Source organism: Chiloscyllium punctatum, chromosome 8 (assembly GCF_047496795.1).
Source record: "Chiloscyllium punctatum isolate Juve2018m chromosome 8, sChiPun1.3, whole genome shotgun sequence".
Lineage (NCBI taxonomy): Eukaryota > Metazoa > Chordata > Chondrichthyes > Orectolobiformes > Hemiscylliidae > Chiloscyllium > Chiloscyllium punctatum.
The window spans coordinates 81,799,136-82,375,851 of NC_092746.1; the positions used below are offsets into that span (position 1 = coordinate 81,799,136).

Below are 576,716 nucleotides of genomic sequence, written 5' to 3' on the forward strand. Positions count from 1 at the left end.
CCTGACACCCATTGATTCCAGCTTTGCCAGGACTCCTTGATGCCAGACTCAGTCAAATGTGGACATGATGTCAAGGGCTGTCACTCTCACTTCACCTCTGGAATTCAGCTCTTTTGTCCATGTTTGAACCAAGGCTGTAATGAGATCAGGAGTTGTGGGACCCTGGCAAAACCCAAACTCGGTATCACGAGGCAGGTTGTTGCTGAGTGGTTGTGGTTCGCAGGATTCCTTCAGCTGCCCAAAGGCATACTCTGGCTATCCAAGAGAAATGCACTGAGAACAGACGTGCTTTTACCTGGCCTAATTTTTACACTCTGACTTCCAGAGACCAGGGATTCCAGAATCCACTTTCAGTGTAGACAGCTGAAGTATTGGCTGCTGGGAATCAGGCTTATGCAAGCTATGCTCAGTCCCCAGTCCTGCCCCTACAAAATGGAGATTTCAGATGTGACCTGGAATTCACAACTTCAGCCATTTTTTGCTATGGACGAATGCATACAGTGTAGGTAGAGGTCATTTGGCCTATCAAGTCTGCAACAACCCTCCATAGAGACCCACCCCACGCAGACCCACCCCATCCTTGTAACCCCACATTTACTATGGCTAATCCACCTACGCTGCACATTCATGGGCAATGGAAGGAAACCAGAGAACCCAGCAGAAACCCACACAGACAATGGGAGAACATACAAATGCCACACAGCCAGTTGCCCAAGAGTGGGGTTGAACCCAGGTCTCTGTCACTATGAGGCAACAGGTCTAACCACTCAGCCACCCGTTGCCATCATGTTGAAAATCTAGGTCTAATTCTTCCCTCTGAACAGGATATACATATTTGGCATTTTGTGATGAAATCTGCAGTTTGTGGGGCAGTAGAGAGATTGCAAGCTGTGGTTTAAATGGAGGACTGGTCAAATGTACTGTCTCATATACTGTCCAGCTTTAATGTTGCAGTTCCTTGAGGAGAATATTGCAAAAAGTTTACTATAGACCAACTGTTTAAATCTACTGAAGGCAACACCACAGACTGCCCTCATGCATCGTATTTTTAAATTTTTTTTCAAAAGTAAATGAAGGTATGACATAGTCCATGCCCAAACATTGTTCTCCACTGCAATCCCCTGCAGTGTAAGACCACTTCTGCCTAAAGCTTCTATCATTTAAAGAAACTTCCATACACAGTGCCTTGCCACAAACTTTTTGAAAATAAAGTGGATAATTTTTATTGAATTGCCATCATCCAGAGAACTAGTGACCCTTTACAATATTCAATCAAATCGCTCTGACATTTCTTTTTAGGAAATCATTTAGATTGTCCCTAAAGTGGCCTTCTCATTCTCAGTAATTATTTATTGTACACCAGGTGATTCTTGAAGTATTTTTTTTCAATTTCTGAATTAATGGTTTCCCGTTGTGATTACTTTCATTCTGTTGCCCTGCTGTTACTCCCACACTGATGCATAGCCAAGACGTGCTGCTTAATTGGTGCTCAGTTTGCTTCCCAATTCCTTTTCTTCAGAAAATAATTTTCCAAGTATTACCCATCACAACCTCTCCTGCTGCCAACTGCATCAAATTCAAAGCATTTATTGGATGAAGTAAAGGTAATAGAGTTTCTTAACTTTCTATTATTGCAATAATTCCCTCAGCAGGAAACCCATACATTTTCTCCTGAAAGAAAATGCATTGTTCACAAATCAGAGAAGTGAATAGATCATTTTTAAGGAGGCAGAAAGGTGTAATGTTGAGAATTCTCAGTAGTTGCAGTTTGATGAGATTTCTTATTTTGTAACAATGACATAAATTGGCAATCAACAAAAAGGAAATGCTTATTTGAACTTGGCCTCACTAATCTGCCTGCCATAGATTCATCTGTCCATGACAGTATCAGTCAGAATGACCATTATACAGGCATCTTGGAGATAGAACATAGAACATAGAAGAATACAGCGCAGTACAGGCCCTTTGGCCCTCGATGTTGCACCGATCCAAGCCCACCTAACCTACACTAGCCCACTATCCTCCATATCCCTATCCAATGCCCGTTTAAACGCCCATAAAGAGGGAGAGTCCACCACTGCTACTGGCAGGGCATTCCATGAACTCACGACTCGCTGAGTAAAGAATCTACCCCTAACATCTGTCCTATACCTACCACCCCTTAATTTAAAGCTATGCCCCCTCGTAATAGCTGACTCCATATGTGGAAAAAGGTTCTCATGGTCAACCCTATCTAAACCCCTAATCATCTTGTACACCTCTATCAAGTCACCCCTAAACCTTCTTTAATGAAAACAGCCCCAAATGTCTCAGCCTTTCCTCATACAATCTTCCTACCTTACCAGGCAACATCCTGGTAAACTTCCTCTGCACCCGTTCCAGTACCTCCACATCCTTCCTATAGTACGGCAACCAAAACTGCACACGATACTCCAGATGCAGCCGCACCAGAGTCTTATACAACTGCAACATGACCTCAGGACTCCGGAATTCAATTCCTCTACCAATAAAAGACAGTATGCCATATGCCTTCTTCACCGCACTATTTACCTGGGTGGCAACTTTCAAAGATCTGTGTATATGGACAACAAGATCCCTCTGCTCATCCACACTACCAACTATCCAACCATTAGCCCAGTATCCCATCTTTTTGTTACTCTTACCAAAGTGAATCACCTCACACTTAGCTACATTGAGCTCCATTTGCTACCTTTCTGCCCAGCTCTGCAGCTTATCTATATCCCTCTGTAACCTGACACATCCTTCCTCACTGTCAACAACTCCACCAACTTTTGTATCATCCGCAAACTTGCTCACCCAACCTTCTAGCCCCTCCTCCAGATCATTTATAAAAATGACAAACAGCAATGGTCCCAAAACAGATCCTTGTGCAACACCGCTAGTAACTGCACTCCAAGATGAACCTTTACCATCAACTACTACCCTCTGTCTTCTTCCAGCCAGCCAATTCCTAATCCAAGCCTCCAACTCACCCTCAATGCCATATCTCCGTATTTATTGCAGAAACCTACCATGGGGAACTTTTCAAACGCCTTACTAAAATCCATATACACCACATCTACCGCTTTCCCCTCGTCCACCTCCTTAGTCACCTTCTCGAAGAATTCAATAAGGTTTGTGAGGCACGATCTGCCCTTCACAAAACTATGCTGACTATCCCTGATCACAGTATTCCTATCCAGATGTTCATAAATCCTATCCCTTACAATTCTCTCTAAGACTTTGCCCACAACAGAAGTGAGACTCACTGGCCTATAGTTACTAGGGTTATCCCTACTCCCCTTCTTGAACAAGGGAACCACATTTGCTATCCTCCAGTCTTCTGGCACTATTCCTGTAGACAACGAGGACATAAGAATCAAGGCCAATGGCTCTGCAATCTCCTCTCTTGCTTCCCAGAGAATCCTGGGATAAATGCCATCAGGCCCAGGGGACTTATCTATTTTCACCCTTTCCAGAATTTCCAACACCTCTTCCCTACATACCTCAAAGCCGTCCATTCTAATTAATTGTGACTCAGTATTTACATTGGCAACAATGTCCTGTTCCTGAGTAAATACTGATGAAAAGTATTCATTCAGTATCTCCCCAATCTCTTCAGCCTCCACACACAACTTCCCACTACTATCCTTGACTGGACCTATTCCTACCCTAGTCATTCTTTTATTCCTGACATATCTATAGAAAGCCTTTGGGTTTTCCCTAATCCTACAAACTAAGGACTTTTCATGTCCCCTCCTCGCTGCTCTTAGCTCTCTCTTCAGAACCTTCCTGGCTACCTTATAACACTCAATCGCCCCAATTGAACCTTCACGCCTCATCTTTACATAGACCACCCTCTTCCATTTAACAAGGGATTCCAATTCCTTATTAAACCACAGCTCCCTCACACGACCCTTTCCTCCCTGCCTGACAGGTACATACATATCTAGGACACTCAATAGTTACTCCTTGAACAAGCTCCACATATCAATTACTCCCTTGCCTTGAAGCCTACTTTTCCAAGCCACACATCCTAAGTCATGCCTCACCGCATCATAATTTCCCTGCCCCCAGCTATAACTCTTTCCCTGCAGTGCACACTTATCCCTCTCCATCACTCGAGTAAAAGTCACCAAATTGTGGTCACTGTCCCCAAAGTGCTCACCTACCTCTAATTCTAACACCTGGCCTGGTTCGTTACCCAGAACCAAATCCAGTATGGCCTCACCTCTTGTTGGCCTATCTACATATTGTGTCAGGAAACCCTCCTGCACACATTGGACAAACACCGACCCATCTAACGAACTCGAGCTATAGCTTTCCCAATCAATATCAGGAACGTTAGTCCAGTCTTGACTTTGAGGATACCCTCCATCATGTTGTGTCATGCTAAATGGGATAGACCTCAAACAAATCTATCAACTCAAACCTAGGCATCTGGACAGTGCTGTGGGCCATCAGCAGCAGCAGAATTCTACTCAACCACAATTTGCAACCTCATTGCCCATCCTACCATTATCTTCAAACCAAGCCCATCAACCCTGTTTCAATGGAGAGTTCAAGAGGGCTTTCCAGGAACAGCATCAGGCATATGTAAAAATGAGGTGTCAACTTGATGAAGCTACCAAACAGGACTACTTGCATTCCAAACAGCAAAAAATGCATGTAATAGAGCTGAGCAATGCCAGAACCAATGGATAAGATCTAAGCCCTACAGACCTGTTATATCCAGTTATGAATGCTGGTACACAATTTAACAATTCACTGGAAGTAGGGCCCTACAAATCTCCCTGTACTCAAAAATGGGAGAATATAGCACTAGAGACAAGACTGACGCATTTGCATCGATCTTCAGTCAGAAATCTGAACTGAGTGATCTACCTCAGCCTCCTCCAGAGATCCCCAGCATCACAGATACCAGGTTTTAGCCAATTTGATTTACTTCAAGTGATTTCTAGAAACAGCTGAAGGCTCTTTCCCAAGCAATATGTACCACCTACAAGGTGCACTGCAATAATCCACCAAGCCTTCCTCAACAGCATCATCCAATTTCATAACCGCTACCATCTAGAAGGTCAAGGGAAGCAGATGCACCACTTCCAAGCACCACCATACATCATCATGACTTGGAGCTATATCATCATTCATTTATTAGTTTATTAAAATAAACTTTCCAGTTAATCCTGAGGTCTGGCACTTGTACTAAGCTGAGAATGGCTGTTTGTCCTCCCTCTCAGGAGCATGTTCCACAGTGCACTTGCTTGTTTCATCTCCTCCTGCTCACTCATAATGTGCTCTTCACCCAGTGCCATCTAACTAAGCACATGCAAGAACACACAGCTGTGAGTGTACCTGTACTAATACACACAGCTCTGTCGAGGGAGGCACATCTATCTCAAAGTCAAGGACTGAAGTATTCATGATCTCCAATTTGACCCCAAATAAAGGTAGACGTTTTTCAGCTCTTTGGATAGTATCACAATTTAACTGAGAAAAGTGCATTGTTAATCATGCAACACTACTCCACAAGCTATCACAATAAAGTATAAATGTGTAAATGAAACCACTAAAACAATCAGTTTCCCTGACTGACTGCTATTATGGACAAAAGTAATTTATAACAGTTTTCATCAGTCACTGTGAAATAACTCTATTTATTGTAGTATCCTTATCTCTAACAAAATCAGAGAAAAGAAAAGATTTTTAATCCACTGGTATAGAATTTAAACTCACATTCAATCATGATTAAGACAGACAAAAGACAAACAGTTTAACACAGATACTATGGGTGGAAAAAGACTGGTTAAAAAAAAAAGCCAAAGATCAAAACTCCAGATTAAAAACTAGAATGTTAGTTTTGCATTGTTCTTTTTCTTTTCGCAATCATGACAGGGTAATGGTGATTCTTCAACTTGATGGTTGGTCAAGTAGATCCACGTTGTTTATTACAAATCTTTCTTTTAAGATACCTTGGTTTTCATTCTTCTTCTCAAAGCGAAAGAGAGAGAGAGAAAGGGATGGTTGTTTCTGTTTGCAGGCTCCAAAGGTTTCTCCCCTGCTGCAGATACTTACAACTTTTTAACACCCTGCAGCTCACTCAATCAGAACACTCCTGGCAGACTGAATTCCTGTAACTCAAAGGATTCTCTGTGTCAACAAGTCTTGAATTCTCTCTTTTGCTGCTTCAAAATACAGCATTGTATTGCACAGCTCAAAAAACATGCAACATTGTTTTTTTTCAAATTATAAAACTCTGCTGGTATTTCAGTTTATTGTTCTAAGTAGAAAATAATGGTCTCTTACAATAGCAGTTAAAGTAGACAATCAGACAATTGACATAATTGTTGCTATGCAGGCTGACAGGTATAGCTCATGAAGTTTACTTCCCCTTGCCTAAGGAATCATCTATGACGCAGCCAGACAGGCTATTTAAGTGCATACAGTTAGAGCCAGAGGTATACCAACAAAAATTCCATATTCTTGATAAATGGCCTGACCAGAAATGCCAGGAAGTTGAATGCCTTTAGCATCTTGTTTTTGGCCAGTGAGTGTGAGCACTTAAAATTGAGGCCACCTACAAACACATTTGTGAGGTTAAAATAAACTGAGTCCCTTACCACTCTAAACTCTTGTAGAAGAGCTGAGAATGCATAAAAAGTAAAATTACCAAAGCCCCTCTCTTTCAATAGTCAGAAAGTAAAACCAACAGTAACTTAAGCTGAGAGTTACCACACTTCAGGCAAGGGATAGGGTTGATAACATGGAACCTTCATCATAACCTTAGCAGGTGCAGGAATTAAACTCACACAGTTGGTATAACTCTATTACAAGGTAAAAACAAGGATAGCAGATGCTGGAAACCAGAGGCTAGATTAGAGTAGTGCTGGAAAAGCACAGCAGGTCAGGCAGCATCCGAGGCGCAGGAAAATCAATGTTTCAGTCAAAAGCCCTTCATCGGGAATAGGGGCAGGGTGCCTGCAGAGTGGAGAGACAAACCAACCATCCAGCCAACTGAGCTAACCAACATCTGCAGCATTGAAGGTGGTCAGTGTCTCCTTAGGCATGACTGTTTAGCAGATTAGCTATGCCCAAAGGGAATGGTGATCACTGATTGTTATAAACAGACAGAGAGATAAATTAGCATTCTCAGAGACATTGAGATCTTGATAGTGGGAAAATGGAAGATCTTTCATTTAGAAACAAGTTAAATTCCAGTGTGCTAATTAAACGTCTCATGGGAAGGAATATAAAGAGTGAGTGTACTTATTATGGACTTGGTAACAGTGGGAGTCATTCTAAGTATCAGTGTAACTGGCATGATAATGAAGCTTTTAATTGTTATGTATCACATTTTTATAGAGCTTTTGTTTCAGCCATGTGCTTTATTAAAGCAATATTACTCTAGAGTATCAATGCATTTTTGTTTTAAAATATCTTTCATCTATTCTGCCTCCATATTCACGCTTTCATGATTTGGATATTCAAATCAAATTGAAAAAGGCAGTTCAGCAATACTGAAAATGCCATTTACTGGTCAAACAGACAAATGCTGTTCCTAAGAATTATTTGACAGGATCCCCACATGCCTTTCCAGGCCTGACCAAGGTCAGGCTCTCATTGTCTTTTGAGGCTCAGCACTGACTGGTTTTAACTTGAGGCTACAATTAATGTCTAACATTCAAGCAAGAGTGCCTCAGGAATTGATAGATTTTTGTAGGGCTGTTTCCTAAATTGTCCACATGTTGCATGTCCCTGAATGATAAGCTCCCTCAAACTTGCTGTTACCTGTTTGTCAACATAACTTGAAGTGACTGGCCAAATCACTGGCTACATTTCTTTGGTAGTGCTTATAGGTCAGTCAAACCTACAATTGTTCAGTGCATGTCAATTGTGTACACTCTGTACATCAGAAAATATAATGAAATATACTAACTATATCATAAACATTTATTGATTTTTGAGAAGATTTGGAGCTCAAGTTGATGATAAGAATGTAAGTTAGCTCACTGAGTTTGAAGGTTTGCTTTCCGACATTTTGTCACTGTACTAAGTAACATCATCAGTGAGCATCTCTGGTGAAGTGCTGGTGGAATGTCCCACCTCTCTATCGATTGGTCTTGGTTTCTTAAGGTGGGTCATGCCATTTCTGGTTCTTTTTTTTCAAGGGGAGGTAGATAGGGTCAAAATTGATGCATTTATTGCTGGAGTTCTAATTAGAATGCCATGCCTCTAAGAATTCTCATGCATGTCTTTGTTTAAGCTGTCCTGGGATGTGTGTTTTGTCCTGGTCAAAGTGGTGTCCTTCTTTCTCTGTATGTATAGAAACTAGTGATAGTGGGTCATGTCTTTTGGTGGCCAGTTGGTGTTCATTTATTCTGGTGGCATGTTTCTTGCTAGTTTGCCTGATGTAGCGTTTTTTACAGTTCTTGTGTGGTATCTTGTAAATGATATAAGTTTTGCTGGTAGTATCTAATGGATCCTTTCGGTTCATTAGTCGCTGTTTAGGTTTGTTGGTAGGTTTGTGGGCTACTGTGATTCCAAGGGGTCTGACTGGTACGATACATACAATCCTGAACAGGTGAAACAAAGACATGCATGAGAATTCTTAGAGGCATGGCATTCTAACCAGAACTCCATCAATAAACACATCAATTTAGACCCTATCTACCTTCCCCTGAAAAAAAAACCTGAAATGGTATCACCACTTTAAAAATCCAAGACCTATCAATAGAGAGGCAGGACATACCACCAGCACTTCACCACATACTCTCACTGATGATGTTACCTTGTATGGTGACAAAATGTCTGAAAACAAACCTTCAAGCTCAGCGAGCTAACTTACATACTTATATATATTTAATGTTACAAGAATGGCACGGTGGCTCAGTGGTTAGCACTGCAGCCTCACAGTGCCAGGGACCAGGGTTCAATTCCAGCCTCAGGAGACTGTCTGTGTGGAGTTTGCATGTTCTCCCTGTGTCTGTGTGGGTTTCCTCCCACAGTCTAAAGGTATGCAGGTCAGGTGGATTGGCCATGCTAAATGGCCCATAGTGTTAGGTGCATTAGTCAGAAGGAGATGGGTCTGGGTGGATTGCTCTTCGGCAGGTCAGTGTGGACTTGTTGGACCGAATGCCCCTTTTCTACTCTCTAGGGAATTATCAAACTTGATGTATTTTAAGTTAACAGCAGACCAGATGACTGATCACTTAAGTGTATTGTTAACACCTGTTTACTTATTCTAGCATAGACAATAGACAATAGACAATAGATGCAGGAGGAGGCCATTCAGCCCTTCGAGCCTGCACCGCCATTCAATATGATCATGGCTGATCATTCCTAATCAGTATCCTGTTCCAGCCTTATCTCCATACCCCTTGACTCCACTATCTTTAAGAGCTCTATCCAATTCTTTCTTAAATGAATCCAGAGACTGGGCCTCCACTGCCCTCTGGGGCAGAGCATTCCACACAGCCACCACTCTCTGGGTGAAGTAGTTTCTCCTCATCTCTGTCCTAAATGGTCTACCCCATATTTTTAAGTTGTGTCCTCTGGTTCGGCACTCCCCCATCAGCGGAAATATGTTTCCTCCTGCCAGAGTGTCCAATCCTTTCCTAATCCTATACGTTTCAATCAGATCCCCTCTCAGTCTTCTAAACTCAAGGGTATACAAGCCCAGTCGCTTCAGTCTTTCCGTGTAAGGCAATCCTGCCATTCCAGGAATTGACCTCGTGAACCTACGCTGCACTCCCTCAATAGCCAGAATGTCTTTCCTCAAATTTGGAGACCAGAACTGTACACAGTACTCCAGGTGTGGTCTCACCAGGGCCCTGTACAGCTGCAGAAGCACCTCTTTGCTTCTATACTCAATCCCTCTTGTTATGAAGGCCAGCATACTATTAGCCTTCTTCACGACCTGCTGTACCTGCATGCTTGCCTTCATTGACTGGTGGACAAGAACACCCAGATCTCTCTGAACAGCCCTTTACCTAATTTGATACCATTGAGGTAGTAATCTGCCTTCCTGTTCTTGCCACCAAAGTGGATAACCAGGCATTTATCCACATTAAACTGCATCTGCCATGCATCTGCCCACTCACCTAACTTGTCCAGGTCACCCTGTAATCTCCTAACATCCTCATCACATTTCACCCTACCACCCAGCTTTGTGTCATCAGCAAATTTGCTAATAGCTTTTCCACACTGGTGGATGTTGCTTAACGAGATAACAAAAAACCCAACTGTGATAATTATTGGAAGGTGGACCCTATTAACTAATGGCCCTTCACATCTGTGTTATTTTGTGATCATGTGAACATTCATTATGTTACATATTCTAATTTCAAAAAGTGTAATGCCTAATATTTCTAAGTCACAGCTGGACCAACCCAAGTACCTTACTTTAAATGGTATCAAGGGAATATGAACAAGCACAGCATAATTCTTTGTCATTTGCAACATTCAAAAACATACTTGTTATTTCAGCAATGGATCAATAATAGTCAGTGAGGTTTTTAATTACTGTGTATGTCTGGATGTAAGTTTGGTCACTGAGCTGGGAAGTTCATTTCCAGACGTTTCGTCACCCTACTTGGAACATCTTCAGTGGGCCTCAGGCAAAGCACTGTACACGATTCCCGCTTTCTACTTATATGTTTGGAAATGACATCACCAACCCAAAGAAATCCAAACATATAAATAGAAAGCAGGAATCGTGTACAGTGCTTCACCTGAGGCCCACTGAAGATGTTCCTGGTAGGGTGACGAAATGTCTGGAAATGAACCTTCCAGCTCAGTGAGCAAACTTACATCCAGAACCTCAACCTGAGCTACGAATCTTCTCAAAACTCAGTATGTATATCTCTCCTTTAACCACTTTAATCTTGTGTAGAGATTCAAAGTTGAATTCTCTCTCAGGATATGGATATCACTATCAAGGCTGTCTGATACCCACACGTATTATCATTGACCCTAACCGCAGGTAGCTTTTCTAAGTCATTCATGGGAAGTGAGTGATGCTGACTGGGCCAGCACTCATTGTCCATTTCTAATTGCTCTGGAAAATGTCTCTTTTATTTAATGGGAGATATCTATTTTCATAAGAGTTATGGGGACATTAAAGTAACAAAATAAAGTTATATTCATGCTGCTGAGGAAGCAACAGTTCCTAATTGGTTCATAAAATCCATTCTTGTCCTATTATGAAGCACTTTCAAGACACCTCTGTAATATTTCTTTCTTTCTGTCATGTAAGGCAGCCAGAAACTGTTAAATTAAGTGGCAACCTCAGAACACTGAAACAACATCCAAAAGGTTATATGAAGCATCATTAAAATCATAAGAGATGGCAAGTGATGCAGAGTCTACAGGAAATAATATGAGTGTTGCAGTGTTCCAGATTAATGGATTCCTGGGCTTTCAGTAACCTTTAAAAATTTACTCAAAGGTACTACAGTCTCATAGCATACTTGCATTTATTCTGTGTATTTTATCATATATTTTTGAGATATTTAACAGTAAATGCTCTTAATATCATCAGAGTTAATCAGTTACAGTTTAATAGAATGGTTACAATGTTGAAGGAGGTCATTTGGTCATTGATGTGGGTGTTAGCTCTCTGGAAGTTAGTCCCACCCCCCGGCTTTTAGTCCATAATCCTGCAAGTCACTTTTCTTCATACAATTCCATGAAATCCCTGAATGAAAGCCTTGAAAGTCCCACCACACTCAGACAGTGCATTCAAAATCTTAGGCATTCACGACATTAAAAAGTTTTTCTCATGCCACTATTATATTTTTTCAATCACCGTGAATCTGTGCCCCAGTCCTTGATCCTTCCACCAAAGGGAAACATTTATCCTTGTCTAGTTGGTTCAGGTCCCTGCCTTTATCACAAGTCGATCTTAATTCCTCTTATTGTTCTCTTCTCCAAGCAGAACAGCCTAGCTTCTCTAAGCTATTGACAATATGAAGGTTCCTCATCCCAAATCCTTGCCACACTGTCTTGTGCTTTCACGTCCATTGTAAAGTATGGTGCCCAGAACTGGACACAATCATCAAGTTGAGGCCAACTCAATGTTTCATGCAAGTTTGCCATAAGTTATTTTTTATCATCAATGCCTCTGTTGTTAGAGTGCTGGATGCTACATGCTTTCTCAACCTGATCTGCAAGCTTATGTATGTCTACATCCAGGCCTGCACCCCTTTTGGACTCATACTCTATGTTATATTGTCTCTCCAGAAAATGAATCACATCACATGTCTTTGGTAATGGCGAGCTGCCTTCTTAAACTGCTGCAGTCCATTTGGAAGGAGAGCCAGGATTTTCATTATGAAGGAACAGGAATATATTTCCAAGTTTGGATTGAGTGTCCTGAAGCAGAACTTGCAATTGGGGGTGTTGCCAGGAATCTGCTGCCCTTGTTCTTCTAGTTGGTAGTGACTGCAGGTTTGAAAGGTGCTGTCTAAAGAGCCATGATTACATTTTGGAGCACACCTTGTAGATAGTACACACTGCTGCTACTAAGCCCCAATGGCGGAGGGAGTGGATGTCTGTGGTTGAAGTGCAAATCAAATGGGATGTTTTGGCCTGGGTGGTATCAAGCTTCTGGAGTATTGCTGGAACTGCACCCATCCAGGTAAGTCGGCAGTATTCCATCATACTCCTGCCTTATGCCTTGTCGATGGTGGACAGGCTTTGAGGAGTCAGGACGTAAGTTATTCACTGCAGGATTCCAAGCTTCTGACTTGCTCTCGTGTTTTTATAAGACTATAAGAAATAGAAGCAGAACCAGGCCATTCAGCCTCTCAAGCCTGCTTCACCATTCAACAAGATTATGCCCCAGGCTTAAATTCCACTTTAGTACCATCCTGGATAGCTCTGAACTCGTTGATGTTTCAAAAATCTATCTACCTCCCCTTTAAGTACTATCAGCATCCACAATTCTCTCAAGTAGAGAATTTCAGGCATTCATATGTCAGTCTATTTCAGTTCCTGGTCAATGGTAACTCCAAAGATGTTGATAATGAGTAATTCAGCAATGAAAATTTCTTTGAATGGCAAGGGGTAATGGTTAGATTCCATCATCTTGCAAGCATCATTGAACATTTGGAATCTCATGATGGAGGGAAGGTCACTGACAAAGTACCTGAAGATGATTGGATCTCAAGCACTACTCTGAAGAACTGATGCAAAGATGTCCTAGAGTTGAGATAACTAACCGCCAACAACCACAATGATCTTCCTTGGGGCCAGATTTGATTCCAACCAGTGGAGAGTTTCACCCCTAATTCCCATTGATTCAAGTTTTGCTAGTGCTCCTGATGCCACATTTGGTCAAATGTTGGTTTGACGTCATGGGCTGTCACTCTGGCCTCACCTCCAGAAATCAGTTTTTGTCCATGATTAAACCAAGGTTATTTTGATGTCAAAATTTGAGTGATCTGCCAGAACCCAAACTGAGCAGGTTATTGCTAAACAAGTGCTGCTTGATAGCACTGATGATGATCCTTCACTGATGATCGAGAATAGACTGATGGGGTGGTAATTATCCATCTTTGGTTTGTCCTTTTTTTTGTATGGCATTGGTATTGCCTGGTGTTGCTCCTGGCATGCCCTCCTATGCTCTTCATTGAACGAGAGTTAATTCCCTGATTTGTTGGTAATAGTAGAGTGGGGGATATCCTGGGTTATAAGTTTTTAGATTGTATTTGTGTACAATTCTGAATTGAATTGAATTGAATTTATTGTCACATGTACTGAGGCACAGTGAAAAATTTTGTCTTGTGAGAAATACAGGCTGATTTCTGATGATGGTAGCTCCCATAGGTTCCTAGTCTTGGGTTGCAAGATCTGTTTGAAATCTATACCATTTAGCACAGATTTAGGCCACAACCACATGATAGGATGTGCCCTCAATGTAAAGATAGTATTCACCTCCACAAGGACTGTCGTGGTCACCCTTACGATACCTTCACAGAGAGATCAATCTGTAACACGCAGATTACTGAGGACATTGTCAAACAGGCATTTCCCCTTTTATTGGTTCTCTTATGAGCTGCCACAAAAATGATGCTGCACCATTATTCAGCATTCACAGCCTACTATCTCTGCAATCAGTGCATATTGACAGTATACTAGGGTGAGTCAATGGTGATGGTTTAGTCCCGCAGACACGCCCTTTAGGACTTGCCCATCTCAATTAATCATGGTGTTACTGAGCCACTCTTGAAATGGACATTTATGTTCTCTGGCCAGGGTACATTCTTCCACCAAAGATGTTCAGCATCATGGAGTAAGCTTCATCAGCTGAGGGGGAAGGTATATAATAATCAACAAGAGATTTTCTTGCCCAGATTTGACTTAATGTCATGAGACTTTTTGTGGTCTGGCATGAATTTTGAATAGACAATAGACAATAGACAATAGACAATAGATGCAGGAGTAGGCCATTCAGCCCTTCGAGCCTGCACCGCCATTCAATATGATCATGGCTGATCTTTCCCAATCAGTATCCTGTTCCAGCCTTATCTCCATAACCCTTGACTCCACTATCTTTAAGAGCTCTATCCAATACCCCTAATTAAACTTCCTCCTGACTGTGTGCAACCATGCTGACAGTTCTGTCTATCCTGGATATACCCAACAATGGTGACAGTTGGGGGCTGGGATATTACCTGACAGGTGTAATTCTATGTCAGGCTGTTGGTTGACTATTCTGTGAGTCAACTCTCCTAATGTTGCCATTAAGCCCAGATGTCAGTAAGGAAGACTACTGCAAAGTCAACAGCTCTGTAATTGCTGCTGTTATTTCCAATGCCTTGGTTATTGCCAAATGGTCAATCGATTTTAATCCTTTGACAATTTATCATGGTTTCATACAACTGAACAGCTTTCTCAGCCTTTTAAAAGGGCAGTTAAGGGCCAACTACTTTTTAAACTTAAGGGATGTGGTCTCTGCTGGCTGGGCCAGCGGTTTCCCTAATTGTCCTTTTGAAGGAGACGGTGAGCTGGGAAGGATGATAGTGAGTCAGATGGTTTGTACAACAATGATTTTGTGGACACCATTAAACCTTTCAATCCAGAAATTTTTTCAATCCATCTCCTCTGGTTTAATTTGATTCTGTGTCTCTGGATTACTAGACCAGAGATAATAAGAGTGAACCATCACCTTGAGTCACCCTAATGCACTGTCAATATGCACTGGTTGCAATGAAGTAGGCTGTGAATGCTGAATAATGGTACAGCAACATTTTTAACCCAAGTTTTAGAGCTTTACAACTGTAGGATTGGACATTCCAGTGCAAAGCAGCAATAGCGAATTCTTTCCAATTGTTGGTTTGATGTGAGGTGAAATAAAATTCTGATAACATGTAAATTGATGTTAATATAAAATTCAAGCATGCAGAACACAGACCCCACAGCAACACATCTTGAAGGTAATCACTTTCGTCTGTCACTTTCAGGTTGTAGATTGTCACTGAGTAAGATTTAGTGCTGTGCAGTAAGTAGAGATTTATAACCTGAAGGGTATTGCAGTTCAACTTTAAAATCACAATAATTCTAGATTGTACAGACAGTAACATGCAAATTGTTTAAATTAGTAGTTGTACATATTTCTAATACTGTTGAAAGCATATATGTGTCCCTAAGTCATCAAATTGTTGACCACCTCCGGTTAATATAGACCTGTCATAAATATTTTCAGGTTTGCTAATGTAGAAATAATTTGAGAAAGACTAGTGAGATAACCACAGATATTAGCTCACCAATATATACAATTTAATTTTCTTTCCTAATTACAGTATTTGCTTCCTTTCTGAATTGTTTGAAAATCATGGATACACTTTTAATAAAAGTCTACTGCCTTTTCTTGTAGCAGTGAATAATTCATGATATAATTGTTAACGGTATCAGTTATCTTTCGCAATAAAGAAATCATTGGTGCCCTGCTCTTTAATGAAGTTAAGCTGAATTTTCTCCATTTCAGTTGAAGTATTTTGTTGAGTGAGATTCTTTGGGTCCAGTCCATCATGGCTCAAAGCAACATTTCCCACACAATTTTCCACTGATCACCTTATTGAATATGCAGTCTGATTCATTGACATGGTTCTCATGAAATTGCATGGCAGGAAAGGTCCCTATTTATGAACTCTGTTTATCTCCTTGTTTACCTGTGCCTTTCAAATCTCTCTCTCGGCTCCATTTCCTCCTATCCATTCACCTTTTCCCTCTTTCCCCTCACCCCACTTTGGCTTCAGTATAGTATCAGCTTTCTCTAGCTATTATCGGCTCTGATGAGGAGTCACCAGACTTGAAATGTCAACTCTGCTTTCTTGCCACAGATGCTGCCAGACCTGCTGAGTTTTGTCAGTAATTTCTGTCTTTGTTTCAGATTCTCCAGCATCTGCAAGTTTTTGATTTCTTTGAGTGATACTGTCCAGGGCCTGCTGTGACCTTGTTAAAGTCATCTACTTGCTGCAGCATTATTCAGAATGGCTCCTCCAATAAGATTGCCTCTTCCTTGAACTTTGTTTCAATTCACTGCAGGGATGTGGGTGTCACTGGCTGGCCTGTATTGATTGCCCATCGTTACTTGCCCTGAGAAGGTGGTGGTGAATTACCTTCTTGGACCCACAATGCTTTAGGAAGGGCGTTCCACAGTTTTGACCCAGAGACAGTGAAGGAATATTTCCATGGATATTTTTCCATGTCAGGATAATGAGTGTTTGGAGAACTTTGTGGTGGTGATGTTCTAATGTATCTAGTCCATCGAGATGGAAATGGTCACAGGTTTTGAGTGTGCTGTACAAGGATCCTTTTTGCAGTGCATTTTGTGATAGTACACACTGCTGTCACTGAGCGTCAATTATGGATGGAGTGGAAGTTTGTGGATGTGGTGCCCATAAAGCAGGCTGCTTTAGTGTCAAGTTTCTTGAAAGCTTTTGGAACAGCATTCGTCCAGGAAAGTGAGGAGTATTCAATCATACTGCTGACTTGTGTTTGACATATTTTGTCCCCTCTCTATCGTCAAAAGCCTTTTCATAATTTTAATGTTCTCTATTCTGCTATCCTTCAATCTTCTCTTCTCAAATGAGTTCCATCCTAACTAGTCTTGTTATTGGAGTCAGCAAAATGACTGACCTGCTGAGGGGCAAATGTAGCAGTCGATATTTTAGATTGAATTGCCTTAATGCTGGAGATTGTATTTTAGGATGAGATGATGGCAATGTGATAATGCCACAGGATTGGTCATCCCAGAGTCCAGACTAATGACTGAGGCCATGAGTTCAAATCCACCGTAGCAACTGCTAGAACTTAAATTTGACTAATATGACAAAAAGCTAGGTGGAGGGACAGATAATGTTGAGGAAGCTGGAATGCTGCAGAAAGACTTGGTCAGGGTAGGAGAGTGGGCAAAGAAGTAGCAAATGGAATACAATACAGGTAAGTGTGAGGTTATGCACTTTGATTGGAAGAATAGAGACATAGACTATTTTCTAAATGGAAAAGACTTTGGAAATCTGAAGCATGAAAAGGACTAGTTTAGATTGTCTTAAGATTAACATGTTGGTTCATTTGGCATTTAGGAAGGCAAATGCAATATTAGCATCCACTTTGAAAGGGCTGGAATGCAAGAGTGGAGATGAGCTATTGAGGCTGTATAAGGCACTTATCAGACCACATTTACAGAATAGAATTTGAATGGAATTAGCTTTCTTGTCACATGTACTTAGATGAGTACAGTTACAAGTTTAGAAGTCATCACTTATGGTGCCATCTTAGATACAAAAGTACCTAGGTACAGATTCTTGAGTACAAATTCTTGGAGCAAAAAAAAAGAGAAATAAAGAAATAAAATGTTTGGAATAATCCAGTCCAGGCCAATACCTAGACTCCAGACTGTGCCAGGCTTCACCTCATGGCTTTTGAGGCCAGGAGACCACTCTGGAATCATCTCAAGGACAGATGTCCACGCTGAGGCCACATCGGGCTGAATGGCCACTGCGTCGGGCTGGGAGATCATCATGCCAGGTCTACACTGAGTTTGAAAGTAAGAGACCATGCTGAGGCCAAGAGTCCAAGTCTGCGCTGAGACCAGGAGTTTAGGACATCGCTTACAAAAGGAGAAAAATAAACACAAAAGAAAGAAAAAAAGAGTAAGAAAAGATATGGGCAAAGCAGATGATCTTAATTAAAGACTCCCTCTTTGTTGTCATTTTGTGAGTAAGATTTGGAATATTGTGAACAGTTCTGGGGCTGCATACCTAAGGAAGGATGTGGAGGCCTTGCAGAGGTTCCAGAGGAGGTTTATGTGAATGATCTCAGGAATGAAGAGTTTGTCACTTGAAGAACAGTTGACTCTGGGTCTGTGCTTGGTTTTAGAAGTATGAGGCAGGATCTCATTGAAACATACAGAATACTGAGATGCTTGGACAGTGTGAATGTGGAGAAGATATTTCCACTAGTAGGAGAGACTAGGACTTGAGAGCACAGCCACAGAGTGAAGGGACACCCTTTAGAACTGAGATGAGGAGGAATTTCTTCAGCCAGAGGGTAGTGAATCTGTGGAACTCATTGCCACAGGAAGTTGTGGAGGCTAAGTCATTGAGTGTCTTTAAAACAGAGTTCTTTATTAGTAAGGGGTTGATGGGTTACAGGGAGAAGGCAGGAAAATGGAGTTAAGAAACAAATCAAACATGAACGAACAAGAGAATATACTTGATGGGCTGAATGGCCTAATTCTGCTCCTGTATCTTGTCTTAAATTTGGAATTGAAAGATAGTCTCAGGACTGGTGACTGAAATTATCGATGACCGTTGTAAAAATGTATCTGGTTCGTTTACCTGGCCTGGCCTACATGTGACTCCAGGCCCATGGCAATGGGGTTGACTCTTAACTGCATTCTGAAATGAACTAACAAGACATTCAGTTCAAGGGTAATTAGAGATAGACAACAAAACCTGGTCTTACAGTGCACATTTCATAAAATCTTTTCAAAAATTCCAAATGCAATAAAATGAGATACGTTTCTGTAAATGTAAGTATTTCCATTTGCCTCCTTTGCTTTTCTTAATTAAGTGAATGTGTAGCATTAATCACAGTGTACATTATAGAACCTGAGGCCATGTTAATGTTTGCGTTTCTGCAGGATCCAATTATAAACATCATGGTTAATGTCAGTGTTGAACCTGTGATGAATGGACATATGACTAGGGGAAAAGCTTTTACTTTTCATGACAGTTTATCCAAAATGTGAACAGAAACATCTTCAGGTATCAAGATCATTTCCAAGTAATTCATTGTGTGTGAAGTACTTTGTGACATTTTAGGTTGACGTGAAAAGGTGTTGCATAAATTGAAAGCATTTCTCTTATTTAACACAGGGAGTTGAACTTGTGACTGCTGTGATAACAGCATTCTGATAGCAAATGTAATATATTACGCACTAGGAATGTATATTTGCTTTGGATTCTTTTGGCTGTGTTTCAACCGGTTTTAATCTGTTCATTTATTTAGCGTTGGGGTGACAGCAAAAGCATCATATCCTCACAAGAAAGCAAAATTGTCGAGAAAATCTGACAGAAATGTAAGAATCTCCAGCCCACGTCACTGTCCCCGTTTTTGGGATGTTTCCATTATGGTCATGTACATCCATCTGTCTATTTAAACAATAATCTAAACCATGAGGCAGTTAATTCTCCTTGATTGAAGGTTACGTCTTCATGGAGTATTTTCTCTCCAATATCTTCACTGTTCTCACCAGACGCCATAATCATTACTTCTTCGATTACCTTTTTTTGAGTAAGCAAATACTATCAATTCTGTGATCTATATTGCCTTCTATTTCACATTGAATGCCTATCACATGAGCTTTTTTGTGATTCTGCACAAATAACAATCTAAGGGCAATGTCCACAATGACTCTTATCAATTTTTATAGATGTACCATAAAAAGCATCCTATCTGGATACATCACAGCTTGGTGTGGCAACTGCTCTGCCCAAGAAATTACAGAGAGTTGTGAATGCAGCCCAGTCCATCATGAAACCCACCCTCCCTTCCATTGACTCCATCTACATTTCCCACTGCCCTGGGAAAGCAGCCAACATAATCAAAGACCTTCTCACCCCGGTTATACTTTTTTCCACACTCTTCCATCAGGCAGAACATGCAAACATTTGAAAACATGTACCAACAGATTTAACAACAGCTTCTTCTCTGCTGTTATCAGCCTTATGAATGGACCTCTCCTATGTTGGAGTTGATCTTTTTCTGAATCTTCCCTGTAGATGTAACACTATGTTCTGCATTCTGTTCTATTATCTTGATGTACTTATGTAAGTTATGATTTGCCTAGTTAACACACAGTATAATACTTGCACTGTATCTCGGTACATGTGACAACAATAAATCAAATCAAATGGTAGCACTTGTTCTTGGATCAACTACCTTTTAGCATGATTCCATCTCAGCTAGGAACATGCCTTATTTGTTTGATGGCTACCTGTAAAAAATTGCCAATCTGAAACTGCAACTATTATCTGGCTGAATAACAATCCATAAAAGTTCATTAATGACAGCGATTTGGACGTAAATATACACATATCACCAACTTTAAGGGTGTTTAAATGGTCATTAGTTAAACATATGGATGAAAATGGAATAGTGTAGGATAGATGGGCTTCAGATTGGTTCAACAGGTCAGCACAACAGCGAGGGCTGAAGGGCCTGCACTGCACTGTAATGATTTATGTTCTCTGTTCTATACAATGCATTTGCTTTACACACACAATGGATTCAACTCCCCTGTGACCTACATTGGAACAAAATTATTATTCAAACTTGACTTTGGTTTACCATGCAGCCTCTGACCTCTTGACTATTTGCTTTGAGATCACCAATCCTAAATGATTTCATTCACTATCCTGAGGTCACCTTCATTCTGCATTTCTGGTGGCAGACTGCATGTCATCTTCAATTCAAAAACCACTCCTTTGAGCTTTCTGATCTATTGCCTTTCTATGACCTTCCCGATTCTCGGTTGTCAGGATATCTTTTGATTTCCAAGTTCTAACTTTTCATTTCTTCCAACCGACTGTTTCTTCGAGCAGGAAAATCCCCTATCCTCGGAACTCTTCTCCCCTCCCCCTTCCATTCACCACTTTTCTTTTGTAGCATATTTTCATTATTGTTCATGTTATCCATTTTATTTGTATTTGTTCTATAAATTTAACATATTTATTCTGACAAGAATTTCAATACCAATTTTTGCAGCTGTAACCAAACTAAACATTATACCTAAGACTGAGGAAGCATGTAACATAATTCAGAGACATTTGAAACCTTGCAGAGTGGGCAGGTAAGTAGTAAGCCAAGGTTAGCAGAGATAAATGTGAATGATGTACATTGAAGGAAAACTAGAAAGATCACTTGCACTTCAAGAAGCTGAATGAGGGAAAGGAGAAAAAGAATCAAGGGATACAGATGAACAAATATTTAGACACAGCATTGCAGAAGAGAAAAGCAATTAACAATGCAAACAAGCTGCTCAGACTTATCTTCAGGGCTTTAAAATTGAAATTAGTAAAGTTATGTCTGACATATACAGGACCTTAGTCAGACCATACTAAAGTATTCTGCATAGCTCTACCCTCCATACTTTAAAAATAGACATAGGTGCATGAAAAAAATGCAAATTGGGTTGACAAGAATGATATCAGAGCTAAGCAATTAGTGTTGCTAGATTGAACAGGTTGCGGCATTATTCAAAGGAGGTCATAACGAAAGCTCATTTTATTCTTAAGTACTGCACAGGTGGTAACATCTAAGGAGCTGTCTCAATATTTTAAAAAAAAATTCATGGCTTGTGGGCATTGCTGGCTAGGCCAGCATTTATTGCTCACCCTAATTGCCTGTAGGTAACACTGCTGTGGGTCTGGTGTCACATGTAGGCCAGACCAGGTAAGGATGGCAGCTTTCCTTCCTTAAAGGGCATTAATGAGGCAGATAGGCATTTAGAACAATCAACAGCGGTTTCAAGGTGATCCTTAGGTCATGTTTTTCCTGACAGATTTTCATTGAATTCAAATTTCACTGTGAGCCACACTGAGATTTGAATCTGTGTTCCAGAACATTAAGCCAGTGCTCTGTGTGTTAAGGGAGTGGAATCCTTTTCTGCTCCTGAAAACTGACGGTTAATGATTGTGTACTCTAGTTGCTATGTGGGTGCTGAGGTAGTACTTGAATCCAAACCTTCTGGCCCAGAGGTCAGGACAATGCCACTGTGCCACAAGACCTTCTGGATAGCATGAGAAATGTTGACACTGCTTAGCTGTGCTCAATATATTACTTAAATGGAGAAGGACTGCAGAATTCTGAGGTGCAGAAGGATCTTGTGCAACAGTCTCAAAAGTTTGTGTGCAAGCATGTTATCAAGGAGAATAATAGCATGTTATCCTTTATATTGAGTGGAATTGATCATCAAAGGATGGTATGCTTCAGTTATACAGGGCATTGGTATGCTGTGCAGTTTTGGTCTCTTTATTTAAGGAAGGAGCAAATGTATTGGAGACGATTCCATGAAGGTTTATAAAGTTGATAGCTGGAATGAATGGATTATCTTATGAGGGAAGCTTGGACAGACTAGGCTTGTTTCCACTGGAGTTTAGAAGACTGAGGGTTGACTTGACTAAAGTTTATAAGCTCCTGATCAATCTTATCAAAGTAGAGGTAGAAAGTCTGTTTGCTCCTGTTTGAGAATCCAAAACTAGAGGCACCATTTTAAAATCATGGGTTGCCCTATCAGACCTTAGGGAACAAGGATGGGAAATAATAATTGAGAACCAGAAAATGACAGAGGAGTTAAATAAATACATTGCATCAATTTTCACAGAAGAAGATACTAATATCATTCCACTAGCCATGGACTAGAGGTTATTCCAAGAAAGAGTGGAAATCTTTAGGAATGAGGGGTGGTGAGATTAATGGAAAGATGGGTATTGTTTTGTGAAGCCAAATTGTGCTCATTCTGATTCCATACAGTATGAAACATCAGTAATGTTTATGGAACTAATATGAATGGCTCAGTGGTCACTTTAAGGAAAGCAAATATAAAGTAGGCCTGAAACTTATAATAGTTTGTAATCGATATGGAAGGTGCTTAAGCAATCAAAACAAGAATGTACAACAGAGACCAATTCTTATTTATTGATACAACCTTTAGAATAATTCTCTCTTTTTTGTATCAAAATCAATAGCTTTCCTTTTAACTGTGTTTTTTTCAATTTGCCCAACAACCACTGATGAAAAGATAACTTTATCTAAAACATCAATTGCTTCAAATAACCAAAGGGTATACAGGGAAGTTGTAAGTAGAAAATAATGGATTATTTTGATATTTGTTTTGTATCTGTCATCTTAAATATATTTTGAAGTGAAAATCAAAACCTGGAAGCCAGGCATTTTGAGAACAGCAGAGCAGAATTCTACATTTCTTCCTCCACATAAATATTTGAAACTGCAATTTGCTTCTCAAATTACATTTTAGTCATTTTCCTTTGATGGTAGATGTTGAGTTCTGGGATGACTATAAAAACATAGAACTTAAAATAAGACCAGGGATTAAAAAGAAACTTCTTACAAGTTTCAGGTTCATTGCATATTAGAGAACCAAGTTAAAAATAAAAGTTATAGAAGAAATCTAAAGAGGGGAGCAGGAGGGAAAATAGAGATGATGAATCAAGAGTAAATGGTAATGTAGAGAAGGAATCTAAATTGTTTTATCAACATAAGGACAGTCAAGGTCTAATCACACGAAGGGATGAGCCAATTAGAAACTAAAATGGATATGCTGTCACAAGGGAAGTTGGTTGCTGGTGGCTGTTTTGCAATGAAGACAGATAACATCAGATGGGTTCAACTGCCACATCAGCTGAGGTTACCATAAAAGGGTCTCCTTCTTAACCTCTCCCCTTACCTGGGGCATGGTGACCCTCAGGCTAACCACCACAAATTGTCTCTAACAAGAGAGTAGCCCTATGGTCTGGTAAGACTATGGTGAATGAATGAATGAATGAATGAATGAATTATCGTCATGTATCTAGGGAGATACAGTGAAAAGTGTTCTGTTGCCACCATCTGGCGCCATTTTCAGTTACAAAAGAATACAAAGAAAGTACTTAAATAGAGTTTATCTTCATCAGCCGGGCTCTTAAACATAGCTCCAGGACTTCTGCAAGGTCCCACTCCGGGCCTACACTGCCAACAATCCCTGCTCCAGGTACTGACACTTTGACCGCCCACAATCTGGGCCTACTGTAGCCAAGAGTCCCCACTCAGCCATCACTGTATTTGACGCCATGCTGCCATTCCAGGAGTCCATGCATTAAGCCTATGAGCCAGGAGACCCCGCTCCAGGTGCCACTCCGGCCTCCCTAGGAGGATGAAGAAATTAAAAAGTAGAAGAAAAAGGACAAAGGGAGTGAAAAAGACTGCAGCTACCTGGAACAGATGGGCTCAGCCCAAACACCAGTGCTGTCATCTTAAAAAAAGTCTGGTAAAACTATGGTGAATTTGCCTTTACCCTTTAGGTGTGACAGAGGACATGCTTGAGGTATGAGAGTCATAGAGTAATAAAGATGTACCGCATGGAAACAAACCCTTCAGTCCAACTCATCCATGCCGACCAGATATCCCAACCCAATCTAGTCCCACCTACCAGCACCTGGCCCATATTCCCCCAAACCCTTCCTAATCATATACCCATCCTGATGCCTTTTAAATGTTGCAATTGTACTAGCCTCCAACAGTTCCCCTGGGAGCTCATTCCATTCACGTACCACATTCTGCATGAAAAAGTTGCCCCTTAGATCTCTTTTATATCTTTACCCTCTCATCCTAAACCTAAACCTAGTTCTGAACTCCCCCATCCCAGGGAAAAGACTTTGTCTATTTATCTGATCCATGACCCTCATGATTTTATCAACCTCTGTAAGGTCACCCCTCAGCCTCCAACACTCCAGGGAATACAGCCCCAGCCTGTTCAGCCTTTCCCTATAGCTTAAATCCTCCAACCCTGGCAACATCCTTGTAAATCTTTTTTAAACCCTTCCAAGTTTCACAACATCTTTCCGATAAGAAGGAGACGAGAATTGCACACAATATTCCAACAGTGGCCTAGCCAATGTCCTGTACAGCTGCAACATGACCTCCCAACTCCTGTACTCAATACTCTGGCCAATAAAGGAAAACATACCAAATGCTTACTTCACTATCCTATCTAACTGCAACTCCACTTACAAGGAGCTATGAACCTGCACTCCAAGGTCTCTTTGTTCAGCAATACTCCCTAGAACATTACCATTAAACAATAAGTCCTGCTAAGATTTGCTTTCCCAAAATGCAGCACCTCACATTTATCTAAATTAAACTCCATCTGCCTCTTCTCAGCCCATTGGCCCATCTGGTCAAGATCCCATTGTAATCTGAGGTAACCCTCTTCGCTGTCCACGACACCTCCAGTTTTGGAATCATTTGCAAACTTACTAACTGTACCTCTTATGCTCACATCCAAATCATTTATATAAATGATGAAAAGTAGTGGACCCAGCACCGATCCTTGTGGCACTCCACTGGTCACAGGCCTCCAGTCTGAAAAACAACCCTCCACCACCCACCCTCTGTCTTCTACCTTTGAGTCAGTTCTGTATCTAAATGGCTAGTTCTCCTTGCTTTCTATGAGATCTAACCTTGCTAACCAGTCTCCTATGGGGAACTTTGTCGAAAACCTGACTGAAGTCCATATAGATCATGTCTACTGCTCTGTCCTTATCAATCCTCTTTGTTACTTCTTTAAAAAACTCAATCAAGTTTGTGAGACATGATTTCCCACGCACAAAGCCATGTTGGCTTTCCCTAATCAGTCTTTGTCTTTCCAAATATATGTACATCCTGTCCCTCAGGATTCCCTCCAACAACTTGCCCACCACCAACGTCAGGCTCACTGGTCTATAGCTCCCTGGCTTGGCCTTACCACCTTCCTTAAGCAGTGGCACCACGTTAGCCAACCTCCAGTCTTCGGGCACCTCACCTGTGATGAGCAATGATACAAATATCTCAGTGAGAGGCCCAGCAATCACTTCTCTAGCTTCCCACAGAGTTCTAGGGTACACCTGATGAGATCCTGGGGATTTATCCACTTTTATGCATTTCAAGACATCCAGCCCTTCCTCCTCTGTAATATGGACATTGTTCAAGATGTCACCATCTATTTCCCTACATTCTAAATGTTCCATATCCTTTTCCACAGTAAATACTGATGCAAAAAACTCGTTTAGTTTCCCCCCATCTCCTGCGGCTCCACACAAAGGCCACCTTGTTGATCTTTGAGGGGGCCCTATTCTCTCCCTAGTTACCCGTTTGTCCTTAATGTATTTGTAAAAACCCTTTGGATTCTCCTTAACTCTATTTGCCAAAACTACCTCATGCCCTCTTTTGCCCTCCTGACTTCTCTCTTAAGTATACTCCTACTTTCTTTATACTCTTCGAAGGATTCACTCGATCTATCCTGTCTATACCTGACATATGCTTCCTTCTTTTTCCTAACCAAACCTTCAATTTCTTTAGTCATCCAGCATTCCCTATAACTACCAGCCTTTCCTTTCACCCTGACAGGAATATACTTTCTCTGGATTCTTGTTATCTCATTTCTGAAGGCTTCACATTTTCCAGCCATCCCTTTAACTGCGAGCATTTGCCCCCAATCAGCTTTTGAGAGTTCTTGCCTGATACTGTCAAAATTGGCTTTTCTCCAATTTAGAACTTTTAAATTTTAGACCTGGTCTATCCTTTTCCATCACTATTTTAAAACTAATTGAATTATGGTCCCTGGCCCCAAAGTGCTCCCCTACTGACACCTTAGTCACCTGCCCTGCCTTATTTCCTAAGAGTAGGTCAAGTTTTGCACCTTCTCTGGTAGGTACATCCACATACTGAATCAGAAAATTTTCTTGCACACAACTTAACAAATTCCTCTCCATCTAAACCCTGAACACTATGGCAGTCCCAGTCTATGTTTGGAAAGTTAAAATCCCCTACCATAACCACCCCATTATTCTTACAGATAACTGAGATCTCCTTACAAATTTGTTTCTCAATTTCCCTCTGACTATTAGAGGATAAGTTTATCATCCCTTTCTTATTTCTCAGTTCCACCCAATTAACTTCCCTGGATGTATTTCCAGGAATATCCTCCTTCAGCACAGCTGTAATGATATCCCTTATCAAAAACACCACTCTCCCTCCTCCCTTGCCTCCCTTTCTGTCTTTCCTGTAGCATTTGTATCCTGGAACATACAGCTGCCTAACATCAGTACTTTGCACCTGTATTCAAAAGAAAAGAGGAGATTAACAATATAGCAGCAAAGAGGACAGAAACAATATTGCATCAGATAAATATTGAAAAATAGAATTTATTTAAGAGTTGGCAATCCTCAAAGAGAAAAGTCACCTGACCTGAATATGATGTAGGTTGGGTTACTGAAGGAAATAAATATTCTGGTCAAAGTCTTCCAATCCTCCTTGGAAATGGAGGTTGTGCCAGGGATTATAAGGTTATAATTGTTACATCCCTTTATAGAAAAGGGAAAGAGGTAACCACAGCCAGCTTAACAGAGACAATCAGAAATAAACTACTTGGCATTTGGAAAATTACCAGCTAACAAATAAGATGCAGCATGGATTTGAAGGCAAATTGTGAGTAATTAACATAAGTTCGTTGATGAAATAATGGTGGGGTTTGATGAGAGTAACTTAATTGGTGCTACGTGAATGGACTTCAAAAGGTTTTTGACATTGGACCACATAAGATGACTGATAGGAAAATTAAAAATTTGCTGGATGAATGGGACAGTGGCAGCATAGATGCAAAATTAAACAAGGGAAAGAAAGAAGAGAATCATACTGAACTGTTGTTTTCCAGAACACAGAGGTACAGATTCTTGTTCCCCAGAATCCAATATTAGGACCACTGTTCAGTTACATATATATATTAATGACATGGACATCATCATGTAGAGCATGATTTCAAAGTTTGCATGTGGCATGAAATTTGGTGATGTAATAGAGAATGATGAGGATATAGATGAAAAGACAGTCACAAAGCAAATGCAATGCGAAGAAATGTGAACGAGTGCATTTTGGGAGGGATAAGGTCCTGGGAGTGTTGCTGAACAAAGAGACCTTGGACTGCAGGTTCATAGTTCCTTGAAAGTGGACTCACAGGATAATGAAGAAGGCATTTGGTATTCTTTCCTTTATTGGTCAGAGCATTAAGTATTGGGGTTGGGAGGTCATATTGAAACTGTACAGGGCATTTGTTAGGCCACTTTTGGAATACTGCATGCAACTCTGGCCTCCTTCCTATCGGAAGGATATTGTGAAACTTGAAATGGTTCAAAAAAGATGTACAAGGATGTTATCAGGGTTGGAGGATTTGAGGTATAGGGAGAGGCTGAATAGGCTAGGGCTGTTTTCCCTGGAGTGTCGGAGGCTGAGGGGTGACCTTATAGAGATTTATAAAATTATGAGGGACATGGATAGGATAAACAGACAAGGTCTTTTTCTGGGGTGGGGGAGTCCAGAACTGGAGGGCATAGGTTTAGGGTGAGAGGGGAAAGATATAAAAGGGACCTAAGGGACAACCTTTTCATACAGAGTGTGGTACATGTCTGGAATGAGCTGCCAGAGGAAGTGGTGGAAGCTGGTACAATTATAGCATTTAAAAGGCATTTGGATGGGTATATGAATAGGAAGGATTTGGAGGGATAGCTGGTCAGCATGGACCAGTTGGCCGAAGGGTCTGTTTTCATACTGAACATCTCTAAGACTCTAAGGCAGAATGACGACTGGCTTTAGAAACTATGTGGATGCAATTTTCAAAGGGGGTGCAGAAACACAGTGACCTGAGTTGAATATACACAAATCTTTGAAATGACAAGTTGAGGAGGCTGTTAAAAAGTATTTGGGTTTGTTAATAGCAGCAATGCAGTGAAAAATAATAAAAGTTGTTCTAAATATTTAGAGATCATTGGTTGGGCCTCAGATGGAGTACCGAATCCAATTATGGACACTGGACTTTGGAGAGGAAGCCAGGGTATTAAAGAGGCTGTAAATGAGATTATCAGGGATGGGAGATTTCAATTACATTGGGAGACGAAAGGTTGAATGATCTCCACTGAGCAAGGAACATCAAGGGGAAATATAATAAAAGCATTTAAAATCATGACCAGTGACTTGATGGAGAAGAAACTGTTTCCAGTGACACAACAGTCTCTAAGCATAGGACAGAAATCTAAAGTAAGTGGTAAAAAGTTAGGAGATGACAAATTTTTTGTCGTAGCAAGTTGTTATGAACTGGAAAGTACAAGTAGATTAGATTACTTACAGTGTGGAAACAAGTCCACACCGACCCGCCAAAGCGCAACCCACCCATACCCCTACATTTACCCCTTCACCTAACACGACGGGCAATTTAGCATGGCCAATTCACCTAACCTGCACATTTTTGGACTGTGGGAGGAAACCGGAGCATACCCACGCAGGCACAGGGAGAATGTGCAAACAGTTAGTCATCTGAGGCGGGAATTGAACCTGGGCCTCTAGCGCTGTGAGGCAGAAATGCTAACCACTGTGCCACCATGCCGCCCACATCCTTTATGTGTAGAGAATCCTTTATCGGAAATCCCAAAATCTGAAAAGCTCCAAAGTCCGAAGGTTTTTTTGTGAAGTTTTTTTCTCATTAACAAGGTATATTGGCGTGCAAACAGTTAACCCAGTCTACACCCAAGTCATGGGGGGTGAGGCCTGGCACAGGCAGGCCTCGATTCTGTTTCAAGGCCAGATTTTACTTAGTGAGTGTGTTCTTCTGGTAAGAATTTTTAAAAATTCACCATCAGATTGCTACTTATTCTGAAATTTTTAAAATTCTGAATTCTGAAAACCAGCTGGTCCCGAGCATTTTGGATAAAGGATTGGGCACCTGTACTGCCTGACGGGTGAGGAAAAAAGATTCAATGATAAATTTTAAAGGACAATTGAGTAAAAATTTGAAGTAAATGAATTGCAGAGCACGGGGTAAGGACAGGGGATTGGCTCTACCAAGATAGCTTTCAAATTGCTATTTCTTGAATGAAGGATAGAATGGCCTTTTTCTGTGTGCTATCTTATGGTCTTAATTATTGCTCGCAGTTTGGAAGTGTTGAGTCGAGGCAGTTTCCCACTTACACAAATGCGACCTGGGACAAAGTTATCCACAAGTTCAGATTTTCATTCTTGGGTGGGTGGGCTGGGGGTGTGGGTGGTGAAATCCATGAAGTGAAAAGGGAAGTCATGGTTATTGCTTCTAGAAAGTTGATAGGGACTGGGGGAAACTTTGTGCAATTATGTTTTTTTGACTCTGCCAAAGAAAGAATAAAGCAAAGATCAGCGCTCCAGGCTTCACCTCTCATACCACCCTCTCCACGCACTCTCAACGCCCAATTTGTGTCAAGCCAGGACATTCAGACCTCCATGATCTATCACACCCTCCATGTTAACCTATGCTGTTCCAGCCAGTTCTCATGACCCTTTGTAGCGACTCAGCCAACTAGAGCATGTATGACCTACTTTTCCCTCCCTTGTTACAAATGAACATATACAAAATAGATACAGCTGTTGCCATGACGACAGAGAGAGCAAGCCTGCATGTGTCCTATTTTTAAATGCATCTCCTTGGCTTTCCTTTCTCGTAATTGCCAATGATGTATAGTCTCCAATTTGTAATTTACAATTGTTCACACCACACCTTCCTGTGAAATACCTGAATATTTCTCTTAGTGAACAACTTTGATTGCTACAATTCTACACATGTACATCGTACCATTCTCTTCAGTATGATGATTGGTTCTTCTCATAAACATTCTGGAATACCCAGAATCAAAACAATCACATAAAGTGCAATTAATACACAACTGATTTTCTTATTAATAGATCACAATATTTACCCTCCAATAACCTTTTTTTGCATTTTTTGTAGGTTGGAACACAAACATATTTTAACAGATATATCAAGCAAGATTTGAAAATACTTGTGAAATAGTGACTAGAGCATTATTAAATGCACACAGAGAATAGATCATAAAAAGGGGCCTGAGACAAAGGTGCCTGACTGGAAACTAATTAATTTTACTTGGTGTGAAATAAAGTTAGCTCAGCTTAATTGGATCAGAAAATGGCAGATTAAACAGCAGAGCAATGGTCAGAGATATTTAAAAGCTGGATAAATATGATATATGTTAAATATATTCTGACCAGTCTTACAGGGACAGCTATATCGACATCAAATTCATGAATAAATATAAAAGTTGCAAAATATTAACTATAAGAAAGATATTTGGCAAATACACATAGTTTAATGAAGAAAAAAATATTAATTATAAAAAATTTGGCAAGGAAACGAAGAGAGTGAAGACTAGCAAAACTAATGTTACATTACAAAAAACAAAACAGTCATCTACAAAAAGGGAAATAGCAGAAGCCAGACAGTGAAATTGGTAATGGGGGAAAGAAAAGGACTCCTTAAACGTGAAAGACCATTCTTGACTTTGAAATGGTATTAAAGGGGTTTCTGTGACATTAGTGACTTGGAGGCCTTGAACCTCACTGTTTCCTCTACACTGACAGTGCTCCCAGAATGCTGGTCAGTAGAGACCAGAATACTGACTCAGCACTTTTGAAGAACATACAAGTCAGAATGCTAAATAGTCTGAAGGGGAACTTGGAAGTGAAGGTATTCCATGACAGTACTGCTGCTGTACTCCCTCAGTGATGGACATGACAGAGAAGGTAGGTGCTGATGAAGGGATCTTGGAAAGTTGCTATAATACATTCTGTTAATTGTAAATCGCACACTACTGATGGGAGATGTGGATGATGAACCAGTTCAGGTGCCCTAGCCAAGAAAAATCACCATAACAATTTTGCATTTGATCAAATCTTTTATATGCATTCAATAAATTTAGCACCCTCACAGCACCGGGGACCTGGGTTCAATTCCTGCTTCAGATTAGATTAGATAGATTACTTACTTCGGCCCAACAAGTCCACACCGACCCGCAACCCACCCATTGCCCTTTTACCTAATACTACGGGCATTTACCTGACCTGCACATCTTTGGACTGTGGGAGGAACCGGAGCACCCGGAGGAAACCCACGCAGACACGGGAAGAATGTGCAAACTCCACACGGTCAGTTGCCTGAGTTGGGAATTGAACCCGGGTCTCTGGCGCTGTGAGGCAGCAGTGCTAACCACCGTGCCGCCCACACGGGACTGTCTGTGTGGAGTTTGCATATTTCCCCCCGTGTCTGCATGGGTTTCCTCCAGGTGCTCCGGTTTCCTCCCACAATCCAAACATGTACAGGTTAGATGAATTGGCCATGCTGAATTGCCCATAGTGTTCAGGGATGTGTAGGTTAGGTGCATTAGTCAGGGTAAATGTAGAATAATAGGGCAGGGGAATGGGTTTGGTGCATTACTCTTCACTGTAGGGATTCTATTCTATTGTAAGTACAGGTGAAGATTATGACTGACAGTGGAATGTGCAACGTCTGTCAAGAAAGAACAAGTAAGCTAAAGAAAATGTAGATGCAGTTGTGAATTGAAATGTAATTTTACAACTTTGCGTTGCAGGAGGGACAACTCGATCAACAATTGCACAAATCAGAGATTTGTAACAGTTATCCAACTACTAATTTTAAGCTTGAGAGTTTACCTCTTGAATGCCTAGTATGGGAAGAAGTTAGTGAACACAGAGATAGACTTGATCTGTCAAGAACAGGCAAATTGTATGAATGTTAGCTATGCTTTACTATGTTAGTTGAATTTTGTGGCATTGCTTACATATGGACTTTTTTTCAAAGCATTTGTTAAAGTACCACAAAAGATGTCACAAAATTAAAACAGATGGCATTAAAAAAAATGTAGATGCAATAATAGGAATTGCAGAGCGCAACAAGTAGGGTAAATGGAGGTGATTTTAATCTGGCAGAATGTCACTCAGAGATCTTTACTTGAATTTTCTGCTCTCTCTCTCTCTTTTGATCTCCATTTTCTAAGCAATTTGGACAAAGATGGAAGAAGAATTATATGAAAATTACTAAGAATATCAAACTTGTGTGGGAAAATCAAGTTAAAAATTGACAAAATATGCACAAAAGTGTTTTGTGGACTGGGGAAGTTAGAAAAGTGGACAAGTGGATGATAAACATAATCTGCTACAGAGCAATGTGAAGTAGTTTAAAAATATATTTAAAAAGGAAATTGCAAAAAGGTATGAGCTGGAAAATTACAGGAGTCTATAACAAAAAAGGAACTATATTTGGCTTTGAAATATGGTTTTAGTCCTGACCCCTTTGATTCAGTGATTAAACTTCCTTAAAAATCAGCTTTACTCAAATTATCCATTTCCCAATTCAATAATACAACATAGTCTTTGTAAAATATAATTATAGCTTTAGTGCAAGAATGAAAAATGATTTATTTGTTTTGACTACATAAAGGACTTGTAGGATTCACTGTGAAAAATGTTCAATTTAAAAGATAAGGAGGATCCCATAGAAGGAGCAGAAATAATGGTTGAAGTAAACTGAGTTCTCTGTTCATAATCCTGTTATCAAGAAAAATGAAAACACTGACAATAATATTGGAAGTGGAAAGAATAAGCTGAGTCACAAAAGACAAAATTAAATAGTAAAAGAATTTGCAAATGTAACAGAGATTGAACTGAAGGGTGAATGCTGTCAAAGTCAAGATGAAGGAAATGACCTCTTTACATTATTCACAAAAATGCAAAGATTGAAAGCACATAACTAATTAAGTTAATCTTCATTTATTTCATAAATTGTTACCCAATCAGCTTTAATCATTTACAGAAGTGACCTTTAATATTGATTTCAATTAAAAATTTAATGTTTCAAACATAGGCACAGCTTTACAGATGAGAGATTTCAGTGCCTGTGATTTCATTTGATGAGTGCATACAACATCAAATTATGGGTAATTATATCACTACTATTTTTATGTAGGATCTGCAGTAGAATTTTCTACAATTTCCCATCACACTAAATCAAAACAGCCATCAAAGTAGACCCTGTAATTGGCAAACATTATCAAGGGACTCAAAATTTGCAATTTGGTATGGTACAAATGGCAACTAGTGAAAGATTGTTTCCATTAAATAAATATAGATGTGGTTCATCCACAATCGATGTAAATGGCAAAACAGGACAGAGGGCTGAATGGCTAATCTATTGTTAGATTTTGGACATTTGAGGTCACAGTTACTAATATAGACAGTTAGCTATTTGTAAGCAGTTTGCAAATAGTTCATTATACTTATTAAGAAACAGCAGTTTATATACAATGCACTATCAAATTAGACAAAGTAAAGAAATATAAGAATTTTTTTTCCAATTCTAAAGCCATTCTGCAGAATGGAGGGGCAGGCATTTGTTTTGGAATGATGGAATGTTTGTCCTTAATGTTGTGCAGTCTTTGGGATGGTAAGTCTTTGTTCTTCCCTCCAGCTGATGTAGGAGAAATCCTGGTCTTTTCCAAAAGAAGATGATGGCTCTTTTCCCCTGGACCCTCTCTCCCTCCCACCCCACCTCCCCATATGAAATCCCTTATTGTGGGGACTGGCAATCTATGCTGTGTCCATCACAAACTGAAATCTTTCAGCCAATGACCTTGGGGCAGCTGCTCATGATGTCAGGATGACTGGTTCCCCTTGTCACGTCCATTTGAAGGTCAGTTTTCATTCCTTCTAAGAACACAAACTCATTTTCTCAAAGACAATTTTCACTGTAGGTTACTCTATCACCACATAAATCTTTTGTTTACATTTGCAGAAGAATAATTACAACTGTAACAAATGTTACATTTGGTAAGTGAGGTCTCATGCTATATCAGAAATATTAAACATGGAATACTAAAATATATTTTCACAATATCTGTTTTAAAGGGAACTCCAATTTCCAATCTATTCCTATGTGACCAACAACCTGAAAATTAGGGTTGTAAATTTAAAATATTCCCTTGAGGTTTGAAAACAGGGAATGAATATTTTTCTAGTCATTTCTTTATTGAGGCAAAAGCTATAACATAATTGGATAACCACTCAAAAGAAAGAATATGAAAAGAGTTGAGAAAATGAAGAGAAATGGGTTGAATCAGCTCCACCTACTGGAACAGGACACAAGGTTGAATGGACTCTACATGTAAATACTACAGTCAAGATTAGAGTGGTGCTGGAAAAGCAAAGCAGGTCAGGCAGCATCTGAGGGATTTTCCTGCTCCTCAGATGCTGCCTGACCTGCTGTGCTTTTCTAGCACCACTCTAATCTTGACTCTGATCTTCAGCATCTGCTGTCCTCACTTTTGCCATGTAAATACTACAAATCAGTGGGGAAAACAAACACTAGGGGAACCAGTCCTGGCCCCAAAGTTTCTAGGTTGAAAGATAATTAAACGGAGAGTGGATGTTTCGGGATGCCAATGAGTGACAGTTGTAGGTGTGATTGGATCAGATTCTGAAAGATTGTGGTCCTGAATTTAAACAGACCATGGGAGCCATTATTCTGGAAGGTAGGGTGGTTATGAAAGTGTTGAGCTTGCCTACATTGCTCAGACCTTTGGATATAGGAGTTGGGATGTTATGTTGAGGTTGTACAGGATGTTGGTGAAGCTGCTTCTGGAGAACTATGTCCAGTTCTGGTCTCCCTGTTATAGGAAGGATATCTGCGAGTTTTGAGAAGATTTGTAGCTCAGGTTGAGGTTCAGGTTGTCAGTTTGCTAGCTGAGCTCAGCAGGCAAACTTACAACCTGAGGGAAGGATATTGTTAAGCTGGGGAGCGTTCAGAAGAGATTTAGCAGGTCATTGCTGGGTATGGAAGTTTTTGGGTTATAAAGGCTGGATAGGCTGGGACTTGTTTTACTGGTGCATAGGAGGTTGTGAGGGAACCTCATAGAAGTTTACAAAATAGTAAAGGGTATAGATAGAGTTAATGGTAGATGTATTTTCCCGAGGATGGAGGATTTCAAGACCGGGGGGCGTACTTTTAGGGTGAGAGAAGAAAGATTTTAAAAAGACACAAGGGACAAATTCTTTACACAGAGGGTAGTTTGTGTGTGTGGAATGAACTTCCAGAGGAAATAGTGGATGTGGGTAGAATTACAACATTTAAAAGACTCTTTGGGCATAAGCCATTCTTCAGGAATGAAGCCCTGAAGAAGGGGGCTAATGCTCAAAATCTCGATTCTCCTGCTCCTTGGATGCTGCCTGACCTGCTGCACTTTTCCAGCAACACATTTTTCAGCTCTGATCTCCAGCATCTGCAGTCCTCACTTTCTCCTACAACATTTAAAAGACATTTGGATAAGTGCATGGATAGGAGACGTATGGAGGGATATGGGTCAGGAGCAGGCAGGTTACGACTAGTTTAGTTTGTCTGGTCTGGTCTGGTTGGACCCAAGGGTCTAATTCCGTTCTGTATAACTCTGAGTCTATGACACTATGGAGCACAAACACTGGCAGCATAGTGACTTAGTGGTTAGCACTACTGCCTCACAGCACCAAGGACCCAGGTTCACTTCCAGCTTTGGGTGACTGTCTGTGTGGCATTTCCATGTTCTCTCTGTGTCTGTGTGGGTTTCCATCGGATGCTCTGGTTTCCTCCCAAGTCCAGTGATGTGCGGGTTTAGATGGATTAGTCATTGGAAATGCAGGGTTCGGGGATAGAGTAGGTGTCTGGGACTGGATGGGATGCTCTTTGGACTGTCGATGCAGACTCGAGAAACCAAATGGCCTGATTCCAAATTGTAGGGTTTCTGTGGCTGATTGGACTGAATGATCTGCTTCGGTAAGCTATGCTTTGGCCCTCAAACTTCTACTGGCCTGATTATTTGCCTCTCAACAGATGAGAAGAGTGCTGTCCGGGAAAACAGGGTTGCCCACCTCTCAATGGAAGGGGTGAGGCAGGAGCCTCCATTTCCCCCAGTCTGGGGAGATGAAGGTTGGGTCTGAAAACCACTCTGCCCAGGAACAATGCCCCCCCTCCCCAAAATGTTGTCAGTCCCAACCTCCAAGGCTGAGGTGCCTAGGCCTCCACCAACTGTAGCTTTCAGGCTCTGACTGACTGTTGGCAGTTTCAGGTAGACCGGGGATATTGAGCTGGGGGTGGGAGGGAGAGAGGGGGTCTCTGATAAGAAGACCACTGTGCAGCTTTTAAGTCCTTGATTGGCACTTGATCCGGTGGATTTTCTCACTGCTGCAGGTAGGGTGCCTCGCCCCTGTAAAGATGCCTTAGCCCTACACTTCGAAAAAAAGAAAATGTAAATTCCTAGTCACTCTCCTTTCAGACTGAGCAGACCAGGTTCCAATGGTTGAGCCATTGTCTAAGCTATTTGCTCTTCGTTGGGAGTAACTGTGACCCTGCTCCCCTCTGTGTAGTCACTGCCATTAACATGATCTCCCAGGGACCAAGCATGCAGTCTGTGTTTCTCTCCATGTTCCCGAGTAAACTCCAAATGAACTCTCCGACAATCTTCATTGGAATCAGGAACAGACTGAAGGTTCTGAAGAATATCAGTGGAAATAAGAAAGACATTGGGAAACCGATGTGTTAGTCAGTGCCACTATTTTCATCCTCATTCCTGATGAAGGGTTCCGGCCTGAAACATCGATTTTCCTGCTCCTCGGATGTTGCCTGATCTGCTGTGCTTTTCCAGCAACATACTCTCAACACTACTTTCATCACCAGCCCATTGATCTTCTTGTTCCTGTTGGGACCTAAAATAACTGCCATCTGATTGTTCTAATTATTTTAATATGAACATTCACCCTGTAATATTTAGATGAATATTCATAATTGCTTAATTTTGCCATACATCCTAATTTCAAATTATTACCCACTCCACCGCATGTCCAAACAAGAACACACAATTCATGCAGTCCCTGCTTTGATGCTAGCAATGAGATTAGTCTGAGTGAGCATCTATGGTATTCCTTCTAGCTGCTTCCTACAAGGTAAATCATTCAATATTTTGGTAGGAGATTGTGCAAACAAGAGGATAACCAAGCCTCTGTCTGTCTGTCTGTCTCTCTTTCTCTCTCTCTCTCACACACACACCCACACACACAAAGTATCATTTATTATTCATTCCACAGGCATTAGATCATTATAAACACGAAGGGAAGTCAAGGTTACATAAGGAAGTCACAGTATTTGTGTGGAATTCAGTCTGTCGTTTACATCTCATTGAGAAAATACTTTATCGGTCTGATTCTTCTCCCCATGAGACTTCCTTCTCCCAAAGACATGCTTTCCTTCAAAGAGGGCTCATTTAACAGCACCGACTGCTCTTTCTCCCTATCACTATCTGTGGCTGGAGCTTCCATTACTCTCTTTTAACAGAGTCAGTAAAAATATTCCAATCCTTTGTCTGTTGAAATGTTCTTCACTTTCTTTGGGCTCTATCCCCACCTGCCATTTACTCCTTACCCCCTCCCCTCACCCTCTCTTCTGCAAAAGAAATGACATTTTCCTAACTACCATCAGTTCTGAGGAAGGGTCACTCGACCTGAAATATTAACTCTGATTTCTTTCCATAAGTGCTGCCTGACCTGCTGAGCTTTTCCAGCAATTTCTATTTTTGTGTCAGTTAAAAAAAGGGGGTGTTCTTCAAATTCCATCGATTATGAGAAAATCTCAACTTGCTGCAAGCAATCTTTTAATTAAAACTTGCAAACAGTGGGATTAGCAATTAGGATAAAGACAATGTATTGAATATTATTAGATCTGATTTCCTTGCCAAAGTACTCTAGCAAAATTCATGAACATGGGAGCTCATGAAGCTTTTCCATTTAACAACATTGTAGAAATAGAATAAACATGTTGAGTAAAATGTTTCCAACATCCCAATAGATGGACTGCATAATGCTGATTGTCTTTACCAGCACTTTGATGGACTTTTCATTTGTTTTCACCCTCCCTTTTCTCAACATTTCCTTTTTCATTCTGAGGATGCATGCATTGATGACAAGGTCATATTTAGTGTCCATTGTTTATTTGACCTGAAGAAGGTGGTGGTTAGTGGTGTTTCTGAATTGTTGTAGTCTCTATGCTGTAGGTATACTCACAGTGCTGTGAAGGAGGGAGTTCCAAGATTTTGACCCAGTGAGACTGATGAAATAGTGATATATTTCCAAGTCAAGATGAGGTGTGACCTGGAAAGGAACTTGCAGACGGTGCTGTTCCCAGTACTGCTGCCTTTGTCTTTCTAGACGTTAGAGTTCACAGGTTTGGAAGATGCTGTTGAAGGAGGTTTGACAATTTTCTGTGGTGCATCCTATATATGGTATGCATTGCTGCCCTTGTGGATCACTACAAAAGGAGTCAATGTGTAACCAGGCATCAATGTGGACTTCACCAGTTTCCTTATTTCCCCTCTCCCCCTTACCCCAGTTCCAACCTTCCAGCTCAGCTCCATCCCCATGACCTGCGTACCTGCCAATCTCCCTTTCCACCTATCCGCTCCGCCCTCCTCTCTGACCTATCACCTTCATCCCCACCTCCATCCACCTATTGTACTCTTGGCTACCTTCTCCCCAGCCCCACCCCCCTCCCATTTATCTGTCCACCCCAGAGGCTCCCTGCCTTCATTCCTGATGAAGGGCTTTTGACCGAAACATTGATTTTCCTGCTCCTCGGATGCTGCCTGACCTGCTGTGCTTTTCCAGCACCACTCTAATCTCGACTCTGTTTTCCAGCATCTGCAGCACCTACATCTGCCAATGTATAAAGTGGTATTTAATATGGCATTAATTGTTATTAAATCACCAAATGGTATGAAACTGATCTGAGGTTGTCCTTTTCAGTTAATTCATTGAGCATTGGGGAAGTATACTATGAGTTCATTTTAGCAGGAAGCCTCCATGATAAATGACCCCTCTACTAAACCATTTTATTCAGCACACAAATGTAAATAATAATCTGGACTTAAATATCAGTTGCTGTCAGTATGAAAAGTGGAATAATTAGAACATTTGTTCTAACCATAGTATAGCTTTATTCTGCAGCAACAAATAGCTTTCCTCTGATTAGAAAGAGAAATGCTCATACCCTTGGTTGAGTTACTGGGAAGAAACCATTTAAATTGCATTATTGTTAATATATAATATAAATCTATATCAGTTTTTCAGTATTGTTTATCACCAGTGCTCCTGACACAGTGATGAATTAACCAATTACACCTTTGCATTTAATGTTCTATCCTTGTGATTCAGTATCCCTTTGTGCAATATGGTTTTTCAAATGAATAAATATATTCAGAAAGAGGCATAAGATAAACCAGTAAGCAGATTAATTATAATATTTTGACTTAGAGCATTTGGTGAAATCTAGTTGGCCATAAGTAATAAATGACTATGCTATGTCAAAAGACTCTGTTTTAAGTATTAAAACAAAACTCACTGCAATTGAATAATCATACCACAAGGCCATAGCACCTGACAAATAGAAACAGCCTACAGCAGAAAGTCTGACCCTGAACCTCATTTTACAGCCAACAGAATCATCAATGTGATTTGACATAATCACAATTTCAAATTACTACTTTGTTCATTAGTTATTTCATGTGACCACAATAACAATTTAATCATCAATGTTAAAGCCTCAATTTGCTTCACAATTATCAGATTTGATGCTGAGGTACTGATGGAGTTATTAGAACAATACGTTGGGTCAAGAATTTGGCATTAAGAAGCATTTTAAAGGAGGTCAGAGAGGAAATGGAGTGGAATGTTTTAGAGAGGGAATTCCTTCCAGCTACAAATGGTGCCGGGGAGGCAGAGCAGTTGGTGCTGATGAATGAATCCTCTCTACAGGAAAGGGTGTCTCTCTGGGGAAAGGAGGCTTCATGACGATAAGGCTCAGAATGACAAAGGATTTCTTGACTTTGGAGTTGAGATGACTGAAGCACAGCTCCAAGCTAAATTGGTGAGTCACCCCCCAGAAGGTCAGAATTTGAGGTTTCAAGGGCGGCAGGGCTGGAGGAGACAAATAAGGAGAGAAGAGATGATGGAAACAAGGAGGAGACTTCCAAATAAAATTGGGTGGAACCTTGCAGCCAGCCTGGAAGTGTCAATGAGATGAATTTTACAAACCCTCTCTGGATACACTGGAAATGGGAATACTGGAAAATTGGCAGGAGATCATATCTAGGCAAAAGTGAGGACTGTAGATGCTGGAAATCAGAGTCTAGATTAGAATGGCGCTAGAAAAGCACAGAAAGTCAGGCAACATCCGAGGAGCAGGAAAATCGACGTTTTGAGCAAAAGTCCTTCAGGATGCTGCCTGACCTGCGGTGCTTTCCCAAGAGATCACATCTGCTTATCACTGCCAGGGCATTTTGCCAGTAGCAGGAAGGTTGCAGATGGCACATCTGCTTGGGGCCCAAATGAGCTACTTAAAAGGTCAATTAAGGGCCTCTTCCTGTGCCTGCAGGCAGTTTTTGTTTAAAGAGAAGTCAGTATCAGTGGCAAATCCAGCATTGTTTATAATCTTAATACTCTGGCAAAGGTAGTGGGGAGACATGCCTTGTAGTCCATGTGCTGTAGGTTCACTCAAAATGGTGTTTAAAAGTGAATTCTAGGATTTTATTCCTACTAATAAAAGAACAGTGATGTATTTCAATGTCAGGACGGTGTACGGTTTGGAAGGAGACTTACAGGTGGTGTTGTCCTCCTGCACCTGCTGCCTTTGTACTTCTACGTGAATGACATTTCAGGTTTGGTAGATGTTTTGGTAAATTGCTGCCATGCATCTTATACCTTGCTGCCGTTGTGTATCAGCAGGAAGGAATGCTCATCAGGTGGGTTACCTTGACCTGGATGGTGTTGAGCTTCCTTAGTGTTGTTAGAACTACACTCATTCAAGTAATTGGTTCCATCACACACATGACTAGGTCAGTCTTTGGTGAGTCTGCAGAAGTCGTCGCTGACCAGGCAATTGACTGTAGGGAATTCAGTGATGGTAATGCTATTGAATGTTGAGGGAAGATGGTTAGCTTCTCTCTTGTAAGAAATTACCATAGTCTGGTATTGCTACTTACCACTGACCACAGCTCTTGATGTTATTCATCCTGCTGCATATGGATATGAGCCACTTTCCAGTGACTGCTGCAAAACATTATGAAATCATTGGCAAGCATCCCCAATTCTGATGGAGGAAAGATCATTGAGGAAGAAGCTGAAGTAAGTTGGGTCTAGGCTACTACACTGAGGAATTCACAGAGTCATAGAATGCCTACGGTACAAAAGAGGTCATTTGGTCTATCAGGTCTGCACTGACCCTCTGAACAGATCCCACCCTAACTATCTAATCACACATTTACTATAGCTAACCCACCTAGTCTATACATCCCTCAACACCACAAGGCAATTTAGCATGGCCGGTCCACTTTAGCCTCACATCATTGAGCTGTGGGAGGAAACCCATGCAGACACAGGAAGAATGTGCAAACTCCACACAAACAGTGACCCACATCTGGAATCAAACCTGGGTCTATGGCGCTGTGAGGCAGCAGTGCTAACCACAGTGCCATTATGTCATCTGTGGCAAGGACATCTCCTGCACATATGTCCTGGAGTTGAGATGACTGACCTCCAACAACTACAATCGTCGTCCAATTTGCGAGGTGTGACTTCCAATTCCCATTAACTCCAGTTTCATATCTCCCACCAGTCGATATCTTGATTTCCAATTACTTCAGTTTTACCAGCAGATACAAGGCTCTGCAGGTGATGGAGTTTATAACTTGGTGCTCTTTTGGGTCATTGAGGCATACGCTGACAGCTATGATCACATGTCTGTAGCAAGAACTGCCCACTTGACAGGGCGTGCCCAGCTGGCAGTGCGGTATGAGCTATGCAAGTGTACAAACATTATTATACACTTAACTTGCATGAGCAGCCTAAATAATGGTAACTGCTAACAACAGGGTTTCTGAGGCTGCTGAGCTGCTCTCCTTCTGATTAGTCGCATTGGAGTAATGTGGCCCATTGATGACCTGGTGTGGGTTTACTACCCCACATCACCATCAGGAAACCAAGCTTGATATTTCAGGTCTATGGCCAAAGGGGGAGACTGCTTTCTGATATTCATAAACAGTGTAGATGAGAATGTGAGAGATGATAAATAAGTTTGCAAAGGACACAAAGATTAACCAGGTGGTTGTCAGTGACAAGGTCTCAAGTTACACGAGAATATAAACTAGTTGGTCGGATAGGCAGAGCAGTAGTAAGTGTGAGGTGATACACTTGGGAAGATTGAACAAGACAAGCGAGTACAGGTACTCAATGAATGGCAAAACACTAGGAAGCTCAGAGGAGCAGAGAGATCTTGGATTTTTCACCCTGAAAGTAGCAGGACAGATTAGCAGGATCATTAAGAAGGCATTCAAATGTTTGGCTTTACCAGTCATAGCATAGATTAGAAGAGCAGGGAAGTTAAATATGTTGGAGCTGTACAGAAGTTTGGTTAGGCCATAGCTGGAGTATTGTGTGCAGTTCTGGCCACCACACTACAGGAAGGATGTGATTGCCTCTGGCTGTTCACCCTCCCTTTTAAGAATATCCTGCTCCTGCTCAGAGACATCCCTGACCCTAGCACCAAGGAGGCAACACACCATCATGGTGTCCTTGACTATAGAGTTCTAATATATTACTACTGCTCCACTGAACTTTGACCCTCCCTGTTGTATACAGAGCCACCAGTGGTGCCACTGCTCTGGCTGCTACTGTCACCACCTCCTCTTGGGCAACCCATCCCCATGGTCTCCAAAATAGTATACTAGTTAGAGAGGGGGATAACTACAGGGCACTTCTGCACTCTCTGCCTGCCCTTCTAGTGATCGCCCATCTATCTGCCTGAACCTTGTGTGTGACCACAAATCTAACACTCCTGTCTATGATGCTTTCTGCTTTTTGCATGCTCCTAAGGGTGTCCAAATGTCCCTCCGACTGATCCACGCATTCTGTCAGAAATTGCAATTGGACACATTTCCTGCAGGTGGAGTTGTGAGGGAGATTTGAACTGTGTCTGATTTCCCATATTCTGTGGGAGAAACATACCACACTGCTGACTGCCATTTTGATCCTCTAGCAACTCTCTAATTAAAAATAAATTTCTATTAATTTATAACTATCTAGATGGTCCCTCATGTAGGATTGTCACCAAAATACTAAATAAATTACTCTGTAAACAAAATTCTCAGTATTACACTAAATCCCAGTACTGTAGCCCACTAGCCCATAACCAATCCTATGATTCTATGATTCCGTGATATTTCAATCCCTGTGGCAGAGAGAGTGCTGAACATTATGGGAAAGGTCATTGTGGAAGCAGTTGTAGATGAAGGTTTCTGCATTCTGTTATGTTCCAACCCCTGATATTATTACAAGGCAGATGACATTACTGTACAAGGAATGTCCCAGAATGAAATCCATCTTGATAGATTATAATTTGGTTTGCTTTGGTTTTAACAAGATGGTCTCACACTGAAACATAAGCATGCAATTTTGTAGGTTTTGTTTTAACATTAAACAGAAGTTTATTAAGTAAGAACAGATTTTTAAAAGGTATAAACTAATCTATTTACATATAAGACAAACTTAAATATTTATAAAAATATGGTAAAAGTAAAGTACAATCAATCCCAAAATAATCCTTCACAGATCCCAAAAGAATCTCTTGTACAAAACCCTAAGGTACCTCTTATACTGACTTGTACCAGAGACCCTTTTTCTAACACCTTGAGAGGTTTAATTTAAATATAAACTTTAACTTCCAGATTCTAAACACTTTGAGCTTGATCTTGGAACTATCAAACACCTGAGCTGAAATATACTGCACACTGAATAAACTCTTCAGGGTTTTATTCAAACATTTCTGGTCTAGCACTATCACTAACTGCTTACTCAAAGATAATTTTGCTTTACTAACTTCTCCCCTTCTCAGATCACAACTGGCTTTATTGAAGGACTCTGCAAAACTGCCCAGAACTGGAAGTAAAAATTGAAGAAGTCTCTCTCTGTTTTTCTGTAAGCAATGGGTATTTCTCCTAAGCTAAACAAAAGGTCCTGAAGCTTCTAACAGAAACTCTGAAGCATAAGTGTTTACCATACTAACTGTTTAACATCTCATAAGTACACAAAACCCAGTTAGTTTTGAAAACTAACTATCACAAACTATTTTTAAAAAGCACCATTGCCATTAATATACTTACAATTATTAATTCTTTCAGATGAATAGAGAAATGTATCTATGATTACTTAAACATCCAAATTTAACATTAATGATATTAAAAGTACAGGTGTTCCCCAATTTACAAACACTCATACCTCCGAATGTGACCCCGAAAAGGGGTGTAATTTTAAAAACTGAAAATGTGTTGCTGGAAAAGCGCAGCAGGTCAGGCAGCATCCAAGGAGCAGGAGAATCAAGGTTTCGGGCATGAGCCCTTCCTGAAGAAGGTCTCATGCCCAAAACGTCGATTCTCCTGCTCCTTGGACGCTGCCTGACCTGCTGCACTTTTCCAGCAACACATTTTCAGCTCTGATCTCCAGCATCTGCAGTCCTCACTTTCTCCTGTATTTTTAAAAACCCAACACATGGTAATTTCTTGTACTTACAAACAGCTGCTTTACATTGTCCTGCATTGTGATCCAATTTGTGTACAAATTTATTTGCAAACAGACTCCAGAATGAACCCCATTCACAATCCAGGGACTACATGTATATATAAATTTCAGGATTTTGATTACAATATCCAATCTCTGTTTTCACGTCCAACTTCTCTCTCATTCTGTAACTTGTCTTAATTTAGAAGGTACGTATGGAATAAGAATATACTATTTACCTTCTTCTTTCCCCTCACTGCAATCTAACACTTGTCCCTTTGTGAGTCAAAGAGTCATAGAGATATACAGCACAAAAACACACCTTTTGGTCCAACTTATCCTGAGATCCTGAATTAATCTAGTCCCATTTGGCCCATAGCCCTCAAAACCATTCCTATTCATTTACCCATCCAGATACATTTTAAGTGTTGTAATTGTACCAGCTTCCTCCCAATCCTCTGGCAGCTCATTCTTAACAGGTGTGAAAAACTTGCCCCTCAGGTCCCTTTTATATCTTTCCCCTCTCATTTTCAACCAATGCCTTCTATTTTTGGACCTAACCAATATCGTGTACAGACACAACATGACCTCCCAACTCCTATACTCAATGCACTGATCAATAGAGGCAAGCATACCAAACACCTTCTTCACTATCAGATCTACCTGTGACTCTTCTTTATTTCCATATACTCAAGGCTGACAGTTTGCCCTGTTAATGGAGGAACAGCACTGAGGCAATGAAGATTCACCATTGTTTAGTTCTGAGGATCTAAAATTAGAATTTATGCAACAAAAATATGTAGATTTTTATTATAACAAAATGGTTTCTCAATTTAAAAGAATACTATAAAACAGCCTGTGAACATACTGCTGATTTGCAGAATTAAGTTGCCATTGAAAGATAAGAGGACAATAGAGTTTTCAAAATCTGAATACTGACACATTAATTGACCATTTGATCTAACCTTGAACCAATACATGGCATGACAATTTACGTAAATATCTTTTAGCATAGAATACCATTGGATTAGCCTGTCTTCAGTCATGTCACCTTATTACGGTTGATTGGACCTTTCTTGTAATTAAGAACCCTTTCCCAGGGATTAACTTGCTGTAAATCATGTCACCTTATTATATGTGATTGATCTTTGTTGTAATTAAGGCTGCACTATTTCTTAAAAAACGTATAAATAATGTGTAATTTTCAAATGTAATTGTGCAACTTCACCACGGCACACAGAAGCTTCAATCTCTGTGTTGCTGGATAGAATTACGTCAAGGTACCTTAATTCAATAAACTAATGACCCATGCTTTTTGAATAGACCGCATTTGTTAATTCTTTTGACCCATCTCGAACCAAGAGACCCCTCTTGAGGGGTCGTGGATCTTCAGTTTCACACCCACAGCAACAAACAAAGACACTGATGATGTCTGTGATTTAAAGGAAAGCATAGTAGTAGCAGCACATGGTGAAACAAGGAGCAGGATAGGGGAAAGTGTAACGCAAGAGCATATTAGTCAGAGGAGAAGATCACATCCTGGACTGTTGCAGACTGCTCAGATTAAGGCTTTGGTGAACTAACTCAGTTACAATTGATGATTAAGGAAAGCAAATGCTTGGCAGAATGCAAATTCTTTTCAGAGGCCTGTAAACAATATGCAGAGGCATAAAGGGCTCTGCATCGACTTGGCAGAGAACTTTGTACAGAGCTTGGCATCCATCCCTGCCAAAATGGAAAGGTGGCAATCCACATCAATGCACTTTCGACCTAACCATGATGCAGTGTCTGACTGATGTTTCAACTTCGATTGAAGCACAAACATCAACATTAGCATCCATTCTCTGCCATGGAAGCTCAGGCAACTACTAAACTATCTCTGGAAACACGTGTAAAAGGTTTTCCAAGTTGTTTCAGAACTTCTTCAAAATGGTTCCCAAAACCTGTTCCGTAATTACCCTCTGCGGATATGGTCTACTGTTGAAAGCATTCGTCTCCCTCTTTCTCCTCCTCCTTCTAACAAATTGTTCGAGTTTGTATGGCCTCTGTTCACTTTGCACAAAGCCAGCAGGAGTCTCGACTGGTCATCCATATGTGAAAGCATTGGGATGCACACAAGTCTTAAAGTCATTGGAAAAGTACTCTGGATCCAAGTAGTCAACTGTTATGGATCACCCTTTTTTTTTAACAAGTACAGAAAATGGATCAGTAGTTTCAGCATTCCAGCTGTTGGTTTAGAAGCAAAAATATTACCCATTTCTGGCAGAACCCCCTGCCAAACACCAGCTTTGTGAGTGTGTAATCAGCATGCACCAAGGTGGATTCAGCAACATAATGGGACTTCCACTTCAGCTATTTAAAGAAATCATGCACATCTGAAAGTTTCATGAGTCTTTACTTATTACTGGCCTTGTTTGAGTTTGTGGAAATGCAGGGTGTTTGTGAGGTACATGAGGGTAAGGAGAAGGAACTGAATACCGCACAGGAGTCCTGATTACTTACGATTTCTGCTGGGTGAGTGAGTGCAGCATGAAAGATTGGCGGAGCAGTGGGGAGGAAACATCAAGTGCAGATGCTTTCACTGACTTTCATCACTGTATGAGGTCCCTGCCATTTCCTAGGGACCAAATTCCGGGAGTTGGCTTCCCTAAGATGTTTGCAAAGCTATGGGGAAATGTGGGACTGGCTGAATGCTTCTTGCAGAGATCTGGCACGGACCTCCTTCTGTGTTGTAACCATTGTATGATTCTATGGCCACCTATCCCTTTTCAGAATGTTTTCAGGATCTGCCTTCAGACCCTCCTGGTCCCATGAAGTAGCATTCTTTCAGCTCACTTCCATCTCCACGAGTGGAGGGGAACTGGTCCAAAAATTTGTGATTTCAAAGAAACTGGTTGGACTCTAACCTGGTGTTGTGTGACTTAGAGTCATAGAGTCATAGAGATGTACAGTATGGAAACAGACCCTTCGATCCAACCCTTCCATGCCGACCAGATATCCCAACCCAATCTAGTCCCACCTGCCAGCACCCGGCCCATATCCCTCCAAACCCTTCCTATTCATATACCCATCCAAATGCTTCTTAAGTGTTGCAATTGTACCAGCCTCCAGCACTTCCTCTGGCAGCTCATTCCATACACGTACCACCCTCTGCGTGAAAAAGTTGCCCCTTAGGTCTCTTTTATATCTTTCCCCTCTCACCCTAAACCTATGCCCTCTAGTTTTGGACTCCCCCACCCCAGGAAAAAGACCTTGTCTGTTTATCCTATCCACGTCCCTCATAATTTTGTAAACTCTATAAGGTCACCCCTCAGCCTCCGACACTCCAGGGAAAACGGCCCCAGCCTGTTCAGCCTCTCCCTTTAGCTCAAATCCTCCAACCCTGGCAACATCCTTATAAATCTTTTCTGAACCCTTTCAAGTTTCACAACATCTTTCTGATAGGAAGGAGACCAGAATTGCATGCAATATTCCAACAGTGGCCTAACCAATGTCCTGTACAGCCGCAACATGACCTCCCAACTCCTGTACTCAATACTCTGACCAACAGCCCAGTCCAACACCAGTACCTCCACATCACCATATATCGTGATCCCATGCTCAAAAAATAGGCCTTCTTGAATTTTTAGCCCAACATATCAAACTGGAAATAGTGGTAGAAGCTAAATCCAGATATGAAAGCCAATATGTTTAAACAAAGATTTAACACAGTGAGAAAATAGGACTAAATGTACAACTCAGAACTGCTGCAGACCTGATGGGCCAAATAGTTACCTTCGGTTTGCAGTTCTGTAGCTCAATATTAGTTATTTCATAATTCACTTGAAGTGGATTCTTTGCACTATTCCTATACATTGAATGTAACATTTGATGTTTTTCATTCATGCTGTCATTTAAATGAAAATCTCATCAAGCAGCATGTGCTTCCATTTCAAAGATGGATAGATTTGTTATTAAAAACTATTTTTTTAAGAGTGATTGGAACCAGAATGGTGGACTAGCCCAGGTGTGTGATGCAGCATTTTTAGCTAGATATCTGAGACCTGACTCATCCAAAAGTTACTGTTAAAAGCAGTTAACAGTGTCTTAACCAAATGTTATTGATATATTCTAATGATTATCCTGTATTAATCTCTTCCTCTTTATTTCTTTGCCACCTTTATCATTTCCTTTTCTCTGCACTCCTTTTTCTGTCCCACATGGTTTTAGGATCCAGATGAAAATGAGCCCTCTCTGTGTGTAGTGTGGCCGACTGTCTGTGTGGAATGGGAACAGAATCCTTGCATTACATCACTAAGGCTGTTAGTTATATTGGAGGCTCTCTCCTGCAATAACTCCCCCTGCAGAATATTTCCTTCTTTCCCTCTAGCTTCTCAATGAGTCAAAGTAAACCAAACTCCTTGCCAATGCTGAAGCCAAGTGAACTATGGAGATAAAGACAAAAAAAAACTGAAGAAATGTGAAAATAGGGGTGAGAAAGAAGCCAAAGAGAATGAGATAAAAGAGGAAAAGGTAGTTTGATGGAGCGTGACTATCCCTTAGGTTCTAAATTTCAGTTTAAGTGAACATTCAGATGAATGACTATGGTCACTCACTTCTGGATTTTGTCCATTATTGACAACTGCTCATCAGAGCTGTGTAAAGGAGAGACCTCAGTGTGTCCTCTCACTGGTCCCACTGTTGTGCCACAATGATCATAGCTGATCGAACATTTCAATGTCTTTTATCCACCCCATCCCCATAATTCTTATACCATTGGTAATCCAAAATCCATCAATCTATACCTTAAGCATACTCAATAGCTAAGCTCCAGAGCCCTCTAAGAATTCCAAAGGCTCACAACCCTCTGAGTGAAAAAAAAAATCTCTTAAACTCAAACAAGTGGCTTCCCTCCTATTCTTAAATTTGTCCATTTGTTCTAGACTCCTGAGCTAAAAGAAACAACTTACCTGCATCTACCCTGTCTCACCCTTTTATAAATTTCAATGAAGTCACCTCTCATTCTACAAAAGTCTAGAGCCTACAACCAGGTGTGTCTAACCTTGAAGGAATACCTTACTAGTCCTGTTCTCAAATCCTCTTGCAAGAAAGACTAATATTACATTAGCCTTCCTCATAGCTTACTGCACCTGCATGTTAGTCTTCAATGGCTTATTGACAAAGACATCCAAGTCCCTTTGCACAATTACACTTTCCAACCTCTCATCATTTAATAAATACTCTGCACATCTTTTCTTCCTTTCTACTTGAATAACCTCACAGTTTTGCACTTTATCTGTCATGTTCTTGCCCATTTACTAAGCCTGTTCAAACCTCCTTAATCAACTTTATATCGTTATCGCAACACAGATTCCTACTTAGCTTTGTATCATACTCACATTTGTAGACAGTACTTTTGGCCCCCATTTATAGCATTTGGTCACCACGTCAAATTACTGATAGACATGGTGCACAGCTGGAGCACTGATCCTTGCATTACCCCCAGTCATATCCTGCCATCTGCCATGTTGGGTTGGTCTCAACACTCTCTGACCTGCATGATCAGTGCCCACTTCTGCCAGTAGGGTTACCACCTAAGCAGTGCCATTAGCTCTCCAATTGGCTGAGGATCCTATCCACTGCCCTTCAAGCAATTGCAAACACTGGGCTAGTTTATTAATTGCCCCCACTGTAAGATGCCACCAGTCAATGCACCTGTGACTCATTCAGTGTTGAGACCCAGAAATAATCTGAATGTCTGAAAATTTTCAAACCATGAAAGATTCTGTCCCATATTCATAAATATTAATACAGGAACTACAACAGAGAAGTAAAAGTGTTAAATATTTAGACTATATCCAATGTAGGGCCTTGGTCAGCGTTGTAGAACAGAGGGACCTAGAGGTTCAGGTACATAATTCTTTGAAGTTTGCAACATATGTAGACAGCGTGGTTAAAAAAGGCGTTCGGCATGCTTGCCTACGTTGCTCAGTCCTTTGAGTATTGGAGTTGGGATGTCACGTTGAGGTTGTAGATGACATTGGTGAAGCCTCTTCTGGAATATTGTGTCCAGTTCTGCTCGCCCAGTTATAGGAAGGATATTATTAAGCTGGAGAGGGCTCAGGATGTTGCTTGATATCGAAGGTTTGAGTTATAAAGAAAGGCTGGATAAGCTGGGACTTTTTTTCACTGGAGCATAGGAGGTTGAAGAGAGAGCTGATAGAAGTTTATAGAATAATGAAGGGTATAGATAGAGTTAATGGTGGTTGTCTTTTCCCAAGGTTAGGGGATTTCAAGGCTAGATAGCACAGTTATAAGGAGAGAGATTTTAAAAAGTCATGAGGGGCAAATTTTTACACAGAAGGTCATTCGAGTGTGGAATGAGCTCCCTGAGGAAGTGGTGGATGTGGGTAGAATTAAAACATTTAAGAGACATTTGGATAACAGCGTGGATAGGAGAGGTTTGGAGATATGGGCCAGGAGCAGACAAGTGGGATTAGTTTAGTTTGGGATTATTTTTCAGCATGGTCTGGTTGGACCGAAGATTCTGTTTATTTGTTGTGTGACTCTATGACTATTCGCATAATTAAAAGTCAAACAAGCTTCTGATCTTAAGATATCAAATTCACCTAAACTTCAAATAACCTTATGATAATACTAAGCATGTGCCATTCTGCTCTAACAGTTTGTGCTTTATGTCTTATCTGCATTAAATCCTTTATTATTTACAGAAGCTTGTGACTGTTTTCTTTCTGCATGTTAACAATTATTGTTTATACAGTCTAAATAGTCTCCTAAGTACTCTCAAATGCTCCAAAATAAGCTGACGCTGTCAACTCTCAATTTGCAGGCTATGATCCCGTAAACTTGAGAGACCTATAGTAGACTGATAGACAGTGAGTACACAAGGTCAGTCACACAAACTGCTGAAAAATCCTCAAAAGTCCATTTCATAAATTGGGAGTTTTCGAGATAGAGACCGGAATGTTAACAATTCCTGATTTATTGCACTGCTGGGATCGAAAGTTAGACCCTAACCTGAGAGTTGTAAGATGGAACTCTGCAGTGGTAGCCAGTCGAGAATTGGCTCAAAACACCCTCGATGAACTGCTGGCCCAATCAGAGAGCCAGTGATTTGGAGATTAACAGGAAACACTGAGTATGTTTCTGTACTTAACAAGGAATACTCTTTATTACAAAGAAATGGTTGTTTACGTGTAGCTAGAATCCATGAACTACCAACATTTATGGCTATGAGTTAAAAGTTTAACCCTCTTATAAAACTCCCCCCCACACACACAATCACAGTCAGACAAAAGACCTATGTGAGTAAACATGGGAAGTAAATGTGGGAAGGCAGAATAATGCCCCCTGTCCACAGGGTTCACTGAAATGATCCTTTTGCTTGCCAGGACTTGCTATCCTCCAATCTCTTCACCTGATACTTCTCACTTCTTTACAGCAGTCACAGAGTGATGAGATGACAAGTGATGAAGTATCTGACCTGTTAATTAAAAGCAACAGCTCACAGCAACTGATGGTAGGAAATAACTGGCTTTCTTTAGGCTTTAGGCCTTCACTATAACATACCACTTCCCTTTCCATTGATCCAAAGGCTTCTGGCTAAATTGTTCACACCCACAAGCTGTGAATTTAACAGAAGCTAACCACATAGTTGTTGGCAAGCAGATTGTCTTTGTCTTCCACAGCTGGTCACAATTTCACAAAACATTTAGCTACTTGCTGCCAGTCAAATCTCATTTTGTATCAAGCCTCTGGTGCCAGTTCATTCGCGACCAACCTTGCTCACCATTGTACATGCCATTTACAATGACTTTCAGCAACTTGTTTTTAAAACCTGCAGCAATCCCTACCACAATGTTAGTTGAGTCCTTTTCCCATTTCAGTCCACAATCAAAAAATACAGAAAATTAAAAACACATGGTCTGTACAAATCCAAGTGTCTTTTGCGAAGATCAGTTAACAGAAAGTGTAAATTAGCAGGATATGACTACTGGCCGTTGTTCTCAGAGTGTGAACGTAATGACTGGTAGAAGAATGAAGAAGCATCAGGGAGAAGTTTCATGTTCCTACCAGTGAAGAAATAAGGTATGGCCTGCAAGATCTCCGCATAAGTCACCATTCTGTCTTGGAAATAAAGTGCTCTTCCTTCATTGTTGCTAGATTAAAATCATGAAACTTTCTCCCTGACTGCATTGTGGGTCTATCTACAACATATGGAATGCAGTGGTTCAGAAAGCTAGCTGACCACCACTTTCTCAAGGGCAATTAAAGACGGCAATCACTGCTGTCCCAGCCAGCAATGCCTACATCCCATAAACGCATTATTCTATGGACTATAAGAAAACTTATTAATCAGGAATCAATGTCTTCATCTTGTTCTGACCTACAGCACATTCAAATTTAAAACTCTGCAGATATTATGGAACTTGAAGAAGGTAGGATAGAACTTTGAAACCCTTTGGGCAGGTCAGTGGAAGGGATGGATTAATAGCAGGTACAATTACATGTAGAGAAGTGTGAAATGATTCATTTTAGTCAGATGAATGAGGAGAGAGGCATATAAAAAAAGGGTGTGCAGGAATAAAGAGACCTGGGTGTGTATGTGCACATATCATTGAAGGTAGCAGGATTGTCGAGAACGTGGTTCATAAATCATTCAACATCCTGAGGTTTACCTGTAGGGGTATACATCTTAAAGTAAGTCTGTTTGTTAAACCTATATAAAATCCCAGTTTGGCATCACCTAGTTGGGGACACCACACTTTAAGAAGGATGTGAAGAATTAGAGAGGGCACAAAAAGGATTCCTGACAAACGCTCAACGATGCAGATACAAGGTAAAAACAATGACTGCAGACACTGGAAACCAGATTCTGGATTAGTGGTGCTGGAAAAGCACAGCAGTTCAGGCAGCATCCGAGGAGCAGTAAAATCGACGTTTCGGGCAAAAGCCCTTCATCAAGAATAAAGGCAGAGAGCCTGAAGCGTGGAGAGATAAGTGAAAGGAGGGTGGGGGTGGGGAGAAAGTAGCATAAAGTACAATAGGTGAAGAGCTTCAGGGCAGAGGAAATGACCTGTGAGTTGCAGTGGGAGAGGGACTCCCTGAGATTCTTGTAGAGAGAGGAGGAAAACTTCTTCAAGGCAGGCATTCTTGCAAGAGGATTCGCAGTAGGGTTAAAATCAACGAGGTAAAAACAATGACTGCAGATGCTGGAAACCAGATTCTGGATTAGTGGTGCTGGAAGAGCACAGCAGTTCAAGCAGCATCTGAGGAGCAGTAAAAGCTCCTATCATTTAACAATTTGTTTGAAAAAAGTGTACTGCCAGAGGACTGGTGGATAATTAATTGAATTCATATATTTAAGAAGCGGGAAAGGACATGCCCATTGAAAAATAGGAGAGTCACATTAATACCAGTGGTAGGAGAAATAATGCCATCCTTTCTAAAGGAAAGAAGAGAAGAACATCTCACGATACAACAATGTATAATTGTTTCAAAATGGAAAATATTGCTTGACCTAATTCATTTAAGGAGAAAACAGACATAGTCGACCATGGTAATGTAGTAGACATTATTTATGTGTACTTTGATAAACATTATAAGATATCCCTAGACAGACAAATGAATAGGATCTGGGACAAATGGAAGAATATGTTGCTCGGCAACGTTAAGATAAAAAGCAGAAAGTGGGAGTAAAGGGTTGTTATACAGGTGAGAGAAGTTGAGGAATGATGTTCCACATGGATCTATCCTGAGACAACTGGTCTTCAGAACTGGCATTAAAAATTTGAACTCTGGGATCAAAAACATAATTTCTAAATTTACAGCTAAAACCAAATTGGAGGAAGAGGACTCAAGAGATGGATAAAAATAAACTTGCAGCACAGACAAATAATTGGAAAATGGCATTCATCACAACTAAATGTACACGTTGTTCCCCCACACCGCCTAGACTCAAACCTTCCTAGTGATCTTCCCATTATTCCTACCAGAGGAATGGAGAAACCATTAGGAAGGTTGAGTTTAGGTGCTGTACAGGAACAAAGGGATCTCAAAGTACAAAAGCATCAATCAATTAACTCTGCACCACAAGTTAGCAAGACAAAACAAGCAGTGAGCTTTAGCTCTACAGAGGTAAAATTGAAAAGGGGATGGGAGTTAACATTAAACCTATATTTAACATTGGTTCTGCAATACTTTGGGTAAAAACAATGACTGTAGATGCTGGAAAGCAAATACTGGATTAGTGGTGCTGGAAGAGCACAGCAGTTCAGGCAGCATCCAACGAGCAGCGAAATCTTTGGGTAATGCAATCATTTCTGGTCATTATTATAGAAAGGATATAAACTTACTGGAGCAGTTACAAAGAAAATTTACAAAGCTGTTGTCAGAAAGGCATGAAGTGTGATTACAGAGTAAATAAAAATAACCTGTTTCCAATCATTAAAGGGTCACTAACAAGAGGGCAGAGATTTAAGATAATTGGAAAAAGAACCTCTGAAATTGGAAAGAATTTTTTTTATCGAAAGAGCAGTTAAGATTTGGATTGAATGCTGATGTTGGCTCCAGTTGAATAATTATTATCCCCATTATGCCATGTAAGAAAGTAAAAATGTACAGATCATGATAAAAGCTTTTTTTCCCAAAACCATGAGCACTTGCCTTAATGATGGCACTTGTGCAATTTCATCTCCCCCCCCCCCCCCCCACCCCACCCCCCCAAGCCATGGGAGCACGAAAACATGTTTCTGTAACTACCAAGGAAGTGTTAAGAAAAGCTGTTATATAGTTACTAATCTCAAAACTGTAGTTTTTGCTTTCCTGCATAGTACTCCCATTTTCCCAAGACCACCAAGAAGTATAAAACATTTTCTCCTCTGTACTGTACTCATGTTTTGAATCTTCAATTACGTCCCTAGCCAGGAATTAACTAACATATTATTAACAGTCATTTAAATACACACATTACTTTTAGTTGCGAACAGCATCTCTCAGTTACTAATCTTCCTTAATTTGTGACTAGTAGAATTAGGTAAATTGAGATGGAAAGTCAAATCCTAGAAAACATTCAGTCTTCCCATGCACTTTAATTGGGTTATTATACCTTAGCATTTGTCCTGACATTCCTTTGGTATAGTTTAGGCTCTCTGGGTGGTATTAGTACAATTCAAAACAGATATTGCTTACAGACAGAATAGTCCAGCACATAAGGATGCCATTTGGCCCACTAACTCTCTAGCAGCTCTTCAATGAACAATCTCATTACTTCACTCTCTTGCTCTTTCCAATTATCTCTGTAGTGATTTCTTCTTTAAGTGGTTAGTTCATTTCCAACATGTTTTTATATTCTTTAGGGTGCAGGGCTGGGTCGTGGTGGGATGCTCTTCAGACAGTCAGTACAGTCTCAATGGACTGAATAGCCTCTTTCTGCACTGTAGAGATTCTATAATTCTAACATTAGCGTGAAATAGTGATATTGAAATGAAGCAGCAATGCTTTGCAATACCCAATCCATCCTTTCTGTGATGTGTGTCCAGAATACATTATACATTATTTATAGTTAAAACTAGCAGCATTTTAAATCAGTCTTGGAAAATATTATTTTAATCAGCTTAATTCTAGAAATAAATACTTATAGGGTTGTTGTTCTAAAACTTAAAAATCAATAATCCTTTACAAGACAATACTAATTCAAACAAGATGCTAAACCAACCACAGCAAAATCAAAATATTTAAATCTCATATCACATGAAATGTGTAATGAATGTTCCTCTGCTGCCACCTTGTGCAGTTAATAAAGAACCAGAAAGCTACAGTGGGCTACTTGTCGCCATTGCCAGGACATTAAGATCAGAAATGAGAGGAATTCATTTTCCAATTTGCGTAAATAAAATAATTGCTTTCCAGGATCCAGGTGAAAATGAAATCAAATATAAGACGGATAACTGAAACAATAATTCTCCAAATGTCCCCACAGTTGAAAAAATGGAGAAAGACTTGTATGGCTGTTGCCTCATATTTGTGCTGTACAAATGCTACTTGCCACTTACCAGTCCATGTCTAACTGTTGTCTACATCTTGCTGCAGGAAAATGTAGACTGTTTTTGCATCACAGGAGTTATTACTGGTGCTGAATGCTGCACAATCATCAGTGAACATCCTTGTCCTGACTTTATGAAGGAGGGAAGGACATTGATGAAGTAACTAAGATGGTTGGCCCAATGGCATTGGAGATGATTGGCCTCCAACATCCATAAGCGTCATGCTCTATACTCGGTATTACTCCAACCAGTGGAAAGTACTCCTCCTATATCCATTTACTTCATTCCTGCAAGGTTCCCTCAATGTCATTTTTGGTCAAATGATGTCTTGACGTCACGTTTCGGGTTCAGCTCTTTATGTTTGGAAGAAAACTGCATTAAGCTTAGCAGCTGAGGGGCCTTCTGTGGTGTAAAGTGAATATTAGTGAAGAATTGCTGCTTGCTAGCTTTGTCAATGACACCTTCTATCACTTTTATTGAAGATCACAACAGATGAAGCGATAATTGGCCAGATTAGATCTGTCCTGTTTTTGTGGACAGGAGATCCCAAGGCAATCTTCTATATTGTCATGTAGATGCTGAAATACAGTGAAGAGCTGCTGGTGCTAGAAATCTGAAACAAAGACAGAAATTGCTGAAGAAACTCAGCAGGTCTCGCAGCATCTGCGGAGGGAAACAGAGTTAACCAGTTCTGATAAAGGATCAGTGGACCTGAAATGTTAACTCTGCTTTCTTTCTATAGATGCTGACAGTCCTACTGAGCTTTTCCAGCAACTTCTTCTTTTGTGTTAGATAGATACTCTTGTCTTAGCCATACTTGAAACAGTCCTGAAAGCTGTAAGATACCAAAATGAGGTGTTGTTCCTCCAGCTTGTGCTGAGCCCCATTGGAGCACTGCAACAGGCCTGAAACTGAAATATTTGTCAGAAAATATGGTGTTATGTTGAAGGGACAGGCAATACAGGGTCATTTTTTATGGATAGGGTGGAGGTGTTCAACAAAGTAGTCACTTAGCCTACATTTCACCTCTTCAGTGCAGAGGAGATCACATTGTGAGTCGACTAGATTGAATAATTGACTACTTCACCTGGAAGGTACAACTGGGGTCTTGGATAGTAAAGAGGGAGGAAGTGAAAGGGCCAGTTTTACACCTTCTACGATTGCATGGGAAGGTTCCATGGGGTGCAGGAAGGTCTGGGGATTGAAAGAGAACTGGAACAGAGTGCCCTGAAGGGAATGGTCCCTGTGGAAGGCTGACAAGAGAGGGAAGGGGAATATGAGTCTGGTGGTGGCATCTCACTGGAGGTGAACCCTCCAACCTCAAGGGATGAACTCAGATTTCTCCAGTTTCCTCATTTCCCCTCCCCCCATCTTGTGTCAGTCAAATCCCTCGAACTCAGCACCGCCTTCCTAACCTGCAATCTTCTTCCAGACCTCTCCGTCCCCCACCCCACTCCGGCCTATCACCCTCATCTTAACCTCCTTTCACCTATCGCATTTCCAACGCCACTCCCCCAAGTCCCTCCTCCCTACCTTTTATCTTAGCCTGCTAGACACACTTTCCTCATTCCTGAAGAAGGGCTTATGCCCGAAATGTCGACTCTCCTGTTCCTTGGATGCTGCCTGACCTGCTGCACTTTTCCAGCAACACATTTTCAGCTCTGATCTCCAGCATCTGCAGTCCTCACTTTCTCCTCTCACTGGAGGTGGCAGAAATAGCATCTAATGATCCTTTGGAGTCGGAGGTTGGTAAAATTGGAGAGTGAGGACGACTGGGACTCCATTGTTCAGTAGGAGAAGAGGGAAGGCACAAGGGCAGAAGAGCAGGAGATGGGTTGAACATGGCTGAGGGCCTTGTTGACAATGGTAGTGGGGAAACCTTGGTTAAGGAAAAAGATGGGCATTTCTGAAGCTTCTTTGCAGAAGGTGGCATCAACAGAATAGATGCAATGAAGACAGAGAAACTGGGATAATAGAATGGAATCCTTACAGGAAACAGGTTGTGAGGATGTTTATTCAAGTTAACTGTGGGAGTCAGTGGGGCTTTAGTGGATATTGATGGCCAGTTAATCCCCAGAAACAGAAACAGAAATTGATGAAGGGATAGGAGGAGTCAGAGATGGACCAGGTGAAGATGAGAGCGGAGTAGAGATTAGAAGCAAAATTGATCATTTTTTCCAATACTGGATGACAATCTCTTTTTATGCCCATACTTTTCTCTGCTCACATTTGGGCACCACGTTTTTTGTTTTTACTTATAATTTCAAAAGCGTTTCTTTTCTTCTCAACTTAGAGAACTTTCAGTAATGCATGCATATATTTTATTTTGTCCTTGTTGTGTTGATGTTAGCCTTTCTCAAATTGTAAAAGATAAGAGAAGCTCTTCATTCGTATTAATAACCAGCACATTGTATTGCTAAGTAAATGCCGAAAGAACTGCAGATGCTGTAAATCAGGAACAAAAACAGAAGTTGCTGGAAAATCTCAGCAGGTTTTGGCAGCATCTGTGAAGAGAAATCAAAGTTAACATTTTGGGTCCAGTGACCCTTCCTCAGAACTGGAGACCTTTCCTCAGGGCATCGTATTGTCCTGGTGTCACGTGATCTGTTTACTAGATAATTTTGTGGTCATTTGATCTAGAAATTCCACTCTGGAGTGGAAGAGCAGGAAACCTTGAATGAGGGGAAATCAATGTCAGAAATGACAATTGAGGAATTGTGGTGGGATATTGTTCACACTATTGTTTCATCTGTGTGAAACAACAGTATCAACAAGGCTTAGCTTAAATGGAGCCTTAAATACTTCAAGGGTAGGCATGATATGGAGGTGCTGGTGTTGGACTGAGGTGGACAAGTCAGAAGTCACATGATATCAGACTATGGTCCAACAAGTTTATTTGAAATCACGAGCTTTCGGAGTGCTAATCCTTTGTCAAGGAAGCTTGTGATTTCAAATAAACCTTTTGGATTATAGTCTGACATCATATGACTTTTGACTAAATACTTTAAGTCAGATCAATTCTAGATCACATAGAATTTGATATAATATTCAAAACTATGGGCCAAGTGCAGGAAAGTAGCACTACTGTAGATAATAGTATATTTTTGGCAGCACAGATGGGCCAAAGGGTTTCTATAGTACTTTATGATTCTACTGTTCACATTCATTAATACTGAGTTTGTACCCTCACTTATATTCCAGTTAAACTGTACTTTATTCGCATTATTTGTTCATTCAGATTTTAAGCAAAGCAACTATTCGAGTAAATACTTTATCCTTTACAAATGACATTCCTTATGTGATACATTAACAGTTATTAATCTCATTGTGCAATCTTCCACAGCTCGAATCTTATGCTGCTTGTTTGTAAAATTACTCAGTATTCTGTTGGTAATTCTGAAGCAGCTGAAATTCAGTGGAGAGCTGCTCAGATGGAGTTCACTGCCACCTACTGACGAAAAGTTTTAAAATATCAAATAACGTTGTACACTGGAGATTAACAGGTTTATTGTGTCTTATAACATACAATATGGCACTCAATATGGCTTTCAATGGATCATTCCATAAGCTGACATACAGATTCATGAACCAACAGCAAAATGAACCATTCTTTTATTTTATTTCCCATGGCTGAACAACTTTTATTGGGGCTAAGTAGCCCCATGCTGTTTTCTGGTTCTGAATTCAACGTTGTGTGGATAAATTACTCATCCAAGTTGTCCAAGGACACAAAATTCAGCCTCCCTCCTTTGGATGAAGAAGCCTTGATTATCAATTTAGATCGATGTGGTAATTCATTAAAGGAATCATTGAATAATTTCAGAGCTGCTTTGACAACTCCATCACCTCTCCCTTTCCCAATGCTGCTGATGAGCTCTGCACACAGCAAAAGGCAGTGGCCACACTTACTGACCATGTGGTGCAAGCACCTCCCTCTTTCATAAAGGCAGGCTGCCTATCACAGGAGGTTACCCAGAAATATTTCAGCAATGGAAGTCCTTGCAAACAGAATAGCAGGGTAGATAGAGGTGTGATGACACTGTGGCTTTAAGAAGTCATTTGTTCTGGTTTCTTTGAAGACAGAAATTGAATGCGAGGCATGAGCTGGATAGTTATGACCAGCTGAGTAAACAGCTTGGGAGGCCTTGGGGTTTTCTGTTAAACAGCCTGAATGGGTGTGGCCAGCTCTGACAGGTCCTGATTTCTGGAATTTTGGTTCATCAGTAACATCAGGGAATGTCTCCTGGCTGTTACTCTCTCTGAATTTTCTCTTGATATTTTTCTGTCCTGGATTGGAGAACTCCATGTGACAATCTGTGTCTGAATTTGCCTTTTGCCAAGGGCTGTGTATATAGGACGCTATTATATTGGAACAGTTAATTTGTAATAGTTACTATATCTATTATTCTGTTAAGTTTTCCCAATAGAATTAAATTATTCTAAATTCCTCTTTCTTTGGATGCTATTTTAACTACAGTATTTAAGTAAATTGTGTTTTGCGTGACATTGAGTAGTTTGACCAACTGCATTGCATCTGGAACAGACAATTTGCCTGTGCGAGTTGCAATGTAATTGGTCAAACTACTCAATGTCATGCAAAGCACAATATATTTATATTTGCCTTTAAAATAAGGAAAAGTTAGGGTCTAGGCTACCATCGAAAAATATTTTGAGGGGATCTGGTCTGGTCCAGTCCATAACAGGGGAATGTAAATGATGGATGTGGCATTGGTAGTGCAGGCGGGCAGGAAGAGAGAAGTCAAAGTTCCGCAGGAGATCAGGAGAACTTCAAGACCTACCCTCAATGCAATTAACTATTCAGCTGTGGCAGGCATATCACCAAAACACAGTGCTACCTAATCCCTGGGATTCTAACCTCTCTTGAAGACAAACAGCAGGGCTGTTGAATATCACCAACAATGTTAGCCCTTCAGCCCATCCTGTAGAGAGGTCTTTGATGATGTTGGCAACTTTTCCACAGCAATAAGAAGTAAAATGGAGTCCTTGGCTGAGAGGTTGGCCTCCGTGATGATCTGGCCTGTGCACATAATCTTCTGTAGTTATTTTATGATCCAGGACAAGCAGTTGCTGTCCCAGGCCGTTGTGCACCCAGATAGAATGCTTTCTATGGTACATCTAAAAGATTTTGTGAGACCCCTTATGGACATGCCAAATTCCTGAAGCCTCTTGAAGAAGAAGAGACGTTGTTGTGCCTTCGTGACCGTCACATTTATGTGGGAGATCCAAGACAGATGGTTAGTGATCGTCACTCCTAGCAACATGATGCTCTCGACCCTCTCCATCTCAGCTCCATTGATGTAGATGGGGGTGTGTCCTCCTTCTTTCTTTTTGAAGTCATACAGTCATAGAGAGATAGAGATTTTCAGCACGGAAATAGACCCTTCAGTCCAACCAGATATCCCAACCTAATCTAGTCCATTTGCCAGCACCTGGTCCATATCCCTCCAAACCCTTCCGATTCATATACACATCCAGATGTTTTTTAAATGCTGTAATTGTACCAGCCTCCACCACTTCCTCTGGAAGCTCATTCCATACATGCACTACCCTCTGTGTGAACAAGTTGCCCCTTAAGTCCCTTTTATATCTTTCCCCTCTCACCCTAAACCTATGCCCTCTAGTTCTGGACTCCCCCAGCCCACTTTTAGGTTATCAAGATATTTTTCTTCATGTGAATGATCAAAACAAGAAATGGGTCCGTAAAGGTAGCATAGGTTAAAAATCCCAAATCCTTTCAGAAACAGCTAGATATGTAATAGGTGTTTCCTGAGTTGATGCGTTAAAGGATGGATTCCTTATCCATTGCGCCATCCATGCCTTCAACAAACTGTTTTAACCACAAATTAACTAAAAGTAATGTCATACCATTGACTTAATGATATATGTAGCAATTGACACTGAAGATAATTTTACTTTACCAGGTTCTCTTGTGACTTTGCATATATTATCAAAATGAGAAAGCAGTTACTGTTCAGGCACCCTCATAATTGAACATGAACCTCCCATTAATGTCAATGATAAATGTTGGAAATGCTGATTTTGAATACTCTGCTTTGTGTTGGATCAGGTAAGGGATACGAAAGGGTTGACTGATCTAAGCTGAAACTCACCTTTTGTTGTATAAGGTCGATATTGAGTGGAGCAGTGGGCAGTCTCAGACAAACAGCAGGAGGTGCCTAAGCCCGGTCTGCTTCTTGTTAGTAATAGTTAATAAACCTCAGTTAACACAACTGGTATTTTGATGCAACTATGATAACAAAACTCATCTTGTTTTCTACATCTTCCACTGAGGTTTATTGATGGTTTATCCTCCAGAAACATTGCTGGCAGTATTCAATCTATCATACCCAGGCCTGTCATTATTACAATGCCTGGCATGCATTATTTTGTTCTATTATATCTTAACAAACAACTTCCACTGGGTTTTGACCTCTCTCTTTTGAGCACTGATGGAAACATGGAACTGCATTATTATACATTTCCAATTTTGTTGTGAAGACTTCCCTTGTGAAAAACATAGAAATGAGGTTATGGTAAGATAAATCAAAATACAAGAGCGATGTAAGATATCTTAGAAATTGGAATCTATTTGAAGAACATTGAAATATATCAAGTCCTTACATTCTACAATAAAAGGAAAAATTTAAATGGTGAGCATAGAAAGTTTACCATCAAATTCTACATTTCAATCCAGTACTGCTAGAAAAACAAAACACAAAGCTTTTGGGCATACAATGCCATTAATGAAAGACTGATGTTATTTATTTCTGGTTAGTTTGCACTGTAAAAAAATATACATTTATACATTCCACATGGAATTCTCAAAGCAGCTGACTCCAAGAGAATTGCCCAGGATATTAAAACTTATGGTGGACAGCTCTACAAAAAACTCCTTTATGAGGGTTCCAAACTTCCCTAAGTTGAATAGGTACCCTGGAAAGGTTAAAGAATTAAAACCTACACTGAGTCCTGGGTAACTATTAAACTGAAACTATGACTCAACATTCAACCTGTCTCCCCCTACTCCTCCTCTGCTCTTGCTCCCCCAGTTGCGACCTCAAGCCCTGAGCTGACACTCTCCCCAACACCACCGGCAGCGGCAGCAGCAACTCGAAGGGCGGGATCTTGCACCAGGAGCCTGCTGGGAGCAGTGAGTCACTGATTTGTGCTTTTAAATTTGAAGTCAGAGAGCAGAGGTTTCTGAGAAAGGAGGGACTTCTTATTTTTATTTCCATCCAGCTACATAAGTCAGTGTTTTCTCAACCCGAGACCCTACCTTTGTAGGGCCTTCCACCCAACCAACTCCCCTAACCTTAAAGACCAGGGCCATATCAGGTAAGTGTCTCTTCTTTTTTACTTTGTGATAAGGGGACTAGCAGGGATGGCAGTGCAGTGAAGTGAGAGCAATGTTCCTCCTGCATGATGTTTGAGGTCAGGGACGCCATTAGTGTCCCATCCAAATACATCTGCAGGAAGTGCACCCAACTCTCGCTCTTCCAAGACAGTGTTAGGGAACTAGAGCGGGAACTGGATGAACTTCGGATCAGTCAGGAGGCAGAGGCTGTGATAGATAAGAGTTACAGGGAAGTAGTTACTCCTAGGCACAAAGAAAGCTCAGTGACTGTTCGAAGGGGGAGAAAACAATCAGTGGAGGGATCCCCTGAGGTTGTTCCCCTGAAAAACATGTGTACCGTTTTAGATACTGTTGAGGGGGACAACTTACCGGGGTATGCAGTGGGGCCCAGGTCTCTGGCACAGAGCCTGTCCCAGTTGCGCAGAAGGGAAGGAGGGAAAGGAGGAGAGTGTTAGTCATTGGTGATTCAATAGTTAGAGGCTCAGATAGAAGGTTTGTTGGGAATGTACAGGACTCGCGGTTGGTGTGTTGCCTCCCAGGTGCCAGGGTCAGTGATGTCTTGGATTGTATCTTTGGGGTCCTGAAGGGAGAGGGTGACCAGCTTCAAGTCGTTGTCCATGTAGGTACCAACGGCATAGGTAGAAGGAGGGATAGGGATGCAAGGCAGGATTTCAGGGAGCTAGGGTGGAAGCTGAGCACTAGAACAAACAGAATTGTTATCTCTGGTTTGTTACCTGTGCCACGTGGTAGCGAGGCCAGGAATAGGGAGAGGTATCGGCTGAACACGTGGCTGCAAGGATGGTGCAGGAGGGAGGGTTTCAGGTTCTTGGATCATTGGGGCTCATTCTGGGAAAGGTGGGACTTGTACAAACAGGACGGTCTTCACTTGGACAAGAGAGATACTAATATCCTGGGTGGGAAATTTGCTGGTGCTATTCGGGTGGGTTTAAACTAGCTCAGCAGGGGGATGGGAACTGGAGGTATAAGTTGCAGTGCGCAGGAGGATGAGAGTAGGAAGGACAGGGACAGGATTTCAGGGTCACAGGAATGTGCTGGCAGACAAACTGGTTTGAAGTGTGTCTACTTCAACGCCAGAAGTATCCGAAATAAGGTAGGTGAGCTTGCAGCATGGATAGGTACCTGGGACTTCGATGTTGTGGCCATTTCAGAGACATGGATAGAGCAGGGTCAGGAATGGATGTTGCAGGTTCCAGGGTTTAGATCGTTCATTAAGAACAGGCAAGGTGGTAAAAGAGGGGGAGGGGTGGCCTTGTTAGTCAAGGGTATATAACCGTTGGCCGAGAGAATTTTTGATGAGGACTCATCTACTGAGGTAGTATGGGCTAAGGTTAGAAACAGGAGTGGAGAGGTCACACTGCTTGGAGTTTTTTTATAGGCCTCCGCAGAGTTCCAGGAAGGTGGAAGGGAGGATCAGCAAAATTATTCTGGGGAGGAGTGAAAGGAACAGGGTGGTCATTATGGGGGACTTTAACTTCCCCAACATTAAATGGGAATGCTGTAACTCTAGTACGTCGGATGGATAAGTTTTTGTCCAATGTATAAAGTATGTCAAAGGGCCAACAAGAGGAGAGGCCACACTGGATCTGGTGCTTGGTAATGAACCAGGCCAGGTGTTTGATTTAGTTGTAGGTGAGCACTTTGGAGAGAGTGACCAAAATTCAGTTACATTTAGTTTAGCGATGGAAAAGGATAGGTACATGCCACAGGTCAAGAGTTATCAATGGGGCAAGGGCAATTAGAATGCGATTAGGCAAGAATTAGGATGCATAGAATGGGGTAGCAAAATACAGGGGTGTTAGCTTTCATTGGTAGAGGGATTGAGTTCCGCAGCCGCAATATCTTGCTGCAACTATACAAAACGTTACTGCGGCCACACTTGGAATGTTGGGTACAGTTCTGGTCCCCATATTTTGGGAAGGATGTGGAAGCATTGGAAAAGGTGCAGAGGAGTTTTACCAGGATGTTGCCTGGTCTGGAGGGAAGGTCTTATGAGGAAAGGCTGAGAGACTTGGGTCTGTTCTCATTGGAAAGAAGGCGGCTAAGGGGGGGGATTTGATGGAGACATACAAGATGATCAGAGGATTAGAAAGTCTTTTTCCTAGGGTGATGATGTCAGCTTGTACAAGGGGGCATAACTACAAATTGAGGGGTGATAGATTTAAGAGATATGTCAGAGGCTGGGTCTTTACGCAGAGAGTGGTAAGGGCATGGAATGCCCTACCTGCTAATGTAGTCAACTCAGCCACATTAGGGAGAGTTTTTAAACAATCCTTAGATAAGCACATGGATGATTTTGGGATAGCGTAGGGGGACAAGCTGAGAATAGTTCACAGATCGGCGCAACATCGAGGGCTGAAGGGCCTGTTCTGCGCTGTATTGTTCTATGTTCTATATCTGGCACACCCCACCCTTTAACCTGACCATGGCAGATCTTACACCCCACCCCAGGCTTGGCAAGGTACCACACTCTTACACAATACCAGCAGAACACACTCTCCCATAAACCCCTGGTAGACACCACCAGTTCCTCCTCCCCCCCCCAGCCCCAAACAATCCAACCTCCTGAACTACCCCTTGCACCCTCCACTTCCGCGGCACTCTACAAACTTGCCTTCTCAGTTACATGACAAAATTCTTCTTTCACAGCAGCTATCAAGGATTTGCTGGATATTTCAACAACATAATGAAGCTACTTATTTCCATAATAGGGAGCACGGTTTCTCTGACAATCTGCTATAATGTTCAAGAATTCCTAATCAAGTTCATAACAGGAGGCCTTTGTTCGGGAACCTTCAATGTGGCAGCCTAACAGGGTTTCTGATCCTGATCAGAATATCTGGACCAGAATTTCAAAATAAGGGAGAAGAAATGCAGTAATCTTAGACTTTTAACTGCAGCAAAAGCTTTTTTGTAACTTAGTTACTGGTTTACTCTTACACCAATACAATTATACAGTAATAGTTCAGGTTATATAGCAATTGAGTACTTTATGCATCTCAAATGCTGAACATTGTTTTCTGAGTTATAACATAATCCTACACCATTTGCAATGCTTCATTTATATGTTTCAAAAGTCATTTTGATTTCCTGCTTCAGTGTTATAAGTCTAAAAGTTGGATTTTATAACAGATTGATAGTACGTAATGGATACTTGCTTCATCAAACCTTCACCAAAGCTTCCTGCACCAGTCCTGCAAATGAACCAGGAACAATTTGCTCTGGAAGTTTGAAACCATAATAATCAGCAAGGTCCATGGGATACAGATTCTCAATATAGACCTTTTGTAAAATAAATGATATCGTAGATTGTATCCAAAGAGATCACAGTTGCGATTTTATTCATATATACTTGATGACAGAGAGGGACATTTGCAGCTTTGCTTTTAAAGCTTTTCTTTAAAAACTCATTTACCAATCTTTAGTAATTTTGAAGTTATTCAGAATGTGATGCATTTTCACCAGCATCACAAACCTCAGAATTCAAAGTGCCATTTCCTCCTTCGCCGTGCCACCCAGTACACCTTCCCCCGACCACCCCCCCCTCCCCTGACAAACATTCCCACTTCCTCACCAACCTCAACGTCAAATTGGTCTAATTTGGACTTAACTAACCACATTAAACAAAACAACCCTGTATATTGTATAATCTTAAAGAAGGAGCTGGATGTCTAGAATGACAATAATTGTTAAACTAATTAAATAGCTAAATTGCTTCTTGCCGTCCTATGCAATTATTATGGAAGATTGGGAAGCTTCTGTCTTCCTCATGCAGCACAAACATGCAGAATGTTATAAAGTCACAACAACTTAGATTAAAGGGTGGTATGTACACCATCAAAAATTTGGCCTTTGAACTCAAGACAGCCAAAATTGATGAAAATTAAACGTAACTGAATTTAAACTCCAAAGAACAAACTGGAAGAGAAACAGTTGGGAATGCCTCTCTTTTATACTTAGTATTGCCGTTGTGATTTATTTCTAAAGTTAGAATATGATAATTACATAGTTAGCATGTCCATGTTATTACATATAGTTATTATATACCGCAAATTGAATGTTCGTCGTCTTAGTGACAGGATTTGAATACAGGAACCAGTATATCTTGCTGCAATTGTACAGGACCTTGGTGAGACCATACCTGGAGTATTGTGTGCAGTTTTGGTCTGCTTATTCAAAGGAGGAGTTTCTGGCTATGCAGGGAGTTCAACAAAGGTTTACCAGATTGATTCGTGGAATAGCAGAACTGATACATGAAGACAGATCAGTTCAGACTCTATTTACCATAATTTAGAAGAATGAGAGGAGATCCCATAGAAACCTGTAAAATTCCAACAGAACTAGACAGGGTAAATGCAAGAAGGATGTCCCTGATGACCAAGAAGGTTATCTTAGAGTACAATGGGACCTTGATCATATGGGCCACGGAGAGGCAGAGCTTTAAAAATAACTTATTTGTGGGATGTATGCATCGCTGGCTGGCCAGCATTTATTGCCCATTGCACTTTCAAAGATATATGGATCTGCACTCAAAGGTCTCTTTGTTTGACAACATTCTCTGTATACCATTAACTGTATAAGTCTTGCCTTGGTTTACCTTCCCAAAATGCAATGCCTCATACTTATCCCCCCTCTAAATTTAACTTCATGGAACATTACCTCCGGGTTCCTTGCCAAACCACTCACCATCCTGACTTGGAAATAGATCGCTGTCCCTTCACTGTCGCTGAGTCAAAATCCTGGAATTTCCTCCCTAATTGCATTGTGGGTCAATCCACAGCAGGTGGGTTCAAGAATGCAGTTCACACCACCACCTCAAGGGTAACCTCAAGTAACTGAGTTAACATTTACCACCTTTTATTGAAGAAAATGTCATACTTCTGGTGAATCTGCACTAGCACTCCTTCGAAGGCTTAGATTGTAGGCCCCAGAACTGTATACAATATTCCAAAAGACTCCAGATGGGATCTAACCAGCACTTGGTTACTGTTGTATTAAATCTTTCTCCCCTTTATGTATTAGTTCTCTCAATATAAAGGCTGACATTCCAAAAGCATTTTTGATACTTTTTTTTAATCTACTGTACTTTAATGATTTGTGCATGCAGATCTATAAATGTCTTTTGACAGTACTGTTGACTATTTTAAAAATTCTTGGATCTAACCTCTTGAACCAAATTGAATGACATCACCTTTTTTTTCTTTCATGGAATGTGGGTGTCATTGGCAAAGCAAGCATTTGTTGTCCATCCCTAATTGCCCTTGAACTGAATGGTTTGCTTGGCCATGTCGGAGGGCAGTTAAGAGTGCTCTACATTCTGTTGGTCTGGATTCACATGTCGCCAGACCAGGTAAGAATGGCAAATTTCCTTTATTAAAAGTCATTAAAGGCCATCCCTATTAGTTGGGATTTTACAACAAACAGTGATCGTTTGGTGGTCACCATTGTGGAGATGAACTTTAATTCCAGATTTTTATTCTATTATCTGCCATTTTACACCATTGTCTCCCTAAACGTGCTGGAATTCGTCAACCACAATTTGTCCGTTTCTTTAATCCATCAAGGTTTCATTGCGATTGTATTTGCCTAAGTAAAAACAATGACTGCAGATGCTGGAAACCAGAGTTTAGATTAGAGTGGTGCTGGAAAAGCACAGCAGTTCAGGTGGCATCTGAGGAGCAGTAAAATCGACGTTTCGGGCAAAAGCCCTTCATTAGGAATACAGGATTGTATTCACCTATCCACACTACTTACTATGTCAATTACCTTCACAGCATTGGCAAACTCATTCAAATGACTCTCTATTACATTACCCAAGTAATTAATGAATATTGTGAACGGTTGTGATCATGAACCACTAGTTATTATTCATGCATACAGCTATTATCCAGACAGTCTTCTACCAGCTAAACAATCACCTAAATAAATCAGTAATTCACCTTTGATTCTAATGGTTTTTCTTGTTTATATTTTTAGTTAAGTCAATTATACCTAACTTTAACAAATACTGTCCCCTGTATACAATTTTAGGCATTTACTTAAAAAAATCAGTTAGTATGTTAGACATGAGCTATATTTTAAAAATGCATGTTAGCTCTCTCAAATCAGCTTACATTTCTGAGAGCTCAGTCCTTAATTGTAGATTTCAATAATTTCCTTACTTCAGCAGATCTATGATTTTCTGATTTCTCACTCAACTTTAATTAAGTAGCAATAGCTAACATCTCAGAATTTTACACTATAGACATCTGCACAAAAATGCCAGCTCAATACATGTGCTCAGTACCCACAATGCTGCCCATCCTGCTGAGTTTCTCCAGGACGTTTTGTTTTATTTTATGTAAAGTGCAACAGCTTTCTTGCTTTGAAATAAATATTGACCACCAGTCAAAAGAACATACTTCAGTTTCTTTATTTAACCCTTTATGGCACTAATCACTGCATTGTTGTGCCAGTCGTACAGAACTGTTCGTTCACCCAGATAAAAGTTAATGAGAGTTACCTTATAACCAATTCAGTAAACTGTCTTTATTGGCTAATGAACATTTTAGACAAAGCATGCATAACCAATAATCAAATCAAGCAAAGCAAAGCAAAACAAAACAAACTGAACCAAACCAGATGACACTTGTATATTAGGACCTAAGTTTCTAATAATGCAATTAACTCCAAAGTTAAAAAGGCAATAATTTTTTCTGGAATAAAACATCACAGAGCGACCTGTACAGGGACAATTCATCTCAGTGTTAAGAAAGTGCTTGAAATATCCACAGTGCATAGGAAGAAAGACAAAGTTCCACTAAGGAAATACTTCAAGTTATACAGCTGACATTAGTAATCTTGTGCATCTCACAGGCAAAATACAAATGTGCACTAGTTAGTATTAAATCTCTCCAATAGTAACCCACATCCAGTTGTAACACACATTACCTCCAGGTTAAGTATTTTGAACTTAAAACACTGCAAAACAGAAATCTGCAAATACTTTAGAAGCAAACTAAGCAAAATTGCACACAGCAATTGATTCTATCACACTTGTGATACAGTAAATGATCAGAGCTGATCATAACTTGTAACACAAATCCAACAGCTGACAATGTTTCAGTTTCACTGTTAAAGACTAGCACAATCAATGTTGATATGTCAACATTATTAAGAGCCTTACTGACTGCAGGAAACCTTGGTCTATTATATTGCCTTCCTACTGAATAAGATTGGTCAGTTTGGAAGAACAGTCCCTTAGAAAGTCCTAAGAATACATCAGTAATACAATAATGAAAAGCTACTTAGATAGTAAATAGGATTTTAATATACTTAACAGATTCATTTCTCTCTCTTGACATTTTAATTACCATTTAGTGTAATAAAAATAAAGGATTAAGCACGAATGGTGAGAAACTGGATTCAGTGAAGGGATTCGACATAGTTTGCTGGAAGCATTCCAGTTTTTCCAGTTCTCTGGACAGTGCCGTACATCCAGCCTTCATCAATTGCTTGTACATTGATGATGTAGTCACCATCCTTGAAGGAAACCTCATCCTCGTCAGCCGCAGTGTAATCATACATTGCTCGGAACGTCCTCTGTGAATGAAAAGGCACATCATTATTGCAAGGATTGATCCCATGCAGACTCCCTTTCTAGATATAGCTAGCAATTACACTTCAGGAAAATAAACATGTTAAAGACACTTTAAATTAAATGGTTCAAGGTGACAAGAAGGAGTTTCAAAGTCTCAATGACGGAGACAATAATGAATATAAACTTACCCAAATCAAATTTTGTAAACGTGGTGTGGAGCAGCAGCTGGACTTAGAATCAGTGAATAGAACAATGATTGATAAAGGCATTTATTTATTCATACTTCGTAAAAGGTCTCAAACGGATTGCTCTACTTCTTACAATTGCGTGATTAAATGTAAAGTGTAAATTTATATAGAAAATCCATGATTAGTATTTATAAAGAGCTCCATATAGAAACATGAATATTTCTACATTTTTCACATAGCTAAGAACAGGACATAATTCCAACTATGATATATTATTGGTTTTATATTTCATTATGCAGACAATAGCATTATAAGTTCAGTTGAATCAAAAACAGGAAAAATGCATTAGAAAAATAAAATGGATTCATATCATATTTTTCAAAAATTCCATGAGTCACTATTAGCTCTAACAATGAAAAATAAAGTTAAGCAAAATTATCAAATTATGTGAAGAAAACAATTATAGTTTCATCCCACTCAGATAATACTGAACAAGTCAAAATGCTAGATCAAAACCTAGCTTGAGAGATCATATGCTTTGTTTTGTCTGGTTAGCTAGCACATTGGAGATGTACTCACAAGAGGCTGCAGCCAGTCTTTTATAACTGAAGTTTATTACACAAAAGGAAAAAAAACCTGAAACCACACTACCTAAATATATATGGAAAAACACAGCAGAACAACGGGTTGAACTTTCCTAGAACTTGGCTAAGTGGCAATTTCAGGTAATTTTATGGAGGGTTTCACTTTGAGCTCTAGGGTATTTTCTCACATAATTTTACAGAGCATACTTAATTAAGTATACACCCCAGCTCCACAGACAGCACTGCTGCTGCAATATCCTGCACTCAGCAGCAGCTAAAGTGCTCACTGCTTCCATATGCATTCCTACCACGAGACCCATATCTACTTCCCAACGATATGCCAGTTCAAAAGCTGCAGGCAACAAGAACTGCCTCCCACAGGTGCAGCGCATTAAGAATTGCCCCAGAGATCATTGATAGAGATGAGGTGACATCCCAATTTACAGAAAGGGACCTGGAAGTGCTGGAATATGCAATGGCAAACAGAAGGGCCTTCCTCGTTTCTCAGGACCACCTGAGGTGAACATGAGCCCAGACCCTGCAGTCTGGTCTGACCTGTGTCAATGTGGTATCTATAGTGTGGAGGAACATCCAACAAGGCTACAAGAAGGTTGATGAACTGCTGCATTGCACAAGAATAAGCGCTTCCATCTTCTCCCTGCCACCTCAGCCTCACTCTCACTCTGCCACCGCACACATCTCCCACCAAAAAGCTCATGGTCTACCACTCCCTCATGGTGAATCACTTTCACCAACCTCATTCCTCCCAAACTACTAACCTACATGTCCACTGTGCTTCCTACTCACTCACTCAGGACTCTATCACCATTCCTCTGTTTACACCAGCAGTACCAGCCACTTACATCTCACTCAATTCCTTGGTCTCGTCTAATTCCAGGAGTAAATGGTCCACTATGGGTCAGGTAGGGCATGCTTGAAATAGCGGGGTGCCCGGGACGCATCTGGTCAAGCCCTATAAGAAGCGAGTCCTTGCCTTAGTGGGAGAGGAACAGCATCGCTAACATTGTGCTATTGAGGCCACCATGTCTCAGCAAATAATTGATCTCTATTGTCAAGTGCCAATTTCACAATTCTTCCCTCTCTAGTCTTCTGCATGGCACAAGTGCCATCGACATTGCACCACCCTGAAGAAAGCAGCCCCTCTGGGCATCATCGTCTCTGCCACCCCAGAGGAAGAAGCTACAGGCACCCAGAGGCTGCTCAAAGAAGGCTGTTTCCTGCACCCTTCACAAGCTCTAATCCAGGCATTTGGTAGGCACTTTAACTAGATTAGAGTCAGGAACACAATCTGGTGAGCACATCAATGGCGCATCTCCACAGCTGGCAGAGGATGAAACATTCCTAGGCCTGATGGAGACCATGCCCTGCTCAGCCTAAAGCAAGAGAGGATCCCTTGCCATTCGGCCAGTGCTAACTTTGTCAAATTGCACAAGTTTAAACAGGGACAGTGAGTTTGACAGAGACACTCAGGAACCTGAATGCTGGTTGAGTTGTTCACAGTGAGCTACCTCCAGCATGTGTCCGTGTAGCTGGATCTACAGACAGGCTGGTCTGCCAGAAGTGTAGATGGCACAAAGCTGGATGGGAGAGTAAACTGAGGAGGATGCAGATATGTTTCACTGTGATTTGGATACGCTAACAGAGCTGGCAAGTGCATGGCAGAGTGTTGCATTATTAGTTAAATAAAAACATTATGCACTTTGGTAGCTATCAGAATGTACAATGAGACCTGGGAGTCCACATACACCAGTCGCTGAATGTAGGTTCAGGTTCAGCATGCACTCAAGGTGGTAAATGGTAACAAAAACAGAAATTGCACAAGAAACTTAGGAGGTCTGGCAGATCTGTGGAGAGAAAGCAGAGTTAACGTTTTGAGTCCAGTGAACCTTCATCAGAATTGATAGTAGTTAGGAAAAGATGTTGCACATGGTGAAGATAGCGGAGGTAGGGTGTGGAGCAGTGGTGAAGGTAAGAGTGGATAGATGGAGACACAGGCCAGACAGAGAGAGAGGACAATAAATGGGCAGACAAAGATATGAATGTTAGTATGGCAGGGAGAGAGACCTGGGATGGCAAGGCTATGTACGAGGAGAAGCTGAATCAGTTAGGATTCTATTCACAGGAGTTCAGAAGAATGAGGGAAGATCTCATAGAAACCTATAAAATTATAACAGGACGAGATGCAGGAAGGATGTTCCCAATGGCAGGGGAGTTCACAACAGACTGGTCACTATGTAAGTATACAGGGTAAGCTATTTAGAATGTTGATGAGGAGAAATCTATATACCTGGAGAGCGGTGGGCCTGTGGGATACCCTGCCAACAGAAGGCAGTTGAGGCCAAAATATTGTATGACTTCAAGAAAAGAGTTAGATGCAGCGATTGGGGTGAAAGGGATCAAAGGATATGGAGGAAAAGCATGAGTTGAATGATCAGCCATGGTCACAATGAATGATCGAGCGGGCTCAATGGGCCAAATGGCCTACTCCTGCACCTATGTTTCCATGCACAAAGACCTCCACTCCACCATGGTATTCACTGGTGCTCAGACCAACAGCAAGGCAACAGGGAATGAGTGACCATGGCCTCACACCAGATGCCCCTTTTCCTGACAAGGCGACAGGGCAGTGACAGTAGGCAACCAGACATAGGCAATCCACACATAGCCCAGCCCTGCATCAGCTGCCCAACACCCCTAAAGATAACACCTCTTGTGACACACTATAGGTGCTCAGCCACTTCCAATCTGCCTGTGACCCCCCCAAGCCAGCAAATGTTCGAGCCTTCGAGGGTGAGACGACATCTGATCAGATCCCCAACTGACTTACTGCAAATCAACACGGCTTGTTGCACTGATAGTGCCTCACTCCCCAGACTGTAGCAAGGCAGATCACATGACACTGACTGTATCGGAGATCAAACAATGCCCTTGACTGTAGTTGGATCTCCTAACTGATGACAGTCCCCTGAACTTGACTGAGGACGAATCCCTTTAGATGCTGAGACATGGCCACTTGGTTGAAGCACATCCTGTGTGTTCACTTTGTAAGCTGGTGCCACGTGGTGCAGGTGTGACACTGGCATGGCCCAGTGCACTAAGAGGCAAGACAACACAAAAATACTGCCAGCCTTTAAGTTCTGAATTAAATAGCTATGCACAAAAAGACAAAGCAATGCTCAGATGCGACGAGCATCCAGGAGGCGTAAAGTGAGTGAGCACAAAGAAAGCTAGCTCAGAGGTGCACATGGTTCTTTTCATGAGATGTGTAGATGCCATTATGTGCAAGGTTACAATAAAAGGTGTTGGTGACCTTCAGAGTGCAGTATTGAAGAGGTGAACTGTATTCCAAGCAAGTATGGGGTGCCACTTTGATGAACTGGTGAGGTTAGTGCATGTCCAATGTCAATTTCTTTGGATGGAGGAGGCAGACAGTCTCTGCCCATGGAATGTGGCCTGAGATGCTGCAGACTGCAACGTGGAGGCCCAGAAAGATGCTGTAAGCTTCAGCCACTGGCGAACTATTCGGAATTTCATGTCCGGAATTGACACTGCCTATTTTATCTCGATTGCCAGGGAAAATAGCAACCTTCACATAAGGCTTGATTAGGCAATAATGGGATGTTAATAAATGCAATAGGCCCCTCACCATTCAAAAATGAGATTCTCATCTCGTCATTGTAGCACTGTGTGGAAAATTGGACCTATTTTCTAAAGGTTAGAATCTCATTTTTCCATTCCGGCCCTAATTTTCCAACTATCTTTCCCATTCAGCCATCATCAGTGGCTGGGAAAGTTCCGTCTGTTTTCAGAAATCATCCATCACTGAAATTTTTATTTTTACACGTTATTTTTATTCATTCATGGAATATGTGTCTCGCTAGCTGGGCTAGCATTTATTGTCCATCCCAAGTTGCCGTTTGAAGGTGGTGGTGAGCTGCAGTCATATGCTGAAGGGTGGCCCATAAACCTGCTAGGCAGAGAATTCCAGGATTCTGACCCAGCAATGCGGAAGGAATGGTGATATATTTCCAAGTCAGGATGGTGAATGGCTTTGGAGGCAGATTTGAAGGTGGCAGTGTTCCAATGTATCTGCTGCTTTTATCCTTCCAGAGGTCAGTGGCTGAGGTTTTGGGAAAATGCTGTTCAAGGAGTCTTGGAGAATTTTGTAGATGGTACATGCCGCTGCAACTGAACATCAATGGTGGAGGGAGTGGATGTGGATATGGTCCAATCAAGTGGACTGCTTTGTCCCTGATGGTGTCATGCTTCTTACGCATTGTTGAAGCTGCACACATTCAGGTAAGTGAGGAGTATTCTATAAAATTCCAAACGTCAGCATGACAGATGGTGAAAAGGCTTTGGGGAATCAGGTGGTGAGTTACTCGCTGCAGAGTTCCTAGCCTCTGACCACCTCTTGCACTAATGCAGTCATAGAGATGTACAGCATGGAAACAAAAACTTTGGTCCAACCTGTCCATGCCGACCAGATATCCCAACCCAATCTAGTCCCACCTGCCAGCACCCAGCCCATATTCCTCCAAACCCTTCCTATTCATATACCCATCCAATTGCCTTTTAAAAGTTGCAATTTTACCAGCCTCCACCACTTCCTCTGGCAGCTCATTTCACACACGTACCACCCTCTGTGTGAAAAAGTTGCCCCTTAGGTCTCTTATATCTTTCCCATCTCACCCTAAACCCATGCCGTCTAGTTCTGAACTCCCCAACCCCAAGGAAAAGAACATAGAACATAGAACATAGAAGAATACAGCACAGTACAGGCCCTTCAGCGCTCAATGTTGCGCCGATCCAAGCCCACCTAACCTACACTAGCCCACTATCCTCCATATGCCTATCCAAGGCCCATTTAAATGCCCATAAAGAGGGAGAGTCCACCACTGCTACTGGCAGGGCATTCCATGAACTCACGACTCGCTGAGTAAAGAATCTACCCCTAACATCTGTCCTATACCTACCACCCCTTAATTTAAAGCTATGACCCTCGTAATAGCTGACTCCATATGTGGAGAAAGGTTCTCATGGTCAACCCTATCTAAACCCCTAATCATCTTGTACACCTCTATCAAGTCACCCCTAAACCTTCTTTTCTCCAATGAAAACAGCCCCAAGTGCCTCAGCCTTTCCTCATACGATCTTCCTACCATTCCAGGCAACATCCTGGTAAACCTCCTCTGCACCCGTTCCAGTGCCTCCACATCCTTCCTATAGTATGGCGACCAAACCTGCACACAATACTCCAGACGCGGCCGCACCAGAGTCTTATACAACTGCAACATGACCTCAGGACTCCGGAACTCAATTCCTCTACCAATAAAAGCCAGTATGCCATATGCCTTCTTCACCGCACTATTTACCCGGGTGGCAACTTTCAAAGATCTGTGTATATGGACAACAAGATCCCTCTGCTCATCCACACTACCAAGTATCCGACCATTAGCCCAGTACCCCATCTTTTTGTTACTCTTACCAAAGTGAATCACCTCACACTTAGCTACATTGAACTCCATTTGCCACCTTTCTGCCCAGCTCTGCAGCTTATCTATATCCCGCTGTAACCTGACACATCCTTCCTCACTGTCAACAACTCCACCAACTTTCATATCATCTGCAAACTTGCTCACCCAACCTTCTAGCCCCTCCTCCAGGTCATTTATAAAAATAACAAACAGCAATGGTCCCAAAACAGATCCTTGCGCAACACCGCTAGTAACTGCACTCCAAGATGAACCTTTATCATCAACTACTACCCTCTGTCTTCTTCCAGCCAGCTAATTCCTAATCCAAGCCTCCAACTCACCCTCAATGCCATACCTCCGTATTTTTTGCAGTAGCCTACCATGGGGAACCTTATCAAATGCCTTACTAAAATCCATATACACCACATCTACCGCTTTCCCCTCGTTCACCTCCTTAGTCACCTTCTCGAAGAATTCAATAAGGTTTGTGAGGCACGATCTGCCCTTCACAAAACCATGCTGACTATCCTTGATCACATAAATCCTATCTCTTACAATTCTCTCTAAGACTTTGCCCACAACAGAAGTGAGACTCACCGGCCTATAGTTACTAGTGTTATCCCTACTCCCCTTCTTGAACAAGGGAACCACATTTGCTATCCTCCAGTCTTCTGGCACTATTCCTGTAGACAACGAGGACACAGAAATCAAGGCCAATGGCTCTGCAATCTCCTCCCCTGCTTCCCAGAGAATCCTAGGATAAATGCCATCAGGCCCAGGGGACTTATCTATTTTCACCCTTTCCAGAATTTCCAACACCTCTTCCCTACATACCTCAAAGCCGTCCATTCTAACTAATTGAGACTCAGTATTCACATTGGCAACAATGTCCTGTTCCTGAGTGAATACTGAAGAAAAGTATTCATTCAGTATCTCCCCAATCTCTTCAGCCTCCACACACAACTTCCCACTACTATCCTTGACTGGACCTATTCCTACTCTAGTCATTCTTTTATTCCTGGCATACCTATAGAAAGCCTTAGGGTTTTCCCTAATCCTACCAACTAAGGACTTTTCATGTCCCCTCCTTGCTGCTCTTTGCTCTCTCTTCAGAACCTTCCCGGCTACCTTATAACGCTCAATCGCCCCAATTGAACCTTCACGCCTCATCTTTACATAGGCCGCCCTCTTCCATTTAACAAGGGATTCCAATTCCTTATTAAACCACAGCTCCCTCACACGACCCTTTCCTCCCTGCCTGACAGGTACATACATATCTAGGACACTCAATAGTTGCTCCTTGAACAAGCTCCACATATCAATTACGTCCTTGCCTTGAAGCCTACTTTTCCAAGCCACGGATCCTAAGTCATACCTCACCGCATCATAATTTCCCTGCCCCCAGCTATAACTCTTGCCCTGCAGTGCACACTTATCCCTCTCCATCACTAGAGTAAAAGTCACCGAATTGTGGTCACTGTCCCCAAAGTGCTCACCTACCTCTAATTCTAATACCTGGCCTGGCTCGTTACCCAGAACCAAATCCAGTATGGCCTCACCTCTTGTTGGCCTGTCTACATAAAAGACTTTGTCTATTTATCCTATCCATGCCCCTCATGATTTCTAAACCTCTACAAGGTCACCCCTCAGCCTCCGACGCTCCAGGGAAAACAGCCTAAGCCTGTTCAGCCTCTGTCCATAGCTCAAATCCTCCAACCCTGGCAACATCCTTGTAAATCTTTTCTGAACCCTTTCAACATCTTTCTGATAGGAAGGAGACCAGAATTGCACGCAATATTCCAACAGTGGCCTAACCAATGTCCTGTTCAGCTGCAACATGACCTCCCAAATCCTGTACTCAATAATCTGACCAATAAAGGAAAGCATACCAAACACCTTCTTCACTATCCTTTCTACCTTTGAATCCACTTTCAAGGAGCTATGAACTTGCACTCCAAGGTCTCTTTGTTCAGCAACACTCCCTAGGACATTACCATTAAGTGTATAAGTCCTGTTAAGATTTGCTTTCCCAAAATGCAGCACCTCGCATTTATCTGAATTAAACTCCATCTGCCACTTCTCAGCCCATTGGCCCATCTGGCCAAGATCCTGTTGTAATCTGAGGTAACCTTCTTCACTATCCACTGCACCTCCAATTTTGGTGTCATCTGCAAACCTACTAACTGTATCTCTTACGCTCGCATCCAAATCATTTATGTAAATGACAAAAAGTAGAGGACCCAGCACCAATCCTTGTGGCACTCCACTGGTCACAGGCCTCCAGTCTGAAAAACAACCCTCCACCACCACCCTCTGTTTTCTACCTTTGAGCCAGTTCTGTATCCAAATGGCTAGTTTTCCCTGTATTTAATGAGATCTAACCTTGCTAATGAGTCTCTCATGGGGAACCTTGTCGAATGCCTTACTGAAGTCCATATAGATCACATCTACTGCTCTGCCCTCATCAATTCTCTTTGTTACTTCTTCAAAAAACTCAATCAAGTTTGTGAGACATGATTTCCCATGCACAAAGCCATGGTGACTATCCCTAATCAGTCCTTTCCTTTCCAAATACATGTACATCCTGTCCCTCAGGATTCTCTCCAACTTGCCCACCACCGATGTCAGGCTCACTGGCCTATAATTCCCTGGCTTGTCCTTACTACCATTCTTAAACAGTGACACCACGTTAGTCAAACCTCCAGTCTTCCAGCACCTTACCTGTGAATATCGATGAAACAAATATCTCAGCAAGAGGCCCAGCAATCACTTCAATAGCTTCCCACAGAGTTCTAGGATACACCTGATCAGGTCCTGGTGATTTACCCACCTTTATGCATTTAAGACATTCAACACTTCCTCCTCTTCCTATGGACATTTTGCAAGATGTCACCATCTATTTTCCTACATTCTGTAAATTCCATAACCATTTCTACAGTAAATACTGATGCAAAATACTTGTTTAGTATCTCCCCCATTTTCTGAGGCTCCACAAAAAGGCCGCCTTGCTGATCTTTGAGGTGCCCTATTCCCTCCCTAGTTACCCTTTTGTCCTTAATGTATTTGTAAAAACCCTTCGAATTCTCCTTAATTCTATTTGCCAAAGCTATCTCATGTCCCCTTTTTGCCCTCCTGATTTCCCTCTTAAGTAGACCCCTACTGCCTTTATATTCTTCTTAAGTATTCTCTCAATATCTCCGATCTATACCTGACATATACTTCTTTTTCTTAACCAAAACCGCAATTTCTTTAGTCATCCAGCATTCCCTATACCTACCAGTCTTTCCTTTCACCCAAACAGGAATACACTTTCTCTGGATTCTTGTTATCTCATTCCTAACAGCTTCCCATTTTTCAAGCCGTCCCTTTACCTGCGAACATCTGCCTCCAATCAGCTTTCGAAAGTTCTTGCCTAATATTGTCAAAATTGGCCTTTCTTCAATTTAGAACTTCAACTTTTAGATCTGGTCTATCCTTTTCCATCACTATTTTAAATCAAATAGAATTATGGTCACTGGCCCCAAAGTGCTCCCCCACTGACACCTCAGTCACCCGCCCTGCCTTATTTCCCAAGAGTAGGTCAAGTTTTGCACCTTCTCTGGTAGGTACACCCACAGACTGAATCAGAAAGTTTTCTTGTACACACTTAACAAATTCCTCTCCATCTAAATCCTTAACACTATGGCAGTCCCAGTCTATATTTGGAAAGTTAAAATCCCCTACCATAACCACCCTATTATTCTTACAGATAGCTGAGATCTCCTTACAAGTTTGTTTCTCAATTTCCCTCTGACTATTAGGGGGTCTATAATACAATCCCAATAAGGTGATCATCCCTTTCTTATTTCTCAGTTTCACCCAAATAACTTCCCTGGATGTATTTCCAGGAATATTCTCCCTCAGCACAGCTGGGTAATGAGATCCATTATCAAAAATGCCACTCCCCCTCCTCTCTTGCCTTCCTTTCTTTCCTTCCTGTAGCATGTGTATTCTGGAACATTAAGCTGCCAGTCCTGCCCATCCTTGAGCCATGTTTCTGTAATTGCTATGATATCCCAGTCCCATGTTCCTAACCACGCCCTGAGTTCATCTGCCTTTCCAGTTAGGCCCCTTGCATTGAAATATATGCAGTTTAATTTATTAGTCCTACCTTGTCCCTGCCTGCCCTGACTGTTTGACTCTCTTCTGTTCTCAACTATACCAGTTTCAGATTGATCTCTTTCCTCAGTACCTCCCTGGGTCCCATCCACCTTACTAGTTTCATTATGTTGATTTGGCAAGTTCAATTCAGTTCTTAATCAACAGGTAGCCCTAGGATGTTGATAGTGGAGGATTCAGTAATGGTAATGGCATTGAATGTCGAGAGGTGATGATTATATTCTCTCTTGTTGGAGATGGTCATTGTCTGGCACTTCTGTGGTGCTATCTTCCTTGTCACTTTTCAGCCTAATCCTGGATATTGTCTAGGTCTTGCTGCATTTGAACATGGGCTGCTTCAGTTTTTGAAGAGTCATGATAGGTGCTAAACATTGTGCAATTATCAATGAACATCCCCACTTCTGACCTTATGATGGAGGGAAAGGCATTGATGAAGATATTATATTTGGTCATCATCTGACCTCAACCGACTCCAAACAGCTGAGAAGAATTCTCATAAATCGCTAACAGACGATAGTTTTCTTCATAAAATAGGCAAGTAAAAGTGCTCCTCTCTTCAGAGACAAAGTGGCATTATATTTAAATCTATTGATTTTTGGAAAATGACTAAATGACAAGAATTGCATTGTAATCCTGTAATGAAAATGACATCTGATCTTTGAAATTATTTTATTGCAGGGAAATCCCAATAGTAATCTATTACAACCTAACCTATTATGGCATAAATTGGATATTGTTATGATAATAAGTTATGTTTTTCTACTTTATATTTAGTAAATGACAAATTTTATAATATTTTAAATAAATGTAATACCACCAATATTATGCTGCTTTTGGTTTGTGCAATTGTGCTCTGTTATTCAGAACTAATTATTGCAGTGTTTCCTGAAGTAAGTGTTGAGTTGTCTGTGCACCCTGCACTCACCTCACTCTTCAGAAAATTCCCAGGTAATTAATTTATGCCAATTTTATGCCAAGCATTATTGCACATAAATTTCCTTGATCATGTAAATCCACTCTAAGAGCTGTCAGTCGAGACTTTCCTCTACTTCCATACTCCCACACCCAACCCCATCATCTGTCTGTTTTCTACATTTCTGTTAGTAATGCGCTGGCATTAAAAACAAAATAACCTGAAGCAACTTGATATCAGCTACACTGGCACCACCCCCCACCTTTTCCTCTGCTACATCGATGACTGTATCGGCGCTGCCTCGTGCTCCCACAAGGAGGTTGAACAGTTCATCCACTTTACCAACACCTTCCACCCCGACCTCAAATTCACCTGGACCGTCTCAGACTCGTCCCTCCCCTTCCTAGACCTCTCCATTTCTATCTCGGGCAACCGAATCAACACCTACATTTACTATAAACCGACCGACTCCCACAGCTACATAGACTACACCTCCTCCCACCCTGCCTCCTGTAAAAACGCCATCCTATATTCCCAATTCCTTCGTCTCCACCGCATCTGCTCCCAGGAGGACCAGTTCCAAAACCGTAAAACCCAGATGGCTTCCTTCTTCAAGGACCGCAATTCCCCCCAAACGTGGTCAACGATGCCCTCCACCACATCTCTTCCACATCCCGCTCCTCTGCCCTTGAGCCCCGCCCCTCCAACCGCCACCAGGACAGAACCCCACTGATCCTCACCTGCCACCCCACCAACCTCCATATACAGCGTACCATCCGCTGTCATTTCCGCCACCTCCAAACGGACCCCACCACCAGGGATATATTTCCCTTCCCTCCCCTATCAGCGTTCCGAAAAGACCACTCCCTCCGTGACTCCCTCATCAGGTCCACACCCCCCACCAACCCAACCTCCACTCCCGGCACCTTCCCCTGCAACCGCAAGAAATGCAAAACTTGCGCCCACACCGCCCCCCAAGGCCCCATATCCGCCACAAATTCACCTGCACCTCCACATACATCATCTATTGCATCCGCTGCACCCGAATGTGGCCTCCTCTATATTGGGAAGACAGGCTGCCTACTTGCAGAACATTTCAGAGAATACCTCTGGGACACCTGGACCAACCAACCCAGCCACCCCATAGCTCAACACTTCAACTCCCCCTCCCACTCCACCAAGGACATGCAGGTCCTTGGACTCCTCCATTGCCAGACCATAGCAACACGACGGTTGGAGGAAGAGCGCCTCATCTTCCGCCTAGGAACCCTCCAACCACAAGGGATGAACTCAGATTTCTCCAGTTTATTCATTTCCCCTCTCCCCACCTTGTCTCAGTCAAATCCCTCAAACTCAGCACCGCCTTCCTAACCTGCAAACTTCTTCCTGACCCTTCCGCCCCTACCCCACTCCGGCCTATCACCCTCACCTTGACCTCCTTCCACCTATCGCATTTCTAACACCCCTCCCCCAAGTCCCTCCTCCCTACCTTTTATCTTAGCCTGCTGGACACACTTTTCTCATTCCCAAAACGTCGATTCTCCTGTTCCTTGGATGCTGCCTGACCTGCTGCGCTTTTCCAGCAACACATTTTTAACAACTTGATATCAGCATAACTGACAGAGTAGTTTACTTTTAGATTAGAGTACTTACAGTGTGAAAACAGGCCCTTCGGCCCAACAAGTCCACACTGACCCGCCGAAGCGCAGCCCACCCAGACCCATTCCCCTACATTTGCCCCTTCACCTAACACTACGGGCAATTCACCTCACCTGCACATTTTTGGATTGTGGGAGGAAACCGGAGCACCCGGAGGACACCCACGCAGACACGGGGAGAATGTGCAAACTCCACACAGCGAGTCACCTGTGGCGGGAATTGAACCCGGGTCTCTGTGAGAGACAGCTGTGAGGCAGCAGTGCTAAGCACTGTGCCACCGTGCCGCCCACTTCTCGGGTCTAAAGCTTAGGTTACTGTTGGGATTTCAAAGCAATAAAATAATTTCAAAAATCAGATGTCATTTTCATTGCAGGATTGTAATGTATTTGTTTTTTAATCATTTTTCAAAATCAATAATTTTAAATGTAGTGTATATCACTTTGGCTCTAAAGAGAGAGAGCACTTCAGCAACATAGATATTCTATTTGCAGTCCACCCTCTTTTGCTTTTTCTGTTTATTGAAACTCTCTGAACAATTGGCCATTTCCTTCTTAGCATAAAAACAGAATTACAACAAGCCAAGATTAATGGTCAACCACATTTGTATTTTGTTTGGACACTGCCATGAGGATATTGGAGAAAGTGAGGACTGCAGATGCTGGAGTTCAGAGCTGAAAAATGTGTTCCTGAAGAAGGGCTTATGCCTGAAACATCGATTCTCCTGCTCCTTGGAAGCTGCCTGACCTGCTGCGCTTTTCCAGCAACACATTTTTCAGCCATGAAGATATAGACAGGTTTACAATCTTGCTCCCCTTTAATGGAGAGGTGGTTCAGGAAAGGGTCGCCGAACTCGAAAGATTAACTCTGTTTTTATGCTATGGATGCTGCTGGATCTGCTGAGTTTCTCCTGCCATTTCAGATTTTGATTGTCAGATCTCCAGCATCCATAGTTCTTTGCTTTATTTCAGTTAGTTGTTGAAACATAAACTTTTTAATCAAAATAAAAGGAACAAATGATCAAGCAAATGATAAATAAAGTGTTAAGACAAAATCCATGGTATGAGCCTGCTTTGTGTCCTTATGACTCACCAGTCAGTGGAGATACTGTGATCTACTCACCATATTAACGGCATGAGGAAGAGATTGCTGCGGCCTCACAGAACCAATGCTAGACTGATGCATGTAGCCATATCCAGTAGAATGAGGGGAATGCATTTGCTGGTAAGCTCCAGGAAGCACAGCAGCTAATTGATAATAAAACAAAGAGTCAAGATCTAAACTAAAACATTGCAATTGATATGTCTTATTTAATTTTGGTTTTGCATGTATCCACACATATTGTAAAATCTGTTTTCTGATTAAGATTCAAATGCCCTGCTCAAAATACCAGTTAGCTCTTAGGATAAAACTAAATTAAAACCTTGAGAGCAATTTTGTTCTACATCAAGGACCTGAAATTCTGACTAAGCCCGAGGTGGAAATAAACCAAATGCCCAGATTCTCAGTCTGTACATCCAGGCCCCCATTAAGGATATTTTTTTTTTTAAAAAACGCTTGTCTTTGAGGGCTTTGCTCGCTTCTCCACATTCCCTTCGAATTCCCAGCATATCCATTTATATTGATTAGTGAAACTTGCTGGCAGGAAGCTCACTCGTTCTGGAATCAGCCACATTAAACAATAAATGGCTTTTGATGCTCAAATTTGAGTACTCTACATGGACTCGAAGGCTAAGGTACATCATGATTGTTCAGGAGTAAAATAAATTCCCAGCTTGCTAGCCAAGTTTCAGAACTCCAGATTAAAGTGAATACAATTTTTACACATCATTCAGAAACAGATGTAGGATTCTTTAATGTACATTTACATTGATCCAATGTTTCTTTCACGGAGTTCCTAGCTGTGCCTAAAATTAGTAAAATCTTATACAGCACCATGGTACTGAAGGGGGTTAGATGCAAACGCTTGACTAACACATAAAGCCTGGGTAAAATGCAAACTAATTTCTACCTCAGTGTGTCCAAGTAACTGGTACTTCCTGAATGATCCATGGAAGTCCGATGAAGTCGAAAATGTAAAAGGAGCTTGACACATCACATTTATTGCTTCCTGAATGAGCCCAAGTCTTTCATTCTGTCTGGAAATCAATTCCATGTGTTGTTCATGCTTTTCTCAAGAAATACAACATTGAGGTACTTCTCCAGCCATTCTTTCATAAGAACAAATCCATTTACCCATTCATGTGTCTAATTTTCACAGTTTATACATGCTGATGTCTTATGTAGGATATTCTCAAAAGTCTTCTGAAAGTTCAAATAAATTGCATCCAACAATTCTCCTTCTTCAGTGTGATTAGTTATATCCTATATCCTTGAAAAATTCCAGTAGGTTTATCAAGCATGATTTCTTATCCACCTCCAACCTGTCATGATCATCAGAACTTTATACTTAATCAAGTTTTTTTTAAACTCTTCTAAATTCCAACAGATACAAGTCTACACTTCATAAACTTTTCCAGATAAGACAACCTGCCTATTCCCAAGTATTAGTCTAGTAAACCTTCTGATACATTTGCATTCTTTAAATAAGGTGACCAATATGCTTAAGGTAGATGTAAATAGATTCATGATAAGCAAGGGAATGAAACGTTTTCATGAGTAAGCATGAATTCAGAGCTATCAGATCAGAAACCATCTTATTGTACATTTATAAGTTCACCTACAATATTATTGTTACCTACCAAGCCTCCAAAATTCTCCCAAGGAGAACTGTATTGATTAATATTGCTCTCAGGTCAAGCCAATAAAAAGAGTCATCACAGTCACCAAAAGGAGAAATATTATGTAGAAATTATATCAAAGAGTCCATTCAGTCTCCAGTCTCCTTGCATAACCTTAGAGTGTTTTGCCCCTCATATTTATCTTACATTCCCTGAACTGCTTCTGTGCCACTGGCCTCAACTACTCTCTCTGGTAGATTAAAACCTCTTAATTAAAAGATAAGCCAAAAGAGATCAGACTTCTCTGTTATCTGTGGTTTGCCTACTCCTCTGATCTCTAGAGAAACCACATCAGACCACTATTTTGTAGCCCTCACAAGCCTCGACTCCATAATCACATTCAACTCATTCTACACCAGCCCCTGAAAATGATAACACTTTCACATTAGCCATTGTCAGACTGTTTGTTATCTAGTCTTTGATGAGCTGAAACTTTCCCCAGGTCAGATTAAAGTGCTGATTTTAAACCTCTCTAAAGAGTCTATACCCTTTCCACTGATTACATGCCTCTCCCCTACTTCTGCCTCAGGGTAAACAGTTTGTTCCCAAAAAGAAACTAAAGATGCTGGAAGTCAGAAACAGAAGTGGAAATTGCTGGAAAAACTCAGGTCTGACAGCGTCTGTGGAAGCTCAGTTGCTGCTCACAATGTGCTCTACTCTGCACTGAGGAAATGAAGCACAGACTGGGTGACCGATCAGCAGATCACCTGCTCTGTCCACAACAATGATCCTGAGCTCCCAGTTGCCTGCCACTTTAACATATCATTATGTTCTCTGTCTCAGGCTTGCTACAGTGCTCCAGCAAAGCTCAGTGCAAGTTGGAAAAACAACACCTCATTTTCTGCTTAGAGCCCTGCAACCTCTGGACTCGATATCGAATTTAATAATTTTAGGGCTGAATACCTTCTCCCATGTCCTTATCCTAACCCTCACACATCAGGCCTTGTCAGCACATGCTACTACCACAAACAACCCGTTGTCAGCTACTAACAGTCCCCTTTAGCAGCTATACATTTAGCCAAGTTGACCACAAACCCCTCCTTTGTTTGCCTGACTGTGTTTCTCCCTCTCAGAGTTCCATCACCACCTATCGTTTACTCCTTTCCTCACTTTGTCTTTAACCTATATACCAATCCTTTCCTAGCTACTGTCAGGTCTAAAGAAGGGCCACTGGGCCTGAAATATTAGCTCTGCTTTAACTGCACAACTGCTGCCAGACATGCTGAGTTCCTCTAACAACTTCTGAGTTTGTTCCCAATGTAACTTGTCTCACTGTAGTTTACTTTTGCATTCCTATAATGATTTTGTAAAGCTCTATAAAATTACCCAAAATATTGTCTTTCTTGGTAGAAACGTTCATACGCATCCAGTATTTTATTAAGATCCAGCCACTGACAACAGGGATCAGAGTCGAGAGTTTAGTGCTGGAAAGGCACAGCAGGTCAGGCAGCATCTGAGGATCAGGCGAGTCAACGTTTTGGGCAAAAGCCCTTCATCAGGAATGAGGCTGTCAGCCAAGGGGGTGGTGAGATAAATTGGGAAGCTTGTACAGAGAGGAGAACTTCTTCAAGGTAGGCATTCTTGGAAGAGGCTTCGCAGTAACATTAAAATCAACTAGGCAAAAGTGAGGAATGCAGATGCTGGAGATTAGAGTCGAGTGTGTGGTGCTGGAAAAGCACAGCAGGTCAGGTTCCTCGGATGCTGCCTGACCTGCTGTGCATTTCCAGCACCACACTCTTGACTCTAATCTCCAGCATCTGCAGTCCTCACTTCCGTCTAATTGACAATAGGGATCAATCAATCTTGCATGTTTTCGCTGCACTTCCTTCAGTGCCTTCCTTTTATCTCCACGTTCAGGCTAGGTCAATGTATTCAAAGTGCAATGGCTTAAATACAAGGAATGCAGTGCTGAGGCTGTGTTAGGTTCTGGTTAGACTGCATTTCGAATATTGTGAGCAGTTTTAGGATCTGTATCTACGGTGATGTCAGTGCAGGAGAAAGAGAGAGAGAGAGAGAGAGAGAGAAAGAAAGAAACTGACACTGCCTTTGCTGTTTGAATTCATGTGTCGCTGGACATTGGAGTGCATCTGGGAAAATTAACAAACAGTGAAATTCACAACTAATCCATTGGAGGGAGTGTCGGGCGAAGTGCACAGCACAGAATCAGCTAAGTTAATTGTTTTAAGTGGACTACAGAAAGTCTGCAGTAGTGAGTAGAGTGGGTTCTTTCTTGATTTGTGTGTATTTGGAGATAGGTCTCTTGATTAAACTTAAAATATAAACCATAACTATTAATTTAACTGGGGCAGTGTTTGTAGAAGAATAAGACAGTGTTGTTTTCTGGGTCTGTAGATTGTAAAGGAGCAAAAGTGTCCTTTAGTAGAGCGATATATGCTTCTTGTCAGATGTGGGAGTTTAGAGAGAGTTTAAGGGTTACTGCGGATTGTTTCTGCCATAAATGCTGTTGGTTACAAATCTTATCAGATCGAGTGGATCAGTTGGAGAGACAGTTAGAAGCAATGAGGAGTTTGCAACAGCTACAGTATGTGATGGACGGCAGTTATAGGAAGGGGGGAAAGTCTCAGATACAGTCACATAGATGGGTTAACTCCAGGAAAGGTAAGAGAGGTAGGCAGCTAATGCAGGAGTCTTTTGTGGCTATACCTATTTCAAACAGGTGTGCTGTTTTGGAAAATATAGGGGGTGATGGATTCTCAGGGGAGCGTAGCACGAACAGCCAAGGTTCTGGTATTGAGACTGGCTCTAATGCAATGAGGGGTACGTTGGGTTCCAAGAGATCAATTGTGTTAAGGGATTCTCTAGTCCGAGGTACAGACAGACGTTTCTGTGGCCAGCAGTGAAAAAACAGAATGGTGTGTTGCTTCCCTGGTTCCAGGATCAAGGATGTCTCAGAGAGGGTGCAGAATGTTCTCATGGGGGAGAGGGACCAGCAAGAGGTCACTGTCCACATTGGAACCAATGACATAGGAAGGGAAAAAGTTGAGATTCTGAAGGGAAAGTACAGAGAGTTAGGCAGGAATTTAAAAGGGAGGTCCTCGAGAGTAGTAATATCTGGATTACAAGGTAGTGAGGGCAGGAAGAGAAGGAAAGAGTAGATGAATGCATGGCTGAGGAGCTGGTGTACGGGAGAAGGATTCACATTTTTGGATCATTGGAATCTCTTTTGGGGTAGAAGTGACCTGTACAAGAAGGACGGATTGCAGATGAACTTAGGACATGGTTAGGGATAGTTAATATGGCTTTGTGCATGGGAAATCATGTCTCACAAACTTGATTGAGCTTTTTGAAGAAGTAACAAAGAGGATTGATGAGGACAGAGCAGTAGATATGATCTATATGGACTTCAGTAAAGCGTTCAACAAGGTTCCCCATGGGAAACTGATTAGCAAGGTTAGATCTCACGGAATACAGGAAGAACTAGCCATTTGGATACAGAACTGGCTCAAAGGTAGAAGACAGACGGTGGTGGTGGAGGTTGCTTTTCAGACTGGAGGCTTGTGACCAGGATCAGTGCTGGGTCCTGCACTTTTTGTCATTTACATAAATGATTTGGATGCGAGCATAAGAGGTACAGTTAGTAAGTTTGCTGATGACACCAAAATTGGAGGTGTAGTGGACAGCGAAGAGGGTTATCTCAGATTACAACAGGATCTTGACCAGATGGGCCAATGGGCTGAGAAGTGGCAGAGGGAGTTTAATTCAGATAAATGTGAGGTGCTGCATTTTGGGAAAGCAAATCTTAGCAGGACTTATACACTTAATGGTAAGGTCCTAGGGAGTGTTGCTGAATAAAGAGACCTTGGAGTACAAGTTCATAGCTCCTTGAAAGTGGAGTCACAGGTAGATAGGATAGTGAAGAAGGCATTAGGTATGCTTTCCGTTTTTGGCCAGATTATTGAGTACAGGATTTGGGAGGTCATGTTGCGGCTGTACAGGACATTGGTTCGGCCACTGTTGGAATATTGCGTGCAATTCTGGCCTCCTTCCTATCGGAAAGATGTTGTGAAACTTGAAAAGGTTCAGAAAAGATTTACAAGGATGTTGCTAGGGTTGGAGATTTGAGCTATAGGCAAAGGTTGAACAGGCTAGGGCTGTTTTCCCTGGAGCATCAGAGGCTGAGGGGTGACCTTTATAGAGGTTCACAAAATTATGAGGGGCATAGATAGGGTAAATAGACAAAGTCTTTTCCCCAGGGTCTGAGAGTCCAGAATTAGAGGGCATAGGTTTAGGGTGAGAGGGGAAAGATATAAAAGAGACCTAAGGGGCAACTCTTTCACACAGAGGGTGGTACATGTATGGAATGAGCTGCCAGAGGATGTGATGGAGGCTGCAACATTTAAGAGGCATTTGGATGGGTATATGAATAGGAAGGGTTTGGAGGGATATGGGCTGGGTGCTGGCAGGTGGGACTAGATTGGGTTGGGGTATCTGGTCGGCATGGACGGGTTGGATCGAAGGCCCGGTTTCCGTGCTGTACATCTCTATGACTCTAAGTATGCGCTGACATTAGAATGTCAGAGAAGCTTTACAAGAATGATCCTTGGGAGTGGTTGAAGATTCTGTGTCTGTACTTATGAAATACTGAGACAGCTGGACAGAGTGCATGCAGAGAAGATGTTTCCACGAATAGGACAGACCTAGGTCTCAAAGGCACACCCTCAGAATGAAGGAACGATCCTTTAGAACTGAGACGAGGAAGAACTTCTTCAGTCAGAGGGTGGATAATGTGTGGAACTCATTGCTGCAGAAGGCTGTGGAGGCCAAGTTATTGAGCATATTTAAGAGTGAGATAGATAAGTTCTTGATTGGCAAGGGGATCAAGGGTTACAGGGAGAAGACAGTAGAATGGAGTTGAGAAATGGATCCGCCATGATCAAATGGCAGAGCAGGATTTATGGACCAAATTGCTTGATCCTGTTCCTATATCTCATGGTCTTACACAGTTCGATCAGGGCTTCTGCATTTGAGTTTTGTCACTGAATATTCATAAGAACATAAGTATAGAGACAGGAGTAGATCACTTAATGCAACAAGTTTACTGTACCATTCAGCACGATACATTGGTATCATTTTATCTTTTTGCCTTGACAGCAACTTCCTATTAGTGGTATCTCAGAAATTTCCGGAACAAATGTAGTTGCAACCTGAGTGGTAGGGTATTGCCTCCTCAGGGTAACCACCTTAAGCAGTCAGGTTTAGTTTTAACTTTGCTATTAATTGTCAGTTAACATCTAACTAGTACACTCACCATAGCGTTGCCTCTATCAGAGTTTACTTACCAACCAATCAGCCCTCTGTTTTGACCCTTTACATTGATATTCTTTCAATTTTCTTGCTGAGTGCAAGACAAAAACCTTTGACGAAATGTGTCTTTTTTACAGCAGTACTCAAGTTCCATACTACTAAATGACTAATCAAACTGTACGGAAAAGCAGATAATTCAAAACTGTAGATTGGAGCTACCAAATTTGATCTCCCTGACAGTCAATATTTACAATTTGTCATGACTTCGCAGTGTCACAAAGCTACTCCTTTTTTTCTCTAAAAGCTGTACCTTATCTCAAGGAGACTCTTGTCATTGATTTTTTTTCAGAGGGGCAATGAACCGGGCCAGGCTCCAATCAGTCTGGTCTGGTACCAAGATGAAAAGGGTTTTGAGAGGCCTTTTGTTTATATGTAAACAGGCCAAAGTGGTCATGCTTTAGAAGTGACCTATACAAAGAAAGGGGAGTGATCAGCTCTCTAGCTAGCTGAGCTGAGCAGTTTTAGTTCAGTCTTGAGCTGGTTGGAAGTTCAACAGGGAGCTATGTGGAAACAAACTCTCTCTGTTTTCTGCCTTTCAACTTCAACCTGTACATCAGGACTGTTGTGCATATTCGGAACAGCATAATTAAGTCTAATTCGATAGGGTGAGTTCTGTAGGGATTCTTTATTCTGTTCTTTGTGTTTCACTATGTAATTTTGTGAATAAATTTCTGTCTGTTTTAAAATCCAGTAGTCAACCTAGCTAACTTCGGGTAATTTTCACTGTACACTTACCGAAACAAATTGCAAAGTTATGGTCTGGGGTTGCCTGCTTAAAAATGTTTTGAGTGGTCTGGCCTAGTCCATAACAGCAATTTGCAATGATGGCAAAATCATTAGCACTGACAACCGTTGTTTTGAATTGACAGCAACCTCTGGTGTCTTACACACAGTTAAAACCAGAAATCCAGAGGCATTATGAGTAATCGCAGATGAAAATCCATGAAATCACTTGGCTTTGTGAGAGATTCCATTCATTACACTCTTGAACTTGCTGTAAAAACCCTTGAAAGGGTTACATGTACTTTGAATGAAACATAACCAGATTTTTAATGCCATATTTAAAAAATAGATTTTGAAATTACTTAAAAGATGAGTTTGCTCCAGGCATTTCAATTTTTTATCTTAATTTCACTCTATGACAAAGTTTATTTTACTCTCAGTAATATGAATAAAACGAAAATAATGGTCAGCCATCTGTGAAAATTGTTCACCATAATAGGCTGCTGACATTTCTATTATTGGCTACCAGAAATCCCCTATGGCTTGTGCTAGACTGAAATTAACTTTTGGTGCAGTGAAATACATGTCACAGAAATATAAAAGAATTGACTGAACTCTGTAAGGTCAGTGGTCATCACTTTGCTGTTGACTGTGAAAGCTGCACATGACAAAAACAATAATGCATGTTTAGGGGAGAATATTAATGTACAAAGCGTATGGGCTAATTTTTCCCATTTTTTGAACAAAGCATTTCTTTTTCACAGAGATTCATCGTGCCGGATTCACAATGGCCCAAGTTAATTTTCTCCAAGCAATCTTCCGTTCCTTATCTCATCACACACCAGACACAGCCAGCCTGGCCCCAGATAATGGCCCAGGCTAGAGGGTGACAGCAGTGTCGAGAAAAGTTCAATGATCTTCTCTTTCCCACAAGATTAAATACCATTAATTTCTCTCTCTTCCATCACACTCACTCTAACTCTGCTACTGCACAGGCCTCTCACCATGACACATGCAAGACAACTTTCGCTAATACATGCATCATATCCAATTTATGGCTCATATCCACCTCATCCTCTCAAACTATTAACTTTTTCCCACCCAGAGTCCCTCTCCCAGGCCAAGTGCAGTCATTCTGAGGATTACAGGTACATCAGTCGGCATGCGTGGAGATATCAATCAGGCTGCTGCCTGCTGTCCCGCAAAGGCAGTCAGGGATGTGGGGGTGGGATGGGAGTGGGAGAGTGTTTAGGGAAGAGAGACGCTGGTCAGTTCTGGGGCTTTGGTGACTAACAGACAGTGGCCCAGTCTGTCGTGTCCTGGAGAAAGTGGGAAGCAAAAGTGTAGGGTTGGAATTCATTAGACTGTGCCACTGAGGGATTGATTACAGTGGAAGGGAACAATTCATGATTGAGGGGTGAGATCTAACAGAACACAGGAGGGGACAGTGAGCTGGGAAAGGAAGAGTTTTCATAAGTGAGAAACAGTCTGGCATCAACAGGGTGAGAATGTACAGTCAACAAAGTCGTGGCAATTTATAAAGCCCTAGGCTTTGCAGTAAATTGGGATTATAGAGTCAAAGATGTACAGCATGGAAACAGACCCTTCGGTCCAACTCATCCATGCTGACCAGATATCCCGACCCAATCTAGTCCCACCTGCCAGCACCTGTCACATATCCCTCTAAACCCTTCCTATTGATATACCCATCCAGATGTCTTTTAAATGTTGCAATTGTACCAGTCTCCAGCACTTCCTCTGGCAGCTCATTCCATACAGGTACCATGCCCCGCGTGAAAATATTGCCCCTTAGGTCTCCTTTATATCTTTCCCCTCTCACCCTAAATCTATGCTCTCTAGTTCTGGACTTCCCCACCCCAGGGAATGAACTTGGTCAATTATCCTATCCATGACCCTCATGATTTTATAAACTTATATAAGGTCACCCCTCAGCCTTTGACGCTCCAAGGAAAACAGCCCCAGCCGAAACAACCTCTCCCTATAAGTCAAATCCTCCAACCCTGGCAACATCCTTGTAAATCTTTTCTGAACCCTTTCAAGTTTCACAACATCATTCCGATGGGAAGGAGACCAGAATTGCATGCAATATTCCAGAAGTGGCCTAACCAATGTCCTGTACAGCTGCAACATGACCTCCCAACTCCTGGACTCAATATTCTGACCAATAAAGAAAAGCATATCAAACGCCTTGTTCACTATCCTATCTATCTGCGACTCCACTTTCAAGGAGCTATGAACCTGCACTCCAAGGTCTCTTTGTTCAGAAACACTCCCTAGGATCTTACCATTAAATGTGTAAATCCTGCTAAGATTTGCTTTCCCAAAATGCAGCATCTCACATTTATCTAAATTAACATCCATCTGTCACTTCTGAGCCCATTGGCTGTCTTATCAAGATCCTGTTGTAATCTGAGGTAACCTTCTTCACTATCTACTGCACCTCCAATTTTGGCATCATCTGCAAACTTACTAACTGTACCTCTTATGCTCACATCCAAATCATTTATGTAAATGGAAAAAAAGTAGAGGACCCAGCACCGACCCTTGTGGCACTCCACTGGTCACAGGCTTCCGTCTGAAAAATAACCCTCCACAACCACCCTCTGTCTTCTAAGTTTGAGCCAGTTCTATATCCAAAGGGCTAATTCTCCCTGTATTCCATGAGATCTAACCTTGCTCACCAGTCTCCCGGGGGAACCTTGTCGAATGCCTTACTGAAGTCCATATAGATCATGTCCACCACTCTGCCCTCATCATTCCTCTTTGTTACTTCTTCAAAAAGCTCAATCAAGTTTCCCATGCACAAAGCCATGTTGACTATCCCTAATCAGTCCTTGCCTTTCCAAATACATATACACTCTGTCCCTCAGGATTCCCTCCAACAACTTGTCCACCACCGACGTCAAGCTCACTGGTCTATAATTCCCTGGCTTGCCCTTACCACCTTTCTTAAGCAGTCACACCACGTTAGCCAACTTCCAGTCTTCGGGCACCTCACCTGTGACTATCAATGTTACAAATATCTCAGCAAGAGGCCCAGCAATCACTTGCCGAGCCTCCCACAGAGTATACCTGGGGTACAACTGATCAGGTCCTGGGGATTTATCCACTTTTATGTGTTTCAAGACATCCAACACTTCCTCCTCTGTAATATGGACATTTTTCAAGGTGTCACCATTTCTTTCCCTACATTCCATATCTTCCATATCCTTTTCCACAGTAAACACTGATGCAAAATACTCATTTAGTATCTCTCCCATCTCCTGCGGCTCTACACAAAGACCATGTTGCTGATCTTTGAGTGGCCCCTAGTTACCCTTTTGTCCTTAATATATTTGTAAAGGAGTTTTATAAGCAAAATGAACGATAGTGAGGGGACAATGGAAAGCCATTGAGGGCACAGGGACAACATAAAAAGGAACTTGAAGGATGGGAGATCAATCTGTATCTCAGGCATAGCCCATAATTTTCCCATAAGGACATGAAGCCAAAACTTTGCCATCTTCCATGAAAAACAAAGCAGATGGAGAAAATTAATAGTAAAAAATTTGGGAGATCATCATTTGATAAAGCAGGGTCATCATGGCTTTCTGAAAGAAACATTATGTCTGACTAGTTTATTTGAGTTTTTTGAGCAAGCTTCAGCCAGAGTGGAGAGAGGGGAACCAGTAGATGTGCTGTATTTGGACTTCCAGAAGGCATTTTCAACAAGGTATCTCACAAAAGGTTAAGTCAAGTGATAAGAGCCCATGGTGTTGGAGGTAGGATAATGGCATGGATGGAGAATTGGCTCATATGGGAGGCAACTGCAAGTGAGGATGAAGGGTTCTTGTTTACCTGTGACCACTGGGTTCGACAGAAATCAGTGCTGGGACCACAACTGTTTACAAAAGAGCAGAGTATTATTTAAACGGAGAAAAATTGAAGAAAGCTACAACACAAAGGAACTTGGGGGTACTTGGGGGTGCATGAAACACAAAGCTAGCACACAGGTGGGATAGTGAAGTCTTACTGCAACTGCTGGTGACACCACATCTAGAGTACTGTGAGTAGTTTTGCTCCATTTATTTAAGACAAAATTGCGTTTCGTTGGAGGCAGTTTGGAGAAGGTTCACTGGGAGATCCCTGGTATGGAGGCATTGTTTCGTGAGCAAAGGCTAATCAGGTTGGAAATCAAGAGTGGTGCTGGAAAAGCAGGTCAAGCAGCATCCAAGGAGCAGGAGCATCAACATTTCGGACAAAAGTCCTTCATTAGGAATGGGGCTGTGAGCCAAGGGGTGGAGAGGTAAATGGGAGGGGGTGAGGTGTGAGGGAGTTAGCCAAGAGTGTAATAGGTAGATGGAGGTGGGGTGATAGGTTGGAGAGGAGGGTGGAGCAGAGAGGTGAGAAGGAGGATGGATAGGTAGGACAGGTCATGAGGGAGATGCCAAGTTGGAAGGTTGGAACTGGGATAAGGTGGTGGGAAGAGAAATAATGTAACTGGTGAAATCTACATTGATGCTGTGGGGTTAGAGGGTCCCGATGTGGAAAGTTGGGGCCCTACTTACTGGAGTTTAGAAAAATGAGAGGTGATCTCATTGAAACATATAGGATATTTAAGGGGCTTGACAGGGCAAATGTTGAGAGAATGCTTCACCCCACAGAAGAGTCTCAAACAAAAGGCTATATTCTCAGAATAAAGGGGTGCAATTTAAGACAGACATGAGGAGAAATTTCTTTACTGAGGATTGAGTGTCTTTGTAACACCTTGCACATAGAGCAGGGGCAGTGTTTATGCATATTTAAGGCCAAGCTAGATAGATTCTTGATCAACAGGGGAATCTAGTATTATGGGGAAAGGGCAAGAAAGTGTAGGGGAGCAAGTTCAGTTCAGCCATGATCCTATTGAACAGAGGACCCGGATGGAGGAGGTCAAATGGCCTGTTCCCCTTCCTATTTCTTCTGTCTTACTGCTTCTATCTTCAGGGATGGAGTATAACTACTTGAATTTGAGGCCCTGCTAAGGTCATTTGCATTAATCGTACTCCACTGATTATAGTGATATCACCCATCTGCTATCAAGTTGCACTTTGTGGGCAGGTCATTCTTTTTGCAAGAACGAACATTAGAAACTACATAGCTGTATTAATTGCTTCCTTGCCACATCAGATAAGCAGATCCATTTCAATGTTAATGGAGGTATGATTGTGGTGATTTACTGCCAGAATTTCACTCCATCAATGAAGTATAAACACTTTGGTTGTGCAAGATACATTTGGAAAAAGTTATATATGGCAGAGCACCTTTATTGACATTGATCTTGCAATGTCTCCATGCCACACTGTGCTGTGGCTTAACATGACATTTCATTGTGACTGATGGGAGAGCTCAGAAGCACAATTAGTGAGATGATGTTCTCTTTCTGATATTTCTCACAGGTTGTCTGGTCATATATCTGACACGGACATCACTATGACTAGAGTCCTTGTGGCAATGCTTCAAACATGAAGGAGAGAACAATTAAAATGTCATCAGTAGGAACAACAGCAACGTCCAACAGCTGCCACACAGCATCCACAAAATCAGAAAATAGCAGATGAAGATCTCCAGGGAGAAAGAGCCGACCACACTGTCATTTTCTACAGCACACAAAAATACAGTACAGGCACAGATTAAAGAGGCCCCAAACCAACGTCAACAAATGGTGTCACATGCTCGAGCAGGATTCACTCGCAGAGGGTCTGGGTGATCCTTCTGCCCCAGAAGCTGTCACGTTTTACAGCTGCTCTGAGCTTTTACGTTAGTGGCTTGTTCTGCACTGATGTCACTTTCTCCAGAACACCATTTTAACTCCTTCCTCTGTGCCTAGGAATCCACAATCAATGGCTGAAATATGGAGACAGTGGTATGAATCTGGATGTGGGCTGAAATATGGAGACAGTGGTATGAATGTCAAAGTTTCAGCAGCAGCGAGCACTTTGACTTCTCCTGTTGCTTGATTCCATAAGATGAGCACAGAAGAGTTCAACTACATATTTGAAGAGACGAAGAGCAGTCGACTGTGTGAGAAAAGTCAACATGATGGATTATGCGCCATGAATCTCATTCAAATCAAAAACTGCCAAAAAAAGGGAAAATTCAGCTCAATGTTTCAGGCTGATGGTCTTTTATCAGGAACATTCTGATGAAAAGTCATTAACCTGAAACATTCACTGTTTCTCTCTCCATAGATGCTGCACAACCTACTCAATGATTCCAGCATTTTATTCTCATTTCGGATTTCTAATATTTACAGATTTTGTTTTGGTATCCTCAACTTCATCAATTCAGACTCCATTGAAAGAACAGATATGCACCTCAGAGGCATCTTATGAATAACTACACACCATTGTATCTCATTGGTCACTGATGTCTTCTTTGCCACAACTGGAAACACATCATTTTACTGATAGACGGGTTCCTCTGTTTATTCACACCTGGTCAGGGACATCAATAGGATTTGCTGGACTGTGCTGGACACAGGACATTGTCAATTGCAACTATATAACCATCAGAGCACTGGGTGACCAGGCAGCAAGATAAATACCTAGGAAAGGCTTCAACCCCTCAATATCCAACAAGATCACACACTGCCAATGTCAACTTGCTCAATAGGAAAACACTTGCTCTGAAGGTTCAAATCCAGACCCTGGAGCAGTCATATGTGCCCTCCTATGCTCTCGTGTAAGGGTTTGGTCAGTGTGGAAGTCTACAGCACTCTCTGTTCATTGTTGGCCAGAGAGATGTGGAGTTGAGCACAAGGTCCTGGAGGGTTCTTGCTTATTGAGGGAGGAGCTGAAGGTGAGTGGAGGAAAGAAATGAAATGGAGTGTGTTAACACTAAACAGAAAGATGCTGCATGATGAGGTGACTCTCCCTGCCACTCTTACACTTTGCCTACAGTCTCAGATCTAGGTCAGCATTGATGAAGCAAGTCAGAAGTCAAACAACATCAAGTTATAGACCACCAGGTTTATTTGAAATCACAAGCTTTTGCTCCTCCTTCATCAAGAAAAGTGTTCATCACCTGACAAAGAAGCAGCGCTCCTGAAGTTTGTGATTTCAAATAAACCTGTTGGACTATAACTTGATGTCATGTGACTTCTGACTTTGTCCATCCCAGCCCGACACCGAAACCTCCACATCATTGACGAAGCAAGGAACAACCTTGTCCAAGATACCAGGTCTCCAGCAACCTGGAACATTTCATTTCCCTCTCATCTAGTGAAAGTCTCTGGAATAATAAACATTTCACACAATGACGTCAGCATCAGTGATGGCTGCAGGAAGAATCGAAATTAATCCCTCACTTCATCTGACCCCTCTCTGTTCCTTTCCCACTGGCTCGAGGTAGACAGGAAATCCATTCCATATGCAAACATCACAAGGTTTCCCACCAGTGGGGGGTTTTTGACCTGTAAACAAACCCAGCCCCTGTATCCCTGCTCCTTTATGAAATTCAGTCTAAATGTACATAAGCTGACTCCTATGTATGAGTGAGTGAGAGAGTGCGAGACAGAGAGACAGATAGAGATAGAGACAGAGACACAGATAAGGGGAGAGAGAGAGAGGGAGAAATCAAAAGGGAGACTTATATACTTAACCAAAGAAATGAAAATGACAGAAATACTGTGGAACATGCTGCTACAGAACGTAAAAATACATTTCTTTGCCTTGATACTTGCTGTCAAAGCAGTCCATAAGACCATAAGACATAGGAGTGGAAGTAAGGCCATTCGGCCCATCGAGTCCACTCCGCCATTCAATCTTGGCTGCTGGGCACTTCAACTCCACTTACCCGCATTCTCCCCGTAGCCCTTAATTCCCCGAGACAACAAGTCGCACTATATAAACTTGCCACAATTAATGCATAATGGGCTGGCCACAACAACTTAAATAGTAGTTTTGTCACTTTCCTTTTGCTTTGCCAATTCATATTGACAATAAAAGGAGCAAAAGTAAAGATTAGGAACATTCTAACTGGTATAATGTCTTCTTTTTATTCACAATTCTCACTTTGCGTTTATAAATGTGCACACGAGATGGTAATTATTTTCCCTTTTCTCACGAATTTTTCCATTTCATAATCTTTTCTCTTTGCCTTAGCAGCATTAGTTTCCTACAAAAGGTTTTGAAATATTCTTTCTTATTGACAATTTGACCAAAGAACTGCAGAATTGTTACGGCCCACTGTGTCTGCACTGGCTTTCAGAATGAGCATTATGATTAAGCACCATTCTCCCATCTTTTCCCGATAACTCTGCACAGTATATGTCCCGAAATCATCATTGAACGCCTTTGTGAATGCCTTAACTGAACATACTTCCAACACAATTCCAGACCCCACCTACTCACTGTACGAAAACATTTTGCTCAAATCACACTTGCTTCTTTTGCAAGTTATCATATATCTGTGTACTCTCATTCTCAATTCTTTTAGGAAGAGGAAACATATTCTTTCTAACTGCTTTATTCAGTCCTTTTTTGATTTTGGAAACTTTTGTCAAATCTCCTCTAAGCCTTCTCCTCATCCCTACTTCTCCAACATGTCATTGTTACCCTAAAGTCTTTGATCCTTGGAACCAATCCCATAAACTCCATCTAAATTTACTCCAATGCATTCACCTCCTTCTTGGAGTGTGAAACAGTATACAATACTAGTTTGAAGCATTGCCACAAGGCCTAATTAGTGTTTTATACAGGTTCAGCGCAACCATTTACCTCCTGTACTCTACACAACTATTAAACAAAGCCAACAATTCAGGGTGCTTTATTAACCACTCATTCCACCAGTCCTGTAGTTTTTGGCAATAAATGCACCTACATCTCTCTGAACTTGAACATTTTTACAATACCTTCATATGGAGAACCCCCTCCAACATGTTGTGTGGCAGTTTCATCCTGCTAAATGGGATAAATTTCAATTAGACCTACAAAGACTGGGCATGCATGAGGAGCTCTGGGCTATTAGCAGCTGCAGAATCATACTCCAACACAATCAACAACCCCACCCCAACCATTACCATCAAGTCAGGGGATCAACCCTGGTTCAATGACAAGTGCAGAAGGGCATGCCAGGAGTAGCACCAGGCATACCTAAACATGAAGCTACCAACCAGGACTACTTGTGTGCTAAAACGCATATGCAGTGTGACAATACTATGGCTTTAAGAAGAGAATTTTGTTCTTTTTTTTAAATGAAGAGATATTGAGACAGAGTTACCAAGCAGTCTGTACCAAGTGAATTAGTAAACATTTTGAGGGGCCTTGGGTTGTTTTTCAGTTGAAACCATTCAAGCAGCCCAAATGGGGTGCAGTCAGGCTCCCACAAAACCAGGGTTTTAGTTTTAGCTGTCAGCAATTACTGGGCTCTTGAAGCTGGATGTGAAAGTTGTTATTGCTCACTTTGTTATAGCTGAAAGCTTGGGTTCTCTTCCTGCTACTAGAATTGCACATGAGACAATCTATTTTCCTGAATTTGCCTTTGCCACAAGCGTGTTATGGGATATTACTATATTGGAACAGTTACTGTTATTCTATTACTCTGTTGAGTTTTCCAAAAGAGCTATTACTTCAATTCTTCTTTCTTTTGTTTGCATTTTAATTATAGTGTAAGAATAAAGTGTGTTTTGCTTCAAGCCTGGTAGTTTGACCAACTGAATTGCAGTCGGAACACAAGGCCTTCCACTTGCCTTTAAAAATAAGAAAAAGTTGGTGTCTAGGCTATTTTATTAACCTATTTTGAGGGGGTTTGGTCTGGCCCATGACAAGCAAGTAATAGAAGGATTTCACAATCAACAGATCAAATCAAAGCTCTCCATTCACACCATATCCAGTTGTGAATGGTGGTGAACAATTAAGGAACTCACAGGAAGAGACAGCTCCACAAATAAATCTCAATGATGGAGGAGCCCAGGATATCAGTGCAAAAGATAAGGCTGAAGTATATGCAACAATCTTTGGCGTTCACTATGTGTCCCCACATCACAAATGCCAATTTTCAGTTAATTCAATTCAGTGAGAAGTGAAAAAACAGCCAGTCAGTCAGAGCTACTGAATACTACACTGGCTACAGCCCCCAACAAGATTCCAGCAAGAGTATGAAAATATCTACTCCACAACTTAGTATGCCTCAAAGATCTTCCTAGTGCAACCACAACACCATCATCTATGTGACAAGGTTGAAAAATTGCCCAGGTATGCTCTGTACACCAAAAGCAGGCTAAATTCAAACTGGTCAATTACTAATCTGGCTATTATCAATCATCAGTAAAGTGATGGAGGATTTCATCACTTGTGTTAACAAACAGCACTTACTTAGCAATAACCTGCTTATTGACACTAAGTTTTGATGCTACCAGGGCCACTCAGTTCCTCACCACATTAAAGTTTTCATTCAAACTGGGTTAAAACAGCTGATTTCCAAAGGATGAGGTCAGCATGACAGTCACTGACACTGAGGCCACATTTGACCATGTGTGGCACCAAGAACTCCGGCAGAAAAGAAAGTCACTGTGCATTGGGCGAAAACTCTCTGTTTTTGGAGTCATACCTAGCAGTAAGCAAGGTGGTCGTGCTAGTTGGAGGTTAGTCATCTCAGTTCCTGAACATGTCTGCAGGAGCTCCTTGGGGTATTGTCCGATACCCAACTATCTTCAGCTGCTTCCTCCGCCATAAGACCAGATTCAGGGATGTTTGCAGATAAATGCATAATGTTCAACAACATTCATGACTCTTCAGATACTGAAGCTGTCCATGTTCAAATTCTGCAATTGTTGACCAATATCTAGGTTTGGGCAGCACAGAAACACTAGGCAATGACCATCTCCAACAACAAGGAATCTAACTATCATTCATTGATATTTAATGGTGATTCCATTAAATTGAACCCACACTGGGGGTTACTATTGACCGGAAACTGAACTGGACTGACCATACAATATTGTGGCTGCAAGAGCAGCTCATAGGCTAGGACAGCAAGTAACTCACTTCTTGATTCCCCAAATCTTGTCCATCATCTAAAAGGCACAAATCAGGAATGTGATGGAATACTCTCCACTTACTGTAGCTCCAAAAACACTCCAGAAGTTTGACACAATCCAGAACAAAGCAGCCTGCTTGATTGACACCACACCCAGAAACATTCACTCCATCCACTACCAACGTTCAGTACCAGCACTGTGTACCATCTACAACATGCATTGCACAAATTCAGTAAGGCTCTTGAGACAACACCTGCCAAACTCATGACCATTAGCATTAGAAGTACAAAGGCAGCTGATACACTCAAATTCCACTACCTGCAAGAGCCTTTCAAGCCACTCACTATGAATATATATTACTGATCCTTCAATATCTCCGGATCAAAATCCGGTATCACTCTTTCTGACCGAGTTGTGGTAGCTGACCACCATAGAGTCACTGAGACGTACAGCACAGAAACAGACCCTTTGGTCGAACTCACCCAGGCCGACAAGATATCCCAATCTAATCTTGTCCCATTTGCCAGCACTTGACTCATATCTTTCTAAAACTTTCCTATTCATATATCGATACCTTTTAAATGCTGGAATTGTACCAGCCTCCATCACTTCCACTGGCAGCTCATTCCATACACGCACTACCCTCTGCATGAAAAGATTGCCCCTTAGGTCTCTTTTATATCTTTCTCCTTTCACCCTGAACTAATGCCCTCTAGTTCTGGACAACCCTATCCCAGAGAAAAGACGTTGTCTATTTATCGTATCTATGCCCCTCATGATTTTGTAAACCTCTATAAGGTCACCCCTCAGCCTCTGATACTCCAGGGAAAACAGGCCCAGCCTGTTCAGCCTCTCCCAATAGCTCAAATCCTCCAACCCTCACAACATCCTTGTAAACATTTTCTGAACCCTTTCAAGTGTCACAACATCTTCCCTATAGGAAGGAGACCAGAATTGCACGCAATATTGCAACAGTGGCCTAATCAATGTCCTGTACAGTCGCAACATGACCTCCCAACTCCTGTGCTCAATACTCTGACCAATAAAGGAAAGCATACCAAACGCTTTCTTCATTATCCTATCTACCTGCAATTCTACTTTCAAGGAGCTACCAAACTGCACTCCAACATCTCTTTGCTCAGCAACATTCCCCAGGACCTTACATTTAACTGTGTAAGTTCTGCTCTGACTTGCCTTTCCAAAATGCAGTATCTCACATTTATCTAAATTAAACCCCATCTACCACTCCTCAGCCCATTGGTCCATCTGACCAAGATCCTGTTGTACTCTGAGGTAGCCTTCTTCACTGTCCACTACACCTCCAATGTTGGCGTCATCTGCAAATTTACTAATTATACCTCCTATGTTCACATCCAAGTTGTTTATATAAATGATGAAAAGTAGTCGACCCAGCACCAAGCCCTGTGGCACTCTACTGGTCACAGGCCTCCAGTCTGAAAAGCAAACTTCCACCACCACCCCGTCTTCGACCTTCGAACCAGTCTGTATCCAAATGGCTAGTTCTCCCTGTATTCCATGAGATCTAACCTTGGTAATTAGTCTCCCATGGAGAACCTTGTCGAACACCTTTCTGAAATCCATATATATCACGCCCACCACTCTGCCTTCATCAAACCTCTTTGCTGCTTCTTCAAAAAACTCAATCAATGTCACGAGACATGATTTTCCACGCACAAAGCCATGTTGACTATCGTTAATCAGTCCTTGCCTTACGTAAATATACGTAAATTTTGTCCCTCAGGATTCCCTCCAACAACTTGCCCACCACATGTGTCAGGCTCACCAGTCTGTAGTTCCCTGGCTTGTCCTTACCACCTTTCTTAAATAGTGATACCACATTAACCAACTTCCAGTCTTGTGGCAACTCAGCTGTGTCTATCGATGATACAAGAGTCTCAGCAAGGGCCCCAGCAATCATTGCCCTAGATTCTCACAGAGTTATAGGATAGTCCTGATCAAGTCCTAGGGATTTATCCATTTTATGCATTTGAAGACATCCAGCACCTCCTCCTCTGTAATATGGACGTTTTTCAAGATGTCATCATCTATTTCCCCACATTCTATGTATTCTATGTCCTTCTCCACAGTAAACACTGATGGAAAATACTTGTTTAGTATCTCCCCCAAATCCTGCGGCTCCATACATAGGCCGCCTTGCTGATCTTTGAGGGGCCCTATTCTCTCCCTTGTTACCCTTTTGTCTTTAATGTATTTGTAAAAACCGTTTGGATTCTCCTTAATTCTATTTGCCAAAGCTATCTCATGTCCCCTCTTTGCCCTCCTGATTTCCCTCTTAAATATACTCCTAATTCCTTTATACTCTTCTAAGGATTCACTCGATCTATCCTGTCTATAACTTACATATGCTTCCTTCTTTTTCTTAACCAAACCCTCAATTTCTTTAGTCACCTAGCATTCCCTATACCTACCAGCCTTCCCTTTCACACTAACAGGAATATACTTTCTCTGGAGTCTCGTTATCACATTTCTGAAGGCTTCCCATTTTACAGCCGTCCCTTTACCTGCGAACATCTGCCCCCAATCAGCTTTTAAAAGTTTTTGCTTAATACTGTCCGAATTAGCGTTCCTCCAATTTAGAACTTCAACTTATAGATCTGGTCTATCCTTTTCCATCACTATTTTAAAGCTAACAGAATCCTGGTCGCTGGCCCCAAAGTGCTCCCCCAGTGACACCTCAGTCACCTGCCTTGCCTTATTTCCCAAGAGTAGATGAAGTTTTGCACCTTTTCTAGAAGATACATCCACATACTGAATCAGAAAATTTTCTTTTACACACTTAACACTGTGGCAGTCCCAGTCCATGTCTGGAAAGTTAAGATCCCCTACCATAATCACCCTATTATTCCTACAGATAACTGAAATCTCCTTACAAATTTGTTGCTCGATTTCCTGCTGACTATTAGGGAGTCTACAATACAATTCCAATAAGGTGATCATCCCTTTCTTATTTCTCAGTTCCACCCATACAACTTTCCTGGATGTATTTTCAGGAACATCCTCCCTAAGTACAGCTGTGCATCTTAAAAATAGTAAGAAGGGGCAATAAATGCTTACCTCGACAGCAAAGTCCACATTCCAAGAATGAATAAAAATGTATCCTTTATTTTTTGCTGTAACTCTATGTCATACCAAGATGTGCCACTTCATATTTCTCCACAAGGAAATTCATCTGTCACATATCAGTCTACTAACCGCCTTGTCAACATCCTTTTGGAACCTGACATTATTCTTCTCTATGGTTTATAATGCTTCCAAATTTTTTATCATTCACAGTCTTTGAAATTGTTCATTGCACGTCAAGACGTAGATTATTAATTCAGATCGGGAAAGTCAACAGTACCAAAACAGACCACTGGGCACTCCGCCAGAAACCTTTTTCCAGCCCAAAAAATACTAATTATCCATTAGTCTGTTTCATATTACTCAGCCAATTTTGTACTTATGTTGCTCCTGACCTTTTTATTCAATAAGCTACAACTATGTTGTGTGGTGTTGCATTGTAACGAACATCTTTTGGAAGTACATCAATGCTCTGTTCTATCTCTTCAAAAATCTCCAGCATGTTAGTGAAACACCATATTCCCTCAAGAAATATGTGCTGGCTCTTCCTAATTAACCTATATTTTTCCATGTGGTTATTAATACTGTTCCAAATAATCGTTTCAAGATGTTTCCCCACCACTGAAGGTAAACTGATCGGTTTGCAATTACTGGGCTTAACTTTACAAACTTGCTTGAACATGCGCAGTTCTCCTGTCCTCTGGCAACACACCTGGATAATTGCCAATGCATCTATGATTTCTACTTTCACTTCTTTCAATATCCTTGGGAGCATCTCTTCTGGTCCTGGTGCTTTATCACCATAAAGCACTAAACAGCATTTCCCATAACCCTTCCTTATCAATTGTAAACCCTTCTAATGATTGGATTTTACCCTGTAGTCACAATGACCTGGGCCTCATCTCCATCTCGGTGAAGACAGACACAAAGTACACATTTAATACCTCAGTTATTTCCCCTAACTTTATGTTAAAAATTGCCTTTTAATCTTTAATCCACCCTATTCCTCCTTTACTGTGCCAGTAGAAGACTTCAGGATTCCACTTTTATGACATCTGTTTTAAAAATCATACATGGGATTCACTGGCTGGGCCAGTAGTTGCTGCCATCCCTATTTGGCCAGAAGGCAGTTAAGAGAGTCAGCCAAATTGCTGTTGGTCTGGAGTTGCATGCAGACCAGAGCAGATAAGGACAGCATATTTCCTTCCCGAAAGGACATTAGGGAACCTGATGGATATCTATGACAATTGACAGTAGTTACTTGATCATCAGTAGTCAAGCATTTTAACTCCTGACCTTTTTTTTAAATCTTGAATTCAAATTACATCAGCTGCCATGGTGGGATTGAAACACATATCCTCAGAGAAGTAGCTCCACATTGTGGATAGCTTGTCCAGCAGCCACTGCCTCTACAAATCTCAGCTGCCAGTCTTTTGGTAGACTCATACTTTCATAATCTCTCTTTGCTGCCCTTACTTGCTTCTCATCTACTTTCTGAGTTCAGCTTAGATCTCAACTGTATTTCTTCCCCATACTTATCAAAAGCACATCTTTTCCCCTCTATTTTGATCTCTATCTCCTTCTTCATCCAGGGAGCTTTGGGTTTGTTTGTCCTGCCTCTATCTTTTGAGGGAATATAACCTCAACTGCTCCCGAACCATCCTTTCTTTGAAGATTGGTCATTGTTCAGTTACCATTCTTCTTGCCAACGTTAGGTCTATCTGGCCTAACGCTAACTCTGTCCTTGGCCCACTGAAGTCAATTTTCTGCTGGCTGATTATTCTTACACTTGGTCATTCTCATCCCATACCTTGTGATACAAGAATGACTCAGCCCACCTCATTTTTAAAACTCAGATCTAGCAGTAACTCCTTTCTTGTTCAACTGGACACATACTGTTATAGGAAATTTTCCTGAACATAACCTAGGCATGCTTGACTCATTCAGGCCCTTACACTACCACTGTTTCAGTCCATATACTGTAATTGAAGTCCCCATTATTACACTATGATATTTGTACCTCTGCATAATTTACTTTCAAATTTTTTCCTCTACATCCTTCCCATCAGTCTACAGATTACAGCAAGTAATGTCATTGCACCCTTCTTCACCTTCAGGTGTAGCCAAATCGATTATGTCCTTGAACCTTTGAAACATCCTCTTTCTACAGCACTCCTCCCCCTAAACAATACTGCCACCCCTCCTCTGTTTTCCTTTCTTTCTGAACACCTTGTAACCAGGAATAATAATCACTGAGCTTTAGACCAAACCAACATTAGTTATTGTTCACAAGCTCCCATCCCATGACACTTACATGTCTTTGATGAATCATTTGTCATGAATAATCTGGGATATCATGTTAAAAAGGTGAATAGCACAAACACCTTTATGTTATAAGTTCTAAATCAAGTATTTAATTCTTATTAAAATTGTATGACTTAGACTATTCCTGATCCCAAATGGTCAACAATGTTAAGAAATAATCATTCTGAATAGAGAAATAACACTGCCAAACACATACAAATAACATGACCATAGTCAGAATTAGAAAAACACAGCTTTCAATTCTGGCTAAACCTAACAGCAGATGTTTCAGTTTACTTACACAATAAGCCATCTCTTCAGGCACTTAGCTAATTGCGCAGCATGGTAGTTCCTGGTCCTAAAGATATCCCAGATGCCAGATACTATGTGATCATATTACTAGCAGAAACACAGTAAAACCATATTTCTAGCTTTAACTTTCTCTCAGGGTAAGGCTAAATCTCATTAGATTTATATGTCATATAGGAGAGTGAGAAAGACTCCTATGTAAACAGCACTTTTCATGACCATCATATTTCTTAAAGTACTTTCAGGTCAATGAACTGCTTTTTGAAGTGAAGTCACTGTTATAATGCAGGAAATGCGAAAGCCAATTTGTGCAAACAGCAAAGTGATAATGACTAGATAATCTTCTATTTTTGTGTTTTGAGTGAAAGATAACTATTGGCCAGGGCACTAGGAGTAACTCGCCTTCTCTCCAGTATAGTGCCACAGCATCTGCACCACAGAGAAGCTTCAGTTTAACATCCCAGTCAAAGATGACACTCTATCAATACAGTACTCAGTTTTGCAATGGAGTGCCACTTTGATTTCTGTGCTCAAGCCTTGGTCTGGGACTTAAACACAGAATCTTTCAATTCTGTAGCAAGAGTGCTACCAACTGATGAGCTCTGCAGCTCCTGGAATTCTCCTCTGCTGTTGTTGAACCCTTTCGCTCTCTCCTGATGAGTTCTGTTCTGCCCACTGCAGGTATGCTAACCAATTCCATTTTATAACAGGCATGCAATTTTGGGCCAGGAAGTTGTTACTTATGTGCCTGCTTCTTCAGGTAATCCCAATGTACATTCACTGTAGCTGGAAATGCTGGGGTTAAACTCAGTCATCGCTGACCTCTTATCTCCAACACTTACACTACTCATACCTGTGGACTGATACTGTTTACTATTGTGTTTTGTCTTTTCTATAGCAAAAGAAAAGCATACAAAGACAAATTGCTAGAGTGCAAAATGACAGAGCAAATAAAAGAGACTAACAAAATGCTACTGAAGAGCAGCTACCATATTAAATACAAAAGGGAATTACTCACACAAAGATTATTTTGGTGAACTGTCATGCTTTTTTGAATTCATTCATGGAATGTGGATGACACTGTTGAGCTCATCATTTATTGCTAATCCTCACTGTCCCGGATAAGGGGGTGTTGAGCTGTCTTCTTGAACCTCTGCAGTCCTGGGAGTATAGGTACATCCACAGTGTTATTAGGGAGAGAGTTCTAGGATTTTAACCCAGTTACAGCAAAGGACTTGTGATGCAGTTTCAATTCAAAATGGTGAGTGGCTTGGAGGGAAAATTGCAGTGGTGGCATCCCCATGCACCTACTGCCCTTGTTCATGTAGGTGGTAGGGAACACAAGTATAGATGGTGCTGTTAAAGGAACCTTGATGATTTACTGCAATGCATCCTGTAGGCACTACACACTGCTGCCACTATTAGTAGCACTGCTGCCACTGAATGTGGAAGCTGGTGGATGGGATGCCAGTCCAAGAGGCTGCTTTGACCTGAATAGTTACAAGCTCACTGAATGTTTTTGGAGCTGCACCAATCCAGGCAAGTGGGGAGTATTCCACTTGCTACAGGTACTAAGGACACAGGTTTATTTAAAAAGGGAATTAGAGAAAAATCAGGCTGCTACAGGCTAGTTAGCTTAATGTCTGTTATTGGGAGTCTATTACAAAGGATGTAATAACACAGCATTTAAAAATACATAATATGATTAAGCACAGTTAGGATGTCTTTCTGAAGGGGAAATCATGCCTGACAAATTTATTAAGATTCTTTGAAGAGGACAGACAAAGAGGATGCAACAGATGTTTTGGATTTTCAGAAGATGCTTGATGAGATACCATACATGAAGCTGCTTATTAAGATTCCATCAAGTTAGAGGTATCACATTAGCATGGGTAAAGGATTAGCAAACTAATAGAAGACAGAGAGTTGGAATAAGAGAGACATTTTCAGGTTGGCAACCTGTAACTAGTGGCGTGCCACAGAGATCAATGGTGGGACCACTATTTACAATATATATTAATGACTTGGATAAGAAAACTGTACTATAGCCAAATTTATGAAAGACACAAAAACAGGTGTGAAGACAAGTAGCGAGAAAGTCTGCAGAGGGAAATATATCTTTTCCTTTATCTCTTAGAGAGGGTGGCACAGTGGTTAGTATGGCTGCCACTCAGGGACCCGGGTTCAATTCCAGCCTCAGGCAACTGTCTGTGTCAAGTTTGCACATTCTCCCATGTCTGCATGGGCTTCCTCCGGGTGTTCCAGAAGATGATGTGCATGTTAGGTGAATTGGCCATGCTAAATTGCCCGCAGTGTTCAGGGATGTGTAGCTTAGGCTCATTAGTTAGGGATAAATAGAGTAATGGGTTTGGGTGAGACACTCTTTGGAGGGTAGACGTGGACTTGTTGAACCGAAGGGCCTGTTTCCACACTGTCGGGATTCTAAGATCTAAGATATACAGGTTAAGTTAGTGGGCAAAAAAATGGCAGGTGGAATATAACCAGGGGAAAAGTGAGGTTATGCACTTTGGCAGAAAGAATAGAGGAGGCAAATATTACTTAATTGGAGAAAGCTATGGAATAGAGGAATTTGGGAATCCTTGTCCATGAATCACAAGAAGTTGGTCTAAATCCAGCGGGTAACAAAAAAACAAATGGAATGTTGGCCTTTATATCGAAGGAGTAGGGAGGCTTTACTAAAACTATACGGTGCACGAGTCAGACCACAGCTGGAAAACTTTGTACAGTTCTTAACTAAGGAAAGATAATACGAGCATTGGAGCCAGTTCAGAGAAGATTTACTAAACTGATACCAGATACGAAGAGATTGTGTATGCATGTGTGTGCACGCCTATGCACTTGTGTGCATGTGCCTGTGTGTGTGCAGTTTTCTAGGTAAGAATGGTGTCACCAGTTAAGGGGAGAAATCATATTGAAAGATAGAACAAACACAATGGCTAAATAGTGTATATTCGCTCTTATATTCTATATTTCGATGTTTCGGAAATCAGTCCCTAGAAAGACTCTGTACATGGATGGTGAAGATTAGCTAATAACTAAATTACTTGCAGAATATAATCCCTTTCCCTGATGCAAGTAAACAAAATTATCATGGATGATTAGAGACCACAATAGTGCATCACAATAAACGGACAGCGTGATCAGAAACATGGATTAAGGGCAAAGAGATGGCAAATTGTGGCATGTGCAGGCAGTGTTGGGGCAGGGAGTGGGGATGGGGAAGGATGTATCTGTACTTCAGAAACAAAACCAGAAGTTGCTGGAAGAGCTCAGCAGATCTGGCAGCATGTGTGAAGAGAAATCAGAGTTAACATTTCAGGTCAGGTGACCTTTCCTCAGAATTCAGAATTCTCAGGAAGACTCAGCAGGCCTGAAATGTTAATTTTGATTTCTCTTCACTGATGCTGCCAAACCTGCTGAGTTTTTCCAGCAACATCTGTTTTTGTTTCGGATTTCCAGCATCTGCAGTTGTTTCAGTTTTTTACATATCTGTACCTGGCTGGTACTTGCAGCTTTCCTTGCCTCGCCTCCCTTTAGCTGCCAGCTTCCCCACGGCCCGGAAATCCAGGCCAGCCAGGTTTACATTTACAATGGGGTTTAATGGAGTAATTCATCCAAACACAAAAGTGGCTGTCAGAGTGGCTGTCTGTGCACGTGGAAATGGTACAATGATTGGTATGGCAACAGACATCCCTGAGGTTAATGACACCATGTGCCTTGTGTAATAACACTGGCATCTGAACACTCTCAGATACCTCTACTGAAGCCAAATTTCCACATATCCAGGGACGCCTAGAACAAAGAATCTGGGAATGGGGCAAAAGATCAATACAGTAGAGCTGTTGAGCAGTGCATCCGGGCAGCTCCTCATGGTGGGTGAGAGAGGGACAGAAGCTCTGTGCTCAATTTGAACTTCGGGGTGAGCGCTGAAAGCACCAACTCAGCAATGGCTGTTCCTCTGAATGCCAGAAGGCTGTCCTTCTGTTTGACAGGCAGCTATGTCCATTGCCTGACAGTGATGTAGCACAGTGGAGTTTCTGCAAATGTGTGCGCCTTGCACCACCTAGAGGTAGTGTTCCTAAACACACAGGTTAAATCTGAGGAATACAGCCTCATTATATTCTTGCCTGGATCAAGGTGATCGACTGCACCTTGTTCTGCCTTCATTAAGATCAGAAGAGAGTGGATTTAAGCAGAGTTGAATTTAAGATTTGGGGTGTTAAAATTGTATAGCGTTAACCAATCAATTCTTGTACTCTTTTCTTTCAGAAAATAAGCTTAACCACCGTTCTTCAAATGACATTTAGCCAATTTTTTAAAAGAATATATGACCAAAGGGAGCAATTTTAGCCAACATGGCTCACAAAGGAAGTATTTACATCCTGCCTTACTTTACTTCCAACTCAAGTAAGTAGAAAGTAAGGTCAGGCAGAGTCTAAAACAAACAGCTAATATTATAGTCAATCTTATGATGGCTGGGTTAGACCAAAAGAATATTAATACTATTCCCTATATAACAAGACAGATTATTGTGTTTCACATGCAAAGCTGTGCAGTGTTAGTATTAAGATCATTCTTGATGTACCTCCTTCTTCAGATAGCTCCACTGTATTTTCACTGTAGCTGGAAATACTGGGGTTAAGCTCAGGCATCACTAACCTCTCATCTCCAACACTTAAAACTACCCACACCTGCAGACTGAGACTTTTTACTGCAGCGTTTTGCCTTTTCTAGAGCAAGTATAAAGGAAAATTGATGGAGAGTGAAATGATAGTGCAAATAAATTATATTAACAAAAGGTTATTCAAGATTTCACCAATTTTACATACAGAGACTGACTTTCTCCAAATACTATTGAAGTATGCTGGACCTAAAGAGGAGAGGATTGTGGCTAAGTGGGATCCAAACTGGTTCAGTTGGTTTGGAGTTGACAGGATTTAATGGGCAAGTGGAAAAGCTGGATACAGCAATTTTTAATCTCCCTCTAAGTTTGATTAGCTTGTGGCTGAGGAAACCTGAGTGGACAGAGTTGACCTTCAAATGGAAAATAAATCTAAGACACTAATTCTCATTATTATATTTGAATGAGCTAACCACATTCTGAGAACAAATTGTTCCCAACTCCTCATCCTGTTTCTACTACAACCAGAAGGATGCATGGCCTGGTACAATGCAGATTTGAGACTTTTAACCTCCATCGTACATTATGGAGGTTATGTAGGGGGAGCGGGTCAAGAAGTTCAGTTAGCTAAGATGTAAATCAGATTCACACTAACAGCATGAGGCTTGACTTCCATTCTAACTGAGATAGACATGATGTCTGACACCTTGCCCTACCAATAACAACATATTACAACACTTCACTGTGGTTTGGCAAATATTCACCACAAACCTGCCTCTAGGCAGGGATCTCATGAAGATGATATTCGACAACTAATGTAAGTTTTGACCTTCATTTTGTCATATGCTATCATTATTGTTTGACCACAATATTCTATTAAATCTCATTCTAAGAATGAATAAGGACTTTTTACCCATCATCTCTCAGTCAATAATTTCCTGTCAGAATTTTCAATTAGTGACTAATTGGGCTATGATATTAATATTTCAATCCCTTGTCCTTTATGACATTTAATATTTTCAACATATAATGTATATAAAACGCATTGATGCTATACCAACTCAAATACGTTTTGCATCAGAAAAAGATGGTATGCATCAGATCCACCTGGTTCTGCATTACTATACTTCTAGTACATTAAAACATTAGAAAGATCAGAAAAAATATGTAAAATCAGATAGGAACTATACCAGAGAGTACATTGAAACTCCTGGATTGGATGTTGTCTTCAAGAGGATCAAAGTCAAAGATGGAGCCAGGATCTGTGTGCCATACTTTATAATCTTTTAGTAGGAAAAGAAAGCATATGAGAGTTGCTGACAGGTTCGACAGTGAAGTCTGAGCCTCAAGAAATTTATAAATAGCTGTTTAAATAGACAATGCACCATTATCATATTCTGGTGTTAACAACGTTGACACTTTTTTTAAAAATCAAGACAATATTTTCCTATAGATGCCACACAGACTCTGATATTTTACCATATTAGGTCAACACCCATGCGCCATCTTTCTTCTGTTAATGTTGGCACCCTCTAATCATAAGGAAAATCATAATGACAGCTGATTCCATCTTTACTCAATGTTAACACACACATACTGCAGAGTCACTGGACATAATCGGGGCAAGGCCATTGCCCTTTCCCTATACTAAGACACTGAATGTCAGTTGTAGTATCGCTAGTAATTTGCTATCAGTAGAGTTCAGAGATTCAGATTAAGACCTCGTTCTGTATGGTTCATTTACTCACTTGACAAAATAACCCCATCTTATTTCTTTCTTGATCCTTTCATGATGCATTCAGATGGCTACAACGTAGCCATTCATACCTCATTTGGGCACATCTACTGATGCTGTATCATTGTCATTACTGCTATTTTTGGCTGCTGCACCTTGAAATCATTTGTTATTTAATCTTTACCATTCTTTATGACTATAACAGAGTTTCTCTTTTGTTATTCTTGTATGCCATCCCTTCCCTCAACACTTATTTCTTTTTTCAGTTCTGATTCTCTCCACACGAGGTGTATAATTCCAGCATGCTTTGGTATTAAATGCCTGAGCCACAGATAGAACAAAACATTGTGCAATTTACATACAAAAAGTATGAAGCTTTTAATAGAGTACATATATATTATTTAAACTGCATTTTGAAATCACATTTAATGCCCTTTGTTAGCCTATCAATTCTGCGATTGTAAGTTATTCATTTATTCATCAAACAGAGCTTTTCATTATTTTCTCTTTGTCAGTCACTTTGTTGAAGTCAATGTACACGAACTTTATTTGAGTCAGTACGGCCTTTGTAAAATTAATAAGGTGTAAACAACGGTACATAGAAAAGCTAAACAAAGCTGACAATTCAAAGCTACTATTTTCATTTGTAGTCAGCACGCTGTGGCCTGCAGCTGTATAATTTACATTTTAATATTCATCACCTTCCCCTACATTTGCATGATGCCTCCTCCATATTTTGTGTGGTCTGTTAGAGTAAAGTAATGCAATGCAGCATCTAATTCACAGTCAGTCTCACTTGTACTGCGTTTTCTTAAAAACATTTCAACAAAAACAGAGGCACAAGTGTCTCTCTGAGTTAAGTTCTTATCTGTAGATATTTTGACTGTGTGGTTTAAATGATAAACATGAAATCGCAACAAACCTCCCTCTCCAAAACGAGGAGGAAATATCTTCTTGCAAAATTCACTGAGGAATACAGTTGATAACAAATAGCAGAAAGTTTATTTTTATTTATTTAAAGTTGTCTTAGCTTTGATGAGTATAGCTGGAGTAATGAGAGGCAATATTACTGCAGTGGCTCGGAGAAAACTGAAAGTCACAGTCATAGAGATGTACAGAATGGAAATAGAGCCTTCAGTCCAACTTGTCCATGCCGACCAGATATCCCAATCCAATCTAGTCCCATTTGCCAGCACCTGGCCAATATTTCTCTAAATGCTTCCTATTTATGTACCATCCAGATGCCTTTTAAATGTTGCAATTGTACCAGGCTCCACCACTTCCTCTGGCAGCTCATTCCAAACATGCACCACCCGCTGTCTGAAAATGTTGCTCCTTAGGTCCCTTTTATATCTTTCCCCTCTCACCCTAAACCTATGCCCTCTAGTTTTGGACACCCCATCCCAGGGAATAAAACTTTATCTATTTATCTTATCCCTGCTCCTCATGATTTTATAAACTTCTATAAGGTCACCCCTCAGCCTCCAACACTCCAGGGAAAACAGCCCCAGCCTATTCAGCCTCTCACTGTAGCTCAAATCCCCCAACACTGGCAACATCCTTGTAAATCTTTTCTGAACCCTTTCAAGTTTCACAAGATCTTTCCAATAGGAAGGAGACCAGAATTGCATGCAATATTCCAAAAGTGGCCTAACCAATGTCCTGTACAGCCACAACATGACCTCCCAACTTCTATACTCAATACTCTGACCAATAAAGGAAAGCATATCAAATACCTTCTTCACTATCCTATCTCCCTGAAACTCTACTTTGAAAGAACAATGAATGTGCACTCCAAGGTATCTTTGTTCAGCAACACTCCCTAAGACCTTACCATTAAGTGTATAAGTACTGCTATGATTTGCTTTTCCAAAATGCAGCACCTCACATTTATCTAAATTAAACTCCATCTACTACTCCTCAGCACATTGGCCCATCTGATCAAGATCCTGTTGTACTCTGAGGTAACCTTCTTCACTGTCCACTACACCTCCAATTTTGGTGTCATCTGCAAACTTACTAGCTATACCTCCTATGTTCACATCCAAATTGTTTTATATAAGTGATGAAAAGTAGTGGACCCAGCACCGATCATTGTGGCACTCCACTAGTCTCGGGCCTCCAATCTGAAAAGCAACTCTCCAGCACCACCCTCTGTCTTCTACTTTCAAGCTAGTTCTCTATCCAAATGGCTAGTTTGCCCCATATTCCATGAGATCTAACCTTGCTAACCAGTCTCCCATGGAGATCCTTCTCAGGAGAGATATAAATGAGATCAACTTCTCCATAACTTCAATTCTGATTATCATAATAGACAAAGTGCATAATCTAGTGGTGCACCAGTGGTATTATCAGGATATTATAAATTGAGTCAAAACCTCTATGGCTTTTAGATTGGTTGAACTGCCATCAATTAGCTATTAAACAAACACAGAATTAATTTTACTTTTCACGGCAAGAAAATTTCAATTGTACACAAGTGATTTTCCCTCTAACCTACATAATCCAATATGGCTCCACTTATCCAAGAGTTCACTCATCAAAATTATGATATTTAGTTGAAACTATTGTACAACACGAGCAGATTACACCATGTTAAGCAAGGTCAAAGGAAATGTAGAAAAAAATCTTCTCTCCCCAAAGCTGGTTCAATATAGTCATTATTTTGAATAGTACAAATCTGCATCAGAGTCTGGCACACTTGCAATCACATAAACATATAGATGGAGTGGTTGTCACTAGAACTAACTTCTGGGTTTCACAAAATAGAAGCTCAGTACACTGTAGGAGCTTCTGTCACATTGAGGGTTACTGTCATCACTCTTGAAGTCTCCAGACTTGACCTGCTGTTGAACAGAAAGACCATTCCCTGGTCTAACTTGATTTAATAAGACATAACTCATTGCATGTTAGCAATAAGTTAAACATTACATTGATATGATAGACAGACAGACTAGGAGAAGAACCTATTGTTAGAACCTTTGAAACTAAAAGACCATATGAAATCATAATGGACGATGCTTAAGGAACTTCTCAATATTAATCCTTCATATAAAACATTAATCAAATTGCTGTAAAATTATGGTCAGCCAATTGATGTCATGCCCTCCATTTCCCAATGAACTCAATTCCCTTTCCAGTAATTTTGTCCCACTTCTTGGCACCTATCCAGAGTTGAAGCAGACCCTGGGGTCAATTCTGATTCTAAATAAGTTTCCAATCATATGCTCTATGATTCTTGCTGGCTTCCAGCCGAGCAATGCTTGGATTTTAAATTCCTCATCATTAAATGATGCTGTGTCTAACCCCTTACCATCTCCACAATCTCCTTCAAACACACAGCTTTTGAAGATATTTTCAATCTTGTAATTCTGACCTCTCGAGCATCCTGATTTTAATCACTGCTCCACAAGTGTCTTTTGTTCATTTGTGCTAGCAACTCCTGAATGTCACATGTTGTTTTTAATGCTACTCTAAAGTACTTGGCACATTTTATTCCATTATGTATGCTATATGAATATAAACTATCATTCTTGTTACAGTAGAAATTATAACAGCATTGAAGACCACTGGCAAGCTTGCAAATTTTCATAGAACATAGAACATAGAACAATACAGCACAGAACAGGCCCTTCGGCCCACGATGTTGTGCCGAACTTCTATCCTAGATTAAGCACCCATCCATGTACCTATCCAAATGCCGCTTAAAGGTCGCCAATGATTCTGACTCTACCACTCCCACGGGCAGCGCATTCCATGCCCCCACCACTCTCTGGGTAAAGAACCCACCCCTGACAACTCCCCTATACCTTCCACCCTTCACCTTAAATTTATGTCCCCTTGTAACACTCTGTTGTACCCGGGGAAAAAGTTTCTGACTGTCTACTCTATCTATTCCTCTGATCATCTTATAAACCACTATCAAGTCACCCCTCATCCTTCGCCGTTCCAACGAGAAAAGGCCGAGAACTCTCAACCTATCCTCATACGACCTACTCTCCATTCCAGGCAACATCCTGGTAAATCTTCTCTGCACCCTCTCCAAAGCTTCCACATCTTTCCTAAAGTGAGGCGACCAGAACTGCACACAGTACTCCAACTGTGGCCTAACCAAAGTCCTGTACAGCTGCAACATCACTTCACGACTCTTGAATTCAATCCCTCAATTCAATCTCTTGAATTCAATAGGCTGTTATAAAAATTTTCATTTTTATAACAGCCTATTTTACCAAGGATTCGTCTGTGTGTGGATGTTAAGGAAGAGTTTGACAAGTACTACATCCAAGGCTGGCTGGCTGGCTAAATTACGGTTCTTGGCGTAAGAGGATCAGTGTCAGTCTAGACTACAAAACAAAAAGTATCTGAAGCACAAATAGTAGCAAAAGTAATTAGGGGAGGCAGTGGCATTGTGGTCAGGCACTGAACTAATAACTCAGAGGCCTAGGCTAATGCTCTGGGAACATGGATCCAAATCCTGGCAACACAATAGATAGGAATTAAATTTAATCTTGATTTCAAAGTTAAGCTCAGCAAAGATGACCATCAAACTCACGCTGATGTGTTTAAAAAATGCTCAAGGTTCACAGAAGCCATTTGGGACATTTACTGGTCAGGCCTACATGTGACTCCAGGACCAGAACAATACCTTTGTTTTTAAAAGCCTTCTGAAATGGCTAGCTAGACTTTGTTGTATCAAACTACTATGAAGCTAAAAGAAAAGAATGAAATGTGAACCATCTAAGGGATGTTTCTGCTTGATTTGGTCACCAGCAAGTGATGAAGGAACAAGCTGCCAAAATATACTTGGCCTCATTCTCCACAATTAACATGTTCCCGATACATCTTTCCAGTATGAGCAGGAGTGAATACTGCACAGCCTTTCATATTAAGGATACCCTCCCACGTGTTGTGTGGCACCATTGTGTTGAATGGGATAGTTATCAAACAAATCTACAAACTCAAAACTGGGTAACCCATGAAGCACAGTTGGTCATTAGCAGCAACACTATATTCAACCGCAATCTGTAGCCTCATGATGCAGCATACCACTCACCCTTCCATTAACATTAAGCCATGGGGACCAATCCTGGTTTGGTGAAGCATGCAGAAACAAAACCAGCACACCTAAAACTGAGGTGTCAACCTGATGAAAAAACAATACAGGATGACCTGTGTGACAAACAGCACTAGCAAGTGATATACAGAGCTAAGCAATCCCATAACCAACGGATCAGATCTAAGCTCTGTAGTCCTGCCACTTCCAATCATGAATAGTAGTACTCAATTAAACAACCAAACAGATAAGTCTCCATGAACATCATCATCCTCAATGATGGAAGAGTCCAGCATCTCAGTGCAAACCAAATGACTGAAGCAATTTTAACTTTCCTCAGCCTGAAATGCCGAGTGGATGATCCTCCCTCACCTCCACTAAGATCTTCAGAATCATAGATTCTCGTCTTCAGTCAATTTGATTCACTCCAAAGCACTCCAAGGCACTGGACAATGCAAAGGTGGTGGCCCCTGAGTATATTCTGGCAATAGTACTGAAGACATTTTCTCCAGAATTAGCTATGCCCTGAACCATACTATTCCAATATATCTGTGTTACCCAGGCATTTCCTACCAACAATAAGCAGAAGTCAATTACCACCCTATCAGATTATTCTTGGTCATCTTCAACAGGGCAATCAAGTGGCATTTACTTAGCAATAACCTAGCCACTGGTATTCAATTTGGTTCTGCCAATTGAATACCACTGGTTCCGCACTGCAGCTCAGTCCAAACATGGACATAAAGGCTGAACTGCAGAAGCCAGTTGAATGACTGCCCTGGGTTGCAAGGTTGTTACCTCTGACAACTGGCAAGCTATAAAAAAGTGAAGGAATAACATTGTAAAAGAGAAAAAGTTTTCAGATGCTCCATTAGAATAGATATTTATCAGATAAAATGCTATTCCATATTCTGTAATTTTGAAATGCTGGCACTGTGTTTTCATTCTCCATGTGGCCTTCATTCACTCTTTGAAGATCAGTTCAATTACCTATTTCTCTAACAATAGGTAAGCTCTAACAAATTTATAATCTTTTGGCTGACTTCAGTGGATTCTGTACTGCAGTGTTGATTTATACAGCTGACCTGGGAAATGAGTGTTGGATGGCTTGGTCCCCTTCCAAAGCACTAATGGACTCCGTAAAACAAAGCTGGAAACTGAAAAGTTTGATAGTTTTGGCAGATTTATGAGCTTCTGAAGAAAACAATGTCATAAGTGACTATTCAAGTCATGCTTGTTTACTACGATAAATTTATGAGTTCAACAAAGACTTCTCAATTTTATCATAAGGTTTACAAGCTCTATTCATGAAATGGATAATGGGGGGGGACTGGATTTGGGAGAGAGGGATGTAAAGGTGTAATAGAGGGGACAAACGGCTCAAAGGGGTAGCTGGGTTAAAGGGCTGAAGGTGAATGAGGCTTTATACTGATCTGGATTACCAAGCTGCTGTTGGACCTTTTATCCTGGCTGCCTTGATATCATCTTGCTTCTATCTCTGCTCAGATGAAAGGCCTGCCTCCAGGCTGTCTCACCTTCCCTGTTAGCATTGCCTGGACAGAGGCAGGATGATAACATTGGGAAAACTCTCCAACTCCTGATTCCCACCTCCATGATGGAAATTAGCCCAATGAGTACTCTAAATCTTCATAAAACTCTGATTAGCTTTCACATAGAGAGTATTGCATCTAGTTCTAGTCGCCACCATTTCAAAAGGATGCAAGGATCTTTACGAGGATGGAAAGGAGATTTACCAGAATGGTTCACAGGATGAGAGATAATAGCCTGAAGGTCAGGATGATAAAGTTGAAACCGTTCTCCTTGGAGCAGAGGAAATTGAGGGTGGATTTAAGAGAGTGAATAAGATTTTAATCAGTTTAAATGAAGACAAAGAAAATTGTTTGAGTTAACTGACAGTACAAATATTTGGGGAGACAGACCTAACGTTTTGGTCAAAACATATAAAAGGATGTGAAGAATAAGCTTTTTAGACAGTGGGTGAAAAAGACATGGAATTGAATACCTACAAGGATAATGCAAGTGGAAACAATAAGTTCAAAGGGAAAATGGATGGGCACATGAGGAAAATAAACTTGTACACCAGAAATGGAGAAGGGGAATGTGATTGGATTGCTCTACGTGGAATAGCTTGGACATGTTGGCCCAACTGGCCCTTGTTTATGCCATTCTGTCTCTATGATCTGATGATTTTACTTATAAATACGCAGTACTGACTGCACCTTAAAACATAATGACACACAATTTTCATTTAGAGAAACAGTAATATTTAATGCTCCATCATTCAAGTTTTTAAACTTTTAAATTTGCAATCCATTTGTTTACCTGTCAAAAGTGCAATATATTTTATGAATACAAAGCTTACCACAAAAATTAAGTTTTAAAGAACTATAAAATTACCTCCCATAATGCTAGATCTGCCTTTCTCCATCTCCACCACATGGGGATGCACTCCCTTGTACATTGCATCACTCACAAACTGAGTGTTCTTTCTTGCTTGTTCTGTTACCAGGTCATCAGATACTGAAGTGAAGCCTTTGCCTCTTGTCCGTTCAAAGTCCTCATGGTATTTAATCTATCAACAAAACATATTAGAGTTTCTAGGGGTTTTTTTTTTGTTTTATAAACCAAAAAAATTAGCAGTTCTCATCAAGGTCACTTCATAAAAGCATTCAATGTATTTTAATTTTTACTACCAACTCAAAATCAATCATGCAATCACACATTCTATTACACAGCCACACACAGTTCCCTACCCACACATACTGCCATCAAATTGCTTCATGCATGAAATCACTCAAACTGTGTTCAGTGGATCAGTTATGTGAGTATTATCTGAGGTGTTTGTGTTACATGAAGACACAAGAAGCTAGGTTTTCATTTATTTTTTTATTCAGACACTTTTTTCAATATAATATCCATTAAGAAAGGTTAAAAAGAAAAAGCAACTCATTTCAAAAGTGTTCATGTGTCAACGTAGTTTTAGTACATGGTGTTGATTAGTTTGCCAAAGCTCATTCCCAGCTGTAAAACACAAGCTGTTAGAGAGCTTGCTCCACTATACCAGGGAAATATCATTCTGTGATTCACGGACACATCTCATTTCTGGAGCCTGTGAAAGCTGAACTGGTCTGCCTTTCATTTCCTTCAGGTCATGAACCTACAGGTAACAAATTAACAATATTAAGTTCACAAAATGTGAGCACAGTCCTGTGATGTGCAATACACTACCAAACAAAGAAGCAAAATCAAGCAAAAAAAGTCAATTACATGCAATTACACTTGAATAAGGAACTGTAAGCAAACTCAGCAATGCTGATCCTATTCATAATAACTGAAATTTATGCATTAGCAGCAAAATGGAAAATTCCAAACAGGCAATTTTCCAAATCTTGGAGCATTGGTGGAAAGGAGGGATAACTATTCTATCAGTCAGAAATGGAGGTAGCTTCGCTGGAGCTGACTGGAATTGTCTCTCGGTCTACTGTGGAGAAGGGTGACTGCTGTTTCATAAGTCTTGGAGCTGTGATTGCACAGAACAGTTAAAATAAATGGTATATAACATTTGCTAAAATGTGAGGAGGGATCCATCAGTGTGATCTGTTCTGGATTTGACAGGTTCTTTAAGGACCCAGCTTGGGTCACCATACCCTCTCCGCTTTTGAACAGAATCCCCTGAATTCCCTACCACTAATTTTGTGCACTAATAACAAAGTGTATAATTCAAATAGCATGATTTTCTGCCTATTGTTCTTCATGCCATTACTTATATAAATAATTTGAGTTGATACTTAATTTGACACACTATCCATGGCAACAACAAAACATAAAGAGAAGCACAGGTGGGAGGGAAAAGGAGGTGAAGGAAAAACAGTTATTAAACTAATTCACCGTATTAATATTATGCTGATTTTAACATGTTTAACTTCTGGAGTTTCTTTCACTGCTGTACCAGGCTCTAACTCCTCCTTATATAGCACCTTTAACATAAATATATGTATTTCAACAAAATCACCAGTATTGTAGAATATAGGCAGTTAGTGCACACTTGCTGGGGCTTTACACATATTTATTAACGGTTTGCTTATTGAGCAAAAACCTTCTTGCACATACACTACACAAGCTTTTTATTAAATGTTATTATCTAAGCAAGATCTGAAAATGAAAACATTTCATTCTATTCAATATCTTTGATTTTAGAGATATGCTGGGAAGATAGATATGACAACACCTCAGAACATGCAGCGTGTTCTGTGCTACTGGCACGTCAAGGATTGAAATGATACTGTAACCCATGACAACCTTAGAGTTTATTGGAAACAAAGAGGAATGACTAACTTGGACACACTGCAGGCTCTATTCATGAATAGATGCACAGCAACATAGTGATGGAGATCAATTTACGTGATGTAACACTGCCAACAAGTTCCTCCAATTCAATCACGTGATTTGAGAAGAAATAATAGTCATAGTCATAGAGACCTGCAGCATGGAAACAGGTTCTTTGGCCCACCCTGTCCAAGTTGGACACTTTTTACAATTAAAATAGTCCTACTTGCTTGTGTATGGTTCTTATTCTGGGAGAAAGTAAAGACTGGGGATGCTGGAGATCAGAGTCAAAAAGTGTGGCACTTGAAAAGCACAGCTAGTCAGGCAGCATCCAAGGAGCAGGAGAGTCAACGTTTTGATATTAGGTTCTTCATCAGGAATGCTGGTGGGGACCCAATGGGCTGAGAGATAAATGAGAAGGGGAATGCAGCGGGGGGGGGAAGGTAACTGGGAAGGCGATGGGTGGATGAAGGTGGGGGGTGATGGTGGTAGATCGGAGAGGAGGGTGGAGAAGATAGGTGGGAAGGAAGATGGACAGGTAGGACATGTCAAGGGGGCAGTGCCGAGTTGGAGGGCCTTATCCCAGATCCAACCCTCCAACTCGGCACTGCCCTCTTCAACTCTCCGGCCTGTCCATCTTCTTTTCTACTTCTCCTTTTCACCCTATCACCATCACCCTCCCACTTTCATCTACCTATTGCATTCCCAGCTACTTTCCCCCCTACACCACTCACACCTCATTTATCTCTCCGCCCCTTGGGCGCCACCTCCCCACCCCCCACCACCCAGCAGCCCCCCCAAACTTTCCTCATGAAGAGCTTATGCCTGAAATGTCAACTCTCCTGCTCATTGGATGCTGCCTGACTGGCTATGCTTTTCCACCACCAAACATTTTGACTTTGGCCCTTATCCCTCCATACCTATACCATCTATGTCCATGTCTAATAATGTTAATCTCCAAAAAATGTTGGGATTGACCAACAATATCTAAGATTGTTCTGAATAAGGGAGGTGGTACAAGACTGCTGGTATCAGGATCAGCATTTATTTTTATTTGTACTTAATATTCCTTTCAACCCAGCTGTTACTCACATTTAAAGGGAAATTGGTCATCGTCCTTTCCCAGACCCCTAACCAAAGGTGAATCAAAAAGAACAAGGCCAACCTGGGATCTGCACATATTTGGGAACCAGGCCACAGATCAACAACCTGTCACAAATAGTTCATCCAAGAAACAAAAAAAATACTTGTCTTGTCAGTTTGAGCCTAGCTGTGGGAGAAGTGATCACCCTCCAAGCCATCTCACAAGTAATCTGGAGTAAAAATACTTTTCATTGCTAAAGCCCTTTTAGTTTTCTGTGGTGAGACAGATTTCTGGTGCTTCGTTTAAGGTTAACACCTTGTTATTAACCAACTATAAGTCTACTGTGTACTCCAACTAAAACAAAGGTGAAATTAAATAATCTGTGAGCTGTCCAGTATATACACATGATGGCAGCTCCAGGATATCTGGCACAGACCTCCAACGTCTAGAATTGATGGCCACGTACAGTGTGGACACTGATGAAATGTAAGTTTTTTCTGTTCACGATCTTTGCAGGTTAGTGATAGGGCACTCTCAAAGCAACATGGGTGCAGTTAGGGGAGCTGAAGCTTGGGAAAGGCAGCAATGATTAAGAATCCCAATGCCTGGGCTGTATTGAGGATTGGGAGATGCCAAATAGGTCCCAATCACTTCTTAAAACAAGCTTTGACATAAAACATCAGGGCAGCTGTGACTTGATGGATCAGGACATTCTGAATCCACCTTGTTGCTGAGAGCTAGAAACAATGGCAGCGAGGTCTACAAATGTCAAGTTGCATAATTGTCCTTATCTCCTTCGGGATCTTCACATGCTGTTACTCCCTCTGGAGGTTATTTCTTTTGTTCTTGATGATGTTTTAATTGCTCTCTCCTTCACGTTGTCTTCACATTTGAAGCAATGCCTCAAGGATTCTATGATGTGGAGGTGCTGGTGTTGGACTGAGGTGGACAAAGTTAAGAATCACACAATACCAGATTATAGTCCAACAGGTTTATTTGGATGTACTAGCTTTCAGAGTGCTACTCCTTCATCAAGTAACTAGTGGGGCAGGATCATAAGACACAGAATGTAAAGCAAAAGATCACAGCGCCATGTAACTGGTACAATATATTGAACACATCTAGATTGCTGTTAAGACTTTCATTTTTTAGAATGGATTGTAGGTATTGATTCATTAATATGTAAATCCCAGAACTTCCTCAAGTCTTTCAAGGCTTCTAGCAATGGCAGTGTGCATACTAGATGTGTAAAGTGTTAATTTATGGGGAAATTCAGAAAGAGAACACTAATGCAATATGTCCAAGTACTGCTGATGACTGACCAACTGGCCTCTATGACCTAGACTAGTATTCTCTGACTCTATACATAGGATTCATCCCACTTTGCTTTTGAAAACCTTTAAATTCAGTGCTCTCACTTGCAAAGTGATCTTAATTGGATACATGGTGGAAACCTTACTTGGTTTATGCTACTAAACTCCGGTGTTTGGGGATTTAACCTTCAACAATTTAGGATTCTGTTAAGATATAGACTGTAGGGAAATAGATAGTGACATCTTGCAAAATGTCCAGATTACAGAGGAGGAAGTGCTGGATGTCTTGAAAAGGTTAAAAGTGGATAAATCCCCAGGAACTGATCAGGTGTACCTGAGAACTCTGTGGGAAGCTAGAGAAGTGATTGCTGAGCCTCTTGCTGAGATACTTGTATCATCGATAGTCACAGGTGAGATGCCGGAAGACTGGAGGTTGGCAAACCGTGGTGCCACAGTTTAAGAAGGGCGGTAAACGCAAGCCAGGGAACTATAGACCAGTGAGCCTGACCTTAGTGGTGGGCAAGTTGTTGGAGGGAATCCTGAGGGACAGGATGTACATGTATTTGGAAAGGTAAGGACTGATTCGGGATAGTCAACATGGCTTTGTGCATGGGAAATCATGTCTCACAAACTTGATTGAGTTTTTTGAAGAAGTAACAAAGAAGATTGATGAGGGCAGAGCAGTAGGTTTGATCTATATGGACTTCAGTAAGGCGTTCGACAAGGTTCCCCATGGGAGACTGATTAGCAAGGTTAGATCTCACGGAATACAGGGAGAACTAGCCATTTGGATATAGAACTGGCTCAAAAGTAGAAGACAGAGGGTGGTGGTGGAGGGTTGTTTTTCAGACTGGAGGCCTGTGACCAGTGGAGTGCCACAAGGATCAGTGCTGGGTCCACTACTTTTTGCCATTTACATAAATGATTTGGATGCGAGCATAAGAGGTACAGTTAGTAAGTTTGCAGATGACACCAGAATTGGAGGTGCAGTGGATAGTGAAGAAGATTACCTCAGATTACAACAGGATCTTGACCAGATGGGCCAATGGGCAGAGAAGTGGCAGATGGAGTTTAATTCAGATAAATGCAAGGTGCTGCATTTTGGGAAAGCAAATCTTAGCAGGACTTATACACTTAATGGTAATGTCCTAGGGAGTGTTGCTGAACAAAGAGACCTTGGAGTGCAGGTTCACAGCTCCTTGAAAGTGGAGTCGCAGGTAGATAGGATAGTGAAGAAGGCATTTGGTATGCTTTCCTTTATTGGTCAAAGTATTGAGTACAGGATTTGGGAGGTCACGTTGCGGCTGTACAGGACATTGGTTAGGCCACTGTTGGAATATTGCATGCAATTCTGGTCTCCTTCCTATCAGAAAGATGTTGTGAAACTTGAAAGATTTACAAGGATGTCGCCAGGGTTGGAGGATTTGAGCTATAGACAGAGGCTGAACAGGCTAGGGCTGTTTTCCCTGGAGTGTCGGAGGATGAGGGGTGACCTTATAGAGGTTTACAAAATCATGAGGGGCATGGATAGGGTAAATAGACAAAGTCTTTTCCCTGGGGTCGGGGAGTCCAGAACTAGAGGGCATAGGTTTAGGGTGAGAGGGGAAAGATATAAAGAAGACCTAAGGGGCAAAGTTTTCACACAGAGGGTGGTATGTGTATGGAATGAGTTGCCAGAGGATGTGGTGGAGGCTGGTACAATTGCAACATTTAAGAGGCATTTGGATGGGTATTTGAATGGGAAGCGTTTGGAGGGATATGGGCCGGGTGCTGGCAGGTGGGACTAGATTGGCATGGACGGGTTGGACCGAAGGGTCTGTTTCCATGCTGTACATCTCTATGACTCTAAAAGGGAGCTGAACCAGAATCTTAGGAAGCTGAAGTTCAGAGAAATGTGACACACTTTCAGAAATACACAAGACTCTGATTTACATATTCATGCAGCTTCCTTTATATCAATGCATTCTTCCACAGTAGGGGTTGTATTCATTGCGCATCCCTCAGTGCCCTTGAACTGAGAGGCTTGCTCGGTCATTTCAGAGGTCAGTGAAGAAACAACGACAGTACATGGATGTGGATCTGGTGTCACACGTGGGCCAGACCAGGTAAGTATGGGCGATCTCATGCCTGAAAAACATGAGAGAATCAAATGGGTTCTTATCATATTTGACAATACTTCCATGGCCGCTCTTATGGACAGCAGCTTTCTATTCTGAGTTTCTCTAGCAATTTCTGTTTTTGTTTCAAATCTCCAGCTTCCGCAGTTCTTTGGTTTACTGCATTTTGCATGCCTTTTCACCCTTTCATTAAAGCGATCCTGAAAGTTGTGACATATTTTCAAAAAACAAAATACTATTCATACTTACTACACTAAGATTTTGTTAGTTTTTCTTAACTCTAATTCTGGAGAATTAGCTGCAGCCGTGCACATACTTAGCATCTTTTCTGCTTCATCTTTGTATTTCTTCTGTGGGATAATCAAATTATGATTATACGTTAATTTCAGAACTATTAAAGGTGCATATCTAAATCTTAACTATTGCTGTACATTCATTAACTGATGGTTTTCTGCTTTTTTTTATTACTGTAAAGACTGGCTTCAAAGCTTTTGACACCAATGATGCTCTATGATGAATGACAACTGTGCATGCTTACTTTTATTTTAAACAAACTGCATGAGCAAAAAAAAGCAGCTTTTTTTTTAAAATAAAAGATCTTGGAGATCTACTTTGCTAACTTTTTTTTCTATTTACTGATATATTCTTTCATTTAATTTTCTTTTCCATTCTTACATTTTAAGGTTTTTAACCATTCTTTATTTAAATCTTTTTGAAATATTTCAAAGCTACTGTGCATGCTTCTGGATATTGCCAAACATGATCTACAAACTAGTTCTCGACTTTCAATCAGAATTCATACTGGCTGCTACTCACCTGGCTGTAAATATCTTTTACATGAGCAGCATGCATCAACTCTGATATACCTGCAATGGTAGCATACTTGTTTTGTCCCAAGTTCAACACTTGCTTATACATTGCCTGCAATAAAAATCAATTATAGCTTACTAAATTAGAACAGAGAATCCAATATTTTAATCTTAATTTCATACTGTGCCTGACACATTTGCAGTCAATTAGTTATGTCATGCATAAAAAGAACCAGAAGGTGCTGGAGAAACTTAGAAGGTCTGACAGCATCTGTGGAGAAAGAATCAGAGTTAGCATTTCAAGTCCAATACAACTCTTCTTCAGAACGTTGGAACATTATAAAATCATTGTACATTAGACAGATAAAGATATCCACAATTTGTGCACTACAAGGTTCCACAGGTGCCAGTAGTTATGTGATCAAAGATGTATTTGTTTTAATGATTTTAGAGGAAAGATTGGGCAACACGGGTACTTTGTTGTTCGAATAGTGCTGTAGGATCTGATATGTCTCCTGAACAGGCAAGAAGGACATCAAATCAACACTTCATCTGAACAATGGCACCTCAGACAACATTGAAGGTCCTTATTGCTTTACCAAGTACCAGATAAAGGTACACACTCAAGTCTCCAGAGTAGACAAAGAACCCACAATTCGATGTTTCAGAATAGAGTCTATGTTCACACTGACCAGAGCAGTTTATGTTCTGGTAAAAATTCAGAAATTATACAAAGGTAAATTATTAATTTTACATCTGCGATTAATAGAATTTTATCAATCAATGGAATTATGGGACATGGGACGAAGGTGGGTATGTGAGACAGAATTTAACAGACTTCAGCCAGCAGGTTTGCAGGCTAAGATGTCCCATAAAATTGCCCTGGTGACCTTCCTCCCATCCTTTCACAGGGCCCTCAGTCTGTCTGTCTATGACTGGGGGATGGACAGGTTCACCCTGAGTTGAAGTCCATAACTGGCAAACTGCGAGGTTAGTGGAAGTCAGGCAGGTATCTGACTGACACTGGCATGTTACCCTACTCAAGTCTCTGGTGGCAAAGTGTTGGGGATGTGGGGCCTCCACATGACCCTCTTTACAATCAGGATTCCCCCAAGTCCTCCTCATGTTCAGCCACCCCCAGTGCTCCTTCTCCCCAAATCCTCTTCATCACAGCCCTCACTTCCATGGAACCCTTGAGGGACTAAATGGTTTAGTCCTGCTCCTATGTTCAGTAGACTGAAATGTGTACTTTTCATTTTATGCACACACTTCCAAAACCCATCAAGTTGTTATTGGTAATTTTAGTATTGCATACCTATAAGATTTTAGTGCTTTAATCAGTATCAACCTACATTTAAGTTTGAACACATGTTTAGAAGACCATTAGTCAGTAATTTTGATTTGTGTAACACAATATAACAACAGCCAATTTATAGACTAAATGAAATTAAGTGAAAATTCTGCCAATTATATTAATAATTACAGGTTTAAAAACACAAAATCTGGATCAGAAAATGTGGTACAGGAAAGCATTGGCATTGACCAAAAAAGTTAACTGGATACATCAATAGCTCAAAATCTATATTTATCTGACTGACAATTTCAGAAGCTTTCTTTGCACGTTTCATGTCAGGAATATCAGAACTCAGTTCCATCCCTTTGCCTTTGATTTTGACCACCAAATCCTTTCTGTATTCTTTCTGCATTATTTAAAATTAATATCTGGGATTTATTAAACCTTAAATAATCCTTAACCATAATGAGAAGAGACTTTTCAGAGAACATGTTGATTTCCTGAACGACCAAATCACATTATGATTAAGCGAATGTATCTCATTTAATATCTGAACTGCATTTTTTTCACTCGAATCAGGTCTGGTGTATCTTCAAACTGAGCGGGTCCTTTTCCCTTTACACATGCTTTCTATATTCTCTCTGAAGGAAACACTGGTGTTTGTTTAAGCCATCTCTTTGAAAGCAAAATGTGTGCAAAATGAAGGCTAATATTTCAACTATTTATTCAGATCTCACTTCAAAAGGAGCAAGTTATAATCAGAGACACATTCCGAATTCAATAATTCCAAAATTAGATGCAATTACCTCATCTAATATCTGGGATGCATGTTTAATCCGTGTCATGTCAGGTGTGCCTTCCACTAAAGTTAGTCCTTTTCCTTTCATGTTTTCTTCCCAGTCTTTTCTATATTCTTTCTGAAAAGATAACTGAGTAAATTTGGCTCATATAAAGATCACTTCTATAAATATTTTCAGGATTTTGCATTTTAACTCAATTATTTAAATTTTCCAAAGAATAAAGGTCAATTTTCTCAAAAAGCTTTTTAACCACATTGACTGCATGACCTAAAACATTGTCAATCGAAGCATATTAATCTTTACATTCAGTTGGAACCCATTGATTGCTGTATCCCTGCTACAAGTCCCAAGTCATCCGCAAGAAGGTGAAATAAATGAGGCAATACTAATATCATCACTAGCAGTATGTGAAAAAGGCACTGGCCTAGAAAGGTATTACTTCCAACAGCAAGATAATCACTTTTAGATCCAGAGGTTATTGACTATGGCAGGCAGGGTGCCAAACGTGTGCGGTTGAGACTGTTGAGTTAGCAGCTCTAAGTGACTGCATCTGAGCATGGGTTCCCACCCTTTAAAGGGACTGGGGCCCCTACAATGGCTAGTGATTGTGAGATGCTTGAGCAAATGACAATTGTTTCTAAACCCACTATTAAAACACTTATCACCATCGGATGTTTCTTATCATTTACGCTTGATGTACCATTTCTCTTTAGATTTACATTTCACTTTGGAAAAGTATTGTTATCGAAGGTAATGGTTCTGATATGGTTAATGCTGAAGATGGCAATAAACTCCACCAAAAGGCAGGACAGCTCCGAATCGCAAAGGCGATGGACCTACCATCTAGGTCTTATCAGTCTTTAAAACAATGTCTTTCTTGTCCATGTAACTTGTACTTGATTGTTATCACTAAATAAACTCCATCCTGTTTAAGACAAGAGCACCTTCACATTGTATTACTAAGTAATTTTTTTCTCTACCGCACTAGACAAAGCAGGCTCGTTTAGATCCCCACCTAAAAAACGGTAAAAACTTCAACTTGATTATATCTGATTATCTGTAATTTACTTTGTTCTAGGTTAACTACAAAGATAAAGTTATTAAAGAGATTAATAAAAGGAGGCTTTACTTCAATCCCCAGGAGTATTTCCTTCAAACAATTACAAGCTACATCTGCTCTTGCAAGTGATATAAGCAGAATTTGTAAAAGATTCATGACCAACCTCTCCCTTACATGACAAAACTTGACATCTTCCATATTTGTCCTTTTCTTGGCTGTCAAATAGTTTATTCGGCTCATTTGCTGAATTGAATATATAAAATTCCAGGCTCCTGAATTGTTAATATCTGAAGCTTCTGGAAATAGAGCTGCAGCCTGGTTTCACATGTTTAATAGTTATATATGAATGCTGCTGACCAATGTCCAATTGGCATATCCATGTCCCCCTAGCAGTTTTAACCACCACTAGCAAGACTTTTAACCAACTCAAGTTGAGGAGATACCAGTGTATTTTAATTGTCTGCTCAGGGAACCCTTCTAAAGTCAACAAATAGAACTTTCCAATCCTAGAGGAGGTGAGAAAAATGGCAAGAGGGGAAAGCTAACTAAGCCAGAGTCAAAAAAATACAAATTTCAATGGCAGGACAAAATTCAATAGTTTTCTCCATCTTAAAGGCTGTATTGACTTTCTCAATTGTATGAACGTTCGCACTGAGTTGAAGTTCATCAAAGATCCTCAGACAGCACCTTCTAAACCATGACCACTTCCACCTAAAAGGGCAATGGCAGCTGACACATGGGAACACCGTCAGCTGCAAGCTCCCCTCCAAGTCATTCACCATCCTGACTTGGAAGTATATCGTCATTCCTTCGGTGTCATTGAGTTAAAATCCTGGAATTCTTTCCTTAAGGGCATTGTGGGTCAATCTACAGCACGTGGACTGCAGCAGTTCAAGAAGGCAGCTCACCATCACCTTGTCAAGGGCAAGTAGGACAAGTAATAAATGCTGACCAACCAGTGAAGCCAACGTACCAGGAAAGTGAATTTAAGGAAAGGATAGTAGATGTAAGTCTGGCTCTTTCAACAAGATGCCAGTGGTGGTTGTCAGAAAATTTAATTTAGCTAGACAACAGGTGTGTTACCCAGTCCTTCAGTTACTTCATACTTCAGAAAGTATGACTGGATGGTCTCGTAACCCTGGACTCCCGTTTGGAAAAAATATTCTGAATCCTGTGTCAAACGTTATTCCAGTTTGGATATACTGTCAGTTTTTTCTAGGCCACATAATGGAACCATTGCCTTGCAAGTTGAGGGTGGAGGAAAATAAAGCGGAAAAAACAAAATCACTGAAAGCAAACCACCACTTTCTCAAATTCAACTAGGGAGAGGCAAAAATTCTAGGCCAGCCTGCAACAAGCACATCCCAGAAGTGAATAAGACCCCTTTAAAAAGTGCCAGTGCTGTGTACAAAAACAATGTGTACAAAACAACTGATCAAATTAAATTGTTTATTAAATATAATGAACTGGAAAGAGCAACCAAAATCCTTAAATAAATGTGTATTTTTCTGAGATTTACAATGAAAAATACTTTATAATACAACTTTAAACTTTTTAACATTTATTAGATTCCAGTTACATCGATCCTGTACTTGTCATCTGTAGGGTGAGAAATACCTGTATTTGTTGTAGGTGCACTATCTACAGATATTAAAGAGTGAATCTTACCTCACTAAGGAGGCTGGTGACATGTTTAGCATGCAAGTAACCTGGAGTCATATCGAGGTCCACTGGCACACTGCCTTTGGTCCACTCATCAAAATCTTTTTTGTACTCTTTCTAATCGGCAGAAGAGCAAGTATGTCAGAATTTTCACATTCATGAGGCATGATTCAGGTTAAAGAAAAATGTTTACTCTTTATTTTGTAAACAGATAAATAGATGACAATGATAATCACATTTTCGATTTACAGCCACGTCAGAAATTACAGCACAGTGGAAAGCTTTCTACTTGTGCTGATTCTTTGAAGTGTAGTCATGCTTAGTCTCACACACATACCTTCACTTGGGATCTTGTAAGTACCTCACCTTCAAGTATCTGTCCATTTCTTAAAATTAGGAATCATCACACATCATCGCCTCAGATAAAGTTGTCCAGGTGCCAAGAATGGTTAGTGAAAAAAAATCTTCATCTTCCCTTTTGTCCCATATCTTTTGTTAATGATTTCAAATTTATCTCTCTGGTTATTGGCTCATTAGCCAGAATGGACAATTTTTCTTTGTCTATCAAAAAATCTCATTCTCATGATAATCTCCATTAGGTCATCTCTTAACATTCTCTGTTCTGAGGAGGACAACCCTAACTTTATCAATCTCTGCCCTTAACTGAATTGCTCACTCATGGTATTGTTCCGTAATAGGAAAAGTTATACCACCGAGCATTTACTAACACATTAGGCTCAACAAAATGATCTTATTGAGGTAAAAACAATGACTGCAGATGCTGGAAAGCAAATACTGGATTAGTGGTGCTGGAAGAGCACAGCAGTTCAGGCAGCATCCAACGAGCAGCGAAATCGATGTTTCGGGCAAAAGCCCTTTTATTCCTGATGAAAGGCTTTTGCCCGAAATGTCAATTTCGCTGCTCGATGGATGCTGCCTGAACTGCTGTGCTCTTCCAGCACCACTAATCCAGTAAAATGATCTTATTGATGAGAATAGGTCGATTCTCATCACCCATTCATGGCAAGGCCTGATTTCCTTTTGACGTAATGATAACATACAGCATTATAAAAAGCTGTGAACAAGTAACCAAAAAACTATTTCTTTACCCCACTTCAGATGGATTGTGCCTGTTTTGCAACTTCATAACTTGGAGTCTCAGTAAAATCCATCATTGACTTCCCTTTAGTTTTTTCATATGCTTCTCTGTATTTGATCTGCAATATGCAAGAGTATTCAGGAGAAAGGCCTGAGGGGAAATGAACATTTTTCTGGTGTTTGATTTATTAGAATGTACAGCTTAAAATACCTGACTCTGGAGTATCGCATTCTCCTTACGATGAAGCTGTTCTGAAGTATCTATTGCCAAATGGTAATATCCTTTGCTTTTTTCAAACTCTTTCTTGTACTCACGCTGTGAAGAAAATGGGGCACATGATAATGTCAAATCCAACCTATTTGCCAACAAGTTATGAGTTCATTTTCCACATGTTGAAGTCAAAACAATTCAGTGTTGGCAGCAGCCACTAAATTATTTCTGCTAAGATATTCTCTTCTCTCAAATTTGACTTAATAATGTTACAAAGAAGAACGTCAGGAATTGATGCCTGAAGTTTGCAACAGTGGCTTGAGGCCTGTTGGTATTCACAGGCTGTAACACAATGGGCCAGCAAAAACAGCAGACTAATATTTCCAGAGGCAATAAAGAAAAAATAGAGGACAGGGAGATTGAAGTTAACAGCTACCGTGCAGAGTTTCTGACTTACGTTGCTAGGTCATTTAAGTGCTGGTTAATTGCCCTTTCCATGTGGGAGGGTGCACGGTGTAGGGGAAGGTGAGTTTAAAACATTATATTGACAGATTTAGAAGCCACAGGAGGGTTGCTTCAGCAAAATCTGTCAACTGTTACATTTGGCATTAAAAATGAGTTATAAATGCAACAGTTATCAAATATGGTCAAATCAACATAGTGAGAGTAATGTTGTAAAAATGATTTTGCATATATCAAGTCTAAGAAGTGATCTTAGATAATGCCAGTCCAATTTCAAATGTTATGTTATTTCAATCCATTGTTTAATATGTTTGTTAACACAACTTAATATGATGTAGAAAACTCAAACAAAATTTATTAATTTGGGGTATTTCGTATAAAATAATTTAGGAATACAATGATTTCAGTTAAGATATTAGAGTAATTTATGAACATTCCAGAAAACAAACATTCAAAAAGTTGTCATTTCATTCAACTATAGATTTGTTTGCTAGTTGCTTACCAAAAACAAACTTCATAGGAACTAGGCAGGCAATTCACTAATTTCATCCTCCCACACTTCAGTTCCAAAAATCAAGTTCTACTTGATGCAACGTGTAAATTAATGAGTTATACCTTTCTATCCAAACAAAACTCATAAATGAATAGCATTTGTTGATTTTCTGTCACTTTTTTTTCCAAAACAAACTTGATATTTTAATGCTCATGTGAGAGATGCAAACTTTGGAGAACAGAACATTTCTGTGCCTAATGCTTGTATCTAGTATGCCCATATTAACAACTCTGCCAACTTTGCTAACCCCCTCTCACAATGTTTACTTCTGCCTTTCTCGAACTTGGTTATCTCCACCTTTTACAATAACTGGACATAACTTCATAAAAGTATAGGAGGTCTAAAAACAAAACTCACATCACTTTGCAACTTGCTAGCTGCCAATACATGCTCTAGATGCAATAGTTTGGGATAATTTGATGCTGTCTGGTCCATTTTTGTACAATCAGTTTTGTATTTCACCTGAAAGTATAAAGCAAAACTTAAATGTAAAAGGAAATTTCAGATCTGGTTTTTGATGTTCCTGTGACCAACAGTGTCTTGAAATGTTCTGAAGCAGATTCTTACTGGATTCAAACTTTAACTCTGTTTCTCTCCTCACAGATGGTGCCAAACTTGCTGAGTTTCTCCAGTATTCTCTGGAGCAGTTGCATTAATAGAGTCATAGAGCTGTACAGTCCAGAAACCGACCCTTCAGTCCAACTTGACTACGCCGAACAGATATTCTAAATTAATCTAGTCCCATTTGCCAGCACTTGTCCCATATTCCTCTAAACCCTTCCTATTCATATACCCACCTAGATGCCATTTAAATGCTGTAATTACACCAGCTTCCACTATTTCCTCTGGCAGCTCATTCCATACACACACCACCCTCTGCATGAAAACGTTGTACCTCACATTCCTTTTATATCGTTCCCCTCTCACCTTAAACCTATGCCCTCTAGTTTTGGACTCCTTTGCCCTGGGAAAAAGACCTTGGCTATTCACCTTATCCATGTGCCTCATGATTTTATAAATCTCTATAAGGTCACCCCTCAGTCTCCCTACTCCAGGGAAAATAGCCCCAGCCTATTCAGCCTCACCTAATTGTTCAGACCCTTCAATTCCAGCAATATCCTTGTAAATCTTTTCTGCAACCTTTCAGGTTTACCAGCATCTGTCCTATTGGAGTATTTGATTTGTGCTGTCATATTTTCACTGTATATTAAGGGAGTGGATCTCTCTCATATTCACAAATACAGAGCACTCTGATGGCAATGTGATGAAATCAATAGCATCTGTGACCTGCAAGACAACCAGCATGCAATTCTCTCCAACTGTCTGTGGCGTCAAGTTCCAGTCCAATTGCTGGTATATTTGGGAAATAACCTTTGGACGGCATGATGGCTCAGTAGTTAGCACTGCGGCCTCACAGCGCCTTGGATCAGGGTTTAATTCAACCCTCAGGTGACTGATTTGTGGAGTTTGCACATTTCACCATGTCTGCATGGGTTTCCTCTGGGTGCTCCAGTTTCTTCCCACAGTCCAAAGATGTGCAGGTTATGTGGATTAGCCATGGGTAGTGCGGGGTTACAAGGATAGGGTAGTGAGGTGGGTCTGGATGGGATGCTGTTCAGAGGTTGGGTGTGGACTCAACGGGCCAAATGACCTCTCCCACACTGTAGGGATTCTATGATTCTAATAACCTCCCACGATGGTTCTCAGTTGGTTAGAGATTGCTGCAATGAGATTGGCAGATTCTGTTGCTGACCAATGTTCCTCATTGTTTACCTGGAACTTACAATTCTGCTAGCTTGTCCACAGTCTGTAGCTGCTCCTCTAATTTTCTGCGATTGTTCCTCTGCAACTGCATGACTCAATGCCATTCTAACGTCACTCTCAAGACATCATTGAATGTTGTGCACTGATGCATCCAGTCAGCATTCTCTCCAGAGTTTTAACCTCAAAACCAACCCCATGATTCCCTAAGTCCTCCATCAAGCCATGTTCCTCCCCTGCCTCCCTCTCTACCCAATTAAACATCATTGACTGGAGAGCCAATGCCAAACTCCTCTTGAGTAAAAGAACGTTGAGAAGGGCTCATGCCCGAAACGCCGATTCTCCTGCTCCTTGGATGCTGCCTGACCTTGTGCGCTTTTCCAGCAACACATTTTCAGCTCTCAATATTTACGTTGACTTCTTTACTCTACCTCATGAACTCCTAAATATTCAGAATCCAATGCCTTTCCTGACTCCGGTCCCTCACACTCGAAGACACGTGCATTCTCACCTTTTGTCATCCCTCCCCACAAGACCATACATTCCCCACCCACGATTCTGCAACTCCCACCCTACCCCATCTATCTCCTCGCCGTGACTGTGAATATATTCTCTGTTGTGCACCAACTGGCAGACACCAATATAGAAACATTCTTTAACTACCATGTCCTGGAGAACCAGTTTTGTACGATGGATCCTTCCTTGGCAACAATCCAAACAAACCAGAACAGGGGAGATAGCAACCCTTCCACCACTGCCCAGACATTGCACCTGCTTTCCTACAGCCCCAAGCACTCTGCTCCCTTGTGCTGCACTTAGAAATCTTCCTTAGCAACTCAATCAAACTTTGATTTGAAGATTATCGTTACAAGGACAAAGCAGCTAAGTACTTCTTCCAAAGTGATTAAAGAAGTCAAGTTTGCCCAAAAAGTTCTTCTGTATACAGCATGAAATCTGCAGGAACAGATTTCTTTCAATTGTAACAAACTTAGTTGGGAGCATGCATATAATTCAGTAAATGTGTTTGCTATAAAATATAAAAAAGGCATCCAGATATACTTCACAACAGCTGCAAATGTTTTTATTCATTCGTGGGTCATGGGATGAGGGTGTCACTGGGTGGGCCAACATTTATTGCCCATCTCTAGTTGCTCTTCAGAAGGTAGTTGTGAGCTGCCTTCTTGAACTGCTGCAATCCATGTGCTGTAAGTTGACCTACAATGCCCTTGGGGGTATTTCCAGGATTTCAAAGCAGCGACAGTGAAGGAATGGTGACATATTTCCAGGTCAGGATGGAGCGTGGCTTCGAGAGGGAATATACAGGTGGTGTTCCCAAGTCCCTGCTGCCTTTATCCTTCTAGATTGAAGTGGTTGTGGCCTGGAAGGTGCTGCCTGAGGATCTTGGAGAATTGCTGCTCAGTGCAACTGCAAATGTTCATGCAAATGAGGAAGTCAATCTATCCTTTCAGACGGCAACTTAATTACTAAATTTTATCCAGATGTTAAAATGTTGATGTTGCGACTCTTGCTTAAATTAAATTCTCCACTTGCCATTCTTCTCAACTCCTCTAAGATTGGAATGTTCTATCGATGGACTTCAGAAGGAGTCCCTGAGCATTTACTTAAACTACTCTGGTATTTCCCCAACCTTAAGACTGTTGAAATTCTTGCTAGTGGTGGTTTAAGACTGATAGGTGGACATGGATATCCCAACTGGACAATGGCATTCATATGTAACTCTTAAATGTAGGAAACTAGTCAGTAGCTCTACTTCCAGAAGCTTCATATTTTAAACTTCCAGGCTCCTGGATTGTCATATATTCAATTCATCAAATGAGCCAAAGAAACTATTTAACAACTAATAAAACGACAAATGTAGAACATGTCCAAGTTTGTCATGCAAGAGGGGGGAATGACCAAGAATCTTCTACAAACCTGCTTACATCACCTGCAAGAGCAGATGCAGCTTGTAATTGTTTGAAGTAAACACTCTCCTGGGGATTGAAGTGATGCCTCTTTTCTTTAATCTCTTCATTAAATTTATCTTTGTAGTTAACCTAGAACAAAGTAAGTTACAGATAGTTTGATATAATCAAGTTGCAAATTTTACACAATTTTGATCAAATATAGCTATGCAAAATCAAATCTTATGGTCAGTATGTATTTAAGTGTCATATTGATGTTATCATCACTATATCTTTACATGTGACCTGAGCGTATGAAGATTTCATACATGGTTTTACCTCAGTCATTTAAAGCATGACATTTAACTGGAAACATATTCCTCTGTTGTAAAGTAAAAGCTTAATATCAGACTAACGTGTTTGAGAAATGCAATCTTGACACAGAATAGTCACTTACAATCAATATCTGTTGGATTCTTCAGTAACGTACCCAGTTTCTTGTGTTACAGGAGATAACACACGAGTATTGTACCAGCAGGTAAAAACACCTTGTTGGAAACTCACACGAGTAAACAGAAATCCGATATCAGGCAATTCCATGGGAGGTGCAAGACAGAACCATTTGTATTTAGTTCCTGCGGGAATGGTAGGCCCATCTTCAAATTGAGAGTCCAATTTACTAATAGGAGAAAGTGAGGACTGCAGATGCTGGAGATCAGAGCTGAAAATGCGTTGCTGGAAAAGCGCAGCAGGTCAGGCAGCATCCAAGGAGCAGGAGAATTGACGTTTCGGGCATGAACCCTTCTTCAGGCTCATGCCTGAAACGTCGATTCTCCTGCTCCTTGGATGCTGCCTGACCTGATGTGCTTTTCCAGCAACACATTTTCAGCTCCAATTTACTAATAGACAGGTTTAGCCATGGCTCTGTGACTCACCCACAGCATTAACATTCTGCCAAGGAGTCGCTTGACCAATTCAGTCTATCCTGTCAAATTAAAAAGGGATAATGGCAAAGATAAGGACAGTTCACCAGTGCTTGGATTTTTGTGGCTGCAGTAACCACAGGAATTCAGAGGAGACCTGGGAAGGCTGCTCCTAGATCTCATTCTTGGCCGAAGGTCCTGCTACAGAATCTCAGGTCTGTAGTGAAGTGAGCTCTCAAAACAATGTGAGGAAGAGGACAACCGCTGCAAACAAGCACACGTGCAGAGAAGTGACTGAGGAAATCAGAAGCAAAAGGGTGGTCCCTGCAATACAGGGAATTCAGGACCACAGGAAGCAGGAAAGAAGAGTGGCTCAACACTTTATGAGTCAGGTCCTTTTCTCTGCTTTTCCGTGCTTTCTTCAGTCCAACTCTCCTCAGGACATGGCATATTGTAACAACACTTGTTCTGTAAGACACTTGGATATCACTTGTATTTTTACCTATACCATAAGGCATCGAGGACGTTCTCCCAGCGATCAGGGGAAGGACACAGTGAGGACAGTCTCCTGGTGATAGGGGGTAGGGTGGGGCAGAGGCAGTGAGCACATTCTCCTGGTGATGCGGGGAGGGGGGTGCAGAGGCAGTGAGGACGTTCTCCCAGTGATCTGGGTGGGGGGAGTGAAGACGTTCTCTCGGTGATCAAAGGCCCAGCAACATAATGGCTGCTGCCGAAGCGGGACTTGTGGCGACAGCCCGGTCTGGTGGCGGAGTTAGGGACATTTGGTTGCAGGGTGAGTGTGGACCCTGCAGCAAAGAGATGGTGCCTAAAGTAGTGCGAATCCTACGCTGGTATGTCCTGCACAGGCGGTAGCGGGGCAGTGGAGGTCTCCCTTGAGTCTAGGTGACAGCACGGACCTGGGTTGGAAAGACTGATGTTCTGAACTTTGTACGTCTTACTTTTCTAATTTATTCCTATGACTTATAATACTGACTACTTATTTCTTAACCTTTCTCATTTTGTTTTATTTCCTAACAATTTGATCTTGAGTATCTGTACCTAAGTACCTCTGCACCTAAGATAATACTGTAATGTGGCAACTGTAAACTTTTCACTGTACTTATTTGAGTACATGTGACAATAAAGCTAATTTAATTCAGTTCAATTAACACTCACTTCTCTGCTGTCCATTCATTCAAAAGAGGACACAAAACCTAAAGACAGAGGCGAACACACTGTACAGGTTCTCTTACATTGAATGGTGTGTGTGCCCACCTGCTCCTCATGAGAAGCTTTCATTATCGAGACTACAAATGTCAGCAGTGACAGGCTGTGAGGCCCCAAGAACCAATAGGCAAGTAATACTCATGCCTTAACTGCCCGACAATGACCATCTCCGACAAGAGTGAATCTAACCATCACCTTTTGACATTAATGGCTTCCTAATTGCTTAAACCTCTTGTTATCAACATCCTAGGGGTTACCATTGGCCAGAAACCAGAACAGTCATACAAATAGACTGGCTACAACAGCAGGTCAGAGGCGAGGAATCTTGCTGCGAGTATCTCAACCCCTAACTACCCAAAGCCTGTCCAAAGTCTGCAAGATGTAAAAGTCAGGAGTGTGATGAAATACTCCCCATTTGCCTGGATGAGTGCTGCTTCAATGATAGCAGCCTGTTTGATTGGCATCACATCTAAAATCGTTCACTTCCTCTACCAACCATGCTCACCATGTGTACTTCCTACAAGATGCAAGACTCCTCAGGTAGCACCTTTTAAAACCAGGACTACTACCATCTAGAGAGACAAGGACAGCAGGTTCATGGAACCACCTGCAAGTTCCGCTCCAAGTCAATCACTGTCCTGACTTGGAAATATATCACCGTTCCTTCACTGTCCTGGAATCCTCTCCCTAATGGTACGGTGAGTCAATCCCCAGCACATGGACTGTAGCGGTTTAAAATGGCAGCTCACAACCATTTTCTCAATGGGCCAGCCAGCAATGTCTAATGTCATGAACGAATTTTAAAAAGACACCAGTGCTCAAACATACTGAAGGGTTTGGTCTTCTGCTTGTAGGCCCTGTATTGCAACATCTCACCCCCTTTTAGCTGAACCTTGGAGTCTATTCCCTCTGTCCTTTAAAGGGGCATGTGGCTGATGAGGGAAGGCAGCTGGTGCCAATGCTAGCAGTGTCACAGCTTCAGCTCTTGCCCATCATTACTGGAAGGCAGTGCTGCCAAAACTGCTCTGGGACTATGGTAAAGGCTCCCAGATGGGACATGCAGTTCAGGGTGAGCAATGTCCAAGACAGGTGGAGAACCTTCTAAGAGCTTGGCTGTCAAGCTGTCAGCACACTCAATGAAGAACTGCAGTCTCTCAATGGGCACGGCTGAAACCCTTCAGTGCAAATGATTAAAGCCTTCCCAGCTTTAACACTTTTATAGAAGCACTTCCTGTTGGGCACACACCTTTAAAATGCCTTTGACAAAGCTATTTTCTGTATCCTGGAAGGAGCAAACAACTACGCTGTGAGTAACCTTTTTATTTTCACTGCCTCACAATTAATACATAACTTCTCCTAACAGCATGCATTAGGACAAGTACTTAGAACTACCTACTTTGAAACAATGTACACTCCTAGGCACCACAACATGTTGAATTACTTCAGGTGATGGTGGGAAATGCAAAAATCGAAATTGGTATAATGTGTAGTTTTCCTTTAAACATGCAACTGACCAACTACTTCCAGCTTTGTGTTTTTATTTCCCCATTTCCAAATGCTGCTTCCAAAAATTATTCTCTCAAAATCGTACTGGTATACTAATCTTAGTGACTCGATGTGGTTAAATTTTGATTTATTTTAATTAAGAATGTAACGCAGTATACCCCCGATTATGTTCCAGATACTGATGTGAAGAAAGCTGTTTTAATGCTTACAAAATATTAACTGTAATAGTTATTGCAGATTATGATTTGCACATCCAATAATTAAACCGGGCTTTCACTTTCACTTTAATAAACTTTGATAAATTATGTGGGGGTCATAAAACAGAATCAGTGATTGCTTCTAACAGAAGAATCATTTCAATTTGAAGGACTTACCTGGCTAGTAATTTTGGAAACCTCCTTTACAAGCTCAATATCTGGTCTACCTAAGACAGATGTTTTTCTAGATGCTGCTGCTTTAGCATGGTTTTTATAAGTAATCTGCAAAGATATATAAAGTTCTATAAATAAATCATTTAAGATGTAAATGTAAATTTGCATTTAATTGAAATCTCTTCAGTTGTTTACTTATCTAAAATCAATACTTTATTACATTTAGTCACAACAATATCCTGTTTGCCCACTGATGGAATTGTAGATTATTTAGGATGACATTTCCTTGTCTCTGCCAATGAATGGACATGAATGATTTCTTGCAATGAACTAATTCTGTAACCCTGATAAAGAATTTCCACACAGCATTGAAACTTCAATGTGAACATCCACCATAATATGCTGACCAATCTAATTTTCACATTCAAGTAAAATTGACTTCATGGTGCACTACAGCTTGTGACTATATTATGCTTCACAGATACAACAATTTTCCTAGGATTAGTACAAAAAGCATGTGAGTAGTAACAATCTTTTTTACAGGTTTTCACTTCACTGACATATTGTCACATTAAGACGACAGTCTAGGTGATAAACTATGAGAGAATAAGGCAGCTATGACTTTGGTCCTACGTCTATGAGTTCATGGCTTTATCAATTAAGTAATGAAACTGCAATACTTTAATAATTATACAACTGACTAACAGCTGAAGTCTATTTTCACATTCCACTGGGACTTTATTCCATCATGTTCGCTTCAAGCTGATTATTGATTTTATTACTGCACAAAAAGCATTAAACATTGCAGCTAATTAATATAATGGATTTTTTAAAATCATTATAATAGTAATTCTGAGTAAATTTCATAAACTGTATGTGAAAATTATATTGGATCTAGTTTACTATAATTTCTTTCGTCATTCAGACACACTTAAGTATTTGACTTTGGAAACTAAAACCTCTGAGCGAGATAAAAAGATCAGAATGTGAAAAAAAACTCATTTCTAATAATGTTCGTTTTTTCAAAAGTAGCTTGCCAGCTTGATAGCACTCTTAATTCTGGTTTGTAAGGTTACTGGTTCAAAGTGTCATGTATATAGCTAAGGCAGATGATACTGTGTCATAGTATGAGAATGCCTTGTTGTCCAAAATGCAATTTTGAGGTGAGATTGTAAGCTGAGGACCCCATCTATCTTCACAGATGGATCCAAATTGTGTTTTGGAATCTATCAAGGAGACATAGAGTTTGCATGGTCTCTAGGTCAACAGTTTTTCCCAAACTCACCAAAATAAGTTATTTGGCCATTTGTAACACCTTGCAGTCAACATTTTCTTGTCTGTATAATGGAAACTACACTTCAAAAGCAATATCATGGTTGTTAAGTGCATGTAACATGGCATGCGATATAGATCCAATCTTTTTCTCTTGTTTAATATCTAATGAGTTAATAAATGCTAAACAAAGTACAAAATAAACATTATGGATGACTAAATGATTTGCCTTATAAGTTTGATTGGAATAGGTATCACATTTAATGGCATTATCCTTTCCCAGCAACATTAAGCCCCATTTTATGAACATCACATGATCCATAATCTAGGCTTCCTCTCACTAGAGATATTGATGAAGTTACTGATAACAGATGCACAAATTATCCAGTGGAGAATGCAAAATTCATCTCTCACATATATTACTGCCTTTTTTTTGGAATTTGTGCTCATTTTTAACAAGCAGAAATAAGCCAAATAGAAGATATATACTCATGCCATATTTATAAAGCAGAACGTATTATGTCAAGTTTATTAAAAAAGATGAAATAAGATGTTAAAAAACTAATATAAAACTAATAAAAAATGTTCAAAAAAACTTGATTAAACTTCTTCAATGAAAGTGAGAAATTAGTAATTCTGTAGTTGTCACCATAAACGAGAAAGAGCTTCATCCCTGTCTCTTTCTGATTCCTCATTCTCCTGAATATTGACAATGTCAGATGGCTGAAGGGAGGTTGGGAGTTGTATTCTATGGTCTAAATGTCTGCCTCTGATTGGCCAGCAACTCTCAGCAGGATGGATTTCATCACTGGAGCTCTAAATGTCAAGAAGTTTGAACACTGGCCAAATAATTCACCAAGAGACATTTAATTCAGTTGAGTGTCCCTATAGAAGCAACAAGTGGCCTGGACTGAGAACATTATTATCCCTCCCTCAGCTCTGCTGGTGAGTGATTGCTGCTGTAGTACACTGTTTCTATCAGAGGAGTTTTCCAATGGAGTCTCAGTGCCAATATTACACAAGACGTCACAGTGCAGGTTAAGATGACACTATGCATGTTTCTGATGTTACAGGCCACTGAGAGGCAGGAGGGGTGCTGTGTATGTTAGGCAGCAAAATACCAGGGAGTCACACAGGATTGGCTTCCTGACAATCTGGCTCTATTGCTGCATTTTACCAGTAGTGGAATTGGCAGGAGCTTATCACAACCTAAGGTGAGCTGCCAATGAAAAGCTCCTTTGAACGCCTTTCAACCCCCATCCCCACCTCACAATCTCACTGAACACCTGTATGGGCTCAGGCACGTATATTCTTTTAACCTTATCATAAAATCATAGAATTACATAATCCCTACAACATGGAAAGAAGCTATTTGGCCCATTGATTCTGCACCAACTCTCTGAAAAGCATTCCATGCAGACCTTAATGAAAGCCTTCTGCAAATCCAAATACACCATAAACAGCCATTCAACCTTATTGATGCTGTTAACTGCAGCTCAAAAACAGTAATAAATGAATTTTACAGAGACACAAATGTTATGGACCAAATAAATAATTACGCCAGCAGCTTGGGTCACAATGAAACATTTGGTTATATTTTTATTAATGGAGAAAGATAATGTGCAATCTAAAATTATAGTTAAGTTTTTCTAGGTGCAGCACTTTATAATGCAGGTATCAAAAAAAATAGAATGAGCACAGACAGCACTGAGGTTGGCCATGTGGTAAGCCATCATTGTGGCTAACTGGACCACAGCCTCAGTGCTGTGTCAATGCTGCTTAAAGAAAATCCAGGACAGCACACTAATACACTAAAGTCTTCCTCAATGACAAACTTTTGCAATCAGTTTTCTTTCAGCCACACCCAAACCAAAAAAAAAACATAAGAAAGAAACGTTAAGTACAAGTTCAAAAACAAGTCCTTACATTGCTAACCAGCTTGGCAGTTTGTGTCGCTTTTTTGATGTCTGGCCTGTCGACAATTTGTGTATAACTGTGCATTTGTTGAGCATCTCTCTTGTACAATACCTACTCATAAAAAGAAACTAATTACTCAGTTTACTCCCAACAAAATTTATATTTTTACCTTACAAAAGCTAATGTAAATTGAAACTTAAAAGAACAATGTAGGATGTTACATATATGTGGACCTAATACTCTTGGTACCATTCACACATCACTATGTAGTTCAGTATTATCAGCAGAGGTTCCTGTAAATACGTAAATTTAATCAGCAGAAATAATTAGAGTCATAGAGATGTACAGCATGGAAACAGACCCTTCGTTCCAACCGTCCATGCCGACCAGATATCCCAACCCAATCTCATTCCACCTGCCAGCACCCAGCCCATATCCCTCCAACCCTCCTTGATTGCCAAGTCTTGAAAGCTAAATAGTCTTTACTTATTATATTAAGATGCTGTTACTTCATGGACAAGGCAGAAAAGAACAGAGTAGAAAAGGTCAGAAATGTTCAACATTTTGATGACATCAGCGCAAATCAGAAATCAAGTAACTCATTGGCCAGGATTTTTATAGGACCCCCGGGAACTGGCTGGGAGATGGAGCTGGAAGATGGTGGGGAGAATAAAAAGCAAGTGGGATGATGGGAAGTTGGCACACTTGTTGTTTTCCTCCCACCACTGGGACCAATGGCAAGAAAAGGTATTGGATGGCCACAGATACCGGTACTTTACAGTGGTAGGTGGACACTTCTCCAGTGGGGAAATGAACAGACAGTCCTCTGGCAGATTCAGGGTGAGTGCCTTCTTAATCAGGGGCTCAATGGCTCACAGACCAAGTCCCTCCTCACTTGCCTTACATCCTTTGAGGCTTCCGCCATTGTTGCTGTAGACACTGCAGCAACCTTGCCTTCCCCTGTGCTGTTGGGATGTAAGGGAAGCCAGCTATCTGACTCAATGGCCATTCTAGGGACAGATTCCTGCCCTTTAAGAGCCCTGAGACAAACAGCTAATCACAGGATTGTTACAGCACAGAGGAAGGCTATTTGGTTCTACTGTCTGCTCTGACTCTTCAAATGAGCATCATTAACTAGTGCCAATCTCCTACATTCTCCTCATCCCTTTGCACACTATCATGATTCAAATAATCATCTAATGCCCTTGTGAATGCCTCAATTGAATCTGCCTCCACCACATTCCAGGCAGTGCATTCCAGATTTTAACTGCCCACTGAGTGAAAAAGGTTTCCCTCACCTCATCCTGGCATCTTTTTTGGATTATTTCAAATCTATGCTCTCTTGTTCTTGCTCCTTGCAGACATGGGAACAGTCACAATCTATCTACTCTACCCAGCCCATGCATTATTAACAACCCTCTATCAGATCACCTCTTACCTTCTTCTCTTCAAGGAGAACAATTAAAATTTCTTCAATCTATCCTCATAACTGAGATTTGTCATCCAGAGAACTATTCTTGTAAACCCTTTCTACATCCCCTGAATGCATTCATATCTTTCCACCAAAGTGGAACCAAGACTCATACACAATACTCCAAATGATGTTGAACAAACATCTCATACAAGTTTAAGATCAACTTCTTGCTCTTGTACTCTATGCCCCAATTAATAAAGCTAAGGACACTAAGCTTTTATTAACTGCTCTCTCCACCTCGCCGACCTCCTTCAATGATCTGTTATTACTACTCTTTTTTTTAAATTGAACCCACTATTTTATGTTGTCTTTCAATGTTCTTCCTACCAAAATGCATCACCCGACACTTTTCCCTGCACTGAACATCATCTGCCACCAATCCAGCCACTCCACCAACTTGTCTACATCCATCTGGAGTTCTACACCTCAAAATTCCCCTGCACACCACGATCCAGATCATTAATCTCTACAAGGAAAGTCAAGTGTCTCAGTACTTTTCTCACAGCTCTGGTGAGCGGCATTCTTCCTAATCAACCCACTTTTTTCCACATAACTACAAATTCTATCACAAATAATTGTGTCAAGATTGTCTCTTAATTGCCTGTGCATATGAAATGATGCCCAGGACTCCAAAGACAAACTGTGTCGGTTTTCCTCTGGCTTTCTGGCCAATGAAAGGGGCTACTGTGATTCCATAAAAGTCTTGCTACTATTTCTGGATTTCAGTCTATCAATGTATGATATTCACAAATCAGATTAAGAGTCTCGCACAGTAGTCTTTGCTTATGCGATTATGATCTAATATGATGACTGTGCTAAAGAGTGTCATGTCTGCTAGTACTGCTAACTCATCCGCAAGCTGCAAAAATTCTCATCCACATCAAACTGTGATTTCTTCAGTAGCTTCTATTGTGGCCACATCAGCTACACTGAATATAAACCTCCAACATATCTTCATATTCTAGCTGTCTCTTGTAAGCTCCTATCAGCTATCAGGCCTATCCTCACTGAAATCTGTTATCTTAGGACCACACGTGACAAGAAGACTGTAAAGAGATTGGTTTAATCACAGATTTTTGCCAAGGAAATGAATAGACTTAATAACTATGAAGTCAGTTTCGTAATATTTAATTGGAAGAAAGTTCTTCTCATCCAATGAGGGTTGAAAGATAAATAATCTGATAATTTAAATAAACATTAGAGAGGTTTAGCAAAGTAGTAGTTAGGTAGAACTGATATACCAGCTAGTGCTCGTAAAGCTAAAAAGTCATTCTGCCTATCACACAAATAAGCAATGTGGTATATGAATCTGAGTGCCAGGGTGATGCCAGCTATATAGACAGTATATTCCAACAATTTTGCAGATTGTAGCAATCAGCAAGTTCTTTTGACTTGAAGAGTGTGGTGCTGGAAAAGCACAGCAGGTCAGGCAGCATCCAAGGAGCAGGAAAGTCGACGTTTTGGGCATATGCACTTCATCAGGAATGAAACTGGTGGCCCAACTGGGCTGAGAGATAAATGGGAGGGGGTGGGGTTTGGGGGAAGGCAGCTGGGAATGTGATAGGTAGATGAAGGTGGAGGGGAAAGGTGATCGGTCAGAGAGGATGGTGGAGCAAATAGGTGGGAAGGAAGATGAACAGGTAGGACCATTCAAGAGGGTGATGCTGAGTTGCAAAGTTGGGACTGGGATAAGGTGGGTCGCAGGGAAATGGGGAAACTGGTGAAATCCATGTTGAACCAGTGCAGTTTGAGGGCCCCAAGGCAGAAGATGAGGCATTCTTCCTCCAGGCATTGGATGGTTAGGGTTTGGCAATGGAGGAGCCCCAGGACCTGCATGTCCTTGGCAGAGTGGGACGAGCACTTAAAGTGTTCAGCTACAGGGCGGTGGGGTTGGTTAGTACAGTTGTCCCAGAGATGTTCTCTGAAACGATCCACAAGTTGGTGTCCTGTCTCTGCAATGTAGAAGAGGCCACATCTGGTGCAATGGATACAGTGAATAATGTGTGTGGAAGTACAGGTAAATTTCTGTCAGATGGGGAAGGATCCTTTGGGGCCTTGGACAGAGCCAAGGGCATAGGCTTTTTGTTTTAATACTAACTGTGCTCAAACAGCCTATGCTTGTAAAACTCAGAAGATAATGCTTAATGTTTTGTGTGTTTCCATGACTGGATAGCAATTGCTGAATAATCAAGTGTGACGAGAATTATACTAGTAACAATTCAAGATTATCAGTCAGGCTTGCAATGTAGCTCACTTACACATACTGCTAATTGCATGTAATGACCGGTCCTTTTTAGGAAACAGGAACATGACAAGATTTGCAACTTTTCTGAATTAAGCTGAAGCACAGGGGGACACAGGAAGTCCAAAGCATTTGCTATGGGAACATAGCACCCAGAATTGAGATGTCAGCCAATCAATCAATATTCATTTCCCTACAGTCCAAATTATTGTTTATTTTGAAATTTGACATTTTTGTATCTGACTGAGTGCAAAGTGAAAAAGCTTCAACAATGCATTCTCTTTTCAATAACACCACGCTTTATTCTACAAAATGGGTTCTAGAAATCTGGAAATCTCTCCCAAAATGCAGTGGATGCTAAGCCAAGCAAAATCTTCAACAGTGAAATCAATAGCTTCCTTCACTATGGAAGTTTTATATTAGAACATTCCAGGAAGTCCAACAGGATTAGCTGCATGATGTGAAGAAAGTTCGTAATGCACTGTCTTTCAGATACGTGGGTTCCAAGCTGAGGAAAATTGAATTTGAGTTTGCAGTTCTGTGAAGGTTAGATTTGTATGTTTCAAACATCAGAAAGTCATTTTGAATAGTAAGTTCAAAACAATATTTACAATAAGTCATGTGATTTTAACTAAGCAACCAGCAAGCCACCTGGGAAAATAATTGCAAGGGTGTTTATTGACTTGAGTTTTCTGACCAACACAAAGAGAGAGAAAAGATGCTGTAAACAAATTAATGCAGAGTGAGTAGTTCCATAATAGCAGAGGTATTGCTAGTAGCAGTCTCCAAACAGTCAGGGCTGTGGAGAAGTTCTGAGAATCTTAGAAATCACAGAAGGGGCCAGAAGCAGAAGGTTGTGAAGGTGTCAGAGCGAAAAACATCCTGAAAGGTTATGGAAGTCATGGGTTTTGGGGAATCCATGTTTAGTAATAAAAGTGCCAAGTTTGCATTATATTTAAGAGTCTCAGGGTCTGATCTGCACTACACCAATCTTCTGACATTTTCTCAGATCACCACTGCTGGCACCTTGTGGTGCTTGCCACCTCTATCAGTATGTGGTTTGAGGTGGTTTGCTGCCACAAGTCTTTTGCTTTTACTGTGTTTTGGGCCTAACTGGTGATTAGTGGTAGAGAAGTGTCTACAGAAGAGGCACTATTCATACATAACACAAAGATTTACTACAGGACAACAATAAACGCAACTACATTTAGTCAGGCATAATTAACAGGACCTTAAGGAACTGCTGCAGATATATCCGCTCCCTCTGCAAGCTTCAGCAGAACTCCTTACCTCCACTCACCCAGGCTGGGTGCAACATCAATCCAATCAACAGAGCCAATGTAACATGAGCAATGACCTCTTCAGAGTCATGTCTTATGCAATCAGACAAGGCAAGATAAACTACGGACTATAAATTCTACATAATCAAAATCATTACCTTACCATAAATTCTTCCATAAATCAACTCATGGAATCATGCAAAATATATTTGTTTGTTGACTTTATCTGAATCTTACATGGCGTTCCATTCATTAATAACCAACAAGCTCCACTGCATCTAATAACGCTTTGCCAAAGGGTATGTCCATTTGCTCTTTTCTATCCTCCCCAGCTCCAGGAAGCAGCCACCATGTCCATTTGGATATACCTCAAGTGTACAGTCACGGAGTCATAGAGATGTACAGCATGGAAACAGACCCTTCAGTCCAACTCATCCATGCTGACCAGATATCTAACCTAATCTAGTCCCATTTGCCAGCACTTGGCCCATATCCCTGTAAACCCTTTCTATTCATATATCCATCCAGATGACTTTTAAATGTTGTAATTGTACCAGCCTCCACCATTTCCTCTGGCAGCTCATTCCATACCCGTACCACCCTTTGTGTGAAAAGGTTGCCCCTTAGGTCTCTTTTATATCTTTCCCCTCTCACCCTAAACCTATGCCCTCTAGTTCTGGACTCTCCCACCCCAGGAAAAAGACCTTGTCTGTTTATCCTATCCATGCCTTTCATGATTTTATAAACCTCTATAAGGTCACCCCTCAGCCTCTGACACTCCGCAGAAAAGCCACAGCCTGTTCAGCCCCTCCCTATAGCTCAAATCCGCCAGCCCTGGCAACATCCTTGTAAATCCTTTCTGAATCCTTTCACAATATCCTTTCAATAGGAAGGAGACCAGATTTACACCCAATATTCCAAAAATGGCCTAACCAATGTCAAGTACAGCCACAACATGACCACCCAACTCCTGTACTCATTACTCTGACCAATAAAAGAAAGCATACCAAACTCCTTCTTCACTACCCTGCAACTCTACTTTCAAGGAGCTATGAACCATCACTCCAAGGTCTCTTTGTTCAGCAACACTCCCCGGACCTTACCATTAAGTATATAGACTTGCTTTTCTAAAATGCAACATTTATCTAAATTAAACTCCATCTGCCATTTCTCAGAGCATCGATCCATCTGATCAAGATCCCATATTATACGCTGATGTAACCTTCTTCGCTGTCCAAAACAACTTCCAATTTTGGTGTAATCTGCAAACTTACTAACTATTCCTCCTATGTTTATATCTAAATTTATATTTATGATGAAAAGTAGTGGACCCAGCACCGATCCTTGTGGTACACCACTGCTCACTGAGATCTAACTTTACTAACCAGTCTCCCATGGGGAACCTCGTCAAATGTCTTACTGAAGTCCATATAGATTACATTCACCGCTCTGCCCTCATCAATCCTCTTTGTTACTTCTTCAAAAAACTCAATCAAGTTAGTGAACCATGACTTCCCATTCACAAAGCCATGTTGACTATCCCTAATCAGTCCTTGCCTTTCCAAATACATGTAAATCCTGTCCCTCAGGATTCCCTCCAACAACATGCCCACCACTGATGTCAAGCTCACCGGTCTATAGCTCCCTGGCTTTTCCTTACCACCTTGCTTAAATAGTGGCACCACGTTTGGCTACCTCCAGTTTTCCGGCACCTCACTTTTAACTATCGATGATACAAATATCTTTGCAAGGGGCCCAGCAATCACTTCCCTAACTTTCTATAGAGTTCTAGGGTACATCTGTTCAGGTGCTGGGGATTTATCCACTCTTACGCATTTCAAGACATCCAGCACCTCCTGCTCTGTAATATGGACACTTTTCAAGATGTCACCTTCTATTTTCCAATGGTGCTCATGTTTGCTGAAGACATTGATGCTGACCTTGTGAAAACTAGCTGAAAGTTCATTTCATTAACACAAAAAGCTGAAGTGGCAAACAGTTCAAGATAAACAAAAGACTTTGTGCTATTCTATTAACAGTGACACCTATATTAAAGAACACATTTGTCATCTTAAACAATGCTTGCTAGGATTGTTTCCTGTCAATGTGAAGACAGGAAAAACAACGTGCCACTGCTGCATTATTTGAAAAGTCAGTCATTAGCTGCAAGGTGTTTTGAAAAATTCCAGATGATAATGAACATGAATAACGTTGCTCCTCCCTCTCTTGAATTTAGTCCTGATCCATCTCCAAATAATTATTTACAAATAAAAACGCACACATTTCGTGGAATCTTTACATCTTGCACTCATCAAGACAATCTGCAAGAATTCCTTTACAATGATATTCTTGTCAATTGTCTGAATGAGTGCAAAACAAAACATTTTAACATAAATGTGGCTTTTTCATCAATTCTCAAGTTCTGTACTACCGAATAATGAGAATTACTTAGAAATGCATATGAAACTTCCAAAATCTTTCCAAGTATGAAATAGTCATAGACTGAGTTCTCCTGTGGATTATGGGAACCACACATCAGGGCCATGTGCATATCCTAAGTTTGTGGGGTTCGGTAACATGCTCATTGATTTTTAATTTTACTGTCAATTAGTCAGCTGCCTCTGTCTTCCCTGCATAATTAGAGATGATATGTAGTACATGGATGCAGAACCAGAGGGACAGTAAACAGCACCACTCGGAAAAGCAAAGGCATTGTACAACAGTCAGAAAGCAGGCACCAGAGATTAAAGGCCCTCATCTAAAGGTCAAAATTACATCAATAGCCTGAATCTTCTCAGAGATTGGTATGGAAGGGAAACAGTTACGACAACAGATATAGGTTGCAATCTTTCTGATCATGAAAACTCAAATCTTCAAAATCATATTTTTGTGCTCTAATCACCAAGTGTGAGGCCATTTTTGTTACATTGCCAGGTTCCCAAGACAGTGGGAGGCCTGTGTGCTGTAAAAGTTTCACTGCCCTATCAGAATATGTGTTAATTGTCCCTTCAGTTGCCTAACTTGACCACCAGCAAAAACCACTGATTCTGGAAGCTCCCCTCAAAGCAAATCGACACAGGCAGGGACATATTGGGATTTCATCACATTGCAGTAAATTCTAAAGTTCCAAGTCAATACCAACCTATGGCCACAGCTCCTGAAGATGTCTCTACAAGGCTGGCAAATATCAAGCCTATATTCCTTTGAATATGCCCGTGTGCATGTTAAAGAAAGGATTTTTTTTATCTAGCCATTGTGAAAATAGAAAAGACTTGTATGACTCAGGGATCACACTCATAAGAATGCAAGAAATCAGTAAAGGAGTAGGCCATCTGGCTCTTCAAGCTTGTTCTCTTACTCAACAGGATCATAACTGATCTATCACCATGTCACCTTTCCACACTATTCCTATACCACCTTGCATCCAAATATACAGTGATTTGTTCTCAATGACTAAGTATCCACTGCTCTCTGTGGTAAAGAATTCGAGGTGCATAATCCTCAGATATATGAAATTTCCTCTCATCTCAGTCCTGAATGGCTGACCCTTACTGCAAGACTGGAACTCCAAGTTTTAGATTCAACATCATTTAGTTTGTAAAGAACCTGAAGAGGTCCACGGGCTGAGCTTTGCTGGCCCATTGGAGATGGACTACAGGAGAACAGAGTAGCTCCCCATGGCAACAGCACTGCTGGTGCACAATGGCCATCTCCTCATTCCCTGCCAAGCTTCGGGACCTACCTTTTAGCTTGGGCAGTTGTTGGAGGATGGACACTGTCCTGCAGAGGTATCATGACCGCAATTTGGTGTCCCAGGAAAACATGTTCAATTCACTTTCTGCCCTACAGGTTGGATCTGAATTCTTCCAGAAATTTTAGTTCTATGTCTTTCAGTTAGATTACTTCAGATTCTTCTAAACTCCCAGAGTACAGGCCTTTCTTACAAAATTACTCTTCATAGAGTAATCCCCTTGTTTGGGTTGGGTTCCAATCATGTGTAAATGTCTTTCCTCATCTATCATAATCATGTTGCCTCTACCATGAGGCACACAAACTACTAGTAGATATTTTAGATTCAATTTAATAGAAACCTTGTGGGGATCTATCCTCATCCCAGGAACGAACCTAGTGAATCTCTGCTGCACTTCCTCTGATCTAAGCATATCTGTCCTTGGGTAAAGGGGCCAAACAACACTCAGTTCTCCAGTTGATTAGTGCCCAGTCTAATCATAGTGCAACTTCTCACAATCCATCTCCTTGTCTAAATGCAATATAGCATGTGCCTTTTCTTAATTGGCTCGTGAGATGTGGGCCAGCATTTCTTGCCCATCCCTGGTTGCCCTGGAGAAGGTGATAGTGATCTGCCTTCTTGAAGCGCTGCAGTCCATTTGCTGTAGATAGACCTACAAAGCCATTCTACAGGGAGTTCTAGGAATGTGACCAAACCTAATTTCTTGCTGTACCTCTATGTTAACCTTTTACAATTTATTTACAAGATCATCATTTTCCCTCTAAAATCACTTATTTACCAGTATCTCGGCAATCTGAAAACATTCCGATTTATTTTGTCTACAAAATGAATAATTTGGCACACTGTATTCCATCTGGCCTTTCATATTTAAGTCAGTCTGTTTAGGTGTTAGTATGCAATCAAATCTGATACTTCTATGCTCTGCTGAAAACATAACTCGTTGCCTATGATTTTATCCTTTGGATTAGATTTTAAGTTGAAACCAGTTTAATTGTTCTGTTTCTTCTGGTCATCACTGATAATCCTATCAAATAACCTAATGGAAGAGGGAATGTTTCATCGACAATCAACAGACTTATTTATTTACTGAAGACTATTTCTGGCAACTTACTACATCCAAATTCTCCATTACATGTCTATGTTTTGGAATGTTTCAAACATGCAGTCAGTTCAAACCACTCTTTTTACTTCTATAAGTAAAATGTTGAGGGCAGCACAGTGGCTCAATGGTTAGCACTGTTGTGTCACACACCAGGAGTCTGCACGTTCGCCCCATGCCTCTGTGGGTTTCCTCTGGCTGCTCCAGTTTCCTCCCACAGACCAAAGATGTGAAGGTTTCATGGATTGGCCATGCTAAATTGCCCAACGTCCAGGTATATGCAGGGTAGGTGGATTAGCCATGGGAAATGTAGGATTACAGGAGTAGGGTAGGAAGTTGGGTCTGGGTGGGATGCTCTTCAGAGGGCCAGTGCAGACTATCAGGATTAGAGTCATAGAGATGTATAACATGGAAACAGACCCTTCGGTTCAACTTGTCCATGCCGAAAAGATATCTCAACCCAATCTAGTTCCACCTGCCAGCACCCGGCCCATATCCCTCCAAACCCTTCCTATTCATATACCTATCCAGATTCCTTTTAAATGCTGCAATTGTACCAGCCTCCACCACATCCTCTGGCAGCTCATCCCATACACGCACCACCCTCTGCATGAAAACGCTGCCTCTTAGGTCTCTTTTATATCTTTCCCCTCTCACCCCAAACCTAGGCCCTCTAGTTCTGGACTTACCCACCACAGGGAAAAGACTTTGTCTGTTTATCCTATCCATGCCCTCATGATTTTATAAACTTCTATAAGGTCACCTGTCAGCTTCCGACACTCCAGGGAAAACAGCCCCAGCCTGTTCAACCTCTCCCCATAGCTCAAATCCTCCAACCCTGGCAACATCCTTGTAGATCTTTTCTGAACCCTTTCAAGTTTCACAACATCCTTCTGATAGGAAGGAGATCAGAAGTGCATGCAATATTCCAACAGTGGCCTAACCAATGTCCTGTACAACCACAACGTGACCTCCCAACTCCTGTACTCAATACTCTGACTAATAAAGGAAAGCATACCAAACGCTTTCTTCACTATCCTATCTACCTGCGACTCTACTTTCAAGGAGCTATGAACCTGTACTCCAAGGTCTCTTTGTTCAGCAACACTCCCTAGGACCTTACCATTAGGTCTATAAGTCCTGCTAAGATTTGCTTTCCCAAAATGCAGCACCACACAATTATCTAAATTAAACTCCATCTGCAACTTCTCAGCCCATTGGCCCATCTGATCAAGATCCCGTTGTCATCTGAGGTAACCCTCTTCACTGTCCACTACACCTCCAATTTTGGTGTCATCTGCAAACTTACTAACTGTACCTCTTATGCTCACATCCAAATCATTTATATAAATGATGAAAAGTAGCGGACCCAACACCAATCTTTGTGGCACTCCACTGGTCACAGGCCTCCAGTCTGAAAAGCAACCCTCCACCAGCACCCTCTGTCTTCTACCTTTCAGCCAGTTCTGTATCCAAATGGCTGGTTCTCCCTGTATTCCATCAGATCTAACCTTGCTAACCAGTCTCTCATAGGGAACCTTGTCGAACGCCTTACTGAAGTCCATTTGGATCACATCTACCACTCTGCCCTCATCAATCCTCTTTTTTTATTTCTTCAAAAAGCTCAATCAAGTTTGTGAGACATGATTTCCCCTGCACAAAACCATGCTGACTATCCCTAATCAGTCTTTGCCTTTCCAAGTACATGTACATCCTGTCCCTTAGGATTCTCCCCAACAAATTGTCCACCACTGACATCAGGCTCACTGCTCTATAGTTCCCTGGCTTGTCCTTACCACCCTTCTTAAACAGTAGCACCACATTAGCCAACCTCCAATCATCTGGCACCTCACCTGTGACTATCAATGATACAAGTATCTCAGCAAGCGGCCCAGCAATCACTTCGCTAACTTCCCACAGAGTTCTAGGGTACACCTAATTAGGTCCTGGAGATTTCTCCACTTTTATGCTTTTCAAGACATCCAGCACTTCCTCCTCTGTAATATGGTCATTTTTCAAGATGTCGCCATCTATTTCCTTACATTCTTGATCTTCCATGTCCTTTTCCACAGTAAACACTCTTGCAAAATACTCGTTTAGTGTCTGGCCCATCTTCTGCGGCTCCACACAAAGGCTGCCTTGTTGATTTTAGAGGGTCCTTATTCTCCCCCTAGCTACACTTTTGTCCTTAATATATTTGTAAAAACCCTTTTGATTCTCCTTAACTCTATTTGCCAAAGCCTTTTTTTGCACTCGTGATTTCCCTGATGTATAATCCTACTGCTTTTATACTCTTCTAAGGATTCACTCAATCTGTCCTGTCTATACCTGACATATGCTTCCTTCGTTTTCTTAAACAATCCCTCAATTTCTTTGGTCATCCAGCATTCCCTATTACCTACCAGCCTTGCCTTTCACCCTGACAGGAATATACTTTCTCTGGACTCTCGTGATCTCATTTCTGAAGGCTTCCCATTTTCCAGCCGTCCCTTTACCTGCGAACTTTTGCCCCCAATCAGCTTTTGAAAATTCTTGCCTAATACCGTCAAAATTGCCCTTTCTCCAATTTAGAACTTTAACTTTTAGATCTGGTCTATCCTTTCCCATCACTATTTTAAAACTAATAGAATTTTGGTTGCTGGCCCCAAAGTGCTCCCCTACTGACACCTCAGTCACCTGACCTGCCTTATTTCCCAAGAGTAGGTTAAGTAGACTGTAACTTAACTTGTTTATCAAAACGCAATTCTTCTGTCAAAGTATTACTTGAACGTATATATGAACAAAATGCAGACCCACTCACACCACTTTGATGTTTACTGACTTCCATTGCATATTTAACATTCGGTGGTTCTTTCATGATAGAATAGTGTGATTTTCCTTTCTCTGCATCATATTTCTGCTTATATTGTTTCTAATAAGAAAAAAAATACACATTAGTAGAATCTAAACAGGGATAAAAATAACACACTAAATGTTAATATCTTTTAAAAACTCCCCTTTTTCCCCATTTTGGATTGCAGACATTTTAAATCATATTCAGTTTCTCACAATGTTATAATTTATTTTGATGGAGTAAAATAATGAAAAAAATTGGGACACAAAATGATAAAATTACACCACAACTTGAATGGATGTAATATTGAATAATCCTCAAAAACAGGGAGGGGTTGTGGTAAGTGATTGAAAGCTCTTAGTTCTTTCTGATACAAGTGGCACAATGTGAACTTACTGCACTTAATGTGAATCTAAGAATTAAATTACTGACAGCAAGCCCTTCAGCTAAAGATATTCACAATGCTGAGTATAGTATTAATATTGCACACTTGGTGCCATCTCAACTCGCTCCTTATATTGCACGCAGAACTTATTTGGCATAATATGTTAGTAACAACAGACTACACCATTATACCTCATTCTGAATCTGTGAAACTTCTTTCGCAAACACAGTATCTATGGTGGCTGGCATCTGCACGTACAAGCACTTAGAACTTTTTTTTTCACAACTTCTTTGTACTTAGTCTGAAATTAGAGAACAGTTTATTACAGTCAAATACTTTTGCCAGGATTAATAGATGTTCATGAAATTAATTCTTGTAACATTGTATAAATTGCCGAATTTTATCTTTTTCAAAATTTCCTACATCAAGTAATTTTCACAAAATATTAACAAGAAGAAACTCTTTGGGTTTATTAATTAGAGTTAAATCACTTATTTTTCATAAAACTAAATGGTTCATCTGGTTACTAAACTCTTATTTTTGAAACAAATCAGTTATGCTTCTTCTGCTCTACGGTTATTTCTGAATGGTTTTTCTCATGACTGAACATTTCATTTATTATAAAATGATAGAATACTTATTTTACCATTGACCAATTATGGATGATATGCTACAGGTTTACAGAATTCTTTGTTTCAAACAGTTTATTCTCCAATGTTTGCCCCAGACCAGTTAGAAGTTTGACCTTCCTGCTTAAGGGCTGAGGGAAACATTGCTGGGTTTGGAACAGAGAAGGAAGAGCTTGTTAACTGCCTTGAGGCAGACTACAGCCAACGGTTTGATGGGAAAGTGTCAAAAATAAAACGTTATTGATGCTGACCAGCCACATGCAATTGATTCCCTTTTTTAACCCACAAATTCCATAGACCAACATGTTAGGATTATGTTTTGCAGATTTTCAACCCATAATATTTACCCATTTGTCCTAATATGGTATAAGTTAATTAAAGTAGCTTAACAACACAGACAATAATCTTGCACCTATTAAAAGTAAACTTCTTTACAATTTACCTGAGAAACAAGGAAAGATGCATTTTTCAAACACTGCTGTTCAGGTGTATCGGACACAAAAGTATTCTTTCCTTTTGACTTTACATATTCTTCTTTGTATTTAATCTTAAAAAGAAAGTCAATGTCACTAACAAAAACTGAAAACCACTCACTCAGTAACTTGTAAGCAAACTTATACTTCCACTTTAACAAATGCACTGTTCCATTTAACCATGCAAGTCATTCAATTTATTACATTCCACTAGTATTGAAACTGCTGAGACTTTAAGAAAATGGTGAACATGATAAAGAAAGTTTAAAACAGTCCAAATAATTTAACACCAATCAACTGAGCACATCATTGACACAACATGCAAAGTGAGAACCTACAACTTCCTTGTGGGTTTTAAGGAGTATTGATCATGTGAAATTCATCAAGATAATGTTTCAACATAAGTACTTACATCGCTTATCCGATCACGACATTTCTGGGCAAACTCAATACTCCTGTCTTTCACAATGGGTTTATACAGACTCTGAGAAGAAAAACCAACATTACTAGAATATCTTTTCATTAAAAGTTACTGATATATAACAGAGCAAGTGTGAAATTTTAACCTCTTCCAGTACTTCTTCTCCATCTCCTTTGCTGTTATTATGGACCCTCATTATTTTTAACAAATTAAAAAGTCTCTCAGCAAATTTTTCAGGAGCTGCAACCACTTTGCAGTAGCTTATTGTAACATCCACTGTGAAGAATACAGTTTAAGACCACATCCTAATTTAGCAAGCACTTGATTGTCTCTATCTCAAGAATTCAACGGGATGAATACAAAAACTTCACAGATGGCCCAGTGGCCAATTGTCCTTTGAAGCTAATAATTTTTAAAAGATAAAAAATTATTTTTAGACCCAACATTAACTAAATTCTTAACTCATACAAGCATAGTTTATGTTGAGGAAATCTGAATAGTTTAAATTCACTCCTAGCTGAGTATTTTGCAGTCAGAATGACTATGAAGGAATTTTGTTACCCAGGAATATGTGTCGTACATCTGTGCTCTGTTTAATCATTTGGTGATGTTGAATGTCCTATCCATATTAAATGGGAGCAGAATACCCAGCTTGCATACCAATAATAAATATTTTATAGTCGCTAGAGATCTTGCATGGTAGGCAACAAATGTGCCTTTATTTAACCATATGCAACAGTACAATTTGATGAGAAGAACAGACGCAATGGGATGATGTGCCTCTTTCTATGTTCTTAAACTCTGATACTGTGGTAGCTGAGTTGGTAACACTCAACCTCTGAGTTACACCATCCTGGGTTCAAGACTTATCTAAAAGAATCTTCAGTGTGATATTTAGAGGGGGCTGTACTGAGATCCCTTTGGCGTGAAACAACAAACAGATGCCCCATCAGCCTTATAAAATCATATATTACAGAAGATGTCTTTGGTCCATCAAATCTATATCACAAAGAAAACTTACTACCTACACTAGTCCCACTGTCCCATACTACGCCCATAGCTTTGAATGTTATGGTATTTCAATTGCTCGAGTACGTTTTTTTAACGGTTGTGAAATTTCCGGCTTCAACAGCTCCCTGAGGCAGTGGATTCCAGGCCTGACCATCCTCTGGGTGAAAAGGAATTTCAAATCCCCTTTAAGCCTCCTACCTTTCACTTTAAAACTATGCCCCCGTGTTACTGACCCTTCAGCAAAGGGGAACAGCTGCTTTCTATCCACCTGTCCATGCCCTTCATAATCTTAAACAACTCTATCAGGTCCCTCCTCAACCTTCTCTGCTCTAAAGGAAACAACTCAAGCTTATCCAGCTTATCTTATCATAATGAAAAGCTCCATCCCAGGCAACATCCTGGGGAGTCTCCTCTGCGCCCCCTACAGCACAATTACATCCTTCCTACAGTACAGAGACCAGACTGCACACAGTACTCCAGCTGTGGCCTAACCATAGTTCTGTACAGGTCCAACATGAGCTCCCTATTCTTAAAATATATGCCATAACTGATAAAGGCAGATATCTTGTATGCTTTTTTAACCACCCTATTAACCTGTCCTGCCAGTGGGATTGGAGGACAAGCACCCAAGATCCTGCTGCTCCTCTGAGTTACATACTGTTTACCATTCATTAAGTACTCATTTTTCTTGTTCCTTCATGCAAAGTTTATCACCTCATATTCCAGTACAAGATCCCATGGCAGGAATTTGAAATAGAGTAGGAGGGTTAACCTCAGTGTTCTGGTAAGTATTTATGCCTCAATTAATATCACAAGAAACATGATTATCTCATCAAGGTCACACTGTTTGTGGGAGTTCACTGTGTGCATATTGGAAGCAGCGTTTCCTGCAATACAATAGTGACCACATTTCAAAAAAGAATTCATTGATGTAAAGCACTTGGCGATAGCAATGGTCATAAAAACCACTACATAAATGCAAGTTGTTGTTCTTCCGTTTCAAAATTTAAGCTGTCCTACTTGATTCTAACAGACCAAAATATATATAGTCCTCCCCAAAGTGCCACTAAATGTTAATAAATATCACAGGATCATAGGAACAGGAGTAGACTATTCAGTAAGACGAGCCAGCTCTGCCATTCAACACGATAACAGCAAATCAAACACTTCTACCTTTTTAAATCGGAGTAAAACATTTTACCCACCTCCTCCCCATTACCTTGTGTGCCACTGCTAATCAGAATTCAGTCAATGGCTGCCTTAAATATTCTCAAAGACTGAGCTTCTACAGCCTTCTATGGTACAGAATTTCAAAGGTTCAAATATTTGTCTTTCTCTCAGGCTAAATAGTATCCCTTTTATTGTTAAACTGTGCCTCCTGGTTCTCGACTCTCCAACCATGGAAACATCTTACCTGCATCAGCCCTGTGTGTCCTTGCAGGTATATTGTCAATTCCAATGAGATCAGTTCTCATTCTTCAAAATTCTAGAGAATACAGGCCCATTTTGCCCAATCTCTCCTGTTAATCAAATCAATTCATCCATGGAACATGTCTGGTGAACCTGCATTGCACTCCCTCTATGACAATAACTTTCCTGAGGGAATGAAACCAAGTCGACACACACTACTCCAGGTGCAGTATAACCAAGTTCTTATACAATTGAAGCAAGGTATAATTACGCCTGTACTCAATACTTTTTACAATAAAGGCTAACATTCCTTTAGCCTTTCAAAAAGCTTGATTCACCTAATGCTACCCTTCAGTGACTGATGGACAAGGATATCAAGGTCCCTTTCCTGTACATTACCTCATGTCCCATGTGCTTTAATTTTTTTAATCAACCTCTTGCAAAGGATTTTTTCAAGATCCTTCTGAAAATCAATGTATACTACTTCCATCAGCATTTCTTTGTAAATTTTATTTGTAACATATTCAAAAAGACAAGTTTGCCTCACAATTTCAAGCCGATTCTGCCCAATCAGATCATTATCATCAAGTAGAAAGTGAGGACTGCAGATGCTGGAGATCAGAGCTGAAAATGTGTTGCTGGAAAAGCACAGCAGGTCAGGCAGCATCCAAGGAGCAGGAGAATCAACACTTCGGGCATGAGGCCTTCTTCAGGAATTCCTGAAGAAGGGCTCATGCCCGAAACGTCGATTCTCCTGCTCCTTGGATGCTGCCTGACCTGCTGCGCTTTTCCAGCAACACATTTTCAGCATTATCATCAAGTGTCCGTTTATCCCAAACTTTATAATGTATTCTTGCATTTTCCGTAACACTGATGTAAGGCTGAAAGGACTGTCATTCACTGTTTTCACTTTCATTCCCTTCTTAAATAATAGGGTGACATTTGCTAATTTCTAATTCACAGGAATCATTCCCAATATCTGTGCATTTTTGAAGATAATCATCAATGCATCTAACCATCACTAAAGCCACCGTCTTAAATACTCTAGAATGAAGACGGTCAGACCTGGAGATTCAGTAACTTTCAGCCCCATTTATTTCTCAATTGCTGCCTTCTTATTAATGTTAACTTCCTTCAGCTCTTCAGTCTCCCTAGTTACTTGGACCTCCGGTACTGGGAGATTTCTTGTATTTTGCTCATTAAAACAACACAAAGTAATAATTTAGCTTCTTTGAATTTATTTCCCATTATAAATTCTCTCAACTCTTCATGCAACAGACCAATATTAGTTTTAGCTGACCATTTTCTTTGAACTGCCTATTGAAGCTTTTATGGTCCATTTTTATGTTCTTGCTAGATTTCATTCTTAGTCTTTTCTCCCTTAGCTGATGAGTTTCTTGGTCCTCCTTTGCTGTATTCTTTTAACCTCCCAGTCCTCAGAATTACTGCATTTCCTGGTAACCATATAGGACTTTTCTTTTAATCATATGCAATCTTTAACTTTCATTGACAGCCATAGTTTACTGACTTGTTAAATCAATTTTTGTAAGATGAAAAAATTTATAGTTGTTGTCAGTCATGTACTAGTTATTAAAAGACTGTCCTTTACCGATATATGTTATTTTCTCAGATCACCTCAGTCTATTTGTGCCTCATGCAGCATTCCCACTAATTTTTTTTAAACTAACTGTGCAGGCCTCCATGCAAGCAATTCTGGAAACAGAAGTCAATGCTGTGAGCAGCACCCTGATACTGATCAATGTGTGTAAAAACCTTGCAGTAGCCACAAGCACAGCTGAGAGGGAACATTACCCTCGTGCCTTCATAATTTCCCTTAGTCATATTTAACACCCTTGTTTCAGATTGATCTACCTCACTTTCAAACATAAGGGTGAAATCCTATCTTATTATAGCCAATCAACCTAGCCAGTTATGTTATATAAATTACATAATGCATGTCTTCTCATTGGCTCCTGAACATACTGCTCTAGAAATTCATCCCTAATACACTCTAGAAATTCAGCTTCAGTGCTCAGTTGGTTTCTGTAATCTATATGCAGGTTTAAGTCACCTATGGTTACTATGTTGCCTGTGCTAAAAGCTTCTCTCATCTCCTGTTTTGTACCATGCCCCACTGACACATCAATAACTCCAGCCAATGTCTGTTGTCCCTTGCTGTTTCTTAGCTCCACCCAAATAGATTCCACAATGCTTTTCTGATCGAGATCCTTTCTTGCTAGTATACTGATCCCATTCTTATTATCAACACAATTCCACTCTTTTAACTTGTCTAAACATTGAATATCTTTGAATATCATTGAATTCTCAATGAATATAAGAAGGGTGGCACGGTGGCACAGTGGTTAGCACTGTTGCCTCACAGCACCAGAGACCCGGGTTCAATTCCCCCCTCAGGCGACTGACTGTGTAGAGTTTGCACATTCTCCCCGTGTCTGCGTGGGTTTCCTCCGGGTGCTCCGGTTTCCTCCCACAGTCCAAAAATGTGCAGGTTAGGTGAATTGGCTATGCTAAATTGCCCGGAGCGGTAGGTGAAGGGGTGAAATGTAGGGGAATGGGTCTGGGTGAGTTGCGCGTCAGTGTGGGCTTGTTGGGCCGAAGGGCCTGTTTCCACACTGTAAATAATCTGATCTAATATTCACTTTCCAGTCATTATTACCATGCATGTTTTTATGCATTTTAGAAGAGAGAAACTCTTTTCCAATGGATCTAAATATTTAATATCTCACAGCAGACAAGAAGAATGAGAGAAAACTTACTGAAACAATGAGTTTCTGAAGACATATATTAGCACATCAAGGTTGTTTCCCCTTGTGGAAGGACATAGGATGAAAGGGCATAATCTCAGAGCAGGGAATAATACAATTAGAACAGAGATGAGGAGGAATTTCTTCTCTTAGAAGTCTTTACCTCAGAAGACTATAGAAGCTGGGTCATTAAGTATATTCAAGACTGAGATAGACATTCTTAATCAGTAAGGGAATCAAGGGTTATAGGGAAAAGGCAGGAAAGTGGAGTTGAAGATTTATCAGCTCAGCCATTATCTCACTGAATGGCAAAGCAGATGTGATGGGCTGAATGGCCTACTTATGCTCTTATATCCAAAGATTTAATGATCCTGGTTTGGGCAATAAGAAGTCAGTTAGGAAAATATACTAGAAATGGAGACAATTTTCTCAATGTTGAGAATCTCATAAGTTTAATATTTCAGTTAAAACTTTAAAGGCCAGATGAGGATCTCACCAATGAGAAGTCTATTTGCATTCATTTACCTCATTATTATTGAATATTGTCTTGTTTATATGCATGTTCTCTGCTCCAGGACATCTCTGCATGGCTTCCTCAGGGTAGTGTCCTCAGTCCAACTTTCTACAGCTCTATCATAAGTTCAGAAGTGGGAATGTTCATTGATTTTGGACATCAGTTTCACAAAATCTTAAAAGGCTACACCTTATGTTGATAAGGCTATTAAAAAAAATCTCATCCAGAATGGAGTCTTATGGAAAGCAAAAGTTAAAACAATACTAAACAACCAGTAGATTTTAGGCAGTATGTGCAGTTCTGAGTTCCAGGTGTCTAAATAAATTAAAAGATTTGGGACATAGTAGGAGAAAGGTACTTACACAGCAGGCTGAGAGGATATTTAATTTCTCAATGAATTTACTGATGAAAGCAAATAGAGTCATAGAGATGTACAGCATAGAAACAGACCCTTCGGTTCAACTCATCCATACCGACTGGATAAAAAACTCAGCAGGTCCGGCAGCATCCTTGGTGACAGAAACAGGGTTAACATTTCAAGACCAATTTGAGTCTTCATCAGAACAGAACTGAAAAATAGTGGCTTTCATGTTGTATACAGAGGGGTAGGAGGGGTGAACGGAACAGATTGCGAGGGTACTGCCAGAATAAAAGGCAAGGGGAGTGGTAATGACAGTAAAAGAAGTGATAGAGATGGAGAGTGATAGATGGGAAAAGGAAAAAATGGATCTGCTCTGCTGAGAGCAAAGTCAACAAGACACACATAAAACATGGTTGGGCAGTGGGGGAATGTAGGAAAAATAGAAGTGATGTTTGGGACCACAGACAGTGAGGAAGAGAAAGGGTCTAGTGTTATGCTTTCTATAGTCGCATGAGAGGGTGCCATAGAACTTGGGAGGGGGCTTTGATGAAATGTTGGGAGTGATGAAAGAGTGGACCAGGGTGTCATGGAGGGAATGGTGGTATGCCGGTAGTGGAAGGGAGGAGACGATATGTTTTGGTGGTAGTATCCTGCTGGAGGTGGTGAATTGACAGGCACTTTGCTTTTCACAGTCTGAAGTTAATCATTGCTTGCAGGTTTTTAATTACATCTTTAATCCAGCTGTTTTGATTTACTCTCACATCTATTTCCATGCTCCTCTATAGCTTTTTTCAATTCAAAAAGCAATATTGCTGCCTTGAAGGATGTTTTTATCCTAATTAAAAATGCAGATAAACTGAAATGTCACCACATAGCACAGCTGAAATAGATGTCTAACTAATCGTATCTCCAGCTATCACAAGGGTGGGGGGGGTCACCTAGACTTACAGTAATGACCAGATGTCTTTATTTGGATTAAAACCCTGAAGTTTCTTTATGCCACTTTTTTGTTTAGAAAGTCAAACAGTAAAGTCAATAAAACATCTAAGGAAATACTATGGTTCAGACACTTTCCAGACATTCCCCATTTACATCATGCACAAAAAACCCCAGAAAATAGACAACCACTTTTCCTATGAGCCAAAACATGACCTTATAAACACAAAGTGATCTGAAGGCTACATACTTCGGGTGAACAATATATCTCTACTCTAATAAATTCATATATTTTAAGCTTAGATGTTTTGAGGTTTGAAGAAATTGTTAACAATATATTGTAACTCGGACTATAAACCATGAATTACATTCATACATTTATCATGTAAAATTAACAGAAGCAATAGAAAACAAGCAGGTTAATAAATTTTACTACAAAGTGCAGTTATTGATCCAAAATACATTTCAAAAGACTCACTGGCTCAGGTTCATCATGGTAATTTTTAACTTACATCAATTATGGATTGAGGAATTTATATGCACATTTAACAGTGCTCCCTCTAGACCCAGTTCAGAAATGGCATGGTGAAGTAGTAGATCTGCAAAAACCTAGAAAGGGTATTTTGATTCTCTCTGCTTGAATATTCAACATTTAATTTGCCCACACAGAGATGATTCATCTCCCCCTTTGACATAACATTATGTACAGAAAAACATTTTCTAGAAATTCCCTCAGCCAATCTGTTTCCAGGCAACAGTGAACAAATTTAAATAGTCCCCAGTTAGAATAACTACAAAAATTCCAAGGAAAAAAAATAAAAACTAGCTTCTCTGTTGAAAGCATGAGACTTTTGGTCCATCGCAGTAAGAGAAATTAACATTACAATGTATGATGATGCAAACCTCTTTTCACCATGTAATATAAAAGGAACCTTGCTGGCAGATTTTTGATCTAATTAAGCATGGCTTTCAAAGCAACTATATTCTAAAATTCACAGAGAGATATGAAAAGGATTTAAAAAGGTCATAGGGAGAATAGCAGGTTACTGAACCCAAAATGTTAACTCTATTTTATCTCCACAGATGCTGAGTTTCTCCAGTAATTTGTTTTTTTTTGTTTGTTTCAGATCTCTAGTATCCATTGTTCCTTCATTATTTTACAACAGGATGACCATTGGATTTTAATGAAAGCTTAGAGAAACACTGGTCAGAGAAAGCAACGCCACAGGAAAACTAGAACATAGCAGCTGATGCAAAAATCACCTCATGTTAAAAGACCAGGGGACACACGAGGAGCATTTGAAGGTCATAACATTACATTTGTTCTCATCCATATTGAAGACTATATTCCATTTTGGTTCCAAAATAGCGTTGAAAACGCATATGCACATGCTTTGAGCCATGCTATTTTTTAGCATACACCCAAGGAACATCTATCAGTAATATGCAGAGTGGGCAAATCACAAAGTCAATCAACATGGAATATTGGTCTGACACAATCACTGCTCTTTTGGAGCTCAAAAGCTCAGCTGATGCATCCTTTGATGACAACATACTAAGAGGATGACAAGAGAAGTCGGGTACACCAATACAGCAAAAGAAAAAGCACTCTATGTAATAAAAATTAATAGGAATCCAGAGGGTTGAGCACCCTTTAAAAACCAGCAGAGGATTACAAAAAAATATCAACAAGGGTGGAGAAGATCAAATAAGAATATGTTAGCTAGTAACATAAAAGAAAATTGCCGGAGGCTTTTAGATATATAAAAGGAAACAGAGGCAAGAGTGGACATTGGACGACTGGAAAATGAGGCTGGAGATGGAGGAACAGTGGAGAAACTGAATAGGTACATTCCATCAGTTTTCACAATGGAAGACACCAGTAGTACACCTGAACTTCAAGAGAGGCAGGGGCAGAAGTCAGTATTATGGCCATCACTAAGTAGAAGCTGAAAGGTCTGAAGGTGGATAAATATCTAGATTATATGGACTACACAGTGTTCAAAAGGAGACAGCTAAGGAGATTGTGGGGGCAATGGCAGTGATATTTCAAGAAACACTGGAGTCAGAGAGGGTCCCAAAGGATTGGAAAATGGCTAATGTAATATTCCTTTTTAAGAATGGAGGGAGGCAGAAGACAGGAAACTATTAGCCAGTTAGCCTGATCTTGGTCATTGGCAACATTTTAGAGACCATTATCGAGGATGAGATTGCAGAATCCTTGGAAGTGTATGAAAAATAGGCCTGGGGTATCACAGCTTCATCAAGGGTAGGTCATGCCTGACAAATCTGTTAGAATTGTTTGAGGAGGTAATGAGCAAGTTAGACAAAGGATAGCTATTGGATGTGATATACTTTGATTTCCAGAAGACCCCTGAAAAGGTGCCATTCAGGTGGTTAGTGAATAAGATATGAATCCATGATGTTAGGGACAAGGATAGAGGATTAGCTAACTGGCAGAAAGCAGACAGTAGTGACAAAAGGGGTCTTTTTCCTGATGACTGCCAATGACCAGGGGAATTGGCCTCGTTCAGTGTTAGGGTCACAGCTATTCATGTGAGATATTAATGATCTGGTTAAAGGAACTGAGGGCATTGTTGCTAACTTGGCAGATGACACAAAGATAGGTGAAGGATCAAGTAGCATTGAGGGAGTGGGGAGACTGCGGAAGAACTCAGACCGGCAAGGAGAATGAGCAAAGAAGTGGCAGATGGAATACAATGTGGGAAAGTGTGAAGTTATGCGCTTTGGTGGGAAGAGTAGAGACAGACTATTTTCTAAATAAGAAAGGCTTCAGAAATCTGAAACACAAAAGGGACTTAGGTGGTTAGTTCAGGAGTCTCTTATGGTTAACATGCAAGTTCAGTTTGTAGTTAGGAAGACAAATGCAATGTTAGCGCATTGATTTCAACAGGGTTAGAATACAAGAGCAGGGATGTACTGCTGAGGCCATATAAGGCTATAGTCAGCCCGAAATCAGAATACTCTGAGCAGTTTTGGAAGATATGCTGGCCTTGGAGTGGGTCCAAAGAAGTTTATAAATGTTAAGACATGGAGTTCAACAGCAAGGAATTTATGTTGAACTTGTATAGGACACTAGTTCAGCTTCAGTTGAAGCGCTGCATCAGTGAGGACTCCCACAGTACCTTCCTCCTGATGTATACCATTGTTCCACCACCTCTGCTGGGTCATTCACAGATCACAACTGTAAGTATTGGTCACTTTTATCATGAAAAAAAATATCAAAGGACCACGAGACGCAGGAGTAGAATTAGGCCGTTCAGCCCACCAAGTCTGCTTTTCCTATCAATGTGATCATTGCCAATCTGATAATCCTCAACTCCATTGTTTTTGTTTCAGTTCTGAAGAAGGGTCAGTGGATCCAAAACATAACTCTGCTTTCTCTCCATAGATGCTGCCAGAGCTACTGAGTTGTTCCAGCAATTTCATTTTTGGTCCACTTTCCTGCCATTTCCCCATAACCTTGAATTCCCGTGCTGGTTAAAAAAGATCTGTTTATCTCAGCTTTGAATATATTTAACAAACCAGCTTCTACAGTTCTTTGCAGTAAAGAATTCCACAGGTTCACTACCCACAGAAAAGAAATTCCTCCTTGTCTTGTTCTTAAATGTGCAATCCATGATTCTGAGATTATGTCCTCTGGTCCTAGACTTTCCCACAAGGGGAAACAACCTTTCCAATTCTACCCTGTCACGTCCCCTAAGAATCTTATATGCTTCAATAAGGTCACTGTTAAATTTCAATGAGTATACACCCAACCTACTGAAATCTCCTCAAAAGACAGTGCCTTCATACCTAGTATCAGCTTAATTGACCTTCTCTGGACTGCCTCCAATGCCAATATATCTTTCCTTACATAAGAGACACAAAACTGTAGCCCAATTGTAGTCTAACTAGTGCCTTGTATGCTTTAGCAAGATTTGTCTACTTTTATACTCTATTCCCTTTTCATTTGCCTTCCCTATTTGCAACTAAATTTGTATCCGAGCTACTTGCGATTTATGCATAAAGGCCCCAAATCCGTCTGTGCTGTACCTTCATTTCCTTTTTTTTTTGCGTCGCGAATGTGTTGTAATTGGAAAACAACAATCTAATCAAGCTGCTTAGGTGGCATTATAAACTGAATTAAATGGTTTTACAACCATCTTTTAAAGCCTGATTACATTATTGCCTTGTAATCTCTGTGATCTATTTATACATTGTTAATTTTATGAAGTACAGTTATTAAAATGAACTTCCTTTGTGTTAGCAGCTGATTCAATACAGCTGCCAGCACATTCCACATTATTGTTAGACAACTACATTCAGTCGTTAAAGTTTCTCCACAGATGGATCTGTGCAATCGCTCTCAAGTGGATGTTCACCAGTCCTCAGAACAAAAATGTTCTTCATATTATTTGATGCCTTAATTCTCCACTGATATTGTAGGAATCAAGTTTCCTCACCCAACTACTTTGGAAATGTCAGGGAGAATGTTTCCAACATGCCCTTTATCCTTGGGCAGACAATTTGTCCAGAAATGGGGAAGGAAATGTCTGCAAATCACTGGAAATTCTATCCCATTTCTATGGGCAGACAGGAATGCCAGTGTGAAATCTGAATGAAGAGCAGGAGAGTACTGTGATGAAGTAGGAAGAAGGAAGAGGGGAAAAAGGCTGGCAGTATGAACTAGAAAAGGGAAGGAACAAAAGATGCCAAGTCTTTTTCCCAAAGATGGTGAATTGAAAACTGGAGGGCATAGTTTTAAAGTAAGAGGGGAAAGATTTAAGAAGGAACTGAGGGGCAACTTCTTCAAACAGAGAGTGGTGTGCATATCAAATGGGCTGCCAGAAAAAGTGTTGAGGAAAGTACAATAACAATATTTAAGAAAACGTTTGGATAACTGCATGGATGGGAAAGGTTTAGAGGGATATGCAGGCAATTGGAACTAGCTGAGTGTGCACCATGAGCCAGTTTGGGCCAAAGGGCCTGTTTCCATGCCGTATTACCTCATGACTCTAAGAACTGGGGATGAGGGGATACAGTGCAATATAAAGGCTAGGAAGAGCTCATTTGTCTTTAAATTGTCATAGCCATAAAGACATTGAACAGATCCATCAAGAATACAGATTCATATTAACCTGTAACTGAAGGCAAAGGTTGACAGTTTTTGCCATGATCTTCAGCCACATACTGGTTTCATCTGCAAATATACACTCTGTCGTACTCAACATTGCAACCTAATACCATAAGCTTATGTTCAGGACCATCTGAGTTTGTAGATTTGGATACATAGATGCACCTGGTTTGTATTCACTTTCCACGTTAGCAGTGCATGCACTGTGTCCAGGTTTATGTGTATGATTGATTAGAAATAAGAATATTTCACAAAGTTTTAAAAACTAATATCACTGCCTGAGTCTTACCCATGGGCAGGAGGAAAATCTCCACAGATTCTTCAGCATGAGGGCTCTAAGCCACTTAACGTCTGTGGCTTATTTTATTTAACCAGGTCTGATTCCTGTGCAGAACTGATTGGAATGGCTTTATGGCCATTGAATGCCAATCCATAGGACAGATATTTGAAAACAATCCCAAGCAAAGAAAGTAGTGCATTAAAAGCAGGTTGGGCAGATCATGGTGGAGCAGACTGAAGGAGGTAGCCAGGAGTGAGGAATGCAAGGTTCTCTATGCAGACCAGGCAACACCTGCTCAGATTCGGACAGAATCTTTTAGAAATGAAGATAAAATCCATACCAGAGTCTCTGCTAGCCTGATACTATTTGACAAAGCATGTCTTGCAATATGAAAATTATGTTCACATGCAAAATTAGGTTGTCCGTACCAATATTTTAATATTAACTTGACCCTCTACATGGCTATGATAGCAGCCTTCATACTCTTGAAAACAAAATTAAAAATGCAGGGGCTGGACAGCTGGGGAAACACAGCATGTGACCACCATTTTAAAGTCCTGCCTGCTCCTTTCTTAATGAGTAGACAAAGCTTAAATCACAATTCGTATTTACTGAGCATTATGAACAACAGGATAAACCAAATACCATTCAAAAGAGCAAAATCTGAAATTTAATAAAAGCTAGTCTAATAGCAAACATGCACCGATTGTTCTAAAATCCCAACAAGTTCACTAATATATTTCTGAGAGGAAGCATCCATCCTTATCTGGTCTGGCTTACATGTGACTCCAGTCTCACAACAATGTGTTTGACTCTTAACTGCACTCTTGCAATTATGGATGGGCAATAAATACCCACCTAGCCAGTGATGTCCATATTACATGGACAACTAAAATAAAATTGTATAACTGCCATTTATCTTATTCCTAATTAAGATAGTCACCATTGTCTTACCAGACCATAGGACTACTCATTGATTAGAGGAGGTGGCTTATCTTGAGGGTCACCATGCCTCAGGTGAAAGGAGAGGTTCTGGACAGTCCAAACACATTTGACAGTGAAAGTACACTTTTGGTGGAAATAAACATATCCTTGTATTTGTGGATTGTGAGGGTGGAAAATTGAATTCCTGGAATGCAAAGGAATTACTATGCGATTTTTTTGTAGGGTAGTTAAAAGGTCAAAAGAACTACAAATTATCTGCTGTTTACAAAAGTCAAATGGCTTCGTAGTGAACATAAGCTTTTTTTTTCAGAAGAGGTAAGGGTGGAGTCATATTACTTTAATGGTTGGGCAAATATATTTGGAAAAACCATCCTGGATGTGTGCTTTGTTTCCTAGCAACAGTCCCTGGCCTGAGGTAGTTTGTGTCTTGTCACTGCCTTGCAGCTGTGAGCAGTTGGATTAAATTGGCAAGAGGGAAAACTTTCCCCTTTCTCAGCAAGTAACAATATGATTCTCAGAGAAAAGCAGTTGGAGAAATAGTTCAGTGATATATATCCTGAGAATAAGAGAAAGCTGCAGGAATCAATATCTCTGACATCCTCATAAATGCTGAAAGGTAAACTGCTAACTCAGTCATGAGAGCCATGTCCAACTGACCCTTGAAATTAGGGTCTACCATCACTTTGAGTTGATCACAACATGGTCCTGTTGACAAAAAAAACTGTGAGAGAATCATTTCATTCTACCCTTTCAGCTTGTACTCTTGATTAACAGGGTTTTGCCCTGTTTTTCCAATCATAATGCTCTTCAGAGCTGTTGTCTCATCCTGTCTGTATATTAATATGAGTGTGTTTAGGTTAAGCAGACATAGTTTCACCCTGCATAGCAGTTTAGTTAATGATCCATCTTGCTGGAACCAAGGACCATAGAAATAATACAGGACAGAAGAGGGTCATTTGCCCATCTTGTCCATGCTGACCCAAAGACACCCAGATGCCCTTTTCTAATCCCATCTTCCTGCACACAGCCCATATCCCTGCAGCTGCAGCTTTCAACACTTAAGATGCAGGTCAACTTTTTTTTACAGAAAGAGTTTAGGGTATCTGCCTCCTCCACCACCAACTCAGGCAGCAAATTCAAGACACTCACCACCTCTGCATAAAAAAATGTTTTTTCTCAAGTTAATTGTTTAAATTGTTTAAAGAGTGGGATTAGTCTGAACAAACATGTTATTTTTGAGTATATTGAAGAAACCTGCTGGAAAACAAATTGACCAGTTTGGTGATTAAATAAAACATTTACATTTAGTACAACTAGTGGAGTTTGATTTCAAATGCACTCCTCCCATCAGAATCATATCTATTTAAAAGGTTACATATACTGAATGCCAAATGAATAACCTAAGAATTGTATCTATAAGCACTACCACCTATAAATTATGAATGTGATTTTTTTCAGTTCTATTTAATATGATGCACAAATTGCATTTTCATACAGTTCAGTGCCTAACTTCCTGCATTCCATATTTGATGTTAGCCTTGCTTATCAAAATAAAATAAAAACAGGCATATTTTGTCATAATATACCTCAAAGTCTAATGGTTCTCTTCTGACAGCAACAGTTTTATTCCTATAATGAAAATATCACAATGCTGGATATTCCAATCAGTGGTAAAGCAATGGCGCTCTCTGCTGAAGTTGAAGAAATATATGCACAAATATTTAGGTCAATTCTAATGTGTGGATTTCCCCTTCCCCGGTGGCAGATCAACTCTAGCCCCAGGTTAGGGGATCTCCAGGCATCTATTAGTAGTGATGTAATAAAGCTTAGAAGCATCCAATCACATTGGAGGGTTCTGCTGATTAGCAAACCAGGAAGGTAAAAGCACCAAATGGCCTTTTTTTATAATTCAACATTTCAGACAGTGAAACAAATTACAAAAGTTTATTAAGATAGAACCAAAACAGCATAAAATGAAATACAATTAAAATATGATTATTTTAAAATATAGCAGGAAACTTTGAAAAACTGATTCTCTATTGTTGTACAATATTCCATCAGAATTCAGCAGCAATTATGAAAAATTCATAAGATAGCTCATTCCAGTTTCAACTATTTCAAGAGGCATTAACAGTGGAATTTTCAACACTTCAGTGAGCTCCAGAGGAACTCAACACTGCACCCTCTGAAGGAGTGTAAAATTTGTGTTATTCTGCACATGCGCAGAAAACCAAAGTTTCTGACAATTCCACTGGAGCAATAACAACGAATATGGATTTTGTTGCTGCCATTATGAACTCAATAGCCCAGGTTTTATATTGACAACTAAAAGTCATGACAATATTTTACTATTCCAAAGTTGTGGTATGCAAAAAAAGTACATGTTTACATTCATATAGAATCATACCGTAAACCACTATTAAAGAAAAAATGAAATACCTTTCTTCTAATGATATTTGAAGATGACAAAATGGATGGTGGACTGACCAGAAAAAAACAAGACCTGGAACAACTACATCAGGAAGTCAATGAAGATTGTGGAAACATTGAAGAATGTTGGTGAGAGGAGACTGAAATCACATGGACATCTGCTGTGCAGTAAGAATGGACGTGTGGTCATGAGAATAAGAGAGATGTGACTGTCTGGAGCAAGAAGGCAGCCTAGATCCAGATGAAAAGCTGCTCTGGTGAGGGGCAAACTCAGAAATTGGAAGAGAATGGGTAACTGAGGAGATGGAAAAGGATAATTAACTAGCATTGTGGCAACGTCAGATAAAGTGCAAGAAACCAAAATGAGAAGGTATTTCGAGATGCAATCATAGAAGGTCTAAACGTGGACAAAGTCTAACTGACTAATTATCTTGGCACTAATGGAAAAAATACTTCATTATATCTGCAAAACTCATCTTCCAATACATACTTAATTGGGAATTATGACTTCAAATGTCAGAATAGTCCCATATGGAGCAAGTAACTCCTACAAATAAAACTGAAATAGATTGCTTAATAGCACTGGAAAAGAAGGCTCCTCAAATATCCCCACTCTCAATAATAGAAGAGCCCAGCACATCAGAGCAAAAGATACGGCTGAAACATTTGCAGCAATTTCAGCCAGAAGTGCTGAGGGGATGATCTGTCTCAGCCTCCTTCAGTGGTCATCAGCATTAAAGTTATCAATCTTCAATCAATTCGATTCACTCCACATGATATCAAGAAATGGTTAGAGGCACCGGAGACTGCAAAGGCTACAGGCACTGACAACATTCCAGCAATAATACTAAAGACTTGTGCTCCAGGACTTGCCATTCCCCTAGCCAAGCTGCTCCAGTAAAGTTACAACATTGGCATCTTCCCGACAATGTGGAAAATTGCCCAAGTATGTCCTAAATGTCCAACCCAGCCAATTACAGCCCCACCAGTCTATCCCAATCATCAGTAAATTGACAGAAGGGGTCATCTACAGTGCTATCAAGCAGCACACTGCTCAGCGACGCCCAGTTTGGGTTCAGCCAAGGTCACTGAGCTCCTGATCTCATGACAGCCTTGGTCCAAACATGGACATAAGAGTTAAATTCCAGAGGTGAGATGAGAGTGGCAGCCTTTCACATCAATGCCGCATTCGACTGAGTGTGGCATCATGGAGCCCAAGCAAAACTGGAATCAATGCATATCAAGTGGAAAACTCTCTAATGAGAGTCACATCTGACACATAGGAAGATGTTTGTGGGGTTGTTGGACGTCAGTCACTTCAGCTCCAAGACATCTCTGCAGGAGTTCCTCATCGTAGTGTCCTAGGCCCAACCATCTGCAGCTGCTTCATTAATGACCTTCCCTCCATCATTAGGAAGTGGGGATGTTCGCCAATGACTGCACAATGTTCAGGATATTTCGCAACTCCTCAGATACTGAAGGAGTCTGTGCTTAAATGCAACAAAATCTGGACAATATCCAGGCTCGAACTAACAAGTGGCAAGTGACATTTGTGCCACACAAATGCCAGGCTATGACCATCACCAACAAGAGACAATCTAACAACCACTTCTTGACATTTAATGGTGTTACCATTATTGAATCCCCCACTATCAACATCCTGGGAGTTATCATTGGTTAGAAACTCAACAGGACTCACCACATAAATGCAGTTGCTACAAGAGCAGGTCAGAAGCTAGGAATACTGCAGCGAGTAACTCACTTCCTGATTCCCCAAAGCCTGTCCATCATCTACAAGGCACAAGTCAAGAGTGTGATCGAATAATCCCCACTTGCCTGGATGAATGAAGCCCCAACAACACTCAAGAAGTTTGACACCATCCAAGAAAAGCAGCCCGCTTGATTGGCACCATATCCACAAGCATCCACTCCCTCCACCGCCAATACTCTGTAAGAGCAGTGTGTACTATCTGCAAGATGTACTGCACAAATTCACCAAAGATCCTCAGATAGCACCTTCCAAACTCATCACCACTTCCATCTTGAAGCACAAGAGCAGCAGATGCATGGGAACACCACCACATTCAAATTCCCCTCCAAGCCACTCATCATTCTGACTTGGAAAAAGATCACCATTCCTTCACTGTCACTGGGTCAAAATCCTGAAATTCCCTCCCTAATGACATTGTGGGTCAACCCACAGCAGGTGGGTTCAAGAAGGCAGCTCACCACCACCTTCTCAAAGGTAACTAGGAACAGGCAATAAATGCTGGCCCAGCCAGTGATACCCACATCCCACAAATTGAATAACTTAAAAAGAACCCTAATATAGCCTTGTTATGCTCAGTTTTAATCTAGATTGCCTGTCCTGGTAATTATGCAGTTGATAAACTAAATAACAAACATATTTATTTGTACAAAAGGAAGTAGATGGAATATTGCAAGAATTTAAAGGGACAGTAATGGTTCTGCCATTGCACTTAAAATTATCTCAATGGTCTCAAATTGTACAGTTTTACAGAATGACTGCATCTGTATGCTACTACTTGTCTATGCTGCTCAGTGGTAGAATTGCACATAAAACGCATTCCGCAGTGCCTTTGGTAGAACCTACAACAGGACTTCCTAAACAGTACAAAGTTAAAAATCACACAACACCAGGTTATAGTCCAACAGGTTTAATTGGAAGCTCACTAGCTTCCAGAGCGCCGCTCCTTCACCAGGTAATAGCGGAGGACACAATTGTAAGGCATAGAATTTATAGCAAGAATTTACAGTGTGATGTAACTGAAATTATACATTGAAAAATACCTTGATTGTCAGTTGAGACTTTCATCTGTTTGAATACCATGATAGTTTCACTTCTTTCATGTGTAAATCACAAAACCTTTTTTTAAAGTTGCATTCTCAGGTAAGCTGTAACAATTGGTGTTAGCTAGACAATATGTTGAAGGCGTTAGCCCCCTGTGTTCTCTGTCTATGCCATGATGTTTAGATTGATTCTAATCTAAAAGGTGAGATTAGATAAATTCATGCAGTTTTTGAGCAAAGTACAATGTAACTCTGGAAGTACAAATTCACTCCACAAAATATATGTGTGTATTTGGGTCTTTGTGTCTGTCTGTCTGGATTGGGGGTTGTGAGTGTGAGAGAGAGTGCATGTGTGTATGTAGCGTGAGTAGAGGTGGGGGGTTGTGAGTGCCTGTGAGAGAGTGTGTATATGTGTGTACATGAGTGTAGAGTGGTCTAAGTCTCTGAGAGGATGCCCGAGTGTGGGAGGGTGTGTGTCTGTAAGGGTGTGTGAGTCCGTGTCCATGTGTGTGTGTGTGTAGGAGTGTCTGTATGTGTGTATAGTGCAATGGTGATCACCTGTAATGTGACATGAACCCAAGGTCCCAGTTGAGGCCCTCCCTATGGGTACCAAACTTAGCTATCACCCTCTGCTCGGCCACTTTCCTCTGCTGCCTGTCCCGAAGTCCACCTTGGAGGATGGTCACCCGAAGGTCCGAGGCTGAATGTCCTGGAACACTCCTGTCTATTGATTGTTGTGCGGTGCCCATTCATCCGTTGTCATAGCCTTTGCTCGGTTTCCCCAATGTATCATGCCTCTGGGCATCCTTGCCTGCAACGTATAAGATAGTCAGCGTTGGCTGAGTCACATAAGTACTTGCGCTGTACATGGTGGGAGATGTCCCCAGGTGTAATGGTGGTATCCATGTCCACACTCTGACACGTCTCACAGCGTCTACCGTGACAGGGTTGTATGGAGTTGGCCTGAGAGCCGGGCAGTTTGCCACGAACAATGATCTGTTTGAGGTTTGGCGGTTGCTTAACGGCTAGCAGTGGAGGTGTGAGGAAGATCTTGGCAAGGTGCTTATCCTCATTGATAATGTGTTGCAGGTCACGAAGAACATGGTGTAGTTTTTCAACTCCTGGGAAGTACTGGACAACGAAGGGTACCCTGTCAGTTGCAGCACATGTCTGTCTCCTGAGAAGGTCATTACGGTTCCTTACTGTGGCACGTCGGAACTGGCAGTCGATGAGTTGAGCATCGTACCCCGTTCTTGTGAGGGCATCCCTGAGTACTTCCAGGTGCCCGTCATGTTCCTCCTTATCAGAGCAGATCCGGTGTACACGTAGGGCTTGTCCATAGGGGATGGCTGTTTTAATATTAAGGTATTAATACTAAGGTATTTTTCAATGTATAATTTCAGTTACATCACACTGTAAATTCTTGCTATAAATTCTATACCTTACAATTGTGTCCTCCACTATCACCTGGTGAAGGAGTAGCGCTCCGAAAGCGAGTGTGCTTCCAATTAAACCTGTTGGACTATAACCTGGTGTTGTGTGATTTTTAACTTTGTACATCCCAGTTCAACATCAGCATCTCCAAATCCTAAACAGTAGGTCACAATCAGGGACAAGTAATTGGAGTCACAAGCTCCACAGCACATACCACTTCCACTCAACAACTCTCGCCTCCCTTCCCTGTCCCCAGTGAACTTTCACTTGGGTTTGCACCAATTGCGAAGCATGAGAATGGAGTTGTACTTTGAATCATAACAGTAAAGAATTTGAAATGCCCTAGGCTAGATTATGACACTTTTAATCAGACATCCTTTTAAACTTCAGGTACAGTTTTTGGAGACAGTAGCATAATGGCAATGTCACTGGACAAGGGTTAAATTCCTACCATGGTAAGTGGTGGAAAACGGAAAATTAAATTTTGGAAAATATGGAATGAAAAGCTACCCAAATGATGACAATGTAATCGTTCATTATTAAAAACTCAGCAAGTTCACTCGAGTCCTTTAGGGAAGGAAATTTCCATTATTATGTTCAAGAGCAGTATGACAAACCACGTAGTTATAGAGTCATAGAGATGTACAGCACAGAAACAGATGCTTCAGTCCAACTTATCCATGCCAACCAGATATCCCAACCCAATCTAGTCCCACCTGCCAGAGCCTGGCCTATATCCTTCCAAACCCTTCCTATTCATATACCCATCCAGATGCCTCTTAAATGCTGCAATTGTACTAGCCTCCACCATTTCCTCAGGCAGCTCATTCCATACATGTACCACCCTCTGAGTGAAAAAGTTGCCTCTTGGGTCTCTTTTATATCTTTCCCCACTCACCCTGAACCTATGACCTCTAGTTCTGGACTCCCCAACACCAGGGAAAAGACTTTGTCTATTTATCCGATCCATGCTCATGATGTTATAAATCTCTAAGGTCATCCCTCAGCCTCCGACGCTCCAGGGAAAACATCCTTAGCCCATTCAACCTCTCCCTATAGCTCAAATCCTCCAACCCTGGCGACATTCTTGTAAATCTTTTCTGGACCCTTTCAGGTTTCACAACATCTTTCCAATTGGAAGGAGACCAGAATTGCACTGTTGGAATATTCCAACAGTGGCCTAACCAATGTCCTGTACAGCAGCAACCTGACCTCCCAACTCCTGTACTCAATACTCGGACCAAAGGAAATCATAGCAATCACCTTCTTCACTATCCTATCTACCCGCGACTCCACTTTCAAGGAGCTATGAACCTGCACTCCAGGGTCTCTTTTTTCAGAAACACTCCCTAGGACCTTACCATTAAATATATAAGTCCTGCTAAGATTTGCTTTCCCAAAATGCAGCACCTCACACTTATCTGGATTAAACTCCATCTGTCACTTCTCAGCCCATTGGACCATCTGATCACGATCCCATTATAATCTCAGGTGACCTTCTCCGCTGTCCACTGCACCTCCAATTTTGGTGTCATCAGCAAACTTACTAACTATACCTCTTATGCTCACATCCAAATCATTTATATAAATGATGAAAATTAGTGGACTCAGCACCGATCCTTGTGGCACTCCACTGGTCACAGGCCTCCAGTCTGAAAAACAACCCTCCAGTATCAACCTTGTCTTCTACTTTTGAGCCAGTTCTGTATCCAAATGGTGAGTTCTCCCTGTATTCCATGAGATCTAACCTTGCTCACCAGTCTCCCATGGGGATCTTGTGGAACATCTTTACTGAAGCCCATATAGATCACATCCACCGCTCTATCCTCATCAATCCTCTTTGTTACTTAGTCAAAAAACTCAATGAATGGATGAAGCCACAATAAATTTTAAAGAAAGGAATTAAACTGAACACACCATTGACATTGAAATAGGTACTGGAAACAACAATGACAAACATGACCCTTTTGATTCTGCAAACTGTTCCTTATTGTAACATCAAAGGCTCATGGTGTTGATGGTGGAAATGAACCTGGCCATAGAACTGGTTAATGGTTAGGAGAAAGTGAGGACTGCAGATGCTGGAGATCAGAGTCAAGAGTGTCATGCTGGAAAAGCACAGCAGGTCAAGCAATATCCGAAGAACAGGGGAATCAACGTTTCAGGCATAAACCCTTCATCAGGAACTGGTTAATGGTTGTATGATGAAAATTTTATATCCTAGGTTTCATCATGGCTTCCCATGCTTGTGTGGATGTTTTGTTGTAAATTTGCAAACATCATACATTGGCACTTGCCAGTGTCAAGCTTAGCCAATATCAAATAGTCACATCTTTTCTGAAGATAGATAATTTGAAATTTGCAAATTATTTGAATGATGTTATGACATTAATGGTTTCCACTAGATTGCCAATATGAAACATACGTTGGAACAAATTACTGCAGATACTGGAATCTGTACTGAAATTCACCACTCATTGTATAGTCATGTACATCAACAGATTCTGGTTAGTTAGTCACTTGCTGTATATGCCTTTGGTAGGTTATTAGATGATCTCTGTGCAGCCCTTCTGGGTAATGTGATTGGGTCAGTGCACAGTTCATCGCAGCTGTATTAGACTTCATTCTTTTACAATGCCTCTGCCAATAAATCTTTTCTGCTGCAGGCTTTACAAAATTTATTCAAAGCTGGAGATTTCCATGGTGCATGCAAAAGAACAAATCTTCATCATGTCTTGCTATTATTGGATGTTTGAGTAAATACATCAATTGTCGAGTTTGTAATCAAGGCCTGTAAGTTTTGTTGACCAAACCAAAATTGCTGCACAATAAAAACAGAAAAAGCTGGAAAAACTCACAAAATCTTGCAGCTTTTGGAGCAAAAGCAGAGTTAATGTTTCAGGTCCAATGACCCTTTTTCACAACTGGTGGCAGCAAACAAAAGGGGGAGGGGAAGGGGTGGGGGGAGTAAACAATCGGTGGCGATGTAGCCCAGATAGAGAGAAAACAGTTGGACAAAAGACTGGGTAAAGGTCAGCTTGGCACAATGTATCGCTGCTAATGGGGATTAGAGTCAAGGGTGTGGTGCTGGAAAAGCACAGCTGGTCAGGCAGCATCCGAGGAGCAGGAAAGTCGATGTTTCAGGCAAAGGCCCTTCATCAGGAATTCCTGAAGGGCTTTTGCCTGAAACATCGACTCTTCTGCACCTCGGATGCTGCCTGACCTGCTGTGTTTTTCCAGCACCACACACTCAGCTCTAATCTCCAGCATCCACAGTAACTAATGGGGACTGGTAGTGGTTGACAATGGGTTGTATGTGGTAGCAGCCCATGTGTTGACAAGACCTTGTGTGTGGGGGGGTTGGGCTAAGGACCTGGAAGAAGTTTATCAAGCCCGAAAATTGTTTAACTCTACAGCGTGTCCAGCAGAATGCAGGGTTGCCAAGCTGAAAATGGTGTTGTTTTTTCAGCTTGCGCGGAGGTTTGCTGGAGTACAACAGCAAGCCTGAGTCGGAGAGGTTTTACAGGGAACAGGATGGTGTGTTGAAGTTGCAGGCACCTGAAAGCTTAGGGTCTTTTTTGCAGGCAGAACTTAAGTGTTTTGTGAAATGGTCGCCCAGTCTGCACTTTGTTTCCCCAGTGTAAAGGAGACCACATTGTGAGCAGCAAATACAGTTGACTAGATTGGGTGATGTGCAGTCAAGTACTGCTTGATCTGACTACTGTTTCCACAACAGTCACTGACCTCATTTCATCTAGTGATCTTTCCCCCACTGCTTCCCAGCCTCTCACAGCCCACTTCTCCCTCTTCCCCAAAATCCACAAGCAGGACTGGCTGGGCAAACCCATCGTTTCTGCTTGCTCCTGCCCCACAGAACCCATCTCGTCCAATGTCAATTCGAGTTTTTCTCCCTCTTGACCAGTCCCTTCCACTTGCATCCACAATTCCTTTGATGGTTTACATCAGTTTCAGAATTTCCAGTTCACAGGCTCCTGCTGTCTCCTCTCAACCACAGGCATGCAATCCGTTCACACATCCATCCCCCATTAAAGATCACACAACACCAGGTTATAGTCCAACAGTTTATTTGGAAGCACGAGCTTTCGATCCCCCATCAGGATGGTCTCAGGACTTCTCCACTTCTTCCTAGAAAAGAGGCCTGAGTCACTCACCCCCTGACTCTGCCTGGCCAACTCATCCTCACCCTGAACAACTCCCTTAACTGCTTCCATTTCCTTCAGGTCAAAGGGGTAGTCATGGTTACCCACATGGGCCCCAGTTATGCCTGCCTCTTTGTTCAGTTCGTGGAACATTCCTTGTTCCAGTCCTTCTCCAGCCCCCACCCACAACTTTTTCACTGGTATAGCAATTACATCATCAGTTTTGCTTCCCACTCTTGTTTGGAATTGGAAAAGTATTTATTTTACTTCCAATTTCCATCCCACTCTCACCTGCAACCTGGTCCATCTCTCACGCTTCCCTTCCCCAACATCTGTTTCCAATTCTGGAGATAAGCTGAGCATCAATATCCAGTACAAACACACAACCCCCACAGTTACCTTGATTATACATTCTCATGCCCTGCTCTTGTAAAGACTTCATTCCATTCTCCCAGTTCCTCCATCTCCATCACATGTTCTGATAATGCCAACTTTGACAAGACAGCCTCCAAAAGGTCCACTTTCTTCATCAAACGAGGGTTCCCTAGTGCCACAGTTCACACAGCCCTCAGCTAGGTCCAACCCATGTTTCACACTTTGGCCTCACCCCATCTCTTCCCTTCTGCAACAGCGATAAGGTTCCCTTGTCCTCATCTACCATGGCGATCATTAGTCATCATTACCGCAACCTCCAGCAGGATGCCACCATCCGTCACATATTCCCATCCCCTCCCTTATCAGCTGTACAGGGCCCTGGTGAGACCACACCTGGAGTATTGTGTGCAGTTCTGGTCTCCAAATAATGAGGAAAGACATTCTGGCTATTGAGGGAGTGCAGCGTAGGTTCACGAAGTCAATTCCTGGAATGGTGGGACTACCTTACGTTGAAAGATTGGAGCGACTGGGCTTGTATACCCTTGAGTTTAGAAGACTGAGAGGGGATCTGATTGAGACATATAAGATTATTAAAAGATTGGACACTCTGGAGGCAGGAAACATGTTTCCGCTGATGGGTGAGTGCCGAACCAGAGGACACAGCTTAAAAATATGGGGTAGACCATTTAGGACAGAGATGAGGAGAAACTTCTTCACCCAGAGAGTGGTGGCTGTGTGGAATGCTCTACCCCAGAGGGCAGTAGAGACCCAGTCTCTGGATTCATTTAAGAAAGAGTTGGATGGAGCTCTCAAGGATAGTGGAATCAAGGGTTATGGAGATAAGGCAGGAACAGGATACTGATTAAGGATGATCAGCCATGATCATATTGAATGGTGGTGCAGGCTCGAAGGGCAGAATGGTCTACTCCTGCACCTATTGTCTATTGCCTTCCACAGAGGCAGTTCCCTCCAATGACACCGGTTCACTCCTCCTTCACTCCCAACAACCCCACACACCCCACAGCACCTTCCCCTGCCAAAGATGTAACACCTGTCCTTTTCTCTTCTCCTTCCGCAGTATCCAAGGCCTCCGATATACCTTACAGGTAAAGCAGGGATTAACCTGCATTTCACCCAATCTAGTCTACTGCATTCACTGCTCACAATGTGATCTCCTCTACATTGGGGGAGAAAAAGCACAGACTGGGCGACAACTTCGCAGAATACCTAAGTTCTGTCCGCAAAAATGACCGAGCTTCCAGGTGCCTGGCACTTCAAAACACACCGTGTTCCCTGTGCAACATCTGTCTCTCAAGATTGCTGCAGTACTCCACTGAAGCTCAGCACAAGCTGGAAGGACAGCACCTCATTTTCCACTTGGGCACCCTGCACCTTCTGGACTCAATACCAAGTTCAACAATTTTAGGGCTTGAGCACCTTCTGTCATGTTCTTACTCTAATCCCAACACCCCAGATCTTTTCATCACATGGCTGCTACCCCATACAACCCACTGTCAGCTGCTAATAGTCCCCATTATCAGCTATCTATTTTCTCCAGCTGACCTTTACACAATCCTTTGTCCATCCAATTCCTATTCCTAGCTATCGTCAGTTCTGAAGAATGGTCACTACCGCTGAAACATTACAGCTTTGTCTCCACAGCTACTGCTGGACCTACTGAGTATTTCCAGAAATTTCTGTTTTTGCTCCTGATTCAGTATCTAATATTATGCCTTTAAGAAAGGCTGTAAGGAGCAGCTTGGGAACTGTAGACCGGTGAGACTGACATCAGTGGAAGGTAAGTGGTTGGAGGTGATTCTGAAAGGGATGATTTACATGCACTTGGAGAAGCAAGAAATTATTAGAGATTGTCAGCATGGTTTTATGCAAGGGAAATTGTGTTTCACAAACTTGATTGTTTTGAGGTAACCAAAATGATTGATGAGGGCAGAGTGGTAGACAAGTAGACTACTGCATGGCAACATGGTAGACTAATTAGTAACATGAGATCACAGGGGTTCAAGGTGAACTTGCTAGTTTGATAGAAAATTGGCTTGATAGTAATTGGCATAAGGTGGCGGTGGAATGTTCTTTGACGGACTAGAGGCCTGTGGCCAGTGGTGTTTCACAGGGATCGGTACTGGGTCCACTTTTGTTTGTCATTGATATAAATGATTTGGATGAGAAAATAGGAGGCACGGTAAGTTTGTAGATGGCGCCAAAAGATAATAGTCAATAGTAAAGAAGGTTATCTAACATTACAAGGAGAGAGAAAACCCACACTGCTCCCTGACACAGCAGTGAGTCTGCACAGTTAACAGTCTTTGCTGTTTGAATTCATGTATCGCTAGACATCAGAGTGCATCTGGGAAAATTAACAAACAGTGAAATTCACAACTAACCTTGGAGGAACCTGTTTGGGAGAGGTCACAGCACAGAAACAGATCAGTGAATAGTTTTTAGTGTGGCCTTACTGTAAGTCTGCAGTAGTGATTAGAGTGGGTTCTTTCTTGATTATATGTTTTACTGAGATATGTCTCTTGATTAAACTTAAAAATATCGGCCACAAGTATTAAGTTAGCCTGGAGCAGTGTTTTGGAGGGGAATAAGACAGTGCAATGTACTAGGTCGGCAGATTGGAAGAAGCAAAAATGGCCCTTCATAGAGTGATATGCTCTTCTTGTCAGATGTGGGTGTTTAGGGAGAGTTTACGTGCTACAGAGGATTATATCACAATAAATACAACTGGTTGTGAATCCTATCAGATTGAATGGATCAGTTTAAGTGACAGTTAGCAGCAATGAGGAATTTACAAGAGCAAGGGGATGTGACGGATGGGTTAGCTCCAGGAAAGGTAAGAGGGGTAGGCAGTTAGTGCAGGAGTGTTCTGTGGCTATCCCCATTTCAAACAAATTATGCTGTTTTAGAAAATGTAGGGGGCATAGGATTCTGAGGGGAAACTTAGCACAAACAGCCAAGTTTCTGGTATTGAGACTGGCTCTAATGCAAGATTCCAAGCGATCGATTGTATTTGGGGATTCTGTAGTCCGAGGTACAGACAGATGTTTATGTGACCAGCAGCTGAAAATCAGAATGTGTTGCTTCCCTGCTGCCAGGATCAAGGATGTCTCAGAGAGGGTGCAGAATGTTCTCAAGGGGGAGAGGGACCTGCAGGAGGTCAACGTACACATTGGAACCAACGACACAGGAAGGGAAAAGGTTGAGATTCTGAAGGGAGAATATAGAGAGTTAGGCAAGAATTTAAAAAGAAGGTCCTCGAGAGTAGTAATATCTGGATTACTCCCAGTGCTACAAGCTAGTGAGGGCAGGAATAGGAGGATAGAGCAGATGAATGCATGGCTGAGGAGCTGGTGAATGGAAGAAGGATTCACATTTTTGGATCATTGGAATCTCTTCTGAGGTAGAAGTGACATGTACAAGAAGGACAGGATTGCATCTAAATTGGAAGGGGACTAATATACCGGCAGGGATTTGCTAGAGCTGCTAGGGAGGATTTAAACTAGGAAGGTGGGGGGTGGGACCCAGTGGATAGTGAGGAAAGAGATCAATCTAAGACGGGTACAGTGAGAAAAGAAGTGAGTCAAACAGTGAAGACAGGCAGGGACAAAGCAGAGAACAAGGTGGACTGCTAAATTAAACTGCATTTATTTCAATGCAAGAGGCCTAACTGGGAAGACAGATGAACTCAGGACATGGTTAGGAAGATGGGACTGGGATATCATAGCAATTACAGAAACATGGCTCAGGGTTGGACAGGACTTGCAGCTTAATGCTCCAAGATACAATTTTTTTAGATTAGATTAGATTCCTTACAGTATGGAAACAAGCCATTCAACCCGACATGTCCACACCGACCCTTCAAAGTGTAGCCAACCCAGACCCATTCCCCTACCCTATATTTACCCAATGTGGCAATTTGGCATGGCAAATTCACCTATCCTGCACATCCTTTGGATTGCTACAGGAAGGACAGAACGGGAGGCAAGAGAGGAGGGGGAATGGCGTTTTTGATAAGGAATAGCATTACAGCTGTACTGAGGGAGAATATTCCAGGAAATACATCCAGGGAAGTTAGTTGGGTGGAACTGAGAAATAAGAAAGGGACGATCACCTTATTGGGATTGTATTATAGACCCCCCAATAGTCAGAGGGAAATTGAGAAAGAAATTTGTGTGGAGACCTCAGTTATCTGTAAGAATAATAGTGTTATGGTGGGCGATTTTAAATTTCCAAACATAGACTGGGACTGCCATAGTGTTAAGGGTTTAGATAGAGAAGAACTTGCAAAGACTGTACAAGAAAAAATTGCTGATTCAGTATGTGAATGTACCCACTCAAAAGGGTGCAAAACTTGACCTACTCTTGGGAAATAAGGCAGGGCAGGTGACGGAGGTGTCAGTGGGGGAGCACTTTGGGGCCAGCGACCATAATTCTATTAGTTTTAAAATAGTGATGGAAAAGGATAGACCAGATCTAAAAGTTGAAGTTCTGAATTGGAGGAAGTGCAATTTTGACGGTATTAGGCAAGAACTTTCAAAAGCTGACTGGAGGCAGATGGTTCGCAGGTAATGGGACGGCTTGAAAATGGCAAATCTTCAGAAATGAGATGAGAGTCCAGAGAAAGTACATTCCTGTCAGGGTGAAAGGAAAGGTTGGTAGGGAATGCTGGATGACTAAAGAAATTGAGGGTTTAGTTAAGAAGAAGGAGGAAGCATGTCAGGTATGGACGGGATAGATCGAGTGAATCCTTAGAAGAGTATAAAGGCAGTAGGAGTATACTTAAGAGGGAAATCAGGAGGGCAAAAAGGGGGCATGAGATAGCTTTGGCAAATGGAATTAACGAGAATTCAAAGGGTATCTATAATACATTAAGGACAAAAGGGTAACTAGGGAGAGAATAGGGCCCCTCAAAGATCACAAGGTGGCCTTTGTGTGGAGTCCCAGAAAATGGGGGAGATACTAAATGAATATTTTGCATCAGCATTTACTGTGGAAAAGGATATGGAAGATATTGACTGTAGGGAAATAGATGGTGACATCTTGAAAAATGACCATATTACAGAGGAGGAAGTGCTGGATGTCTTGAAACACGTAAATAGACAATAGACAATAGACAATAGATGCAGGAGTAGGCCATTCTGCCCTTCGAGCCTGCACCGCCATTCAATATGATCATGGCTGATCATTCCTAATCATTCCAGCCTTATCTCCATACCCCTTGACTCCACTACCTTTAAGAGCTCTATCCAATTCTTTCTTAAATGAATCCAGAGACTGGGCCTCCACTGCCCTCTGGGGCAGAGCATTCCACACAGCCACCACTCTCTGGGTGAAGTAGTTTCTCCTCATCTCTGTCCTAAATGGTCTACCCCATATTTTTAAGTTGTGTCCTCTGGTTCGGCATTCCCCCATCAATGGAAATATGTTCCCTCCTGCCAGAGTGTCCAGTCCTTTCATAATCCTATACGTTTCAATCAGATCCCCTCTCAGTCTTCTAAACTCAAGGGTATACAAGCCCAGTCGCTTCAGTCTTTCCGTGTAAGGCAATCCTGCCATTCCAGGAATTGACCTCGTGAACCTACGCTGCACTCCCTCAATAGCCAGAATGTCTTTCCTCAAATTTGGAGACCAGAACTGTACACAGTACTCCAGGTGTGGTCTCACCAGGGCCCTGTACAGCTGCAGAAGCACCTCTTTGCTTCTATACTCAATCCCTCTTGTTATGAAGGCCAGCATGCTATTAGCCTTCTTCACGACCTGCTGTACCTGCATGCTTGCCTTCATTGACTGGTGGACAAGAACACCCAGATCTCTCTGAACAGCCCCTTTACCTAATTTGATACCATTGAGGTAGTAATCTGCCTTCCTGTTCTTGCCACCAAAGTGGATAACCAGACATTTATCCACATTAAACTGCATCTGCCATGCATCTGCCCACTCACCTAACTTGTCCAGGTCACCCTGTAATCTCCTAACATCCTCATCACATTTCACCCTACCACCTAGCTTTGTGTCATCAGCAAATTTGCTAAGGTTATTGCTGATACCATCTTCTATATCATTTACATATATTGTAAAAAGCTGCGGTCCCAGCACGGATCCCTGCGGTACCCCACTGGTCACTGCCTGCCATTCCGAAATGGAGCCGTTAATCACTACCCTTTGTTTCCTATTAGCCAACCAATTCTCTATCCAATCTAGTACTTTGCCCCCAATCCCGTGCGCCCTAATTTTACTCACTAACCTCTTGTGTGGGACTTTATCAAAAGCTTTCTGAAAGTCCAGGTACACTACATCCACTGGATCTCCCTCGTCCATCTTCCGAGTTACATCCTCAAAAAATTCCTGATGATTAGTCAAGCATGATTTCCCCTTCATAAATCCATGCTGACTCTGTCCTATCCTGTTACTATTATCCAGATGTGCCGTAATTTCATCCTTTATAATAGACTCCAGCATCTTTCCCACCACTGAGGTCAGGCTAACTGGTCTATAACTGGTAAAGGTGGATAAATCCCCAGGACCTGATCAGGTGTATTCTAGAACTCTATGGGAAGCTAGGGAAGTGATTGTTGGACCTCCTGCTGAGATATTTGTATCATCGATAGTCACATGTGAGGTGCTGGAAGACTGGAGGTTGACTAACGTGGTGCCACTGTTTAAGAAAGGTGATAAGGACAAGCCAGGTACTTCAGTGGGCCTGAAGTCAGTGGTGGGCAAGTTGTTGGAGGGAATCCTAAGGGACAGGATGTACATGTATTTAGAAATGTAAAGACTGATTAGGGATAGTCAACATGGCTTTGTGCGTAGGAAATCATGTCTCACAAACTTGATTGAAGCAACAAAGAGGATTGATGAGGGTAGAGCGGTAGACGTGATCTATATAGACTTCAGTAAGGCGTTCAACAAGGTCCCCCATGAGAGACTGGTTAGCAAGGTTAGATCTCACGGAATACAAGGAGAACTAACCATTTGGATACAGAACTGGCTCAAAGGTAGAAGACAGAGGGTGGTGGTGGAGGGTTATTTTTCAGACTGGAGGCCTGTGACCAGTGGAGTGCCACAAGGATCGGTGCTGAGTCCACTACTTTTCGTCATGTATATAAATGATTTGGACGTGAACATAAGAGGTATAGTTAGTAAGTTTGTAGACGACACCAAAATTGGAGGTGTAGTGGACAGCAAAGAAGGTTGCCTCAGAAGACAACGGGATCTTGATCAGATGGGCCAATGGGCTAAGGAGTGGCAGAGAGAGTTTAATTCAGGTAAATGCGAGGTGCTGCATTTTAAGAAAGCAAATCTTAGCAGGACATATACACTTAGTGGTAAGGTCCTGGAGAGCGTTGCTGAACAAAGAGACCCTGGAGTACTGGTTCATAGCTCCTTGTAAGTAGTGTTGCAGGTAGATAGGATAGTGAAGGTGGTGTTTGGTATGCTTTCCTTTATTTGTCAGAGTATTGAGTACAGAGGTCATGTTGTGGCTGTACAGGGTATTGGGAGGTCATGTTGTAGCTGTACAGGACATTGGAATATTGCATGCAATTCTGGTCTCCTTACTATCAGAAAGTTGTTGTGAAACCTGAAAGAGTTCAGAAAGGATTTACAAGGATATTGCCAGGGTAGAAGGATTTGAGTTATAGGGAGAGGTTGAATAGTCTAAGGCTGTTTTCCCTGGAGCGTCGGAGGCCGAAGGGTGACCTTATAGAGGTTTATCAAATGAGGGGCTTGGATCGGGTAAATAGACAAGGTTTTTTTACTGGGGTCAGTAAGTCCAGAATTCGAGGGTATAGGTTTAGGGTGAGAAGGGAAAGATATAAAAGGGACCTATGCGGCAGCTTTTCCACACAGTGGATGGTGTGTGTGTGGAATGGGCTGCCAGAGGAAGTGGTGGAGGCTGGTACAATTGCAACATATAAAAGGCATCTGGATGGGTATATGAATATGAAGGTTTTGGAGGGATATGGGTCAGGCGTTGGCCCATAGATTGGAAGAGTTGGACTGAAGGGTTTGTTTCTGTTCTGTACATCTCTATGACTCTACGATTCTATCTTGATCAACTGGGTCAATGGGCTGAGGGATAACAGATGGAGTTTAATTTGCATAAATGTGAGGTGTTGCATTTTGCTAAAACAAACAAGGGTAACACTTGTACAATTGACGGTAGGGCCAAGCGCAGTGTTGAAGAACAGTGACCTCTCGGGATTCAGGAACACAAATCTTTGAAATTCACATCACAGGTAGCCAGGATGATTCAGAAGGCATTTAGCATGCTTGCCTTCATTGTTCAGACTTTTGAGGATCGGAGTCAGGACGTTATATTGACCGTTCTACAGGACATTGATGAGGCCTCTTCTGGAATACTATGTACAGTTCTGATCACTGTGCTAAGGGAAGGATATTATTAAACTGGAAAGGATTCAGACAAGATTTATCAGGATGTGGCTGGGATTGGAGGGTTTGTGTTATAAAAATAGGCTGGGACTTTTTCACTGAAGCATAGGAGGTTGAGAGGTGTTCCTATAGAGGTTTATAAAATCATGAGGGGCATAGAAAAGATGAATGGCGATGGTCTTTTCTCTTGGGTGGAGGAGTTCAAAGTTAGGGGCATATTTTTAAGCTGAGAGAGGAGAAAGTTTTAAAAGGGTCATGAGGAGCAACTATTTTACTCAGACTGATTAGTGTATAAAATGAACTCCCAGAGGAAGTGTGGATACAGGCGCAGTTACAACATATAAAAGATAAGTACATGAATAGAAAAGGTTTGGGGGGATAATAGACTAGTTTAGGTTGGAATAGTGGTCGGCATGGATTAGTTGGACCCAAGGATCTGTTTCCATGCTCTATTACTCCATGATTCTATCTGCAGTTCTTTCATCTTCTGTTATTCAGGAATTACTTTGTACTTGTGTTGTCCTTCAGTAGTTCTACCAAGCTATGAGCTTTTTATTTGGCTAACCAATCTTTATGGAAAACTTCCACAGAACTGGATGGAATACCCATTTTAACAATTCTATTTGCTAGCTCCCCATCCAAAAATTCATATTATGAGTCCTTTACTCTGCATTGACTTCAAAGTGATCTATGAGTTCTATCAGCCTCTAAATAAATGACATGAATTCTAGACAATATGTACTGATACTTAACCAAATTTGGTCTTCAACTGTGGTTTATTTCATTTGGGGATCGTGCTGATATCATGTTAATCCTGATGTGTTAAGTCTGTGTAGTCACAGAGCTGTACAGCAAGGAAACAGACCCTTTGGTTCAACTTGTCCCATTTGCCAGCATTTGGCCAATATTCCTCAAAACCATTCCTATTCATCTACCCATCCAGGTGCCTTTTAAATGTTGTAATGTTACTAGCCTCCACCACTTCCTCTGGCAGCATATTCCAGATACACACACCTTTTGCATAACAAATTTGCCCATCAGATCCCTTTTAAGTCTTTCACCTCTCACATTAAACCTCTCACATTATGCCCTCTTGTTTTGAACTCCCACACCACTGTGAAAAGACCTTGGCAATTCACCCTATCCATGCCCCTCATGATTTTATAAACCTCTATAAGGTCACCCCTCAGCCTTCGACGCTCCAGGGAAAATAACACCAGCCTATTCAGCCTCTCCTTACAGCTCAAACCCTCCAATCTTGTAAATCTTTTCTGAACTGTTTCAAGTTTTACAACATCCTTCCAATAGGAGGGAGAGCAAAATTGAATGTCCTTAGATTCCAGCTGCCAAGCAAGTCTTATTGGTTGTTTTTCCATGTTGGACGTACCCAAATCTACAAATGATAGCTCTCAATGCTGTTGAGACATTTTAAATTCAATTCAGAGGTCGGTTGTGTCCCAATTTAAATTAGGTATTTTCTTAGCATTCTTATGATATTCTTTTCACTTTTCTTTCTGAATCCAGCCCACACCCTGATCACTTGTCCTTTTCAAGTCAAACTGACCTCTTGTTATGGAATTATCTGCTTACCAGAAAGCTGCATTTTCAACACTTTTTAACACAAAGACATCAAGGATTTTCTCATGCATTTTAGCACTCTTTAAGACTGTCAGTCACGTGTCATATACAGATTAGTTTGTTCGTTGACTGTTCAGGCATGATAGGCCTCATCAGCAAAGTTTTCCACAGCCACCACAATTCACCTTAATGGTATTAGTCTAATAATCCATTTGCTCATTAGGGATGTGCTCACCTCCCAGTTATTCGATTGTTTTTCCCCAATACCGCATCTCACTGAAGCTTCACTTGGCTGCACTCCAGCATCTAATCAGTGGCACATTTTGAGCTCTCCAGGTGTACTAGGCAGAACCCGATTGCACACAGTCTGCATGGCTCCAAGTATGTGAAGACAGATAATAGCATCCCTTTCGCAGCATCTTCTCTAACTCCCACTTTTGAAAGCTTACTGATCTGTGACTGCTGTTCACATATCCTTTAACTAGTTTGGTCTGTTAAAGAGGAATAAGCCCCAGCCTTGATGTTTGAAATGATCAGACATAAACAGTGTTGAAACACCTTCTGTTTATTAATCACAATCAACCAGCTGCCAGCTCACACAGCACAATTAGTCACAAAACTAGATATTAACACAATGTGGATTTGAATTAAATGGGCATTATAGAAATGGAATTTAGAATACATTACATATTATCTTTATTAGAAAGAATTGTTCCCTCTAATTTCCATAAGAATTCACTTCTAGGAGAAATGACTTTCTGATTCCAGTTCAATTTTGATTAAAAGAATTGTTCCACATGTTCGCCTTCCTATTGATGTAAGCTTCCAAGTATCAGTGCTAGTGCTGGCTACTCAGAAAAGTATTCTGTACTCTGAGGAGATGTTGCCCAGACCAGGTTTTATATAGTTTGCACTAGTTGGTAGGTACTTCCTCCTCCAGTAAGAATACACATCTGCCTTTGCATATCACCTTGTCCTTTGTGTATTACTATCGGTAATGTCATCCGTTCCTGAAGTACCTCCTGCTCAATGAGGAAACAAGTAAACTGGCCTCAGCTTTTTTTTTACTGCCTGACTGGGCTGATAGGCAACCCACAACCTCATATGATCTAGTATAAACATTTAGACGAATCTAATATCTTCAAAAATTAATCTGCATATTTGAAAAAGAAAGGATCCTTGTGTCTTGCATCAAGAGTTCCTCTAGTCTGTTGAAAAAGACAACTTACAATTACAACCCACAGGATAAATAGTGGGGAAAATAATTTTCACTATTCACTTACTCAGCAAGCACATTGATTGAGTTTTTTGAAGAAGTAACAAAGAAGATTGATGAGGGCAGAGCAGTAGATGTGATCTATATGGACTTCAGTAAGGCGTTCGACAAGGTTCCCCATGGGAGACTGATTAGCAAGGTTAGATCTCATGGAATACAGGGAGAACTAGCCATTTGGATACAGAACTGGCTCAAAGGGAGAAGGCAGAGGGTGGTGGTGGAGGGTTGTTTTTCAGACTGGAGACCTGTGACCAGTGGAGTGCCACAAGGATCGGTGCTGGGTCCTCTACTTTTTGTCATTTACATAAATGATTTGGATGCGAGCATAAGAGGTGCAGTTAGTAAGTTTGCAGATGATACCAAAATTGGAGGTGTACTGGACAACGAAGAGGGTTACCTCAGATTACATCAGGATCAGGACCAGATGGGTCAATGGGCAGAGAAGTGGCAGATGGAGTTTAATTCAGATAAATGCGAGGTGCTACATTTTGGGAAAGCAAATCTTAGCAGGACTTATGCACTTAATGGTAAGGTCAAAGGGAGTGTTGCTGAATAAAGAGACCTTGGAGTGCAAGTTCACAGCTCCTTGAAAGTGGAGACGCAGATAGATAGGATAGTGAAGAAGGCGTTTGGTATGCTTTCCTTTATTGGTCAGAGTATTGAGTACAGGAGTTGGGAGGTCATCTTGTGGCTGTACAGGACATTGGTTAGGCCACTGTTGGAATTTAAAGTTTGGGAGAAGATTTGTAGCTTGGGTGCTCGTTGTGGTTCTGTTCACCGAGCTGGGAATTTGTCTTGCAAACGTTTCGTCCCCTGTCTAGGTGACACCCTCAGTGCTTGGGAGCCTCCTGTGAAGTGCTTCTGTGCTGTTTCCTCCAGCATTTATTGGCCTGTCTCTGCCACTTCCGGTTGTCAGTTCCAGCTGTCCGCTGTAGTGGCCGGTCTATTGGGTCCAGGTCGATGTGTTTATTTATTGAATCTGTGGATGAGTGCCATGCCTCTAGGAATTCCCTGGCTGTTCTCTGTTTGGCTTGCCCTATAATGGTAGTGTTGTCCCAGTCGAATTCATGTTGCTTGTCATCTGTGTGTGTGGCTACTAAGGATAGCTGGTCATGTCGTTTCATGGCTAGTTGGTGTTCATGGATACGGATCAAGGACAAACAGGAAGACAGCTAAACAGCCAGGGAATTCCTAGAGGCATGGCACTCATCCACAGACTCTATCAACAAACACATTGACCTGGACCCAATAGACCGGCCACTAGAGCGGACAGCTGGAACTGACAACCAGAAGTGGCAGAGACAGGCCACTATAAATGCCGGAGGAAACAGCACAGAAGCGCTTCACAGGAGACTCCCAAGCACTGAGGATGTCACCTAGACAGGGGACGAAACGTTTGCAAGACAAATTCCTAGCTCGGCGAACAGAACCACAACCACTGTTGGAATATTGCGTGCAATTCTGGTCTCCTTCCTATCGGAAAGATGTTGTGAAACTTGAACGGGTTTCGGAAAAGATTTACAAAGATCTTGCCAGGGTTGGAGGATTTGTGCTATAGAGAGAGGCTGAATGGGCTGGGGCTGTTTTCCCTGGAGCGTCGGAGGCTGAGGGGGACCTTATAGAGGTTTACAAAATTATGAGGGGCATGGATAGGATAAATAGGCAAAGTCTTTTCCCTGGAGTCTGGGAGTCCAGAACTAGAGGGCATAGTTTTAGGGTGAGAGGGGAAAGACATAAAAGAGACCTAAGGGGCACTCTTTCACGCAGAGGGTGGTACGTGTATGGAATGAGCTGCCAGAGGATTTGGTGTTGGCTGGTACAATTGCAACATTTAAGAGGCATCTGGAAGGGTATATGAATAGGAAGGGTTTAGAGGGATATGGGCCGGGTGCTGGCAGGTGGGACTAGATTGGGTTGGGATATCTGGTCAGCATGGACGGGTTGGACCGAAGGATCTGTTTCCATGCTGTACATCTTTATGGCTCCATGACTCTATTCAGGTAGTGTTTTATTGCCAAAAGAACAGTAATCTGCAACAGTAAAAGCCAGCTTCCAATTCCTAATGCAACCTATGAACATTTCCAAGGGCAAACAAGAAATGTCCTTTACCAATAACTCCAGCACCATTTGACTCTGTGCACATTAAATACAAGAGCTCCATAACCTATCTCCAACCCAAACTCCCAATCATTTATGAAAGCACCACAAGTCTAATGGTCACATCCCACATTGCAGAATACTCCTCCCTACCCCAATCTCCTGGATTTGCCCTCAGGCCAAAGATAATTTGCCGGTTGGTTACTGAAACAAAACTTCTATGTTACTCCTCATACAGCTCCTCCTCTAACATGAGTTTCAGCATCAAGGCCCAATATGCTCACACTTTTACAGTTACACATAAGCTAAGTAATATGTGTTGATTGGAGATCTGACCAAAAAATGGACAATTGATTTTGCAACATAAATAATTTGATATCGCTTTACCTCAGTAACATTTCACTGGGATTTTTCCATAAAACGTTATTAGAATAAACTGACACTTTTGTATCAAAAATCATTTATAAAAAATTATTTATATGCAAAGTTTATTTTGGTGCAGCCATGAAATACAGTTATGATTATGCTCAAAGTCTGACCAACTGGAATTCGAGATTACCAATAAACTCACTGGTATCTTTCCTTTAGATGGTGGTATTCAGTACGGCTCAGTTCTTCAATTCTCTCTGTTAAATTAGTAAGAAAAGCATTTCTTCTGCAAAACAAAATGCAAAAACTTAATGAGAAAAAGAATTAGCGATCACTACTGTTGAGCTGGCATCCCCATGGTTTTATTTACATTAAGTAAATACATTTCCAAACTTAATACAGTTCTTTTGTTCCAATGTAACAGCCAAATTTTTTCACTTGAATTATGAGATGGGGTGTATGTAGTACTTCCGGGGAAAAACAGCTGGAGCAAAATATTGTGGCAGGTTTACAAGTTATTCTAATGAAGAACAGATGGTTCAGGTTGTTTCTGATGATTGCTTCCTAGATTAATGTTATTACGAGTTACCAATAAGTTGTGAACATTGGCTAGTATTAAAAGGGAAAGACCTTTAACAAAAGCCTCAAGTGGGAGAAAAGTAACTCCTGTTTGGTTTTTATCTTCATGTAATGATGGGCCATTGGGCCATTTTTACCCTGCCTACTCAGGCTGCAGGTAGTTAAATTCAATCTCTCCCATATTCCATCCTATCACAAGCCTTCCTCTGACCTTTTTCCACCCACCCCTTGCTGAAAATCTATTATATCTCTAACTTTTCACAGTTCTGATAAAAAAGGGCATCAACCTGAAATATTTCTCTTTCCATAAACGTTGCTCGATCTGTTGTGCAATTCCACCACTTTCTGTTTGTGAAGTGATTCCAACAGTAATACTGCAAATTTTGAGAATTCTACTAAAATAAGGACTTCTCTGGTCAGAATGGCTTTCAATGCTAAATTCCTTAGTCTACAAGAGGTTAACAATCCAGGATTAACACCACAGATGATTTCACCTTCATGCTGTCCCCATTCCAAAATCTGAAACAGATTCTGTCTTGGGATGGATGGAAGGGCAAACGCATTTCAGTGATGCACATATTTTGATACAGCAGCTTGCCAGTAATTTAAAGGTTATGCATGTAGCACCATCATTTTTCTTTTCACTAGGTGTCTACTGATTACAGCTTTCTCCTATTCAAAACAAAGTCGCTTTCTGTATCATCACCAATGAAGAAAAATAATTACAGGATTGCATTGGCACATAAATACAAAGGAGAATTAAAGTTATTTATTGTGGTTGAGATAATAGCTGATACAAAATAATTGACTGAATACTAGCTCACTTGATACAGTACCAATAGTTTATGTACAGTACTTTCCCTTTCAGTTCTGCAATCTGAGTTTAGATTCCAGGTTAATGCAATGACTCCACCTCTTTCAATCCTAATTGACTGTAGGTATCTCAATGAGATACTCTGAGAGGACTCAATGCAACACTCAGCTCTGACAAAAAAAAACATTAATCTGAAACATTTACTCTGTTTCCATCTCCACAGGTACCAATTTACAACATAAAACTGATCATAACTCAATGTACACTGCCCGTCATATTTAAAGACATCTGTAATGGTGATATATGCTGTTCTTTGACCTTTACATAATACTAAAGGACTAGAAATTACAACCATACTACATTGCGCCTTGAAATACCTGCTACTGACATGCATGGAAAAAGTTCATTTCGAAACACTGAAATCCATCATGGATGAAAAATAGCTCACAAAAATACGTATATTAAAGCCAAAATAGGGTAATCGTAATTTTTAACTTACCCATTATTTGGAAGAAGCACAGAGGAAGCTGAGAGAAAGTCACCTATTAAATACGTCGAGCATAATTTCAGATAAACTAAAGACATTGTTGAAATAATGCAAAATAGGTCTAATTATGGGAAGAAACTTTAAGTTTAAGCAAGTAAAATTAGGAAAATATTTAGATATTACCATACTCAGCAGACAGGTAATGGACTTTCTAAATAACCAGTTTCACATTTCAAGGAACATTAATCATGTGCATTCAAATGAAGCAAATTATTTTATTGCCCTCATCTTGTGAATAAACAAAAAAAACTATCAAAAAAAATGCTATACCATCTAACAGCAATAGTGTGCCAAATTTAATCAGCAGTTTTGATATCTTTAAAAGAATTAGGAAATTGCTCATATTAACTCACTAAATACAACATTCTACCAAGTCCAGCTAATGTCATTTTATAGCCTTCAAATATAGGTTATTCACTCAGTTAACTCACCAAAGATCAACTAACAAGTGCTAACATAATCCACACTGCAAAGATTTTCTGAGGTTTAATGGTAAGCAGATGTAAGTTTATTCACATGATTGATCACCTTGCTCTGTGTACACACCATGTTCAGTACACATTAAATCACTTTAAGAGTATACTTCACAAATTGTGCCTTCGGGGTTTGATTCAGTGACTGTTGCTTTTTGGTTAACAAACCAGGCAAATAAAACCATTTACTCGAGATGCAGAAAATATTTTTTGATGTATTTGGTTGCTAATTAGTTTAAAGTACAAAATAATGTAACTTTTTAAAAGGTCAAATTTAAACAGGCCTACCTTTTTCACAATATTCTTCACTGCCCATTAGTCTTTGTAGAAGCACTGAAAATTAACTGGTGAAACTCAAAATGTTCAACTCAAAATGATTAATTGTGCCGTCAATGTGCCTTTATGATCCTGAGATTGGTGTGAAAACAATTCTTGGTAATAGCAAACACCAGAAAAATCCATTGTGCTCAGCCAAACATTTCCATGTTAATGTTATTAGTTCATGCAGCTTAAGTTAAGTGATCCACTGCATTTACACAATTCTTAAAGACCACAAGAATTCTGAACTGATCTTAAGACATTTTTTAAAACTTGGAAGCAAAATAATTCAACTGGAATTTCACATTTTTCAAAAAGACAAATACATTATTTAAAAATAAAATTCGGTGAAATAAATTTCCAATGATTCATGTGGTCTTCAACAGACAATGCACAGACAGAGGAACAGATTGTGTATCAGTACCTTTACTTAACATAAGATGTATTGAACTTGAATTAATTCAGGTAGTAGAAGATCAAGAAAGCCTAACATCCCCTCAGTCTGCACAGACCTTCAGAGATTAAGAGATGGGAAAACGAGTAAATACAACTTTTGAAAAAAGGCAAGATTATTGCAGTTTTAAACATTTTCTGATTTGAATAAAGTTGTGATGGTCACATTCATATGATGCATGGTGTACTTTTGTGCATGTCCATGTGTATGTCACAAAACATTCACACAGCCTCACGTGCACTTCTAGAATCCATGTGATATAAAACAATTCCCACTTTCTAAGAACACATTAACACATTTGTTTCTAGTGGGGCAAATTGTACATTGCAACAAAAACAAAATGAGGGGTTTTGGGAAAAAATCACTCCATTTCACTCCATATTCTATATCCAGGCATTCTAATTTTCACCCCACACAGGCACACATATACACAATCATTCTCTCCTATCACAGCTATACCATTTTCATTGTCTACAATTAATGCACAAAACAAGAAATAAAGATTGTCCTCATGCATGTTCTCACACAGAACATTACATACATTACTAATTTGCTCTTGAGTTCTTTTTAATCTTTGCAGTTCGGGAGTGTCAGTAACAATACTAAATCCTCTTCCCCGGTTCTTTTCAAAGTCTTCTTTATACTTGGCCTGGAAGGTAAAGAAAATGTAACTTAAAAGGAGCATATCAAAGTTAATGACTTCATTTTTTTTATTCCTATACCTCTTTTCGAACAGAAAATTTAGAATTATATTGCAATGAAAGAGGCCTTTCAGTCTTCCATGATTTAAACTATCAGTTCAATCCTATTTTCCTGTTCTTTCCCCTTAACCCTGTAAATATTTTGCCTTAAGTGTTTAATCAATTACATTTTAAGACTTAGCACCTTTGCTTCCACCATCCTTTTGACCACTGCATTCTTGGTCGTCATAATTCACCATGTTAAAAAAACTTTCCTTATGTTGTCTCTGATTCCTTTAAATCAAATATCTTAAGTGTATGTTCTCTGATTACTCACCCTTTTGCAAACTAGAACAATTTGTCCTCCTTCATTTTGAATACCTCTATCAAATTTCCTCTGAAACATATATTGTCCTTAGGAGAACAGCTAGCTATTCCAATATGGCAGAAGTGAGTATTGCAGATGCTGGAGATTAGAATCAAGAGTGTGGTGCTGGAAAAGAACAGGTCAAGCAGCACCCGAAGAGCAGGAAAAAAACATTTCAGGCATCTGGAGACTGTCACCGGAGATGGAAATGGAGAGGTCAAGAAAGGGGAGGGAGGTGTCAGAGATGAACCATGTGAATTTGATGGTGGGGGTGAAAGTTGTGGGCGAAGTTGATGAACCGCTCCAGTTCTGAACTGCTATTCAGCTATTCCAATACCTCCACATAACTGAAGTTCCTATTTCCTGAAGTACAACTGTAGTAGTTTTGTTCTGCATCTACTCTCAAGGTTGAATATAAATTCTAAAGTATAGTATCCAAAATTAATTTAGTACTAAAACCTTATTAATAAAATGGTCTTCAGATGAGGTCCAGCCAATTTTTAAAGGTTCAGCATTGCTTTCTTGCTTTCAAAGACAACCCTTTCGCCGTTTCATCGGTGCAGCGTCCTGCACCCAAGCTGAACTGGAGCAGTTCATTGACTTCGCCCACAATTTCCACCCCACCATCAAATTCACATGGTTCATCTCTGACACCTCCCTCCCCTTTCTTGACCTCTCCATTTCCATCTCTGGTGACAGTCTCCAGTGGACATTTACAAGTAACCCACAGACTCAACTATCTGGACTACACCTCCTCCCACCCAATACCCTGCAAGAACTCCATCCCATTCTGCAAATTCCTCCACCTACACCACATCTGCTCAGATGAGGAGACATTCCACTTTCAAACATCCCAGATGTCCACCTACTTTGATCTTTTGCCCCCTCTGTCATCCATACAGCCCTCCACCGCACAACATCCATTCCACGTGCCACTGCAGCTCCCCTTACACGCACACCCAGTCCTGAAGGGTTACACCCGAAATGTCGACTTCTTCAATGCCTGTTGCTGCCTGGCTTGCTGAGTTCTTCAAGTTTCCTGCCTGTCTACCTTCATATTCCATTTGCCTCAAATTACAAAGCCTAAGATTCCACAAGATTTTAACAGTTTTCTCATGGTGTCGTGCCACGCTCAAGGATTACTGAACATTCACTCCAGGCCTCCTCGTTCCTGCACCTTCTTTAAAATTGAACTAATTATTTCTATATTCATTCCTCTTCCCAAAATGTAGCTCTTCACTTGCACTTTGTATTAAGTTTCAGCTGCCAGGAATATGACCTTAGCCCTAATCCTATTTTTTACAATTGTCTCTGTCCTCTTGAAGTCTCCTAACATCCATCGCATTATGATATTTCCATGTACACTATCCCATTTGCAAACATTGAAATTATGGCCTTGCATATCCAGTTCATTAATATAATTTAAAAAACAGAAGTGATCCCAAGTGCAGCCCCTTAGAAAATTTCACTGGCATGCTGTTTTTGATCCAGCAGGCTTTCATTTTGCTAACAGGTCTATTGCATGTACCTTTGTCAACTGTCTTCTACAAATCCATACAGAGGAACCTCAATTATCCAGCATTCAATTAATTGAATTTTGGATTATCTGAACACAATCGCAAGGTTCTGATGGTTGGCTAACTATGTTATCCGGCATTTGATTATCCAGCACTAGATTAACCGAAGGAAATACTCCCAGTTTGTGTCCTTTGGATAATCAAGGTTCCTCTGCATACGTCAAATATTTCAATGGCTTCATACAAACAAAACCCGCTCATTGATCCCTGGGATAAATCTGAAGATTCCTTTATGCCCTATTGTCAGATAGCTATTATCAATTTCATAATTTTCACAAATTATCCATCTTAGAGCATTATTTTTTAAGCCCTTCCCAGATGTAAACACAAAGGTGAGTTATCTAAACTGGAGGAACTGGGAAACCTTGAGCTCATGTAGGTCAAGGTGGCAAGACTTGGAGAACAATCTGCAGGCACTCTAGCTTGGGATAGCAGCTAAGCACACGTTAGAAAAATGGTGAATGTCAGTATGTACAATAGTATGTCCAAGAATCAATAAGAGGGCACATTCCATTCGATCTACTAATGAGTAAGAAATGAGATTTAGTTAGCACCTTAATGATGTGTAAGCAAAAAATTAAAGGTGATCACAAGAGGATCGAGTTCAACACAGAGCTCAAAAGCAAGAAATGCAATTTGCCGAAGGGCCTGATTATAACATGCTTAAAGCCTATTCACATAAACAGAGTTAATGCTGGACCATAGCAGGATTGTAGAGTTAGAAATGGCTGACATCAATGGAATAAGACAGTAACTGGGCAAAATGACAGAAAATCTGCAAGAGCCTTTCAAAAATTAATTTGTGATACAGAACCTGTTAATACCACAGCAGACAAGAACTCTACTTGCCCAAAAATGTAAGCCACGTACAAGAGATAAATATCAAAAGTAAGTTAAAATCAAAAGCATAACAAAAATGTAAAAAGTAACACAGATTGAGGAGAATTGCAAAGCCGCAAAGAATGAAGGATGACAAAAAGATATTCCATTACAAAATGGGTAGCACAGTGGCTCAGTGGTTAGCATTGCTGCCTCGCAGCACCAGGGGCTTGGGTTCAAGGCACACACTTGGGTGAGTGTCTATGTGGAGACTGCATGTTCTCCCCATGTCTGTGTGAGCTTCTGCTCGATGCTCTGGTCTCCTCCCACAATTCAAAATGTAGAGATTATGTGGACTGATTTTGGTAAATTATCCCATTGTGTCCAGGAATGTGCAAGCTGGATGGATTAGCCATGGTAAATGTGTGTTTACTGGGATAGGGTGGGGAGCTGGTGTTGAGTGGGATAATCTTTGGGGGGCCCGTGTGGACTCAATGGGCCAAATGGCTTCTTTCTGCACTGTCGCAATTCTACTCTATAAAAAGGGAGTGTGAAAAGAAACAGATGTCAGAACAAAAGAAATAGTGGTTGCATTAGGGAAAGGGGGGGATGATCTGAAGCAATATTAACAGCGATACTGTCAATGAAAATAAGGAAATGGTGAATGTGCTAAAGAAAACTACTTTTAGCCAGTACAGGAAAACTGTCCAACATCCCAAGGAAGCTTGTAATGAACAAGAACAGGAATTCAACAAAGTTAGTATTAAGCAAAATAACAGTAATGAAGAAATCAATGGTTTCAAGGTCGAGAGGAGTTTATATCATGCAGCTTTAAAGGAAGTAGGCAAGAATATTGCAATGCCCTAATTATTATCTTCCAAATTCTCTCAATTTGGAAACTGTTTGTTTAAATTGGAAAATTGAGCCTGTCAGTCTACTACTTACAAAAGGGTAATAAAGGGAAACTAGGGAATTATAGACCAATTATTTTGACATCTGCTGTCAGTAAATTATTCAAGTCTATAATTGAGGATAGGGTGACTAAACACTTTGAATTTTTTCAGCTGATCAGAGAAAGCCAACATGATTTTGCAAAAGTCAGGGCATGCCTGAGGAATTGGAATTTATTTTTTTTTGCAGAGGTAAATACACAATGATGAGTTGCAGCTCAGATCAGAATATAAACCACTAAAATATAAACCAGGAGAAAGAAATTAGAATATTTGACAATCCTATCTAGTTATGTCACAACAGAAAGCGAGTGTTTCCACGGGTATTTAAAAAGGAAAAAAGTAAACAATGGTCCTCTAGAGAATGTCAATGGGGAGTTAATAGTCGAAAATAAGGAAATGGCAGATGAAATTAACAAATGTTTCTGAAGGAGGGTCATTGGACCTGCAACGTTAACTCTGATTTTTCTCCACAGATGCTGCCAGATGTAATGAGGTTTTCCACCAATTTCTGTTTTTGTTTCAAATATTTTACTTCTGTCTTCACTACAAACTACAAAAGAAATAGTAAAGGCTTTAAGTTGGGTGGTGGAAGACAGAGAAGGAATTTAGCAGAAGTACAATTACAAAGCAACTGATGGAGCTGTGAGCTGACAAGTCTCTCGGTCTAGATGGACCTCATACATTGGTTGTAAAAGAAGTTACTAATGAACTTGAAAATGTGTTGCACGGATTTTCCAAAATTCTTTCAGCTACCATCAAACAGGAAAGTAGCAAACATAACTCCACTGTTCAAAAAGGTATGGAGGCAGCAAACAAAAAGCTGTAAGTCAATTACCTTGATACTTGGGGTGGGAAAGGCATAAATTGATCAATGGAGAGATTATAGCTCCCCACTTAGAAAAACACAAAGTAATCAGTAAGGATCAAAGGTGCTTTGGTTTTATCATGTTGAACTGATTTAGTAGGGTTCTCTGAAGGAGTAGCACGTGCTGTGGACAAAAGGGAGGTCGTAGATCTACTGTGCATAGATTTCCAGAAATATTTGATATAATGTTACTGCAGAAAATAAATGCTCAGTGAAGGGAATCAGCATGAACAGGCTGTCAAGCAGGAAGCAAGGAGTACATAACTGAGTCTTTATGATCGGCATAATGCCACAAGTGGAGTCCCTTAGGGGCCTGTTGTAGTCTCACCTTTTTACAATTTACATCAACTCTGAGCTAGATGGGTTCTTGTTGCAATGGAATCAAAGGTCATCGGTTTGAGGTGCAGGGGGACTACATGGGAATGGAAAGCTCCAAACACAAAGATCAGCCATGAATGGGGGGAGTCAGTGGTGTGTGGGCATGGAGAGAGAATGGGTTGGCAGACAGGAAACAAAGCGTGGGAAAAACGGGTTTATTTTCCTCAATGGAAGCCAGTGTTTAATGGATTATTGTCAGATCAGTGCTTGGAGTCCAATTATTCATAAGCAGTTAATGGTTTAGATGAGGGAACAAAATGTAATATTTCAAAGGTGAAGATGACATAAAGCTGGGTGAGAAGGTAAATTGTGAGGATGATACAAAGATACTTCAGTGTGATTTGGACAAATTGAGTGAGTGGATTTATGCACGACAGATGAAGTATAATGTGCATTGAATATGAGGTTATCCATTTTGGTAGCAAAAACGGGAAGGAAGATGATCTGCAGACTGGAAAAGAGGGATATGCAATGAGGGATATGATATGGGACGTAGGTTCCTAAAGACCAGGGAGCCCCAAACCAGGATTTACAGACTAAGAGTACAGGGTAGGTAATTTCAAACTAAGATGATAAGTAATTCCTTCTCCCTGAGAGTGGTGAGCCTGTGGAATCACAACTCCCACAGTTTCATGAAATCCAAAATCCAAAGAAATTTTCGTTCCCTATCGGATCTGTAGGTTTGACTTCTCATTTCCTGTCACATGAGCAGTGAAGTCTTTTCCTTGAATATTCACACAATTTACATTTTAAACTTTGTCAATCTTTTAATAGTCAGAGGTGTACTAACCAAGCAATGTTGGCCTGGAAGTTTTCACAAACTGAAACTCTTATAGAGGTTACATATTCCCTGAACTGTTCTGAACAATCTCTTTTTGCTTATAACTTCTGTACTGTCTCTTTCAAACTGAACCTAAAAAGATCGGAATTCAATTTTTAAAACATACTCATTTAGATTTTGCTATAGCTTAATGTTTTGTCTCCCTTGTCATCAAGCCTCACGTTAGAAATGAACAAAGAGACCTTGGACTGCTGGTCATTGCTCCTTGAAAGTGGAGTCACAGGTAGTTAGGATAGTGAAGGCGGCATTTGGTATGCTTTCCTTTATTGGTCAGAGTATTGAGTACAGGAGTTGGGAGGTTATGTTGCAGCTGTGCAGGACATTGGTTAGGCTACTGCTGGAATACTGCATGCAATGCTGGTCTCCTTCCTATCGGAAAGAGGTTGTGAAACTTGAAAGGGTTCAGAAAAGATTTACAAGGATGCTGCCAGGGTTGGAGGATTTGAGCTATAGGGAGAGGCTGAACAGGCTGGGGCTGTTTTCCCTGGAGCGTCAGAGGCTGAGGGGTGACCTTATGGAGGTTTACAAAATTACGAGGGACATAGATAGGATAAATAGACAAAGTCTTTTCCCTGGAGGTGAGGGAGTCCAGAACTAGAGGACATAGGTTTAGGGTGAGAGGGGAAAGATATAAAAGAGACCTAAGGGGCAACCTTTTCTCACAGGAATGAGCTGTTAGAGGAAGTGGTGGAGGCTGGTACAATTGCAACATTTAAAAGGCATTTGGATGGGTATATGAATAGGAAGAGTTTGGAGGGATATGCTGGCAGGTGGGACTAGACTGGGTTGGGTCAGCATGAACAGGTTGGACCGAAGGGTCTGCTTCCATGCTGTACACCTCTATGACTATAATCAAACTTTGATACCAAGGGCCTTTGAATCATTTGATCTTTCTGATACATGCTGGTTTTTAAGTCATGATTCCACAAGGACTGGCCTAATTAATTTTTAAACCCCTTCCACAAATAAGTCAACTTGCATATGTCACTAGTTGAAAATCCAAACTCTAAGAAAAATTGAAATTGACAGAGATCTAAATCTCAAACATTTTATCACTATGGTTTTATGTCAGAAACAATGAAAGTCCAGATACGTAAAATCATAAATCAAGGCCCACATGGCCCACGTTATGCCTGTCTCTTTCGGGTATACATGAAACATTCCTTATTCCAGTCCTATTCCGACCCCCACCAACAACTCTTTCTCCAATATATCAATGTCATCAGTGCTGCTTCCTTCTCTCATCTGGAATTGGAAAAATTCATTGATTTCACTTCCAACTTGCTCTCATTTTCACCTGATCCATCATTGACTCCTCCCCTCCTCGACATCTGTTTCCCTTTGTGAAAAGACAGGACGTAACATCCATTATAAACTGGCCGATTTCCACAGCTACCTGCACGATTCATCCTCACACCTTGTTTCTTGTAAAGACTCCATCCCATTCTCCCAGTTCCTCCGTCTCCGTCACATATGTTCTGATGATGTAAAATTCAACAGGGAAGCCTCCAAAACATCCATCTTCTTCCTCAACCAAAAATCCCCCCAACACTGTTGTTGACTGGGCCCTCAACCAGGTCCGACCCATCTCCCACACCTCGGACTTCATCTGCTCTCTTCCATACTGTAATACAAAAGCATCAGGGTCCTCATTTGTCCTTACCTACGATCCCACGAGCATTCACATCCAGAAAATCATCAGCCACTATTACCGCCACTGACAGCGAGATGCCACCACCAGACACATATTCCCCTCCACTCCCTTGTCTGCTTTCCATGGGGATTGTTCTCTCCGTGACACCGTGTCCACTCTGTTCACTCCCAACACACCCCCACATCACCTTCCCCTGCAATTGCCAAAGGTGTAACACTTGACCATTTACCACCTCCCTCCTCAGTGTCCAAGGGCCCAAACATACCTTCCAGGTGAAGCAATGTTTTACCTGCACTTCACACAATTTTATCTACTGTATTCACTGTTCACAACATAATCTCCTCTACACTGGGGAAACAAAACACAGACTTGGTCACTACTGCGCAGAACACCCACCTTTTGCCCGCAAAAAAGACCCTGAGCTTCCAGTTACCTGTCACTTCAAAACACCACCCTGTTTCCCTGGCCAACATCTCTGTATAAGGATTGCTGCAGTGATTAGATTAGATTAGATTACTTATAGTGTGGAAACAGGACCTTTGGCCCAACAAGTCCACACCGACCCGCCGAAGCGCAATCCACCCAGATCCATTCTCCTACATTACCCCTTCACCTAACACTACGGGCAATTTAGCATGGCCAAGTCATCTAACTTGCCCATGTTTGGACTGTGGGAGGAAACCGGAGCACCTGGAGGAAACCCATGCAGACACGGGGAGAATGTGCAAACTCCACACAGTCAGTCGCCTGAGGCGGGAATCGAACCACAGTCGATCGTACTGTGAGGCAGCAGTGCTAACCACTGTGCCACCATGTTCCAATGAAGCTCAACATAAACTGGAAGAACAGCACTTAATTATCTACTTGTGGACCCTGCAGTCTTCTGGACTTAATATTGAGTTGAATAGCCTTACGGCTTGAACTCTATGTTGCAGCCCCACCCACAGCACACCAGGTTTTGTGATTACATTATCTGGTATGCATAGTCACCACTAACAATCTTCATTAACAGCTATTTAACCTCCTGGTCAAATTGTAAATTACACTCTTCTGTTCAACTGTTCTTCGCTATCTTTGGGCTCTATCCCTACCTATCATTTACTTCTTACACCTTCCTCCATGCAATCCTCTGCATAAAAACCAACATTATCCTAGTTACCCTCAGTTTTGAGAAAGGGTCACCATACCCAAAACCTTAACTGCAATTTCTCTTCATAGAAGCTGCCACACCTGCTCAGCTTTTCCAACAATCTGTTTTTGTAACATAAATCATGAAAAAGTGTATGGAAAGACATCAAATCTCTCTCCTTCTGTGCCAAGTAACCTTAAGTTGGGTTTGTTGTAGGTGTCAACACGTCTAAAATGGAAGTTTCTCCCCATCTACTCTAGGTGGATGCAAATACAGCTACAACATTTGAAAGATATTTGGATAAGCACATGATCTGCCAGTCTTTGGGACATTGAGCCCACATACTCAGCATTGCACCAGCACTGAAAATCATAGCGCACATTCTTCATTTGAGTGATAATTAGAATGTCTTTTGTGGCTGGAAGACAGAATGCTGTTGGTAGTGAATACTACTCTTAAGACTACAGCATCGTAGTAATGTGAGACAGCTGATGTCACCTGACGTTCAAAACTTTCAGTTGTTTTATCTGAGGTACCGCAATCCTAGACATGTGGCAGAGGCAGGTTCAATTAAACCATTCATGAGGGCATTGGATGATTACTTGGATAGAATAGTGTGCAGGGATAGGGGAAAAGTCAGGCAACTGGTACTAGGGAATTGAACCAGTGCAGGCACAGTAGGTATCCTTATGCACTCTAACAGATCTGTGATTCTGTGAGGTAAGCTGGGTACTTTTCAAGATCGAAACTGATGCCTTAGGCCCATTCATGAACTTCCACACAACACAGTGAGAAATGATCCAATCAGGGTAGCCATTATCTTACAGAGTGTCTTTGATGCTGCATCAAAGTTCAGTGTTCTACAAATCACCCGAATTATATAGTTTCCAGTGAGGTAAATCTTATAACACGTGGAACTATAGGAATCTCAGTATGGAAATGGATGAGTGATGGCAGATTAATAGTAGAAAATGGTGGAGAAACAGCTGGCAAATTTATAACTTGTACATCCAGAAAGCCAGCTGAAGGTTTTTCAGCTTGTATTTCATGGATTAAAATATATGCCTCCAATATATTTTTCTTTTTCAATAATTTAAAATAATGACATATTTTCCATTACATACAATTCAGAAAACAATATAAACTCTTCAACAAAAGCAATATAATAAAATGGACAACAGTCCATTATTCCTAGGAATTGGAAATAGCAGAACAAAGGTTATTTAATTTATTAACAATGTAAAATTTAATAAACTAAAAATAGTGAGCATCAGGAAACATTCAGCCTTGGAACAAAAGGTGAAAGCAGAAATATAGTTATTTACTTCTTATTGGCAGAAAGAAACTTTTAAAAATTTTCAGTAGATGTGATCAAGGTCAGATGGGATTCAAAAAAGCACAAACTTTCAAATATAAACTCTAACAATTCATAAATCATGAACAGCATTGTACCTTTTGACATAAAATTTGAATGAGCTGAGGTAAATTTGACACTGGACACAAGTAACAGTACCCATTACGGAATTACCTCACACAGAAATAAATACCATACAAGATTAAAAGCATGTCTGAAGCCTTGACAAATGTATTTAATAGTTGCTGAATAAAATAAAATCAAGCATTTTAAAGAGATCACATCAAATGCCTCATCCTTAGAGCATTTGATGTCAGACATCTTGAAAAATGCCCATATTACAGAGGAGGGAGTGCTGGATATCTGGAAACGCATGAAGGTGGATAACTCCCCAGGGCCTGATCAGGGGTATCCTAGAACTCTGTAGGAAGCAAGGGAAGTGATTGCTGGACCCCTTGTTGAGGTATTTGTATCATCGATAGTCACAGGTGAGGTGCCAGAAGACTGGAGGCTGGCTAACGTGGTGCCACTGTTTAAGGACAAACCAGAGAACTATAGACCGATGAGACCAACATCAGCGATGGGCATGTTTTTGGAAGGAATCCTGAGGGACAGGATTGAAACATATTTGGAAATGCAAGGACTGATTAGGGATAGTCAACCTGCCTTTGTGTGTGGGAAATCATGTCTCATGAACTTGATTGAGTTTTCTGAAAAAGTAACAAAGAGGATTGATGAGGGCAGAGCAGTGGATGTGATCTATATGAACTTTAATAAAGCATTTGACAAGGCATCCCATGGGAGACTGGTTAGCAAGGTTAGATCTCATGGAATACAGGGAGAACTAGCCAGTTGGATAAAGAACTGGCTCGAAGGTAGAAGACAGAGGATGGTGGTGGTGGAGGGTTGTTTTTCAGACTGGAGGCCTGTGACCAGTGGAGTGCCACAAGGATCAGTGTTGGGTCCACTGCTTTTCATAATTTACATAAATGATGTGGATATGAACATAGGAGGTCTAGTTAGTAAGTTTGCAAATGACACCAAAACTGGAGATGTAGTGGACAGCAATGAAGGTTATCTCAGATTACAACAGGATCTTGATCAGATGGACCAATGGGTTGAGAAATGGCAGATGATGTTTAATCAGATAAATGCAAGATGCTGCATTTTGGGAAAGCAAAGCTTAGCAGGACTTATACACTTAATGGTAAGGTCCTAGGGAGTGTTGCTGAACAAAGAGACCTTCAAGTGCAGGCTCATAGCTCCTTGAAAGTGGAGTCGCAGATAGATAGGATAGTGAAGAAGACTATCTTGTCTTTATTGGTCAGAGCACTGAGTATACAAGTTGGGAGGTCATGTTGCGGCTGTACAGGACATTGGTTAGGCCACTGTTGGAATATTGCATGCAATTCTGGTCTCCTTCCTATCGGAAGGATGTTGTGAAACTTGGAAGGGTTCAGAGAAGATTTACAAGGATGTTGACAGGGTTGCAGGATTTGAGCTATAGGGAGAGGCTGAATAGGATGGTGCTGTTTTCACTGGAGTGTTGAAGGCTGAGGGGTGACCTTATAGGGGTTTATAAAATCATGAGGGGCACGGATAGGGTAAATAGACAAGGTCTTTTCCTTGGGGTGGGAGAGTCTAGAACTGGAGGGCATAGGCTTTGGTATAAAAAAGGGATCTGAGGGGCAATATTTTCACATAGAGGGTGGTGTGTGTATGGAATGAGCTGCCAGAGGAAGTGGTGGAGGCTGATACAATTGTAACATTTAAAAGACATAGAACATAGAATACAGCACAGAACAGGCCCTTCGGCCCACAGTGTTGTGCCGAACATTTGTCCTAGCTTAAGCACCTATCCATGTACCTATCCAATTGCCGCTTAAAGGTCACCAATGATTCTGACTCTGCCACTCCCACAGGCAGCGCATTCCATGCCCCCACCAATCTCTGGGTAAAGAACCTACCCCTGACATTCCCCCTATACCTTCCACCCTTCACCTTAAATTTACGTCCCCTTGTAACACTCTGTTGTACCGGGGAAAAAGTCTCTGACTGTCTACTCTATCTATTCCCCTGATCATCTTATAAACCTCTATCAAGTCACCCCTCAGCCTTCGCCGTTCCAATGAGAAAAGGCCTAGTACTCTCAACCTATCCACGTACGACCTATTCTCCATTCCAGGCAACATCCTGGTAAATCTCCTCTGCACCCTCTCCAAAGCTTCCACATCTTTCCTAAAATGAGGCGACCAGAACTGCAAACAGTACTCCAAATGTGGCCTAACCAAGGTCCTGTACAGCTGCAACATTACCTCACGACTCTTGAATTCAATCCCTCTGCTAATGAACGCTAATACACCATAGGCCTTCTTACAAGCTCTATCCACCTGAGTGGCAACTTTCAAAGATCTATGAACATAGACCCCAAGATCCCTCAGCTCCTCCACCTTACTAAGAACCCTACCACTAACCCTGTATTCCACGTTCTCATTTGTCCTTCCAAAATGGACAACCTCACACTTGACAGAATTGAACTCCAACTGCCACTCCTCAGCCCAGCTCTGCATCATATCTCAGTCCCTTTGCAGCCGACAAGAGCCCTCCTCGCTATCCACAACTCCACCAATCTTCGTATCGTCTGCAAATTTACTGACCCACCCTTCGACTCCCTCTTCCAAGTCATTAATAAAAATTACAAACAGCAGAGGACCCAGAACTGATCCCTGTGGAACTCCACTTGTAACTGGGCTCCAGGCTGAATATTTACCATCTACCACCACTCTCTGACTTCAACCGGTTAGCCAGTTTTCTATCCAACTGGCCAAATTTCCCACTATCCCATGCCTCCTGACTTTCCGCATAAGCCTACCATGGGGAACCTTATCAAATGTCTTACTAAAATCCATGTACACTACATCCACTACCCTACCCTGATCCACATGCTTGGTCACCTCCTCAAAGAATTCAATAAGACTTGTAAGGCAAGACCTACCCCTCACAAATCCGTGCTGGCTGTCCCTAATTAAGCAGTGTCTTTCCAGATACTCACAAATCCTATCCCTCAGTCCCCTTTCTATTACTTTGCCGACCACCGAAGACTAACTGGCCTGTAATTCCTGGGGTTATCCCTATTCCCTTTTTTGAACAGGGGCACAACATTCGCCACTCTCCAGTCCCCTGACACCACCCCCGTTGACAGTGAAGACGAAAAGATCATTGCCAACGGTTCTGCGATTTCCTCTCTTGCCTCCCACATAATCATAGGATATATCCCATCAGGCCCGGGGAACTTGTCTATCCTCAAGTTTTTCAAAATGCCCAACACCTCTTCCTTCCTAACAAGTATCTCCTCTAGCTTAACAGTCCATTTCATTCTCTCCTCTTCAACAATACGGTCCCTCTCATTTGTAAATACTGAAGAAAAGTACTCATTCAAGACCTCTCTTATCTCCTCCGACTCAATACACAGTCTCCCACTACTGTCCTTGTTCGGACCTACCCTCCTTCTCGTCATTCTCATGTTTCTCACATACGCCTCTGGGTTATCCTTGATCCTACCCGCCAAAGATTTTTTCATGCCCTCTCTTAGTTCTCCTAATCCCTTTCTTCAGCTCCCTCCTGGCTATCCTGTATCCCTCCAACGCTCTGTCTGAACCTTGTTTCCTCAGCCTTATGCAAGCCTCCTTCTTCCTCTTTACTAGATATTCAACCTCCCTTGTCAACCAAGGTTCCCTCACACGACCATCTCTTTCCTGCCTGACAGGTATACATACATATCAAGGACACATCGTATCTGTTCCTTGAAAAAGTTCCACATTTCAATGACATCCTTCCCTGACAGCCTATGCTCCCAACTTATGCTCCTCAGATCTTGTCTTGCAGCATCGTATTTACCCATCCCCCAATTGTAAAACCTACCCTGTTGCATGCACCTATCTCTCTCCATAACCAAGGTGAAAGTCACAGAATTGTGGTCACCATCACCAAAATGCTCACCCACTAACAATAGGGTTCGTTACCGAGTACCAAATCCAATATGGCCTCCCCTCTGGTCGGACAATCTACATACTGAGTTAGAAAAGCTTCCTGGACACACTGTACAAACACCACCCCGTCCAATCTACTTGATCTAAAGAGCTTCCAATCAATATTTGGGAAGTTGAAATCATCCATGACTACAACCCTGTGGCTTCTGCAACTTTCCAAAATCTGTTTCCCAATCTGTTTCTCCACATCTCTGCTGCTATTGGGGGGCCTACAGTAAACACCCAACAAGGTGACTGCTCCTTTCCTATTTCTGACTTCAGCCCATACTACCTCCAAAGACAGATCCTCCTCGAACTGCCTTTCTGCAGCCATTATACCATTTCTATACCATTATACCACACCTCCTCCTTTTTTACCACCCTCCCTAATTTTACTGAAACATCTGTAACCAGGAACCTCCAACAACCATTCCCGTCCCTCTTCTATCTACGTTTCCGTGATGGTCACAACATCGTAGTCCCAGGTACCGATCCACGTCTTAAGTTCACCCACCTTATTTCTGAAACTCCTTGCGTTGAAGTATACATACTTGAACCCATCTGTGTCCGCAAGTATTCCCTGTCAGTGCTACCTTCTCCACAGCCTCCCTACATTCTTGGACATGCTGAAAAGCAGCTAACCTACTTGCTAGACTACAAGTCCGGATCCCATCTCCCTGCCAAATTAGTTTAAACCCCCCTGAAGAGTGCTAACAAACCTACCTCCCAGGATATTGGTGCCCTTCTGGTTCAGGTGCAACCCGTCCTGCTTGTACAGGTCCCACCTTCCCCAGAATGCAGTCCAATTGTCCAAATACCTGAAGCCCTCCCTCCTACACCATCATTGCAGCCACGTGTTCAACTGCACTCTCTCCCTATTCCTTGCCTCACTGTCATGTGGCACCGGCAACAACCCAGAGATGACGACCCTGTCTGTCCTAGCTTTTAGCTTCCAGCCTAACTCCCTGAGCTCCTGAATGACCTCCCCACCCCTCTTCCTACCTATGTCATTGGTGCCAATGTGCACCACGACTTCTGGCTGCACACCCTCCCCCTTAAGGATTCTGAAGACACGGTCCACGATGTCTCGGACCCTGGCACCCGGGAGGCAACAAACCAACCAAGAGTCTCGCCCATGTCCACAGAACCGCCTGTCTGTCACTCTAACTATAGAGTCTCCTATGACTAGCGCTCTCCCCTTTTCCCTTCTGAGCCTCAGAGCCGGACCTCATGCCAGAGACCAGGTCACTGCAGCTTACCCCTGCTAGGCTATTCCCTCCCTAACAGTATCCAAAGCGGTATACTTACTGTTGAGGGGAATGACCACAGGGGATCCCTGCACTGCCTGCTTCCTCCCCTTCCCATCTCTAACTGTTACCCAGCTACCTCTGTTCTCTGGCATAACTATGTCCCTGTAGCTTCTATCTATCACGCCCTCAGCCTCTGGATGGGTATATGAATAGGAAGGGTTTGGAGAGATATGGGCCAAGTGCTGACAGGTGGGACTAGATTGGGTTGGGATATCCGGTCGGCCTGGGCGAGTTGCACAAAAGGGTCTGTTTCTGTGCTGTACAGGGTTAGGAGAAAGTGATGACTGCAGATGCTGTAGATTAGAGTAGAGAGTGTGATGCTGGAAAAAACACAGCAAGTCAAGCAGCATCCGAGGAGCAGGACAACCAACATTTCAGGCAAAAGCCATTCATCAGGAATATATACTCCACAACCATTTGATGAAAGAGCAGCACTCTGAAAGCTAGTGCTTCCAAATAAACCTGTTGGACTATAATCTGGTGTTGTGTGATTTTTAACATTGTTTTCCTGTACATTCTTTTTCTCTAAAAGTATGCTGCAAGGCACAAGAAAAATGATGGTGATCAGAACTTCAGGAAGCTTAAAGAAGGAATGCATGCAATTGAAAAAGGCAGCAGAGTTAAGCAGGTTTGAGGTTTGGGAGGATTTACCACGAATTTGTAAGGGAGGATGCAAAGGACAATGCCACTACAAAGTTAGTGGGAACCAAGAGGACAAAAGATAAAGATGGAACTGTGTGCCGAAAGTTTAGTTTTGGTATCAAAAGATGTGAGCAGGAGAATTAAGCATTCCTGAGAATTCGATGGCGCTGAGTAGAGAAGGGTTTTGTGCATTAAAATTTGAAAAGGCAAGTGGGATTTTATTAAGGCATCATTAGAAAAAGGTGAGGCAGCAAACAAAACTAGGTCCCACAGGGTCTCTGTCAAAGACATCTGCTGCAATCTGAGTTACTGGGGGCAGAATCTGACTGTCATGTCCTCACTCCTGCATTGGTAGACAATAGACAATAGGTGCAGGAGTAGGCCATTCTGCCCTTTGAGCCTGCACCACCATTCAATAGGATCATGGTTGATCATCCTTAATCAGTATCCTGTTCCTGCCTTATCTCCATAACCCTTGATTCCACTATCCTTGAGAGCTCTATCCAACTCTTTCTTAAATGAATCCAGAGACTGGACCTCAACTGCCCTCTGGGGCAGAGCATTCCACACAGCCACCACTCTCTGGGTGAAGAAGTTTCTCCTCATCTCTGTCCTAAATGGTCTACCCCGTATTTTTAAGCTGTGTCCTCTGGTTCGGCACTCACCCATCAGCGGAAACATGTTTCCTGCCTCCACAGTGTCCAATCTTTTAATAATCTTATATGTCTCAATCAGATCCCCTCTCAGTCTTCTAAACTCAATGGTATACAAGCCCAGTCGCTCCAGTCTTTCAACGTAAGGTAGTCCCGCCATTCTAGGAATTGACCTCGTGAACCTACGCTGCACTCCCTCAATAGCCAAAATGTCTTTCCTCATATTTGGAGACCAGAACTGCACACAGGTCTCACCAGGGCCCTGTACAGCTGCAAAAGAACCTGTTTGCTTCTATATTCTTGTTATGAAGGCCAGCAAGCTATTAGCCTTCTTCACTACCTGCTGTATCTACATGCTTACCTTCATTGACTCCTGTACAAGAACACTCAGATCTCTTTGTACTGCACCTTTACCTAAATTGATTCCATTGAGGTAGTAACCTGCCTTCCTGTTCTTGCCACCAAAGTGGATAAACATACATTTATCCATATTAAACTGCATCTGCCATGCATCTGACCACTCACCTAACTTGTCCAGGTCACCCTGTAATCTCCTAACATCCTCCTCACATTTCACCCTACCACCCAGCTTAGTCTCATCAGCAAATTTGCTAATGTTATTACTAATACCATCTTCTATATCATTAACATATATTGTAAAAAGCTGTGGTCCCAGCACTGATCTCTGCAGTACCCCATTGGTCACTGCCTGCCATTCCAAAATGGAGCTGTTTATCACTACTCTTTGTTTTCTATCAGCCAACCAACTTTCAATCCAAGTTAGTACTTTGCCCCCAATACCATGCGCCCTAATTTTGCTCACTAACCTCCTATGTGGGACTTTACCAAACTCTTTCTGAAAGTCCAGGTACACTACATCTACTGGATCTCTCTCGTCCATCTTCAGAGTTACATCCTCAAAAAATTCCTGATGATTAGTCAAGCATGATTTCCCCTTCATAAATCCATGCTGACTCTGACCTATCCTGTTATTACTATCCAGATGTGTCGTAATTTCATCCTTTACAATAGACTCCAGCATCTTTCCCACCACTGAGGTCAGACTAACTGGTCTATAATTTCCTGCTTTCTCTCTCGCTCCTTTCTTAAAAAGTGGTAAAACATTAGCCACCCTCCAATCCGCAGGAACTGATCCCGAATCTATCAAACTCTGGAAAATAATCACCAACGCATCCGCGATTTCTCGAGCCACCTCCTTCAGTACCCTGGGATGTAGACCATCAGGCCCCGGGGACTTATCAACCTTCAGACCTAACAGTCTCTCCAATACCAAATCCTGGCAAATATAAATTCCCTTCAGTTCATGTCCTTCAGCCACTGTTACCTCAGGGAGATTGCTTATGTTTTCCCCAGTGAACACAGATCTGAAATACCAATTCAATTCTTCTGCCATTTCTTTGTTCCCCGTAATATATCCCCCTGTTTCTGTTTTCAAGGGCCCAATTTTAGTCTTAACCATTTTTTTGCCTTTCACATACCTAAAAAAGCTTTTACTATGTTCCTTCAAAATCCTATTTCAAGATCCTGTTGGAAGAGGGAGCGTTAAATAACAAAAGGCATTGCTTCATCATTTAACAAAGCTGGGACAAAGGACAGCCATTCCTGGAACCTGGCATTGGTAGAACTTCAGGTTGGAATTTAAAATTTAAGTGGACAGTTTTAGAATGCTTTCCCGTCACAGCATAAATGCATATTCAATGGCAAATGATGCAATTCAATCTCTTCCTTTGAACCTGTTCCAGTTTCCAAAGATTACAGTCTCCATTATATTGCTGTAACACTTCACATGCAAATTTTCTTACACCCATCTCAAGGTGGAACCCTCCTTGTGTTATAGTGTTCTACATCCTTAAATGGAGGATCACCTAAAAGATCTGACCAGAATTTCAGGGAGATGCTATATTACCGGAAGGTCTACCTTAGTTATTAAAGGTGCTCATGGTTATAGTTTTCAACTGAGCATAAAAACTACTTCAAATTAATTTTACAAAGGGCTTATCACTGACCAAATATCATGTAAAAATCCAATCTCAGTGTTTGCTACATTCTTAGTTTTGATGCAATGTTGGGCTTCATCCCTTCAAAGTACACTCTGTACCCTGACAAAAGATCAATAAAGGGGATCCCCGATTTATGAAAAGATCATAAAGAATAAGAGTAGAATTGGGCCACTCAGCCCATCGAGTCTGCTCCATCATTCAATCACAGCTGCTGTTTCTCAACCTCGTTCTCCTGCCTTCTTCATATAGCCCTTGATCACCTTATCAATCAATAATCTATCACTGTCTTAAAAACGCTCAATGATTTGGCCTCCACAGCTTTCTGCAGCAATGCGTTCCACAAATTAACCACAGTCTGCCTGAAGAATCTCAGTTCTAAAGGATCATCTTTTCACTCTGTGGCTGTACCTTGGAGTCCTAATCTCTCCTACTAGTGGAAGCATCTTCTCTGCATCTGCTCTATCCAGACCTCCTAGTATTCTCTAAGTTTCAATCAGATTCCACCTCCTTGCCGCCTATCATGAACCCCACACCGCAACCCCCCACCTCCCCCATTACATCCTTCTAAACTCCATCAAGTACGGACACAGTGTTCTCAACTACTCATATGACAAGCCCTTTGTATTCTTGTAAACCTCCTCTGAACCTCCTGCAAAGCCAAAACATTTTTCCCTCAATACAGCTCCCAAAACTATCACAATATTGCAAATGTGGTCTGACCAGAGCTTTAATAGTACATTGTGCTCTTGTATTTTAGCCCTCTTGAAATGAATGATAACATTACATTTGCTTTCCTAACTGCCAACTGAACCTGCATGCTACTCATAAGAGAATCCTGAACTAGAATTCCAAACTACCTTTTCTGCTTGAGATTTCTGGAAGCCTTTCCCCATTTAGAAAATTGGCCACATCTCTAATCTTTCCCACATTGTATTCCATCTGCAACATCTTTACACAGTCACCCAGCCTATCCAGGTCTTCTGCACCCCTCACCCACTTCAACACTACCTGACCTTGCACCAATCTTTGTTTAATCTGCAAATATAGCAACAATGCCCTCAGTTCCTTCACCCAGATCATTAATGTATGACGTGAATAGTTGTGATCCCAACACTAACCCATACGGAACTTTGCTGGTCACCAGCTGCCAACCTGAAAAAGACCCCTTTATCTCAACTCCGCTTTCTGCAGTCAGCCAATGCTCTGTCCATAACAGTACCTTGCCCCTAACACCATGAGCTCTTACCCTACGTAGCATCCTCCAGTACAGCACCTTAGCAATGGCCTTCTGGAAATCTAAACATATCACATCCACTGGCTCTCCCTGGTCTAATTTGCTCATTACCTCCTCAAAGAATTCGAACAAATTTGTCATGTGAATGCTCATGCTTAGAAGCACAATTCCATAAAAGGGCACATTCATATTCATTTTAAAGATCTGATATGCAAACATTTCCTCCTATTTATGAACAGCTATTTCATATTGCTCTGTACAGTGTTCCAACTTGCGTATACATCAAGTTGCAACTGGACTCAAGAATGGAAGCCATTTGCAATCCACGGACTTCACAGAAAGCGATGAGAACTAAGTGCTTTAAAATCATATGAAGCTAGTCCAGCGGTCGAGCTAAAAACATTTTTTTTGAAGAGTTCATGAGAATGTGAAAAGGTAACAGTTGCATGGTGAAGGCAGGAAGGAAGGCAGGCTACTCATGAGAGACACGTTAGCAAGTGTTTTGGCAACAAACTCATTTGCACAGGCATTCAGCATGCAACACAGTTAACAAGTGCCAATTCATGGATTACTGGTGCTGGAAGAGCACAGCAGTTCAGGCAACATCCAAGAAGCAGCGAAATCAACGTTTCGGGCAAAAGCCCTTCATCGGGAATAAAGGCAGTGAGCCTGAAGCGTGGAGAGATAAGCTAGAGGAGGGTGGGGGTGGGGAGAAAGTAGCATAGAGTACAATGGGTGAGTGGGGGAGGGGATGAAGGTGATAGAGACAGACCTGAAAAGAAATTCAAGCAGAACTAAGTTCTATGAAAGATTTGTGTTTGAATTATTAAATGCTATAGAAAATTTAAAGAATATTATACTGTACACAGTACAGTATAATATTGTACAATCTTTCATTGCTCAAGATTAACTGAAGGATACTGCAACAGAAGATATGCTCAAACCATTAAAATGGAGAGTGGTCTTGTTGGATCTTGAAGGTGAGGAAGTCTTGGGGTTTGGCAGCATTTGGTGGGGGACTGTGGAGCTGGAAGACATTACAAGTATATTAGGGTTCATTAACAGTGGAGGAGGGGAGACAAAGTCACAAACTATATAACGGATAGGGGAGAAATGGTGAAATCAGCCCCCATTTCCCACGTCTTGACTGAGCAGAAATAGATATATTTTCAAGAAAAGTATTTTAACCCCAAGTGCTATAACTGTCAAGATAGAGGCGATAGATTTTCTCAAAAGTCTTTTTTTAAAAAAGGCCAAACATTTAATAACTTTCTCTGGTTTCACTCCAGTTGAGTAGTCAATTCTCTGCAGCAATAACCAGGTTTGGTTCCTCAAATAGGTCAGGAACAGTCAGCCCGAGTTCTTGGCCTCCCAGTAATTTTAAACAGAAGGTACTGTCCCAATACTGGTCTGGGACATTTCTTGCTGCTTTCAACATCTTCTCTTTAGCATCCTTCATCAGAAACCTGGTTTCAATCAGTTGATCACTAATTATTTTTCACAGTCCTCAATGGTCTCTGATACCTTGCCTATTGACTGAGAATGGTGTTTCAGCATTAGCCATTTACATATCTTTCTGATAGAACAGGAGATTCTTTTCTCACTCATTCAGTGGAATTCCACCTCAAAGCCAATAGATCTGCAAGTTTATTGTGAATGAAGGTCTGTAAATAATTGGATAATAGCAAACACTAATCCACAGGAAAGGATTGTTGCCTTTTAATGCATCCTCAATGAAATGCCCTGAAAGGTGATTTGCATTTTTAGTCTCATCCACATATTCATATATCCATCTCCTAGCTTCCAGGGCCTAATATTTTTCCATGTATATTGACAGAAAAAAAGTCGCTTGACATCATTTTCTTTAAAAACAGGGTATATATTTTCTATTTTGTTTTAAGGTAATATATTCATTTGAAGTGGTCTATGAGTCCATATCACATGAAAGAATGTTTTTTTAAGTAATTAGGTACTGAAGAAGTTGCAGAGAACGTGAGAGAAAAAAAACCAAATGTCAATCACCATAGCAGCAATAAATCAAAGAGCAGAAATATGAATGCAAACATTACCAAGCCTGTGATAGGATGGGATAAACAGCATACGTAAAGCAAGCAGCGCAAGGAGTAGGGAAAGAAAATGTCGGGAAAAGTGCAGCAGACATGACTTGATCAAGACGACAAAACAGCTGCAGGAGAGCCAAGAAAGCAACAATTGAAGACATGCATACAATAAACTCAAAGCAATATAGTTAAATACTTAGTGATCGCACACAGAGAGGTGCAGAGAAATTGAACTGGGCGTAGTGTTTCCTTTGGAGGCTAAATATCAAAGGTGGAAAGTACAGTACTTCTATTTGGGGTAGCTCTGGTTTTCTCACAGAATTGCAACCTCTACAATACATTGCATATGGGTAAAACAGCTAATTTTATCAGCTGGCGGGGCAATGAGGAAGTTCTATCGCAACTGCTGGGACCTTCTAGGTTTTACCTTTTGTGTGTCTTCTTTAAAATCAGCGGGGCAGGAGGCTGGAAGAACACAGCAAGCCAGGCAGCATCAGGAGGTGAAGAAGTCAATGTTTCGGGTATAACCCTTCTTCAGTATTTTTGTCTCTAACCATGTTTAAAAAGCACCCAGACAGCACTTCCTTCTCTGAACCTCAGAACCATCCTGCATCCAGGCCCTCAAACAAACGGAGATGGCACAGAAGGAGGAGAAATCAGCCCATTCTGTCATGTTTCTGCTGCAGGATGTGACAACATGCCAGGATATCCTACTTTATAGAGAAGGCAACGTGCGTAAAGGTGTAGACAATTACCAATGAAGCTTGACTGGAAATATTACTGCAAGAGGAAGAACAACTTGCAGTGAGACTGAGTAAGTACCATAGTATACTAAACTCGTGTCCTTGTGTCCATGTTCAGTGTTGCAAGGCCTTTAGGACCCGGTAAAAACAATGACTGCAGATGCTGGAAACCAGATTCTGGATTAGTGGTGCTGGAACAGCACAGCAGTTCAGGCAGCATCCAAGTAGCTTCGAAATCGACGTTTTGCGAAGGGCTTATGCCCGAAAAGTCGATTTTGAAGCTACTTGGATGCTGCCTGAACTGCTGTGCTCTTCCAGCACCACTAATCCAGACTTTAGGACCCGGACCAACTTTACAAAGCGGTCATGTAGTTGCCTTCTACACGGCGTAAATAGCACAATGTGGGAGGAGCTAGGTGAGTGCGAAGTAAGAAGCACATGTAAGTAACAGTCTCTTAACAATGTAACAATAAATTCAAAACCTGATAAAACTCACAGTCCCTCTCTAGTTACATGTAATGTTAACATGCAATATACAGAATACTTTACAAACCTAAGCTCAAAGATAGTTCTTGACCTCACAATCTCCTCAAACAGTCTGGTTTGAACCCAACCTTTCAGGTATGACCTGAAAAGCACACGGCAAAAGACCTCTTACCATAGTAAGATAGATGACAGACATCTTGATCACACAGCAAGATTCAAATACTGGAACAAGGATGGCTTGATGCAATTTTACAGGGCATTGATGAAGCCACATGTGGAATATCGTGCACAGTTTTGGTCTCCTTATCAGAGGAAGGATGTTCTTGCTCTAGAGGGAGTGTGGTGAAAGTTTACCAAATTGATTCCTGAGATGGCAGATCTGACATAGGAGGAGAGAATAAGGATTATATTCACTGGAGTTTAGACAAATGAGGGGGGACTTATGGAAACCAGTAAGACTAGATAGGTTAGATGCAGGAACGATATTCCGAATGGTTAGGAAGTCCCTAACCAGAGGTCATAGTTTAAGGATAAGTGGTAAACCTTTTAGGACTTAGGTGAGGAGACATTTCTTCACCCAGAGAGTAGTTATCCGATGGAATTCACTGACACAAAGTGCTTGAGGCCAAAGTATTGTATGCTTTCAAAGAGGGAGATATGGTAGTGAATGGCAAAACAAGATCGAGGGGTCAAATGGCCTATTCCACCTTCTGTGTTTCTATGTTATATGCCTCATGGCTAATCAGTGCCTCGGACTTCATTGCGCCTCCAGAGGTTGGACTGCTTCTCTCAGATCTGCCATGGTTCACACAGAGAAGGATATTCCAACTCCAGCTGATACCTCACACCCCAGCCATTTCTCCTCCAAGACCCACTCAATCACAACTTCCTCCAAAACACTTTCTACTTGGAGCACAAAGAGACAATCTCAGTTCTACAGTTTCACATCTGTCCCCTCATGTATCTACAGTTTAGTTTCCCAATGTCTATACCCTTCAATCAGAATGAGAATTTGCACAAGAACTTGAGACAGTGTTCCAAGACGGGGCAGCAAGGCCAAATGCCAGGTTTGACCATACTCAGGGAGCAGGCTGCTGAGCTGGCAGGACCTTATCTTTCACCTTGGTAGTCTCCAGCCTGGAGGAGCTGAAAATGTGTTGCTGGAAAAGCGCAGCAGGTGAGGCAGCATCCAAGGAACAGGAGAATCGGCGTTTCGGGCATCAGCCCTTCTTCAGGAATGATCAACTGCAAGAAACGCAAAACTTGCGCCCACACCTCCCCCCTTACCTCCCTCCAAGGCCCCAAGGGACACTTCCATATCCTCCACAAATTCACCTGCACCTCCACACACATCATCTATCGCATCCGCTGCACCCGATGTGGCCTCCTCTATATTGGGGAGAGAGACCGCCTACTTGCGGAACATTTCAGAGAACACCTCTGGGACACCCGGACCAACCAACCCAACCACCCGTAGCCCAACACTTCAACTCCCCCTCCCACTCCACCAAGGACATGCAGGTCCTTGGACTCCTCCATTGCCAGACCATAGCAACACGACGGTTGGAGGAAGAGCGCCTCATCTTCCGCCTAGGAACCCTCCAACCACAAGGAATGAACTCAGATTTCTCCAGTTTCCTCATTTCCCCTCCCCCCACCTTGTCTCAGTCAAATCCCTCGAACTCAGCACCGCCTTCCTAACCTGCAATCTTCTTCCTGACCTCTCCGCCCCACCCCCACTCCGGCCTATCACCCTCACCTTGACCTCCCTCCACCTATCGCATTCCCAACACCCCTCCCCCAAGTCCCTCCTCCCTACCTTTTATCTTAGCCTGCTGGACACACTTTCCTCTAGCTCATTCCTGAAGAAGGGCTGATGCCCGAAACGTTGATTCTCCTGTTCCTTGGATGCTGCCTGACCTGCTGCACTTTTCCAGCAACACATTTTCAGCTCTGATACTCCAGCATCTGCAGTCCTCACTTTCTCCTCCAGCCTGGAGGACTCAACATATAGTTCTCCAATTTCAAATAACCTCCCTCCCCATCTCCTGACTCCCTGCTCAGCCCCTTCCCCTCACTGCCACTGATCCCTGCCACCAACTGGATTCATTCCTCCCAATGACCAACCAGGTCATACGCTCTACCTGTCTTCATCTATCCCCACTGCACCACACTGCCCCCGCCTGCACCCACCCCCAGTTCTGAAGAAGTGTTATACCCGAAACGTCGACTTCTCTACCTCCTGATGCTGCCTGGCTTGCTGTGTTCTTCCAGCCTCCTGCCTGTCTACTTTGGATTCCAGCACCTACAGTATTTTTTGGCTCTATCTAGGCCTGTATGGGGAGCAGGCTCATTCAGACAGGACCTGGTCATCTTTTCAGCAGCCTCTCAGCTCTGCAAATCAAGCATTGAGGACTTACTGCAATCTTCGGGAAAACTTGCAATATCGCGCATCTGTTTTTCTCTGCAGCCTCTGGATCACAATCACAGACCCACAAGACCACAAGCCCCTCTCTCATGGCTCTGGATGGCACACAACTGCCGGTGGTACAGCCTAGTCCCTGCCAGCAGAGCTTGAATAGAGACAAAACTCTGCAGATGCTGGAAGTCAAGGTAGACAGGCAGGAGGCTGGAAGAACACAACAAGCCAGGCAGCATTAGGAGGTGGAGAAGTCAACATTTCGAGTGTAATCCTTCTTCAGGACTGGGGGTGGGTGTGGAGCGAGCTGCAGATAAAGGGGGTAGCGGGAGCAGGGTGGTGAAGTGGAGATAGGTGAAGACAGGTAGAGGGTACAACGTGGTTGGCTAATGGAAGGAATGAATCCGGTTGGTGGCTGAGAGGAGTAGAAGGGAGGGGGAGGGGCTGGGAAGGGAGGTTATTTGAAATTGGGAGCACTCAATGTTTTTTTGCAAAAGCAGAAAATGAGGTGTTCCTCGAAATTGCAGCTTGATTCGTTGTGGCAATGGAGGTGGCCAACGATGGTCATGTTGGAAGTGGAATTAAAATGGGTGGTGACTGGGACGTCCGGTCGGCCCCTGTAGGCCCAGCTGATATACACAGCAAATCGTTCCCTAAGTTCACGTTTGGTCTCCCAAGTGTAGAGAAAACTACATCCGGAGCACCAGATACAGTAAACTAGGTTGGAGGAGAGGCTACAGTAAACTCGGTTAGAGGAGACGGTACAGTAAACTCAGTTGGATGACAGATTGGAAGGGTCAAGCAGAGCTTGACTAGCACAGAGACATCCACCTCAGTCAGCAATGTGTCTAGAGTAGGCTTGGGCTCACAAACTGGTCAGCACAGCAACAGATTGGGCCTGCAGCTGCAGGATGAGGAAACAGCCAAGGACTGGAAAACATAGACCCTGCGAACTGCACTACAGACAAGGAGTCTCTGGACTCTGAAATTTCATCAGCTCATGAACAGCCAAAGCAAGCATGCAAATACCTGGCAGAGCAGCTAGAGATTACGTGGATATTGGTCAAGGAATCGCCACACATTCTGGTTCATGATGTGACTTTGGCTTAGAAGCACTTAACTGCATCCATGGACTGGTAGTTCAGCAGAACATCTGTTGGACATGTGCTCAGATTTTCACTCCATTGCTCATCATTTATTGGACAGGCAAGAGGGGGCCAAGCGTCCTTGATCCCCCTGTGGGTGCCTTCCATTCCTTCAAGAAGGAACCTTTAGGGAGTAGTCATTGTGCACCACCACAGGGAGGAGGAGTGACAGACAGCTAGACATTACAGACCATTCAGGAAACTCCGCAGGAGCCCAGTAAGTTCAGCTCCCCTTTGTCATTGACCCAGACATGATTAGCTCAGGGGAAAGAGATCCCTCCACAGAGGGTGTCCATCAAACGTATCTGTGGGAAAGCAGCAAAGCAGTCAGCAACACTGTAACAATTCAGCTGTGGCTGGAGGTGGTACGCAGATGTAGAGGTAGGAAGAGAAAGACTGACAAAGATTGAAGTCTTTTTGGGTGCAAGCATGTGAACCTTCAATGAACCACTGTCTTGTAAATATACACACAGCTATACTTGTACTAAATCCTGTCACAACATCGAACAATTTGAATGTTCTTTCAAGAACAACATGAGGTTCAATGAGAGATCTCAGCACATCAGGCGCATTAAAGCTCTTATTCAAATGTAACATCTGGGAGGCTGAAATCTGTGGGCAAGTGTGAATGTAAACCAGCTGGTTGACTTGAAAGAGTCTTTGTCATGTTGTAGGCAGTCTAATTCTTGTTGATAAGCAAGGGGTGCACATGGAACATTCCTTGTTCCAGTCCTATTCTGGTCCCCACCCACAATTCGCTCTCTGATGTATCGATGATATCATCAGTGTTGCTGCTCTCTCTTGTCCGGAATTGGAAAGATTCATTGATTTCTCGTCCAATTTCCACCGTGCCCTCACTTTCACCTGATCTACCTTTAACTCCTCCCTTCCCTTCCTCGACATCTGTTTCCATTTTTGAGAATAAACTGGCCATTAATATCCACTATAACCAACCAACCCCCACAGCTATAAGGACATCCTTGCATCCTGCTTCCTTCCATTCCATTCTTTTGGTTCTTCCGTCTCAGTCACATCTGTTCTGATGATGCCAACTTTAACAAGGGAGCCTGTGAAATGTCCACCTTCCTCCTCAACTGAGGATTCCCCAGCATCGTCAACAGGGCTCTCAATCAGGCCCAACCCATCTTTTAGATTAGATTAGATTAGATTACTTACAGTGTGGAAACAGGCCCTTCGGCCCAACAAGTCCACACCGCCCCGCCGAAGCGTAACCCACCCATACCCCTACATCTACATTTACCCCTTACCTAACACTATGGGCAATTTAGCATGGCCAATTCACCTGGCCTGCACATCTTTGGACTGTGGGAGGAAACCGGAGCACCCGGAGGAAACCCACGCAGACACGGGGAGAACGTGCAAACTCCACACAGTCAGTCGCCTGAGGCGGGAATTGAACCCGGGTCTCAGGCTGTGAGGCAGCAGTGCTAACCACTGTGCCACCGTGCCACCATCTCTCGCACTTCCACCCTCACCCCTTCTCTTCCTTCCTCTAACAGGGATAGGGTCCTCTTTATCTACCATCTCACCAGCATCCACATCTAGAAGATCATCAGCTGCCATTTTCGCCACCTCCAGCAAGATGCCAATACCAGAAACATATTTGCCTCCCCTCCTGTGTCCGCTTTCCAAAGGGACTGTCCCCTCAAGAGACCCTGGCCCAGTCTTCCTGCACTCCCAATACCCTCTCCCTGAAACTGCCAAAGGTGTAACACCTGTTCATTTACCTCCTCCCTCCTCAGTATCCAAGGGCCCAAACATCCCTTCCAGGTGAAGAAGCATAATCCAGTCCACTGCATTCCCTGCTGACAATGTGGTTTCCTCTACACTGGGGAAACAAAGTACAGACTGGATGACCGCTTTGTCGAACACCTCTGTTCTGCCCACAAAAAGACTCTGAGCTTCCAGTTGCCTGCTACTTTAACACACCATCCTGTTCCCTGAAAAACATCTCTGTCTCAGGCTTGCTGCAGTGCTTCAGGTGAAGCTCAGTGCAAGCCGGAAGAACAACACCTCATTTTCCGCTTGTGGACCTTGTAGCCCTAATTTTAGGGCCTGAACTCCCCCATGTCCTAGTCCCCTACCACACACACTAGGCCTTGTTATCACATAGTCTGCCTTTCACACAATCCATTGTTAGCCACTACAGTCTCTATTAATAGCTATCCACCCTCCCAGCCAGATCGTTATCTAGTCCTTTGGCTGTCCAAGTGTTCTTCTCTCTCTTTGGGCTCTAACTCTGACTATTGTTTACATCTTACCACCTTCCCCCACCCTATCCTTTGCATATAAACCGACATTTTCCTAGCTACCATTAGTTCTGAGGAAGGGTCACCCAGACCAGAAACATTAATTCTGATTTCTCTCCATGGTTGCTGCCAGACCTGCTGAGCTTTTCCAGCAACTTCTGTTTTTGTAACTGTTTGATGTGCCGTGCAGCATTTTCACCCCAAGTTTTTTGGTGAGAAAGAGAAAATATGAGATGAACAATGTATAACGAGAGCAAGGCACAATGTTATATGTCAAAAACAAGCATTTCCTTTAGGGCAGGCACATGAGTGACAATTGGTCACTGCTTCAGAGTGCCAATTAATAGTCAAGGAAATTAATGCGATCTCAGATCCAGCTGCTACTAGGTTTTTGCCTACCTCATCACAGGACTGCCCTGGAGTTCATCAGCATCCCCAACAGCAATGCCACCTTCCTCAGCAACTTCATCAGATTCTCCTTCCTCTTCATCCATAGAGACAGGTCATTCGTCCATCACACCCTCTTCCACATTCTTATCTATCACTGAGCTACATTGCGAAGGATGCAGCAACCAATCACTATTCTAGCGATCCATTCCAGCATTGCTCCTACTCTGTGCTCCTGACAACAGAAACAGATCTTGCTACAGATGAGCCTAGGACAAGAGGAACCTGGGAGCTGCGCAGAATGTAGGGGCGAGGATGGTTCCACAGATATCAGGTGCACATGTCCAGGAATTGGGGCCCATGGTCACAAAAATGCTGGACCTTAAGGAAGTGAGATCCCTTCCCATTCAGGAATCTGGCTGGATGATATTCAGGAGCTTTGAGCACCACATGTGTGCAGTCAATGGATTCTGGTACTGGAAGGAAGCCAGTGACAGCTGCAAATTCAACAGCATTGGCAGCTTGGCTCTCTGGGTTAATGGTGAACTGAAAAACAACAGTATTGCTTCCCTATAAAGGCCATCTGTGATTTCACATAAAAGTAATTGTGAGTTGCTGATTGGTAGATTCCACTCAGGCCCTACGTAAAACTTTGAAAGGCGCCTGTGTCTCGGACGTTCAGTGCTGCCACAGGTACTGCCCCACCTCCCAAACCAAGAGACCACAGGTCTGCCTGCAGGAAGGGCTTAATGTACGTCTCAGCTTCCTTACTCTTGCAAAGACATCTATTGTTCACTCATTTGGAAGCAGTTGCAAAGCCCATTGCAGAAGAGTGGTTGATGGTGGTTTCCTACTTCTCTTACTGCTTGCTGTAGCACAGCTGCAGCACTCCCAGCCTATGCTCTGAGATCTGCTGCTGCTCTTGTTCCCTTCTCCTTTTTCATCATCTCAGTCTTATCAATGCCAAGACTGGTTCAGGGTTCAGTGCTCACAACATCTGGCACGGAAACCCAGATCTACGGAGAGAGATGTGGAACAAGTGTATGCTTTTCATTTGAGATCTTGACATGGTGAATGTACCCTGCAGGCCTTTTCACGATAATTCTACTTTGGGTTGAAGACTGCCCTATACCCCCCAACCCAATACACTGAGAGCTCCTTCCTCTGCAACCCAGGACACATCTTCCTCTTTCCAGCTGCTTTATGGGTGTGACATCTCTGCTGTTTAAGTCAACATCATTTCTATGAAGAATGTGGATAATATTTCATGTAACCAATGCTGCACCAAATAAAGTGAAGTGCTTCAGCTCGTGCACATTGTTCGAAAGGTGGAACTTCCCAAATTGCTCCCATCTTGTTAACTTAAAGCTGCAGCGACTTGTCATTTCCAGCTGGTATTGCATTCACATCCACCCACCATCAACAGTGTTGGTAAGTGTGAGCTGCCCTTATCATGAAAGCTGATTAACACAACGTGGCTGATGGGGAGTCTTTTTAAGCTTTCAGACATCAGTGGTATTGAATTTCTCATTATTATTTCTCTTCGCTATACAAGCTTTAAAGGTATACTTAAGAGGGAAATCAGGAGGGCAAAACGGGGACATGAGAAAGCTTTGGCAAGTAGAATTAAAGAGAATCCAAAGGGTTTTTACAAATATATTAAGGACAAAAGGGTAACAAGGGAGAGAATAGGGCCCCTCAAAGATCAGCAAGGCTGCCTTTGTGTGGAGCCACAGAAAATGGGGGAGATACTAAATGAGTATTTTGCATCAGTATTTACTGTGGAAAAGGATATGGAAGATATAGACTGGAGGGAAATAGATGGTGACATCTTACAAAATGTCCAGATTACAGAGGAGGAAGTGCTGGATGTCTTGAAACGGTTAAAGGTGGATAAATCCCCAGGACCTGATCAGGTGTACCCGAGAACTTGGTGGGAAACTAGAGAAGTGATTGCCAGGCCTCTTGCTGAGATATTTGTATTATCAATAGTCACAGGTGAGGTGCCGGAAGACTGGACGTTGGCAAACGTGGTGCCACTGTTTAAGAAGGGCAGTAAAGACAAGCCAGGGAACTCTAGACCAGTGAACTTGACCTCGGTGGTGGGAAAGTTGTTGGAGGGAATCCTGAGGGACAAGATGTACATGTATTCGGAAAGGCAAGGACTGATTCGGGATAATCAACATGGCTTTGTGCGTGGGAAATCATATCCCACAAACTTGATTGAGTTTTTTGAAGAAGTAACAAATAAGATTGATGAGGGCAGAGTAGTAGATGTGATCTATATAGACTTCAGTAAGGCGTTCGACAAGGTTCCCCATGGGAGACTGATTAGCAAGGTTAGATCTCATGGAATACAGGGAGAACTAGCCAGTTGGATACAGAACTGGCTCAAAGGTAGAAGACAGAGAGTGGTGCTGGAGGGTTGTTTTTCAGACTGGAGGCCTGTGACCAGTGGAGTGCCACAAAGATCGGTGCTGGGTCCTAAACTTTTTGTCATTTACATAAATGATTTGGATACGAGCATTAGAGGTACAGTTAGTAAGTTTTGCAGATGATACCAAAATTGGAGGTGTAGTGGATAGCGAAGGGGGTTACCTCAGATTACAACAGGATCTGGACCAGATAGGCCAATGGGCTGAGAAGTGGCAGATGGAGTTTAATTCAGGTAAATGCGAGGTGCTGCATTTTGGGAAAGCAAATCTTAGCAGGACTTATACACTTAATGGTAAAGGTCCTAGGGAGTGTTGCTGAACAAAGAGACCTTGGAGTGCAGGTTCATAGCTCCTTAAAAGTGGAGTCACAGGTAGGTAGGATAGTGAAGAAGGCTTTAGTATGCTTTCCTTTATTGGTCAGAGTATTGAGTACAGGAGTTGGAGGTCATGTTGCAGCAGTACAGGACATTGGTTAGGCCACTGTTGGACTATTGCGTGCAATTCTGGTCTCCTTCCTATCAGAAAAATGTTGTAAAACATGAAAGGGTTCAGAAAAGATTTACAAGGATGTTGCCAGGGTTGGAGGATTTGAGCTACAGGGAGAGGCTGAACAGGCTGGGGCTGTTTTCCCTGGAGGGTCGGAGGCTGAGGGGGTGACCTTATAGAGGTCTACAAAATTATGAGGGGCATGGATAGGATAAATAGGCAAAGTATTTTCCCTGGGGTCGGGGAGTCCAGAACTAGAGGGCATAGGTTTAGGGTGAGAGGGGAAAGATATAAAAGACACCTAAGGGGTAACATTTTCACGCAGAGGGTGGTACATATATAGAATGAGCTGCCAGAGGATGTGGAGGAGGCTGGTACAATTGTAACATTTAAGAGGCATCTGGATGGGTATATGAATAGGAAGGGTTTGGAGGGATATGGGCCAGGTGCTGGCAGGTGGGACTAGATTGTGTTGGGATATCTGGTTGGCATGGATGGGTTGGACCGAAGGGTCTGTTTCCATGCTGTACATCTCTATGACTTTATGTATGACTACTCATGCAGTCAGATTTTGAGTATCGTTTTCGATTGCCAGCTGCAGGTATAAGCTCATACATAAGCTCATACAAACGGATCAGAGGAGCCTCAATTCTGCACTGCACATTCTCACATTCCTGTTTTGAAAGAGAACAGAGTTGTGATAACTTGGTTGTCATTAGCTTTGGTTTTGATTGTTCTCCCTTCTACCTTCTCCCTCACCCCTGCCTGCCTCACCTCCATTTTACGTAAGCTGACTTGGTTCTTTCCTTCCCTCTTCCTCACTGTCCTCCCCCTTCCTCACTGTCCTCCTTCAATCAGCCCTATTAATCCTCGTCACCACATTCCAAGGTGTTTGTTACCTTTCCCATGAACTTGTGTCTGCAATACCCAGCCTGACCTTTACATCCTCTCCAATTCAGCTCCACTACTTTATCTCCCTTTCCCTCTTCCTGCAAGTTAGGATTTGTGACCATCTGGAAGAGCATGGCTTGATTAAATGCAGCCAACGTGGCTTAGTGAGGGGCAGGTCATGCCTCACAAACCTTATCGAGTTCTTTGAAGATGTGACTAGAAAAGTTGATGAGGGTCGAGCTGTGGATGTGGTGTATATGGACTTCAGCAAGGCATTTGATAAGGATCCCCATGGTAGGCTCATTCAGAAGGTCAGGAGAAATGGGATACAGGGGAACTTAGCTGTCTGGATACAGAATTGGCTGGTCGACAGAAGACAGCGAGTGGTAGTAAATGGAAAATATTCTGTCTGGAAGTCTGTGGTGAGTGGTGTTCCACAGGGCTCTGTCCTTGGGCCTCTACTGTTTGTAATTTTTATTAATTACTTGGATGAGGGGATTGAAGGATGGGTCAGCAAGTTTGCAGACGACACAAAGGTTGGAGGCATCGTTGACAGTTTAGAGGGCTGTTGTAGGCTGCAGTGGGACATTGACAGGATGCAGAGATGGGCTGAGAGGTGACAGATGGAGTTCAACCTGGATAAATGCGAGGTGATGCATTTTGGAAGGTCCAATTTGAAAGCTGAGTACAAGATTAAGGATAGGATTCTTGGCAGTGTGGAGGAAGAGAGGGATCTTGGGGTGCAGGTACATAGATCCCTTAAAATGGCCACCCAAGTGGACAGGGTTGTTAAGAAAGCATATGGTGTTTTGGTTTTCATTAACAGGGGGATTGAGTTTAAGAGTCGTGAGATCTTGTTGCAGCTCTATAAAACTTTGGTTAGACCGCACTTGGAATACTGCGTCCAGTTCTGGTCGCCCTATTATAGAAAAGATGTGGATGCTTTGGAGAGGGTTCAGAGGTGGTTTACCAGGATGATGTCTGGACTGGAGGGCTTATCTTATGAAGAGAGGTTGACTGAGCTTGGACTTTTTCATTGGAGAAAAGGAGGCGGAGAGGGGACCTAATTGAGGTATACAAGACAATGAGAGGCAAAGAGAGAGTCGATAGCCAGAGACTATTTCCCAGGGCAGAAATGACTAACACGAGGGGTCATAGTTTTAAGCTGGTTGGAGGAAAGTATAGAGGGGATGTCAGAGGCGGGTTCTTTACACAGGAGTTGAGAGAGCATGGAATGCGTTGTCAGCAGCAGCTGTGGAAGCAAGGTCATTGGGGACATTAAAGAGACTATTGGACATGCATATGGTCATAGAAATTTGAGGGTGCATACATGAGAATCAGTGGTCGGCACATCGTGGGCTGAAGGGCCTGTTCTGTGCTGTACTGTTCAATGTTCTAAGTTACCCCATTCCAAATCCCATAATTCATATCCAGATTCTACCCTTCAATATCCTCACTGCCCCATAAATTTTGGGTCGCACAGTGGAAAATCAATCATCCTCCTCCATCCCCTGAATTCCTCCACTGCGCCTTACAATCCCATCCCGTAACATTTGTCTTAAATCCTCAAATTCCACTTTGCTGGAGCAAGCCAGTGACATCAATGTGGCAAGTTAGCCTTCACCACAGGTACTGCAATGAGTTAAAATGATCAACAGTGAATCTCATTCTTGAGAAACTGAACATGAAAGAGCTCACCCTGAACAGTTTTACCATTTATGTGATGAATCAACAAGTTTCAGAAGCTCAAATGCTCATCTAATCTGGGGGGATACAGTCTACCCTTTCAAATATACATCCAGCGCATATAATTGAGTTTTATAACTCACTTTCCCCTTTTTCAAATAAGAGAATTGTCACCATGAATGTAAATCCAACTGACTGGACTTTTAATGAGTACTCATGACATGCTAATAAATGCAAAAGAGGTTCCTTACAATAACCGTGAGCAAAGCCAACACGTGTCGACGCACATACTGAAAGATTTTTCCTGCTGTTGGTAAATAAATATTTAGCTTCCCTGCCAATTAGGTTTCCTCACCCGTCCTCCTATAAATCCCAGGCAGCTCCAGAAGATTTGAGCCACTGTTGAAACAGGGAAGTTCAAACTGAAAAATGGCAGATGGAATTTAGTGTTAGTACAAGCAGAGCATGGGCTTAAGGAGGAAACAGTTTCAAGGTTTTGAAAGGGAATTTCTCCACTGCTGTGACAGACTGTGTCATGAGAGTTTAGAACTTTCAAGCTCCCTGTAGTTATGGGCATGACCACTGGGTGGTGACTGGATGCACATTACTTAAATGCATGTATCAATTCAGGAACCATCTTATTCCCCTGATGTAAAGTTAGGTTTTGGATTTTTGAATTCATCCCAACTTCCCACTGTAACTTCAGTGGAAGATCAGCGGTGATGCTAAAGAAAATGATTAAAAACTGCAGTTTATGCTGTTCCTTGCAACTTTCCATCAAAATTAACATACCAAAGAAATGTGTAATGCTTTTGTGAAGTAAAAGAAGAAAACATTACTCAGTATATTGCAAGACTTAAATTATAAATAGGTTATGGGGGAGACATATGTGCAGTATAATTGATGGACACCGCAAGAAATGTGCAGCCATTACAAAACACATTCGCATAAATGGTGATCTATGCACAAAGTAACAACTCTGAAATCCAATATCAAAAGAAATTTGTAAAACCTTGACCAAGACTCAATGCGTCCCATTAATCAAAGCACTGCCCCAGTGATCGAAAAATGTAATTTTAATGTCTTCTAATTGTCTCACTGCATTGCTGTTCACAGATCAGTGACTTAAGACAGGTGAGAGCAACATCAATAGCTGGAGAGAGGAGTTTTGAGAAAAGACAGCAGGAAGTCTGGAACCTTGCAGAGTGAGAAAAGGGAGTACAAGTCAAACAGAAGCAAAGAACACTGAACAGTGAACAGTACAGAATCATTCAGCTCTTCTACAGTTATTATTGAGTAACTGAACTATGAAATTCACTAAGATAGCTCATATATCAACTGACATCATATCATCAAACCAGTTTCAAAGACGTACATTAAATATTTAAATGTCATCTTCAAATATAAATGTACAGAAGGAATAGTCCTTTCTACAAAAACAAAATTAAAATTCCACTACTTGTATCCCTAAGTAGCTTCAAAATCAGAAAATCTTAGTCATTAGTTTGCTAATGAAGGCCACTGTGAACATTACCATTAATACTTTTTTAGCATCAGAAAAATAGAATATTTTGCCTAATTTGACAGACATTTCTGGTAAAGAATAAAAATATTATTCTCTGGAAGGATGATAAGACTGTGTAATCTGTTTCCCTCAAGCATTTGCAATAACTGAATCAAGTGAATAACTAAATTAATTGGTCACTTAATTTAAAGTCAAAAACATAAATGGAAGACTGAAGTGCACTCATACCATAGAACACATTTTGCTTGAATTGACACTACCATTTTGCCAAATAAAAATAAATCTTTCAGATGAGAATATTTTGCTTTCTGTTAAGACCACGAACAAGGGAATCCCAGAGCCAAAATCTGGTTATAATACATCACTACCATTATTAGATAACCTAAACAACCAAATTCACAATGAGAACTTAAATGTTCCCCATCTCCAATAGAATTGCACTAAATTTCGAAGCTTTATGTGAAATGAGTTCACTGTTACTGATGCTTTTCAATATGGAGGGAATGAAGGGTGAAAACTTGCATTCCACAAAATATTCAGAATCCTGCCAGAAAGTCAAAACGGCCAATTCTCAAACAACTGAACTTAGCCCAGGAGTTGGTATCAACGGGCAGACACTACAGAACAGCCTCTAGAAAGACCGCCCGAATAAAACATATCTCCAAGCATAGATAGAGAAATCCACCAAAATAGATGCAGTGCCATTGTGATATGGTTACTGAATTAATAATTGTGTCATTGACCTATGCACTGGAAATGATAACACTAAATGCAACCCTTTGATATTTAATTTTGCAAAGTCCTCCTTACTAACACCCTGGGGCTAGTTCAAAATTGGGAGTACTGTCTCACAGACTAGTCAAGCATTAGCTTTACATATTCATACTCTCAGAATCATACCTTACAGACAATGTCCCAGACAACACCTTCCCCATCCCTGTTGTATTGTTCCACTGACGGAACTGGTGACATGGTGGTATATGGAAGGGCAAGAGGGAGTTGCCATGGGACACATCAATATTGACTCCAAACTTCATGAATTCCTATGGCATCAGGTCAAGCAAGGAAACCTCCTGCTGATATACATCTGTCTATGACAGTATCAGCTGGAATAACAATCACACAGACCCATCTTCACACTGAGGATGCCCTCCATCGTGTTGTGTGGCATTATCATTGTACTATAAGGGATAGGCTTCAGATAGATCTAGCAACACAAGATTGGTGTCCATGAGATGCTGAGGGCCACTGACAGCAGCAGAATTGTACTCCACCAGAATCTGCAAGCCATGGCTCAGCTCATCCAACACTCAACCATTACCATTAAGCCAGGGTGCAACTCTGCTTCAAGGAAGAGTGCCTAGCACCAGACCTATCTGAAAATGAGGTGGCAACTTTGTGAACCTACGACACAAGACTAAAAGGCAAAGTCACCATAGTCCCAAAGGACCACAGGGCTGTTCCCTCATGAGACAGAGAGCCAGAGAGGAGGAGAGAGCACAGGGAAAGAGAGCAGAGGAAACTGCACAGGGGAGGTGGAAGGGGTGGGGTGGGGGTGGGGGGGTGAAGAGAGCAAGAGAGCGCGCGAGAGAGAGAGCGCGCGCGAGAGAGAGAGCGCGCGAGAGAAAGGGAGGGAGAGAGGGACGGAGAGAGGGAGGGAGATATCCAGTGCTGTGTTTAACTTGACAGTCTCCACGCCTCAACAGAGGGATGGAGGTTGAGCAAACAGCACCTTCATGGTAATCTCAGCTGGGGCTGGGGTTGAACCTACACTGTTGATGCCATTCTGCCTCTTAAACCAGCTGTTCAACAAAGCTAATGGAATCCCTAACAAGACTTGCGTTCCAAACAGCATCAGCAAGTGATGAGAGCTAAGCTTCCGCAACCAATGGATCAGACCTAAATTCTGCAGTCCAACCATATCCAGTCGTGAATCATGGTGGACACTAGGCAACTCACTGGAGGAGGCAGCTCCACAAAACTCTCAATGATAGGGGAGCCCAAAAGACAAGAATAAATCACTGGCAACAATCTTCAGCCAGAATTGCGCACTTAATATCCATCTTGTCTTTACCCATAAGTCCCCAAGCATCACATGCCACTTTCAGCTAATTCAGTTCATTATAGATGGTATCAAGAAATAGTTGGAGGCACAGGGTGTGAAAAGCTGTGGACCCTGACAACATTCCAGCAATAATATTCAAGGCTTGTGCTCCAATATCGCTAAACCCTAGCCAAGCTGTTCCAGTACAGCTACAACACTGGCATCTACCCAATGAGGTGGAAAGTTACCCAAGCATAGCCTGTACAAAAAATGCAAGACAAATCCAACCTGGCCAATTACCGCCCCATCAGTCTACTCTTTATTATCAAGAAAGTGATGGGTGGTATCATCAACAGTGCAATCAAACAGCACTTACTGAGCAACAACCTGCTCACTGATGCCCAGTTGGGTTCTGCCACTACCCACTTTGATTCAAACATGGGCAAAAGAGCTCAATTCCAGAGGTGAGATGTGAGTGACAGCCTTTGATCTCAAGGCAGCATTTGACCAAGTGTGCCATCAAGGAGCCCAACAGAACTGGAATCAATGGGTGTCGGGGACAAACTCTCCGCTGTTTGGAAACATACCTGGCACATAAGTAGATCGTTGTAATATTGGGAGGTCAGTCATCTCATCTCCAGGACATCTCTGCAGGAGTTCCTCAGGGTAATGTCCTAGGTCCAACCATCCTCAGCTGCTTCATCAATGACCTTCCCTCTGTCATCAGGTCACAAGTGGGGATGCTCGCTGATGATTGCACAATATGAATATTGAACATTGCACCATTTGTAACTGCTCAGATACTGATCAGTCCACATTCAAGGCAAAATGATTCAGGGAGTATCTAGACTTGGATTCACTAGTAGCAAGTAACAAACATGTCATATTGGTGTCAGGCAATGACTCTACAAGACAGAATCTAATCTTCTCACTTGCACACTTAATGGCAATTCCATCACTGAATACATCCCATCAACATCCTGGGGGTTACCGTTGATCAAAAACTGAACTGAACCAGCCATATAAACACAATGGCTCCAAAAGCAGATCAGTGGCCAGGAACCCTGCAATGTGTACTTTACCTCCTGACTCTATACTAAGCCTGTTTATCATCTCCAAGACTCCAAACCAAGAATTTTACTGGAAAATTCCAACTGGCCTGGAAGAGTGCAACTCCAACAACACTCCATCCAGGTCAAAGTATCTGATTTAATCACATCCACAAACATTCACTCCCTCCACCACCCAAAGTTGCTCAGTAACCTCAATATTCACTTGAATATTCCACAGGTTGGGACCAAGGCAGAGTTACATCAATAACACATGCATTTCAGTATCTCCAGATGGAGGCTATGTAAATCCACCATAAACTTTAGTTGAGATTACACACACTTTGTCTGCAATATACTCTATATAGAGTCCTAGAGATCTACAGCACTGAAAATGATCATGTCTGTGCTGGTCAAAAATAACCACCTAACTATTCTAATCCGAAGCCTTGTAAGCCCTAGCATACTAAATATTTCTTAAATGTTATGTTATGTGAGTTTCTACCTCTCCCACCCTTAAGGGAAATGAGTTACAGATTCTATCACCTTCAGGTGGAAAACAAATCCTTAAATCCCCTCCAAACCTCCTGTCCCTTTCCTTAAATCTTTGCTTCCTAGTCACTGATCCCTCCACAAAGGGGAAAAGTTTCTTCCTGTCTGCGCCTCTCATAATCTTATACATCTCAGTCAGGTCCCACCTCAGTCTCCTCTGCTCCAATGAAAACAATCCCAGTCTGTCCAATCTCTCTTCATAACTAAAACTCTCCAGCCCAGGCAACATCTGAATAAATCTCCTCTGCATCCTCTCCAGCGTAATGACATCTCTCCCACAACATGGATTCCAGACCTGCACACAACACTCCAGTTTTAGCCCAACCAACATCTTACACAGTTCCAACACCATGCCCTACTCTGCTCTTTAACTCTACACCTTGGCTAATGAAGTATCCTATATGCTTCCTTAGCCATTTTTTCCACCCATCCTACTACCTTAAGGGACTAGTGTACATGCACACTCCGTTCCCTCTGATCCTCGGTGCTTCCAAGGATTCTACCATTCATCATATAATTCCTTGCCATATTTGTCCTGTCCAAGCCCATCACCTTACACTTATCAAGATTAAGAGGTTCTGTACAGAGGTTCATCCCCAAGAAAAGATAGATTATCCAGGGAGGGATTAGACAGCCATGGCTGACAAAGGAAGTCAGGAAATGTATTAAAGAAAAAGAGAGATCCTATAAAGTGGCCAAGAGCAGTGGGAAATCAGAAGATTGGGAAGGCTACAAAAACAAACAGAGGATAACAAAGAGAGTAATAAGAAAGGAGAGGATCAAATATGAAGGTAGGCTAGCCAGTAATATTAGAAACGATAGTAAAAGTTTCTTTCAATACATAAGAAACAAACGACAGACAAAAGTAGACATTGGGCCACTTCAAACTGATGCTGGAAGCCTAGTGATGGGAGATAAGGAAATAGCAGGAGAACTTAACAAGTACTTTGCGTCAGTTTTCACAGTGGAAGACAGGAGTAATATCCCAACAATTAAAGGGAGTCAGGAGGCTGAGTTGAGTATGGTTGTCATTACAAAAGAGATAGTGCTAGAAAAGCTAAAAAGTCTTAAAATTGATAAATCTCCTGGCCCCGATGGGATACATCCTAGAATTCTGAGAGAGGTGGCTGAGGAAATAGCGGAGGCATTGGTTGAGATCTTTTAAGAGTCACTGGAGTCACGGAAAGTCCCGGATGATTGGAAGATCGCGGTTGTAACCCCATTGTTCAAGAAAGGATCAAGACAAAAGATGGAAAATTATAGGCCAATTAGCCTAACCTCGGTTGTTGGTAAAATTCTAGAATCCATCATTAAGGATGAGGTTTCTAAATTCTTAGAAGAGCATAGTCTGATTAGAACAAGTCAACATGGATTTAGTAAGGGGAGGTCTTGCTTGACAAACCTGTTGGTATTCTTTGAAGAGGTGACAAGTAGGTTAGACCAGGGAAACCCTGTGGATGTGGTCTATCTAGACTTCCAAAAGGCCTTTGATAAGGTGCCACACGGGAGGCTGCTGAGCAAGGTGAGGGCCCATGGTGTTCGAGGTGAGCTACTGGGATGGATTGAGGATTGGCTGTCTGACAGAAGGCAGAGAGTTGGGATAAAAGGTTCTTTTTCAGAATGGCAGCCGGTGACGAGTGGTGTCACGCAGGGTTCAGTGTTGGGGCCACAGCTGTTCGCATTCTATATTAATGATCTGGATGAAGGGACTGGGGGCATTCTAGCGAAGTTTGCCGATGATACAAAGATAGGTGGACAGGCAGGTAGTACTGAGGAAGTGGGGAGGCTGCAGAAGGATCTAGACAGTTTGGGAGAGTAGTCCAGGAAATGGCTGATGGAATTCAACGTGAACAAATGCGAGGTCTTGCACTTTGGAAAAAAGAATAAAAGCACAGACTACTTTCTAAATGGTGAGAAAATTCGTAAAGCCAAAGTACAAAGGGATCTGGGAGTGCTAGTTGAGGATTCTCTAAAGGTCAACATGCAGGTTGAGTCTGTGATTAAGAAAGCGAATGCAATGTTGTCACTTATCTCAAGAGGGTTGGAATATAAAAACACCATTGTGCTACTGAGACTTTATAAAGCTCTGGTTAGGCCCCATTTGGAGTACTGTGTCCAGTTTTGGTCCCCACACCTCAGGAAGGACATACTGGCACTGGAACGTGTCCAGCGGAGATTCACACGGATGATCCCTGGAATGGTAGGCCTAACATATGAGGAACGGCTGAGGATCTTGGGATTGCATTCATTGGAGTTTAGAAGATTAAGGGGAGACTTAATAGAGACATACAAGATAATACATGGCTTGGAAAGGGTGGATGCTAGGAAATTGTTTCCGTTAGGTGAGGAGACTAGGACCCGTGGACACAGCCTTAGAATTAGAGGGGGTAAATTCAGAACAGAAATGCAGAGACATTTCTTCAGCCAGAGAGTGGTGGGCCTGTGGAATTCATTGCCGCAGAGTGCAGTGGAGGCCGGGACGCTAAATGTCTTCAAGGCAGAGATTGATAGATTCTTGTTGTCTTGGGGAATTAAGAGCTACGGGGAGAATGCGGGTAAGTGGAGTTAAAGTGCCCAGCAGCCATGATCGAATGGCGGAGTGGACTCGATGGGCCGAATGGCCTTACTTCCACTCCTATGTCTTATGGTCTTAAGTTCTATTTGCCACTGATCATTCCATCTGACTCGCCCATCTACACCCACCTGTAATCTCACGCTATCTTCCTCACTGTTTACCACTCAATTTTCATATCACACGTAAACTTAGTGATCAACCCTCCTACATTCAAGTCTAAATCATTTATATACACCACAAATAACAAAGGCCCCAACATTGATTCCTATGGAACCCCACTGGACACAGACTTCCAGGAACAAAACACTCCGCAAACATCATCGTCTGCTTCCTGCCATTCAGGTAATTCTGGATCCAATTTGCCAAATTTCCTTAGCTCTCATGGGCTATTACTTTCACTAAAAATACCCACGCTCCTGAGTGTTTCAGAAACCTGCACAACGTAACTAGGTACCTCAAAGTATTGGGGATTCGCACCAGTGGTGTCTTCACAAGATCATCCAAATCTCATGGCAAACAAGGTGGTCAAACAGCATTCTCTCCAAAGTCCAGTATCAAGGGACTAATCATTCAAACTTGACTGTCCTTCATAAACATGACATCAGACTCCACTCTGCCTTTGCTGTTCGGGCTTTTTCTTTTTTTTTTCCATCCCTCTCTCTTCACTTCTCTCATGCTCAGACATGCCGCACTGGCCACCAACTCATGGCCTCTGGAGCAGGGATGCCAGCGGCCCAGCACGGAGTGGAGCATGTCTACAGCAACCCAGCACGGAGAGGAGCGCGGATACAGCGGCCCAGCACGGAGAGGAGCGTGGATACAGCGGCCCAGCACGGAGAGGAGCGTGGATACAGCAACCCAGCACGGAGAGGAGCGTGGATACAGCAACCCAGCACGGAGAGGAGCGTGGATACAGCAACCCAGCACGGAGAGGAGCGTGGATACAGCAACCCAGCACGGAGAGGAGCATGTCTACAGCAACCCAGCACGGAGAGGAGCGCGGATACAGCGGCCCAGCACGGAGAGGAGCGTGGATACAGCGACCCAGCACGGAGAGTAGCGCGGATACAGCGGCCCAGCACGGAGAGGAGCGTGGATACAGCGACCCAGCACGGAGAGGAGCGTGGATACAGCGACCCAGCACGGAGAGGAGCATGTCTACAGCAACCCAGCACGGAGAGGAGCGCAGATACAGCGGCCCAGCACGGAGAGGAGCGTGGATACAGCGGCCCAGCACGGAGAGGAGCGCGGATACAGCGGCCCAGCACGGAGAGGAGCGTGGATACAGCGGCCCAGCACGGAGAGGAGCGCGGATACAGCGGCCCAACACGGAGAGGAGCCTGGATACAGCGGCCCAACACGGAGAGGAGCGCGGATACAGCGGCCCAGCACGGAGAGGAACGTGGATACAGCGGCCCAGCACGGAGAGGAACGCGGATACAGCAACCCAACACGGAGAGGAGCCTGGATACAGCGGCCCAACACGGAGAGGAGCGCGGATACAGCAACCCAACACGGAGAGGAGCCTGGATACAGCGGCCCAACACGGAGAGGAGCGCGGATACAGCGGCCCAGCACGGAGAGGAGCGTGGATACAGCGACCCAACACGGAGAGGAGCGTGGATACAGCGACCCAACACGGAGAGGAGCGCGGATACAGCGGCACAACACGGAGAGGAGCGTGGATACAGCGACCCAACACGGAGAGGAGCGTGGATACAGCGACCCAACACGGAGAGGAGCGCGGATACAGCGGCCCAACACGGAGCATAGATACAGCGGCCCAGCACGGAGAGGAGCGCGGATACAGCGGCCCAACACGGAGCGGAGCCTGGATACAGCGGCCCAGCACGGAGAGGAGCGCAGATACAGCGGCCCAGCACGGAGAGGAGCGTGGATACAGCGACCCAACACGGAGCATAGATACAGCGGCCCAGCACGGAGAGGAGCGCGGATACAGCGGCCCAACACGGAGCGGAGCCTGGATACAGCGGCCCAGCACGGAGAGGAGCGCAGATACAGCGGCCCAGCACGGAGAGGAGCGCAGATACAGCGGCCCAGCACGGAGAGGAGCCTGGATACAGCGGCCCAGCACGGAGAGGAGCGCAGATACAGCGGCCCAGCACGGAGAGGAGCCTGGATACAGCGGCCCAGCACGGAGCAGAGCGAGGCTGTAGCAGCACTGCACGGAGCGGAGCATGGCTGCAGCGGCGCAGCACAGAGCAGAACGTGAGTACAGTGACCCTGCGCGGAGCAAGGATACAGAGGCCCAGCATAGAGCAGAGTGTAGGTACAGAGACCCAGAGAAGAGCAGTGCGTGGATACAGAGGCCCAGCATAGAGCAGAGTGTAGGTACAGAGACCCAGAGAAGAGCAGTGCGTGGATACAGAGGCCCAGCAGTGAGCGGAGCGTGGTTGCAGAGGCCTAGCACAGAGCAGAGTGTGGATACAGAGGCCCAGCACAGAGCAGAGCGTGGATACAGAGGCCCAGCACAGAGCAGAGTGTGGATACAGAGGCCCAGCACAGAGCAGAGTGTGGATACAGAGGCCCAACCACAGAGCAGAGTGTGGATACAGAGGCCCAGCACAGAGCAGAGTGTGGATACAGAGGCCCAGCACAGAGCAGAGCGTGGATACAGTGGCCCAGCACAGAGCAGAGTGTGGATACAGAGGCCCAACCACAGAGCAGAGTGTGGATACAGAGGCCCAGCACAGAGCAGAGTGTGGATACAGAGGCCCAGCACAGAGCAGAGCCTGGATACAGCAGCCCAGCGCAGAGCAGAGCCTGGATACAGCGGCCCAGCACAGAGCAGAGCCTGGATACAGCGGCCCAGCACACAGCTGAGCATTGTGGCAGCCAGTCGTCAGACCATGTGCAGGCTCCCTGCAGGGTCTGCTGTATAGAGCCCTTGGAGAGACACTATGATGCTTGTCTTTTTAACGCTTGTTTTTCTGACCTAAGGTTATACTGTGTATAGTTGTTATATAACTTCTTTTTCTTCATTTTTCTATTCTATCACGAAGCATTGTACCTAAAATGGCACACTAAGTGGAGAGTTATAAACTTTTCACTGTACTAATTTGAGTACGATTTAGAGATGCCGGTGTTGGACTGGGGTGGACAAAGTTAAAAATCACACAACACCAGGTTATAGTCCAACAGGTTTAATTGGAAGCACTAGATTTCGGAGCGTCGCTCCTTCATCAGGTGGTTGTGATGATGCAGGAGCAGTGCTCCAAAAACACATTTGAATACATGTCACAATAAAGCTAATTCCATTCAATTCAAAGTAGCTGCTCAGAACTCTGTCACAGCCGGAGACTGCTAGGGTGACATTAGAAACACCTCCAGGAGTCCTCAAAGTATCCTTGAAGAAGCCTAACATACTTGCCAACCCATTGACGTCATGCCTTAAGAGTAAGCTTATTCAGAGAGGTACCAAACAATGGTAGACTGTTAGGGATATAAAGGGAAAAGCCAAGGGATTGGAGCTTCCCAAATTATCCAACCCTTCAAGCACCACATGCACACAAGACTTAGACAGCTCAGAACCCACTGCAGTGGAGTGGAAGCAAGTCTTCCTCAATTCCATGGAACTGGTTAAGAGACTGATAAGAATTTCTGCACCAACCACTTTCCAGTGTAGTTAAAAATAATATGTATGAGGCATAAATTCAGGTAACTTCATAACTATCTTCTTCAGTAGCAAGTGCAGCAAAGACTTCCTTACTAGAGAGGGACTCCTGAATCAGACTGGATAATGCTTAACACAAAGCTGATCAATACTTTGCAAACAGTGTTGCAAACCAAAGTCTCCCATCATATGCATAACTAACATTAGAATGCTAATCCTTCCATTACATGACAAATAATGCCAATTCAAACAATTATTATTTCATGCATTTTAATTTGCAGCAGAATTATTATTAGCTTTAGATATCAGAACACTGGAGACAGGAAACATGATTTTCAATTGGAGAGATGTTGACACTTATAGCATGGATTGTTCACCCCAATGAGGTATCAAAGTTTGCACAGTACTTTGTAATTACTTTCTCTTGCCCAAATGTTTTAAATCAAGCAGATACTTTCTCCTTCTTTTGTGGGCTTCAAATAATAAGATGACAAACACTAGCTTCTCATAACCAGGCATTACCTGCTGAATTACCACATACAACTCCATGTCACTCAGCTGAGATAGAGATTGCACGTCAGAGGATCACAATAACCTATGACTATAACTATATTCAAGAAGGGAGGCAAGTTCGATTGGTACAAGCATGTTCAGAGATTTCTGATATCTGCCACATGGAGATCATGACAAGATCCTCTTCAAGTGCATACAAAATACTGAGGGGGACAGTCAGGGTAGATGCAGGTCAGATGCTTCCCCTGGTTACAGAATCCCGAACTGGGAGTATAGTTTATAAAAGCAGAAGCATGTGATTTCGGACAGAGATGAGGTGAATTTCTTTTATTCAGATGGTTGTGAATCTTCGATATTCTCTACTGCAGAGGGCTGCGGAAGCTCAATCTTTGAGTATATTTAAAGTAGACTTGATGATGTGATGGTTATCAAAAGCATAAAAGGGTAAGGGGATTTATTCTGCCATTCAAAGATCATAGCTTATCTGATAATCCTCAACTCCAGTTCCGGCCTTATCCCCATAACATTTGATTCCATTACTGATTAAAAATCTGTATCTCTGAACATAGAACACAGAACAATGTAGTGCAGAACAGGCCCTTCGGCCCTCGATATTGCGCCAACCTGTGGACTTTCCTCAGCTCATCTCCCTACACTATCCCAAAATCATCCATGAGCTTATCTAAGGATTGTTTAAATCTCCCTAATGTGGCTAAATTGACTACCTTAGCAGGTAGGGCATTCCACACCCTTACCACACTCTGTGTAAAGAACTTGCCTCTGACATTAAGACTGATGTAAAGTATTCATACAACCTTTGGAATATTGCACACCATTCTGGTCTCCCTACTATTAGATGGATACTGTAGAACTTGAAAGGGTTCAGAAAACTTTACAAGGATATTGCCAGGATTGGAGGGTTTGAGCTAGAGAAGAGACAGAATAGATTAGATTACATTACTTACAGCGTGGAAACAGGCCCTTCGGCCCAACAGGTCCACACCGACACTTACCCCTTCACCTAACACTACGGGCAATTTAGCATGGCCAATTCACCTAACCTGCACATTTTTGGACTGTGGGAGGAAACCCACGCAGACACAGGGAGAATGTGCAAACTGCACACAGTCAGTCGCCTGAGGCGGGAATTGAACCCGGGTTTCTGGCACTGTGAGGCAGCAGTGCTAACCACTGTGCCACCGTGCCACCCAGAGGCTGAGGCTGTTTTCCCTGGAGCGTCAGAGGCAGAGGAGTGACCTCATCGAGGTTTAGAAAATCACGAGGGGTATGACAGGGTGCATAGACAAGGTATTTTCCCCAGGGTGGGGGACTCCAGAACTACAAGGCATAGGTTTAAGGTGAGAGGGGAAAGATTTAAAGGAGACCTAGGGGTCAACTTTTTCACACAAAGGGTGGTACATGTATAAAATGAGCTGCCAAAGGAAGTGATTGAGACTGGTGCATTTACAACATTTAAAGTCATCTGGATAGATATATGAAGGGGAAGGATTTAGAGGGATATGGGCCAAATGCTGGCAAATAAGACTAGATTAACTTGGGATATCTGGTAAACATAAATGAGTTGCCAGGGTTGGAGGAATTGAGCTATAGGGAGAGGCTGCATAGGCTGAGACTGTTTTCTCTGGAGCGTCAGAGGCTGAGGGATGAACTAATAGAGATTTATAAAATCATGAGAGGCATGGATAGGATAAATAAACAATGTCTTTTCCCTGGAGTGGGGGAGTCCAAAGCTAGAGGGCATAGGTTTAGAGTGAGGGGAAGGGGGGGGGGGGGGGGGGGAAGATTTAAAAGGAACCCAAAGGGCAACTTTTCATGCAGAGGGTGGTGCAGGCATGTAATGAGCTTCCAGAGGAAGTGGCAGAGGCTGGTATAATTACAACATTTAAAAGGCATCTTGATGGGCATATGAATAGGAAGGGTTGAGAGAGATATGGGCCAAGTGCTGGCAAATGGGACTAGATTAGGTTAGGATATCTGGATGGCATGGACGAGTTGGACCAAAGGGTTTGTTTCTGTGCTGTACATCTCTTTGACTCTAAGAAAACATTTTTTGTTGCAAAGTGACTGACATTGCATCCAAATTTGTATCCAATTGCTCAGATGGTATCTGGTCTTTCATGGCATTACTTATTGATTTGTCAATGTTATTATGCTACTAATGCCCTAAATTTGGTAACCAACCATTAAAGGAATGGTACTGCCACACTAAGCAGCCAAAGGATGTCAGTTCAAGAAATGCAACAAAAATATTCATGTGTAAAATGACCAAGTTGACTAGAAGAGAAGCCTGTACTTAACAGGATTTAGAAATAGCCTGAGTCACAGAAAACATTCCAGAAAACGCTCACAGGTTTTTATTTACCTCTTACTAAAATTTTAACAAACTAAATTTCTGACAACTGTTTGCAATAAGAACCTAAGTATTATAAGCAGAAGTAGGCAATTCAGCCTCTCGAGCCTGCTGTGCCATTTAATACGATCATGGATCATCTCATCTCGGCCTCAAGTCCACTTCCCTGCACGCTCCCCATAGCCCTACAACCCATTACTAATTAAAAATCTGTCCAGCTCCTCCTTAAACTTACTCAACGTCCCAGTTCCAACTGTATTCTGTGGTAATGAATTCCACAGATGCACGGCCCTTTGAGATAAATAATTTCTCATCTGTTTTAAATCCGCTACCCTTTATCCTAAAACAATGACCTCTTATTCTAGATTGTTCCACAAGAGACATACTTTGTCAATCAGCTTTAGCACCGTATATCCACCTCAGTTAGAATGCTCTTATTCTTCTAAATGCCAGCAAGTATTGGCCCAAGCTACTCAATCACTTTTCGTAAGACAATTGTCCTCATATCTGGAATCAATTTAGTGAACCAGACTATACGGGATTCTCCAGGTGTGGTCTCACTAATCCTTGTACAATTGCCGTAACACTTTCCCACTTTATACTCTATTCCTTCAGCGATAAATACCAAAATTCCATTTACCCTCCTTATTAATTGTTATACCTGCATATTAATTTTTTGTAACTCATGCACAAGGACATCCTGATCCCTCTGAAGTTTCTCTTTGCTTCAATAATAAGTTGCCTTTCCACATCTCCAACCAAAATGGATAATCTTACACTTATCCACATTAGACTCTGTGAAGTTTTCACCCATTCACCTAACCTATCCATAGCCATTTGTAAATTTCTTTATTGCAACTTACCTTCCCACCTCTTTTAGTGTCAACTGTAAATCTGGTTATAGTATCTTCTGCATCCCTGCATCCAGATAATTAATGTAGATTGTAAATAGTTGGAGCTTAAGGACTGAAGATAATCCCAAATGCAGTTCTTAATTTTTAATCGGGGCTCAGCATTGGAAACGGGTTTAGTCCTGGGTCCCAGTCTCGCATCACAGGCCGATGTAATTTTCAATGTCCCAGCCAATAAAAGGCGAGCAAGTGGAACCAGCAGACAATCAGGGAAACTGGTGAGCTACTGAAACTGGGAGTCAAATGGAAGACAATACAGCACTCTGCCACCCCACTGATGCAAATATGAAGACAGTCAGGGACAAGTGGAGAGAAGTCATTTTCCTTTTTGGTGCTTGGCCCAATCCTGGAGGGTCAATTTTACTCTGGTGCAATCAGTGAGCCATCAGAGATCCAGCAGTTGTTACAAGTCTAGGAGTTCAATTGGGAGACTTTCATATGGATTCCTGTCAGCATGGAAAAAGATTTAGCCATCACTGACATTAACTAGTGCCCTTGACAGTCAGCAGAGAACTGATCTGACCCCAACTCTGCTTTCCAGGTCAGGATCTTGGTGGGGAACCAGCATAAAAGGCTGACAGTGCCAAATACATGGCAGCCTAAATCCAATCCAACCTCAATCTTTTTGAAAAACAAGGCCATGGTTTCTACCCAACAAACAAATCCAAGCTGGGAAGCCAGTAAGTCCTACAGTTGTTCTCTGTTTAAATTAACCTTTCACTGCTAGTCAATGGTCTCATTACAGAAAACACGTGTGCATAATATATAAACTGTGATGGCCTTGGAGTCAAATGGTTTGTTGAAACTCCCCCCTCTTGCCTCACCAAAGAGCCAAAAAACTGAAAAATGGGTTGCATACACACAACTGCATTCAGTACAAACAGCTTTCACAGACGGCATTTACTAAGGATCAGTTATGATATTCACCAGAAAGGCTCAAAGTAGTGTCTGACATTTACAATAAGCCAAAGTTAATTTTTACTAAAATAGTGCTGGTCAGAGCAAAGCTTTATATAACAGATTGGGCAAATCATCAGCAGCACGGAATGATTTTCCAGGAGTTTGTGTTTCAAGATTTTTGTCTACAAAATGATAGCACGTCCTGAAGTGAATGTAAGGGCAACTCCTTTTCTATGTTGTTCCAGAAAAGATACAATCATTTCTTCTAGATACACAACAGAGCTGCTATTATTCTGATCATCATGCTGGCACTTGATTGCTAAAACACCCCGGCATTCCATAACTACCACGGAATACATAGAGACTACTGAGCAAACAAAGATGGAGAGAAAATAAAAATCAGCTGCAAGATGAATAAAGAAGCCAGGATGTAAACTAAAGGTAAATAGGGATCGGCGAAGAGTGACATGAATTAACAAAGAGCACAGAAGCACATTCAAGAATGCAACCAACAAGCTGAGAGACAGCTGTCACAAGAGATTAGGAGCAAACTGTTTCACAAATAGGAAGCTGCCAATGGTGAAATAACCAAGAATGAAGAAAAACAAAATAAACCAGTTATTTGGTCAAAAATGATGACTTCTGTAACCTCAGTTCTGTTAGCTCCCAAAGATCACCTTACAGTATTATTCAACGTATGCCATTATAAACAGAAACTGAGATTTACTATAATATTTTCAGGTTCATTACAGAAAGACAAGATAATCAGCTGAATGTAACACTGTTAAATCACAGAGAAGTGGAGAAGGAGGTACCATCTGGCAGTCTTCAGCACTTACACTCTGTATCAAGTCTGGATTTCAGCCATATGTTACTGATATGACTTATGAGTACATCATCATAATTAAGTTTTTCTGAATGAAAAATGAACAATATCCATTTTTTAACTCCTGTAATGTGGGTGTTATTGGCAAGGCCAGCATTTACTGCTCATCTATAAGTGGTCTTATGAAGGTACTGATGTGCTACCTTTCACTGCTGATACAATCTACGTGAAGGTGCTCTCACTAAATAGACAGGCAGGAATCTGCCAGTGAAGATGAAGAAACACTGATGCATGTCTAGGTCAAGTTGCCACGTGACTTGGAGTCGTGTTGCTATGTGCTTGCAGTCTTTGTTCTCGGCAATAAAAGTCACATGCTCTGTTGGAGAAGACCATATAAATTATTGCCGTGCATCCTGCAGGTGGTAAAGAGTGCAGCAATGGTACATCAACAACTATGCATGGGGTGTCAATCAAGCAGGTTGCTTTGACCCGAATGATGTCAAACTTCCCAAATGTTGCTCACGTAGAGAAAACTCTATCACTTTTGATGTATGCCTTGCTGATCGTGGACAGGGGTTGAGTCATACCCAAACTTAGACTTCTAATTCACTACAATATTAACACCATTGATCCAGTTTAATTTTCTGTCCCCATATTGCTGACATGGATCTCAGCAACAGTAAAGCAGCTAAGTCTCAAGAAGAGGTGGTTAGACTCACATTAATTGGAGATGCTCATTGCTTGTCAATTTTGTCAATTCAAGTCTGAATGTTGTTTAGTGTGAGCATGTGAACATGGACTGCTTAAATTTTCCATGGAACTGTGGAGGAAACTTACGGTTTTGCAATCTGATCTTACAAATAAAATGGTCATCAATGAAGCATCGGAAGATGAGAAAGCAAAGAACTGTGAATGCTGGAAATCTGAAACAAAAACAAAAATTGCTGGAAAAACACAGCAGGTCTGGCAGCATCTGTGGGAGAATGCAAAGTTAACATTTCAAGTCTGTGACTCTTGCTCAGGTAGAAACTTTAACTGTTTCTCTTTCACAGATGCTGCCAGACCTGCCAAGTTGCTCCAGCATTATCTGCTTTTGTTTCAAATTTCCAGCTTCCACAATGTATTGCTGTTATTTAAAAAGGCATCAGGTTTTGTGACAGGTGTGATAATACTTCTGATAATTTCTTAAACAATACGTGTACACAAAACGATGTATAAGCCATCAGATAGAGGCAAGAACAAGACTGAACAAGAGGTAAAAAGGAAGACCTAAAGCCTGCAAAGAGGAGCAGGTTTAGGTAAAGCACTTTAAACAGTTTTCGAGGAATGGAAGGTTGGTAACAAGAATGAGAAATTTGGAGAGAGAACTCATGGGCATGGAATAGCAAAATCGTATAAAAAGGAGAGCAGTGACTGAAAAGTATATGGTAGAGAGGTAAGATCCAAATTACACAAAGCTTTCAAATGATTGAGGGATAAACAAGAATTTTGAAGTTAATTTTATATGAAAAGTTAGGCAGGTGATGGAAATATAGGATTTATAATTTTTGGTTTCTGAACGGAGTTATAACTTCAGCCTAGGAACCCTCCAACCACAAGGGATGAATACAGATTTCTCCAGCTTCCTCATTTCCCTTCCCCCCCCCCCACACCTTATCTCAGTCCCAACCCTCGGACTCAGCACCGCCTTCTTGACCTGCAATCTTCTTCCTGACCTCTCCGCCCCCACCCCCTCTCCAGCCAATCTGTCTCACCTTATCCTCCTTCCATCTATCGCATTCCCAACGCCCCTCCCCCAAGTCCCTCCTCCCTATCTTTTATCTTAGCCTGCTTGGTACACCCTCCTCCTTCCTGAAGAAGGGCTTATGCCCGAAATGTCGATTCTCCTGCTCCTTGGATGCTGTCTGACCTGCTGCGCTTTTCCAGCGACACATCTTTCAGCTCTGATCTCCAGCATCCGCAGTCCTCACTTTCTCTATAGCTCCCAGAAGTCAAGAACCAGTTAATTAGACATCAAATGAAAGCAAGTTGAACCACGAGAGTATAAAGGTGTAAATTTTGGCAGTAAAGATGGGAGAAGTTTGTTATTAATTTTCTAGCAACTTGAATGAAGCTTTCTACTTTAGCACTGAGTGGGTGGTCAGATAAGTCGGGTATGGATGCTAAGGCAGTTGCTTGCTCCTCCTGCAGAATGGGTCAAGTGGGAGATATGGCACATGTCTCCGCTGGCTACATCTGTGGGAAGTGCACCCAACTCCAACTCCTTGAAAACCGTGTTAGGGACTTGGAGCTGGAGCTGGATGAACTACGGATCATTCGGGAGGCTGAAGGGGTAATTGAGAGGAGTTACTGGGAGTTGGTCACTCCTAAGGCTCAGGACAAGGATGGATGGGTTACAGTTAGGGGGAGGAATAGGCCCAGACAGACAGTGCAGAGATCCCTTGTGGACATTCCCCTCAGCAATAAGTATACCATTTTGGATACTGCTGGGGGGTGTGGGGGGAATGACCTAGCAGAGGAAAGCCATTGCAGTCAGTTCTCTGGCGCTGAGCCTGACACTATGGCAAAGAGGGGAAGGAGGCAGAATAGAAAAGTACTCGTAGTAGGGGACTCGATAGTTAGGGGAATCGACAGGAGATTTTGTGGTCAGGATCGGGATTCCCGGAAGGTATGTTTTCTCCCTGGTGCCAGGGTCTGGGACGTCTCCAATCGGGTGTATAAGGTTCTAAAAGGGGAGGGCGAACAGCCAGAAATCATGTTACATATTGGCACTAATGATATAGCCAGGAAAAGGATTGAAGATATAAAAAGTGATTTCAGGAAGTCAGGATGGAAGCTGCAAAGCAGGACGAACAGAGTAGTGTTCTCTAGATTACTACCGGCACTACGAGATAGCGAGGCGAGGAACAGGGAGCGGGCGCAGCTTAACACGTGGCTGCGCAGCTGGTGTATGAGGTAGGGCTTCAGATATGTAGATAATTGGGATGCCTTCTGGGGAAGGTGGGACCTGTACAAGAAGGACGGGTTGCATCTGAACTGGAAGGGGACCAATGTCCTGGGTGGAAGGTTTGCTCGAGTAGTTCGAGAAAGTTTAAACTAGTATGGCAGGGGGGTGGGAACCTGAGCTGTATACTGGACGTGAGAGTTGATGCAGAAGAGGCAATAGCAAGAAATAGACCAGCTAGTGGGAAGGATTTTCCTGGCAAGGAACCAAGGTACCAGTGTGTTTGCTTTAACGCAAGGTGTTTCAGAAATAAAAGTGACAAACTTAGAGCATGGATCAGTACCTGGTGCTATAATGTTGTGGCCATAACAGAGACATGGGTTTCTCAGGGGCAGGAATAGTTGCTGGATGTCCAAGGGGTTAGAGCATTTAAAAAGAATAGGGAGGGGCGAAAAGAGGGGGTGTAGCACTACTAATCAGAGAGGGTATCACAGCTACAGAAGCTTCCATTGTCGAGGAAGATCTGCCTACCGAGTCAGTATGGGTGGAAATTAGGAACAGCAAGGGAGCAGTCACCTCGTTAGGGGTTTACTACAGGCCCCTCAATAGCAGCAGGGAGATGGAAGAAAGCATAGGTCGGCAGATTTTGGAAAAATGTGGACGTAGTAGGGTTGTTGTAATGGGTGACTTTAACTTTCCCAATATTGATTGGAACCTCCTTCGAGCAGAAGATTTGAATGGAGCTGTTTTTGTAAGGTGTGTTCAGGAGGGTTTCCTAACTCAGTACGTTGACAGGTCGACGAGGGGAGAGGCCATTCTAGACTTAGTGCTCGGAAATTAGCCGGGGCAGGTATCAGACCTTGTGGTAGGAGAGCATTTTGGTGATAGTGACCACAACTGCCTCACATTCTACATAGCTATGGAGAAGGAGCGGATTAGGCAAAATGGGAGGATATTTAATTGGGGAAGAGGAAACTATGATGCGATTAGACAGGAGTTAGGAAGCATGGATTGGGAGCAATTGTTCCATGGTAAAGGCACTATAGACATGTGGAGACTGTTGAAGGAACAGTTGTTGAGAGTGATGAATAAATATGTCCCTCTGAGACAGGCAAGAAGTGGTAAGATAAAGGAACCTTGGATGACGAGAGCGGTGGAGCTTCTCATCAAAAGGAAAAAGGTAGCTTACATAAGGTGGAGGAAGCTAGGGTCAAGCTCAGCTCTACAGGAATACAGGCAGTGAGCTGTGGAAGGCCCAGGCTGCTGGCTGAACAGTAAAATAAAATAACAGGAGAGCGCGAACACAAGGGAGCTTTCTTTTCTTTCAGTGCGGTGGTGTGTGATAAGGATGGGAACATTGAAGACAAAAGCAGGGAGTGACTTTCAAGAACCAGCACTGTCCCTCATGTTCTTGATTATCCTCAGATTGAGACAAATGAAGCTGCTCCTCCTCCACCACTTTACCCCAAAACCAACTGACAAGTCGCCCTGATTTCCCAGTCAGGAAAGTAAGTTAAAACCAAGCCGCCCAGAACTTGATCGTTGACTGGCAGGAAGGACAAGTAACCAAGTGGGTTGGCAGTGTGTTGATACCGGTGTTCCTACTTGTTATCACTCCAGCACCATCCTGCCTGATTTACTTCTGCATCAGTTCTACTGTGGAATATACTTCGAACATTCCATTTATACTAAGAAATATGGGGGAGCAATTAAGTGCCAATAGCATCACTAAAGAAGGAATATTAAATAAACTAATGGGATCAAAGATAGATAAGTCACCTTGTTCTGGTGGCTTGTATCCTAAGATCCTAAAAGTAGTGGCAACAGAGATAGTGGATGCACTAGTTGTAATTTTCCAAAAATCATCAGGTTCTGAGGAAATACTGGAAGATTGGAAAACTGCCAATGTGACACACCTTTCCTAAAGCAGAGGGAGGCAAAAAGCAGGCAACTATTGGCCAATTCACCTAACATCCATTCTTAGAAAAGTGTTGGAATCAATTTTCAGGGAGGTAATAGCTGAACATTTCAATTACCATAATCTGATCAAGGAGAATCACCGTGGTTTCATTAAAATCATATCTGACTAATATCTTAGAGCTTTTAGAGGAAGTCTCAACCAGAATGGATCGAAGGGAAATGGGAGATATGTTGCATTTTGACTTCCAGAAGACATTCAACATGGTACCTCACAAAAGGTTAACTCACGCCCACAGTGTTGAATGTAATATATTAGCATGGATAGATAATTGGTTCATGGGCAGGGAACAGCAACTGGGGCTAAGGGGTTCTTTTTTCAGGTTGGCATTCTGTAACCAGTACAGTTCCACAGGGATCAGTACTGGCACTACAACTGTTCAGATTATACATTAATGACTTGGAGGAAGAAGCATAAATGCAGCAATGTTTGAAAATGACTCTAAAATAGGCAAAAACAGGTTGTGTAAGGGTTACAAACAGTTTACAGAGAGATATCGTTAGGTTAAGTAAGTGGGAAGAAGTTGGCAAATGGGGTATAATGTGGGAAAACGTGAAGTTGTTCATTTTGAAAGGGAGAACAAAAAAAGGGTATTATATAAATTGAGATAAACTGCAGAAAGCTGCAACACAAAAGGGACTTGTGAACAATTGTGTATGAAACAGAAAGTTAGCACATTAGTGCAGCCAATAATCAGGAAGGCTAATGGAATGTTGTCCCTTATTTCAAGGAGGTTGGAGTATTTGGTGGGAAGTCTTACTGCAACTGTACAAGTTGCTAGTGAGACTACATCTGAAGTACTGTGAGCAGTTTTGATCCCCTTACTGAAGGAAAGATTACTTCATTGGAGGCAGTTCAGAGAAGGTTCACTGGGATGATCCCTGACCTGGAGGGATTGTCTCATGAGCAAAGGCCAATCAGGTTGGGACCCTGCTCACTGGAGTTTAGAAGAATGAGAGGTGATCTGATGGAAACATGTAGGATGCTTAAGGAGCTTGACAGGGTAAATGTTTTCTCCCCTGGGAGAGTGTAGGACCAGAGGACACATTTTGAGAATGAAGGGGCACCAATTTAAGACTGAAATGAGGAGGAATTTCTTCTCTCAGAGGATCGAGTGTCTTTGGAATTATTTGCCACAGAGAGCTATGGGGGTAGAGTCCTTGTGTATATTTAAGGCCGATATAAATTCTTGATCAGTAAGAAAAATCAAGAGTTATGGGAAAAGGGCAGGAAAGTAGCTATCAAGATTGTCAGATCAGTCATATCCTATTGAATTGGTAGCAGGATAAAGGGGCTGAATGGCCTACTCCTGTTTCTATTTCTTCCTGTCTTCTTGCCCTTACCACCACCTTCCCTGTCGTTTCCCAGGAAGAAGAAAGATTAGCCATAGTGTCTAAAACAATTGCAGATTGAAATAACAGCCATAGAATTGACGCAGGAAGCAGATGGTAAAGCTTAATGTCATAAAGACATACATAGAAACTGACTCCATCCTGCCTTATTGGAACACAGATAGCTTATAATTGATGATTACAGCACTAAGGGAAAACCTTTGGACTCCACTGGAGTTGAAAAAATTATCCAAGTTGAATAAATTGCTGGTAGCAATGTAATACATTTTGGTAACATGTATGAGATGAAACCAAACAGGTGGCATGGCTAACAAGATAAGACTACAGGAGCAGAAATTAGGCCATTCAGCCCATCAAGTCTGCTCCGCCATTCAATCATTGCTGATAGGTTTTTCAACCCCATTTACTTGTTTTCTCCCTGTAACCTTTGGTCCCTTTGGCAATCAAGAATTTATTGATTTCTGTTTTAAGTATACTCAATGACCTGGCCTCCACAGCATTCTGTGAAAATGAATTCCACAAATTCACTACTCTCTGGCTAAAGAAGTTTCTCCTTATCTCTATTCTAATGGGTCTTCCCTTTACTCTAAGGTCCTCATCTCTCCTACCAATGAAAACATCTTCCCAACATCCACTCTGTCCAGGCTGTTCGGTATTCTGTAAGTTTCAATCAGATTCCCCCTCATCCTTCTGAACTCAATCGAGTATAGCCCCAACATCCTCAAAGTTAAGCCTTCCATTTCTGGGACCATTCTCGTGAACCTCCTCTGGACCCGCTCCAGGTCCAACACATTCTTCCTGAGGTATGGGGCCCACAATTGCTCACAAGAGACTACAGAAGAGTTGCATATGGACAGGGGTGCTCAGCTGTGTCAAAATCAGCGGAAAGGTCAAGGAGGGACAATGTATCCATCATGCTGGCGTTTCTCAACCAGTGGGACATATCTCACTGCTGGGATGTTAAGGTCATCAAATTGGGATTCCACGAATCGACATGCTTGCCAATGAAATGTAACCACAGACATCTCACTCATGACTAAATCATTACCTCTTCTTTTTTTTTACAATTTAGCAATAAAACTCATTATCAGCAATGTAAGTGTATTTTTAATACCCTTAAAATTTTCCACTAATGGTTAATACAATACCAAAATGCATGGAACCATATTTTTTTTTAAATCACACTTTGGAAAAGTGGGGTTTGTTCTCATTGTGTTGGGAACAGAGCTTTTTGACAAAATGGCTTGAAGATGCAAAAAACTCAGCAAGCCTGGAATTTAGCTATTTGTCCCATCTGCCCTGTTATCATTAAAATTGATCTCCCTAAAAGTTCCAGATTGCTATGATCAATCATGCATGTGGACTGCTGACAGCCAGTCTTATAAGTTATGTTTATACTGGCCACAAGACCTGAGTGAATTGCAATGGTTAATAAATTTCACCAAATTGTCAGCATCTCACATTTCTCTTTTAAAAATTCAGCGACAGACAGAAGGCTGCAAAAGTGAACATTGTTCAGTTTGCTGAAATATGGGCTCATTAATACAGAGTTTGATGGATACATGACATGAGGAGTTCATTTTCATATTCAATCTGCAGAATAGCTGCAATGAATGGGATTTACTCATCCAAGTCATGGAGAGCCTTGTTAATAAAATTAAACATTTTCAAAGTAAAATATTGAGGGACAAGAACACCTTCCTGTAGGCCAGTGAATAAAGCATAGTGATGAGCGGGATGTAAAATATGTAAGAAATCTTTAGGCACTTGAGATTGTATGGGGTTCGCAGCAGCAAACCTAGCAGAAAGCACACTGAAGTCAATTCTGGGTGCAACAAGAACATAAATAAGGGTTTCAAGATTAAAGTGGTTTGGACAAGCAGCAGGACAATGTTGCATAAGTGAAAATGAGGTATTTGTAATCCAGCTAGAATAAGAAATTAAAGCTCAACTCGTGGTCTAACGAGATATACTGTCAGAGAGTATCTGGCTGAGACTGAAATAGTTGCCATGGAGAGGAGTGCAGCTAATGACAAAGGAACATAATTTACAGAAAAGTCAGGAAAAAAATGGGTTGAGGTATGGCAAAATTGAGTTGGAAGAAGTTATGACTAATGTATGAATTTATGCTATACTTGATACCATGCAGTTGGTTAATAGCATCAAAGGATAGAGTATTGGAGAGGTAGAGTTGAGTACTTGTGCAATGTAATGCTGAAATTGCCTATGTCTACAGAGATAAAGAAGATGTACTTTAAGTAGTACAAAAATGATAACACATGACCATAAGAAACATGCCAGGAAATGCATGTTACTTATGTGCCAAGAGTCAGAATAGCCTCTGATCATTTTCATCATAGTAATGTAACACAGAGGGAAAACGAGTAAATGCAGTGTTGCAACTTAGGCTGTTATTTTGCCTTGTTCAGGTACACCTTGAAAATATCATTTTGTTCACTTACATTGAGTGAGTTCCACTCAGTTCAATATTCCATTAGCTAGCTCATGCCCAAAGGCTCAGGTTTCATGCTCCTTCCTGAAGAAAATATATTTTTCATCCAACAAACTGTACAAAAGAATGGAATGGCCATTTCTCAAAGCCGACACACCTACATTCCTGCTTCTGGAACATCTTTTCAACAAATTGTGGTATCAGTGGTAGCCTCATAAGTTCAACTTTTTTTTTCAAAATTAAAAGCTGCAGGAAATGTGTACTTCTTTCAAAGAAAATTTAACTTTTAAAACTTCTGAAGCCTTAAAATATCTCATGTTGCAATTTATTAAAGCTGTGAAACAGCGAATTTCTACAAAGAATAATTCACAAATTCAGTTGTTCAAACCACCCCAAGGTTATCTGTAGAGAATTTTGTATATAAATACATTTTATCAACCGTTGGCTTTTCCCTAATTGTAATCCAGTCCACATTTGGACTGAATCGAATAAACTTTGAGTAATTTACATCACGAAATATTGAACAACATTTATTATTTTCTTTGTTTATTTCCACATCTTTCCCCTATCTATTTCATTTTTCCCAATCCTCCTAAATAGAACCAGTGATGTCTGACAGAGTACAATTCAACAAAACAAGGCACCCTTTATCACTTCAAACGGGAGCCCATTGCCAAGACAGCAGCTGTCGGCAGTCCATTTAACCTTAAAAAAGCCAACTCCAGCGAAGATCACTGGACAAAAATCAGAAATGGGAACCAAAAGATAGTTATTCCCCACTACCCAAGACAAGTCAAGCCTTTTTGAGGCATAAAACCACAGTCACTGCTGAGATTACCTAACTCAGCAAAGACTGTAAATAATATGTGGGAACTATATATGTGTGGTTCAGTAATTCGTGATATTGGTCATCCATTGACAGCTATTTTCATTGAATTGCATGTTAATGTGATTGATATTCATCTCACAAGTAGGAAGCAGGAATTGGCCTATCTTCCTCAATTGGTTATTGACTCTGTTCATTCCAGTATAAATTCCAGACTACTCCCCTATTCTACAGATCAGACTATCCCTTTCTAACCACTGCCCCAACTCCTGGCACCCTGGAACATATCCTTATCCACACTGAATGAGATCATTCTCAATATTGTCATTGCGGATCTTAAAGTAATGCTGTGTAATGCTGGAAAACGTGGAATTTTCATTTTTTAAAACAATACCAATGAAGCATTGAGATGTTTCCAAGGCAAGTGTTTTTAGAAACAAAATCAAATAAACAGGATGTTAAAATAAGGATTCACACATCAGCTTTTTTTTGAGACAGCAAGTTTGTAATTTTACCTGAAACATCTATTAGGCAGATGAAGCTCAACTGCTTGTTTTTAAAGTATGATCAACAAAGGTTTTTCAATACATCACTTCGGGAGGTTCCCCACCCTAAAACTGATGCAGGATGTGTTGGTGAATGCAATATAGTTAATGAGAAAATAACTAGCCATTATTTAGCCTACAATAGGGAACACCTTACTTGCAAGTTACAGAACCAACTTCTCACTGACCATTATTTTTCTTCTGCACAACAGAATGTCCAAAGCAGACATCTGTATTCACAGGAGAGAATGGATCAATCCTTAAGGTGAAACTTATTCTATGTGTTGATATGGTGTGATTACAAACTGGAACACAGAATAAGGTTTCGAGGAAGACAATTGGTTTACAGAATGCCAGAATAGCAATGAAATTATCTTAACTTCCATGTTTATCAACAGCTGCAAGAAGTGAAAATAATGGAACTGGATGGCAGCCACTCCTTTTGTTTCCCTTAATTCAACTTTGCAGAAGGTTAAAGTGATTATTGGCACAGAGAATATTTTGCTACTATTTACTGCAGAGGCACAGATTAGACCATTTTTAAAAGGGAACTGGATTAAATGGAAGAATCTAAAGTAGACATAGGATTATAGTAAAAAGCTGCAGTTGGCGAGCTGGCATGGCCTCTGTGCATTGTTTATGCCTTTGTTCCACTGTACCAAAGGAAAAACAATACCAGAGTCACTTTGTGAATTTAAATCCATCTGTAACTGCAGCACATGGGGAATTGGCTTTGTCACATGGCATTAATGTATCAAATAGAAAATAAGGTTCAAGAAAATTACTCTATGTGGGTAACAACAATTACATCAGGCAAACAAATTCACAAGACACAACTTTTCTCCAAACACTTAACAACAAAAAATAGCCATGTACTGTTAAATGAATTTGAGATGTCCGGCACCATGCCAGCAACATAACCTGAATATCTCGGGAAGCAACAAGATTCATACATCAAGTGCATCAGAAGAAATCTATAGCTGTAAATAAAGATCAATGAATGCCTTCAAAGACACAAGAATCCACTAACTTTGACCAATCATCAGTAACTTGCAGTTTATACAAGTTTTCACAGTTTTAAAACAAAACACTTTCCATTTCAATGAATTGGCAGGGAGTTTTGGGGGGTTGGGATGGGGTCGGTGAAGGAGGGAATTAAAGAACGGGATTACGGATCAGGGAATCCAAACAGACAGCAAGTGAGAATGGCTTCCTGAATTGTTTTTTAACATGGACCAGTGCTGAATCAACAGGGAGGATGCTAAGTGGTTATCACTAGGTCTCCTTGACCAGGCAATCCAAATTGACATTGAGAATGCCCAAGGGAGCTCCTACTTATCGGTGTAGCACTATGACCCAGTTTTAGTCCATCTGCCCTGCTGGTAGGACATATCCAGGAATGGTGATCAAGTAACCTGGACAGTGGGTGACTGGTTTGATTCTAGAAATGTAAATTGTAAAGCTGTTGCTTGATTTGTCTGCAGAACAGTTCTCCCAACCTCTGCATCTGTACATAGATGTCAGAGAGGAGGACTCCACAAGGTCAAATGCATGTGGGTTGAAGTCAAGTTGTTTGTTCAGTTTTAATCTTATCTTTTTCTGTAGCAGTGTGACAACTGCAACGGCTGAGCAAGACAACTGCGTTATGTGGTTATGTTGTTTTTCTAATTACTTTTACTAATACCGGTATTTTATTCTAGATTTACTTAGTTTGTTAAACTTGAATTTAAATGCACAAACTGATCTGAACATGGGTTTGGCAGGGAAGGAAAGGCAAACAGGAAGCTGGTGACAAAGGCCCTCTCACTGAGCCTCATTTCTGTTTCCACCTCACACAAGCTGGCAAGCATCCTCTCAACACTGGCTGCTTTGCCAGCAATTCCCTCATCGAATGTTATAACAAAAATACCATATACATCATTGAGATCTTTAAAGTTTCCCTTTACGCCTCGTGGCAAAACATTTGACTGATTTCTGAAAATGCAGGTTGACCAAACAACAACTTGTTTCAAGGAGCACTTTAATGTGATGAAGTATCCCACAGTGCTTCACTAGAGTATTAGCAAACATTTGTCATGAAGCCACTTCAGGTGATACAAGGATAAAAGAGAAACAGCTTGTTAGAACTGTCATAAAGGAGGGGAGGGGTAGAGCAGTTGAGGGAGGGCTTCGAGCCAAACATATGGCCACCAATGGTGAGACAATTAACACTCAGATGCACAAAAGGCCACAACGAGAAAGTAAATATCCGAGGATGTAGGAATGGTGGATACTACAGGGAGAGGGAGGGATGTCATAGAATCTGTACAGTGCGAAAGCAAGCCATTTGACCCATTAAGTCCACACCAATCCTCCAAACAGCATCCATCCTGCATTTCCCATGGCTAACTCATCTAGCATGTACATCCTTGGATACTACAGGCAATTTAGCATGGCCAATCCATCTAACCCGCACATCTTTGGACCGTGGGAGTAAAGTGGAGCACTTGGAGGAAATCCACACAGACACAGAAAGAATGTGCAAACATCACACAGACAGTTGCCCAAGGGTGGAATTGAACCCAGGTTCCTGATACTGTGAGCCACCACGTCTTCTTGGAGATTTTGAAAATAAGGAGAAAAAATTTACATAGAGGGACAGCCAGACCAGGAACTAATGTAGGCCAGCTAGCAGAGGGGAGATGGATATAGGCAACAAAGTTATGGATACCCAGATTGGGCAGAGTATGCAAACAGAACAAAATCAGCAAGTAGAGTCGAAGTGGGAGAAATGGCAGAAAGACAATATTATGGCTCTTTACTTGAATATTGTATTCAGAACACAATAAGTTAATTAACATCACAAATACTATTACAACAAACTCTTTGTTAACCGGCACCTATGGGACCAGGAATGCGCTGATCAAAGATTCTGGATAATCAAGAGGTACGAGTAAACACAGTAAACCCTAACCAAACAAAGCTTCAACACATCAACATCACTCTAAACATTTATGCAAAAACATCAACACACTTTCTAAAATCAATGTAAAAACATAGTAAGTTATTGAAAGGTAATGCAGGAAGTATACACATCACTGCTAAAAACTTTATTTACAGCATAAGTATCCAGACTTCTTAGTAGATTGCAGTATTTGAGTATATGATTTTTGTTGATTTATCAAGAGTGCTGGTTGATAAGGTGTTTCTAAAACAATGGGAGAATTTAGCATTCAGTATGAAAGGGAGGAAATAGGATCAAAAACTATGGTGCTAAGCTTGAATATGATTATGATTTGGAGGTGCTGGTGTTGGACTGGGGTGTACAAAGTTAAAAATCTCTCAACACCAGGTTATAGTCCAACAGATTTAATTGGAAGCACTAGTTTTCGGAGCGCCACTCCTTCATCAGGTGGTTGTGGAGTACACAATTGTAAGACACAGAATTTATAGCAAAAGTTTACAGTGTGATGTAACTGAAATTATACATTGAAAAATACCTCGATTGCTTGTTAAGTCTCTCATCTGTAAGAACACCATGATAGTTTCACTTCTTTCATGCATAAATCACTTTTTTTAAAAAGTTACATTCTCAGGTTAACTTTAACAATTGGTGTCAGCCCAGATAATGTATTGAAGGTGTTCGCCCCCTATGTGCTGTTGTCTGTGCCATAATGTTTAGACCGATTCTAATCTTAAAAAATGAGTTAGTGCTTCCAATTAAACCTGTTGGACAATAATCTGGTGTTGTGAGATTTTGAAGCTTAAATAAGGGTTAACTACAAAGGAATGAGAGCAGAGCAATCTTGTGTAGACTAGAGGAGGAGCTTAGCAGAAAAAGTAGTTGAGAAACAATGGTAGACTTTTAAGAAAATAATTCATGGCTCACAGTAAAAATAGATCCCAGTGAGAAAGGAGGGGATTTTACGAAGAGATAAACCAACCATTGTTAAACAAATAAGTTGAGAATAGCATCTGATTAAAAGAAAAAAAACCATACAACGCAGCAAGCATTAGTGGGAAACCAGAGGACTGGGTAAGTTTAAAAAACCAACAAAAGATGACCAAAAAATAATAAAGATGATGATAAACTTTAGGAATAAATTTGCAAGTAATATCAAGATGGACAGCAAGAGCTGTTTAGAATATAAGCAGGACAATAAACAACAGACCAAAGTAAATATAGGTAAAAACAATGACTGCAGATGCTGAAAACCAAATACTGGATTAGTGGTGCTGGAAGAGCACAGCAGTTCAGGCAGCATCCAACGAGCAGCGAAATCGACGTTTCGGGCAAAAGCCCTTCATCAGGAATAAAGGCAGTGAGCCTGAAGCATGGAGAGATAAGCTAGAGGAGGGTGGGGGTGGGGAGAGAGTAGCATAGAGTACAATGGGTGAGTGGGGGAGGAGATGAAGGTGATAGGTCAAGGAGGAGAGGGTGGAGTGGATAGGTGGAAAAGGAGATAGGCAGGTCAGACAAGTCAAGGAGACAGTAACTGAGCTGGAAGTTTGAAACTAGGATGAGGTGGGGGAAGGGGAAATGAGGAAGCTGTTGAAGTCCACATTGATGCCCTGGGGTTGAAGTGTTCCGAGGCGGAAGATGAGGCGTTCTTCCTCCAGGCGTCTGGTGGTGAGGGAGCGGCGGTGAAGGAGGCCCAGGACCTCCATGTCCTCGGCAGAGTGGGAGGGGGAGTTGAAATGTTGGCATAGGCCCCATTGAGAACAAGGTTGGGAAATAATAATGGGAACCAGGCAATGGAGAGGATATGAATAAATACTGGGCATCAGTCTTCACAGGAGAACACACTAACAGCATTCCAAAATTATTAAATAATCAAGAGGCAAAAGGTGAGGATATAAATACAACTATTATTAGAGAAACAGGGCTAAGGAAATTCATAGGGCTAAAGACCAACAGGCTCCCTGGACCTATGGGATGCATCATAGGATATTAAAAGAAGTAGCTAGAGAGATAGTGGATGCACTGATAGTAACTCTCCAAATATCCTTAGATTCTATATAAAAGTCCCAGCGAATTGGAAAACTACAAAATGATACCTTTATTTGAAAAGGGAAAGGGACAATAAACAGGTAACTACAGGCCAGTTAGCTTAATATCTGTAATTGGGAAAATGGTCGAGTCCATTATAAAGGATGTCATTGCAGAGCATTTAGAAGAATATAATAAGTACAGTTAGCATGCTTACATGAAGAGAAATCATGCCTGATAATTTGATTAGAATTCTTTGAGAAACTGAATATTATTTAAATCCAGAAAGACTGAAGAAAGTCACAGATCAATGGCATTTGGGAGTCCCTGTTCATCGATCACATCCAAGATAAAAGGGGAGGCAAGTGGAACATTACCTTTTATCTCAAACAGAATAGAGTATAAAAGTAGGGAGGCTTTGTTAGAACTATATAAGACACTACTCAGACCCACAGTTGGAATACTTTTAGGCCCCTTACGTAATTAAGATGTGCTATTACTGGAGGCAGTCCACTAGGCTGATACAAGGTATGGAAGAACTGTTTTATGAGGAGAGATTGAGTATATGGAATGTGCTGGCAAAGGAAGTAGTGGAGGCTGGTACAATTACAGCATTTGAAAAGGCATTTGGATGGGTTTATGAACAGGAATGGTTTACAGGGATATGAGCCAAATGCTAGCAAATGGGACTAGATTAATTTAGGATATCTGGTTGACATGGATGAGTTGGACTGAAGGATCGGTTTCTGTGCTGTACAGATCTAGGACTCTATAATGGGCCTGTACTCTTAAGTTTATAAGAATGAGAACCAACCTTTTGAAACATGCAAGATTCACAAAAGATGTAACAAGGAAAATACAGAAATGTGGAAGAGTCCAGGACAAGTGGGAATAAGCTCAGAGTAAGGGCTTGACCTTTTAAAACAGATTTAGGAGGAATTTCTTTTCTCAGAGGGCTGTAGAGACTATAGAACATCATATATTTTCAAGGTTGAGATGGACAGATTTTTAATCCATAAGGGAATCAAGAGTTGTAGGGAAAGTGCAGGAAAGTGAAGTTGAAGATTATCAGGTTAGCTATGGTCTAGCATCTCCAATCTGGCAGAACCTTTAAAACTTCTCATTAGCTACAGTTAGACTAGCTTTCGACAGGGCTTTTATTTCTTGTCCAATCAAACATAATATTTACAAATTGCATATTTATTGTTCATTGTTGTTATTCTCTATTTGTTGCTATTTCTGTCAATCAGGAACAAAAATAAAAACACAATAAATTGACCTAACCTAACATAAATTGAATAAAGAATCAGTGAATTTAAACAGGAAAGGAAAAACAGGATGGCATTCTTATTGAACAAGCCATCCTTTCAACTGTGAAGTAAACAGGGTTCAAATTCAACTCACTCTTTTGTGATGAAAATCATTTCTGTGTTGACTGCAGCAGTCTCACCAATTTGATTTGGCTCAGTTTAGGCACAAGTCTCCATTACATCCTGGGCCTTAGAACAAGTTGACAACCCTACTCCAAGTCGACATGCATGATAGTTGTGGAAAATTTAATAATTAACATTGAGACAACAAATGATACATTTGAAGTTGGGTTAAGCTTTATCTTTTTGGGTTGGATCACTTTGCAGGCAGCTTTGCAGCAGACTCATAACACATCAAACCTAGGATCAGTTTATGCTGAGTCAGTCATAAAAAGAAACTATATACAGATTTACAATACTGAACCATTGGAATTACCCCTGTAAGGAGCGATCAGAGTTTAACTTGGCACAGTTACCTGACTCTGCAATTCACTTTGTTGCTTCAGGCGGAGGTTTTCTGGTGTATCAGCAACGATGGTGAATTGCTGCTTTGGGTAATGCCTGAAACACAAGACAGTCGCAATCAGAATCAATACATATCAATAAATAGGTTAAATGCAAAAATAAGATGTGTACTTCCAACATTTATATCGCATTGTTATGTCCTATTTAAATTGATTTAACATCACACCAATTCAAAGTGATACTGCAGAACCAAACTACCAAACTACTCATTTGGTTCAGAGGGTGAGTGGATTATTCTATGATGAGAGGCTAAATAAATGGCACCTATAACATCTGGGGTTTAGAGGAATGATGACTTATGTACTGTTTGATCCTTTATCACTTTTTTAATTCATTCATGGGATGTAGCCATTGTTGGCTAGGCCAGCATTCATTGCCCAAACAGCAGTTCAGAGTCAACCACATTGCTGGGAGTCTGGAGCCACATGTAGGCCAGACCAGGAAAGGATGGCAGTTTCCTTCCCTAGAGGAAATTAGTGAACCTGATGGTTTTTTCCAACAATCGACAATGACAATCAGTTGTCATTAGACTCTTAATTCCTGATTTTATTCTATTCAAATTCCACCATCTGCCATGGTGGGATTTGAACCCAGGGTCTCTAAATTATTAGGAGAAAGTGAGGACTGCAGATGCTGGAGACCAGAGCTGAAAAGCGTGTTGCTGGAAAAGCGCAGCAAGTCAGGCAGCAAAGGAGCAGGAGAATCGATGTTTCGGGCATAATTCCTGAAGGGCTTATGCCCGAAACGTTGATTTTCCTACTCCTTTGATGTTGCCTGACCTGCTGCACTTCTCCTAATTATTAGTTCAGTTTTTTACACTAATAGGCCATCAGTTCCCCTGAGAGAGGCTGCATGCCCTTGTTCTAGATTCTGCAAGCAGAGGAAACAACCTCTCAGCGTTTACCCCATGAAGCCCACTCAGAGACTTGTATTTTCAATGGATCACCTCTCATTCTTCTAAGTCCCAGAGATTACAGGCATCATTTGCTCAGCCCTTCAGCATAGAACAATCCATTCACCCCAGGAACCAAATTAGTGAACATTCACTATAGCATTTCCAATGCAAACATATTGTTCCTTTTGGAGACCAAAACCACACTCCGTATTCCAGGTGAGGTCTCACCAAAGCCAAATACAATCGCAGCATTCTAATCTTTCTCCTCTTCAATGACCACAGAGCCAATCAAGACAGAGAATAAAAAAGAAACTAGTTGAAAACAGAGATAATATAGTCAGGGGAATAGACACTGTTCTCTGTGGCCCAAAGGCTGTGTTGTCTGCCTGGTGCCCACATTCAGGAGCTCTCATCTGGAGCAAAGGAACTTGGAGTAGGAGGGGAAAAATCCACCTGTCATGGTCCACAATGGTAGCAAGAGGAAGGAAACTCTGCTGAGGGAACACGAGCGGCTAAGAGCTGAATTAAAATCCAGAACGAAATGGTAATAATTTCTGTATTACTACCTGCACCATAAGAAAATTGGCACAGGAACAACAACATTAGAGAGGTGAATATATAGCTCAAATAGTGTTGTGGGAGAAATGGGCTCAAATTCAAACATCACTGGCACCATTACTAGAGAAGGAGGGAACTGTTCCAGTGAGATAGACACCGCCTGAGTCATGGTGGTAAATCGCATAACTAGGACTGTGGATTAAGGGAGGGGGGGATTCAGTTAAATGGGAAATTACAAAACTAAAGGTAAAGGAGATGGCAGGAATAATGTTTGATTGTTACCAGAAAATGTATCTTAATGCATAAAGCATTTGGAATACAGTAGGCGAACTGACGCAAATTGGAGGTAAATTAATGTGATCTCATAACCATTTGGGAACATGGTTACAAGGAGATCAAAACTTGGAACTTGACATTTGACCTATCACAAACACAGAAGGGTTAGAAAAGGTGATGGGGATAGCACTGTGAACAAGAAATAAAATGAGGACATCTGTGAGAGATTGAGGCTTGAATGATGTACAGTCCATTTGTGTGGAGGTACAAAGATACAAGGAAAAATTACATCGGTAGGACTGATGTACAGACCCCCAAACAGTAGCCCTCTGTAGGAAAGGCTATAAATCAATAAATAATAAGAGCATTTAAAAAGAATAGAGCAATAATTATGCATGACTTCACAATTTTATTAGAACAACGAAGAGTAAAAGGGTAACTATGATAATAAATTTATAGAGTGCATTCAGAATAGTATCCAAGAACTGTGTATTGGAGCCAACTAAGGAGCAGGCTATCTTGGATCTGGTAATGGGCAATGGGGCAGGTTTAGTAAATAACCCCCAAGTAAAAGATCCCCAATAAATTAGGATTACAACATGACTGAACATAACAGCATTATATTCAGTTTGAGAGTGAGCAAGTTGGGTGAGAAACAACTGTGTTTAACATTAATAAAAGGAATTACAATGAAATGAGGATAGAATTAGCCAAAGTGAACTTAGCAGATAGACTAACAGGAATGACAGTAAGCAGTGAGTGGCAGATATTCAAGGAGATATTTCATGACTCTTAGTGAAAGTACACTCCAGTAAGGAGGAAAGATTCAGAGAGAGGTATAAACCAGCCATGGCTAATCAAGGAAATTAAGGAGATGGAAAGATAAAACATTCAAGAGAGGCCAAAGACAGTGATAGCCCTGAAGACTGGGATGAATTCAGAATCCAGCAAATAAAGGCTTTAAAAAAGACAAAGAAAATAAACTATGATGGCAAGCTGGTGAGGAATATAAAAACTGACAACAAGAACTTCTTAAAAATATAAAAAGAGAGAGGTCAACACATACACTGGCCTCCTAGAAAATGAATCTCGGGAGACGGTTTTGGGCAACAAGGAAATGGGAGAGAAATCAAACACATATTTTGCATCAGTCTTTACCATAGATTATACTTAAAACATTCCATTAATACTGAAGAATATGAGGGAGGAATTAAGTACCATCACTGTCACTAAAGAAGTAGTATTAGCCAAATTAATGGGACTAAAAGTAGAGCAGTCCCCTGGCCCTGATGGCTTGCATCCTAGAATCCTAAACAAGGTAGCTACAGAGATAGTGGATGCATCGGTTGTAATTTTCCAAAAATCCTTGGATTCTGGAGTACTGGAAAATTGGAAAATGGCCAATGTGACACTGTATTCAGAAAAGAAGGGAGGCAAAAAGCAAGAAACTATAGGTCAGTAGCATAATTTCTATTGCTAGACTATTAATTCCTTAATCAATTATCAAGAAAGTAATAGTCAAACATTTAGAAGATCATAATCTAATCAGTCACCATGGATTAATGAAAGGAAAATCATGTCTGACTAATTTATTAAGGCTTTGTGAGGAAGCCTCAATCAGATTGATTAGAGGGGAGCCAGTGGGTGTGTTGCGTTTGTATTCCAGAAGGAATTTGACTAGGTACCTCACAAAAATGTTGTTGTTGGTGTTGGCATGGATAAAGAACTGGCTCATGGGCAGGAAACAGTGAGTGGGGATAAGGGATTCTTTTTCAAGATGGCAACCTTAAACAGTGCTGAAAACAAGTTGCTCGAAAAGCGCAGCAGGTCAGGCAGCATCCAAGGAGCAGGAGAATCGATGTTTCGGGCACGAGCCATTCTTCAGGAATGAGGAAAGTGTGTCCAGCAGGCTAAGATAAAAGGTAGGGAGGAGGGACTGGGGGAGGGGCATTGGAAATGCGATAGGTGGTAGGAGGTTAAGGTGAGGGTGATAGGCAGGAATGGGGGTGTGGGTGGAGAGGTCAGGAAGAAGATTGCAGGTTAGGGAGGTGGTGCTGAGTTCGAGGGTTGGGACTGAGACAAGTTGGGGGGGAGGGGAAATGAGGAAACTGGAGAAATCTGAGTTCATCCCTTGTGGTTGGAGGGTTCCTAGGCAGAAGTTGAGGAGCTCTTCCTCCAGCTGTCGTGTTGCTCTGGTCTGGCGATGGAGAAGTCCAAGGATCTGCATGTCCTTGGTGGAATGGGAGGGGGAGTTGAAGTGTTGAGCCACGGGGTGGTTGGGTTGGTTGGTCCGGGTGTCCCAGAGGTGTTCTCTGAAACGTTCCACGAGTAGGCGGCCTGTCTCCCCAATATAGAGGAGGCCACATCGGGTGCAGCAGATGCAGTAAATGATGTGTGTGGAGGTGCAGGTGAATTTGTGGTGGGTATGGAAGGATACCTTGGGGCCTTGGAGGGATATAAGGGGGGAGGTGTGGGCGCAAGTTTTGCATTTCTTGCGATTGCAGGCGAAGGTGCTGGGAGTGGAGGTTGGTTGGTGAGGGGTGTGGACCTGATGAGGGAGTCACGGAGGGAGTGGTATTTTCGGAATGCTGACAGGGGAGGGGAGGGAAATATATCCTTGGTGGTGGGGTCTGTTTGGAGGTGGCAAAAATGAAGACGGATGATGCGATGTATATGGAGGTTGGTGGGGTGGTAGGTGAGGACCAGTGGGGTTCTGTCCTGGTGGTGATTGGGGAGGGGGGGGGGCTCAAGGGCGGAGGAGCGGGAAGGGGAGGAGATGCGGTGGAGAGCATCGTTGATCATGTCTAGGGGGAAATTGCAGTCTTTGAAGAAGGAGGCCATCTGGGTTGTACGGTATTGGAACTGGTCCTCCTGGGAGCAGATGCGGCGGAGACGAAGGAATTGGGAATATGGGATGGCGCTTTTACAGGGGGCAGGGTGGGAGGAGGTGTAGTCTAGGTAGCTGTGGGAGTCGGTCAGTTTATAGTAAATGTCTGTGTTGATTCGGTCGCCCGAGATAAAAATGGAAAGATCTTGGAAGGGGAGGGAGGAGGCTGAGACGGTCCAGGTAAATTTGAGGTCAGGGTGGAAGGTGTTAGTAAAGTGAACTGTTCCACCTCCTCGTGGGAGCATGAGGCAGCACCGATACAGTCATCGATGTAGCGGAGGAAAAGGTGGGAGGTGGTGCCAGTGTAGCTGTGGAAGATGGACTGTTCCACATATCCGACGAAGAGGCAGGCATAGCTGGGGCCCATGTGGGTGCCCATGGCTACTCCTTTGGTTTGGAGGAAGTGGGAGGATTGGAAAGAGAAGCTGTTCAAGGTGAGGACCAGTTCAGTCAGTCGAAGGAGGGTGTCAGTGAAAGGGTACTGGTTGGTACAGCGGGAAAGGAAGAAGCGGAGGGCTTTGAGGTGTACAGGGACTGGATGTTCATGGTTGGCGTTGGGGACCGGGGAAGCGAAAATCATGGAGGAGGTGGAGGGCGTGGGTGGTATTCCGAACGTAGGTGGGGAGTTCTTGGACTAAGGGGACAGGACCGTGTCGAGGTATGCAGAGATGAGTTCGGTGGGGCAGGAGCAGGCTGAGACAATGGGTCGGCCGGGGCAAGCTCTGATCTCCAGCATCTGCAGTCCTCACTTTCTCCTTTTTAACCTTATACACTAATAATTTGGAGGAAGAAAGTAAATGAACTGGAGCCAAATATTCTGATGACACCACAATAGGTGGAAAGGCAGGTTATAAGAAAGAAATAAATAGTTTACAGAAAGATATTAATAGGTTAAATAAGTGGGCAAAAAGTTGACAAATGGGTTAAAATACAGGAAAACGCAAAGTTGTTCATTTTGGAAGGGAGAACAAGAGAACAGAACATTATTTAAACAGAGCAAACCTGCAGAAAGTTGCAACACAAAGAGATTTGGGTGTACTTACGCATGAAACACAAAAACTAGCACACAGATGCAGCAAGTTAACATGAAAGCTAATGGTGTGTTGGCCCTTATTTTAAAAAGATTAGAGTATAAGTGTCGGAAAATCTTAGCGCAGCAGTACAAGTGAGACCACATCTGGAGTACTGAGAGTAGTTTTGCTCCTCTTATGAAAGGAAAAATATAATTTCATTGGAGGAAATTCAGAGGATGTTCACTAGATGCTCCTTGGTATGACAGATTGTCTTAGGAGGTAAAAACGAGGACTGCAGCTGCTGGAAACCAGTCTGGATTAGAGTGATGCTGGAAAAGCACAGCAGGTCAGGCAGCATCCGAGGAGCAGGAAAATCGACGTTTCGGGCAAAAGCAGGAATAGAGGCAGGAAGCCTGCAGAGTGGAGAGATAAATGAGAGGGAGGTGGGGCTGGGGAGAAGGTAGCACAGAGTACAATAGGTGAATGGGGGTAGGAGTGGAGGTGATAGGTCAGAGAGGACGGTGGAGTGGATAGGTGGAAAGGAAGATTGGCAAGTAGGACAGATCATGAGGACGGTGCTGAGCTGGAAGGTTGGAACTGGGGTAAAGGGAAACGAGGAAACTGGTGAAGTCCACATTGATGCCCTGTGGTTGAAGCATTTCGAGGCGGAAGATGAGGCGTTCTTCCTCCAGTCGTTGGGTGGTGAGGGAGCGGCAGTGGAGGCGGCCCAGGACCAACATGTCCTTGGCAGAGTGGGAGGGGGAGTTGAAATGTTGGTCCACAGGGCGGTGGGTTGATTGGTGCGGGTGTCCCAGAGATGTTCCCTAAAGCGCTCTGCGAGGAGGCATCCAGTCTCCCCAATGTAGAGAAGACCGAATCGGGAGCAACAGGTACAATAAGTGACATTGATGGATGTGCAGGTAAAACTTTGATGGATGTGGAAGACTACTTTGGGACCTTGGATGGAGGTGAGGGAGGTGGTGTGGACGCAGGATTAGCAATTCCTGCAGTGGCAGGGGAACGTGCCAGAAAGGGAGGGTGGGCTGTTAGAGGCATGGATCTGACCAGGTAGTCATGGAGGGAACAGTCTTTGCAGAAAGGGGTGGGGAGGGAAATGTATCCCTGTTGGTGGGGTCTTTTTGGAGGTGGCGGATGATTTGGTTTATGCGAAGGTTGGTAGGGTGGAAGGTGAGCACAGGGGGGTTCTGTCCTTGTTACAGTTGGAGAGGTGGGGTTCAAGGGCAGAGGTGCAGGATGTGAACGAGATGCATTGGAGGGCATCTTTAACCACGTGGGAAGGGAAATTGCGATCTCTAAAGAAGGAGGCCATCTGGTGTGTTCTGTGGTGGAACTGGTCCTCCTGGGAGCAGATATAGCGGAGGCAGAGGAATTGGGAATACGGGATGGCATTTTTGCAGGAGGTAGGGTGGGAAGAGGTGTAATCCAGGTAGCTGTGGGAGTCGGTGGGTTTGTAAAAAATGTCACTGTCAAGTCAGTCGTCATTAACGGAGATGGAGAGGTCCAGGAAGGGGAGGGAGGTGTCAGAGATGGTCCAGGTAAATTTAAGGTCAGGGTGAAATGTGTTGGTGAAGTTGATGAATTGCTCAACCTCCTTGCGGGAGCACAAGGTGGCGCCGATGCAGTCATCAATGTAGCGGAGGAAGAGATGGGGAGTGGTGCCGGTGTAACTACGGAAGATGGACTGTTCTACATAGCCAAAGAGGCATAGCTGGGGCCCATTCAGGTGTCCACAGCTACCCCTTTGGTCTGGAGGAAGTGGGAGGATTCGAAGGAGAAATTGTTAAGGACCAGTTCAGCCAAACGAATGAGTCTGTCAGTGGAAGGGTACTGTTGGGGACATCGGGAGAGGAACGAACTGAGGGACTTCCGTTTCCCCAGGCCCTGGTCATGGTGGAAGGAGGTGTAGAGGGATTGGGTATCCATGGTGAAGATGAGGCGTGGTGGCCCAGGGAAACGAAAGCCTTGGCGGAGGTGGAGGGTGTGGGTAGTGTCTCAAACGAATGTGGGGAGTTCCTGGACTAGGGGGGATAGGACAGTGTCAAGGTAGGTAGAGATGAGTTCAGTGGGGCAGGAGCAGACTGAGACAATGTGTTGGCCAGGGTGGTCAGGCTTGTGGATCTTGGGAAGGAAGTAGAACCGGGTGGTGCGAGGTTCCCAGACTATGAGGTTGGAAGCTGTGGGTGGGAGATCTCCTGAAGTGGTGAGGTTCTGTACGGTCCGGGAGATGACGGTTTGGTGATGGGGGGTTGGGGTCATGGTCGAGGGGGCGGTAGGAGGAGGTGTCTTCGAGTTGGCATCTGGCTTCGGTGGTGGAGAGGTCAGTGTGCCAGACTACCACTGCACCCCCTTTATCCGCTGGCTTGATGGGGAGGTTGGGATTGGAGCAGAGGGAGTGGAGGGCTGCGGGTTGTGAGGGTGAGAGGTCGGAGTGGGAGAGGGGTGTAGACAAGTTGAGGCGGTTAATGTCTCGGCGGTAGTTGGAAATGAAGAGATCAAGGGTGAGTAATAGGCCAGCACGGGGTGTCCAGGTGTTCGAAGCGGGTGAAGGGGTCCTCGGAAGGTGGGTGGGAGTCCTGATTGTAAAAGCAAGCTCGGAGGCGGAGGCGACAGAAGTGTTCGACTTCACGGCGTGTATTAAATTCATTGACGCATGGGCAGAGGGGGATAAAGGTAAGGCGTTTGCTGAGGACTGATCGTTCATCCTCCTCGTAATGGGGAGGCCTGGGGGAATGGTGAAAACTCGGCAGGGCTGGGAGCTAGGACCTGGTGTGAGGGTGAGCCTGTAACTGGAGTAGGTGTGGTGGTAGGGGGAATGGGGGTGGAGTCATGAGTAGGGGTGATGTTCCCCTCAGGGTTCTGGGAGGTAGGGATGGTGACAGTGAGATCTGTGGAGGGGGGGGCATATCGGCAGAATGCAGGTGAGTGGCGCTGGTGGGGATGGAAGTTGTGGCGAACACGGCGGGCGGGGTGGAAGTCATTGAGCGTGTGACATCAGCAATGATGTGAGGGGAGGAAGTGATGTCTTGTGTGGTGCATGAGGAAATGTGAGGGGCAGAAGTGGCATCATCGATCGCCGTGGGAATGGTAGCTGCATCAGCCACATGGTTAATGGCACCTGAGCAGTTCCAGAGGCCAGGGGAATCTTCTGGAATGTTTGAGGAGTGCTGGTTATAGAGGTGGGTGTTTCCAGATTGTCTTATGAGCTACGGCTAAACAGTTTGGAACTGTACTCACTGGAGTTTAGAAGAATGAGAGGTGATCTCGTTGAAGCATATAGAACTCTTAAGGGGCTTGACATGGTAAATGCTGAGAGGATGTTCCCCCTCCTGGGAGAATCTAGAACCAGAGGGCAAAGTCTCACCATAAAGGTGAGGGGGAATTTCTTCTCTGACAATTGAGGGTCTTTGTAAGTCCTTGCCACAGAGTGCTGAGAGGGTAAAGAAAGTCTTGATCAATTGATCACATGAAGATCAAAGAAAGGGCAGGAAAGTGGATGCAAGGAATGTTAGATCAGCCATGATCCTATTGAATGGTAAAAACAGACTCAAGAGCCCATGGCCTTATTTCAAGAACTTGCAATTCTGTCATTGAGCCAGTGGGGTTTCAGATACTTATTCTTTTTTATCTTAGTTTCTCCAAGTTAATTTTACAATAAACTTAAAAATTAGGAAACAGTAGACAATATCATTATTCTTGGACAATGTACATCGAACTCAATGCGATCAAAAGTACAATGAAGTAACACTGGATTTACTGTTTGTCTCAATTTTCTGATACATCGTTCTATGTTCTGCTCATTTAGTACAGAATAGAAACACATTGTGGCTAATAGCATGCCTCAGTTCACATTCTCTAATACCCTACACTGGAACATCAACATCACCACCATGAGATTGGTTAATATATAGCTTCTTCAGTACTTGACATGCAATTTTAACAAAAGTCGCAAACTGAAATAACTAAGTCAGCAATAAGCAATTCAACTATAAAAAAAGAAGGAAGCATTATTCGGTGAAACATCCTCTGAATCATTCAGCACAGAAACTGGATTGAAATGTGAGCTTTGAAACCCACAATATCCTCCATCAACAAACACAAGGGAATGGGTATTGACTACATTTACACTGTGCATGCAACATGAAACCATAGACTACCACAAACATTTGATTTAGTCAGGAAATGCATTTTTTCATTCCTTTTGAACAAATTTACTGTGGAGGCATGTAGATAGATGCCTCTTCTTGTGAATAAGTTCAGTGATTGACCACCATGGCAACCAAGCTCCAACAAAATGCAAATGAAACTCGTGGTCCATCAAGTCAGGTTTCACTCAGGATCAGACTTGCCTAGTATTACCATTAACTGGGATCATTACACCTTCCATGTGTGCTTACAAGGTCAGACTTAAAGCATGAATTGCCAGAAAATAACAGATGGACCCTGTTGGTTGGCTACTAAAGATAGCAAGTCTGAGTGCAATGGCCTTGTTTTTACCTTAGAAATGTGAAGGTCCACATACTTTCCCAGCTCAAAGAAAAATTGAAAAGCAACTGGTAAATGAATGAAAATCTTAAAAGTATCAATATGCTTTTCTAAGCAAAGGACAGTTTAAGGAACTGAGATAATTGATTTGCACCCTATAGAGGCCATCACAGGGGGGTTCGCGTTGTCATCATGAGGATAGGTTGCACGAGGCATTTGGGTTGGGTTTTGTTTTGAGTTTATCTGTGCACTTACTTACAGCGAGAGCTCGGCAAGGAGAAAGAGCATAAACTACCGGAAGTGGGTTCTTGAAAACTGCTGAGACCAGTAGCCAAGGACAATCGGAAACACGGGTGGTTTCTGACTTTGAAGTCACTAACCAACAAACAAGTGAAGCCCATACTTGAACTGCATATTCAGATATTCAGATTTAAATTCTAAGGCTTTAGATATATATATATTATATATATAGTGTTAAGTTTGTTGTATTGTATGGTTCAATTTTTCTATAATAACTTTTGTTTAAAGAGTAATACCTTGTGGCATAAGTCTTTCAGGTAATAAATAGGAGTTAAATTTCTTTTTTAAAGTTAACAATCTCCCTCAAGATCATAGCTTTCAAATATGTGTTTTGTATAAAGCCTTCAATTCGCTCTTGAAGGAGTGAGCTTTTTATTATCTTGTCTCACAAAGCTAGATGATTGATATCTTCTAGTAAACATGACATAGATCTTTAAAGGACAATTGATTCAACAACATAAATCAGGACTATTAAAGAAAATTACCAAGCTCCTCTCATTTTACCCATGAAACTTAAACTATTAACTATTCTCTTCTCGTCTCCCATGTTAGCTGACATTATTCCTGATGAAGGGCTTTTGCCCGAAACGTCGATTTCGCTGCTCCTTGGATGCTGCCTGAACTGCTGCGCTCTTCCAGCACCACTAATCCAGAATCTGGTTTCCAGCATCTGCAGTTTTACCTCTGACATTGTTAATGGTCTTCTCTCCTCAGGATCTGACCCTCCCATTTTCAATTCAATTTCTAATCAAAATACAAAACCTTCAATCCTTGCAAATTGCCCAAACACCAGCCTATCTTTTGTCTCAAAAGACCTTGAATATGGTCTCCTCCAACATCCATACACATCCTTATTGGAACTTCATGTTTTAAAATATCACAGCACCAATGCAGCTCTGATCAATTTCACAAATGACATCCTTTATGACCGTAACAGAGGTAAATCATTCCCCCTCATTCTTCTGGATCGATCTCCAGCCTTTGACACACTTGGCCAGACCATCCTCCTCCAACATTTCTCCACTATGGTCCAACCATGAGGGACTACAGCCACTGAGTTCTAACCTTATCTGTACCCAAATATTGTGGGTGTTGGAGTTCTAACATGCAAACGTGCTAGAGAAACTCAGCAGGTCTGGAAGCATCTGTGAAGACAGAAACAGAGTTATTATTTGACGTTCAATATGGCTGTTCCTCTGAATTCAATATTGATCAAATTAGACTCTCCGAGAATTATAATCAATGGTTACTCTGCCACTCCTGCACTTTACGACTCGTATACATGAAGAATGTATCCCTAGCCCCTCCTTTTTCTTATCCATATGCTGCCCCAGGCAAAATCATCTGAAACCATAATGTCAGTTTTTACAGATACATTAAAGAAACCCAGCAGCAAAGAACGGCAAGTGGAAAGGGCACCAATTAAGCAGGTTACTCTGGGCTGGATATTGTGAACTGTCTGGGGAGTTCCTACATCTATCAAGTTGAGTATTGAAGATCACTCTGATTTCAATCTTGTAGATAGTGGAGAAGCTGGTCTGGTTAGGCATCAGGATATTGGTGACCTGTACATCAGCATTGCATGGGCACATTCAGCAAGGTTGTGTTTTTAAAAATTGGGGGAAGATTGGGAAGAATCTGCTCAAACTATTATTTAAGTAACAGTTGGAATAGAGTAGGCAGTTTGGACACCCTGAAACATGAAGCATATTGCAACCATAGAAAAAGATTATAAAAACAAAATTTATTAGGTGCTATCAAAAACTAGGACTGCATGCATTGAACTGAGCAGAGACAGTTAGTGGGGAATCTAATACAAATGCTCAAACTTTATCAAGAGCTTAAATGGGTAACTACTGGAAGCTTAGTCGCACTGTTGATAATATTAAAAAGCTCAAACCTTTAAGCTTAGATGAACAAAAAGGTTTTCCACACTTTGCATTATTATAATGCATTACTGCAAATAAGTGAAAAAAATTCAATCAGAATTAGATAAATCTTGAAAGATAAGTATTAAACACTGTCTGAACATAGAATTTAAGTAGAAGCTCAAAAGAGAACAGGATAGATTGGATAACTGTCCGAGAACTTAACAAAATATCATAGCAATTTTGAGTCTAAATACATTTTGTGAGAATATAAAGTGCTCCTTCCTCTCGACATAGAGACTAAAAGCAATATTTTTTATATAAGAACTAGCTGGAAACTTTAATAAACACTGTCAATAATTCCATTGCCTGCTCTGTAAAGAACCAAATTATTTTCATGTCTCATTTTGATCAGCATTACAGCAGACTGCACAGACGGAAGAATGGATTGACCTGCTCATGTATTCAACCCAAAAGGGTTATAATCCATAGTCTAAATTATCTGCACATCCTGTTTTGGATCAAGAATTGAAACTCATTATTCATAAGGTCATTATCAATTTGCTAACATTCATAAAAAGGCAGTTATAAAGCATTTTTAAATATTAAAATATGTATTACATTTTTGGGAACAAGGCTGACTGGTGAACACTTGAATTAACACAGTGAGGCCAATTCATGAAAGAAGAACTGAAGATGGTTTGGTGAGCAGTTGTATTTCTCAAAATATTTTGCTGATATAATTTTGTAATACATAAACCTCATCTCTAAAGTCTTGTAGATAAACAGTAAGAAACATTCCACTTCATACTTTTTTGTCACAAAAAATTGTCATGTTCAACAGCAGGACATTTTTAGACTGGGCTGAATGATTCACACAAGTGATTGCCATGCTAACAGCGGTGCTGGTTCTTATGGCAACCAGAATGCTTTAATCTGCAATTAAAGTATAAAATAACTATTCACCATTTTCAAAGAAATTGGCAGTGAACGGAGTCAGAAGCCAAAGAGGCCCCTTTGATAGAGGATGCTGAATTCTCAACATGAATCTCTAGCAGTTTCCAAAATGTTACAAAAAGGCCTTTTGAAAAAGGCAACACACAGTCAATCACAGAGGATGACTGGTTTCTATTTCACTTGTTTTTGCAAGTGAGAAGCTCATGCACAATGTTTATTTTTCAAGCATAACAGTGAGTTTGTTTGTAATGGTAGTGATGTAAACAATATGGGAAATTATATTTAAGGTGATCACTTAAAAATTAACAGTACTGTAAGGTATTTCCTTACCTTTCATAAAATATGCAATAAGGTTATCCAATTGAAAAATTAACAGACAAGTTCAATTCTCAGGAAAAAAAAACTATCTGAATGGCAAGAATTCTTTGATGTGCAAGAACTCAAAGTAGCTGTTCTGAACTAAAATGAAATTATATCTTTCCACAATACCACACGAATAGCTCAGAAAGCAACCCCGCGATCTTAACCGGGATGGTATTTCAAGAGGTTCTTGGGACTCAGTGATACTGCTCCTACCTCTGGGTTACAAGGCCCAAGTTCCCATTTCTGAACAGGCTCACTTTTGTTTGAAAACATGGACGGTCCTCAATTATATCCCTTTAAAGGGATGTTTCTGTGGTTATCTGGTTCATGATCTCCAGACAATAAACTGAAGTGTCACACTGTAACTCTGAGGGGCAAAGATACAATGCCAAACCAAGGATTTACCTTGTCAGCCTATTCTTCTGCAGAAAGAATCACTGTATGTAGAAACATAAAACTCCCAGATTCAACAGGAAACTTCATTTATCATTTCAACCAACAAGGAGAACTTTTCTGATCCTCCAAGTTGTTTCTAGGTAGCATTTCCAGAGCCAGGAGAATCTCTATTTCTAGCCAGGAAAAAGGTTTAACTTTGAATGTAATAGGTATCTCAGTAACACAGTTCTGTATACTAAACATGTGCCTCTTGATGAGCACAGCACAAAGTGGGTTTAATATTGCTGTTAACCAGTGGACTACTATACACTTTTGTTTAGATTACAGTTTGCCAACATACAGAATCAGATTTTTCTGCAGTGGGTATTTTAAAAAATACTTATGACAAACTCAGATGGCTCATCTGGCTGATGCCGCCAAGGTTCTGCTGATCTCTTATCCATATCTATTGGCAGGCAATAAAGAGGAAAATATCTTAAAATAAAGTATACAGGGAATACAGATTGCATTAACTTCATTCTACACTGTCACAATTATTTGCAATGAAGACAACATAGCCTCTCAAATTTTGCACATATTCTTTTTGCTTAAAATTTTGTATTCCCAGTTAAACAGAAGTAATAACAAATGTTTTGCTTAAGTAAAACACAAAGGATATCCAGATAAACAAAAGAAAGCTTCAAGGCAAGAATTCCTTAATGATGGACATCCAAGCCCATGCTGTTTCCTACTGTGGTCACTTTGTTGCTTATACATCTTGGCCACCTAACCTACCTTCTTCTGTTCCTTTTGTCATATCTTGCTACTGTATTGTTTGGCTTAAGACTCTTTCCGTAGCAAAGTATTTTTTAAAATGCCATCTTTCTGGCTCTTTTTGAGTATTGCTATTGAGGAACATCGGTTGCTAGCTTATTCTATTTTATCTCACTCTTACTTCCATTCTCTTATTCCTATGTGGATCCAATAAAACTCAATGCATGTCTGAGGAAAAACTCTTCCCTTTTTGATTCGGCACTTCACAGCCTTTGAGACACTGATCTCAGTATACTCAGATCATAACCAGGCTTCCCCTTCAATTGGAGAGCAGGGAGGATTAAGAGGAAGTTTATCGGGAAATTCCCCAGGGGACAGTGCTGGGAGCTCTGCTCTTCCTGCTATATATTAGAGAGCCAGACCTTGATGCACAGGAAATAATTTCCACATTTGCAGGCAATACAAAACTTAGAAGGATTCTGAACAGTGAGGAGGATTTTGTAGAGGCTGAAAAGGAAAGTTGAAATGGGTGGACAAATGACCAACGAAATTCAATGCAGAGAAATGTGAAGTGATTCACATTAACATGAAGAATGTGTAGAGGCATTATAAAAACAAAAGATAGAATTCAACATGGGGTGCTCAAGCAGAGAGGCCTGGGCAAATAGGTGTATAAATGATTGACCACAGCAGAAAAGGTTTTTTTCCTTAATTTATTCATTTTGTGGGAAGTAGGTGTCACTGGCTGGACCAGCATTTATTGCCCATCACTAGTTGCCCTTGAAAAGGTGGTGGTAAGCTGCCTTCTTGAACCGCTGCAGTCCACATTCTGTGGGTTGACCTACAATGCCATTAGGGAAGGAATTCCAGGATTTTGACCCAGCAATAGTGAAGGAATGGTGGTTGGAGCAAGTGGTTAGAAAACTGACTGCATCACCTGAGAGGCAGATGCAATTGGGGCAGTCAAGAATGAATGAGATCATCTGAAAAGGAATAAGGCTATGGGAAGAAGGTGGGGGAGTGGTACCAGGTGAATTGTTCCTTCAGAGACCCAACACAAATACAACACACCAAATGACTTTTCTTTTGTTCTGTTCTGTCTCACAGTAAGTAGTCAGCATGCATTTAAGACTCAAGGTGACAAAGTCATCACTGACTCAAAGCATATGATTAGAGGACATAAAAGGTCTCAGACTCAATTTAACAGGGACTACCTGAAGCATGATACATTTATCGTTGCAACTCATGATCCAGGTGATGTTATTCAGTTTCCAGACTGAAATTTTCTCTTTATTCATTTGTAAGATGTAGGAAACATTGGCTGGATAACATTTATTATGTGTCCCTAGTTACTCTAGAGAAAGTGGTGGTGAGCTACCTTCTTGAATTGCTGCAGTCCACCAGCTGTGGGTTGACCCAAAATGCTGCTAGGGAGGGAATACTGCCTTGATAGATCACATTTTGTTTTGGTTTGGTTTTAATGAGCTGATCTCTCACTGAAACAGAAGCACGCAATGTTGCAAATAAGATTCTAACAATTAAAAAATATAATAGACCAAACTACTTACATGCAATACAAACTTAAGACACACAGGATGAATATAATCCCATTAAATCCAAAACATTCTTTACAGATCCCAAAAATTCCTTTTCCAGTACGTTCTTTCTCCAAAGCTGCTGGAGAAAGAATGTACTGGAAAAGGAATTTTTGGGATCTGTAAAGAATGTTTTGGAATTAATGGGATTATATTCACCCTGTGTGTCTTAAGTTTGTATTGCAAGTAAGGAGTTTGGTCTATTATATTTTATCATTTCTTTTGCTTATTAAACTTTTTAAATTGTTATTTCAAGCATTTTCTGTTTTGATTTCTGATTTCCAGCATTAACAGTATATTGCTTTTGCTAAAGTACTCACACTACAGAAATATCTTTTTCTCAGACCAGATATTCTAAATTAATCTAGTCCCATTTGCCAGCACTTGTCCCATATTCCTCTAAACCCTTCCTATTCATATACCCACCCAGATGCCATTTAAATGCGGTAATTACACCAGCTTCCACTATTTCCTCTGGCAGCTCATTCCATACACACCCACTGCATGAAAAAGTTGTATCTCACGTCCCTTTTATATCGTTCCCCTCTCACCTTAAACCTATGCCCTCTAGTTTTGGACTCTTTTACCCTGGGAAAAAGACCTTGGCTAATCACCTCATGATTTTATAAATCTCTATAAGGTCACCCCTCAGCCTCCCTACTCCAGGGAAAATAGCCACAGCCTATTCAGCCTCACCTAATTGCTCAAACCCTTCAATTCCAGCAATATCCTTGTAAATTTTTTCTGCAACCTTTCAGGTTTACCAGCATCTGTCCTATTGGAGTATTTGATATGTGCTGTCATATTTTCACTGTATATTAAGGGAGTGGATCTCTCTCATATTCACAAATACAGAGCACTCTGATGGCAATGTGATGAAATCAATAGCATCTGTGACCTGCAAGACAACCAGCATGCAATTCTCTCCAACTGTCTGTGGTGTCAAGTTCCAATCCAATTGCTGGTATATTTGGGAAATAACCTTTGGACGGCATGATGGCTCAGTAGTTAGCACTGCGGCCTCACAGCGCCTGGGATCAGGGTTTAATTCAACCCTCAGGTGACTGATTTGTGGAGTTTGCACATTTCACCATGCCTGCATGGGTTTCCTCTGGGTGCTCCAGTTTCTTCCCACAGTCCAAAGTTGTGCAGGTTATGTGGATTAGCCATGGGTAGTGCGGGGTTACAAGGATAGGTTAGTGAGGTGGGTCTGGATGGGATGCTATTCGGAGGTTGGGTGTGGACTCAACGGGCCAAATGACCTCTCCCACACTGTAGGGATTCTATGATTCTAATAACCTCCCACGATGGTTCTCAGTTGGTTAGAGATTGCTGCAATGAGATTTGCAGATTCTGTTGCTGACCAATGTTCCTCACTGTTTACCTGGAACTTACAATTCTGCTAGCTTGTCCACAGTCTGTAGCTGCTGCTCTAACTTTCTGCGATAGTTCCACTGCAACTGCATGACTCAATGCCATTCTAACGTCATTCTCAAGACATCATTGAAAATTGTGCACTGATGTATCCAGTCAGCATTCTCTCCAGAGTTTTACCCTCAAAACCAACCCCATGATTCCCTAAGTCCTCCATCAAGCCATGCTCCTCCCCTACCTCCCTCTCTACCCAGTCCACCTATCACAGTGAGGTTCATTGTGTGTGGCATGTTGTAATCACAATAAAAATGGACTATGGATATTCAACTTCCATTAGTTGATTTCTTTAGACCTTCATGAACTCTCAATGGTTTTAAAAAGAACAAACACTAATAACCGTAATAAAGGATAAAATGGTTGGTATTTGATAAAATGTCCATTTTGAGAAAAGTTCCTGAAACAAGTAGTGAACAAGGATCAATCATAACCCAAATTAACCTAATTATAAACAGCACTAATACTCAAATCTGAATCTCATATCTTATTCACTCCTTTCTAAAAGTCACACCTCAAGTTGAAAGGTTGTCTGTAGAATATATGGCTTGGAAAAGCAATGAACAGATTCAGGGATGTACAAATGGACCTTCATCAATTGATACTTCTGACCTCAAAAGTCAGCACCCAGTTAAAAAAAACTTTGAAAAACCATACACTGAGAAACCATGCAACAGCTAAATCATTTGGACTCGGGTTTTACTTTCGCAACTCAAGGACTCTTAACCTACAACTCGCTGTTCTTTCTGTCTATACAGACACCCTCCTCTCAGCCTCTTCGTTTTCAGTTTATGGACTATGTTGCATGTATAAGTTGGGTGTAACTTTTTCTTGTTTTCTAGGATTTAAGTGCTAACAAAACTCAACGTTCTTTTACTCAAGAGGAGTTTGGCATTGGCTCTCCAGTCAATGACATTTAACTGAGGCGTGCTGGTTACGTACTAAAAAAAGATACCGAATGAGATCCAAACACGTATTATCAATACCACAACATTCTGTGATTTCATTGACATGCCAATAATGATTCTGCTGTTACCATTTTGTGTGTGTATAGGCATATCTTTTGTTTCTTTATTTGATCCAAAACTGCCCCACTTCTGAGATTTAATCATTCAATTTTCCATCCTATCACACCAACCCTTGTTCTTTTCTTCCTGACCTCCACACTGCCCCAGACCCACATTCGAGTCCTTACCTTGGTAGTTGCTTAAAAATTAATAAAGCTCATACCTTTTCATCTTCTGATGAAAGATCAATTAGAAACATTCTTTCTCCAAAGCTGCTGCCTGCCCTGCTGAATATTTTGAGCACTTTCTATTTTGATTTCCAGCATTAGCTGTACATTGCTTTTGCTAAGACAGTGCATCTGATTTTAAGTTGAGATATTGAACACATTGAAAATCTAACAATCTACCTCTTTAAGAGCGACATACATTTTCCTCCAGCAATTCAACTCTGATAATTACAACCATTCAAGTCCAGGCTAAAATGCAGAGTTTTCATGAACAAACCATGAGAAATCTTCTTCATGAGACAACTTAATTAAAATTACTCCAATCACATCTGAATTAACAATGATTTAAAGAAACAACTGCACTACAAAATACATAGTGGAAACAGAAATTAGTCAAACACCACAAGATGATGCAGACCTCTATAACCAACTCAGAAATAATAGTTGCAACATGAGTGTTGAAGTTATGTCTACATACAAATAATTCTCCTGACCTTGAATCAATTAAAAGTTTCCCTGTAGAATGCACAGGGATGCCTCATATAAGACAATAAGCAAAATTAATACAGTGAACCGCAGAGACATAGTCCCATCTCCTAACCCATCCACCTACATTGTACTTTGAGTGCAATTTATTTTTACAGCACAATTTAGTCAGGTGACTAACACCAAGTCAGGTGACCACGTTCTCTTTGCACTGCATTAACATAATGATTCTTTGTAAAAGTTGTTTAGATTCTGCATTGTGAAGATGGGAAGGGGGCAGGGAGTAACCCAAAAATATCAGGTTCTCCCTGACCTGAGATTTAGTTTCCAACCCGAGTGGCTATAACTGGTGTCATGGAGTGAAAACGGAGATCCTCAATGTCACAAGGGATTTCAGGAAACTACCAATGACAGAGACTTAACAAAAAATAAGCAACATCAAAAGTACATAACATGCCTGTCATTCTTGCCAGGGTTAGTTGGTGGCAATTTTGGTACTTCTGGGTCTGAATGTCAGACGGCCCTCCAAGGATGATGGATGGTAGGTTGAGGATTGGAGGAGGGGTGAGGCAGGACCATGGTTTATCTGAGATTAAGACAAGGTTGCTGGTCTGAGCTCAAGGATAATGGAGAGAAGCTCAATAGGGCTTATATAAAGAAATCCCAAAATTAATAAAACATTATTTCAACCAATAAATCTAATACTTTTACTTGCCGCAAACCTGAGATAGAGCATGTGTTTCTGCCAATGCACCGAATTCCCACATGAATCAAATTCACCACTTTGTCCACATCTCACTCAGGCACTGTCTCCAAACCATTTGTTCCAAACTGAACTTTCAGTAAACTGAAAGGTGGTGTTCTGTCCTTGCTCTATAACTAATAGTACATTGGCAATCACCCAAAAACACTATAAAAAGGTACTGTGTGCTGAAAGAAAGAGCTACACACAACAACAGAACATTTTAAATCTGCTCTGGTACAAGTTTGCAGCTGCACAACTCTGACTACTAAATGGTGTTGTGGCAAGAGTCACCCAAGTCTGTCCACTGTTTTGATCTTCCACTAGTTTCGTGGGGTAGGGCAGGACAAGGCAGAAAGACAAGCAGCCAGCTAATCCCTGAAAATAAATGTACATACTGAATGTCTTGACATAATGTAGGGACTTCCTAAACATACAGACTTTCCACTGGCTACAAATCTATAATTTTGAGAACACATTCACTGATTTTATGTTCCGAAAACCAAATTTAAGTAAATCATCTTTTTCAGAACAGGTCTTTTTTTCTAAAGTTTCAAACTAGAAAGCAGCAGTCAAAATATTCAATTTGCACAAAAATAAACATAGTCAATAATGGAAAAATACACAATAGCCACAAGCATGCAAGGTTATATTGTCCAAGTTGAGGTAAGCTTATATATAAAAATATGCCAGTGACCTCATCAGCTGGCATCACACAGCCTGACCAACTTTTGACTATGCTTTATGGAGATAAGTATTTAGCTGCTTTTTTCACTATTAAAGGAAATAAATAAATGTGTCTTTTTAAATTAAATGTCACAAGTATTAACTTACACTAGAAAAAGTATGGAAATTCTCAAATTATAAACAAATACAACACAAGAGAACATATTTAATTGAAATATTCTATGTAATAAAAATCACTATGATTTTCTGAAATGTTAATACACACCAATGTTAACCAAACAAAAATCAGCAGTACCATACATCTTGCTAATAAAGCTAAATTGTTGTTGCTTCCTGTTACAAATAGGAGGTCTATATGACTGTCATATTTTGGTAGTCTCTAAAGTAAAAAGGAGGAACAAAATTGATCATGAGACCTGTTCTGATTCTAATTGACAACAAACCTTGGTGGCTTTGCTGTTAAAAACTAAGGGGGTGTTATGACACCTAGTTGTCTGACTGGGAAGAAGGTACTAAGTGTTCATATTTCGAGTTAATAGTAAGGGCAGTTATATTGATCATGAATAAACTATTAGGTTCAGATATCTAAGGGGGCAGGTAGCTCATCTGATTTAGCAGACAAGCCTGTTTGTAGGCCCCATTTGACCTAATGTTTGTTCCAGAGAGGCACAGTGATTGGACCCACCAATCCAGTAAGTTAATCACACTATCTGTAGGGTTGGATGACCACCTGTTCTCTGGGACTTCATTCCAGTTGTCTTCAAGTCTTCACCCCTCACATATCCTTCCATGGTTATTCTGTGTCAACTCTCCATTGCCCTCAATGCACATAGCCCTTCCATGCCAATTTACATGATCCCCCTACCCCCATGCCACCTTATCTACTCACACAGAATCCACCATGATCTGACCTCAAGAGTCATATGCAGATGAAAAACAATTCTTATAATCTAATACAGTTCTTATTCATACAGACTCAATAGTGAAAAGATTCCTCTACTCACACCCCACAAAGACAACAAACCCTTTCATTGTCTTCTTAAACTGTCCATTAAACTATGAACTCACAACCCTCCTCTGAGATCATTGTAGCCATGATGTGGAGGTGCTGGTGTTGGACTGGGGTGGACAAGGTCAGAAATCAGACAACACCAGGTTATAGACCAACAGGTTTATTTGAAATAACAAGCCTATAGAGCACAGCCCCTTAAGGGGCAATGCTCTGAACCTCGTGATTTCAAATTGAACTATAATGTGGTGTTTCCTGGCTTGAGATAATTGTAGCTTTTAGAACTCAGCCAAACATTCATAGCAACATTTAAGTAAATGCCAATACAAAACCCCAGTGAGACTGAATGAATGCACTTTTATCCTCTGTGGCAATCAGTGCAGTCTAATAGGTGGTGTTTTTTTTCTGAGACTATATCAACTTTAAACTTGTTCTTCTCAATGTTCCCAAACTAGGGATTTCAAATCATGACACTTAGAACAAACCTTATCTGCCCTTCAAGAATGTTAATGTTTTGATCAGTTCAGGATTCCCACAATTCAGGATAAGGCCCTTGCAACTTTCAAAATGAGACCAATTTGAACACTGAATAAGTTCTGTCTTGTGAGAATCACATCCTGCTTCCTTCCCTTTGCCAAAACAAAAAATTGGATCTGTCAGAAATTGGGTTAGTGCTCCCACAGCTGTTCCTGTTGTGATTTTTAAAGATCTGTAAAATCTTACTAACTCCTCAAACTTCCAAATTCTTAATCTCCAAATCTCACAAGCAAATATCAAATTCATAAATAGCTATCTTTTGAAATATCCACATAACTTCAAGACAGATGAGAGTTGGGCAGCTTGGGGATAGTACTGGCATTTCGACTTGTCTTGAAGGCCCATGTTATTTACATTGCCATGGATATGGGCTGTACAAACGGAAAAGCCAATCAAATGCCATTGTAATGTAGAGTTGCAGACTTTCTATGGGATCACCAGAACTCTCAAACACAAGCCAGCCCAGAGCCATCCAAGAGGCAAAGGACAGAAGATAAAGACAACCTTTCACCAAGATAATGCTGACTGTACTGGTCACTGTGCAGAACAGACAGAAGAGGCGGCGTATGTGAGGATTTAAGCTGAAAGATTCATCTAACTAAAGAGAATGAAGGAATCTCCAGCATAACCCTCTCAACCTAAATCAGTTCTAGGGTTAGACATTATCTGACTGGGAAAGGGAAAAGAAAATAGACTTTTGGAAACCAAGTTCTGACTCTGCCTGGGAGAATTAAGTGTGCACTTAAAGAACGATGTAACGTATAACTGTTGCAGAAGATTTTGTGTCCTTGCAAAAGTTAAATGGAGAAACCTTTCTATAGTTTAGAATAGTGCTTCCTAAACATTTTCCAACTAGGCTGGGGCTATTTTCCCTGAGGAGTGAATTTATAGAGGTTTATAAAATTATGAGAGACATGGTTAAGGTCTTTTTCCCAGGATACATGAGTCCAAAACCAGAGGGCATAGGCTTAGGGTGAAAGGGGAAAGATATAAAAGAGACCCAAGGGGCAACATTTTCATACAGAGGATGGTGCATGTATGCAATGAGCTGCCAGAGAAAGTGGTGGAGGTTGGTACAAGTACAACATTTGAAAGGTATCTGGCCAATTAATAGGCAGGGTATACGGGGATGTAGGCCAAATGCTAGCAAATGGGACTGGACTTATTTAGGATATCTTGGCATGGTCAAGTTAGATCTTAGTGTACATCTCTATGACTCTATGCCTCTATTTCAATGTTTGAAAATTGGTGTAACCCCAGGATTAAATTAGAGTGAGAGAGGGGGGGATGGGCAAAGTATTGTTGAGCAGAAAAAGGAGTGTTATTGAGTGACAAGGACTGTGATTGAGCAATAGTGAACCACAGAATGGTAGAAGAATGGTTTTATCTGTAAGACCATTAAGATACAGGAAGACAATTAGGCCATTCAGTCATCTAGTCTACTCCACTGTTCAAAAAGATTGTGGCTGATCTGCTAACCTCAACTCGAATTTCCTGCCTTTTCCTATAACCCTTGATTCCCTTACAGATTAAAAATCTATCTATCACAATCTTGAATATACTGAATGACGCAACATCTACAGCCTTTTGCAGTAAATTCCAAAGATTCACTACCCTCAGGGAAGTAATTCCTCCTCTGTTTTAAAAGGTCTTTTGGGTGCTTAGAGCTAAGAATCATAGATGTATGTGCAATGGAGCAATTTCCCATGACCAATCCACCTAACCTGCACATCTTTGGCCTGTGGGTGGAAACCGGAGCACCCGGAGGAAACCCATACAGACACGGGGAGAATGTGCAAACTCCACACAGACAGTTGCCTGAGACGGGAAGCAACTGTCTATGTATCAGGATGAAAATAATGCAGTAGCATTGTCTTTGATTACCTTTCCACATTAGTTATAAGTTGAGTAGAGTTCGTGATGAGATAACCCATACATGTTCTGTGAATGGAACAGGCTTGCTGTGTCAAACAGGGTCTTTCATGCCCTTGACTGACTTATAGGAGAAATAGTATGCAAATATCCATTACTAACCTTGAGAACCATTCTAAAATACTAATGTACAAAATCCACACATCTAGCTTTTTTGCAGAGGATAAACCAGTTTTCACAAATGCAGCTTTTAACACCCCATGTTATTTTTCCTTATGTCATTAATCCTTTCTTGGATTATTACCACTGGGTCCCCATCTGCCCTCTTTGGTATTGTGCCAAACTTTCCTCAATCTGTAATGCTATTGTTTTACAGAGACCAAGAAGTACTGCCTTCCTCAGAGACACTTAGCTGCATTCTTCCCCAAGAAAGAAATCATTTATGACTTCATTCTATAATCTACAAGCCCCACCTCTGTCTCAGCCGTCTTCCCTAGTTTCGCAGCAAGTTTACTCTCCTGAGGGGTTACTAAACAACTGCAGTACATGACATTCATTCGCATCAAACATTCCAGATGAAAGAATCTATGTCAGAATTGGAAAACATTAGCAATATAGATGCTTTCAGAGTTTTGTTTTGGAAAAGCATTCTTTCATCACAGGCAGGTTCTGCCTGCAATACCACCATTAGTTGCTTATCCCAAATGCCCTTGAGCCACTTTGTTGAATCACTGAAGTGACACCATACCTTAGAAGTGAAAGGTGGGAAAAGGATTTTTTTGGGGGGCATGGATAGCAGAGAAGAGAACAAGGACAAAAGCAAAGACTGTGTTTATATGGAAGGCAGAAAAGATTACAAAGCAAACGTAAATTCACAGAATTCCCACAGCGTGGAAGCAGGCCATTCAGCCCATCGAATCCACACCACTCCCCAAAGAACATTCAACGCAGGGCCATCCTCTTACCCGACCCTAACATCGCGCATGGTTAAATCTACCTTTCCTGCATCCCTGGACACAATGGAGCAATTTCCCATGACCAATCCATCTAACCTCCACATCTTTGGCCTGTGGGAGGAAACAGGAGCACCCGGAGGAAACCCATGCAGACATGGGGAAAACCTGCAAACTCCACACAGACAGCTTCGCGAGAATGAAATCAAACCTGGCTCCCTGGTGCTGTGAGGCAGCAGAGCTAACCACTGAGCCCATAGTGATGGAACAAAATAGAAGTGGTATAAATATAGCAGGATCATCACTGAAAGCTGCCATCTGAAAAGGTGAGGGGAAAGGCTGACATTTTTTAATTCAAACAGAATCTGGGGGCGAATCCTGTTGAGGTGTTGGAGACTCGCCTGTTGGCTCGAAAGCTGGCGAGAGACCCAGCCGAACCACATGCCAGTGAGCGCAGGCATGCCCTGGAATCAGGAGAGCCGAGGTGGTTCCTCGATTACATAGAGGTGCTCGACAAACAGAAGGCAACAGCCTTTTGCTCAGCTCCATGTCCAGAAAGGAGTGGCTGCTACCAGAAGGACAGACAGAGGTGAGTCACATATATGAATGCAACTCTGCACAACTCTGTACTACTGCTTGTTCACAAAGGAGACAAGTTACTGAAGAAGTTGGGAAGAAGTTTAACCCCATGTACACAATTCCTATATATTATGTATATATTTGGCTTTGTGAACACACGTGATTCCCATTTTTTTGCTAACAGGATTAATCCCATGAACAGACGTTCAGTGAGCCTGGGTGGTGATGCGTATTCATCATCTTGAGTCATAGAGATGTACAGCACGGAAATAGACCCTTCAGTCGAACCCATCCACGCCAACCAGATATTCTAACCTAATTTAGTCCCATTTGCCAGCACTTGGTCCATATCCCTCTAAACCCTTCCTATTCATATACCCATCCAGATGCCTTTTAAATGTTGTAATTGTACCAGACTCAACCACCTCCTCTAGTAGCTTATTTCATACACGTACCACGCTCTGCGTGAAAAAATTGCCCTTAGGTCCCTCACCCTAAACCTATGCCTTCTCGTTCTGGACTCCCTCACCCAGGGAAAAACTCTGTCTATTTACCCTAACAATGCCCCTCATGATTTTATAAACCACTATAAGGTCACCCCTCAGCCTCCAACACTCCAGGGAAAACAGCCCCAGCTTATTCAGCCTCTCCCTGTAGCTTAAATCCTCCAACCCTGGCAACAATCTTCTAAATCTTTTCGGAATCCTATCAAGTTTCAGAACAGCCTTCCAATGGGAGAGAGACTAGAATTGCACACAGTATTCCAAAGGTGGCCTAACCAATGTCCTATACAGCCACAACATGACCTCCCAACTCCTATACCCAGTGCTCTGACCAATAAAAGGAAAACATACCAAATGCCTTCCTCACTATCCTATCTACCTGTAACTCCACTTTCAAGGAACTATGAATCTGCATTCCAAGGTCTCTGTTCAGGAACATACCCCAGGACCTTACTCCTAAGTGTATAGGTCCTGCCCTGATTTGCCTTTCCAAACTGCAGAACCTCACACTTATCTAAATTAAACTCCATCTACCACTCCTCAGCCCATTGGCCCATCTGATCAACATCCCATTGTAATCTGAGGTAGCCTTCTTCACTGTCCACTGCACCTCCAATTTTGGTGTCATCTGCAAACTTACTAGCTGTACCCCCTATGTTCACATCAAAATCATTTATGTAAATGATGAAAAGTGATGTACCCAGCACCGATCCTTGTAGCACACCACTGGTCACAGGCCTCTAGTTGAAAAACAACTACCACCACCTTCTGTCTTCTACCTTTGAGCCAGTTCTCTATCCAAATGGCTAATTCTCCTGCATTCCGTGATATCTAACCTTGTTAATCAGTCTCCCTTGTTGAATGCCTTATGCTAATGAATGCACAAGAGGTTCCCCTCAAAGATCAGGAAAGCCAAACCACCTGAAAAGGTTCTGAGAATTTAGTCATAAAATCATAGCCTGCTGTTGGGAAACAAAATCTTTGTCTCCTGCCCAATTAAGGACCCCCTCCTCCCCCAGCCCACTCTTCAGAAGCTCCAGGTGGGAAAGAAGATTCTGGTCATAGCTGTTACATAAAACTGGCCACTCAATAGTTTCATTAATTACATAGCACTGTCATTAACTAACACTGCGGGGTTAAGACTAACTGCATACCATGTAGCCAACTGAAAACAACAGTTCACATCAAATTGGAAATTTGGAAGCTGGAAATCAATATTGAAATATTGACTTTCAGGTGTTCCCCTTACTGTCACTCAACGTGAGCTTCAATTACATCAATTACTCCTTTTACAATTCACTCATCCACTGCAATGCATGTTGAAAGTTTTGCTTATCAACTGCGGCATTTCTTTTGTTAATCAGCATCACTGCAAATAATTTAGTTACCAGAACAAAAAGTAATCAAAGTAATTATTTTCACATTTATTTTTCACAAGATATGTCAGCCACGAATGCAACACTGCACTGTTTTAATTTTCCCTATTTGGGGAAATTTGTGATTATTTTTCTGAAAAAGATTTAATGCAACAATGATGTTACAAAAACAACTTGCCAAAGTAAAAATAGCACAGATACAAAATTCAATTTACAAAATGAACTTAACAATTCTTACAAAGGTATGATACCAAAGTCCTCAGATAATTTTTTCTAGATTTTTAAAACTAAGCAGTTAAAACCAGAAGAACTGGGGATGCTGGAAATCAGAAATAAAAGCAGAAATTGTTGGAAAAACACAACAGGTCTGGCAGCATCTATGGGGAGAAACCAGAGTTAACGTTTCAGGTCCAGTGACCCATCTGTTCCAACAATTTTGGATTTTGTTCAGGAAAAGCAATCCCGCTTATCCTGACCCATAATGCCAAGCACAAGTTCGATCCTGGCTTCTTCTGAGCAGTGTCTAACCATTTTTGAGATGGTGCTGCTGATCATTTGGCCCCTTGGTGTCATCGGGTTAGTAATGAGACTCACTCCTATTTGTAGTGTTGGCCCAGCTATTCGAAACTTCCACGAGATGTGATAACTACAGGAAGTTTCCTCTTGTGATTCTGCTGAAAATGGATGAATACCAAAAACACCCAAAATGTTTCAACAATCATAGCAATCTGCACCTGTCCTTAGAAGCTACAAAGTGTTGCCAAGAATTGAGAAATCAGCTGACTTGTTTAGGTAACCTGTGTTATCATAGGAAGCTTTCTTAAACATAGAGATAATCTTAGAATAGAAATAATGCAGAACTGATTGTGGAAACTAAACAGAGGGAAGGAATAGCTATATAATGAATGTGACCACTGTTGTTCATTTCCTGTATTCAGTTCAACTGTCTTCCCTGTTAGATATCACACTGCAGTTTTAACTGCTTCCTTCACCTTTAACAAGAAGTAATAACATATTTAATTAACGTCCTCACAATGAAATACAGTATTTTAATGTGCTTATGGAAACAAAAGTAAAATAGTTTTCAATGCAGCTATTTTTAAAAAAATCCAATTGTCATCAACCTTCTCAGAATTTTTGATTTTGAAATAGCTTAACTTCTTTAAAATCTTTTATAGATGCCTTATTGAAACAATTTCTCCAATCCATCAGATATCATGTAAGGTTCCTCCTTTCAGTCATCATTCATACATGCATCTGTACAGTGTTCAAAATGCTTAGTGCTGACATTTAACAGAATCATTTTACAATGTATCACCATTATGTTCCACTGCAAAGCTCCAATGAAGTGTATCAACTACTGTCTTGAACATATTTTTAGTGGATTGTATTGAAAATGAATTGGAGTGATTTTAACCTGCAAGTTAGGGTGAGTTCGGATCAGTTACCGAGATCAATATCTAACATTTCAAAACAATCCACATCAAATTCATCAATTTCTGGTTTCAACCAAGACAAAAAAAGGGTCAACAAATCCTATCTCCAAGTATCAAACAGCTCTTAAGGAGGTTGTGTGTGTCCAGTTTAATGCATTTTTATTGCATATCCCATTTCATTGGGAGGCAAAACGGACTGGATCCATAATATAGGTGCCTTTAGAGTGCTACATGTGGGCCAGGACAAGCGCAAATGATTCATCTCCAGTCGCTGCTTGCATGCTTACCAGCCCTATAATTGGGGTCTACCTACATCTCGGCTCCCTCTCATTGTCCACCCCTGCCTTCAATCTCTTTCCCAATATCAACCAGATCAAGAAACTTAGCTCCTGACCACTGTCACTGTTTATCTTCGTAACCGCTCTGTTCCAATGTATAGTTATGGAATAGGCTTTCCTGCCTTACTGCCAGCTAGGCCTGTCAACCCAGCTGCGTGTTTGGCAGCAAAACCTGCAGAAACTGGTTTTTAAAAATGTCTTATGGTTAGCAACTATGGGATATCAAAGAAACCCGTATGTTCCAGTTTTTCATCCTGTACTCCTCCCACTCAGCTGCAGCTACCACTGTTCAAAATACATGGCCTTGGAAACATTGGAGTCAAATACCTGACGCATTCCAACTGGAACACCACCTCTCATTGCAACTGCAGCATGATACTTTTCAACTAAGAACCGGTTACAAATTCAACAATGGGACCACTGCATACCTATTCAAAAGAACTGTGGCACCAGTTCTTCCTTTTCACAGGAGCTAACTCAACACTTCTGTATATCTACTTGCACAATGGCGTAACCTACACTCATAACAATCACATCCCCTTGCGACTGTAACCAGATATTCCCATCTTTCTTCACCTCTCCTCAGGAAAAAAGTAGTGAAATAAGGCTTGATACAGATTCGTTTGCAGCTTAATTTCACAATGAGTGAGCATGCAGTATGTCAGTTGTGATGAGATTCACTTCAATGGCTGCAAATGTCATTACACAGTAAGTCAAAACAAAGAAAACATCACACTTCCCGATATGAAAGGATCACTTTACCTCATGTAAACTCTCATCCAGCATTTCCAATCTCTCCAGTAAAAGCCCTGAAACTTTTCCTTCAAGAAATGGGGTTGCGCTAGTGGATCATTATGCACTTCTCGACCCCACAGCAAGATACTGTTTCCTCACCAATCCCTCGGTCTTTGAAGAGCTACTAAGTAAACTTTCTATCTTGTCTCCTTTCTTTGAAGGTAGCTCCACGCATAACTCAGCAAGAAAAGACATTCTATTCACCTTTCCTATGAGAGTTCTAGATCCTTAGGGAGAAAAAAACAACTCATGTGTTATTCCCAATCATCCTGAGTAACAGTATCAATGTGTAGTCTGAATAAAATTTTGGCAAATGCCTGCAGTCTGTGATTTTCCCTTTTAAGCTTGTGAAAACCTATTTCATCTTAAAACTCAACAGTTATTCATTTTCAAATCCTCCCAGGAAGGTTCTCAGAACATACGAAAGATCAGAATTTTGCTGATTTCCCTCGCATGGAATTTTATGCATTTCAGATGAATCAGACTGGGAATCGGTGGAAGAGAGAAGAAAGAATTCTTCTCTTTGGGATCTCCCACACTTCAATAACAACCTGGTGAAAATTCTTCACTCTTCATTTTAAATTGACAGTGAATGACGTTACTTTTTGTTTGACTGGGGGCTGGTTGGGTGTCAATTATCCTTTTAGCTGTGATACATTTTGAGCTTCTATGTTTACGTTACCATTACACCCATTGTTAAAAGTATTTACAATCTTCCTGATGGATTAGTTTAAGTGCATGCTAGATTGTTGAACAGAAAAAGGCTTCCTCGGATCTGCTTCAGCTCCGAGACCCAGCCTCCAATTCCACAGATTCAAAGAATTGTCAAACTGTCGTTTCAGTGTTTTAAAAAAAATTAACAGGGTCTGGAAAATCTCATAACAATCTGTCCAATTCATTAATCAAACATATCTGAACAAATGGCACAGCAAAACAGAACTTGAATTGTGAGAGTGGTGATTATAGTATCTGTAGATCATCAACTGTGAACTAGACCACATTCATGTTCAGAGCTGAAAAATGTGTTGCTGGCAAAGCACAGCTGGTCAGGCAGCATCCAAGGAGCAAGAGAATCGATGTTTCAGGCATAAGCCCTTCTTCAGGAAGCCTTTCTCCATATTCATGTTCAGTCTTGCTAAAAACAGCACACTTACATTACTGATCACTATACATGACCAGAAGAATAAGCTCAATGATGTTTCAGCTAAATTCACCACCACTGCCATGGTTGAGATCGGTCAACACAGAAAAGCCAGACCCTGAACTTCACTTCTCCCTATTTCTCCAACTCGGAATGTCTGTAATTCTGCTCTACCAGCAGGCTGATTGTTCTGCATCTTCATATCATCTGATGAAAGTGATTGTAGCATGAACAAAGACAAAATCATTTACCCCATTGGAAGCATTTCACTAACTTTTAAACATTCTTTTCTCTCTAATGCTTTAGCGGTTTTAATTAAAAGGAGGAACAAATAACACAGAAAACAGGGATGGAGATAAAATACTACACTACACAAATGTGAATGAACTTGTTAAAGAATTTTACATTCAAATGCATTTTAAGCATGCAAGTTGCTGGGCCATCATATCATCCAGATGCTGAATACAGCTGATATTGAAACAAACTCACTACTGAAACAAACTTCAAGCCTCAGGTAAAATAGCTAAGAGGAAATATGACACAAGCACATCACGTGCATTAAGATTTTGTACAATAACATTACCCTTCACAATTTTAGAGTGTTTTACCTAAAATCTACAAAATGAGATAATCACGAATTCTTAGAAGTATTTGGCAACAATTTGAGGAAATCTACCTCACTCTCCAAGCCTACAACCCTTCACACCTCAGAGTCATAGAGGACAGGAACAAACCTTTCAGTCCAACTCGTCCGTGCTTACCAAGTTTCCCAAACTAAATTAGTCAAATTTGCCTGCACTTGGCCCATATCCTTCTAAACGTTTCCCATTTATGTACCTATCCAAATGTCGCTTAAATATTGTAACTGTACCTGCATCTACCACTTCCTCTAGCAATTCAGTCCACATACAAACCAACCTGTGTGAGAAAAAGTTGCGCTTCATGTCACTTTTAAATCTTTTTCCTCTCATCTTAAAAATATGCCCCTAGTTTTGAACTCCCCAACCCTAGGGAAAAGTTATTCACTTTATCTCTGGTCCTCATGATTTTATAAACCTCTAAGTTCATCCTTCAGCCTCCGACGCTCCAGTGAAAGTCGTCTCAGCCTATCCAGCCTCTCCTTATAACTCAAACCCTTCAATCCTGGTAAAATCCTTGTAAATCTTTTCTCCACCCTCTCCGGTTAAATAATATCCTACATATAGCACAGCAACCAGAACTGCATCCAGTATTCCAAAAGAAGCCTCAGTGTCTTGTACAACCTTAGCATGACTTCCCAACTCCAATATTCAACGGTCTGAGCAATGAAGGTAAGTGTTCCAAACACAAATTGTTCTCAATACCCTGTCAGTGTGTGACGCTACTTTTGATGAACTATGTACATGAACCCCTAGATCTCTGTTTGACAACATTCCCCAAGGTCCCTATCATTAACTACATATGTCCTGCCCTTGCTCATCTTACCAAAATGCAACTCCTTACATTTATCCAAATTAAAATCCCTCTGCCACTCTTCAGTCCATTGGCCCAACCGATCAAGATCCCTTTGTAATCTTAGATAACGTTCCTTACTGTTGACTATACCAAAATTCGCAAATTTACTAACAATGCTTCCCATATTCTCATCTAAATCATTCACATAAATGACAAATGACAGTGCACCCAGCACCATTCCCTGTGGAACAATGCTGGTCACAGGCCTCTGATCTGAAAAACAAATCTCTCTCACCCTCTGCCTCCTACCATCAAGTCAATTTTGTATCTAATGAGTAATCTCTCCCAGAATCCCATGTGATCTAAGTAAAGTACAGTACCACATACAGCAAATAAGATCAAGTCCCACCTATAATTTCAAGTGTGACTGTATATCCACATGAACATATCAATTTACAGCAGAAGGTTGATCACTTGAGCCTGTGCTAGGAAGTAAGTGCTTTTTTTTTTACCTCCCTGCTTCATCCATTGCATCAGTCTTGTCAACCCACTTACCTTGTCAAAACTGAACCAGTCCAACCTCTCCCCAACCGTCCCTCAAGGCCTTCAACCAAAGACACATTCCAACTACTCAATCCAACCCTCCCTACCAATATTCCAACTCACTCATCCCCTGACCTTTAACTGACCACTTCCCCAACATCCAAAATCAGAGCAAGGATTGCAGTCCCACTTTTACAATAGTGCAGTAAAAACAATGGCCTGAGTGCATGATGTGAGACAAGAACCTTTCTTAGACCCACTGAGAGAGAAACTTTAAAAGTGAGCCCAGTAGCCCATTCCTCAGATATCTCCCACCTTCCAAAGTCTCATTTTCTAATCCTTACTGTATTCATCAATTAAAGATACCACATTATTCACAGAAATCAACTGCAATTCATTACTACATCATGATTACAAAAGTATTTTCAACAATAGTGCTAATATTGATTGCATATGGAGTGATTAGCTTTAAAATTAAAGGCTGAACAAGAGTACCTGTAGATAAATGAGGATAATTTTGGCAGAATTTCTTTTAAAAAATCTGAAGCCAAATCTACTGCAAGCTGTCGACGGAAATTTAGCCACTTCCTGTTGCTAAACAAAAGAAAATGTTGCTTGTTTAAACATCATGGAAACAAAGAAATAAAATGTCCTTTTCCTATGGCTGAGATAAACAGCTGCAACAGCTGGGAAGGGCGTATCTCAATCTACAAAATACATATTTAAGTCAAAAACTAATTCAGAAAAAAAACACTGATCCAAAAATCACTGAAATGGATCCAAGCAGAGGGACAGAAAAAGGGCACTGGTTTTAAAGTTAGCATAGCAAAAAGTACTAACCAATTTAACACGGCTTAAAGTATTTCAATTTAATAATCAGTTAAAATGTACGATTAAGCCCATGTCTGAAAAGTAAATTTGTCATTTAGCCCACATTTGAGAAGTAAATATTATTTTTGTCAAGTTGTTACTTGACTAAGTACTGGCAGATTTATACTCCAAATGACAGCCACACCAAAACTTTGTTTAGCACACAATATGTCAGATGGCTGCATTCCAATTAAAAATATGATTTCTTGTTGTATTCAAATACTTGGCTCACTACTGTCAGATTCCTGATGAAGGGATTTTGCCCAAAACATCAAATTCTCCTGCTCCTCAGCTGCTGCCTGACCTGCTGTGCTTTTCCAGCACCACACTCTCCACTCACTACTGTCATTTCCCCAACAATTACCCCTTCAGTCCAATTATTTCTTCTTTTTTGTTTAAACAGTCTTAAACCTACACACGCAACTTGCACACACATATAGCTATGACAATTGATTTATTTAACTGTTCTCCCACCTGGAACCAATTAACATACAAATATAAGCAATATACCTATTCCACATCTAGAACAATACCTTTAGCATAGTAAGGTGCTTCAAAGCACTTCAATGGAGGATTATCAAACAAAATTAGACAAGGCCTAAGGCAGACTATCAAAACCTTGGACAAAGAAGCAGGTTTTAAGATTTATGTTAAAACAGGAAAGAGTTGTGGAGAGGCATTGAAAGAAATCAAGACACAAACAATGCTGTACTTCTGTCTCACTTATCTGGGGCTCCAAAACAGTCTTTCTCCTGCTACCTTGACAAAATCCCTCCCTCTTCTCCATCCAATGCACAAAATAGACAAACAATAGACTCTCGCTCAACTACTCCAAGGACTTTCAATCCTTAAAGACAAATGAAGTTTGCACATTTGAGAGAAGTTGACATGGGGTTATAAGGACCAAGATAGAGTCATAGAGATGTACAGCGTGGAAACAGATGCTTCGGTCCAACTCGTCCATGCCAACCAGGTATGCTAACCTAATCTAGTCCCATTTGCCTGCACTTGGCCCATATCCCTCTAAACCCTTCCTATTCATATACCCATCTAGACACCTTTTAAATGTTGTAATTATACCAGCCTTCACCACTTTCTCTGGCAGCTCATTCCATACATGCACCACCCTCTGCATGAAAAAGTTGCCCCTTTGGTCCCTTTTAAATTTTTCTATTCTCACCTTAAACCAATGCCCTCTAGTTCTGGACTCTCCCACCCCAGGGAAAAGACCATGTCAATTTACTCTATCCATGCCCCTCATGATTTTAGAAACCTCTCAAAGATCAGCCCTCAACTTCTGACGTTCCAGGGAAAACAGCCCCAGCCTACTCAACCTCTCCCTATAGCTCAAATCCTCCACCCTGGCAACATCCTTCGAAATTTTTTCTGAACCCTTTCAAGTTTCACAACATCTTTCCTGATAGGAGGGAGACCCAGAATTGCACACAATATTCGAAGAGTGGCCTAAACAATGTCCTGTACAGCAGCAATGTGACTTCCCAACTCCGATACTCAATGCTCTGTCCAATAAAGGAAGGCATACCAAATGCTTTCTTCATTATCCTATCTAACTGCGACTCCACTTTCAAGGAGCTAATGAATAGTCCAAGGTCTCTTTATTCAGCAACATTCCCCAGGACATTCCCATTAAATATATAAGTCCTGCCCTAATTTGCCTTTCCAAAATGTAGCACCTCACATTTATCTAAATTAAACTCCATCTGCCACTCCTCTGCCCATTGGCCCATCTGATCAACATCCCATTGTACTCTGAGGTGACCGTCTTTGCTGTCCACTACATCTCCAATTTTGGTGTCATCTGCAAACTTACTAACTATACCTCTTATGTTCACATCCAAATAAGAAAAGCAGTGGACCCAGCACCGATCCTTATGGCACACCACTGGTCACAGGCCTCCAATCTGAATAACAACCCTCCACTACCACCTTCTGTCTGCTACCTTTAAGCCAGTCCTGTATCCAAATGGCTAGTTCTTCCTGCATTCCATGAGATCTAACCTTGCTAACGAGTCTACCATGAGGAACCTTGTCAAACGCCTTACTGAAGTCGACACAGATTGCGCCTATCGTTTGGTCCTCTTCAATATTATCTCAGAAAGATGGTTGATGAGGACATGCTTTGACATTAAGAAGGCAGGAATTAGCATGGATTGGGCAGGGAATGGGTGTATGCTAAGAGGCTGAGATAGCCTAACACAGAACAATTTGCGGAATCCTGACTCCCAGTATCTGACTCAGGAGCAAAACTCCAGGCCCATTCTCAGCAATGCTTTCCAATGCATTGCTCTTTCATCTAGTGCATTTATCTCACAATCTACGTCCAATGATCATGACTATGTTCAGAAGTTCGAAAATGCGTGAAGTAATTTACAGTACCAGCAGGAACCCAAATTTCAGTTTATCAACACCAAGCCATGCAGTTTGTGTCAAATTTAATACATTTATTAGAGACATTTATTAGCATTGGCTCGGAGTTACAAGATGACGCCCATTCTAAAATTTACAGGATAAAATTAAGGCTGACACTTCCATGCTATACATTTGGAAGTACTGTAAACAGTGAGTCCCAGTAGAACTGAAAGCCTGAGAAACCCTGTTGCAAAGTTATAATGATCTTTGAAAGTGGCTTAAAATTACTATGGGGCGAAAGTTTAATTGTCAAATGCCTGGAGGGTGGTGGTTGGAAAGGCTAAGCTTTTGTCTGCAGTGTCCTTGGAGACTAAGAGATGACTGAGGTCCCCTCTCAGAGGCCCTGACATGATAGATATGGAAATGTTTCCTCTTGAGGGAGAATCTCTAACTAAGATCCATCGTTTTAAAATCAGAAATCATCCATGTAAAAAAGGGAACTGGTGATTTTACACTTTCTGGGGACTGAGTGCCTTTGGAACTGTCTTTCTAAAAAAGTGGTGGAAGCAGACTCCTTGAAAATATTTGAATGCAGAGCTAGACAGTCTCTTGTTAAGCAAGGGATAAAAGATTATCAGTAATAGACTAAAATAAGAATTTGAGAACATAATGAGGTCAGCGATGATATATTGAATGACACAGCAGGCTGGAGGGGTTGAACGGCCTTGTTCAGCTTCTAATTCCTAGGTTCACATGGTGGGAGAAGTGGTTTTGCTTCATGGGACAGGGCACTGGGGAAAATGTGATCTGTATCTTTGGGACAATCTCCACAAAAACCATGCTGGCATGTTCTTCTTGCCATCCATTTCTACAGAGATAGTGAGCTGATGCTGTATCTGGACAAGTCAGACCCCAGACTGAAACCTTGCTAACGAGATGAGGTTTTGTTTTTTTTTGTTTTACCAAAGTGATCTTTCACTGAAATAAAAACATGCAATGCTGCAGATTATGTTCAACAGTGAAACAGAAGGTTAATAAGCAGAAAAAATGAAGATAAAATTTAATGAACCAAACAATATAATACAAACTTAAATATTTTAAAACACACAAAATGCAATCCCATTACTCCCAAAAACACTCCTTAGGATGGGGGAGTCCAGAACTAGAGGACATAGGTTTCAGGTAAGAGAGGAAAGATTTAAAAGAGACCTAAGGGGCAACATTTTCACACAAAGGGTGGTGCGTGTATGGAATGAGATGCCAGACGAAGTGGTGGAGGCTGGTATAATTATAACATTCAAAAGGCAACTGGACAGATATGGGCAGCACGGTGGCACAGTGGTTAGCACTGCTGCCTCACGGCGTCAGAGAACCGGGTTCAATTCCTGCCTCAGGCAACTGTCTGTGTGGAGTTTGCACATTCTCCCAGTGTCTGCATAGGTTTTCTTTGGGTGCTCCAGTTTCCTCACACAGTCCAAAAATGTGCATGTTAGGTGAATTGGCCAATCTTTGGGCTAAAGTGCCCATAGAGTTAGGTGAAGGGGTAAATGTAGGGGAATGGGTCTGGGTGGGTTGCTCTTCGGAGGGTCGGTGTGGACTTGTTGAGCCAAAGGGTCAAAGTAATCCACACTAAGTAATCTAATCTAATCTTAACAGGAAGGGTTTAGAGGGATTCGGGCCAAGTGCTGACAGATGGGACTAGATTAGGAAACCTGGTTAGCATGAATGAGTTGGGCCAAGAGGTCTGTCTCCGTACTATACATCTCTATGACTCACACCAGAGAGAGCTCCTTTGTATTTCACACCACATGACTTAATTTAACTGTGACTTCAACACACCTTCTAGGGAATCCAATAGCCTCTTCCAGGAACCTTCATACAACACAGCTTGGGCTTTCTCAGCTTCCTATAACCCCTCCAGGGTTTTGGCTAAATGCTTCTGGTCTGGCTCTTTGAAACTGTTTACACTTGGATAAGCTCTTTCAGAACAGTCTTCAAATTACTTCCTATGGGAGCAGCATATATCCAGCATCAGCTAAGCATTCTGTAAACTGTCCCCAACTGAAACTTTAGAAACACATTTTCCACCAAATGTAGAGTCTACTATAAAGGATATAACAGAAAGCATTGAGAAATGCATCATATGATCTAGCACAGTCAGCATGGTTTCATGAAGGGAAATCATGCCCAATAACTTTACCAGAATTGTTTGAGGTGGTTACAAGCAAGATAGATAAAGGAGAAGCAGTGGATGTTAGATATTTGGATTTTTAGAAGGCATTTGATAAAGGTACTACACATTAGGCTAAGATTGGAGCGCACAGTGTTGGAGGTAGTATGTTAGCATGGACAGTGGATTAGCTAACTCATAGAAGCCAGAGATTTAGGATAAGGGGAGCATTTTCAGGATAGCAATCACTGATATGCTGCATGGATCAGTACTGTGGCCACGATTATTTACAATATATATTAATAATTTAGATGAGAAAAGTGAATGTACTCTCACCAAATTTGCAAATGACATAAACATAGGATGGAAGACAAGTGGTCAGGATTACACAGAGACGGCAGAGGGTTATAGACAGTCTTAGTGAGTGGCTATTAAAGGAGCTGAATATTATTTAAATGCAGAAAGATTGCAAAGAGCTACAGAACAGAGGGACTGGGTGTCCTCATTTGTGAATCACAAACAAAAAGTATCCAAGTTCACCGGGTGATAGAGAAGGCAAATTGATGTTGCCATTTACTTCACTGAGAATTGAACATAAAAGGAGGGATATCATGCTAAGACTATACAAGACACAAGCCAGACCACAGCTGGAATATTGGGAATAGATTTGGATCCATTATCCACAGAGATAAACTGGCATTGGAGACGGTCCACAGAAGGTTCGTTAAGCTGATCCTAGGTATGAAGGGATTGTTTTATGAGGACAGACTGAATAGATTGGGCTTGTATTTGTTGGAAGATGAGGACAGACTGAATAGATTGGGCCTGTATTCATTGGAGGATGGAAGAATGAGAGGTGACCTTACTGAAACATACAAGATTCTTGGAGGAATTGACAGGGTAGATCCAGAACAGTTGTTTCCCCTTGTGGGCATAATTTCTGAATATGGGGTCACACATTTAAGACAGAGGTGAGGAGGAATTGGTTTCCATCAAGAGGGTAGTAGATGTGTGGAATTCATACCACAGAAGGCAGCTGAGGCTGGGTCATTAATTATATTCAAGGTGAAGTTAGACAAAGTTTTAAACAGTAAGGGAATCAAAGGTTATGGGTAACATGCAAGAAATTGGAGTTGAGGAATATTAGATCAGCCATGATCTCACTGAATGGCACAGCAGACCCAATAGGCAGAATGGCCTGCTTCTGCTCCTATGTCTAATGGTCTTCTCCTCAACTCAAACAGAAAATTCCAGATTCTTCTATCTGAAAGTTTAATGCATTACACAGTTTATTTGTTCACTCAAACTCTTCCAATGTAAACCAATTTTCATTGACTCCCCCCCACTCTCTCTCAGATTGTTTTAAGAAAGAAAAATCACCTTGGCTACATAACCATCTACAAGTTATTCATTAAATCCTTTCAGTCACATGGAAAGCTCATATGCCACTCATTAAAAATCAGAAGTTACAATCAAATCAGCCATGATCTTGTTGAAAGGCGAAGCAAGCTCATACATATTTTTATATTGTTTCTAAGTCTGATAAGAAATATATGGGATTGCAAAATTGATCATACAAACAGATTAACCATTATCTTGCTGAATGATGGAGCAGGGTTAAGGGCCAAATAATCAACTCCTGCTCCTACGTCAATGTATATGCATCGGAGAGGAGCTCAACTGAAAAAGACTGTAAAGAAAGCAACTGGAGGTCTGTGGCAGTGAATAAAAACAAATCAAACAAAATTAAACTGAATGCACATAAGACACAAATGCAATGTTATGTATATCAAAACAGGTCTCAAAACTCTGGCTTTGTTTTAGCCTATTGGATCACCGAAGGTGGCATCTAAGCAAGTTTTACAATCATGAAAATGTTTTGAAAGGATAAATTGATGTCAACAGACTGTGCTGGTGGAAAATTTGATAATAAAGGGACGCAGACTGAAGGGGTTCCCTCTGGAAGAAACAAAGAGAACTAATCTTCCCACCAATTATGAAACAGTTTATCACAGTTGCTACTGAGGCAGTCTACATCAATTAGCAGTGAATTTGGTGTGTCGTTGGAAAGGAATATCATGAAAGGACAAAGGAAAATAAGTTCACAACTCCAGCTGAAGCAGCAATAGTAACTCAGACCTGGTGCATCAAATGACTTCCTAATCTCTGTAAATTCAATGTGAAGCTTTTTCACCTCGCTTCTCAGGAGACTCCACACTCAATGAGCTCAGTATATTTTCCCCCCAATAGAGTTCAGCCAGGTTCTTAGCCAGAAAGTCAGTGTTGTAATATCTAACTTCTGGTTCAATTTCAGCTGCTCCTATCACTCATATGTTCAGAATCCACTGTTCTCCTGACTGAGTGCATTCTTTTAGGAAGAGGCAAGATAGCTTCCAGTTGATTTTATCCAAAAACATAATGTCCCCAGAAATCACACTCAAGATTTAATCCAAATGTAACCAAAGCCAGCACTTTCCAGTACTTCAGCCTCATCCCTTGGGTCATACGGGCTGAAGGCCAGAATATCTGTATCCCTGGTAACCACAACACTTGTTACTAAGGGAGTGCAACAAATTCATTTCCCACAGTATTTAACTGGGGTTACTACAGCCTGATGAGCAACTTTTAAAGTTTATGGGTGAAGAGAATTGCAAAACCACTAAAAACGGATGTGGGGATTATAGTGCGCAATTATCCTATGCTCAGAGATTGTGACGCAGATAAGCCAACTTTGTGCTTATTTGAATGACCTGTGCATCTACCAATACCAATAGTGCCATTTGTTGGCTGAAGGCATCAGTGGGGGAGCATAAAAGTAGCCTACACCTCTGGAAGGGAGCAATGTAATGCATTAGACTGGACCTTCACACAGTCAGGTTTACTCTTTAGACCTGCAAAAATGGTGGGAGAGAGTCAAGCATGGAGGTCCTGTACTGCTTTCTCAACCGAAAGGAGTGGGTGGGGTATGGAAACCCTAACTGAGCACAACCGTTTGAACTGAAGGCAGAATTCAGTCAGACCCTTTTGGCTGTTGCAGAAACCTCAAGCAATAGCATGGGAGTTGTGAATTAATGAAAACGTTGGATAAGGTCCATAACTATTCTCAGCTTTTTTTTAAAATCCCCTCTCTCCTTTATTTATCTGTTCTCATCAACCTATTCAGAGATTTTATGATATCTCTCTGGAGCGGGTGCGACTCAAATCCTGGTCTTCACTGCCCACAGGTGCAAACACTACATTGCACCCACATCTCATTCCTGGTCTCTCCAACACCACCACACCCCTCCAACACCCCGCTTTGAAAACAGCATTACTCAGAGTACTTTTCAAACAAAATATTCCTGTCTTGAGCTACCTGGTTCAGCAGCACAAACCTGGCCCATGTGCCTGGAACATGTGCTCGAGTGGAAAAGAATCTGACCTGGGAACAAACAAAGATAGCACAGCAGTGGAGAGCACAGACTCTTTCTCACTGCACTGGATTCTGTGGTGGAGCAGGTAGACAGAAGGAGATATTTCCTGTAACCACAAGGGGTCAGAAAGAAGTGCCCCGCAAGCACAGTCAAAAGACAAAGGGAAGAGATAGCCAAGGGAATTAAATGTCAGAAGTCAAGTCCAAAAGGACCTGCACACAGTGCTACATTGAGTTCAATAACCCTGTATTACTAATAGAGGTTAGGGAATGCATCATCAAATGCCATACCTAGAAACTGCTGAAATCAATGCAGGCATATCCTGATCTATGAATATGTCAAGCAATCATGAGCCTAAAGCTCCTTAAGCTTCACCTCATCCCCATATACTTAGCTTTGCAGCTAGACTCCATCCACGTCTCTCAGGCTGCACACACTGCTAGCTATTTAATAAAGACAGCTATATTAGACAAACACATTGCATAGCGTTCCCTGATACACCACCCACTCTCTTGTAGCAAAAGTGCTGCAACAGGAGCAGGGCATACCTACCTGCACATCCATGGAAGAGTAGATGACTGCAAATTGGGAGAGGAGAATGTGCAGTGGGAGCAGAGTGTCCTTGTGTACCAGTCGCTGAAGGAATGCATGCAGTTGCAGCAGGTGATAAAAAAGGCAAATGGTATGTTGACCTTCATTACGAGAGGTTGCGAGTTCAGGAGCAGGGATGTGTTACTGCAGTTGTACAGGGCGTCAGTGAGTCCATAACTAGAATATTGTGTGCAGTTTTGGTCTCCTTTTCTGAGGAAGGATGTTCTTGCTCTTGAGGGAGTGCAGCAGAGGTTTACCAGGCTGATTCCAGGGATGGTAGGACTGACATATGAGAAGAGACTGACTAGGTTAGGATTGTTTTTGCTGGAGTTCAGATGAATGAGGGGGGGAAATCGCACAGAGACTTTTAAAATTTTAAAGGACTAGACAGGTTAGATGCAGAGAGGATGTTCCCGATGGCGAGTGCATCCAGAACCAGGGGTCACAGCCAGAGGATTCAGGATACACCATTTAGGACAGAGATGAAGAGACCTTTCTTTATCCAAAGAATGGAGAGCCTATGGAATTCATTGCCACAGGATGTAGTTGATGTCAAAACATTGAATGTATTCAATAAGCAGTTCGCTATAGCACTTGGGACAAGTGGAATCAAAGGTTAGATGGAGAACGCAGGAATAGGCTATTGAATTGGCCAATCAGCCTTGATCTTGATGAATGGCAGAGTAGGCTCAAAGAGACAAATGATCTCCTTCTGCTCCTATCTTCTATGTTTTATGAATGAGTGCTCACCAGTATTGAGACGATTAATGCAAGGCTATAGCCAACGACCCAAGTGGATATCAATGATGACTATTGACTCATGCCTAATACTCATTTGTACATTTCACTTTCCCCTTATCCAACTCTCTTTTTTGATTTAAAAAATGATGTTTTAATCTTGTACCTCTCAGTTATCATGTACCTCTCAGTTAACCCCTTCTCCACACCACAACTTTTCTTCCTATCTTTCCAATATTCAACAGATTGTTGCCTGGCCAGGCAACAGCGGAACAAAAAGGAGAAAGTGATACTGTAGAAACATGGTCAATTGACATGACACTTGCAGCCACCAGCTCAGATACTATCAAGGCATTTATCTTCGAGGACAGATGAGACACACTTGGAAAGAGTCAGCTGCAGGCAAGATCAGGGATAAGGAATGTCCAAGCACCAGATTGCCAGAGCAGGGTCATACATAGATCCTACTACAGAGAACTCAGATTGAATTTTAGATTAGATTAGATTACATTACAGTGTGGAAACAGGCCCTTCTTCCCAACAAGTCCACACCGACCCACAACCCACCCATACCCATACCCCTACATTTACCCCTTACCTAACACTACGGGCAATTTAGCATGGCCAATTCACCTAACCTGCACATCTTTGGACTGTGGAAGGAAACCGGAGCACCCGGAGGAAACCCACGCAGACACAGGGAGAACGTGCAAACTCCACACAGTCATTCGCCTGAGGCGGGAATTGAACTCGGATCTCTGGCGCTGTGAGGCAGCAGTGCTAACCACTGTGCCACCGTGCCGCCCACGGACGGTTACGATCCATCAACCTCTGGGTTATCGGCCCGGCACGCTCCCGCTGCGCCACTCTTCTCCTAGATAAGATACTGGGAAGACTGCATCAATGTCCAGAAGCATGGAGAAGTCTGGCACCAACTTTGTACAGTTTGAAGTATTGGCTAACTCTGTTCACTCCCTTATTGATCCAGTACAAGATGTCAGCAGGGTCTATTCACAGCACACTTTTGCAGTGTAACTCAAACCACAGGCAAGCACACCAGCACATAGAGAGCCAGTGGTTATCCCAGATGGCCTGGTCAATATCTTTCCCTCAATAAACATGGCAGGGGAGGTTGTTGTGCAGTGATATTGTCACTGAACCAGTAATCCAAAAGCTGAAGTTAATGCTAAAGGGTCAAGATTAGAATGGTGCTGGAAAAGCACAGCAGGTCAGGCAGCATCCAAGGAGCAGGAAAATCAATGTTATGAGCAAAAGCCCTTCCTGATGAAGGGCTTTTGCCCGAAACGCCGATTTTCCTGCTCCTTGGATGCAGCCTGGCCTGCTGTGCTTTTCCAGCACCACTCTAATCTAGACTCTGATCTCCAGCGTCTGCAGTCCTCACTTTCATCTTAATGCTAAAAAGGGGCAGAGTAAAACAAAACCACCACAATAACAGCTGAAATTTCAATTAAATCAATACTTCTATTAAATGCTAATCTCAATAACAGTTACCAAGCAACCATTGTCAATTGTCATAAAAACTGATCTGATTCATTCATGTCCTTTACAAAGATATTTTGCTACCCTTATATGATCTGGCTGATTCAATGTGGTTGACACTTAAACTGTCATCCAAAAGGCACTATAAAGCCACTCACTTGTATCAAACCACAGTAAAGTCTATAAAAAGGAACAAAGCCAAGCAGACCTCCTGGCGTCTGTAATTAAAACAGAAACCCACCCCTGCTGATCATAAATGGAGAGAATTGGCCCACAGGCTAGTCAATCAACAAACCCAGAAAATGTTTGGAAAACAATATTTAAAACATAGAACATTACAGCACAGTATAGGCCCTTCAGCCATGGATGTTGCACTCACCTGTGAAACAAATCTGAAGTGCATCTAACCTACACTATTCCATTATCATTCTTATGTTTATCCAATGACCATTTAAATGCCCTTAAAGTTGGCAAGTCTACTACTGTTGCAAATTTGTTTGAAATAAATATGTAAAAGCTAAGGATTCATTTGGGATACTTTGTAAAATAACATGGTATATTTACATCATTCCATTTGCATTATAATGGAATTCCCAGGACAAAAACACACAATTGTCACAAAAGATCAAAAATTAGGGATGAATTCAAAAGTTTCAGTTACAAATGATATACCATGATGTCATTGTATAAAAAATGATTCTTAGATTTTGCAATGAAAAGGGGAAATTCCCTCTATACTAGATAACAATGTGATTTTACATATGGATCCCATTAACATCGATTTTGGCAGAAACAAATGAATATCACCACAGCTGGGATCTCTGAGGCCAAGATATTCAATACAGGTTTGGAGTTTCAACCATCTGAGGTTAAAATCTGATGGAATGATCCCTTGTGACTCCCACTTCTCACTATACACAGACCCATTATTTTCACCTGCTCAGTCACTGCATGCTATTGCAAATGTAAAAATCCATATTTTTGCTCAATTCCTAATGATTTCACAGAGACCCCAAATGTTTCACACAAATACCATGTCCAAAATGCTTCCAGGACATATATTCCAAAAACTTTAAAATTCAATGAACAAAAGACATACTGCACAATTCCAGGCTTTCTTATTCAGACATGCCAATCAGAAAAGCAGTTGATCTGAAAGGAAGCACAGCATCCAGTATGTTGTGCCTTAAGTTTGTGACTTGCCATGAATGAGTACATTATGCCACAACTGGCTAGACAAAGACAAGTTGCTGAGAGCAGAAATGTTTGATTATCTACGAAACCAAGTATCAGAACTAAAGATAACCACGACAGTGTCTCACCTGGTGTTGACAAAATCAGATTTAAACACCTCCCCTAAAAACTTCCATACAAAAATAGTTGAGCATAACTCTTCCACTCAAGTACACAAGTGAACATCCCAATTCCTTTCTTTATCATTATAGTCAGTCACAGTTCACATTTATTTCACTTCAGAATTCAGAAATGTGTTAGCCTTGCACAATGTCTCAGGCATAATTGCATTTGAAGTTATGATTGGAAGATGCCAGTGTTGGACTGGGGTTTACAAAGTTAAAAATCACACAACACCAGGTTATAGTCCAACAGGTTTAATTGGAAGTACTAGCTTTCGGAGCATTGCTCCATTGTCAAGTGGTTGGGGAGTATAAGATCATAAGACACAGAATTTATGGAAAAGGTTTACAGTGTGATGTGACTGAAATTGTATATTGAAAAAGACCTGGATTGTTTGTTAAGTCACTCATCTTTTAGAATATGTTGGTTTCAGTTCTTTAACTACACTGCTGTATCCTGAGTGCAGGCTGAGAGTGTGGACTCCATCTTAGTTTTAAGGTTGTGGCACCTGTGGAGCTGGTGCACAAGGTAATTGAGGATTGAACATTTAAAAGTTGCCTGGGAATTTTTATTGCTCTTAAAAGTTAATGAATCCAGGTGAAAACCAGGTATTAAGATAATAAATATTCACTACTCAAGTGTAAAACATTTCATGCCCTAATAATTCAATTTGCATTTAATAGAAAAACATCCTAAGGCACTTCACACAAAAGGTGCAATCAGAAACAAATGCATAACTAAACAATCATATTAGGAGAAATAACCAAAAATAATCTATTTTAAGTGAATTTTAAAATTAACTCTAAGCAAATTCAAAAATAAGGAGGGGAAGATGGAGAGGATTAGATGACGGAAAAAAAAGGCTAAACAATGATTTGTATAAGGAGGAGATATAAATGAGCAGATTTAGAAGAATAGAACAATTTTACGCATGACCAGAGCACCAGAGGAAGTTTAAACATGAAGAAGCACTGAGGCTGTGAAGGAGTTTGGAAAGTCTAAATAAGAATGAGATTTGGGCGACTGGTGAATGGGAAGTGAACAATCAATACAGATCAGTACTTTCTGTCATGAGAGGTGAGTCAGAGCTTGCTGCAAGGTAGGGTACAGACTGCAGGATTCTGCGTGGGCTAATTTATAAGAATGGAATTTACGAAACCAGCCAGGCAAGCACAAGAATAGATACATTTGCAATGGATAAATACAAATCAGAAAAGGTATAAAGGAATACTACTGTGGAGTCATAATGACACAGGCTTAGAGTTTAATAGGATGGCCAAAAGATATAAATATTCTTACTTAGCCTGAGGCAACGGCCAGGGAAAGAATAGAACTAGCAGCAATTTTACAGAACTTTTGATTGCACCAGCCAGTGGGAGTTGCAGATACTGATAACACTGAAACAGTGGAGAATCGAGAGTAGCTGTGTCTATGGATTATATCACTGAGAGTAACATGTACAATGTAGATCACTAAGAGTAGAGCAAGAACGCAGGAAGGAAGTAGTGTGGGGTTGGAACTAAAGCCATTGTTGGAAATGTTTTGACTACTGCCACAGAGACGGGAGCAGAAAGTATCAAAGGAGCTTTCACTGAGCTGGACAACAGAGGAATGGTGGGGACACCAAGTGCACGCTCTTTCCATGATAGCTCAATAATTAATGTGAAAAGGTTTTGATCTGGGATATTTTGGAAGAGACATTAAATTGATTGGAGATATTCAAACATGGGAGTTGTGGGTAACACTGACAGAGTTTTTCAACAAGTTAGAAAGGATAATATCTCAGTAGATTCGGAGATGGTTTCCAGAGACAAAGGATTTGAAGGATGGCTTTGAGCAGGGTTTAATGGTAGTAGCTTGGACAGGGATTGGGAGAGTCTCTGACTAGATATGGTTATAGTAGTAATGGGTAGTAGTAGTAGTATAGTTTATAGTATAGTAGCATAGTTATAGTTTATTGTGAAAGCTGGCATTGGACCAAGAGGAAGGTTGAGTATTCAACATTGTACAAACTTATGAAATAGGAACAAAGATAGGCCTTCCAGACACAGTGGAGCAGGAGCTGTATCAAATGGACAAGCTAAACTTGAAGAGGACATGAGGAATTTGTAGGGAGATTGGAATTGGTGAAAAAGAGTAAGATAGCAAAAGTAGATGGTTTAATAATTAACGACAAATTACTGGTGACAAACAAGTCCATGGAATTTTCATGAGTTATTGAGTCACAGTCATACAGCATGGAAACATTCCCTTCCACCCAACTCATTCCTGCCAACCAGTTATCTCAACCTGACCTCATCCCATGTCCATCTAAACCATTCCTATTCATGTACCCATCCATATGCGTTGTAAATATTGTAATTGCATCCACCTCTACAACTTCCTCTGGCTGCTCATTCCATATACACAGCACACTCTGCATGAAAACCGGATGGATCAGTTTTTGTACAATGTGTACAGGAAAGTTTCCTGACACAGTATGTCGAAGGGCGGACAAGAGGAGAGGCCACACTGGATCTGGTGCCTGGTAATGAACTAGGCCAGGTGTTTGATTTAGTTGTAGGTGAGCACTTTGAAGAGAGAGTGACCATAATTCAGTTACATTGAGTTTAGCCCTGGAAAGGGATAGGTACATGCCACAGGTCAAGAGTTACTAATGGGGCAAGGGCAATTATAATGAGATTAGGCAAAAATTAGGATGCATAGAATGGGGTAGCAAAATGCAGGAGATGCAGACAATGGAAATGTGGGGCTGGTTTAAGGAACAGATATTGCATGTCCTTGATAGGTATGTCCCTGTCAGACAGGGAGGAAGTGATAAGGTAAGGGAACCATGGTTTCCTACAGAAATTGTATCTCTTGTTAAGCGGAAGAAGGAGGCTTATGTGTTGATGAGACAAGATGGTTCAGATGAGGCGATAGAGAGTTACAGATCAGCTAGGAAGGATTTAAAGAGAGAGCTCTGAAGAGCAAAGAGAGGACATGAGCAGTCTTTAGCAAATAGAATAAATGAGAACCCTAAAGCTGCCTATAGGTATGTGAGGAATAAAAGGATGACTAGGGCAGGAATAGGGCCAGTCAAAGACAGAAGTGGGAAGTTGAGTGTGGATCCTGTGGAGATCAGAGAGGTACTAAATGAACATTTCTCATCGGTTTTCAATCAGGAAAAGGAGAATATTGTAGAGGAGAAGAATAAGGTACGAGATATTAGACTAGATAGGATCTAGGTTAGTTACGAAGAGGTGTTATCAATCCTAGAAGGAGTGAAAGTAGACAAGTCCCCTGGGCCGGATGGGAGGATTCTCTGGGAAGCTACGGAGGAGATAGCAGAGCCTTTGGCTTTGATATTTGAGTCGTCATTGTCTACAGGTTTAGTACCAGAGGACTGGAGGATTGCTAATGTTGTGCCCTTGTTCAAGAAGGATAGTAGAGATGACCCAGGTAATTATAGACCAGTGAGCCTTACTCCTGTTGTAGGAAAGGTTTTGGAAAGGATTATAAGAGACAAGATTTATAATCATCTAGCACGCAACAATTTGATTTCAGATAGTCAACATGGTTTTGTCAAGGGCAGGCCGTGTCTCACAAACCTTATTGAGTTTTTTGAGAAGGTGACCAAGCATGTCGATGAGGGTAGGGTAGTTGACATGGTATACATAGACTACAGTAAAGCCTCTGATAAGGTTCCACACGGTAGGCTGTTGGAGAAAATACAGAGGCATGGAATTGAGGGTGATTTAGCAGTTTGGATTAGAAACTGGCTTTCTGAAAGAAGGCAGCGAGTGTTGGTTGATGGAAAATATTCAGCCTGGAGTCCGATTACTTGTGGTGTGCCACAAGGATCTGTTTTGGGACTACTGCTGTTTGCCATTTTTATAAATGACTTAGACACAAGCATAGGTGGATGGATTAGTAAATTTACAGACGAGATAAAGTCGGTGGAGTAGAGAACAGTTTGGAAGATGGTTACAGGTTACAGGGGGACTTGGATAAACTACAGAATTGAGCTGAGAGGTGGCAAATGGAGTTCAATGCAGCTAAATGTGAGGTGATGCACTTTGGGAAGAATAACAGGAAGGCAGAGTACTGGGTCAATGGAAAGATTCTTGGTAGTGTGGATGAGAAGAGGGATCTTGGAGTCCATGTACATAGATCCCTGAAAGTTGCCACCCAGGTGGATAGTGCTGTGAAGAAGATATACGGTGTATTAGGTTTCATTCGTAGAGGGACTGAGTTCTGGAGCCACAATATCATGCTGCAACTATACAAAACGCTGGTGCGGCCACACTTGGAATATTGTGTACAGTTCTGGTCGCCACATTTCAGGAAGGATGTGGAAGCATTGGAAAACGTGCTGAGGAGATTTACCAGGATGTTGCCTAGTCTGGAGGGAATGTCTTATAAGGAAAGGCTGAGACACTTGCGTCTGTTCTCATTAGAAAGAAGGCGGCTAAGAAGGGATTTGATTGAGACATACAAGATGATCAGAGGATTAGATAGGGTAGACAGTAAAAGTCTTTTTCTGAGGATGATGACATCAGCTTGTATGAGGAGGCATAACTACAAATTGAGGGGTGATAGATTTAAGACAAACATCAGAGGCAGGTTCTTTACGCAGAGAGTGATAAAGGCGTAGAATGCCCTGCCTGCCAACGTGGTTAACTCTGCCACATTAGGGAGATTTAAACAATCCTTAGATAAGCACATGAATGATGATGGGATAGTGTAGGGGACAAGCTGAGAATAGTTCACAGATCGGCGCAACAGAGGGCCAAAGGACCTGTTCTGCACTGTATTGTTCTATGTTCTATATCACTATCTACCCCAAAGCTCGAAATGGAAGCTTGCAAAAGGAAGCTACAAAGGAAGGCAAGGAGGCCACAGGTTTGCACATTATAAATGAAACAACAGAAAAACAATTAAAACAACAGTTTTAAAAGTTTTCACAAGTTGAATAAATTCAATCTCTATTCTTCTGTCAGAAATAGTTGACATCAAAATATATATATCCCAAGAGATCAAACAAATTGTGTTAGATCAAAGCAGACAGCCGTTATTCAGCGTACACCAAAGCCAGAGGTCAAGAAAGGACTCCACTTACATGAACTAATAAATCCACACAGTGACATCAACAAGTTTCATCCCACCATCAAACTCACCATGGGCTACTCTCGACTCTCTGTCTCATTCTTGGACACGTGCGTCTCCATCAAGGACGGACACCTCAGCACCACACTCTACCGCAAACCAACAGACAACCTCACAATGCTACACTTCTCCAGCTTCCACCCAAAACATATTAAAACAGCCATTCCCTATGGACAAGCCCTACGCATACACCGGATCTGCTCAGATGAGGAGGAACGTGACGGACACCTGGAAGTACTCAAGGATGCCATCATAAGAACGGGGTACGATGCTCAACTCATCGACCGCCAGTTCCGACGTGCCACAGCAAGGAACCGTAATGACCTCCTCAGGGGACAGACACGGGCTGCAACTGACAGGGTACCCTTCGTTGTTCAGTACTTCCCAGGAGCTGAAAAATTACGCCATGTTCTTCGTGACCTGCAACACATTATCAATGAGGACGAGCACCTCACCAAGACCTTCTCATACCTTCACTACTTGCCTTTAAACAACTGCCAAACCTCCATCAGATCATTGTTCGTAGTAAACTGCCCGGCTCTCAGGACAACTCCGTACAACCCTGTCACGGTGGACGCTGCAAGACGTGTCAGATTGTGGACATAGATACCACTATTATGCGTGGGAACACCTCCCACCTTGTACATGACCGGTACTCATGTGACTCAGCCAACATTGTTTATCTTATACGGTGCAGGCAAGGATGCCCTGAGGCATGGTACATTGGGGAAACCGAGCAAAGGCTACGACAACGGATGAATGGGCACCGCACAACAATCAACAGACAGGAGGGTTCCCTCCCAGTTGGGGAACACTTCAGTGGTCCAGGACATTCAGCCTCTGACCTTCGGGTGACCATCCTCCAAGGTGGACTTCGGGACAGGCAGCAGAGGAAAGTGGCCGAGCAGAGGCTGATAGCTAAGTTCGGTACCCATAGGGAGGGCCTCAACCGGGATCTTGGGTTCATGTCACATTACAGGTGATCCCCATTGCACTACACACACATTCCTACACACAGACGTGCACACAGACACCCACACACACCCTTATAGACACACACACTCCCACACATGCACCCCCTCACAGACTAGACACACACTGCACTCACTACACACACACACACACACACATTCTCACACTCACAACCCCCACCCCAGACAGACACACAGACAGACAGACAAAAGACCCACATGCACACATATATTTTGTGTGGTGAATTTTTTTGTACTTGCAGAGTTACATTGCACTTTGCTCAAAACCACATACATTCATGTAGAACTCGGAGCTCAAAAACTGCATGAATTTATGTAAAACTCTGTTATCTCACTTCTTAGATTGGAATCAATCTAAACATCAGGTCATAGACAGAGAACACAGGGGGCTAACACCTTCAACATATTGTCTAGCTATCACCATTGTTAACAGCTAACCCGAGAATGCAACTTTAAAAAAAAGGGTTTTGTGATTTACACATGAAAGAAGTGAAACTATGACTGTATTCTCACAGATGAAAGGCTTAACAGACAATCAATTCTTCAATGTCTAATTTCAGTTACATCACACTGCAAATTTTTGCTATAAATTCTGTGTTACGATCGAGCCCTCCACAATCACCTGATGAAGGAGCGTCGCTCCGAAAGCTAGTGTGCTTCCAATTAAACCTGTTGGACTATAACCTGGTGTTGTGTGATTTTTAACTTTGTACATGAACTTAAATATCCATCCCATGGATAAAATCTAGTTGCAGGCACTTATAAGACCATATGACATCGGAGCAGACATTAGGCCATTCTGGTCATTGAGTCTGCTCCGCCATTCAAGCATGATCGATAGGTTTTCCAAACTCATTTTCCAGGATTGTTCACCACATTTTCCGCTTTTATCCTGTAACCTTTGATCTCCTTGGCAATCAAGAACTTACCCATCTTTGTTTTAAATATACTCAATGACTTGGCCTCCAAAGCCTTCTGTGGCAATGAATTCCATAGATTCACCACTCTCTGGCCAAAGACGTTTCTTCTCATCTCTGTTCTAAAGGATCTTCTTTTTATATCAATGCTGTTCCCTCAGGTCCTCATCTCTCCTGACAATGGAAACATCTTCTCAACATTCACTCTGTCGAGACTGTTCAGTATTCTTTAAGTTTCAATCAAATCCCACCACCCCCCCTTTCTTCTAAACTCCATTGAGTACAGTCCCAGAGTCCTCAGACATTCCTCATATGTTTAAGCCTTTCATTCTTGGAATCATTCTCGTGAAACTCTTCTAGACCTGCTCCAGAGCCAATACATCCTTCGCGAGGAATGGAGCCCAAAATTGCTCAGAAAACTCTAAATGTGGTCTGACATGAGCTGCAAAATCTTTTTATTTGACATTCACAACTCATCTTAGGCTTTCTCAGCTTTGAATAATCGATCAAAGTTTCCTACCAAAAAAAATCACAGTCTCAAAGTTTTCACAAACTGAAATCCTTACAATTTAGGGTCGAGAATGTGGTTCTGGAAAAGCAAAGCAGGTTAGGCAGCATCCAAGGAGCAGGACAATCGATGTTTTGAGCATAAGCTCTTCATTAGGAATCGAGAATCAACGAGATGATTTAGTCGTTTAACTGTTCTGAATAAACTCCTCTATTGAGAAGAAACTATTATTGCACCTAACGCCAGTCAGATCTCTTTCAAACTGAATTAAAATACTTCTGACTAAACTAAAACAAATAGAGCTTGCTTATTCCAACCTCTGTGAAGCTACAAGCTTAACTTTTTAAAAAAATTTAAATCCCTTCAAAATAGACTAATGTAAAATCTAAACTCCAAATAATTATTACCTTTCATCACCACAGCAACTAAATAAAATCCAATGTTTTTCATTTTATATTGATGACAAAGCTCACCCAAAATTCCTGTCAATGGTAATTTCATTGATTATTGATGGTGGAGCACTCAGCAATAGTGAAGTTCTTAAACTTTAGTCAGAACTGCACATCTGCACTTCATAAAAACTGTACTCTGAGGTGATTCATGAACAGGGGGGGAAAATATCAGGGAGAGAGGGTAAGGAAGCAATTTTCATTTTTAGACAGAAAGTCGTGGAAAGCATCTTGGAAATCATGTCCTTCTCCACAGTAAACACTGATGCAAAATACTCATTTAGTATCCTCCCCATCTCTTGCAGCTCCACACATAAACAGACTTGCTGAACGTGAGGGGCCCTATTCTCTCCTAGTTACCCTTTTGTCCTTCATGTATTTATAAAAACCCTTTGGATTCTTCTTAACTTTATTTACCAAAGAGGAGGAACAGAAAAAGAAAATAAGTTGAAGGATGAAACAGCAGTTGAAGGAAAGCATTTAGAGACTTCTGAACAAGGCAGATAAACACAGAATCCTTCAGATAGTGCAGGCAAAGCAGTTGGCAGCAATAGTGAAGAGTGGAATGGAGAGTAGATAAGAAGAACTGTCAGAATCTGTTAACCCAAAAAATTCAATTATCTTCACTGAAGCCTCAGTACTTCACTCTCCTCACTACTTTCCTTTAATGACAATGTTCTGTTATGCATAATTATATTCGGTGTTTTATAATGCCTAACGTGGCCTATACTTACTGCACTGCCACCAAAAGTTCACTGAATTAGTAACCTTCATAAAATGAAAAGCTTTTAGACCATAAGACCATAGGATAATAGAGCAGAATTAAACCATTCGGCCAATCATGTCTGCTCCACCAATCGATCATAGGGTTTCTCAAACCTTGTCTTCCGCCTGTAATCTTTTAATCCCCTTACCAATTAGGAACTTCGCTATCTCTGTCTTAAAGACACTCAATGAACTTGGCCTCCACAGTCCTGTGCGGCAAACAGTTCCACAGATGAACCACACTCTGAAGAAATTTACTCCTCAAATCAGTTCTGAGGCTATGTCCTTGGGTCTTAGTCTCTCCTACAAGTTCCCTTCTAGAAGATGGAAACATCTTCTTAGTATCCTCTACGTTTCAATCTGATCGCCCTCTCCCTGCCATCCTCTAAACTCCATCAAGTACAGACTCAACATCCACAACTGCTCCTTATATGACAAACCCTTCAGCCACAGAAGCATTTTCCAAAACTTTGGATAAAAACTAATCAACACTGACAAAGCCATGAAACAAATTAAAGGAGTCTAGAGAAAGGTTAATGAGGCGAAGGAATGAGTTGAGCTGATTCCCATTGTCAAAAATGATTCTTAGCACTTATTGTTTGTACTGAAATGCAATCATGTAAAAACATCTTTCCTGGGCTGTTGGAATCATCTGAACCCTACCACGATACTAGCAGGCATCTTACTGACACTTCAATAAAGAATTAATTATGATCAGACTACTGTCTGTTATTCTACGAATCTGGTTTCAGAAGTAGAGCTAAGATTGAATGTGCAATAAAAAAGCATAGTTACTGACATAGTGATCAGGCTGCGAAAGCTGCAATAAATCAATGAAAGAATCTAAAATATAACAACGAAACAGCCCACAACTGAAATACTCAATAGTAAGAGAAAATGACTTGTGAAAACCTGTGAATTTGCACAATTGACAGACAATCTAATTAAAGACAGGGTTGTATCAGATACAAGAGATCTTGCACTGAGAGCATAACCACTGAGAGACGAGAAGCTCACTCTCAGGAAAGCAACTGACATGTGCAGGAGTTGTACATCAGCATCTAAAGCACATTCATAGCAGAACAGACTAGGTATTGCTCTATAATGATAGATATTCCAGCTCCAAAAGGGGAGAACAATCACGTATAAAGGGCAGGTTGCATATACTGTAGAGGACATTGTGTAAATAGAGAAGACAGCATGACCAGCATAGGGAAAGCAAGTGTGTGGCTAGAAGGACACAAGAAAAGCAGATACAGGTGGCCATTGTGGAGAGATATCAGCTGAAAATTCTGACAAATTACTCTACACTATGTAACTGGTTGGTTCAGTCAGGTTGATCGGGGATTCATGGTTTGTGACCGTGCGAATGATAACTCCTGAAAGAGAACATCATGTCAACACAATGCGCCAGATATTCACTAATGCCTCATGTAACATTATGTCCTTCACAGATCTGGACAAAGTGGCTCAATATGACAATCCAAAAGATGAATGTCTTCAGTGCATATGATGGGCACCATACTGATTCGAAGAGGCCGGATTACATTGAGAGTCTAATGAAATGAAGATGTAGAGTTCTAGATCACAGATCATAAGTAAAAGCCACTTACCTCAGCTGAAGCAAGCATAAAGCCTGGACTGGTAACTCTTAATGTGCCAAATATGCAACACGTCCAGGTACACTAAACGACTGATTGTGAATCAGATCCTACTGGAGTAAAACAATGTGTTCACAGGTTAGGTTATCTCCAAAGGACTATAATCTTGAAATAAAACCAATGGAGTATTTGCCAAGGAAAATTCCAGCTGCCCCTAAGACCAGCCTAGAAGATGAGGTAGAAGAGGCAAAAAGAAGATAAATCGAGGACATGCCAACTACAGAATGAATTAGGATGGGGCAGCAGTGAAACAACACAGAAAGCTGAGTGTGCACATTGAGCCAAAGAATCGAAATAAATTTTTGAAGAGATCTCACTACTCTACACCAACCAATTGGAAGCAATTTTACCATAACTTCTCCATTTGCAAGTTTTCATTTTCCTAGATGTGAAGGATCTAAAAAGCAAATCTGGATGACAGCAGCAGTTTTTTCCCTACATTCTGGATGTATTTTGTGAGAATTCAATGATTCAATGCAGAGATGAGATAGTTATTGTTATCCCAAGAGCAGAATCTACAATTGTCAACATGCTTACTTATGGATACAAAGCTATAATGGGAGAAATTAGCCTTACTCAAAATACAACATAATTGCTTGACACTTGAAACAATGAATCTGAAGCTGAACAAGAAAAAGCTGCAACTGAAGAAACCCAAAGTACATCAGCCATTTACACATGGTGATAGATCTTCACATGGATCCCAAAAAGGTAAAAATTGTAGCAATGTTGCAATGATGAATAGATGCTTTGTTGAATTCATCAACTATTTGGGAAAATGTTTACAATATTTTTGGAATGTAAGCCATTGCACCAACCTCCCAGTGTTACGATGGCATGATACACTAAGCAGCATTCACACATATCAAGCAAATGGTGATGCAATGCTAGTGCTCTAATACTATGACAAAATCACCCTCTAAAGTGACACTACTAAGACAGAACTTGGAGCAACCCAAATACAGCAGGGACCACAAGGTTGAATTTGCAGCAAGCGTGCTAATACAATACCCAACACTCAGACCAAGATAGAATAATTCGCCATTTTCTTTGCTGGTGAACATTTTCATCAATACCTACTGGCTCAAATGAAGAAAAATACTCAAAAGGTTGTAGCTCTCCAAATATTGCATGTAGTGATGAAAGGGATCCTGAAAGCATCAGGAACAATCCTGGTGGACTAACAGCACAATGAAATAGAGATGAATGACAGCACAGGAGGGCATTTTGCATGAAGGATTCAGTGTCATTGTCCATAAGGGGTGATGTGGAGAAATATTAAAAGTGCTTGCAATGTACCCAAGGAGTCGAGATGTGATCTAGTGGCCAAACACAAGAAATAAAATTGGTGCCACATCAGCCAGTGCAATGTTTGTCATGTGTCCTAAACTTAGCAAGCTAGAGTCAAAGTGTGATGCTGGAAAAGCACAGCCAGTCAGGCAGGCAGCATGTGAGGAGCAGGAGAGTTGACATTTCGAGCATAAGCTCCAGAGACCAGTGAAGAAGCTGAGACTCAGAAGAATTCATTATCTTATCACCATAGATGACTATTATGACTGCTAGGAAGCAGACCAGCTGACTTCAATGATGCTGAGGTTGTGGAATGCCTGAAGCACACTTCAGCTGTTACAGCATTCCTGACATTGTTATGAGCAACAATGACCTTCAATTCATAAATGTAAAATTTAGTCACTTCATAAACAATTGAGAAATTAAACACCATACATCACCACATTATCTCTAATCCTGTGGAAAGGCTGAAGTGGCAGCAAAAATACCCAAACGAAACAAAGAAATTGATCAAATCCCATTCAATGTGCACAATGCTCAAGTGGACAAACATACCTCCTGAAACTATGGAAAGTTGAGCACAAAGACAAATGTCATGCTGCACCTGAAGTACACTTCCAAAAGTGTCAGTGACAAAATCAAGGTAGAATGACAAAGTCAAATTTCATTCGGACAGGACTGCTAAACCATTGCCAGAGTGAAGCACTGGAGAACCTGTCAGGATAGAAACCTTAGACACTTTCAACATTCCTGATGAAGGGCTTTTGCCCAAAACGTTGATTTTCCTGCTCCTCGGATGCTGCCTGATGTGCTGTGCTTTTCCAGCACCACTCTAATCTTGACTTTCAACAAGAGTCAGCCTAAATGACAATTTGCAATGTGCCCAGAGCAACTGTCAGCTCAATCATATTGTGGTGAGAGTGAATGTCTAGATATATTATCATAACCTCAGACATTTATATAAATGATTTGGATGTGAACATAGGAGGTACAGTTAGTAAGCTTGCAGATGACATCAAAATTGGAGATGTAGTGGACAGCAAAGAAGATTACCTCAGAATATAATGGGATCTTGATCAGATTGGCCAATTGACTGAGGAGTGGCAGATGGAGTTTAATTTAGATAAATCTGAGTAGAATAAATCAGGGCAGGACTTATTCATTGAATGGTAAGGTTCTGGGGAGTGTTGCTGAACAAAGGGACCTTAGCGTGCAGGTTCACAGTTCCATGAAAGTGAAGTTGCAGGTAGATAGGATAGTGAAGGAGGCACTTGGTATGCATCCCTTTATTAGTCAGCGCATTGAGGAAAGGAGTTGGGAGGTCATGCTGCGGCTGTACAAGACATTTCTTAGACCACTTTTGGAATAATGCATGCAATTCTGATCTCTTTCCTATCGGAAGGATGCTGTGAAACTTGAAAGGGTTCAGATAAGATTTCAGAGAGGATGTTACCAGAGTTGAAGTGTTTAAGCTATAGGGAGAGGCTAAATAGGCTGGGGCTATTTTCCCTGGAGTATCAGAAGCTGAGGGTTAAGCTTATGCAGGTTTATAAAATCATGACAGGCATGGATAGGGCAAATAGACAAGGTCTTTTTCCTAGGATGGAGGAGTTCAGAACTAGAGGGCATAGGTTTAAGGTGAAGGGGGAAAAGTTAAAAGGGCTCTAAGGGGCAACTTTTTCACACAGAGGGTGGTGCGTGTATGGCATGAGTTGCCAGAGAAAGTGGAGGAGGCTGGTACAATTACAACATTTAAAAGGCATCTGAATAGGCACATGAATAGGAATGGTTTAGAGGAATATGGGCCAAGTGCAGGTAAATGGGACTAGATTAATTTAGGATATCTGGTCGGCATGGATGAGTTGGACAAATGGTCTATTTCCATGCTATACAACTCTATGACATACGCACAACTGGAGAAGCTGTTCCTCAACTGCAGACAACCGATCAGGAAAATATGAATTCAACAACTACACAAACCGCAGATCAACCAGAGGTCCATAGCAATCCAACCAGAAATGGAAGAACAACAGGACTTTCGCAATAACAAATTAGATAGGAATGACACTGCCCAATGAAACAGCATTCTTCTAGATGAACTGCCAACAACCACAAGAACACATACACCTACCAATAAAGAGACGAAAATTATTTAAGGATTATGAATGCAATGTGTATTCAGTGATGACAATGATAATGAATGGCTAAATGCATGAGAACAAATTAGGTAATTTGGATCACTCGAAACATGCATGATTATGAACGCAAAATGACCTTGAAGAAAAAGGAGCGTTTGCATTTCAACCCAATCATGTGCAAATGCTCTTTCTGGTCAGCCACAGTCCTGTGACCTGAGGTACACACACTACAGGCAACCACCTTGCTGACATTCAAAGAAGAGTTATTCTGAACAGACTGTTTCTGCTGTGCTCCGAATAAACAGAATGGGCTATAACAGGAAAAATGTGTGGGTAACCATGCTCCAAATAAAAAAAAAACAGCCATCCAAAGACTCAGCCCTGCCTGAAGGAAAGCAACTCGCAAACACCAATACAGAGGGAAAAAATCAGTTTTAAAAACCCACGAAACTTTGAAATGAACATACTGGTCATACATCCATTTTGAGGTATACAAATCAGACCATTTTGTATCATTCACAGTTTTTACTGGTTTTTGCTTCTGGGAAAATAAACAATGAGGAAACAAACTTTTATTCTGCTTATTTACTGGAGTTTAAACCTAGATTTGTATACTCATCTCTGAAGACATGGTGGTTATAACCTATATCTATCTGACACAGAGGCAAGAGTGCTACCAACTGAGCCATGGCTGACAGTGAATACATGCAGTTACTCAAACTATAGTAGAACTAAAAGAACCTTTACTCCACATCCAACATGTGTGTAGCAATGACATCCATACCCTAAGCAGAAATGTGTTCTATACCTCTGTTCACCTTGTGAATAGTATTGAATTCCATACAAGAAAGGAGAAACTAGATAAATATAAGGAAGGAAGGAATAAAAAGTTATCCTGTTAAGGATTAGCATATGGAGCATAAACAACCACAGAATTTGTAGCTCAGAGACCAGCTACGTGTTTTTTTTTGTAATTTCAGAATTTAATTCCATCTATTACTGCTTCCAAATTAGCAGCACCTTTTCAGATGGTTTTCTTTTACAACCACAAAATAATTGGTCTTTATAGCTTTTCATCACGGTGTAAGGCCATTTCCTTCATGTCACAAATCTTCATCTCCAGAATGTCACTGCATTTGAATTAACTCCTGTAAATTAATTCAGAGGTACAATGGCTCTTTCAGAAAGCCAAACAAAATGATTGTTTTCAGCCCAGAACAAAGCATTGTATAATACGTTGCAACCAGTGGAGAAACAAAATACAAATTCAGCCTTCCTTTTGTACAGCATTTTCTTTTGATGTGCATCACCACCCTGTCATGTTTAACATTTTTTTTTGAAATTTGGAACCTCAAGAGTACGATGGAAATGAACATGCTTATTCTGATGGCTCCCATATGCACACATACTTAATGAAGTTCTTCAAAAAATTAGTCAAACAGAAGTGCAAGTATTTACAGTACTAGCCATTCAGTGCAGCATCATCTCTTACTTGTTTTGGGGATGTGGGCCAATCTAACACATTGCATTTCCAGGCCTCTGATATTATCCGGTCAAGATGCTAGTAGGCCTACTCCTTGAATTAGTGCAATTCCTGAACTACTAATGCTCACACAATGTTCTGTTGAAGATTCCAAGATTTTGACTTAACAACAATTCAGCAATTAAAATGCATATCCAACCAGAAAGATTCAAGACTTGGACTTTTGTTTTGACAGCATGATTGCTCCTTTTCCATAATGACATTTGCTATGTACCAAAGAAGCAGTCAGTGTCTTTTTCAAATGGGTAAAAACAATGACTGCAGGTGCTGGAAACCAGATTCTGGATTAGTGGTGCTGAAAGAGCACAGCAGTTCAGGCAGCATCCGAGGAGCAGTAAAATCGGTGTTTCGGGCAAAGGCCCTTCATCAGGAAGGTCTTTTTCAAATAGTACATGCTGCAATCACAGTGGAGGGAGATGGATAAGGAGACTGGAAGTCGATAGATCCACTGAGCAAATTATTTTGTCCTGGATAGTGTCAACCCATCCATTTTAAAGGTGAATATTCCTTTATATCCCTGACATGAGTCTTATAGATGGTGAAGAACCTGTAAAGAATTAGGAAGTAAATTATTTGGCATAGATACGTCTGTCCAGTCAGCCTTGAACTTGTAGCCTGGATTCGTACAGTACAATGGTGAGTAACTTCACAAGTTCTGAAATGATTACAAAACACTTTCAGGTATCCTAAGGTAGTGACTGGTATTATAAGACAAATATAATTTTTAAAAAGTTTTCCTTGCACACTGATGACAAAGTTTGTCCAATTTTCTGATTAACGTGCCTTCCTAAAATGGTGGATCAATCAGCAATAATGGATTCTTGAACCGGAGGTGAATTCTTCAATCCTTTTCTTTTGAAAATGGTTATTGCCCCACATTATTGCCAAGATGAAGGTTCATTGCTTTAGAACTTGGATTCAAAAATAAACAATATACAGTTTTAAGATTGAGTTTGTATTGCAATATTGTGTTGTGATGAAGGTTGATAATACTTATTGCTTTACAGTGTGGACAGTTTAACTTTAAGATGGATTTATTCTGTGTTAAAAAGGTCACAGTGTTAGTTTCACTTTGAGTTGAGAGAGTCGTGTTGGGGTAGTGTCTTTATTTCTGATGTTTGTAAGATGATCATTTCAAACCATTCTTATTTAGTGTCAAATATTTCATTTTTTCCCTTTTGTATCTAATGAACTTTAATGTTCTGTTGTGAAAAGTATGTTGGCAATCTCTTGTAAATATAACCCACCGACTACTATAGTAAACAAAATGGAAAAGTAAGGTATGGTACATCAAACCAGGCTCATTCTGGGATCTGATATGACCTGCGTTATCATCAGCTAAGATCAAAATAGTCGTAAGAAGTTTGTGTGTTTTTTATAAAATTAGATGATGCATACATATGATACATTTGGGATTGGGCTGCATTGCTGCTAAAGAAGCTGGGATTGAGCACAATGTAGCAGAATAGAGATCGCTTGAGGATGAGAATATGTATAAATGAAGTGCTCTAGAGGTTACTGTCTGACTGTAACTATTAGCTACCCAAAACTAGCCTCCAGTTTTACGACTCAATGACTGTCTTAGATGGTAAAGACATTGGGCTGGACTTTCATCTCCTCACCAGACTTACCAGTCATTCCTCCGTATCCATGAGGGTTCCGTTCCAAAGAGCCTCCACGAATGATAAAATTCACTACTGCAGAGCTCACTTAAAAATAGGTTACGAATCATGGATACACAGGTTGTGCCCGTGGATGTTGATTTTTGCTGATACTTTATTTTGGCGCTGATCAGTGAATTTACGATTCGTGATTTTGTGGATACAGAAGATTTACTGTATTTTCAACACATATGGGAGATGATGAAAATGAGAAAGGGGGAGGGGGGGAATGTTGTTGGCCATACAATATACAACAATGTCGAGTACATCACCATCTTGTCCATCCCCAACACAATGTCCATAATAAAGTATATGGAAAGCCTGCTCATTGTTTATAAATAAATAATTAACACTCAATTGAACTTGTTACCAACTGAGTGGTCAGCCTACACTCCCTGTAACATATAGCCTATTGTGTTCCTTTGTTTCACTCAGTGTTTCTCCAAAGTAGTGTTCAGCATGGATGAGTACGGATTCATCATGTGCAATGATTTTGTCAGCAGTACTGCCTTATTAGTGCTCTGTGGAAAATTGCTTCTTGGCTCTAGATCGATTTCAGGCATTAACAGATAAGTCATGTTTAGCGTTGTGAATTAATTACAGACATTAAGCATCACCATTTAAGTGGAAAACCATTAATTTAGCCAGCAAGATCATGATTTTGGATCATTTTCTTCTGAACACTAAATACATGCACAATCAATAGAAACTCAGAACACTCAGCAAACACAGGGACTCCACACAGATAGGGTAACACCTTCTCAAACAGTCCACATGCTCAAACCACATGCCACTCTTATATAGCTGAATGCTTTGCCACTTTCCACCCTTCACAGGACTGAATGCAGAGACAAGACGGGGTCATGAGATAGCTTTGGAAAATAGAATTAAGGAGAATCTAAAGGGCTTTTCCAAATATATTAAGGACAAAAGGGTAACTAGGGAGAGAATAGGGCCCCTCAAAGATCAGCAAGGTGGCCTTTGTGTGGAGCCACAGAAAATGGGGGAGATACTAAATGAATATTTTGCATCAGTATTTACTGTGGAAAAGGATATGGAAGATATAGACTGGAGGGAAATAGATGGTGACATCTTACAAAATGTCCAGATTACAGAGGAGGAAGTGCTGGATGTCTTGAAACGGTTAAAGGTGGATAAATCCCCAGGACCTGATCAGGTGTACCCGAGAACTCTGTGGGAAGCTAGAGAAGTAATTGCTGGGCCTCTTGCTGAGATATTTGTATCATCGATAGTCACAGGTGAGGTGCCGGAAGACTGGAGGTTGGCAAACGTGGTGCCACTGTTTAAGAAGGGTGGTAAGGACAAGCCAGGGAGCTATAGACCGGTGAGCCTGACCTCGGCAGTGGGAAAGTTGTTGGAGGGAATCCTGAAGGACAGGATGTACATGTATTTGGAAAGCAAGGACTGATTCAGGATAGTCAACATGGCTTTGTGCGTGGGAAATCATATCTCACAAACTTGATTAAGTTTTTTGAAGAAGTAACAAAGAAGATTGATGAGGGCAGAGTAGTAGATGTGATCTATATAGACTTCAGTAAGGCATTCGACAAGGTTCCCCATGGGAGACTGATTAGCAAGGTTAGATTTCATGAATATAGGGAGAACTAGCCATTTGGATACAGAACTGGCTCAAAGGTAGAAGACAGAGGATGCTGGTGGAGGGTTGGTTTTCCGACTGGAGGCCTGTGACCAGTGGAGTGCCACAAGGATCAGTGCTGGGCCCTCTACTTTTTATCACTTACATAAATGTTTTGGATGCAAGCATAAGAGGTACAAATAGTAAATTTGCAGATGACACCAAAATTGGAGGTGTAGTGGACAGCAAAGAGGGTTACCTCAGATTACAACAGGTTCTGGACCAGATGGGCCAATGGGCTGAAGAGTGGCAGATGGAATTTAATTCAGATAAATGCGAGGTGCTGCATTTTGGGAAAGCAAATCTTAGCATGACTTATGCACTTAACGGTAAGGTCCTAGGGAGTGTTGCTGAACAAAGAGACCTTGGAGTGCTGGTTCATAGCTCCTTGAAAGTGGAGTCGCAGGTAGATAGGATAGTGAAGAAGGCATTTGGTGTGCTTTCCTTTATTGGTCAGAGTATTGAGTACAGGAGTTGGGAGGTCATGTTGCGGCTGTACAGGACATTGGTTAGGCCACTGTTGGAATATTGCGTGCAATTCTGGTCTCCTTCCTATTGGAAAGACGTTGTGAAAATTGAAAGGATACAGAAAAGATTTACAAGGATGTTGCCAGGGTTAGAGGATCTGAGCTAAAGGGAGAGGCTAAACAGGCTGGGGCTGTTTTCCCTGGAGCGTCAGAGGCTGATGGGTGACCTTATAGAGGTTTACAAAATTATGAGGGGCATGGATAGGATAAATATGCAAAGTCTTTTCCCTGGGGTTGGGGAATCCAGAACTAGAGGGCATAGGTTTATGGTGAGAGGGGAAAGATATAAAAGAGACCTAAGGGGCAACGTTTTCATGCAGAGGGTGGTACGTGTATGGAATGAACTGCCAGAGGATGTGGTGGAGGATTGCAACATTTAAGAGGCATTTGGATGGGTATATGAATAGGAAGGGTTTGGAGGGATATGGGCCGGGTGCTGGCAGGTGGGACTAGATTGGGTTGGGATATCTGGTCGGCATGGACAGGTTGGACCGAAGGGTCTGTTTCCATGCTGTATGTCTCTATGACTCTAAGACTCTAAGACAAGTAACCGAATGGGCAGAACAAAACATGCAGCCTTCAATCTCTGACGAAAATAGACAGCACAGTGTTCAGATTTCTGAAAAATAAATTTTCATGAATAATGTTAGGAAACAAGATATTTGTTCAGCCAAGTTAAGCGTTTAGTAGTTAGAAGGAGGCTTTTAAATGTTCTCACAATCAGGGTCTTTAATTCAGAAGGGAAGCATCAATTTCTTATGAAATGTAACATGGTAAAAGTTACATAAGTAGGATCAAACCCATAGAATGTGTCCCACCATTGTAGCTCATGGGTGATCATCTCTTCCTCCCATTTTTCACATTACTTCCATATTCCTTAATTTCAGTTTACAGAAACCTCATCAGATTCTGTTTATAACCAGCTCAATAATCAGCAAGTCATAACCCTGTGGGGTAAAGAATTCTACAGATTCATCGCCCTCAATGAAAAAAAATCCCTTAATACCTCAGTGATAAATGGTCTGTACCTTATCTTAAGATTAGATCTCCTGGTTCTGGAGTCAACAGCCAGCAAAACCATCCCATCTACATCCCTCAAACCTGCAAAATCATCTCATCGACATCCCCCAACCTAAAATACTAAAATACTAGAAGATGCAGTCCCATTTTCTCAACCTCATCCAATTGTCAGTGGTTCCTTTTAAATTCACTCATGGGGTGTGGGCGTCATTGGCCAGACCACTGTTTACTGCCTGCCTCTAACTACCCTTGAGAAGGTGGTGGTTAGCTGCTGACTTGAACTATAACACATTGGGTGAAAATCCACCCACGAGGGGGAGTCCCAGTACCTTCAACCAGCGACGTGCCTGTGTGGGTTTTTTCCGGGTGCTCCGGTTTCCTCCCACAATCCAAAAATGTGCAGGTTACGTGAATTGGCCATGCTAAATCGCCCGTAGTGTTAGGTGACGGGGTAAATGTAGGGTAATGGGTCTGGGTGGGCCGCTCTTTGGCGGGTCGGTGTGGACTTGTTGGGACGAAGGGCCTGTTTCCACACTAAGTAATCTAATCTAATCTAAATTTCCAAGTCAGGATGGTGAATGGGTTGAGAGGAAACACGCAGGATGTGGCACTGCCATGTATCTGCTGCCATTGTCCTTCTCAATGATTCTAGTTATGGATTGGAAGGTGCTGTCTAAAGAGTGTTGGTGTTTTTGGGAAATGTTAAACCCCAGATGTTGACATGGGGAATTCAGTGATGGCAATGCCTTTCAATGAAAAAGGACAATGGTTAGATTCCTGCTTGCTGCAGGTGATCGTTGGCTGACACTTGTTTGGAGTACATGTTACTAGCCATGTATCAGCCCAAAACGTGGATATTGTCCAGGTCTTGTTGCATTTGGACATGGAATGCTTCAGAATCTGAGGAGTTGCAAACGATGCTGAACATTGTGCAGTCATTAATGGATAAGTTGCTTTGAGTTTGAGTCAGAGTCACAGAGATTAGGGTGGCATGGTGGCTCAGTGGTTAGCACTGCTGCCTCACAGCACCAGGGACCCAGGTTCGATTCCAGCCTCGGGCAGCTGTCTGTGTGAAGTTGGGTTTCCTCCGGGTGTTCTGGTTTCCTCCCACAGTTCAAAGATGTGCAGGTCGGGTGAATTGGCCACAATAAATTGCCCATAGTGTTAGATGCATTAGTCAGAGGGAAATGGGTCTGGGTGGGTTACCCTTCGGAGGGTCGGTGCGGACTTGTTGGGCCGAAGGGCCGTTTCCACACTGTAGGGTATCTAATCTAATCAAAGATATGCAGCACAGAAACAAGCCCTTCGGTCTAACTCGTCCATGCTGACCAGATGTGCTAAATTTATCTAGTCCCACTTGCCAATATTTGGCTGATATCCCTTTAAACTCTTCCTTTACATACACCTATCCAGATGTCTTTTTAAACATCGTGACTGTACCAGCCTCCACCACTTCCTCTGGCAGCTCATTCCGCACAAGCATCACCCTCTGCATGAAAATATTGCCCCTTTGGTCCTTTTAAAATCTTTTTCCCCTCACCTTTAAGGTATGTCCTCTAGTTTTGGACTCCCCAACCCCAGGGCAAAGACGTTGTCTATTTATCCTATCCATGACACTCGTGATTTTATAAACCTCTATAAGGTCACCCCTCAGCCTCTGATGCTCAATGGAAAACAGCCCCAGCCTATTCGGCTTCTCCCTATAGCTCAAACACTCCAATTCTAGCAATAGCCATGTAAATTTTTCTGAACTCTTTCAGGTTTCACTGCATCCTCCCTATGGCATGCAGTGTTCCAGTAGTTCTCAGAAAGGGTCACTGATCTTGCAATGTACAGATGCTGCCAAAATTGAGTTTCTCCAGCACTTTCTGTTTCTGTTTCAGGACTTAGCTGATACCGATTTCTAATAAATGGGACTTGGATGGTGTGTTCCCTCACTGAAAGTAAATTTGCTGTTGGTCAGAGTGATTCCTTGTATTACCAGATACAAATGCAACTTTTCTTTCATTGCTTTTCTTTACTTGTGCTGTTGTTGAAGAGTGAATATTTACAAGTACTTGAAAGCTTTTCAGTATGCGATGTACCCGCATTGAACAACAAGAAGATGTTATGCTATTCTGGGCACTAGGGAAAGAGTAGCGCACCCTAAGACTGGTTCTTAGATGGGATAATGCCAAGCACAGATAACCTCTAAGTCGTTATAGTTGTAGTTGCAATGACAGTCAATGACAGTCATCCATAATGAAGTACAATACCAAAACATTTGCAAGTGTGCACCAGTATTTGTAATGAAGTGTCACTTGTGTCATCTGTGTGCCTTGGACAACATTCCTTTTTCATTCCCCTCCCACTATGTGCACTGTAAAGGGCAGCTCCTGGCTGGCAGTGCTTGACCTGATGCCTGGCTGGGCTTTACAAATAATGCCAGGTATCCCAGGAGGTCCCACTATCAATGAGCGGAAGTTTAGATGCAGTGAGCAGTGGAAAATAGTGCAGGTGATCTTATTAGAACTCTCAGAGTGAAACTCTCTGTGACACTCCCCGAGAGTGACACATTTAGCCAATTACTGGTAAGAATTCTGCCCTGTGTGGCTAGGAGGTTGCTTAAAAATTCAAATGAGTTCTCTAGCTGACAAATGACCCCACCCTCACCAGCTCAACGGAAGAATTTCGACAGACCATAGTTGCCAGGCCCTGAGACTAGACTGTCAAACAAAGTCTTCAAGTGGGCTAATCATAACCCATCAACATGTCAGTTATCAGTCATCACCAGTCACCCAGGCTTTAACTATTTTGTGGACTATGGAAGGTACTGCAATACACAATCGCATGATCCAGGCATGTGTCTGTGTGTTTGGCTATGTGTTTGCTTGTGTGTGTCTGTGCCTGTGTGTGTGTTAAATAGCAACAAGGCTAGGGTACAATTGTGTGAATAAACATCATTTTTTCTTTTGATTTAAACTTATGCAAAAGCCACTTTTACGTTTATTACTGAAAGTCACAACACTAAAAATATTTCAAAATATTCAATCTGAAGCACATCATCTTGTGGACAATTGAGAGATGAGGAGGAAGAGAAAAAATTATCCTGCTTCCTAGCTCTGTCTGTAAAGTCACTGTTGAAAAATGTGTTGCTGGAAAAGCGCAGCAGGTCAGGCAGCATCAAAGGAACAGGAGAATCGATGTTTCGGGCATAAGCCCTTCTTCAGGAATGAGGAGGGTGTGCCAAGCAGGCTAAGATAAAAGGTAGGGAGGAGGGACTTGGGGGAGGGGCATTGGGAATATGATAGATGGAAGGAGGTTAAGGTGAGAGTGATAGGCCAGAGAGGGGGTGGGGGCGGAGAGGTCGGGAAGAAGATTGCAGGTCAAGAAGGCGGTGTTGAATCAGAGGGTTAGGACTGAGAAAAGGTGGGGGCAGGGGAAATGATAAAGCTGGAGAAATCTGCATTCATCTCCTGTGGTTGGAGAGTTCCTAGGCGGAAGATGAGTCGCTCTTCCTCCAGACGTCGTGTTGCCATGGTCTGGCGATGGGGGAGGCCAAGGACCTGCATGTCCTTGGCGGAGTGGGAGGGGGAGCTAAAGTGTTCAGCCACGGGTTGGTTGGTTGGTGCGGGTCTCCCAGAGGTGTTCTCTGAAACGTTCCGCCAGTAGGCAGCCTGTCTCCCCAATGTATAGGAGGCCACATCGGGTGCAGCAGGTGCAGTAAATGATATGTGTGGAGGTGCAGGTGAATTTGTGACGGATATGGAAGGATTCCTTGGGGCCTTGGAGGGAAGCGAGGGGGGAGGTGTGGGCGCACGTTTTGCATTTCTTGCGGTTGCAGGGGAAGGTGCCGGGAGTGGGGGTTGGGTTGGTGGGGGGGTGTGGATCTGACGAGGGAGTCGCAGACGGAGTGGTCTTTCTGGAACGCTGATAGGGGAGGGGAGGGATATATATCCTTGGTATTGGGGTCTGTTTGGAGGTGGCGGAAATGACAAAGGATGATACGATGTATCTGGAGGTTGGTGGGGTGGTAGGCGAGGACCAGTGGGGTTCTGTCCTGGTGGTGATTGGAGGGGCAGGGTTCAAGGGCAGAGGAGCGGGAAGTGGAGGAGAGGCGGTGGAGAGCATCATCAACCACATCTGAGGGGAAATTGCAGTCTTTGAAGGAGGCCATCTGGGTTGTTCGGTTTTGGAATTGGTCCTCCTGGGAGCATATGTGGCGGAAGCGAAGGAATTGGGAATATGGGATGGCATTTTTATTGGTGGGGGGGGGGGGGGGGGGAAGGGTGCAAGGAGGTGTAATCTAGGTAGCTGTGGGAGTCGGTCTGTTTATAGTAAATGTCCGTGTTGAGTCAGTCGTCCGAAATAGAAATGGAGAAGTCTAGGAAGGGGAGGGAGGAGTCTGAGATGGTCCCGGTAAATTTGAGGTCGGGGTGGAAGGTGTTAGTAAAGTGGATGAACTGTTCAATCTCCTCGTGGGAGCACGAGGTGGCGCCAATACAGTCATCAATGTAGCAGAGGAAAAAGGTGGGGGGTGGTGCCAGTGTAGCTGCGGAAGATGGACTGTTCCACATATCAGACGAAGAGGCGGGCATAGCTGGGGCCCATGTGGGTGCCCACGGCTACTCCTTTGGTTTGGAGGAAGTAGGAGGATTGGAAAAAAAGAAGTTGTTCAGAGTGAGGACCAGTTCAGCCAGTTGCAGTAGAAGGGTACTGGTTGGTTCGGCGGGAAAGGAAAAAGCGGAGGGCTTTGAGGCCTTCGTGATGGGGGAATGGAGGTGTATAGGGACTGGATGTCCATGGTGAAGATAAGGCGTTGGGGGCCGGGGAAGCGAAAATCATGGTGGAGGTGGAGGGCATGGGTGGTGTCCCGGACGTAGGTGGGAAGTTCTTGGACTTAGGGGGACAGGACTGTGTCGAGGTATGCAGAGATGAGTTCAGTGGGGCAGGTGCAGGCTGAGACAATGAGGCCGGGGCAGTCAGGTTTGTGGATTTTGGGCAGGAGGTAGAAACGGGCGGTGCGGGGTTGTGGGACGATGAGATTGGAGGTGGTGGATGGGAGATCATTGTATTGTAAAGTCATTGTATTGAGGGGTTATATTCCTGCATTAGGTTTCCTTCCAGAAATTTAGCCATAGTGACCAGAACAATAACAGGGCAGACTTACTTAGGTATCCTCAGAGCGGCCAATGCTATATTAGCGAGCAACATTATTTTCCAAAGTCTCCTATGGAAGCAGGAGCAAGAACGATGTGTACTCTACAGAGGGTCTGTCAGAATCATCCCTATCCCAAATCCTGTAAGTTCCCTCAGGGCTGATCAACCTCAAATTCAATTCAGCAGTCAAGGCAGCCACCTGTAAGAATTGGATTGGATCGAGCCAGATTATTGAAATAAAGCTCGTGACCCAATTTCACTGTAATCTTGGTCTTCCCAGTTAAATTTCTAAAGCTGGGCATCTTAAAATTTCGACCTTGCCAGCTCAATTTGGTAACTACAATTTTTCTGTGGGCATTGTGGCTGTTCCTCTCAACATATTAATCATAAATGATATCTAATCAACAGGTAGTATTTACCTCCAGTAGAACGGCTTGCCTTACACATGTCCAGCTGTGTTTTCTTTCCTTTGATACACAGGAAGTTGTTGAGGCTGTACACTTACATTCTGGCAATACACCAAGGCTTGGGACATCTGAGAAAAGGTTCAATACCTACTAATGAAACAAAACTTCACTTCCATCTCCCCCACACAGTCTCTGTTACATATAAAATTATTGTAGTTTGCAGGTTACGACAATCTTGGAAATATGGAGACCTCCTGCGACACCAATGTAGAGACAGCCGGTGGTAGATTACTGAAGTCAGCAAACGAATGAAAGAAAACCCCAGCCAACCTAACTTGGAGTTAAGATGGGAGACTACAACCACTTCCTGAAATCAGCTGAGAAAATAATAAAGCTTCCTTCAGCTTCTACATATTCCTGACAAGCCTCGTATTATGGGTTAGAGTTAGTGCTGGGGTTATGAAGGGCAGGGAAGTTAAATTTGATGCTCATCAAAATGATATGAAGCGGTCATTGATACTGTATCAAAAAGCCTTTTGATCAGTTTGAACTTAACCTCTTAAGTTCTCCCCAGTTCCCCGCTCATTTAAATTTGACCAACACACCTTAATTATTTTTCATCTTTAACAAAGTCACCTTTTATCATGCCACAACTCAAATCTAAGGAAGTAAAAATACTTGTACTCCAACTCCACATTTACATTATTAAACATTAGCAGTAATATAGAGTAAAAATCATTATATAAAACCACTATTACAGGGCGAATGCATTTTGGTGCAAGTAGCCAATACATTTACAATTCATTGCTGTAAATACCATATACTACTGAATGAGAATCCATCATGGTATTGCAAAATTGCAGCGCTATGGGGTAAGAATAAGAGTATAGGGTTAATTCGATTACTCTTTCAAAGGCTGACAGAAACATGATGAATTGAGTGACCTCCTCCTGTGCTGTGTACTACTATGATCTTGAATCCTATACTTCAGATTTTGATCCAGACTCCTCTTAAAACTAGTAAATTTCTATGCCAGGAACAATTTTCTTTTAAATGATATTTCATATTCCACACATCTACCACCAGAACAGAGACAGATAAAGACATTTGAGATTTATAATTTAGTTTGAAGGTTGCCTCTATTCTGTTAGGTCCATAATCACAAGCTATGGCAAAGAATCTACCCACATTAGTCAATCATTCAACATTTTAAAATGTTAGATAGAAACTCCTTCCAAACGTTCCTAATGTCAGTAAATCTTTCAGCTTTCCTGAAAGGTGACATTGACACCAGGGAAGTCACATTTATTTACATCTCCAACTCCACTGTTTGTGACTGAGCAAGATGCTCAACTGCTTCAGGGTGCATCAGAAATCAGTATGTAGTGCAGACAGATTTCCATCTTTGCAGCACACGAGTGAAGTAATTTAATTTTTTACAACAGTTGCGTTTTTCCAGTTGCTTTCATGGTCAGAATATTTGGTGTCGGCCCATACATTATCAGAGTTATTGAATGCAATTTCACTACTTGCCATGTTGTGACTTAAAATCGATCTCTTGACTACTAGTCAAGCATCATAACTCCAGCTCTACAATACTCAATCTCTTAACTTGGTTTTATCTATAAATCATTCTTTATTTTTCTGAGTTCTTCCTAATACGTTCCCACGCATATGAATTTGAGACGGAAGTTTTACAATTGCCAACTTTGTGTTCCACATTGTTGCTGCACCTTCAATAATCTAAGCCCCTCATTTTAGAATTCTTCTCCAAACCTCTTCGCCTCTCTAAGTCCTTTTGGGGACTCCTTAAGACCGCTCTGTCTGACCAAGCTTTTGGAGATTTGCTCCCACTCTCCTCTTTTGACCCAAGTCATTTTTTTTTGTTTTATACCACCCCTGGGATATGTTTCTGATTAAACATGCTTTGTAAATGTAATTTGTCTTTGTTGTATTACCATTAATTGTAAGTTAAAACTATTTATGAATCTCTTAAAATATTACAGCTGTTTTTCTCTTCACTTCCTTGGAGATTCCAGGGAGTAAGCCATCTGTTCAAGTACTCTATATAATTAATTCATGGAGGTTATTCATAACGCATGCTTCACTAATTTCCACTGACCCATAATGTCCATTGTTATTTGTGCAGTTAGAGATGATGAATGCAGTTAACAGTTCCACTAGTTCCGAATCCTCCTCAACGCTTCGTTGTTGATCCTGAAAGAATTATTGCTCATTTTCTTAAAGTTATGTTTTATCTCATTATTCAGTAACTGATCTTGAATTTGCTTCCTGTTCCAATCTATCTTTTCACATCTCTAAGAATCTCATGTTGCTATTTACTTAAGTTTACTTTGGATTTAATCATCCCAAGACCTCTTATTTCTAACATAAAATATATTTATTGTCAATACATTACACATTTTCTGTACTAACAGTAATTTATGTTCAATATTAATAGTTTTCCACTGTTATTAATGTAAATTATTTTATTGAAGCCCCTTTAAATATGATCAGCTATCCTCATATTGGCTATAATCAGAATACACTATTAACATAATAACAGATGGTCCTGAGGCATAACTTGTCTATGCACCAATGCTCTCAGTTGTAAAACAGTAGACCATGAGTGTATACATAAGATTTTCACAAGGAAACATGAGATCTCAGACAGGCCACTTGGAAGATGATGCAACATTGTGAAGTTTCAGTTCCCATCTAGGTTGCAAGAGCAGAGGTGAATCAAAAGGGCATGTTAACCTACACTGATCTCAGCAGTGTCATAAAATGTATTACATTTGACATGACAGTGCATTTTGCAACATTCTGTATCACAGGATGGAACAGGGGAAGTAAATATAAGAAGCAAGTAAATCACATTTCTTTAGAACATAACAGCTGATGTAAACATGTTTTCTATGTTGCAATTAGCAGCTGAGGCTTCACTGTATTCTGCATGTATAAATTCAGGAATACTACTGGGATCATTTCTGTCAGATGTTTATGAAATAGTGACAAGCCACAAAATCCAACACTGATCCTGACATCAGATCAAAGCAATAAATGTCACTTTGACTTACTGCTTTAACAGAAATGAATTGCAGCAACATCCAGTTATAAATTAGACTCAAGGCTCTAAGTGTAGACATTTCAGTTCAAATTGAATAAAAAAGTCCATAATATGAGGATGCTAGCTTGCAATGTTACTGATTAACTAATGAAATCAATAAGAAAGAGTAGTTTGGTATTAGAGACCAAAGTTGAATTAAGGTGAAGAAAAAACATTTTGTCAAAGATTTTCTTCTTGCAATCTTCAGGACAATACACAAGAATACCAATTTAAGAGGAAAATGACATTTACAGTATATGGGAGGGAAGTACTAATTGGTTGGCAAGTGGACTCCAACTGGTAGAGGCATTGTCATGGAGAATGTACTTATTAATGAATGATTGACTCAAATTTCAAAGCCAATATGATGTATGCAAGCTTTGGGTCTCAAAGCCCAGAGGATCAAATCAAACAGCATATTCCATCAGCTATATGCAATAAGCAAAATACTTACCATACTCAATGTGCTTGACAACTCAATGTCTGACATTAAATGTGATTCTGCAATTGGCAGCATTTGTTGAATAATTCCAGATATGAAGGATTGTTAGTTGAACTTGCAGTGTTGTATGCTCAGGTGTTCTGAAAGGTACATATATTAATGCACATAATATCTTATGTTGTTTGCAGACAGACCGTGACTGTTTCAACTCTACAAAGTTGGTGACAGTCATTCAGCAAATCATTTCTCAGGGCAATGCCTTGACCACTCTGGGTCAATCTGTCTGTTTTAAAATTTAGACTACCCTGGCAGTTAATTGTCAATCACTAGTTGGTACATTCTCCACCGTACTGCCTCGATCAAAGAGTTCACTTGCCAACCAATTAGCACTCTCAAAATCTCAAAGTTGTCACAATGCAGGAGGAGGCCATTTGGCGTATTGTACCTACACCATCTCTTCAAACAAGCATCATTACCCAGTGCCAATCTCCTGCTTGTTTCACATTCCCTTGCACATTACTTCCATCCAAATCATCATCCAATGCCCTCTTGAATGCCTCAATTGAACCTGCCTCCACAACATTTCAAGGCACTGTATTCCATACCCTAGCTACTCACTGTGTGAAAAAGCATTATTTCCTCACATCACCTTCACTTCCTTTACACATCAGTTTAAATCTATGCTCTCTCATTCGTTTTCCTTTTAGAAGTAGGAATGGTTCTTCCCTGACCATTCTACCCAGCCTGCTCATGATCTTGAAACATCTTTCAAACCACCTCTCAGCCGCCTTCTCTTTAAGGAGAAGAGTTCCAGTTCAATCTAGTTTCTTCTTCCTGGAACCATTCTTGTAAAATGCTTCTGCATTCCCATAATGTAGTGCCCACAACATAACACAACTCTTGTTTGCACCGAGTATGAATGCTGGCTTTATCCTCGAATTGGTATTCTTGCAAAATTGTCCTGATGAATGCAAGGTTAAAAGCTTGGACAAAAATGTGTGTTCTTTCAACAATACTCAGAAATGTCAGTGAACTCTCTAACTGGGTACTTTTTTGGGTGTGGTTATTCATATTTTAAATTATTCAAATTTCCACAGACAGCTCTCGTCATTACAAAATGTCTAAGATATGAGGGTGTGTGTGTTGGAAGGAACAGAGTAATGGGCAACCCATTTCCTATTGTTTTTAAAACCTGCAGAGCATAGATTTCTTTACGTTCTGACTACTACAGAAAAATTGTCAACCTTAGAATGTTCATCAGTTCAATCAGCCATAGTTTTAAAGAAAAAAGTCACAGGTACCTTGTTTTTTTATTCATTATGAATTGGAAAACCAGGAAATTTCTTACAGCAGAGAATTGTGGTGAACTGGGTGCAGCAGCTCTTGGAAAACTCCAGGAACTGAACCAAATCATTTCTCACAATTAAGAACAAAGGAACTCAATCTGACTAGCCCACAGGAGGTGCCCAGTTGAACTAAACTTTCATTCTTCAATAAAAGAACACACAGAAGTTTGAAATAATCATGCACCAAGCTTGAGTGAAAAAGGATATAACTCACTAATTAAAAGATAATTGAAAAAAAAGAGCTCAAGTCAGATTTATTGCCACAAAAAAAAAGGATGCTGACAGGTAGTGCCAGAAGCCCTTAACTCCACTCTCCAGTTTGCAAATTCCATTCCAGATTATAAAAGGATCAGCAATATGAGGCAGAAATCATGTTTGACTGTGGCCAAGAGATATTATAAGCAGTTGAACTAGTTAGATATATCCATCTGGTAAACCCAAGGCTATTGTCACTCAGATGACCTATTTAAGCAGCAGCTTTTTTTCTGGTAAGACCAAACCATTTGTCTTGCTACTGAAATGACATCTGTCCATCCTATACCTCTTCTGCCTTTTCAGGGACACCAAACTGACAGTCTTTGAAGTGCTTAAAGCTTTCCCAATGCACAATTCAAGTCCTCACACATCTCATTTAGCACTTTTCACTTCACAATATCACTTTTCACCACATCAAAATAAATCAATAGTGAACCACCTGAACTGCCAATCTCTGAAAATTCCATTCGCACCCCGACTTACCTTCAATACAATACACCAGCAGAACTTCAGCCTAATTTACAATGTAGTCACTCAACTTAGAATGTGGGGATTGTAGAACTGGGCGATGTGGGAAACAATACTTGGGATTTCAAATTCAGTGCTGAAAAAGTTAAGAAACCAAAACACTCCTTCCATTCCTGTTTTATTCCCCTATCAGCATTTCAAACCTATGCACTGTCCATCCACTTTTATAGACTCAGACAGCACTATATGCTGACCCTCCAGCTACTGAATAAATCTACAAAGGCAACATCACCCTGATGTCAGATGAAAATGAACATACAATTTCATGACAGACAGGTTTTTTGCACAAAGAGGCAGTTTTGTTTTACACTGAAAGTTATACAAACAATACAGTAGTTTGAAACTTAATTCAAATAGGAGCAATTCAAGACACAAGTAATATGGTGTGTTTAAACTAACTAGATGGCCTATCCGACCTTCATTTATGCTCCTGTGAAAGTCACAACAGTACTTACAGAATGAATTTAAATGTTTTCTATGGTATGCTATTGTTTTCTATGGTATGCTATTGTCTTCAGGCTTTGTTTTAAACTCCATTCTCCACCCCTCCCCATGGCAACAGCCTGAAGCTAAACTAGATTGTTCATAATCTTGCAGTCATGTGACCTTCAAAATGAGAAATTGGCCACATATCCAGTCTAAGTCAGCTATTTCTATCTTCATAACTTTGACCCTATCGAAAGTTTGTTGAAATCTTCATCTATGCCTTCAATTATCTCTAGACTAAACTATTCCAAAAGGACTCTGGCTCATTTCTCACATTCTACCGCCATAAACCGGACGTTATCCAAAGTTTTGTTGTACATGTCATAATCAAGTTCCTCTCACCCATCACCCCTGCTTTCACTGACCAAAACTGATTCCTCATCAAGCAATGAATTTCTCACCTTCAAGTCAGAACCTGAAATATTGAACATTCCTTTGGAATAGCCAAACTCATGGCAGGAAAACATTTAGCCCCTCACCAGTCATGGTGCCAATGTCAGCTGCCTGACATGACATTTGTTGGCACTGTCAACTAGTGGCCCAGGAGCATACTTGCCATCTAAGAATGGTGTGTGGGCTCCCAGCGCGACAAAGCAGTGACGAAAGGCAACAAAGTTTAGCCTAGCAGTGATGTCTTGTCATTATTGAAGAACCGACTCTCCACTGCCATAGCAGTTGTGACGGGGAGATCCCAAATGAGATGGCAATATAGTTGCAGGATTCTTTTCTTGAAGCTGAAGTGACGACAAGTTGCTCAATTACTGTTATAGATGGGTTGGTATCTATTTTTGGCAGCAGTAGTTGTGCCACATCAGACAATGTCATTGTCAGAAGAGCCCATGCAAAAGGATGTTGGCTATTCTGTAAACTGGCATGAGCCTTTCAACATTTCCAAAATTTTTCCAATCAATGATTTGTGAACAAAGAAGACTGACTATTGCACATGGTGCAAGCAGAACAGCATGGTAAGCAGAAGCAGAAACAGAAACTGACTTCGTGCCAAGTTTCATGGAGAAGCACCAGTCCTAAACATCTGTCACCCTGATGCCAGACAATGTTTGGTACAATGCTGGAAATTGACTTCAATCATAGGTAACCATGTTCACAGAAAAAAGCACTCAGAAGACAAGTTATAATACACACATTCACTGCTCCTGTATAAGCACTGACCTGTGGGTGGGGTTGCGGGTAACTTTGCCAGGCAACTCCCTATTTATTTTTGAAATTAAACAAGCTAACTTCAGTTTTACTCTGTCCAGGCAATTATCCAAACATTGCCATAATTCTGCAGAGTTAAAGAAATTTGCACCTTCGGACTTAAATTGATATGCATTGCCACTAAAAACTGCTATTCTGAAGTTTCTATTCTCCAAAACATGGATTTGTATTGGATCCTGTGGGTTAGGTTAGATTATGAAGTACTATCAGATTTCTGAACACAATACAGGAACTGTTTTGTCATATTTTATACATCTTCATATGTTTACTCAAGCTCCTTACGAACTACAGCAGTATGACTAACCAGTGGATATTGGTTGCTTTGTAAAGCATATTTGACATTCATTCTTTTCATAACTTAGTGTTGACATGGAATTATATTATAGCATGTGCAGTGCAGAGAGTACTTACTCATCTTAAATTTAACAGAAGTATCAAATTTTTTTAAATTATTCGATAAAATGTTCAGGTTGCTCTGAACAAGGGAGGAATACAAATGCCGCTTTGAAAGTAAAAATATGTTCAATTCTCTGGTGAAAACCAGAACAAAAAGATTACACTTGCCACCTTTACACAGAGCGGCACTAACTGACCATCAGTGGAACTTTCATCGTCTCAGCCAGGATCAATGCATCTGCCCATGATGGAAAATATCCATACTAAGCACATACTGAACGGTGACTGAGATCAAAACATCAAATCAGGGCTAATCACAAAGATAACATTGTGGTGGCTCTCACCCCAGGTGACAGAATTCAAAGTAAAAGGGCAGGCAAGTTGAAAGCAGCAGGCACCATCACAACAGACATGGTGATTAGTCATGACTCTTGCATGGAATGAAGCACCATAGCATTGGCATCCAGCCTGAAAATCTGAGAAGATGCAAAATTAGAGTGCAGTCATTCATTAATAAATACACCAACATTCTTCAATTTGTTTACATCAAAGGGAACTGGGGATCAAAAAGGAACATGGTAAAATATTTATCTTGCCCACTCTTTAAAGATAACAGAAATTAAAAGTAGAGATAAAAGAAATTGAGTAATACTGTGAGATAAATAGTCTGGACAGAAGTAAATTATCCTCAATGAATTTCTGAAATGCGTTGGTATACTGCAACAAAATATGACAATGACAGAAGACGGGATTGAAGAGCTTGTTTCTTGGAAGCTTAAGAGCAGGCCAGAGTACAAGTAAAGAATTCAATGACATAGTGCAGTGATAGATAAACTGGATGCTGCTTTGGGAAGTGTGAGAAGAAGATACTGTCCACTGTCATGCTGGAACTTTGCACTGAAAGTGATTGGAGATGGTACAACGAGATCAAAGGATCTGTAGATTTCCAAAATGCTATAAAAGGGTGGAATGAATAACATGCTTTTGTCCCAGTCATTGAAATTGATCTTGAGCAGGATATCTTCAGTCTTTGTAGGTGGAATCAAAACCAGCCTGAGAGAGAGAAATGCAGATGTTTCGCAAGTGTGCATTTCCAAATTTTGTCCAGGCTATGCAACATAAATAAATAATGGAGACGACACTTCATTGACACCAAATCAACTGGCCACGAGCTGTCCATATTTGTTGACATTGCTCTTCTCCAGGCGAGCTTGAATGGCAATTCCAAAGACACAATGTGCGATGGAGCCTTTCAGCTATGAAGTGAGTCTGGGTAAGCTCGGGTTGTTCTATTTAGAGTACAGAAAATTGAAGGAGTACCTGATAGAGGTGTAAAAGTTTGAGGGAGATGGACAGGGTGGATAGAAAGCAGCCGTTCCTCTTATTTGAAGGGTCAAGAACTTTTAAAGGAAAAGGAATGGAATGGAATAAAGAGAAGCAAAAATTGGTTTGAGACCCATCTGCAGAAGTGACTCCTGCCATTGAAGCAAGAGCGCAGCTCACTTGGCTTACAATTTATCTCCTAACCTGAAAGCACGTGGCAATGTCAGAAAAGCCAAGGTGGTTGTGCAGAAGACAGCAAGGTATTGTTATTGCAACAGTTATTGAATCAATGTGAAGAAATACAAACTGCCTGTGATAACGATTGACTTTGTACTATAAATGAGAATATCAGAATGGACTTGTTCTTGCCACCATCATAAATACTCCTTTGAAGTTTGCAGATGGGGAAGTACAAACTGGCCTGATTTGGACAGCATTTAATCTATGCTACTTCCACATGACACTGATACTTCTCCCTGGGCTTGAAGTCCTGCTGCAGCTTAAGAGTTGAACTCAGATCCGTCATTACCAGAGTTTGACAAGGCCACTGACTTCCTGGCAGCACAGACAACACCTGGCAAGGACAGAATATCATACGACAAAACGGAAAGTCCCATCTGCTGTCATGACATCTTCTCCTTTGCTGGAGGAAAGGCAATGTGCCAGAGGATAAATGTCATGTAAACAGCATCGCACTGTACAAGAACAAAGGCAATCAAAGGGAGTGCTACAAATGCCAGAGATCTTTCTCATCTGAATCATTAGGTAGGGCTTTGTCAAACTCATTCTACTGAAGGTCCATGAACTATTGGACAGGACTGGCAGCTTAATGTTCCAGGATACAAATGCTACAGGAAGGATAGAAAGGGAGGCAAGAGAGGAGGGGGAGTAATGTTTTTGATAAGGGATAGCATTACAGCTGTACTGTTCTGGGAATACATCGAGTGAAGTTATTTGGGTGGAACTGAGAAATAAGAAAGGGATGATCACTTTATTGAGATTGTATTATAGACCAACAAATGCCATCCCTCCACCCCCAACCCCACCATCACACCACCCACCTTCAGAAATGAGATAACAAGAATCCAGAGAAAGAATATTCCTGTCAGGGTGAAAGGGAAGGCTGGTAGGTATAGGGAATGCTGGATGACGAAAGAAATTGAGGGTTTGGTTAAGAAAAAGAAGGAAGCATATGTCAGGTATAGACAGGATAGATCGAGTGAATCCTTAGAAGAGTATAAAGAAAGTAGGAGTATACTTAAGAGGGAAATCAGGAGGGCAAAACGGGGACATGAGACAGCTTTGGCAAATAGAATTAAGGAGAATCCAAAGGGTTTTTACAAATATATTAAGGACAAAAGGGTAACTAGGGAGAGAATGAGGCCCCTCAAAGATCAGCAAGGTGGCCTTTGTGTGGAGCCACAGAAAATGGGGGAGATACTAAATGAATATTTTGCATCAGTATTTACTGTGGAAAAGGATATGGAAGATATAGAATGTATGGAAATGGATGGTGACATCTTGCAAAATGTCCAGATTACAGAGGAGGAAGTGCTGGATGTCTTGAAACGGTTAAAGGTGGATAAGTCCCCAGGACCTGATCAGGTGTACCCGAGAACTCTGTGGGAAGCTAGAGAAGTGATTGCTGGGCCTCTTGCTGAGATATTTGTATCATCGATAGTCACAGTTGAAGTGCCGGAAGACTGGAGGTTGGCAAACGTGGTGCCACTGTTTAAGAAGGGCGGTAAAGACAAGCCAGGGAACTATAGACCGGTGAGCCTGACCTCGGTGTGGGAAAGTTGTTGAAGGGAATCCTGAGGGACAGGATGTACATGTATTTGGAAAGGCAAGAACTGATTAGGGATAGTCAACATGGCTTTGTGCGTGGGAAATCATGTCTCACAAACTTGATTGAGTTTTTTGATGAAGTAACAAAGAAGATTGATGAGGGCAGAGCAGTAGATGTGATCTATATAGACTTCAGTAAGACGTGCGACAAGGTTCCCCATGGGAGACTGATTAGCAAGGTTAGATCTCATGGAATACAGGGAGAACTGTCCATAGTGTCAGGGACAGGTGGGTTAATGATGGGAAATGCAGGATTACAGGGATAGATAATCTGGGTGGGATGCTCTACAGAGGATCGGTGTGGATCCATTGGGCCAAATGGCCTGTTTCCACATTGTAGGGATGTTATAATAAAAAAAATTCGGAGCACGACTCAGAACAACAACTCCACCGGCATCTCCAAATCATGTCCACCTGTAATAGTTTTAGTATCAAAAATGGAGTGAAGCACAGCTCTGTCTTACTCTGTTTGATATCTTTCTCTTTATCACATAGAGCTATGTTTTCCCAGCTTACATGGAAGGAGTGCACATCCACACACAATCAGACAGGACACTCCTTAAGTCTGAAAGCTGAAACTGGAGCATGTCCTGATCAGAGAGCTTCTGTAGACTGTGATGCTGCACTTATCGCCCACACAGAAGGCCAACTCAAAAGATATCTGGATCAACTGTCCAACGTCTGCGTCATGTTCTCCCTCACCAGAAGCGTTAAGAAAATTGACTTTTTGGAACAAAGTGTGTCTCAGCCTGAGATCAGATTCAACAATCTGAAAATTCTGCTACCTTAAATCTACAGTGTAACAGAGAAAAAGTGAGGACTGCAGATGCTGGAGATCAGAGTCAAAAAGTGTGGCACTGGAAAAGCACAGCCGGTCAGGTAGCATCCGAGAAGCAGGAGTGTTGACGTTGAGCATAAGCTCTTCTTCAGGAATGAGTCGATGTTTCAGGCATAAGCCTTTCATCAGGAATGATCAAGGGCTTATGCCTGAAACGTCGATTACCTTAAGGTAAACTTGCAGGCTGAGTCGGTAGTTAGGAAGGCAAATACAATGTGTCATTCATCTCAAGAAAACTAGAACATAAAAACAGGCATGTACTTCTGAGGTTTTAAAAGGCTCTGGTCAGACCACATTTAGAGTAATGTGAGCAATTTTGGGCCCTGTTCTTCAGGAAAGATGTATTCGTCCTGGAGCGAGTCCAGAAGAGGTTCCCAAGAATGATCCCAGGAATGAACGGCTTAACAACGGTTTAGATTAGATTAGATTAGATTAGATTAGATTAGATTAGATTAGATTAGATTAGATTAGATTAGATTAGATTACTTAGTGTGGAAGGAACATATGAAACTGTGGGACTATACTTGATGGAGTTTAGAAGGATGGGGAGGTATCTGATTGAAATTTACAGAATACTGAACAGCTTAGACAGAGTGGATGTTGGGAAGATGTTTTCACTTGTATGAGAGATGAGGACCTGAGGGCACTGCCTTAGAGTAAAGGGAAGACCTTTGAGAATGTAGATAAAGAGAAACGTCTTTACCCAGAGAGCAGTGAATCTGTGGAGTTCATTGCCAAAGACGGCTGTAGAGGCCAGGTCAATGTGTATATTTAAAACAGAGATAGATAAGCTCTCGATTGCCAAGGGGACCAAAGGTTATGGAGAGAAAGCAAGAAAATGGAGTTGAAAAACCTGTCAGCCATGATTTACTGGTGGAGCAGATTCAATGGGTCAAATGACCTAATTCTGCTCTTATGTTTTATGGTCTAGCCAGCAAAGATTGCTTGTATGCCCATGCCAGCAAAGCTGAATGAAAGATAGCTACATCTCCATGGATATGCAATACTGGGAGGAAACAATGCAGAGATTACATTCTAAGGCTCCAATTCAAGGATGCTATTGAGAAAGACATGAAAGCCCTCGATAATCACAAACAGGAAATTCCAGCTGAAGGTCAATACAAATGGCAGCACCAGCTGTCAGTAGGAATTCAGCATCATAATGATGTGGTGTCAAAAGCTGCAAAGGAGATAGCAGACTGCAAACCAAGTGTCAGCCGAGATCATCCCATACTAACATCAACAACTTCATGTGCCATACTTGCAACAAACTTTGTTTTTCCAGAATTGGCTTGTGCTTCATTAACCAAAAAGCAGATAATCTCATTAGACCCCACCTAACCTCTCAGGTTGCATTTCCATCATCACTCACAAATGGAAAGATGTCAAGCATGTAGATGAATGACCAGTTCAACCAGTGTTGATGGTGCTGACTCAGTGACTTTATTCTCCCATTAGTACCATTAGGCCTTAGTTTAATGTAACACCACCAATAATGCAACATTCACTGTGCAATAAATGCAAGGGTTTTCAAGTCTACAAGTGAAACTAATTCATGCAGAGAGAATGTGCACATTTGCCTCGAAGGGACATATCCCCCGTTCTCAATCCACAAAGCTGATGGGCAAGTGGCCTTATTTTAGTTCCAAGTTTATTCACAATTCTAAAAATGTCAACATTTCTCAACAATTAATACAAACATATTAATATTTTAAATCAAATGCATATGTGCTCATCATGCATACATTTGTATTTTTCTACTTGGAACAGTTATAAATGAGGGACAAGGCTGTAAATAATCCTACAATCTTGAGATAAGGATAACTCATTTGCTTCTCTATCTCCAGGATGAATGGCTGTGTCATGAACTTTGAATGGTCCCTTCATTACACATTACTGGCACCTCACGATGAAAAGTACACCATCTGGGCCTGAACTTAACCCAGTACGTCAGCCATACACATCTGGCATCAACACTACTGCTGTCAGCTAAATAACCCGGTAGAGCCAAGACGGCCTTTTCACTAAAGTACAGCATACATATTATGATCTTATTATTGCTATTGAATGGTTTCATCAATAATATTTCAAAACATTACTGAACAAATAATGAAAGAGCTCTTTGACAATTATTTATGATCTATATCGTCCACTGCCATCAAGTACATCAATAGTTAATTTACATGACTTGCCATCTGGATGCATTATGCAAGTGTGGAACTGGGCTGAATGCCAAAAATGTAATGCAGAGTCGGGTTATCAGATGTTAGGAAATAGACAGGGATCTCTTCCTATTGTTTTCTGTGGCAGCCTGCTTTTTTTTAAACTTCATTCTTCCTTTTGCTGAAAAGCTAAATATTTGAACAAAACTAGGCAAGTATGATTCCAACATTATAAGATCACAGTTCACATATGCTGTTGACAAATATTAAGTTATGTATAAGCACTTTTAACAGATCTCCAACTACTTCGTCAGGTAGTAAAAGACTCTTTACTATTTTGTTCATGCGACTGATGGGAGACCACTTGTCAAGTCAGCATTTGTTGCTCATCCCTAATGCCCTTGAACTGAGTGGTTTGATAAGCTTTCAGAACCCAATTAAAAGTCACAGAACTGAAACGGGTTTCATAATTTTACTGAAGACTTGCTGAAAAAAAATTGACAGTTTACAACAAATGGCGTTGCTTTGTTGTGTTTGAAAGGATTAACATTTTTGTAACTTGGATTTGTGTCAATAAAATCATTTTCAATAAAGGGCAATTGCTACAGATGTGTTAGAAAAACAATAGAGTAGGTCAACCACATTGCTGTTGTTTTGGAATGTCAGATTGAGTCAGAATGGAAGATTTCCTTCCCCAAATGAGGATGAAGAATTAGGTGGATTTTGGGAACCATAAATGGCTGTTGTCATGGTCATCACTGGGATTATCCACATTCCAGAATATCATTGCACGAGTCTTGCAGCAAGATGTCCTAGGCCTAACCACCTTCAGCTGCTTCATCAATGACCTTCCCTCCATCATAAGGTCAGAAGTGCGGATGTTCGCCAATGATTGTACAATGTTCAGCACCATTCACAACTTCTCAGATAATGACGCAGTCCATGTTCAAATGCAGCAAGACCTGGACAAAATTCAGGTTTGGGCTGACAACGGTCAAGCAAAACTCACTCCAAACAAGTGCCAGGAAATGGCCATCTCCAACAAAATAGAATCTTAGCATCGATCCTTGACATTCAATAGCATTACCATCAGTGAATACCCCATTATCAATGTCCTGGGGTTACCATGCACCAGAAACTGGATTGGACTAGCCATATAAATAAGAGCAGATAAGAGCAAATAAGGCTGGGAATCCTACAGTGATCAACTCACACCCTAACTCAGCAAGTGAAGAAGCATTCTTCTCAGAAGGGAATAAGTCAAGCATGATTAACCAAGGAAATTAAGGATAGCATCAAATTTAAAGAAAAAAAACATGTAATTTGACATATAGCAGTGTTAAAACAAAGGATTCATAAAGTTTTAAAAGCGAACAAAAAATTATCAAAATACAAAGTGAAAATAAACAGAGAGCAAACTCGCAAGTAATATAAAAATAACGGTAAGAGCTTCTTTAATTATTTAAATAGAGAGAGGTCAAGGTGAACTGGAGGCCATAAAGGGAATGAGGCGGAGGAATAATAATGGGGAACCAGGACTTGGCAGAGGAATTGAACAAATACTTTTCATCAGTCTTCATAATGGAGGACATGCATAGAATCTCAACAATAATAAATAATCATAGGGCTAAAGTGAGAGGAGTGAATAAATACAATAACTTTCTTTAGAGAAAACGTATTAGGGATAATAATGTGGCTAAAGGCTGATATGTCCCCAGTCAAGATTAGAGTGGTGCTGGAAAAGCATAGCAGGTCAGGCAGCATCTGAGAAACAGGAATATCGACATTTCCTGATAAAGGGCTTTTGCCCAAAACATCGATTTTCTTGCTCCTCGGATGCTGCCGGACCTGTTGTGCTTTTCCAGCACCACTCTAATCTTGACTCTGATCTCCAGCATCTGCAGTCCTTACTTTTGCCTGATGCATCCCCAGGCTTGATGGATTTTCAAACAATTCTGTTCAGAGACAGTAGATACGTAATATTTCAAGAATCCTTAGACTTGAGAAAAGTCACAGAATTAGTAAATTACCAATGTAACACTCTTACTCAAAAGGAATGGAGACAACAAAAACAGTAATGTATAAACCAGTTGGCTTAACAACAGTCTTTAGGAAAATCCTAGAGTCTATTATCAAGCATGTAATATGGAGCATTTAGACATACATGATATGATCAAACAGAATAAGCATGGCTTCATGAAAGGGAAAATCATGCTTGATAAATTTATTATAGTTCTTCAAGGAGCTACTAAGCAGTATAGATAAAGGGGAGCCGATAGGTGTAATATATGTGGATTTCCAAAAGGAACAGACACTGCATGTGTGCCTACTCAATAAAGATAAAAGCCCATGATGTTAGTGTTATATATTAAAAGTCAAAGAGTTAGGATAAGGGGAGCTTTTTCAGGCTAGTAACCTGTAAGCAGTGGAGTGCGGCTGGGATCATTGCTAGGACCACAATTATTTACAACATAGTTGATGATTTGGGTGAGGAGAGTGAATATACTATCGCTAAGTTTGCAGAAAAATAGGTCAGAAGGCAGATAGTGGAGATAGCACAATGAATATACAGAGAGATATATAAGCAGGTCATGAGAGCAGACAAAACTTGGCAGATGGAATAAAATGTGGGAAAATGTGTGCTATTGCTCTTTATCAGAAAGAACGAAAGAGCTGATTATTGTTCAAATGGGGAAAGACTACGGAAAGCTGCAACACAGAGGGATCTGGAGTCCTAGTGAATGAATCACAAAAAGCTAGCATCTCAAAGGGAGTATAAAAATAAAATGATCTTGCTAAAACTATATAAAGCATTAGTTAGATCACAGCTGGAATATCGTGAACTGTTTTGATCTCCTTATGTATGGAAAAAATTAAAAATCACAAAACACTACGTTATAGTCCAACAAGATTATGTGAAAACACATACTTTCGAATCACAGTCCAACACCACCTCCTCCACATTATGTATGGTAGGATATGGTGACAGGAGACAGCCCAGTGAAGGTTCATTAGGTTTGGAGGGATTTCCATGTGAGGAGGGGTTGTGTAAGTTAGACTTGTTGGAGCTTACAAGAATGACGGAAGACCTAATTGAAACATACAGCTTGGCAGAGTAGACGTGTAAAGGTTGTTTTCTATTGTGGGAGAATCTAGCAGCAGCAGAGGGCATACTCTCAGAATAAAGGGTTAAGCAGTTAAGGAGGAGGACAGGATGATTTTATTTCTCAGGGTATTCAACCTGTGGAATTCTGTACTGCAGAAGGATGTCAAGGCACTGGGTCATGAAGCATATTCAAGCCTGAGGCAGACAGATTTTTTTTAAGCAGTTAGAGTCAAGTGTCATAGAGTCATAGAGATGTACAGCATGGAAACAGACCTCTCGGTCCAACCCGTCCATGCCGACCAGATATCCCAACCCAATCTAGTCCCACCTGCCAGCACCCGGCCCATATCCCTCCAAACCCTTCCTATTCAAATACCCATCCAAATGCCTCATAAATGTTGCAATTGTACCATCCTCCACCACATCCTCTGGCAGCTCATTCCATACACATACCACCCTCTGCGTGAAAAAGTTGATCCTTAGGTCTCGTTTAGATCTTTCCCCTCTCACCCTAAACCTATGCTCTCTAGTTCTGGACTCCCCGACCCCAGAGAAAAGACTTTGTCTATTTATCCTACCCATGCCCCTCATAATTTTGTAAACTTCTATAAGGTCACCCCTCAACCTCCAACGCTCCAGGGAAAACAGCCCCAGCCTGATTAGCTTCTCCCGATAGCTCAAATCGTCCAACCCGGGCAACATCCTTGTAAATCTTTCCTGAACCCTTTCAAGTTTCACAACATCTTTCCAATAGGAAGGAGACCAGAATTGCACGCAATATTCCAACAGTGGCCTAACCAATGTCCTGTACAGCCGCAACATGACCTCCCAACTCCTGTACTCAATACTCTGTCCAATCAAGGAAATCATAGCAAACACCTTCTTCACTATCCTATCGACCCGTGACTCCACTTTCAAGGAGCTATGAACCTGCACTCCAAGGTCTCGTTGTTCAGCAACACTCCCTAGGCCCTTAATATTAAGTGTATAAGTCCTGCTAAGATTTGCTTTCCCAAAATGCAGCACCTCACATTTATCTGAATTAAACTCCATCTGCCACTTCTCAGCCCATTGGCCCATCTAGTCCAGATCCTGTTGTAATCTGAGGTAACCTTCTTCGCTGTCCAGTACACCTCCAATTTTGGTGTCATCTGCAAACTTGTCATTGTGATAAAGCAAGAAATTGTTGTTGTGGATTATCAGATCAGCCATGATCTAATTTACTGGCCAAGCATACTCGATGGGCTGAATAGTCTACTTTTTCTCCTGCATCTTATGGTCTACTGTTAGCATCTTGCCCAAGAAGGAGACATTTTCAGACAGGTCGTTATCTTGCAAACATACAGGCCTTCGAGCCTTTTCAGTTTAAGGACACTGCAACAGTTGATCAGTGATCGTGTTTTCAACTATTTTTATAATATCATTGCAAACATTTCATTTCACGTTTGCTCTTCTGATTTGACACCAGATTAAGTATGTAGCACAATTACCTAGTTAAACGTAGCTTTCGTACAGGATTTCCATCACAGACAAATGCCGCAACTCATAGAAACAAAGGACTATGGAGCAAAACAAGATGCAAATACTAAGCTTCCTCCGCTCTTCCTCAACACATTTCTTCATCTCAACCTCAGAAAAACATTCTGTATTATTCCTGTGTTTAATGTGGTTTTATTAATTGACATCAATTCTGGTCAGGTTTTGCAGCATTGTTACAAGTCAGAAGGAGGCCATTCAGTGCGAATGGATAAAGTGTGGAGCTAAAAAATATACAGCAGGTCAAGCAGCAGCAGAGTAGAAGGGGAGTTGATACTTCGGGTCAGAATCTTCCGTCAGGACTGGGGGAGGGGAAGGATGCTGCAAGATAAATGGGTGGGGGGGGGGGGGGGTGGTGGAGCTGGGGGAAAGGTGGCGGGTCGGTGATACATAGATGTAGGTCGTAGGTGGCTGTGAGTGATCAGTGGGAAGAAAGATGACAGGTAGGGTCAGGCTAAGGGGGCAGAGTGGAGAGGGAGGGCTGGGTCTGAGATGAGGTGGGGGTGGGGAGACTTGAAAGCTGGTGAATTTTACGAAAAGACCATTTGGTTGTAAGCTCCCGAGGCAAAAGACAAGGTGTTATTCCTCCAGTTTGCATGTTGCCTTGTATTGACAGTGGAGGTGGCCCAGGATGGACATACTGTTCAGCAAGTGGGAGAGCAAGTTGAAATTGATGGCAACTGGAAGGTGGGGTTGATTGGAGCATATGGACCACAAACGTTCCCTAAACCAGTTCCCGAGTTTGCGCTCTGTCTCTCTGATGTACAGGAGACCACATCAGGAGCAATGGATGCAATAAATCTCTACAGGACATGAATCTCTACCGGACTTGGAATGATTTGTTGGGGCCTTGGATGGAGGTGCAGTGGGAGGTGTGGGGCCACAAGGGAAGGTTCCAAGCATGGAGAAGAGGTTGGTGAGGAGTGTGGACCTCACGAGGGAACACAGAAGAAACAGTCCCTGTAAGGAAAGGATAGGGCAGTGGGATCAGACTGCAGGTGGTGGAAGTGATGGAGGATGATGTGTTGGACTTGGAGATTTGTGGGTGGAATGTGAGGACCAAGGGGACTCTATCCTTTTGTGGTTGGGGGAGGTGGAGGGTGGAGTCTGAGGGGCAAAGGTGTGGGAAATGGAGAAGATGCAGTTGTGGGCATTATTGTTCACAGGGGAGGGGAAATTGTGGTCCTTGAAGTAGGAGGTCATCTGGGATGTCCTGGAGTGGAATTGCTTATTCTGGGAGCAGATACAGCAGAGACAGAGGAATTAGGGATATGGGATCATTTTTCTCTAGGACAAGGGGTGGGAGGAAGTGTAATCAAGGTAACTGAGGGAGTCAATGGGTTTGTAATAGATGTCTATGCTGAGCCGATTGCCGGACAGGGAGACAGAGGGATCCAGGGAAGGGAGGGAGGTGTCAGAGATGATCCAGGTGAACTTGACATCAGGGTGGAAGGTGTGTGTGAAGATAATGAACTGCTTGAGCTCCTCATGTGAGCATGAGGTGGCGCCGATAAAGTCATTAATGTAGCAGAGGAAAAGGTGGGCTACGGTGCCAGTGTAGTTGTGGAAGAGGGACTATTCCACATACGTGACAATGAGGCAGGTATAGCTTGGACCCATGTGGGTACCCATAGCCAACCCTCTGGTTTATAGGAAGTGGGAGGATTGAATGTTGTTAAAAGGTGAGAACCAGTTCCACCAGTCAGATGAAAGTATTGGTGGAAGGGGACTGGTTGCGTCTGTGGGAAAGAGAAAGAAATGGTGGACACACCCACACACCCCTCTTCTCCTCCAACCCCCCCCCACCACCACCACCACCACCCCCCGGATGGCAGATACAGGTGTAGAGGGACTGAATGTCTGCGGTGAAAATGAGGTGTTAGGGTCCGAGAACTGAAAGTTGTGGAGAAGGTGGATGGCTTGGGTGGTGTCCCGAATGTAGATGGGGAGTTCCTGGACATAAGGACTGTGGACGGAGTCGAGGTAAGGGATGGGTTTAGTGGGGCAGGAGCAGGCAGAGATAAAGCTGTCGACAGCTTAAAGCTGTGAATTTTAGGGAGAAGATAGAAATGGGCAATGCAGGATTGGGGAACTATGGAGATTGGAAGCTATGGATGGGATCTCCCATGAGGTGATGAGGTGGTGGATGGTCTGGGAGAGGTCAGGTCATGATTGAGGTGGCGGTTGGCGTGTGGCTTTGGCGAGGTAGAGATTGGTGCGCCAAACTCCCTTGTAAGCTGGTTTGATAATGAGGTTGGGGTTGGAGCAGAGGGAGTGGAAGGCCATGCATTCAGATGGGGAGAGGTTGGAGCGGCTGAGAGGGGCATAGAGATTCAGGCTGTTGATGTTGCGACAGCACTTGGAGATAAAGAGGTAGAAGAGTAGGAGGACTGGACAGGGTATCCAGGAGGATGGAGTTTGTTGGAGGTGGGAGAAAGGGTCTTCAGAGGGTGGGTAGGATTCATGATTGAAGAAATAGGCACACAGGCAGAAAAGATATTCGACATCTAGACGTGTGTGAAAATCGTTGCTACGTGGGCAGGGTGGAACAAAGGGGAGTCCTTTGCTGATGACTGACCATTTGCCCTCAGTGAGCAAGTGGTCTGGGGGGGGATAGTAAATACCCAGCCTGACCTGGCCATGCCAGTTCACTGCAAGAGCAATTCAGCTAGCCCCACTCTCTTACCCATGGGCCAAAATGCTGTTTTTTTAACCAAACCTTCAGTTCTCTATTTGCAAGTTACAATTGGACTGCTTCCTTGTCTCGAGAAGTGCATTCTAGATCTTAATGACTTGCTGTGAGTGCCCAGAATAAAAAAAATGAATGAAAGTGCAATAGGTAGACAGAGATGGGGGTAATGGTCAGAGAGGAGGGTGAAGTGCATAGGTGGGAAGGAACATGGACAAGTAGGACAGGTCATTAGGGCGGTACTGAGTTGGAAGGTTAGATCTGGGATAAGGTGGGGGGTGGAGGGGGAGAATGAGGAAACTGGTGAAATCCACATTGATGCCATGGGGTTGGATGGTCCCAAGGCTAAAGATGAGGCGTTCTTCCTCCAGGCATTGGGTGGTTAGGATGTGGCTACGGAATTGCAAAACCTATGCCCACACCTTCTCCCTCACCTCTGTACAAGGCTGCAAAGGAGCCTTCCACAACCAGAGTTTTACCTGCCCTTTCACACGTCACTTACTGTACCTGTTGCGCCTAACATGGTCTCCTCTACATCGGAGAGACAGGACACCTACTCACAGCGCTTCAGAGAACATCGCCTGGACACCCACATAAACCAGCCCCACCACCCTGTGGCTGAACACTTCAACTCGCCCTCCAACTCACTCTCCCAATCCACCAAGGACATGCAATTCCTGGGCCTCCTCCATCACCACACCCTAACTACCCAAGGCCTGGAGGAAGAACACATCATCTTCCGCCTCAGAACCCTCCAATCCCATGGCATCAGTATGGATTTCACCCGTTTCCTCATTTCCCCTCCCCCACCTTATCCCAGTTCTAACCTTCCACCTCAGCACCGCCTTCATGACCAGTCCTAGCTGTCCATCTTCCGTCCCACCTATCCGCTCCACCCTCTTCTCTGACCTATCACCATTACCCCCATACCTATCGCACTCTCAGCTACCTTGCCCCCAGCCCCACCCCCTCCCATTTATCTCACCATCCCCTCGGCTCACAAGCCTCATTCCTGATGAAGGGCTCTTGCCCAAAACATCGATTCTCCTATTCCTTAGATGCTGCCTGATCTGCTGTGCTTTTCCAGCACCATACCCTTCAAGTCTAATCTCCACCATCTACAGTCCTCACTTTCTCCCTGTAAGTATATAGCAGACTGGGAGGATTGGTGTTGAATGACACTCTACTGAGGCATTTTAAGGGTTAAAACAAAATATATTGAACATAGGCCTAATTCAAAACTATGCAGATCTTGTGGAGACATTAGTTGTTTTGATACACAAAGAAGCAATACCATGATAACATATGTAAAGTAGAAAATTGTCCGTTACCCTTTACAGAGTTAATTGCTGTAAATAGGAACCTGTTTGTATTTACAAGGGATATGGGCACAGTAGGAGCTTGATTAGCCTTACAATAGAAAGTATTTATCTCACTGAGGATTGGTCTAGCGTTCCAACAGACATTGATACTGTAACTGTCTCAGTGTTTACAGTCATGTGACAAATTGTATGCCTTGGCAACAAGCATAACTCGGTAAAAACAATGACTGCAGATGCTGGAAAACAGATTTTGGATTAGTGGTGCTGGAAGACCACAGGAAGAGTTCAGGCAGCATCCAAGGAGCAGAAAAATCGACATTTCGGGCAAAAGCCCTTCATCAGGAATAAAGGCAGAGAGCCTGAAGGGTGGAGAGATAAGCTAGAGGAGGGTGGGGATGAGGAGAAAGTAGCATAGAGTACAATAGGTGAGTCGGGGAGGGGATGAAGGTGATAGGTCGGGGACGGGTGGAGGGTGGAGTGGATAGGTGGAAAAGAAGATAGGCAGGTAGGACAAGTCACGGGGACAGTGCCGAGCTGGAAGTTTGGAACTAGGGTGAGGTGGGGAAGGGGAAATGAGGAAACTGGTGAAGTTCACATTGATGCCCTGGGGTTGAAGTGTTCCGAGGCGGAAGATGAGGCGTTCTTCCTCCAGGCGTCTGGTGGTGAGGGAGCGGCAGTGATGGAGGCCCAAGACCTCCATGTCCTCGGCAGAGTGGGAGGGGGAGTTGAAATGTTGGGCTACAGGGCGGTGTGGTTGATTGGTGCGGGTGTCCCAGAGATGTTCCCTAAAGCACTCTGCTAGGAGGCGTCCAGTCTCCCAATGTAGAGGAGACCACATCGGGAGCAACGGAGACAATAAATGATATTAGTGGACGTGCAGGTAAAACTTTGATGGATGTGGAAGGCTCCTTTAGGGCCTTGGATGGAGGTAAGGAAGGAGGTGTGGGCGCAGGTTTTGCAATTCCTGCGGTGGCAGGGGAAGGTGCCAGGATGGGAGGGTGGGTTGTAGGGGGGTGTGGACCTGACCAGGTAGTCACGGAGGGAACGGTCTTTGCGAAAGACGGAAAGGGTTGGGGAGGGAAATATGTCCCTGGTGGTGGGTTCTTTTTGGAGGTGGTGGAAATGTCGGCGGATGATTTGGTTTATATGAAGGTTGGTAGGGTGGAAGGTGAGCACCAGGGGCGTTCTGTCCTTGTTACAGTTGGAGGGGTGGGGTCTGAGGGCAGAGGTGCGGGATGTGGCTGAGATGCGTTGGAGGGCATTTTTAACCACGTGGGAAGGGAAATTGCGGTCTCTAAAGAAGGAGGCACCGCCACTCCCTCACCACCAGATGCCTGGAGGAAGAACGCCTCATCTTCCGCCTCAGAACACTTCAACCCCAGGGCATCAATGTGAACTTCACCAGTTTCCTCATTTCCCCTTCCCCCACCTCACCCTAGTTCCAAACTTCCAGCTCAGCACTGTCCCCGTGACTTGTCCTACCTGCCTATCTTCTTTTCCACCTATCCACTCCACCCTCCACCCGTCCCCGACCTATCACCTTCATCCCCTCCCCGACTCACCTATTGTACTCTATGCTACTTTCTCCTCATCCCCACCCTCCTCTAGCTTATCTCTCCACCCTTCAGGCTCTCTGCCTTTATTCCTGATGAAGGGCTTTTGCCCGAAACGTCGATTTACTGCTCCTCGGATGCTGCCTGAACTGCTGTGCTCTTCCAGCACTACTAATCCAGAACAAGCATAACTCTGTAGGGTGGACAAAGTTAAAACTCACAACACCAGGTAATAGTCCAGGTTAAATTCACACTCACAAGCACATACTCACACACTTTCTCCCTCGCATGCACACAGACACACAAGTCTATGGGGTGAATTTGCATTTGCAAATACATTCTATTTTGACTCAAAAAGCACACAACCTGCAGGCAGTCATACCATATAACATTTTATAAATTCCTACTTTAGAAATAGAAGCAGTCTGACTCAAGATTGATGTACAGACAAACTCTAACGTCACATCTTTAGTACATTGTCTGAGCGGAGATGTCACCTTTTTTTTAAGAAACCTTAAGTTATCTCGAGAATATGACTTAAAAGTAGTCTGGAATTTGCATATTAACTGAAATCTGCAAACCATTCTAAAAGATGAAAGACTTAACAGCAATCTAGGTTTGTTCAATACTTTGTTTTAATTGCATGACACTGATCGTTTGATATAAATTCTGAGTCTTATGATCCTGTTTCACAGGTACCTGAAGGAGCAGTGTTCCAAAAGCTAGTGCTTCCAAATAAACCTGTTGGATTATAACCTGGTGTTGTGTGATTTTTAACTTTGCCCACCCCAGTCCAACATGGGCACCTCCACATCATGAATAGGGTGTAACTATGCAAAAAAAAACCTTCTTTGTTGAACAGGCTCACTTTAGTATCCTTGTATTCACTCTGGTAGAATAGCACCTTTACCTTGTTTGAACACCTAATCATCTCCTTATTAAGTGTTGCTTCAAACATAGTAACAGTTCTGCCAGTCACTTAAACTCTTGTCTTCAGTTTCTCAAATCCCACTCTAAAAGGGAACCATTTCTGTCAATTGTGTTTAGACATAATAATCATGTGCAACTTCTTTCAAATCTCAATCTTTTTTCTATACATCATGACCCAGTGCCTTGACAGCTCCAATGTTTCCAATCTCATTATATAATTCATGTTCTAAGAACAGCTGTACATTTTTCCTGCAATCTCTCTAAATTCAGTGCAGGTCTGGACACAGTAATCTAGTTAATGCTGAGCCAGTGTTTTATAACAACTCTTTTGCTTTTTGTACACTATGCTTCAATTTATAAAGCCATATACCTTAATTAACTATTCTCAACCTGCCCTCCCACCTTCCACGACTGGCTAACACTCATCTACATCCCTCTTGCATTGTTTTTATAATTGGACCAGTTGGATTACATTGTTGCTTCCCTTTCTTTCAACCAAATTGTATTAGTTAACAGGCTTCAGATAAAACTTCCTTTGTCACCTGTCCAATCACTCCATCAGTTCACAGTAGATCCAGGTTTAGCATTATCTTCAAATGTTGCAAGATATACCCTAACACTTATTTTTGAACAACAGCACACATTTGCAATTCTCCAATTCCCTGACACCACCAAACTATCCAAGGTGATTTTAAAAATCTTGCTTAGTCTCACTATAATTTCCACCCCAACCTCAAATAGATTTTTCTTATTCAGAGTGGGTGACTTATTATCTTTAAAGAACCAATCAAATATCTCTTTTTCATTTTTAAGCCATCCACTTCCTCAGTTACATTCATTGTCATGCTGGCACCTTCTTTGTTGGGATAGATAAATAAATAACTCAATTCATACCTCTGCCATGCCTTATTCCCGTGCATAGGTCCCTGTTTTTCATCCTTCATCATCCTCATACATCCTTTAATTATCCTTTTACTAGTTTTACGCTTTCTCTATAACTAATCTAAAGTAGATACTGGATCATTTTTCCTACATGTTTTCCTATTGACATTTGATTCCTCATTTCCCACCATCAGATCCAGCAATGCCATCTTCCCGATTGAATTTTTGTGTGATTAATCAAAAGGAGTAGTTCCAAGAGATCAGATCCATATAAGTTTGAGCCCCCTTACAGCAGTACAGTCAAAAACACTTCTGTCCTAAACACCTGGATTGCTTTTGTACCATGGTGTTACAAATGGCAAAAATACAAGGTTCAACTTCAGTCAAAGTTTAATTAATGGTCTTGTAAACCTGGTGCCGGAAAAGCACAGCCGGTCAGGCAGCAACCGTGGTGCTGGAGAGTCCACGGTTCAAGCATAAGCTCTGCATCATCTGCAGCCCTCACTTCCTGCTCGTCTTGTAAACTTGCCCAGCAAGTTACACTCCTGTTGTTTGGTCATTCATAGGACTATATCAACATCTAAAGTGCTGCTGAAAACACTAGCTGCAAAAGTCCATTTTAAAATTGAAGCTATCGAGCAGAAGCTGGATTCAACACAGAGTCCTAGAGATGTACAGCACAGAAACAGACCCTTTGGTCCAACTGGTCCATGCCAACGAGTTATCCCAACCCAATCTAGTCCCACCTGCCAGCACCTGGCCCATATCCCTCCAAACTCTTCCTATTCATATACCTATCCAGATGCCTTTTAAGTGTTGCTATTGTACCAGCCTCCACCACATCCTCTGGCAGCTCATTCCATACACGTACTACTCTCTGTGTGAAAAAGTTGCCCCATAGGTCTCATTTATATCTTTCTCCTCTCACCTTAAACCTATGCCCTCTAGTTCTGGACTTCCCCATCCCAGGGAAGAGACTTTGTCTATTTATCCTATTCATGCCTCTCATGATTTTATAAACCCCTCAGCCTCCAATGCTCCAGAGAAAACAGCCCCAGCCTATTCAGTCTCTCCCTAAAGCTCAAATCCTACAACCCTGGAAACATCCCTGTAAATCTTTTCTGAACCCTTTCAGGTTTCAGAACATTCTTCTGATAGGAAAGAGACCAGAAGTGCATGCAATATTGCAAATGTGGCCTAACCAATGTCATTGGCGCACCGATCCTTATATTGCTGAGGCTAAATGCCAGCTAGCGGACACCTCCTCCTATTGCCCCCTTGACCATGACCCCACCTCCCACCACCAAACCATCATCTCCCAGACCATCCATAACCTCATCACCTCAGGGGATCTCCCATCCACCGCCTCCAACCTCATAGACCCACAACCCCGCACCGCCCGTTTCTACCTCCTGCCCAAAATCCACAAACATGAATGCCCCAGCCGACCCATTGTCTCAGCCTGCTCTTGCCCCACCGAACTCATCTCTGCATACCTCGACACAGTCCTGTCCCCCTTAGTCCAAGAACTCACCACCTACATTCGGGACACCACCCACGCCCTCCACCTCCTCCATGATTTTCGCTTCCCCGGGCCCCAACGCCTTATCTTCAACATGGACATCCAGTCCCTATATACCTCCATTCCCCCATCACGAAGGACTCAAAGCCCTCCCACCGAATCAACCAGTATCCTTCCACTGACACCCTCCTTTGACTGACTGAACTGGTCCTCACTCTGAACAACTTCTCTTTCCAATCTTCCTACTTCCTCCAAACCAAAGGAGTAGCCATGGGCACCCGCGTGGGCCCCAGCTATGCCTGTCTCTTCGTCGGATATGTGGAACAGTCCATCTTCCGCAGCTACACTGGCACCACCCCCCACCTTTTCCTCCGCTACATCTATGACTGTATCGGCGCTACCTCGTGCTCCCACGAGGAGGTTGAACAGTTCATCCACTTTACTAACACCTTCCACTCCGACCTCAAATTTACCTGGACCATCTCAGACTCCTTCCTCCCTCCCCTTCCTAGACCTCTCCATTTCTATCTCGGACAACTGACTCAACACGGACATTTACTATAAACAGACCGACTCCCACAGCTACCTAGATTACACCTCCTCCCACCCTGCCCCCTGTAAAAGCGCCATCCCATATTCCCAATTCCTTCACCTTCACTGCATCTGCTCCCAGGAGGACCAATTCCAATACCGAACAATCCAGATGGCCTCCTTCTTCAAAGACTGCAATTTCCCCTCAGACGTGGTCGACGATGCTCTCCACCACACCTCCTCCACTTCCCGCACCTCTGCCCTAGAACCCTGCTCCTCCAAACGCCACGAGGACAGAACCCCACTGGTCCTCATCTACCACCCCACCAACCTCCGGATACATCGTATCATCCTTCGTCATTTCCGCCACCTCCAAACAGACCCCACCACCAAGCATATATTTCCCTCCCCTCCCCTATCAGCGTTCCGGAAAGACCACTCCCTCTGCGACTCCCTCGTCAGATCCACACCCCCCACCAACCCAACCTCCACTCCCAGCACCTTCCCCTGCAACCGCAAGAAATGCAAAACTTGTGCCCACACCGCCCCCCTCACTTTCCTCCAAGGCCCCAAGGGATCCTTCCATATCCGTCACAAATTCACCTGCACCTCCACAGACATCATTTACTGCATCCGCTGCACCCGATGTGGCCTCCTCTACATTGGGGACACAGGCTGCCTACTTGCGGAACGTTTCAGAGAACACCTCTGGGACACCCGCACCAACCAACCAACCCAATCGCCCCATGGCTGAACACTTTAACTCCTCCTCCCACTCCGCCAAGGACATGCAGGTCCTTGGCCTCCTCCATCGCCAGACCATGGCGACACGAAGCCTGGAGGAAGAGTGCCTCATCTTCCGCCTAGGAACCCTCCAACCACAAGGGATGAATGCAGATTTCTCCAGCTTTATCATTTCCCCTGCCCCCACCTTTTCTCAGTCACAACCCTCAGACTCAGCACTACCTTCTTGACCTGCAATCTTCTTCCCGACCTCTCCGCCCCCACCCCCTCTCCGGCCTATCACCCTCACCTTAACCTCCTTCTACCTATCGTATTCCCAACACCCCTCCACCAAGTCCCTCCTCCCTACCTTTTATCTTAGCCTGCTTGGCACACCCTCCTCATTCCTGAAGAAGGGCTTATGCCCGAAATGTCGATTCTCCTGTTCCTTTGATGCTGCCTGACCTGCTGTGCTTTTCCAGCAACACATTTTTAAGCCATGGCATTAGGACCCCAAGAACTCCCATGCAACACCTCCAATGATAGCTTCCCAAATAATATCATTAGAACGAATAACACAGTTAAACTGGTCTTGAGGAATTTGCTACAAAGTCAATTTCAGTAAGGCATGAGCGATGTGTGCTTAGAGCACCTGAAAAACAGTTTGGTACCTTACACGATCTCCAGTCATAGAGATGTACAGCATCAGAAATACAGTGTAGCTTGGTCACCCCTGCAAAATATTTAATTCCAAAAGTAAACAGCAGAGCTATGAGAAGAAACAAATTTGAGATGAGTGAATAATTTATTTTCATGTATATTTTTCATCGATGCACAGGGATAACCAAAATTAGACCATCACTTCACAGGAAGGGCTGTGAAAGAAAATGTGAAAAATCAAGCAGAACATTTCATTAAGCATAAGAAAAAATAAAAAGCAAGAAATAAGAATTTTCAAAAATGAGCATTAGGGTTTGGAAAGAAAACAAAGGGGAATCTTCTGGAGATACTGAGGTCTTAATACAACAGAAATGCTGGAGAGCAAGGCTGACTTTAAAAAAGGGCATTAGGAAAGCGAACAGAATGTTCCAATGAAAAGTCACTGGGCTCAAAAAGTTAACTCCGCTTTCTTCCCAAAGATGCTGCCAGTCCTGCTGAACTTCTCCAGCAATTTCTGTTTATGTTTCAGATCTCCAGCATCCGCTGGTCTTTGTTTGAATTTAGATTAGATTACTTGCAGCGTGGAAACAGGCCCTTCGGCCCAACAAGTTCACACCTTCCCAGACCCATTCCCTTACATTTACCCCTTTGCCTAACACTATGGGCAATTTAACATGGCCAATTCACCTGACCTGCACATCTTTGGACTGTGGGAGGAAACCGGAGCACCCGGAGGAAACCCACGCAGACACGGGGAGAATGTGCAAACCCCACGCAGTCAGTCGTCTGAGGTGGGAATTGAACCCGGGTCTCTGGCACTGTGAGGCAGGAGTGCTAACCATTGTGCCACCGTGCCGCTAAGAGAGTGCATTAGAAAATGGGTAAGTAAAGAAAACCCCAATAAGATTTTAAAATATATAAGGAGCAAAAGAATAACTGGGGAAAGAGTGGGGCCCATTAAGGGATGTAGAGGTATTCTGTGTACAGAAGACGTGGGCACAGGCCTAAAAGAATACTTTGCATTGATCTATACAATGGAAAAGGACAGCAGGTACAGGCACTTCTCCTATAATATGTCTTTATTAAATGCTATTTGGTTGTAACACAATTTGTGAATTGCAGACCTTTTAGGAGTTCACTACTATGATATTCCAATCCATAGCTGAACAACAAAACCCAGCCTCAGGATCCTCTGTCTGCAAAATGCAAATTCAATGTCTCCAGCTCAAACAGGAATGCACTCAGCTCGGCAGGCCTTGAAACTGGGAACTGTAAGAGGAGTTTTATTTCAAACCGGGGGAGAATATTGAGGGGGACTTGACGTGTGCATCTGGTGAAAAGTTTCATGAAAGGTACAGTGCTGTAGTCAGTGATTTTAGTGTTACAGTGTTAAACCTACTGTATTATTTCATTAAAAAACTATGTAAATATTTACTTGGAGTGTGCTATCGTTTGTGTTAGGCTAACTGCTATTTTTGTTTCAATTTTTATTGATATTTTTAGTTATTCACCCAACCCTGTTTTTCCCAAAGGCCACATTATTTACATTGTACAATTTTCTACAACATGATATCACATGGGAACACAACTACCATGTTATATCTATACAAGTAGCTTTCCTATAAAGTCAGGGTGGAAGACTAAATTATTCGAAGAAATTAACTGTGTGTGTGTGTGCGCGTGTGTGAGAAAGAGAGTGTGTGGAGGAACTAGCAGGTTTAACAACCTCAAAAGTGAATAATTCTGCAGTTCCAGATAAGATGTGTCCCAAGCCGCTGAAGGTGTCAGAGGTGGTGGTATTAGGGACCTTGGCAATAATTTTCAAATCCTCTCTTACCACAGGTAGATTCCAGAGGATTGGAGGACTGCTAATGTTGCCTCATTATTAGAAAAAAATTGGTAGGAAGGGATGGATCACAAAATTACAGGACTGTCAGTCTGAACTTGGTTAGAAACTACAATATTGCAGATTTTGGAATCCAAGGAAGACAAACAGGAGTCTGGAAGAACACAGCAGGCCAGAGCAGCATCAGGTGGTGGAGAAGTCACCATTTTGGGTGCAACCCTTCTTCAAGGCTGGGGTTGGATGTAAGGGGAGCTTTAGTATCAGCCGGCCATGAGGGACCTTGTCAAAAACCTTGCAAAAGTCCATATAGACATCATGTACCACCCTGCCTTCAGCAATCATCTTTGCCATTTCCTCAAAAAATCAAACAAGTTTGTGAGACATGACCTTCCCTGCACAAAGCCATGGTGCCTTACTGCTAATAAGGTAGACAAGTTGAAGGCCGAAAGAACAAGCATCAGGAGGTAGAGAACTCAACCACCCCACCCCTACCCTTTATCTGCAGCACCCGCTATGCCCACCCCCAGGCCTGAAGAAGGGTTACACCCAAAATGGTGACTTCTCCACCACCTGATGCTGCCTGGCCTGCTGTGTTCCTCCAGCCTCCGGCTTGTCTAGTCTGAATTTGGTGGTGGGGAAGTTCTCAAAAAGAATTCTGAGGGAGAGAATGTATCTGTACATGGAGAGACATGGATTAAATCAGGGGATAATCAGCATGGATTTGGTTAGCAAAGACAATTTTCATCTTTTTATTTCATGAGGGCAATGCATTTAATGTGGATTACATGGAATTTAATATGGCTTAATAAGAACCCTCATGGCCTTGAATAAAAGAGTAGGAAAGTTATGCTGGAACTGTATAAAATGCCACAGTTAGGCCACAGCTAGAGTACTTTGTGCAGTTCTGGTTATCACATAATCAGAATGATAGAACTGCACTAAAGAAGGTGTTGATGAGATTTACAAAATGCGACCTGATCGGGAGAGTTTCAGCTATGAGAAATGATTGGATAGACTGCACCTGGAGCAGTAAAAGTTGACAGTGTACCTGATAGGAGTGCAAAAGACTATGAGGGCCATTGATGGGATGGATAGAAAGACTTTTTTCATAAATATAAAAAGGGTCAGTAGCCCAGGTGGTAGCCTGGAACTCTCTGCCAAAAGGAGTGGTCAACTCAGAAACTCTCGTAAAATTTAAGTTATATTTAGATATTCATTTGTGTTGCCACAGCCTCCTGAACTATGAGCCAAGGGCAGGGAAAAAAAAAGATTAATATAGTCAGATCTTTGTTGACCAGCACAGAAGTGATGAGCTAAATTGCCTGTAAAAGTCCATGCATCTATGAGCAAGAAACTGACAGGGCTGACAGTTCTTGTCTGAACTTATATCTTTTCATAGACTGAATTTCTTTCAGCTGGATTAATCAATCAAAAAATTAACTGAAGTGGCAGAACATCATGCTAGAAAGTGACTGTGCAACTTCGGAAAATATTGTAAAGACTCCAGGAGGTAAATTGTGTGAAATTTGGAATTTTCATCAGAGCTAAAATATCAGTCACTTCAAAAGCAAAATGCTTCAGGTTTCTAGCATCCACAATAAAACCAAAAAATGCTGGAAGAACCGATGAGAGGTCATCATGACCTGAAACACTAACTTTGATTGTCTGCACAGATTCTGCCTGACTGGTTTCTCCAGTAATTTTTGTTTTTATTTCAGATTGCCACCAACTGCAGTTCTATGTTTTTTTCAGGGTTTCCCCCCACCCCCCAGGATTTTCCCATATATTTTGTTTCTATATCAAGTCATTTCAGCTACTCTAAGAAACCCCCATTTCCTGTGAAGCTACGATACCCAAGTACACTATGAGAAACTCATTCATGTAGCAACACTGCATTAAATTACCAAGTAATTTTTAGCACCAGCTCACAACTTTTGGATGAAAAATGCAGCATGGCAGATGTAGTTTTCATCCTCTATTAAGTTCTTCCTCATGCAAGAAAAATTGAACTGCACTTTAAATTCACTTAAAAGCTTTTGACCATCAGTCCATAAAGAAACAATTCTATAATAGAAGTAAAAACTGTAGGTTGATCCTGGTTGCTTCAGTAGTTTATTTCACTTGAAATAATGCCACAACTTTCCATATTAGCAACTTCAGTTATCACTCAGTTTCAAATAGAGTACACTACATTGTGCAACACTAATCTATAATACAAATGGTATGACTAGTAACAGTTTTCGAAAAGCTTGCATAAAACCAGATACAAAATGAATAATGATTCAATATCATGGGTGATGAAACAATAAATTAAATCATGAATCAACATTAAATCAATGGGGCCTAAGGGGCAACTTTTTTGTGCAAGGAGTGGTGCATGTTAGGAATGATCTGCCAGAGGAAGTGGTGGAGGCTGGTACAATCACAACATTTAAAAGGCATCTGGATGGGTATATGAGTAGGAAGGGTTTAGAGGGATATGGGCCAAATGCCGGCAACGGGACTAGATTAATTTACGATATCTGGTCGGCATGGACGAGTTGGACCGAAGGGTCTGTTTCGGTGCTGAACACCTCTAGTACTCTATGACTCTGCTGTTTTCTTTGCAAGATTCTAGCATTTGGTTTACCAGCTCCCCAAAACTGACCAATGCCAACAAAGCAAAGTCACTTTCATAGAATTGATACTTAACACTCCCACTCCAAGCTGTGCAATAAAATGCTAAAGCTCTTTAGAATTTGCTGCCAGGCTTACAGCAAGACCAATGCATCATAGTGAATTTAATAATATTCAAGGCAGAAAAGAAGTTTGGGTAAGGTTTTGATTTCAACAGCTGCCTGGAGATTACATGGGCACATCATAACTTGCTTCGATCTTTGAAAAGTTATCAATTTGTGTCATGAATCTACTTAAACATTAGATCACTGAATTTTATTTTACCAAGTTCCGTTTACATTTTCTGGATAGTGGATCTTCCATGCCAAACAATCAGAAAAAACACTCTTCAACTCAAATTGTACAAGAATTGGCAACTGATGCAAAGATTGTTAGTAAGAGAAAGTGAGGACTGCAGATGCTGGAGATCAGAGTCAAAAGTGTGGTGCTGGAAAAGCACAGCAGGTCAGGCAGCATCCGAGGAGCAGGAGAATCGATGTTTCAGGCATAAGCCCTTCATCAGAAATCCTATTAGATGGGAGATCCCCAGAGGTGATGAGGGTGTGGATGGTCTGGGAGATGATGGTTTCATGATGGGAGGTGAGGTTGTGATCGAGGGAACAGCAGGAGCTGTCTGCGTGTTGGCATCTGGCTTCAGCAGTGTAGCGGTCAAGTGCGCCATACTATTACTACACCCCACCTTGTCTACAGATTTAATGGCAAGATGGAGGTTGGAGCAGAGGGAGTGGAGAGCTGCGCGTTGTGAGGGCAAGAGGTTGGAGTAGGTGAGGCAGTTGGACAGGTTGAGGCGGTCCCCAATGCCACGGCAGCAGTTTGAAATGAAGAGGTAACAGGCCAGCACGGGGTGTCCAGATGGATGGAGTGTGTTGTAGGCGGGAGAAGGGGTCTTTGGTGAATGGGCGGGTGTCTTGGTTAAAAAAGCAGACACGGAGGCGGAGGCAGAAGAAATATTCAAGGTCGCAATGCGTGTTGATCTGGGAGCATAGAGGGATGAAGGTGAGGCCTTTGCTGAGGACTAAACATTCGTCCTCAGTGAGGGTGAGGTCTGGGGAAATAATAAACATATGGCAGGGATAGGAGCTAGGAGCTGGAGTGGGGCTGGAGCTGGGTGTGAGGGCAGAGACAGTCACTTGAGTGTGTGTGATTATAGGGTCAGGAGTAACATCACCAATAGAAGTGATGCTTACAAACGGGGCGGAAGTGGGACTTACAGCTGTGTCCATAGGGGTGGAAGTGACATCACACATGACAGTGGTGATGGAGTCATCTATATCCAGGTGACTGATGTCTTTAGGGGTGGAAGTGGCTATATCAGCGGCAACTGCTGGGGCGTAAGTGACATGCGGAACAGGTATCGCGACTGTGCTGGAGGCTGTGAATCTGGTGATGGCGATAGATCCTGCAACGGTAGGGGAGGTGGTTATCTTCCCAGCAATCACGGAGATGGTTGGCTGGGCAGTGAGCACAGAGGCGGTGTGCCTGGCACTGGCTGCGGTCCGTGTGGCGGCAGGGCAGAAGTGATGTCATCATTCGCCCTCAGCCATCGTGGAAGGAGCGGCTGCATGGCTAGTGGCTTCTGAGCAGTTCCAGAGACCAGGGTAAGGCTCCGAAATGATTGAGGAAACCAGTGTATTGAGGTACATGAAAGTTTGCTTAACTTACATTATTTTATGTCCAGTATAGTGGAGGAAGGCTGTTTTGTTCAGCGTGTGAATTCTTCTGTGGATGTAGAACAGCATAGGTCTGTTGCAGGTCTGGGAGAGAGTGGCCCTGAGCTGAGGCAGGCCTGACTGCAAGTAGAGTAGGTGGTGGCGCATGGCTGCTAGCATGAAGCAGATGATCCGGAAAGAGAATCATTGCTGGAGATTTCAGATTTGTAGAGCATACTGTTCAGGTCCAAATTGTACTGGTCAGAATGTGGTTCGGAGTCCATGTGGACGAGTCTGTTCTGTAGGCAGGCACTGAGGAAGGAGATGTGGCAGTGGGAGCGAGTCTGCTTCAGGACGTGGCTGAAAAGCTTCAGGACAGAGGAGATGACCTGGGGGTGCAGTGAGACAGGGACTCACTAAGATCCTTGTACAGAGAGGAGGAGAACTTCTTCAAGGTGGGCATCCTTGGAAGAGGCTTCGCAATAAAGTTAAAATCGACTAGGAGAAAGTGAGGACTGCAGATGTTGGAGATCAGAATCGAGAGTGTACTGCTGGAAAAGCGCAGCAGGTCAGGCAGCATCCAAGGAGCAGGAGAATCAATGTTTCGGGCATAAGCCCTTCAACATTCCAGATGAAAGGCTTCTGCCCAAAACATCGATTTTCCTGCTCCTTGGATGCTGCCTGACTTGCTGTGCTTTTCCAGCATCACACTCTCTACAAAGGTTGTTAGTAGTCTTGGTAAACCCTCTGCTCATCATGGTCACAATGTGATAATATGCTTATATGTGATCACAAGAGTCCTGTGAAATCATCAGATGATGGTAAGGAGGCATGAAGATAAATTCTTGTTTTGGTGCTGGTGAGCCCCTCAGCTCAATTAAGCTATAGAAAAGCTTCAAGTAAATGTTTTGGAGATTGATATAATACCCTGCCTTGATTGATCATTAACTTCTCTTTCTCCATTTCAGGGATCTCTCTATTACCAATCAGCACACTGAAGCATCGCAACATGGCCCCCAAAAGGTTACCACTGATTGTCGGATCTTATTTGGTGTAATTGTGATCAAAATAATTGCTCTTACAAATTTCTTAAGTAGATAAATGTGCATTAATTTTGTAGAATGTATATTATCAAGGAAATTAGACCTGATCCTCCATTTCTTCAAATTTTCATTCTCAGTTGTATGCAGAACAGCTGAGACTGTTTTAAAAGACTTCCCCAAAGTCAGTCATTTTTTGACAAACCCAAATGGATATTCTGAAATGGTATCAAATAATGCCCTAAGGGGTAGCAGATTTTAAAAGCTGAGTCCGTTTGAGAGGAATTCCACGTTACTACATTAACTGCAAAAAATTACATATGACCTTTCTACCTTTTTATGAACATATTCATCATTATTCTCCGAATTTACATTCTTCCCTTGTCATAAAACCAAGTGTCTAAATTGCTTTTTATACAGCCTTACTCATTTAGAGATGTGCTGTAATCTACCCTTGATTAATAGAGACATTCGTGCCAGTCAATTGCCAAGTTTCAATGCATAAGACAAAAACGTACCATGCATCAGTCAGGTCAGTATCAGCCTCTATCTCTGGATTATCCATGATGTGGGAGGTGCTGGTGTTGGACTAGAGTGGACAAAGTCAAAACTCACTCAACACCGGGTTATAGTCCAGCAGGTTTTTTTGAAACCACAAGCTTTTGGAGCCCCGTCCATTCCTGAGGCAGTTAGTGAGACAGAATACATCAGACACTGAATTTATAAGTCAAAGATCAAAGGGTCATACAACTTATGTGAATGTATTGAACAAACCTAGATGGCTATTAAGTCTTTAATCAGTTAGAATGGAGGTGCAGGTTTTGATTCATTAATATGTGAATCCCAGAATTTCTTTCAAGTCACTGCCCCAAGATAACTTCAGGTTTTATCAGAATTAAGGTGACACCTCAGCTCAGACAATGCATTTAAGTGTGAGGCCATGTTTCATTTCTGTTTGTATTTCAACCTGGAGCCAGATGTGCAACATGGCCCCACGCCTAAAATGCATTGTCTGACCTGAGCTGTCACCTTTATTCTGATAAAACCTGAAGTTATCTTGGGGCAGTGACTTAAAAGAAATCCTGGGATTCACATATTAATGAATCAAACCCTGCATCTCTATTCTAACTGATTAAAGACTTAATAGCCATCTAGGTTTGTTCAATACATTTGCAAAGGTTGTATGACCCTTTGATCATTGACTTATAAATTCTCTGCCCGATGTATTCTCTCTCTCACTAGCTGCCTGAGGAGGGTGCCGGGGGCTCAAAGCTTGCAGTTTCAAATAAACCTGTTGAACCATAACCTGGTGTCATGTGATTTTTGACTTTGAATTATCCAGCAGTGGATTCCTAGTATCAGCAGAAGTCAACAAGGTTTTGAAAAGACCAAAATATGATCAATACTCAAATGAGCACATTTGCATTTCTATCTTGGTTCTGAATAATACCAGAAAAATAATGCAACCATGGCTACGAACCCATTGCCAACTTAGCAATGGTGACTAGCACAAACAACAATGAAATGATCACTGAATCTGCATTATAATTTAAAGCAACTGGAGAATTAATACAGACATGCTGATCCATGCAAAGAGAGCCAAGTATTCTATGAGTCAGTGTCAAATGGCACACTATACAGCCATAGTGCCACTAGGGCACATGCTGGGCTGACTGTAGTTTCCTACATGTTAAATCATGCAGATTTGTGCCTGCCTTTTATATGTATTCAAGGTACACTGGAAACACTACACGTTTTCAAGGGCACAGCATTCTCTCATTGGATAGGTCATATTAATTAACAAAATCTCCTGATATAATGTCCATTTCTCTACACAATTAGAAGGACAAGAATCTGTCCATTGTTTTTGATGGACAGAAGTTAGCCACAAGAAAGAAAACCGAGCTTAGGGACACATTAACTGAGAGCAATAGTGCAGCTCTGAATCTTTTATATAGGGGAGCCACAACATGCAGCATTACCTCTCAGTAATATCATATTGGCATCAATACCTCCGCACAATGCTGCTTCAGAGACTCACTCGGTGTACAGAGAATGTTATATAATTTATTTTTCAACTTCATATCTCATTGCTTTAAGTTAGCTTTGTCATGTATTTTCTACATTTACTGAATTCTTGAAAAAGGAATGTTTTACTTAAAATATCAAAAAAAACCATGGTTTCCATCTCAAAAATTGGAACTGATTTGCAACGAAATATGAAACATCATGTGTGCATCAAAAACAGGATAATCAAATACTCCTGTTTTTACCTGGATTTTCGAGTTTCCTTAGCAACAACACTCCATTTGGTGCTGTGATTTCGGTAAGAACATCTTAGCCCAAGTAAAGATCATAACACTCATATCGTCATTCGTCTCTCTCCCTAATCTTTAAACTCATATCATTTGATGATTTGCAGTTAAACTTGTCACTATCGCTAATCAGAGGTTTAGCCAACAAACTCTCTTGATCTCTAAACATATAAAGATTTTTGGTGGTCCCAAAATGACACATGACAGCTCCACAGCAACTGCAGCACACTAAAGCAGCTGTGCAGTTAAAAGCAAGGACAATAACACACAGCATCCAAATGGTGGTTAATTGTGAAGGAAACACTCAAAATAACGCCACTTGCAATCAAGTGCATTGAGATTATTTTGCATTGAGCACCATAATTCTCATTCCATTCTTACTGGTTCTAGCATGACCATTTCAATTCTAATTCAAATTGTTATTTCAAGCAGAGAGTAATCCTCCAAGAAAGTTACTGCTCATTTAGAACTGGTAGTTTTACCACAGAGAAAAACACAAGAACAAGAAAATATTGGTTGCACAGCAGCAGTTCCCTTGGCAACCAGATACCATTCAGCTCTGTTATGCTGTTACTGCCATAATGATCCATTGCAGGTTTCTGTTTATCCTGTTTCTTAAAGTGTGTGCAAAGAACAAACACTATAGAGATATCAGGAAGAACTGCATATTCTTAATCGCATTTTTTTTAAATTATGATATGCTAGTGCTCATGTTTATGCAGCATCACCCAAATTTTCAAAGTTCTACCAGCCAAGATAATGTTGCGTCTTTGCTCACAGACATTGTTCTGGCAAGCTCAAATGTATACACAACAACCACTGGTACTTCTAACAAATTTAACTTTTTTTTAAATATAACATATGCATTCAGGCATTCTTTATCAATTTTATTCCAAGTTGCTAGGTGCTGCCTGATAAAAAGATTCAGGCCTATATATTGCTGCCTCAAAATCTTGGTTAACCCCAGACTTTCCTGTTCTCCAGAATTTGGAGATGCCGGTGTTGGACTGGGGTATACAAAGTTAAAAATCACGCAACACCAAGTTATAGTCCAACAGGTTTAATTGGAAGCACTAGCTTTCGAAGCGACGCTCCTTCATCAGGTGATGAGTTTAACTCTGTTCTCCATAGGTTTTCTTTTTAGCTAAGTGAGGAAACATAATTCTGGAAGAGGCAACCTGGTAGCTATAGTGCAAGACCATGAACTAAACAGAGAGAACAATGCTAAATTTTGGGAAAATGGGTCAGACTAAAAAGGTCTAACATTCTCTTCTAGTCAGTTTTCTTTATATGTTTGTTACCATCGAGAATGCACAAAATCCTCTACTTCTTCATAGTCAATCTTTAGGGTTGTGAATAACTTTTTTGCGCCCCAGAGTTTGGTCTTAAGGTGACTAAAGAGTCCAATGCTGGATCTACACACCCTGCCACAAGTAAAGGGCCAGTAGGATGCAGTTTTCACATGCTCCTTTTGCTGTTTGTGCTTGGATCCACCTGAGCTTGGCAGCGATGTTTCAAACATTTGACACCTTTAGGAATGCTTCTTCTCCAGCTTGGATGGTCAGCAAGGCATTCTCATTGGTCAGTAGGGTTGCTGCTTTTTTTCCCCCCATCAAGGAAGGCTTTAGGGCATCATTACAATTTTCACTGCCCTCTAGTAACCGTATACTATGACAATGCTTAGAGAACTGTTAGGCATGCAAATGCTGTGCCCCACCTAATGCAGCTGACGGTCTGTAACCAGATGCCTGGGATGTTGGTTGGAGACAGAGCACTGATATTGGAGTGCCTGGCCTGCCATTGGATTTGCAGAATTTTCAGCAGCTGTAAGGCCTTCAGGGGTCTGCTGTGTATTGTCCATTCCTCTGATGCATATGGGAAAGCAAGTAAGCTTACTGCCCTGCCGACCCTGGTCCTGGCACCAGGTTTGAGGTCTACATCATCAGACAGTATTTTTAGATGGTGCTGGCACTCCAGAGGCAATTTTAAGTTTCACTGCTTTCTACCCTTGCTGAATTGATCCATGTGCCAAGGAGTTTGATAGTTTGTTTTGTGAATGCACGTGTGTATGTAAGTACGTATATTTGGTGGTGGAGGAAGGTCCAAATGGCATTGCACAATGGAAGGACATTTGTATAGATTACAGAGGCTTGGGTCTTCTAGATGTTTAGCCCTCAGGCCCATTCTTGCATCACTGAATGCATCAACAATGGATTGGAATTTGACCTGAGCATGCAAATGCCACATAGTCCTATTTGATGACAGAGGATGGGGTGATCTTAGTTCTGGACTGCAGGCAGTGTTAGTTGAACTCAATCTACACAGAAGCTCCACTGCAGCAGGGAGCTTCAGGGATATGGGGTGGAGTGTTGTGATGAAGAGGAAAAAGAGCTGTGAGATGACAGAGTTACTCATCTCCACTATACACTCATATTGAATCGATGGTGGATCTGTTACTGAGTGTCACAGCTTGTGTGTCTGTCTGCTATATTACAATGGTCATGAATTTCCACAGGCAGCCTTAGTGAGGTCAAAGGCAAAGGCAGTCATGTATAATGGTTGCTATATGTCATATACATAGGCAAAGATCTTGATACAAACATCAATTTCCTCATCACTATCCATTACAGAAACTTAGTCCCAGAGGAACAGCACTCATACCTCAGAGGCTTAGAGTCATAGAGTCATAGAGATGTACAGCATGGAAACAGACCCTTCAGTCCAACCCGTCCATGCCCACCAGATATCCTAACCCAATCTAGTCCCACTGCCAGCACCCACCCCTTATCCCTCCAAACCCTTCCTATTCATATACCCATCCAGATGCCTTTTAAATGTTGCAATTGTCCTAGCCTCCACCACTTCCTCTGATAGCTCATTCCATACACATATCACCTTCAGAATCTCGTCTTTCCTTAACAATGCTTTCTGCTTTCCAAATTCTTTCCCTTGGATTATCAGGACTTTTCTTTTAATTAATCCGTTGCGCATGACATGACAATGTTGACTGTCTAGAAGCTTAGTTCTAAGTACTTGAATATTTCTATCCAAACCCTGTTGGCTTCCACAGACTAGAAACCATTCTGCCTTGTGCCCCTGAACTGACTTGATCACCGTTCCGGAAGAAACTACTCCACCTTCAAAACTGAACTCCAGATTCTTCTGATCTGGTGTAAAAACTAAAGCAATTGCTTTAATATGGTTGCTTTGCCAGTCATAAACCTAGCAGTATAAACATTTTCCCATTAACATGACTGTGGTTCTCCCAGGCACTCCATGCAGTTACATGCTTTCCTGGAACTAACATGTTTAGCATATAGTTCCAAATTAACTTGCTGACCATTTAATATAAAAGGACTAACTAAAATCATTTAACTCTTTTTTTTAAAAGTCAAAATTTGAAAAATTAAAGTAATAGTTATCATACAGCATGTAATCACATCATTGAATTTTGAACAGATTTTGTTATTGTACAGACTTCTGTCATACTCTGATAGCTGCTGAGTCCGGAGTTAGATTTCATATTAAACCAGTACAGAGCACTGTTGGCAAAGAGAAAAATTAGAGATATGTAATTGAAACATTGTTGGAAAAAGAGCAAAGGGTTGTACGTGATTTTTGATATACTTTGTTAAAAACATAGGAGAAGCTGAAAACGCTCAGAAATAAAAACATATTCTTTTCAATAAACTATACAAAATGTAACAGTATGTCTTGCTAGTAAAATGGAATAGAAAATGTTTACTCATTGTAAGTGCAGTTAATTACATAAGATACCAATTAACCATCCAAACATTAAAAGCAACATTTTGCAAATGAATGCATAAATGCTGATGAAAATTTGTATCAATAGTAAATGTTGTTTTATCACATTTATTGTTAAAAGCAATCTAATCATGGTTAAGATAGTCACCTTCACTCTATAAACACTCTGATCACTTTTCCATTTTAAAATATAATGAGATGCAATAATTGATAAAACTTTAATACTGTACCATAACACCACTGATATTTTACATGAAATTGTTTTTAAGTAAATGTGGTGAAATTTGATTAAAGTACCTCAGGATACTCTAATTGCTTCCAAAAGCCCAATTTCAGATTTTATATGCAAAGAATGCAATTGTTCAGTTAACTTTTCCCTTTGCATTGCTTTCCAAACAAAACCTAACACTCAAAGTAGTTAGTTAGTCAATCCATCATGTAAAACGGTTGATGACAGCAATTGATAAATGTACCACACTGAATTGGTTTTGAAGTCTCCCACATGTTTAACAATTTAATTACAAGAACTGTTTTCTTTGAGACTAGAGATAAATGGACTGTCAATTGAAAGAAAAAAAACATTCATGTTTCAGGCGTATTGATCCACGAAGCCTCCAATCTCCAAAAAAAATCTCAAAATGTTGATGAATGGAATTAGTTTCCTTCAGTTTGATAACATCAGTGATGCATTGCTGTGGTATACCTGTTGGGCTCATAAACAAATTCACTTGACTAAATTCACATTTCTGTCATCATAGCCAGGAACTATTATTCTGCCCAAATTCAATCTCATCTCGGGCAGGATGCGGCAGAAAGATCCACAGGAACTATTTTCTAAGCTCAACGCAATGGTTACTAAAATTTCTGGATTTTCCACCAAGTGCATGCAAATGTGGACAAGCTTGTGAAAAAATGGACAGCAATGTCTCACATGATATTATAGTTAAGAGATGTCAGCAAGCTAACGGTTTGCAACTCTGCCAGAGCAGACAGATCATTTAAGCTTTAAAAGGGAATCAATTGCAGAAAAACATAGGGCTGAATCTTATTTTTTTAGCCATATTTGAGTTTCATCAAGTTTTTTTAAAGCGGGATATCATTGAGGCGGAGTGAATTTTCTAGCTGTATCTAACCAAAACACTTGCTTTATGACCAACCTTGTCTGCACAGCATCATTCAATTTCTGATTTCAGCCCCATCTCACCATGTATTGTTCCCAGAACAAGGTATCACTCAAAGGGTATCCTAGTTCCCGCACCATTTTTGAAAGGCTACCATGCACCCAGACAAGCATTGGAAAAACCCAGTGTTATTCCTCACCAGCAATATCATGGCACAGTATCCATAAAAACACACCGCTCATGGTACCTAACTGGCATGTCTGACACTCCCTCACACAGAAAGCCCCATTCTTTCACCCTCATCACTGTTTAACAGTCCCATCACATGCTTCACCTGTCCGCAGCTTCATCCTATCAAATGACTCCCTAACTCAGCCCTCATCTGTGTCCAGCACCCACTGCAGCCATTCAAGTTGTCATTGTCCAATACAGGCACACATCACATATAGGCAAACAAATGGACAAGTTCAAACAGGAGTTTTTATTTACAGTCAGGAAAAGGGAACAGAAACAAAACCAATAAAGGTTTAAGTTTGCTCTAACAATGCAAACCTGATTTTGGCACCATGATCATTGAATAAGCTACAGACCGTGAGGACCTATTGCACTCAGCTCTCATCTATTAGAAGCAAGTGTCAGCGAGGTTCCATCTGGCTTTTTGTGCTCAACTCAGCTCACTGCTCTCAGGGATAAGGACAGCTTCCCCTTCCTCAATGTCCTTGTCCTACTCTTCAGAAGATCACTCCCATTTGTCCAGTTCCCCAACATTCAGCATAAGGCTCATCGCCTGCTCCAACTGAGCAGGGCAAAGCTCATCTGGGTGATTCCACACACTCTGTCTGGACCATACTGGAGAAGATGGCTCCCACTGCAGCAGCCCTCAGGTCCAGCTCCAGCACATGTGAGACCAACAGCAGGAGAAGGGTGGAGCCCTGTGGCAATGACTTCTCCCTGGCGTGGGTGCTCTTTGGACTCAGTCTGCTGCTTCTCTGAGCCTGCCATCAGCCCTGGTCCTCCTGCATCCACCTCCACCTTCTTAGGTAGTCAACCACAGTGACCAACTAGGGGTTGAGAACTGGACTCAAGGTGAAAATGACATACAATAGGAACAGAAGGAGTGAAAGAGTTTTCTGAATCTCTGAACAGTCAGTGTTGGCAATATCCTGCAGATGAGGGCTGCACATACTCCTCCAGACAGTGAGACATGGAGAACCTCAATAATGAGGGCAGTATCTCCATCGTTCATTCAGCTTCAGCCTCAGCATAAACAGCAACTTAGTGAAGCTGCCACAACAGCTGACTGCCTGCTGTGCTGTGAAACCCTTCCTATTCCAGATCCACATCAGTCATTCAACTCCTAACTGCAGTCAGTACAGAGCATCGCTACACTAAATGAGAGATGAAGTGATAGAATGTGGCTCTCAAAGCCTCCTTGGAAGCTGCACAAAAAATGGCTAGAATTGGCCTTTTTTAGCATCATTGTTGCTAACTTCCACATCATTGAGACACACAAATTCAATTTGCAAGCAGCAATGGCATTTAGAAAATTACCTTTGACCAGCATTGAACGCCTAAGCATCTTCACTCTGCATGCATAGCAAATGGGCGATGAAATAATTGCTAATTAAAATTTAGCTGGGTTTGCAAATGGATGTTTCGGGTATTTGTTGCCAGAACATCCTAGCACCTAGTAAATGTGGATGTTGTGCTTCTGCCCATCAAACTGACAGAGTCCACCCACTCTGAGCATTGCCCCAATCATTTTCTGTTAGTGCTTGCAACGAGGGAATGAAAAGTGATAGCAGGGAATACCCCCTGAGATGCACACCATCAGCACCAGATCCAACCAGGTACCCCTCCCCGAGCATTCATGTCCCCTTTTACCTCACACGAACCCAATAAGTCATTTCCACTCATTAGTTGCCGCCTATCCCCCAACCCACCCAGGCCACTTCCCACCCCGATGTAGAGAACTACCAGAATGAAAATGCTGCAAATTCAATGAGAAAGGGAGACTTGGAGAAAAAGTCAGGGAGTTGTTTTTACCCGCTTCTGTTTATCTAAAGGATCAAAACATGAACTGGTGTATGAAGGGAATGAGTTCATGGTTTGGGCGTGACGTTACTCTGGAATGCTGTCAAAATGAAGACCAGAAGCCAGCATGAGACAAATGGTGGCCTTGGTAACTAAGGCCAAGTGTGTCAGTCTTTAATCCAAAGATCAATGCTTTAATTTTTCAAAGTAAAAGGAAACAAGCAAGGATTCTAGTATATATTTAATCTTCTTTCAACTAGAGGAAGTAAATGGAAAGATGATAATTTAAGGCTAGTGATGGCAACAGAAGGGCCTCCTGACCAATGTGGGAAATTAGAATCCAGGGAACCATGTGTGAAGGACATGTCTCCAGCTGCAGCCACTGGAAATCTATGTTTCAGATCTGCACTAATGGCTGGAGTCCCTGTGCAGCATCCTGGAGGCTGAGTTCTTCATTGACAACATGACCAGTGAGATGATCAGATTGCAAGTAAAGCCTGTGCGGGCGTAAAAAGAGCGAGTAACTGTCAGGCAAAGAGTAAAAACACCAGGCAGGTACTGCAGAAAGTCCCTAGAGCTATATCTCTCTGCAACAGATTTCCTAATCGGGATACTGGGTAGTAACATGGTTTCTCTGGGGAATACAGCAAGAACCAAGTCTATGGCACTAGGAGTGACTCAACTGCATGGGTTGGTGAAGGATAACTGGACTTGAAACATTAGCTTTTTTCTCTTTTTATGGATGCTCCCAGACCTGTCGAGATTCTCCAGCACATGCTGTTTTAGCTGCAAACAAGGAAGGCAGGGTGAAATCGCTAATCAAACATTGGATCACTGATGAAAGTATAGAATACAAGAGCTGAATCTATTTGGTGATAGAGTTGAGGAATATTAAGATTTGCTTGTTCTTTTGGGAGTGTTTTATAGGCCTCTGACCAGTTAAAAAACAGAGATTAAAAAGGAGATAAGTGGACAAATTACAGGAACCGTAGCAGTAAGACAGTTATAATAATGGACAACTTTAATTACTAAAGATACACTTGGTTAAGAGTAATTAAAGCAGCAAAGTTGCTAAATATTTTTACAGTGAAGTGAACATCAGTCAGGCAGTGGGTGGGATGTCTGTTTTCTCTGTCAGATAAGGTCAGTAAATGTCCAAATCAATTTATGCAGTTGGGACTCATTTATATTGAAGAGGCTGCAGTGACCTTGACAGCAAGATGCAATGCTATGTTAGCTGTGACAGTTGGTTGCAGATTCTGTTGCAGATGGCAACAACTCTACATTATCCTCCCTTGAGAAGTGCAGCCTGCTTACGCTCAGCTCTTCAGAGAACTATAGGCATGTTGGCCTATTAACAAACCTCATTTTCACTCTCCATACTCAACCAGCTGTCCTTGTTTCCTCCTCCTTCCCTATCCAGAGAGAAATCACCAGAAAAAAAAACTGTCTAAATCCTCTTAAGAGTTCAAATTGCTTTGTAGTCATGCCAATATTTAAGTGGCCAAACAAAACAATGAAATGAAAGAAAAAAAAACAATCTCCTGAAACTATTAAAAATAAAGAATTTTTTGGATGTAACTGGAAATAGTCAACTCCCAACTTGTACCACCTGTAGATTGTTGGCAGAGCTGAGGGGCAATAACAATACATGTAGATACAAAAATGGTTTGTCGAGGTCACTTCACCCCTTGAGTCAGTCAATAGATATAAGCAGAATCTGTTTTCTCTCCACAGATGCTGCCAGACCTGCTGAGTTTCTCCAGCAAATTCTGCTTTTGCTTTGGAATGAGAACTGGTTGGCAGAGAGAAAACAAAAAGTAGGAAAAATGGGTATTTTATCAAGTAGCAGGCAATAGCTAGTGGAGTACTGCAGGGCATGGTACTTGGACCCCAACTTTTCACAATATGTTAATGATTCAGATGAGGGCACTAAACATAATATCTCCATGCAGATGACACAAAGTTGGATGGGGTTCAGCAGAAAAGCGATAAGGAAAATGCAGGAATATTCATTGCGAGTTGGACAAGATGAGTGGGCAAATACCTGACAGATGAATCATAACGTATATAAATTTGAGGGTTAACCACTTTAGTAGCAAAAACAAGACAGATTATTATCTGGATGGTGACAGATGGGAGGTGCAATGAGATCTGGGACACCAGTCACTGATAGCAAGCATGCAGATGCAGCAGGCATTAAAGGCGGCAAATGGTATGTTGGCCTTCACAACAAGAAGATTAAAGTGGCAGATACCTTGCTGCATTTTTTCCAGGGCCACACCTGGAGCACTGTGTGCAGTTTTGGCCTTCTTATTGGAGGAAGGATATTTTGGCTATGGATGGGGTGCAACAAAGATTGATTCCTTGGATATCGGGATTGACATTTGAAGAGAGACTGGATCAGATAGGACTATATTCACTGAACTTTAGAAGAATCATAGAGATCTATAAAATTTTAACAGGTTAATGCAGGAAGGGAGTTCCTGATGACTGGGGAATCCAGAACTAGAGTTCACAATCTGAAGATATAGGGTTGACAATTTAGGACTGAAATGAGGAGAAATCTCTTCAACAGAAGAGTGGTGAGCCTGGGGAATTCTCTGCCACAGAAAGCGGTTAAGGTCAAAACATTGAATACTTTCAAAAAGGAGATGGATATAGTTCTTAGAGCTAAAGGGATCAAAGGGTATGGGGAGACAGCAAGAGTTAAACAATCTGAAAAGGGCTGAATTAGCTCCTATTTTCTATGTTTCTATTTTCATGCTGCAAAATAGCCTTTTCTGATGAAAGCACTGCCTGCCAAAAAATAGGAAATTGGAAGAAATTTAACATTAAATGAGCAAATTTGTTTCTTCAGTAACTTCAATCTAACTTCCAGGGCAGTCGCAAGAAAATTTATTTCCAAAGTATCCAACACTATTTTCAAATCTGTATGTTTTTAGTCCAAGCGAAGATACTGCTGAACCAAAGACAGATTAAAAAATTAAAGGATAAAAGAACACCTCAAAAACAATGATTATTACTTCATTACAATTAACATAGTTAGGTTCAATAAGAAAGACAGTGAAAGAGAACAAAATAAAAGAGAGAGTGTAATGGATCAAAAAGACCAACTTTAATGAGATCAAGGAATATGACAAAGTAAAAATTAAAATGGGTACAAAGTAAAGGTGAAGTCACCAAAGTCTAACCAGACCATTCAGATGCTTTCTTATTAGAGACAGACAACTGGTGGAAGTTTAATGGGAGGGTCACCTAACTGCAGGAGAGGGGAGAGGTCAAGGAGGAGATTCCTTCATGGTAACCTCAGCCAGTGAGGGAATTGAACTCGCTTTGTTGTTGTCACTTTGCATCACAAAATATCCATCCAGTTAACAGAGCTAATGGATCCCCAAAATAGGATACAGTGGCATGGTGGATTAGTAATCCTGAAGTGTATTATTATTCTGAAAATTAGTTGAAATACTATCGTGACAGTTCATGAATGTGAACTCGGTTAATCAAAACAAATGTAAAATAAAAATATCCAGTTATGTTGAGTATGTAGCTACTAGAATCCCAAAAAAAAAATTTCATGTCCATTTGGGAAGCAAAATGGATGCACTTCCAAGGTATGGCTTATTTATGACATTCAACCCACCCTCTGAAATGGCCTAAAAAGATTTTTTTATGAAAACACTACAAAGTACAATAAGACTAAAAAACAGATGAACCATTCATCTTGAACTGATCCTGATTTCCCAAGAGGGGTGGGTTGCTCTTCGGAGGGTCAGTGTGAACTTGTTTGGCCAAAGGGCCTGTTTCCACATTGTAGGGAATCTAAAAAAAACCTGTCCACCATCTCTAAAGGTACAAGTTGGGAGTGTGATGGAATACTCTCCACTTACCTGGATGAGTGCTGCTCCAACAGCACTCAAGAAGTTTGACACCATCCAGGACAAAGCAGCCCACTTGATTGTCACTACATCCACAAGCACCCACTCCCTCCATCACTGATGCTCAGTTACAGCCCAGTGTATGCCATCTACAAGATGCACTGCTGGAATTCACCATTGGTCTTTAGACACTATCTTCCAAAGCCACAACCACTGCCATCTAGAAGGGCAAGGGGAGCAGATTCATGGCAAAACCACTACTGGCAAGTTCTCCTTCAAGCCACTCATCATCCTGACTTGAAAATATATTGCCATTCCTTCTCAGAGTACAAAACAAACAGATTTGGACACAATGAAAGGCACACTCAACAAACTGGCTCTGCAAAGGTCTCTGCACGAACATCTGGAAAATTAGAATATCTACCCCAAGATTATTCAAGCAACAGCCCAACACAGCCATAATCACGCCATGAGACATTGTCTGACATTATAAAAAGGGGTCAGGAGCAAATTACTGCAAATGCTGGAATCTGTACTGAAACCAAATGTGGAAAGCATCAGAGCTGATGAAGAATCATCTAGATTTCAAACGTTAGCTTGCTCTCTCTCTCTCTCCATGGATATTGTCTGACCCACTGTGATCCCCTACATTTGTTGTTTTCATTATATAGGGGGTCATTTTGGCCAAAGGGCGAAAACAGCTCCTCAATGATGTAGTTTTATCACGTCCATCCCATTTACTATTGTGTATTTAGCATAAACAATTGGGATTAACATTTTATCAGCACAATTTTAATTTATTGAGAATTGTACTCTCAAGTATCAATGAGATACACATTTTGCTGGGTAGCACATGAGTTCTTCACAAACAATTCCACGAATGGTGGGTGGGGCTCGGGGGGTGGGGGAGGTGGGGGTGTTCTGGCCGATACCCAACAATATATTGCAGAATGATGCAAAGACTGAGAGACAAGGCACACAAGCTGTCTGATGTGACAGTAGATGACCTATTGGAGGATTTGAAATATTCTGTACTCCCCCCCCACCCCCCCAAAGACAGAAGGGTACAACCTCACCTTCCTGACCCTCAATCTTACAACAGCTGCTGGTGCTCTGCCTAGCCTTCCATGCTCATTCTATTTCCACTTTCTAACAAGTCAGACAGCCTGGCTAGACAGCCATTAAGAACTCCCTTTCTCCTGGTGATTCCACTAATTCTTTTTATATGAAATGCTCAGAGAATTTCTGAACTAAGCATTCCTTGAGTGTTGGTGAAATTTTGATGATGTGTCTCCAAAAATATTCCAAAGCATTTTAGAGGTGCGCTTTACAACTCCAAACCAATGTATATGGAACATTGAGTAGCCCTTTAAGTAGTGCTTGAAAATAACATGAACACTGTATTCATGGCAAAATAGTTGACTGTTCTTCATAGAGGGCATTGTGGAAGTTGGTAACCTCTTGAAGGAGCATTCATAAGCATTTTAAGTGACAGTCAACTGTTCAACAAGCTTCTGAATGGCTGTTCGAAGTACTCTTTTCATCTCCTTTATCAAAAAAAGCATTTGCATTATCCGTGGGCTAAAACAGTATTTCAGCTCAAGAACCATCTTGGTCACCCAAGAGCCTGAAGCATTTAGCAAGATTCATCCCATTTCTCTCTGTGATCCTACACATTGTATTGGTATCACCAGCAATTTCAGTTTATATTTCAGATTGTTTCAAGGCATTGGGGAGAGGCTGACAGGTAACATACGGATATTACAAATCAAAGTCGGTGGAGTAGTGGTCAGTTTGGAAGAATGTTACAGGTTGCAGGAGACTTGGATAAACTGCAGAATTGGGCTGAGAGGTGACAAATGGAGTTCAATGCAGCTAAATGTGAGGTGATGTGCTTTGGGAAGAATAAGAGGAAGGCAGAATACTGGGTCAATGGAAAGATTCTTGGTAGTGTGGATGTGCAGAGTCCATGTACATAGATCCCTGAAAGTTGCCTCCCAGGTTGATAGTGCTGTTAAGGCGGCATATGGTTTGTTCGGTTTCATTTGTAGAGGGATTGAGTTCCGGAACCACAAAATCATGCTGCAACTATACAAAACGCTAGTGCGGCCGTACTTGGAATATTATGTACAGTTCTGGTCGCCATATTTTGGGAAGGATGTGGAAGCATTGGAAAAGGTGCAAAGGAGATTTACCAGGATGTTGCCTGGTCTGGAGGGAAGGTCTTATGAGGGACTTGGGTCCCTCATAAGAGACTTGGATCTGTTCTCATTGGAAAGAAGGCGGCTAAGATGGGATTTGGTAGAGACATACAAGATGATCAGATGATTAGATAGGGTAGACAGTGAAAGTCTCTTTCCTAGGATGATGACGTCAGCTTGTGTCAGGAGACATAACTACAAATTGAAGGGTGATAGATTTAAGACAGATGTCAGAGACAGGTTCTTTACTCAGAGTGGTCAGGGTGTGGAACGCCCTCCCTGCCAGTGTAGTTAACTCAGCCACATTAGGGAGATTCAAACAATCCTTGGATAAGCACATGGATGATAATGGGATAGTGTCGGGGGACAAGCTGAGAATAGTTCACAGGTTGGCGCAACATTGAGGGCTGAAGGGCCTATTCTGCGCTGTATTGTTCTATGTTCTAAAGGTTCACTTGAAGTGAAGAGGAAATCTTAGGGGAAGGTAAAAGAGCAGCAGAGATACCAAGTACTTCATCTCAGGTTTCCCCCCCAAAAAAAGCATAGTAGTGAGAACATAGGGACAAAAGGGGAGGCAGAGAACAACTATCTAAGGAACCAGAAATAAGGACAACGTGAAATTCAACACAGAAAAGTAACTGGGTCCTCACAACATGCATGCTCCAATGCTGAGGGGAATGTAGTAAAATAAAAGGCTTTGACCAAACATTTTCATGCATACTTTATTGAATATGGAAGTTGAGCCAGAGGACTGGAAAATTTCCAGTAGAACATCAATTTCAAAGGGAACAAAAGAACAAACCAAGTAACTTGGAACTGTCAGCCTCACATCAGTAGACTTCTACATACTACAATACATGACGAACTTAATAATTATCTAGAAAGGTTTCAGTTAATTAGCAACAACCAGTACAAATTAATAAAGGCAAGTCATGCCTGACAAATTTAATTGAGAAAATAACAGCATGTTGATAAAAGAAAACAGAGCAAATGTTGTGTATATAGAATTTCAATAGGATCTTGATGAGTTGATACAGGAGATTTAACTACTGTGCTTCAGTTTGATCAATAAGCTAGTGTGACATCATGAAATAGGAAGCTGGTTAAAAGGATTGAATAGAGTACATTAACAGATCATTTTCACTCTGAAGTGATGTAAACTGTGGCTCCATAGCACATCAACAGTGCAATCACTTTTCAGATTTAACAACATGGATAGGTTAATGGACAGGCGAGAAAAATGCCTACAAAATTTATTGCAGAGAAATTAAAGACAACTTAGTTTAGGGGATGAATTAGTAGAGGACATATACATTAAATGATTAAAAACTTGAACATAAGACCATAAGAACCAGGAGCAGGAGTCAGCCATCTGACCCCTCGAGCCTGCTCTGCCTCTTAATAAGATCATAGCTGATCTTTTTGTGCACTCAGCTCCACTTACCCACCCTCTCATGGTATCCCTTAATTGTTCAAAAAAAATCTATCTTTAAAAATGTTTACTGAAGTAGCATCAGCTACTTCACTAGGCGAGGAGTTCCATAGATTCACAACCCTCTGGGTGAAGTAGTTCTTTCTCAATAGAGTCTTAAATCTGCTCCCCCTAATTTTGAGGCTAAGCCCTCTTGTCTTTGTTTCACCTGTCAACAGAAACATTCTCTCTACCTCTATCTTATCTACTCCCTTCATAATTTCATATGTTTCTAAAAGATCCCATCTCATTCTTCTAAATTCCAATGAATACAATTCCAGTCTACTCAGTTTCTCCTCATAAGCCAACCCCCTCAACTCCAAATCAATCTGGTGAACCTCCTCTGGACCCCCTCTAGTGCCAGTATTTCCTTTCCCAAGTAAGGAGACCAAAACTGCACACAGTACTCCAGGTGTGGTCTCACCAGCACCCTATACAGCTGCAACATAACCTGCCTGCTTTTAAGCTCAATCCCTTTAGCAATGAAGGACAAAATTCCATTTGCCTTCCTAATTACTTGTTGTATCTGCAGACCAACTCTCTGTGGTTCATGCAAAAGATCCCTCTGCATAGCAGTATGCTGCAACCTTTTACCATTCAAGTCATAATCCATTTTACTGTTTCTCCTACCAAAATTGATGACTTCAGATTTCTTAACATAGTATTCCATCTGCCAGACCTTTGCCCACTAACTTAAATATTGCTGCTCCTCTGCAAAGTTTCACAAACCTCTGCACACTTTGCTCTGCTACTCATATTAGTGTCATCTGCAAACTTTGACATGCTACCCGTGGTCCCCAACTCCAAATCATTGATATAAATTGTGAAAAATTGTGGTCGCAATGCTGATCCCTGAGGCACACCACTAGTTACTGATTGCCAACCAGAATAGGACTCATTTAACCCCACTCTCTGCTTCCTATTAGTCAATTGAATTGAATTGAATTGAATTGAATATATTGTCACATGTACCAAGGCACAAATTCTCTATCTATGCTAATACTTTACCTATAATGCCATGCAGCTTTATTTTATGCAACAGCCTCTTATCCAGCACCTTGTCAAAAGCCTTTTGGAAATCTAGTGCACATCCACTGGGTCCCCGTTGTCCACCTTGCTCATTATGTCTTCCTAGAATTCCAAAAGATTAGTTAAGCATGACCTGCCTTTCCTGAACCCGTGCTGCGTCTCCCAATGGGACAATTTCTTTCAAGATGCCCTGCTATTTCTTCCTTGATAACAGACTCAAGCATCTTCCCCACTACAGAGGTTACTGATTTATAATTCCCCATCTTTTGTCCCCCTCCCTTTTCAAACAGTAGCACCACATTTGCTGTTTTCCAATATGCTAGAACTGCCCCAGAGTCCAGCGAATTTTGGAAAATTATCACAAGTGCACTTGCTATTTCGCCCACCATCTCTTTTAATATCCTGAGATGTATTCCATCAGGGCCAGGATACTTCTCTATGCTTAGTTCAATTAGCTTGCCAAACACGAACACTTCCATAATAATGATTGTTTCCAGGTGCTCACCTACCTTCACCTCTTTGTCAATTTCTGGCATGTTATTAGTGTCCTCCATTGTGAAGACCAACACAAAATACCTATTCAATGCCTCGGCCATTTCTTCATAAAGAGTCACAGAGCCATAGAGATGTACAGCATGAAAACTCGTTCATGCTGACCAGCTATCCCAACCCAATCTAGTCCCACCTGCCAGCACCCAGCCCACATCCCTCCAAACCCTTCCTATTCATATATCCATCAAAATGCCTTTTAAATCTTGCAATTGTACTAGCCTTCACCACTTCCTCTGGCATACACGTACCACCCTCTATGTGAAAAAGTTGCCCCATAGGTCTCTTTTATATCTTTCCCCTCTCATCCTAACCCCATGCCCTATAGATCTGGACAACCCCACCCCAGGGAAAAAAAACTTGTCCATTTACCCTAACCATGCCCCTCATGATTTTATAAACCTCTATAAGGTCATCTCTTAGCCTCCAACACTTCGGGGAAAACAGCCCCAGCCTGTTCAACCTCTCCCTGTAGCTCAAATCCTCCAACCCTGGCAACATTCTTGTAGATCTTTTCTGAACCCTTTCAGGTTTCACAACATTTTTCCGATAGGAAGGAGACCAGAACTGCATGCAATTTTCCAGAAATGTCCTGTACAGCCACAACATGACCTCCCAACTCCTGTACTCAATACTCTGACCAATAAAAGAAAGCATACCAAAAGCCTTCTTCACTATCGTATCCACCGGCAACTCTACTTTCAAGGAGCTATGAACCTGCACTCCAGGTCTCTTTGTTCAGTGACAATCCCCAGGGCCTTACCATTAAGTGCACAAGTCCTGCTAATATCTGCAAAATTCAGCACCTTGCATTTATCTAAATTAAACTCAATCTGCCACTCCTCAGCTCATTGGCTCTCTAATGAAGATCCCGTTGTAATCTGAGGTAACCTTCTTCGCTGTCCACTACATCTCCAATTTTAGTGCCATGTGCAAACTTATTAACTATATCTCTTAAGCTCACATTAAGAGGTATATCATTTATGTAAATGATGAAAAGTAGTGGACCCAACACTGATCCTTGTGGCACTCCACTGGTCACAGGTCTCCAATCTGAAAAACCACCCTCCACCACCACCCTTTGTCTTCTACCTTTGAGCCAGTTCTGTATTGAAATGGCTAGTTCGCCCTGTATTCCATGAGATCTAACCTTGCTCACCAATCTCTCATGGGGAACTTTGTCGAACACCTTACTGCGGTCCATATAGATCACATCTACTGCTCTGCCCTTAACCCATAGCCAAATGCCCCTTCTCATCCTATAAAGGACCAACATTTACTTTAGTCACTCTTTTCCATTTTATATAATCTTTTGCTATCTGTCTTTATATTCTGTGCCTGTTTTTTTCTCATGTTCTATCTTACTTTTCTCTACAGCTCTTTGTGACTTTCTGCTGACCTTTAAAGTTTTCCCAATCTTCTAGTTTCCTGCTGTTCTTGACCATTATGTATGCCTTCTCTTTCAATTTGATAGTCTGCCTTATTTCCTTAGACACCCTTGGCCGATTACCCTTTTCTTACAGTCCTTCCTTTTTACTGCAATATACTTTTGCTGAGCACTTTGAAAAATTGCTTTCAAAGCCCTCCACTGCTCGTCAATTGTCCCATCATAAAATCTTTGTTTTCAGACTACGTTAGCTAAGTCCTCACTCATTTTATTGTAGTCTTCCTTGTTTAAGCACAACCTGCTAATGGATGTTATCTTCACACTCTCCATCTGTATTCTAAATTCAACCATACTGTGATCACTCCTTCCAAGAGGATCTCTAACTATGAGATCATTAATTATTCCTGTCTCATTACACAGAGCAGATCTAGGAGAGCTTGCTCCCTCCTTCGTTCCATTATGCACTGTTCAAGAAAACTATCACGGGTGCATTCAACGAATTCCTCCTCAAGGTTACCTTGACCAAGTTGGTTTGACAAATTGACATGTAGATTAAAATCCCCCATGATAATTGCTGTACCATTTTCACAGGCGTTTGTTATTGCTTCAGTTATTTCCAGCCCCAATGTGATGCTATCACCTATCAGTGTCATTTTCTTCTTAGACTTTCTAATTTCCACCCAAATGGATTCAATAGTATTCTCCATAGAACCTGTATCATCTCTCAGCACCACCCTGATGTCATCCTTGAATATCAGAGCTACACCACCTCCCTTACATTCCTGTCCTTCTGAATAGGTTGGTACCCCTGGATATTTAACTCCCAGTTGTGAACATCCTGTAACCACGTCTCTGTAATGGCTATTAAATCACATTCAATCATGATGATTTGTGCTGTTAACGCATCAACATTGATACGAATGCTACAAGCATTCAGGTAAAGTGCCCTTATGCTCGGTTTCTTACCCTCATGATTTCCAACATCTCTGATAATATCTCTTGAGTTACCCTTCCTTTTTATTTCTTTCATATTCTGCCATGTAGTTAAACCCTCCTGCCCACGTCCATTTGAGGCTTATCTTTTTATTTACCGTCATACTTCCTGTTATTTTCCATTTCCCTTCCCACCACCCCCACCCACCTTCCCCCCCCCCCAACTCAGTAGTTTAAAGTCCGAGTGACCACCCTATTTATCCTTTTCACTAGAACACTGGTTCCAGATTGGTTCAGGGGAGCCTGTCTTATTAGTACAGATCCCTCCTGCTCCAAAATTGATGCCAATGCCCCAGGAGATGACACCCCTCTTTCCTACACCATCCTCTTCATCATGTGTTTACTTCCAGAATTTTCTTATCCCTAATCCAATTTGCACGTAATCCAGAGATTATGACCCTTGGGAACCTGTTCATTAATTTCGTTCCTAGGGCTTGATAAACCCCAAACAGGTTCTCCTTCCTAGCCTTGCCCATGTTGTTAGTCTCAATGTGAACCACAACAACTGGATCCTCCCTCTCCCACTCCAATATCGTTTCAAGCCAGTCAGAGATGTCCTGCACCCTGGCACTGGGCAGGCAACACACCATGCGGGACTCCCGATCCGGCTTATAAAGGATACTATCCATTCCCCTAATTATAGAATCCCCTACGACTACCTCTTGTCTTTTTGGTCCCCCTCTTGAATGGCCTCTGCACCATGGTGCTGTGGTCAGCTGGCTCATCCTCCCTACAGTCCTTTTCCTCATCCCCACAGGGAGCAAGTACCTCATACCTGTTGGATAAGGTCAAGAGCTGAGGCTCCTCCCTTCGTTAAATCAGGATCCGTCGACCTGCCTCACTTGCAGTCACACCCTGCTGTCCCTGATCACTAACTGAATTTGAAGTATTTAACCTATCAGGTGTGACTGCCTCCTGAAACAAAGCATCCAGGTAACTCACTCCGTCCCGAATGTGCTGCAGTGTTTGAAGTTCAGATTCCAGATCATCAACTCTGAGCCGGAATTCCTCCAACAGCCAACGCTCGCTGCTAATGTGATCACTGCAGTTCATAATGGGATCGGCCAGCTCCCACACCATACAGCTACAGCACATCACCTGCCCAGCCATCTCTACTTAGTTAATGAAATTTATATAAATTTATGAGTTAATTAATTTCTAATAGTCCTATGTTTTTTCAAATAATAGATAAGGAAAAAGGATTTTTATTTTTACAAATCACACAATAAAAAAAATAGAAAAGCCTTACCTTATCAACACACCACAGTCTTTTTTTGTTTGGTTAGAGGTGCAGGGTGGGTGGGAGACACTATACATATAGTGTCTCAGATTCAGCCACTGCCCAAATATATCAGTTCAGTCACCTTCCCACAGTGCAATTCGAACACTCCTACTGCTGCTGCAAAATGGAAGCCGCTGACCCTCGAGGTAATCCTTGAGTGCATTCTTAAACTGCACTCATCTAGGTAAGTGGAGAGTATTCCATTACACTCCTGACTTGTGCCTTCATAGGTGGTGGACAGGTTTGGGAAGTCAGGATGAATTGAAGATGAATAGTTCATTTTTTTTTGTCTTATTGTATTTTGTAGTGTTTTCATTAAAAGCTTGTTAGGCCATTTCAGAGGGCGTTGATTGTCATAAATGAGCCATACCTTGGAAGTGCAAGTGTTTTGCTTCCCTAAAGGACAGAAATTTTTGGGGGGGATTCCAGTAGCTACATACTCAGCATTACTGGGTATTTTTATTTTACATTTGTTTTGATTAATTAAATTCACATTCATGAACTGTCAAGATAGTGTTTCAACGCCTTTTCAGAATAACAATAGACTTTAGGATTACTGTCCATTATGCCACTATATGCCATTTTAGGAATCAGTTAGCTCAGTTAACTGGATAGATAATTTGTGATGAAAAGTGACAACAATAATGCGAGTTCAATTCCCACACTGGCTGCAGGACTCTCCTTCTTGACCTCTCCCCTCACCTCAGTTAGGTGACCCTCATGTTAAACGCCCACCAGTTGTCTCTAATGAGAAAGAGGTTGTCTGGTCTGGTTTGGTGACTTCACCTTTACCTTATACCCCATTTTAATTTTTACTTTGTCATATCCTTGATTTCATTAAGGTTGATTTTCCAAATAAGCGATCGTAAAAGATACAGTTCTAATATTGATAAATTGAAGTCACACATTGCCAAACTAATACAAGACGTTGGGGAAATATTAGCCATTTAGAAATCTTTCAGTTGATGTCAATGTCATGTTTAAAATTTTTTTAAATAATCCTCCGTTGATTCTGAATCATCAATTAAGAATCAATTAAGGAACGTATGTTCAATTACCAAAATGGGACTTGGAGGAAGTGCAGTTATTTAAATAACTCATTAATTCTTTTAAAAAATTATAAAGAACAATGATCTCTCCATTAGTCAGTGGAACAACCTTAATCAATACAGTAAGAGATGATCAGGCACAAAAACTATAGAGCTAACTGTGCTGTAAACAAGTCAGAATAACAGAGACAAAGGACATCTGCATGGAGATTAGAAAAAGTAGTGAAAAACAAAGTGTCTAACAATAAATAATTGATAAATCTATCCCAGATTACATAAATGTTCAGAATGGAGCTCACAGTTTTTCAGCCTATGCAATGGAGATGATTGTGCAACAGTCACCCTTAGCTAAGTTGTGAGTCAATATTTGGATGCTGAAGAATTGAAGGACTTTGGTAGACTTTATATCTGGACAAAGCTTAACTACAGAAATCGAATAGAGGTTTCTTTTGTTGATCAGAGGGTAGACTTTTCTTAAATTTTACTCACTAGATTCTGCCAATATTGGCACTATGTGTTTCCTTATTGCACATAAAGAAATACTCTATTTCTAATTAAATCATAAACCTGCTAATTATGAACAGCTTTACAATTTTGCTGGATGTAGGAAGAATCTTCCCAATGGATTTCAGACGACAGTGTCAGATTGTATTTCATAAAAGCTTGCACAAATATAACTTCTCTATTTTCTTTCTGAGTCATTCTGATGGATCTTCTCACTCTCACTGGTACTGAATGACCTTTACAAGCTATCCAAATTCAGGACACCAATGGTTCGCTTAATTAGAATGCTTCTTGGATCATGGCACACTATACAGGTACCTTTACCCAGGTTCCTGAGAGAAGTCATTGACGTTTAGGTGATAGAGCAGCCCTTTTCCCTCAAGCAGCCAGTCTGCTAACTTATGGGAGTTTGTCAAAGATTACCTTGTATGAATTGACAACTGCCAATATTCTAACAAAAGATTACTGAGTCCTTGAAACTCTTCCCCTTAAAAAAAGAGTGGAAGCAGAATCTTTGAGTACTTTTAAGGCAAAGGTAAATGAAAGGTTATCAGGGCAGGTCAAATGTGGAACAAACAGATCAACTATGATTTTTTTGAATGACAGAGCAGGCTCAAGGACCTCATTTTAGATGATTGTATGGTGATTTGCCTCCAGCTTTACTGTTGAAGCATTTCAAAGCTATTACTTGCATTTCAGTTGATCACAGAAGCAAAGTAATTTCCCCAATATTAGTCATATTTTTAATTATATATTTTCAAAGATCAAAAAAGTTCCAGTGAGTATATTCATTCCAACAACAATGACCATTCAATGAAACTGTTAATGCCATAAATGTATGCTGTCTTAATACTGAAAACTTTTAATGACTGAACAACAATAAAAAAAATCTTAAATACTAAAAAGCCAAAGATAAATGGTGAGTAGAGTTGTCACACCCTAGGGCAGGGTCACTAAACTTGTTTCTTCCAGAATCATTGTCTGAGTTAACTATGCTCATTATTGTATTGTCAGAGATTAAAATGATAATACAGCAACTAACAAAAACAGAAGTGGCTGGAAAAGCTCAGCAAGTCTGGCAGCATCTGGGAAGAGATGGCAAAGTTAACGTTTCAGTTCCAGAAACGTTAACTCTGATTTCTCTGCACAGATGCTGCCAGACCTGCTGAGCGTTTGTAACAACTTCTGTTTTTGTTTCTGATTTACAGTATCCGCAGTTCTTTCGGGTTTTGTACAGCAGCTAAGATCTTTCCGTCGAAAATCTATTGATAAGGTTAGTCATCATCCACACAAACGTAATTCAACCTTTACTCACGCATTGCAATAAGGTTTCTTCTCGTATCCTTTATATGTTTTCATATTTAGGGTCATTCTGCAGATCTCGCAATGGAAACATGATTTGTGCCAATACTGCAACAACAAAAAAGAAAAACTCTATCAATTCTTCTTCAGGCGGTTTATCTAATAAGTCAATACAATCACAATGTCGAGAAAAATATATGAAATTAACCACATTTATGAATAACATGAAACAAACATGCTTAAATCGCGGGCAAAATAATTTGTTCCAGTCTGCACCTCAACAATAAATTCTGCGTCAAACTATGGATCATTGATCTCCTGAGCGAAAACGCTGAATTTTTAATGAATAATGAATAAAAAGAGGAGGATCAGGTGAAATGTACACATGCATGTGAATAAAACAGAACATAAACCAACTGCACGAAAAACATATTTTTCAATAAATAGCTAACTCGTTCTCTTCAGGTACAGCCACAATCACTGACAGGTTGCCCGGAATCCGTCCCGTCAGATGCTTCGCATCGTTCAGCAATGCGTCACATCACACATGGAAGAAGTGGAATAGATGTCTCGCCAGCGTTTGAAGCCTCCGACACCTGACAAACGACACTTTTCGCGTAGTTCAGGGGCTGGAAACTCCATTTTAATGCACCAGTGCCGGTCTGATCTGAACGCCATTCCCCCACCCTCACACCCTGTCTCCTAACCACATTCCCGGTCTGTCTGTCTATTTAACACTTTCCAGGAGCTAAGTGACGGAACCGCAGCGCTAACAAGGACAGCACGGTCTTTTGCTGGGGGGGGGGGAGGGAGATGTCAAACACGAAATCATTCAATTACCTTGTCCAGGCAGTTCACTTTTTCCGTGGGATAAACAATTTTGCCACAGCGAGCACACTGAGGATTCATGACTGGTGCAAGAGAGAGGCTGAGAGCAGAGGCTGTGATGAGCACTCCACTTGCTCCCTCAGAGCGAAGCCAGCCACCTCTGCCTCTGCCTCCGCCTGTCCTGCTGACACTTGCTTCAGTCGCTCTTCACCTGACCCCGCCTCCACCAGCCCGGGCGTGCGCGCCCCCGGCCACTTCGCGATGCGGCCCGTCGTTCACGATTCCCAGCGGGTGAATGCCGTGCCCGCGCGCGCACGTCTCAAACCGCGCCGTCAATCACTTCACGGTCGGTTCCTGCTTCTCGTGGTTGAATCTTAAAAGTTGGGTCTGGGTCTGGGTCCTCTTTATTGTATTCCTTATGAACCCCCAGCGTTGTGATTCTAGTATGAACTTGTGCTGCTCATTTTAAACAGATCATTATTTCCTGATCCTTTTACTCTTCTCATACCGAATAGTTTCTGACCTTCCACTGAATGAGTGGACAACCTCTCACGTATTTCGTTACTTTAAATTTTATTTGCCATTAGACTCCATTTCTACACTTCTGTTGGCTTTTCCCCCTGTATTTTGGGATATTCTCTGCATTATTTGCTCTAACCTCATGTTTGTTTCATTTGTACATTTCAAGACTAATTTTTTATTGCAAATGATTTATGTGCAATGCAAAGGGATATCTGCGGGATACAAAACCCCACTTTCTGTCCGTCTAAATATGTGATCTGGACAAAGGAATTGTTGCTGAGTTTGGAGATGGCACAAAGGTAGGCGAAGGGACAGGTAATGTTGAGGCTGGGAAGTTGCAGTTGGACTTAGTGGACAAAGAAAGGGCAGGTGGAATGCAATGTGGGAAAGTGTAAGAGATTTTCACTTTGATAGGAAGAATTCAGATGCAGTCTATTTTCAAACGGGAAATGCTTCAGAAATCTGAAAAACAAAGGGAATTGGGGAGTCCTAGTTCATGGTTCTCTTAAGGTTAACATGCAGGTTAATTTGGCAGTTGTAAAGGCAAATGGAATGTTAGCATTCATTTCAAGAAGACTACAAGAGCAGAGGTGTACTGCTGAGGCTGTACAAAGCTCTGGTGAGACTACATTTGGAGTACTGTGAGCAGTTTTGGGCCCATATCTAAGAAAGGATATGCTGGCTTTGGAGAGGTCCAGAGGAGATTTACAGGAATGATCCTGGAGATAAAGGACTTGTCATAAGAAGCATGGTTTAGGAGTTTAGAAGGAGTTTAGAAGGATTGGGGGGGTGGATCTGATTGAAATTTACACTCCAACCCATAGGATACTACTACGAAAATTAAAACACAAAGGATAGCACGTAGCATACAGGCATGGATGTTATTGGAGTAAATGGAGTAACTGAGGATCTAACTCTGAAGATGGACGAGGGAGATCCAGTAGATGTAGTGTACCTGGACTTTCAGAAAGCTTTTTGATAAAGTCCCACATAGGAGGTTAGTGAGCAAAATTAGGGCGCATGGTATTAGGGGCAAAGTACTAAACGGCTCCATTTCGGAATGGCAGGCAGTGACCAGTGGGGTACCGCAGGGATCAGTACTGGGACCGCAGCTTTTTAAAATATATGTTAATGATATAGAAGATGGTATTAGCAATAACATTAGCAAATTTGCTGATGATACTAAGCTGGGTGGCAGGGTGAAATGTAATGAGGATGTTAGGAGATTACAGGGTGACCTGGACAAGTTAGGTGAGTGGTCAGATGCATGGCAGATGCAGTTTAATGTGGATAAATGTATGGTTATCCACTTTGGTGGCAAGAATAGGAAGGCAGATTACTACCTAAATGGAATCAATTTAGGTAAAGGGGCAGTACAGAGAGATCTGAGTGTTCTTGTACACCAGTCAATGAAGGTAAGCATGCAGGTACAGCAGGTAGTGAAGAAGGCTAATAGCATGCTGGCCTTCATAACAAGAGGGATTGAGTATAGAAGCAAAGAGGTTCTTCTGCAGCTGTACAGGGCCCTGGTGAGACCACACCTGGAGTATTGTGTGCAGTTCTGGCCTCTAAATTTGAGGAAAGACATTCTAGCTATTGAGGGAGTGCAGCGTATGTTCACGAGGTCAATTCCTGGAATGGCGGGATTACCTTACACTGAAAGACTGGAGCGACTGGGCTTGTATACCCTTGAGTTTAGTAGACTGAGAGGGGATCTGATTGAGAAATATAAGATTTTTAAAGGATTGGACACTGTGGAGACAGGAAACATGTTTCCGCTGATGGGTGAGTGCCAAACCAGAGGTCGCAGCTTAAAAATAAGGGGCAGACCATTTAGGACAGAGATGAGGAGAAACTTCTTCACCCAGAGAGTGGTGGCTGTGTGGAATGCTCTGCCCCAGAGGGCAGTGGAGGCCCAGTCTCTGGATTCATTTAAGAAAGAGTTGGATAGAGCTCTCAAGGATTGTGGAATCAAGGGTTTTGGAGATAAGGCAGGAACAGGATACTGATTAAGGATGATCAGCCATGATCATATTGAATGGTGGTGCAGGCTCGAAGAGCAGAATGGCCTACTCCTTCACCTATTGTCTATTGTCTAAATACTTCGGACTAAATGAGTTATTTCCACATTGGCAAGCTGGAGACTTGTGGAGTACCGTGAGGATCAATACTAAGGCCAGAGCTGTTCGCTATATATTATCAATGATTTAGAGTTGGAGACCAAATGTAACATTTCCCAATTTGTGAATGATACGAAGCTCAGTGGGAGTGTGCTGTGAGGAAAATGTAAAGCAGCTTTAGAAGGATTAGACAGGCTTAGTGAAAGCACAAAAACGTGACAGATGGAATATAATGTGAAAAATGTGAGGTTGTCCACATTGGTAGGAGGATTAGATATGTGGAGTATATCTGAAATGGTAAGAGATTCTAAAGTGTGGATATATAAAGACATCTAGGTCCTTTGTTAATAAGTCACTTAAGGCTAATATACTGGTGCAGCAAGCTTTTAGGAGGGCTAATGGAATGTTAACTTTTATTGCAAAAAGATTTCAGTATAGGAAGTGTGAAGTCTAGCTTCAGTTGTGTGGAAGCTTGTTAAAACAGTACCTGATTTCTATAGCAAATTTTGCAGACGACTCTAAAATAGGTAAGAAAGTAAGTTGCAATGAAGAAGTAAAAAAAATACAAATAGATACAGATAGGTTGGGTGAATGAGCCAAAATTTGGCAGCTGGAGTTTAATTTGGATAAGTGAGGTTATCCATTTAGTCAGAGAATAGAAAAGCAACTTATTATCGAAATGGAGAGAAACTTCAGAGTGCTTCATTGCAGAGGGACCAGGTTGGCCTTGTCCGTGAGTCACAGAAAGCTAGTGTACAAGTAGGAGTGGCAGATGGAGTTTAATTTAGATAAATATGAGATGTTGCATTTTGGTAAGGCAAACAAGGCCAGAACTTGTACAGTTATTGGTGGGGCCCTGGGGAGTGTTGCCAAACCAAGACATCTAGGGGTGCAGATGAATATTTTGTAGAAGGTGGGGTCACAATTAGACAGGGTGGTGAAGAAGGCTTTTGGCTTGCTTGCCTTCATTTGAGTATGGGAGTTGAGATGTCAGTTGCAGCCCTACAGGACGTTGGTGAGACCATTTGTAGAATAACTGTGTACAATTCTGGCCGCCCTTCTATAGGAAGGATGTTTTGAAACTTGAGAGAATGCATAAAAGACTCACAAGGATATTGCCAGGGTTGGAGGGTTTGAGTAGGAAAAGGTTTAATAGACTGGGGCTATTTTTCCTGGAGCATCAGAGGCAGAGGGGCAACTTTATAGAGGTTTATAAAATCATGACGGGCATGAATAGGGTAAATAGACGCAGTCTTTCTCCTCGATGAAAGAGTCCAAAACTAGAGACCATAGTTTTAAGGTGAGAGGGAAAAATTTAAAAAGGACTCAAGGGGTAACATTTTTACATTGAGGGTGGTGTATGGAATGAGCTGCCAGAAGAAATGGTAGAATTAGAATTACCATATTTAAAAAACATTGGATGGGTACATGAAGCAGAAGTGCTTACAGAGATGTGTGCCAAATGCTGGCAAATGGGATTAGGTCATATTGGAATGTGTGCAAGCATGGACGAGGTGGACTGAAGGGTCTATTTCCATTCTTTATGACTCTAAGTACTGCAGGTAGTAAGGAAAGCAAATGAAATTTTGATATTTATAGCGAATGGAATAAAGGAGCAGTGAAGTGTTGCTGCAACTGTACAAAGCATTAGTAAGATTGCACCTGGAGTATTGTATACCTCTTACTTGAGGAAGGATGTAGTTGCATTGGAGGCAGTTCAGAGGAGGTTCACCAGATTGATTCCAGAGATGAAAGCTTTATCTCATGAAGAGAATTAAAAATCTCACAACACTAGGGTTATAGTCCAACATTTATTTGGAAGCGTTAGTTTTCGGAGCATTGCTCCTTCACCCGGTCCAACACTGGCATCTCCATCTCATGGAGAGATTGGGCAGTTTAGGCCTTTAATCATTGGAATTTAAAAGAATGAGATGAGATTTATTTGAGACATATTAGATGCTGAAAGGGACTGAGAAAGTAGATACAATGAGGATGTTTCCTCATGTGGGATAATCAATAACAAGAGGTTAGAGATTTAGGATAACAGGTAGCAGACTTAAAATAAAGATGAGGATAAATTAATTCTCTCAAAGGGTCATGAATCAGTGGAATTCACTACCCAGAGTGCCATGGATACCAGGACATTGAATAAATTTAAGGTGGAGATGGACAGATTTTTAATTGGTAAAGGATCAAAGTGTTATGGAGAGAAGTAGGAAAGTGAAGTTGAGACTGAGATTAGCTCAGCCTTGATCATACCAAATGACAGACCAAGCTTGAGGGGCTAAATTGCCTGATCTGCTCCTTATTCTCATAACAGATCACACTTGCATGCAGTAAGACCTGGAAAATATCCAGACTCTGATATAATAAATACTAAATGATGCTTGCATTCAAAACTTCATACAAGAACTATCTCCAACAAGAGAGGGTTGAACCACTAACCCTTAATATTCAATGGCATTACCACCATGACATTCCACATCTTTAACTGTCTGGGGCTCAGCTTTAATCCTAAAGTCAACTCGGATAACCATATAAATACTGTCACTGCTCAAACAGGTTCGAAGCTCGGTTTTCTGCAGTGAGTGACTCAGCTGATTCCCTAATGGCTCTCTACAATCCACAAGGCATTTGCATGATTTACAGCAATTCTTTGAATACAGCACAGATCACCAAGCTGTGCAGATAAGATAGAAGGGAAAGATGCAAAAACATAAAAAATTATCTCAGAAGACAAGGCAATCATTTGCCTGATTTTAACCATCCATGAGATAAACTGGAATAAATGTAAAGCACCTGTTCAGAGTTGAAAATGTTTATTTTAGTTTGCTTCCAGGGCTGGTTCTGAGGTCAATACAATTTCAGTCAAGCAAGGGAAGTAACATTGCTTGACTTAAGGAAATGAAAGTAGCAGGTAACCAATATGTTCATCAGAAAATAATAAAGAAATAGTGGCCACAACATAATCCTAGGAACCAGATGTCCATGTCTCATAGGCAGATAGAAATAAATTTCTATGTAAGCGAAGACTGGGAAAATAAACAAAAATACTAATGACCATACCACTGAGGGTGAGATTTTCTATTTTGAAACTAAAGTATGGCAGCCAGCATCTCAGATGGTGTCATATCTATCAATGCCCAGGGTTAGCACACATAATCACATGCTTCTCAGCTTTCTCGATATAAACTAGATGTTGCACAGGTCTTTTGGGGAATCATGTGATGAATGAGCCAGAATGTCTCGTTACTTTGAGAACCTTTTGAGGTCAGAGTTCCCCGTTCCCATATTCAAAGACCAGCTAGATGTCCCTTTACCCTCTGCAAGTCAAGAACTGGCAACCCCAGAAGTCGGGAAATGGCTGCCCAATCACTTCAAAGGAGAAAGATTGTGAATGGCAAGTCATTCACCTGCACCTTCCGCTAGCATGACAACCTTAGTGGATACTGTGTCTAGATTAGATCCAGGGACACAATCAGGTGAGCACCTATGTCCCAATGGAGCAAGAAATGCTTGAGATCTTCATCACTCAGAGACTTTCAAAGACCAGCTGAGCCCCCATGCAGAAGTTGTGCTTCTGTGCTCAACCATAGGTGACATGTTCAAGCTGCAGAGAGAGCCAGTGAAACAACAGGCAGGTGGAAGTGGCTGCTTTAGCAAATAACATTGGTCCATGATAAGGTTTGTTTACATAGTTTTGACTGCATAAAGATGAATGCATTCGAAGCACATTTTAAGGTAAAAGTGAACATTTTATTGCATAGATAAATCAAAGAGAAAAACAATTCAAAATTTAAGAAATGTATATACAGCAAGCACATGGCAAGCACAGCAAGCCAGCTGCACAAAAAAAATGGTGACAGATTTTTTTCCCTCTTGGAGTGTGTAGATTCATGTATTATTCCACACCAACTCCAATAAGGTTCATAGTTGGGGGTCCACCAATTGGACATAACAGGCCTTGATTCCTCACCTAGACCTTAATTTTACTTTAATTGTCCTTCAGAAATTCTGTGGAACCTTGCATGCAATCCCCAGTGTAGAAATGTATGCTTCCCTGTTGAATGACATGATCTCACCCACTTTGCTCATTATTTCAGAATATAAAGGTTTTACAGCTCTTCTGTAATCCTGGAAGCAGATCACTATAAGTTTGTCTCAGGTGTGATTTATGCATATTTTACTATGATTGGAATCTGCATTTTGAACTCGTGGAAATCTTTTGTCCTTACCTGGCCTGGCGCACATGTGACTCCAGACCAACAGCTATGTGGTTGACACTTATAGCCCACTGGGCACATAAGGATAGGCAATATATGCTGGCCTAGCCATTGTTAACTACAGGACATGAATAAATTCAAATTAAACTTACAAAATTTAAATTAAAATGTCATTTTGGTAAAAACAATTGGCCAATCATCCTTGCCATTATTCTCACCACTGCAGGTAATGGAAAATAACACCGAGTAACCAGTGTAGAAAAAGGTAAAAACAATAACTGCAGATGCTGAAAACCAAATACTGGATTAGTGGTGCTGGAAGACCACAGAAGTTCAGGCAGCATCCAAGGAGCAGCGAAATCGACGTTTCGGGCAAAAGCCCTTCATCAGGAATAAAGGCAGTGAGCCTGAAGCATGGAGAGATAAGCTAGAGGAGGGTGGGGGTGGGGAGAGAGTAGCATAGAGTACAATGGGTGAGTGGGGGAGGAGATGAAGGTGATAGGTCAAGGAGGAGAAGGTGGAGTGGTTAGGTCGAAAAGGAGATAGGCAGGTCGGACAAGTCCGGACAAGTCAAGGAGACAGTGCTGAGCTGGAAGTTTGAAACTAGGATAAGGTGGGGGAAGGGGAAATGAGGAAGCTGTTGAAGTCCACATTGATCCCCTGGGGTTGAAGTCTGAGGGCGGAGGTGCGGGATGTGGACGAGATGCGTTGGAGGGCATCTTTAACTACGTGGGAAGGGAAATTGCGGTCTCTAAAGAAGGAGGCCATCTGGTGTGTTCTATGGTGGAACTGGTCCTCCTGGGAGCAGATACGGCGGAGGCGGAGAAATTGGGAATACGGGATGGCATTTTTGCAAGAGGTAGAGTGGGAAGAGGTGTAATCCAGGTAGCTGTCGGAGTCGGTGGGTTTGTAAAAAATGTCAGTGTCAAGTCGGTCGTCACTAATGGAGAGACCTCACCCCTCCAACCGTAACAAGGACAGAACGCCCCTGGTGCTCACCTTCCACCCTACAAACCTTCGCATAAACCAAATCATCCGCCGACATTTCCGCCACCTCCAAAAAGACCCCACCACCAGGGATATATTTCCCTCCCCACCCCTTTCCGCCTTCCGCAAAGACCGTTCCCTCCGTGACTACCTGGTCAGGTCCACACCCCCCTACATTCCACCCTCCCATCCTGGCACTTTCCCCTGCCACCGCAGGAACTGTAAAACCTGTGCCCACACCTCCTCCCTCACCTCTATCCAAGGCCCTAAAGGAGCCTTCCACATCCATTAAAGTTTTACCTGCACGTCAACTAATATCATTTATTGTATCCTTTGCTCCCGATGTGGTCTCCTCTACATTGGGGAGACTGGGCGCCTCCTAGCAGAGCGCTTTAGGGAAGATCTCCGAGACACCCGCACCAATCAGCCAAACCGCCCCGTGGCCCAACATTTCAACTCCCCCTCCCACTCTGCCGAGGACATGGAGGTCCTGGGCCTCCTTCACCACCGCTCCCTCACCACCAGACGCCTGGAGGAAGAACACCTCATCTTCCACCTCGGAACACTTCAACCCCAGGGCATCAATGTGGACTTCAACAGTTTCCTCATTTCCCCTTCCCCCACCTCATCCTAGTTTTAAACTTCCAGCTCAACACTGTCCCCTTGACTTGTCCGGACTTGTCCGACCTGCCTATCTCCTTTTCCACCTATCCACTCCACCCTCTCCTCCTTGACCTATCACCTTCATCTCCTCCCCCACTCACCCATTGTACTCTCTCCCCACCCCCACCCTCCTCTAGCTTATCTCTCCATGCTTCAGGCTCACTGCCTTTATTCCTGATGAAGGGCTTTTGCCCGATATGTCGATTTCGCTGCTCGTTGGATGCTGCCTGAACTGCTGTGCTCTTCCAGCACCACTAATCCAGTATTTGGTTTTCAGCATCTGTAGTTATTGTTTTTACCTCGTTGATTTTAACCCTACTGTGAATCCTCTTGCAAGGATGCCTGCCTTGAAGAAGTTTTCCTCCTCTCTCGACAAGAATCTCAGGGAGTCCCTCTCCCACTGCAACTCCCAGGTTATTTCCTCTGCTCTGAATCTCTTCAACCATGTCGTGAAACAAACTCGGTACCACAGCCACATTTGCTTCCTCAGTGCCTGCCTCCGTAACCAACTCATCCCACACGGACTCCAGACCACCTTTAAACCAGCAGAGTTCGGACCCGAACAGGACAAACAGTACAGACTACAGATTCAAAAACACCAGCAACAGATCTCCTTCAAGATCCTCTGCTCCACGCTTGCAGCAATGCGCCGGCACCTAACCTCTCTCCAGTCAGCCCTGCCCCAGCTGAGGGCCACATTCTCAGAATTGCAAAGGACCCACTCTGTATTACATCCTCAGGAGAATTCATACTCTCAACAAACAGTATTTCAATTCCATCTCAAACATCAAAGAATTGCAAAGGACCCACTCTGTATTACATCCTCAGGAGAATTCATACTCTCAACAAACAGTATTTCAATTCCATCTCAAACATCAAAAACTGTAAGTACAACAAACTTTTATCCACCCACTTCCATAACCAGCGCTCCTCAAACATTCCAGAAGATTCCCCTGGCCTCGGAAACGCCATTAGCCATGCGGCTGATGCAACTACCACCCCCATGCTGAGTGATGTTGTCACTTCCGCCCCCATCATGGCCACTCCCACAGCCACTTCCGCCCTTCACATCATCGCTGATGCCACATGCTCAGTGACCTCCACCACCCCTACTGCCATGATCACCACCACTTCCACCCCCAACAGCGCCACTCACCTGCATTCTGCTGACACGCCCCCCACAGACCTCACTGTCACTATCCCCACCCCCCAAAACCCCGAGGGCAACATTACCCCTGCTCATGCCTCCACCCCCAATCCCCACACCATCACACCCACTCCAGGTACTGGCTCCGACCCCACTCCCAGCTCCACACCCACACCAGATCCCAGCTCCTGGCCCTGCCGAGTTTTCACCATCCCTCCAGACCTCCCACTCACTGAGGACGAACGATCAGTCCTCAGCAAAGGACTCACCTTCATCCCCCTCCGTCCACGCATCAATGAATTTAATACACGCCGTGACATCGAACACTTCTTCCGTCGCCTCCGCCTCCGAGCTTACTTTCACAATCAGGACTCCCGCCCACCTTCTGAGGACCCCTTCGCCCACCTCCACAAAACTGCATCCACCTGGACACCCCGCACTGGCCTATTACCTGCCCTCGACCTCTTCACTCCAACTGCCGCCGGGACATTAACCGCCTCAACCTGTCGACCCCCCTCCCCCACTCCAACCTCTCACCCTCACAACGCGCAGCCCTCCAATCCCTCTGCTCTAATCCCAACCTCAGCATTAAACCAGCGGATAAAGGGGGTGCAGTGGTAGTCTGGTGCACTGACGTCTACACCGCTGAAGCCAAACGCCAACTCGAGGACACCTCTTCCTACTGCCCCCTCGACCATGACCCCACCCCCCATCACCAAACCATCATCTCCCAGACCTACAGAACCTCATCACCTCAGGTGATCTCCCACCCACAGCTTCCAACCTCATAGTACGGGAACTCCGCACTGCCCGGTTCTACCTCCTTCCCAAGATCCACAAGCCTGACCACTCTGGCCGACCCATTGTCTCAGCATGCTCCTGCCCCACTGAACTCATCTCTACCTACCTCGACATTGTCCTATCCCCCCTAGTCCAGAAACTCCCCACATACGTTCGAGACACCACCCATGCCCTCCACCTCCTCCAAGACTTCCGTTTCCCTGGACCCAACGCCTCATCTTCACCATGGATATCCAATCCCTCTACACCTCCATCCGCCATGACCAGGGCCTCCAAGCCCTCCGTTTTTTCCTCTCCAGACGTCCCCAACAGTACCCTTCCACTGACACTCTCATTCGTTTGGCCAAATTGGTCCTCACCCTTAAAAATTTCTCCGTTGAATCCTCCCACTTCCTCCAGACCAAAGGCATAGCCATGGGCACACGTATGGGCCCCAGCTATGCCTGTCTCTTTGTTGGCTATGTAGAACAGTTGATCTTCCGTAATTACACCGGCACCACTCCCCACCTCTTCCTCCGCTACATCGATGACTGCATTGGCGCCACCTCGTGCTCCCACGAGGAGGCTGAGCAATTCATCAACTTCACCAACACATTCCACCCTGACCTTAAATTTACCTGGACCATCTCTGACACCTCGCTCCCCTTCCTGGACAAATCCATCTCCATTAGTGATGACCGACTTGACACTGACATTTTTTACAAACCCACCGACTCCCACACCTCCCTGGATTACACCTCTTCCCACCCTATCTCTTGCAAAAATGTCATCCCGTATTCCCAATTTCTCCGCCTCCGCCGTATCTGCTCCCAGGAGGACCAGTTCCACCATAGGACACATCAGATGGCCTCCTTCTTTAGAGACCGCAATTTCCCTTCCCATGTGGTTAAAGATGCCCTCCAACACATCTCGTCCACATCCCGCACCTCCGCCCTCAGACCCCACCCCTCCAACCGTAACAAGGTCAGAAAGCCCCTGGTGTTCACCTTCCACCCTACCAACCTTCGCATAAACCAAATCATCCGCTGACATTTCCGCCACCTCCAAAAAGACCCCACCACCAGGGATATATTTCCCTCCCCACCCCTTTCCGCCTTCCGCAAAGACCGTTCCCTCCGTGACTACCTGGTCAGGTCCACACCCCCCTACGACCCACCCTCCCATCCTGGCACTTTCCCCTGCCACCGCAGGAACTGTAAAACCTGTGCCCACACCTCCTCCCTCACCTCTATCCAAGGCCCTAAAGGAGCCTTACACAACCATCAAAGTTTTACCTGCACGTCCACTAATATCATTTATTGTATCCGTTGCTCCCGATGTGGTCTCCTCTACATTGGGGAGACTGGGCGCCTCCTAGCAGAGCGCTTAAGGGAACATCTCCGAGACACCAGCACTAATCAACCAAACCGCCCCGTGGCCCAACATTTCAACTCCCCCTCCCACTCTGCCGAGGACATGGAGGTCCTGGGCCTCCTTCACCACCGCTCCCTCACCACCAGACGCCTGGAGGAAGAACGCCTCATCTTCCGCCTCGGAACACTTCAACCCCAGGGCATCAATGTGGACTTCAACAGTTTCCTCATTTCCCCTTCCCCCACCTCATCCTAGTTTCAAACTTCCAGCTCAGCACTGTCTCCTTGACTTGTCCGGACTTGTCCGATCTGCCTATCTCCTTTTCGACCTATCCACTCCACCCTCTCCTCCTTGACCTATCACCTTCATCTCCTCCCCCACTCACCCATTGTACTCTATGCTACTCTCTCCCCACCCCCCACCCTCCTCTAGCTTATCTCTCCACACTTCAGGCTCACTGCCTTTATTCCTGATGAAGGGCTTTTGCCCAAAACGTCGATTTCGCTGCTCCTTGGATGCTGCCTGAACTGCTGTGCTCTTCCAGCACCACTAATCCATTGTAGAAAAAGGCCTATTTGATTGTATAGACATCTCTCCTCTGTCCTGGCCACTGTCTTTTCATAAACACCAATTAGCTGATGTTCTTTTTATTTTGCATAGAATCCCAACAGTATGGCAGCAGGCCATTCAGCCCATCTAGTCCACACCAACCCTCCAAAGAGCATCTCACCCAGAGCCAATCCTGCATTTCCTGTGCCTACTCCACCTATTCTGCACATCCCTAGACACCATAGGACAATTGAGCATGGTCAATCCACCTAACCTGCACATATTTGAACTACAGGAAGAAACTGGTCCACCTGAAGGAAACTCAGACACAAGGAGAATAAGCAAACTCCCCACAGACATTCATCCAAGAGTGGAATTGAACCCAGGTCCCTGGTGCTGTGAGCCACCATGCTACCCAATTAATGGAAATAGTAGTTCTTCAAGTTTCTGTAGTAGTTCCAGTAGTTGACTTCACTGTTTGCCTATGTAATGGTTGTGACTTAATTTCACTGCCATTCTTTGGGACATGGTGAGTGGACTGAGGATGGATGTCTCTTCCTCCTCAAGCTGTAGCTGTTTTAATCAGCTTGATCAGATGTGTAATGACACACAACTCAGAAGGTCGGACTTGAACCTCTACCTTCTGACCCAGAGGGTGGGACACCACCACTGCATCACAAGAGCTCTCTTTCTATACATGCAAATATATGGAATAGATGCGATGATTTCATAGATTGCTTTAAATTTCATCCATCAATGTGATGAAATCCACAGAGACTGAAACAAGGTTATCATTTTATAATAAATTGAATGGTTAACGATGTTAATCTTTTTAAAGTCTCCTTAAAACCAATAATTTAATAATCCCAAGTGATAATTAGACAAAGCATTTTCTTTTGAGTCCAGACAGCTTGCAGAACTGGTTTAGGCTTGTTAGAAAGATTTTGCATGGTGCTGGAATGACTTTGTATTTTACTATTATCAAAATTGCTATAAGCAGCTGATGGCTAACACAAAAGAAAAACACTGTAGATGCTAAAATTCTAAGATAAAAACAGAAAGTGCTATAAACTCAACAGGTCTAGCAGTATCTGTTGAGAAGCAGAGATTTGATAGCTGCTTGGTTTAAAAATAAATCATCTTGCCATATCAAGACTTCATTTTGCTTGGCCTTTGGTCAACTTTCTAATGATCATTAACTTCTTACAAAGAGATTGCTGCTGACTGTTTGGCGTCATTGCAGACAAGAGTCTGATCTGTGCAGAGAGGTGATAACCATCAATCAAGATCCAGTACCAACAGTGTTAAATATTCTATTTTGCTGTCACATTAGTCATCTCATATGATGATTATACTTTTCCTATAGACTGTTGTGGCACAAATTAAATTAATTGACCCATTTAAAGCTCAGCCCAAGTTCAATTTACAGCAACTCCCTCTTTTGTTTAAAACTATGCAGCCTTATCATTTTAATGTTATATGGATAACAAATAATTGTTCTGAATTCACTTCAGTTGTGCTCATATTCCTGACATCTGACTTACTATCTGGGAGCTGTATGGCTGCCCTACTGTTCTCTTAGGAGTACCCATTACATGAAGGTAAAGTGACTGGTTAGTCAGAGGGAGAAGCAGTCCAGATGATAATCTTTGAAACAGTATATCATCAAGCATTTTGAAGGATTGGGAACTGAGAGAAATATTAGCCTTCACAGTCTTACCTCTGAACCAGAAGGTTGTGGAATTTCAGAGAGGTGAATGCATCTGGACTGATTATTTAGTGCAGCATTCAACTAGTGCTATAGCACCAGAAATACTGGAACCAAACTTAGTTTAATGCACCAAATGGTTTAAATGAGCCATCTTCATTCCCAGCTCAGTCCAAGAGCCTCCTACATGCTCATCTCCTCAAGTGGTGGAGTTGTCTGTGAAGATGCAGGATTGTTGTCGGGGCCTGATGTGTTCCTTTAACCAGAGACCTGATCAGGAGAGTATAGTATGCCTGCACTCCAGACAAAAAAAAAGACTGCTAGAGGGACCACTGAGGAACAGAAGAGGTCCAGTATAGGAAGTTTAAAACAATAGATTACTTTTGGATCAGGGGAAGCAAGACTTCTACTCCAAGCACTTCAAGAAACGTATTGGCCATGTATGTCTGAAGCAAGACTCACTGCCACATCTATAGTTTCACAATTGGCTTCTTCAAGATTAGCTTTATTATGACGTACTCAAATGAGTACAGTGAAAAGTTTACAAGTCACTACTTATGGCCTTACCTTAGATACAAAATACCTAGCCATAAATTCTTAAGTACAAATTCTTAGTGAAAAAAAATTAGAAAAGTAAAGAAATAAGGAGTTCAGAATAACAGTCCTTCCAACTCAGTCCATATTGGGTCTTGACTCCAGACTGCATTGGGCTTCAACTCGAGCTCTTAAGGTTGGGAGTTGCCTCTGAAACTATCTCGAGACTTGGAGTCCACATTGAGGCCATGCTGGGCTGAAAGACTGCCACACCAGGCTGCCAAGACACCATCATGCCGGGCCAAGAGAGCCGAGAAAACACTACACCAAGTCAAGCAGGTGCCACACCAAGCCAAGAAAGCAATACATCAGGCAGAGAGAGCACCACACTGAGTTGGGAGAATGCTACACCAAGCCAGGAGAGCACCACACTGAGCCAAGAGACTGCTACGCTGAGCCAAGACAGTGTCCCACCAAACCGGGAAAGCATCACGCCGGACTGACAGAATGCCACGCCAGGGCAAGAGATGACCACGCTGAGCAGAGAGATTGCCACACTGAACCAAGAGAACACCGTGTCAGGCTGAGAAAACATCATGCCAGGACGAGAGACTGTCATGACGGGCCGGGGGGCCTCTGCACCGAGCCAGGACATAACCACACCAAGTTGAGAGATCACCACACCGCATCTGTGCTGTGGCTGAGATTTCAGAACATTGCGAAGAAGAAAGAAAAGAAACAAAAAAAGAAGGAAAAAAAGGAAATGAACGGAGCAGACGAGGTCTGGCTGAGGAGTCCAACTTCACCACCTCATTGGATCCCTTTCTAAAGCAAGCAAGTCCACACTTGCTTTATTGCAAAAATTGAGGCAAAAGCTGATGCAGCTTGTGTAGTATCAATACTCATGTACTGACGCTTTCAGTGGCTGCACTCTATCCCCGTTTTTTCTCTTCTCTTTCCTGCCTGGCATCAATGGACTGTTGAATTTCTGATGGCTGGGTGATTTGCTGTAGTTTTACCAGTTGTGGTTTGTTGACTGTGGAAGGTGCATGGAAGGTGGATTTTAAAGCTGGCTGAGAGATATGGATGAATCTCTCAAAGTAACTGACTACAGCTGATAGTCAATGGAGTATGCATAAAGTTGGTGGAAAGATAGATTAGTCCCTTCTTTGTGGCTGTCTGATGGCTGACCTATTTTAAGCATCAGGCTTCATTCGCATGCCAGCATGAAACATCTCAGCAAGCAGTTGCAAGCACCTGAGCTAGTAGGGTGACCATGGCTGAGAGGAAGCAGTGTGAGGGGTGTGAGCCTCAGTGGGGCTGTAAACAGTCTAGAGGTTCTTCTTGGGATCCCAGAAAAGATAAAATTGGAAAGGTCCTTGGACATTTTATGAAAGGTCTCCATGCTCCTTTTAAGAGCAGCCGGATAAGTTGTTCAATCCAAAAATTAGGAGCAAAAGTAGAGCACTCAACTCCTCCATCCCACTTGTCATTTAAACTGATCATGACTGATCCAATTAGTGTCACAGAGTCATAGAGATGTACAGCACGGAAATAGACCCGTTGGTCCAACTCCTCCACGCTGACCAGATATCCCAACCAAATCTAGTCCCATCTGCCAGCACCCGGCCCATATCCCTCCAAACCCCTCCTATTCATGTACCCATCCAGATGCCTTTTAAATATTGCAATCGTACCAGCCTCTACTACTTCCTCTGGCAGCTCATTCCATACATGTACCACGCTCTGTGTGAAAAAGTTACCCCTTAGGTCTCTTTCATATCTTTCCCCTCTCACCTTAAAACTATGCCCTCTGGTTCTGGATTCTCCCACTCCAGGAAAAAGACTTTGTTTATTTATCCTATCCATGCCCCTCATGATTTTATAGACCTCTGTAAGGTCATTCCTCAGCCTCCGACACTCCAGGGGAAACAGCCCCAACGTATTCAACCTCTCCCCATAGTTCAAGTCCTCCTGACAACATCCTTGAAAATCTTTTTATGAATCCTTTCAAGTTTCACAACATCCTTCCAAAAGATTCTACATTTTATCCTATCAAGACCATTTAGGATCATACACAAAAAGATGAAGTCAATGTCCCATAACCAGCATAGGAGTCTAACTTTGCACATTTAAGCATTATTCCAGGTGTTTAAGGTGTATTGCTTGTTAATTAATGGGTACTTCTGAAAGTCTGCATCAACCAGACCTGAGACATCAATGGAGTAACAGAAACCCCAACTTCTTCCCCTTCCCCTGTGCTGCTCCCCAACTCTTTCCAATTGTTTTGATTACTGCTCACCTCTTTATCGGCAAAGAAGTGATTGGCTGATATTTGATCTCTGCCCCATTGCTTAAGGTGACTGCCTCCTGTTGACTGGTGGTGAGACCTTGCTGCATTCTGGTTGGTTGGAGTCATAGCAAACTGATTGTAAGTGAGTGAGTTGGTTGACCTTCTTGGTCTTGCAGATCCATTAGGGTGCTTTACACATGTTTAAAAAAACTAGAACTAGGGGACATAGCCTCAAAATGAGGAGTAACAGATTTAGGACTGAGTTGAGGAGGAACTTCTTCTCCCAAAGTACTGTGAATCAGTGGAATTCCCTGCCCAGTGAAGCAGTTGAGGTTATCTTGTTAAACGCTTTGATGCAACGATAGATTGATTTTTGAACAGTAAAGCAATTAAGGGTGAGGGTGAACAGGCAGGTAGGTGGTGCTGAGTCCACAAAAACATTAGTTTATTGAATGGCACAACAGGCTCAATTGACCAGATGGCCCACACCTACTCCTAAGTCTTGTGTTCTTTTCTAAAGTGTGGAAACAGGCCATTCAGCCCAACAAGTCCACACTGACTCTACGAAGAGCATCCTAGCTAGATTCACCCTGCAACACTGTCCCTGTCACCCTGCATTTTCAATGTCTAACCTACCTAGCCTGCACATCCCTGGATGCTATGGGACAATTTAGCATGGCCAATCCACCTAAACCGCACATCTTTGGAGTTTGGGAGGAAACCTGATGACCCAGAGGAAACCTACACAAAAACGGGGAGACTGTGCAGAATGAGAATTTTGTGTTCTTATGTTGCAAGTTGTATCAGAAATCCAACACAATCTGAAGGAAGAGCAATAACAATCCTGTAGGTCACCTTTAAAATGGTAAAACATCCCAAAGGAACTTCTCAAAGATGTTATGAGACAATATTTGATACTGTGGCACATGAACTAACTTGACTGAGTTTTTTGATGAAGTTATGAAGAGGATGATGAGGACAGTGTGGTGGACGTTATCTATTTGGACTTCAATAAGGCATTCAACAAGGTTCTTTGTGCTAGACTGGTTAGCGCAGTTAGGTCACACAGAATACAGGTAGAACTAGCCATTTGGATATAGAACTGGCTCAAAGTTAGAGGGTGGTGGTGGAGGGTTCAGACTGGAGGCCTGTGACCAGTGGTGTGCCACAAGGATCGTGACCAGTGGTGTGCCACAAGGATCAGTGCTGGGTCCATTACATTTCAACATTTATATAAATGATTTGGGTGTGAATATCGGAGCTTTAGTTAGTAAGTTTACAAATGACACCAAAATTGGAGGTGTAGTGGACAGCGAAGAAAGTTACCTCAAAGAATAGGGAGTTGGGAGGTCATGTGGCAGCCGTACAGGACATTGGTTAGGCAACTTTTGTAATATCGTGTGCAATTTTGGTCTCTCTCCTATCAGAAGGATGTTGTGAAACCTGACAGGGTTCAGAAAAGATTTTTAAGGACGTTGCCAGGATTGGAGGATTTGAGCTATAGGGAGAGGGTGAACAGGCTGGGGCTGTTTTCCCTGGAATGTCGGAGGCTGAGGGGTGACCTTACAGAGGTTTATAAAATCACGAGGGGCATGGATAGGATAAATAGACATCATCTTTTCCCTGGGGTGGGGGAGTCCTGAACTAGAGGGCATAGATGAGAAGGGAATGATTTGAAAGGGACCTAAGGGGCAACGTTTTCACGCAGAGGGTGGTGCATGTATGGAATGAGTTGCCAGAAGAAGTGATGGAGGCTGGTACAATTACAAGATTTGAAAGGCAACAGGATGGGTAGATGAATAGAAAGAGTTTAGAGGGATGTGGGACTAGATTAATTTAGGATATCTGGACAGCATGGATGAGTTGGATTGAAGGGTCTGTTTCGGTGCTTTATATCTCTATGACTCTAAGTATTTTTAGTCCAGTGATATTACCACGACCAAATCTCTTCCCTCAAGTACTCAAACAAATGTTGAGATCCTATTCCTCAAGCTTACACTAAGCTTTATAGGACTTGTGTAGGAGGTCAAAGACAGAGATATCAGAGGTGAGCCAATATTAAAATATTGCAGCTTCTGCTGGCCTGGGTGAGCAGAATAGGTTTGCAAAGATGGAGCTTTAATTTTAGAGAAAATTATGTCACCAGCAATGACTACATTATCCAAATTAACAGAAGTACATACAAATATATGTTTCACTTGAAAGAAGTGTTTAGAATCCTGGATGATGAAAGTGGGTGTAGGTGAGAATGAAAAATGCTCTGGGAAGAATGAATTACACGATACCATCCTGCCAAATTAATTTAACTTGGTTCGTTGCCTGGATTATTTTCTTGGAATTAGTTGGCAATTTTTTTTGACACTGAAATTCTGCAAATAGTTGGCGTTTTTGAAGTGTTCCAGTTGCCCTGGTAGTTTCTTAATGCTGCACAGTCCTGCATTCTATCATGGGAATCAACACTTATGAAGGAAATCTTATCCAGGTAAATTGCTGGTGCTTAATCTGTAACTTTGAAGACAAAGTTAATTGATTTTTAAAAATGAGATCACAAAGGGATTTCAAGAGATATTTTATCTGTCGAGCTTCAGAATTTGCCATATAAAGTGCCACATATCAGGTTTACCGCAAAAATTAACAACATGGAATTAACGCCAAAGTAGCTGGACAATAAGAGAGAGGACGTAGAAAAAAAATCAAAGTAAAGGTAAGTGGGTATTTTGAATTGATATAGCAGACCCTTGGAATCTGTGTTGGATGTTATTTTGTTTTTCATTAATTGCGATTTGGACTTCAGCATAAAAAAAGACATTGGAATTACGGATTATGTCAAATCACAGCGCCAAAATTTAAGGAATGCAGACATTGTTGTGCCCTTGATTTTTGTCATGGGAAGACAGGCAGAAGGTGTATTTACATGCAGATGAATCCTTTTTCGTGCATTTTGCCAAACAGAAAGTGCAGGACACTTCCTGATGAAGGGCTTTTGCCCGAAACGTCAATTTTGCTGCTCCTCGGATGCTGCCTGAACTGCTGTGCTCTTCCAGCACCACGAATCCAAAAACTTTTATTTTCACTTTCACTTCCCAAGTTTGTTCTACCATTCAAATTGATCACGCTATATATGATAAATATAATTAGCTACATTTTAACCCCTATACCTTGATACCCATCTTAATTAAAAGCTGTCAATCTGTTTTGAAAATTTAAATTGTCTCTGTAACCATATGCTTTTGCGGAGAGAATCCCAGATTTCCGCTTTGACTCCTGAATGACTCAACTATCAATTTAAGATTTAAGGCCCTCCTCTTCTCTTTCTCACACGAAGAAAGAGTTTTTATTATCTATTAGGAATTGTCCGACATCCGATTGAATTCCTTTTGCCATTTTTAAAGCCTTTGTCAGATTGTTTCTCAACACTTTAAATTCAAGAGGACATAAAGGCAACCCTTTCATTCTTTGTTCAGATGACATTTTGTGACTGTGCCATGAGCTTTCAGTGTGTTTATGTTTGTATATCTGCTTTTGTTCTTCTACAGCTCCTTGTATCTTGCTTTAAAGAAAATTTTGTTATTTGTATGTCTTGGATCCAAAATGGATGTCCTCACACTTCAGCACACTTGGAAGACTTGTCCACACCCTGCCATGGAAGATGAGTCTCATCAGTATTTGTTCTTACCTGCATTTGAATGAGTGCCTTTGTACATTACTTCAGTGGGTAGTTAAGGGTCAACCAACTTGCTGAGAGCTCGGAGTCACATACTATTCAAACCCCATGAGGACACACAGGTTTTCCTTCCCTAAAAAGCATCGATGAACTAGATTGGATTTTACAACAATTGACACTTTCATGGTTACCATTAGACTAGATTTTATAAAAAATTATAAATTGAAATGGTGGGATTTGAATTCAAGACACAGAGTGCTAGATTATTAAGACATTGACAGTACCTCTATGCCTGTGCTTACTCTATGCTGATTGGATTATGTGCTGCTTTAGTTCTTTAATGGCAATTGGGCTGAGCTTTTTGTGTCACATTGTGGGGAAAACAGAAGCCCATTAAGTGGGCCAGGGAGGCAGTTCAGAATGAGTGGCCACCTTGGTAAATAAGGTGAGTATCTTTACTGTACAGTTTGTTGTGATCCCAGCTGATGTTATTGTTGGACAACTCTGATGCCAAACTGAAACTTGATCAGTAGGTATTTTTGGTCTTAGTGAATTGATCTTTCACCAAAGAACAAAAACACAATGCTGCAGATTCACTTTAACAGTAAAACAGGAGTTTACTACGTAAAAGAAATGAACACAACTTAGAATAAACCTAACTATTTCGATTTAGCATAAATTTAAAGATTGCAAAGCATGTGCTGAAATACAATCACAAACACAAACAGAAATTGCTGGAAAAGCTCAGCATACTTGGCAGCATCTAATGAGAGAAATCAGAGTTAACATTTCGGGTCTGGTGACCCTTCCACAGAACTGAAATATAACCCCTGGTATGATGTGATTGTGATTACAGAGATGCAGGGTGACCAAGACTGGGAAATGAACATCGAAGTTTATTCAATCTTTAGGAAGGACAAGCAAAAAGGAAAAGTAATTGGGTGATCTTGTTAGTGAACAATAGAATAATGAGAAAGGATATTAGCACAGAAAATCTAGATGTTGAATAAGTCCTGGGGGATCTAGGAACCAACAAGAGCCACTGAAAACATTAGTGGAAGTTGTTTACAGGTCTCCAAAAAGTAATAATAAGGTAGAGGATGGCTTTAAACAAGAAATTAGAGATGAATGCAATAAGGGTGCTACAGTGATCGTGTGTGATTATAATCTACATACAGAGTGAACAAACCAACTAGTAATGATGAATTTTTGGATAGTGTACAAGAATGTTCACGAGAATGGTCCCAAGAATGAAAAGCTTACCATAGGGGGAACACTTGAGGACTCTGGTCAATACTCAATGAAGTTTGAAAAGATGAGGGGGAATCTAATTGAAACTTACAGAATACCGAATGGCCTGGACAGAGCAGACATTGGGAGGATGTTTCCATTGGTAGGAAAAACTAGGACCACAGGGCGTAGCCTTAGAATAAAGGGAAGACCCTTTAGAATGGAGATAAGGAGGAACTTCTTCAGCCAGAGAGTGGTGAATCTATGGAATTCATTGCCACAGCAGGCTGTGCAGGCCAGATCATTGAATATATTTAAGACAGAGATTGTTAGGTTCTTGAGTATCAAGGGAATCCAGGGTTACAGGGAGAAAATGGGAGAATGGGGTTGTGAAACTTATCAGCCATGATTCAATAGCAGAGCAGACTGCTCCTTTGTCTTATGGTTTTATGGTCTTATGTACAAGATGGCTCTTTTTAGACTAGTACGTGGAAGAATCAACAAGGGAACAGGCTATTCTCAATTTGGTTTTGAGCAATGAGAAGTCGATAATAAATGATCTATTTGTGAGAGGTCCTTTAGGAACAAGTGAGTATAGCATGATAGAATTCTTCATTGGGAGAGAAAGTTAAAGTGAAATTGTATATCCAGAATTAAAACCTTAAATCTAATCAAAGAAGCTACAAAGGTGTGAGGTATGCGTTCAGTGAGAACACTGGGTAACGCTTTAAAAGGCATAATGTTGGACAGGCAATAGCTATTGTGAATTAATGAATGCATTCATTACATTAGTTATACATTCTTTTCAGGTGAAAGAACACACTTGCAAATGTGGCCAAACCATCCCTATTAAAATAAATTAAGGATTGTACTGAATCCAAAGAGAATTTCTATGAAGTTGCTAGAAATGTAGCAAGTCTAAAGACTAAGAGCAGTTTAGAATTGAGTAAAGGAGGACCCAGAGTTTAAAACAAAAGGGAATAATAACATCAGAATAAACTTCCAAGGAACATAAGATTGCCTACTTTCCACTTCTTTAAGCATGCATAAAAAATATTAGGGAAGACAAATGTGAGCCTCTTACAGTCTGAAACAGGAGAGTGGAAAATAGAGAACAAGGAAATGATAAAGCAATTAAACAACTATTTTAGTTTTGTCTTCCCAGAAGACAAAATAACATCCCAAGAATGCTGGGGAAGCAAAGGTCTATTGGGAAGGAGCAACTGAAGCAAATTCGTATTAGTTAAAATATATGCTGGAAAAATTGATGACACTGAAAACTGATTAATCCCAGGGCCCGATCATCAACATCTTATGGTATTAAGGAGGAGGCCTTAGAAATTGTGGATACATTGGTTGTCATCTTCCAAAATTCTGGAACACTCCAAACAGATTGGAAAATAGCAAATATAATCCCACTGTTTAAAAAAGAGGCAAGGGAGAAACTCAGCAATTACAAATTAGTTCATCCAACATCAGCAGTAGGAAAATGGCTGGAGTCTACTATAAAGGACACAGAACATAGAACTGTACAGCATGGCCCATGATTTTGTGCCAAACATGACACCACATTAAACTAACCCTTTCTACCTACCCTTGGTCCATATTCCTCCATTGTTAAGACTGAGACAGATAGGTTCTTGAGTATCAAGGGGACCAAGGGTTACGTGGGGAAAGCAGAAGAACGGGGTTGAGAAATTTATCTAAAAGTCCCTTAAATGACCCTGTCATATCTGCCTCCACTACACTCCTGGCAGCATTTTTCAGACTCTTACCACTCTCTGTGTAAACAACATGCCCTTCACATCTCCTTTGAACTTGCTCCCTCTCACCTTAAATGCATGTCCCCTACTATTAGACATTTTAACTCTAGGGAAAAGATTCTGACTGGACCTGGACCATCTCTGACACTTCCCTCCCCTTCCTGAACCTCTCCATCTCCATTAATGATAGCCGACTTCACACTGACATTTTTTACAAACCCACCAACTCCCTCACCCAACTGGATTACACCTCTTCCCACCCTAACTCCTGCAAAAATGCCATCCCGTATTCCCAGTTCCTCCGCCTCCAGCGTATCCGCTCCCAGGAGGACCAGTTCCACCACAGAACACACCAGATGGCCTCCTTCTTTAGAGACCGTGATTTCCCTTCCCATATGGTTAAAGATGCCCTCCAGTGCATCTCATCCACATCCCGCACCTCCGCCCTCAAACCCCACCCTTCCAACCGTAACAAGGACAGAACCCCCCCTGGTCCTCACTTTCGACCCTACCAACCTTCGCAATAACCGCATCATCCGGCGATATTTCCGCCACCTCCAAACGGACCCCACCACCAGAGATATATTTCCCTCCCCACCCCTTTCCACTTTCTGCAAAGACTGTTCCCTCAGTGACTACCTGGTCAGGTCCACGCCCCCCAACAACCCACCCTCCCATCTTGGCACCTTCCCCTGCCACTGCAAGAATTGCAAAACCTGCGCCCATACCTCCCACCTCACCTCCATCCAAGGTCCCAAAGGAGCCTTCCACATCCATCAAAGTTTCACCTGCACATCTACCAATATCATTTATTGTATCCATTGCTCCCGATGCAATCTCCTCTACATTGGGGAAACTGGACACCTCCTCGCAGAGCGGTTTAGGGAACATCTCTGGGACACCCGCACCAATCAACCCCACCGCCCTGTGCCCAACATTTCAACACCCCCTCCCACTCTGCCGAGGACATGCAGGTCCTGGGCCTCCTCCACCGCTGCTCCCTCACCACCTGGAGGAAGAACACCTCATCTTCCGCCTCAGAACACTTCAACCCCAGGGCATCAATGCAGACTTCACCAGTTTCCTCATTTCCCCTCCCCCCACCTCACCCCAGTTCCAACCTTCCAGCTCAGCACCATCCACATGACCTGTCCCACCTGCCAATCTCCCTTCCCACCTATCCACTCCACCCTTCTCTCTGACCTTCATCCCCACCCCTATCCACCCATTGTACTCTTCGCTATCTTCTCCCCACCCCCTCACCCCCACCCCCTCACCCCCTCACCCCCTCACCCCCATTTATCTCTCCACCCTGAAAGCTCTCTGCCTCCATTCCTGATTAAAGGCTTTTGCCTGAAATGTCAATATTCCTGCTCCTCGGATACTACCTGAACTGTTATGCTTTTCCAGCACCACTCTAATTTAAACTCTGGTTTCCAGCATCTGCAGTCCTCACTTTCGCCTGAAAGATTCTGACTGTCAACCCACCTATTAGATTAGACTAGATTCCCTACAGTGTGGAAACAGGCCCAACCAGTCCACACCGACCCTCCGAAGAGTAACCCGCCCAGACCCATTTCCCTCTGACTAATGCACCCAACACTAGGAGCAATTTAGCATGGCCAATTCACCTGACCCGCACATCTTTGGACTGTGAGAGGAAACCGGAACACCTGGAGGAAACCCACACAGATACAGGGCGAATGTGCAAACTCCACACAGACAGTTGCCTGAGGCTGGAATCGAACCTGGGTCCCTGGTGTGTGAGGCAGCAGTGCGAACTGCTGAACCACCGCGTCCTACTGAATGGAAACAGGCCCTTCAGCTCTCTGAAGAGTAACCTACCCCAGACCCATTCCCCTACCCTATAATTACCCCTGACCAATGAACCAACCTGCACATCTTTGGATTATGCATCTCATAATTTTCTGGATTTCCATCAAGTCTCCCCTCAGCCTCTGCTGCTCCAGAGGAATCCACCCGAGTTTTTCTAGTCTCTCCTTAGAGCTCAAACGATGTGCTGACATGACACTAGAAAATATCAACAGGATTACACAAACTTAGTATGGATTTTTGAAAGGGAAATTGTGTTTCACAAACCTATTGGAGTTTCTTTAGGACATAACTTGTAGAATAGATAGGGAGAGCCAGTGGATGTTGTGTATTTGAATTTTCAAAGAGCTTTTGAGAAAATCCCACATGAGAGTAAAACAAAGAACTGCGGATGTTGAAGATCTGAAACAAAAACAAATTGGTTGAAAGATGCTGAAGACTTAGGTTTGCTTACAGTCCTGTCTGGGTTACAGCTGTCCATTGGGGTTCAATACAATTGAAGCAAAGATTTTTTTATTGCTGTACTCAAATGCTCTTGTGATAAAGGCGAACAAACTATTTCCCTTCCAAACTCCTGTTGACTGTTGACCATCGTAAAATCCTACGGTTAGAATCATAGAGTCACAGAGGTCTACAGCATAGAAAAAGGTCCTTCAGCCAATTGAGTCTGCGCCAGTCAAAACAATCATGTAACTATTCTAAACCCATTTTCCAGCAGTTGGCCCAATAAGAAATTCAATTTAAATGCAGTGTTGTTATAAACTGTAAATCTGTAGCCCGACCCTAACCTTTACGTATCTCATCAAAGGACAGGGACCTGCACTATCTCCTTGATGGATGTCTTCTCCTGAGCCATCCAACTAAAGGTATTGCTGTACCAAGCTTGTGAGCACCACACCCTTCCAAACAGCAAAGCCCTGTAAGTCTTCTGGCAATGAATAAGGGGCAGAGATCCCAGAGCTTTGAACCTTTATCCATTTTCCTAATCTTTGCATGTAGTCAAGGGTGAAAAGCTCAAGAAAGTGACCCTTAACAGAAAACTGATTTGAATGCAAGAAATATTAAAGGATGCAGGGAAAGAGAAAACACAGTAGAAGCAATGAACTGGTATTTGTGCAGTTATGCTGAATCGAATGGCCTACTCTGCTAGAATTCGCTATTGTAGGTGCTTGATATAGAGCACTGTATTACAATACACCCATGTAAGTAATATGTATGACCTGAATAAAAACCATCAGAAAAAAATTAGTAAGCTGCAGAAAACAGTGAAAATTATGTTCAGTTTAGCCACTGAACTCAGTTTACATTTTGTTTGTGCTGATGCCCTCTAGCTGCATGCATCATAATTACAGGTTGAACTTTTCACCTAAAGTTAGGTGGATTTCAAATCATCATATTTTCAACAGTTAATTACTAATTTTATCTTAGCAGTCAGGCACATAGGAAAAACATGAAGCAGTAAAACTTAGAAAAATGTAGAAAAACATCTAAATTCTTAGCTTAGTGATGGTAAAGCTTTCATTTTTCACTCAGAAGAGGAGTAGGCCATTCTATTACTTGAGTCTGCTCTGTCATTTTAAATCATGGCTGATCATCTACCTTAATGTCAAATTCCCATGCCACCTGTATATTCCTTGACACCACTGGTAACTAAAAATTCATCAATCTCTATCCTGAACATATTTAATGACTGATCTTGCACAGCCCCCTGGAATAAAAAAATCCCAAGGATTCATCACCATCTGAGCTGGTCAAGTTCCCACTCATCTCAACATGAAATGTTTTGCCTTTTATTTAGAGACTGTGTTCCTAGGACCTAAAAGCCACAGTCAAGGGAAACATCCTTCTGCATCTACTGTATCCCTTGAAATATTTTGTAAGTTTCTATGAGGTAGCCCCTCATTCTTTTAGATTCCAGGAATACAGGCCCAGTCTTCTCAATTTCAGTTTGTAAGACTGTAACCAGCCTGGTGAACCTGACTCCCTCTATGGCAGGTATTTCCTTCCTGAGGCAAGGGAACCGGAACGGCACACAATATGTACTATACAAGTGAAGCATAAATTCTTTGTTGCCATGCTAAATCTTCTTGTGATAAAGGTTAACATGCCATTCACCTTTCAAATTTCTTGTTGCACCTGCATGCTCACTTTCAGTGACAAGAACAAGGATACCAGGTCCCTTTGGACATTAATACTTGATTTTCTTTCTTTAGGAAGTACTCTGCATCTACATTCCATCTATCAAACTGTATGTATATCTATGTTATTGTCCATCTACCATGATCTAGCCCACCTACTTTGTAGAAATTTCCTTAAAGCTTCTTAGCATTTCCACCCAATTCACATTCCCAGCAGTTTTATATCATCTGCAAATTTCAAAATATTACAGTTCCGCTTTCCAATATTAAAATCGTTGATATGGATTGAGAACAAGGATTAATCCTTTTTGGTACTCCACTGGTAATAGCCTGCCAACCTGATTCCTACTCTCCACTTTCTGCCTGTTAAACAATCTTCAACTAACGCTGATATATTATCCCCAATCCCATGTGCTTTGATGTTGTTTTCTAATTTCTTGTGTGGAACTTTATGAAAAGCCTTAATTCCTTAAAAAATAACCCCACCTGCTTCTCTATTGCTGATTCATCTTCCTGCACCAAGGCTGCACTTATCCCTTAATCAGAATCATTCTGAAGAAGGGGGTTCTAGACACAAAATATTAACTCAGCTTTGTCTCCACAGATGCTGCTGAACCTGCTGAGGTCTTCCAGTAATTTCTGTTTTTGTTTGTCATTTCCAGCAGCCACAGTTTTTTTTGTTTTCATGAACGTCATTCACCATTTTACAAGGACGGGAAAAACCGGGGGTGGAAAATACAGTTTCATTTATTATGATTGCCTTCAGCTTTTCAAAGGCAGTCTGGCATCCTGCTGATAATGCCCATGTTTCAGTAACAAATTTGCAACACACTGTGTCCTCTGGACTCCTTATTGGCTCTGCTGATAACACTCTTAGAGTCAGAGATGTGCAGCATGGAAACAGATCCTTCAGTCCAACTCATCCATGCTGACCAGATATCTTACGTTAATCTAGTCCCATTTGCCAGCCTGAACTCTTCCTGTTCATATACCCATCCAGATGCCTCTTAAATCTTGTAATTTTACCAGCCTCCACCACTTCATCTGGCAGGAGAAAGTGAGGACTGCAGATGCTGGAGATCAGAGTCGAGAGTGTTTTGCTGGAAAAGCACAGCGGGTCAGGCTGCATCCGAGGAGCAGGAGAATTGACATTTCGGGCATATGCCCTTCATCAGGAATGAAGCTGATCAGGTTACCACCCGACGCCTGGAGGAAGAACGCCCCACATTCTGTCCCAGGACCCTGCAACCACCGGGTGGCAACCTGATCAGCCTCATTCCTGATGAAGGGCTTTTGCCCGAAACATCAATTTTCCTGCTCCTCGGATGCTGCCTGACCTGCTGCGCTTTTCCAGCACCACTCTAATCTTGTCTCTGATCTCCAACATCTGCAGTCCTCACTTTTGCCTTTGCAGTGAGTGTATAATTACGACCCTGATTTGCCTTTCCAAAATGCAGCACCTCACAACTATCTAAATTAAACTCCAGCTACCTCTCCTCAGCTCATTGGACTGTATGATCAAGACCCTGTTGTACTCTTGGGTAACCTTCTTCACTGTCCGGAACACCATCAATTTTAGCATCATCTGCAAACTTATTAAGTATACCTCCTATGTTCACATTTAAATCATTAATATAAATGACCCAAAACCGATCCTTGTGGCACACCACTGCTCACAGGCCTCCAGTCTGAAAAGCAATCCCTCTACCACCACGCTCTGTCTTCTACCTTTGATCCAGTTTTGTATCCAAATGGCTAGTTCTCCCATATTCCATGTGATCTGAATTTACTAACCAGTCTACCATGAGGAACCTTGTCAAACGCCTAACTGAAGGGTGAAAGTGAGGATTGCAGATGCTGGAAATTAGAATCGAGAGTGTGGGGCTGGAAAAGCACAGCAAGTCAGGCAGCATCTGAGGAGCAGGAGAATTGGCATTTCGGGCAAAAGCAAAATGCATTCCTGATGAAGGGCTTTGGACCTGCTCCTCGGATGCTGCCTGGCCTGCTGTCTTTTCCAGTACCACACTCTTGACTTCAAATACCTTACTGAAATCCGTAGAGATCATGTACACCACTTTGCCCTCAGCAATTCTCTTCGTTATTTCTTCAAAAGGCTCAGCCAAGATTGTGAGACATGATGTCCCATGGACAAAGCCATGTTGACTATCCCTAATCAGTCCTTGCCTTTCCAAATATATGTAAATCATATCCCTCAAGATATCATACAACAACCTGCCCACCACAGGTGTCCAGCTCAACCGGTCAACAGTTCCCTGGCTTTTCCTTACCACCCTTTTTTAATAAATATTTTTATTAAAACCTTTTTCAAATCTTTTACATATAAATAAAAACAAAATCCAAAAAGATAGAGGTAATATAACGATGTCATATCACAATACTATTAATAATAAACTACTTACTATTCTACCAGAACAAACATATCTACTTAAACTAAACTACAAGTAAATTAAATAAAAAATAAATTAAGCTGAATTCAAATTAACTTAATTTAAATTATATCGCATTACTTTATTCTATTTCACTCACCACACCTTCATTGAAGCTCCCACCCCTGGGAGCACCAGTCATTGTATTTCTTTTTCCCACCAACTTCCCCCTCTCAGAGCTTCACAGGCGGCCAAACTAATTCCCACAGATATACCACGTCCCTAATTGATATTGCCGATAAGTCTGCATCAATATAATTTAGAATGGGTCACCACCTCTTATAAAATTGTTCCATTTTGTGATGCACCATATTTGTGAGGTAGTCTTGGGCGAGATGCTCTATCACCAGCCTCCGCCACCCCATAGATCTGGGGGGTTTTCCAACGTCCAATTCATTAAAATGTTCTTCTTCCTCGCACGTGGATAAGAATGTTACACAGTATTTTCCCATGTTCCCCCAGAGAGGGCAACCCCAGAAGAAGAAATACCACGTCCACGTTGGCTTCAATTCCTACGATTTCCTTCAGCTCCCTTACCATGGCACTCCAGTATCTCCGGATCTTGCAACATGACCAAAAGCAGTGTGAAAGAGTAGCTATACTAATTTTATATTTGGGACACCCTGGAGACATTCCTCTCTTGAACTTAGCTGCCTCTCTGGTGTCACCTGAGCCCTGTGTAAAATCTTCAGTTGAATGGCTGTGCTTTGTCACATATTGAGATTTTCTTTACATTTTCCCATATATCTTCCCATGTTTCCAATGAACTATCCTCTCCTCGTTCCCGACTCTAAGTCCTACAGAGTCTCTCCACATCTCCTTCTGTAAATGATACAGACTACTAACTGAAAGAGCGCCCATGCACCAGAGGACTCTTTTCTCCACGTCTGATTTGTAAGGCTGAGCCAAGGGCTTCTCCTCTGTATATAATCCCTTATCTGAAGGTACTGGAAAAGGTCCCTATTAGGCAATCCATATTTCTGACTTATTTGGCTAAATAACATCAAGACCTCCCCCTTGAATAAATCTCCCCAACAAGAGATTCCCTTATTCTCCCATAGCTTAAAGTCGGAGCCCATTGCCCTAGATTTAAATCCTTGGGCTCCTGCCAACGGGGTAACCGGCGAGGGCTTAAGCCAATTGCCTTTGTCTTGCTTCATTATCCTCCAAGCTTTCACCATATTTAAAATGATTGGGCTCTTACACTGCTAAATCATGGATTTCATTTCATCCATGAATAATAGATTAACCAGCGGACATCTCAATTGCAAGGCTTCAACATCAAGCCAAATCAACGCCGATTCCCCCAGTACCCATTCACCCACATATGCTAACAGGGCGCTTATTTGTTATCTCTTCAAGTCTGAAAGGTCCACCCCACCTCACCCTGCGGGAGCTGCAATTCAGTAAGTTTAATTAGGGGGCGCCGTCAACACCAAATAAAGGACCGTAGCCAACTATTGAGCCTCCATAACATTCATCTGGGTAGCAATAACGGGAGCATTCTCATGGGGTACAAAAGGCGACGAAGAACAACATTTTAAGCAGGGCTATTTGGCCTAACCATGATAATGGTAATCTCTCCCACCGCTGCAAATCCTGTTTTATCCTCTCCAGTAGTTGTACGTAGTTAGCTTTATACAGCTGGTGGAAGGCAAGGGTAATAAAAATTCCCAAATACAAAAACCTTTTGACGACCATCTAAATGGGAAATGCATTCCATTCTTCAGATCAGGCACCTCCATGAATCCACCCACCGGCATGGTTTCGGATTTTGTGAAGTTGATCCTGTATCCTGCAAAACTGCCAAATAAATTGATTGTTTGAATCAACTGAGGAAGAGACTCCTCCAGATTGGCCAAGAACTAAAGTGTATAGGGTGATCTTGTGTTACCCCATTCCCACCCCGGCACCACTATTTCAGGATCCCTCCTGATAGCCTCGGCTAATGGCTCAATTGCCAAGGTAAATAACAGCGGTGATAAAGGACACCTCTGTTGACTACCTCTTCCAATATTAAAGTTGTCCGACTTAGTGCCATTTGTGATGACTGCTGCACTAGGATCATTATACAACACCGCTACCCATCTGTCAAAGGCTCCCCATGAGACCAAAGTGCTCTAGGACCCCAAACAGGTACGGCCATGCTATCCAATCAAACACCTTTTCTGCATCTAGGGAGACCACCAAACCTGGGAACAATCTGTGCTGGCATACCTGCACCATGTTCAGTACCCTCCTGATATGTTGGAGGAGCTATGGCCCTTGATAGAATCCATTAGATCTTCTTTGATAATATGAGACAATACGTTTTCCTACCTCAGGGCCAGCAGCTTTGACAGAATTTTAAAGTCTACATTCAACAATGAAATTGGTCTGAATGAATATTCTTCAGGATCTTTCCCCTTTAAAATGAGGGAGATATTAGCCTCTCTAAGAGGGAGCGGAAGACAATCCTGTGTATATGAATAGCTACATATCCTCAAAAATAGCTCCACCAAAACATTTATGAATTCCTTATAAAACTCACTTGGCAATCCATCTGGCCCTGGTCTTTTGCCACCCTGGAGACGCTATATTGCTTCCTGCACCTCTTGTATCATCATAGGTGCATTTAACAGGGAGACCTGTTCTGTGTTTATACTGGGGAAGTCCAGGTTCCTAAAAAAGGACTGCATTCTCACTGTCACGTCTTTGCTGCTCTCGAACCGGTATAACTCTGCAAAGTATTCCCTAAATCTAATATTGACCTTTATCAATTCACGGGTAACTGTTCCAGCCTTCTCTGTAACAGACTTAATGGATTGGGAAGCATTTTTCTTTCTAGCCAAATATGCCTGGCTTATCTCCAAATTCAAACAATTTTTGTTTAGCAAATGAGACTTCTTTTTTTGCCACCTGTGTGTGCAATGAGTCAAGAGCAGGCGGGGAGCCATGACCTGCTGCAGCTTGATCAATGAAGGCCTATTATAATATACTTGCTCAGCTACCTTCAGCCGGGTGTCCAATATCCATTGCTGCTCCCCCCTCTGCCTCCTTCTAGTCACTGAATATGAAATGATTAGGTCTTGTAAGTATGCCTTAGTGGCCTCCCAAAGTATTGCCGGATTACTGGCCATACCAGAGTTGAGTCCCAGAAGGTCCTGAACTCTCTTGTAATGTACTCAACAAATCACTTAACTGTAATGGGTCAATGCACCAGTGCTGTGCATCCATTCTACCACTCTTGATTTTAACATCTCAATACACTGGCACATGGTCCGAGATAGTTATGTTCTCAATTTTGCAAGCCAATGTTCTGTCCAAACAATCTAATTGCATAAGAAACATGTCAATTCGTGTTTGGCACTTGTGTGGGTTGGGGTAAAGAGTAAAGTCTCTTCCATTAGGGTGGTGATACCTCCACACATCCATGAAACCCAAATCCTCATACATGTCCACCAACTGTCTAGATTGTACAGGCATACCTGCCAGACCCCTTGGCATCATGTCTACACTGGGATCCATTAGGTGGTTAAAATCTCCTCCTATGATCATGCAGCACACCCAAAGATTCATTAATTTAGCAACTGCATCAATTGGAAATTTAAGAGGGTGCGCTGGGGGACAATAAACATTCAGGACGCAATACTCTTCTCTGTGTATTAGAGCTTTAAGAATGATGAACTATCCATGTTTGTCCTTATTTTGCTCAGTTATCTGGAATGGGAGGTTCCTTCTTACCAGTACAGCCACTCCTCTACTCTTGGAGCTAAAGGAGGAGAAGAATACCCTATCAGAACCTCCCTGCTGCAGCTTCAGATGTTCTTTATCAGTTAAATGCATCTCCTGCAGCAGGGCAATGTCAACACTTTCCTTCCTAAGGCTCGACAGCATCTTCTTTCTTTTAATGGGGGAATGGCTCCCTTTTATATTCCAGGTGCACCACCTGAACAAATCACTAGCCATGGTCATCCGGGGCAGCCCGTGGTTTCCCAAGAGGAGGATGCTAATCTGAGGTGTGGGGAGCAAAAAAGACATTAACTCCATAAAATCTAAAAACTACCCCTATAACAACCATTTACAACTAAAAACCTAACCACTACATTTAATTTAAACAAACACCCAAATAAACCCCAATTGACTAGAGATCTCCACTCTTGCCCACAGGGGCCAATCCTCCCAATCCTTGGAACCATCCTGGCTCCTTCCAGCTGAGGCTGTGCCCCAGTCCCAGGCAATTCACAGACAAAGAGAACATGTTATTTACATTCCTGCAAGTTAACAATGGACTGAGCACAGCAGTTCACGCAGCATCTGAGGAGCAGGAAAATCAACGTTTCAGGCAAAAGCCCTTCATCAGGAATAGAGGGAGGGTGCCTGAAGCGTGGAGAGATAAATGAGAGGAGGGTAGAGGTGAGGAGAAAGTAGTGCAGAATACAATAGGTGACTGGGGGTGGGATGGAGGTGATAGGTCAGAGAGGAGGGTGGGGGAAGGTAGCAAAGAGTACAATGGGTGAATGGGGGTGGGGATAAAGGTGATAGGTCAGAGAGGAGGGTGGAATGGATAGGTGGGAAGGAAGATAGACAGGTAGGACAAGTCATGAAGCAAATGTGGCTGTGGTAGCGAGTCTGTTTCAGGACATGGTTGAAGAGCTTCAGGTCAGAGGAGATGATCCGGGGGTTGCAATGAGAGAGAGAGATTCACTGAGATTCTTGTAGAAAGAGGAGGAAAACTTCTTCAAGGCAAGCATCCTTGCAAGAGGATTCCCCACCCCCATTCACCTATTGTACTCTTTGCTACCTTCCCCCACCCTCCTCTCTGACATTTCACCTCCATCCCCACCCCCACTCACCTGTTGTACTCTATGCTACTTTCTCCCCATTCCCACCCCCCTCTCATTTATCTCTCCACTCTGCAGGCACCCTGCCTCTATTCCTGATGAAGGGCTTTTGCCCGAAACGTCAATTTTCCTGCTCCTCGGATGCTGCCTGGCCTGCTGTGCTTTTCCAGCACCACTCTAATCTAGACTCTGGTTTCCACCATCTGCAGTCCTTGTTTTTACCTAGTTAACAATGGACGCCCACCCTCCCCCCTCCACACCCCTTCTCCATTCATCTTAACCACAGGTACAGCCACCCCCAATCCAAAAACAAAAGGAAAGCAGCAAAAAAAAGCCGTAGACAATAACCAACCAACCGAAATGATAAATTAATCAGGTTTTACACCAAGGTAGTACAAAATCCATAAAACCGATAACCACAAAAAGGGGAGAGGGGAGATAAAAAGGGGCAGCAAAAGTAAACAAAAGCTGTACCATTATCCGTAATGGTGCCCCTCCCCCCACTCCCGACCCGAGTCCTTTATTTCAGAGTTCACAAAGTCCTTTGCCTTTTCTGCTGAATCAAAATTATATATCGTCCCTCCTCGAGCGAAACGCAACACTGCTGGGTGCCTCAAGAAATATTGAATGTTCAGATCCCTTAGTTTTCTCTTAACTTCATCAAGTTCCTTTCTTTTCTTAATTAGAGTTCCTGGGAAGTCTTGAAAAAACCTTATACTTGAGCCTTTGTATATTAAAGCCTGTGGATCTCTTCCCAGTCTTCTTGCTGTTTCAATCGCTAACTGTTTTTCTTTGTAGTGCTGGAGTGGTAGTAGGACCGGGCAGGGGCGGGGGCATGGATCCAACCCAGACCCGTGCATTACAATCCGAAGGGTCCGTGCCACACTGACCAGGCCCGACTCCAACTCTAGCCCCAGGAACTTTGGGAACCACTTCTCCATGAAACCATTGAGGTCCTTGCCTTCCTTGCACACTGGGAGACCTGCAAGCCGTAAGTATTTTCTTCTACATTTGTTTTCCAGGTCATCCACTTGTTTTGAAGGACCTGAACCTGGTCTTCCAGTGTGCGGATCCTTGTTCCCGAGACCTCTGCCACAGTCTCTGATACTGCGGTGCTCTGCTCCACTGCTTCTACTCTTCGGTCCGGTGTTTGAATCTCCTGCTTCTGCTTTTTCAGCATGGCAGATATTGGCTCCATTGCTGCTTCAATCTCTCCGAAAGTAAATGATGCTGTCCCATTAAATCCAAAGGGGCCGCCCCAGGAATTTGAGCAATGGCTACGGGCACCCCCGACACTGTGGGGGAGTGCCCTGCTTGCTGTACTCCTTTCGCCCCTTTTCCTTTATGCGCCTTCATCCTGATCTCAGAGCTGTCCAATCACAATTCTAGCAGCTCCAGATGTTCAGTAACTTTTTATTATCAATTTTTCTCCTAGGAGTGGTTAACAAGGGTGGGGTAAAGGTCTACCTTGCCAAGGGGTATGGCACAGAGCCCGGCACAGCAGACCACTCAGACTGCCGCCATCTTGGATCTCCCACCACCTTTCTTAAATAGTGGCACCACATTAGCCAAACTCCAGTCTTCCAGCACCTCACATGTGACTGTCGATGATCTAAATATCTCAGCAAGGGGTCCAACAATTGTTTCCCTAGCTTCCCACAGAGTTCTAGGGTACACCTGATCAGGTCCTGAGGATTTATCCACCTTTATGTGTTTCAAGACATCCAGCACCTCCTCCTCTGTAACATGGACATTTTTCAAGAGGTCGCCGTCTATTTCTCTACATTCTATACCTTCTATGTCCTTTTCCACAGTAAATACTGATGCAGATACTCATTTAGTATCTCCCCCATCTTTTATGGTTCCACACAAAGGCTGCCTTGCTGATCTTTGAGCAGTCCTATTCTCTCCCTCGTTAGCCTCTTGTCCTTAACATACTTATAAAATCCATTTGGATTCACCTTAACCCTATTTGCCAACGCTATCTCATGTCCCCTTATTGCCCTCCTGATTTCCTTCTTAAGCATACTTCTACTGCTTTTATACTCTTCTAAGGATTCACTCGACTTTTCCGTAATAAATTTTAATCGACCTCTAATCTCATGGCCATAAATCAATTCAAAAGGTCTAAACTCAGTTAATTCATTTGGGGAATCTCTGGAATAAATAGTGAGAGATCTAATCCTTTGTTTGCAATCCTGTGGATTTTCATGAATACATCAATACATGCCTTAATCATGATTTTGAGAGCTTGATTGTATCTCTCCAAAGCTTCCTGTGTTTGCGCTTGATACACAGTTGACTTCAATTTGTTTTCTACCCAAACTGCTAGTTATGTCCAATAAAACATTAGATTGTTTTTCATTCACGCATAGAATGTGGACATTGCTGGCTGGCCAGCATTTTTTAACACCTGCCCCTAGTTGCACTTGAGCTGCCTTCTAGAACTGCTGCAGTCCATGTAATGTATGTAGACACACAGCGCCCTTAGGGAGGGATTTCCAGGATTTTGACCCAGTGACAGTGAAGCGATAGCAACATATTTCCAAGTCAGGATGGAGAGTGGATTGGAGATGAACTTGCAAGTGGTAATGTTTCCATGTATTTATTCTCCAGTATTCATTGCCCATACCTAGTTACCCTTGATAAGATGGTGGTAAGCCACCTGCTTGAACTGTTGAAATTTACATGCTATCTCTGCCTCTTATCTTTCTAGATGGGAGTGGTTGTGTGTTTTGAAGGTGCTGCTGTGGATGGTACTTCCATCACTTTATTGATGATATATGATATAAAGTTGATTGTATCTTAATTAGTAATCTATAACAAATTTCAAAGGCTGAGTTAACCTTCTCACCACTAGCTTAGCTGTACTAGTCCTGAAAGAAATAACTTCTGAAAGCACAGAGAATCTTTGACAAATTTCAGCAGTGCATCTTATGAACAGTACACAATACTGGTACTGAGCACTGGTGATAGAGGGAGTGGATTCTTGTGGATGTAGTGCCAATCAAGTGGGCCACTTTGTCCTGGATCGTGTCAAGCTTCTTGACCACTGTTGGGGCTGCGGTCATCCAGGCAAGTGGGGTGTATTCCATCACACCCTGACTTGTGCCTTGTGTTGATCATGCACAGGCTTTGGGGAGTCAGGAGGTGAGCTACCCACCACGGTACTCCTAGCCTCTGACCTGCTTTTGAAGCCACTGAATTTATGTGATAAGCTCTATTGACTTCTGGTCAATGGTAACCTTCAGGATGTTGGTTATAGGGTGTTCAATGATGGTGAAGCCATTGAATGTCAAGAGGCAATGGTTAGATTGCTCTTATTGGAGATGGTAACTGCCTAACATTTATGTGGTGTGAATGTTACTTGTCACTTTTCAGCCCAAGTCTGGATATTGTCCAGTTCTTTTATTATTTGAATATGGACTACTTCAGTATCTGAGAAGTCACAAATGGTGCTGAATATTGTACAATTGTACTTCTGACCGTATGATGGAGGGAAAGTCTTGATGAAGCAGCTGAAGATGGTTGGGGCCAGGAGACCACCCTGAGGTATGCCTGCAAAGATGTCCTGGCATTGAGATGACTGACCTGCAACAACCACAGCCATCTTCCCATATGCCAGATATGACTCCAACCAGCAGAGAGTTTGTCCCCTGATTCCTATTGATTCCAGTTTTCTAGGGCTTTTTAATCCCACAACTGGTCAGATGCAGTCTTGATATCAAGGGCTGTCACTCTCACCTCACCTCTGGAATTCAGCTCTTTTGTCCATTTTTGAAACCAGGTTGTAATGAGGTCAGGAGTTAAGGGCAGGTCCTGGCAGAATCCAAACTGGGTGTCATTGAGCAGGTTATTGTGAGGAAATTTTGCTTGATAGCACTGTGGATGGTACTTCCATCACTTTATTGATGATATATGATATATGATTGTATCTTGATTGGTAATCCATGACAAATTTAAAAAGCTAAATTAACTTTCTCACCACTAGCTTAGCTGTAATAGTCCTGAAAGAAATAACTTCTGAAAAATTGAATTGTCATATCCATAATGCTATGGCTATACTGTTGTCTTGCTTTTATTTTTGGTGTAGTCCTATACAAACTATTCCTGAAGTGAATGGTTCTTCAAAGACTACTATGGGTATCAAATGTGCTGGTTTAATTACATGTTGAAATTTTCTACTGCCTATTATGTATGGCATGTTTTACAGAACTGAACTATGTTTTTATGAAGACTAGGCAATATAAAATATCTGTTGATCAATGCTTGCATTTTCCATTTTCCCACATGCCCATAATAGGAATTATATGTGCTAATTGCAAAATCCCCTTCTGATAGCTGGGCAGTACCTGTATTTGATGGTCAATTCAATTAACCTGCTTTTTTGTAGCTCACTTTAGATTTTCATGGACAATTCTGTCAGCTACAGGAAATCATTTGCAATTTCCAATGCCATTTCTTAGTTGGAGTACAGAACCTAGTGTTTCTTTACTTTTATTGTTTACTAATGCCACAACCAAATCCTCATTGTCTCTGTTTCAAAATAATCCTGGACGTGCACCCCAATCTCATGTTAAGAACTACTTGGGAAAGTGTGCTGACTCTCAAACTCCACCACTCCCAGGGTCATACTTACTGTTCAGCTGTTCAGGAACCAATCAGGGTTGTCATTAGGCTGATTACCTTTTTCATCTCCAACTGCAAACAACCATTCAGCTATCTGTTGCTGGTTGAATCTGTCTTTGCACATACATCACCTGGTCTGCTGACTTATCTCACTCTTCCTGCTTTGTAAAGACAACTCACAAAGAGTTCCAATAACTTGTTTTCAATTCTTTTCACAGGTCTAGGTTTTGAAACAGTCCTTTTCCATTTCAGAATGGGCAAGTACAGAAAAATAAAAATATGTGGCCTTCACAATAAGTCTTCTGCTTTAACCTAATGAAGTGGAGAAACATATTCTAAGTGAGCTGGAGATGTGCCATGATGTTGTACTGAGGCTGGTGTATCTGATGCTGATCGATGAAGGATGCTGGCTATGATGGAGGGCCAAGGGAGCAACCAGTGAGTTGGAGCCTCCATGTTCCTGCTCTGAATTCCATGTTTTTGAATTATCGGCATTTGGTTTCTCGCCACCATGTTAAAGATTAGCAAATTGCATATAAATGAGAGTGGAATAATAAAAATAATGAGAAGTTAATGCATGCAAATAAGCTTCATGTCACTTATTAATGAGAGTCATGTCGCACTGTTAAAATCTTAGATGGAAAATCAGACTTTTGTTTTCTCTCAAGAGTCTCATTTTTCCAATCTCACCATATCTTCACAACTGACTCACCATTGCCCATGTTGTTCAGGGGCTGTGAGGATTCCTATCATTTTACCTAGACTCCCGAGCTAACTCTTGACTTTGTGCAATAGTGTGAAATAAGTATTTGTGAATCAGTAGGTGAAAGGGAGTACTGCAGATCAGAGTCAAGATTAGAGTGGTGCCGGAAAAACACAGCAGGTTAGGCAGCATCTGAGGAGCAGGAAAATAGGCATTTCAGGCAAAAGCTCTTCATTACGAATTAGGCTGGGAGCCTCAGGGGTGGGGAGATAAATGGGAGTGGATTAGAGTTGGGAGGAAGGTAGCTGAGAGTGCAATAGGTGGATGGAGGTGGAGGTAAAGGTGGGAAAGGAGGGTGGAGCGGATAGGTGGGAAGGAAGATTGGCAGGTGGGATAGGTCATGCGGATGGTGCTGAGCTGGAAGGTTGGAACTGGGGTGAGGTGGGGGAAGGGGAAATGAGGAAATTGGTGAAGTCCACATTGATGCCCTGGGGTTGAAGTGTTCCGAGGCGGAAGATGAGACGTTCATCCTCCAGGTGTCTGGTGGTGAGGGAGCCGCGGTGAAGGAAGACCAGGGCTTCCATGTCCTCGGCAGAGTGGGAGGGGGGTTGAAATGTTGGGCCACGGGGCAGTGTGGTTGATTGGTGCGGGTGACCCCGAGATGTTCCCTAAATCACTCTGCGAGTAGGCGTCCAGTCTCCCCAATGTAAAGGAGATCGCATCAGGAGCAACGGATGCAGTAAATGGCATGTGTGGAAGTGCGGGTGAATCTTTGATGGATGTGGAAGGCACCTCTGGGACCTTGGATGGAGGTGAGGGAGGAGGTGTGGGCACAGATTTTGCAATTCCTGCAGTGGCAGAGGAACGTGCCAGGAGGTGAGGGTGGATTGTTAGGGGGCGTGGACCTGACCTGGTGTTTTATTCCTGATGAAGGGCTTTTGCCCGAAACGTCGATTTTGCTGCTCGTTGGATGCTGCCTGAACTGCTGTGCTCTTCCAGCACCACTAATCCAGTATTTGGTTTTCAGCATCTGCAGTCATTGTTTTTACCCTGGTGGTTGCAGTGTCCTGGGGCGGAATGTGGGGCGTTCTTCCTCCAGGCGTCGGGTGGTAACCTGAGCAGCTTCATTCCTAATGAAGGGCATTTGCCCAAAACGTCGATTCTCTCACCTGACCTGCTGTGCTTTTCCAGCACCATTCTAATCCTGACTTTGTGAATCAGTAGACAATTCCACATCTCCCACTATTAAATTTCATTAATCTCAATACTATTCACTCTGCTATGAATTTCCGCAGGTCCAGATTGCGGATCATTCCCATAAGCAGTCCCAATGTCTCAACTTCAGCAGTTTGCATGCACTGGCAAATGCCACCAATTTGATGGTGTAACAATCATACTTGTGTAATCTGAACTGCATTTTTTACATATGTCTTGATGTGCACTGTTTCAATCTTTCAGTCAGTGAACTAAAACGTTTAAGAGGAACGAGGACCAATATAAATCATTAATTTCTTGTTACTACAGAAGTGAGTGAATGTATATTGACAGCTGTACTTAAAATCACATAGATCATTTAACTTCCTCTTGAAACCAAAAAAATAAGAAGCTGCTCTATCCCACACAGCCTAACATTTCCAACTCAGCCTTCTGGTTCTGACCACATTGACATTTGCCCCTGTAAGATAGGCTTCATTGTGTGACCTCACTGATCCTGAATATAAATCTTGTTTTTGTTAACTCTAACCTAGGCTTACTAACCCTCCAAAATTGTCCTGGAGTCAACAGGAATTAAAGATTAATCTCCTGGAGACTGCAGTGAAAAACATATGGAAATCATAGAGGCGCTTTAAAAAGATGGGTGTTTTTGTTTATTTTCTTTGAATTCTTGAACCTGCCGTGACAGGTCAAATTAACTACTATCTCTGGTCATTGTGTAAGCACATCTTCAAGGCATAGCTCATTAACACAAACACTCCTCTTTAAATCAGAGCAGTATATCAGGTTTTAAATCTCTGTGAAACCATTATCTTATTTGTTGGACCACAACAAGCGCTTTTTTTCTGGATTAAAGGTCACCTAAAGTTTCCATACATCTAATGATTGAAGGTTTTGTTCAAATATTTCTATCTAAAATTCTTGCACATCTCATGTCCGGTATCTCTTACGGTCTGAGTAAAATGGCAATTTAAAACACATTGTTTACATACCTCTCTTTTCTTACCCTTCCTGTGGAAAGTGCTCTAAATGTCTCAATATCCCATTTTCCTTCTTGGTCCTAACTGATTTTTTGCTGGTATTTGAACCTTTCACCTTCTGTACAGTTTGAAAATTTTGCCTTCAATGCAAGACCATGAAGCCAAAAAAAGGAAAGTGTCTTAAAGTTACAGAACAATCAAGTGAAAGGTTTGAGAAAACTCCTTGAAACTGTCAACATATATTTAACATCGCTGAGAATATCAATCAAGTACAGGGCTGTACTGGAATGACAAGTGTACAATTCAAATTCATTATATTGTTGCCAAATAAGTTGTTGATCAGGCATCTGCAGAACTGTATGCAACTTTGATCAATAAATTGTAAGAAGGATATGCTGGGCATCTGAAGATATAGGGGTAATCAAAGTAATACTTCAGATAATAAGTACTTAAATTGTGTGGGAAAAAATCAAACAATTATTTTCTCAATTAAAGTGAAACTTCTGGCATTCTTAAAGTTTTTTTTTCAAAATGATGATGCAGATGATACAAAGAAACTAAGCACACATTCAGTTCTTTAAAGCATCTAATTATTGATAAACATGTGAATCGTTTTTGCATGCAATTCAGCTTCTATTCTACCATTCCTGGAAACCCTTATATTCGACTTAAACAAATTTGTTTTCTCTTCCTCATTGTGTGGAAAGTGTGCAACAAGACAAATTTGACTTCAAGCATAGTGCCATTGATGTCAATTCCCTTGTATAATTGGACTTGGCAACTTTAAGCTGGCCCTAGGCGTTTTCTTTGTCCTTATTTTTGTATACTGTGTGCATACATAACATTAGTGGAAAAGTTAATCTGTCAAAGTATGTGCATAGTAGTTTGTACAAAAAAGCATTGTGCATAATCAAATAAAATATGCCAAGATTAATGTTAAATTATTGTAAAACGGTTTCATTTATTTTTTCCATGTGCACCAGACATTTTCATTTCACTTTGAACTGAGATATAAATCATCCAGTTTGTTTATACTTCCTGGGTAAAGGCTAGAATATACAAGAGAACTGTATGATGATCCAAGTCTAAGAGGAGTTGAGGCTTCAAAAACATTTCTTGTAACTGCTGATGTTTGCATACATTACAATTGTAGACCCTTCTGTGCATGGACCAGTAGTGAGCAAATCAGATTAAACTACTGCATGCTTTCCTCATGCTGTAAGTGGCTCCAGTAAGATGGAGTCTGATACCTTTGTATCATCAGGTCACATGTCATAATGTGATAATGATATCATCAGCAGGACTCTTAAAAGTAAATTACACTCTAGTGGTCAGCCATAACTCAACAACTTTTTAAATATTTATTCAGGGATTTAGATTTCACTGGCTGGGCCAGTGTTTATTGTTCATCCCTCATTGCCCTTAAGAAGGTAGTGGTGAAGTATCTTTTACAATCACTGCAGTCCATTTTTTGTAGCTACATCCATAATGCTGTTAAGGGTGGAGTTCCATGATTTTGACCAAGCAGCAGTAAAGGAAAAATGATTTATTTCCATAGTAGGATGGTGTGTGGTTTGGAGAGGTACTTGCATACCTGCTGCCCTTGTCCATTCAGATAATAGTAGTTATGGGTTTGGAAGGTGCTCTCTAAGGAGCCTGGTGACCTTCCCCAGTGCAGCTTGTAGATGCTACTGTACAATGGTCATGGAAAGAGTGAATATTCATGGTTGTGCAGCTTGGGTTCAAATCATATGATGGCAGGAAGTGAAATCTAAATTTTGGAATATATAAAATGGTCTCAGTAACCATAGCAACTACTGTGAATTGTTGTCAAACCCACCTGGTTCAGAAATTTCCTTTAGGGAAGGAAATTTGACATCCTTACCAAATCTGGGCTGCATATGACGACAAATTTGCAACATTGTGGATGATTCTTAACTGTCTTCTGAAGTGGTCTAGCAAGCCACTCAGTTCAAGGACAATTCAGGATCATAACAAATGCTTGCCTTGGTTGCAATGCTCATATCCCATGACAGACTTAAAAAAAGTGAGGGAGTCCTCAGGATATAGAGGCAAATGTTATAAGATGAGGAATGAAAATATCCTTTCGGATTGTCATTAGGAAAATGCCCCGCAGGGAAGGAAATTGCTGTCCTTTCCAGATTTGGTTACATGTAAAAACACTAAATAACTTGTTAGGCCATTTCAAAGAGTCACAGAAAGGTCACATTGTGGGTCTGGAGTCACACATTGGCAAGGTCAGCAGTTTCCCTAAAATAGATGGGTTTTTATAATAGTTGATGGGACTAGGCTTCCAGGTTTGTTAAATTAATTTAAATTTCACCAGCTACAATAGTGCAATTGGAACCCACATCCCAACAGCATTAGCCTGGACCTCTGAATTATGAGTTGAGTGACATGACCGTTCTTTTAGCATGTCCTCCAAGACTGATATATGGCAAGTGACATTCATCCACACATGTAACTAACAATGACCATCTTCAATAAGACAGGTCTAAATATGAAAATAAAACAAAGAATTGTCAATGTTGGACAGCAGTAATAATACTTACACAAAATGGATTGCAGTGCTTGTAAAAGACAGCCCACCACTACCTTCTTAAAAGCAATTTGGGATGAACAACAAATCTGGGAATCCTGCAGCTTTCAGGACTCAATATGGAATCCAATAATTTTAGGACCTGAGCATCTTCTCCCATGTTGTTACCCCAAGTTCATACACCTGGCCTTGTCATCACATGGGCTGCTACCACAAGCAATCCATTGTCAGCCAATAATGGTCCCCATGAGCATCTATTGATTCTCCCCGGCTGATGTTTACCCAATCCTTTGTCTACCCAATTGTTTTTCTCTCTCTCTGCGCTCGAGCGGAAAGGTGGGGAGTGAAATTTCACTGAAGATAAATGATAGGTAAATGGAACTGGTGCTTTTCCATTATCCTCATCAAATCCTTCAGTAAAAACTTCTGAACAACATAAATAATTTATCATAGACACTGTGACAAGAAGGTCACAAGTTTGAAGCACTTGTAGAAGGTTGACAGTATTTGCAAGTGCTTAAAGCTAATGCAGAATTAACAAGGATAGCAAATACTAAAATATTGTATGAATTGTGGGTTATTTCACCTATCAAGACAGTGTCCAGGATTTCATGACATGCAATCTTTAGTCTATAAAGAGATTATTGGGCTTAAATATTTAGAATGTCCAATTGTCCAAAGAAACTCAAAGTGCAACACGATGCTCCTACAGCAGAATATGAAAAAGAGTCAACCACAGGACGGCACTGTGGCTCAGTGGTTAGCACTGCTGCCTCACAGGACCCAGGTTCAATTCCCGCTTTGGGCAACTGTCTGTGTGGAGTTTGCCACAAGCAACCCTGTTTGTTCTATCTTTAAGCTTCCATCCTAGCTCCCTGAATTTCTGCCTTAAATCCCCATCTCTCTTCCTACCTATGTTGTTAGTGCCTATGTGGACCATGACTTGGGGCTGCCCCTCAACGATCCTGAAAACACAATCCGAGACATCACGAACCCTGAAATCTAAATCTCTCTTGTTCCCACAGAACGTCCTATCTGTCCCCCTAACTATGGAATCCCCAATGACCAATGCTCTGCTCCTCTCTCCCCTTCCCTTTTGAGCAACAGGGACATACTCTGTGCCAGAAACCTGTACCCCATGGCTTACCCCTGGTAATTCATCCCCCCCCAACAGCATCCAAAACGGTATGCTTGTTATTGAGGGGAGTGGCCACAGGGGATCCCTGCACTGTCTGCCAGTTCCCTTTCCATCCCTGACGGGAACCCATCTGCCTTGTAAACACGTTAATGAAGTCCAGTAGGCACTACAATGATATGTTTGCAGGTCCCAGTCAGACAGCACATGTAATAAGGTTGGCACACCATATGGATGCTTTCAGAAAAGCTAAACCCTTTACCCATATTCAAAGAGTTATACCCAAAAACTGTTGGACAACACAAAATATGACAAAATTGACACTGGTGTCAATGTAAATATTATCCCTCAAAGCATTTTGCATGCAATGTGTCCAGGAAACTGGAACAATGTAGTCTAAACAAGATATGTTCACACCTTACAATAATTCTGAAATCCCAACTTTGGCATGATCTATTTTACATGCCAACACAACTTCCTGGGGTGGTAACCCAAAACATTCTACATTGTTAAAATGGATGAAACACCTATTATTGTATTATTATACATTGATCTGTATATTATCACAATCCACAAGGTGACAAATCCATCAGTTGCAACAACAAAGATGGTAAAAACAATGACTGCAGATGCTGAAAATCAAATACTGGATTAGTGGTGCTGGAAGACCACAGCAGTTCAGGCAGCATTCAACGAGCAGCGAAATCAACGTTTCGGGCAAAAGCCCTTCATCAGGAATAAAGGCAGTGAGCCTGAAGCATGGAGAGATAAGCTAGAGGAGGGTGGGGGTGGGAAGAGAGTAGCATAGAGTACAATGGGTGAGTGGGGGAGGAGATGAAGGTGATAGGTCAAGGAGGAGAGGGTGGAGTGGATAGGTGGAAAAGAAGATAGGCAGGTCGGACAAGTCAAGGAGACAGTAACTGAGCTGGAAGTTTGAAACTAGGATGAGGTGGGGGAAGGGGAAATGAGGAAGCTGTTGAAGTCCACATTGATGCCCTGGGGTTGAAGTGTTCCGAGGCGGAAGATGAGGCGATCTTCCTCCAGGCGTCGGGTGGTGAGGGAGCGGCGGTGAAGGAGGCCCAGGACCTCCATGACCTCGGCAGAGTGGGAGGGGGAGTTGAAATGTTGGGCCACGGGGCGGTTTGGTTGATTGGTGCGGGTGTCTCGGAGATGTTCCCTAAAGCGGTCTGCTAGGAGGCGCCCAGTCTCCCCAATGTAGAGGAGACCACATCGGGAGCAACGGATACAATAAATGATATTGGTGGATGTGCAGGTGAAACTTTGATGGATGTGGAAGGCTCCTTTAGGGCCTTGGATAGAGGTGAGGGAGGAGGTGTGGGCACAGGTTTTACAGGTTCCTGCGGTGGCAGGGGAAAGTGCCAGAATGGGAGGGTGGGTCGTAGGGGGGTGTGGACCTGACCAGGTAGTCACGGAGGGAACGGTCTTTGCGGAAGGCAGAAAGGGGTGGGGAGGGAAATATATCCCTGATGGTGGGGTCTTTTTGGAGGTGGCGGAAATGTCGGTGGATGATTTGGTTGATGCGAAGGTTTGTAGGGTGGAAGGTGAGCACCAGGGGCGTTCTGTCCTTGTTACGGTTGGAGGGGTGGGGTCAGAGGGCGGAGGTGCGGGATGTGGACGAGATGCGTTGGAGGGCATCTTTAACCACGTGGGAAGGGAAATTGCGGTCTCTAAAGAAGGAGGCCATCTGGTGTGTCCTATGGTGGAACTTGTCCTCCTGGGAGCAGATACGGTGGAGGCGGAGAAATTGGGAATACGGGATGGCATTTTTGCAAGAGATAGGGTGGGAAGAGGTGTAATCCAGGTAGCTATGGGAGTCAGTGGGTTTGTAAAAAATGTCAGTGTCAAGTCGGTCGTCACTAATGGAGATGGAGAGGTCCAGGAAGGGGAGCGAGGTGTCAGAGATGGTCCAGGTAAAGTTAAGGTCAGGGTGGAATGTGTTGGTGAAGTTGATGAATTGCTCAACCTCCTCACGGGAGCACGAGGTGGCGCCAATGCAGTCATCGATGTAGCGGAGGAAGAGGTGGGGAGTGGTGCCGGTGTAATTACGGAAGATCAACTGTTCTACATAGCCAACAAAGAGACAGGCATAGCTGGGGCCCATACGTGTGCCCATGGCTACACCTTTGGTCTGGAGGAAGTGGGAGGATTCAAAGGAGAAATTGTTAAGGGTGAGGACCAGTTCGGCCAAACGAATGAGAGTGTCAGTGGAAGGGTACTGTTGGGGACGTCTGGAGAGGAAATAACGGAGGGCTTGGAGGCCCTGGTCATGGCGAATGGAGGTGTAGAGGGATTGGATATCCATGGTGAAGATAAGGCGTTGGGGGCCAGGGAAACGGAAGTCTTGGAGGAGGTGGAGGGCGTGGGTGGTGTCTCGAACGTATGAGGGGAGTTCCTGGACTAGGGGGGATAGGACAGTGTCAAGGTAGGTAGAGATGAGTTCAGTGGGGCAGGAGCATGCTGAGACAATGGGTCGGCCAGGGTGGTCAGGCTTGTGGATCTTGGGAAGGAGGTAGAACCAGGCAGTGCGGGGTTCCCGGACTATGAGGTTGGAAGCTGTGGGTGGGAGATCTCCTGAGGTGATGAGGTTCTGTATGGTCTGGGAGATGATGGTTTGGTGATGGGTGGTGGGGTCATGGTCGAGGGGGCAGTAGGAAGAGGTGTCCTCGAGTTGGCGTTTGGCTTCAGCGGTGTAGAGGTCAGTGCGCCAGACTACCACTGCGCCCCCTTTATCCGCTGGCTTGATGGTGAGGTTGGGATTGGAGCAGAGACCTGACTAACCTTTATCCAGATCACTGTAATGTGATCATCAATTTAAAGGTGATAAGCTACAACTGAGAGATAAGCCTCAATCCAGCATTGGCCCTCCTTATAAATGCATCATTCACATTCAGGAAATCCTCAGCCTAGACTTGATTCCATGTTATAAAACAACATTATTTAAAAACTTGAACATCATACATATTAGTGCAGCTTCTATGCATGTGCTTTGAAGAAAGAAGGCACTATATTTGGATGTTTAGATCCAAGACAACTGAATAATGCATAAAAAGATCCACACAAGATTGCTTTCGTCATTCAGAGATGAGTTAGGAGTTTCCAAAAATGTAATATTCAAAGAGGAACAAGTCATAATTCCTGAAGCTCTATGTTAAGATGTTTAGACTGTGTCTCAGTCACGTAGGTTAAAAAAAACAGAATGGCACATGGATTTATATATTGGCTTGACATTAATAAGGACATCAATCAATTCCATCAAGCTCAACGATTGACCTTCCACACAAGATTTCTTCTGAGCCATGGTGAGAGATTGTGACTGATAATTCCCATGGAGAAAGTGAGGACTGCAGATGCTGAAGATCAGAATCGACGAGTGTGGTGCTGGAAAAGCATAACTGGTCAGGCAGCATCAGACGTGCAGGAGAAACGACATTTTTAGCATAAGCCCTTCATCAGGATGAGGCTTGTGGCAGAAAGAGGCTGAGAGATAAATGAGAAGGGGGTGGGGCTGGGAGAAAGGTAGCTGGGAATGTGATTGGTAGATGAAAGTGTGGGTGAAGGTGATAGGTCAGAGAGAAGGGTGGAGCAGATAGGTGGGAAGAAAGTTGGACAAGTAGGCTGTTCAAGAGGGTGGTGCCGAGTTGGAAAGTGGAATCTGGGATAACGTGGGGGAAGGGAAATGAGGAAACTGATGAAATCCACATTGATCCCATGTGGCTGGGGGGGTCCCAAGGCAGAAGATGAGGTGTTCTTCCTCCAGGCGTCAGGTGGTTCAGGAGTGGCAGTGGAGGAGGCCCAGGACTTGGATGTCCTTGGCCGACTGGGAGGGGGAGTTAAAAGTGTTCAGCGACAGGGTGGTGGGGTTGTTTTGTGGGTGTGTCCCAGAGATGTTCTCTGAAACATTCGGCAAGTTGGCGTTCTGTCTCTCCAATGTAGAAGAGACCACATCGGGAGCAACAGATGCAGTAGGTGACACGTGTGGAAGTACAGGGTAAATCGCTGTCAGATGTGGGAGGATCGTTTGGGGCCTTAGATGGAGATAAGGGGGGAGGTGTGGGTGTAGGTCTTGAACTTGCTGTGGTGGTGGGGGAAAGTGCCGTGAGTATAGGATGGGTTTAGTGGGGTGGGGGGTGGGTGGAGTGGGCGGCGTGGACCTAACAAGGAGTTGCAGAGGGAATGGTCTCTCCGAAATGCAGATAGGGGTGAGAAGGGAAATATATGCCTGGTGGTGGGGTCTGTTTGTAGGTGGCAGAAATGGCGGAGGATGATGCGATGTATCCGGAGTTTGGTGGAGTAGAAGGTGAGGACTGGGGGGAGGGGGTTCTGTCCTTCTTGCAATTGGAGGGTTGAGGTTCAAGGGCAGAGATGTGGGAAGTGGAGGAGACATGCTGGAGGGCATCGTCGATAACATGGGAGGGGAAATTGTGGTCTTTGAAGAAGGAGGCCATATGCAATGTTCTATGATGGAATTAGAACATAGAACATAGAACATAGAACATAGAACATAGAAAGGTACAGCACAGAATTGGCCCTTCGGCCCACAAGGTTGTGCCTAGGATTATTCCTAATCTAAAATAAAATAACCTAACCTACGCACCCCTTAATTCACTGCTGTCCATGTACATGTCCAGCAGTCGCTTAAATATCCCTAATAACTCTGCTTACACCACCACCGCTGACAACACATTCCATGCATTCACAACTCTCTGTGTAAAGAACCTACATCTGACATCTCCTCTATACCTTCCTTCTAATATCTTAAATCTATGACCCCTCGTGCCAGTCAATCCTGCCCTGGGGAAAAATCTCTGGCTATTGACTCTATCCATGTCTCTCATTACCTTGTATATCTCGATCAGGTCACCTCTCTTCATCCTTCTCTCCAGAAAGAAAGGTCCGAGCTTAGTCAACCTCTCTTCATAAGACAAGCCCTCCAGTCCAGGCAGCATCCTGGTAAACCTTCTTTACACCCTCTACTAAGCCTCCATACCTTTCCTATAATAGGGTGACCAGAAATGGACACATTATTCCAAGTGTGGTCTCACCAGGGTCTTGTAGAACTGCAGCAAAATCTTGCGGCTGTTAAACCCGAGACCCCTATGCACTTGAACACCAAGTCCCTAAAAGCGGCCACCCAAGTGGATAGGGTTGTTAAGAAAACATATGTTGTTTTGGCTTTTCCTCTGCTACATCAATAACTGCATCAGTGCCACCTTGTGCTCCCACAAGGAGGTTGAACAGCTTATCAACTTCACTAACATCCTCCCCTCCGACCTCAAGTTCACCTGGACCATCTTGGACACCTCCCTTCCCATCCTGGGCCTCTCCATCTCCATTTCCAACTTGAGGGACCTATGCACTTGAACACCAAGATCCCTCTGTTCCTCCACATTGCCACCGGCCCTCCTGGGAGCAGATGCAGTGGAGGTGGAGGAATTGAGAATAAGGGATAGCATTTTTACAGGAGGCAGGCTGGAAGAAGGTGTAGTCCAGGTAGATGTGGGAGAGAGTGAGTTTGTAGTAGATTGTGTTGTGTTGAGTCGGTTGCTGGAAATGGAAATGGAGAGGTCCAGGATGGGAGGGGAGGTGTCCAAGATGGTCCAGGTGAACTTGAGGTTGGGGTGGAAGATGTTAGTGAAGTTGATAAACTGTTCAACCTCCCTGTGGGAGCACGAGGTGGCACTGATGCAGTTATTGATGTAGCAGAGGAAAAGGAAATGGTGCAGGTGTAGTTGCAAAAGATGGACAGTTCCACATACCTGATGAAGAGACAGGCATAGCTGGGGCCCATGTGGGTGCCCCTGGTTAGCTCTTTGATCTGGAGGAAGTGGGAGGATTCGAAAGTGAAATTGTTGAGGGTGAGGACCAGTTCAGCCAAACGAATGAGCGAAAGGGTACTGATAGGGTTGGCATGAGAGGAAGCAATGGAGGGCTTGGCAGATGGATGTGTACAGTGACTGGATGTCCATGGTCAAGTGAAGATGAGGCATTGGGGGCTGGGGAAATAAAAGTCCTGTGGGCGGCACGGTGGCACAGTGATTAGCACTGCTGCCTCACAGCACCAAAGACACGGGTTCAATTCCCGCCTCAGGCAACTGTCTGTGTGGAGATTACACATTCTCCCTGTGTCTGCGTGGGTTTCCTCCGGGTGCTCCGGTTTCCTCCCACAGTCCAAAAATGTGCAGGTTAGGTGAATTGGCCATGATAAATTGACCGTAGTGTTAGGTGAAGGTAAATGTAGAGGAATGTATCTGGGTGGGTTGCTCTTCGGAGGGTCAGTGTGGACTTGTTGGGCCAAAGGGCTTGTTTCCACACTGTAAGTAATCTAAGAGGTGCAGGGTATGGGTGGTGTCCTGAATGTAAGTGGATGTTCAATGTTCAAGGAGAAAATTATATTTCAATGACTGATTATTTCAATAAATTCCCTTCTGTGCAACAAATCAAAGGTGCCATGATAGCAACAATAGTTGATATATTGTGCACCATATTCAGTGTGTTCAACATATCTCAACAAATTATGTTGGCAGTACACTGTAGCATCCCTTCGAAGATGTGCAGGAACTGAGTTGCTCAACACATCTCAAATCTTCTCTTCACTATCCCCAAACAGCCTCACAGAATTGACTATTGATACTGTAAAATCCATGATCATTCTATGCAAAGTGACTTGCCAAGACTTTGAGATAGCTATGTCAAATCTATTTGCTATTCTTCTAGCTAACTGTTCTATACAACAATTTATTCTCACCAGTGTATCGCATGTTCAGGAGACAGATTCACACGGTTCTTCCCTCCCACACTCTCATTAACCAACCACAGCACAGGACACATTGTTGTAATGTGCATGCAGATAGCCATCCCAATTTGAACCAAGACAAAATATGGACTCCTGGGTTTGTGGAAAGATGGCACATCTAATCTAGATCATTTGATGTGGAATCAGCAATGATCAAGTCATATGAAGAAATAGATGACATATCTGAACTACTTGTCGATCACCCATCACACCAGATGATGGGTGATCTATCAAAATACGATAGATATCACTTCTGAAGAAGAGCCATATTGGACTCAAAACATTAATTCTGCCTCACTCTTTACAAATGCTGAGAGCATTTTCTGTTTGAATCACTGAAGATATCCTGCCAGACATTGCAATTCACTGAGAAACTATATACATCCATTTGCAATGAGAAGTAGTACACCACAGAGTGAAGCTACATCACCAAATCGTGATAATTCTATCAGGACCAGACCTAGCCATGTCGTAAACACAGCAAGGCAATTATTGAATATATAGGGATATTATCTATATACATCCTTGTACATTTTTATTATAAAAAGAATTCCAATTCTTTTTCCAAGGATAAATGAATAAATTGCCTTATGGCATAGGTTCCAGACCAGACAGGTCTATACTGATAGAACAGATGATATTTGATGCTCCAGTATACAGGTACCCATCTCACCTTCAGTCACTCTCAAAATGTCATGGCATCAGTATCGTGTGTACGGTGACTCCAGAAAGTGACTTTCATAAAGATATAAAGAAACAGAAAAATGATATTTCAACGTATAAAGTCAAGAAGGGCAGTATTTTGTTGATTTCACTTCTTCCAGTTATTTTCTCACAGATGTGACCTCAGTGGTAGTTCACTTGATGTCAGCCATACTGTGATTAGAATTGCTTCCTTTATGCCATCTGCTGGGCGAGCATAAGCTTTACATTTCCAAATCTCTCTGGAAGAAAACATAGAATGACAATAGGCTAACATGGAATATTGTAAGATGTCTCAAAAATGCTTTTGTCAAGACATTTTGACAGAAATCTGAAATATTGTACTTCAGTAAGTAAAGCTTATGCAGTTTTTTGCTCAAACATATTTCAGGCTTTGAAATAAGCAAAAAAATGCTATGATTCAGAAAATAATAGTAAGACTTAATTCGGACCTTCCACCCTGTTGCAGATGTTCTCTTTTGGTCTTTTAACTATCCTCCACCCCTTGCTTCTTGTTTGCTTAAAATCAGTTTCATCTTCAACCATTCTTCAGTTCTGATAAAAGACTATCAACTTGAAATGTTCATCTTGTTTCCTTCTCCATAGATGCTGCCTGACCTGATATTTACAGTAGTTTCTGTTCTTATTTCAGAATTTCAGCATCTGCAGTATTTTTACATTTGCTTAAATCTCTAACTTCTGACTTATATTAAGGTTTCCTTGCTGCAGGACATGTCATAGAGTCATAGTGTCATAGAGATGTACAGCATGGAAACAACCCTTCGATCCAACCCATCCATGCCGACCAGATATCCCAACCCAATCTAGTCCCACCTGCCAGCACCTGGCCCATATACCCCCAAACCCTTCCTAGTCATATACCCATCCAAATTCTTCTTAAATGTTGCAATTGTACCAGCCTCCACTACTTCCTCTGACAGCTCATTCCATACACGTACCACCCTCTGCATGAAAAAATTGCCCCTTAGGTCTCTTTTATATCTTTCCCCTCTCACCCTAAACCTATGCCCTCTAGGTTCTGGACTCCCACACCCCAGGGAAAATACTTTGTCTAATTATTCTATCCATGCCCCTCATAATTTTGTAAACCTCTATAAGGTCACCCCTCAGACTCCGACGCTCCAGGGAAAACAGCCCCAGCCTGTTCAGCCTCTTTCTATAGCTCAAATCCTCCAACCCTGGCAACATCCTTGTAAATCTTTTCTGAACCCTTTCAAGTTTCACAACATCTTTCCAATAGGAAGGAGACCAGAAATGCATGCAACATTCCAACAGTGGCCTAACCAATGTCCTGTACAGCCGTAACATGACCTCTCAACTCCTGCACTCAATACTCTGACCAATAAAGGAAAGCATACCAAACACCTTCTTCACTATCCTATCTACCTGCGACTCCACTTTCAAGGAGCTATGAACCTGCACTCCAAGGTCTCTTTATTCAACAACACTCCCTAGAACCTTACCATTAAGTTTATAAGTCCTGCTAAGATTTGCTTTCCCAAAATGCAGCACCTCGCATTTATCTGAATTAAATTCAATCTGCCACTCTTCAGCCCATTGGCCCATCTGGTCCAGATCCTGTTGTAATCTGAGGTAACCCTCTTTGCTGTCCACTACACCTCCAATTTTGGTGTCATCTGCAAACTTACTAACTGTACCTCTTATGCTCGCATTCAAATCATTTATGTAAATGACAAAAAGTATAGGACCCAGCATCGATCCTTGTGGCACTCCACTGGTCACAGGCCTCCAGTCTGAAAAAACAACCCTCCACCATCATTCTCTGTCTTCTACCTTTGAGCCAGTTCTGCATCCAAATGGTTAGTTCTCCCTGTATTCCGTGAGATCTAACCTTGCTAATCAGTCTCCCATGGGGAACCTTGTCGAATGCCTTACTGAAGTCCATATAGATCATATCTACTGCTCTGCCCTCATCAATCCTCTTTGGTACTTCATTAAAAACTCAATCAAGTTTGTGAGACATGATTGCCCACGCACAAAGCCATGTTGACTATCCTGAATCAGTCCTTGCCTTTGCAAATACATGTACATGCTGTCCCTCAGGATTCCGTCCAACAACTTGCCCATCACCGAGGTCAGGCTCACCGGTCTATTGTCTTTACCGCCCTTCTTAAACAGTGGCACCACGTTTGCCAACCTCCAGTCTTCCGGCACCTCACCTGTGACTATCGATGATACAAATATCTCAGCATGTGTAAAGGACAACAACACACCAGGCACTGAATAGACAAAAATGTTTTAGAGAAGTCAATAAAAACAAGTGGTGGGTGTCAGTTTTGCTGACTGAAGATTATGGGGTCAAGTCTCTCAGTTAAACATGAATTCTAGGGTAACATTCAGTATAGTAGTGAGGGAGTGTTTTCGTTTGAAATAGATATCTGTTAGTTCAGATCGGTGAATAAAGGCCACATAACACTATATTAATAATGCAGCAAAGCATTGTACTGGTGTTACTTTCCCCTTAATTGACATGACTAAAACACATTATCTGGATGATTATTGCATTGTTGCTTGTCAGAGTTTTTTGTGCAAACAGCTAAAATCTTCTACATTAAACTACTGTGATGGCAAGGCAATGCCCTCGGTATTATGAAGTTACCACCCTATAGATGAGGAGACTTAATGTAATATCTCCAAGTTTGCATGCAACACAAAGCTGGGTAGGAGGATGAATGGCGTTGAGGATACAGAGATGCTTCGGTGTGATTTTGGCACACTGAGTTCAGTGAGTCGGCAAATCCATGGCAGATAATCTATAATGTAGATAAATGTGAGGTTATGCGATTTGGTAGGAAATCAGCAAGGGTAATTATTATCAGAATGGCAATAGATTGGGAAAGGAAGAGGTACAATGAGACTTGATGTCCTTATAGTCACTGATAGTAAGTATGCAGGTGCAGCAGATGGTGATTAATACGAATGACATATTGGTCTTCAAAGCAAAAAGATTCGAGTATAGGAGCAGGACTGGCTTGCTGCAATTGTACAGGACCTTGGTGAGGCTACATCTGCAGTATTGTGTGCAGTTTTAGTCTCCTTATCAGAAGAAAGATGCTCTGACTTTGGAGGGATTGCAAGGTTGGTTAAATAGGCTGATTCCTGATTTGGGAGGACTGATGTATGAAGGGATTGGTTAGGATTATATTCACTCAGGTTTATAAAGATGAGTGAGGATGTTATAGAAACCTATAAAATTCTAACAGGACTGGACAGGTTAAATGCAGGAAGGATGATCCTGATGACCAGGGAGTCCGAAATCAGGGGTCATTGTTTAGGACTGAAATGAGGAGAAATCTCTTCACCCAGAGAGTGAGGAGCCTGTAGAATTCTCCGTCACAGAAAACAGTTCAGGCCAAAACATTGGATGTTTTCAAGAATGAGTTAAATATAGTTTTTTGGGATAAAGGGATCAAAAGTTATGGGAAGAAAATGAGAACAGAGTACAGAGTTGGAAGATCAGCCATAATCATACTGAATGGCAGAAGAAGCTCAAAGGGCCAAATGGGCTACCCCTATTTCTATTTTCTATGCTTCTGTCTATATATATTATTCTTACATTCATTCTCATTAAATAAATAAAATTTGGGTCAAGCAGAACTCATTAATTTGATGAACTTTTACTAAGCTCCTGGCCTCTATATACATATACTACAATTACAGATATCTATGATTCTGAACTCATGCTAAGCAATACAGATGTACTGTGGTACAGTTCCCAGTGTAATTGCTGCCACTATACAGATTTGAGATAGCAAAAAGTCCCACTAGACCTCAACTGAGTAAGAGAGCTTATAGGTTGGTACCCAGAAGAGTGCACATATTTCAAAATCCACTTATATTTGATCTGGAACAGTTAAATTGCTTAGGAACATTCAAATCAGAACCAATAAAAATAAGCGCATGGTTAAATGGTCACCCATTTAAATGGAGGTTGATACCGGCACAACCTTTTCATGATGGCAGAATCAGTTTGTATCAAAATTCAGTCCAGACTCTTCCCCTTAAGTTTGTGTAGGACCTTGGTCAGGCTGAGAACCTGTACCGGGAGATCCTTTACAGATTAAGAGTACAACTTTGCTTCCAGGTCTCTTATGAGAAGCTGTTGGTTCAGTTACCACTGATTGTAGAAAAAGGCTTGGCCCAACTTTGAGGGGGCAAAATTAGTTGAGAAAGATTCACCTAGATTAGCTCAATGAATGAAGTCCTAAGCAAATACTTAGAAAGTTTTCAGCAAGGTGAAGGGACTATCAAAGGGGACAAGGACACATTGCACATTAACTGAAAGCAATTCCATAATTCTGCAAGGCCTGCCCAAAGCCATTTGCTTTGTGGGAAAAAGTAGAGGCAGAAATCAGGAGGTTGGAAAGCTAAGGAACCATCAATCCAAACCAGTATGCTGAATGGGACGCACTGTTTTATTCTGATTGTGAAGTCCAACTGGTCAGTTCACCTCTGTCGGGATTTTTAACAAATGATAAACTGTTTTTTGCAGCTGGATAAATACCTAATTCCTTGGATAGAGGATTTATACACAAAGCTGGCAAGGGAGCTATCCTTTACAAAGCTGGACATGAGCCATGCGTACTCGCAATTGCAGTCAGATGAGGATTCCGAAAGGGATGGTTTCTGAAGGTGTCTGAGAAGGGGAAGATGGCACTGCAATTCTCTGAGAAATGCCTGAAAATCTTGATCAAGGAGATAGAGGAACAGGAAGAATTCTTTGTTCTCACATTAACATTATCCATCCTTGGCCTGCTGTGGTCTTCCAATGAAGCTCAAAATCAGCTACATGAACCATGCCTCATTTTTCTCTCAGGCACTTCACAGCTTCTAGGACTCAATATTGATTTTCACAATCTCAAATTATGAGCTCCATTTCCATTTTTCTTTTATCCCCTACCTCCCACTGGTTGTGTCTTGTTTGCATTTTGTTGGCTTGACTTTCAACAAAATGAACCCTTTCACAGCTAGCATTTGCACCTATTTTACATCTTTATCACTCCTTTACCATCATTACCATTGCCATTGTTCTTTGCTCTCTGAGCAGCCTCACAATCTGTGCTATTTGCTCTTCCTCACCCCTCTGTCGACAGCATAAAACGAACATGGTGTAACTGTGGCTGAACTGGACAGCCTCAAATGAGAGGTACCCAGACCAATTTCTGTACTTAGACATCTCCCCAACCATGTTAGTTTTACATTGCCTCACACCCCCTCTCACACCACCAACCTCCAACGCCCACCCCCTTCCCCCCTCGTCCACCCCATGGCCCCAGATACTAGCGTCCATGGATGAAGGAGTCTGTGTTTCTCTTGCCTGTGGGTATGACCTGAGATGCTATTTGGTCCTAAGTGGTGTGGAGGTTCTTTAGAGAAAGCAGCGAGCTGAAGTTTCCATGTACCCGCTCTGATTTCCATGTCGAAATTTCTCAATGTCGAACGTTTGGTGAGATAAGAAGCTGAATACTCACGAGGTGAGTCGGACCGTTACAAGGCATATAACAAGCAATAATGGCTCCTTCACTGGCTACTTAGCACTCTCAAACAACTAACTCACTCGCTGCTTGGTAAAAGCATAAAAGATGTAGTGAGATTCTCCAGACATCAAGATAGGCCTTGCCAGACTTCCGTCCAATCCTGCCACTAATCTTGCCACGTCACTTCATTCCCTACAAAATTCAACCCAATATGCCAAAAAAGCAACTAAGAAAATTGCCCTGTTTGATTTTGCCCCTTGGCAAGTAACCACCAAACCTATAACATGACATGCTTGATATTGTATTCAGATTAAAAGGCTAGATACTGAAGGACATAATGATATTCTAATTGTTTGCACAGTACTCATTAGGAAAAAAATGCAGCATTATTAGAGTCAGGCAAAAAATGTATATGAAAGAAATATAATATTCAATTACTAGCAGATGTTTTGACTGTAGTGACTGCAGATAAATGTCTACACATAGTCTCTTTGGTATTGTGCCTTAGAGAATAGCCTCAATCCAATAAAGACAAAACTGGATGACTGAATAATTTATCTAAAGAATTATTTAATGACCAACAGTTGTTTTCAATATATTTCATGAGTGAGGCTGATGCTGAGTGCAATATAAAAGTTTGCCATTTCCAGAGAATAAAATCAAAACCAAATTGCTACCGTATTTGAACATTGCATAATCAATTTTGTACAGGGGATTTTAAAAGTGGGATTTTTTTGCACTTTGAGGTTAGACATCTGGAGATTTATTTCTGACGGAACTAGAGTTCTTTTTAGAATTTCATTACCTGAACAGTCATTTGTCATCATTTTGTGGTTTGACTGCGTTCTGTCTAATATTATTGAAACTCTTGTACATCCCTGAAAGAGGAAATCTCTTGATGAGCAATGTGTTAGGAGTTATGCTAAAGCCTGGGATGAGTAATTTGTGTCAATTTCTGATACTTCCATCTTTGATAGTGCAGGAACAGAGAAGCATTAAGCACTTGAGTGGAGTAAAGCAATAGAGGGATAGATGAGGTGAAGTGGTGGGCCTTTGGGAGAGAATTAAACTACTAAGGTTGGAAGAAAAAATATAGATTCTTGTGATGCTCTGCAACAATCATCATAGGAGATGGATGGTTTCTTAGTGATAAACATTTCTGGGAAAAATGTAAACATTTTTAAAATAAATCATAGGCCATTCATTAATAGGTAGAGAGATGAAACCAGGCATTAAGAATAGGTGAATCAGCCTCCAATAACAAACATGTGCAGTTACAGTGTCTTTCATGAACTCAGAGCATCGCAAAGTGCTTCACTGCCCACAAAATATTTTTGAAGTGAAATTCAGTTCATGGTGAGTTATGAAGTGTCAAGATCTCTTTGAAGGTGTGGTCTGTTGCTGACATCTGAACATTTTTTTTAAAATTGGCTATGAAATAGCTTCACAGAGGTCAGTATCCCATCACCAAGTCACCCTTTACTTACACATAGTACTTGACATTGGTCCAGCTTCATCAGAGCCAGCTCTCACAGTGAACAGAAGCTCTGACACTCCAGTTTATATCTGTCAGCCAAGGCCTCCCAGGTTTGGGCTGTTAACCTGTTAACTATGATGTCCACCTGGCTGACTTTGTTATAGTTGCTTCAACCTAAGAATTACAGTAAGGCAAGAAAGCAAAGCAAATCTCTTCCAGGCTTAGGCAGGGTAAACAAGCACTACTGAAGAGTAGCTGATTAGTTAATTAGGTAAACCAGCCCAGTCTAGTCCTGCACTAGTTCTGGGTAACCAGTTCTGGAGAAAATGGGGCCTGAACATAATGGAGGGGTTTCTTCATGGAATGACTAAGACTAACATCCATGCAGGGAGAGAACTAATAATGGGGAACCAGGAAATGACAGCAGAGGTGAATAAATATTTTGCCTCAATGTTCACAGTGGAAGACGCAAATAGCATTCTACGTGTCCTAAATAATCGAGGGGCAAAGGAGGAGAGGAAATACGTACAATAACTATCACTAGGGAAAATGTATTAAGGAAACTAATGGAGCTAAAGACCATTAAGTTCCCTGAACCTGATGGGATGCTTCCTAAGATACTGAGAAACATGGCTATAGAGATAGTAACTGGACTGGTAGTAATCTAAAGATTGTGGAAAAGTCCAAGAGAAATGGAAGATAGTCAATGTAACACTTTTGCTTAAAAACAATTGGTAACTGTAGGTAATTATCTTAATATTTTGTTTTGCTAAAATGTTTGAGTTTATTGTAAAGGATGTAAAAGCAGAACATTTGGAAATACATATGATGATCCAGTCGAGTCAGCATGACTTCATGAAGGGGAAATCATGCTGGACAAATTAAACAGAATTCTTTGAGGACGTAACAAGCAGGATAGATAAAGGGGAAGCAGCAGACATAGTATATATGGATTTCCAGAAAACGTTTGATAAGGTTCCACATATTAGGTGACATAATTAATGTTTTGTTATTTGCTTAACCTTTCAATATCTCTCTGTAAATTGTTGTCTCCCTCTCACAACCTGCCTTTCCCATACTCCCCATCTTTCCCTTTTACCTACACTTTGGCTTTCATTGAACTCTTTGGGGGAGGATCTAAATTCTTCTCCAATGAGAGAGTTTGAGTAGCCCTTGAATCCCTTCATGTAGTTATGTAGTTGGATACTTCCTTGAAGAAAAAGGGGTTAACTTCCTTTTATTCCCTTCATCCCTCTCATCCATCCCATCTACATCGTCTGCACTCAAAGCATTTTTTTTCTCTGGTCTCTTAATAGTTGGTATAGATACAATCAGCTCTGCACCCTTTTTCTTGAGGGTTTCCTTTTCTGATCAAATCTTCCAAACTTCACTAAGTCCCATGGGTTTTCCTCAAGATTCCTAGCATTCTGAAAGAAATGTGCTGCACCTTACCACTTTGGTAAAACCCTGACTTCCTACTTTCACCTCCTCCCAGAAACCTTTCCCTTCTGAGGAGAAGAAGTTGGAGCATTCCATGCTCTCCAGTCCTTAACTTGGCTCCTTCCCTTCCTTACACTCTCCCATTTCCTATCTCTTTCAAATTTAATTGGGATGATGGAAAAAAATGGAAGCAGTTTTGTGGATTAGCTCATAATTATCAGCCATTATTGGTATCTGTCTAGCAGTTGCAACCCTTTAACTGTCAACATGGATTCTTAGTAAGGAAGCTAATGGGCACTTAAATTTCCTCTAAGACAATTATTTCCCTAAGAGCTTCATACATACTTTCAGCCTCTGATACTGATATCCATTTGAGGATTGTGGCAGCACCTCCTGACTGACATAGTCCTCATGGCCCCACTAAATACTACTCCTCTTTGACTTCCGCATAGGCCCATTTGCTTGAAGCACATGTGGTGGGCTTATTGTGGAAACTACTAGTGGAAGTTGCAAATATAACATTGATGTCGCTTAGTGCCATGCAGCCACAAATCCAGTGCTCCACACACACTGGCAAGCTGCCTGCATCTCCTTCAGTGCTATAAAGCAATGCAAGTCCCAGAAGTACTGGAGACTGTGTGTGCTGAAAAAAATGCAACCTACACAAAGGCTGCTACTTGTACATCAGTGATTGTACACGAAGACTGCAATATGAAACAGACAGCAGTTAGCAGCCTCCCAGTGAATGCAAGCTGAGTGAGCCCTCAGATAGCAAAATTAGAGACATAAGATCCATCCTGCGCAGATGTATGAGACTCTTGTATACCTCCATGTAGAAAGCAACCTTGTACTAGCATGCATTATTGGAGGTGCCACTGAATTCCAAAGCAGAGTGTTGAAGACCTGAAATCATATAAGTTGGTCTGAGTAAAGGCACAGTGATATGGTGAGGCTGGTAGCTTGCCAGTGCTGACTTGTGTGGATAGAGAGTTGAGGAGGATGGCATCCATGGAGCAAGAAGTTACATAGAATGTAGAATGTAGAAGAAAGAACTGTATCATACAGGAACGGGCCCTTCAGCCCTCGATGTTGTACTGAACATGACACCAAACTAAATTAATCCCTTCTGCCTGCCTTTGGTCCCTTTCCCTACATTCCTTCTGTATTTATGTGCTTATCTAAAAATCTCTTAAATGCCCCTATAGTGCCTCCACAATCACCCCTGACAGCGAGTTCCATATTCCTATCAACCTTTGTGTAAAACCTGCCCCTCACGTCTCCTTTGAACTTTCCCCTTCTCACCTTAAATGCCTGCCCTCTTGTTTTAGACATTTCAAACATGGGACAAAGATTTTGACTGTCAATTCTATCTATGCAAGATTCTGACTAGGCAAAAGTGAGGACTGCAGATGCTGGAAACCAGAGTTTAGATCAGAATGGTGCTGGAAAAGCACAGCAGATCAGGCAGCATCCGAGGAGCAGGAAAATCGACGTTTTGGGCAAAAGCCCTTCATCAGGAAATAGCCCTGATGAAGGGCTTTTACCCGAAATGTTAATTTTCCTGCTCTGCGGATGCTGCCTGATCTGCTGTGCTTTTCCAGCATCACTCTAATCTAAATACAAGATTCTGACTGTCAACCCGATCTATGTATCGGCAAAAGAAGCAATCAGTGAGTTGCAGCTATCAGGCACCCTCTGTGATTTAAATGGAAAGAGTTTGCCCTGTCTAGTTTTTCAGGGAAAGAGAGGAGAATTAGAAATGGCATATGAATAAGATGTGTTGTGGAGTTAATGCAATGCAAATATACATAAATAAGGTAGTTACCACCCAGAGTGAGATTTTGAAGTCACCATTTAAGACTTATGGGGAAAATTGCAAAACCTTTGCTTGATATCAAAAATCTGATTTTTTTCACTGTTTCCGCATTTTTCCAACTTCCTTGCCATTTCTCAAGGCACTCTAGGGAGGAAAAATTCTGCCTAATGAACCCTATAGCGACAGTTGGGTGCATAGAAAAAAGATTTAAAAACAAAATGTTCATTTACACAGATTTAAGAGGTTTCAAGTACTTGCAATTTCAGTACCTGTAACTTTAAAAGGTCTGGATATTTGACACTTTTATTGGCTTATAATATAAAGTTTTTTTTAACATAGTAAAGGCCCATCAATGATTCTTTGAAGCTTTTTTAATACACTGGAAGGTTTATTGCTTCTATACAGTGGGTAAATGGATATGGAAGTTCCAGTGGCCTGGCATGGGGCCATGATAGTACGTGGGGGCTTTTCTGACTCCCATTGCCCACCTTGGGACAGAAAATTTAGGCTAATATCTCCGTTTAAAGCATCATCTGAAAGATGGTACACTGAATGCAGAACAACCTCAATATTCACTGAATCACAGAATCATAGAATCCCTACAGTACAAAAAGAAGCCATTTGGCCCATTGAGTCAACACTGACCCTCCAAAGAGCATCCCACCTAGACTCAGCCCCCTCGCATATCCCCATAACCCCATCCCCTTTGAGCATGTGTGCACATTTATTTAGAGCGTATATGCATCCATATTTGTACATAATAATGAACTGTACAAAACATTTCAAGTTATAGCAATGGTTATTCACATGATGTTTGGAATGAAAGGTAGTCAAAAGACTATAGAATGAAATGGCAGAAGCTAGCCAGTTTGTGAGCAAGATTGGGACATTTTCTGTCCAAATTTACAAGCTAGCCAACAAAACGTTGATAGAAAATGAGGCTGTGCAATCTTAATATTTGACAAACTGACAGCTACTATGTCCAGCAGCTTACACACATTCTGGAATTTAAATGCACTGTATCCATTTTAATTATTTCACCGATTGATCTAATATTTTCCCAAGGTGAAAATTAACTTCTTTTTCTGACCTTATATCTCTTCTGGCTCAAAGACATGAGGCTAAAATTTGACTACACATATTGGTGGGCTAAGAGATTTCAAGAAAATCGAAATGAGGCAGGCAACATGCAAGCCTTCTGCTGATTAAGAGAGTTAGGGGAGAAAGGGAAAGAAGAGCTCCTTTGTTTTTTGGCTTATTCTAACGTCTTCAGCCTCCAGGACTTGGCTCTTACTCCAGGAGAAGAAAAACATGAGTTGGTGGGTGGCTGGAAAGTAACCAAGGTCATTCTATTTGTAAGGTTCAGAATTGTATAGCAACTGGTCTTAAAGTTAATAAAATATATAAAAATGTAAGCAAAATTCCATTTTTAAAAAATTAAGTCATTACATAGGGCTGTACCTTATTTTTTGTTGTCTATATGTAAGATACGTTGGGTTTTTTGCAGTTTTTGGCCAGGGGGTTTAGCGAGTTTACTTGACATTTCTCACCAAACCCACCTCATTAGATATTAATTCAGCCCGTTATGGTGATCCTTTTGTCTGATTTTAGCTCCACCTTACTTCAGATCATTCCTTTAACAACTCACCATTCAGCAATATCAACTAAAAGACTAGCATCCCTTATGCCACTTTTGAAAAGCGGCTGCTCACCCGGACAAGCATTGGCAATCTGGCACTGTCACTCACCAGCAACACAATGGAATAGTAGCCACAGTATTCATGGCACATAGCTGGCATGACTGACACTCCCTCATACATTACAACCAGGCCACACAATGTACCTGTCCTTTAACTACATCCTGACTAAACACCCTCTCCAAGTCGCTCATTGTGACTTAATTAACAATGCCCATTGTCGATCCATATCTTGTCATTGTCCATCAGGGGAATATTGCACTCAGTAAAACAATCGGACAAATCCAAACATGAGCTTTTATTACAGTTGGCACAAACAAACAGAAACAAAATCCTTGGAGACTCCAGTTTACCCCCACAATGCAAACTGAATGCTGAATGATAACCAACAACATGTTAACATTCAGAAACAAGAACAGAAATTGCTGGAAAAGCCAGCAGGTCCAGCAGCATCTGTAAAGAGAAATTAAAGTTAATGTTTCGGGTCCAGTGAACTTTTCTCAGATCTGCTGAGCTTTTCTAGTAATCTCTGTTTTTGTTTCTGATTTATACAGTATCCCCAGTTCTTTCAGTTTTTAACATATTAACATTCCATTGGTCTTCTGCACCCAGGTCTCATCAACTGGAACAAAGTGTCAATCCAATCCAGTCTGGCTTAAAGCCCCTAACACAGGTCAACTCTATCATGGACAAGGACAGCTACCTCCTCCCCTGTGACTTTATCCTTCTCCTCCTGTTTAGGAGACTAATCTCTCTCCCCCAATTGCTCAACATCTATCACATCACCTCACCTCGCCTGCTCCAATCATGCAGAGCACAGCACAGCACAGCATAACAGGGTGATGCAGCATACTCTGTCCAAGCTATACTGAAGGGCCCTATCAGCCTTATCCAAGCCCTACTGTCAGCTCCACCATGGACCTGGTCAAATAATGGGCAGCATGATATCCATGTTCCATATCAGTCAGGAGGCTGTGCAATGGTGCAATGAGCCATGGACTCAGCAGGTAGCCCTTGCCTCCCTGTAACCATCTTCGTAAGGTACTTGGACACTCAACACACCAGGTCCATGAGATAGGAGTCCTGGTAGTTGCCAGGGTAGTGGGCACATACCTCGAATGGAACCCCTCCTATTGTTGAATTCCCTCTGCATTGTGATACATCCCTTTCAGTGCCACATGTGTACAGTCGATGGCATCCAGTACCTGGGAGAATCACTGTTATGTTCCTGAATCCCATTGCCTGGGCTGCAGCACTGACCTTGTAATAAGGGTTCTAAACAAACTGGTGTGGCCTTGATGTATTACAGAGATCCCACATTAGTTAGCTATCACTCCCTGGAAGGGGCCAGTCACATAGAAGTTCAAAGTGTCTATTAATGTCGCAGTCACTGGTAGAGGATGGCCTCTGTTCCTACAGCCCTCAGGTCGTGCTCCAGCATCTGGCATTGTTCCATCAGGCTCCTGATTCATTTGGATCACTCATCTCCAGGAAATGGAGTCTATGGCAAAAAAATTCTGATCCTTCTGCAGAACCCACACATCATGAGGGACACTGTGTGAGCTCAGCCTTTGCTGCTGGTTCTGGCCTTGCCTTCATCTTGATCATGCTGCATCCACCCGTCACTGCTTTAGCAATCTAGCTACAGTGACCAGCAGCCCAATAGATGCTGGGTATAAACTCTTGCTGGAAATGATTTCATTTGAGAATATAAAGAGCAAAACAGGTTCTTAGCTCTCAGAAAGAAAGTGATGCCATATACTGCAGATGAATTGAATTGAATCGAATTTATTGTCATGTGTTCCAAGGTACAGTGAAAAGCTTTGTCTTCTGAGCAATACAGGCAGATCACACAGTTAAGTAGCATAGATAGTAAATAATAGGTCTATTAAATTTAAAGAGTGTAGAATAATTTTAGGAAATAGGAAACTTAGATCTGCACACAGGAGCTTGCAAGGAGTCGACCATATCCAGTGCTATAGTACTCACTCCTCCAAACAGTGGAGTATGCAGCTTTGTTGTATTTCACCTTGAAAGAATGGCAAAGGATGGTAAGGAACGTAGTTCACCCTAGGTTCCATCAGGTCCTCAGGTACTCCCAAGACTCATAGCCACCATGTCACCATTTATCCCACATGAGCCCATTTTCACCTCAATGTGGAGAATTACCACATAGAACCTCACCTGCAACCATCCTCTATGAAACCTGAACTGTAGCATTACACTTTGATGATACCCATCCTGCTCTTCAATGCTCCCTGGAGACCAATAACTGCCAATGACTACACCCCCTCCCCCTGTATTTTACCATTCTCTCTGCTGGTGTTCTGCACAACACCCCCACCATTCTCCTTGACTTTCCCATCCTTGTCCCCATCTACGCACATGCTTGCACCTGCTACATCCAAGCCTTGTCTCTCCCATCCCTTTTGGAACCCACTGCTGCCCATATAGGCACCTGTCCTCAGCTATCAATGCAAAATCCCCGGGATTGACATGCCCAGTCCTCTTTGATGAGCAGCTTCTTGCCCAAACTCCCCTCTAAGCCGCAAATCAACTCCAAGGCTCTTCCAAATTTCCTCCAAGGTTCATTCAAAGTTCACTACACTCCAATCCCCACAACAATGAATTGGGTTCTGGTTTCGGAAGTCGATACCATGCAGAGAATTTGGAGATCTGTGCACTGAAAGATAATATTAGAGGCAATATTGCCTTAGTTGTGACTGACCAGCCCTTGGACCCTGTGGTTGTAGCTCCCTAACTGACAATCCACAATTCTTGCGACTAAGTGGACTGGACCCATCAGTCTGACCTTTGCTCTCTCCTTGGACTGTATTTGGACATATCCCCTAACACGAGAGGATGACTGACCGTGTCTAGCCCCTGGACTGTGTCCATGATGGATGGTACCAGGATCCCCCCTCCCCCCCCAAATGCAACCGAATGCAGCAACTTCTCAATCAGACTGAGGACGGGCTCCCATTTACTTTCCTTCATTAAATATTAGTGCAATGAGTTTGATGTACAGTCAGTTGGCACATGCTGTAGATGTTGAATTGACATCTTGGCATACCACAAAGCAAGACATCCTTCCCCCTCAAAAGAGATGTCTACTGACAAGCCTGACAAGCAACAAGTCTCTGTATCTATGCAGAAGAGCAATGTGTGGCAGTACTGAGAAGCTTTAGTATTGGTTAAAATACCAATGCACTAACAGGCATGGTAAGGTAATGCATGGATGCTGTCAGCATGTAAGGAGGCACTAAGATAGCAAGCATCAAGCAAGCAACTTTGAGATGCAGCCTGGAGTAATCCATGAGCTGGGTGCCTGTCCTTACTGCTTTCAATACTAGTTGCTAGTGTGCTTATTTGGTGCTTCATAAGTGTCCTGCAAGTGGATTGGAAAGGTGCCATAAAGATCAAGACAGGATTGGCAAATCTCACATGCCAATGTCTGTGGGTGAGTGTTGCATGCAGTTCATGCCCATAGCTAATGCCATGAAATGCTGTTTGGTACTGAGCAACATGGTGGCTCCTTGCAGCCACTGGTGAACAGTAGTCATGAGGTATCCACTCTGACTTCCTTCTTGAGAATTCTCAACATCTAGCTTCTTGGTGCATTTGGTTAGATCAGAAGTTAAATATCAATGAGACAAGTTGCAGCATTAAAAGGCGCTGAGTAAGCAATAATCAGCCTTAACTGGCATCTCATGGCTGCCTAACGAGAATCTCACTTCACTGTTCTGCAAATGGATTAAACATGCAGCGAGTTGCTCCTGATGTTGAGATTGAACTCATCGGACTTCTCAAAGATTCTGCCACTAATCCCTGCATTGTCCATATCTTTCAGGCTCCTGTCAGATTCCACCCTCAGGTTATGTTAGGGATAGCAGGACAGGTGATGTGTGACAGCTACAACACATGGGAACTCTGACATGGCATTGTAATCCAGGCAAGCATGTCAACGCTAAATATTTGAAGTTTCAGCTCAGTGTGTATCAGCTGGAGACTGAATGACAGACATTGACTCCTCAGGGACAGGGAAAGTTAGCTGGATTCTTTATGCCAGGAGCATTCGGATAGGGTTTTCTAATTTGGTCAGTGTTAAAGGACTGGAGAGTGTGACTGTAAGTGAGACATATAAGGGGACCCCCAGGGGAGGACAGCAGGAACTTCTGCCTTCCCAGTTGTCCAGGTTTTAGGTTCTTTCAGTTGTTTAGATGAGAGGGGGAAACCACAGAATAGATGAACGAACACACTAGAGTATAGGAAGTCATTTAATGGAGTGAGTGGAAAGGAATTTAGAGGCAGTAGGGGCCAGTATACAGTGAGGGGGATTGACACTATCCTCTGCAGCGAAGAGCACGAGTCCAGCCTGTGTTTCCAGCCTGCTGTTCGGATCAAGAACATCTGCTCAGGACAGTAGAGGAACTTATATTTGGAGGGTAAGATGAAGTTATTGTGGTCCATGTGAGCATCAACAATATAGGAAGGAAACAGAAAGAAGTGCTGCACAATCAGTAATGAGGAGCTTGGCCCCAAATTAGAAAGTAGAGCCTCGAAGCTCATAAACCCTGGATTATTATCTGAGCCCACATGCACAAATTAACATAGTGTATGGGTCCAACATGGGCTACACAGATTTTAGTTGGAAATATAAACTGGAAAAAAAAATGGGAGCTTGGACTGTTTTACTGCTGAGAATGAATGGTTTTTTATGACTCTAAGAGAAGTGGAACCGTATGGTCGCATACTGGTTACTCAAAGAGAAGGTTGGATTGTGAACCCTTAGTGACATGCCAGCACCTGGTGTCTTTGGGATGAAAATGCATAACTGCCCAGCAACAGGGTTTGGATTGGTTGAACTACGGTTTATCGCCATGGGAGGAGCATTTGGAAAGCAGACCTCCAGAAAGCCTTTAAACCAGTCTTTGTAATTGGAGAAGAAATCACTCAAAGACTTTGCAAAAAGAAAGAAAACTATTAATTAAGCAAAAGCCTAAGTCCGATTAACCAGCTGCCAAATCAAGGATCGTCAGTCAACAATATGATATCATTTCCAAAAATGAAAACAAAATTGTGAGAAAATCATCTCGTTTTCCCATTTGGCTTGGACTTTAATCTACAGACTTCCTGTTTTTTTGCCTATATTATTATCCATCATGCTTTTAAAAAGACTGTTTATCTCATCGCTCTGTCTGCCTTCCGTGTGAATGAATGTGAGAGAGCTAGGATTTAAAAGACATGCAGTTTACAACAATTAATAATCTACTCTTGCCACTTTTAAGAGGATTAGTTTGTTATAATAAATAATGCTTTGTTTTTTGTGCTCTGATGAAACTTGGTGTGTCATATTTGACCCTCGTGATGACCTGTAAATTAGTGAGACTTGAATTGCAGCTCACTAGTTCCACCAGATCATGACAATAGAGCAAATCAGATCGAGTGATGGGAGGTGGCTCACAGACTGGTGCAGGAGAAGTGGGTTCTGCTTCACAGGGCACTAACACCAGTACTAGGCAAAGTGGGTGCTGTGGCACTGGACCAATCTCCAACTGAACCATGCTGGGCTCAATGTTCTTGTGAACTGCATAAATAAGGAAGTAGTGGAGATTATAAACTAAATAGTTGGTTATGGGATCAAACTTGAGAACATAAAGTTAAAAAAAAGGGTAAAAACAAGGCAAAGGGATGGAAATAATTAATTCAGACCTTTACAGGAAAGGACAGATGGTACAATTCTGAGATTATATCAACAGATACACCTGAGGAAACAAAAATAATAAAAGGATAAATTTAAAGACTCTTAATCTGAATGTGCATTGTATTTTAAACAAACAGGTGACCTGAGAGCTCAAAGAGTGATAAGTAAGTTTGATCTGGTAGCCTTACAGAGACATTGCTGAAGGATGACATGGATTGGGACCTGAATCTTAATGGGTACAGGATATTTAGGATGGAGTAGAAGCTTGGAAAAAGCTGGCTGTGGGCTGGGGAGGGTAGCGGGTGTTGCTGGGGGAGGTGGGTGAAGAGATGGTGGCTCTGTTAGGTGGTGATGTTATGAGTGCAATAGAGAAGGATGAACTCAGTTATGGAAAGCTGGATGTGGAAACAGATTAAGAAGAGATGACAAATGAGAAAGACAAGAAGTTACTTGGTGCCCATTCTGAATGCTACCAATGTAGGCATGGCGTGACATTGCATGCCCACTCACAGAGTGTTGAGGAGGTCAAGCCAAATGTGACTGAAAGCAGCCATCTTCTAATGTCCACCTTTCGTAGCAATAATAATATGGAGCCAAGTTTTGCAGAGAGAAGTTTTAAATGATGCCTTACTTTATTGTGTATTAAAACACTTGTCATAGTATCAGTACCTACATATATACTTCATTAATAAATATCGTAATACCATATTTGTAAGTCTGCTTAACTCACAGATATTTGTTATTAACTGGTTGGGTTTTCCAGGTTGAGACACAAGATTTCAAAACTAAACAATTATTGTCCATCAATGTCCTTAAGAAGGGCTTATGCCTGAAACGTCGATTCTCCTGTTCCTTTGATGCTGCCTGACCTGCTGCGCTTTTCCAGCAACACATTTTTCAGCTCTGATCTCCAGCATCGGCAGTCCTCACTTTCTCCTAATGTCAATAAATACAATCACATAACCTCCACGTTACACAGGTCACCATTAAAAAAAATTCCCAGGACGGGAAAGGAAATCAAGATGAACCACTGCAGTTTGGAAAATTCAGGCACTTGTTATCAACTCCAAAACTGTACTCAGCTTACAGACCTGGATTACTTGCAATCCCTCGAGCAAAGCAGGACAGGCAGTAAAGCAGCCACTCTGAAATTGATTTCACTGCATGCAGAGACTGGGACTAACATTTTTGGGAGAATATGACAATTGACATGATTTGACAAAATTCTTTAGGGAAGAGGAGAAAACATGGAAGATGCAAAAACACAAATACACAGAATCCCCAACTTTTGAAGTAGGTCTCTCAATTAGAGAAGATATAGATGCAGGTGAAAGAATCTACAAATGTTTAGTTATGGACAAAATGTTCAAGGACCAGCAGATTACGATATTTAATAACATTCAGTTAGAGGCTGGATAGGTGAATGAATTCTAAGTAGAAAAAAAAACACCAGTGTTAGATAGTACTCATACTAGGATTCTAAGTGAATTCAAGACCAAACAGTGGCAAAAATACATTGGGATTTGTTAAAACTGGGTGGGCACTTGAAAACATCAATTGTAGTGTTTTATTTAAGAGAGATCTGAGGGAAGGACAGGAAGAGAGATGAGTTGCCTCCAATAGAATCAATTACAAAAAACATAGTGACAAAGTAAATAAAAGCAAACTTTTGTCGATGCTGGTGACTTGAAATAAAACAAACAAAAGACACTCAGCAGGTCTGGCAGGATCCGTGGAGAAAGGAGCAGAGTTAATATTCCAATCCAGTATGACTCTTCTGCAGAATCGACAAAGAACTTGGGGGCAATAAGCGATTTGGTAGAAAAGGGAAGTTATATGAAGCAATTTAATTGAATTTTTGTTAAGTTCATAAAAGACATGGGAAGAACGTAAATGTTAAATAGTTAGATTTCAGTCAGACTTCCAATAGTTATCTCAAAGAAAGCTAGCTTGGAAAATGAGCAGATATGGTTGCAGTATGGTGTTTGATAGTAAACACAAAATGGTAAATACAAGGTTTGAATGAATGCAAAGTTTTCTGGATGAAAGATTGGCTGAGGGGAGTCTTACTGATCTTTGGACTGGTCCTCATCAAATTTCATTATCTATTAGAGAATCTTGCAAGCCAAAAAGGAGAGTGCTTATGATGCAGTGTGGTGTCCCTACCTCTGTTCAGAAGGTCCAGTTTCAAGTCCCATCTGCCCTGGAAGTATGTTCAAACAGGTTGATTAAAAATAAGTTTCATGTAGAACGAGGGCCTTTGGCCCATTCTGCCTGAACAGGCTCTTTAAGAATAGTTAACTGTTACAACTACTTTTACCATCCTTTCTGACAGCATCCTCAAAATCACAACAACTTGATGAACTTGTTTTAAAAGAATGGCTCATATTGTCTAGGGGAGTGGTACTGTGCAAACTGTTGGAGCTAATAAATCTGCATGTCCAGAAACACCTCATCCAAGGGTCTTGGAGACGTAGCTAATTAATTGATAGTTATAGTGGTGTTAGTTTTCCAAACTTTTTTGGTTCTGGAAAGGTTTCAGTACTCTGCAAAGTAACAAATATAATCTCTTAATTCAAGAGGAGAGGAGGCAGTAACAAGATCAATTGGCCAGTTCGCTTGATACCTGTCAAGGGAAAGGCACTTTAAGTAGACTAAGTAGCATGAATGGAAGCTAATTGGCATAAAACGGAGAGAATTCATTTTTTTTTAATTGGCATAACGTAACAAGTGTAGTTCCACATGGGTCTGTGCTGGATTCTAAACTTCTTACAATTTATATCAAAGATATAAATTTGCAGATGCCAGCAAGATAGGAAAGATGGCATAAGAAGGATGCCCACAAATATAGGTAAGATGAGTGAGTGGGCAAAAATCTGGCACATGGAGTATAATATGGGAAAATGTGAAATTGCTCACTTTGGCAGAAAACTAAAAGCATCTTATTTAAACAGCGATGGGACTAGGAATGACTGCCAAGTCCGAAGTGCTGAGGGATGTAGTTACTCGAGTACATGAGTCACAAAACATTAGTTGACAGGTCTAGCAAGAAGTTAAGAAGACAAATGGAATGCTGTCCTTTTTGTGAGACGAATTGAACAGAAAATTAAATATGTTTCATTTCACTATAAAGGGCAATATCTGAAACACTATGTGCAGTTTTGTCCCCTTATGTACGGGCGGATTTAAATATGCTGGAGGTACATCAAGTTTACTAGACTGATACCTGGAATGAAATGGATTGTCTTATGAGGAAAGGTTGGGCAGTCTGGGCTGATTCCACTGGTATTTAGAAGAATGAGACTAATTTGATTAAAGTATTTTTAATCCTGAATGGTCTTGTCAAATTGGATGTAGAATGAATGTTTCTTCTTTTGGGTCAGTCCAGAACCAGGGGACACTGTTTTAAAATGAAAGGTGGCCCTTTTAGGACAGAGTTGAGGGGACTTTTCTTTCTCTCGGATTGTTGTTTGACTTTTGAACTCTCTGCTGAGAAGGTGCTGGAGGAAGGTTCATTAAATATTTTTCAGAATAAAGAATAGTACAGCACAGGAACAGGCCCTTCATCCCCATCAAGCCTGCATGTATGCATGATGCCTTTCTAAACAAAAGCCTTTTGTCTCTACACGACCTGCATTTCTCTGTTCCCTGCCTATTCATGTATCTGCAAAGATGCCTCTTAAACATTGCTGTTGTGTCTGGTTTGACCACTCAAACAGTACAGACTACAGATTCAAAAACACCAGCAACAGTTCTCCTTCAGGATCCTCCGCTCCACGCTTGCAGCAATGCGCCAGCATCTAACCTCTCTCCAGTCAGCCCTGCCCCAGCTGAGGGCCACACTCCCTCAGCATTGCAAAGGACCCACTCTGTACTACATCCTCAGGAGAATTCATACTCTCAACAAACAGTATTTCAATTCCATCTCAAACATCAAAAACTGTAAGTACAACAAACTTTTATCCACCCATCTCCATAACCAGCGCTCCTCAAACATCCCAGAAGATTCCCCTGGCCTTGGAAACGTCATTAGCCATGCGGCTGACGCAGCTACCACCCCCACGCTGAGTGATGATGTCACTTCCGCCCCCATCATGGCTACTCCCACAGCCACTTCCGGCCCTCACATCATCGCTGATGCCACTCGCTCAGTGATTTCTGCCACCCCTACTGCCATGATCACCACCACTTCCACCCCCAACAGCGCCACTCACCTGCATTCTGCTGACACGCCCCCCTCAGACCCCACTGTCACCATCCCCACCCCCCAGAACACCGAGGGGAACATTAACCCTGCTCATGCCTCCACCCCCATTCCCCCCACCATCACACCCACTCCAGGTACTGGCTCCGACCCCACTCCCAGCTCCACACCCACACCAGATCCCAGCTCCCAGCCCTGCTGAGTTTTCACCATCCCTCCAGACCTCCCACTCACTGAGGACGAACGATCAGTCCTCAGCAAAGGACTCACCTTCATCCCCATCCGTCCACGCATCAATGAATTTAATACACGCCGTGACATCGAACACTTCTTCCGTCGCCTCCGCCTCTGAGCTTACTTTCACAATCAGGCCTCCCGCCCACCTTCTGAGGACCCCTTCGCCCGCCTCCAACACACTGCATCCACCTGGACACCCCGCGCTGGCCTATTACCTGCCCTCAACCTCTTCATTTCCAACTGCCGCCGGGACATTAACCGCCTAAACCTGTCGACCCCCCCTCCCCCACTCCAACCTCTCACCCTCACAACGCGCAGCCCTCCAATCCCTCTGCTCTAATCCCAACCTCACCATTAAACCAGAGGATAAAGGGGGTGCAGTGGTAGTCTGGCGCACTGACCTCTACACCGCTGAAGCCAAACACCAACTCGAGGACACCTCTTCCTACTGCCCCCTCAACCATGACCCCGCCCCCCATCACCAAACCATCATCTTCCAGACCATACAGAACCTCATCACCTCAGGAGATCTCCCACCCACAGCTTCCAACCTCATAGTCCGGGAACCCCGCACTGCCCAGTTCTACCTCCTTCCCAAGATCCACAATCCTGACCACCCTGGCCGACCCATTGCCTCAGCATGCTCCTGCCCCACTGAACTCATCTCTACCGACCTCGACACTGTCCTATCCCCCCTAGTCCAGGAACTCCCCACATATGTTCGCGACACCACCCACGCCCTCCACCTCCTCCAAGACTTCCGTTTCCCTGGCCCCCAACGCCTCATCTTCACCATGGATATCCAATCCCGTTACACCTCCATCCGCCATGACCAGGGCCTCCAAGCCTTCCGTTTTTTCCTCTCCAGAAGTCCCCAACAGTACCCTTCCACTGACACTCTCATTCGTTTGGCCGAACTGGTCCTCACCCTTAACAATTTCTCCTTCGAATCCTCCCACTTCCTCCAGACCAAAGGGGTAGCCATGGGCACACGTATGGGCCCCAGCTATGCCTGTCTCTTTGTTGGCTATGTAGAACAGTTGATCTTCCGTAATTACACCGGCACCACTCCCCACCTCTTCCTCCGCTACATCGATGACTGCATTGGCGCCACCTCGTGCTCCCGCGAGGAGGTTGAGCAATTCATCAACTTCACCAACACATTCCACCCTGACCTTAAATTTACCTGGACCATCTCTGACAATCACCTGATGAAGGAGCGTCGCTCCGAAAGCTAGTGTGCTTCCAATTAAACCTGTTGGATTATAACCTGGTCTTCTGGGATTTTTAACTTGATAAATATGGTTATATATGTAAATTGTCTTTAAGAGAGTTTAGCTTTAAGGCGTCCATGCCCTGTGTTTATACAATGTTGCAATTCTACCTTCCAATTAGTCTGCTTTTGCCCCGCAAACTATACAAAATGAAACCAGTTGGTTTGCTACAGTGTCTGCTTTATAACTTCACATGTGTTTTACTGTTTTAAAGAACTAACATACAGAGTTAATCATTCCCTGATGAATGATTGATTATTACACCTTACGATTACCACGTCATACTGGACAGCAGTCCAGAAGGTATTGTATAGGCCACCTCAAGTTGTTCCTATTAAGTTATTGCACACGCATGACCATGACCATGCAACATAATTAAAAGATAATGTGCATTTAATTGAACAGGTCAAGCACAAAAGAAATTCAGAAGGAATATGTTGCTGATTTTGTCCAACTTCCTAGATTCCAAACAAGATCATATAAGTTTATGTTGGGAAATATAGTGAATAGGATCTCCTATCAAGTGACCACCCAAACAGAGATTCTGGTTTCGCTCTTCCGCCAACCCCATTAGCATCACGATATGCTGCTTCATTCGTACCTGCTTCTTTCAACTGGTGACACAAAACAAGGCCCACTTGCCAAATGTGCAACTTCCAAAAGATGCTGAGAACTTGAAAAGATTCATCCACTTCATTTCATTTTAATTATGTGTCCTGATAGAACCACACACACAGGCTTTTTAAAGTTTGCAACTTCGCTCATTTGTTGTTTGAGCTCTATACCACCATTCATCATGTTGTATGAGTAATCTGTGTTAGTGTACACTAAGAGGTCGATTTGCTGCCACCATCTTCAATCAGGGGTCAGGGTCTACATGACCTGCTTGGTATATAGCAAGTATGGAGCATCAAAGGTGGGTCCAGATTTGAAGACTTTAAAATGTACCTGTAGGCCATGAGGGATGAGATGGTTGCAAAAACAGCAGCTGAGGAACATCACATGGCTGTAGCAGCAAGTTTGTTTTGACCAACCAGATCGTACCCTCTGTCTGTCCTCACCTATCCTCATTTCACCACCTTGCCCCGTCACCTCCTTTATTGCAGTTCCCCCTTACACCCATCCCCAGTCTTGAAGAAGGGTTACACCCAAAACATCGACTTCTCCACTTCCTGATGCTGCCTGGCTTGCTGTGTTCTTCCAGCCTCTTGTCTGTTTACTTGGGATACTAAGCTGACAGGACATCATCAGAGTGGATGATGCTTAGGCAATCTTTAGCATTAACCCTTTCGGACCCTCACACACTTCTACAATATCATCATCTCCACTACTTCTTGGAGCCAACATAGGGAAGGTGATAGTTGGCCCTTAGAAATGGTGAGGAAGTGAGGACTACAGATCATGGAGACCAGAGTCAAGAGTGTAGTGCTGGAAATTTCAGGCATAAGCCTATTCCTGATGAAGGGCTTATGCCCGAAACATCGATTCTCCTGCACCTCGGATGCTGCCTGACCTGCTGTGCTTTTCCAGCACTACACTCTTGACCCTAAGTTCGGTGACCATAGTTCTGGAATTGTTCACTGGAGAGAGGGCTGTAAGCAGCTGTTGCTTGCTTTCCAACTTGGCACCAAGGACTTATGCTGTGGCCTGCAAGATGGCAGTACTTGCCATCTTCTGAATGTTTCTGTCCCCTAAATGCTGTGCATACCTCTTCGAGTATTACAGCAACAGCCCCACTGCAGCTCCTCTGGCACTTCCCATGACATGCTACTCATATGAGGCCACAGGAATCCTTTAGGAACCCATTGTGCATATTTAAAGAGTCCCATTTGAGAAATGTGCAGACAAAACCAAAACTCCTTCCTGAACAGGTTCATCTCAGTTCCAATACACCTGAGAAAACCCATTATAAAAATATACCTGTAGATGGCGCTGAGATAAAAGGTTTCCAAGGTAATTAAGCAACTAATGATTAAACTAACACTATGTGACAGACTAACGTTTCATAATTGACTTACACATAGTGTGAATAAATAAGGGAAAAGCAAAAAAAATGCCTTCATTCTCCACGCATTTGCAAGCCTGACCACTTGGTGGAGATATGTCATGGACTGTGACATGGAGCTGGAGGCATCGTGACGGGAAATGCTGAAGTGAAAATGTGTGATCTGTTTTATGAAATATTTTGCTGCAGCATTCCCATTCCATCAAATCAGACCAGCTCCTTGACCATTTCTTAAAGTGCCTTGAATTCTGTTCCCATGTAAGAAAGCTGCTCCAATCTCCAGCCTTTAGAGATGTATAGTGCAGGAAAGGCTCTTCAGCTTATCGAATATGCGCCTTCAAAATAAACCAACTAACTATTCTAATCCCATTCCCCAGCACTGGGCTCAGAACCTTGGATACATTCGCATTGCAAGTGTACATCTAAATACTTTGTAAATGTTGTTACAGAATAGAATAGTAAGGTATTGTCACGTATTGTTTTTTGACAAAGTTTAAGTCGCCACACTCCAATGCCACTTTAATAACAAATTATAAATATTAAAGAAGAAGAAAAACTAAGAAAAAGTCCATCTTAGTTCAATTCACTGTTCCAGTGCTCCTGAGGTCAAGGAAACATGACACCGAAAACCGCTGTAAGGAATCCCGGGCCGTAGGAACCGTGGACCCAGAACCCACCCCGGTGCTGAAGAAGTTGCCGAAGCAGCTCACCACGTTGGAGGACTCACCAGGAGCTGGCCATAATAACCAGGAGCAACAGCCGGATCCACAACACATGCTCTGTCACTGCAGCCTCTTAGAGCCTCAGGTTAACTTGCTGCTGACATTTGTATATCCAAATCACTGGAGTTTAAATGTGCACTACAGAATACTGCAATTGTATATTTTATGTGCTTACAAGGCATATAGTAATAATTAGTATCTGAAAGTAGTGTATGCAATGTGTGTAGATTCCCAACACCCTCTGAGTTAAAAAAGATTTCCCTCACATCCCCGCTAAAGTTGCTGCCCATTACCTTAAATCCATGGCCCCTGGTGAGTGATCCTTCCTCCAAAAGGAAAAGTTCTTTCCTTAGTTTTATGTACCTCAATCATGTCTCCTCTCAATTTCCTCTTCTCCAGGCCGAGGCTGAAGTGAGGTGAGCTCACTCAAGTGCAAGAGGAAGAGATAACCCTCTCCAACCAAGGACACCCAAGGGAGTCAGCAGCAGAACTAAGGACTCTGAGCCAGTGCATGCAGGACTATACAAAGCAGGAAAGCAGACGTGGCCAGTATTCTTGTGCACAATACTACTCAGGCCAATGTACATTCCAACTCCACTCAATTCTCTTTCACTCTCTGTCTGTCTCTCTCTCTCTCCTTGTACCCTGATCAGAACAACAACCTCTAGATCTCACACCTACAGATCTCTCTTTTGCACCCTTGCCCCATCAAATGTTCTCCTTCCCTCCTCTCTACACGTACACTCTCACCTCAAGCTTCCTGTCCCCCGAAGGAGATAGGTGGAATCCCAGAGTGTACTAGAGGGGACAGGGAAGTGTAGACAACCGGCAGTGGCCGTCTTCTTAGCCAATAAAAATGGAAGGCCACCTGCTCCATTGGAAAGGTTGCCAAGTTCCAAAAGGCTGTGGGAATCAGCAGCCTAAACCTCCTGAAACACTGGCACTCAGATGTGGAAGGAGAGCTAAATGTTTCAGAGCTCTTGCTTCCTATAACCAGTGAAAGGGCCATTCCCTCTGTCCTGTGGAGGAGAAGGTAGCTGGTGCTCTGATACCAGAGGTGAACCTGCTGCTGCTGGAGTTGCTCCTACCTCCACTTGCAGCAGGGAGAAGGTAACATCACAGAGCTGTGATAGGGCAAAGGTACTGGTAATACAACAGAGCTGTGATAGGGCGAAGGTACTGGTATTAACACAGACAGGTGATAGGGACAAGGTACTGCCTATATCACAGAGCTGTGATAGGGACAAGGTACTGGTAATATCACAGAACAGTGATAGGGCGAAGGTACTGGTAATATCACAGAGAGGTGATAGGGCGAAGGAACTGGTAATATCACAGAGAGGTGATAAGGACAAGGTACTGGTGATATCACAGAGAGGTGATAGGGCGAAGGTACTGGTGATATCACAGAGAGGTGATAGGGACAAGGTACTGGTAATATCACAGAGGTGATAGGGCGAAGGTACTGGTAATATCACAGAGAGGTGATAGGGACAAGGTATTGGAAATATCACAGAGCTGCAATAGGGTGAAGGAACTGGTAATATCACAGAGAGGTGATAGGGCGAAGGTACTGGTAATATCACAGAGAGGTGATCGGGAGAAGGTACTGGTAATATCACAGAGAGGTGATCGGGAGAAGGTACTGGTAATATCACAGAGAGGTGAGAGGGTGAAGATACTGGTAATATCACAGAGAGGTGATAGGGTGAAGGTACTGGTGATATCACAGAGAGGTGATAGGGCGAAGGTACTGGTGATATCACAGAGAGGTGATAGGGCGAAGGTACTGGTGATATCACAGAGAGGTGATAGGGCGAAGGTACTGGTGATATCACAGAGAGGTGATAGGGCGAAGGTACTGGTGATATCACAGAGAGGTGATAAGGACAAGGTACTGGTGATATCACAGAGAGGTGATAGGGCGAAGGTACTGGTGATATCACAGAGAGGTGATAGGGCGAAGGTACTGGTAATATCACAGAGGTGATAGGGCGAAGGTACTGGTAATATCACAGAGAGGTGATAGGGACAAGGTATTGGAAATATCACAGAGCTGCAATAGGGTGAAGGAACTGGTAATATCACAGAGAGGTGATAGGGCGAAGGTACTGGTAATATCACAGAGAGGTGATCGGGAGAAGGTACTGGTAATATCACAGAGAGGTGATCGGGAGAAGGTACTGGTAATATCACAGAGAGGTGAGAGGGTGAAGATACTGGTAATATCACAGAGAGGTGATAGGGTGAAGGTACTGGTAACATGTCAGAGAGGTGGTAGGGCGAAGGTACTGATAATATCACAGACAGGTGATAGGGACAAGGTACTGGAAATATCACAGAGAGGTGATAGGGCGAAGGTGCTGGCAATATCACAGAGAGGTGATCGGGACAAGGTACTGGAAATATCACAGAGGTGAGAGGGCGAACTTACTGGTAATATCACAGAGAGGTGATCGGGAGAAGGCACTGGTAATATCACAGAGAGGTGATAGGGAGAAGGTACTGGTAATATCACAGAGAGGTGATAGGGAGAAGGTACTGGTAATATCACAGAGAGGTGATCGGGAGAAGGCACTGGTAATATCACAGAGAGGTGATCGGGAGAAGGTACTGGTAATATCACAGAGAGGTGATAGGGCCAAGATACTGGTAATATCACAGAGAGGTGAGAGGGTGAAGGTACTGGTAATATCACAGAGAGGTGATCGGGAGAAGGTACTGGTAATATCACAGAGCTGTGATAGGGCGAAGGTACTGGTAATATCACAGAGAGGTGATAGGGCCAAGATACTGGTAATATCACAGAGAGGTGATCGGGACAAGGTACTGATAATATCACAGAGCTGAGATAGGGAGGAGGTACTGGAAATATCACAGAGAGGTGGTAGGGCGAAGGTACTGGTAACATCACAGAGCTGTGATAGGGCGAAGGTACTGGTAATATCAGAGAGGTGATAGGGAGAAGGCACTGGTAATATCACAGAGAGGTTTTAGGGCGAAGGTACTGGTAATATCATAGAGAGATGACAGGGACAAGGTACTGGAAATATCACAGACAGGTGATAGGGACAAGGTACTGGAAATATCACAGAGCTGTGACAGGCCGAAGGTACTTGTAATATTACAGAGCTGTAATAGGGACAAAGTACTGGTAATATCACAGAGAGGTGAGAGGGACAAGGTACTGGTAATATCACAGAGAGGTGATCGGGAGAAGGCACTGGTAATATCACAGAGAGGTGATAGGAGAAGGTACTGGTGATATCACAGAGAGGTGATCGGGAGAAGGCACTGGTAATATCACAGAGAGGTGATAGGAGAAGGTACTGGTAATATCACAGAGAGGTGAGAGGGACAAGGTACTGGTAATATCACAGAGAGGTGATCGGGAGAAGGCACTGGTAATATCACAGAGAGGTGATAGGGAGAAGGCACTGGTAATATCACAGAGAGGTGATCGGGAGAAGGTACTGGTAATATCACAGAGAGGTGATCGGGAGAAGGTACTGGTGATATCACAGAGAGGTGATAGGGAGAAGGTACTGGTAATATCACAGAGAGGTGATAGGGAGAAGGCACTGATAATATCACAGAGAGGTGATCGGGAGAAGGTACTGGTGATATCACAGAGAGGTGATAGGGAGAAGGTACTGGTAATATCACAGAGCTGTTGTGGTTCTGTTCGCTGAGCTTGGAATTTGTGTTGCAGACGTTTCATCCCCTGTCTGGGTGACATCCTCAGTGCTTGGGAGCCTCCTGTGAAGCACTTGTGTGATGGTTTGTCTCTGCCGCTTCTGGTTGTCAGTTCCAGCTGTCCGTTGCAGTGGCCAGTATATTGGGTCCAGGTCGATGTGTTTGTTGATAGAATCTGTGGATGAGTGCCATGCCTCTAGGAATTCCCTGGCTGTTCTCTGTTTGGCTTGTCCTATAATAGTAGTGTTGTCCCAGTCGAACTCATGTTGCCTGTCATCCGCGCGTGTGGCTACTAAGGATAGCTGGTCATGTCGTTTCGTGGCTAGTTGGTGTTCATGGATACAGATCGTTAGCTGTCTTCCTGTTTGTCCTATGTAGTGTTTTGTGCAGTCCTTGCATGGGATTTTGTACACTACGTTGGTTTTGCTCATGCTGGGTATCGGGTCCTTTGTCCTGGTGAGTTGTTGTCTGAGAGTGGCTGTTGGTTTGTGTGCTGTTATGAGTCCTAGTGGTCGGAGTAGTCAAACTACAAAAGCAACCACCCCAACACACACTGAAGAAGTTGCATCATGACACAGTTCAAAAGGGCCACAACACACTGCAGCTCACCTGAACTGCAAAAAGAGGAAGAAGAACACCTCTACAATGTATTTGCCAAAAACGGATACCCTCACAATTTCATCAACAGATGCCTAAGGGAAAGACAACAGAATGAGGACAGGCCACAACCCAAAGGACTATAGCCACATTACCATATATCAAGAACATTTCTGAACTGACAGCCAGACTTCTATGGGGCAGTCAATTCTGTATCCAGGTAGCCAGATTTCCCTGTATCCCATGCCTCCTTACTTTCTGAAGGACCCTACCATGAGAAAGCTTATCAAACATCTTGCTAAAATCCATGTACACCACATCCACTGTTCTACCTTCAATGTGTTTTGTCACATCTTTAAATATTTCAGTAATGTTTGTGAAGCATGACCTGCCCCTCACAAAGCCATGCTGATTAGCTCTAATCAAACTATAGTTTTCCAAGTAATCATACATCCTATCTCTCAGAATCCTCTCCAATACTTTGCCCACCACAGTAAGACTGACTAGTCTGTAATTCCCATGATTATCGTATTCCCTTTCTTAAACAAGGGAATAACATTTACCACCTTCCAATCATCTGGCACTAGTCCAGTGGACAATGAGGACACAAAGATCATCGCCAAAGATGTAGCAATCTCTTCCCTTGCTTCCTGTAGTAACCTAGAGTATATCCCGTCTGGCCCACCTAGACAATATCCTGTCTGGCCAAGGGGATTTATCTAACCTTATGATTTTCAAATTTTTCAGCACATCCTCCTTCCTGACATCAATCTGTTCGAGCATATCAGCCTGTTTCACACTGTTCTCAGAAACATCAAGGTCCTTCTCAGTACTGAATACTGAAGGAAAGTAATCATTAAGAACCTCCTCTACCTCCTCTGACTCCAGGTGCAATTCCCTCCAATAATCCTGATCAGCCCTCCCCTCACTCTGGCCATCCTCTTGCTCCTCATATAAGCATAGAATGCCTTAGGGTTTTCTTTAATCCCACGCACTAAAGCTTTTTCATGCCCCTTTCTAGCTCTCCTAAGTCCATTCTTCAGTTCCTTCCTGGCTACTTTGTAACCCTCTGAAGCCCTTCTTTCCTCCTCCACATCCCTCATCACCCAAGGTTGTTTTGCCTCAGTGGGACAAACCAGCACTATTAGTAGGTGCTTCCTAAACAACCTCGACATTTCTGTCGTGCATTTCCCTGAGAACATCTCTTCCCAGTTTAGGTGCTATAGTTCCTGCCTAATAGCATAGTATTTCCCCCTCTCCCAATTAAATACTTTCCCATACCGTCTGTTCCTATCCCTCTCCATGAGTATAGTAAAGGTCAGGGAGTTGTGATCACTATCACCGAAATGCTCTCCTACCAAGCGATTTGACACCTGATCTGGTTTGTTGCCAGGCAACAAATCCAATGTGGCCTCCCTTCTAGTCAGCCTATCTACATATTGAGAGTCGAAGAGTGCGGTGCTGGAAAAGCACAGCTGGTCAGGCATCATCCGAGGAGCAGGAGAATCGTCTTTTTGAGCATAAGCCCTTCATCAGCAATGAGGCTTGTGGCCCAAGGGGACTGAGAGATAAATAGGAGGGGAGTGGGGCTTGGGGAGAAGGTAACTGGGAACGCAATAGGTAGATGAAGGTGGGGGCGAAAGTGATAGGTTGGAGAGGATGGTGGAGCGGATAGGTGGGAAAGAAGATGGAGAGGTAGAACAGTTCAAGAGGGCAGTGCTGAGTCGGAAGGTTTCGATCTGGGATAAGGTCAGGGAAGGGGAAATGAGGAAATTGGTGAAATCCACATTAATCCTGTGTGGTTGAAGGGTCCCAAAGGTGAACATGAGGTGTTCTTCCTCCAGGAGCCGGGTGGCTAGAGTTTGGCAGTGGAGGAGGCCAAGGATTTGTATGTCCTTAACAGAGTGGGAGGGGGAGTTGAAGTGTTCGGCCACTGGGCGGTGAGGTTGATTGGTGCGTGTGTCCCAGAGATGTTCTCTGAAACATTCTGCAAATTGGGATCCTGTATCCCCAATGTAGAGGAGACCACATTGAGAGCAATGGACACAGTAGATGAGGTGTTTGGAAGTACAGGTAAATCTCTGTCGGATGTGGAAGAATCCTTTAGGGCCTTGGAAGGAGGTAAGGGGGGAGGTGGAGACACAGGTTTTGCACTTCTTGTGGTGGCAGGGGAAGGTGCCGGGAGTAGAGGGTGGGTTGATGGGGCATGGACCTGACAAGGGAGTCGCAGAGGGAATGGTCTCTCCAGAACATAGATAGGAGTATGGTGGGAAATATATCCCTGGTGGTGGGGTCTGTTTGTAGGTGATGAAAATGGCAGAGGATGATGTGATGTATACGGAGGTTGGTGGAGTGGAAGGTGAGGACGAGAGAGTTGCAATTGGAGGGGTGGGGTTCAAAGGTAGATTGTCCTTGTTGCAGTGGAGGGGTGATGTTCAAAGGTGGAGGTGCGGCATTGGAGGAGATGCACTGGAGGGCATCGTCGACCACATGGGAGGGGAAATTGCAGTCTTTGAAGAAGGAGGCCATCTGCGATGCCCTGTGGTGGAATTGGTCCTCCTGGGAGCAGAGGCAGAGGAATTGGAAATAAGGCATAGTGTTTTTACAGGAGGCAGGGTGGGAGTCCAGGTAGTTGTGGGAATCGGTGAGTTTGAAGTAGATGTCCGTGTTGAGTTGGTTGCCAGAAGTGGAGATGGAGAGGTCCAGGAAGGGGAGGGGGTGTCCAGGATGGCCCAGGTGAACTTGAGGTCAAGGTGGAAGGTGTTCATGAAGTTGATGAACTGTTCGACCTCCTCATGGGAGCACGAGGTGGTGCTGATACAGTCATCGGTGTAGTAGAGGAAAAGGTGGGGAATGGTGCTGGTGTAACTGTGAAAGATGGACCATTCCATGTATCCGACAAAGAAGCAGGCAGAGCTGGGGCCCATGCCGGTGCCCATGGCTACACCTTTGGTCTGGAGGAAGTGGGAGTATACAAAGAATAAATTATTGAGGGTGATGGCCAGTTCAGCCAATTGAATGAGAGTGTCAGGGGAAGGGTACTAATAGGATCGGCATGAGAGGAAGAAACAGAGGGCATGGAGGCCTCCGTCATGGCGGATGGATGTTTACAGGGACTGGATGTCCATGGTGAAGAAGCACTGGGGGGCCAGGGAAATGAAAGTCATGGAGGAGATGGAGGCCCAAACATAGGTGGGAGTTCCTAGACCAACGGGGACAGGATGGTGTCGATGTATGCAGAGATAAGTTCGGTGGGGCAGGAGCAGGCCGAGACGATGGGTCAACCGGGCCAGTCGGTTTGTGAATTTTGGGTAGGAGGTAGAACTGGGCGGTACTGGGTTCCCGGACTATGAGGTTGGAGGCTGTGGGTGGGAGATCCCCTGAGGTGATGAGGTTGACGATGGTCTGGGAGATGATGGTTTGCTGATGAGAAGTGAGGTCATGGTCGAGGGGACAGTAAGAAGAGGTGTCTGCAAATTGGTGCCTGATGTTGAGGTTGGTGTGCCAAACTACCACTTTCTCCTATCTATACATTGAGTCAGAGTTCATAAAAGGCAGAACTGTTATCAGAATTAGTGATAAGAATGATTATAGTTGAAAGAATATTGACTTTGGACAAAGCTATTCAGATTGTACTGGAAGATAAAGCCAAGAAGAATCACAAACACATCCTGAGAGCCTTATCAAAGGAGAATGACAGAACATATATGTGGGGAGGCAATGGCCTTGTGGTATTATCGCTAGACTATTATTCCAGAAACTCAGAAACACAGAGAGGGTGGAAATTGAATTAATAAAGATTTGGAATAATGGGTCTAATGATGACCATGAATCTATTGTCAATCATGGAAAAACCCATCTGGTTCTCTTATGTCTTTTTGGGAAGGAAACTGCCATCCTCACCTGGTCTGGTCCAGATATGACTCCAGACCCACAGCAATGTGGTTGACTCTTAAATACCTTCTGGGTGATTAGGAATGGGTGTGTAAATGTGTGTGATGCCCTCATCCTGTGAATAAATAAAAGAAAACATGCACTTAATAAGTTATAAACACACTAAAGACACATGTCAAGAGTGTGGTGCTGGAAAAGCACTCTCCATTCTGATCTCCAGCATCTGCAGTCCTCACTCTCTCCTAAAGCTACATGTGACAAGCCAGCAAAAAGAGTTGGCCAGACAATAGATAATAAGGGTCAATGTCATCACTGTGGAACCAAAATGCCCGACAAGCATAAGCGGTGCCCAGCTACATAGAAGGAAAGTGTCTATATCTATAATCCTAATTCTATATCTATATCTATAATCCTAATTCTATATCTATATCTATAATCCTATATGTCATTACCACATGCAGAAGTATGACAAAGTTTGAAAGCAGCAAAAAGTCAAATGGCTACTCAAACAAAGATATAAATGTGGTAGAACCACCAAGATTACAGAAAGTACCCAATGCATTGTTAGGGGAAATTGGTGATCTAACTAACTCATGAAGTTTAATCATAAGGTGGGGTGAAGGTCATTATTTTATAAGGTTGACCACCATACATGAAGAAACAGAAGTTATATCCCAGAGAGATAGTGCACACCCTGTGCAATGTAACCTGTATGTTTAAGTCTTTTTACTACCTCTAATCTGTATATCGTTGCTTACTATGATCTGCCTGTACTGCTCATAAACAAAGTTTTTCACTGTAGTTCAGTACACGTGACAATAAATCAATGAATCAATTGAAACTGCCTGGTAGAGGCAACTTAACTCTCATGCTGAAAGTATGTTACAAGTAACTCTGCACACAAAGGGTGAATTTATGGAAGATTTAGAATCAGCACTTCTCACTGTTGAGCCTCTATCAACCTCCTAGAAATCCAAGACCGGCACCTCCACATCAGAGCTGAAGGTGTTCAACTAGTTCCAAGAGACAATGTACAGGTTGAGAGAAATCAAGTTACGCTAAGTCTATTTGAAAAATCTTTAGTCAGAGGATAACTAGACCAGAAACAAACCATTGTTGTCCAACCAGTCGGGGGCTAGCTGTACACAATTTCATTGGGGCTTCCAAGACTCACTGAGGAAACCCAAAAGAAGCAAGATTACTAATGTTGACTGAAGAGAATGGTCGCATACTGTCATCGGAGGTAAATCTACTACTATACAAGAGGAGTGTAAGTGCTTAATTCATTCCTCTCCTCTCTGAAGGACCTTCAGTTGATAGAAATCAGCAAAGTGTGTGAGCAGAACCAAACATTGAAAACAAAAATGAGCTGTACTACCCAGTGAAGCACATTGGGATTTTTTTTAACAAATGTCTTCCAGGCAGCAAACTATTGACAGATTTGAATTTAATGTCAAATGAAGAGACAATACATATTCATCAGAATGATTGGAATTTTCCATCATCCAAAGCTGAATTATCCATTCCAATGTCGGAGATAATGCTATCTGAGCAGCAATTCTCCAATACCTTGACTAACAAAGAGACAATGTCTGGTACATCAGTACAACAATCACAGAGGGCGAATGAAAATGTCCAACCTAATCAAGGTTGTCGAGGTGAAGAGTTACATACTTCAATGCAGATCTACCAGCAAACTGAGAATAAATAAAGATCTTCTTATACAAAATAAATGTGAGGTGTATATGAACGGCATGTAATGCAGACCAGTGCTACCAGATTCAGGATGAAATCAAAAAGAATAAGTTACTTGGCTCAGAAATCCAGGTTATTGCAAAGAAGAATGTATTTGTTCCCATCGAGGAGTCTCCTTCCATGAAGGAAACTCATGAGATTAAAGGTCTCCTAAATGTTGTTATAAGGTGAGAGTGGGGTGCTGGAAAAGCACAGTAAGTCAGGCAGCATCCGAGGAGCAGGAGAATTGACATTTCGGGCATGAGCCTTTCATCAGCCTCATTCCTGATAAAGGGCTCATGCCTGAAATGTCAATTCTCATGCTCCTCTGATGTTGCCTGACCTGTTGTGCTTTTCCAGCACCACACTCTCGACTCTGATCTCCGGCATCAGCAGTCCTCATTTTCTTCTTGTTGTTATGAGGCAACTACCTAAGAAAATGTTCCTCTGTAAAGGACATTCAGGAATGTAAGATCCTCCAGGTAAGGTAATAGACCAGCCACCTGGTTTGTCAGGGACAGCCTCCTGGGTGAATGATATCCAAAAGATAAAAGGTCCTCCAATGGAAAGATAATGTGCAGACCAGGAAAGGGCAAGGTCTTCATATTAAATACCAAGTCTGTAGAGAAAGTGTTCTGGAGAATTGTGAAATCTCCAAGCTGCCTGAATTTGTGAAGACAGAGAGTTCAGTGACTTGGGGTCATGGTAAATGTAATTAAGTATAAGATTGTATAAATATTAACTAATATTGTTTGCACAAGCAAAAACTTGAGTATTACTGAAAAAGACACAGGGTGTCAAAGCTTTTCTCCTCTTACTGATCAGGATAATTCGCAAGAAACACCAATCTAAGGGGTCCTCAATATCTTATACAATATGAGAAAAGAGCACTGATACATTAACAAGTGGACAATGATTGATAGAGATGTTGCCATAGAGAATGATGACTGACAGGCAACTGTGAAATATTGTTTAAATCAGGTTGTTTGACTCTGATTGGTCAAGGCATTGCCCTGAGAAATGAACCAGAGAATAGCCACTAACTGTTTTGTTACATTGGAGTAGATGCAGTCTATGTACATGTTCTTTTTGTTTGTAAACAGGCCTATGTACTAATGTAACTTCCAGTGCATGTACTAGCACAAAATATGAACCCATGACGGTCTTAAATATTGGTCATCAGCATAAATTTTAGCACTCTTTATTACCATTGTAAACCAAAAAGCCTCTTAGACCCAGTCATAAAAAGAGAAATCTTCCCACAAATTCCACAGTGAGCATTCACAATTCAACAAAACAAGAGGAAAGTAAGCCTAGTCGATAAGTGTAAAATGCAACATTAAAATCGCACACTAGATTAAATTTGAAGTTAAAAAGTCCCTACAACTTATTTTGTGTGAGGAACATCAACTTGTAGCAAAAAAATGGATTTCTCTCCCTTGAACATCAAACAATTTGAAAAATGCTCAACATCAATTCAAAGATTTTAACTTTCAAAGTTTAAATCAATCTGTGTTACACTTTCTAATTTCCTTCATTTCCAACATCATGATACCACCACATGGACTCATCTCTCTGAATGTTTAGTGATCCAAACCATTATGATAAGTGATAGTAATGAGAAACACTGGGAAATGTTTTTATCTTTCACAGTTTTTGACCTAGCTTTGTTTCTGATTTTTAGGCAGCTCCTATCCTTATCAATATTAACATTTTTGGGTCTTGCTTATACAAACTGATATTTGTGGGGAGGAATTCTTCAAATAAATTGTCAACGTTGCTTAGAGTCACTAAATAATAACCTAGTAGAGAAATACTAGAGGATAAGGAATGGTCACCCAGAACAGAATTTATCTGGTTCTCATCCATTATTGAAGTTTGATATATTTGTATTTGTTCTCTCAACATACAATCAAAGTCCACATTTAATAAACTTGACATTGCCAATGCAATCAGCATTCAATAAATCTGGACTGCATCCCTCTCAGTTTATTTCAATTTCTGTTCTCCTCAGTGAACACCTTCATAAATTTGCCATTAAAATTACTTTCCATACACAAGAAATGCATTGAGCCCATAACTAACTTAAAATGCTATTTCCAGTCATAAACCTTTAGCTACTTCCTATTTTTGTGTGAAGTGCTTCCAGCATGACCCATTCCAGTGTTGCTTATGAACTTTTTCTGCAGCAAATGTTTACACAATGGGTGCTCCTAAGTAGCAATTATTAGGCACTTAACCGGTATTTAAAGGCTGAAAGTTCATTACAACAGCTGAGCAATGAGCAATACCTGTCAGCAATAGCAGCTGTTGAACAGCAACTCAAAACATATTTCACAGTCAAAACCCTGCAGGCTCTCATACCCTTGGTAATGCAGCACAGAACATGCATTTTTAAGGTGACCGGCCAGAAGATAATGTCACGTTGCGAATAGCAAACATGGAAAGAGTTAGTGACAGTGTCAACGCAGTGTGCTGGACCTGCTGAAGCTGCAAACACCTCGTTTATTTGAAAAAGTGCACCAAGATATATCCTCACCAGTTGATATAAAGAGGCATGCTGTGAAAAATGCACCAGCTGCCCAGACAGGAGGATATTAAGGAAGCTTTAATCAGAGCAGAAAGCCCAGCTGCAGGTACTTAGGTGAATAAAAGCAGACCAGTTTCCTCTTGTTAATTGCCAGTAAGCCACATTCCAAGTATAGTGTTGGTGGCATCATTTGTTACAGTTGTATAATCAGCAAGTCATAGGCATATTGGCTACAATTTTCCATCCATTAAATGAGTGGAAAGAAAACCATTTGTGCTGTACACAGAAATTTCTGATATGCACTGATAGCAGATGAAGCTGGTATCTATTTAAAAGAGTTAGACCTCATTCTCCTGAAGACCGGAAGGAGACAAATTTATCCCTACCTGCTTGGCAGAAACCCAGTGGGTGGATGTTACATTTGCTCAAGTTGTTCATTCACCCGCGTGCTACCCTGAGCCATTTCTTTGTTGGGTCAGGACGATAAAGAATGTTCCTCTGGGCCCCTTAATCCAATTCCCCTGAGGGCTGCCGAAATATTCCCCCTTCTCTCTCTTGTGGAGCCTTTCATGTATCTCCTCCTTAATTGAGTTTTCAGATGTCAGCGGGTACTTTTTCTGGATGAGAGTGAACTCTTGTTCTTGAGTTTGGGAAATGGAAGTAGCCCAGGCCTACTGAGCGAGTTTTCCAGTTCAGCTTGCAAATGGAATGTCAGCCCAAAACTCAGTCAAATCTGTAGCAGTTTTGATGTTCAGTCTGAATACCAGCCTGGCCATACAAAGTCATGAAGCCAACTTAATCAAAAAAAGTCTTCCTTTGACATATATATTTCTGATTACAAAATGAGATTTGGGAGCAAAATATTTTCCCTCAAGTGCCATCAGAGCTCTTCAGGCCCCTTGTGCTATAAACAAACCAACTTATACTTCTTTCAAGAACCAGTGGTTTTAATTTTAGACTGTATCCCACTACTCACTTTGTTCCCCACCACTACTGCTCTGCTCACGGCCTCCTGCTTTGCTGGCTTTCATCTTGGAATGAGATATTGAGTATCACATGAACAAAAATACAGGAGATCAGTCAGTATCCATTAAATGCAATCTTCTTTTTCTTGGCAAATCTATTTCACATGGAATTTCTTATTCTTCAAAGTTAAGTTTGGAGCTGTAAGAATAAATCTTCCAAATTTTAGAAGATGAAGTCCTGTATTCATTACTTTTAACATGACAGTAAATGTGGTCTCCATGTGAACTTGTAATAATAACTTTGCTGTGAACAATAAACAAGGCAATATGACAGTACCCCTGTCAGAAATATGCATACCTAAATAATGAAAACTAGATGGTTACAAATATTCACTACAGTCCCCTTTTTAACAGTGCTGGGTTTGGAAATGCTAAATTATTTTGCAATTTTTGTACTGTTCGGGATTCATTCTATATGTTAATCATTAAAGAAGTGGACAACCAGTACAACGCATAAAGCATTTCAACATTTATTTCCATAAACATAACTCCCTTTGCTTTGATTAATCTGATTTTTCAGTACAATGCTTTATTTTAATAAAATATTCAAATAAATAATTGAAGTTGGATATGTGGGTGTTAACACAATGTCAGCTCTGAACTTATATGCTTCTTGCCCACATTGACTAATAGAGATGAAAATCAAGGTCAGCCTTTTAAGAACATTTTTTTTCTAACTGAAAAATTGTCCTTGAGTGTCAGACATGAATCAGTGTTTTGTATTAACCAAGGTGAAATAACATTATTTCCAGCAACAGGCTAACATAGTATGTCTGTGTAGAAGCTACGATAAACATGTTTGACCAAATACATGAGCACGGAACTATTTATTATGAGCATAGTTATCATAACTAGCAGCATGTAATGAAGTATTTGTTGAACATAATGCAGTCTCCATTTTGTCCTGAGTGCAGTTAGGGGAGTTGTAGGATTTTGTCCTCGTGACAGTGAAGGAACAATGATGTATTTCCAAGTCATGATGGTGCGTAACTTGGAGGGGAACTCTGACGTGGTGGTGCTTCCATATATCTGCTGTCCTTGTCTTATTACATGATAAAGCTCATGAGTGAGGAAGGTGCTTTTGAAGGAGTCTTGGTGTGTAAATGAGATGCATATTGAAGATAGTGCACACCAAACGCCGTTAGTGAATGAAGTGAAAGTTGCATACAAATAGACATATGGTAAGTAAGTTCAGAGAGGGAAATACATGGTTCAAAGATTGGTGTTTGAGGCCATGGCAGCAGAATTGGGGAAACACAGAGCTGTTCCACTAAGATGGACTTCATATGAGCCATTTTGGGATGAGTATCCTGGCGAATTAAAGAACTAAAGTTGTAAGTAGGGCTTTAAACTAATCAGTGAGGGTAAGGGTTCAATTGAAGAGACGTTTAAAGAATCAAAGAGAAGTGAGAGCTGAAGTACAGGGTAGTGAAGAGGCAAAGGATAATTAAAGTGTCACAAGAAGGGACTGAAAATATAAACAGGAGAGTGCAGTATAAATTAGAGTCAGAATAATAAGTAATAAACTTAGAACATAGATTCCCTACTGTGCAGAAAGAGGCCATTGAGCCCATCGAGTCTGCATTGACCCTCTGAAGAACATCCCATCCAGACTCATTCCCCTCATCCCCCATTCCCATACCCCTGGGAAGGGCTTTTAGTATGGCTATTCCACATAACCTGCATGTGCCTGGACATTTGGGTAATTTGGCACAGCCAAGCCACCTGACCTGCACATCTTTGGAAAGGTCAAAGCTTCAGGCTCTTTATCTGGATTCTTGGAGCATTTTTAACAAGACAGTTGAGTTGACATTACAAATAGAAATAAATGAATATGAGTAGAGATGTGAGTGCAGGGAGACCAGGACTGAGAACTCAATATTCAAGGATATTTGTCATTCCAGAAAAATAGGCAAAAAGGAAAAGGAACTGTGGTGATGTTGATAATAAAGGAAAGTAAGATTTTGGTGGTGAGTAGTGACTTGGTGTAATAGACTATTATGTGGAATAATTCTGAGTGGAAGAAAGGACTGCAAGGGAAAAAATGCACAGGTGGGGGGGTAGTCTATAGACCCCTGATAAGTTGTCTCATTATAGGACAAAACAAACATTAGGAAATAATGAAGGCATGTTAGAAGGGCACAACAGTGGTCATGAGTGATTTTAATCTGCATTTTGACTGGGCAAGGGCAACACGGAAGACAAGTTTGTAGAGTCCATCAGGGATTATTTCTTAGAGCAGTATGTTAATAACCTACCCGTTTTTAGGCTCTAGTAATGTGTAATGACATGGGAATTATATGAGATCTCATAATTAATTATTGTCTAGGGAGTAACAATCATAACATGGCAGAATTTCAAATTAAGTTTGAGAGCAAACAACTCAGATTTCAAATCAATGCCCTCAACTTAAATAAGGATAATTACAGAGTTATGAAGAAAGAATTGACTAAAGTGGTTAGGAAAATAGATTAAGTCAGTAGATGAGCAGAGGCAAACATTTAAGTTGATATTTCATAATCTTCAAAAAGAATAATCTGGTGTTAAGAAGGAGGTGTAGTGGACAGAGAAGAAGGTTACCTCAGATTACAACAGGATCTTGATCAGCTGAGAAGTGGCAGATGGAGTTTAATTTAGATAAATGCAAGTTGCTGCGTTTTGGGAAAGCAAATCTTAGCAGCAGTTGTACACTTAATGGTAAGGTCCTGGGGAGTGTTGCTGAACAAATAGAACTTGGATTCCAGTTCATTGCTCTTTGAAAGTTGCGTCGCAGATAGATGGGATAGTGAAGAAGGCTAGGCTGATTCCTGTGATGAAAAGATTGTCTTATCAAAAACAGCTAAACAAATTAAGCCTTTATTCTTTAGAGTTTAGACCAGAAGACATTAGAGGAGAATTAGGCCCATCAAGTCTGTTCCATCATTCTCAATCCCATTCTCCTGCCTTCTCCCCAAAACCCTTGATCCCCTTACCAATCAAGAACCTCTCTGTCTATCACTGACCTTATACTTTACATTAACTCCAGCTGCCAAGATTTTGCCCACTCACTCAACCCATCTATCTATGTCTATCACTAGCTCAAGTACGTTCAATGACGGCCTCCACAGCCTTCGGCAACAATCAGTTCCACAGATTCAACACAGATTCTGGCTAAAGAAATTCCTCCTCATCTCAGTTCTAAAGGATCATCCCTTCACTCTGAGGCCAGGTCCTCGAGTCCTAGTCTCTCCTACTAATGGAAACATCTTCTCCAAGTCAACTGTATCTAGGCCTCTCAGGATTCTGTAATGTTTCAATCAGCTCCCCCTTCACCCTTCTAGAATGCATCAAATATAGACCCAGAGTTCTAAAGTTCTTGACTGCTTATTATACGACAAGCCCTTCATCCCCAGGATCATTCTTGCAAACTTCCTCTGGATTCCCTCCAATGCCAAAACTTTCTTCCTCAAATACAATGCCCAAAGCTGCTCATAATATTCCAAATATGTTCTGACCAGAGTTTACACAGTCACAGTAATACATCTCTACTATTGTATTCTAGCCCTCTTGAAATGAATGCTACCATTGCAATTGCCTTTCTAATAGCCAACTGAACCTACATGCTAATGTTAACAGTGTCTTGAACTATCACTCCTAAGTCCCTTTGTGCTTCAGATTTCCAAAGCCTTTCCCTATTTGGAAAAATAGTCTATGCCTCTATTTTTCCAAACGAAGTACATAACCTCACACTATTCAACACTATCAGTCCCTCCACCTATCTTTGTGTCATAGAGATGTCCAGCATGGAAACTGACCTTTCGGTCCAACCTGTCCATGCCGACCAGATAACTTAACCAAATCTAGTCCCATTTTCCAGCACCCAGCCCATAATCCCTCTAAGCCCTTCCTATTCATATACCCCTCCAAATGCCTTCTGAATCTTGTAATTGTACCAGCCTCCACCACTTCCTCTGGCAGCTCATTCCATACAAGCACCACCCTCTGCATGAAAAAGTTGCCCCTTAGGTCCCTTTGATATCTTTCCCCTCTTACCTTGAAGTTGTGCCCTCTAGTTCTGGACTCCCCTACCCCAGGGAAAAGATCTTGTCTATTTATACTAACTATGCCCATCATGAGTTTATAAACTTCTGTATGGTCGCCACTCAACCTCTGATGCTCCAGGGAAAGTAGCCCTAGCCTAATCAGCCTCTCCCTATAGCTCAAATCCTCCAAACCTGGCAACATCCTTGTAAATCTTTTCTAAACCCTTTCAAGTTTCATAACATTCTTCCAAAAGGAGGGAAACCAGAATTACACGCAATATTCTAAAAGAGGCCCAACCAATGTCCTGTATAGCTACACATGACACCCAAATCCTATATTCAATGCTCTGACCAATAAAGGAAAGCGTACCAAACATCTTCTTCACTATCCTATCTACCTGAGACTCCACTTTCAAGGAACAATCAATCTGCACTCCAAGGTGTCTTTGTTCAGCAACACTCCATTAAGTGTTTAAGTTCTGCTCTGGTTTGCCTTTCCAAACCTTGCATTTATCTAAATTACACTCCATCTGACACTCCTCAGCCCATTGGCCCATCTGATCAAGATCCTATTATACTCTGAGGTAACCTTCTTCCCTGTCCAATACACCTCCAATTTTGGTGTCATCTGCAAACTTACTAATTATACCTCTTATGCTCACATCCAAATCATTTATATAAATGACAAAAAGCAGTGGCCCAGCACCGATCATTGTGGCACACCACTGGTCACAGGCCTCCAGTCTGAAAAGCAACCCTCTATCACTACCCTCTATCTTCTACCTTCGAGCCAGCTCTGTACCCAACTGGCTAGTTCTCCCTGTATTGCATGAGATCTAACTTTGCCAACCAGTCTACCATGAGGAACTTTGTCGAATGCCTTACTGACGTCCATATAGATCACGTCCACTGCTGTAGCCTCATCAATTCTCATTGTTACTTCTTCAAAAAACTAAATCAGTTCGTGAGATGTGATTTCCCACTAAGAAAGCCATGCTGACTATCCCTAATCAGTCCTTGCCTTTCCAAAAACATGTAAATCCTGTCCCTTAGGATTCCCTCCAAGAACTTGCCCACCACTGATGTCAGGCTTACCAGTCTATAGTTCCCTGGATTTTTCTTACCACCCTTCTTAAATAGTGGCACCACGTTAGCCAACCTCCAGTTCTCCGGCACCTCACCTGTGACTATCGAGAATACAAATATCTCAGCAAGAGGCCCAGCAATCACTTCCCGAGCTTCCCACAGAGTTCTAGGGTACAACTGATCAGGTCCTGGGGATTTATCCACTTCTATGCATTTCAAAACCCATCTGCAAAATGAGCAAAACTCCCTCAGTTCCTTTATTCAGACCATTAATGTATAATGTAGATAGTTATGGTCCCAACAGACTATTTTATCATGTAGTTCCAAGTGCTCTGCAATTTCATCCTTAATAATGTTAAAAAAATCACACAACACCAGGTTATAGTCCAACAGGTTTATTTGGAAGCACTAGCTTTCGGAGCGCTGCGCCTTCATCAGGTGGTTGTGGAGTATAAGATCGTAAGATGCAGAATTTATAGCAAATGTTTACAGTGTAATGTAACTGAAATTATATATTGAAAAAGACCTGGATTGTTTGTTAAGTCTGTCATCTTTTGGAATGACCATGTTGATTTCAATTTCTTCAGAACTGAAACCAACATGGTCATCCTAAAAGTAAGAGACTTAGCAAAAAATCCAGGTCTTTTTCAAGAAAAGTTTCAGTTGCATCACATTGTAAACATTTGCTATAAATTCTGTGTCTTACAATCTTATACTCCTCCACCACCTGATGAAAGAGCAGCGCTCCGAGAACTAGTGCTTCCAAATAAACCTATTGGACTATAACCTGCTGTTGTGTGATTTTTAACTTTTTACAGCCCAGTCCAACACCGGCACCTCATTAATAATGATCTCTACAAACTTACCAAAGAAAGCGGTTCGGCTAACCGGCCTATAATTTCCCATCTTCTGCCTCCCTCCCTTCTTCAACAGAGGTGTCACATGACCTATTTTCCAGTCCTCTGGTATCCTTGCTCTCATGTGCAAACTGCAACAGTGACACGTTTGGTGGGTCTGTCCTGCTGGTGGAACAGAACATGCAAAGGAATGCTGGTGAAGAAGCCTGAGACAATAAGATTCGATTCTGTGGACCTGACTATTTCAGGTTGTTATATGTCTGGTTTGGGAAAGCACTCCCGCTTTTGCCCTTGTGGAAACCACCCATACAAAGCCATGAGTTTTGTTGACTGTACCTTTGAGCAGAGGAACCTCATCCACTCAATAAATTTGCAAGCCTTTTCACATAAGTCCTCTGGCAAGATGGCAGCAGAATTGGTCACTCCATCTAGAGGTCCTCTGCTCTGTCTGTGCTTTTCTTTTTTATACTCTCTTTTTAGAAACCCTGGAGTAGCGCGAGAGGAAACTGAATCCTAGAGCAGCACAATGTCCTTTGGTGCAGCTGAGTGCTGGTGCAGAGTGGACTGAAGACCTGGAATGGAGCGGGACAGTTGTTGGAGTGGGGCCTAGCACGGACGGTCAGACCACATGCTGAGCTGCTGCTATTTGAAATTCTTTACCAGACTGTAATGTTACTCCTTTAACTCTGTTATAGCTATCTTGTTTCTAATACTTTTTAGGTACTGTAAGTAATGTTACTACTTTTCCTTTTATTCCTCTTTTGTATCCAAAAGTTGTACCTAGGTACTAAGATGGCACTATTAAAGACCACCATTGTAAAACCTTTTCACTGTAATCCTGTACTTCTGTATTGGAGTACACATGACAGTAAAGGATATTCTACAAGCATTAAAATGCATATGTAGGGGGGGGGGGGTTCCAAGATGGTGGCGATCTGAGAGGATCGCACTGCAGAGCTCCGCATCACAGCACAGGTGGGACGATCCTTTAACCCGCCCAACCCAGGCCATTGCAATATCTTGGGACTCCAGAAAGATTGTGGAGTCCCAAGAAACTTCTAAAAATTAACTTACCTGTGTTTCCAGCTGTCCAGAGATGCCAAAAAAGGGAGGAGGAACATTTGAGGCCAGGTCTGCAGTTCAGCCTGCAGCAGCCTCGGAGCCGATTACTCTCCAGGACCTGGTGAACCAGCTCTCGAAATCTTGCAAGGTGTTGGGGAAACAGATTGAAGAGAAACTGGCTCCAATCTCTCTCATGCTGCAGAATCATGAGCAGCAGCTGGAAGACCTGGAGAAGAGGACGGATGAGGTGGAGTACAGCGTCACAGTGGTGGAAACTGATGCCAGTTCATCCAAGGATGAGATCCAAGCCCTGAAGACACAGGTTCGTAATTTGCATGACCAAGTGGATGATCTTCAGAACAGAGGCAAGAGAAAAAACATTCGGATCATTGGTCTGCCTGAGGGTAAGGAAGGTGAGCGGCCTGCAGAATTTGTTGAGGACTGGCTACTGAAATTCCTTGACTTGGAGGTTGGTTTGAGAGGATTGAGGATAGAGAGGGCTCACCAGGTCGCAGTGTGGAGATCGGGTCTGGGTCAACGTCCCCGTCCTCTCCTGGTACGGTTCCATCATTACTGGGATAAGGAGAGAGTCATGGAGACTTCCAGAGTCCAGGGGAAGGTTCTAAAGGCCCTAATTTACGAGGGCACTAAGATCATGTTCTTTCAGGACTTCTCAGCAGCGGTGAACCAGAAATGAAAGTCTTACAACAGTGTCAAGAGAAGACTGAGGGGATTTGGGATTCAGTACTCCTGAGGTTTCCAGCGGTGCTTCAGATCATCTATGATGGATCCATGCATGTCTTTGACATGGTGAAGAAGACAAGACACTTTGTGGACAAACTAACCTAATTTGAACAATTGCAGTATGTATAAATAGTGTGGTTTGGGTATGTGTTTATCACTTTGTAAAAGAAACAGAGAAAGTCCAGTTGGAGCTTTATCTTTCTTTTTTTCCCTCTATTGATAATAATTTGATTTAAACTATGTTTGGTAGTTGAGATGTACATTTTCAATTTGTAAGTTAGGATATACCAAAGGATGGGTGGGGTATTTATTCCCCTTTGTTAAAAAAAAGATGTTTTTTATTCATATTGGTATTCTATGGAGTGTTTATTCTTTTCTGCTTATGCTTACGATGTGGCTCTAGTGGGAGAAGTGAAGGTGGTTGGGATGGTTAGATGTCTACTTATGGGCAGTTTGGGATGGGTAGTTACCCCCTCTGGGCAGGGGGTGAGTTCCCCTGCTCAGCGTTGTTGGCACTTCATATGTTGGTTTGTTTTTTGGTTTTTGTTGGTTTTAATTCTCAATAGTTTTGTAGGTTTGTTTAATGTAGTGGTTTTAGTTTACGTAATTTTTACCTTTGGTGGATCATGTGACACTAAGGCTCAGCAGTTTGTGGTTCGGGTTCCTCCTTTCTGGAATTTAAATGTTATTGCAGAAGATTATGACTAATGATTTAATTAAATGGTGTACCTGGAATATCAAGGGATATCGTTCATCAGTTAAGAGGAAGAAGGTACTCTTGAGTCTTAGAAAGGAGAAGGTGGATATTGCTTTGTTACAGCAGACACATTTAGATGACAAGGAGCATCTGAAATGACAGCAGAATGGCTTTGACCGAGTTTATTTTTCATCATTTAATTCCAGAAGTAGGGAAGTGGCTTTATTGGTGAGGAAGAATCTCCCATTTAAGTTGTTGGAATGTGTTAAAGACACACACAGGAGGTTTGTAATTCTTAAAGCCTTGATAAATGGAGAAGAATATGGTGTTTTAAATGTTAGTTGCCCTCCTGTCAGGGTGAAAGGGAAGGCTGGTAGTTATAGGGAATGCTGGATGACTAAAGAAATTGAGGGTTTGATTCAGGAAAAGAAGGAAGCATATGTCAGGTATAGACAGGATAGATCAAGTGAATCCTTAGAAGAGTATAAAGGAAGTAGGAGTATATTTAAGAGGGAAATCAGGATGGCGAAAAGGGGACATGAGATAGCTTTGGCAAATAGAATTAAGGAGAATCCAAAGGGTTTTTACAAATATATTAAGGACAAAAGGGTAACTAGGGAGAGAATAGGGCCCCTCAAAGATCAGCAAGGCGGCCTTTGTGTGAAGCCACTGAAAATGGGGGAGATACTAAATGAGTATTTTGCATTAGTATTTACTGTGGAGAAGGATATGGAAGATATAGACTGTAGGGAAATAGACTGATTAGCAAGGTTAGATCTCATGGAATACAGGGACAACTAGCCATTTGGATGCAGAACTGGCTCAAAGGTAGAAGACAGAAGGTGGTGGTGGAGGGTTGTTTTTCAGACTGGAGGCCTGTGACCAGTGGAGTGCCACAAGGATCGGTGCTGGGGCCTCTACTTTTTGTCATTTACATAAATGATTTGGATGCGAGCATAAGAGGTACAGTTAGTAAGTTTGCAAATGACACCAAAATTGGAGGTGTAGTGGACAGCGAAGAGGGTTACCTCAGGTTACAACAGGATCTCGACCAGATGGGCCAGTGGGCTGAAAAGTGGCAGATGGAATTTAATTCAGATAAATGCGAGGTGCTGCATTTTGGGAAAGCAAATCTTAGCAGGACTTATACACTTAATGGTAAGGTCCTAGGGAATGTTGCTGAACAAAGAGACCTTGGAGTGCAGGTTCATAGCTCCTTGAAAGTGGAGTCACAGTTAGATAGGATAGTGAAGAAGGTGTTTGGTATGCTTTCCTTTATTGGTCAGAGTATTGAGTACAGGAGTTGAGAGGTCATGTTGCGGCTGTACAGAAAATTGGTTAGGCCACTGTTGGAATATTGTGTGCAATTCTGGTCTTCTTCCTATTGGAAAGATGTTGTGAAACTTGAAAGGGTTCAGAAAAGATTTATAAGGATGTTGTCAGGATTGGAGGATTTGAGCTATAGGGAGAGGCTGAACAGGCTGAGGCTGTTTTCCCTGGAGCGTCAGAGGCTGAAGGGTGACATTATATAGGTTTACAAAATTATGAGGGGCATGGATAGGATTAATAGACAAAGTCTTTTCCCTGGAGTTGGGGAGTCCAGAACTAGAAGGCATAGGTTTAGGGTGAGAGGAGAAAGATATAAAAGAGACCTAAGGGGCAGTTTTTTCAGGCAGAGGGTGGTACATATATAGAATAAGCTGCCAGTGGATGTGGTGGAGGCTGGTACAATTGCAACATTTAAGAGGCATTTGGATAGGTATATGAATAGGAAGGGTTTGGAGGGATATGGGCCGGGTACTGGCAGGTGGGACTAGATTGAGTTGGGATATCTGGTCGGCATGGACGGGTTGGACTGAAGGGTCTGTTTCCATGCTGTACATCTCTATGACTCTATGACTCTATGAATCCAGCTCATCCCCTTGAATTTTTGGTAGATGCTTTTTCTAAACTGATAAGTCTTGAGTCCTGGCACATCATTATTGGATACACAATAGACAGGTTGCCCAAATGTCCCTCGATACCCTTTGTACAAACTAAACAGTTGGAGGGTCTTTGTGGGGAACTAGGGTTGGTGGACATCTGGAGGCGGCTCCACCCTACAGGTATGGATTTTACGTTTTTCTCCAATCCGCACAGACGTCACACCATGATTGATTTTTTTTTCTGACCCCTGCGGTAACCCTGGATTTGGTGGTATCTTGTACGATTGACAATATTATCATCTCTGATCATGCTCCAGTGTACCTTATGGTTAAAACTAAGGACAATACAGTGGGTTTGAGGTACTGGCAAATAGATCCCTTTATCCTCAAGGATAATAAGTTTGGGAAACTGCCAAAGCCTATGCCAGAGGGTTAGTTATTTCATTTTCCACCAGTAGGAAGCGGCAGAACGGTGAGCAGCAACGTCTCCTTGAAGCTCGGTTGAAGGCAACCGAGAAGGCCTACTTTGACAGACCCTCATTGGTTAAACTACTGAGGATTACAGCACTGCGGTCTGTATTAAATTCTGTGCTCACACAGACGGCAAAGAAGGAGCTGGCTTTTGCAAAGCAAAGGTTATATGAGCATGGTTCCTGATTCTTGAAGAAGGACTCATGCCCGAAATGTCGATTCTCCTGCTCCTTAGCTGCTGCCTGACCTGCTGCGCTTTTCCAGCAACACATTTTCAGCTTTGATCTCCAGCATCTGCAGTCCTAGCTTTCTCCTTATATGAGCATGGTGACAAGCCAGGCAAATACTTAGCATGCCTTTCCTTGAAAGAGAAGTGCCCCACAAACCATTATGGGAATAAGGGAAGGGTCTGGGAACCTAACATGTGATTCTAAAATGGTTAATATGGCATTCCAGAGATTTTATTCTAAGGTATACCAATGTGAGGATTGTCAGGAGGGGCAGTCCTAAATGGAATCCTTTTTTAGAGATCTGAAGCTCCCGGGTGAGACTCCCGAACAACAGTCCTTTCTCAATGCCCCCTTATCAAAGCAAGACGTGCAGGAAGCTATAAGGCAGCTTCAGAGTGGAAAGGTGCCCAGTCCTGATGGACTTCCCAGTGAATTCTATAAGGAGTTTATAAGTATTCTGTCAGGCCTGATGCTGAATATGTTTAATGATTCATACAGTCATGATTGTCTCCCACCATCTCTGAGATATTTCACTTATCCTTAAAAAAGGGAAGGACCCTGAAAATTATTCTTCAGGCCCATCTGGCTCCTAAATGTGGACTTTAAAATCCTCTCTAAGACTCTCGCTTTAAGTCTGAAGACTGTGTTGCCTTCTATTATTAAAGAGGATCAGATGGGCTTTATAAAGGGTCGCAGATCTTCCAATAATGTTAGGAGGCTATTTAACGTAATTCAAGCATGCCAATAGCAGTCAATACAGAGATTGGTGATTTCTCTAGATACAGAGAAGGCATTTGACTGGGTTGAGTGGCCGTACCTTTTCTATACTCTAGAGCGGTTTGGTTTGGGCAAAGTCTTCATAAGATGGGTGAAGGTTCTCTACAGCGGCCCACTCACAGTGGCCATCACCAACGCGGTACGATCGAGCAATTTTAATATTTTTTAGGGGCAGCCAGCAGGGCTGTCCCCTTTCACCATTGCTTTTTATGTTGGTGAGTGAACCATTGGCGGAGGCTATTCATGGGGACCCCAATATATCAGCTCCAGAAGTAGGGTCAAAATTACATAAGATCTCGCTGTATGCAGACAATGTCCTAATTTTTTTGACAAATCCAGCAGTTTCAGTGCCTCACCTGATACAATGCATTCACGCATTTTTCAGGGTATAAGATTAATTTTGCTAAATCAGACTTTATGCCTATGGGTGGTCTTACGAAGAAGCTGGCTCTTGAGGGTGACTATAGATTCCCATTTAGGTGGTGACAGGGCGGTTTTGTGTATTTAGGCATATTCATTGCTCCAGTTCTGGATCGACTGTTCAAAGCCAATTTTATCCAATTATTTGGAAAAATTAAACAAGATCTTCAAACATGGGAGGCACTTCCAGTTTCGTGGTTGGGTCAGATAGCGCTTATTAAAATGAATATTCTCCCTTGTTTGCTATACCCTATATGGGTGCTCCCCCTGATTTTCAATAAGCAAACATTCAGGAGGCTGAATAGCTGGTTTACCTCCTTTATTTGGCATCATAAGTGGCCCTCATTAGATTAGCCAAACTGTAACTGCCTCACAGATTGGGGGGAGTGGACCTTCCAGACATTAAAAATTACCAAATAAGCTCACTTTTGACCTATGTGAGTGATTGGTTTTGTGGAGATCCTCTCTCAGTATGGCTAGATATCAAAGCAAGGTGCCCCCTTACCAATTTGCTGTTTTTGGACAAAATGAGGACAGCTAGGGAATATTGCCATAACCAAATAGTCATCAATACTGTTAAAGCATGGAGGGCAATTCGGCAGAGGAAAGGCAATGTCGGGAAAATATCTTCGTTTACACCTTTAGTATGCCAGGTTTTCAACCGGGGATGACAGATTCAGGATTTAAACATTGGGCAGCTAGGGATGTGTCTTGCATGGGCGATTTATTTGAGGGAGACATAATGATGGCCTTCGGTCAGTTAGTACGGAAGTACGAGTTATCTAATAGAGACCTCTTCCGTTTTTTTCAAGTTAGGGACTTTATTCAAAAAAGGACCACACTTTTGACTGATCCCTGCAAATCCAACATAGCACCCCCCCCCTCTAATTGCTAAGAGTACACTTTCTGTTCGTACTTTATATCATCAATTGGGGGGTACCACCTCAAATTTAGATTAGATTAGATTACTTACAGTGTGGAAACAGGCCCTTCGGCCCAACAAGTCCACACCGCCCCGCCGAAGCGTAACCCACCCTTACCCCTACATCTACATCTACATCTACCCCTTACCTTACACTACGGGCAATTTAGCATGGCCAATTCACCTGACCTGCACATCTTTGGAGTGTGGGAGGAAACCGGAGCACCCGGAGGAAACCCACGCAGACACGGGGAGAACGTGCAAACTCCACACAGTCAGTCGCCTGAGGCGGGAATTGAACCCGGGTCTCTGGCGCTGTGAGGCAGCAGTGCTAGCCACTGTGCCACCGTGCCGCCCAAATGAGTTTGATCGACTCTGCAGGATGTGGGAAAGAGAGCTGGGTGTTGAAGTCTCCTCAGAGGCATGGGAGGATATTTGGGCGAATGCAAGGAAGATATCAGTTTGCAATAGGAGCCATGCTTTACAGTTGAAGATTCTCCACAGGGTTCACTTGGCTCTGGACTGTTTGTCAAAATTTAAACCAGGGGTATCTCCAATATGTCCCAAGTGCAAGGTCTGCACGGGCACTCTTACCCATTGTCTTTGGTCTTGTGATAGGCTTCAAACATATTGGAGTGCTGTGGTGGGTGTAATGGAGAGGATTTTGTGTGTAAGGGTGGAGAAGGACCCTATCTCTCCTTTTGGGCCTACCTATTGTATTTCCTGCAGACACGCATAAGAAAAAACTTTTCAATATTCTCACTTTCTGTGCAAGAAAGAATATCTTGCTAGGTTGGATATCCGAAAACCTCCAGACCTGTTGGGTTGGCAGAAGATTGTTATGGAGCATATTCCCCCGGACTTTCTGACAAATATGGTACATCACAAAACTGAGAATTTTTACAAGACATGGCAGCCCTTTTTGGAATATCTTGACACAGATTTATCTGCCACACTAACAAGGGCTTTTATATAGCCATAATGATTGTGGTTTACGAGTCCAATATCCAGGGAGGAGAAACTGTGAACGTATGAGCATTTTGATTGGGTGGACTGTGTTATTACTATTTATTAGTTTGCTGTTGGTTATTTATTTATATAGTTAAATAGCCAGTTTGGGTTTTTCTTTTAATCTATATTTTTCTATATATGTTTATATATTTGTACATGAGGGTGGGTTGGGGATTTTTTAAATTTGCGTTTTTTTTTTGTACTGTTTTGAATTGTATTGTTTTGTACTTGTAATACTTTTCAAAATCTATTTTTTCAATAAAAGCATATATTTTTTAAAATCACACAAAAAATGCGTATGTAAGTAAATGAACAAGGCAGCCTTCACAACACTGGGTGGAAATCTTATAGGAGTCTGAGAGACACAGGATGTAGCAAGATTTGTGTCAGAATTGTGCAAGACATCCTGCGAGATCTACTTCGCTGTTGGAAAAATTCTTCACCGTTTTTCTGCTTATGACAAGCAGCAAGATAAGTTCCTCGCTAGGCAACAGTGAGCTGTAAACTAAGGGGTACCATTTTTTGTTAAACACCTTGTTAATGGCACAATTTGCCTCAGTTAATATTCAGCTTCCTATTTTACTAAACATGCCAAACAAGCTAGAGATAGAGAAACCTAGAGATGGAAATTGTAGAAACATAGAAAATAGGAGCAACAGTAGACCTTCAGGTCTTTGAGCCAGCTCCACCAATCATTATGATCATGCTTAATCGTCCAACTCAGTAACCTGTTTCCACCTCCCCCAGATCCATTGATCCCTTTTGTCCCAAGTGCTCTATCCAACTCTTCCTTGAAATCATACAATGTTTTGTCCTCAACTGCTTTCTGTGGCAGTACATTCCACAGGCTCATCATGGTCTGGGTGACAAAATTGCTCCTAATCTCAGTCTTAAGGGGTTTACCATATATCCTTAGACTGTGACCGTGTGTGCCTGGTGACTTTAACTCGCTATTTGCTCTGAAGGACCTCCAGTGTTGGAAGTGGAACACCAATATCTCAAAGAAAGCTCCATGCACACCAGCCACCCGCATCCCACATCCATAGACATTGGCATGCGACATGTGCCAGCCTCTAAGAACCTCCATGGCACATATTCAGTCCATTTACAGGACGATTGTGGACTTCAATGTTGCACCCGATATAAGGGGCAACATGGGAGGTGGGCAACTAATTGATGAAGCCAGTTTGGTAAGATACAGCAAGAAATCCATTAGACTTTGCAGCAAAATCACCTCCAAAAAAACTCAACATAACCCACTCTTAGCCAAAAAAAATTAAAATTCAGCCCTCTATTTCAGTTACACTTTATAAAATTCACCTGATGCTGCCTGAAGTCAGAGCATGTATGTGACAGAAATGCATGAAAATTGATCACTGTGGTGAAGTTTACTGTCACTGCAGGTGTGATTACCTGTGGGCGGAGAATAAATGCTGACTATACAAAACAATTTGCATTTATATTAAACTATTCCTGCCCTTAGGTAGTTCTGAAGTGCTTCACAATGAATGCTTTATGTTCAAGTGTAGTCACAGTTGCTAACTAGATTTAACAGTGCATCCAATTTGCGCACAGCAAGGTCCCATAAACAGCAATAGGGTGAATTATCAGTTAATCTGCTTTCGTGTTGATTGTTGCAGGATAAATGTCAGCTAGGACACCAGGAGAACTCCCCACTTCCCTTCAAATAGTACCAGGCGATCTTTTACATTCAAAAGGCAGCAACTGTGACAATATGACGTTCTTAGTTCTGTGCTTAAGTGTCAACCTAGATTATGTGCTCAAGTCTTTGGAGTGGAAGTTGAACCCATGGCCTTCTAACTCAGAGGCAAGAGTGCTGCCAGTAAACCAAGCTATGCTGCTTGATTAACCTGGCATCTCTCTATTGTTCCTCCTAATCCTCCTCTTCTTCCTCCTCATAACAGGGATAAAAGGAAATGCGCAAAGGAAACACCATAGTCTCCTGTGGTGCATGTATTCAAATGAAAAAAATTGAGGGGACACAGCACCAGGAGCAATGCTGAATCTATTAGCAGGTTGAGGTTGCACAAAGCAGCAGTGTACTGAGCAGCAATGTTTTACTGTTAAAAAATATCCTCAGTAGATGGCCTTTAGCTATGGTTCCACCTGGTTACAACTGCCTAGCAACCACTAGTACTTCTTTTACACAGGTATTCATTCACAGGGGTGGGCCACAGGCATTAAAGGAGAGAAATGAAACATTTCACTGAAGCCAGGCATGTAAACTGAATTTCCAAGCAGGGTGCGAAATGCAGCTCCACTGCAGGCTGCCCATATTGTGCATGGAAGAAAATGGTAATTATGTTTTAGAGGCAGTGTTCAGCAACAGGCCTCCCTAACTCATTTTGCTCTCTCTGCCAATCCAAATCTACCACAAAGCGAGTGATAAAAGGGAGGAAAATCAAGGCCATTGCCTCAGTTACCAGCAACCAGGTCAGAGTCATCAGGTCTCAATGGGTCAAGTCTTGGAGTTTGATTAAAGAGCACAAAAGCTATAAGTGGTTCTGATCAACAAGGTAAAAACAATGACTGCAGATGCTGAAAACCAAATACTGGATTAGTGGTGCTGGAAGAGCACAGCAGTTCAGGCAGCATCCAACGAGCAGCGAAATGATTTCGCTGCTCGTTGGATGCTGCCTGAACTGCTGTGCTCTTCCAGCACCACTAATCCAATAAGTGGTTCTGAGCCTAGTCATCACAACAGTCGGGGTAGAGTATAGCACCTGACTGCCATTTTGATTACTGAACATTTGTCTGCTAATCCTAAATCTCTGTTTTCCTCACTCAAGCATTACTCATTTTCACTATTATTGTTGTTTAATGACTGTTCTCAGATGAGTGCCAACTGCCTCCTGTAAATCACAGCATTTCTAATAAATTTAACCCAGAGTTTCCCCAGTATCAGCAGTGCCATGATGACGGGTTAAAACGCTAAAGTTGTTTTTTTTACCATTTTGAACTTTTAATTCCAAGAAGAGTTTTTTTAAGCTGGGACTGCTGCTGACATGAAAAAGACTGCAGATTTAAATTCAGTGCTGTCTGGCAAAGTCCTGCATGGGACCTAAGGAACGTTGCATTTGTGAATGTCAGGGAAACTTCAGAGAGACAGAGAAAAGTAATAGGAAGATAATGAGAGGGCTAACTATTTCCACAGCCCAATGCCCCCACCAACAGAAAGCCATTTTTGGGGACATTTTAGTATCTTGCATAATGTACATCAAATGGTTTAAAACTATGAAAACTATTGAACTGCTAAAAAAACATCATTTCAGACTGCGCACAATGAGGCTGAGGCAGAAGCAATCCCTAAACACTACTGTATTAGAATGATATGCTAATGAGGAAATGATTTGGAGGAGCCAATGTTTGACTGGGGTGGACAAAGTTAAAAATCACACAAAACACCAGATTATAGTCCAACAGGTTTATTTGGAAGCACTAGTTTTCAGAGCACTGCTCTTTCATCAGGTGGTTGCGGAGAATAAGATCATGCTCACAGAATTTATAGCTAAAGGAGTCCAGTGTCATGGAGATGTGATACAGTAAACAATCCTAGATTAAAGCTTTCATTTTTTTATAATGGGATGTGTTGGTTTCTGTTCTTTGATACGTCAATCCCAGAACTTCTTCTAAATTGCTTTCTCAAGAAAGGCCTCAAACAGGACCTTTGATTCATGTCACACTACAAGTGACACACAACACGCACACACACAGACACACAGACACACAGACACACACAAACACCCTCTCTCTTGCATATGCACACACATACATCCCCTGCACTCACACTGACACATGCAGCCTCTTACACACACCCCATCACACTCACACACACACTTAACCAAGTTTAGACACAAACATACATACACACACATACACACATGCACTCAATCTGTCACTCCTACATGTGCACACACATAAACTTATGGGGTGAATTGATTTTTGCAGAATTACATTTTATTTTGCTCAAAACTGCATGAATCCATGTAAAACTCTATAAACCTGTTCAGAAGATTTGTCAGTCTGACATAGCGTTGGGACACAGACAGACTTCACACTTATCGTAATTTAATTGTATTATAATTTAGATGAAGTTCTGAGATTTACATATCAAAGAACTGAAAGAGCATATCCCATTATAAAAGATAAAAATTTTAATCTAGGATTGTTTACTGTATCACATTTCCATGACACTGGACTCCTTTGACTATAAATTCTGTGAGCATAATCTTAATCTCCACAACCACCTGATGAAGGAGCAGCGCTCCAAAAGCTAGTGCTTCCTAATAAACCTGTTGGACTATAACCTGGTGTTGTGTGAGCTTTAACTGATGAGGAAAGGCAGGCAGCCTCACAAACTTGCAAATGTGAAAGTGGACAGTGGCCCACCACATAGGTACTATAGGGAAACATTGAGACAAATTCACAAACTTCCGAGAACTGGGCATACGTAAAACCCTAACCCACATCAGCCATATTTGTACTGGTCACATTGATGTAATAATGTTTTGCAGAGTTTTTGAGAAATCCCTAATCTGCAATAAGACCAGGAAGGCTGATGGAAGTTTGGCTTTTGTTTCAAGTGGGCTGGAGTGTAAGAGTAGGGAAGTCTTACTGCAACTGTACAAGGTGCTGGTGAGACTATCTCTGAAGTACTATGAGAAGTTTTGGTCCCCTTTTTCAGGAAAGATATTATATCACTGGAGGCAGTTCATAGAAGGTTCATTAGGATGATCCCTGGGATGGAGGGACTGTCCTATGAGCAAAGGCTAATCAGGTTGTGACTCTACCCACTGGAGTTCAGAAGAATGGGAAGTGATCTCATTGAAACATATCGGATATTTAAGGGGCATGACAGGGTAAACGCTGAGAGGTGTTTCCCTTCATGGAAGAGTCCAGAACCAGAAAGCATAGTCTCAGAATAAAGGGGCATTAATTTAAGACTGAGATGAGGAGAAATTTCATCTCTGAGTGTTGAGAGTCTCTAGAACTCCTTGCCACAGAGAGCAGTGGAAGCAAAGTTCTTGTGTATATTTAAGGCTGAATTAGAAAGATTCTTGATCAGCAGGGGGAAGAAGGGTTCTGGGGAAAGGGCAGGAAAGTGGAAGTAAGGAATGTTGGATCAGCCATATCCTATTGAATAACAGAGCAGGGTTATGGGGCCAAATGGCCTACTCCTGTTCCTATTTCTTCTGGTCTTATGGTTTATAAGACTTGTTCCTATGATTCCCAAGCTGATTTTTGGGGAACCATTCAGGATGGTGATAGTGGACTGTGTGGTCCCCTTCCTGAAATCAAAAGGGGGATACAAATATTTCCTTACCACCAATGTGGCTACCCTTTGCCAGAGGCTGCACCTCTGCAAATCAAGACTGCCTGGTCAGTGGTTAGGAAATTTACTAAATTCTGTCCCTGATAGGGTCCACCCACCAATATTGAGTTAGATCAAAACTCAAGATGTCCAGATATGGTCCAAGATATTCTAAGAAGTCACACATAACCTATATGTGACTCAGTGGTCGGTTTCGGCACATGAGCCCTAGTCACAGGGAGCACTAGAACAGGACTGCCAGAGCCTAAAAAGATTGATCAGGGCATACTGTCACACACATACCACCCACGACTGGGATACAGGAGTAGATTTTCTTCTTCAGGAACTCACCCAGTGAATCCACTGGGTTTACTCCATTTGAATTAGTTTATGGGCACCAAGTGAGGCTCTCTGAATCTACACAAGGAGAACATTTCAAAACAGAGGAAAGAAGTCTCCGTGTTAAAATTTGTTTTGAGATATTGTGAGAGTTACTCTCATAAGAGTCTGTGAAGTGACCCGCCAACACTCGGAAATCTCCAAACTGTGGTGAAATGAAAGCAGGCAAATATGCCAGCAGCAGAACCTTTCAGCCAGAAGACCCTGTGTTCATGCCCCTACCAATATCAAGTGTACCCTTAAACGCCAGTTCAGTGGCCACAGACAGTAGCCAAGAAGCTGGGGCTACGAATTATCTGATTGGGATCTCAGATTGGAGAAAAAGCCAAGACTGCAGCACGCACCCATGATAAAACAATATCACTGCCAAGAAGGGGATAAGCAAGTAATAGTCAGTCCAATTGCCACTTACTAAGACGATATGGGCAGCAATAGAGATGTGGGTGAAGCCCACAATGAATTATCAGTTACCTGACGAACCAATACAGAAACACTAACAAACTTAGAATCCTTATAAAATTTTAGAAATGTAGAAGGTCGGAGCAGGAGTATATTGTTCATCCCTTTGAGTGTTGTCCACCATTAAATATGATCATGGCTAATCATTCAACCCAGTACTCTGTTGCTGACTTCACCTCATACCTTTCCATCCCTTTGGCCCTAAGGAAGCTAATTTAAGACTTGAAAACATTCAATGTTTTGGTATCAATCACTTTCTGTAGCTGGGAATTCCACAGGCTCACCACTCCCTGGGTGAAGAAATCTCCCTTTGTCTTAGTCCTAAATGGCCTAGGTGCATCCCACTTAGGGTCTGAGCAGGGAGCAGACGTAATGAGACTACTCACTGCATTCTGCAGAAACAAGTCAAGCTGCAATAGTCCAGCTCTACCTGGGTTGAACATAGGAATGGGTCCTATAAGCTCTAATCAGCTAGGCTCTGAACAGCTCACCTGAGCTGACTTCTCCCTGACAGCTCAGTTGGAAAACTACAAAAATAGTGTTGGGTCAATAAAGCAACCTTCATTATCAAGGTGGATTTACTCAAGAGTTAATTTACAACTGGTAACGTGGAATGAGAAAGTTTTCAGAAATGACCTCAGAGTAGAAGGTGCACTTGGAAACAGTGATGACAACATGGTAGAATTTAGCATTCAGTTTAAGGGTGGGAAATGTGGATCAGAAACAACTGTGCAAATTTTAAATGATGGTGTAAAGGGGCAACAACACAGGAATGAAGGAAGAGGTGGCTGGAGTGGACTTGGAAAAGTGATTAGCAGTAAAGACTGTTAGACCATAAGATCCCAAGATGTAGAGCAGATGTAGGCCATTCAGCCCACTGGGTCTTCACCATTCAACGAGATCTTGCTGATCTGATAATTCTCAACTCCACTTTCGTACTTTTCCCCAAAACCCTTGATTCCATTATTGATTAAAAATCTATCTCAAACTTAAATATCCAGCTTCTACAGCCCTCTGTGGTAAAGAACTCTGCAGATTTAAAACTTTACAATTGAAAAAATTACTCCATGAAACTGTGTGACCGCTTATTCTGCGACTATGCCCACTGGTACTAGATTCTTGTACAAGAGGAAACAACCTCTCCACATCTACTCAGTTAATTCCTCTGAAAATCTATGTATTTTAATAAAGTCGCCTCTCATTCTTTCATATTCCAGCAAATACAGGTCCAATCTTAAACACTCCTCATAAGACAGTCCCTCCTTACTGAATATTAGTCAAATAACTTGTTTCTGGACTGCTTCCAAAGCCAGTATGTCTTTCTTAGAGGAGGGGCCCAAAACTGTTTACAGTACTCCAGCTATGGTCTAGCTAGTGCCTTATATAATTTAGGCAAAACCTTCCTACTTTTAAACTCCAATTCCCTTCAAAATAAAGGCCAACATTCCATTTGCCTTCCCTATTACCCACTGAATTTGGACAAAGACATCCAACTTACTGGAGGATTGGAAGGAGGTGAATGTTATTCCTCTTTTCAAGAAGAGTATTAGGCAAATCCCTGGCAATTACAGACCAGTCAGTCTTACAAGTGTGGTCAGCAAAGTTTTGGAAAGAATTCTGAGAGATAGGATTTATGACTATTTGGCAAAGCATAGCATGATTAAAGGCAGTCAGCATAGCTTTGTGAGGGGCAGGTCATGCCTCACAAATCTTATTGAGTTCTTTGAGGAGGTGACAAGACAGACCAAGGTCGAGCAGTGGATATGGTGTATATGGACATCAGCAAGGTATTTGATAGGGTTCCCCTGGTAGGCTCATTCATAAAGTCAGGAAGTATGGGACACAGGGAGATTTGGTTATCTGGATTCAGAGCTGGCTGGCTGACAGAGGCAGAGAGTGGTTGTAGATGGAAAGTATTCTGCCTGGAGGTCAGTGTTGAGTGGGGTCCCGCAGGGCTCTGTTCTTGGACCTCTGCTCTTTGTAGTTTTTATAAATGACTTGGATGAGGGGGTTGAGGGGTAGGTTAGTAAATTTGCAGATGACACAAAGGTTGGAGGTGTCATCAATAGTATAGAGGGCTACTGCAGGCTGCAGCGCGACATAGACAGGATGCAGAGCTGGGCTGAGAAATGGCATATGGAGTTCAACCTGGATAAATGCGAAGTGATGCATTTTAGAAGGTCGAACACGAATGCTGAATATACAATTAAAGACAGGATTCTTGGCAGAGTGGAGGAACAGAGGGATCTGGGTGTGCAAGTACATAGATCTCTCAAAGTTGCCACCCAAGTGGATAGGGTTGTTAAGAAAGCATATGATGTTTTGGCTTTCATTAACAGGGGGATCAAGTTTAAGAGCCGCAACATTTTGCAACTGCTCTACATGTCCCTGGTGAGACCACACTTGGAATATTGTGTCCAGTTCTGGTCGCCCTACTATAAGAAAGATACAGAGGCTTTGAGAGGGTGCAAAGAAGGTTTACCAGGATGCTGCATGGACTGGAGGGCTTGCCTTATGAAGAGAGGTTGAATAAGCTTGGACTTTTATCTCTGGAGAGAAGAAGGAATAGAGGTAACCTGATCAAGGTATACAAGTTAATGACAGGAATGGATAGAGTCAAGAGCCAGAGTCTTTTCTCCAGGGCAGGATTGACTGGTTAGAGGGGTCATAGTTTTAAGATAATAGGAAAAAGGTATAGAGGGGACGTCAGAGGAAGGTTCTTTACACAGAGAGTTGTGATTGCATGGAATGTGTTGCCAGCGGTGGATTAGGGACATGCACATGGATAGCAGTGAGTTGAGGGGTGCGTAGGTTAAGTTATTTTATTGATTAACCCTCGGCACAACATCGTGGGCCAAAGGGCCTGTTCTGTGCCGTACTTTTCTATGTTCTATGTTCTATGTTCGATGTTCTAACTCCGTCTGTAATGTAGCTTTCTGCATTCCTTCTCTATTTAAATAACATTCACCTCCTCTATCCTTTTAACAGAGTGTATAATGTCATATTCCCCTATTATATTCATCTGCCAACTTTTTGCCCTTTTACATAACCTGTCTATAGCCCTCTGCAGACCATTTGTGTCATCCTCACTGTTTGCCTTCCAATTTATTATTGTGTCGTCCACAAATTTGGCTACAGTACATTCACTTTCTTCATCAAAGTCGTCAATATGTGATGTAAATTATTTTTGTAGATCAATGACAGATCTTTTAGAAAATAGTCTGTCATTGGAAAAATATTAGAAGCCATTATTAAAGACATTACAACAAGGTATGTGGATGAGTTCAAGATAATCCGGCAGACCCAATATAGTTTTGTCAAAGGAAAACCGTGTCTAACTAATTTCATTGAAGAAGTATAAAGGGCAACCAGTGGATGTATTGAACTTAGATTTCCAGAAGACAATGATAATATAGAAACAGAGAAAGTAGGAGCAGGAGTAGGCCATTCAGCCCTTCAAGCCTGCTTTGCCATTCAATAGGATCATGCCTGATCAACTATAGAGTCAGAGTCATAGACATTTACAGCACGGAAGTAGACCCTTCGGTTCCAACTCGTCCATTAGACCAGATACCCTAACCTAATCTAGTCCCATTTGCCAGCTCTTGGCCAATATCCCTCTAAATCTTTCCTATACATATACCCATCCAGATGCCTTTCAAATGCTGTAATTGTACCAGCCTCCACCACTTCCTCTGGCAGTTCATTTCATACACGCACCACTGTCTGTGTGAAAAGGTTGTTCCTTAGGTCCCTTTCTTATCTTTCCCCTATCATTCTGAACCTGTGCCCTCTTGTTTTGGACTTCCCCACCCAAGGGAAAAGACCTAGTTTATTTACTCTATCCATGCCCCTCATGATTTTATAAAACTCTGTAAGGTCACCTCTCAGCCTCTGACACTTCAAGGAAAACAGCTTCAACCTATTCACTCCATATAGCTCAAATCCTCCAACTCTAGCAATATCCTGGTAAACCCTTTCAAGTTTCACATCATGTTTCCGATAGGAGGGAGACCAGAACTGCACACAATATTCCAAAAGCAGTCTAACCCAAGGTCCTACATAGTCGCAGCACGACCTCCAATCTCCAATACACAATGCTCTGACCAATAGGAAAGCATATCAAATGCCTTCAGCACTACCCTATCTTCCTGCGACTCTACTTTCAAGGGATTATGAACCTGCACTCCAAGGTCTCTTTGTTCAGCAACACTCAGTAGGATCTTACCATTCAGTGCAGGCATCCTTGCAAGAGGATTCGGACCCTCCTCTAGCTTATCTCTCCACGCTTCAGGCTCACTGCCTTTATTCCTGATGAAGGGCTTTTGCCCAAAACATCGATTTCGAAGCTCCTTGGATGCTGCCTGAACTGCTGTGCTCTTCCAGCACCACTAATCCAGAATCTTACCATTCAGTGTATAAGTCCTGCTCTGATTTGCTTTCTCAAAATGTAGTACCTCACATTTCTCTAAATTAAACTCCATCTGCCCCTCCTCAGCCCATTGGCCCATCTGATCAAGATCCCATTGTAATCTGAGGTAACCTTCTTTGCTGTCCACTACACCTTCAATTTTGGTGCCATCTGCAAACTTATTAATTATAGCTCCTATGTTCATATCCAAATCATTTATATAAGTGATGAAAAGCAGTGGACCCAGCACCTTGTGGCACACTATTGGTCACAGGCCTCCAGTCTGAAAGCAACCATCCACCACCACCCTCTGTCTTCTACTTTTAAGCCAGTTCTGTATCCAAGTGGCTAGTTTTCCCTGTACTCCATGAGATCTAACCTTGATAACCAGTCTCCCATGGGGAACCTTGTCGAACTCTTTACTGAAGTCCATATAGATCACACCTATTGCACTGCCCTCATCAATTCTCTTTGTTATTTCTTCAAAAACTCAATTAGGTTTGTAAGACATGACCTCCCATGCACAAAGCCATGTTGACTATCCCTAATCAGTCCTTGCCTTTCCAAATACATGTACATTCTGTCCCTCAGGACTCCCTCCAACAAATTCCCCACCACCAACGTCAGGCTCACTGGCCTATAGTTCCCTGGATTTTCCTTAACACCTTTGTTAAACAGTGGCACCACATTCACTAACCTCCAGTCTTCCGGCACCTCACCAGTGACTATCAATGATACAAATATCTCAGCAAGGGACGCAGCAATCACTTCCCTGGCTTCCCACAGAGTTCTAGGATACACCTGATCAGGTCCTTGGGATTTATCCTGTTTTTCGCATTTCAAGACATCCGGCACTTCCTCCTCTGTAATATGGACATTTTTCAAGACATCACCATCTATTTCCCCACATTCTATACCTTCCATGTCCTTCTCCACAGTAAACACTGATGCAAGATAATTGTTTGGAATCTCACCCATCTCCTGCAGCTCTACATATAGGCTGTCTTGCTGGTCTTTGAGGGACCCTATTCTCTCCCTAGATACCCTTTTGTCCTTAATGTATTTGTAAAAACCTTTTGGTTCTCCTTAATCCTATTTGCCAAAGCTATTTCATGACCTCTTTTTGTCCTCCTGATTTCCCTCTTAAGTATACTCCTACTGCCTTTATACTCTTCTAAGGATTCACTCAATCTCCCCAATCTATTTGTGACATATGCTTCCTTCTTTTTCTTAACCAAAACCTCAATTTGTCTAGTCATCCAGCATTCCCTACATCAACCAGCCTTTCCTTTCACCCTTACAGGAATAAACTATCTCTGGACTCTCACTATCTCATTTCTGAAGGCTTCCCATTTTCCAGCTGTCCCTTTACCTGCAAATATCCGCCCCAATCTGCTTTTGAAAGATCTTGCCTAATACCGTCGAAATTAGCCTTTCTCCAATTTAGAACTTTAACTTTTTAAATCCGTTCTATCCTTTTCCATCACTATTTTAAAACTAATAGAATTACGGTTGCTGGCCCCAAAGTGCTCCCCCACTGACACCTCAGTCACCTGCCCTGCCTTATTTCCCAAGAGTAGGTCAAGTTTTACACCATCTCTAGTCGGTACATCCACATACTGAATCAGAAAATTTTCTTGTACACACTTAACAAATTCCTCTCCATCTAAACTTTTAACACAATACTATAACCACCCTATTATTCTTACAGATAACTGAGATCTCCTTACAAATTTGTCAATTTCCCGCTGACTATTAGGGGGGGGGTCTATAATACAATCCCAATAAGGTGAGCATCTCTTTCTTATTTCTCAGTTCCACACAAATAACTTCCCTGGATGTATTCCCAGGGATATCTTCCCTCAGTACAGCTATAATGCTATCCCTTATCAAAGTCTCTACTCTCCCTCCTCTCTTGTCCCCCTGTCTATCCTTGCTATAGCATTTGTATCCTGGAACGTTAAGCTGCCAGTCCTGCCCATCCCTGAGCCACATTTCTGTAACAGCTATGATATCCCAGTCCCATGTACCTGACCATGTCCTGAGTTCATCTGTCTTCCCTGTTCGGCCTCTTGCATTGAAGAAAATGCAGTTTAATTTATCATTCCTACTTTGTTTTCTACTTTGTTCCTGTCTGCCCTGACTGTTTGACTCACTCCTTTTCCCAACTGTACCAGTCTCAGATTGATGTCTGTCCTCACTATCTCCCTGGGTCCCACCATCACCCCCCCCCCCCCCCCCCCCCGCTAGTTTAAATCCTCCTGAGTTACTAGTTACTAGTTACTAGTTTAAATCCTCCTGAGCAGTTCTAATAAATCTCCCTGCCAGTATATTAGTCCCCTTCTAATTTAGGTGCAATTGATCTGTCTTGTCCAGGTCACTTCTACCCCAAAACAGCTTCCAAGGATCCAAAAATGTGAACCCTTCGCCCATACACCAACTCCTCAGCCATGCATTCATCTGCTCTATCCTCCTATTCTTACCCTCACTAGCTCATAGCACCGGGAGTAATCTAGATATTACTAACCTCAAGGACCTCCTTTTTAAACTTCTGCTTACTTACTTCCTACATTCTCTCTTCAGAATCTTATCCTTTTCCCTTCCTATGTCATAGTTCCAATGTGTATAATGACCTCCTGCTGGTCCCTCTCTTCTTTGAGAACATTCTGCACCCTCTCGGAGATATCCTTGATTCTGGCACCAGGGAAACAACACACCATTCTGATTTTCACAGCTGGCTGCAGAAACATCTGTCTGTGCCTTGGACTAGAGAGTCCCCTAACACAATTGACCTCTTGGAACCTCTTGCATTAGAGTCAATCTAGATACCGGAAACTTGGCTGTTTATGCTACATCCCCCTGAGAGTCCATCATCCCCTATATTTTCCACATGTGTTTGAGCTGGGGATAGCCAGAAAAGACTCCTGTACTACCTGCCTACCTCTCCTACCTTTCCTGGAGTTAACCCATCTCCCTGACTGTGTATCAGCAGCTTTTCTCCCTTCCTATAACTACCATCTATCACACTCCCTAGCTCTTGTAAATTCCTCACTGTCTCTAACTGTCACTCCAACTGATCCATGTGATCTGATAGGATTCGCAACGAAACACCTTTTCTGCAGACATAATCATCAGTAACATGGAAACTCTCCCTAAATTCCCACATCCGACAGGAAGAGCATATCATTCTATTAAAGGCCATCTTTGATCCTTCACAATCTACAGACCCAGAAAATAGCACTGCCTTTTTGCCCTGAAAACAAGTGTTCCAGGCTAACTTTGTACTTATGATTTTAAAAAATTTAATCAGAGTCATAACCTGTTCCTACTTTTCCCCATTCCTTTCGATCTCTTTTATCCCAATTACTGTATCCAACTCCTTCCAGAATTAATACAATGTTTATGCCTGGAATGATTTCTGTGATAGCACACCCCACACACTCACCACTTTCTGGCTGAAGAAGTCTCGTCTCAGTCCTAAATGATCTACCCCATATCCTTAAATAATGACCCCTGGTTCTGGATCATGACTATTGGGAACATTCTTTCTGCATTTACCCTGTCTACTTCTGTTAGAATTTATAGGTTTCAATGGGATCCCCCCACATTCTTCTGAACTCCAACAAATATAATCCTAATTAATCCAATCTTTCTTCATTCATCAATCCTGGCATCCCAGGATTCAGTTTGGTAAACTTTCGCTGCACTTCCTCTGCAGCAAGAATGTCACCCCTCAGATATGGAGACCAAAACTTCATTCAATATTGAAGGTTTAGTCTTACTCAGGCCCTGTGTAACATCCCAGCAAGATATCCCTGCTCCTGTACTCAAGTCCTACTGTCCAAGTGGTGAGAGGTTGCAAAGCTCTGAAATGCAGTGAGATCTAGATGTCCCAGTGCATGAATCTTAGAAGGTTAGCATGAAGGTACAGTAAGCAATCAGGAAAGCTAATACGATGCTAAGTTTTATTGGAAGGGGAACTGAATGTAAAAATAGCGACATTAATCTTTAACTATACAGTGCACTAATGAGACTACATCTGGAGTATTGTGTACAGAGCTGGTCAGCATACTTGTAGATAACACCAATTTACTGGAAAAAGTTCAGAAATGTTTATGAGATTAGCATCTGGAAAGAATGGATTACCTTATGAGGAAAGGCTAGACAGTCTACACCTGTATCCTCTGGAGTTTAGTGATTTATTTGAAATATACAGAATCCTGAGGGGACTTGACCAGATGGAGATGGAAAGGATGTTTCCTCGTGTGGGAGAATCTAGAACCACAGGTCATTGTTTAAAAATAAGGGATTGCCCATTTAATAAAGAGATGAAGAAACTTTTTTTTTCTCAAGTGCTGGCAAATGGAACTAGATTAGGTTGGGATATCTGGTCAGCATGGAAGAGTTGGACCGAAGGATCTGTTTCTGTGCTGTACATCTCTATGACTCTATGACTCTCAGAAGGTTGTGTGTCTTTGGAATTCCCTTTCTCAAAAGGTGGGAAGAATAGTGGAGATTAATATTTTTTAAAAGGAGAAAGACTGCAGAAAGCTTTAGGACAAGGGGATTTGGAGACCTCATGCACAGATCACAAAAAGCTAGAATGCAAGTTCAGCAGGTCATATGAAAGACATGTGGAATGTTGCCCTTTATTTCAAAGGAATAGGAGTGTAAAAATAGCAAAGTCTTGCCAAAACCATAAATGCACCAGCTAAACCACAACTAGAACACTGGGAACCAGTTTGATTCCCTTGATGAAGGAAAGATATACTGGCATTGGCAACTGGCCAATAGAGGGATGGAGGGATTTTCTTCTAAGCAGAAGTTTAATAGGGCCAGCGCCTTATTGAAACATAATGTTTTTCAGGATCTGGTAGATGGTGAGAGATTGTTCCCCCCAGTAGGAGAATCTATGACCAGAAAGTATAATCTCGGAATAAGTGTTTGCCCATTTGAAACAGAGATGGAATTAGTGGATCTCTGGAATTCTTTCTCATGGAAGGCTGTGGAGGGTGAGTCATTAAGTACATTCAAGGTTGATATTGACATGATTTTTAATCAATAAGGGAATCGAGTGTTATGGGGAACAGGCAAGGAGGTGGTATCGAGGATTATCAGATCAGCCATGATCCCATTAAATGGCACAGCAGTTTTGCTGAATGACTTACACCTGCTCCTACATTGTGTAGCTTCAGGCAGGTCTCCTCAACTGTCCACACAAAGTCAATTTCCACCTTTGTAACTCTAGATAGGTTATAGCTGTGTCAAGCCATTCAATTTGGATTCCAAAATGCCCAGCCACCTTTCAACAGCATAGTGTAACTTGACAACATCCTGTGTACAGCAACTTCTGGGATACACATACAGAGCAACTGAAAACTATCTTCCAGAAATATAGTCAATTGATCTCGTGGTCAACCTTGTGAACAACTAGTCTGCTGAAGCCCAAGTGATCTTTCTAGGACATGGAGTGGGTCAGGGAAGGTACTATCTACAGCTACAGAGGTTGTACTGCTCCCCATTCCCACAACAAAATGGGAAATCTTGGATTTTTTGGGAATATGTAGGTTCTACATAATGTTCCTCCCAAACTTCAACACAGTAGCGTAATGTTGACAAAGTGTAAGAAAAAACAAAGCCAACATAGACTAAAAAATGCCAAACAACTTTTCAACAAGTGAGCCCGTGCCTTCAGCTCCAAACTTTAAATCAGCATTTCATGTAGCCGGTAATATGAATGATGTAGCATTCAGAGCTGCCTTCCTCAGGAAGATGAACCCAGAATAGATTATTCTTAAATTACTGAGCTACTAGTTCATTTTGTAAAGAGGTTTAAAGCCCAGAAAGCAAGGTAATTACATTGGAGTTTGTTTCTTCAACCATACTATTTAACAGTTACTCACATTGCTGGGAAATTAAATATGATGGCATGTGCCCTTTCCAGAACTTAAAGACCAGTTAGAAATGAAGACTGGGTCATAATTAAATTGACTGAGGCTAAGTGGCTTGATGACTATGTTTGCTGTTTTGTATATTATCTTTTTCAACTCTAGTAATGAAATAATTATATAGTTTTTCCATCTTGCAGGGCATATTGATGGATCAGAACCCCATAGTGCTATGGACATTGTTTTACTAAATGTGCTTCGTCTGGCATAGATGTATCCACAAGGATGGTGATCCTTTATACAATAACCTTTTTGTAGCCCAACTGGGTGAGTAGAGAGTGAAGATAAAAACAATGACAGCAGATGCTGGAAACCAGATTCTGGATTAGTGGTGCTGGAAGAGCACAGCAGTTCAGGCAGCATCCAAGGAGCTTCGAAATCAATGTTTCGGGCAAAAGCCCTTCATCAGGAATAAAGGCAGTGAGCCTGAAGCGTGGAGAGATAAGCTAGAGGAGGGTGGGGGTGGGGAGAAAGTAGCGTAGAGTACAATGGGTGAGTGGGGGAGGGGATGAAGGTGATAGGTCAGGGAGAAGACGGTGGAGTGGATAGGTGGAAAAGGAAATAGGCAGGTAGGACAAGTCCAGACAAGTCATCGGGACAGTGCTGAGCTGGCTTGATGGTGAGGTTGGGATTGGTGCAGAGGGATTGGAGGGCTGCGCGTTGTGAGGGTGAGAGGTTGGAGTGGGGGAAGGGGGTAGACAGGTTAAGGCACCTGGACACCCCGCGCTGGCCTATTACCTGCCCTCAACCTCTTCATTTCCAACTGCCGCCGGGACATTAACCGCCTCAACCTGTCTACCCCCCTGCACCACTCCAACCTCTCACCCTCACAACGCGCAGCCCTCCAATCCCTCTGCACCAATCCCAACCTCACCATTAAGCCAGCAGATAAAGGGGGCGCAGTGGTAGTCTGGCGCACTGACCTCTACACCGCTGAAGCCAAACGCCAAACCTCTTCCAACTGCCCCCTCGACCATGACCCCACCCCCCCATCACCAAACCATCATCTCCCAGACCATACAGAACCTCATCACCTCAGGAGATCTCCCACCCACAGCTTCCAACCTCATAGTCCGGGAACCCTGCACTGCCCGGTTCTACCTCCTTCCCAAGATCCACAAGCCTGACCACCCTGGCCGACCCATTGTCTCAGCATGCTCCTGCCCCACTGAACTCATCTCTACCTACCTCAAAACTGTGCTATCCCCCCTAGTCCAGGAACTCCCCACATACGTTCGAGACACCACCCACGCCCTCCACCTCCTCCAAGACTTCTGTTACCCCGGCCCCCAACACCTCATCTTCACCATGGATATCCAATCCCTCTACACCTTCATCCGCCATGACCAGGGCCTCCAAGCCCTCCGTTTTTTCCTCTCCAGACGTCCCCAACAGTACCCTTCCACAGACACAACTCATTCGTTTGGCCGAACTGGTCCTGACCCTTAACAATTTCTCCTTTGAATCCTCCCACTTCCTCCATATGTATGGGCCCCAGCTATGCCTGTCTCTTTGTTGGCTACATAGAGCAGTTAATCTTCCATAATTACACCGGCACTACTCCACACCTCTTCCTCTGCTACATTGACGACCACATTGGTGCCACCTCGTGCTCCCGCAAGGAGGTTGAGCAATTCATCAACTTCACCAACACATTCCACCCTGACCTTAAATTTACCTGGACCATCTCTGACACCTCCCTCCCCTTCCTGGACCTCTCCATCTCCATTAATGACAACCGACTTGACACTGACATTTTTGACAAACCCACCGACTCCCACAGCTACCTGGATTACACCTCTTCCCACCCTACCTCTTGCAAAAATGCCATCCCGTATTCCCAATTCCTCCGCTGTATCTGCTCCCAGGAGGACCAGTTCCACCACAGAACACACCAGATGGCCTCCTTCTTTAGAGACCGCAATTTCCCTTCCCACGTGGTTAAAGATGCCCTCCAACGCATCTCGTCTATATCCCGCACCTCCGCCCTCAGACCCCACCCCTCCAACCGTAACAAGGACAGAACGCCCCTGGTACTCACCTTCCACCCTACCAACCTTCGCATAAACCAAATCATCCGCCGACATTTCCGCCACCTCCAAACAAACCCCACCACCACGGATATATTTCCCTCCCCACCCCTTTCCGCCTTCCGCAAAGACCGTTCCCTCCGTGACTATCTGGTCAGGTCCACGCCCCTCTATAACCCACCCTCCCACCCGCAGGAACTGTAAAACCTGCACCCACACCTCCTCCTTCACCTCTATCCAAGGCCCTAAAGGAGCCTTCCACATCCATCAAAGTTTTTCTTGCACATCCATTAATATCATTTATTGTATCCGTTGCTCCCAATGCAGTCTCCTCTACGTTGGGGAGACTGGGCGCCTCCTAGCAGAGTGCTTTAGGGAACATCTCCGGGACACCCGCACCAATCAACCACACCACCCCGTGGCCCAACATTTCAACTCACCCTCCCACTCTGCCGAGGACATGGAGATCCTGGGCCTCCTTCACCACCGCTCCCTCACCACCAGACATCTGGAGGAAGAACGCCTCATCTTCCGTCTCGGAACACTTCAACCCCAGGGCGTCAATGTGGACTTCAACAGTTCCTCATTTCCCCTTCCCCCACCTCACCCTAGTTCCAAACTTCCAGCTCAGCACTGTCCCCATGACTTGTCCGGACTTGTCCTACCTGCCTATCTCCTTTTCCACCTTTCCACTCCACCCTCTCCTCCCTGACCTATCACCTTCATCCCCTCCCCCACTCACCCATTGTACTCTATGCTACTTTCTCCCCACCCCCACCCTCCTCTAGCTTATCTCTCCACGCTTCAGGCTCACTGCCTTTATTCCTGATGAAGGGCTTTTGCCCGAAACGTCAATTTCGAACCTCCTTGGATGCTTCCTGAACTGCTGTGCACTTCCAGCACCACTAATCCAGAGTAGAGAGTGAAGCCAAGTCACCCTTCTGCATCTGGGAATTTGACAGTTTGGATTAACCTAACTGGAATTATAACAAATCTTTACCAGACAACCCTAAGAAAAAAATCTCAATAGCAAGTTCATTATTTCATGACTCACAGTTAACACCCACTACAGTGTAAGTGCGAAAGAATTAGAATCTCTTGTGAGTGCGAGCACTCCTGGTAATCTTATTTGCAGTCCACACTAAATTGATTGCCCTTTTCCCCTCCTCCACCGTCAGCAACAAGGGCCCCTTAAACTCAGTGAGCTGTGTTCATCCATTCTCCTGGGTGTCACACATATTCCCCAAGAATTTCATGTTTAGGGTCAGAAAGATCCGATTAGAGATAACACAACCATGCCTTCGAGTTTAATTATAAGTAGCTTTTATATTTATTTATTTAATCTCAAGTAGTTTTGTTTAATTGATCAGAGATTCCTCCCTTTTGCCTCCAGCATGTTTCTTATGGCAGAGGTGAACTGAGCTTGTAAATGCAGTCAGCTAAGTAATCATTCTTGTCATCAAGTCAAAGAGCGAAAACATTATTCTCTCCAGGGAGTCAGTTAAGATAATTGTTCCGGTTATCATGAGCAGAAGGAATAATACTATTCACGCTAGGTAGTCTTAACATCAAACTGGTTCTTGTTTATATTGATAGAAGCTGCTACTCTGGTATCCTTGCTCTGATTCCACTTGATGACATTATGCAGAGTTGCACTTCTCTCATTTACATTGCAATGCTCAGTGGGAACTCTGCAAAAGTTGAGCGCCCATCTCCAGCAATCCAGTCAAGATCAAAGTTTGTGTACATAACTGGAGTAATTTTATTAAATTGCACTTCAGTGTGCAGCCTCAGCCACTGGGAGTTTGTACTGGGAATTGTGTGCTCTCTTCACAATTCTTCAAGATACTTTGTGAAATTACATCTAATGTGTCATAACCTATTTGTTTAAATATCTTTACCAAAATCCCTTTGTTTCTCCTTTCTCCTCCCTTGACAACAATAACTTATACTTGTGTAGTGCTTTTAACATAGCAGACCCAATGTTCTTCGCAAGCCATGAAAAGAGGCAATACTTCGGCAGCGGAAATGTTGATTAACAAATTGTGCTCTGACTAACATTTTGGCAGTGCAATTGTTTTATAGAGTTTACGCCTGTAAATAGGAAGCCAAACACCAATGAGGCCAGCAATGCAATCGCGCCCTGTTTCACACAAGATGTGCACTGCCCTTCAAATTAGACTATGCTCATCCCAAGCCATGCACAGTACACACTAGAATTGTGTACATATCCATCACAGTAATTAAAATACGTGAACAGGAATCTTAAATGTGTTGTCGGATCCTTTTGTGAAATGAGCTACCCTGGCATACAACTCGTCACATGATGAATTAACTCAGCAACTTGTGACCATTACAGGCAGTAGGGATCCTCCAGGTGCCCTATTTGAATGGTTGAATACCAACACGGGAATTATTGCTGGTCTTCCATAGCTCAATCTTCTTGCAGCATGTGAACCTCAATAGTATCACATCACTTTCAGTCTATTATTGTATGTGGAAGCTTACCAGACTGTCTATACTTGGATGAACTATTGCATTTCTACACACATAAACAGAGAGAGAAGCATTCTGGATTAGTGGTGCTAGAAGAGCACAGCAGTTCAGGCAGCATCCGAGGAGCAGTAAATTCGACGTTTCGGGCAAAAGCCCTTCATCAGGAATAAAGGCAGAGAGCCTGAAGGGTGGAGAGATAAGCTAGAGGAGGGTGGGGTGGGGAGAAAGTAGCATAGAGTACAATTGGTGAGTGGGGGAGGGGATGAAGGTGATAGGTCGGGAGGGAGGGTGGAGTGGATAGGTGGAAAAGAAGATAAGCAAGTAGAACAAGTCATGGGGACAGTGCTGAGCTGGAAGTTTGGAACTAGGGTGAGGTGGGGAAGGGGAAATGAGGAAACTGCTGAGGTCCACATTGATGCCCTGGGGTTGAAGTGTTCCGAGGTGGCAGATGAAGCATACTTCCTCCAGGCGTGTGGTGGTGAGGAAGCGGCGGTGATGGAGGCCCAGGACCTCCATGTCCTCGGCAGAGTGGGAGGGGGAGTTGAAATGTTGGGCCACGGGGCGGTGTGGTTGGTTTGTGCAGGTGTCTCGGAGATGTTCCCTAAAGCGCTCTGCTAGGAGGCGTCCAGTCTCCCCAATGTAGAGGAGACCGCATCGGGAGCAACGGATACAATAAATGATATTAGTGGATGTGCAAGTAAAACTTTGATGGATGTGGAAGGCTCCTTTAGGGCCTTGGATAGAGGTGAGGGAGGAGGTGTGGGCGCACGTTTTGCAATTCCTGTGGTGGCAGGGGAAAGTGCCAGGGTGGGATGGTGGGTTGTAGGGGGGCATGGACCTGACCAAGTAGTAATGGAGGGATTGGTCTTTGCGGAAGGTGGAAAGGGGTGGGGAGGGAAATATATCCGTGGTGGTGGGGTCTGTTTGGAGGTGGCGGAAATGTCGGCGGATAATTTGGTTTATGCGAAAGTTGGTAGGGTGGAAGGTGAGCACCAGGGGCGTTCTGTCCTTGTTACAGTGGGAGCGGTGGGGTCTGAGGACGGAGGTGCGGGATGTGGATGAGATCCATTGGAGGGCATCTTTAACCACGTGGGAAGGGAAATTGCAGTCTCTAAAGAAGGAGGCCATTTGGTGTGTTCTGTAGTGGAAATGGTCCTCCTGGGAGCAGATACGGCGGAGCCGGAGGAACTGGGAATACGGGATGGTATTTTTGCAAGAGGTAGGGTAGGAAGAGGTGTAATCCAGGTAGCTGTGGGAGTCGGTGGGTTTGTCAAAAATGTCAGTGTCAAGTCGGTCGTCATTAATGGAGATGGAGAGGTCCAGGAAGGGGAGGGAGGTGTCAGAGATGGTCCAGGTAAATTTAAGGTCAGGGTGGAATGTGTTGGTGAAGTTGATGAATTGCTCAACCTCCGCGCGGGAACACGAGGTGGTGCCAATGGAGTCATCAATGTAGCGGAGGAAGAGGTGGGGAGTGGTGCCGATGACATTACAGAAGATCGACTGTTCTACGTAGCCAACAAAGAGACAGGCATAGCTGGGGCCCATACGGGTGCCCATGGCTACCCCTTTGGTCTAGAGGAAGTGGGAGGATTTGAAGGAGAAATTATTAAGGGTGAGGACCAGTTCGGCCAAACGAATGAGAGTGTCTGTGGAAGGGTACTGTTGGGGACATCAGGAGGGGAAAAAACGGAGGGCTTGGAGGCCCTGGTCATGGCGGATGGAGGTGTAGAGGGATTGGATATCCATGGTGAAGATGAGGCGTTGGGGGCCAGGGAAACAGAAGTCTTGGAGTAGGTGGAGGGCGTGGGTGGTGTCTCGAACGTATGTGGGGAGTTCCTGGACTAGGGGAGATAGGACAGTGTCGAGGTAGGTAGAAATGAGTTCAAAGGGGCAGGAGCATGCTGAGGCAATGGGTCGGCCAGGGTGGTCAGGCTTGTGGATCTTGGGAATGAGGTAGAACCGGGCAGTGCGGGGTTCCTGGACTATGAGGTTGGAAGCTGTGGGTGGGAGATCTCCTGAGGTGATAAGATTCTCTATGGTCTGGGAGATGATGGTTTGGTGAGGAGGGTGTGGTCATGGTCAAGGGGGCAGTAGGAAGAAGTGTCCTCGAGTTGGCGTTTGGCTTCAGCGGTGTAGAGGTCAGTGCGCCAGACTACCACTGCGCCCCTTTTATCTGCTGGCTTGATAGTGATGTCAGGATTGGAGCAGAGTGATTGGAGGGCTGCGCGTTGTGAGGGTGAGAGGTTGGAGTCGGGGAGGGAGGTAGACAGGTTGAGGCGGTTAATGTCCCGGCGACAGTTTGAAATGAAGAGGTCGTGGGCAGGTAATAGACCAGTGCGGGGTGTCCAGGTGGATGCAGTGTGTTGGAGTTGGGTGACGGGGTCCTCAGAAGATGGGCGGGAATCCTGATTGTGAAAGTAAGCTCGGAGACGGCGGAAGAAGTATTCGACGTCACGGCGTGTATTAAATTCATTGATGCCTGGACGGAGGGGGATGAAGGTGAATCCTTTGCTGAGGACTGATCGTTCGTCCTCAGTGAGGGGGAGGTCTGGAGGGATGGTGAAAACTCAGCAGGGCTGCGAGCTGGGATCTGGTGTGGGTGTGGAGCTGGGAATGGGGGCGGAGCCGGTAACTGGAGTGGGTGTGATGGTGGGGAGGGGGGTGGGGGTGGAGGCATGAGCAGGGATGATGTCCCCCTCAGGGTTCTGGGCGCTGGGAATGGTGACAGTGGGATCTGTGGGGGGGGGAGCCTGTCAGCAGAATGCAGGTGAGTGGCGTTGGTGGGGGCGGAGGTGGTGGTAGGCACGGCAGTAGGGGTGGTGGAAGTCACTGAGCATGTGACACCAGCAATGATGTGAGGGGCAGGAGAGAGAAGCATGACAATTGAACACTCTGGGCAGAATCTTATTGGGGTCTAAGCAAAGTGGGCAATGGCAAGATGTGTAGCAGAATTGGGTAACAAGTGCATGAGGACCACCTCAACATTCGAAGCATTTCTTACCAATTTTTATGCTTTTCACAAGCCACATGACAAGGTTCTCACTTACAGTAGTGAGTAACCAATAAAGGGGGATTACTCTTTGTGAAATGTTTTGATGATGACCCAGCTCACCGCATTAATATTCAGAATCCCACCCTCCCATACTTGCCAAACAGGTTTGGATTCGAGAAAATTGGACAATGAAACCACCTGGCAGTATCACCTCACCACCTTCTCCAAGCGACCTCTACGTTTGACACCTGGTATCGACATTTTTCAGCACGCTGCATTGGCACCAGCTACAGGCATCCCACATCCAATGACATTGGCATCTAATATGTGCCAGTGTATGAGAACCTTCATGACATATCTCCAACCCACTTCAGGATACTTCTGCATTTAAATGGTTCACCTCAGGCTGCAAGAGTGAGTATCATTGTAATGCTACAGTAAGAACACTGTGTGCTCAGGGACAGATATCCAGCTCATTGACTGGGCCAGGCTGCATCCATTCCTGGGCTCTTCGCTCAGTGACGTAGTGCTCACTCACTCTGAATCTACCTGCTCATGTCATCACTGCTTTGCATTGACTTGTCACACCCTGCCTTTTTGCACCTTACACCCTCAGGCAGAGATAACAGACTCTTACTTCTTCAGAAAAGACAGAAAATGTTGTAGAACCTTAGCAGGTATGGTAGCATCTGTGGAGAGGAAAACAGAATTAACATTTCGAGTTCAGTGACCCTTTGCTCTTTGTTTTATTGAGGGTCATATTCCTTCAGTTTTTCCCACAATTTAGCAGACACACAAAGGAAGGAGACTAGTCAGCAATAGACCTCAGTCAAGTCAAGGTCTGTATCCAATACATGTCCAGGACCTACTCAGGGCAGTCAGAGTTACAGTCCTCTTCCCATAAAGGATGAGGAGCTGAATGACAGGTGGCAAGAGAGGATGCAGGATGAGTGGGGGTTTGAGCAAGTGAGGGAACACCTTGTCGACATTTGTGAGGCTGGTAGAGTATAGCCTTTGGTGGGAGGTGGGTGCAAAAGCAAAGATCAAGTGAGTGTGAGTGGCATTTATGTTGGTAGAATAGTAAAGGACATTGACTTCCTGCAATGTTGGACATCCCTCCAGAGAGCTGTTTGTTGTAGGTTTCTTCCTGTCTTCCAATGTGCAGGGCACCTCCAGACTAACAGTGCTTGATCAGGAGCATTACAGACGTTTAAAGATGGTGCAGTTGCAAAGGATGCTGGTCTTTCAGCTGTTATCCATTGAGTGGCAAGTTGTTCTGGGAATAGCACTTGGAAAGATAGAGTGGAAATTGGATGAGATGGACACCAAAGGAAGGTAAGTAATGTGGCAAGTTGATAAGATACAGCAAGAGAACTCATTTAGCCTCATGGCTTCTCACTGTCCAAAAAATTAGATACAACTCAGACTTAGTGAAAAAAAAACTAAGATTCAGCCCACAGTTTTTACATACCAGACATAAACAATTTAACATGTCGAAATAAAAAGGGATTAGTATCCAGATATCCAAATGTTTTGACATCTGCTGTTTGATGTCATCATGAGGTCCCAGTCTATACCATTATCTAGTCAACAAGAAGAGCACGAGGTGGAGTGGTGGAGTTGGAGGAGCAACTGAAGCAGGAACAACATGAAGAAAAGGAGCTGCCTGGGCAGCCTCAACCACCAGTACCCCTAGCTAGCAGGTCCCTCACAGGACAGTTTAATTAACAGTACTCTGATTGCCATTCATAAACACATCCTGGATTAGATTTGCCCTCATTCCACTACAAATATTAAGTTATCAACATGAAATCAGGAAAATTTTAAAAATACAAAATCTCAATTCTGCTTGCGTCTAACTTGAACAGAAAAAATAAGAATATATACTCTGTGGTTGTGCTCCGACATTGAGGAGAATGCATTGAGTTCTGAAGACGGGTCACTGGAATTGAAACATTAACTCTGTTTTTCTCTCTACATATGCTGCCAAACCTGGTTGTTTCTGCAGCATTTCTGTTTGTGTGCCTTTTAAGAGATTCTGGCTGATTTTAAATGACATTTGAGATGTCCACATTCCCATGGTACTTAAACTAATGCATAGCCAATGCAAACCGCAATTATTTTCCTGAGGTGCTAGCATGAACATCACCTGGAGGTCAGGTGCACGCAGTGTAAATCCTAACAGTGTAAATCCTAAAAACTGCTGAGTCTTGGTCTGAAAAGACTGAGAGGGAGACATCGGTGTGGGAAGGCACTTCCAAACTGCAAGCTGACTGAAGACATGCCACCAGACATGGTGCAAAGGAAGAAATGATTTGGAGATGGCGGTGTTAGACTGGGGTGTACAAAGTTAAAACTCACACAACACCAGGTTATAGTCCAACAGGTTTAATTGGAAGCATTAATTTTCAAAGTGCTGTTATTTCATCAGGTGGTTGATGAAGGAGCAGCGCTCCGAAAGCTAGTGTTTCCAATTAAACCTGTTGGACTATAACCTGGTGTCGTGTGATTTTTAACAAATGAAGAAAATGATACACAGGAGACCAGAAACAAAGGATTGTAAACATGGAATGCAATGAAGGAGTACAAATGACAGAGGTTGATGAAACACCCATGCGCATGTTTATCAGCAGGGGTCACTGAACAATCAAGAGCAGGAAACCTTATCTAGTTTCATTCTCTGTAGCCAGTATTCCTGGCAACAATTGTAGCAGCTTTTCAAAGAAAATTTGCAAAAGAAAACCTAAAAGGAATGTGTTGCTCTGGCATTTCTCTTTTTTCCCCCTTTAAGAAAAGGTCTTATTCCACCTGTGCTAAAGCAGAGGATAGCGGATATCAGATGAATGCCCTGAACATCATACAAATCTTAACTTCAGTCTAATGAAGGGTGCACTCCTGAAGTATCATAATCTGTCTTTTCTCTTTACAGATGCTGATTACCCTGGTGGTAAGTTTTATTTACCTCGATTTTAGTTCTTGGATGCTGCCTGACCTGCTGCGCTTTTCCAGCAACACATTTTCAGCATTGAGCTTCCATAACTTACTGATTGGGTTTAATGAATGGTTGAGAGTTCGTATTCTTTGTATCTACAGTTTTTTACTTTTACTTTTAATTTCTAGATCACGAATTTGCAGTCAAGTAGCCAGTACATCATGGGTTATTTTTAATTTTTGTTGAAACATTCTAATACCTTACCCAGAAGGGTTTGCTCCAAATGTTCAATGCTTCAAATAGAAAATGATTAATTTCTCCACATAACATCTCACCCTTTGATTTACAAAATAAATCACAAGACAGTTTAAAACTAATCAGAAACTGATCATAATGAAAGACTTGCTAACTAAATAGTATATTGAGCTTCCATAGAGGAGAAAGTGAGGACTGCAGATGCTGGAGATCAGAGCTGAAAATGTGTTGCTGGAAAAGCGCAGCAGGTCAGGCAGCATCCAAGGAACAGGAGAATCGACGTTTCGGGCATCAGCCCTTCTTCAGGATTCCTGAAGAAGGGCTGATGCCCAAAACGTCGATTCTCCTGCTCCTTGGATGCTGCCTGACCTGCTGCACTTTTCCAGCAACACATTTTCAGCATTGAGCTTCCATAACTTACTGATTGGGTTTAATGAATGGTTGAGAGTTCGTATTCTTTGTATTTCCCACTTCAGCCTTTTTATTCTGTGTTCGACAATCAAATCAGAAAATGGAGTGGTAACTTCCTGTTATCTGCTATAGTTTATAAGATTGTCTCTGAGTTTATAAGATTGTCTCTGAAGACCGTCTCACAGACATGTGAACTATAAAATGTTATCTCAGTGTTATTGGATACTGTGTGAAGAATAGATCAGAAATGAAAATTAGAACATTTTAACCAATGATTAATGTGATTTAGTTAAACTTTGACAGACTGCAAGCAGAACTGGGCCAGCAGAAACAACAGAGCTATGATCTGGACAGGGGGAGAAGCTGTCACAAAATACCTGTGGGGGTATGTTGGCCTAAATATTAAACCCATCAACAACAAAGGGTGGAGGGAATTACAAGTTAAGATGAACATATCTCCAATTCACACATATCTCCCCATTGCTACAGCAGCAGGCTTGGGACATCTGAGTACTCTAAAGTGGGCATGACAAGACACAATTATATTTAATCATGCTCACACAATGCAATTGGGAACCAGTTTGAATTTCACTGCTTCTCCCCCAATTTCCAAATACTGAGATCCTGTTCAGCCAGAGGTAGCAGAGAGGCCCTGAAGGAAGTCTTTGATCTCCTCCCTCCTGATTGAGGCCTCTCTCCACACTCCCCCCACCGCTCCCACCCCCCCCCCCCAACCCGTCCAACCAAAGGGTCATCAGCTGTCCTATGCTGCTGTTCCAGACAGGATGCTGCACTGTATCTGCCAGCTGGGTTAACATTCAATCAGCTGACCCATGGGACATGGAGCAACAAGTTATTACTGGGCTCCAGCCATAAACTTCACCCAAATCTCTGGGCCTTGCTGGATTTTCTGATAATTTTGTCAGTCCCTCCCAGTCATTCAGAGACATTCGGACCTAGAGCTGAGCTGGCAGAAGCAACAGCAACAAGACATAGGACAGCAACTTCAGAAACAGTGACAAAGCAAGAGATTTTGGAGCTTAGCTGACAAGTGATAAGGAGGCCACGAGCTGCATGCCCAAAGCAAAGGGCATCCTCACTTATTTAATTTAAATTAGACTAGCGGGTTGCTATAGCATGAGAAACTTGACAATATGGACAGAAAGAATGTCAGCTTAGCAGGAGGAAGCTTTTTGTCAGTAGGGGATTGCAGGCACCAATACTTAGCAGCAGCCGCTGCCTGGAATTCTGTCAGTGCTCCCAGTGGAGGTGTTCTTTGGCAGGTGAGCAGCACGAAGGAAGCTCTCTCTGAACCTCAACATCAGCTGCTCCTCTTACATTTACTCCCCCTTTTGGGCTTGCCACACCTTTCTGTCATCAAGCAGAGAATGCTAACGTGACATATCCACCTTTAATTTATTTACACTTGGTACATGTTGACCACTTTCAACTCTTCTTGCAGGAGAAACAGGCATGCAGCAGGAATGATAATCCCAGACAGGAGAAGATTTTGTCAGAGAGAGAGAGAGCACAAGCAGCATTGGAGATGGCATAGGACAATATGAGGACATTTTCTCTTTATTCACTTATCTGTCACTCACACTGTGACATTCAGTATCACAACTTGGTGATGTATCCCAGTTATCTGATTAGATTAGATTCCCTATGGTGTTGAAACAGGCCCTTTGGCCCAACAAGTCCACACCGACCCTCCGAAGAGTAACCCACCCAGACCCATTTCCCTCTGACTAATGCACCTAACACTATGGGCAATTTAACATGGCCAATTCACCTGACCTACACATCTTTGGACTGTGGGAGGAAACCAGAGCACCTGGAGGAAACCCACGCAGACACGGGGAGAATGTGCAAACTCCACACAGACAGTTGCCCGAGGCTGGAATCGAACCCAGGACCCTGGCGCTGTGAGATCACAGTGCCGCCCCTGCTCAGACTTACTTCATGTATTTTCTGGTGTCAATCTTCTTGAGTGTTGTTAGAACTGCACCCATCCAGGCAAGTGGGTAGTACCCCACCACATTCCTGACTTTGTAGATGAAGGACAGGCTTTGGGAGTCAGGAGAAGAAAGCAAGGACTGCAGATGCTGGAGATCAGAGTTGAGAATGTGGTGCTGGAAAAGCATAGCAGGTCAGGCAGCATCTAAGGAACAGGAAAATCGACATTTCGGGCATAAACCGTTCATCAATAATGAGGTTTGTGAGCCAGGGGCTGATAGATAAATGGGAGGGGGGGAGATGGGGGGGGGGGGGGGGGGGGGAAGGAGCTGAGAATATGATAGGTAGATGAAGGTGGGGAGAAGGTGATAGGTCGGAGAGGAGGGTGGAGCGGATGCCTAAGAAAAGTGATGGACAGGTCAAGAGGCCGGTGCCTGGAGAGGAATATGGGATTTTAAACTTGTAGTGCCCCCCGGCACACCCCTTTAAATTTATAACAGAAGCCTTCTCAAAATTGATGGCTCTTGGTGCCCGTCATACAATTATAGGGGGAGACTTTAATTGTATTATGGATCCAGAAATAGATAGGATTCCCAAGAGTACTGCAGGAGTATCTCCCAGATCTAGACAATTGGTGGATCTGAACAAAGAATTAGGATTAGTAGATGTATGGAGATGTCTTCATCCATAGGGCAGAGATTTTTCTTTTTACTCCAATCCATATAAATGCCATACCAGAATTGATGTTTTTCCCCCCTCGATTTTTTAAAATTCCATATCATCCTGTAAAATAGGTAGTATAGCAATTTCCGACCATGCTGCTGTATATATGGAAATCAAGGCGAGGAACAATGGGACATCCCCTTGGCACTGGCGTATGGACCCCTTCCTAATGAAAGATAGTAAATTTGTAAAGTACTTCTCTCAAGAATTTAAAACTTTTTTAGAATTAATTTAGGTACAGCTAGCAACCCATCAATGATGTGGGAGACCATTAAAGCTTACACGCGAGGTTTGATCATCTCCTACTCAGCGACCCAGAAAACATTAAAGTGAGAACAACAGCGTCTGCTCGAAGCTCGCTTAAAAACAGCTGAAACAGCATACACTGATAGACCTTCTATTATCAAATTGCAAAGGATTATGGCTCTTAGGACAGCTCTAAACACCACGCTTACTCAAATGGCTAAGAGGGAAATATTATTTGCAAAACAAAGGTTATATGAATTTGGCGACAAACCGAGTAGATACTTAGCATTTCTTGCAAAGAAAAAGAAGGCCCCTCAAACTATCACGTCTATCAAGGAAAGTACGGGTATTTTGACTCATGATCATAAAAGAATTAACGCAATCTTTAGAAAATTTTATTCTGATTTATATAAATCGCAGGATTGTGAAGACAGGACTAGGAGGATGCGATCATTTTAAACAAATTTGACCTTTCCGGGCCTAACTCTAGAACAGGTATCGGTCCTAAATGCTCCCCTAACAGTCCAAGAAATACTTGACACAATTAGGCACCTTCAGAATGGTAAGGCACCTGGCCCAAATGGTTTTCAAGCTGAATTCTATAAAGAATTTACAGAAATATTGGCTGGTCCACTTATGGACATGTATAACTATGCATATACTGGATTAGTGGTGCTGGAAGAGCACAGCAGTTCAGGCAGCATCCAACGAGCAGCGAAATCAGGAATAAATGAAGGGCTTTTGCCCAAAACATCGATTTCGCTGCTCGTTGGATGCTGCCTGAACTGCTGTGCTCTTCCAGCACCACTAATCCAGTATTTGGTTTTCAGCATCTGCAGTCATTGTTTTTAACTATGCATATAGTCAGGGCTGTCTCCCGCCTTCGCTGAAAGAGGCAAATATCTCTCTTATCCTTAAAAAAAGAAAGGATCCAGAAGATTGTGCATCATACAGACCAATATCCTTGCTAAATGTAGATTTTAAAATCCTTTCTAAAACGTTAGTACTGAGACTTGAAAGAGTACTGCCACATCTTATAAAGGAGGATCAGACGGGGTTTATTAAGGGCCATAGATCATCCAATAATATTAGAAGGGTTTTGAATATGATTCAAGCCTGCCATCAGGAGAAGATACCAGGAATAGTAGTCTCATTAGATGCGGAAAAAGCATTCGATAGGGTTGAATGGTCATATTTGTTTTACACATTGGAAAGGTTTGGCGTTGGACAGGTGTTTACCAAATGGGTCTCAACATTGTATAGTGATCCCAAAGCAGTTGTGGTTACCAATGGATTAGGCTCGGATAGCTTCAGTGTGGGTAGGGGCTGCCGTCAGGGATGTCCTCTCTCGCCATTGTTATTTACGCTAATAATTGAACCACTAGCAGAAGCTATACGGGCTGATCCTAATATAACAGCCCCGAGGATTGGTACAGGTAAACATAAAACTACCCTTTATGCAGATGATGTTCTTCTATTCCTTAGTAATCCTCTGATGTCCGTACCTCGCTTAATCCAAGTTATTAATACATTTAGCACAATCTCAGGCTATAAAATTAATTTCTCAAAATTGGAGGCTATGCCAATGGGTGGCCTTGCTATGATACCCCACTTAGTGGACGGATCCCACTTTCCCTTTCATTGGTCCCTGGTGGGTTTCTTATATTTAAGCATTTTTATTACCCCAGTATTTGGTCAGTTGTATAAGGCTAACTTTGTACATTTACTGGAAAGGATAAGGCAGGACCTCCAGTGATGGGGAGACCTTCCAATTTCCTGGTTGGGTAGAAAAGCACTAATTAAAATGAATGTCCTGCCCCGTCTCCTATACCCTATGAGAATGCTTCCGGTGATGCTGCCAAGGCTGGCACTACGTAAATTATATGGCTGGTTGGGTTCCTTTATCTGGAATCATAGACAGCCCCTCATTTAGCTGAAAAAGCTACAGCTGCCACAGACAAGGGGAGGATTGGACTTCCCAGATTTTAGGAAATATCAGTTAAGTTCCCTATTAAGTTACATAGCTGATTGGGTCTTGTCTGATTCACAATCAATCTGGTTGGACATCGAGGCTTCTCAAGTAAAATGCCCACTTATTAACCTTTTATTTTCAGACAAGAGGAAAATCATTACAGATCACTGTAAAAACCCTATAATACTAAACACAATTAAAGGTTGGAATATAATGCGGCAAAATGAGGGCAACTCACATAAAACATCCCCCTATGCATAGTGGGAGCATGGGGATTCCAACCAGGGTTTACAGATGCCACTTTTAAACTCTGGAGATCCAGGGGTTTCTCATGTCTAGGGGACCTATTTAAAGATGGGGTCCTGACGTCTTTTGATCAGCTGTGTCAGAAATTCGGATTACCTAATGGAGACCTCTTTCGATACTTCCAAATTCAAGATTATATACAGAAGAAGACCACGTTATTAGATAGTCTTTATAAATCAGATAGAGAATGTAGAGTACTACGACCAGTGGGGGTATCCTCCGTCAGTACTATTTATCATTTACTACATGATGAAGTATCGGGGGATATGGACAAGCTGCTTAAAACATGGGATCAGGATTTGGGACTAGAAATCTCTATAGAAACGTGGAATGATATTTGGGAAAACGCTAGAAGAATTACTATCTGTAACAGAACACCGGTTATCCAGCTGAAGATACTTCATAGGGCCCAAATAGCACCGGTTCGATTGGCAAAATTTAAGGCAGGAGCATCTCCAATGTGCCCCAAATGTAAAATAGAGGTGGGCACTCTTGTACATTGCCTATGGACCTGTCATAAGATCCGTAGATATTGGACTAAAGTAGCAAGTACCCTGACAGAAATTTTAGGAACGGAAATTAAAGTGGACCCTGTTTCTCTCCTTTTGGGCCTTTCGAACTTTCCCTCCCTGGACATGTACGGAAAGAGACTATTTTCTATTCTCTCCTTCTGTGCAAGGAAAAATTTTTTGGTGAACTGGGTGGCTGAGGGCCCCCCTGAACTTTCAAATTGGCACAGATTAATTATGGAATGTATTCCTCTTGACTTCCTTACAAATATGGTTCACCAAAAGACCGAATTATTTTATAAAATATGGCAGCCCTTCTTGAATTATATGAATACAGATATTTCGGCTATCCTAACAAGGGCTTTTATTTAATTGAGATTACGAACCTGGCTGGTCCGGGGCCCCTTGGGAGAGGAATCCTGCACGAATACGCGTTTTGTTACATTTGATGTTAACACATTCCGAGCATGTATCTCACTACCCAATTTCTGTGTTATCCGCTTTTTTTTGTGTTTTTTTCCTCTTTCGCTTATTTGAATAATGTAAGAGACTTAAATATACACTCTGGTTAGTTGTAGGTTAGATTAGTAGTTAGTTGAGTTTTGTTTTTTTTCTTTCTCGGTATTTTTCTTTTGTTAAATTTTGGTTATTATATATTTAAGATTTAATTGTATATCAATGTTTGTACTTGAGAGTTTTGTTTATTTTTGTAAACTTGTAAAAATGTTAAATTTCTAATAAAAATATCTAGAAACAAAAAAGGCTGGTGCCAAATTGGAAGGTTGGATCTGGGATTAGTGGGGGAGGGGAAATGAGGAAACTGATGAAATCCACATTAATCCCATGGTACAAAGGCTGAGGATAAGGCATTCTTTCTCCAGGCGTCGGGTGGTTAGGGAGTGGTGGTGGAGGAGGCCCAGCACCTGCATGTCCTTGGTGAAATCAGTTAAAGTGTTTGGCCATGGGGTGGTGGGGTTCCTTTGTGGCTGTGTCCCGGAAATGATCTCTGAAGCGTTCTGCAAATAGGTGGCATGTCTCCCCAGTGTAGAGGAGACCGCATCAGGAGCAACAGTTACAGTAAATGACATGTGTGGAAGTGCAGATAAATCTCTGATGGATGTGGACGGCTCCTTTGGGGCCTTGGACGGAGATGAGGGGGAAGTCAGGAGGTGAGTTACTTGCTGCAGTATTCCTAGCCTCTGATATGCTCTTGTAGTCTTTGTATATGGTGAGTCCAGTATTCTGGTCAATGGTAACTCCCACGATATTGACGGTGGGTGATTCAGTGTTGGAAAGCTGTTGAATATCAAGAGGTGATGGTTAGATTATCTCTTGTTGGAGATGGTCATTGCCTGGCCTTCGTGTGCTGTGAATCTTACTTGCCACTTGTCAGCCCAAGCCTGAATATTTGTACTGATGTTGTTGCATTTGAAAATAACTGCTTCAGTTTGTGTGGGAGCCAAAACATCTGCAAATGCTGGAATTCAAAGTACACAGGCAGGAGGCTGGAAGAACACAGCAAGCCAGGCAGCATCAGGAGGTGGAGAAGTCGACATTTCCGGTGTAACCCTTCTTCAGGACTGGGGGGGTGGGTGTAGGGGGAGCTGCAGATAAAGGGGGTGGCGGGGGTAGGGTGGTGCAGTGGAGATAGGTGAAGACTGGTAGAGGGTACAATGTGGTTGGTCAATGGGAGGGATGAATCCAGTTGGTGGCAGGGAGCAGTGGAAGGAATGGGGAGGGGCTGGGAAGGGATTTGGGGGATGGGAGGGAGGTTATTTGAAATTGGAGAATTCAATGTTGAGTCCTTTAGGCTGAAAGGTTGCCCAGAGGGATGATGAGGTATTGTTCCTCCAATTTGCAGTTGGATCATTGTGGCAATAGAGGAGGCCAAGGATGGTCATGTCGGAAATGGAGTGGTTGAGGGAATTGAACTGGGCTGAAATGCTTGGTGAACTGTTCCCTAAGTTTATGTTTCGTTCCCACCCCCCACCCCGCCGATGTAGAAAAGACCACATCAGGAGAACCTGATGCAGTAAACTAGATTGGACAAAAGGCAGTGAACCTCTGTCTCACCTGGAAGGACTGTTTGGGGTCGTGGTTGGAGGTGAGGAGCCTGGTGTAGCAGCGGGTTTTGTATCTTCTCCAGTTGCATGGGAAGGTACCGGAGGTTCGGGGGGTTTGTGGGGAGATTAGCACAAACCAAGGGCTGTCGATGGGAACTGTCCTTGCAGAAGGCAGAGAAGGGTTGGTGGGGAGGGATGGGGGAAGATGTTCTTAGTGGTGGGGTCGAGTTGGAATTCGCAGAAATGTTTAAGGATGATGTGTTGGATGCGGAGACTGATGGGGTGGTAGATGAGAACAAGGGGGACTCCGTCTTTATTGCATTGGGGGGGGTTTAGAGCAGTGGAATGGGGAATGGAGGTGGTGCAGTGGAGGGCTGTCTGGATGATAGAGAGGTGAAAAGCACGTTCGAAATAGGTGGACATCTGGGATGCTTGGGGGTGGAATGTCTCCTCGTCCGAGCAGATGCAGCGGAGGCAGAGGATTTAAGAGAATGGGAGGATATTGGGTGGGAGGGGGAGTAGTCCAGGTAGTTATGGGAGTCTGTGGGTTTGTAGTAAATGTCCATCTGGAGACTGTTGCCAGAGATGGAAATGAAGAGGTCAAGAAAGGGGTGGGAGCTGTCTGAGATTGACCAAGTGAATTTGAAAGTGGGGTGGAAGTTGTGGGTGAAGTTGATGAACGGCTCTAGTTCAGCCCGGGTGCAGGACGCTGCACCAATGCAGTTATCGATGTAACAGCATAAGAGTTGGGGCAGGGTGCCTGTGTATGTACTGAAGAGGGACTGTTCAACATAGCTAACAAAGAGGCAGGCGTAGTTAGGGCCGATCGAGTGCCCATGGCCACTCCCTAGATTTGAAGGAAATGGGAGGAGTTAAAAGAAAAGTTGTTGAGGTGAGGACCACTTTGGCGAGGCGGAGGGGGGTCAATTGGAGAGGAAGAAGCGGAGGGCCTGGAGTCCATCCTTGTGGGACGTGGATGTGTATAAGGACTGGATGTCGAGAGTGAAGAGAAAGTGCAGAGGGCCAGGGTACGGGGTGCTGCTGAAGAGATGGAGGGCATGGTTGGTGTCGTGGATGTAGATGGGAAGTGCCTGAAGCAAGGGGGAGAGGATGGAGTCAAGACAGGATGAGATGAGTTCGGTGGGGTAGGAGTATGCCGAGATGATGGGCCGGCCAGGACGCAGATCGAACTGGGCAGTGCAGAGCTGGGGTGATGAGATTTTAGGCAGAGGAGGGGATATCACCAGAGGCAATGAGGGTAAGGACAGTGCGTGTGATTTGGGCATGATGGGTCGCAGTGGGGTCTTGGGCATGGGGGAGGTAGAACGTGATGTTGGAGAGTTGGCATTCGGCCTCTGCAACATAAAGATCCATTCTCCAGACGACCACTGCCCCATCTTCGTCAGCAGTTTTGATGGTAAACTGGGAATTGGTGTGGAGAGAGTAGAACGCTGCACCTTCAGAGGAGGTGATGTTGGAGTGGGTGAGGGGGGGGGGGGGTGGAGAAATTGAGGCGGCCAATGTCATGTCGACAGTCCGCAATGAAAAGGTCAAGGGCAGTTACAAGATTAGCGGTTGGGGGGTGGGGTGGTGTGGTGACCAAGTGGAGGCGGATGGTTGAAGGTGGGAGAGAGGGTCCTCAGAGGGAGGTTGGGAGTTTTTGTCAAAAAAGAAGGCGCGGAGGTGGAGGCGGTGGAAGACGAGCTCCACGTCACGGCGGTATGTAATGTGTTGAGGTGGGGGTGGAGAAGTACAAATGTGATCCATCAGTATCTGAGGCAGTCATGAATGTCGCTGAACATTGTGCAATCATCAGCAAACATCCTCACGTCTGACCTTATGATGGAGGGAAGGCCGTTGATGAAGCAGCTGATGGTGGTTGGCACTAGGAGACTATCTGATTTAGATTAGATTACTTACAGTGTGGAAACAGGCCCTTCGGCCCAACAAGTCCACACCGACCCACCGAAGCGCAACCCGCCCAGACCCATTCCCCTACATTTATCCCTTCACCTAACACTACGGGCAATTTAGCATGGCCAATTCACCTAACCTGCACATTTTTGGTCTGTGGGAGGAAACCGGAGAACCCGGAGGAAACCCACGCAAACACAGGGAGAATGTGCAAACTCCACACAGTCAGTCACCTGAGGCGGGAATTGAACGCGGGTCTCTGGTGCTGTGAGGCAGCAGTGCTAACCACTGTGCCACCGTGCCACCCACATTAGTAATATTCATTTCATTTGCAAATTTACTGTGCAGCAACCTTCATCTTAAACCACTATTTGTCATCTTTCTCTAATAAGAGAACAGCCCTATATTCTGGTAGGACTATGGCAACATTATCTTTACATTACTAAAAAAAAGTTGAGGGGAAAAGGCAAGAAAGTGCAATTGCAGAAAGTAGTGCAACTGTAGAGTTAGTAACAGTATGGATGCAATATACCAAATGCCTTCTTCTATGCTATATGTTTTGCTTCTATGAGAGCAGATAATTACAAGTTATGAATGCACCCTCTCCTAGTTATATAGTCTTTATACAAAATAGGGTACCATGACTCTGTGCTGCAGATCAAGCCCTGCTCAACCATGAGCTGCGCCAAAATATTAATACCTTTTTCAATCACCAAAAATGATCAATTTGTTTCTCTTTATCTCTGTTAATTAGAAGAAAAGACTTTCCCCAGGCTTTTCAATGAACTCAACGATAATACAATTATTGCAGATAAACCTAGTTTTCAAACAAATGGCAAACTGGGTATCAACTAAGCTAATATGTGAATTGAACTATATCTCACTTAATCCCCAACAGACATTCATGCAGACACCTGACAAGGTCTTACATAAACCAGCTCTGTGGGGCAATTTCAAGTGGAAAACTAGGGAAAACCATTCAGATTAAGAATCTTAATAAAAGAGCAGAATGAAGTGGCTTTCCAATAGTTCCTTTAGTTTTTTGTAAATGAGCCCATGGTGCTATTGGTCACAGAATGATGGGAAACCTTCAGACCAGATTTCAAATTCAAATGAGAAATGGTTCAGACTCCTGCTGTTTGAAACTTCAGTTTTTTCCAAACTGCTTCACTAAGTCCTACAAACTGACAGAGACAGTATTGTCACTGCCCACATCATCAAGGTGTTCATTGAATAAAATACATCCTTTACCTCAGTCCAGAGGTTGTTACCAGGAGACAGCAGCATAGGCCCATTATGGTGTTTCAGTTTATTCACTCAACAATGAAAGCAATATCACACCACCCTTACCTCACTCTAAAGCTTTGTTGGATATTGCTTTCCAAAGTCACTTGTTTCTTTGAAAACAGAAAATAGTCTTCTTAAATCTTTTGATTTTGCTGTTCCCAGCAATCACTTAATAAATCCTTCGCAAACCAGTAACATTTAAATGCATGTTTTTTAGTTCTCAATGTCCATAAATATATGTGCTCCCATCAAGGACAAAGTTGAAAATATGTGTATCTGCTGTTCTACAATAAATGTTCAAAGTAATTTAAATTACTGGGGATGAGAATTTTAAAAACAAAACATTGGGCTATACCCAAGTTTAGGCCCAGTATTTAAACAATGGATTCAAGTTAAACTGGACACAATTTTACGTCTTTTAAGGCTAATCCCTTCAATTAATTGTACTGGATTAGAAAGATTTCATTGCAGAAATATGATGTCTACATTAGTATTGCTTATTGTAATAAGTTCACATAGTAATGTGGTAATCAGATATTCTGCCCATTACTGTTAAGGAATAGAAAATGTTGGAAATACACAGCAGGTTTGTCAGCTTCTATTAAAATGAAAGGCAGATTAATATTTCATCTATTTTGTTTTATATTTCTAGTATTTGCAGAAGAATCATTATTGACAGTGAGTGCACGTGCAAATTCCAAACGAGATCAAGTACGCAAAAGGGTTAATATATGTCGCTTCACTTCAGTGATGTGTGCCAGTGAGCATTTGGGATGGTATTTTTATTGCAGTTTGCTATTGTTGCAAGTATTTCACTTTGACCATTCTCCCTTTTGCACCATTACTAGTCATGAATAGTTAACTTGTCATGAATAGTTATAAACTGTCAAATTCTCTGCAAGCAGTCTAGAATTTAAAAAAGGCACAATATTAAAAGGAGTTTCCCAAAACTGTGCTTTTTGTGAACTGGTCATTCATGTCATTGTTATCTGTGGGACCTTGCTGTGTGCATGATGGCTGCTACATTCACTTATATAGCAGTGACTGAGCTTCACAAAATATTTCATTGGATTTCCTTAGTTGTGGCCATTCAGATACAAGTTCTGTCTTTAATAATATATCAATGGGAACAGTAGCCAATTCCCCTCCCCAGATTCCAGAATGCTGAGGCTAATTTCCTTTCGCCAGCAGGTGACAGCCAATTTCTGGTCTGTGGAACACAGCTAGTTATTGCATAAAGTCATTGTGTAAATGGAATGACCATTTGTTTAAATACAATTGGAGAAAATTTATCTTTGAGAGAGTTGCAAAATTGAATGAACAGTTGGAATGTGTTTCCAAATCGGCATAATGTTCATTTTGGTGACAGAGCAACTGAGTTTGAATATTCCACAATTCCCAGAAGGCATTCTTCTGTGATGCACAAAACTCAAAGATGACACCTGCTTAGTTTTGCACTTGGAGGTGCAGCAGCTGAAAGTGCGATCTCCTTTCCCTGCCGAAAAAAGTGAGATGCAAAGAGTGGATCTTGTCCTAAATGTGTAGTAATTGGAATAATGCACTGCCATTCCTATTCCCAAGACAGCCAAAACTATTTTATAAAGTTGCTAAATTCTATCTGGATTTGCTTACATTAACTCCAGCATCTTCCAAGCCATCGACCATTTCCATTTAGAAGGACAAGGGCAACAGATACATGGGAACACCATCATGTTCCCCTCCAAGTTCCCTTCCAAGCCACTCACTACCCTGACTTGGACGTATATCACTGTTCCTTCTCTGTCACTGAGTAAAAAGCCTGGAATTTCCTCCCTCAGGGCATTCTGGGTCAACTTACAACACATGGACTGCGGCAGTTCAAGAGGCAGCTCACCACCACTTTTTCAATTAGGGACAGGTAATAAATCCTGGCCAGCCAGCGAAGCCCATACCCCATGAATGAATACAAAAAAGTGTACAGATATGCCTACAGAGACACCAATTCAACCTCACCACCCCCCCGAACCCCTTCCCGCTAACCCCCTCCAACAACCAGAATTTCATCTGCCACTAACACGAGGCACAAGTTCAGCCCAAATTCCAGAGGCACTGCACAGCGCCCTGAATTTATAGCTCAAGCCCAAGAAAGGTCACAATGCACAAAATGATGACAAACTTGGGGTCAATACCCAACAATAATAGAAAGCCAATGGAGGTTGTGGTATTGATTAGCTAAGATATCACAAAACTGGCAGTGAGAAATTGGTCTCTGTTGGGCATATTATTTGAAAATGCACATTGTGACATAAACCTCTGGCTACAACCTTCCATTTCCAATCCCTCAGAGGCGTGCCAATTGTTAAACTTCTAAGTGATCAAGTAACTCAACTAAGAAACGCATTAGGCCCCTTGAGATTAAACATAGATCTGGGCCCTGTTGAAGGTCCCAGAGATAACTTGATCAAAAGCTCACGTAGTATGAACCATATGTGGTACATTTGATTTATATTGGTCTATAGTGACTTAACCAGTCCTGAATGAGACCACTGGAGATCAATGAAGCAGCTAAGTTTTATTTTCTTATTGAATGTGGATTGATGAGGAGCAGTTTTTCTGCCGTCCTGGAAGCACATATGTGCCAGGTTGGCTAGTGGTGCCAATCCAGGTGTAGAGAAGTAGAGATCATGATTTGTGTGGACAAATGAGTGCTGTGGGTTTAATGTGAGATTAGAAGGATCACTTATTTTATGAGTGATAGCCCATAGAGCCCCTTTAAGAAGCTTGCAGATCCAATAAGCTGTACTAAGACCTCACTACAGCAGCTGTATTCAGTGTAACCCAATATTGTGAAGATAGATTTAAAGAGCCTTATTTGATTATGCAAAGTGCCCAAAGCCTGCTTTTTTGCTGACATTTGTAAAATAAAACTGGTTCAAAATGAGTGTACGCTTCCTCCCTGCGATACCAAAGGCATATAAGGCCATTTAGCCTCCTGTAAAGAGATGATATTTGCTAAAATGTTTTTGTTTTGGTTTCCATAGTATCTTCAGAACTCTCTCAGTTGTTGTACTTTAACTTAGAGCTTTGTAATTAATCTACTGCTCTGTTTATTTCCCTTCGCTATTTACATTGTTTTGTATTTCAATTCATATTGAATTACATACTATTTTTGAAGGCAACTTGAAGGAGGGATATTAGATTAAAATAGATTCCCTACAATATGGAAACAGGCCCTTCGACCCAACAAGTCCACACCAACTCTCTGAAGAGTAACCCACCCAGACCCATTCCCTACCCTCTATTTACCGCTGACTAATGCACCTAACACTATGAGTAATTTAGCATGGCCAATTCACTTGACCTGCACATCTCTGGACTCTAGGAGGAAACCGGAGCACCCAAGGAAACCTGCACAGACATGAGCAGAATGTGCAAACTGCATACAGACAGTCGCCCGAGTTGGGAATCAAACCTGGGTCCCTGGTGCTGTGAGGCAGCAATGCTAACCACTGAGCCACCGTGCCACCATATGGAATGAATAAATTACCAATTTTGTTTGGCAGTCGCAGTTCAGTGGATAGGACATTCTTAAATATTATATGACAGTTGGTCTCTGGGAAATACTTTACAAACGAGACATGGGCTACTCACAAATTGTTGCATCATAAGCATTGAACATAATGCTCACAAATGTTGAACATCCTTTCCATTAACCTGAAATGGTCCAATAATTGCAATTGTATTTGTAACAAATGGTTAAGTACAAAGATGAAGGGAACCAATACAGCAGGATCAGAAAAAGAATTGCATCTGAAAAAGATTTAAAACCTTCAACTGTTATTTACACATAGTGCCGATAATTAAAAAGCACTCAGTCATCTTTCAAACACTGTCAGCAAGGTACTTATGTAAAACTATGCTGAAGGCCATAAACTGTGCTGCATCAATGTGCAGAGTTGCTTTCAGGTCTGTGTTATTCATTTATCAATTTTAATTAACCCTGAATGTAAGGAGGGGTTTCTTCAGGAAGAGAGAGATGTTAATATTTGTATAAGTAAATTGGCCCATATTCTCAGTTGCATGACAAATTATTTATAGAGAATGAACACTTCTTTCTCCTGTCACATATCACTATTAAATCACCATTGAAATGTAGTAAACACTGCTGCATTTGAATCCTGTTGTGCAAGATGATTTTGTCTAAAAGCTTTTGTGAATTTCTCCCACAGAGTGTACTGGTAATTTGACAGCATGGGATTATAGCACAAACTCATGGCAATTTTAAGACTTTAGGAAGGATTTTATTTAATTTACTGATATAACCTTTAAAAAAAAATTCACTGATAAATATTCACAATATTTGTACATTTAGTTTCTTTTCCATCAGGTCAAATTTTAAAAATTAGCTAATATTGACAAAGATAATTCATGAAGGTAGAGCTGATCCAGAAGTTGTCATGATCTTGAACAATGGAAAAGTGAAGCTATGAATTTAAACTTTGAGCTGAGCTATTTAAAAAAAATCAGATTCACAAAGTAACCATTAATTTCAATAACCTTTCACTACAAACTATTATTTGTAGGTAAATCCTTCTCACCATGGAGATTCTGACAGGATTTGGACTTGTATCTGGTCATGTCAAACATTTATTGCTAATGGAAAACAATGCAATTTGCTTATAGCATTATCCTATAGATTTTTACAGCCTCTGCATCATATGTATTTTGAAACATATGTGGCAGTGGTAGTGCACGGTAAATTAATTTCTACCCTTGTGATAGCAGCACAATTCATACAGTACAAATGGCAAAGTGATACAAATCAGTAAAGTAATAACCTAAGTCAAAAACATGAGAAATGTAAGCAGGTGGAGGCCATTTGGCCCTTTTAGTCTTCTCCACTGTTCACCAAGCCCATGGTGACAACACTCTGCCTCAGCTCCACCTTCATGCATTTTCTTCATAGCCCTTACTTCTTGTAGTGCTAAAATCAATTGAACTCTATTTTGAACATACTCAGTGTCCAGGCATCCACAGTTTTCAGGCGTAGAGAATTGAAAAGATTGCAACCAGCTGAATAAAGAAATTGCTCCTCGTGTCATTCCCAAGTGGCTGAATCCTTATTCAGAGAGTGCATTCCCATCCTCTAGATTTTCCTTGCCAGGTGAAACATTCTCAGCAGCTACCCTGTCAATCTCCTGACCAATTAGATCGCCTCTCATTCATCTAAGCTCAAGGGAATATAGCCCCAGTCAACTCACTTCTCCACATAATTAAATGCCCTCATCTCAGAAATCAATTGATTAAACCTTCATTGTCTTCAGTCTAGGAAGAGTATATCGTTCCTTAGGGAAGGCGACCAAAAGTACAAGTCCCCCTGGTGTGATCCACTTTTTACCTAATCTGACTATTTTACCCTCCGACTGTAACCCATTTGTAACAAGCTTCCCTTCTTTATTGCTTGCTATAGCTGCTCAATAACTTTGTGATTCATGCACATGGAAACCTATGATCCATCTAAATAAAAACATTTTCCTGTCTCTCACTATCAAAAAAATTCTTTATTCAAGTTTTCCTCCAAAAATCAATAAGTTCAAGTTTTGTCACATTGTATCCCAACTATCTTCTTCTTGTACATTCACTCAGAATGTCTAAATCCATCTGCAATCTCTCTACATCCTCCTTACCACTTACTTTCCTAACTAACTTGGTGGTGTCATGGGTTTGGATAGGTTACACTCAGTCCCCTCATCTAAGTCATTAACATAAATTGCAAATAGCTGAAACCCAAGTATAACATCTTGTGGTAACCCATTAGTTACAGCACACTATTCTTAAATACTCCTGGTTATTCCTACTGTGTATGCTGTCTCCTGCATTCAACTCTCAATCCATCTAAATATGTTATCCCCAATCCACTGAGTCCTTATTTTGTGGAATGACCTCTTGTCTGGCAACTTTTGGTACGTAAAAGTCCATCAAATTCCCTGGTTCCCCCTTATCCATCTTACTAGTTACAGCATTGAACTAAAGTTTGTCAAATACAATTTCCCTCTCATAAATCTGCGTAAACTGCTTAATTGTATTATGATTTTCTATTTGCCTGTATTCATGCCATTAATAATCGATTCTAGCATTCTATCTGCTAGTCGGAGTCATAGATGTCCATAACACAGAAAAAAGGTCCTTTAACCAATCAAGTCTGAGCTGACCAAAAATGACCACTTAACTATTTGAATCTCATTTTCCAACTCTTGGCCCATAGCCTTGTATGCCTTGGTATCACAAGTGCATTTCTAAATTCCTCTTAAAAGTTAGGAGGGTTCCTGCCCCTACCACCCTGACAGGCAGTGAGTTCTGGATTCCCATCACCCTCTGGGTGAAAAAGCTTTTCCTCACATTTTCTCTAAACCTGCTTCCCTTTGCCTTAAATCTATGCTCACCGGTCATTGATTCCTCCATCAAAAGAAAAAGTTATTTTCTATTATCTATGCCCCATATAATTTTATATATCTCAATGATGTCTCCTCTCAATCTCCTCTGCTATAAGGAAACCCGAAATGGTGATTTCTCTACCTCCTGAGCTCCCTGGCTTGCTGTGTTTTTCCAGCCTTCTGCTTGTCTATGTAAGGAAAATAAGCCCAGTCTATCCAATCTCTCTTCATACCGAAAACTCTCTAGTCTAAGCAACAACTTGATGAGTCTCCTCAGCACCCTCTGCGCACCTCGGATGCTGCCTGAACTGCTGTGCTTTTCCAGCACCACTCAAATCTAGAATCTGGTTTCCAGCATCTGCAGTCCTTGTTTTTACCATGGAATTTAAGAGCAGGGAAGTTATACTAAAACTTTGTAAAATGTTGGTTTGGCCACAGTGTGCAGTTCTGGAATCAACATTATAGGAGGGATCTGATAGCACTGCAGAGGGTGCTGAGGAGACTCACCAAGTGGTATTATGCAATGAAAAAAGGCTAATTAATAATCTTATTGTAAAATAACCTTGAGATAATTATGATATTAGTATAATAGAATTTTCCATTATGTTTGAAAAAATGTCATTCAATCTGAAACTAGGATGTTAAATCTAAACAGAGGAAATTATTGAGATATATAGAGGAAGATGGCTGCTGTGAATTGGAAAAATACATTTAAAAGTTTGATAATTGAAAGGCAATGGCTTGTAATTAATGAATTAACGTTTGATTTTTGAAAAGCATACATTCCTTTAAAGCAAAAGTACCCAACAGGAAAAAGTGAGAGGGTCATGGTGAACAAGAGAAAATGAAGATGGTTTTAGATCAAAGGAGGAGACTTATAAAGTTGCCATGATTGGGCGAATTTTAGAATTCCAAAGGAGGACTAAAAGCAAAAAGAATAGAATATGAATGAAAAATAGTAAGAAATCTCAAAGCAGATTGCAAAACCTTCTATAGACATGTGAAAAGAAAAGGATTTGCAATGACAAATGTGGGTCCATTGCAGGTGAAAACACAAGAAATTACTTGCAGGACCACCCAGCAAGCTGGAAGTCAAATGGTATGTGCGGACTTATCACAAGAGGATTTGAATTCAGAAGCAAAGAAGCCTTGATGTTGATATACACAGAGACCTGGTGCCTTTGTCAACCAGTTACTGAAAGCAAACACGCAGGTGCAGCCAACAATGAGGAAGATAAAGAGCATATTGACCTTCATTGCAAGAGGGTTTGCATACAGGAGTGAGGGTGCCTTACCAAAGCTGTTACAACATCTTTGAGAGACTACACTTGGAGATTAGGAGAAAGTGAGGATTGCAGATGCTGGAGATCAGAGTCCAGAGTCTGGTGCTGGAAAACACAGCAGGTCAGGCAGCATCCGAGGAGCAGGAGAATCGACGTTTCGATGAAGGGCTTATGCTGTGTTTTTCCAGCACCACACTCTCTACACTTGGAGATTGTTCGCAGTTTTGGTCTCTTTATGTGAGAAATTATAAGAGAACAAGCTGCTAGTAAAGGGAGAGGAAGAGTGGACAATGGCCTCTCAGCATGGGCCAGAACTGTGTTCAGGGAACAATTCTTATATCTGGACATCAGTGAGGAATATTGTGTAAGATATTTATGGTTCCATAGGGAAAGCCTCATTAAAATATGTCACCTGGGGCAGACAACTTGAGTAGGGTGAGGATCATATTGCCAGTGCCTCTGAAGGTGACTGCAGCCATGTATGGCCATGGCTTCTTCCAGGCAGCAACTCGAGATATTTACAGCATACTGTAATTTGCTGTCTGCTATTACAGAAGACCCCCAGTACAAAGCCCAGTAACTGCATTTCATTTCCTCCCAGAGAAAAGTGGGCAGAGTGAGCATGACGTTACTTCATCACCCTGGATGCCATTGACTACACAAGTCACTTTATTGATGTTGGGTGTTATCAACATCACCAGGAGGCACCCCTTGCTATTAACTATACATTGAACTGCTGAGAAGCAGAATTATGAGGAGGAGGAAGATCAGACCCATGGGAAGAGTGAGAGGAAGAATTGGACCAGATAATGCAATCCAGATATCTGCGTTCTGTCTATGCTTACTGTGAAGAAATCATTCAAGCCTCATACCAGTAATTACAACTCCAATTCTTCATTCGCCAGAAGCTCCAAATCTACCACTCCTTGTTGCTGATCATCACAGTGTCCATTTGGCTATAGTACAAAAATAAAACCTACCAGCAAATAAATGTTCCGAATGAATTTATGCCACATTGCAGAGAAAAGTCAATAAATCACTTTAGTTCCATTCCCTCAGTGTATGTTTGCTGTGTTTCTTTGACTGATCTCACGTTCCCACTCAGTATCAGAGCAGGGTCTGCAGCATGGCTGGTGAAAGGCTGCTGACCAGTAATGGAGGAGACTTTGGGTGGCTTTGCAGGTTGCACACAAGCAACTTCAGGCCTGGAATCCCGAGCTGCACCAAGTTTTAGTAATTTGGTGGACTTTCCAGCCCCATGCACTTGCCAGCAAATTTGAAAAGTCCATAAAATACTATTCAATTACAACTTAAGTGTATACAGCTTTCCTTTACTACTTCTTAATTGTCATTTCTCCAAATCACACCCACTTACCATCCACCACTGGTGAAGTTTGGTCATGAGCGCTATGGTGTCCACATCAATGCCATATGAACATGCAAACAAGGAAGAGGAGTAGGCCATTCGGCCCTTTGAACCTGCTCTGCCACTCAATAAGATCATGGCTGATCTGATTTAAACTTCAGCTCTACATTCCTGCAATTCCCCGATAATCTTTCATCTTCTTGGTAATCAAGAATCTACTTTGGCCTTAAAAATATTTAAAGATTCTGCATCCGCTGCCTTTTGAGGAAGGGAATTCCAAAGACTCACAAACCTCTGACTGAACTAAAAAGTCCTCATCTCTGTCCCAAGTCAGCAGACTGTGCTTATTTTCCTTCAAGCAGCCTCCATACAGTTTGGCAACTGGCAATCAACCAAAGGAGGACAGCGAGAAAGCCAAGTAGCTCTGAGAAAGCTGGGACAGTCTTAAGACCCTGACAAGCTATGAGCTGCCCTGGGGGAAATGGGGCTGGACAGAAATGCTGTAAAGCAAGCAGCCATCAGAAGAGAGGTATAAGTGGCAAGAAGCTACGAGAAAACTGGAAAAGCTTTTGAAGGTTGTGGGTCAGCACTGTAAGTAGCCATTCAAATGCAGGCACAAGAAGTTACAACACAGCTGAAGAGCAGCAAGATGCTGTGGGTGGTCTGAGGGAGCAGAGAGCTGGAGGAGCAACAAAAGGAAAAGGAGCTTCCACTCTGGTAGAGAGACAGACTAAGAGGCTTTTAGTGACGGAAAAAATAGACAACCAAATATCACCATCACACTCTTCTTTCTGTTGACAAAATGATTTGAACTGGCAAATTAAAGTAGTGCTGATTCGCCTACCAAAGGGAATTAGATTAGATTACTTAACAGTGTGGAAACAGGCCCTTCGGCCCAACAAGTCCACACCGCCCCGCCAAAGCGCAACCCACCCATACCCCTACATTTACCCCTTACCTAACACTACAGGCAATTTAGCATGGCCAATTCACCTGACCTGCACATCTTTGGATTATGGGAGGAAACCAACGCAGACATGGGGAGAATGTGCAAACTCCACACAGTCAGTCGTCTGAGGCGGGAATTGAACCCAGGTCTCTGGCACTGTGAGGCAGCAGTGCTAACTACTGTGCCACCGTGCCATCCACAATGTTATGTATATGTTTGCATATAGTACATGCCTCTGCCGACATCTAATAGAAATGTTCAGGTGAGGTGAAAACAAGATGCTAGTGATTCCATATAAACCAAAAGTATCTAAAGTGTCTTCATGGCTACACATCCTCTCTCATATGCCTTATCTTCTCTTAACTCCCAAAAGTAGATGCTCCAACTACCTTGCTTGAAATTGTCATCTCCCACATAGCTACTATTGTGGCGTCTACATGAAAGTGCCAATTAGTAACGAATTACAACAAATTATGGCCAATTTTAGCTGTGAACTCAGACACTGGTTTGAAACTGCTTGAAATCTTGCAACTTGACCCCTTCTGCCAGTGAGAGGGGAGGAGACTTTCTCAGCCCCATTAGTGAGAGCTGGATTCAAATGCCTGTCACAGAGATGAAAGGAAATTGTGCTGCCCCACTGCATCTACGAAGCTCCTATACAACCAGATTTATATGTTCCAGGCTGTGTTGACAAATTCTTCATGTTTACATGATTCTATTATCTGCTGAAATTGAACAAAGTAAAGTGACATTTTACTTCATTGCCCATGAATAGAGAAAATTCCAAATGTTTTCTGTTAAAAGACCCAGTTAAGTGGTAGAAAATAAAAGGAGCATTCCTACATATAGAGAAATGCAGAAACCATTCTGCCTTTTAACTACATTCCAATTGAAGATAAAAGATTCTTCACATGTCTTGGTCTTATGTTGCTTCTTTTCAAAATTTGTTTCTATAAGTTTCATGAACACTTTTACAGGTGATAGTACAAAGGAAGAAGTTCCCATTTCATTTGCAGGATTAGTTTAATGGATTCAGATAGTTCATAAGGCCTGAGCTTTGAAATGATACTGTAGATAACAAAATTTCTCTAAGATTTTGCAATACTTGTTTAAAAATTTCAATGTACATTGTCATATGAAAGTTCTGACTACTGTCCCTATTTTTGTTGCAAAACCGCTATTATTGACAGCAAAAACTGCTAAAATTCCTGTAAACACAAAGTACACTTAAAATCTGTTCCTCAGTACTTACTGTATTTACAAAAAAAAATTCCCTTGAAAAGGTGTGACTGTTGAACACTTGTTGCTGAGATCATTTTTTACAAAATGGTCATTAGTACTTTGGCAACCACTAGTTTTGTCCTTGAGAATGATTACATCCCAATCTTGAGCGTTAGCATTTGAAAATAATTCTGGTGTGAATTCCATGAGAAGAACTATAAAAACTAAAACAGCAACATATTACTTCGCTTTCTCTGGTCTCCATAACAAGTTCAGCTTTTTTGTGAAACACAATTACTTGCAGGTTGTTATACTGCTGATTGTAGCTATGATTGCAATTGCGGTTTACAGAATAAAACCATACAACTAATGTATTTTTCATTTGTATACCCACCTATAATTTTTCTAAATCAAATACAAAGGGGGCATTCAATGCAATATAAATCTCCTGCAGAGTGTGATTTCTATGCACACATCCTCCCAACATTCCACTCGAGTAACCACACATGCCCTCTCAGCATCTGCCTCAACCCCCACCATTCTGCTATATGGCAGCATACCTAAAATGCTATTATTGAGACACTGCAGAAATGTCATTATCTTTAAATAGCAAGATAATGCTTTCAGGACGTCACTGAAGTCTGCACTAAAAAACTCCCAGCAATCCAGCAATTGTCCACGCATGCACCAACATCATAACAGTTTTATATATATATATTTGTGTGCGTGTGTGTATATCCCATTTTAAAATTCCAAATTTTTTTACATGTATTCAAATTGAAAGTAGATGATGTATGGGCATTTTGTCATGGTAATTAATTATTGCTTTACAATGGTTCCCAGTAAATAATGACCCTATGACAAAAATCTTGCATACAATAAATGTGCAACAGTGAATATCAATGCTTTGCTCTCCACAAGACTCCAGAACTACTTTCTGTACCACACACCTCCTTCTATTAGCTGGATTCCCCCTTCCCCTTCACACACTTGCCCATCTGGTTCATATTTTTATGTCTTGATTCTCCCATTAACCATCAATTTTTGGTTCTTAGCATTACCCCGTTCCTCTGGCTGAATTTCCTCTCTTTCGGCTTCTGCTATTTGGATTTTCCTTCCTAAAGCATAGCACCTCCCACCAGTCAGATATTTTATTTCTGGACATTCCACCCCCCAATGTCTGTTTTATTTCATCCTTGATATCCCTCCCATGCTCTGAATTTTGGCATCTCCATTTTGCTGGCTGGATTTCCTGATTACATTCTGGCAACTACAACCGCCTCTTCCCATCCTTCTCTGATTTCTGCTCTAATTCCGTCTCTCTCCTTACCTTCATTCATGGTCATGGTCGAATTATGTCTTGCCCCACAACCCACTTGACATGGTCTTGATTCCCCATGAACAGTGCTATGGGAGATTGACTTGTGGAAATACATTTCTGAATAAAATCAGCTAAAAACACAACTGGAATGCAGAAACTGACTTCATCCATGATGGTAAAAGGACAGAAATAGATTCCATTCTTCAGAGTGTGAGACTCAATGAGAGACAATATGCCACAGCCAGGGATGATAACTCTGGATCACGTATGAATATGTTGAAGTTCTGCTCCAAGCTAATATTTTAAAAGAGGATTGCAACAGTGAAACAAATAACAATGGATGCAAATTGAAAGCTATCCAAAGAGACAGAGACTCTGGACTCTTACAGCTGCAGGTCTCCACAAAAACTTTAAATATGGACTACAATATAAACTAAACTGTAATAACATTTGAGTATCACAGACTGTGAACATTTTTAAAAAAAGACAGAAGTCTTGGTAAGAGACATCTTTGTGGTTTCCTCTTTCAAGCACACACAGGAGCAGGGGTTAAAAGCAACCTTGATTTGTGTGTATGTTAGTGACCAAACATCCTCATGCTGTGAAGGTTACAGTTTTGAGAACAGAAATTAAACACCCCTACAATGCAAGCAAAGAAAGAGAAAAGACTCTCGCTCAATCATTGTCAAAAGAAACTGGGAGAAAATACTTTCAGTCAATCTGCAAAGTCAAGACTCTTAAAATTGACTGTTAAACTATTAATGTCAATGCTACCAACAAAATCTATTGCAACTGCCACAATGATATATTTTTCGCAAATGAATCTGGGACCAGCCTCAATAACTTTTTAAAATGTATATATTTTTGTACTCACTTATTCTTAATCTATTGTGTTGGGTTACTATTCCTTTTCATATTTAGTGAGCAATAAGTTATTTTTTATTAATTCAAGCAAGTTTGGTTAAATTGGCACATTTTAAAACAAACTCATGTGGCCTGCAAGAAAGGTATCCACAAGGGAGAAAATCTTTTGGAAAGTAACCATGTTGCAACAAACCAAGTGACCTAATGAACATAGAAGGGAGCCAGTTCATCCTTCCTCATCCAGGAGTTTGATGATTTTGAGGTACCCCATCTGGAACCTCACCCAGATCTGGTGGTAACAAATATAACTGTGTATCAGTTTCAGAATGGACATTTAGTGATATGCATTTTGAATATACATGTTTCAACTCAAGGCTGAAGAAATAAGCCAGTCTAGCAAAAACGTTAGTATGCTAACATTGAGGTCCTGAATGCAGAAGCAAAACAAAATGCAGCTTTCAGGTAGTTTATTTTCAATACCTTAACAGCAATTTATTTGACATATTGATTCCAGGTGAGTAAAATGAATTAGAAATAGGGGCAGATAGCCATATTGTCCCATTTTAAGTTTGAGGTGAACAAAAAGGCCTCGTCCGTTCACAGGGAAATCCTTACAAATGAAGTCAGTGACTTCAGATAGCCTCAAGTCCAACAACATGCTGGCTGAGTGCTATTTCATGTTTCAGGCCATATAACATTAATTCTAAATAGCTCTGAAAAGCTTTGTAAAATGATTAAAATCAAGATTTCCTTGGAATTGCAGCACTTGAATACATTTTATCCTGTTTTGCTACTCAGATTCTCTGATGCTTTGGGGACTATTGTTCAGGCACAGCCATTTTTCAGTCATCACCATAACAATAGCACAATGAGCGTTACCATGGAAATCTTGTGTGTTTTTTTGAGAAAGAGATTGAAAGATCAACAGAGGAAGGGCAGGCAGGTTAAACTGTGTTCACCAGTCATTACCAGCCTCACCAGATTGTAGAGACAGAGGTTTTCGTACCTCCTCCATTTGTCAGAGGGTGCTTTTTGGAGGCTTCAATTTAAAGGGTCACCATGCCGAAGACCCAAAGTTGACCTGCGTCTAAGTACTCGCACAGATATGGCCCTGTCAACGACTACAAGGTGAGATCATCTTAGCATTGAGTTCATTCTGGGTGATATGCTCCCAAACCTGTCCTTTTTTTAATTGCACATGGCAGTCGAAAGCACCAATTGTTTTCTGCTATGCTACTTCCTTTAGATCACAATGAAATAACATACAGCATTAATTTTTATTTAAATAGAAACAATGTTCAGGGTTAGAGGGTAAAGGCTGGAGATCAGCAGTAAGTTAAAATGCTCGGAAAGCCAGTACAAACACAATGGGCTGAATGGCCTCTTCCTGCACTGTAAATATTTTGTGGTTCTGTGACAACTGTGGCTCAATTGTAGCACTCTTACCTCTGAGTCATAAGATTCAGCATTCAAATCCCACTCTGGGGCTTGAGTACAAATATAAATACTGGCACTTCTGTTACAGTACTGTAGGATCACTCTGGGTTTTCTGCATTACAATAGTGACCACACCTGGAAAAGCATTTCATTGGCTGTAAAGTGCTTTGAGACAAATGGTAGGCATTAAAAGCACTATATAAATGCACGTCTTTCTCTTATCCTGCAGTTAGCTGTCCTTGAGTACAGTGACCAATATCAAGATAAACACAAAATACACTTAAAATAGTAGAAGCAACATATTTGGGAATCAAGAGACTGAGCCTTAGTATTAGAGTTCTGAGCTATGAGAAAAGGTTAGCAAAGCTGAATGTTGAACTATTTGAAGAGGATTCATTTTTTTGTTGTTCAATTCAGTGTTTGATTTGTTTTTGATATTGATATACTTAATTTGTTGATTTTTTGCATACTTAATATTAAATCTGTGGGTTAGAAAAGAGTTTTTTATATATGAGGTGCTATTGAGAGCATATAGGTTTTAGACTTAATGTCAATGAGGGCATACAAGAGACACAATGTGATGACTTTGTAGAGTTAGAGAAGTGATTACACAGCAGGATCAGTGTGATAGGTGTGATGATTGGCCATCAGGAAAGGTAAGAAGGTAGTTCAGAAGTCTCCTACGACTATTCCTCTCTCAAACAGGTAGTCTGTTTTGGATACTGTTGAAAGAGATAGTCTCAGAGGTAAACAGAAGTGGTAGTCAGATCTTGGGCACCAAGAATGAATGTTATGTTAAATGGGGTATGTCAAGATTTAAGAGAATAATTGTTATAGGGGATTGTCTTGTCAGGGGCACAAGCAGGACATTCTGTAGCAGTGAGCATGAATCGTGAATAGTATTTTGCTTTCCTGGTACCAGGGTTAAGGATGTCTCAAAACATTTGAAGCATATTGTCAATGGGGAGTGTAAGGAGGAAGTTGTTGTAGACATTGGTAGGAAAGGCCTAGTTCGGGAAAGGGTTAAAGCTTTGCAGAGTAAATGTAAAAGGTTTGGTAGAAGGTTAAATATCAAACAATCAAAAGTCGGAAGTAAACCAGAGATTATGATGCCAAATTCTAATGAGGGGATTAATAAAAAAGAAAGGAGAGAAATCAATGGCTGAAGAGGTGGTGTAATGTGGGGCTTCTTGTATCATTCGGATCCCTTCTGGGACAGAAAAGACCTGTTCAAAGGTTGGGTTTCACCTGAACTAGAAAGGGACCAATATCCTGGAGATTCGCTAGTTCTATTTCAGGAGCCAGTAAACTTTTAGAGAGGGGGATGGGGGCTTCGTAGGTAACATTGAAAGTAGAAAGAAAGATGAAGAAGGTTCTGAATCAGAAAAGAGCAAGTTAACGAGAAAAGACATACAAAGGAAAGGCAGAGAATGTAATAGCTCTGAAGAATCAAACTGCATTTAATTCAATGCAAGAGGTCATACCGGTAAAGCTGATAAACACAGTGTATAAAGGAAACCCAGGGCTGGGACATCATCGTTATTAGAGAAACTTGGCAGAGGGAAGGACAGGACTGGCAGCTCAATGTTCCAGGGTTTTCAATGTTATGGGAAGGATAGAAAGACGAGAGGAGGGGCATTTGATTAAGAAAAACATTACTAGAGAAGCTATTTCAGAGGGATCATTTAGTGAAAATATGTGGGTTGAAATTAAAAATAAGAAAGGGACAATTGCCTCGATGGGACTGTATTGGAGGGCCCCCCCCAATAATCAGAGGGAAATTGAGAAGCAAATATGTAGAGATCTCAAAGATATGTAAAAATAAGATTGTAATAGTAGGTGATTTTCATTTTCGAAATATTGACTGGGACAGGCATAGTGCTAAAGGTTTGGAAGAATTTGTTAAATACGTTTAAGAAATTTCTTTTATCAACGTAAATATTCTACTTGAGAAGAAGCAAATCTGACCTTCTCTTACAAAATAAGGCAGGGCACATGACTGAAATGTTAATAGGGGAACACTCTGGGACCAGTGATCATAATAGCATTAGTTTAAAACAGTTATGGAAAAGAATAAGTCTTCCAGAAAAGTTAAAGTTCTAATTAAGGTAAGGCAAATTTTAAGGATATGAAAGAAGAACTTTCAAAAGCTGATTGGAGTAGACTGATAGCTGGCGAAGGGACAACTGACAAGTGGGAGGCCTTCAAGAGTGTGAAAATGAGTGTTCAAAAGCATTATATTTTCATTAGAGTGAAGGTAAGGCTGGTCAGATTAGGGGTAAAAACAATGACTGCAGATGCTGGAAACCAGATTCTGGATTAGTGGTGCTGGAAGAGCACAGCAGTTCAGGCAGCATCCAAGGAGCTTCGAAATCGACGTTTCGGGCAAAAGACCTTCATCAGGTCAGATTAGGGAACAATGGATGAATAAAGATATTGAGGTTATAGTCAAGAATAAAAAAAGAATCATACATTAGATATAGATCAACTGGATCTCTTGAAGAATATAAATTTATAGATTTAAAGACACAAACACATTTTTTAAGTTGAAAAGGGTGGCGCTGGAAAAGCACAGCAGGTCAGGCAGCATCCAAAGAGCAGGAGAGTCAACATTTTGGAAGGGCTTATGCCCGAATCATCGACTCTCCCGCTCCTTGGCTGGTGCCTGACCTGCTGTGCTTTTCCAGCACTACCCTTTTTGACTCTAACCCTCCAGCACCTGCAGACCTCACTTTTTCTCAGGCAGATTTTTTTTAAGATGAGAGGAGAAAGATTTTAACAAGACACAAGGGGCAATTGTTTTGAAAAATCAGTGTGGTTCATGTGTGAAATGAACTTCAAGAGGAAGTGGTACATGTGGGTATAGTTACAAAGTTTAAAAGACATTTAGATAAGTACATGAATAAGACATATTTGGAGGGACGTGGACCAAGCACAGGCAGGTGCAGTCAGTTTAGTTTGGAATTATGGTTGGCATGGACTGGTTGGACTGAAAGATCTGTTTCTGTGCTGCATGATTCTATGAGTGCTGGGGCGTTATTTTTTAAGAAGAAAATTAGGAAGTCAAAGAAGAGATCTGCGACAATCTTGACTGATAAGGTTAAAGATAATTCAGAAAGATTCTACATATACATTGAGAGCAAGAGAGCAACTACAGAGAGAACAGGACCCCTTAAAAATCAACGAGGTGGCCTTTGTGTTAAATCTCAGGAGGTGGGAGAAATAGTAAATGAATATTTCATGTCTGCTTTTAGTGTGAAGAAAAAAATGGAGGCGAGAGAACTCAGGGAAATAAATATCAATGTTTTGAAAACAGTTCAAATTACAGAAGAGGAAGTGCTGCGGGTCTTAGAAAATGTGAACGATAGATAAATCTCCAGCAGCTGATCAAGTGTATCCCAGGATGTTGTTGGAAATTAGGGAGGAAATTGCAGGGCCTCTAGCAGAAATATTTCTACCATCTATAACTACAGATGAGATGCCAGGTGACTGGAAGGTGACTAATGTCGTGCCATTGTTTAAGAAAGGCTGTAAGGAGAAGCCTGGAAACTACAGACCTGAGAGGCTGACATCAGTGGTGAATAAAATATTGGAGGTGATTCCGAAAGATTTACATGCATTGATTTACAAAGATTGATGAGGGCAGAGCAGTAGATTTTCTTTTCTTGGACTTTGGTAAAGCTTTTGACTAATAATTAATAACGTTAGATCACATGGGATTCAGGGTGAGCTTGCCAATTGGATACAAGCGTGGCTGACGACAGGAAATAGGGGGTGCTCGTGAAGGGTTGTTTCTCGGACTGAAAGCCTGTGACCAACAGTGTTCCCCAGGGACCAGTAGTGGGCCTAGTTTTGTATGCCATTGATATAAATGAATTGGATGAAAATATAGGAGGCATGGTTAATAAGTTTGCAGATGACACCAACATTGTTGGTATAGTGAACAGTGAAGAAGGTTATTGAAGATTACAAAGTGGTTGTGATCATTTGGGTCAATGGGCGAAGGAGATGCAGATGGAGTTTAATTTGGATAAATGTGAGACATTGCATTTTAGTAATACAATCGAGGACAGGACTTATAATGATTGGACCTGGGTATTTTTGTAGAATAGAGAGACCTAGGAGTTTGGGTACATAATTTTTTTATGTTTGTGTGACAGATAAATAGGGTGTTTAAGACGGTGTTTGGTACACTTGCCTTCACTGCTCAGTCCTCTGACTAAATATGAGTTGAGGTTGTACAGGATGTTGGTGAGGCCGCTTCTGGAGTACTGTGTGGTTCTGGGTCACCCTGTCATAGGAAGGATATTATTAAACTGGAGAGGTTTCAGAAAGGATTTTCCAGAATATTGCTTGGAACGAAGGGCTTGAGATATAAAAGAAGACTGGAAAGGCTGTGACATTTTGTACTGGAGAATATGAGATTGAGGGGCGATCTTGTTGAGATTTATAAAATCATGAGAGGCACGGATAAAGCTAATGACATGGGTCTTTTCCCTGTGGTAGAGGAGTTCAAAACTAGTGGGCATAGTTTTAAGGTGAGAGGAGAAGGATTTTAAAAGCACATGAGGGGCAACTTTTTTTATACAGAGTGGTTCATGTTTAGAATGAACTGCCAGAGAAAGTGGTGGATGTGGGTACAATTACAGCATTTAAAAGACATTTGGATAAGTTCATGAATAGGAAAGGTTTGCAAGAATATGGCCAAATGCCGGCAGGTGAGGTTAGTTGAGCTTGGGAACATATTCGGCATGGACTAGTTAGACCGAAGGATTTGTTTCCATGCTGTCTGACTCTGTGTTTTAACTCTTCTACTTAGAAAGTATCTGAGAAGTGATATTATAAAGGTACTGTGTACAGAGAGTTACAAAGATTGAACCAGAACATTTTTGTGAAGTAAATTGTGAAGGTAGAAAAAGGAGACCTAGGATTAAAATTATTAAAGGCACATTTAGGATGAATCAATAAATTCTTAGTCATACAAAGTGTGATCGATGTATGAAATGGATGCAGTAATATAGATTTTAAAATCTAGAATATAATGATGGGGATTGTAGGGTGTCCTGAATGGAAAAATTAAGCCGGGTCCAATGGCCTTCCCTATCTGTGTTAATCGTATGAAGACAGACAAATTACAATGATATTTTTAGGACTGTATTTCACATACAACTTCTAGCTGAATTTAAACAGCCACTGGAAAACAACAAAAATTGTTTATTCCCGTCTTTTGCAAGAGTGCAAAGAGAAGAGTGACCAAATACCAGTGAAATTAGAGATAGCACTAGACACAAAAGAAAGGTAGACTAATTTGCAAGAAAACATAATAGATATGAGAATTGGAAACAGTTTAGAGGTCAAAAAAGGAGGACCAAGGAAAAACCAATAGAACTATGGATGCTGTAAATCAGAAACAAAAATATA

The 576,716-nt window shown here is 42.0% G+C and overlaps 2 protein-coding genes across 3 annotated transcripts; both read right to left on the reverse strand.

Moving 5' to 3' along the window:
• Positions 1-71,598: 71,598 nt before the first annotated feature.
• nebl (nebulette) lies at positions 71,599-410,681 on the reverse strand. Of its 2 annotated transcripts, none has more exons than XM_072575934.1 (7): positions 410,482-410,681; positions 409,655-409,749; positions 275,810-275,894; positions 207,086-207,193; positions 125,199-125,373; positions 86,910-87,034; positions 71,599-72,792 (listed from the first exon to the last, which is right to left on the reverse strand). In XM_072575934.1, the coding sequence occupies exons 1-7, from the start codon at positions 410,548-410,550 to the stop codon at positions 72,616-72,618; spliced, it is 834 nt and encodes a 277-aa protein (XP_072432035.1). In that variant the 5' UTR covers positions 410,551-410,681; the 3' UTR covers positions 71,599-72,615. The 2 variants fall into 2 exon arrangements, with proteins under 2 accessions (XP_072432035.1, XP_072432036.1); XM_072575935.1 differs by lacking the exon at positions 410,482-410,681 and adding an exon at positions 410,094-410,215.
• On the reverse strand, positions 134,547-167,489 carry LOC140480197 (nebulette-like). Its single transcript, XM_072574924.1, is given in 13 exon segments — positions 134,547-134,661; positions 137,273-137,383; positions 138,376-138,483; positions 138,576-138,680; positions 143,287-143,408; positions 147,286-147,390; positions 150,481-150,582; positions 163,118-163,228; positions 163,727-163,809; positions 163,812-163,836; positions 164,607-164,711; positions 165,050-165,121; positions 167,484-167,489. Coding segments are annotated over 10 exon segments (786 nt in total). The 3' UTR covers positions 134,547-134,661; positions 137,273-137,383; positions 138,376-138,483; positions 138,576-138,625.
• Positions 410,682-576,716: the final 166,035 nt, after the last annotated feature.

Bases quoted from the DNA above. Each gene is read 5' to 3' on its own strand.
- nebl (XM_072575934.1), bottom strand. From the start codon at position 410,550: ATGAATCCTCAGTGTGCTCGCTGTGGCAAAATTGTTTATCCCACGGAA. The intron at 409,750-410,481 runs GTAATTGAATGA...TTGTTGTTGCAG, and splicing joins AAGTGAACTGCCTGGACAAG to TATTGGCACAAATCATGTTT. The intron at 87,035-125,198 runs GTAATTTTATAG...ATTATCAATTAG, and splicing joins CAGATCTAGCATTATGGGAG to CTGCTGTGCTTCCTGGAGCT.